The following is a 470,527-nucleotide window of genomic DNA, read 5'->3' as shown; positions in this document are numbered from 1 at the left end:
GTCAGTGAGGAGAATTCTGCTCCTGTCAATGAGATTCCAGGCCGAAGACGTGTCTGGAGACGCCCGGATGTCGGTGGGATATCAATCTGACTGTCGCTCGCCATACGGCTCGACAGCCAGGAGTGAAGATCTGGGGTGACATCTCTTTTCACAGCAGGACAGCTTTGGTTGTTATTCGCGGCACACTTACAACACAACGGTATGTCGACGACATTCTACGCGCCATTTCGTTGCCTCTCATGACAAGCCATCCCAGGCTTTCTAGTATGATAAAAAAATTTATTATTATTATTACGTTAAACATATTTCAATTCTATCAATTTAAATCTGTATTTCATACTAGAATGCCGTGTTCCCAGTTTGGCACAGCTTTGCCACAGGACACACGAAAGCGGTCGAAGACGTCCGTCTTCTGGTCGGCTCCTGATCGTTGTCAGAAGGAGGCTAGTTTCTGATTACGCAAAAACTTCTATTATTTGGAAAAGAACAACCCGGATTTCTTTACGTAATCAGTATGAATTTTATAATTACCTAAGGGACCTTTAACAATGAATAGTAAAAAAAAAATTGCATTTGCAAACGAAATCATTGATAAATGGGGCAGCTATGAGTTGTATAGAAGACAAGGAGCGGCCTTCTGTCTACGACCAGGATGCCGCAGTATTCTCTGCTGTAGTAAAAGCTGTTTGACATTTATAAAAATAATATGGCATGGAGGATAAAAAAGTATAAAGGAAAAGAACAGAATAAGAAGTCTGGTAAACACTAAATATATTCAAACAATTCTCACTAGCAAATTAGGGCTTATTTATAAACAATATAACTTACATAAGTACTTTTCTAACAGTATGGTGCGATCAGATTTCAGCCTGTCCTGTGCTGTCTCCTTGGTTCACGTTTTTTGTCACAAATTGCAGTCATTACTTTTCTCCTTTCGTTGAAGACAATTCTTGCACTGTTCAACACCTCCGATAACAATAACTTGCTGATTTACAGTTTCGAACATGAATTACTTTAATTTCATTAATTAATAATGTTGTCTGCACGCTAGCAAGACCGCTCACTTTTTTAACTTAAAGTCGACCTCCTTTACGTTTTCACATAACAAGCAGAAGCACATTAAAATCTGAAGATCTACAATTTTTTTTTTTTTTTTTACTGTCATCTTTTATTTAGATTGAAGCGGAACTACAGTTCAGCTTCTGTTAAAATGTTTCTTTGACTGCGCAATCGATGTATTAGCGCTCGCGCTAGATGCGCATCTTTACAGTTATGTAAATTATACAAAACAAATGTCTTTCAAAGGGTACTCAAAGCTTTCATAGAACGGAAATACCAATAATATTACAGCTTACATTTCAGCAAGATAAATTACGCCCGCATGCGGCGAGCCTTTCTGCTGCTTCTCTTCGTGTCTGTCGAACCATACCTTGACCGGAAAGATCGTCGGATCTCTCCCAAGTCGAGAACGTTTGGAGCATTATTGGCAGGACAGAACTTGGCACATTATCGCCAGGAGGACATCCAACAACTTTGTCAATCAGTGCAAGCCGAATAACTGCTTAGATCAGGGCCAGAGGTTGACGAACGCGTTATTGGCTCCCTCAATTCGTGAGACTCTTGCTCTCGAATAAATCATCCAATATCTTTCTGAAACTGTAATCATTTGTTTGTAGTACACATCTACCGATTTCGGTGCATTACGGATAACTGCTTCATGGTGCGTCATTTATGTGTGACTGTGTGTTTGAGTATATGTTTTAAAGCTCGTATTTACTGAAAACAAAAACTGCTTATATCCTCGTGACAGCCAATTGCATGTTCCACTGTTACACTACTGGCCATTAAAATTGCTACACCAAGAAGAAATGCAGATGATAAATGGGTATTCATTGGACAAATATATTATACTAGAACTGACATGTCATTACATTTCCACGCAGTTTGGGTGCATAGATCCTGAGAAATCAGTACCCAGAACAACCACCTCTGGCCGTAATAACGGCCTTGATACGCCTGGACATTGAGTCAAACAGAGCTTGGATGGATTGTACAGGTACAGCTGCCCATGCAGCTTCAACACGATACCACAGTTCATCAACAGTAGTGACTGGCGTATTGTGACGAGCCAGTTGCTCGGCTGCCATTGACCAGACGTTTTCAATTGGTGAGAGATCTGGAGAATGTGCTGGCCAGGACAGCAGTCGAACATTTTCTGTATCCAGAAAGGCCCGTACAGGATCTGCTACATGCGGTCGTGCATTATCCTGCTGAAATGTAGGGTTTCGCAGGGATCGAATAAAGGGTAGAGCCACGGGTCGTAACACATCTGGAATGTAATGTCCACTGTTCAAACTGCCATCAATGCGAACAAGAGGTGACCGAGACGTGTAATCAACGTAACCCCCTACCATCACGCCGGGTGATACGCCAGAATGGCGATGACGAATACACGCTTCCCATGTGCGTTCATCGCGATGTCGCCAAACACGGATGCGACCATCATGATGCTTTAAACAGAACCTGGATTCATCCGAAAAAATGACGTTTTGCCATTCGTGGAGCCAGGTTCGTCGTTGAGTAAACCACCGCAGGCGCACCTGTCTGTGATGCAGCGTCAAGGGTAACCGCACCCATGGTTTCCGAGTTGATAGTCCATGCTGCTGCAAACGTCGTCAGACTGTTCGTGCAGATGATTGTTGTCTTGCAAACGTCCCCATCTGTTGACTGAGGGATCGAGACGTGGCTGCACGATCCGTTACAGCCATGCAGATAAGATGCCTGTCATCTCGACTGCTAGTTATACGAGGCCGGTGGGATCCAGCACGGCGTTCCGTATTACCCTCCTGAACCCACCGATTCCATATTCTGCTAACAGTCATTGGATGTCGACCAACGCGAGCAGCTGTGTCGAGATACGATAAAACGCAATCGAGATAGGCTACAATCCGACCTTTATCAAAGTCGGAAACATGATGGTACGCATTTCTCCTCCTTACACGAGGCATGACAACAACCTTTCACCAGGCAACGCCGGCCAACTGCTGTTTGTGTATGAGAAATCGGTTGTAAACTTTCCTCGTGTCAGCACGTTGTAGGTGTCGCCACCGGCGCCACCCTTAAGCATCTTCTTCCTGTCGGTTAAATTTCACGTCTGTAGCACGTCATCTTCGTGGTGTATAAATTTTAATGGCCAGTAGTGTATAACTATTTCTAGTTTAACTAGAAACCAGTCCTTAGATTATGCCGCAAACGACTCTTTCACGAAATAAGTTGTAGATTACTAAAGTAAATGCATTACATTAATATAAACTGTAATGAAAAACAGATTGTGAATACCCTTTACGCACTTTTTATTAAATAAAATAGCAGTATAAGGTCTTTCAGACGAGGGCAGGTCAGGACAATAGGCCGTTTGCCGCACGGACACGTATTGCAAAGAAAGAAAAAAACAGGACCTTGGTGAATGCTCTCTGTTTATGAAGGACGACATCAGATACCGGAGGTTAGGTAGGACGACCGAGAGAGTCCTTCTTCTCGCACCTACTTGGTAAGAGCCGCTCCACGGCGACTTTGGAAGAAAAGCAAACAGCAGAGCTAGCTCAATATCTGGACCACCACGCTTTTTGTGGCTATCGAGAATTCAGAAGACGAGTGAAAATAAGCAAAGTAGCGCGAATCTTTAGATAACACACTATCGACAGAAATGGAGTGGGTTCGGTATGTGGCAGCTTTTCGCAAATAAACAGTGGCGCCAGTGTTTGGAGATGCCGCAGCCGGGGGCCCGCCTCTCAAAAAGCCACCCCCATCTGACGCAACGGTGTAAACGTGTACCGCTCCGTTTATTTACTAGCACTTCCCGTATCTTGAGACGCCCGTCCGCCCGCCACTTTTTTAGCTGAGACACTCACTCCGCTGCAGCGAGTTCGATCGACGAGTGAGGCTTGTTTGAGGTATTTTCGCGCCTGCCTCTTGACGTGAGTCAGCACTTAGCCAGCCAGCAGTATCGCTAACCTCTTTTCTCCGCCCTAGCATCAAACGAAAGACGAAACTGCTGCAATTTGAACCGGCAAAGTCGACGCAAGCTATGTCACAGACGCCAAGGTCGCAGTTTTACGTTGCTAAACCCTCTGCGAGCTAGAGGACGACATCTTTCCGAGCGGAGAACAAAGACTGGGAAGTGTAACGTCTTTTCATATCCTGCTGTATCACTAACTCGCAAAATCCAAGCTTTCTGTTCTTTATGTTTCATTGTATTAGATGCTCCATCCGTTACTAATCGTCAAAACAACTTCAAGTCTAACAACGAAAGACAAAGAGTGGATATTCTGTCGTCTTCTTTCTTTATGTTAACCGCCTTTTTTTCTTATAAGTCGTCATCAGAGACCAATAGCAGAATATTGTTGCCATTGACCATACACTGTTAATAGAAAGGTCTGGAAGGTAGTTACCAGAATCGAAAAGTCCGTTGGCTAACTCACAAGGTAAAAGCTATATTTTATAACGAAAACAGACAATAAGAGAACACTTAGAAAATAAGAGCCGAACGAAACTTGTGCAGATAAGACAAATAAAGTTATAGGTAGTAAGCTATGTTACAGCTAAATTCAAATTTCTACTTCAAGAAAATCGGTACAGTTACAAGTAACAAATATAGAGAACTACATCATCATCATCATCATCATTTAAGACTGATTATGCCTTTCAGCGTTCAGTCTGGAGCATAGCCCCCCTTATACAGTTCCTCCATGATCCCCTATTCAGTGCTAACATTGGTGCCTCTTCTGATGTTAAACCTATCACTTCAAAATCATTCTTAACCGAATCCAGGTACCTTCTCCTCGGTCTGCCCCGACTCCTCCTACCCTCTACTGCTGAATCCATGAGTCTCTTGGGTAACCTTCCTTCTCCCATGCGTGTAACATGACCCCACCATCTAAGCCTGTTCGCCCTGACTGCTACATCTATAGAGTTCATTCCCAGTTTTTCTTTGATTTCCTCATTGTGGACACCCTCCTGCCATTGTTCCCATCTACTAGTACCTGCAACCATCCTAGCTACTTTCATATCCGTAACCACCCAGCTTTCGCTCCCATACAACAAAGTTGGTCGAAAGATTGAACGGTGCACAGATAACTTAGTCTTGGTACTGACTTCCTTCTTGCAGAAGAGAGTAGATCGTAGCTGAGCGCTCACTGCATTAGCTTTGCTACACCTCGCATCCAGTTCTTTCACTATGTTGCCATCCTGTGAGAATATGCATCCTAAGTACTTGAAACCGTCCACCTGTTCTAACTTTGTTCCTCCTATTTGGCATTCAATCCGTTTATATTTCTTCCCCACTGACATTACTTTCGTTTTGGAGATGCTAATCTTCATACCATAGTCCTTACATTTCTGATCTAGCTCTGAAATTACTTTGCAAACTTTCAATCGAATCTGCCATCACAACTAAGTCATCCGCATATGCAAGACTGCTTATTTTGTGTTCACATATCTTAATCTCACCCAGCCAGTCTATTGTTTTCAACATATGATCCATAAATAATATGAACAACAGTGGAGACAGGTTGCAGCCTTGTCTTACCCCTGAAACTACTCTGAACCATGAACTCAATTTACCGTCAACTCTAACTGCTGCCTGACTATCCATGTAAAGACCTTTAATTGCTTGCAAAAGTTTGCCTCCTATTCCATAATCTTGTAGAACAGACAATAACTTCCTACAGTCATGGAAAAATGTATGCACATATTGAAACAAAAGAGTGTCCGGAAATGTAGTACACATGTAGATTAACTTACGAAATAACGTGAACTCCTAGTATGTGACAGACCATCGTAGGTGATCGACTTGACTGAGTGGATTACCTGAAGAATAGGAGAGAAGCGACGGGTGTTCCCACATTGTCCCCTGCTCGTCCATGTCTCTTGTATATGTACACTAAATTTATGAGTATTCCACTGTCGCTACAAATGTGTAATTCTTTTGCAGTTATCGTCCACAAGCTTTTGACGATATTTGAAGACCTCCCTCAAAGAAGATTGTGTATCACATTTTTGGCAATACTGAATTGTCACTGGACTGTAGTGCTGCATCACATGAGACACGCTACCATAGCGATGTATGTCTTTTTTTTTCTTTTTACAAGTTCGGTTATCTGCAGCTGTAAAGTTGACAATCATGAAAGAACATTATGTATCAATGTAAACGCCAGATCTGGTTGATGTGTTTCTCTCCATAGGATATCGCGTCATTAAATAAAAGCATAGAAAGGAAAATAAATCGATCATATTGGACGCGGAATGTCAAGGAATGGAGAAGGAAAAGCTGCAGCTGCAGCTGGTAAGAATGTGCCTGAAAAAATTGCATTAAACTTGGTACGTGAAAGAACGTTGTACATTATTATAACGTATAAATTACACAGCGGAATTATGTGGTTGATACGGTCATTGGCCTGGGCCAAATAACAACCGTAGAATGAACCTTTTGTGCAACTACTCTATCTTGAGAGGTTATTTTATAACAGTATAGCAGAAGTTCATTGTTTCGGGAATTACCTTTCTCCCCTGGAACAGTACTTTTGAATAAATGGTAAAAAGAAGAGTAATGGATACCATGACTACCTATGAATGGAAGTAGGGTAAAGTTACGTTAGCCGGCCGGCGTGGTCGAGCGGTTCTAGGCGCTTCAGTCTGGAACCGCGCTACCGCTATGGTGGCAGGTTCGAATCCTGCCTCGGGCATGGACGTGTGTGATGTCCTTAGGTTAGTTAGGTTTAAGTAGTTCTAAGTTCTAGGGAACTAATGAGCTCACATGTTAAGTCCCATAGTGCTCAGAGCCATTTTAAAGTTACGTTAGTCGTACCACAGCCTAAGTCGTACTCCTGTAATATCTGATCCCACGTTTATAAAATGCGACATCAAGTGCTGTAAAACTGAAATAAACAATCGTGCTAGAAAGCAAAAACAAGTGAGCAGACTGTTGGCAGTCGTGGTAGGAAAATAATTAACAAGTAAGTTTGCTTGACTGTTTTTATTATGTTCTCTCACTCATTTGTAAGCAGTTTCAGAGAACAGTATTGTGGTAAAGTAATTATTTGGTATCATGTCTATTTCCTAGGTACTCTGTCACTCATTTAAGCATAATCAAACAGTAGAAACCTTTGGGGTTATGCCTGTAATTCTGGCTTGAAATGGGAGAGGTCTCATTGTCTAAGTCGTACCTGTACAGAATTCGTTAATCGTACCCGTACGACTTAATCGTTTATGGAAATCACATACCAACTAAAAATAGTTTGTTTCAGCTGATCAATATGACGAAGAGAGCGTACAACAGCAGGATGATATGGACGAAGCTTTATTGAAACATCAGAATAGTGAAATTGGATATAACGAAGCACGTACACTACGTGGTCAAAAGTATCCCTACACCCCCAAAAACATACGTTTTTCATATTAGGTGCATTGTGCTGCCACCCACTGCACTGCCAGATACTCCATATCAACGACCTCAGTACCAATTAGACATCGTGAGAGAGCAGAATGGGGCGCTCCGCGGAACTCACGGTCTTCGAACGTGGTCGGGTGATTTGGTGTCACTTGTGTCATACGTATGTACGCGAGATTTCCACACTCCTAAACATCCCTAGGTCCAGTGTTTCCGATGTGATAGAGACGTGGAAACGTGAAGGGACACGTACAGCACAAAAACGTACAGTCCGACCTCGTTCGTTGACTGACAGAGATCGCCGACAGTTGAAGAGGGTCATAATGTGTAATAGGCAGACATCTATGTAGATCATCACACAGGAATTCCAAACTACATCAGGATCCACTGCAAGTACTATGACAGTTAGGTGGGAGGTGAGAATAATTGGATTTCATGGTCAAGCGGCTGCTCATAAGCCTCGCATCACGCTAGTAAATGCCAAACGACGCCTCTCTTGGTGTAAGGAGCGTAAACATTGGACGATTGAACAGCGGAAAAACGTTGTGTGGAGTGACGAATCACGGTGCACAATGTGGCGATCCGATGGCAGGGTGTTGGTATGGCGAATGCCCAGTGAACGTCATCTGCCAGCGTGTGTAGTGCCAACAGTAGAATTTGGAGAAGGTGGTGTTATGGTGTGATCGTTTTTTTCATAGAGGGGGCTTTCACCCCTTCTTGTTTAACGTGACACTATCACAGCACACGCCTACTCTGATGATTTAAGCACCTTCTTGCTTCCCACTGTTGAACAGCAATTCGGGCATGGCGATTGCATCTTTCAACACGATCGAGCACCTGTTCATAATGCACGGCCTGCGGCGGAGTGGTTACACGACAATAACATCCCTGTAATGGACTGGCCTGCACAGAGTCCTGACCTGAAACCTACATAACACCACTGCGATGCTTTGGAACGCCGACTTAGTACGAGGCCTCAGTGCAGCACTCTGTGAAGAAAGGGCTGCCATTCCCCGTGAAACCATACAGCATATGATTGAAAGTATGCCTGCGAGAGCGGAAGCTGTCATCAAGGCTAAGGGTGGGCCAACACCACATTGAATTCCAGAATTACCGATGGAGGGCGCCACGAACTTGTAAGTTCAAAATGATTCAAATGGCTTTGAGCACTATGGGACTTAACTTCTGAGGTCATCAGTCCCCTAGAACTGAGAACTACTTAAACCAAACTAACCTAAGGACATAACACACATCCATGCCCGAGGCAGGATTCGAACCTGCGACCGTTGCGGTCGCGCAGTTCCAGACTGTAGCGTCTAGAACCGCTCGGCCACTACGGCCGGCGAACTTGTAAGTCATTTTCAGCCATGTGTCCGGATACTTTTGATCACATAGTGTAGAAGTTATACCAGAACCTACACTGCGTCGTCATTTGAAGGGTTTAAATAAAACACCAAAATTTGGAAGACCTAATGATACGAAAGCAGAGATGAAGGTGAATTAGGACAGCATATAATTAACTTAGAGTCTAATTTCTTCGAACTAACTATTACTCAATTAAGGGAACTTGCCTAACAACTTGCTGAAAAATTTCATTTACCGCTTCTTTTCAATAAAGAACAAAATATAGCCAGTAAACAATGGCGTTACAGGTTTATGAAAGATCGTCCCACTTTATCCTTGCGAGTGCGATGGCACGGGGGATAGGTTTTAGTAAAGAGCTTGTTACTGATAAATATGAGGAAACACTAGATCAACATGAGTTTACTGCTGATGAAATATGTAATGTGAATGAAACCGCATTATCCATAGTTTACAAAGCGTCTAAAGTAATTGCCCAAAAAGTCAAACACCAAGTGGGCGCAATCACAAGCGGAGGGAAGGGTCTTATGACGACAAGTATATGTGCGATGGATGTAGCGAGCTAATTCATACCTCCGATGTTAATATTTAAGCGCAGGAGAATTACTGATGTCTTTAAAATCGAGTTTCACCAGACACAGCATTCGGATGCTCGACAAATGGATGGATGACATCATATTGTCCAATGGCAAGAACATTTTCTAAAATATGCAAGAGTAGAAAAAAAGGAGCCAGAAACATACAGTATTATGCTTTTGCGGGATGAACATAGCAACCACACCAAAAATTGCTAGTATTATCATGCAATCATTTCCTGCTCATAGGACTCACTGTCTTCAGCTAATCGTTCTTATAAACACTAAAAATCAGCTACAATGAAGCGACATCTTCGTAGATACGTTCAAATCCTTGAAGTGCCACAAAATAAGTTAGCATTGCAGAACTCCTGGGTAATGCAGACTCCAGATCAGGTTGTATGGATGTATCACTAGTTTTAAGGCAATTTAAGCAGTTTAATTAGTTAAGAAACTATATTTCGATTCCCATGTGCAATTCCGTTACGTGAAACTATGAAAATAACGTTACGTTTATAATTTGTAATCTCTTACTGTGAAGTTTCGTTAAATTATTTCATGGATTTATTATATCATCGCAAGCTTCGTGTCCTAAACACGACTTAGGCTATAATGGGTACGAATTAGGAAACCAGAGGACTTTTTAGCTACTACTGTACATATTGTTGATCAATCAGACCAAGAATCGGCTGATGGAACTGAACTCACAATGCGACAATATGGATGACCTCCTATCGTTGCAACACCACTCAGTTATCAGTCTGGATCTTCTACCTTGTCTCAAGAATGTGGATCAGAAAACAATATTGCAACAGTTGTCGAAATTATCAGTCAACAAGTAAAGTATTACCTCAAAATTTATCCCCTATTCAGTATATAACAACAGTTATCAAGAAAAATTCGAAACGACCTAAACCACGAATGGAAATAACATCAAGTCCTTGCAGAAAGGAAACAGAAGCCAAATAAAAGACAAATTAAAAGAAAAAATCTGTGCACAAACCTATAACAAAGAGATACGTAGATGAAAACTTCAACAAGAATAAAAAACTAAAGTACGGTGTGAAGTGGTTATACCAACTGTCTATGGAAGACCGAGAAGACAAGATTCAGCGTATGAAATGTGAAGGATGGGTACGTGACGTATGCCCTGGTGTGGAAAGTACAATTAAGAATTATTTCTGTGATATCTATTTTCAAACCAGCTGATCTTCAATATAACAATTTAAGCAGTTTAATTTGTTAAGAAACTATATTTCGATTCCCATGTGCAATTCCGTTACGTGAAACTATGAAAGTAACGTTACTTTTATAATTTGTAATCTCTTACTGTGGGGTTTCGTTAAATTATTTCACGGATTTATTATGTAGTCGCAGACTTAGTGTCCTAAACACGACTTAGGCTATAAGTGGTACGACTTAGGAAACCAGTCTCCTTAATCGTACCGAAGGTACGTATTTGAAAAAAGTTGAAAACTCATTTTTCGGAAAGATTCTTGTATTTGAGTGGAAGCTGGTTGATAGCTTAAGAAATAAAGATTCAGTGTGTGCAAAACAAACTGTGTTATTTAAATTACCCTAAGAAATACAGTACATCTCCCTTAAGGGGTACGACTTGAGCACCTTACCTTATGTGCTATCTGAAGCTTGATTAAGTACATCTTTCATTATAAAGGAAATGAGCCAGAATGACTACGTTGCTCTTAATGTTGTTGAAGTAATTAGAAAGTGTGCCCCAGACTTGAAAACTGCCGGTTGCATGGTTGAATATCGCTGCAGATGATCGAAACCAGTTTTTCTGCGTCTTATTCGTAATATCACTCACCCTTGGGTACGTCATTCTTTGCTAAAATCAAAAGAGTAAGTCAAATTTAATTTAAAATCTCTACATCTGTTATAAGCTTTCTTACATCTAAGTCTGCATGATTACTCAGAAATTCACACTTAAGTGCCTGGCAGAGGATTCATCGAACCACTTTCACACTGTTTCTGAACCATTCCGCTCTCTAACATTGACCGGGAAAAACGCTTACTTAAAGCTTCCCGCACAGCCTCTGCTTTCTCTTATTTTATTACAATGATCATTTCTTCCTGTGCAGACCGGTGCCAATAAACTACTTTTGCACTCAGAGGAGAACGATGGAGAAGGAAATTCCGTGAAAAGATCTCGCCTCAATGAACTTTCTTGATGTCCTTCGCCAACACTAAATTCCTTTGTTGTATAAGGGGCTTCTTCCTCTATCAGTAGAGAAAATAAGTTGCTTTTTGGATATGTGTAAATACCATGATATCCAATACTGGGAATTTTCCGCGAACGTACCTTCTGAGTGAACAGTTCAATTTCTTTTTTCTTCGTTCACTCTTCCTTTGTTATTATTTCTCGTCCTGCATAGAAATAGTGTCCTTTAGTTTATATGGTAATTAAATAAATACATTGTACTGTTCAGTATGTCAGATAATATATTCTGTTAATACTTCCTATTATTTTTGCCACTGTAAGAGAAAATCATTTTTTTATATGCAACATTATTTCACAATGTTGTTTTACAGGATATGCAACGCTCTTACACGGGAAGACATGAAAATTAAGATAACATTCTAAATATCGTAAAGTATGCACAAATACATGTTGTTGTTCTCTAATACATACTATATCAATTGATAATACGTAATAAAATGTATAAATAAATAGTGCCAAAGTAAAAGAACAATTCTTTTTGCATCATAAAAATTATGAAATTGTGATATACAATCTTCTTTGAAGGATGTCATCATTTGAAAATAACGGCTGGTAAGTCCGTAACTGCAAATTAAAGTTAAATTATTGCCTGATTTTTGCCATATGTTCATTGATCAACAGTGCTTAGGTTTGACAATTTTTGATGTCACCGTACCTCCATTAATAATGACAACGTTTACTCTACGTTCTTTAAAAGACACATTTATACTACAATATATATTTTTTACACTTGTTCACCTGAATACTAACTGCTTTGACGACGATAGCTGTCGCATCATGATGGCGCTGTAAGCAGAAATCAGATAACAGCAATAATAAACTGAAGAAGTTAAGTAACTGTTTGTTTCCGTACTTCATTGTTTAAAAAAAAACCTGTCTTTACGAAGGAAGCAGTCCAGGTCGAGCGACTTGTTTTTAGTGTCACTATTTACTTTGCTCATGGTAATAAGATTCAGAAGCTCTAAATCACTCACTTAGACAGTATAACATACAGAGTCGTGTATCTCATCCACACGTTTACGGACGCACGAACGCCGACGGGGGAGGAGGGGGGGAGGTGAATTGAGAGGTACGCAACATATTGTGAATCCTGATTCCGAATACATGTGCATATTTTGCGAGGCTGTAGTATTACTGCCCCGGACAACTGCCATTTGTATCCGACGCGCAGTGAACTATGAACAAGCGGTAAAAAAAAGAAGAATTATTATACAAAAATGAAAATCACTACGTAAAGACAATGCCGGTATCCATACAATTATTTTATAACCAACGCTACCGACTTTAGATGTTCTGGTTTCTACATCTACATTTATACTCCGGAAGCCACCCAACGGCGTGTGGCGGAGGGCACTTTACGTGCCACTGTCATTACCTCCCTTTCCTGTTCCAGTCGCGTATGGTTAGCGGGAAAAACGACTGCCGGGAAGCCTCCGTGCGCGCTCGAATCTCTCTAATTTTACATTCGTGATCTCCTCGGGAGGTATAAGTAGGGGGAAGCAATATATTCGATACCTCATCTAGAAACGCACACTCTCGAAACCTGGACAGCAAGCTACACCGCGATGCAGAGCGCCTCTCTTGCAGAGTCTGACACTTGAGTTTGCTAAACATCTCCGTAACGCTATCATGCTTACCAAATAACCCTGTGACGAAACGCGCAGCTCTTCTTTGGATCTTCTCTATCTCCTCCGTCAACCCGACCTTTTACGGATTCCACACTGATGAGCAATACTCAAGTATAGGTCGAACGAGTGTTTTGTAAGCCACCTCCTTTGTTGATGGACTACATTTTCTAAGGACTCTCGCAATGAATCTCAACCCGGTACCCGTCTTACCAACAATTAATTTTATATGATCATTCCACTTCAAATCGTTCCGCACGCATACTCCCAGATATTTTACAGAAGTAACTGCTACCAGTGTTTGTTCCTCTATCATATAATCATACAGTAAAGGATCTTTTGTATCTCCTGTTCCCTCTGTGCCTGTGATGTTCGTGCAGCAAGACTACGGGCGGTACCTAATCCATTGGCTGTCCTAGAGAAAAAGTACCCTATAATCGTTATATGCAAGAAAGGATTAAACAATTTTCTACATGTTCTGAAATCGTTCGTTCAGTTACCTTTTGGTTATTCAGATTTCTTTTTGCATTATTTTGATTAGTAGTTCAGCAGTACCTTTGGTACACTGTTTCTTACATTTGTTTCCATATCTTAGTACTGTTTCCGTGTTCAGATGAAAATATCTTTTGTCCTCATTTGACATATTTTTTCCCATTCATGAGTGTGAATCTTCTGAACAACCACATGGCTGCGCTCTGAGGCTGTTTGGCCTGTTCATTTGGTGTTGTCTAACATACAGACCAAAACAGCGAGGTCGCCACTACTACTACGTTATAGAATGTAACTTTTGTTCTCCGTCAGCTGACTCCAAATCTCCCTTGACTGCGATACATGTTTACACTTACTGATTTTATTTCATGTTTAAGTGATGTCACTATTTAGTCAAAAGCAAGTTTCATGTGGTGGGCATTTTTACGCAGTACTTAGCAAGAGAACGCCTTTTTGTATGCTGCACATGAATTCATTTTTTATACGTGTTTCGCCTTTTTAGCAAGTTATCTCAATGGGTGTTCTTCGTTTTCATACATTGGTTTTTAGATTTAAAGCAGTTCCCGTAAATATTTTATAATAAATGAAAAGGAAAACGTCTGATTCATAACTTGAAGATCATGCTGTTTTGCCCTATGTATAAAACTATAATTACAGTGACTACAAGAAAAAGTCCTACTTCCAACCGGTTTTCCACACTGGGGACAACTGTGTGATCTTCAAGCAGCGAATTTGACATTGTAGTGTAAATATTTTTTTTTTATTTTACCGTAAGATAGTATTTACGTGAACTGTTTTATATCTAATAATCAATACGTGGAAACTGCAAGTCATGTATCATTCCAGAACAGTCACTGTGAATGCCTTGTAAATGAGGCGAAACGCGTCTTGATGTGTAACTAAAAGTTCGTGGTTACCTTAATAAAAAAAAAAAGAAAAAAACGTTTTCTTGGAATCTACTACAAAAACGTTTGTTGACCTGTTGTACTGTTCTTTCATTGTTTCTCTTGTGACTATCATTTTTCAAGAAGTGAATACATCAGAAATCACTAAATTAAATGTAATTTTGTAATTACGTCTGATCTATGGCTCTCATCTTACCATTAACAGGTTCCAGTGCCTACTTCACAAGGATTTCCTTGAACAAATACCCAGTGATAACACGAAATAAGATGCCATATTTTTCCCGCAGTGGGCCTGAGCGGCAGCACGATACGATATGGTATTGCAGTGCCTGTGTTGTTTAGAATTTCGATGCAATGTTACTTAGGTCATGCGTGTTTGCATCTCCGAATGAACTTAGCGCCGTACGAGTACTACTGGACAACACTGTCCGCCCCCGGTAGCTGAGTGGAACTGACAAAAATAAGAAGGCAGTGAAGTATTTTGCGATGTCGCTGTTCGGGACTGCTCTTCTGTCCACGTAATTTACCCTGGAAGGAACACACATCAAGGATTTATTGAATGATTAATTTGGGTCTGGGAAATGGTGATGAGGAACCGGCTGCAGAAGAAGAAAATGTGCATGCTGAACTGCCACCAGTTGAAGGTGACAGTGAAGGTGCTAAATTGTGCTACTGCTAAAGACTCATTCTTTAATGCTGTAATTTATGACTGTAATTATCTGTCACCTTATTTATGTCATTTCAATATAGCCATTTTTGTTACTGTTTTTGTGGAATAAAAAAAATATTTAAAAAAAAGTGGTCAGCGCGACAGAACGTCAATCCTAAGGGCCCGGGTTCGATTCCCGGCTGGGTCGGAGATTTTCTCTGTTCAGGGACTGGGTGTTGTGTTGTCCTAATCATCCTCATTTCATCCCCATCGACGCGCAAGTCGCCAAACCGGAACACTTGCACTCGGCGAACGGTCTACCCGACGGGAGGCCCTAGTCACACGACATTAATTAATACTGAGCAACACCGGCACTGCAGTACCCTATTTATCCACTGATACCGGGCAAGCGACTTTAAATTAAAATATCTCCCCTGCAGGGGAATATGCATAATGGATGTAAGGGTTGTAGACGCATGGTGACGACACATGGAAGTATGGATATGGCCGCGGTAGCCTAACGTAAGGAGATCGCTCGCCATAAGCGGGCATCAGGGTTCAGTCGCGGCCCGACATTAATCTTCATTCTCTTCATTTTGTCCTACAGTTGACGGTTATCCATATTTGCAGTTGCGAATACACTTCATGTGCACCAGAACCCGACGTATTGTCCCTTTTGTAATATGGATACATAGGCCAGCTGTAGTTTTTCCCATTTTCTGTCATAATTTACAACAACACGATACAACTGTTCATAGACGCACATTATGTTGTCAACAGTCAATAATTATAAAGCTGATACAGACCTCTTATTACTTTACACAGACACTGAGAAACACGACGGTATATTTGTGTCCCCGTCTCACCTTAAGCTGTCATGTTGACTGGGTGAATAAACGTGCTTGCCTCTAAAGAATAATAGCCAGATGGAAATGTGCATTCTCTGCTGAGTAGTTATGAACTATAAAAATAAGTTTCGAGATTTCCTTATGTAAAACACATGCCTTGATACGCTTAACATAAGATCTGAAGTTTAGTAATAATTTTTAGTGGTATGTTTCGCGTCCCAATTCCAGTGTTTTGTTTTTAAGACAGTTCAAAAGGTTCAAATGACTCTGAACACTATGAGACTTAACTTCTGAGTCCCCTAGAACTTAGAACTACTTAAACCTAACTAACATAAGGACATCACACACATTCATGCCCGAGGCAGGATTCGAACCTGTAGCGCCTAGAATCGCTCGGCCACTCCGGCCGGCTGTTATTAAGACATGAGTACGACACTTGTATTCTTACTAAGACCGCAGCCGGGATTTTATTTGTGGGAGAGAGGATCAGATAATAAATCCTTAATTATATATTCAAACTTCTAAAGTGTTGTAATATAATGGCATCTAAATGTGCACCTATATTTCAATAGACAAAAAATTGCATGACATTACATGGAAACTCTCGTAGGAGCAACTTGAGCATATTTTTCAGTTTCTTTATCAGGATGTAGCAAATCCTGAGGCTCCTATGAAGAGAAAACAATGCTAGGGCAGACAGTCTGTTATTTCCAGTGCAATTGCGCAAATTATTCTTCAGTCTTCTTAAGCTTGAGAATGTTCTTTCAGTTGTTGCTGTGGGTACTGGAATGGCAGCCCAAACTTTCAGAGTACAGTTTACATTAGACAAAGAACCTTTCAGTGCAGTGCACTAAGGCTGCAATAGCACAGTCGGGTCGATTAGCCTTCGATATTTGATTCAAATTGCATTCTGTAATTACATTTCTGACGTTAATCCACTTTTATCAGTATGGAATGTGCGGAAATTTCTAGCGATGGATTCTGTGTCAGCAAGATGTTCCTCGGTGTATTGTTTTGGCAAAAATTGAAGTTAATTCAGAAATCAATGACTTACGATTCACAAAACTTTCAATAAGTTGCACTGTTATGTCGTCCAATAATGAACTGTATATATTTCTTCTGAAATAGTCTTTTGGAGTAGTGGTATCACGTGGTAATCCTACATTTGATATGTGTCTCCGTTGTGAAATAATACGAGGGAGAAATAGTTCGATTCTGGCTGCTTCTGCTACCACTTTTGGTTCAGAGAATTGTCCTTTGAATCTGCAATCTGCATTCTCGCGTATGTCACTCAAGACGTCACAAACATGTTACGTGTTTTCGCATGCCTAAGTACGGAAAGTGAGACAACTAATTCATTCTTTTGGAATGCAGAAAGGTACTGGCTGGTCTTAGTCGATGTGTACTGATTCCGGCTCTATTTCGGCACTTCCAGAGTCTAAAACATTGGAATGTAAATATTCTTAAATGTTATTAATGAATCGTGTCTTTCAACCCGTCTGGCGTCGCACGTGGGCAAAAGATTTTTATTTCGGACATGCTTATCACAGAACTCCGTTGTTGTTGTTGTTGTTGTTGTTGTTGTTGTTGTTGTCTTCAGTCCGAAGACTAGTTTGATGCAGCTCTCCATGCTACTCTATCCTGTGAGAGCCTCTTCATCTCAGAGTAACTACTGCAACCTACGTCCTTCAGAATCTGCTTACTGTATTCATCTCTTGGTCTCCCTCTTTAATTTTTACCCCCCCCCCCCCCCACACTTCACTCCACTATTAAATTGGTAATCCCTTGATGCCTCAGAATTTGTCCTATCAACGGATACCTTCTTTTGGTCAAGTTGTACCACAAATTTCTTGTCTCCTCAGTTCTATTCAGTACTCCTCATTAGTTAGGTGATCTACCCATCTACTCTTCAACCTTCTTCTATAGCACAGCATTTTGGAAACTTGTATTCCCTTTTTGTCTAAGCTGTTTATTGGTCATGTTTCACTTTCATACATTTGCTACATGCAAGACAAATACATTCAAAAAATACTTCCTAACACTTAAATCGATATTCGATGTTAACAAATTTCTCTTCTTCAGAAATGCTTTCCTTCCATTGCCAATCCACATTTGATATAGTCTCTACTTCAGCCATCATCAGTTATTTTGCTGCCCAAATAGCCAAACTTATCTACTACTTTAAGTGTATCGTTTTCTAATCTAATTCCGTTAGCAACACCTGATTTAATTCAACGTCATTCCATTATCCCTGTTCCGCTTTTGTTGATGTTCATCTTATATCCTTCTTTCAAGACAATGTCCAGTCCTTTCAACTGCTCTTTCAAGTCCTTTGGCAGAATTACCATGTCATCGACAAACTTCAGAATTTTTATTTATATCCCATGAACTTTTAATTCCTATTCCAAATTTTTCTTTCGTTTCCTTTACTGCTTGTTGAGCGTACAGATTCAATAACATCGGCCATGCGCTACAATCCTGTCTCACTCCCTTCTCAACCACTGCTTCCTTTTCATGTTCCTCGACTCTTATTACTGCCGTCTCGTTTCTGTACGAGTTATAAATAGCCTTTCGCTCCCTGTATCATACCCATGCTACCTTCAGAATTTCTAAAAGAGTATTCTAATGAACATTGTCGAAAGCCTTCTCTAAGTCTTCAAATGCTATTTATGTAGGTCTGCCTTTCCTTAACATATCTTATATGATAAGTCTTAGGGTCAGAATTTCGTGTTCCTACATTTCTTCAGAATCCAAACAGATCTTCCAAGATGACGATTTCTGCCACTCTTTCCATTCTTTTTTTCATAGTATCTTACCTACATTCCTCTTTTCTAATTCGTTACTCTCCCGCATTACCCCTATCTGATTTTGTATTTCATAGCCCTGTATTCACATGACTAGAGTTACTGTTCCTCCGGCGACCGAATTTCACTAATTCGCGCCATATCTAACTTCACTTTTTAAATTTTCTAACGTATCTGCCCGATTAAGGGATCTAACATTCCATTCGCCGATCCGTAGAATGCCAGTTTTGTTTCTCCTGATGGCGTCATCCTTAGTAGTCCCCGCCCGGAGATCCGAATGAGGGACTATGTTACCTCCGGAATATTTTACCCAAGAGAATGCCATCATAATTTCAGCGTACAGCAGAGCTGGATGCCGTCGGAAAAAAGTTACGGCTGTAGCCTCCTCTTGCTTTCAGTTGTTCGCAGTACCAGCACAGCAAGGCCATTTTGATTGATGTTACAAGAACAGATCAGTCAATCATCCAGACTGTTGCCCCTGCAACTACCAAAAACGCTGCTACCCCTCTGCACTTCGTAACTTTTTATATGATACAACTTGTACGTTTTAAAGAATCCTTGATGAAATTTATGGCCGAGTATACTATACCTATGCAATTTCTGACTGGTTGAACACAGCAAGCATGAGACAGAGTCAGCTTATACTGTAATTACTGTAGTATACACATTCAGCTTGACGAAACGTTTCTCAAATTATAGCTTTCGCCCCTGAAGATTCCACTCTTTGTGGCTTCACAACCTTGCCCAGACAAATATGACGTATCAAGTTCAAAATTTACAAGCTCGTCCGTGTTCACTGCCGCTAACCTTCGACCTGTTATGTCACGGAATTGAACAAAATCTAAGAAGTTGTCGTCGTCAAATGATCTTTCAACGCGGTGTGGACACGGTGACATTTGCTCTCTCCCTGATACATCGCAGATTTCATCTGCAAGGAATTTTACGAAAGTAAATCTCATGAACTGACGAATTTTTTTAAACTTAGTCTCCGCTTGTCAATACAAAGTTTGGTTCTGTTTTAGAAATCGGATCTTTATAGAGTTCGTATCTCATTCACATCTCAGGCGCAGGAGAGCTGTTGTAGAACTCTTTGATTGTTTTCAGTCATCTCCCAGTGAACCATAGTCGGGACAGGTGGACGGGACTACTTTTTAATGTGGTATTTAATTCTGGGACAATATGAACAGGAGGAAAAATGAAGACGTAGGGATGTATGTGTATCAATGTGTGGGACAGAGTAGAAAACTTGCTCAATATGTGTTTAAGTGTATCTTTTTGAGCTTCTTCCTTCACTTCATTCGTTTTCTATCATAAAAAATAGAACTGGCTGTTTGAGACGTTGCCCGTTCTAGAACATTCTTTTCGGTCAGATCTCAAATGACAGTGGGGCAGAAGACTACCCAACTTGGGGGCGGAGGGACTACCAGCTCTGGTATTTCACTTATATTCAAAAATGGCATCATAAAAACCTTGCTCGGAATGGGGAATTGAACTATTTTGATTTATGGATCAGTGTATGTCAAACAAAAATATGGGAGCCTAGTGTGTGCGTGTGCGTTTGTGTGTGTGTGTGTGTGTGTGTGTGTGTGTGTGTGTGTGTGTGTGTGTGCATGTGTGTGCATCTGCTTCTCTCAGCGTTATCAGCTCTACCCCAATAGGTTGAGGAGGAGCTTTTTAATGTTTATGACGTCATTTCTCCTTAACTATATGTTGTACGTTGATTTTTATTTGAGGGTACATTCAGTGGTATATACGAATACTGTCTGCAAAATGTGTAACTAATACAGCTAGTAGTGAAGGAGCAATAAATTAAAACGTTATGCATGATGCGATAATTTTATTCCATGAACAGCAAAAATGTAGTAAGTGATAAACTTCTTTCCTCTTATCATTCTGTGACGGTTATCAGCAAGAAAAAGTTTCATAAAGGTTTTAAATTATGTGTACATTTTGTTACAAGTGAATACGTGCTCTTATTCTCAAATATTGGATGAATAAAATCTGGACGTTCGTGCGTCTTGGGCTACACTTTTTTTTTTCACCCCCACTTCTTTGCTTTGTGGGTGGTCCTTTCTCCCACAGTGATTCTTTCAAGATACGGGTACAAAGTTTTGCTGAAATTGGTCCGTTGGTTTATCAGGAGATGTGGAACACACGTTCAGACACACATTTGTTATTTTTTTATGCTTTTTAATATCACCAAAATTTATCTGTGCACACGGTCTACTATCATTTGTCGTGATTAATTTCTTAGGGTTTGTTGCATTTCAAATTATTTAGAACTTTCTTCCTCATGCTATTAAACATTTGAATTTTCACATGGGATACAGGAGCGTAAAAATGCAAATACTCTCTTAATAAGTCCTTAATTGGATATTAAAAACAACAAATTACTGTCGCGATTTCAATTCTGATATTTACTAACTAAAGAGGCCTTACAAGTGAATGAGTTGCGCTCACTTAAAATCTAGTTGCAGGCTCCAGAGTCTGGGTATACAAGTACACACACACACACACACACACACACACACACACACACAGCGCTGGCACGCGCGCGGGTAAGCATGCGCAAACACCTGCACACACCAGTCACGTCCTGTCGACCTAGTATTTCAAATAATTATACGTCACATGATAACATCGTAGAAACTCTCTGTCTTAACGGAGCTTGCTGCGAGGTCGCACCTAAAGAATGTTGTCGAATGGTAAACAAAGTTCCGAGAACAGCACGTAAATATTGGATGAAGTTTCTCCTCTGCTTTCCTTTGATCTTCTTACGTCTGTTTCTTGAATCTGAGCTTTTGTAAGCTGAGCTTACACTTTCAGACGGTCTTTGATACTCGTGTTGTGTGCAGGTGTCCCTGTGTTTTCCTCCTGAGTTAAGCAAAAAACGGTCTCACTTTCCGAAGATGAGGTGTATCCTAATCTCGAAAGTAACGGAGCCCATCGCCATTTCGAGATGATAGCACTGTGAATTAAGCATATGTGCGCTTTATACTACTTACATGTTTGCTTTCATCTTCGGTATTTGTTAATCTCGAACAGTAGGTACCGTTGTAAAGGAGAATCTTGAAGCATGTGGGTCGAGTTGTGACATACGTTAACAAAGAGAAATAGGTATCAGAATCTTCTGTAAGTATGTTAGCTGCATTAATAATCTTGAATGAAATTTTCACTCTACAGCGGAGTGTGTGCTGATATGAAACTTCCTGGCAGGTTAAAACTGTGTGCCGGACCGAGACTCGAAGTCGGGACCTTTGCCTAACGCGGGCACTTGCCCGCGTATGGCAAAGGTCCCGAGTTCGAGTCTCGGTCCGGCACACATTTTTAATCTGCCAGGAAGTTTCATTAATAATCTTATTCGTCTTTAAAAGGCTGCAAGTAAAGCATATAAAATCAGCAGGACGTCTGTTAGGTTGAAAGAGGTGTTGATTGCCAAGTTACACTAAGCAGATATTTCTTTCATGTAATCGTTTTCGTAAATTGAAATAAGCGAAATGATGACTATCAAAAAGCAATCGCTGTAAATTTTCCGTTACAACGAACATGGCTACTTGTTCATACTGTTAGACGTCTGCAAGATGTGTGATTGCGTACCTTACATACAATACCAAAGATGCCTATTATGAGCTTCTTAAAAATTTACTCTTGATCCCGTTTCACTGCTATACTCCACAAAGTAATCCAAGGAATAACCAGGCTAAAAATATTCAAAATAGGTTCACATCATCATATGAATTCAACATAGTGAGAGATACCCCAAATTCGAAACGCTTCGAATCATACGCCGCTGGAAACAAAATAGTCCACCCTTTTAGAAGTTTCCAATTCACTCAAAATTTATTTTTGCACCGGTGCACATGAAATGATTACATTTACGAATCAATAGCACAAACGATTGTGAGGTATCAGGTATCGACCGAAGCCGAAACAGCAGTATTAATACGTGGTGCAGCCGCCCTGGTCTGCAATACAGACGCTGACTCAGGCGTCCATTTCATAGTACACATGGCGAATACTATCCTAGGATTCTTTATGCCACACTTGCTCGCCTTGTTCACGTAGTTCTGTAAGAGTCGCACGAGTCACTTCTTGTCCCATTATATCCCACATGTGTTCCATTGGAGACAAGTCCGGAGATGGTGCTCGTCAGGGAAGTTGCTGCATGTCTTACAGAGCATACTGAGTTTCAAGGGCAGTGTGTGGGCGAGCATTATCGTGTTGGAACAACAAACCACCTTCCTATTTCAAGAACGGCAAAAGAACGGGTCTAATAACATTCCAAATACACGGAGCACTGGTTAGCATGCCCTCCAGAAACACCAAAGGTGAAAGAGAGTTGTAGCTTATCGCACCCTGCACCACAAGATCCGGGGGCCAATGTATCTTGGACGATTATTCTCTACGGTGCAGCGCTCACCAGGTCTACGTCGTATGCACAAACGACCACCACTTAAGTGCAGGCAGAACCTGCTTTCATCCCTGAAGACCACAGCACTCCTTTCCATCTTCGAAATGGTCTCCTGACGGCACCATCCTAGCCGTGAACGTCGATGCTGTGCCGTGAGTGGATGATGGGCACTGGTTAGCGACTCTTGGTCTTGCGGTAGCGTTCTCGCACGGGGTCCCGGGTTCGATTCCCGGCGGTGCCAGGGATTTTCTCTGCCTCTAGATGACTGGGTGTTGTGTGTCTTTCATCATCATTTCATCCTCATTCACCCGCAAGTCGCCGTAGTGGCGTTAAAGAACTTGTGGAGCGGCGGCCGAACCGCCCCTCGAGGGGTCTCCCGGCCACCAATGCCATACGCTCATTATCATTATGGGCTATAAGTATGCGTGCCCGTAGTCTCACTGCTAATAACAGGTCTGCTGCAACACTTCGTGTCGACACGTCCGGATTCACAAGCCCTCCTATTTGAGCTGTGTTAGCTCTGCGATTTATCACTGCTTCCTTACAATACGATGATCCTGGCGGGTGCCTGTGTTGCGTGGACGTCCAGAATCTCGTCTGCGGATGTAAGAATGTTCTTGTGACCACTGATACCAGCCTCGTTGCACAACTGACGCAGCACGACCAACTTGTATGACTTCTCCGAATGGACCGTCCCGCCACTCGGAGGATCACAATTTGACCCCTTTCAAACTCGTTCAGTTGCCTGTAGAAAGCACAGTACGAGTGCGTCTCTGTCACATGGTTGCCTGCTTGCTTCACACATTTATACCACACTCAGCATTCTGGTTATGATTATTCCCCTGTAAAGGGCAGATACAAAGGGCACTCTGGTAGTTACGTCACTACGCTATCTGTGGGCGAACGACGCTGAAAGCATTAACAGTACATCTGCTATTCTATATGCAGTCATCGGATGAAAATCGAGTCGTCTTTCCCGACGTTTTAATTTTTACTGGCAGGGCAGTAGAAAGCGGCTGAAAAAATTGCTGAATTAATTTGGTAGTTGCTAAACTCTTCTCGCTATGAATAAAAAAGTTGTAGCTGCAAATCTTGGCTGGCCGAAGTGGCCGTGCGGTTCTAGGCGCTGCAGTCTGGAACCGCGAGACCGCTACGGTCGCAGGTTCGAATCCTGCCTCGGGCATGGATGTGTGTGATGTCCTTAGGTTAGTTAGGTTTAACTAGTTCTAAGTTCTAGGGGACTAATGACTTCAGAAGTTGAGTCCCATAGTGCTCAGAGCCAATTGAACCATTTGCAAATCTTGTAATAATCATTTCGCCCACTTTGATAGCTCTGCACAGTCGTGGAAACAGGCGCGTGCCCTGCCTTGGCGGTGGACACGACCTCACTACGCTGTGTAATTCCATCACTGTTAAAACTTGAAATCAGTGAAACCACATCAACCGCCAAGTGTGCTACATTAGTGAAAGAACTGTTGTGAAGGGTCGGCAACTAGTTTTGACCAATGAGACAGTGCTAAATATTGCACCCACATAAATTCCGAGATCCAACTACTGGACTAGCAACATACACCGATAAAACAGTTCTGTTGGATGTCCGACAACTCCTTGGAACGTATTCGGCAGTCTCAACAAACAAAAAGATCCTGGGATGAGAGTTCAAAGTTATGAAGTCAGAGGACCATACCAAACCACAACACACTAAACGTCACTCTTCATACAAAACTTCATATCGTTTATTTCATCTTGTATAACCGTTCAAACTCATTTTCGTCATTCAATAGTTCCGATACCCCGAGGAACCAAAATCATGGAATAGCGATATGCACACATACATATGGCGGTAGCATCGCGTACCAAGGTATTTAAGTGCAGCGCATTAGCGGAGCTGTCTTTTGTACTTAGGTGATTCATATGAAAAAGGTGTCCGATGTTAGGTGATTCATATGAAAAAGGTGTCCGAGGTCGTTACGGCCGCACGACGGGAATTAACAGACTTTGAAAGCGGAATGGTAGCTAGAGGTAGACGCAAGGGACATTCCATTTCGGAAATCGTTAGGGAATTCAATATTCCGAGATTCATTCTGTCAAGAGTGTGCCGAGAATACCAAATTTCAGGCATTACCTCTCACCACGGATAACGCAGTGGCCGACGGCCTGCACTTAACGATCGGGAGAAGAAGCGCTTGCGTAGAGTTGTCAGAGCTAACAAGCAACACTTTGTAAATAACCGCGAAAATTAATGTTGGACGTATGACGAACGTATCCGTTAGGACAGTGCTGCGTGATTTGGCAGTAACGCGCTATGGCAGCAGACAACCGACGAGAGTGCCCTTGCTAACAGTACGACATCGCCTGCAGCGACTCTGCTGGGCTCGTGACCATATCGTCTCGACTCCAGAAGAATGGAAAACCATGGCCTGGTCAGACGAGTCCTGGTTGCACTTTGGTAGTGTACGAGTTGGCACAGACCCCAGGAAGCTATGGGCACAAGTTGTCAACAAGGCACTGTGCCAACCGCTAGTGGCTCCATAATTGTGTGGGCGGCGTCTGCATGGAATGGACTGGGTCCTCTGGTCCAATTGAACCGATCATTGACTGGTAATGGCTATGTTCGACTACTTGGAGACCATTTACAGCTATTCATGGAGTTCATATTCCAAACAACGATGGAATTTTTAGATGACAAAGTGCCATGTGGGCAGGCAACAGTTGTTCACGAATGGTTTGTAGAACCTTCTGGACAATTCGATTGAATGATTTGACCACTCAGATCGCCCTACATGAATCCCATCCCGCATTTATGCGACATAACAGAGATGTCAGTTCGTGTAAAAAATTCTGCACAGGCAATACCGTACTTGGACGGCTATAGACGCAGCAAGCTCAATATTTCTGCAGGGGACTTCCAACGACTTGTTAAGTCCATGCCAAGTCGAACTGCTGCATTACGCCGGGTAAAAGGAGGTCCATCGCAATATTAGAATGTATCCCATGACTTTTGTCACTTCAGTGCAGTAACTATTGGTTCCCTGATTTAAACACAAAATCGCCGCCAAGCAATAACATCAGCTGAGGGTAAATCGACTATGGAAGTTACAACTGACGACTGCTATTTTTCAAGTAAATCTCGTGCAGTAAAAATCAAGTGCGTCTGCATTAAAATGACAAAAGCCCTTGTAGGAAACCCGCAGCTGCCGTTAAAACTCCGCGTCCACATCGCGCCCAACCTGCTTTCATTTTTTGATGTGGATGCACGATCGACTCCCCAAATTTGCTAGTTCAGATCTGCTCATGAGATTTATTAAACTTTTTAGCTTCTTAGTCAATCGGAAAAGCAGCTGTAAAATGCTGAACTTGTTTCTCACCTGCGGGCGTTTTCATTGTTTAATCCTCTTAACAACTAATTACGAACCTCCGTTCAGTGCAGCTACCCACAGAAACAACTTCTAACGAAATTCGGTAAAACAATGGTCAGAAACGATTTCCTTGCCGTGAAACAAAAAGTCTCTGAACACACCGGGTGTAAAAGCACTTCCTGTCACAGGCTAGCGCTGTTGGGATAACAAGCCAGTATAACCTGTACGAAAGTCTATCAGAAGTGCTCGGGAACTGAAGTGACAAGTTTGGAGGAAGACATCGTGGTTCTCGCGAAACCCTGTTTGGTAAAGTTAGAGTACCGCCACTTAAGGGAGACTGTGCGAAAATTCTGCTGTCGCGGTCGTCTCTTGCACATAGGGGTCATGAGAATAAGACAGATAAGGGTGGGCACAGAAGCAACCACTTTTCTCTCGTTCACTATGCGAATGGAAAGTACAGAAAACTTCTAATATTTGGACGAAGTATCTCCCGCCCCTCCCTCTAGACGGCTTGCTTAAAAATATACACTGCCTGACAACAAGAAGTGAAACACCCAGAAGAGAAAATGATATGAAACTTCATGACCTGAGAAGGTGTGTCATCTTATTTCAGTGATTATAAATTCGAGTCAAATTTATAAAGAACTTGGAAGTAAGAGGCCACTGATAACTGATAACTGACTTCAAGTCAGAGAAGTTACATGATTCAGATATTGTGTTATCAATAATTTATTATCTACGTAAGTGTTACAAAGTGACCTATTCTCTTTTATGACATCATTCTAGAGCCGAAGAACCAAAAGAGTATGCTATCAGTTAAAAACTAGGTAATGCAGCTTTCCTAGTTTATTCACTGTTTTTACATCCAGTCGTAATTAATTAACATACAAGGAAACCACTGTCACTGGTAGTGTGAGAGGTATTTACTCTTATGCGATATCAATCTGAGTTGAATGTTAAATGAATGAGTTCTGCATAGAGTGCCTGATTATGTTTTAAACATAATGACATCATAATTGGGGCGGTGGGGGGGGTGGTGGGGGGTGGCGCAGTAGTTTGCGCACTGGTTTCACCATAGAGAGGAGAAGAATTGAGACCTCATCTTGATTGAGGTTTTCCGCAGTTTCTATAAATTGCCTCAGGCAAAGCTGAAAATAATTCCACTTAATTCTCTACCTTTAACGTCATACATGTGATGCCGACAGATTATAGTACACAGTCCATTAGGTACCACGGTAAGCGTTGCCGTAATTAAATGTAAGATTTTTCAGTCACGAAAAAATTGTGATATTATGGCAGTCCTTCTTTTACATCTCACACGAAATAATCTGAATATATTGAGTGACAAAAAATGAAGGCACTCAAAAGCGGAGGAGGTAACGATACGAAACTTAATGGCTTGAGAGAATAAGCGATGATATTTCAATGAGAATCAAATCGAATGAAATCTACAAAGAACTATGTAGAATGGGTCCACTTACCAATACGACGTTGCACCCCGTATGGTCTGGATGCATGGACTGATTCGACCGGGAATTGTCATGAATATGGTAAATGCATTTGCAGTTGCGAATATGAACCACCTTCGACTGTATATTGAAATGAAGACGATGAAAATTTCTGTTGGACCGGGACTATAACCCCAGGTTTCCCGCTTTACGCGAGCGGCCGAGTTAACCGCTTCGGCCATCTGAGCACGAATCGTAGCCAGGCCCACAAACTTCCAAATGTTGTCATCGTCCATGTGTCACAATCTGCACTCACGCTTTACGTATATTCCTGTCCAGGAAGCACACACACACACACTCACACACACACACACACACACACACACACACAAACACACACACACACACAAATACAAACATACATACATACACTACTGGCCATAAAAATTGCTACACCAAGAAGAAATGCAGATGATGAACGGGTATTCATTGGACAAATATATTATACTAGAACTGACATGTGATTACATTTTCACGCAATTTGGGTGCATAGATCCTGAGAAATCAGTACCCAGAACAACCATCTCTGGCCGTAATAACGGCCTTGATACGCCTGGGCATTGAGTTAAACAGAGCTTGGATGGCGTGTACATATACAGCTGCCCATGCAGCTTCAACACGATACCACAGTTCATCAAGAGTAGTGACTGGCGTATTGTGACGAGCCAGTTGCTCGGCCACCATTGACCAGACCTTTCCAATTGGTGACAGATCTGGAGAATGTGCTGGCCATGGCAGCAGTCGAACATTTTCTGTATCCAGAAAGGCCCGTACAGGACCTGCAACATGCGGTCGTGCATTATCCTGCTGAAATGTGGGGTTTCGCAGGGATCGAATGAAGGGTAGAGCCACGGGTCGAAACACATCTGAAATGTAACGTCCACTGTTCAAAGTGCCGTCAATGTGAACAAGAGGTGACCTAAACCTGTAACCAATGGCACCCCATACCATCACGCCGGGTGATACGCCAGTATGGCGATGACGAATACACGCTTCCGATGTGCGTTCACTGCGAAGTCGCTAAACACGGATGCGACCATCATGAAGCTGTAAATAGAACCTGGATTGATCCGAAAAAATGACGTTTTGCCATTCGTGCATCCAGGTTCGTCGTGGAGTACATCATCGGAGGCGCTCCTGTCTGTGATGCAGCGTCAAGGGTAACCGCAGCCATGGTCTCCGAGCTGATAGTCCATTGTGCTGCAAACGTCGTCGAACTGTTCGTGCAGATTGTTGTTGTCTTGCAAACGTCCCCATCTGTTGACTCAGGGATCGAAACGTAGCTGCACGATCCGTTACAGCCATGCGGAGAAGATGCCTGTCATCTCTACTGCTAGTGATACGGGGCCGTTGGGAAAAAGCACGGAGTTCCGTATTACCCTCCTGAACCCACCGATTCCATCTTCTGCTAACAGTCATTGGACCTCGACCAACGCGAGCAGCGATGTCGCGATACGATAAACCACAATCGCGATAGGCTACAATTCGACATTTATGAAAGTCGGAAACATGATGGTACGCATTTCTCCTCCTTACGCGAGGCATCACAACAACGTTTCACCAGGCAACGCCGGTGAACTGCTGTTTGTGTATGAGAAGTCGGTTGGAAACCTTCCTCATGTCAGCACGTCGTAGGTGTCGCCATCGGCGCCAACCTTGTGTGAGTGCTCTGAAAAGCTAATCATTTCCATATCACAGCATCTTCTTCCTGTCGGTTAAATTTCACGTCTGTAGCACGTTGTCTTCGCGGTGTAGCAATTTTAATGGCCAGCAGTGTATATAGGGAGTTGAGGGCCTGGTATTGGAGAATAAATACGAAGTGCCAGTGCCTGAGTTATTAAGAAGTACGATGTAATCATTTAATCGGACTTCTTAATAACACAAGTAGAACTAGTTCGTAATTGTCATGAAGGGATGGTATCTTCTGAGGCAAGCTGACTCACAACTGTTGTAGTTGGTTGTTGATATCCTGGATACCGGCACTGGGACAGAGTTGACGTCGGAGCTGGAACCACACGTGCTCTATCGGCGACAGATATGGGGATCTTGTTGGCGACGGGTGTACTTCACACTCGTGCGGACGTTTCATGATGACAGGTGCCATGTGTGGGCACGCATTATCCTGTTGAAAAATACTACCATAAGACTGTCGCATGAGGAGCAACACATGGGGACGCAGTATTTCCGTGACGTACCGTTGTGCCGTCAGAATTCCCTCAATCACTGTCAGTTGTTACCTGAAGTCTTACCCACACCATACTCCCAGAGTAGCACCACTGTGCGTCTCCAAAATATTGACGGAATAGGACTTCTCCCCATGTCGCCGCCCTACCAGCCGACGATGTTACCCGACATTCGAGCGCGACTTCTGGATGCTTCACTTTTATTGTCAGGCAACGTATGAAGATGTAGATGCAGATGCTCTGATCCTGAGAACACCTCCCCATAATCACTCCTACGACAAACGTTCTATGTCGGTATGGAAAACAATACTTTCCAATCTGACGTATTTCATAATATAACCCACAAACAAAATTTTCACTGCAGTGTTCTAAAACTTGTGGCTGTATTAGTTCACGTATTCAGGAAGAAGAACACCATTTCAAGTAGAATACCAGGACACCAATATATGAAGAAGACTAAACTGCATGTGAGATTGATAAGTATACCAGAAATTAAAACTCTTTCGTAAAAGAACGAGTCCAAGTATATGACGGTACAGAAACGATCATCTTGGTACGATGTATCGGTAGATAGCCTTAGCTGCAAAAAGTCTGCACTATGGACTCTAAAGAATCAGTGGAAAGAGTACATTCAGTATCCTGTCTCAAAGAAGAACTCGAGTGCTGCATAGGATAAGAGAAATGTTATTCTAGCGCAGTATAACCATAAACTCGTCGTATTCACGTAACTGTGGGAGTAATTTTTCTTTAGCTTGGTAACTAAAAGAAGGATCGTTTCTTATACCATTAATTTTCTAATGTTTCAGCCTAAGTATTTCTCACTGTTTCTTGGGCAGAGATCATAGTCACACATTACTTTTTAGAAGACACTGTCGAGATCTCCGAATGTTAAAATTATTTATTTATAGATTCCATGTCATTGGAAAAGGGCCAAGTTCCGATGGCATGTATACATTATATAATACACTGCTGGAAATTGAAATAAGAACACCGTGAATTCATTGTCCCAGGAAGGGGAAACTTTATTGATACATTCCTGGGGTCAGATACATCACATGATCACACTGACAGAACCATAGGCACATAGACACAGGCAACAGAGCATGCACAATATCGGCACTAGTACAGTGTATATCCACCTTTCGCAGCAATGCAGGCTGCTATTCTCCCATGGAGACGATCGTAGAGATGCTGGATGTAGTCCTGTGGAACGGCTTGCCATGCCATTTCCACCTGGCGCCTCAGTTGGACCAGCGTTCGTGCTGGACGTGCAGACCGCGTGAGACGACGCTTCATCCAGTCCCAAACATGCTCAATGGGGGACAGATCCGGAGATCTTGCTGGCCAGGGTAGTTGACTTACACCTTCTAGAGCACGTTGGGTGGCACGGGATACATGCGGACGTGCATTGTCCTGTTGGAACAGCAAGTTCCTTTGCCGGTCTAGGAATGGTAGAACGATGGGTTCGATGACGGTTTGGATGTACCGTGCACTATTCAGTGTCCCCTCGACGATCACCAGTGGTGTACGGCCAGTGTAGGAGATCGCTCCCCACACCATGATGCCGGGTGTTGGCCCTGTGTGCCTCGGTCGTATGCAGTCCTGATTGTGGCGCTCACCTGCACGGCGCCAAACACGCATACGACCATCATTGGCACCAACGCAGAAGCGACTCTCATCGCTGAAGACGACACGTCTCCATTCGTCCCTCCATTCACGCCTGTCGCGACACCACTGGAGGCGGGCTGCACGATGTTGGGGCGTGAGCGGAAGACGGCCTAACGGTTTGCGGGACCGTAGCCCAGCTTCATGGAGACGGTTACGAATGGTCCTCGCCGATACCCCAGGAGCAACAGTGTCCCTAATTTGCTGGGAAGTGGCGGTGCGGTCCCCTACGGCACTGCGTAGGATCCTACGGTCTTGGCGTGCATCCGTGCGTCGCTGCGGTCCGGTCCCAGGTCGACGGGCACGTGCACCTTCCGCCGACCACTGGCGACAACATCGATGTACTGTGGAGACCTCACGCCCCACGTGTTGAGCAATTCGGCGGTACGTCCACCCGGCCTCCCGCATGCCCACTATACGCCCTCGCTCAAAGTCCGTCAACTGCACATACGGTTCACGTCCACGCTGTCGCGGCATGCTACCAGTGTTAAAGACTGCGATGGAGCTCCGTATGCCACGGCAAACTGGCTGACACTGACGGCGGCGGTGCACAAATGCTGCGCAGCTAGCGCCATTCGACGGCCAACACCGCGGTTCCTGGTGTGTCCGCTGTGCCGTGCGTGTGATCATTGCTTGTACAGCCCTCTCGCAGTGTCCGGAGCAAGTATGGTGGGCCTGACACACCGGTGTCAATGTGTTCTTTTTTCCATTTGCAGGAGTGTATTTATAAATTTTTTAAATATTTTCTCTCTTGTCTTTCTACTAAGGTTAAAGACAGAGTAATATATTCTGCATTAATTTATTGTTTCGCTGATAACTGGTGTGAATGAAAAAACACAAGACACAGGCGTAATATTCTACGATATTAATTATTTTACAAGCCCGTTTTAGGCGTTACGCCGCACCCCAAAAATTTCGCAGCCACACACGTTTATCTTTGTACACGAGTATAACTTAACAGCCAAAAACCGGTTTGTAAAATAACTAATATTGTAGAATGTTACACTAGTGTTGTTGGTTTTTTCGTTCATAATACTAAATTTTACATAACAAACGGTTGGCAACGAATCAACAGTAGAGGAGCCTGAGGAACTTTGGATTATCCAGGGATTGGGGATAGGCAGACCGGAATTCGATGCATTTCGTCGTATGTTGTGCTCGGCGTTCCTCTAGCGCGGTAACTTAATACTACTCTGCTGCCTCCCCCCTCCCCTCCCCCCTACCCTTCCTCACCGCATTGGTACTTAGCACCACACCACAGCTAACGGCCAGACGCCAGCCTTTGATATGACACGGCGTCTCCGTAGTGGATTCGCAACGCTATATTACACTTCTGTGGCGGTTAGGTATCGAGCGAGCCGCATATTCTCTCACAGCTCACAGCCCTTGCTGTTTCATGCAGTTCTACACAATGGGGACAGCAGATGACAGTCCCTAAATTACATGAAGGTCGTTTTGCGTTTACTTTTACACTCACTTTTGTTGGTGTCGTAGACGTGCCAATCATTATTCCTTCAAAGATCGATCAGCATTATATTTCCTCTAACTGTTAACAGAAATCAGTTCCCAAGAATGAGCTGAGACTTTGATGGAAATTTGCAGACTTTTTTTTTTTAACGTCATTCATTCGACTGGTTTTGGAGCTACTCTCCAGATCGTCTTGCGTTTTAATCTCCGAATCTCACTAACACCATGCATGCGGTCGCACCGCCAGCTCAGAGTTGAGAAATCTACCTTCAGCTTCCACCTGCAACCCTTCGGGCCTCTGACTCTGATCGGCTCACCAGTCTATTAGGAAGTGGCCACTAGACTAGTCCTGTGTGTAAGAACGGAAGTTTCGAAGAGTAGCATCTTCGGTGACAAATGAAGACTTACAAGAAAACCATACGCACGGAAGGAGTGCAAGAACATCGCTGGCACACGTGCGAGCTGCACCACGCAACGAATAAACGCGGTGAACCAGTTGCTGTGCGATCTGTGTCAGGAATCTCATGCGGTTCATTGAGAGAGGAGGTCTCTGTGATCGCCTATCTGGAAGAAACGAGGTTCGAACAGTCGTGCCACTAACCAGTTATCTTTCCGTGGTTTCCCTAAATCAAGTAAAGCAAATTTCGGGATGGTTGTTTTAGAAACTCTATGACTGACCAGACAAGTAAAAGCTTTCTTTTCAGTCGCAAAGATCGAATTCTGACTAAATTACATAAACGTAATCCAGCTAGCGTCTGTGAAACGACTGTAGACATCCAAAAGATATTTGGTAATACTTCCGCATCTGCTAAATCCAGCATACAAAAAAGCGTTAGCAGCACCGGAGGTAGAGATGGGAAAAGCCGACCGTTTACAACCGATACTGGTATATCAGTTCTGAATAACTGGTATTTTTCGCTATTTGTTTGGTCTCTGTTATGACAGATGTTTTTATTTTTTACTAAAAACCAGGCGATAAAACTTATTTATCAACTAGTAACAGCAGTGCTAAAATTTTCCGTTTCTTAAGAGACTTGTTTTTGCGAACAGGTAATTTCCATTCCCAAAATTTGAATTGTTTTGAAATATTGAGTTTTTATAGGACATGGGCCAAGTGCTCAGTGCTACTTTAATAACAACGCCGACAGAAAAACAACAAACACGTGGCGCGATAATTCGTACAGCGTTGGTGAGACAATAATGTACGTATTACCATGTGGCGTGGCCTATTAGAAGCGCGTGTACTTGCAGGCAGTGTGTAACACGTGACCCATCTGGTGATTTCTCACTGCCGTCGATGGACACTGGTTGCATTACAGAATGGCCCCATTCCTAACTAGTCTCGAATTTTTTTACGAAGTGCAGAATCACTGAAATACACTGCTCCATTTGCTTTAAGAGATTAAAAGCGGGAGGATCATAACAAACTTGTGACATAATATAAGAAGAAAACATAAGAGTTAACAGTTCATTCATGGTTTACAATAAAGCTAGAAAGCAGGTGACCTGCTGTCTGTGTCAACACAATGTTTCTTCATCTGCTTGTAGTCCTTGAAAAAGGACAAATTAGCACAAAAATAGAGCACTGACTATTGGTAATGTTCTGGTATTATTCCCAGGTTACATAACTTCTGAGCCGAGTTTCAAAAAGTTAGATTGAATAGGACAATGTAGGAATTTTTTGTGGTAGTCAGCCACTTAGCACTTTTCAAGAAAAACAGCAAATGGTGGACGGACAAAGTTTTCTTTTGTAAACGTAGGCTTCCGGGGCCACTGTCACAGTCAATAAATCTTTTCTGCGGTTGTGACCGCATTGTCAATATGTAAAACTACCGACGTTTCGGCCAGTGTTGCAAGTGACTTTCTTAAGAGTGTTCTCGTTTACTGAACACACCCTGAAAAAGTCACTTGCAACAGTGGCCGAACAGTCGATAGTTTATTTATTGACAATCCTGTCACAAACCAAGAAAAATTTTATAGAAAGTTTTCTTTTATTTGCCTATTTAATTCAATATTTTGATTCTATGTATACTGAAAGTGAGGAGTCAAAATTCTTCGATCTTTGTTCGATTCTACGTTTTTACAGGAGATTATAAGCATAAAAAACCGAAAACCGGTTATTTCAGAAAATAGTTCTTTTGAGAGATTTTAGCAGTCCGGTTAAACTAGCGTTGAAAAGCACCGATATTATTGAAAACCGGTTGTTTCAGTGATAACCGCCTTCCCAAAGGGAAAGTTTGGACACAAATCAACGCGTGCGAAGACCTGCTGTCCCAGTAACCGAATTTGCTAAGCAGCGTCTCAGTTCGCGGTGTACGAATAGGCATGGATCAGCTGTATATTTCACCAACTACGTCTGTAATGACTTCAATGTCAACGGGGCATTAAGTTCCAAAAATCTTTCCTTCTGTCTCCCGATATGATGGCCGCGCAGGGTAGCCGCGCGGTGTAAGGCGCTTTGCCACAGTTCTCGTGGCTCCTCCCGTCGGAGGCTCGAGTCCTCCCTGGGTCATAGGCGTGTGTGTTGTCCTTAGCGTAAGTTAGTTTAAGTTAGATTAAGTAGTGTGTAAGCCTTGGGACCAATGACCTCAGCAGTTTGGTGCCATACGAACTTACCACAAATTTCCGATTTTCCCAATGTGGTTGACAAACCACTGACGTCAAGCAATGTCATACAAGTTTAATGTTCACCTTCTGGATGACGAATCGATATGCATTATGGAGAAAGAACTACACTGAAAACCATTATGAATACAGATTGCATGTTACGAACCGAGGGAAGTTAGCACACAAAAGTCAGTTGATTAGCCTCAATACTATTCGTTAACTGCGGAAGTGAACAAGTCTGAAGGGTCTGCCCATGTACATCAGAATTTCTACAAGTGCGGGTCTAAATTTAATCAAAGACGCATGATCATAAAGCTGCGCAAGCGATCGCATATAATAAAATTTGCATCAGTAAATACGGCTGAAGAAAAAGTTATTTTGATCTACACTTTGAGTGCGGCTACTGCTACGTCGAACAAAAAGTGAGAGCTGTGGAGCAACAACGGATAGAACTAGAAAACAGTTCACGCGTACGTCGTCCCCAAAAATGAGGGATGGCAAAACACGCTTGAGAACATTTTCAAACTTTTGTGATCCTGTCGTCCTCACTTAGAATATTACGATATGTTCACTATTTTTATTTTCAGACCGTCGAATTACAACAGAATGAAACACAATTTTTGTGGCACACGCCTTTATTACTTGCAACAAAATATGAAAACAAATAGTTGGTTGCTAGTGTTGTGAAGTCTGAAAACAAAATTTCAGGTGGCTGTTATAAGAATAACAGCGATAACAGAGGAGCGAAAACACGACATGTAGGGCAACATCCACCAAATGTATCACTGAAGATGCCTTGAAAAGAAGCGAAACGCTCATAGCACAAAAAGTTTGCTTCATTCGTCTGTAATCATACAGTCCCAAAATAAAAATGATCAACATACCGTCGTGGTTTAGAAAGAGATCGCCGAATGACTTTCGTCTACAAAGCTTTCACAACGAATTATAGTGGAGGATAACAAATAATAATGAAATAATTAAAGAAATTAATAAAGTATGAAATACGATTGTAATAAAAATGCTGTAAAACACCCAGAATAAATATGTCAGCTTGCAACTGGGTTGCTTATGTCTTACGGGCATCACTAAATAGAACAAAACTGCTTTACGCCTCGCTTGGGCTCGTCAGCACTGACATTTGATTCTTGACGACTGGAAACGCATTGCCTGGTCACACGAGTCTCATTTCAAATTGTATCTAGAGGATGGACGTGCACGGGTATGTTGACAAACTCATGAATCGATGGACCCTGTATGTCAGCAGGGGACTTAAAAGCTAGTGGAGGCTCTGTAATGGTGTGGGGAGAGTGCAGTTGGAGTGATATTGGACCCCTGATACGTCTAGATACGAATCTCACAGGTGACACGCACGTAAACATCCTATCTAGTCACCTGCATCCATTCGTGTCCATTGTGCATTCCAATGGACTTGGGCAATTCCAGCAGTACAATGCAACATCCCACATGTCCATAATTGCTACAGAGTGGCTCCAGGAACACTCTTCTGAGTTTAAATACTTCCGATGGCTGTCAAACTCTCCAGAGATGAACATTATTGAGCATATCTGGGAAGCCTTGCAACATGCTGTTCAGAGGAGATCTCCATCCTCTCGTACTCTTACAGATTTATGGACAGCTTTGCAGGATTCATGGAGTTAGTTGCCTCCAGCACTACTTCAGATATTAGTAGAGTCCATGCCACGTCGTGTTGCGGCACTCCTGCGTGCTCGCTGTGCCCTACCCGATATTAGGCAGGTGTGCCAGTTTCTTTGGGTCTTCAGTGTATAACGAATGGGGTGCAATGGTAGAGCGGAAACTCAAAGCCACACATTTCTGTAGCCAATGCTAAGCGACGCTTGAGATGGTGTAAAGGGTGACGCCACTGGAGAGTGAACGACTGGAGACGACGAGTGATTTGGAGGGGTTCCGATGGAAGGGTTTGGGTTTGGCGAAAGCCTGGAGAGTGTTACCTGTCACCATTTGTAGTGCCAACAGCGAATTACGGAGAGAGGTGGTGTCACAGTATGGGGGGGGGGGTTTCGAAGTTTCCGTTGGTCCCCTTATTGCGCCTAAGAAAACTCCAAATGCAGAAGGATATGGTACATTTTACAGCGCGGTGTATTGCGTACGGTAGACTAACAGTTCGGAGACAGTGATCGTTCCTATCAGCATAACAATGCACCCTGTCATAAAGCAGCATCTGTGAAGCACGGTTTGTGGACAATATCGTTCTTGAAGTGGACTGACCCGCCACGGGTCCCTAAATGAATACCTCTGGGGTGAGTTAGAACGTCGAATTCGCTCCAGACCCCAGCGTCCAGATTCACTACCTTCTCTGATTTCCGCCCTCGAGGAAGTCTCGGCTGTCATTCTTCCATAGACATGCAGACACCTCATTGATTGTGTCCCCAGCCGAGTTCGAACCGTCATAGAGGCGAATGCTGGACACACCCAATATTAATGTTCATTGACATGCGTCCGGATACTTTTGATCGGATAGCGTACATGGAACTTGATCAGAAACTGTGCACGGAACATTAATATTAATGAAAACGGTTAAAGAAAACAGAAAAAATAAACTTTAAAACTATTATCACTGGCAATGAAGTTTAGAATTTTCGTACATTCGGTATCATCTAGTACGTTATGAGCGTAGTTTCTAGTCCTTCCACTTCTGTAAAGAGGCAAATAGCTGCCTCCATTTATTTTAATTCTAGCTCTATCATTAATTTTCAGAAACATATGCTTCCAGAATCGTACGAGCTCACAGCATGAGGAGTAGAATATTTTTTCTATTTTATTTAGTATTTCGGGTAAGGCTCATATCCAAACGGCCTCTGCCCTCGGTAGGGAAATGTAATCATCGTCCTGTTCCCCGCCGTTTTCCAGCTTTTTTACCATTTATCGAGAATATACTCTTTAACTTGCTTCTTCGTTGGCACGAACCACCCCAAATTTGCCCGTACAGATAACTTCATCACGCGAGGTTAAGTTTGTGTTATTAAATTGTTCAGATGGATAAATTTAATTAAATCAGTTAAATTTAATTAAATCACCCTCTAATGGAGTGAATTTAATATGGATGGAATACCTCAGTTAAGCTTGGACACGTTTTGTAGCCCAAGGGGCAGCGAATGGCGTGTATTAATCATAGTTTTACTCGTATTTGTCACAAGCTCATTTACAGTAACAGCATCGCCAATACGGACGGGTGCAGATACTGTTGAGCTTCAAGAAGTTGTTTTGAAAAAAAATAGACGGAATTTACTGAAGCATTGCTGAAGTGTATGAATTTCAGGGAACAGTAAGAAGCGTGTGAAAAAAGAGGCAGCACAGAGTGCCACATTTTTGTTGGGCTCACGAGAGAAAGAGCGAAATGTAGCAGAAAATATGTATTGCTACATCCTGAAAAACACAAGTGAAAGTATTTTCACGATTTCTGAAGAACTGACTATGTACTCGAGCCTAGGAACACCTGCTACACACTGTCTGCGTGGTGATCAAGCCTGGATGAATCCTAAACTGCAGTGATATGTAAGGCAGATACCTGTCACATATTCAATCCGTCTTAAATAGAGTATTTTTTGCAAATTACGGAAAATCACAAACAATAGGAACAGTCTTAATAAACATAAAGTATTTGACTCAAAAACTGAATCTCTCGAAATACCAGTAATACTGCGAAACACTGCCATGTGAGTCAACAATATGATGGTTCTGTGTACAACGGACAACTACATATCAGAAATGGACACAATATGATGGCTCTCTGTATACAACGGACAACTACATATCAGAATTGAACGGAACTGCTTCGCTGAGACAGAATCAAAGCAGCTACGAAAGTTCAGTTGGACGAATTAAACGAGAGACATGGTGCAGCCGTGACGATACTGCACTTGGGAAGATAAGGACCATATCCGCATCCGTCATTCATGTGCAGGTTCCTTGCGGTATCTCGAAATCATGTACGCAAAATCGGGGCTTAGTTCCTTCAAATTACACAGCCGATTTCCCTCGCCTTAGTTCGCTAATCACAGCCTGTACTTCGTCTTTAATGACTCATCGTCTACTGGACATTAAACACTGAAGTTCCTTCCTTTTTGGATGAATGACTTACTAGTATAACTGCAGTAGAGTCATTAACACATTATAGGCATGTCAAATGCCAAATCTCAGGTGGTTAAACGTTGTCCTTTAATTGTCCATAGACGTTGACAACAGCTTCTCACCACAGTTTCGATCTCTGAAACGCTCAGCCGAGATAAGTTGCTGATTATTATTTACCACTGGGCTATATTTGTATTAAGGGTGATACACGTTTAGGTGGAGAACTTATATGCGTTTCTTTCCCACTGGATCTACGATCTCGCATGTTCATAGAAATGCATGCTTATGAGTTTTACCCTGCAGGACTACTTTTCTCCTGGGCAAAAATCTTTAAAAGCAAATGATTGAGCTCGTGGAATGGCCAGCTTCCTTCTTTGAACTGTATTCTTAATGTATGTTTGAGATGCCCTCAACATGGCATCTGTCGCAGTCCTCTTCCCCAAACCCATTTCATCAGACTTCAGCTCGTGGAAATAATTGTCGGCATCACTCACTAATGAAACTGCAGTAGCCTTGGTGCTCGCGATACTCATAACTTGTGCCACCTAATCCCATACCAATCTTATCCCTTCATTTTGTACATTCCACAAGTTTGCGAACATCAGCTGTTTTTCTGGGACTATCTTTTCATTTTTATTAATGCAGCCACATATGCTCTACACTTCAAGTCTGATACATTCAAAAAGTAAATTTTTGAGTTACAGTAATTCTTGTAATTGTGGAAGCCAATGCATAAAGTGTTTGGACATTTATCTTTATCACCCCGTTCACGGTTGTTTGGAAGGAACCAGCCTACGTGTGGATATATTAGACTTTTCCGCTGTTTTGTAACAGATGGCACCAGCTGCAAGTGGTGGTGCGGATTGAACGTGCCATTTTATACGAATCCGTTTCTCGTCACTTGCGGGAAGATTTAATTTTCTACTTTAACGTGAAGAAATCTGCGGCTAAGGCTCTTAAAATGTTGGATAAGCCCTATGATGGGGCACCTATTAGTGAAAGAACTTCAGAGAATGGTTTCAACGCTTCAAGAACGGTGATTTTGACAGCGAAGACTGATATGGAAGTGGAAGAGAGAAGGTTTTCGAAGCTATTGAAACTGACGGAGACAATCACGGGGGATATCGAAAGCAGTATGAGCTAGAGCCGAGCACTGATAGACAAACGGCCACAATACAGAGATAGATACGAAAAGGTGATTTTGTAGCATGACAGTGCTCGACCCCATGTCGCAAAACCCATCAAAACATTCGTGGAGAAGAAATGGGAAGTACTACCCCACCCGTCGTATTCTCCACACATTGCTCCGTCTCACTACCATCTTTTTCGATCAGTGGCTGACGGCCTGTCTGGCCAGCACTTTTGGTCATATGAGCGACTGCAAAATTGGAGCGATTCATGGATCTTCCTGAAAGACGCCGAGTCCTTTCACCGCGAGATTCGTATGCTTCCGGAAAGATGGAGAAAGTAGTGACCTACTTTGAATCGTACTTTTTAAAATAAGTTTTACACAATAAAACCTCGAACTTTGAGGAAAGAACGGCAGAAGTAAAGTCGAAGACCTAATATATGTGGAGAATTCTGTAACTTTTAGTCGATTAAGATTTCCGTTTACGTTTACAATGCAGATGGGCTTCACAGTAATGCTTTCTCGGCCCTAGTGATAAATTTGATGTGGGGATGTCCTGAATACTTGATGCAGCAGTAACACCGGTTCCCGTCAGATCAGAAGTTAAGCGCTGTTGGGCTGTGCTAATACTTGGATGGACGACTATTCGGTCTGCCGAGCGCTATTGGCAAACAGCGTGCACCCATCCCTTAGGAGACAAACTGAGGAGCTACCTGACTGAGAAGTAGCAACTCCGGTCTTGTAAACTGACATATGGCCGGGAGAGCAGTGTGCTGACTACATCTACCCCCTCTGTATCCGCATCCCGTGACGCCTGTGGGCTGAGGATGACACGGCGGCCGGTCGGTACCGTTCGGCCTCCATCGCCTGTTCAGGCGGAGTTTAGTTTTTAGATGTACTGATTCGACCCTGTTACAGATGATACTGTGCACGTTGTTCCAATAACTTACGGTGTCGTATGAAGCGATAATTAAATCAAGACCCTAAGCTGCTGACAGGCGTTGATATATATCGACGGGGACAGTTGAAAATGTGTGCACCGACCGGGACTCGAACCCGGGATCTCTGCTTACATGGCAGACGCTCTACTCATCCTTTCTTTTTTTTCGATATACACTCCTGGAAATTGATATAAGAACACCGTGAAATCATTGTCCCAGGAAGGGGAAACTTTATTGACACATTCCTGGGGTCAGATACATCACATGATCACACTGACACAACCACAGGCACATAGACACAGGCAACAGAGCATGCACAATGTCGGCACTAGTACAGTGTATATCCACCTTTCGCAGCAATGCAGGCTGCTATTCTCCCATGGAGACGATCGTAGAGATGCTGGATGTAGTCCTGTGGAACGGCTTGCCATGCCATTTCCACCTGGCACCTCAGTTGGACCAGCGTTCGTGCTGGACGTGCAGACCGCGTGAGACGACGCTTCATCCAGTCCCAAACATGCTCAATGGGGGACAGATCCGGAGATCTTGCTGGCCAGGGTAGTTGACTTACACCTTCTAGAGCACGTTGGGTGGCACGGGATACATGCGGACGTGCATTGTCCTGTTGGAACAGCAAGTTCCCTTGCCGGTCTAGGAATGGTAGAACGATGGGTTCGATGACGGTTTGGATGTACCGTGCACTATTCAGTGTCCCCTCGACGATCACCAGTGGTGTACGGCCAGTGTAGGAGATCGCTCCCCACACCATGATGCCGGGTGTTGGCCCTGTGTGCCTCGGTCGTATGCAGTCCTGATTGTGGCGCTCACCTGCACGGCGCCAAACACGCATACGACCATCATTGGCACCAACGCAGAAGCGACTCTCATCGCTGAAGACGACACGTCTCCATTCGTCCCTCCATTCACGCCTGTCGCGACACCACTGGAGGCGGGCTGCACGATGTTGGGGCGTGAGCGGAAGACGGCCTAACGGTGTGCGGGACCGTAGCCCAGCTTCATGGAGACGGTTGCGAATGGTCCTCGCCGATACCCCAGGAGCAACAGTGTCCCTAATTTGCTGGGAAGTGGCGGTGCGGTCCCCTACGGCACTGCGTAGGATCCTACGGTCTTGGCGTGCATCCGTGCGTCGCTGCGGTCCGGTCCCAGGTCGACGGGCACGTGCACCTTCCGCCGACCACTGGCGACAACATCGATGTACTGTGGAGACCTCACGCCCCACGTGTTGAGCAATTCGGCGGTACGTCCACCCGGCCTCCCGCATGCCCACTATATGCCCTCGCTCAAAGTCCGTCAACTGCACATACGGTTCACGTCCACGCTGTCGCGGCATGCTACCAGTGTTAAAGACTGCGATGGAGCTCCGTATGCCACGGCAAACTGGCTGACACTGACGGCGGCGGTGCACAAATGCTGCGCAGCTAGCGCCATTCGACGGCCAACACCGCGGTTCCTGGTGTGTCCGCTGTGCCGTGCGTGTGATCATTGCTTGTACAGCCCTCTCGCAGTGTCCGGAGCAAGTATGGTGGGTCTGACACACCGGTGTCAATGTGTTCTTTTTTCCATTTCCAGGAGTGTAGTTGGTTTGTGTTTGGTCTGGGCGGACGTCACATGACATCCGCTCAAGTTGATCGTTGATTCCTTGACAGTTTTTTTTTTTTATTACAGAGAGCACACAGCCCTCTGAACACGCTGAGCTACCGTGCCGGCATAAAAGATCCATAGTCCGTTATTGCGTTTTCCTGGAGACCTATTGAGTCTCTACTTTATGTTCGTTTTCTTTTTCGTTGATCTTATTTTGTTCTATATTGTTCGTAGAATTTGTTCGTGGCGGACATCCGCTGACACTCGTTCAGGGGCGTCATTGCTCCGTTCACTCAGCTTTTTTATTACAGAGGGCAGCTAACCCTCTGACCGAACACGCTGAGCTACCGTGCCGGCTGAGCCACGAAGGGCACAGAGGATAGTGCGACTGCAGGGACTTACCCCTGCACGATTCCCGTGAGACCCACATTGCCAACTTAATGTCCACACACTACATTCGAAGTGCCCCTGCCCATTACACTCATTACTCGCGGCAGACAATCTGACCGAGTCCCGTAAGAGTTCGCTCACTGCGCGTGCATCCGCACAGAAGAAGGTCAATGGCCGGTTAGCCTAAACTATATGAAGGTGGTATCTGTTCTTTCGGATATTTTACCCCTTCTGAAATTTCTGAGGAGAGGCCCGATGTCATTGAATGGTTTAAAGAAGATGATAAACAAATTCGAAAACATGGGTGAGCTTGGTGTAGTACCCGGAAGCGAAAGGCGTCCTATCCCGGTGGAAGTTGTCGGGGGTTGCAGTTGCTCTAACTGATGATGCAGCAAGTGTGCCGTGTACTGCTAGCGCTCGTACGGTGTCACGAGAACTGTGCATCCCATGTACAATAGAGCGGGAAGTTTTGGGTCTATTTTAAACTAGTTCCCGTACAAGATCGAGACGGTGCAGGATGATGATATATCGCTTCGCAATATTCCATAATGTTACGAGGCTCAGTTTACACTAGAGGGTGCAGTGAGTACACAGAACTGCCGAATTATGGGTACTTTAAATCTCGTGTTGTGAATATACAAAACTTCCGAATTCGGTGAGCTTAGTGCAGCCTTCCACGAACGTTTTATCGCCAGATATTTTCCAAGTCCGTGGCCTACAACAAGACCCTGATTTGAATCAAATAGACTTTTGGCTCTGGGAACATCTAAAAGAAGGTGTTTACCAGGGACACATTTGGTCTCTCCTCATTTGAAGGTCGGCACGCACGAACACATTGCTCAGATTCCACCGGAACTTCTGCTAGCAACTGTCGTTTTGTGAATGCCGCATTTTGTCGACGTCTCTGATGTTCACACTGAGCTAATTGTGGAAGCGACTGTTGATAATAAAAATCTATATTATTCCTTTCTCACGTGTTTGATCTTTTCCCACCCCCGTCGCGTTCCTAATTCACTACATGTGGAAACATTTTCATACATCTGATTTATGGATTCTTCCGCTGCTTTTCGGTAGAACAATTCCACATTTAAAGTTGATTAATAGGAGCACTGCTTTTGTTCTACTCAATTTTATTCATTTCAAACTAGTTGTAGGCTTATTAGACCATCTTCATGAAACACCTAATTAGCGTCTGAAAGGGACGATAGTTCTTAGGTAACCACACATTATTAAACAGAATAAGTAATTAAACTACACCATGTTACAAGTTAAATGACTATCACGTTAAAGTTTGTGAGGTCATTCACTGAGTAACTGTTAAACTGAGCACTCTTCATTTATGTTGTGTAGCAAACATGCTTTTTAACATTATAAATTAAACTTTAGGCAACGGACAATATTTTACACATTAGTTAAAATACACAATCTTAAAGTATTCGAAATTATATGGTAATGCTGCCATAGTTTGTGAGGTAATGAAATTGGTTAAGAACTGTCTAACTGAGCATTAGTAACTTATGTTGCAACAAACGTGTTTTACCTTGTAAATTACATTTTATGCAATGGGCAATACATGATGCCTACCTTGCATTCAGAGCGCCAGATCTGTATGTGGTGGCAAAAATTGGAAGCATTTTTCCCCATTTTCATTAGCATATCTACCAAGTATGGCTGACATACGATAAATACAGTCCACACTGGACCTCCGTGGGTAGTTGCGTGTTAATTATGATCACCTAGCACACAGGTAACGAGAGCGGACACACCACATTTCCGCAGGGAACTTCTGATGATTCCTTAGTCTAAGATGTACACTAGCGTCCGAGTTAAAGTGTCGGGTTCTACAACTTCGAAAGTCTTGGGGTAGAAGTTCATGTTTGATACTGTGTGCGTTAATTGTCATCATACAATATTTAAAAAGTTACTATGGTAACATAGTGAAAATGTACACAACTTCTCCAATATCTTACGCGAAGGAGCTAAAGATGCACGCCTTGGAACAACGCGTATGCTGAATTTTTTGCGGTTTCAGTCCTGCGTATATAAACTTGTAAGACCACCGCGCGCACAACGCATGAGTAGAAAATTGAGGATAAATGTTTCAGTTCCGGGAATGGGGCGCCTGTGTCGCTGGAGATTGCCGGAATGAAAGCGTGCAACCGCGTAACAGAAGAAATATTACAAGGCAAGGCGGTGAGGGAGGGAGCCGAGCCTCTCATATATTCTGGTAAACATGGGCGCGTTGCAAAATTCGGTTTCCGCACGGATATAAGGAAGACCATACGTTATTCGCTTGAAGTAATCCTACTTGAGAAGCCGTACCTTTTAGAAGATTACAGAGAGCAGAAGAAGCAGCGGTTCAGTTTTTAGTTGTCGATCTGTGCGTCCGACTCAATTATATACAAAGAAAGAACTGCCTTCGAAAATGTGTTTCGTTACTATCTCCTCCATTCCTTTTATTGTTAAGTGCATTATTTAAAACGTTTTTGTGTTTTGTGGGCGTAACAAAGAAAAAGATATTTCTTTTTACCCGCTTCTGCTGTAGTAAAACAATGTCCGTTGCTTCCAAATGCATTGAAACCTGTTAATGAAACTTTACATTTTCTTATACTTTGGATCAATAGCGTCTGTGACAATTTTAAGAATTGGAAGCCGATTTATTTGTTAGCTGATAAGCAAAGAAAGGTATTTAACTATAGCTTTCTATACAGTGCCTGTATTTACACAAGTAATAAATGTTCTGTTATATTGTTTATGCCTTGAGTACTGTATGTTGTTCACCACCTATGGAGGAATGTAGGTACGGATTTTTAGGTATCTGTAAGAATAATGTCAACGTAGTTTTGATTATTGTCGTTCTCAACCATCACTTTACAGAGCTCTGATCGGTTGAAATAGCGTTTACATTTGAGTGCGTATGGTGTGTGTATATGTGAGGATCTTACTGTACCTGTAACTGTTTCCTACTTTCACGAAGATTTCTCCTTGAGATTTATCTGCCAGTGTACTACGGTTTCATTCTTAAAAGCTGTTACCGAGCAAATTAAGGAGATGGGGACCTGGACAGATCAAAAGAACTAGAGGTTGTTGAGAGTTTCAGAAGTATTATTAGTCAACGGCAGACCAGAACAGGAGAAATGAATACGAAAGAGAGACGACATTGTGAAGGCATCAGAGGACCAACCAGGTTAAAAGCTAAGTCCCAGCAGAAATACATCGATAAAAGTGATATTAAATTTAGATGTCGAAGAGAGGATGTATTAAAAAAGGCAACAAAGGAAGCAGGCAAAAGAAAATACAAGCTGATCTGAAACACGATATAGTCGGATGGGCAAAATGCTTAAGCTGGAGGAAAAATGCAAAGCTGTAGAAGCATTCATGACAATTCGAAAGATAGATGCAGCCTATAGAAAAATTAGCGAGACCTTTTAAGAAAAGAGAAGTAGCTGTATGAATGTTACGAGCTCAGATGATAAGCAAAGAAGGGAAGGCTGAAGGGCTGAAGAAATATTTAGAGCGTCTGTACAAGGGAAACAAACAAGAAGACAATTTCATTGAAAGAGCGGAGAAAGTAGACAACCATAAGATGAGAGATATGATACTACGAGAACAATTTGACAGAGCTCTGAAAGACTTAAGTGGATACAAGTACTCTGGAGAATTTTTTAAATCGTTGGGAGGGCTAGGCATGACAAAAGTATTCTGTCTTATATGCAGACATCAAGAAGAGTGTAATAATTCCCATTCAAAAAAAAATGCTGACAAGGTGAACGTTTACGAACCAAGAATTTAATAACTCATGGTTGCAAAATACTAACTTGGATTATTTACAGAAGAGCTGAAAAACTAGTAGAAGCCTAATTACGGGAGGATTAGTTTTGGTTCCAGAGAAATGAAAGAGCACACGAGGCAATACTGACCCTACGATTTATCATACAAGACAGACTGAGCAAAGGCACACGCACGTTAATAGTACTGGTAGTTCTACAGACAGTCGTCGACAATGTTGGCTGAAATAAGATAAAATACAGGGAGCGGAAAATCTACATGTTGCATGGAAAGGCAAGTGCAGTTATAAGAGTCAAAGAATCGAAGTGGTTGTAGCCTCTCCCCCGTGTGAATATCCGTGCACTGAGTAAGCAAAAGAGGAAACGATAGGGAAACTAGGAAAAGTAACTGATGTTCAGAAAGAAGTAATAAAAAAAGAGGTATGACGACAACATAATTCTGTGAGAGATTGCAATGAACTTGGAAGATCAGCTGTAAGGTCTTTACATGAGATTGTCTGATGGACGTCAATAGAAACAAAACAAGGATAGTGGAATGTAGTCGAATTAAATCAGATGATGCCAAGGGCATTAGATTAGGAAAAGAGACACTAAAAATAGTAGATGAGTTTTGCTATGTTAGCGACAATTGACTTTTGCCGCAGTGGAGGGGATGTAGAAAACAGATGGGCAATCCACCACTGACATCTCCGGGACGCGTCACCATCGACCGCTGAGTGCCTGGGTTCATGATATCCAGCGCCGCCCCCCACAACAAAGAGGTAGCGAAAGCTGAAACCTGCCGTCCTCGAGAAACGCCTGCACTGGTGCGTCCGTTCCAAAATACTCGGCTTCGAGTGTTATCGCCCGTTGTCTGCTGCCTGCACGCTGCAGGCAGAGTACGTTTATGACGGTTAAGTAGGGGTTTTAGATTATGAATGAAAACACACACAATATTGGTGTAATGTTCTAGAATATTGTAGAATATTACACAAGTGTTGTGTACGCTTTCATTCGTAATGCATAAAATATTCTACCAAGAACCGACGGGACAGTCGGTCTATGAAAAGGATTTCAGCAACAAGCTGGCTACCTGCATCGCCTTCACCTCCACGCACTTCCAGCAGGGTGCCGCTCGCCCACACCTCCCATCCACACCCGCTACACAGTGAAAGGTAGGGGAGAGGGAGGTGGTGGGAGGGACAGCTCTGGATTAAAGGCACACGTCCGTTTTCTCGTTTTCATATACACGACTGGTTCCGCATTTTAACTAGCAAACAGTGGCTGCTGGGGAGAGAGGGATGGGGGGGAGCGGGCGGGAGGGGGAGGGATGCAAGCTGGCACTACCAAGTTGATGCTGTGCACTGAGCAGAGTGAGCAGATACCTCACGAAACACAAAATCAGAACTTGAGCGAAATATTCTGAATGCAAGATGAGCAATCATATGAATTATTGTTTACTACCGCACTGCTAATGTCTCTTGTTACAGTAAAACCAGAAACTGACAGATGTGTTTGCATTCTGTCACCAGTAGCGAATATCGGCACTCCGCCGAAACGTCGACGTAAAAATCTTCGTTTATCAACAAATGTCGCACTCGTAAGATTCGACCAGCGTTTGTGTTCCGTTATTTGAAGTGTTTTTGATTATCACACATGAGATGAAGTCTTCGACGAGAGTGAATTTATGTTGTAGATGAAATGAGAAACTAGAAGTCCGGAAGAATAGACGCTACGTTCTGACGTATGTGGTCACTACAGCGCGGATGCACCCTCTCTCCTGAACTCTTGCGGTAATCCAATGTGATGCAGCGAGCAATCAGTATGGTGGACAGGGGACACTACATAAATAGTGTGCGACAAAATGCGAATTTGGTTCGGATGGAAAAAGTGCTCGGAGAGCCGAAATTGTTAACGCAGCCGCTCGCGCAAGGCGGGAAATCCGGGTTCGAGTCCCGATCTGGCACAAATATTCACATGTCGCTATTGAATTCATTTCAGCACCCAATTGCGGCCGATATCAAAATTTATTTCATTTCATCATACTGCTTTTGTCTGGAGAGCAATAATAAGATTTCATATGTTGCCCGGTATTCCTACAAACATCTCGATGCTGACGCATGCATCCCTAGAATCAATCATACCACGCGTATCGTACGTCCAGCATGCAGCGGCAGGAAATTTCCAGCGATGCGTACGTCCAATTTCCGCCAGTGATAGCTGTGCACACGTCGGGGTTCATTCGGCACGGCCCGCTGTGTCTCCGCCAGCACACATTTGCTCTGCGACGCTTTTCCCGGCGCGAGTGACGCACGGCAATTATTCACGGCAACCGAGATTGATCACTCGCAAAACAGCAAGTCGGGTTTCAGCTCGCCTCTGGCCTCGTTGCCACGTCAGCTGCAGGCCGTGTGTGCGCGCGCGCTTCCTTGTTTTACGTAAATGCACTTTCAAGGAGCGGGTGTTTTGTGAGATCGTATAATACAGTAAAATCTTCAATCGCAGGCAACTCCGAGTGTGACGGTTTACTAGCCACATACTTTCGTTTTCAGTTCACAAGTGGAGTTATTGTGGTCTTTAGCTTGATCTGATGCAGCTCTTTGCGATAATCTACCGAGTTGTGAGGTTCCTCCTCCTTGCTCGCTTCGTCAATAATTACTTTAGTCATTGACAATGATGAATAATTTCTTCGTTAGTATTATTTTATGATCGGTTGGGTGAAATACATTAAGCAGAATAGATTAAGATTCCACCATTAGTTTCTTCGAAGGGTATTACAGTAACGAAATCATGCCACGTGGCTAGAATACAATTTTTATGAATACTTCAATCTTGGACGTCATTCCTTACTTGCGAATTACTGTACGATATTCTTTCGGCAAGCGAGCGTAAAATTCGGTTCAGTACTTGGCTCTCTTTCGAAGACCTCTACATCTACATCTACACACATATTCCGCAATCCACCATACGGTGCGTGGCGGAGGGTACCTCGTACCACAACTAGCATCTTCTCTCCCCGTTCCACTCCCAAACAGAACGAGGGAAAAATGGTTGCCTATATGCCTCTGTACGAGCCCTAATCTCTCTTATCTTATCTTTGTGGTCTTTCCGCGAAATGTAGGTTGGCGGCAGTAAAATTGTACTGCAGTCAGCCTCAAATGCTGGTTCTCTAAATTTCCTAAGTAGCGATTCACGAAAAGAACGCCTCCTTTCCTCTAGAGACTCCCACCCGAGTTCCTGAAGCATTTCCATAACACCCGCGTGATGATCAAACCTACCAGTAACAAACCTAGCAGCCCGCCTCTGAATTGCTTCTATGTCCTCCCTGAATCCGACCTGATAGGGATCCCAAACGCTCTAGCAGTACTCAAGAATAGGTGGTTTAGTGTTTTAAAAGCGGTCTCCTTTACAGATGAACCACATCTTCCCAAAATTCTACCAATGAACCGAAGACGACTATCCGCCTTCCCTACAACTGACATTACATGCTTGTCCCACTTCATATCGCTCTGCGATGTTACGCCCAAATATTTAATCGACGTGACTGTGTCAAGCGCTACACTACTAATGGAGTATTCAAACATTACAGGATTCTTTTTCCTATTCATCTGCATTAATTTACATTTATCTATATTTAGAGTTAGCTGCTATTCTTTACACCAATCACAAATCTTGTCCAAGTCATCTTGTTCCTCCTACAGTCACTCAACGACGACACCTTCCCGTACACCACGGAATCTTCAGCAAACAGCCGCACATTGCTATCCACCCTATCCAAAAGATCATTTATGTACATAGAAAACAACAGCGGACCTAGCACACTTTCCTGGGGCACTCCAGATGATACCCTCACCTCCGACGAACACTCACCATCGAGGACAACGTACTGGGTTCTATTACTTAAGAAGTCTTCGAGCCACTCACATACTTGGGAACCAATCCCATATGCTCGTACCTTAGTTAGGAGTCTGCAGTGGGGCACCGAGTCAAACGCTTTCCGGAAGTCACGGAGTATGGCATCCGTCTGATACCCTTCACCCACGGTTTTCAAGATATCATGTGAAGAAAGGGCGAATTGCGTTTCGCAGGAGCGATGCTTTCTAAAGCCGTGCTGATGCACGGAGAGGAACTTCTCTGTCTTAAGGAAATTCATTATATTCGAACAGAGAATCTGTTCGAGAATCCTACAACAAACCGATGTTAAGGATATTGGTCTGTAATTTTGAGGATCCGTCCTTCTACCCTTCTTATATGCAGGCGTCACTTGCGCTTTTTTCCAGTCGCTCGGGACTTTACGTTGGGCACTCCGTCCGAATGTTCGCCACGACCACATCCGAAGACAACTGCTGCAACGTGCATCCATTTCAACCTACTTATGGTACTCTAACCTTTGTTCCCACTCTGCAATTTTTACCCATCCACAATTCCTTCCACTAGCAAATTGACTTTTTCCTAATGTATCAGTGCCAGAGCGTCTGTCCCAGCAACACATCCCTTCTCTTTGTCGAACTGTGCCACACAGTTCTCTTCTCCTCCATTCGACATTGTATCTCCTCATTAGTTGTCCGGTTTATCCACTGAGTATTCAGCGTTTTTCTATAGCACCACGCTCTCGTTTCACCTCCATACAAGGCTACCTCCGAGGCAGTTACCTCCACAAAATTCTTCTAACACTTAAATCTGTATTAGACGTTAACATCTTTCAATACTTCAGAAAGTATGGCGTCAGTTGGTACAGGCTGGGTGTCATTACGTCACCCAGCTGTAGCGTCGATGATGGTCTGGTCCTGATTGGTTTAAATACCGCTGTCTGGTGCCGACTATGTGCAAAGGGCCACGTTTCTTTCGTGCTTGGAAGGAAATGGCTCTGAGCACTATGGGGCTTAACATCTGAGGTCATCAGTCCCCTAGAAATTAGAGCTACTTAAACCTAACTAACCAAAGCACATCACATACATCCATGCCCGAGGCAGGATTCGAACCTGCGACCGTGGCAGTCGCACAGTTCCGGACTGAAGCGCCTAGAACCGCTCGGCCACCGCGGCCGGTTCCCAACAGCAAAGGGCTGCTGTAGCGACAGGCCATCGTCTGCAGTTGCTGATGGAGACCATAACCTGGTGGAATTAAAATGAAATCCAGACCTTTAGCTGCTTACAGACGTTGATAAATGTCAACAGGGAGTTCAAAAATTTGTGCTCCGACCGGGCGATAGTGCGCCTGCAGGGACTTACCTCTGGCGCGCTCCCTGTGACACCCACACTTCCAACTTACTGTCCACACACTACATTTGTAGTGCCCCTGCCCACTATAGTCTTTACTCGTGGCAGTCAATCTACCGATTCCCGTAAGAGTTCGAGCAATGTGAATGCATCCGCACTGAAGAAGATCATTGGGCGGTAAGCCTTATCTATAGGCAGATGGTATCTGTTCTTTCGAATATGTCCAATCCATATTTATCAACGCCTGTAAGAAGCTAAAGGTCTGGATTTCATTATAATTTCATTCTTCGAGAGCCGCAAAATCACCAATTGTATGCCGGCCGCGGTGCTCTAGTGGTTCTAGGCGCTCAGTCCGGAACCGCGCGACTGCTACGGTCGCAGGTTCGAATCCTGCCTCGGGCATGGATGTGTGTGATGTCCTTAGGTTAGTTAGGTTTAAGTAGTTCTAAGTTCTAGGGGACTGATGACCACAGATGTTAAGTCCCATAGTGCTCAGAGCCATTTGAATTTGAACCAATTGTATCTGTACAGATACCAGCTTCATATAACCTGGTGGGGCTTCAAGCCATTACACTTCCACCTTCTCTAGATAAATCAGGCCAACCGGATTGTTGTTTAAGAGTCTAGCTGCAACAGAGACACTGGTATATCCATCACTGTTTCTACATTTTACATTCGGTTGCACGAATTTGGAATAAACACTTCTTGCATAACTTTCCCCTCTGCATGTCCTTCTTCCGTTTTATACTTCCTTACGTACACTACGCCATTCTTGCAATGCTGAAGTACAGAAATTACACGACCCCCTTGTTTTCCTTTTCCACAACTTTACTTCATTCACTGAGGTTGAGTCACTTCTTCACTAGTGCTGAGACGACTGCTGTGGACTTTCATGTTAAACGAAGATAAGATTAGGATGATATTATGCAGACGGATGATGTGGAAGTTCCAGTGGTGATCACCCGGTATCAGTGTTCGGTCTGATAGTTCTTCATGTGGTCGAACAGGATTTCCATAGTCACGCGACCACATAATGTAGCTGTCACCTAGTCCAGGGAAGTGAGTAGTCCAGCGTGTCATTTAAGTAGGCGAGGTTTTCCGTCGTCGCGCTCTCATAGGTATGACAGGCAGATTAGCGAGTAGTTGATGTTTAACGTTGTGGTTCTGCTGTTGGTGGCGAGTTGCTGGAAAGAAGGCACTGAAATGTCACGTCTGTTAACAACCGTTGCCCCTGAGGCTCTATCCGCTATGCGCCGCTGAAATGCCCGTCGTAGCAGGTGCGATGACGACTACCAATTTTGGTACTGAGAGCAGCCATTGTTACCCTATCTTTCGAAGGAATTCGACTTCATTTGTAACGACTTCCGTGGAAGTGTACTTTCATGACTCTGAGAGGATCTTCTCCTGGGGTAGGTTTGCATAATTCAAAACGGAAGAGCATGTTTTGGCCCAAAAAAAACTCTCATATGGTGAAAAGTCAGTATTTTTGTGGATATGCGAGTTACGTGCTGCTGCTACTACATATGGTAGTGGAGCATTCAAATCATTGCTGCTGTTATTTACATAACAACTTCCAATTTTTCCTAATACTCAGTGTATCCTTTCAGACCCGCCATTTTTACAGGTGTATTGCACTAGATCGGAAGTTCCTAGTTGACATAGTTACTTCTGTTCAAAATGGTTCAAATGGCTCTGAGCACTATGGGACTTAACATCTTGGGTCATCAGTCCCCTAGAACTTAGAACTACTTAAACCTAGCTAACCTAAGGTCATCTCACAAATCCATGCCCAAGGCAGGATTCGAACCTGCGACCGTAGCAGTCCCGCGGTTCCGGACTGCAGCGCCTAGAACCGCACGGCCAGTTACTTCTGTAACTTGGACGTAAAGTTAATGCTTGCGTCTGTTATTTCAGCCTCTGGCGTTCTGAATTTCAATAACTGTTGGTTAATCATAGTCTGTGCCATTGTTTCTGCCTCTTGGCTGGGTGTGACGATTATGGTCAAGAATCGCGGGATACGATCAGTTATATTTTATTCATATCGATCCCTGCTGGTGTTTGTGCAGAGGGACCAAGAATATCCACACCAATCATTTGGAGTGGTCTATCCATCTCAGGTAGCCATTTTAATAGTATTTGACAATGATTCAGTTTGGTTCTTTGAGGGCAAGGCATGCAATATTTTATGTAACGGTCTGCATCTTGCTTCCTTCTCTGTCACCAATTATTTTTCACAATGTGGTACTCGGCATGACAGTGTGCTGCAAAATATACTCCGCCAAATGAAATCATGAGCTTCCCGCAGTACTTCGTTCTGCAAACGAGCTATCACAACTATGTAATGGCAGCACATTGTTTGCTTGTTCAGTTGTCCATCGTCAGAATTTAACTGCAACTACTTCGCAAACCGCTGACAGTCTAGATCACCTGTTTGAGCTCTGTGCCATTCCTCCATACTTATCCCAACACCTTCTGTGGCACGTATTTTACGACTTAGTTTGCCTACATTAACATGAGATTTCCCTGGATGATGCACAAACTCAAAATCAAATTCGTTTATTTGTAAGGCCCAGTGGGTAAAAAGGTTGGGTGATTCTTTTGAATCCATTTCAGTACTGCACATTCTCTTATGACCTTAAAATGTAGCCCAAATGGATAACAACAGAAATAGGTGATGCCAAAAATTAGTGCGAGCATTTCTTTTTAGTAGTTGAATAGTTATTCTCTGAAATTACAATGAAATCCAGACCATTAGCAGATTGCAGGCGTTGATAAATATGGATTTTAATTGTAATTTCATTCTTCGAGAGCTGCAAGATAACCAATGGTATCTGTTCTTTCGGACATGTCAGAAAGAACAGATACTTTCTTCATATATTCATTGTTCTTCTCTGCGTGATCTATTTAGAAGCATAGGCTATTGTGTATTCTTTCCCGTCTACCTCTCGACTCAAAACATAGCCTAGGGCATGGTTGCTTGAGTCACATGACAATATAAATTGTTTTTAATAGGAAAAGTGAAAGTTAGACCACTGGTCAATAAATCTTATAATCGTTCAAGTTCTGCTTCACAATCTGGAGTCCAGTGAAACTTTTCTCCCTTCTTTAACATAGACATGAGGGGTCTCGTCACATCCACAAACTTTGGAATATATTTTCTATTGACATTAGCTGTCCTAAGAAATGACTATTCCTTTACTGTGCTTGACATTGGGAAATTCTGTACAGCTTGTACAAGTTGTGGGTCAGTTCATACGGCGTCTCGGCCATGCGCATGGCCTAAATAGTGCACCTCCTGTAATATGAAGTGACACTTTTCCACATTACTAGTCACTCATGCCACACATAACTCGTCTCGTCGACACACTACGCACTCCTGGATGTCCTTGGAGAATACAGTGATATTGTCTAGGTTGAACATGTATTGTTTCGGTTTCAGATCCCGTAGCACCCCGTCATAGCATCCCATCTACCATGCGTTGGAAAGTCATTGGTGCATTTTTCAAACCGAATGGTATCTGATGGTACTGGTAGTCACCAAATGAAACCGAAAATGCCATTTTGGTCGATCCTCCGGTGCTGTCTTTAATTGCTGTACCTGCTTCGTAAAACCGTGGTAGTAAAATAACAGCATTGCCCCAGATTGTCAGAGAGTTCCGTAATGTTAGGCATTGGGTAAGCATCTATGTCTGTTGATTTAAAAATGTATAGTTGCAGCAGAATCCACATGTTCCCTTACCATCTGAGAACTTTTTTGAAACAATGACTGCAGGTGTTGCCCAGAGACTGGTGCTCGCTTCTTCCATTCCATCCTAAAGTTGTTGATCAGTAAACTTGAACATCATTGCTTTTAGATGGTGTGGGACTCGATATGGCTGTTTTTATATGCAGGAAGCTCGTCCTCAGTGGCAGTTATGTGCTGCACTAGTGGAATAGCTGGCAGTAGTCCAGGATGGTTAAATAATTCCGTGTATTCCACTCTATCATGTCCACTTAGCGCAGTTAAATTGACAGACTGTCCCACTTTCCAGTATTTTACACTGAAATCCCTGTTCAACTCATACTCCTGTAACATTTCTAAGTTGTCAGTGAGTGAAATCTTGACAGCCTCTCCTCTTCCGAACCAAACTTGTTTACACTGTTGGGCACCACTTGGCTTCTGTCAATTTCCAGCACAAAGGATAAACCACGTCCTATGAAACACTGTTCTTGATACAGTTCCTCGTTTTCTGGCAAGGGCTCTATTACATATACAATGTTAATTGGCACATCAGCTCCTACGTTCATCCAGAGCAGCTTCCCTATACCCTTCAGTATCGTATCTCACGAGTTGAGTCTAAGAGACTATGTACACAGTTTAATTGGCTTACGCAACGTCTCGGATGTACATTATACCATTATTATTGATTATGCGGCAGTGAGAAACCACTTTAGAAATACAAATACAATATAATACAGTGGGCACATAAGAAGCAAATTTACAGACATATTATGTGTATAATTTATTACACCTGCTGTTATGTCCAGGAAGTCAGGTGTTTTCATAGCGTTACACTACTGGCCATTAAAACTGCTACACCACGAAGATGACGTGCTACAGACGCGAAATTTAACCGACAGGAAGAAGGCGCTGTGATATGCAAATGATTAGCTTTTCAGAGCATTCAACAAGGTTGGCCTCGGTGGCGACACCTACAATGTGCTGACATGAGGAAAGTTTCCAACCGATTTCTCATACAGAAACAGCACTTGACCGGCATTGTCTGGTGAAACGTTGTTGTCATGCCTCGTGTAAGGACGAGAAATGCGTACCATCACGTTTCCGACTTTGATAAAGGTCGGATTGTAGCCTATTGCGATTGCGGTTTATCGTATCACGACATTGCTGCTCGCGTTGGTCGAGATCCAATGACTGTTAGCAGAATATGGAATCCGTGGGTTCAGGAGGGTAATACGGAACGCCGTGCTGGATCCCAACGGTCTCGTATCACTAGCAGTCCAGATGACAGGCATCTTATCCGCATGGCTGTAACGGATCGTGCAGCCACGTCTCGATCCCTGAGTCAACAGATGGGGACGTTTCCAAGACAACAATCATTTGCACGAACAGTTCGACGACGTTTGCAGCAGCATGGACTATCAGCTCGGAGACCATGGCTGCGGTTACCCTTGACGCTGCATCACAGACAGGAGCGCCTGCGGTGGTGTATTCAACGACGAACCTCGGTGCACGAATGGCAAAACGTTATTTTTTCGGATGAATCCAGGTTCTGTTTACAACATCATGATGGACGCATCCGTGTTTGGCGACATCGCGGTGAACGCACATTGGAAGCGTGTATTCGTCATCGCCATACTGACGTATACCTGGCCTCTTGTTCGCATTGACGGCACTTTGAACAGTGGACGTTACATTTCAGATGTGGGCTCTACCTTTCATTCGATCTCTGCGAAACCCTACATTTCAGCAGGACAATGCACTACCGCACGTTGCAGGTCCTGTACGGGCCTTTCTGGATACAGAAAATGTTCGACTGCTGCCCTGGCCAGCTCATTCTCCAGATCTCTCACCAAATGAAAACGTCTGGTCAATGGTGGCCGAGCAACTGGCTCGTCACAATACGCCAGTCACTACTGCTGATAAACTGTGGTATCGTGTTGAAGCTGCATGGGCAGCTGTATATGTACACGCCATCCAAGCTCTGTCTGACTCAATGCCCAGGCGTATCAAAGTCATTATTACGGCCAGAGGTGGTTGTTCTGAGGACCGATTTCTCAGGATCTATGCACCCAAATTGCGTGAAAATGTAATCACATGCCAGTTCTAGTATAATATATTTGTCCAATGAATACCCGTTTACTATCTGCATTTCTTTTTTGTGTAGCAATTTTAATGGCCAGTAGTGTATTTATAAGGGCCCTCTTCGACAATGTTTCTGACAGTCTGTCTTGCAAACAACCACAGCTGCTCTCTGCCTTGGTAATCTTTCCCCTTCGGCAGAGTAGATCACCACATCTCCCATGGTTGGTCCAGATCCTGTTAAGTGTACTCCATGTTCTACAGGACAGGTCAAGTTCCCACGGTTTATTATTGGCATGGAGAGAGCTCTAGTGTTGTTGTTATACCACTTTTACCTCCAGGATTCGTAGACTGAAGTTATGGTCCGCCAGATTGCTAGCTATTGTGTGGGATGTCTGGAGCGGAGTCTGTTGATTTGGACAGCAAGTAGACCTCATGAATTGGCAGCTGCTGGTTGTTGCAGATTCTCTTATATTACAGAAGAAGATTATACTTTCCTCTCAGGTTAGGTGGTGGATGCGGCTCAGGGCAGGTAGCCAGAATACTAGAGTGGACTTAATTGTGCCAGCAACAATCCGCTTTGTTTGATACAGTAGTGTGTCAACCAACTTCGTGTGGTTGCTGTTCATCCAGACAGGGCTGCAGTACTCAATATGGAAGGTGATTGATTGTAAGGTCGAAACTGCTGTACCCCATGTTGTACCACATAATGTTTGCAGAGTACTATTTCTTGACCTCAATTTAGCTACATTCTTTGTTAGAAACTGTTTAAACGACAGCCTTCTGTCAAGTATAACTCCAAAGTTCCGTGAATATTTTTTATGGGCAAGGTGTTTACCCTCGAAAAACATGTCTAGTTCTTGGTTGGCTAGAATATTTTGTGCTGTATTGCTATCACCCAGTCATCAGCATAACCAAACCTATTTTTAATACATCTTCGATGACCTCTATTTGTTTGTGCTGTGTTGCGATCCCTCAGTCATCAGCATAACCGAACATTCTCGACTGAATGGCTGGCAGCAGTATTCAAGCTAAAAAGTAGTGTAGCTAGGACTGAGCTTTGATGTAGGCCGTTGTTGAAGGTCTTTTGGTCACTTGTGATACTTCCTGCAATTACCTGAAATGGTCTGTCAGTCAGCATATTCTTCTGCAGGGTATTGCTATTCTTCTGCAGAGTATTGCACGGAGCTGATGATATCATAAGTTGCAGACAGATCAATAAATACAGCAGAATTCTTCAGTTGTTTCTGGAGACTAGCTTCTATGGCAATGAAAGTATTTGATCCACGAAGTTATGGTTTGGTCGAAATCGAGTCTGTTCAACAGGAATCTTTCCAAGTATCTTGACCTGTGTTCTGCTACACAGCGATCTCTCAAGTAATCTGTACACCATACTCAGAAGGTGCGATAGGATGATAACTTTGAGGTTTACTGTTGGGTTTACCTGGTTTTAAGATGCCAAGTTTCATAACTGAAATGGAACCTGTATGCAGAATGTTGGAGAAATACTGGGCTAGTCGTGTCTTACCGTTTACCACAGTGCAGGAGGAATTCTGGATGTAGAGTGCCAATACCTGGAGATTTACATAATTTAATTTTTTGTAAAACGGTTGAAATGTCTTCAGGAGTGAATGGTAGAGGATATCCGCTATGATGTGAACATTCTGCCATTATGGTTCTCAGTTCTCACTTCACTTGTATAGCGTGAGGTAGGCAAATAGAAAGTACCCGGTTTTATGAGGTTATTGTCGCTTCTAATTCGATTTCCACCTCCTCTCCACGTGGGAGACCGAGACCAGGCTTTTCTGCTTCACTGTTTGAATTCAAGGTTTTGGATGTGTGTGATGTCCTTAGGTTAGTTAGGTTTAAGTAGTTCTAAGTTCTAGGGGACTGATGACCATAGATGTTAAGTCCCATCGTGCTCAGAGCCATTTAACCTCTGATAATAATACCGAGATAGGTAAAGGTGCCCATTAGTTGTTCTTGGAAGAGGAGGTTTCGAATTCAGAATGAAGCATAACTATGAAGAACTCGAATAAACAATCGCAAATGGATGACGTAAAATCGTCCCTTTAATATTTGCGACAATTAATCTCAACTAAGTACAAGCATTCATTAAGTCGCGGTGACACTATAGCTGAAGATAGTAAGTAGTGTGGAGAGGGAACAAGATTTGTTGTTTTGTACGGTAAGAGGAAAGTGGCGGGCGCGCTTCGCAGGTTGTGTGAAGTGTTAATAAGCTATGCTAGTTACCAGTTAAAAGTAGCTAAACAATAAATGGACTCCATTTTAGCTTGCAGTGTGACAATAGAAACAATAAAGGCGCTGCGTATTGTTTTCTAAACCCACACAAATCTCAATTTTATCCTTTCGTATTTTGGTGTTCCAAATTTAAGTTTAAATATTTCTGGGTCGCATGTATGTGGTATTTAAAAATGAGTGAGCCAGCCATTGCGACTATAGACGTGTTTCAATGAAAATGTCAAAGTTTCTGTCCCTGACACAAATTTTCACCTAAGTCAGTATACATGATAGAATGTTTTTATTGCAGAAAAAATATGCAGTCAGTTATCAGTTTTATTCTCAACCAACGGTAACATATTATTAGTTATTGATATTCTTGTGGTGAAACCTTTCGGCTACAGCCGAGTTAGTATTGTTGCTAAGATCTGCAAATTCTAATACTTTCAGTCAGAGCACATCCGATTGTAATGTGGTCCAGATGTAATGCAACTATATATAAATTAAACATGACCTGTGGCAAAGAGTACTTAAAGAGTATTTGTCAACAAATCGTGAACTTTACAGCCGCATATCTGCAACGTGGTAGGGAGCTGATGTTCAGTGGAAGGATACTGGGATACAAATTTATTACCGTATTCATTAAAAATACAAACAAATATATGAAAACACTGAAAATGATGTAAGACAATCTGAGCAGCTATACCCGGAATTAATGAAATGGCTCTAAGCACTGTGGGACTTAACATCTGAGGTCAGAACCAATTAAACCTAACTAACCTATGGACATCACACACATCCATGCCCGAGGCAGGATTCGAGCCAGCGATCGTAGCAGCAGCGCAGTTCCGGACTGAAGCGCCTAGAACCGCTCGGCCACAGCGGCCGGCTCCCTAATTAATGAAATTAATTTCCAACAACACATCTGTTGGCAGATATTATGTAACTTTCAGAAATGACTGAATGAAATTAAAAAGCTACTTTTTGAGAACGTTAAGTTAAAAAATTAGATAAACGCTTGGCACAGAGATCTAATCAGATCACAAGTCTACAAAATTAAACTGCCTATTCCACATTGCAAATCTAAAAAACATAGCGAAAACAGCTAGGAAATCATTAACGTAAGCTATGCACTATCACGCGACTGTTTGCAGATACTTAGAAGGAAGGCCACTGTTTCCAAGCAAGCAGAATAACCTGGCAACATTAAATTCAAAGTATAAGTGGGAGTTGCAGAGGCAAGCTATTTCTCTTTCTTCACTTAAGTGTGGGTGGCCATAGGCACCAGAGATACACTCTCAGTAAAGGCATTTATCGTACCCAGGCCTCTTTAACCAGATCCACAATATAAATAACATATACATCAAGCCTCCAACTAATTAACGATTTGCATTAACAACACAAATAAACACTGTAAATACGCTTGAAAAATGTGAACGTTGCGCATGAAGCACTTTATTCAAAAATAAACAAGACATTTTAATTACAGGTGCGGTCAGACTTAGCCAAACAGCTCGAGCACCACAAGTTTAGTCACACACATTCACAAAAACATAACCTGGGTGAGATAATTTAATGTATTCATGAATGAAGATGCTTACATGTCGAGATGGGAAACCAGGATGACGAGTTAGAACAGCCATCGCGGAAAACACAGCATGGTCACACACACACGGTAATTGGACGCTTCACCATAATTTCTTGCAGATCGAAGGGTAAATTGAGAACTGCTCGACAAGGGCTTCCATCAAGTAGGTGTTATGACGAGTTTGTTAAGAATCAGGAACTAACGGTTGCTGTTCATCACATGGCCCTCCACCAGGTTCTTTAAAATGGCAGACAGGTACCCAACCCGACACCACAGTGGACACACCTTACTGCAAATTCAAATGTTGAGAACAAGTCGGATTCTGTGCATCTCTCGCAGTCGCCAAGTCCCCAACCGACACTCAATCCCACCGAAACCGCAGCGACCAAAAACGCAGCTTTTAGCTGTAAGCCAAGGATGCTGTCGGCCACATCACGGCGTTTACCCAGGCGCTGTCAAACACACCGCTCAGCAGCCCTTCACTTCGAGAGCGCCTTCTGCCCGCGACAGCGCTTAAATGCTGGCCGACAGACCTGCCCTCTGCAGGCGACAAGCTACTGCGGCCTTGTAGGCTAATAATGTGCGGGAACTATCGATATCAAAACGTGTGCACACAGCACAATATCGTAATCACAGAGTTGCGACCTTGCAAACTGCATGCTACTTAACACAGTGCAACTTCTCATAAAACTGAAGGGAAATTTGTATGATGTAGCGACTTTGGATATTGAAATAATTCAACAGCTGCACTTGGAAATTTGTGACCAGATCGTGGCTCGAACTCAGATACTTCGCTTCTCGCGAACGGTCACCTTTATCACTTCACTCATTCTTCTGACTCATTTTCCCAAGCATTGCTCACCACTGTGGTTTTTCCCCGTTGCAGTCAGTTTCACACAACGGAACCAACGATAATATGTATCGGCACTGAAATAGTTGTACGCCACATATACGTATCTATACAATTAATTATAGACTGAAGCGCCAAAAAGTGAAGCGCCAAAAAGTGAAGCGCCAAAAAGCTGATTAGAGAGATCTAAAGAGGCAGAATAAGGCGCTGTGGTCGTCAGCACCTATATAAGACATGAAGTGTCTGGCGCAGTTCGTAGATCAGTTACTGCTGCTACGATGGCAGATTATCAAGATTTAACTGAGTTTGGACGTGGTGTTGGCGCACGACACAAAGCTTTACGGCTGGCCTGGGTCCATCAACATCGACATTGGACTGTTGATGACTGGAAAAAAACATGTTGCCTGGTCGGACTAGTCTCGTTTCAAATTCTATGGACGTGTACGGGTATGGACCCTGCATGCCACCGGGGCATTGTTCAAGCTGGTGGAGACTCTGTAATGGTGGGGGGTGTATGCAGTAGGAGTGATATGGGACCCCTGATACGTCTAGATACGAATCTGACAGATTACACGTACGTAAACATCCTATCTAATCACCTGCATCCATTCATGTCCATTTGCATTCCGACGGACTTGGACTATTCCAGCAGGACAATGCGACACCCCGCACGTCCAGAATGGCTAGAGGTTGGCTCCAGGAACGGCCACCGAACTCCCCAGAAATGGACATATTGAGCACATCTGGGATGCCTTGCAATGTGCTGTTCAGAGGAGGTATCCACCCCCTCGTACTCTTACGGATTTATGGACAGCACTGCAGCATCCATGGTGTCAATTCTCCCCAGCATTACTTCAGACATTAGTCGAGTCCATGCCACGTCGTGTTGCAGCACTTCTGCTTGCTACCGGGGACCCTACACGAAATTAGTTTAATACTGTTGCACATGAAAATTTGTGACCAGATTGTCGTTCAAACGCAAATTCTACGCTTCTCGCGAAAGGTCACCTTTACCACTTGGGCGATCTGGACACACTTCCTGTCAGACTCAAATTCCGAAATGCTGATCATCACTGGTATTGTGACCCTCTTCATTTTCGCCATTGTTCACAGCCTCACTGCATTCACGCAAGGGAACTAACAGTGATATGCATCTGCATTGAAATAGTCGAATGCCTGCCGAGGTGTATCTATAAAATTAAGTGTATAGTGTCTATTCTTTCGAACATTTCCGAAAGGACAGAAACCAGCCCTAATAATATTACTTCTTACGTGGCTGCATATTTATACAATATGAGAGAATCCTGAAGGCAATTTCACATGCACCGGTTGGTTTTTAACAACAAGAGACTGAAATGAATTATCAAATGGATCAGTTTGGTACTACTTAACAATGGTTGAGACATCAGTCAACCAAGTTGCTCGTTTACGAACGAAGGAGTCTGATTGTGTGTTGCTGCATTATGCCCATAAGAAATACTTTAAGTAAACATCAGGTGGTATAAGACACTACTAACGCAAATATAACACAATCAAATATATAAAATTAAATAAATGAAATGGGAATGGTCCGTTAGGACAAGGATATGCTCTGGCATCAGACTTATATTCAAAAGTCCTCTTTTATTTATCTCAAAGGATCAAGTTACCTGAAATGGTGGTTCTGTAGTTCTGATAATACACAATAGTTAAACATGAATTGAAACAGTAGTGCAGTTAGAGCGATCAGAGCGTATGCTGACACCGTTTCATTTCTTGCCAGCAACGTAGTTCAGTGCACTGACTCGTTAATCTAAAGAAATATTCATATGCAAGCAGTTCACAGAAGTTCGATAAATGATTGAATTCTGAAGCGAAGTTCAACACAAATGTTCACGGTAACAAACTATGAAACACACTTCCAGGATAGCAATCGGTTACACTAAAAATACAAAATACAACTACCTTTATATTGTGTAATCATATGTGGCTCTTAGTCTGCACAAGATCTTACCCCATCGATCGACAGCAAACAAAAGACACCGAACATGTTCTGCGCCCTCCGGCCTTACGTATGCCATGTTACTACTACCGTAGCCACGCCAGGTCTTAAATTCTGTCATTTTCTACATTATTTACACATTTTTTCATATTAAATATACTATAAATATTTATACAAATCAAATACAACGAACTGATACACACAGAATTGTAATTATGTTTAATATAATACGTTTTACACTATGACCTGGAGATACTAGATCCTAGTCAAATTGTATACTGCCTTATCTATGACTCTGCAGTACTCGACTACTCAATTTATAACACAATATTATTAAACTCTATTTATTAAACAAAAAAAACAAAGCGTCCTAGTATGAATAACTTCTTTACAGGCTGACATTTTAGAGTAAACTTGGAGAATTAGTATTAAATTATTCTTATTTAATTACTCTCCTCACGGTAGCGTATCACATGTACATGTAAATGTGTGTAATCATTGTTGTGTCTAGACAAGACAGTCTAGACACAAGGCGAGGAAGCCGAAAGGGCACGCTCTTAACTCACGCAGGCTTGCTCAGGTCTGAAACAGGATACGTAATGAATGCTATAAAGAAAAGTACGTAGCTGCTGGAATACTTAACTTTAATCCATCATTTGTATACAGCATTCTTGATGATACAAGTGAGACTCTCTCTAGAAATGGTTAATGGCGCCTTGCTAGGTCGTAGCCATGGACTTAGCTAAAGGCTATTCTAACTATCTCTCGGCTAATGAGAGAAAGGCTTCGTCAGTGTAGTCGCTAGCAAAGTCGTCGTACAACTGGGGCGAGTGTTAGTAAGTCTCTCTAGACCTGCCGTGTGGTGGCGCTCGGTCTGCGATCACTGACAGTGGCGACACGCGGGTCCGACATGTACTAACGGACCGCGGCCGATTTAAAGCTACCACCTAGCAAGTGCGGTGTCTGGCGGTGACACCACAATCATGACTATATATTATTACAGTAGTTCTGTAACGTAGGTATTAATAAACATTTCTCGTAAGTGTACCACATAGGTGGTGAGAAGTGCAGCAGAATAGTACTTTATTATTAGTTCAATGATGTATTCAGATTTGCTATAACTCCTCTGGGACTGACTTCGCAAATTTCTGTTGAGTATTCACATATTGGCCACACAGATCGGACGTGCAGTGAGCGCTGCGTGCTGAAAACTAATGCCTCTAAAGTTTTATGTCACAAATTCTTAAAGTATTTTAAAACATTATCAACATTCTACATCTTTATTCTTCATGTCTACATATTTATTTCTCAACATAGTCACCTGGGGACGAACACATCCCTCCCAACGAGAGACCAGTTTGTTAATACCGTCACTGTAGAATGTTTGACTTTGTTGACAGAGCCACAATCTCACTACCCCTTGCACCACTTCATCACTATCTCAAAGTGAAGTCCTCGAAGGTTTCCTGTAAGTTTTGGAAACACATGTAAATCGGATGGGGCCAAGTCGGGACTGTATGGAGGATGGTCTGTGACGGTGAACCCAAGCAAACGTCGCAGCGCTCGTGTGTGGTCGAGCATTGTCATGCTAAAGGAAAGGGTGCTCCATGTGTGGACGAACTCTTCGATCTTTGAAACTTGATTACAGCAAGCTGTTTCTCACGCACCGAAGTTACGTTACACACCGTCATGTTATGCTGCAATTGCGAGCCCTCCAGCGGCAAAGGACCGAAAACGTGCAGACATGAAAAACATAGATGTGGAATTTTCAAATAACTTCCGGGAATTCAGCCAAGTAACACTTTCAGCGACCGCCGATATTTCGGCGGGAGAACACCCCGCCATTTTCAAGGCAAACTGCAACGGACAGGCGGCGTACATGCAAATTTAATACCTCGGTTCACGGACCGAAACAGGAAAGATAACACACACACACACACACACACACACTGAACACTAGTGCCACCAAAGATGACCAAGGTCAGAGCTATCGATAGTGAGACTATGAATTCGCAGGTGAGGCAGCATTGACTCTGTTCCTCTGCCTCACCTGCGAATTCATAGTCTCACTATCGATAGCTCTGACCTTGGTCATCTTTGGTGGCACTAGTGTTCAATGTGTGTGTGTGTGTGTGTGTGTGTGTGTGTGTGTGTGTGTGTGTTATCTTTCCTGTTTCGGTCCGAGAACCGAGGTATTAAATTTGCATGTACGCCGCCTGTCCGTTGCAGTTTGCCTTGAAAATGGCGGGGTGTTCTCCCGCCGAAATATCGGCGGTCGCTGAAAGTGTTACCTGGCTGAATTCCCGGAAGTTATTTGAAAGTTGTATACGCCAGGAGAAACTCAGGTCTCATAGATGTGGAATGTTAGTAACATTTGTTTTATTCAAAAAACTTTAGGAGAATTCACATTTAAAATAATGAGGGGCATTACCTTTCAGCACGCCCTCGTAAAAATGCCACCATAACTACGTCAAACAAGTTACTTTTATCTTTAAATGAATGTACAGTTTGCAAAAATAGGAAATAAATTGCATTTAAATATCAGTTGTCAATTAATGCGAAAAACAATTATTATTTGTTGCAGAATAAAAACTTTGTTATCTATTTAAAATAGTACACCATGATTCATTTAGCCTTGCAATTTATTATTTACTCATTTCCGTATGAAATCCAGTAACTCGTACACCAGTTCTTTAAGTTTTGGCGATTTCGGTAGCCACGCTTCTTAGCAGACTTGCAACACATTTACGTCGATGATCTTACACAGAAGTCAATACATCAGAGAAATTCTTTCTTCCAGTACCTTCAGGCCTCGGTACAGGACGTTTCCGTGACTAGCTTCACTGTGTCTATTGCCACTCTCTCGCTGATAATGGAGCAGTTTCCTAGGAAACACTATTCGAAGACAGAGCGCATACCTAAGGACAAAGCAGGAACAAACAATTTTCTGGATATGTTAGAATTTGCGGAAAAGTATTCCCATTAACTATGTTTAAAATTAAGATGCGAATTAATAACAGGCCTTTCGGGGGCAACATTAAGGTGCTTAAAAACACTTCGAGTTAATTGAATAGCTACTACAATTAACTTTCATGCTTAGTACAAAGTTATTTAATGCCTATTCCTGAAACAGAATGTGACATGTATATAGTAACATTTTCTCCTAGAACCAATATGACAAAAACTACTAGTTATTCAGAGTAGGCCAGAATCAAACAGGCCGCCATTATTTAAATAGTGGAAGCTGCCGCTCTCGGGACATGGGTAGTGTGCGCAGTAAATCACAGGGAAGTTAGAAAGAAAACAGTTACTACGGCAGAGAAGTAAGGGAACCATGACTTCCGTCTCGGATGGCAGACTTTCGGACAGGAGGCCGACTTTTAGTGACCATTTTACTCAAAAAAATGGCTCTGAGCACTATGGGACTTAACATCTGAGGTCATCAGTCCCCTAGAACTTAAAACTACTTAAACCTAACTAACCTAAGGACATCACACACATCCATGCCCGAGACAGGATTCGAACCTGCGACCGGAGCGGTCGCGCGGTTCCAGACTGAAGCGCCTAGAACCGCTCGGCCACACTGGCCGGCCCATTTTACTCAGTATCGTGTCAGGAACTACAAAGCATAAGCAGATTTTTCATGCTTCCACAGAAACAGGAGTCTCGAACGGTGGAGAAGGTCGATTAAATGTTATTCGTAACTGAAAATGAAATAGTCTTATATATCGACTTGTTTAATAGAGATTATAACTGGGACAATTACGAACTCTTATCACGAATAATGGAAATAGTGCGAAATAAAGTGAAGTACGAAGCGGACAACAATGGCATTGTAAATTATCGGTGTGATGTTGTCTTCAGTTTTAACAGGATCAAAAATTCGAGTCATTTCTTACTTCAGCACTGGCGTTCTAATTAACCTTCTCCCTTAGGAAACACTATAGTGTTGCTTTATGATTCGCTATCGTCCCCTTAGAGAAAAGAACATGCACGAGCTCTAGACTGCTGATCTATAGTCATCAGTTTGACTGTCTGAAGAGATAAGCACATACAAAGTGAAAAATGTAGCATCTGATTCGCCAACAACATGGAAGTTTAAACACAGGCTTTAGTAGAGTAAACCAAAAAAGCAGTGGTGTTACAAGCAGTTCAGTCAACGGTTGTAACCGTAACTGAAATCGATCTTCATTGTGAATTCACAAAAAAATATATTTTGTCGTTGGTTTTCGAAGACCATGAGATGGTCTCACCCAATGAGACATTCGCGTGTACAACAGAAATATTCGAAAGTATTTAATGGCAACAACTAGAAGGAAGACACCGTATATCATTCAGGAGACACGCTGTTATACAATCAGTATTCTACGTAGATTGATCAGATCTACTCTTATTACCGCGTATTGTAATTGTGCCCACAATTGTAGATTTGCAGGATGCTTTTGACACCGTACCTCACAAGTGGCTTCTAATCAGATTTAGTGCTTACGGAGTATCGTTGCAGTTGTTGGATTGGATTCGTTAGTTCCTGCCAGAATGGTGGTAGTTTGCTGAAACTGATGGAAACGCAGTCAGTAAAATAGAAGTGATACCTGGCGTTCCTGAAGGAAGTATTACCGGTACTATGTTGTTCCTAATATATATAAACGATTTAGGAGACAATCTGAGCACTCTTCTTAGATTGTTTACAGATGGTGCTCTCTTTTATCGTCTAGTGAAGTCTTCACAAGATCAAACGGACTGATTTAGACTAGTTATCTGTATGGTGCGAAAGTGGTGAATCTAAGCAATAAAAAAAGTGAGAGGTCATCCACAGGGGTACTATAAGGAACTCAGTAAACACGATAAACTGCACAAATTTAAGGACTATCAACACAACTGATTAGTTAGGAATTACAATTATGAGTAACTAGCCGGCCGGTTTGGCCGAGCGGTTCTAGTCGCTTCAGTCTGGAACCGCGCGACCGCTACGGTCGCAGGTTCGAATCCTGCCTCGGGTATGGATGTGTGTGATGTCCTTAGGTTAGTTAGGTTTAAGTAGTTCTAAGTTCTAGGGGACTGATGACCGCAGATGTTCAGTCCCATAGTGCTCAGAGCCATTCGAACCATTCGAATAACTTAAATTCGAACGATCACTTACATAATGTCATGCGAACCGAAGACTGTGTTTTATTGGCAAAATACTTATAAGATGCAACAGCTCTAATATTTACACTGCCGTTGTCCGTCCGCTTCTGGAGTATTACTGCGCGGTTTGGGATCCTTACCACACAGGACTGACAGACGACATCGAAAAAGTTCAAAGACGAACTGTTCGTTTTGTATTATTGCGAAATACGAGAGAGGGTGACACGGATATGATATACGAATTGTAGTGGCTATTATTTAAGTAACTGTTTTTAACGTTGAGGCGAGATCTTTTCACGAAATTTCGGTCACCAGCTTTCTCCTCCGCTTGCGAAAATATTTTTTGACGTCCACCTACATAGGAATAAATGATCATTGTGACCAAATTAGAGAAATCAGCGCTTGCACGAAAAGATTTTTGTCGCCATTTTCGACGCGTCCTATTCGAGAATTGTACGGTAGAGAAACAGTGTGGTGGTAGTTCGATGAACCCTCTGACAGGCACTCAAGTCTGAATTGCAGAGTAGTCGTGTAGTTGAAGATGTCCTGTAGATCTCGCGTATGATTCGTAATATTAGGGTGTGTACAGTACGGAGTCATAGAGATCACCTTCCTTTCAGACCATAGCGAGTGGAGTAGAACACGGAGGAGCGAACATATGTACCAGACGTCCTGAATATGCTCGTGCAGTGACTTGAAGATGCTTATGAAAATGTGTAAAACAAATGTACAGTTGAACACCAATTCAGAAATTCCGATGCAAAGTTACTGAATGTCAGTGCACGTTCCTAGCATAGTATGTGCATCTTTTGGGATATTCATGCCGACGTCAAAGCACCCCACAGCCTTGCTTCTGTTGTTTATAAAGCAGGGTCAGTCGCTGAGCAGTCCGCCATTTTCTCTGTGATTTCCAACGCATTTGGTAAAGCCGAGAAGATATAAACGGAATGCTTCCTCATTTTTTTCATCAGTTTAATAGTTGCTTGGAAATGTCATATCCGTCTCATTGCCTTCATTCCACCTTATCTACTTTTGAAATGCGGCAATAAAAAGTTTATTAATGCTTAAATCTTCCATAACTCCTAACGTCTTAGTGACAAGACTCTTTTTTTTTTTTTTTTTTTTTTTTTTGTAAATAGCGATTGTCATATAGATTAGTCGACGCTGAGAGTAGAAGCAGTCGATTATCCGAGTATCGACTTTGCTCTGTGCGGTTTTATGATGTACAGGAATACTTCTTTATTTCTCTAGTTTCCCAGAAGGGATAGAGTTATCAAATATGTGGTGAAATGTTCATGTCACTGTTTATGTGAAAATAGACTGTCTATCGAGCATCCACCTAGTATGTTTCACGTCGAAATATTTTGTAAAACTGAACTCTTTAACCTTTTAATTCGAGCATGAAAACCTGCAGTTTCTTAATTAACAGTCTGCAACACTTCTGAAAGCGTATCGAAAATATTTATTGCTGCACACGCATTTTAACAGTACATTTACTAACAAAATACATAAATACAGATCTTTCTTCTCTGTTTTTTTCGCTGAATGGATTATGTAGTACCTTTCAAAACAAGTTGGTGAAGTCAACAAAAAACTTCTTAATCCAGTGCACATATAGAGACATAAACGTTAAGAGTCCCTCAGCCTTCTATGTAGTGGAATCCACGAAGTTCAAGCACGAGATGAACAGACTTGCGCTGCATACATTCACATGGAGAGCCTCAGACTGAAATCTAAAATAACAACAACAAAACAATAACAACAGAAAGTTCAGGAGCCAACTGTGCAATTATTTCCGATGACTCACTTTTGAAGCAAATGTGTGCTTTGTTTTGAGCGGAATTGTACTGTACTAAAATATCATACTAAAGCATATGAATACATCGAAATATACAAAGCAACACATTCCACTATATCGTAGGTGCTGATTGTGGACAGTGATCTAATAGTAAAGGCAGCCGCATTTGGTTTTAGCAGGAGGTCTAACGGTTTCCACCAGAGTTTTGTCATCTACCTTCAGTCCCAGGAATAAGATGTCTCCTATTCCACTAATAGTACCACAAATATAATGTGAACAGAAAATGGCTCTGAGCACTATGGGACTTAACATCTGAGGTCATCAGTCCCTTAGCACTTAGAACTATTTAAACCTAACTAACTTAAGGACATCACATACATCCATGCCCGAGGCAGGATTCGAACCTGCGACCGTAGCGGGCAGGCGGTTCTGGACTGAAGCGCCTAGAACCGCACGGCCCAATGTCAACAAAATTTACATAAGAAACAGGATGCATTAAGATAAACAATCATCCGATTAGCTGCAATGAATTGCTACATACCGTTAGAACATGATTTGCAGTTTTATTCAGCACTTTACATGAATTTGTACCGAACATGCTTGTATCACCTGAAGACAAATAAGCTTTGAATTTCCCTGCTAAAGTTAAAGACAAGTCATTAATGAATTGTTGTGGGGGTCTTCAGTCCGAAGACTTGTTTGATGCAGCTCCCCACACTACTCTATCCTGTGCAAGTGCCTTGATCTGCAACCTACATCTGTCTTAACATGCTTACTCGATCTACCCATCCAAGCTTCAGTATTCTTCTGTAACTGTTAATCGTCCACGTCTCACTATATATATATATATATATATATATATATATATATATATATGTGTGTGTGTGTGTGTGTGTGTGTGTGTGTGTGTGTGTGTGTGTGTGTGTGTATCGCATGTCTCTTCTGAGAGCACATATTTTCCATTTCTTTCTTTTTTTTTTCACTGTGAAGCTGGAATCATACATATTTCATGTGACGCCTACTGTCAACAGAAAACGTCTGTTTGTTCCCCATTATAAGCAAAATTATGTTTAAATTGGAATTTTACGTGCTCATTCGATAGAGCGCTGCAAGCTTAATCTAGTCTGATATTCATTTTACCGATATGTATTAACAGGGACAGTAAAACACTAAGAATAAACAGCAATACAGTAGCGACGCAGTAGCGCTGTAGCAACCACGGCTTCGCTGTAGCTGGATTACTGGTTATTTTTCTAGTTTTACAGTCCCTGTTAATACACCTCCATAAAACAAATAACGCAGTAATCTGGGACCGATCTATCGAATAGACACGTAAAATGCCGCTTTAAAAGTAATTTTGTTTATAACAGGATACAAACAGATGCTTTGCATTGTTACTGGGCGCTACATGAAAAACGTGATGAGTGCTATTTGCCTGGGCTGACACCGGCTACACAGTGCAAAAATGAAATTGCAGTTATCTGCTGAGACTCCTGACGATTCTTAGGTGAGTCACCCCATAGGTGTATGTGTATGTATGGATGCGTCTCGTAGTCTCATAATCGGACGGATTTTGTTTTCTATCATCGATAATTAAAACAGCAAACAAAATCTGTCCAATTATGGCACCACTCAATTTATTGAGCACTCAATTTATTAAGCGTGGTTATTTTCAGATCAACAGTGAACTATCCTACTTTCATCATTGAGCTCAATACATTCGAGAAAATCGTTCCATTTCCTGAAGTGCCAGTTACGTCAGTAACGCATCAAATGAATTTAATTTATGAGTTGCTCTCATCTGCATTTAGAGCACACACTATTCGTGATAGTTAGTTTGTAATTATTTGTACAATTCAGTGGACAATTTCGACATAATGCAAACGACCTTCTTTTGCTTCTTTCATAAAAATCACTTCTTCCTTCCTGAAATTTTCCAAATACTACCTCTGTAGTGTGTTCACAAAATATTCGAAATATTGTGAAATGACTGTCAGATATCGCTAAGTGATATTGTTTCATTTTTCCGCCACCATTTTGTGGCTACTTTATTAAGAGTGTTGGGTACGTTTGTTTGGGAGGAACGATTTGCATTTTTCTCGCTGGGAAGGGGCGCTCCCAGGGTAGTCTCTAGTTCCTGTTTGTCGGCAGAAAGTCTCGTTAGGAGGGGTTGGCGCCCCGGGCAGATGAGCAATTTCCCAGACATGGAGCTCTGGCTCGCTCTGTGCTTTTGTCGCTAAGAGCCGGCGCCTGGACTTGTTGAGGACAGAGAGAGCCAAGCTGCCAGTACTGTCCGAAGGGAATAACTGAGCATGACGTTTCTTGCCTTTTCTGTACTGAGACCAAAGGATGGGATGGTGTGGCACCGTTCGAGCGCGGTGAGAAAGCTGATCGTTTTCAAAAAATTTGGAAATTTCTGTAAGGTCTTATGGGACCAAACTGCTAAGGTCATCGGTCCGTAAGCCTACACACTACTTACTCTAACTTAAACTGACTTACGCTATGGACAACATACACACACCCATGTCCGAGGGAGAACTCGAGCCTCCGACTGGGGGAGCCGCACGGATGGTGACAAGGTGCCGTGCCCTAGACCGCGCGACTACCCGTCGCGACTGGTCGCTTTCACTCCACATGTTTGTGTATCCAGTGGAATGAGTCACCCCTCCACCATGCTTGGTGCGAAGAGTTGACCAATTGGTGGGACACTGCTGTAAGACATTGCGAACCTCATGTTTGTTATGGAGAGTTTTGCACGACTAGAGTGGGAAGTTTCTGCTGCATTACCCGTTTTTCCTTATTATAAGCGATATTTTGTTTCGTCACATTAGCAACAGCATTACGTCGTGTAGTTATTTTATCCAAATTGAGCTATTGGGGGTTGTGAAGGAAGTTTCTGGGCTACTTGTCTCCCGGCCGCCCTCTGGTGCCGCTTTGCGCACGCTAGCCGATTTTTGGGGACATGTACGTGTCGCAGTTTTGGTAGCACTGTCCATATCCCGAGCAGCTTATAATTCACAAGATATACCACGCAACTTGTATTGCCTCTTTGATTATAATTTTTGGCCTCTTTTGTCTCGTTAACTTTGAATTTGCAAGCTGTCAGATCAAATTTTGCAGAGGTTCCTCCATGAAGTGTTGTATATAGTTTGGTAGACCCCCACCCACCCAAAAAGTTACCGTCATTTAGATAATTTTGCTGTCTGACAATTTTATGAGAAATGTGTGCACCATAAAGAGCAGATAAGAAGTTAGAGTTCAAGATCCCTTAATTGTCCCATAACTTTTCCGTGGTTAGGCAGCCCACAAGCAACAATTATAACCTGTTATATACCTGAGATGTTGTTCTCACTACGACGGTGTTTTCGTTGTGTGCAGTGACCAAACACAGCCTGCTACAGCCATAGTTTGCCTGCATCTTGCAAGTTTCATTGGAGAGAACGGCCATACATTTCCGGTACAAGACCATGAGGTGATCCGATTCTTGAAGTTTTCCCAAAGGATAGAAACTGCTAATATTTTTCGGGCTTGCATCTTGTACTACTTACGTCATCTTCCGATACTTTGGCTGAAAATGTTCCAGCCATTGTCAAGGCGAATCGGCAACTGCCTTCCAAGTGTGTAGACGAAGTGGATAAATACTAACGAATGGTTTGACACTAAGAAGTCAGTCTCCAATTCGCCTTGAAAATGGCTGGAAGGTTTTCAGCCAAAATACTGAAAGATTTAGTCATGATTTATGGGTTTATTTTATTATTTTAATAATTGTACCACGAATTGATATTTTACAAGTTTCTTACAGATACATTGCATTAAACAATGCTGACATCATCAGCATGGGGGTGATCTGTAGTATTATGATCACTGAATAAATTCTCCGCTGCCAAGAACGCTAACGTCATTTATTCACATAGATGACCGGTTTCATCAATTCTCTATTGCCATCTTCGGATCTATGTTTACATCGTTACATAATCTCCCCCATCAGCACAGTAAGTGGCGTTATACAAAGTGTGTCCATGTTGGTATCGTAAGTACTCTAGAAGTTTGCATGTCAGTTTTAAAATAACAGCTATGTACCCACATATTATTGCGCCGATTACAAGTGCTGACATTCATCACCACTTTATGGCATAATAATATGTGTGCACATATCTGATATTTTAAAACTGCCATGTCGACTTCTAGAGTAGCTCATGATACCATGATCGACATAGACTGTACAGTACCATTTACTGTACTGACTCAGGAGGTTATGTAATGAAGGAAACATAGATCCAGAGATGGCAACAGAGAATTGCCGAAACCGGACATCTAAATGATATAAATAATTTTAGCGATTTTGGCAGTTGATAATTTATTCAGTGTTTATGATTGCATTAAAATCAAGACAGAGTGCGTAAACAACATAGTTCTGTCTAACATATGTATACAGTCAACATAACCATTAAAAAGTTTCGGCTTCGATTAATCTATATTTTTGTACCATTTCGTCACCTTTTCCCCATTAGTGATCACGGCCAACTCGCGGCCAACTTCAGACATTTTCTTCAGATCTTTCACTTTATTGACTCTGCTTATCGGAAGTTAAATACGGAAAGCAAAAATGTTGGTTCTCTGAATGCAGACTGGTTCCATTGTGTCAGTTCATCACACTCCACTCCCTCCTCCTCCTTCCTCTGCCTTTCTTGCTACTCACAAGCCTTAAATTTGACAAGTTACAATAATATATACTCCACCACCTCCCAGTTCCGTTAATTTTGGACGTCTTTAGGATTCAAACTGACTTTTTCGAGTCTGTACCCACGTCTCCAAATAGATCGCTTCTGAACAGTATCAACGGAAGCACACTACTGATTTGGAACTCGAAATAAGACAATAACTTTGTAGTTAACACTTCATGTGTTACACCCAGCTTCGCTAGAGGTATCAAGCACTGCAGAGAACACAAACTCAATTAAGTGCCGTAACTTGAAACAGAACTACTATCCCGCGGAGCTGTCAAGCTCGTTTAGGAAACTGTGGTTCTGCAGATCCTTCACCAGCTCTGAAACTGTCCCTTTCCTACCAGAATCAAGATAGCTGGAAACTCCCTGGAAGTTCCGTGCTAGTTTCTATGTAGGCAGGCATTTATAGTAATTCCTCTTCTGCATGATGTCTTTCTCTATCAGGTTCTGCTGACGTCTAGTGTGACCTCAGGCGAGAGAATGAGTCTGATTTCATAAATAGTGCAGTAGATTTCCTTAGGGTCCCATATGTTGTATTTTATGTTATATTCATCATCATCATCATCATCATCATCATCGGTATCAGCACAATTAAAAAACAACAATCATTTGTGTTATGGAGGCATTGGATTAGGGCAGTTCGTGGAGCGCTGTAAGCTACATGCTGTGATGGTGTAAGGGCTAGCATACCGGGCTGGTAAGCAAAGAGACCTGGACTGAAGTCCTGCTCTCCCATCGTAACACGAATTTTAATTCGTTTCTTTAGCTTCTATCATTATTGTAGATGCAGCTGGGACTGAAATGTCTCACGGAAAATTTAATTATATCAAATCTATAAACAGCCATTTGTAATACACTGCTGAATAAAGACGATCTCTACACTACCAAATGCATTACAATTTGGTACAGGCATCCATGTTTCCTAATGTTATCTGTCCACACTAGCTTAGATCATCACGTCGATGTTTTTTCACTTATTTCTTGGAACCCAGCAAGTAACTTCCTTGATCCATCTACCGTCCACTCATTTGGCTGCATGTCCCAACTGTCGGTACCTAATCTTCATTCTATTAATAATTAAGTGTTCTACTCCATCCCCAATATAATATCTTGTAACTATTCCCACCGTACGTATTACTACTGTCCACTGAGCACACCTCAGTTCCTTAATGGTTTTCGTATTGGAATTCCATGTCTCTCTGTCAGAAGTCAAATCTGTTATGAACTCTGTCGGTAAACTTTTCATTTCGGACACCTCGAAAGCTTACTTCTGATAACGCTACTTACTTTACCATACGTTATCGTGGCTTTAAAACCAGTCTCACAATGTCTCCTCCATTTGCGAAAAGTAACTATTTCTATACCAAAGAAGAAAAGTTGAAGAAAGAAACATTATTTCATTGGTGTTCTACGTTGCGAACATGAGTATGAAGTATTTGTAACTTTTCAGTCTAAATATTAACTTCCATGGAACTTCTGAATTAGTTTTTTAAAGCCTGTTAATGCCATTGTAAGAGCTAAGCGTCATTCTGTTCATGTTCCTTCCTCTTGTTATAAACCAAAAACAAACACATGGAACTTTTTCGTTCTCGGCTATTGGGGACTGCTAATTTCTTATTCCTGCCACGTAATTTACTTTTTCCAAGTAGGTCTGCTTGATAAAAGCCTACACTGGTAATACTATCTGTATCTGAATATCTCTCCGAAGTCACGAACTATCCATGCTGCAATATATCGTGCCGCTCGGGATTAGCCGAGCGGTTTTAGTCGCTGCAGTCATGGACTGTGCGGCTGATTCCGGCGGAGGTTCGGCTCCTCCTTCGGGCATAGGTGTGTGTGTTTGTCCTTAGGATAATTTAGGTTAAGTAGTGTGTAAGCTTAGGGACTGATGACCTTAGCAGTTAAGTCCCATAAGATTTCACACACTTTTTTTTTGCAATATATCGTGCTAGATGAGGGTATATACTGCTAGCATTAGACGCTGGATGTACTATGGCTGCTCACATTATTGTTACCATGTGTCAGAAGCCTGAAAAACCATCTTTTGCAACATGAATAGCTGTGAAAAGTGCAGAAAGAGAGTGACTGACTTCTGAAGCGTACCCACAGGGAGGCGGAGCCATGCCAGATCCAGTGTCGTGGCTGGATGCACTAGGTTCTCCAATTGGGAATCCTTGGTGCGAACAGCGTGATAGAGGTGGTTCCAGAGATTCTCGATTGGCTTTAAATCCGGGGAGTTCAAGCGGCCAGAGGAGTACTGTAAACTCATCCTGGTGCTCTTCGAATTACACGTTTACACTGCGAGCTGTGTGACACATCGCATTGTCCTGCTGGTAGATGCCATCGTGTCGAGGAAAAGCAGACTGCATGTAGGGGTCGACATGGCCCCCAAGAACAAATGCATACTTTTGTTGGTCCATTGTACCTTCCATAACCACGAGATCACCCACAGAATGTCATGAAAACATTCCACAGATCAAAACGCTCCCTCCTCCGGCTTGGTCCCTTTCGACGATTGTTTGAGGGCAGTACACGGCAACGACCACCTGCCCGATGGAGCAGAAAACGTTATTCATCTGAAAAGGCCACCTGTCACCACTCACTGGACGTTCTGTTGCGGTATTGGCGTGCGAATTCAGCCTTCGCCTCCGATAAACATCAGTTAGCATAGTGCATGGACCAGGCGGCGCCTGCTGCGACGTTCGCTGAACTGGCGTTGAGGTGACACTGAGCGGTCATCTGAGCGGTCAGTTACTCAACAGCTACACATCTATTCACCCGTACACATCTCCGCAGCCGTCGGTCATCCCTTGGTCTATGGCCCGCGATGCACCGCAGCTGCCTCGGCACCGGTTTTGGACAGCGTCATGTTGCAGTACATTTTAACCATGGAGACACACGAACAGTTTACAGACATAGTCGTTTTGGAAATATGTCCACCCTTGGCCCGAAAGCCGATGATCATTCCCTTTTGGACGGCGGATAAATTACTCTGTTTCCGCTTTCCGACAGCGACTGCACTTTTTTCCTCGTCCTCCTGACAAGTTTTATCTACCGTCCATTGCTGCTGCTGTCACCTTCCGTATGTGAGTGGTTATTGCACGTTGACATCGAACATAGATGTTGGTCAAATTAATGTGTCTGCACCAAGCTAAGAGCTCAATTCATATTGGCCCCTATGTTGACAATTTTGTTAAAATTTAACAATAGCTAACTCGTATCTAGTAAGGCGGTAGTAAGCGGCTTTACGAGGAAGAGCTGTCATATAGGGCCTGTTGTTGGACACAAAAGGGTAAACGACCAGCTCCAAATATAAATATTAACACATTTGGCACCCCTACTCCTTGAAGGTACACACTGGTCGCTATTGAGAGCTGTAGATGGTGAAGAACTGTTATCAGACAGTGGTGTGATGCTCCACGTAAGTCATGGCAGTGAAGTGGTATGTATATGTCTGTAGGTTGTACACAGGATCAGCGCCGTCATGGGAAGAAGTGACAGAATGGCGAAAAGGAGCTATCATGCTTTGAGGATAGCGTGTATGAAGCTACTACCGACCATGATATTATTGCCCTTGGCCTCTCGTGCCTACTATGGGAAACACGCATAGACTTTACAGTAAACAAGTGATGACTAAGCAAAATGCATCACACGCTATGAATGATTGAAAGATAGTTGCCCATATACTATCAACTGTTTCAGCATGCCCTCGTGAAATATTACTCACAATAAGTTGAACAAAGCGCCCGTACTCCGAGGTGCAATAAAATTGTGGTCGACTATTACTTGGTTTATTGATGAAGCAACGCAGCATCTCTGATAAACATCGACATCAATATACGTACTCGGCTAGTCACCGTATGGAGCATGGTGGAGGCTACTTTGTAGCAGTACTAGCCATTTCCTTTCCTGTTCCATTCGCAAATAGAGCGCGGAGAAACCTACTGTCTGTATGCCTCCGTACCAGCCCTAATTTCATTTACCTCCGCGGTCCTTATGCATAATGTAAGCGAAATGTCTGCAATGAACTGTGTATCACTAATAGCCAAGTAACACGGCATAAGGATAGTGGTCACACAAGTTCCTAACCAACACGAACCGAAGATATATCGCCTTGCGCAAAGACACTCGGTTCCAAATCCGATAGGAATTACTGCTGCCACCGAGTGAAGGTTCAACTAAACCGATTTCCTAGCGAACAATGGAAAGGACATCGCATGCAATCAACATTTGGTGTGGGGTAACTCGCGAAAGACAATTGCTCACGTGAAGCTGCACGTCTTTAGTCGCTCAAATAACACAGAAACTGGGATTTTCTCTGCTTGCGAATGATGGAAGTAAAGTGTCGAAAGCACCGACGGTCAAATGACGTGTTTAATCTGCAGTGTATTTCAGGCCGGTGGCGGTTCTGTGAGTTCTTTTTTGAGGTAATTTCTGTACCATGAGCTAGGCCCGCTGATTCAAGTTACCGTAAACATTCACCAGGATATTTATTTCATTACTGTTGGTGACCAGATGCTGCGCTGTCTTTTACGTCCTCATATTCCCAAGACACTACCAAAATAAGAACAGTTGCGTTCACATGGCTGCACGCGTGCGTTGCTTGTTTACTGCACGCTACTGCACCTCTTATGCCCCGCTACATCACCCGATCTCAATCGCACTGGAAATGTTGGGACTATTTGGAACAGCTGGTGACACGCAGCAATCAACATCCCCGCAGTGTATTAGCTCTGAGGAACCTAATGATCAATGACTGGCTTCTGCTGGATAAAGCAGAGCTGAAAACAACTTGATGTTAGGAAGAACGCCGCTAACGGTTGGTAAAATAGTTGTTTATTGAAATACAACCGGTTTCGTGGCTTAAAGCCGCATCATCAGGTTCAACAACGTTAAAATATCATAGCCATACCGATAGTTCCCAGTCAAAATTTGCTATTCAGAGAATATCGTCAATATTATGGGGAGCGAAAGGTAAAGAAGCCGTGCACCATTCTTTAAAATTTGCCTGCATCAGTGTGACAGCAAGGCAGGTCAGTGTAGGGCAAGGCAGAAGCGGCGCGCATGAACGACAGACTTTATTTTTTATCGTTGTTCCACCTGATGATGAAGCTTTACGACTCAAAACCGGTTGTATTTTAATAAACAGTAATTTTATCACCTGTCAGCAGAGTTCTTCCTTACATCATTTCTTTCAACAGCTACTATTGCCCGGAATATAAAATAGTTACTGAAAAAAAAACTTGTAGATTCTCTTGCTCGCCGAAGTGAGTTCAGTAGCAAAGCTAGACGTTGCGGTGCTACACGGTAGTAGCGTCATCTCTCCTGGAGATTAGTAACTTTCAGTCCAATGTGCTTACTTTGCACCCATTTTTCCTTTATTCTTAGTTCACAATTAGTCTTTAGAAATAACCATTTTGAGAGTAAAGCAGATTCTTTAAAGAAATGTACATTAACAACTTCATTTTTATCATTTGTCGTTTCATCAAGATTATTTACGACAGTTCTTGCTCAAATAAACAGTGACCTTCGTATCTTGAAGAATACTTAAACCTTATACGTACATAAAAATATTTAAATGGGCAAGTATTAGTCTTTTGGCTTGTTGTCAAAGTTTGTCGGAAGGATTCTTTGAGATGACGTATGTTTTTTACAGAATTCTAATTTGTCTCAACGATTAGTAAAATATTTTCAAGAAAAGGAATAGCTTTGGTGGTGAATAAGATGAAACAAAAGAGCTTCTTTTAACTTATTGGCTTTCGGTTCATGCTTATTCAGCCATCTCAATGGAGAGACGATACGACAGTGTATTGGAGACGATCTTTTTGTCAGGTACGAACGTAAGGACGACGCAACACCCAGTCCCGGAGAGGAAACATCTCTGACCTGTCCGGGAATCAAACCTGGGCCCCTTGGTTAGCAATTGCCGCTCCGATGCCGCAGCTATCGAGGCGACAACAAAAGAGGTAGTAAAGGGAATCAACATGCACTATGCACTACTGGACGCTGTGGAGCAGCGTCCGGCGTTGGGAACGATCGCTTTGTGTCGCAGAGCGTACAGCATTCACTACAAACAGCGTAGACGCTTTAACGCTTGACAGGATTTGCTCGGTTTCACCACCCGCGTGCGTACAAAGAACATTCTATTTCACAAAGTCTGTGGAAGTGCTGTACTAGTTTTGTAGTCGCTTTGTTGCCGGAGAGCGCTCTTCGAAATTTGTTGAACCTACACTATGTGATCAAAAGTATCCGGACACCTCCTAAAACATACTTCATATTAGGTGCATTGTGCTGCCACCTACTGCCAGGTACTCCGTATCAGCGACCTCAATAGACACTACACATCGTGAGAGAGCAGAATGGGGCGCTCCGCGGAACTCAAGGACATCGAATGTGGCCAGGTGACTGGGTGTCACGTGTGTCATACGTCTGCACGCGAGATTTCCACACTCCTAAACATCCCTAGGTTCACTGTTTCCGATGTGATAGTGAAATGGAAACGTGAAGGGACACGTACAGCACAAAAGCGTATAGGCCGACCTCGTACGTTGGCTGACAGACATCACCGACAGTGGAAGAGGATCGGAATGTGTAATAGGCAGACATCTATCCAGACTATCACACAGGAGTTCCAAACTGAATCAGGATCCACTACAAGTACTATGACAGGAGGAAGGCGACAAAAATTGCATTTCATGGTCGAGCGGCTGCTCATAAGCCACACATCACACCGGTAAATGCCAAACGACGCCTCGCTTGGTGTAAGAAGCGTTAACATTGGACGATTGAACAGTGGAAAAACGTTGCGTGGAGTGACGAATCACGATACACAATGTGGCGATCCGATGGCAGGATGTGGGTACGGCGAATGCCCGGTGAACGTCATCTGCCAGCGTGTGTAGGGCCAACAGTAAAATTCGGAGGCGGTGGTGTTATGGTATTGTCGTGTTTTTCAAGGAGGGGGTTACGCCCCTTTTTTGCGTAGCACTACCACAGCACAGGCCTACATTGATGTTTTAAGCACCTTCTTGCTTCCCACTGTTGAAGAGCAATTTTGGGATAGTGATTGCATCTTTCAACACGATCGAGCACCTGTTCATAACGCACGGCCAGTGGCGGAGTGGTTGCACGACGATAACATCTCTGTAATGGGTTGACCTGCACAGAGTCCTGACCTGAATCCTATAGAACGCCTTTGGGATGTTTTGGGACACCAGCTTGGTGCCAGGCCTCATCGACCGACATCGATACCTCTCCTTAATGTAGCAGTCCATGAAGAATGAGCTGCCATTCCCCAAGAAACCTTGCAGCACCTGACTGAACGTATGCCTGAGAGAGTGGAAGCTGTCATCAAGACTAAGGGTAGGCCAACACCATATTGAATTCCAGCATTACCTATGGAGGGCGCCACGAACTTGTAAGCCATTTTCAGCCAGGTGTCCGGATACTTTTGATCACATAGTGTAGATTACAGATCCTTCTCAAAACCACACTGATAATAAATGAGCTCTTAAAATAGTCATCGTACTGAAATAAGGATTTAGCTTTGATGTACGCTTAGTAATTGTAACAATTTTGCTTTGAGAGGAAATGGAGGAATTATGCTATACATTTTGTTATTGTAATGATAAGTGCTTTTTAACAGCATCAACACATTCCGAAAAGGAGATTACAGTATCATGATATCAGTATTTCCAGTGAAACGTTTTGCTAAAATATGGGAGGGGTGTGAATTACGATAATTTTAATAAAAATCCTTGTTCAACTTTCCTCCTCACTTCAGGTATTGTGTGGTTTCCTTATACAATGTCAGGCAATGTTCTCTACATTTTCTATACTTTTCCAACGAAAATTGTTCTCCATCTGTAATGATCTCAACATTGCTGAAACGTAAAACTTTAACCTTTCTCCGTACTAACATGCACTGACCGTAAAAAATCTCAACATCAAGAAGGAGTTGTGCGACATGAAGTAGATGTCTATTCAAAATTCGCACCAGTCGTATAAGAGTGGCATTATTAACGCCACTATGAGGATGCAGATCAAATTTGCTTTAAATAAACACTGTATTAATTACCTTTGAGATTGGAAGTGGTGAGTTGTTTTTAGTCAGGAATGCCTTTAAGGCGACAGAGACGCCATAATCAACATCTCGTAATACACTCCTGGAAATGGAAAAAAGAACACATTGACACCGGTGTGTCAGACCCACCATACTTGCTCCGGACACTGCGAGAGGGCTGTACAAGCAATGATCACACGCACGGCACAGCGGACACACCAGGAACCGCGGTGTTGGCCGTCGAATGGCGCTAGCTGCGCAGCATTTGTGCACCGCCGCCGTCAGTGTCAGCCAGTTTGCCGTGGCATACGGAGCTCCATCGCAGTCTTTAACACTGGTAGCATGCCGCGACAGCGTGGACGTGAACCGTATGTGCAGTTGACGGACTTTGAGCGAGGGCGTATAGTGGGCATGCGGGAGGCCGGGTGGACGTACCGCCGAATTGCTCAACACGTGGGGCGTGAGGTCTCCACAGTACATCGATGTTGTCGCCAGTGGTCGGCGGAAGGTGCACGTGCCCGTCGACCTGGGACCGGACCGCAGCGACGCACGGATGCACGCCAAGACCGTAGGATCCTACGCAGTGCCGTAGGGGACCGCACCGCCACTTCCCAGCAAATTAGGGACACTGTTGCTCCTGGGGTATCGGCGAGGACCATTCGCAACCGTCTCCATGAAGCTGGGCTACGGTCGCGCACACCGTTAGGCCGTCTTCAGCTCACGCCCCAACATCGTGCAGCCCGCCTCCAGTGGTGTCGCGACAGGCGTGAATGGAGGGACGAATGGAGACGTGTCGTCTTCAGCGATGAGAGTCGCTTCTGCCTTGGTGCCAATGATGGTCGTATGCGTGTTTGGCGCCGTGCAGGTGAGCGCCACAATCAGGACTGCATACGACCGAGGCACACAGGGCCAACATCCGGCATCATGGTGTGGGGAGCGATCTCCTACACTGGCCGTACAGCACTGGTGATCGTCGAGGGGACACTGAATAGTGCACGGTACATCCAAACCGTCATCGAACCCATCGTTCTACCATTCCTAGAACGGCAAGGGAACTTGCTGTTCCAACAGGACAATGCACGTCCGCATGTATCCCGTGCCACCCAACGTGCTCTAGAAGGTGTAAGTCAACTACCCTGGCCAGCAAGATCTCCGGATCTGTCCCCCATTGAGCATGTTTGGGACTGGATGAAGCGTCGTCTCACGCGGTCTGCACGTCCAGCACGAACGCTGGTCCAACTGAGGCGCCAGGTGGAAATGGCATGGCAAGCCGTTCCACAGGACTACATCCAGCATCTCTACGATCGTCTCCATGGGAGAATAGCAGCCTGCATTGCTGCGAAAGGTGGATATACACTGTACTAGTGCCGACATTGTGCATGCTCTGTTGCCTGTATCTATGTGCCTGTGGTTCTGTCAGTGTGATCATGTGATGTATCTGACCCCAGGAATGTGTCAATAAAGTTTCCCCTTCCTGGGACAATGAATTCACGGTGTTCTTATTTCAATTTCCAGGAGTGTATGATTACGAGAAGTTGGCTGTTCCTTCCGCGATACTGCAGAAACATGGCAGGAATGTAGCCACTGTACACCATTGCCCGACTGCTGGCATCGGTGGTCACGAGACTGCACGGTCGCAAGACGACCGGGAATCCGGAAAGCCACGTGTCACTACCGAGAGGGAAGACCACCGTGTTCGGCGTATGATTCTGGTTCATCGTACTACGTCTGCAGCAGCAGTATGAGCCGCACTTGGCACCACAGTGACATAAAGAACTTTTACAAACTGGTCACTTCAAGGACACCTCCGAACCAGACGCCCTGTGGCGTGCATTCCGACGACCCAAACCACTGCCAGTTGCCACTTCAATGGTGTCACGTGAGAGCTCATTGGAGGGCAGGGTGGAGATCTGTTGTGTTTTCTGATGATAGCTGGTTCTGCCTAGGTACCACTGATGGCCGTGTGCTGGTTAGAATGAGGCCAGTTGAGGGCCTGCTATCAACCTGCCTGAGTGCTACCGTGTAGCACCACACTGGATCCATACCTGGAATTATGGTCTGAGGTGTGTTTTCGCGTGACAGCAGGAGCACTCTCGTGATTATCCTACACACCCTGACCGCAAATTTGTGCGTCAGTCATGTGATGTGACCTGCTGTTCTGCCATTCATGAACAACATTCAGGAGGGTGTTTCCGCTGTTGTAACACAACAATCTCTACAGAGTGTTGACATGTTGCCTTGGCCTACTCGATCACCAAATCTGTCTCCAGTGAAGCACGTACTGAACATCATCGGGCGACAACTCCGGTGTCATTCACAACAGTGTTAATCGTCCCTGAACTGAGCGACCAAGTGCGACAGGCATGGAACTCCACTCCACAAACTGACATTCGGCACTTGTATAACGCAATGCTGGCTCTTCTGCATGCTTGAATTCAACATTCTGGCGGTTACACCGGTTATTAATGTACAAGCAATTCACATTGGCAATGGCTTATCTCGCGCTTACATTAACCTGTGATCTTGCAATGTTACTCAAGTACGTTACCCAGACCAATATATTCGCGAAATTCCATTGGATTGTATCATTTTTAGGCGCCGCGATTTTTTTTCCGTCAGTGTATAAATATTCCGAGACTGCTCTCAGTACTGGCAGATATCTATGTGCACCGAGTAAAATGCTTTGATGGTGATCCCTCACTATACACAGGTGGATGTAGAATGCTGTGAGATAAAGGAAACATCGTGTATTCCTCCGTTTTATAAGGCTGTTATTGTTTCGACATGAGTGGCTGTAGTTCCGATTTACGTAAAGCAAAAATATCATGAAACGATTAACCTTCGTGGTGGAGATGGGAACTACTAATAGCGAATATAAATCTTCTTCGCAGTTATTGATGTATATGTTGTAGTCTCCAGTTCATAGACCGATTTGATGCAGATCCCATTACAATTTTTCCTAACTCTGTGTACAGCTACTGCTGCAACCCACATCTATATTTCCAGCTGTTACAGTAGCCAAGGTTTGCTCGCCTTGTGCAATCCTCCATTCGCCCCCCCCCCCCCCTCCCGACACGTACACACACACACACACACACACACACACACACACATTGATGCCTGATGATGTGTCATATTAGCCCATCTCCTATTTTAATAAAGTTGTGTAATAAACCTCTTATCTCCCCAACCTTGTGCAAGTCCCTGATTTAACCACACAATCTTCAACTTTATTTTCTAATGTCACATTTAAAAAGGTGCCATTCTCTATAAGTCAACAACGCCATACAATTATTATTGTTTCTCTCTATATTATAGCCCACATTTCACTTCCATATATGGTTACACTGCAGCAACATATTTTCAAAAAATAGTTCAAATGACTATGCAACAGGGATGCCTGTCCCTGAGCAATGGCTATGTTTTTGCCTCTGTAATTACTGCAAGGGCTGCTGCCCAAGTTGAGGTGCTTCTGGTAGCCTAGCTTCTTCATATGTGGCCCTCCGAGATGGTTGCATCCTCAGTTCGGCTTGCTGTTGTCCTCCGTCGCCAATGGAAATATTTCAGGGGAAGTCGATTAAGAGCGGTGCTTGTGGCTTGTAAGTGTATTCCTAGAGGACCGCTGGCGTATTGCTATAGCTCTTTGGTTCGAGAAGAAAAATAAGAATATCGGGATGTGACTGGACTTCGTTACGAGACAGAATAACGAGAGGACGTGTAGGAAGTGTGTGCAATGAAACAGTCACTGTTACCCGCCATATTGTTGAATCTGTGTTTTTTGAGATTCACAAGCGACATGTAATGTTAATGTGGAGTCTAGTAATGGTCATAATACAGTCTGTTGCATTTCAAGGGTAACTGCGCGTATTTAATTTTGATCACAGGATTCTGTGATCAACTATTGTGTACTACAAACCTGTATAGGACTTCGAACACATGGTGGACGATGTTTCCTGTAGAACCTGCTTCAATAATACGGTCAAAAGCACAGAGAAAGTTAACTCTGATAAAAGGAATTCATTTCACTCGCAGACAACTGCTGAATGACCAAATGCGAATGACAGTGTTCCAATTCGAGAAGATCCTATAGAAGTTTTCTTTCTCTTTCATTTCAAGAATTTTACACATAACCGTCGGAGTGCGCAGCTGCCTCTCCACCACGAGAGTAACTTATCTACGTGTAAGAAACTACATATGCTGTGGGAGAAGTCGACACCGTTTCGGATATTGTCCTTCACAGAGATACAGAGGCGCTACAGACACTAGTTCAATAACGACGAGTTTAATATTACCAGCTTAAAACATTAACTTCTTGTTTTGAACAGTAATATTATAGTATTGATGTAAAACACACCAAGTGTACACAGACTTCACGGGAAATTTAAGCTCAGTTCATGAGAGAAACGTGGATAAAAAGACTAGAAATATTGTCACATCATGAGGACCCGCGCGGGATTAGCCGAGCGGTCTGAGGCGCTGCAGTCATGGGCTGTGCGGCGGAGATTCGAGTCCTCCCTCGGGCATGGGTGTGTGTGTTTGTCCTTAGGATAATTTACGAGGTGCATTCAAGTTCTAAGGCCTCCGATTTTTTTGCATTGAGACCATCCAACGCTTTGTTGCTATCGCTTCACAAAACTGTCATATCAACCTGTCCACAGTGCTTCACAGTCTACCTGACATTAGTTAAGAACTTATTTGCAAGTTATAATACTGAAATCATTGTAACTCAAGTGGCCATCTAGATTCTGACACCCAAAACTTACAATGGTATGCTTTTTTATCTAGGCTGTACCCAAAAGAAAAATGAATAATCAGTCGTTTTGCTAATTTCAGAGCACAAAATTGTGTTTTTGTACACACAACGTCCTTTTTCACTATTCTGTCACTTCAACTGTTCATCAGTTCACATTGACCGTTTTGAAAACTTGCACTTCTCATTACGTGCAATAATTCTTTGCCATAGTCTTCTGCTATCTTCGTCTTATGAACCTCATTCGTCTGATAGTTTCATACAGCTAAATACACTACATTTATGACATTTAACTACGAATTGTTACCAACTACAACATTGTTTTTATACATCATCAAATTTATATAGCTTCACAAAAATATGCCATTATCCTATGCATTATTCCCTCATATTTCTTGCATTGGTGGTTACACGACCCACATGGTCTATAATAACAGATACAAAACTTTTCAACAATATGTGGAAGTCACAAATGGAATAAGTTTAAAACTTCTTTCCTCCCTGTATCAGCTAGTTAGTGCTTTTTCTGAATATTATCTACTCTCTCTCTCTCTCTCTTTCTCTCTATCTCTATCTCTGAACATTTACAGCAGCTTACATCTTTATCTCTGAATACTTTTATCGTATTTTCGCCGAATCTACTTACGATCCTTTTCAATTAGCTCCATGAGGTTTTCGTAAACTTTCGTTTGTATTATCGTTACCATGTAAACACCTGTCACGGCACGTGAAATTGATTTATTTGTTCCACCGTTGGATGCCAGCCTTACGTGAACTCGACAGACTTAGTAAAAATGGTATACTCTTCCAGATTCCAACGTCTGCCATCACTCACACAGGCTTGTTTAACTCGTCCCGCGTGAGTAACAAAACATTTGCTCTGCTAAGGGTAACAAGAATTCATCTGCATATTGCACCTCGTTTACGAGCGTAATATTACTAATTTATGGTACAATACCTTCAGTTTAGTATAAGTATATTGACAACAGTGATCTCTAGGAATAAATTTACCGTCAGTAGATGGCAGCAATGATTGTTCTGTTATTATTATCCTCTGTTTCTATCTAAGCCATAACCAAAACGCGACCGAATCGCCCATCAAAAAATTACTTCTGACTCTTCTGCAAAGGCCGGTCGGAGTAGCCGAGCGGTTCTAGGCGCTACAGTCTGGAACCGCGCAACCGCTACTGCCGCAGGTTCGAATCCTGCCTCGGGCATGGATGTGTGTGATGTCCTTAGGTTAGTTAGGTTTAAGTAGTTCTAAGTTCCAGGGGACTGGTGACCTCAGCAGTTTAGTCACATAGTGCTCAGAGCCATTTTCTGCAAAGCTTTAAAATTTCAAATGGCCTTCCATTTAACCGAGGGAGGTGGCACAGTGGTTAGCACACTGGACTCGTATTCGGGAGGAGGACCGTTCAAACCCGCGTCCGACCACCTGATACAGGTTCCCCGTGATTTCCCTAAATGGCTTCGGAAAATGCCGGGATGGTCCCTTTGCAAGGGCATGGCCGGTTTCCTTCTCCACCCTTCCCGAATCCGATGGGACCGATGACCTCGCTGTTTGGTCCCACCCCCCAAATCAACCAACCAACCTTCCGTTTCACACACCGTGCGATGGTGCTCACTGTTTGGAGTTGTTACAGAAGGAGCGATAATCATAATGCCGTGCAGTCACCGTCAAGTATTGTATGTGTTGCGAATGCCTGGGTAGTCCCTTCTATAGACCACGGCAGCCACCTTGACTCACTCTCCGCTGACTCAGCAGGTAGTCAGTCAATAACCTCAAAGTTCAAGAGACGACCTTACTGAAATGGAAAATGTAAGGGAGCTAGGACCTGGAAATGGAGAGGTGACGAGCAGAAAGCAAACAATCTTCAAGTATATTTATTTATTTACCATAGAGGACAAACTTTAAATTACAAATTCAAGCAATACTTACTCGCCACAGAGACCAAATTAAAGACAAAATTACGAATCATTACGTTGAGTGAACTGCCGCAAGCAAACTAGCAAAGTTTTAAAAAAGCAGTTTCTATAATAGGACAGAATTCTTTTTTTAAATCAAATCCAAAGGATTTCTTTACATTTCATAGCCTTTTGAAAATCGCTCTAGAGGCACATAACTGAACAATTGTTTCACGACATTAATTATACGCGAAAGGGTTCAAAATAAAATAACATGTGACTTCTAAAATTACCGAAATGTGTATTGACAAATCATCAGGCGTAACCAATTACAAGAGCAACAGAATTCAAGGCAAGTACGATGTGCATTCAAGTTCTAAGGCCTCCGATTTTTTTTCTCCGGACTGGAAAGAGATACAAACATGCGCATTGTTTTAAAATGAGGCCGCGTTCATTGTCAATACGTCCCAGAGATGGCAGCACCGTACGGCAGATGGAATTTTACCGCCAGCGGCGAGAATGAGAACTGTTTTAAATACTTAAAATGGCGACGTTTTCCTTACTTGAACAGCGTGCAATCATTCGTTTTCTGAATTTGCGTGGTGTGAAACCAATTGAAATTCATCGACAGTTGAAGGAGACATGTGGTGATGGAGTTATGGATGTATCGAAAGTGCGTTCGTGGGTGCGACAGTTTAATGAAGGCAGAACATCGTGTGACAACAAACCGAAACAACCTCAGGCTCGCACAAGCCGGTCTGACGACATGATCGAGAAAGTGAAGAGAATTGTTTTGGGGGATCGCCGAATGACTGTTGAACAGATCGCCTCCAGAGTTGGCATTTCTGTGGGTTCTGTGCACACAATCCTACATGACGACCTGAAAATGCGAAGAGTGTCATCCAGGTGGGTGCCACGAATGCTGACGGACGACCACACGGCAGCCCGTGTGGCATGTTGCCAAGCAATGTTGACGTGCAACGACAGCATGAATGGGACTTTCTTTTCGTCGGTTGTGACGATGGATGAGACGTGGATGCCATTTTTCAATGCAGAAACAAAGCGCCAGTCAGCTCAAAGGAAGCACACAGATTCACCGCCACCAAAAATATTTCGGGTAACCGTCAGTGCTGAAAAAATGATGGTGTCCATGTATTGGGACAGCGAGGGCGTAATCCTTACCCATTGCGTTCCAAAGGGCACTACGGTAACAGGTGCATCCTATGAAAATGTTTTGAAGAACAAATTCCTTCCTGCACTGCAACAAAAACGTCCGGGAAGGGCTGCGCGTGTGCTGTTTCACCAAGACAACGCACCCGCACATCGAGCTAACGTTACGCAACAGTTTCTTCGTGCTAACAACTTTGAAGTGATTCCTCATGCTCCGTACTCACCTGACCTGCCTCCCAGTGACTTTTGGCTTTTTCCAACAATGAAAGACACTCTCTGTGGCCGCACATTCACCAGCCGTGCTGCTATTGCCTCAGCGATTTTCCAGTGGTCAAAACAGACTCCTAAAGAAGCCTTCGCCGCTACTATGGAATCATGGCATCAGCGTTGTGAAAAATGTGTACGTCTGTAGGGCGATTACGTCGAGAAGTAACGCCAGTTTCATCGATTTTGGGTGAGTAGTTAATTAGAAAAAAAATCGGGGGCCTTAGAAATTGAATGCACCTCGTAAAGGAACCGAAGCTTATGAATTAGGCAAAACATCGTAACCAGCTCGATTTCGGCCGACGCCCCATACAGTTCCTCAGTTCAGTACAGATTCAAAAACAAACACACAGAAAAATATATTGTATTTACCTTACATAAATGGCAACACAGGAGCCTCAAACAGAACAGAGGAAATCAGGACAGGCAACTCAGTCCGTTTGAACCATAAGTACTTCTGATTAAAAAAACAGAATTTGCATAACGACACATATTAGAGCATATACATGAACCTTTTTAACCTTAACCAGCAATGGCAAATATTAAGAAAAAATTAAAGCCTGATAATACAATCATCATTAGTGCAGGTAAATATCAAAGTTAACACGCAACGGAAAAATTTAAAATACTTAAGGATAGAAAACACACGCTCCCGTAGTGCAGAAAAATATCAGAGATTCTGCAAACAGGAGACGATAAAATGTAAGCTCTCTTGAACTCCAGCAAATGCTTAACTCGGGCCCGTATTTACTACCGAAACGATGGTCAACGTTAAAGGCCTCGGCCAAACAAGTGTTAGCAGTGCAAACTAAATCAACTTAGGGCACGAACATGAAACGGAATTCAGGAGCAAAGCACAGGGGTTTCACCAACCGCGGGTGACATTTAATTGCAATTTGCTCACCGTTGTCTCTGTGTTGGGCCTTGGTCAAGCGCATGGTCCTATTCCATCAGACCACTTTATCCCATAACATCCTGTGAGACGTCATGAGCTTACGTTGCGAATGATGTAAGCGGCCTGTTGTTAAATGTTACCTGTGGTTATCTTAGTAACTAGTGTAATCTACGATGTTTGTAAACTATGCTGTTTATTCCAGGTATATCAGATATATGTACGAGGGCATGGTTTGGCTGGAATCTGAGAGCTCAGATTAAACTGTCGATAGATAAATTAGTAGCTATTATATTTTCATTTGTTCCTCACAAATATTTGGCTGTTTATTTCTGCATTTGGTAAGATTTCCGAGGGAAAGGTTAGGCAGCAACTTAAGAGCTAAGTTGAATTGTTGCGAGTGACACGATTAGTGATTATTATTGTTTCTTACAATTATTTGTCTGTTCGTTGAGGGTGAGGCTATCCAGGAACCTAAGAGCATAGCTCAAATGGTCGTGAGTGAAAAGAGTATTAATGTCATTTCTAATTTGGTATTTTACAAATAATGACTGTTTTTTGGTATGTGTCGTCGTTAAGATGTTACATATATGAAATCGATTGTTTTTATAGGAGTGATGTTGTTACTGCTGGTGGCTTACACTTGTTTAAGAGTTTTATTTTTGTGGTGTGGTTTGTAGTAATAGTTCAGCTGCAGGGAATGGTTTCCTAAGTATTTATTGGTTATTTGTTTGTTTTCGGTTTTTGACTTGTTAAGTTTCGTTTGTAGTGTGATACCTATTTTATGTGTACATTTTTTCGGTTTACTCTGTAAAATTCGTACTTTATTTTCGATTAAGTAGTCTTTTGGGAGTGAGTCTGGTATCTCTGTCTTCATTTAAGCTATATCGGTCTAGTGTACGCTGCGATTCCACTTGGCTTTTTTTTCCATTTGTTGTCTGATTTACTTTAGAGAAATTCGTGTGTGTGGTTTCTTGAGGTGTCTTGTATCTCAGCCTTCCTCTGAGATGTATAGGTCCAGCATACTCTACAGTTCGACTTGTTCGACTTCAGTTTTTTTTTTTAATTTTCTTTCCATTTATTCTGAATGAGTTGATGTGTGTAATTTTTTCATTATGTGGTTCTTTTGTGTGTGATGGAATTGGGGAGGGGGGGGGGGGGGGAATTTGGAATCGCTCTCTTAGTTCCAGATATTATACACAGTCCATTCACGTATATGTGACTACTGCCCATGTTCGACGTCAGCGCGCAATAAACTTCACAGGCGGAAGGTGGGAGCACTAGCAGTGGAGGGTATATAAACCGCGTCAGGCGACACAGAAACCAGTGCAGTCCTTGTCGTACCGCGGAAACGGAGCGATTTATCTGACGTGCAAAAGGGCATGAACAGTGGCTTTCGGGCCAAGGGTGGAAGCATTTCCGAAACGGCTAAGTCTGTAAACTGTTCATCTGCCGCCGGGGTGAAAGTAAACAGTGCATGGGAACATGGCGCTATCCAAAGCCGGCTTTGAGGCAACAGCAGTGCACCACAGACCGTATATATGGGTGAAAGATGGTTACAGAGCTGTGTACGAGTGAACAGACGTGCAAGTGTTGAGCAACTGACCGTACGGATAAACCAAGGTCCCACAAACAGTGTCTCCTCAATGACCGTTTAGCGAACGTTGCTGCGTATGGTCGTCCGCAGCAGGCCCTGGATCACACACCCACGGTGACTGCTGGCAGAATTTACACGCCAATACAGAATACGGAACTAACCCGTGGTCTAGGGGTAGCGTCTTTGATTCATAATCAAAACGTCTTCGGTCCCGGGTTCGATCCCCACCACTGCCTAAATTTTGATAAATAATCAGCATTGGCGGCCGAAGACTTCCGGCATAAGAAGTCAGCCTCAATCTGCCAACGGCCTTGTCAAAGAGGGCGGAGGAGCGGATAGAGGTTCAGGGCACTCTCTTGTCCTAGGGGTGGGAAATTGCCCCTAAAGGCGGAAGAATCAGCAATGATCAACGACATGAGGATGCAGAAGGCAATGGAAACCACTGCATTAAAGACACGTAACGTGTATCCACAGGACATGTTGCCTGTAATTGAAGAAGTGTCATGATGATCTCTCCATTGGCAAAAGATTCCGGAATAGACCCCCATTCGGATCTCCGGGAGGGGACTGCCAAGGGGGAGGTTACCATGAGAAAAAGATTGAATAATCTACGAAAGGATGTCAGAAGCTTGAACGTGGTAGGGAAACTAGAAAATCTGAAAAGGGAAATGCAAAGGCTCAATCTAGTTATAGTAGGGGTCAGTGAAGTGAAGTGAAGTGGAAGGAAGACAAGGATTTCTGGTCAGATGAGTATCGGGTAATATCAACAGCAGCAGAAAATGGTATAACAGGTGTAGGATTTGTTATGAATAGGAAGGTAGGTCAGAGGGTGTGTTACTGTGAACAGTTCAGTGACCGGGTTGTTCTAATCAGAATCCACAGCAGACCAACACCGACAACGATAGTTCAGGTATACATGCCGACGTCGCAAGCTGAAGATGAACAGATAGAGAAAGTGTATGAGGATATTGAAAGGGTAATGCAGTATGTAAAGAGGGACGAAAATCTAATAGTCATGGGCGACTGGAATGCAGTTGTAGGGGAAGGAGTAGAAGAAAAGGTTACAGGAGAATATGGGCTTGGGACAAGGAATGAAAGAGGAGAAAGACTAATTGAGTTTTGTAACAAGTTTCAGCTAGTAATAGCGAATACCCTGTTCACTACAGGAGGAGGTATACTTGGAAAAGGCCGGGAGAGACGGGAAGATTTCAATTAGATTACATCATGGTCAGACAGAGATTCCGAAATCAGATACTGGATTGTAAGGCGTACCCAGGAGCAGATATAGACTCAGATCACAATATAGTAGTGATGAAGAGTAGGCTGAAGTTCAAGACATTAGTCAGGAAGAATCAATACGTAAAGAAGTGGGATACGGAAGTACTAAGGAATGACGAGATACGTTTGAAGTTCTCTAACGCTATAGATACAGCAATAAGGAATAGCGCAGTAGGCAGTACAGTTGAAGAGGAATGGACATCTCTAAAAAGGGCCATCACAGAAGTTGGGAAGGAAAACATAGGTACAAAGAAGGTAGCTGCAAAGAAACCATGGGTAACAGAAGAAATACTTCAGTTGATTGATGAAAGGAGGAAGTACAAACATGTTCCGGGAAAATCAGGAATACAGAAATACAAGTCGCTGAGGAATGAAATAAATAGGAAGTGCAGGGAAGCTAAGACGAAATGGCTGCAGGAAAAATGTGAAGACATCGAAAAAGATATGATTGTCGGAAGGACAGACTCAGCATACAGGAAAGTCAAAACAACCTTTGGTGACATTAAAAGCAACGGTGGTAACATTAAGAGTGCAACGAGAATTCCACTGTTAAATGCAGAGGAAAGAGCAGATAGGTGGAAAGAATACATTGAAAGCCTCTATGAGGGTGAAGATTTATCTGATGTGATAGAAGAAGAAACAGGAGCCGATTTAGAAGAGATAGGGGATCCAGTATTAGAATCGGAATTTAAAAGAGCTTTGGAGGACTTACGGTCAAATAAGGCAGAAGGGATAGATAACATTCCATCAGAATTTCTAAAATAATTGGGGGAAGTGGCAACAAAACGACTATTCAAGTTGGTGTGTAGAATATATGAGTCTGGCGATATACCATCTGACTTTCGGAAAAGCATCATCCACACAATTCCGAAAACGGCATGAGGTGACAAGTGCGAGAATTATCGCACAATCAGCTTAACAGCTCATGCATCGAAGCTGCTTACAAGAATAATATACAGAAGAATGGAAAAGAAAATTGAGAATGCGCTAGGTGACGATCAGTTTGGCTTTAGGAAAAGTAAAGGGACGAGAGAGGCAATTCTGACGTTACGGCTAATAATGGAAGCAAGGCTAAAGGAAAATCAAGACACTTTCATATGATTTGTCGACCTGCAAAAAGCGTCTGACAATATAAAATGGTGCAAGCTGTTCGAGATTCTGAAAAAAGTAGGGGTAAGCTATAGGGAGAGACGGGTCATATACAATATGTACAACAACCAAGAAGGAATAATAAGAGTGGACGATCAAGAACGAAGTGCTCGTATTAAGAAGGGTGTAAGACAAGGCTGTAGCCTTTCGCCCCTACTCTTCAATCTGTACATCGAGGAAGCAATGATGGAAATTAAAGGTTCAGGAGTGGAATTAAAATACAAGGTGAAAGGATATAAATGATACGATTCGCTGATGACATTGATATCCTGAGTGAAAGTGAAGAAGAATTAAATGATCTGCTGAACGGAATGAACAGTCTAATGAGTACACAGTATGGTTTGAGAGTAAATCGGAGAAAGACGAAAGTAATGAGAAATAGTAGAAATGAGAACAGCGAGAAACTTAACATCAGGATTGATGGTCACGACGTCAATGAAGTTAAGGAATTCTGCTACCTAGGCAGTAAAATAACCAATGACGGACGGAGCAAGGAGGACATCAAAAGCAGACTCACTATGGCAAAAAAGGCATTTCTGGCCAAAAGAAGTCTACTAATATCAAATACCGGCCTTAATTTGAGGAAGAAATTTCTGAGGATGTACGTCTGGAGTACAGCATTGTATGGTAGTGAAACATGGACTATGGGAAAACCGGAACAGAAGAGAATCGAAGCATTTGAGATGTGGTGCTATAGACGAATGTTGAAAATTAGGTGGACTGATAAGCTAAGGAATGAGGAGGTTCTACGTAGAATCGGAGAGGAAAGGAATATGTGGAAAACACTGATAAGGAGAAGGGACAGGATGATAGGACATCTGCTAAGACATGAGGGAATGACTTCCATGGTACTAGAGGGAGATGTAGAGGGCAAAAACTGTAGAGGAAGACAGACATTGGAATACGTCAAGCAAATAATTGAGGACGTAGGTTGCAAGTGCTACTCTGAGACGAAGAGGTTAGGACAGGAAAGGAATTCGTGGCGGGCCGCATCAGAAAAAAACAGAATAGCAAATGGTGGCCTTTTCAGCTGAATTACGCTTTATGCTCAATCTGACAGACAGCTATTGGCAAGGACGGCATGAAACGACTGAACACCCTGCAACAGCCGCCGGATGTGTCCAGGCTGGAGGAGGGAGTGCTATGATCTGGGGATCTGGGTGATCTCCTGATTCTGGGAGGCACAATGCATCTATCCTCGGGACCATGTCCACCCGTACATGAAGTTTGTCATCCCTCGGCTCAATGGTATCTACCATAAAAAAAATTCCAACGTGCCACACAGCTCTCAGTGCACGTGCGCCGTCAGAATAGCACCAGGAGACGTTTACCGCACTCCCCTGGCCACCAAAGTCCCCGGGTTTAAGCCCACTAGGAGTTCAGTGGGACTACCTCGATCCGGCAGTTCGTGCCATGCATCCTCAACCCAGAAGCATTGCGCAGCTGACCACACACTGGAGTCGACTTAGCTCCACATCGCTGTCGGTACTTCCAGAACCTCACTGACTCTCTTCCTGCGCGTCTCACAGGGGTTCGCACTCCAAAAATTGGTTATTCTGGATTTTATTAGATGGTCACATTAATGTGACTCGGCTGTTTATAATAGTTCAAACTAAGGCAGCGTTACGAGACACAATCTACCCACACTGTAGGTCCAGCCACACTGTGAATCCACATGCGTGGTTTCCTAGTATACTTCTTAGGTTTATTATGGACGGATGGCTGTCTATTATTTCTCGGTTATGTCGATGTTTCGTGGGGGTGTGTCTAGTGTCGCTGTCTTCGTTTGAGGTATATGGATCAAGTGAATTATTTCATTTCCATTTTGTGTTTTCTGTATATTTATGTTATCCTAGAGGACTTCGTGTGTGTGATTTTTCGATTATTGGTTGGTTTCGAATGATTTTATCTTAATTAGCCTTTTTTTTAGTTTGTCCCCGCTCAAACTCGCCCCTCCCCTCCCCCCCCTCCCCCCTCCCCCCCTCCGCCACCTGTTAATTTCATTTTATCAGTTAGTTGAAATATCTTGCGTGTTTTATATGCTTGTTTTCGAACGTAAAGGTCTGTTCTGTGGTCGCTATCTTGAAGAATGAAATCGGCCTCTTATTAAATGTTATCTGTGATTGTTTTAATAATTCGTGTAAACTATCCCCTTCACTCGAAATACGGCGTCATGAGTCAAAGCAAACGGGTGAAACTGGACCTTGCTCTATTCCCTCTGGCTCAGGAGAATAAAGGAGGGTGTTCGTGGCCAAGTCCGTCATCGAAGGCAGCAGAAAACATGCCTAGTCGAACCCAAACCTTGGCTCGGTTCCCCACAAACTAGGTGAGGCTCCGACTCTCCAGTAGACACATGCATACTCTACAACGTAAACGCGTACGATGCAAATCCGGCGGACGAACGTCCACGTCTAAGAGGCAGCAGACAGATCTCTGTCCGCCCCCGGTAGGTGAGTGGTCAGCGCGATAGAATGTCAATTGTAAGGGCCCGGGTTCGAGCCCCGACTGGGTCGGAGATTTTCTCGACCGAGGGACTGGGTGTTGCGTTTTCCTAATCATCATTTCATCCCCATCGCCGCGCAAGTCGCCGAAGTGGCGTCAAATCGAAAGATTTGCACACGGCGAACGGTCTACCCGACGGGTGGCCCTAGTCACATGACATTTTTAGTGCGAGCTGCGCGGGCACTGAAACCCCGCTCTAGACGCCGCTAAGGCACCACCTCAAGTGACGCCATAGCAGTCGTAGCTAAGGAAAGAAACGAAAAAGGTTTCACAATCAAAAGAACCCATATGAGCGCGTGAACGGCTCACTTACTTTAATTCCTTTCTTCTACGTCGCTCCTTACCGCTCTGCTACAATATACTTTTCAACTGATTTCTAGGAACTGAGATACTTGAACACTATTCGAGAGGGACAGCGATGTTATCACATCCGGTTAAACCGGCAGCTTAGAAATCAGGCTGTAGTGCTTCTTTGTCTCTTCATTTTCTTGTTTTTGTAATCTTCCACCAAGTACTTCTGTTACTACAACCAACTAGATAGGAACAATAATAATAATAATAACAATAATAATAATAATAATAATAATAATAATAATAATAATAATAGTGATATATTCGCGGCGAGTTGTAATCGAGGAGTGATAAGGATTTGTGATAAACATTTATTTTTCGATTCTCATGGACATATTAAAAATTTATCACACTTCCAGTTATCCCTAATCATTGGTAAGCCGGCAACATTTGGGTGGTATCCATTATAAAATAATGGAAAATATAGGACACTTGCATTAAGCACACTCTATGAATGCCCCTTTCTAATACCCGCATATGATTTTTAATAGTAATAGCAGCAAAAAGGCTCAGTAAAATTTAGAAAGAATAGCCGTCGGAAAATAATTTTTGACATGAAGCATAGTATTTCAACACAGGTACGGTGCAGTACCAGGAAGGAAAGAATAGGAGAGAATTTTGTATGTGTTGTACCTGGGCGATAACCCTCGTCAGACGAAATGAGTTTCTTTAATATCTTAGCAATTTGCTCTGTCTTGTAACTGGATATTTGTGTTAGTTGTCAACGGCTCACACTTCAAATAGTTTTTAATATAACTGGCTTTTGATAACATTTGATTTCACTTGCAGACTATTGATGTCTGGAAGAGTAATAATGTAACAGAAACACAAGTACTTGAAACATGTTTTCACATTTCTTTTAATTTCATAAAAAGTGTGCATCACAATTACAGCGATTGTTATCATTTCAAATGAAATAAGAAAATATATTAAACCTCTATTAAAGGGCTGACTGGAGGCGAGAGACTCAAAAGTGTTAGATAGTGCTTCTGTCTCAGGCAGGCAGTTTCAGGCAAGGGATTCCTGAGTGGCTATGTTCACCGTGTACGCCCCATAATGGAAAGGCGGTCGTCACACTGTACGTACTTTCTCTTTTTCTATCAGATTGCCAGTCATGTACATGTTTTTTAACGCTCTGTGTGTACGAGATCTGTCCTTCAGATTTTTTGTCTGGTTATTATTTTAATACGGTATGGGCAGAAAGCCACTACCCATCGTAACACATTGCAAACATTAAGGTAATCCTATTTGATTGTGATAATTATGGACAGAAACAGCAGAGTGTTCTGTTACATTTATTTCAGTTAATAACCTACGACGACTTGAACTCACTTGACTTTCAACATAATGGACTCCCACTGCATTATGCATTTCGTCTTCTGACAAAATTTGTCAACAAATATTGAAAATTCGAGAAATAACGTTATAAACTATCCTGTAACTTCAAAAAAAGTGTTCAGTTATTTCATAATTCCAATTGATCTTTTTCTATTCAGTTAGGTTACGAAGCGAGGTGACTTTTGAACCACCCTGTGTCATTATAAAACTATTATACTTACGATTTTCAGGTACCTTTTTGTACCAATAGTTTCGACTTCTTACGATTAGCAACTGTTGAGTCATACAACAATAAAAGAAGCTTGATCAGTGGAGTAAATGATAGCAATTCTAGCAACAATAAACTTGAGCCTTCTAGTTGCATACTCCTCCATATGTCTGCCAACACACGTTGGTGTACATAGCCTTGGTGTAACGCCCCACTTCCGTGTGAAAATCTTCTGGCTGTGAAATTTGCAGGAAAACGCCAGATAATGACTACCTTCTTGCTGGAGACAGAACGGACTATTCAATAATAACTTTACATTCTGGTACATATTCCCTATTTGTAACTAATGAATATAGAGAGAGATCGTTACGACACAAACACCTCATTTGGATTCTAAATAGCGAATGTGATGAAATGAATAGGAAAATGAATAAAAATTTGTCTGAATATAGCCCTATTGGCTAGTGCATTCGTTCTGGATAGTCGCATGTATACCTAACTCGCAAATAGTTGATATGTATTGCTGTTAAATTTCTAATATGTGTATGCAGTTAATGCTGAGCTGACCTATTCTTTGTGTCCACATTGAAGCCGAAGGAACCATCCTAAGAAACGATACTAGTTTTCCTCCTGCATAGCTCTTGCAACTCAGGATTGCAGTCGACACGCAAAAGTGTAAAAAAAGAGTTCTTATCCATGTCACTTAACAGGCAGCTGTAGTAGTAGTAGTAGTAGTAGTGTGTGTCCGTGTGTGTGTGCGTGTGTGTGTGTGTGTGTGTGTGTGTGTGTGTGTGTGTGTGTGTGTGTGTGTGTGTGTGTGTAAATCAAAGCGAATTGTGGACTGACGCAGACTAACAGGACTCAGTGTACTACACTACAAACAGCGAAACAATTTTTTTTTTTTTCGAATTCAGATAGGACGTCAAACTGAAACACAGTGAAAATCCAATGACGTTTTGTGCAGATGTGTTGCGCAGTGCCTTTAACATCCCATGTACTGCGACGCGTCGCACTTTTCAGTTATGAGCGAACAGCGAACAAATAAAGATGCCTAGAGCAATAGAGTCCCCGCCAGGTGTAAAGTGCTTGCTGTCATGGGCTAAGGGTTTCCGCCTGATTTTACGCAGCCCACATAACATAGCTGTCATGCGTGACAGCAAAGTGCGGCAGTGTTAGCAGGAACTCTATCCAGTGGCAACAAAGACGCTCCTGCAGCGTTTTCGATGTATAACGTTTGATCACTTACCATAAAGCCCATATATGGCTTCCTCTGATTTTCATGTCTTTGCTCGCATGAACCGCTGCTATGAGGATAGCATATTCGCACAGAGAACGAGTTTCAGACCACTGCAGAGAATTGCCGGAAAGTACAGGTGACTTCCATTTATGACGAGAGTATTGGAAAGCCGGTAAAACGCTGCGACAAATGTCTAAGTCGGAGGGACGACTATGTACAGAATTAGCTGGAATGTGTAGCTAAATATTGTAAATAAAACGTTTTTGAGCTTCACTGTCGTTTCCATTTCGCGAACGATCGGAGCTCGAGAAACAACACATCCGTCGTAATATGAAATGTGTGATTAGGTCACTGTTCGGGTAGTGGAGAGGATTGAAGGACAAGATCATATCACTTTAATTAATTTTAAAAGGCTATGTAGCTAAGCAAATGATGGTAATGTAGACTGAGCAATTACTATTTCTTTCGCGAATTCCAGATGTTACGAAAATACCGAGACAATGAATTTTCTGCGCAGGAAGTGTTCCAAGAGGAACGTAATTCCCATGAAAGTATCAAAGTTATCTCAAACAGAGAAAAGTGCTTCATGTGGCCTGGATCTCGGCATTCTTTTTTTAAATTTTTCCCTGAAACTACATAATACCTTAATAGAATTAAGTTTTGTGCCGTACTTCTCTCTAACAGCTAGCCCCACAAGACCTAGATGCTTGACGACGACGCCAGATGGCAGTCCCGCTCTGAGGTGTATCCTAGTCCGTCGTAAACGAAACGCAGTCTCCTTTTTTCTGGCCGCAGAGCGTGGCTTTATGGGCTCGGCAATTCAGTCAGGATCTGACAATTTTAGTGTTATAGGGAGGCCGGATGCCCCTCCTGTCACCATCCTCCCCCGGTCGTTGTGGCCGAGCGGTTCTAGGCGCTTCAGTCTGGAACCGCACTGCTGCTACGGCCTCAGGTTCGAATCCTGCCTCAGGCATGGATGTGTGTGATGTCCTTAGGTTTAAGTAGTTCTAAGTCTAGGGGACTGATGACCTCTGTTGTTAAGTCCCATAGTGCTCAGAGCCATTTGAACCATTCACCATCTTCCCTCCGCTCTCCCCCCCTCCCCACCCCCCAATACGCCAATAGTCTGCGTCTAGTGCTATCCCACGTGAAAGCGTGAGGACGTGTTGGAAATGTTTGCGAATCATAGAAGATACCGCCTACCTCAGGCGGCGCGCCTCCCCGGATCCCGGAAGCCGGGTGCTAACCCGCGCCACTGTCTGGCGGGATGGTAAACGTCACGCAGTGCTTTGTGCGAACGTAAATAAACAGCATAATTACAAACACACGCACTGCGTTTTATATTGCGCGACTTACGTGACTCTTTATTTATTATTAGATTTGAAATTTAAATACGAGTTTGTGTCATCATTGAATTTTGTCTTCATCAGACTAGCATGATGGCTGGATTTCTGTTATCGTCTACATCATTCTCAACTTTCCTCAATTTTGAGATCTTCAGGAACGAATACTTTGATTAATATGTGCATCAATTCCACTGAGAGGACTTTCTGTTTCAGCCTAAGTAGCTCCAGATTCAGGTTCTGAGTGGTGGGTGTCTCCATCGCTAATGGTTGTGTTGCTTATTGAGTGCTGCTGCTGTTTGGTTTGTGGGGCGCTCAACTGCGCGGTAATGAGCGCCCGTACCATGTCCCAATTTTTACGCAGTCCGTTTTTTATTCACAGTCCATTCCAGTCACTGTCACAAATAATTATGAGGATAGTGACGATGAAACGATGAGAACAACACAAACACCCAGTCCCCGGGCAGAAAAAATCCCCAACCCGGCCGGGAATCGAATCTGGGACCCTGTGATCCAGAGGCAGCAACGCTAGCCACTAGACCACGAGCTGCAGACTGCATATTGAGTGAAAACGCTCCTTTTGTGATACTAAAACCAGGAAGCTGTTCAAATTTACGTACTTCATTTCCTTTTTACGCGTTGTTGTAATTTTACCTATTTTTAGCGCCACATATTTAGCAAACTGTTCTCCAAATTTGTTTCCTTAGACGATAAGTTGAACTATTATTATAACTATAATCTTTGGGTGTCTTCTTTCTACAATATTTTCTGCATTACAGTTAGAACGTCAGTTAGTCATGGACTGTGCGGCTGGTGCCGGCGGAGGTTCGAGTCCTCCCTCGGGCATGGGTGTATGTGTTTGTCCTTAGGATAATTTAGGTTAAGTAGTGTGTAAGTTTCAGGACTAATGACCTCACCTGTTAAGTCCCATAAGATTTCACACCTAGAACGTCAGTTGGGCAATATAGCGATAAGATTGGTTCACACGTTGACACTTGTTGATGGCCCAGCATTGAAATCTGCAGCAATTTGCGGAAGGGTCGCGCTTCTGTCACGTTGAGCGATTCGGTTCAGTTGTCGTTGGTTCCGTTGTTGCAGAATCTTATTCCCGCCGCAGCGATGTTGGAGATTTGTTGTTTTGCCGGATTCCTGATATTCACGGTACACTCGTGAAATGGTCGTACGGGAAAGTCCCCACTTCGTCGCTACCTCGGAGATGCTGTGACCCATCGCTCGTGCGTCGACTATAACACCAAGTTCAAACTCACTTAAATGTTGATAATCTGCCAGTGTAGCAGCAGTTCCTCTTTATTTGAATACGCATGCCTATACCAGTTTCTTTGACGCTCGAGTGTAATACTACTGAAGAAACCTACTGCTAATAGTTTCGAATTCGTTTGCTTTAAATATTTTTATGCATAAATTTTCTCTGGTGCAGGTGTGAATAAAATCGCTGATTCGCTGCTGTAAGGAGGAAGTCCTGACACTCACAACTAGAGTGGATTGAAAAATTCTAATGTTGAGAAAAAGAAGCAGAGCAAAGACATAAAGATTCCAGATTGCCAACAGCTGCAGGGATATGGGGACAAAGCATACTGTCTCTGTTGGTCAGAGGAAAAGCTTTTAAGTGTCGCCAGACGGATATTTTAGAATCTTATCCACGACGAAATCTGACTGTGACAAAAAGAGTTTTGATCGAGATTCTGCAATGCACCTTTGGTATACTAATCAATAAGTTGTGATTTTTTTGAGCAATTATGACGATTCCCTCTCATGTGATTCTGTACTAATGACTTCCACACAATTATCAGCATCATTTGTGGACAATAACATTCCTAAAACGGACTGACCTGAGCAGAGTCCCAATCAGAACTCAATGTACCATTTTTGGGATGAGTTAGAAAGTCGATTTCGATGCAAAAACTAGCGTCCAACATCACTACCGTCTCTGGTTTGGGCTCTTGAGGAAGAACGAACTGCCATTCCTCCACAGACATTCATAAACTTCATTCAAAGGATTCGTAGCAGTGTTCAAGCCTTCATTAAGGCGAAGGTTGCGCGCAGCCCATATTAATGTCCATTAATGTCCGTCGATACGTGTCGGTATATTTTGATCCGATAGTGTACTTCGGTTATACCTTGATATGAATATACGTCAATTATAATGATTAAGATGATGATGGAAATGAGCGTTTGGTGTCATTTGGCCGGGAGGCTCCTTAAGGGGCAGGTCCGGTCACCTTGGTGTAGGTCTTATTACATTCGACGCCACATTGGACGACCTGCGTGCCGGAAGGGGATGAAATGATGAAGACAACACCCGACCCCTGAGCGGATAAAATCCCCGACCCAGCCGGGAATCAACCCTGGCCCCTTAGGAAGGCTGACCATTCGGCTACCAGGGCGGACACGATGATGATGATGATGTTGATGATGATGATGATGGTCCTCATCATTGTGATCAGTATCAATATCATTAGTAATATTACCATTTATTTCAGAAGAAACATGATTCTCTGAGGTGATACAATTTTTTGGTTAAAGGTATGAGAAGGAAGGGAAATGACGAGATTCAGAAGCACCAGGGGCTGATTGTAGTCGGACGCTTTTATGCGGCTACGCTAATGCCGGTGCTAGACCAGTAGCGCTCCCGTACGATATTCGACAGCCTCGTAAAAGTTGGAAGCTCGATTTCTCTGAAACGCTTGAGAAGCGCATGATACTAGAGCAGCATCTATTACATCCAACCGTGCGAAAGATGACCTAAATCGGTGCCCCGCTGCGTGTAGGCTTACCTTGCCGCGCTGGGGGACAGACTGCAGTACAGGGGCCTGGCGCAGTGCGGAGTGGAGGGCAGAGTGATGGGCAGGCGGCGGCAGGCGCTACGGACCATAAAGCGCGCGCGCGATACGGCCGCGACACGAGAGCAGGGAGGGGGCGGGCCGCCCATTACACGGGACGACGCCGTCGCCGGCTGCTCGTTAGACGCCGACCCACGCACTCTTATCACGTCGCGTCCTCTGCTCTCCCACACTGCCACAGGCTATCTCAAGCATTTGTCGCATGGCGAACATTTTTTAGACTTATGTTAGGTGATAGAGACCTGGCAGTGCTATAAGGATAGGATTGTTACGTTGGCACCGCCGTCTTACAAAAGAACACTTTCCCACAATGAACGACACGTTAAATACATCTACATCTACATCTACATACATACTCCGCAATCCACCATACGGTGCGTGGCGGAGGGTACCTCCTACCACAACTAGTATCTTCTCTCCCTGTTTCATTCCCAAACAGAACGAGGGAAAAATGGCTGCCTATATGCCTCTGTACGAGCCCTAATCTCTCTTACCTTATCTTTGTGGTCTTTCCGCGAAATATAAGTTGGCGGCAGTAAAATTGTACTGCAGTCAGCCTCAAATGCTGGTTCTCTAAATTTCCTCAGTAGCCTCCTTTCCTCCAGAGACTCCCACGCGAGTTCCTGAAGCATTTCCGTAACACTCGCGTGATGATCAAACCTACCAGTAACAAATCTAGCAGCCCGCCTCTGAATTGCTTCTATGTCCTCCCTGAATCCGTCCTGATAGGGATCCCAAACGCTCGAGCAGTACTCAAGAACAGGTCGTATTAGTGTTTTATAAGCGGTCTCCTTTATAGATGAACCACATCTTCCCAAAATTCTACCAATGAACCGAAGACGACTGTCCGCCTTTCCCACAACTGCCATTACACGCTTGTCCCACTTCATATCGCTCTGCAATGTTACGCCCAAATATTTAATCGACGTGACTGTGTCAAGCGCTACACTACTAATGGAGTATTCAAACAATACGGGATTCTTTTTCCTGTTCATCTGCATACACTGCTGGCCATTAAAATTATTACGTCAGCAAGGATGGTAAATAAATTGTACTTGTTGTGTGTACACAGTATAATATAAGGGACGACGAAAACGCTTCCGTTGGAAGGCAGAACAGTCCAGAATCGGTATGCCAAACAGGCAAAATCGCCCTGAGCATTTAGACAATCAACGTACCGACACATCGGGCTGAAGATGGCCGCTTAGTAAAACACCGTGTCCTGTTGCTTGAAGAAGTCCTAAATTGCCTGCTGCGCATTCTCGTCCGACCCGAACTGTCCATCTTTAAGGTCTTTTTTTTAAGGAACCGAAGGTTCGATAATCGCATGGGTAGAGCTCAGGACTATAGGGCGTGTGTTCCACTTGAGTTGGCGTAACGTCTGTATTACAACATTTGCGATATTCCTACTCGCGTTACCATGAACTTCCTGCGCGCCTTGCCACACCATTTAACGGTGGCTTCCGACAGACATGCTGTCCTGAACACATTGTTCACCCGCCGATGAATGTCTACCCGCTGTTTGTCCTTCGGCAGCCAACAAAGGAATAACGACATGTTGATCTTGTTTGGACGCATTTAGTAATAACGTCGCCATAGTTCACGTTTCCACATTTATCGCATGAACGTCGAAAAGACGTGAATGGCACACTGATCTCTTGCTTACCTGCTTATACACCCGTATAGGACTCGTGCTACGATGAATTTATGCACACTGCAGCAAAGCCCTCAAACAGAAAACTTTCGATCGCCCCTTACAGAAATAATTCTTTTTTCCCCTTTTTGTGAGTCATCAGTCTCCTGACTGATTTGATGTGGCCCGCCATGAATTCCTCTCCAGCGCCAAACGCTTTTCATCTCAGAGTAGCATTTGCAACCTATGTCCTCAGTTATTTGTTGGATTTCAATCTCTGTCTTCCTCTACAGTTTTTACCAACTACAGCTCCTTCTAGTACCATGGAAGTTACTGCCCGATGTTCTAACAGAATTCCTACCATCCTGTCCCTGCTTCTTGACAATGTTTTCCATACATTCCTTTCCTCGCCGATTCCATGTAGAACCTCTTAATTCCTTGCCTTATCGCTCCACCTAATTTTCAACATTCTTCTGTCGTACCACATCTCAAGCACTTCAATTGTCTTCTGTTCTGGTTTTTCCGAACTCCATGTTTCACAGCCATTCAATGCTGTGCTCCAAACGCACATTCTCAGAAATTTCTTCCTCAAATTAAGACCTATATTTGATGTAAGTAGACTTCCGTTGGCCAGAAATGCCCTTTTTGCCTGTGCTAATCTGCCTTCTCCCTCCGTCCGTCATGGATTATTTTTGCTGTCTAGGTAGCAGAATTCCTTGACTTCATCTCCTTTGTGATCACCAATTATGATGTTTAGTTTTGCGCTGTTATCTTTTCTGCTACTTCTCATTACGTTCACGTTTCTTCGATTTACTCTCAATCCATACTCTGTACTCATTAGACTGTCCATTTCACTCAACAGATCCTGTAAGTCTTCTTTACTTTCACTGAGGATAGCAAAACCATCTGCGTATGTCATCATTGATATCCTTTCACCTAGTATTTTAATTTCGCTCTTGAATCTTGCTTTTATTTCCACCGTTGTTTCTTCGACGTATAGATTGAACAGTAAGGGCGAAAGCTAACGTCCTTGTCTTTCACGCTTTTCAATCAGAGCAAATCGTTCTTGGGCTTCCACTATTATTGTTCCCTTTTGGCTCTTTCCCTGTAGCTTACCCAACTTTTCTTAGAATTTCGAACATCTTTCTCCATTTTACATTGTCGAAAGCTTTTTGCAGGTCGACGAAGCCTATGAACGTGTCTTGATTTTTCTTCAGTCGCAACGTCAGATGTGTGTCTCTGGTGCCTTTATCTTTCATAAAGTGAAACTGATCGTCATCTAACAAGCGTAATTTTTTTCTTTCTGTTCTCCTGTACATTATTCATATCAGCGTCTTGGATGCATGAGCTGTTAAAACTGATTGTGCGATAATTTTCACATTTCTCGTGTCTTGCAGCCTTCGGAATTATATGTGGATTATGTTTTTCCGAAAGTCTGATGGTATATCGCCAGTCTCACACATTCTACACACCAACGTGAATAGTTGTTTTGTTGTCGCTTCCCCCAATGATGTTAGAAACTGCGATGTTGCCTTAGAAATAATACGCGATTAAAATTTTTGGAGGTTTCAGGGTGTACAAGGTGCGAAATTTAGTACGTAGTGGTGCTATCTTTGGCAGCAACAATGGCTCCAACTCAGTTGGGCTGAAATAGATCTGAGCTTTGGATAACAGATACGGGTGCTTCATTACACGCTTCTTCAATTCAATGCCATACTTCATCAGTCACAGTGACTGGCGACAGGTGGCGTGCCAGCCTCTTGGCAATCCGTGACCACATGTTCTCAATGGGTGAGAGGTCTTTAGTAAGAGCTGGTCAAGACAACCTCTGAAGCGAGCTAAGTCAGGACATCACGGACAGCAATCGGTCTTGCGTTATCTTATTGTTAGGAGTGGGTCTAAGACAGGGACGAGTCACAGGGTCTGACACGTCAGAAACGTAACCACTGCTGTCCAAGTTATCGGTAGTGCGTGATAAGAGATGATCGTGTTGAGTACGCAATGGACTTCATACCGTCAGGCCAGGTACTACGCTGGTGTGACAAATGGAACTCGTTCTCCTCGAAGCCTCCACATACTTATACGTCCATCGTGATGCTCCAAGAAGCTGTGCTCTTCTCAGCAGGTGACGTGCTGCCACTCATCTGTCCACTGCTGCCGTTGGGAGCACCACCATCGGCGCGCATCTCTCTGCAGCCGACTCACGTGAAACCCCTGCAACGGTCACCGTGATGACTGTCCGTGATGCTCCATACACCGTGTTACTGTCCGTCTGGATACTTGCCTTGCTGCAAGCAAGATCATTTCCTCACCCAACGTGGTCACTTGGCTGTACGATCCTGCACGGCCGACTGACAGTAAGAGGTGCATTAGAGTTCTAAGGCCTCCGATTTTTTTTCTCCGAACTGGAAAGAGACAGAAACATGCGCATTGTTTTAAAATAAGGCCGCGTTCATTGTCAATACGTCCCAGAGATGGCAGCACCGTACGGCAGATGGAATTTTACCGCCAGCGGCGAGAATGAGAACTGTTTTAAATACTTAAAATGGCGACGTTTTCCTTACTTGAACGGCGTGCAATCATTCGTTTTCTGAATTTGCGTGGTGTGAAACCAATTGAAATTCATCGACAGTTGAAGGAGACATGTGGTGATGGAGTTATGGATGTGTCGAAAGTGCGTTCGTGGGTGCGACAGTTTAATGAAGGCAGAATATCGTGTGACAACAAACCGAAACAACCTCGGGCTCGCACAAGCCGGTCTGATGACATAATCGAGAAAGTGGAGAGAACTGTTTTGGGGGATCGCCGAATGACTGTTGAACAGATCGCCTCCAGAGTTGGCATTTCTGTGGGTTCTGTGCACACAATTCTGCATGACGACCTGAAAATGCGAAAAGTGTCATCCAGGTGGGTGCCACGAATGCTGACGGACGACCACTTGGCTGCCCGTGTGGCATGTTGCCAAGCAATGTTGACGCGCAACGACAGCATGAATTGGACTTTCTTTTCGTCGGTTGTGACAATGGATGAGACGTGGATGCCATTTTTCAATCCAGAAGCAAACGCCAGTCAGCTCAATGGAAGCACACAGATTCACCGCCACCAAAAAAATTTCGGGTAACCGCCAGTGCTGAAAAAATGATGGTGTCCATGTTCTGGGACAGCGAGGGCGTAATCCTTATCCATTGCGTTCCAAAGGGCACTACGGTAACAGGTGCATCCTATGAAAATGTTTTGAAGAACAATTTCACCAGCCGTGCTGCTATTGCCTCAGCGATTTTCCGGTGGTCAAAACAGACTCCTAAAGAAGCCTTCGCCGCTGCCATGGAATCATGGCATCAGCGTTGTGAGAAATGTGTACGTCTGCAGGGCGATTACGTCGAGAAGTAACGCCAGTTTCATCGATTTCGGGTGAGTAGTTAATTAGAAAAAAAATCGGAGGCCTTAGAACTTGAATGCACCTCGTATGTCTGTCCTTTCAGGTGTTAGTAGGCTGGGAGCTGAGTGTGGCCCTCCGGAACCCATCGATTCAAATGTGCGTGAAATCTTATGGGACTTAACTGCTAAGGTCATCAGTCTCTAAGCTTACACACTACTTAACCTAAATTATCCTAAGGACAAACACACACACACATACTCATACCCGAAGGAGGACTTGAACCCCCCGCTGGGACCAGGCGCACAGTCCATGACTGCAGCGCCCTAGACCGCTCGGCTAATCCCGTGCGGCACCCATCGGTTCCATAATCTCATGACAGTCATGGGATACCGACCAACGACAGCAGCAGCATAGCAGACCGATGTACTGCAGTCTCGACAGGCTCCGCTCCTGCCCTTGTCGAATTCCATCGTTAGTTTCTCCTTCTTACGAGACGCATAACACAATTTTTCTCAAACACCCAATATTGAAATCCAGATTAAAATTGCTCGTAGCCATTTGGCTATTCTGTCGGAAGAGTGTTCTTTGTACGTCGTTGGAACATCTCTTTGTTATTATTTTGTCTAGAATGTTGGTTCAGCTACATCGCCACAATTTCGTGTCAGTGTATCTGTAAGCCTACTGATCTATTTTGTTGGCCACACACTATCACCCCTCGTGTCGTTGTCAAAGTTTTGCGGAGTATCAGCGACCTACAGCTGATCGTCAACATTTCGAAACTGTTTTGATAACTAGGTCAGTAATTTTGAAACGTTACTTTAAATGTATGAATATGGTTCCATTGTGATGCACACCGCTTTGAATACGATCGACAATCCGCGCTGAATTCCCATTTTCCTATACTAGCACGCCCCTTTTTGTGGAGCTGTGGCCAATAACGGTCAGGTTCCTTCTCTGGTAGGCTGCTCCACAACCTACGTTTAGTACTGACTCAATTACAATTGAATGATTTGAGAAAAACAGCCAGCCAGTTGCAAGTATAAAGGTTTATTAACATCCCTTGACTACTGTTTCGACAACTGTAGATTGTCTTCTTCAGAAATACAGGGATTAATTGAGTAAATTTTTCTTCATCATACTTGAAAGAATTCTTGGTGTGTAAAGGAGTACAAAACCACTGAATAAAAATATAAGGAACGAAAGTTACTTACGCTTAAAATCACATATAGGCAACAACAGATTTCAGAGCAAAGAAGCTCATGTCAAATAACATGGTATATGTGACCATCAAGATCACCCACATAAAATCCATTAAGAAACATTCCCATTGCAACAAGGCTATGCATAAAATTCTTCACATTAAAATGAACTATGAACTAAAAAAATTCCTCAGTAGATCCATGTACTTCTGAAGAAGCCTGGTTTTCAGTTGTTGAAACCTTGGTCAACAGTAGTTAATTAACCTTTACATCTGCAATTAGTTGGCTGAATTTCTCGTATCATCCGTTTATACGTTTCGTTGCTAACAGAAGCTATATTCAAGCATTTTTTTTTAAAGTCAATAAAAATTTTAATGTTTCAGGATGCCTGCCCAATGAGTTCCGGTGCAGTAATTCGTGCATCGACCTCGTGCAGCGCTGCGACCGCGACGTCGATTGCCCGAACGGCGAAGATGAGGACGGCTGCGGTAAGCAGTGACACTCGCAAAAATATCAGAACATGTGACACAGTGCCCTCCTGTTTTATTGTTGAGAACACGTTTAGAAGTGCAGAAACGGATGAGCATATTCCCTACATTCGGCTTAATCTTCAAAGCCACAGCTAGTGTACAGCAGGAAGAGGGAACTACACAAAATGGTCAGGTTAAGCCCATATTTGTCACTACTTTCATATTGTAGAAAGTAGAAAAGGAACTCTGTAATCAACTTAAAAGTTGGTCTGAATCCCTCATTGCTTAACTAGGCATGCTTCTATTGAAGTGACATGCCGTAGCATATCTCTGCCCTTGTTAATCATCTACTCAACCAAGTGTAGCGGGACCATACAGTTTAACATGAAGTCCAAACCCTAGTCCAACTCATAATATATCACATTAACAAATCACTGCCAGAGGTAAAAGAAAGGCTAAGAGACGGAAATGACCTAGAACCGATTGGGTAGCGAGCCTCGGGCTCTTCGATTTATAGTCTGTCATTCCCTACTGAGTTACCAAGTCACTGAGCCACACACTCCAGAGTGTACAACATCAGATAACTTACATGTAATTTCTTTCAAATTAATAATTCTAAAATAAAATCAAAACCACGCGGACTGTGCTTCATGCTGCAACAAGCGACTAGGAAAATGACTATGTAACCCCTCACCAGCCGCACCACATACTCGCAGTAGCAAGCAACGATTACACAGGAATGGGCTGGAGACACACGCTCCTTCACAGCGTCATGTCGTGGGGATTGATCCCGTGGTCTCCGGAGCAGAATAAAACTGAAACTTCCTGGCAGATTAAAACTGTGTGCCGGACCGAGACTCGAACTCGGGACCTTTGCCTTTCGCGGGCAAGTGCTCTGCCAACTGAGCTACCCAAGCACGACTCACGCCCCGTCCTCACAGCTTTACTTCCGTCAGTACCTCGTCTCCTACTTGCCACTCTCCTACTTAAACTGTGAGGACGGGGCGTGAGTCGTGCTTGGGTATCTCAGGTGGTAGAGCACTTGCCTGCGAAAGGCCAAGGTCCCGATTTCGTGTCTCGGTCCGGCACACAGTTTTAATCTGCCAGGAAGTTTCATATCAGCGCACACTCCGCTTCAGGGTGCAAATCTCATTCCAGAATAAAGCTGTCTGCACACCGATAGCAACTCATCCCTGCAAGCTTACAGCATATCTGCTGGTTACCATTCTCTTGACGATCCATGCTGCGAACATTAACTGTGTTTGATGTTTGTCTCTAGTTAGATTTCTCATAATACTATGACGGACTTGCTCCTTAAACAAAGACTTGCAGTATAGTGCTAATTCTTTGTATAATTGCCAAAGTTTTTGTTTTGCACTATGCTCTTAAACTATACGAAAGTTGGAACTAGTGTCTGTGTTCAAATAAAGGGAATGAAAACACCATTCCAACATTTAGCAAGAGCACTGCGAGGTCTTCGAATAGTATGATCTACTAGTTAAATATAAAGACAAAACGGCCCATAAAAATGAAGATGTAACAGAACCCATTAACAGTCAGATTCTGTACTTAACTCAACTTAAAATAACAGCATGTATTTAAAAACGAAGGACTACAAGTATTCAGTCATGGGCACGAATGTGACAGCATGCGTTACCAATATGTTCCAAAACACCACAAATAAAAATGGGGTGGTTCCGGAGCTTATACCTCGTGTTCTGTTGGTTACAGATAGGTAGGACTAAGTGTTCTGAATAGCCGTTGGGTTAGGCAGTATCTGAATAACCAACAGAAGGATCGTCTTACTGTAACTGTCCTATAGCACACGGTTAACGTTCGAGTATTACACACTTCCTATAACATAGGAAAGCAGAGCAAATTGATTTGTTCATTTCTCAATTAGATATGACCTACTGCGCGCTTTTAGGGGCTTATGGAGGCATCATTTAGTCTATGGGCAGTTTCGCAGTCAGTGGCGCATATCTGAATAATTAACTTCGGCAGATTGGTCAGATTTTAACGTTGTATTTCAAGGCATTTGTCTCGAAGTGTCATCTTCCCGTTTTCAGAAATCAGAAGTAGAAAACACACACACACATTCATGCAAGCACAACTCACACACACGTGACCACTGTCTATGGCCTCTGAAGGCGGACCTTACTGGCCAAAGACAGTGGTCACATGGGTGTGTGAGTTGTGCTTGCATGAACGTGCGTGTATCTTCTACTTTATAAGAAGGCCTTTTCGCTTAAATGTATAGCAATCTTCTTGTTGTTCGTGTCTGCCACTCAGCTACGAGGGCTATTCGGGAAGTAAGGAACGATAGGTCACGAAAGGCAAAACCACAGTGAAAATCAAAACTGTTTCGTTTGCAACGATTAGGTACACCTTCCAGATACTTCTCTACACAGTCGCCGCTCAGACTTAGACATCTGTCGTAGCGTTGTACCAACTTTTCAATTCCCTCGTTATAAAAGACAGTGCTTTTCGACAATTTTCTACTCTGGACTGCAGCTCGTTGTCTGTGTCAAAATATCGTCTTCGAAGCCAGCGGTTCATTTGAGCAAAGATGAACCTCAGGGATAGCCAATTTCACGCTGTATTGTGGGTGATCAAAACTACCCATCGAAAACGCTGCAGAAGCATCTTCATTGCCCCTGCAGAGTGCGGCCGAGAATTGTTGTGTAGAACGAGCCGTATGACAGTTATGTTATGTGGATTGCATAGCTTCAGGCGAAATCTTTCACCAGGCCTTCATACTTGGCGGGAGACACTAATTTCTAGCCATCTTTACGTTCTCACTGTGAGCTCAGAACTGATAAGAGCGACATGATGTGATCGACGAGCGTACTAGACACAGTGCCCAACGCATCAGTGCAAAGCTTCATCAGATTTTCACTGTATTTTCCATTTCGTGACCGATCGTTCCTTAACCCTCGTATATGGCGAATAGCAATCCATTCTTTTCGTAATACTGTCGTTAACCTTGAAAATTTTCCTGTTATCTTTATCTGCTCCCAAGATACAAAAGCTGAATGTTGCACTACTTATACATGTAAAATACGCACTTAAAATCCTGTTCTAGTACTGAAGAACATGCAAAATTTTTGTTCACGTAAAATCCAATCTGAGGTGTAAAATTTGTTTTGCGTTATTTCAATTTCACATAAGTAAACTACCAAAATTCTAATGACCCATAAAGTTCTTTTCACATGAGTCACATGCACTGCTGTAGCAAGGGAAAGAAGGGAACCAGCTGAAAAATGCTCTTACTGGAGCACAAAAAGGCGGACATGCTTCTGTTTCAAACACTGACTGAAAAGTAGAGTACCAGCTGTCTCATTCTACCTTCCTCACCACCTCAAACATTTTTCCCAAAACTTTTGGGCATGCGAATGTATTCGCACTTTTTTGTGCTGAGAGAGGAGCAGACAGTGGCAGTTGGAATGAGAGGTAAAAGTAATAAATACTGGAAGATAATAGACAGTGGTTGTGGAACAGAAGAAAGGACACAGTGGCAGTGTGAGAGAAAATGGGGAACACACTGGCAGTGGATCATAGTTGACAGTGACAGAATAGTGTTAGGAAAAGACTGATTGAGATATTGGCAGTATGAGAGGTATAAAGAGAAGAAGAACGTGTAAGTGGTCAAGAACCAGTGACAATGAGAGACAACGACAGCGAGCAATAGAGAGTTAGTGACAGTGAGAAGAGACAGCAGCAATAGGAAGGAAGGAATGAGGTAGTAGAAGTTAAGAGAAAGCGAGAGGGAGGCAGTGAAAATGAGAGGAGAGAGCAGTAGTAGAAGAGAACGAAAGAGACTGTGGCTGTGAGACAGTGGCATTTCGAGAGACACAAAGAGATAATGAGTTGGGCTGAATGAGTGAGTGAGTATGGGCAAGTGGGAGAGGATGGGTTTGAGCAACTTACATCGATGAACTAGTGGGTGTGATGGAGTTACAGTTAGGATAGCTTGTGCATGTGAGAGGTGAGTCACATGTAAAAAAGAGCGCCTTTATGTTCGCAAAGCAAAAATTTTGCTAAAATTTTTAAAGATGCTGGGGAAGCTAGTATGAGGCAGCTTGCACCCCACTTTTCAATCAGTGTTTTAAACAGGGGCATACTCACCTTTTCTGTACTCCTATAGGAGCATTTTTCCGCTGGTCTTTATGTGACTCTAACTCTTTCCCAGTAAATCAGGAAAATAATTATCTCGAAAGCAAAAATTCAGATACACGCGGTAACATACCAAGCAAACTACGAAAAGCTTGCTTCACCGATGTAGCATATAAGGGGCAGTGAGATGAAAACTAGACAGATAGAGAAAAAAGTAAACTGTTCATTATTTCAAATGTAATCACGATAACTGCTAATAAATTTATCCCACTGCGAGACAAAATAGTCAATGCCTTCGTGGAAAGATGTTTGGGGTTGCCTACCCAAAGGTAATTGTACGCAGGTGCGCAGCTCTTCGTCGGAAGTAAATCGATGGCCACCAACGTCTTTCTTCAGGGCTCGAAGTATATGGAAATCGCAAGGGGAGAGATCGGGATTATGGTCCTTTTGTAAGGGCTTCACGGTGAAAGTTCCGCAGCGTAGTCGAAAAAACGTTTGAAACGTGTGAGCGGTCACTACCCTGCACAGAATGATGGCGTCCGTCAGCATTCCTTCGTGTCCGGACTTAATGGCGTGCTTCAATTTTTGCGAAGTGTCCACGTATCACTGTGCTTTAATTGTGGTACCGTGTGACAAAAAGTCAGTGAGCAGCGGACGCTAATTGCCACAGGAAAGGGTCGTCATGACTTTGCCGGAGCTGGCGTACATGGCTTTGAATTTTTTTGGGTGCGAGTGAATCCATGTGCCTTCGTTTCTGACTCTCACGCTCGTAATGTTAACACCGTGTTTCATCGCCCGCGACAATACAGGACAGGATACGATATTCTTCATCGTGATACCGTTCCTGGTGCTGCAGAGATGTTGACACTCTGTTCAACTTGTGCTCCTCCGTCAGGTTGTGGGGAGCCCTATGCGCATATATTTTACGGTATTTGTTTGGTATCAATTATAACAGGTTTTTTATTTTTTCCAATAAACCTTTTTTAACAAAACAATGCAGATTCGTAAAATGTGCATTGGTTTGAAGTACTGAGTTATTATAGAAAACGGGAAAAGTGATCAGTGCTATTTTAATATCAATGCCGTCATTAAACGAGCAGCAAACGCATCGCTTAATAACAGTTACAGCACTGCTGAGACAAAAATGACCGTGTGCCGTGGCTTAAGATACGCGTGTACGTGAGCTGTGTAAGAGTTTCCCACACCTGGTCTATACGGCAGTTTCTCGCTGTCGTCGCCAGACATCCGTTGTATTGCAGAATGGCACCAACTCCAGTCTCGACATATTTTTACGAAATGACGTAGCAGTGAAGCACAATGCTTCATTTCCTTTAAAAGATTAAAAATTTGTCCGAAATTTCTAAACAATTGTGAAAGAGGAAGGAAATAAAGTAACTGAAATAAATTAAGAACTTAACAATAATTCATTCATAGTATGCAGTGAAAATGGAAAGTAGATGATCTGCTTCGTGTGACTATATAATATGCCGTATGCCTGTAGACCTTGAAAACGGATAAATTAACACTAATAATAGCGTTCATCAATCTCACTTTTCACCCTTTAGCACTGACTATTCATGATTTACAAGAAGTCGTACGGTCCCCGATTACAACATGATTTTTGAGCAGAGTTTCAAAAAGAATTTTAGTCAAAAGGAGAAAACTCGTGATTTTTTTGTATTATTCAATCACTCACCCCCTTTCGAGAAATGCCTCGAACGGTGGACGGACTAAGTTTTCTTCTGTTTGTCTGTTTAGTTTAATACTTTGATCATACGTACCTTCAAACTGAGAGAGTGAAAATTTTTAACCTTTGTTCGACTGCTACTTTTATTACAAGAAATAATAGGGAAAAAGAACAGGAATGAGTTGTTTCAGAAACCAGTTATTTTGTGCGATTTTAACAACAAAGTTAAACTGGCGTGGAAAAAACCGGTATAACCGAAAACAGATGTTTCAACAATAACCTCCTTTCTTAATCCCGACGTGGTCCCTGACCGTCGCAAATTTCCAACTTATGGCACACTGCAATCCAGCGTCCCTTGTCCGTTAACCATACGAGGGATCGGGGCTATTGCTGAAACAAACCGTTTTATATCGGTTTTCTCCGCTGCAGTTTACCATGAGTATCAAAACCGCTCAGAATAACCGTTTTCTGAAATACCAGCAGAACTGGTACTTCAGACATTAGTCGAGTCCACGCCACGTCGTGTTACGCCACTCCAGCGTCCACGCGGGGGCCCTACACGATATTAGGGCTGTCCATAATTCTAAGGGTGCGACTGGGTGGAGATCTCTTCTGAACAGCACGTTGCAACGCATCCAAGATATGATCAATAATGTTCATGTCAGGGAAGTTTGGTGGCTGGCAGAAATGTGTAAACTAAGAAGAATGTTCCTGGAGCCACTCTGTAGAAATTCTGGATGTGCGAGGTATCGCATTGTCCTGCAGGAGTTCCCCCAGTCAGTCGGAATCCACAATGGACATGAATGGATGCAGGTGATCAGATGGGATGTTTACGTACGTGTCACATGTCAGAGTCTTATTTAGACGAATCAGGCGTCCCATATCGCTCCAACTGCACACGCTGCACGCCATTACAGAGCCTCCACCAGCTTGAACATCATCGGTCATCAGCAGTCCAATGTCGGTGTTGACGGGCCAAGGCGAGGTGTAAAGCTTTGTATCGTGCAGTCATCAAGGATACACGAGTGGGCCTTCGGATCAGAAAGCCCATATCGATGATGTTTCGTTGAATGGTTTGCACACTGACACTTGCTGATGGCCCAGCACTGAAATCTGCAGCAATTTGCGGAAGGGTTGCACTTCTGTCACGTTGAACGATTGTCTTCAGTCGTCGTTGGTTCCGTTCTTGCAGGATCTTTTTCCGGTCGCAGCGATGTCGGAGATTTGATGTTTTACCGGATTCCACTGTACACTCGTGAAATGAAAACGGGAAGATCACCACTTCATCGCTACCTCGGAGATGCTGTGCCCCATCTCTCGTGCGCCGACTATAACGCCACGTTCAAACTCACTTAAATTTGATAACCTGCGAATTTAGCAGCTGTAACCTTTATAACTATTGCGCCACAATCTTGCTGCCGTATATAGGCATTGCCGACTGCACCGCCGTATTCTCCCTCTTCACATATCTCTGTATTTGAATACGCATGCCTATACCAGTTTCTTTGGCGGTTCAGTGTATAATAACCCTATACTTCAAAGCAATGCAAATTTGACGAATAAAAATTACTCCTTTTTTAAAAAAGGTTTATTTATAAACGAAAAGATTAACCACTTCTCCTATGGATAATTGATATTTTGGTTTTTTACTCGGTTATCAGAAAAACATAAGAAACACCTGATATACCGGAGACCAAACAAATACCGAGAAAACGGTTATTCAGAAATAAAATAGCGGTACCCGTTTTAACCGGTCGGTTTACCCGTCTCTACACCCCACTCGCAAATTATTGATTGCCGTAGGAGTTCGGTCGATATAAGAGCACCAGCACCGAAGTAAATGTCATGGTGCCATCACGCTATCACAGAAATGTATACAGGGTGAATCATATAAAACTTTCACCGCAGATGTTGCTGAAATGGAAAGTGCTATTGATGTGCTGTTTTCGCCGAATGGACTGGTAGTCTGGGGCTCATACTGTCAGACAGTACACAGATTGTAAAGTGCATTTTTTGTGTGCAAAGGTACACTTTTTTTAAATGGAACAATGCCTATTGACATTAACAAACTAGACGTAAGGTAAATTGGAATGTCAGTGGTGTTTGTTGCAGGATTCTAGTGCGAGCCGTTTAGGGGATGTCATATTTTGAAAAGTTTCTGCACCGACACATATTCGTGCTATTCAACCTGCGTAGTTGCTAGGTACGATGTTGTTATGTTTGCTTAGAACGTTCTTGTGGGTTTCTTGAGTGCACTGTGACATGCTAGTTAGTTAGTATGTTAGAGTTCAAGCAGAAGGTCGTGACTGGACGATGGGATTCACCAATGCAAGAAAAGCTCACATGCCCTTGATGTGTGGAGAGTGTAGGATGAGCGCAGTTCGTTCTTGTACGGTGTTTGCGGCAGGATATCGCAATAGAAGTCAACCATCTCGGCAGTTATTTGTCAACCGCTTCAAGCGGTTATATGAAAGTGGTAATGTAACACATAGACAACGTAACAGAAGGAAACAAGTGACGATAGAAGAGTGGAAACTTAATGTCCTTGCTGCTGATGCAGTTGATCCGCATGTTAGCTCTCGCTAATCGTACGAGGAAATGGCATGAGTCAGGCAAATGTCCTACGCATTCTCCATCGCCATAGGTTCCATCCCTATCACATCTCTCTCCATCAAGAGCTGCATAGAAACGGTTATGAGAATCAACTTCTGTACGTGGGCATTAGGACAAGATACTCCTGATGTATCATGTATCTTGTTTAATTACGAAGCCACATTTACCAGTCACGGCCAGGTAAACCGCCGAAACATCCATTATTGGTCTGTTGACAATACCCTTTGACTCCGTCAGGTGGAACGGCAGCGTCCGTGGAGAGTAACTGTGTGATGCGGGATAGAGAACCAGCAGCGCACAGGCCCGTTTTTCACAGACGGAACACAGAATGCGCACTCGTGTCGTAGCCTCCTAACAACGCATCTTCCATCGATTTTAGAATACTTTCCTCTGCAAACTAGGAGGAACTTATGGTACCAATGTAATGGCTGTCGAGCCCAAAGCACACGAACTACTACAGTATATCTTCGTTTTCAAATCTACAGACTGGATGCAGAGGACCTGTATCTTGGCCGGCACGTTCCCTGCGTTTGACGCCTGTAGACTTTTTTCTGTGGGCAGAGCTGAATGACGCTGTGAGACGCCCGCTAAACCCGCACGGCAGAACAGGTGGTTAGGATTGTGGATAGGGCCAAATAAGGTGTCGGTCAGGTTCACTCAAAATTGTAATTTAATAACACCTTTAAACCAAAACCGCACATGGCCGAACCTTTCGAACTACGACTTTCAAAAATGCAATTATTTCTGGATTGAGGGCCTTCAAACAAGAAAACTTAAAAGTCAACAAAATAAAAATACAGTTAAAATAGCAAATAAAACAATTAAAATATATGTGGTATCACAGCTAGGCTGAAAAGCCTCAAGGTAAAAGTAGACAGAACAAACATATGCAAGGTGGTATACAAGCTGCTGAGGGCCACAATTAAATTTGAAAACTTTAAAATATATTACCATAATCTTTTAAGGCAGAAGGCCGCAATGTTTTTACTTAAAAGGTAATTTCAAGAATAAGGTTTTAAGCGGCTTAAGGCCCACAACTGATTTTTCAAAATAAATAAAGTCCAGTAAAAACATGAATTTTTAAATCATTGGCTATGATAATTTATTAACAGAGAATTAAACACCGGTGAGAAGAACAATACAGAAAACGGCACTCAGAAGCCTCCAGGGAGGTCTCTCTGCCCTCGTTCACTTCGGTGAGACGGGTGGTGAGCCCAACTACACTTGATCCATCGGAACCCACCCAGGGGACAGCCACGAACCGACCGACACAACGACTTGCTTGCCACCGATACGTACATGAGAACTCAAACACCAGAGGTTACGAACGTGATTATCCACAATGAAATATGTATTAGCTGTCAAAATTACACACCATGTTGGACAGCTACAACAGGTGAGAACAGGACGTTGCCTGAAATTACGTTAGTGGCCAGAGCAGGTAACCAGAACACTAACGAGCCAAAAGGCAGAAAATTCCGCTGGTGCACTCGAATTGTAATCAACCAATATAGTTAATTGCACCGCATGGCGGCTAAATTTCAGCAATAGAAACACTCGGTGTTGCTCAAAGGAAAACCTCCCCAACAGCGAACCACCGAAACGAACCACACAAGGTGAAAGTACGTGGCTTGGGTAGTTGAAACCACTACTCAACTTTGACGTCTTGGGTCGGTGAACCACGAAGCTCGTAGCGATCGGACAGCTCCACACACGCTCCGACACTGCGCAGGGACCGCCAGCGGACCCAGCTGACTGCACCGCGCGGAGATAACTTCCCTGGTCTGCAGCAAACCGACCGACTGCCCTCAGTATGTCGATAACATCCAAAATAGTCGTCAGTGGGACTAACGCCAACTACGCACACAACCTGACAAACACTTGCACGAAGACCTGAACGATACCCAACAGTAACTAAGCCCGCATGAAGACAGATTGGGAGTCGATGCACACACACACACACACACACACAGCCGACACATGAGCGATAGGCGAGCCAAAACGCGTCGTCCGTTAGGACGACCGACCGACGATCCACCAAGACCGCGGCCCGGCTCAAGTGATGCTTGGCGGCAGTGGTCGGGCGAGCCATGTCGACGCAGACCTCACTGCTCCAACCCGACTGCACTAGTGCCCCATTGCAATTCCCCGACTTGCAGGTCCGGACTGCGCTCCAAACTCGTTCCAACTGACTAGCAGCCCGAACTCGCGACCCGAACTCGCTTACGACAGACAATGACCTGGAAGTAATAGCAGTCGATCAAAGATACTACGAGAGGGGATATATCGATACGCGCTGCTAGCGCCGCACATGGTCAGGCAAAACAGCAACTCAGTGACAGTATTAATTTAAATTAACGTAGCGAGGTGGAAGTACGTTGAAAACAGGGTGTAAAATACATGATGGCGGGAACACTAGCCACGCACGACTCACGCTGTCTACAAGAACATACCAGCTACACTCTATGATATGCAACGACGTATTACTGCAGCCTGCTCGGACGTCTCCGCTGAAATGCTAGCACTAATGCAGCAGTCTTTCCATACCAGACTAGAATTGTATATTGACGCTACCAGTGATAATTTTGAACATAACCTATGGTGGTCAAATGTCCCATTACTGGCCACGAGCCACATAACTAGTGTATGCACTCTTGTTGTTCTTTAGTGTGTGCCACCACAGACATTGTACCAGTGTCCGTGTGGAAGCTTTTCAAAACGCAGTATCGCACTAGAATCCTGCAACAAAGGCTACTGACATTCTAATTACCCTACTTTTAATTTGTTAACGTCAGCAGGAACTGTTTCATTTTAAAAAGTGTGCGTTTGCACAAAAAATACTTTTTCTAAGCAGTATACAGTCTCATTATTGGCTAACAATACGAGTCTCTGACTAGTAATCCATTCTGTGAAAACCGCACATCAATAGCACTTTCCATTTCCGCAATATGTGCGGTGCAATGTTTAGGTGCTGTTCGGTCGGACATGTCACACTATGCAGAAATGTGCACATGTACGAGTAGTGTCTGTTCTGTCGCACATGTCCGACGGAACGGACTCAACTCGTATAAATTTCAATAAGTAACTCACGGCAAAGCGGTGCGCCAAGTCAAAATGATTGGATCCGAAAAGTAACCTTGTCCGTAGTCCGCTCAGGGAGGTATCACGGCACCAAACTGAGCTAAACTGGCTTTGCTTTTCGGACCCAATCATTTTAACTTGGACCACCCCTTTACTGCGAGTTATTTATTTTTATTGCTTTGCCGATGAACACTGGCTCTTGGTTTTAACTGTTTTTCCCAAGTACTACAATGATTTAATACATAATATCACCTGACGATGCAGTTTAAGGATGCCAAACCTGTTGTGATCTCACAATAAATGACTTTAGCGGCATGGGGCGGAAGATTTTTTATTCAACATTCAGAATTACGACAATGATTGCCTTCATTTTAAAGTAACGTGCTACCACCATTATTTTGTTACAGAAATGACTGCAGGTAGTTTGTCTTTTGACATATCTCGCCGAACTTATCAGCATCACACAGTCCAAAATGAACTCTAAAATGTTGCTCTTCGGTGAAGGCAGTCGGTCACCAAGCAGTCCATTTGCGCTATTTTATAGGAAATTCAATCCTCTTTTTACATATACCACCTAAAAGCTGCCAGATAACTTTATTTTGTACAACTAGTTGGTACTCCACTCGCTATAGGTTTATTTATCTATTATGGTATTTATATTTTAGGATCAAGTTGTAAAGTTGTGACTGAGTACTGGAACAGAATTTATCAACTGTGGCCTTGGCTTGTGAACCAATTCTGCTGTATCTTTTAACCACAACGCAAACACTTACAAATGCTAAGTATGCCGATATGTCATTTGTGTACCGATTTGGTAATGTAAATGCTAGTGCCGCTTGTAGAGAATATCCTAAACCATATCCTAACCATAGAGTACTTCATTCAAGAGAAGTTACTCGTATTTTACTAAAATGTACGAGATTGGTGCCGTGATCAGCTGCCATATCTCATCCCCAGCAAATGAATAGTGTATGGATGAAGCGGAAGGTATTTCTTACTTGGTAGAACGGTGATTTTCATCAAGCAAACGCGGAATTTCTACATGTTAAACATACAAGAATATGGTGGACATTAAATGTGAATGACGTCTATACTTGTCCTATATAGCGGGTTCAGCACCATCGAGGAGATTAATGGAGACGACTAGAATTTTATAGTTGACTCATTACACAGGCCAACGAAAATTTTTTTTGAAGAACTTTTTTTACTTTGATAGCTGATCTTTACAGATTTTGTGATCTGAATCCAAATATAGCCTTAGACTTTTTTGTATCACCCATAGTTTTCGAGCAATATGCTTTTTACTATATAATATTAAAATCCTTTGCTATACCTTGAACGGGGAAATTAATGAAACGCTTTTGTTACAACATAAGCATAGTTTGTATTTACAGTAAGCTAACTTATTTACAGTAAGTTTGTATTTACAGTAAGTATACAATGATATGTGTTAATAGAGGTTTCACTTGTCAGCTGGAATTGGTTTGTACTTTCTTTCTCTTTTTTCTTTGAAGCTTCTTGTGTAGCTTTTTCTACGATGAGTCGCTTACTGAACTTCTCGGCGAAGTGACCAACAGTAGTACCCCATCATGTTGGTGTTCCAGCGGTCTTGGTAGAGTTTTTCCATCACCTTAATGTCCTGGTGAAAACGCTCTCCTTGCTCCTCACTAACATCTCCCATATTGTCCGGGAAGTAATCAAAGTGACTGTTCAAAAAGTGAACTTCCAGGCTCATGAAACATCCTAAAGTTTTAAACTTCTTTAATATTGTAGCTATAATAGAAACATATTCTGGGTCTTTTTCATGTCCTAAAAACTTTGTAACGACTTGATTGAATGATACCCATGCTTCTTTCTCATTTAAGGTCATTGTGGATTCAAAGTTAACATCAAACATCAATTTTCTAATGTCAGAGGTCGTAGGAGTACGTTTTTTAGATTTACAAGGTTTTTGCGTAGAATATCCTTCTCACCATGTTTAAAGACTCCCTCACAGGTCAGTTCTTTCTGCAGCAGTGTTGATCCCTAGCCCTACTGTCCCATTCACACAAGAAACATCTAGAGCCAAGCTATTCAGATTTTTCTTTCGTTAAGCCCAGATCCCTAACCAAATCGTTAAGATCGGTCTGAGTAAACAATTTTGGCTCTAGACTTTCTGTATTACAATGGAATTCATCATCATCTGGTTCATCTATCACATTGTACATCAGAAAATACTTCTGTTGGAATAGAATTTAAATCATCTGGTAGTTCGGGAACAGGCAAATGTACACTGGTAGGATGGTGGACGGAAGGTAAGGAAAGCTTATTACCTTCTTGTTTTTCTAATTATGACCAGTAATATCAACACTGCAAAAGTAGCAATCATCGGAATAGTCTCTTGGCTCCCTCCATATCATAGAAACAGCAAATCTAAAGGCTTTTTTCTCCGTTTTGGACCACTTTCTCAGATCTTCAACACACACATAACATGTGTTATGCGGGGCCCAAGATTTATATTGATCACCGCGTTTAGATCCAGAGTATGATAGATAAACCTTTTTCATAAAGTCTGTAATGTTTCTTTGGTGTTTTTATCACAAATTCACAACAAATATAACAAAAACTGTAAGCAGAGTTTTTACAACCACGATTACACATTGTACTTAGCACATGTACAGGAAACGGGAAGGTGAGGTTAGGTTGACAGTAAACCAAACACCATCTGTTAACACAAACATAGAATCGAACTTATTTTTGCCAGCAAATGTTTTTCAGCAGTGCTACCAACGTCATCTACATTCATTATACCTCCTTTTTGAATTACGTTAACTATATAAAAGCTGTTAAATTCTAGACACGGACGAGTATCGCTAGATGTGCGGATCAGCGGTAGGGGTCTGGTCCTTGGCGCGACAGACGCTAACCTTAATTACCCGTACGAACTCCTTCTCTCCTGCTCCTCTCTCCGGACTCGGGATACTCACACAAAGGAAGACGAGATCCGTGAAGTGGATTTGTGGACACGCATTTTGTTTCCTGAAGGAGAGAAAAATGTCCTTGGTTTTTGGCACTCCCATAATGAACGCCATTGCGCAGTTATTCACAATCGCAAATACAGACAATTTTTCTCCAATTGCGTGTGTAGTGTCTTTCTTAACCCACCCCACAGTTGGGGTGTTATTGCAATGAGGAGTTAAGCCACGCCTTTTCCATGCTTACAATCGGTTATTCTTTGGTCATCGGAATGTTCTTCTCCGAAAAGCTGTGCGTCGATAGTTTCATGGAATCTGGCGACTCCCCGCTCCCTCCTCCTCGCGACGTCGGTTTCCTACTATTCTCGGTGAAATTAATGATAATTTTTTAAAAAGTAAAAATAAATACACAAATTAATACAATATTGATGTTCTCGTACCTTTACTCCACGTTTTCTACGCTTCCCTTGGTTCCTGGGGGCGGGGAAAGAAGGGCATGGGACGTTGTGGTCAGACCTCGGGTTGTGACCCCTACCCACATTGCCCCCACCCGTCCCCTTGGGCGCCAGGAAGGTTCCTTTGGAAAAAGAAAAAGAGCGTTTAAGGCAACCGCGCGCATAAAGCGGGAAATCTGGGTCCGAGACCCAGTCCGGCACACATTTTCGTTGTCGTTATTCCCTTATAGAGCTGATGGTTGCTCGTGTTCCTTATAAACCTGAAATTAGCCGCACATACTACTGTCAACTGAATTCAAAAGTACATTGACGTGTGACGTGGGATTTATGAAAATCAGTTTTCAACTTCGTCTGCCTTTGCTTAATAACTTCTGTGAGTGTTTGGGTTACATTCTAAGTGCTGTATCTCTGTAACCAACAAAAACTGGACACATGTCACATAAAATGTTTAATTAGGATTACTCTGTACAACCACGTTCCAAGCCATTTACCATTTACCATTCCTCCTGCAACATCCTGTGTGTTACTGGGCTTGACCCACATTTGTTGTCTACGCTCAACTCTGATATCATCGGCCAGTGATACTTCACTTTTTCCATTGTGTTTATTCCAAATGGTGCCGTTAGTTTATTCCTTTCACAGTTTCATTTCAGAAGGACGCCATCAGTTCATCAGTTCACGAACTTCGTCTTTCAAAATCTGATCCACCCCTCTCCCCTAGCCTCGGAAGCGAATAATCGTCGAACTTTGACAAAGAAGAACTTGCTTCCTCTTTGCATAATGGGAGGAAGGGGAATCGCAGAGACAGTTTTTCCGTCGCATTGTGCATCTACTTGCACACCGCTCAAATGTGAGACACGAATGCGGCCCTACAGCCGTTACATCTGAGGAGACGGCCATAATAATGTGGCTCTACTGGATAAATGCTTCTGACATACTGTGACGTTATGACCTGCGCAGAATGCCACTTGGATTTCCCGTATTTGTTGTACTAGTAATATAGCTTAACGCGCGGAATTAATGAAGGTAATATTAACCACGAATCCGTGAAATTGATTGTGATTCAATCAGACATGTAATACGTTATTTGCCGATATAAAACAATTATTTGACGTTGTATTGCGCATGAGTGCTTAATGCTGTTAATTATGTTTTAGTACTCTTCTGGAAGCGGCGTTTATCCCATCGTATGGGCAGTTGCCACTCGTGTGTTTATGTGTGTGAGGCGGGGGAATGGATGGGAGGTTTAGCGGAGGTGAGATCCCTAATATCAGTGTATCGTCGCTTCGGCGGAAGCGTCATTACGCTCTTGCCGCTAATTTCGCTATGGAAGCAAAGCTGTTGGAGCGGCGCTGAATAATTTGTAGCTGTCGAACAGGCGACGACACTTCCAAAAAGCGAGCTGACGCGGCTGCGTGCTATCAGCGGAATGGCGACCGTTCTCTAACCAAAATTGCAGCGACGGCGTAGATATGTAACACGCCTCTCAATGATTCTCTCCGCAATTCGGAGAGGGCGGTAACTGTCGCTGACCACGAACACAAAATCCCTTTTGCTTCAGCTTTCGAGTTATAACTGTTACAGGGTACTGATAGACAGATAAATGTCCTTCATGCCATGGCCTAGCGAGTGGGTGCTATGGCTTGATTGCATATGCATTACAAAGCAGCGGCTTTCAAATCACGTTGGACCTCCTTCATTTACGTTTTCCACTATTTACATAATTAACCTGAAAAAATTGTGTCCTGGAAAACGACTCATACCTTCCCTTGCTCATCCAGACCGAACGCTACGTATCTGCGGGGGCAGACATCGACGGAACATTAAACGCCAATATCCCTAACCTTCTTTCTTTTATTCGCATCACATACCTTCTGCAAGGCGGTTGCCATTTAACACATGTGAGCCATGCCACGACCTACCGATAAATCATAGCTCGTCTTTGAGGCAAAGATTCTGGTGCACGAAACCGGTCAGCAAAATGGCGCGCGTATGCTGGAAAATGCGGGATTTGACAAATGGTTCAAATGGCTCTGAGCACTATGGGACTTAACATCTGTGGTCATCAGTCCCCTAGAACTTAGAACTACTTAAACCTAACTAACCTAAGGATATCACACACATCCACGCCCGAGGCAGGATTCGAACCTCCGACCGTAGTAGTCGCGCGGTTCCGGACTGAGCGCCTGAACCGCTAGACCACCGCGGCCGGAGGGATTTGACAGCACGGCGCGAAGCGAGGCGCAGGGATCTGAGTGGCGGTTGGGGATTGAAGCGGTGCAGTGTCAGCCCGTGGCCTTTTGGCTCCAAGGTCTCCAGGGCCAGATTAGAAGACATCGTGGTCACACAAGACGCGGGGCGTGGAGCGTGGGTCGTCTGGTTAGAACGAAGCAGAGCGATTCGAAGGGTCTGTTCTGTCTGCAGCAGAATCGGCTGTTGGAGATGTGACCTGTTGGAATTACGTCCGCTCACCTTCCTGCCGCCGCCACCCAGATCAGCTGTCTTCAACACCGACTAAGAATCCGGTGAGGACATACTTGGAGTGAAATTATTCGAACTACGGTTCCGTTTTGTGCTGCATTTAAGTGGTGGTCGACGGAGGTTAATTTGACGGTTATGGTTCCCGCCTTCACTAGTTGTACTGTCGGCAGTCGATATTTGACTAAGTTTTATAAAGCGGCTCTCCTCACCCTTCCTGTATTATAAGTGCCGGCCGAGCGGTTCTAGGCGCTTTAGTCCGGAAGCGAGCTGCTGCTACGATCGCAGGTTCGAATCCTGCCTCCTGCATGGATATGTGTGATGTCCTTACGATAGTTAGGTTTAAATAGTTCTAAGTCTAGGGGACTGATGATCTCAGATGTTAAGTCCCGTAGTGCTTAGAGCCATTTGAACCATTTTCCGTATTATAAGTGTTTCCTGGTCAGCGGTATTTGTGACCACTCTGAGATGTCCTATGTATGACAGTTCATAATTCCCGTGCCTACCTGGCCGTTAACCTGCCGATCCTGGTCGTATTAATGTTGCTGATTGTTTTCTGTATAAGATATTAGTGCTGTGGATACTGATTTTACTGTAGCCTTTGTGCATCGTCAACTGTGAAACACAACGGGCCTACTTCCTTGGGACAGCACTGTTCTGTAACTTGCCCGCCTTTCGCGGGAAGATTAAAGAGCAAAGTCGTCGGTAGAATAGTAACGCATTCGATCTGGGGTGTGATTCATCTATTTCAAAAGCAGCGTGAGCGAACCTACTTAAATTTGCTGGCACTTTCTGATACTCTTCTCCCGTGTTAAATGTTGTCATTAGTCTAACCTGCCCTCTTTCTGGAGCTCCTCGTCAGTCCTTTAGTATTACGGGGGAGAGAAAGGCATATAACATCTTAACACTAATTATTCATTGCGTTCTTAGCTCGCTCACCTGAAGGTTTTGTTTCATCCATCTGACCTAAGCTGAGCTCACATCCGACGTTCCGGCCGGAAACTTCAATTGGTGTTTAATTGTTATGTGTGCTTCTAAGAAAGAATTTTGTGTGTCGAGGTTAGTGTGGCGTGTCGGCTGGCAGTCGGCGCCGGACGTGATAGTATACTTCCGCCCGGGCAATTAGGCGGTTTGCACTAATTCTAATGCTGTATTTATGTTAGCACTGTTATTCTGTAACTTCTCTTGTTGGTAAAATTTTATTTTAACTATGGTACAGCTATTGAGGCACTTAATCTTTCCCTTTTGGGTCTGATTGGTAATGTTAATTATGATTCCTATAAAATCTAAAAACTGCTTAATAATCCTAGTTAAATTACATTCACTTCGCGCGTTGGTTTGCCATTAGCGCTTCAGAATAAATGGTCAATTGTTATATCAAAGCTCTAAGGAAGTCTGAAGGCTCTTTTCTGTATTAGTCAAAATATTGTGTAAGTCGGCTGTTTAGGTTTTTATGTTGGTAACGCCACGTAGAGCTCTGTATGAAAATCACTGACTGTGCTGTGTGCAGTCTGTGGCTGGTTGACATTATTGGAATATCTACGATTGTAGTGTTGGGCAGTTGGATGTGAACAGCGCGTAACGTTGCGCAGTTGGAGGTGAGCCTCCAGCAGTGGTGGATGTGGGGAGAGAGATGGCGGAGTTTTGAGAGCGGACGATATGGACGTGTGTCCGTCAGAAAGAGGAAATTTGTAAGACTGGATATCGTGAACTGATATATATATATATATATATATATATATGATGACTTTTTAACATTATTAAGGTAAATACATTGTTTGTTCTCTATCAAAATCTTTCATTTGCTAACTATACCTATCAGTAGTTAGTGCCTTCCGTAGTTAGAATCTTTTATTCAGATGGCAGTATTGGCGCTCGCTGTATTGCAGTAGTTCGAGTAACGAAGATTTTTGTGAGGTGAGTGATTCTTGAAAGGTATAGGTTATTGTTAGTTAGGGCCATTCTTTTGTAGGGATTATTGAAAGTCAGATTGCGTTGCGCTAAAAATATTGTGTGTCTGTTTATTGATGATCAGTACAAGTAAAGAGAGAAATGTCTGAGTACGTTCAGTTTTACTCAGCTGTCTCTGTATCAAATAACGTAGAAGTTTACCAGCTCAGTAATTTATAATTTTTGTAAGGGGACGGTTCAATGGTTATCAGTACTAAAATTGTTTTAAATATTCCGAAGACAGCATCTCAATCTTGTTATTCAGTTTTAAATAAACTGTCTTATGTATTTAACGAATGTTGCTTTATCTCCAATTGGGTCCAACCGTTCCAACACTTGAGTTATCCATAAATCGCAGGAAGCATACCTCCATGTTTTTGGGGGTGCAAGTATAAGAGCCATTTTTTCCATAGCATCGTCACTGGGACGCTGCTCAGAAACGACCTGCAATCTCCGTCGATAAGCATCTTATACTTCATACATCGAAAAAAATGGTTCAAATGGCTCTGAGCACTATGGGACTTAACATCTGAGGTCATCAGTCCCCTAGACTTAGAACTACTTAAACCTAACTAACCTAAGGACATCACACACATCCATGCCCGAGGCAGGATTCGAACCTGCGACCGTAGTAGCAGCGCGGTTCCGGACTGAAGCGCCTGGAACCGCTCGGCCACAACGGCCGGCCTTCATAGATCGTATTGACGTCATTGTATCTAGCAAAAATCGTCGGAGAACAAATTATTTGTAACCAATTTTCTAGGAAATTCGGGCGTAGCTTGATTGTCTTGGAAACGTTTCTGTGTCAGTCTCTAGAATTCAACGATATGGAATGGGAAGAATACGTGCAATACACTGCTGGCCATTAAAATTGCAGCACTATGCAGGTGGCGTGCAATATACGTCAGATTGACATGGGATGTATCTTGTCATTTTATCTTTATATATGTTTAGCACTGCAGCGCAACCGCGCTTGGTAAACAGTATTAACTACATCTGCATTCAGTATACTGGCACATATTGGAATTAGAATATGGCAGGATCGTGCCCTGTCGAGATTATGCCTTTTTGTCCCACAACATTTCTGTTTGTGTCGGTCGGAATACCACGACTGATATGTGAATACGGAATAGATTGGTCCAGGAAGGCTGCATTCAATGCTATGTGCGATCTCAACGGCGCCACACGACTATCGCCCGAGGGGACACAGACACTACTCGATCGGCCATGCAGAATCGTACCGTCATGTTACGTACCTTGAGTGAGGAAATGGGCTTCTTTACAGAAAGGCACATAGAGAGTGTGACAACGTCGGAGGCACCACTGACTTCTTCTGTGACAAGAGTATCACAAAAAATGGAAATGAGCGTACGGCATTGTGGGCCGGGAGTCCCCCATTCGGGGAAGTTCGGCCGCCGATGGCTAGTACTTATTGCATTCGACGCCACACTGGGCGACTTGCGCCTCAGAGATGGGGATGAAATGATGATGAGGGACAACACAACACCCAGCCCCTGAGCGGAGAAAATCTCCTGCCCAGCCGGGAATCGAACCCGGGCCCCTTTCCGTGGCATTCCGCCGTGCTGACCACTCAGCTGACGGGGGTGAACAAGGGGATCATAAGAAAATAAGAACACAGAAGGAGCTGGACAGAAACAGATACAGGAGAGTACCAGTCGAAAAATCTGAAAACGTCTGTTGCAGAGGTAAATGTAACCTCGTCACAGGGCTTTTAATTCAGTGTCGTCTGCTGGGACAGTAAATTCAGCAATCACCGAAGACAAGTCAATAGCGCTACACCATATGTAATGTTATGTGGTTCACTGTCCAGTATTGAGCGCGGTGAAAAATATAGACTGATAAACTGTTCTAAACAGTAAACTTAAGTCATTGAAATGAAGCCTATTTGCATTTACGTATCATACAGTAATTTACACTCGAGATGCTGGCGCGATCAGCCTTCACCAAGAAAAGGCTACGTAAGTACGCGGATGCGTGGGTGTAATGTGGGGGCGGCTACCAGGCTCGCATACAGAGTGGCGGATTGTATCAGAGGGCCTCGCCGTCCTGCTAGCCGTATTTTCCACACTGGCAGCAGGCAAGGGCGAAATTTTTTTCAGATATCTCCGGAACTAACAGGCAACGTGGCGCTTAGCTGCACTGCGACAAGGTCCTAGAAATTTTATGTACTTTCGAGTTAATCTTTACTTACCTTATGACTTAACTCTAGTTGGATGAGATTACAGCCTAGTGATAGCAGTCAGAATAACAATGGACTAAATACACGAAACTGAACCGAGGCAAAACACAGATCTGGCGAATAAAAAAAATCTAACTATCTCAAACAAGAACATATGTTCTGAAATAATTTTTTGAAACTCTTCTTTGCGTGAGATGTCGGTTGCGCTGTTTTGCATACCCCTATGATGCTAGAGTCTGATCTCCAGTGGCGTATGGGGTTGGGAAGCACCCCATATGATCATGCAAATTAATTAAATGGAATGAAAATTTTGTGCAGTGGAAATGTCTTACTGACTGTTGATTAATAGGTACATGTAAATGAAGAATGACAATATGGGTGCCATACCATGCAAATCGACATATTAGTGAGAGAGGGGATCACCTCATATATAAGAGAAACAAGTGGTCACTATACTAACCAGGTTTATTATCAAAAAGCAAGACGCATGAGTTATCCACTGAAATAAACGAGTGAAGGTTTAACACATCGACAGGGGGGCTCTAATGGTGAACTCTTACATTGGCACAGGTCGGTGTACACTCCAAATCGAGGGAGGTGGTGCAGTGGTTACCACACTGGACTAACATTCCGGAGGACGACGGTTCAATCCCGCCACCGGCCATCCTGATTTAGGTTTTCGGTGATTTCCCTAAATCGCTCCTGGCAAATGCCGGGAGGTTCCCTTGAAAGGGCATGGCCGACATCCCTTGAGAAGGCATGGCCGATATCCTTCTCCATCCTTCCCTAATACGATGAGATCGATGACCTCGCTGTCTGGTCTCCTCCCCTAAACAACACACACACGTAGTGTACACACCAAATGCAAAGTTATGCGAATAAAATGACCTGTGACTATAAGCACGGTTAGAAAACTACGGGAGCTGTGGCCAAGCGGTTCTAGGCGCTTCAGTCCGGAACCGCGTTGTTGCAACGGTCGCAGGTTCGAATCCTGGCTCGGGCATGAATGTGTGTGGTGTCCTTAGGTTAGTTAGGTTTCAGTAGTTCTAAGTCTAGGGGACTGATGACCTCAGATTTTAAGTCCCGTAGTGCAAAAGAAAAAAAATCTACGATAAGGACACGGAGAAATAGATTCGACCACCAGTGAGATCGCCAAATTGCATATTGAAACTAAACTGGCTGGCTGTGAAGCATTAAAATGGAATAACTGGCTCCTGAAAAAAGTCAACTAATATCATGTCCCTAGTGAATCGCAGATCACAATAATGGCCCATTTTACCAAACTCGTAACGTAAATCGGAAGACAGTTGCAGTAGCTCCCGGAGACTTGACTCCAGCTCTTTCTCTGTACTCAGTACTCAAGCAGAAACGTCCTTCTGCAAAACTGCAAGCTTGCCTTATCAGTCATCCAGCAACAAGTCTTTATACCACCATCTCCTAGCAGTCTCTATCTTCACTCCTCCATCTCCTAGTAGCAAGTGTACTCTTTCTGGACCCTCTGAAACTTTGCTGCGTCTTTCAGAGGCGGAAGCTCGCAAGCGAATCGTGGCAGACACTGCGAGTTCCGTCCAGTGAAACTCACATAAAGATGTTAAGCAATATACTACTCTTGCGGATTTAGGGAGGAGGAGGGGGAGGGGGGGGGGGAGGCAGACAGAAGATGTCTCCCACTCCATGCTAAAATATCGAAACAGACCAATGAGATGTTCGCCACGCAGGCACAGACGAGAAAGTGCGTTGAAGATTCTGAAATTGAAACCTAATGTTATTTTGTGGCTTCGCTCCTGAGGTAATAGATTTTCACATGCTAGACTCGGGAGAGTGACATCTGGCTAGATTATTTACCTTCCTAAAAGGCTTCGTTAGACAGTACTGTGTTTTCCTCCGTGCGACAGCTATCGTCTCCACCACTTGGAGTGCTGGAGTGGGGGAACTGAATGCCACTCTATCTGTGCTGGGACCCAGTCTTCGACTCTGATCATTTTTATGGTAGCCATCTCTTGTTAGCCAGCTTGTAGGCTCTCAGCTGTGGAAGCCCTTCACCGTATCTAAAAGAGAAGTGAAAAAAAGCAGAAAAAGGGGTCAGTCGCTAGAGGTATTTATTATGTAGCGTCAGAGATAGACTACAATGATCAGGGGAATGAGCATAAAATATTCTGAAATTTGTTGTCTAACACTTTCAGAGAAAAAACTGGGCACCTGACACTTGCCACACATGAATTTATGGAACTGTCTTCGAAATCATGGACTAACAGCACTGGAATGAATATACTGGAAGAGTTAAAACCGAGTCATATCGTGCAGCGGTTAAAATTATGAATGTATTTCAAATCTGTGTCCGATCAATCAGATACGAGTTTTCTTAAACCGCTTGAGGTCAAAGTTGGCATGGCTTCTTTAGCATGGTCATGATTCATTCTTTCCCCCCATCCTTATTCAATGGGGTTAGGTACCGAAAGGACATATTCTAAGTTTCCTTAGCGTTAAAATTTTCTAATACGCAAATAAACGATCAAAATCAAATTAGTAGATTGAGTGCGAATTGAATATATGCTAAAACAACGAAGAAATAAGGATATGAAGAACTTCCCTCTCAAGGAAAACTGTTTGTCGGAACTTGTTAACAAATCGTCATGCAGCTCATGCAACTAACAGGCTTGGTAAACACTCAGTACTATACAACAGAATGCAAATGCAGACAGAGTTGTGCGTGCGTGCGTGCGTGTGTGTGTGTGTGTGTGTGTGTGTGTGTGTGTGTGTGTGTGTGTGTGTGTGTGTGTATGAATTCCTAAGGTACCAAACTTCTGACGTCATCGGTCCCTAGACTTACACACTACTTGAACCAACTTATGCTAAGAACAACACACACACCTATGCCCGAGGGGGGACTCGAATCTCCGGTGGGAGGGGCCGCACAATCCGTAGACGGAGTTACGTTGCACTGACCAATACAACATAAGTAAGAAGAAATTTGTCGAACAGTACCAATGAAATGGGCAACCAAAAAATAAAAAGGCATGTGGTAACTGAGCACAACTTGACATACGACGGGTACATTTGAACAGTTGTTTTAATGATATTACAGTGATTCGCTTAAGCATATAGCCTTTACAGATCTCAGAAATAATCAGCTGACATTGTCTTGTTTTTTTTATTATCGTGTTTTGGATAAATGGACTTTGGTGTGCTGTATCTGTTGCCACATATGAATATTTCTTCAAAGGTGCTGCGTTGTATCAGATTTCAGTCCTGATTCTGAAATATTAACTGCTATCCTGAAAGACGATACTTTTGCTAAAGGTGCGTTATTTCCGCTAGAAACTTCTTAAAACTATGTAGGATCAGATAGTGGTCCACATCATGATACACTGCCGTAAGGGTAGAAGAATTAATGTTTTACAAAAGAAGAAAACTTACTAAATGCGTAATCGGATAGCCAGAAGTCATACGTAGTAGGAGTTAGTGAATGAGAATATAAATACGACTAATACGGAGATATACAGGTAGGCTTAGTAACTACGATGGCTGCTTTTTTTATCCTCCAGTCGGTTGCGAAATTAAAGCCACATTAAAAATATGATGAAGCTTTGTGTAGATCTGTTGTGCAGTGTCTCTAGTGTGTCCTTCGATCGTGTCATGTTGCACTTTCGAGTTCCGAGCGCACGGTGAGCATGTAAAGATGCTCGGAACAATAGAGTCTCCCACAAAATATAAAGTGCCTACTGAGGGGTTTCGCCTGATTTCATGTTAAAGTATTGTAACTGTCATGCGTTTCCGTCTTCATGACAATGATCGGCCGCATATTGCAGGTGCAACAACGACACTGCTGCATCGTTTTCGGTGAGAAGTGTTGATCGCCCACCGTACAGCCCGGACTTGGCTCCCTCTGATTTTCATCTCTTCGCTCACTTCAACCGCTGGCTATGAGAGCGAGCTGCCGACCAGCGTAGAGAACTGACAGAAAACGCAGGCAGCTGCCCTCTATGACGAGTGTATTGAAATGTTGGTACCACGTGACGACAAATGTAGGCGAAAGCTGTAACTAAATGATGAATGTAAAACATTTTTGATTTTCACTGTTGCTTCCATTTCGCGACCTATCGGTGGTTGAAATAAATATAGCCCTCATATATTATAAGCAAATTGCATAAGAGGAATAGGTACCGCTATGAATAGTAGTTCATTTTTAGCTGCAATTAGCAAAGTAATTATACGACTACTGCACTGTAGGAAATACTGTAACCAGCCACAAGTATTTTTAAGAAATGATTTTATTGTACCGTACAATCAGATCATCAAAAAAACTTGTGGCTGGTTGCAGCATTTCCTACAGTTGGGAAGGTGCCTGACATCATCGCAACACGGTCAAGCAAAGCTCCGCGATCTGCCGCGTGCCGGCCGGCTACACACATCTGTGACCCTTGCAGCGTTGAAACGTGCGGCCGCTCTCGTTCGAAGTGATCGACGGATCACAATCAAGCACCTCGCTATCCAAGCGGGCATCTCTGTTGGTAGTGCTGACAAACTCACTCACCTGCCGACGTACTCAAAGGTGTGTGCCCTGTGCGATCCTCGCCTCCTAATAGAGGACCATTGGGAACAACGAAGGACAATCTCTGCTGAATTACTTGCAAGCTACTATTTTGATCGTGTCCGCCCCGGTAGCTGAGTGGTCAGCGTCACAGACTGTAAATCCTAAGGGCCCGGGTCCGATTCCCGGCTGGGTCGGAATTTTCTCCGCTCAGGGACTGGGTGTTATGTTGTCCTAATCATCATCATTTCATCCCCATCGACGCGCAGGTCGCCGAAGTGGCGTCAAATCCGAAGACCTGCACCAGGCGAACGGTCTACCCGACCGGAGGCTCTAGCCACACGACATTTCCATTTATTTTATCTTGATCGTGACAATTCTTTGTCGAACATCGTCAAAGGTGATGAAACATGGGTTCAAACTTCGAATCGGACACAAAACAGCAGTTCATGAAGTGGCGCTACGCCACTTCTCCTCCGAAAAGAAAGGTCAATACCGTACCCTCGCCGGCCGCTGTGATTCTAGGCTCTTCAGTCCGGAACCGCGCTCCTGCTACGGTCGCAGGTTCGAATCCTGCCTCGGGCATGGATGTGTGTGATGTCCTTAGGTTGGTTAGGTTTAAGTAGTTCTATGTCTAGGGGACTGATGACCTCATTTATTAAGTCTCATAGTGCTTAGAGCCATCTGAACTGCACCCTCTTCCGGTAAAATCATGGCGACGGCCTTCTGGGGCTCTGACAGGGTTATTCTGTCTGATAGCCTCCCTCATGGTTGCAACGATCAACACCGAAGTGTACTGTGCTGCCCTCAGGAAGTTGAAGAAACGACTTCAGCTTGTTCGTTGCCACAAAAATTCTAACAAACTGGTCCTTCTCGATGACACGCGGGGCCTCACACAAGTCCGCGCACGCGAGATGAGCTCACAAAACTTCATTGTAGTGTTCGTCATTCATCCTACAGCACGGATCTCGCATCTTCCGGCTTCCATCTGTTTGTCCCAGTGCAGGATGCACTCCACAGGAAACAGTATGTAGATGATTGGGAGATTACTGATGCAGCACGACGTCGACCAGTAGGATGGTAACGTAGGGCTTACAGGCTTTCCCAGTAGGGAGGAATAAGACCGTCGCACTGAACGGAGATCAAGCTAAAAAATAGGGTTTCGTACCCAAAAGAGTAGGAAATACACTACTGGCCATTAAAATTGCTAAACCACGAAGATGACGTGCTACAGACGCGAAATTTAACCGACTGGAAGAAGATGCTGTGATATGCAAATGATTAGCTTTTCAGAGCATTTGCACAAGTTTGGCGCCGGTGGCGACACCTACAACGTGCTGACATGAGGAAAGTTTCCAACCGATTTCTCATACACAAACAGCAGTTCACCGGCGTTGCCTGGTGAAACGTTGTTGTGATGCCTCATGAATGGAGGAGAAATGCGTACCATCACGTTTTCGACTTTGATAAAGGTCGGATTGTAGCCTATCGCAATTGCGGTTTATCGTATCGCGACATTGCTGCTCGCGTTGGTCGAGATCCAATGACTGTTAGCAGAATATGGAATCGGTGGGCTCAGGAGGGTAATACGGAACGCCGTGCTGGATACCGACGGCCTCGTATCACAAGCAGTAGAGATGACAGGCATCTTATCCGCATGGCTGTAACGGATCGTACAGCCACATCTCGATCTCTGAGTCAACAGATGGGGACGTTTGCAAGACAACAACCATCTCCGCGAACAGTTCGACGACGTTTGCAGCAGCATGGACTATCAGCTCGGAGACCATGGCTGCGGTTACCCTTGACGCAGCATCACAGACAGGAAGGCCTGCGATGGTGTACTCAACGACGAACCTGGGTGCACGAATGGCTAAACATCACTTTCTCGGATGAATCCAGGTTCTGTTTACAGCATCATGATGGTCGCATCCGTCTTTGGCGACATCGAGGTGAACACCATTGGAAGCGTGTATTCGTCATCGCCATACTGGCGTATCACTCGGCGTGATGGTATGGGGTGCCATTGGTTACACGTCTCTGTCACCTCTTGTTCGCATTGACGGCACTTTGAACAGTGGACGTTACATTTCAGATGTGTTACGACCCGTGACTCTACCCTTCATTCGATCCCTGCGAAACCCTACATTTCAGCAGGATAATGCACGACCGCATGTTGCAGGTCCTGTACGGGCCTTTCTGGACACACAAAATGTTCGACTGCTGCCCTGGCCAGCACATTCTTCAGATCCCTCACCAACTGAAAACGTCTGGTCAATGGTGGCCGAGCAACTGGCTCGTCACAATACGCCAGTCACTACTCTTGATAAACTGTGGTATCGTGTTGAAGCTGCATGGGCAGCTATACCTGTACACGCCATCCAAGCTCTGTTTGACCCAGTGCCCAGGCGTATCAAGGCCGTTATTACGGGGAGAGGTGGTTGTTCTGGGTACTGATTTCTCAGAATCTGTTCTGGGTACTGATTTCTCAGAATCTATGCACCCAAATTGCGTGAAAATGTAATCACATGTCAGTTCTAGTATAATATATTTGTCCAATGAATACCCGTTTATCATCTGCATTTGTTCTTGGTGTAGCAATTTTAATGGCCAGTAGTGTAATATGGCGTATTGGAATTCTGAATGAAACCAACCTGTCCCTCGTAAAAGTAGTAGGGGATAAGGTAGATGACAGACAGTTTAGTTGGAAGTATCTTGCGGATACTTCCAACCAAACTGTCTGTACCAGTTTACAGGATATGTACACGCAATGAGTGTTAACATTAATGAACACATTATCATTTTATTATTGCACATGCAACTACACTTAAAAACAGTTTCGACTGACACTCGAATACTGTTTGTCAGTCTGGTAGCCGCACCAGATAGGATCAATAGAAAAGATAGAGATGCAAAGCAGAGCAGCACGTTTCGTTACACGTCCAATTAGCAAGCGCGAAAGCGTCACGGATATGCTCAGTCGACTACAGTGGCAGACGCTGCACAAGTGGCGTTTTGCATAACGGTGTGGCTCACTGTTAAAATTCCCAGGGTGTACGTTCCTAGAAATGTCAACTAAAGTATTTCTTCCTCCTACACATATTTCGTGAAAAGACCACAGTGATAAAACTAGAGATATTAGAGCCCTCACCTAGGCTTACCAGTAAACTGTTTTCCCGCTAACCATACGCGACTGGAACAGGGAAAGCATTGAAGTGACATTGGTGCCCAAAGTACCCTTCACCACAGAAAGCGTGCTGGCGTGAGCCTTCGCCAGCACACCTGTCGGCACTAGGAAACATTCTAGAGGCTACGGGCCGGTAACGCCCGCTGGGCAGCGCGCACGTGTGCCACCGCCGCCACCGGCCGAGCTGTCTCAATCGCTCAATCTCTCAAGCTGAGTACCTCAGTAAGTCGCATTGGGACTCTGTTCACATTGCACCTTAATACGTCGTACCGTGCTCTAGTCTTTCACAGTGATAATCGTCGCCTCGCAACTTAGCTAGTTGTGAGGGAACGTTAGTCATTGTATATAGTTGCGAGATGGACACAGACAAGATTCAAGAATTAGTACACGTTACAGGGTTATTACCAATGATTGAAGCGATTTCACAGCTCTACAATAACTTTATTATTTGAGATATTTTCACAATGCTTTGCACACACATACAAAAACTCAAAAAGTTTTTTTAGGCATTCACAAATGTTCGATATGTGCCCCTTTAGTGATACGGCAGACATCAAGCCGATAATCAAGCTCCTCCCACACTCGGCGCAGCATGTCCCCATCAATGAGTTCGACAGCATTGTTGATGCGAGCTCGCAGTTCTGGCACGTTTCTTGGTAGAGGAGGTTTAAACACTGAATCTTTCACATCACTATGCGTGAAACTTGCCCGCACGCGTTCAACCGTTTCTTCGCTCACTGCAGGCCGACCCGTTGATTTCCCCTTACAGAGGCATCCAGAAGCTTTAAACTGCGCATACCATCGCCGAATGGAGTTAGCAGTTGGTGGATCGTTGTTGAACTTCGTCCTGAAGTGTTGTTGCACTATTATGACTGACTGATGTGAGTGCATTTCAAGCACGACATACGCTTTCTCGGCTCCTGTCGCCATTCTGTCTCACTGCGCTCTCGAGCACTCTGGCGGCAGAAACCTGAAGTGCGGCTTCAGCCGAACAAAACTTTATGAGTTTTTCTACGTATCTGTAGTGTGTCGTGACCATATGTCAATGAATGGAGCTACAGTGAATTTATGAAATCGCTTCAGTCATTTGTAATAGCCCTGTATTTGATTGCTGTTGACCACAGAATTTCAGATTGGACGTCATTGAAGTTAAGTTCTCAATTGGTTCCTGTAATAAAATGTATTTTAACCACGCGTGTATTTTGTGTTGTAGTAAGAGGAAACTGGCCACTCACCTATCAAATCACCCTCTCCTCATCAAACCTGGAAGTGCAAAACATTACAAGAGAGCACAGCCACAACAGAAAGTAAGGTGGTCTGTGCAGTACAGATGCAGGTGCAGATAGGGTCAGATAGAAAAAACGAGAAGAGCAGCATGCTAGTTTAGTAGCCGAGAAAGTTTCAGGAAGGTGCTTATCTAACTGCTACCAGTCACAACAGGAGACACGTTGAGCATCGTGGTTCGGTTTAAATATCCTAGAGCGTACCTTCCTAGAACAATCAAACAATACAGTACTTCCTCCTACGTATATTCTTGAATCGCCAGCGCGCAATAGACTCGTTACAGCGATCTAGGGTTGATGCGCGTACCACAAGGAGGAGCAAGAAGCGGCTGCATTAGCGACGCTCTGTGCCGGAAACCAGGGTACAAACCAGCTGCACGGCCGCATTGAAGGCAGTACACTTTATATGAAGCTAATCGTTACACGCCGTATATGTTACATCTACCCGGTTAACTTGCTACTGGAACTCCGTATGACTTAAGACGACTTTAGCTTCTCTGGCAGTTTCTCCGTACAGTGCCCCGGTCACTGACGGAGTCTGCCTGCAAAGTGGGTATTTACGTTCACTGTGTTCCCATCTCCTCTGGTCACATTTGTGAATTCGATCTTTCAAGTCTATATTTTACTGCACTGCTAAGTTAATGACGATGACCTTCCTCAGTGTGTAATACTCGTGAATACATCGAAATGTTAGCTAAACAATTCATGGACTTGTGGAAGAAGCAGTTAACCTTACAATACCACCACCTGAAACAACAGCTACCGTAGGATCGCAGCGAACCGCTACAGCTATTTCTCAAAGACAACCCTCAGTACGTCAGCCTGTACCGTTTATCAGTTATAAGAATGAAAATGAAGCTTGGGACATACTCTTACATCTGTGCCATTTCCTTCTCCATTGCAAGGGGAGTAACATTTCGGATCGAATGTCAAAGTTCTTTGCTATTGTCTTCAAGCAGTCTGTTAAACCACATACTTAGCAAGGTGCAGCTCTTAATCGAACCTAGTAATCTTCCGTTTGAAGAACTATGTATGGCCACAAGTCTCAAACTCAAACAATAAGCAAAACGTGTGATGGGTCGTACATGTCAAGGGCTACAGACCTGCAAGAACTTTCACGAGATTAAGTTTCGTGCAAATGATGGCTAGTCACTATCACAGATGTGCTCGCCAGACAGTCTCTCGATGGGACGGTTAAAGTTGAGGCACTGGAATCGTTCGACCCAAACTGTAGCCACATTCTTAAAATTACTAAGACTTTTAGTTCTATCTGTACATACAAGGCAGCAATTACAGTAACAAGGCTGTATTGTAAGTACGAATAACTTGATAAGATCAGAAGCAGATTTGCTAACCTTGATTGTACGTAGTGGAAATTGTATTTCGAAAATACTTGACTTCAGAAAATAATTGTATTGAATCTGACTGAAACTGGTAAGGAATGTCATGCTCTTTCCACTATAATACTCTCAATCAAACTATAGTGTTCTTGAATAAGTTTGCCGGACGAAGTGGCCGTGCGGTTAAAGGCGCTGCAGTTTGGAACCGCAAGACCGCTACGGTCGCAGGTTCGAATCCTGCCTCGGGCATGGATGTTTGTGATGTCCTTAGGTTAGTTAGGTTTAACTAGTTCTAAGTTCTAGGGGACTAATGACCTCAGCAGTTGAGTCCCATAGTGCTCAGAGCCATTTGAACCATTTTTTTGAATAAGTTTGTTGTCTTTTCTTAAGTGAGCGATAAGAAATTCTATCGCTTCTGTGTTATGATAGCTCACTAAATTTCTTTATGTGAATTCCAGATTTAATTGTATACTGTTACCTTGAGAATCTTGCATTCACCAGCATTGACTATCTACAGAGCATAAAGGCTGAAATCATTGCGCTAGGACCTTATGTTAGCGGAGCGCTTATCTTTGGATTTATTCGTTGTGATTTGACAGGGAGACAAGGGCTGCGCGCATCTGTGCCAGTACGGAGCACTGCATGGAGGGTGAACGGGTTATGATTATGTTGTTCCGCAACATGCAATTACTTTAATTAGAAAATCACATGAAATTGCAAGGACCGTGGAGCAGAATTCGACTATCCCGTTGACCTTTACACACCTCTGTAACTTAAGTTGACAAAATTCCTTATACTTGAAATAGGTAGTCAAGGAAGTATAAGAAAATTTTGTTAGACGGACCTTGAGCGCAATAAATACGTATGTTTTGTTATTTAACAGTTCACAATCTCGGATAATTTTCTTCACAACTATCATCGCACACGCGCCCACATTCGACGTATTTCATTAAGTTACATTTCTTGTACAATGGCGGCGAACAATATAATGCAGTACACATGACAGTCTCGTTACCGCATTTACTTTTTAGTACGTCTCGTACCGAAGCACCAAGTGAAGTCCCCTGAGTAATGACTTTCATATACCGTTTTCACTCCAAGGAACAACTCCCGTTCGTTATCCAGAGAGCGTAAAGCTAACCTTCCAAAATCAATGTTGTAACACTGCTCAGTGCGCCCTATTGCGTAGCGTAAATTTACATGGCATTTGGAAAATGAAATGTTCTTAATAAAGTTCAGTTTCCGTATATCTCAATTCAAACGTTAACCAGATACATGTGGAATAAAATTCGCTAGGAGATGGAGACTCTTGAACCATTCTTTATTTTCCTCCTTGATTCTTTGATTCATACATTGAACAACTGAGGCGAAAAACTACATCCGCGTCTTACACTATTTTCAATACGAGGACGAAGACTTCGTTCTTGGTCTTCTACTCATCTTGTTATGGCAGGCGTCCAGGTGACAGCTCCATTCTTATCCTAATATAAGGCGTATCAAAAAGAATCAACCGATTTGGCATGTCAACATTCATAAAACCAATAAACGTGTACAATGAATTTTGTTTTTTGATGAGCTGGAAACTCAAAAAGTTTTTTTTGTACCTTTTCATAGGTGCTCAGTATGCCCCCCTAGAGATGCACGGCATGTGTCAATGCGGTATTGAAATTGTTCCCACATTGTAGGAGCATGTATTGTGTTACAGCTTCTACAGCTGCTGTTATGCGATGTCTCAGTTCATTTATTGTTGCTGGTAACAGAGGCACATAAACAGTCTTTTACAAACCCCCACAAGAAATAATCACATACAGTCAGGCCCGCTAACCTTAAAGGCCAGTAATGTACGGCTGAATCATTTGGTCCAGTGAGACCGAGCCATCGTTCAGTTAACCTTTGATTTAAAAATTCAGCCGGCAGCAGTGGCCGAGCGGTTCTTGGCGTTTCGGTCCGGAACCGCGCGACTGCTACGGTCGCAGGTTCGAATCCTGCCTCGGGTATGGATGTGTGTGATGTCCTTAGGTTAGTTAGGTTTAAGTAGTTCTAAGTTCTAGGGGACGGATAACCTCAGAAGTTAAGTCCCATAGTGCTCAGAGCCATTTGAAAAGATAAATGGGCAATACACTTTTTCCCGTGAAACTACATAAGGCACATTAAATTCTGAAGAGTCCCTCTCACGCTGTACAACTTCGTGAGGTTCTTCCGTACCCCATATTCTCACATTATGACGGTTCACCTTTCCATTTAAATTGAATATTGTCTCGTCACTAAACACTAAGCGTCGAAGAAATCTGTCATCCTCCATCTTGCCAAGAACGAAATTACAAAACTCTGCACATTGTTGTTTGTCACTTTCACCAAGCGACTGCAGTAGCAGAATTTTGTATGGTTTTGCGTGTAAACGTTGACGCAACACACGCCGGACGGACATCGTAAGCATGATGAGCTGCACGGCGAACGGATTTCTGCGGGCTCCTTGTGAAACTATGGCGGATCCGTTAGACGTCTGTGTCAGACACTCGGGGACGGCGCGGCGATTTGCCTTTACGCAAACAACCTGTTTCTCGGAATTGTTCATGCCATCGTCTGATGTTCTGTGCCGAAGGAGGCTCCACACCATACCTAGTACGAAAGTCACGCTGAACAGTTATTGCTGACCCGCATGGCGCAAAACGTAGAACAAAAAACGCTTAGTGCTGTGCCGACGTCATTTTTACAAGAACTGAAGTGAGTCCCCACTGCTGCTACCTAGTGGTAGCCATGGAAAACTCGAGAGTTTACATTTCCCAACAGTACGTTGTTCACGCACATATCTCAAATAACAAAACAGTTACGATTTTTTTAATCGGATGATTCTTTTTGACATATCCTGATTTCACTGAGGTCTCGTGTGGCGGTCTACAGGAATGCGGTAAATAGCCGGTTTAATTGTAGGAACAGAGCTGAAGATGGGAAGGATGTAAACTTCATTCAGACAATACAACGCAGAAAGATGCCACGCATTAGGGCATCCAATGTTTGGGATAGGCGTCTTTAAAATGTAAGAAAGTATCTGCATCCGATGTGCAACCGTTGCATTAACTTGATAAGATTTCAGTATTCCCAGACGATCGCATGCTAATCCTGTGGCTCCCGTCTGTACTGGAAAACTAACCTGCAGAACTTCTCTTGGCAAATAAAACTGGAAAAAGACACATATTTCACATCCGGCACAAAACATGTTTCCTTTTTCGCTGATCTCGATGAGAGTGTGGGTTTATCGAACCTCATAGTTAGATATTCATTATATTGATTCTTCGGATTAATTAAAGCTCTCTACCTCACGCGTAATGCTTCGTTGCAAGAAAACCCTCATATGGTTCAACAATGGCAACGTTTTCTCAAAGCGAGTGCTTCATAATAGTATAACAAGGCAGCTGCAGCTACAGTTCGTTGGACTTACCGAACAACACTCGTACACTCGTCCTCTTCCTCAATAGTAGGAACAGCAACAGTGGCCTGACTTTGCGTATTGATTTCAGGAAGCACCATAGCGAATTGTCATGCACTTTTTCGACTCTGTCTTCACTTACATTTTGTCTACTGATGCAGTCTCTTCTTGATAAGCCAGTCGCCGTGGCCGAGAGGTTCTAGGCCCTTCAGTCCGGAACCGTTCTGCTGTTACGGTCGCAGGTTCGAATTCTGCCTCAGGCATGGATGTGTGTGATGTCCTTAGGTTAGTTAGGAAGTAGTTCTAAGTTCTAGGGGACTGATGACGTCAGATGTTAAGTCCCATAGTGCTCAGAGCCATTTGAACCATTTTTTTTCTTCTTGATAATAAATGTATATCAATCACTTTCGGATTTACAGCGTATTCAATTTGATATGAGCTTTCGTCAATAAAGCTATCACATGTTCCAAAAACAACAGTGTATACATTGCTCACTGAATGCTGTATGGAATCGAAGGATCAAAATTTCAAATTTCAATGTTTAAAATCGTCATAAGAACACGTATTTATGTTCGATGACGACGACAATGTATTCTCCATAAACGTCCAAAATTTGTAACAGTTTTGTTGATTTTACAGTTTGGTGTTTAGGTGGGAAAGAGGTCTTTCCTAGCGAACAGCATGTTGCATAGTGTGATAATAAACGGCGCAAGTAGCAGGTAGCGGAGACCAACCATTGTTTAACCTTCCTGAGCAAGGAATGGGAAGTATGCTGCTGCTGCAACAGCCCGCCGGTTTAAAACATAAAGCTTTTTATTTCTCCGCGTGTTGTTTTAAGAGCGGCAGTAAAGGCGAACAGAGAACTAGTAAATTAAAACGTTTACGAGGAGTGGAGAACGTGAGGAACAGGAAGACTGCGTGTTGCAACTGTCTGTCTGAAGTTAGAGCGATTTGCCTCTGTTTGGACTATTGTCTTTGTAACTGATGACAATTTAACGTTTTTGCCCATAGTACTGCCAACAAAATGTTAAGAATCTCCACCACGATTTTTAAATACTGAAAAATAGTCTTGTCGTTTTTAAGAAATACATTTCCAGAATTTTTTTTGAATTGTCGTTTTTTCACTTTTTGTGCTACTTTGGGAATCCTAGTACTTCAAAACAAAATAACCGACAAAGGAAAAGAACAAGAAAAGTCTCCAGTCGAAGTTTCGCTTCATGTGAAAGCGATATGAGCAGCTGCAAGCAACCACGCAAATTGCGGGATAATAAACTCTAGGCGTTCCTAAATAACGTATACGGGATGAAAACTGTGCACAGATTGGGAGCAGTCGGCAACGGGGGAAAGCAGAGAGGGGGGGGGGGGGTGATAAATTAACCAGCCCCACAGATGTGTGACGCGCATTCGGGAGGCATTAGATGCACTTTCCTTTGCACACCAAATTCTCTAACTGGGTTTCTCTGCTACTTTCCACACCAAATTCTGTAATTGTGTGTCACTTTATAGAAGCAAGAGACGGTCAACAGCAAAGGAACCGAATCATAATTTTAGAAATTGTTTCAGTTTGAGGGTTTGCTTGTTATTTCTAGCTTTGTCAGATTTAGTTTTGCACAGGAAAACATTACAAATGGGTGGGGACCCTTACATCGTTTTTTTTTTTTTTTTTCGCGGGTGTCGTACTGTTCTGCTCCAGTTGCTGGCTTGCCTGAAATTATCTATCGAAATATGCAAGCGTGTTTATGGGAGCCACTCAGCGTTAAAACATCAACACTCTTCTACGTCTGCTATGAAGAACTATATTCTGAGACGATAGAAGAAAATCGCAGGTTGCTCTGCTTACATTCTAATTCATAAGTGTTTTTTCCAATTAATTGATGATTTCCAGTCCACAATATCACTCAGACGAGCGTACGCGTAACCAACACGACGCGGGTGATTGTTGATGATGCGGTAGCCGAATGATCGCACGAAAGTTCTTACGCTCGTCACGCATACACAGGTATTAGGTACGAGTCCTCCTTGACACTAGTAATAAATTTTAACACTCTTTACAAAGTTAAATTTACAGTTCACAGTTCTCAATTATACGAGCTTGCTCCTAACCGTCGCGGCGCGGTTTATTGTTGATGATGCGGAACGCGATGACCGAACGCACGTTCTCCCGTTCGCTACAAGACACTGGCACTTAAAGCTCTCTTTTGTGGTAAATAGTATTACTCATTCAAATTAGTTCATCTGGGAGACCGATCACGGCGCGGATGATTGATGCTGTGCGACACGCAACGAGAGGATACACAAATACGTTATTGGCGGCACTGCTAATTTTAATTACATCATTACGCACTTTCCTCTGAATCACTTTCATATTCCATCACTTTACTGTAACAGCTCTTGCAGCAACACTTGAACTTCCGTAAGAACAATGCTTCTTACATGCATTCTTACATGCATTCTACAACAATTCCTTGTCCCAAGCTGGACTCGGCAAACGCGCTGCCCGCAAAGATACTCCGCAACCAGGCCAGCGATATGACAGTACGCTTACAAACTTTTCCTAATTTCCAGGAAAATTTAAGATAGTGATGGCAAGACTGCAGTTTATAAGACACCAAAAAGCATCCTGATATTAACACTTTTACGAGGTGCATTCAAGTTCTAAGGCCTCCGATTTTTTTTCTCCGGACTGGAAAGAGATACAAACATGCGCATTGTTTTAAAATGAGGCCGCGTTCATTGTCAATACGTCCCAGAGATGGCAGCACCGTACGGCAGATGGAATTTTACCGCCAGCGGCGAGAATGAGAACTGTTTTAAATACTTAAAATGGCACGTTTTCCTTACTTGAACAGCGTGCAATCAATCGTTTTCTGAATTTGCGTGGTGTGAAACCAATTGAAATTCATCGACAGTTGAAGGAGACATGTGGTGATGGAGTTATGGATGTGTCGAAAGTACGTTCGTGGGTGCGACAGTTTAATGAAGGCAGAACATCATGTGACAACAAACCGAAACAACCTCGGCCTCGCACAAGCCGGTCTGACGACATAATCGAAAAAATAGAGAGAATTGTTTTGGGAGATCGCCGAATGACTGTTGAACAGATCGCCTCCAGAGTTGGAATTTCTGTGGGTTCTCTGCACACAATCCTGCATGACGACCTGAAAATGCGAAAAGTGTCATCCAGGTGGGTGCCACGAATGCTGACGGACGACCACATGGCTGCCCGTGTGGCATGTTGCCAAGCAATGTTGACGCGCAATGACAGCATGAATGGGACTTTCTTTTCGTCGGTTGTGACAATGGATGAGACGTGGATGCCATTTTTCAATCCAGAAACAAAGCGCCAGTCAGCTCAATGGAAGCACACAGATTCACCGCCACCAAAAAATTTCGGGTAACCGCCAGTGCTGAAAAAATGATGGTGTCCATGTTCTGGGACAGCGAGGGCGTAATCCTTACCCATTGCGTACCAAAGGGCACTACGATAACAGGTGCATCCTACGAAAATGTTTTGAAGAACAAATTCCTTCCTGCACTGCAACAAAAACGTCCGGGAAGGACTGCACGTGTGCTGTTTCACCAAGACAACGCACCCGCACATCGAGCTAAAGTTACGCAACAGTTTCTTCGTGCTAACAACTTTGAAGTGATTCCTCATGCTCCATACTCACCTTACCTGGCTCCTAGTGACTTTTGGCTTTTTCCAACAATGAAAGACACTCTCCGTGGCCGCACATTCACCAGCCGTGCTGCTATTGCCTCAGCGATTTTCCAGTGGTCAAAACAGACTCCTAAAGAAGCCTTCGCCGCTGCCATGGAATCATGGCGTCAGCGTTGTGAAAAATGTGTACGTCTGCAGGGCGATTACGTCGAGAAGTAACGCCAGTTTCATCGATTTCGGGCGAGTAGTTAATTAGAAAAAAAAATCGGAGGCCTTAGAACTTGAATGCACCTCGTATAACAGTGTTCAGCCATATGAAGAGCAAAGCAAATAACAAAGATGGCGGAGACAAACAATTCAAAAGACTTCACTTGGATTGAATGGACGTTAAGCGTCATATTTAGACTGTATAGGAGTGCTAGGTCCAAGGATGATGGCCTCTCATAACATTATCTTAGATCAGCACAAGTATAGACTCTCCAGTATCTACTATTTTTTACGGAGTGTTGTGGCCTATTACTTTATCAACGAAATTCAAAACAGTATAAACAGTCAGAGACAACGGCCTTGCCACAGTGGTAACACAGGTTCCCGTCAGATCACTGAAGTTACGCGTTGTGAGATAGGCTAGCACTTGGATGGGTCACCGTCCGAGTCTATTCAGTGCTCTTGGCAAGCGGGGTTTCACTCAGGCCTTGTGAGGTCAATTAAGGAGCTACTTGACTAATAAGTGTTGGCACCGATCACGAAAACTGACAACTTAGGGGAGAGCGGTGAGCTGACCTCATGCTCCTCTGTATTCGTATCCAGTGACGTCTAAAGGCTAAGGATGACACGGCGACCGATCGGTACCGCTGGGCCTTCATGGCCTGTTCGGACGGTGTTTGTTTTACAGTCAGACAGTAAACAGTTCTCTATGACTACCAATGGAACAGTGGAATGTGCGGTTAATTGAAACATAATTTCGACGTGTGAATAGCGATAACTACCAGAGAAGTGTATTGCTATTTTCAGATTAAAGTATATTTTAGATCGGATTATAAACCGTACGAAAAAAACACAGACGACAATCCATAAAAAAAAATCGTCAAAACACAGTCTTAAAATTACCGTAATACACACGGGAATATAGTTCGCAGTATCAGCTCTCCGTAAAACTGTGCAATATAGAATGTCACGAATGAGTGAAATATAACTGAGGCGGTTGCACTGACTCGTGTAGCTGAAATTAAGTGCATCTGACCGTAATTAAAAACTCAATTGTAAAGGGCACATCTTTCCTGGCCGTCTGGATATCAGAAATCAATCCCGCGTTCCCGTGATGAATTTTAGATGAGACACTGCGACCGTTTAACCACGTAATCCGTCACAGTCCAGAATAATATTGGTGCACGTTGCTAAAGGCATTAATGGCCGTGAAATTAAATGTTATTGGAAACACGATTTTCCGGAGATCGGAAGTGCGTGGGTCTATACGGACATGTGTAATTGTGTGTGTGTGTGTGTGTGTGTGTGTGTGTGTGTGTGGGCGCGGGCTTGCGTAAGATGAAAAATCACATAAGGTTCCATCAGAGACGTAACGGCATAGAAGACAAAGTTTGTAACGTTCTTTAAAAAAATTGCTTTTGGAAAACATTGAAAGACTGCCTGAACTGGGAATGCATACAAAACTGGAGTTATCGTGTGGCGTGTTGTAACTGCAAGTGGTGTGCTTACTCTGTGTTATTGCTAGCAATAACTTTATACCAACTGATTGGGCAATACAACTTCCAATACCAATGAAGAAATAGTCACTGCAAAATACGTTCAGCCCCTTAGGTACTGAGTCCTCTGGCCCTATTAAAAACTGATAACTTTGGTCCCTGTGCACATGTCAAACAAATAAAATTGTGTTACTTCTAAAGCAGCAACGGTGGATCGCGATATATTCTGGTCTGTGTTGAAGAAGAATAAAATTTACTAGCTACAAGCTCAGCGGTGTGCAATTCTGGCCGTAATACTTTGAAGTATACATGAAATTCTTTTGGCTGATAAATGAAAACATGTAAGAAAAATTCAATGTTTTTGAAAAACATATGATCTGGAGAGAGAGGCGGTAGTGATTTGGGGGATTTATTGGCTTTTTTAATAGTGAAATTGTAGTCGAAGTTAAGTTTGCCTTTTCAAAACATCTGTCAACTGAAATTAAATTACTCAGAAAAAATTCATTCTTTATACTGAGTCACACACCATGAGATTTATACAGCAAGGATTATCTAATCTCAGTAAAAAAGCATAAAGAAAAATCATAAAGTACGTATACCTGCGTTAACGAACCTTAGAATCATTACAAAAGGGAAATATCTAACTAGCCTACACGTCAAATCTGTTTACGTGCATTTTGGGGTTACTCAACAGAGAACTCAGTGTTAACAGTTATCAGCCAACTCATTAACGCTAACGCGATGGCAAACGAAAGTCATAAGAATTTAACTACTCTGCCTTACTTGCGAAAAGACTTCTGATTCCACATTTATATTTCCAATAATACATATACTCGTAATTTCTACATTATAATCAAACACTTGGTGGTTTTACAGTGCACAGCACAAAAACTACCTACTCCATGCTCTTTCGCTCTCAGACAGATACCCGCTCCTGTGCACCGAGCAGCTCTTACTCCAACATTACAATTTCAGATCAGAAGTATTATCTTGGGCACTGCGGTCGTGCACAGTCAGCGAACCGCTTCATGGAGCCAATAAGAGACGTACATCACTGATATAATAGTTTCATTTTAGTTTATATTAGTATCATTACAGCATTCGGGTGCCTCATGTATGTGTACCCCAGTAGACCCCTTTCAAGTTAAACTACAGGAGGAGGTGAGTGGCTACCAATTAGTATGTATGTGCTTTCTGCCAGTATTTAAGCCTTTTTAAATAGTCACAATTTATTGTAGGTAATTTTACAAAATGAATAATAGATCTGTTTACACCCTCAATACAAATAGTGGAAGCAAATGTCTCGTGAATGATAGTGTACTTCTTCAGTAATGCACAGCGATCTATTACACAAAAGAAGTGTGTATATTGGCGGAGGGGGGGGGGGGGCATAAGCAATTCTTCGGCTCCGTCATCTTATCGTTTTGTGTTTCAGAGTCATTCGTCTGCCCAGTGACGCACTTCAAGTGCGCCAACCACTTCTGCGTGCCTGAGGACGCCGTCTGCAACTTCGAAGACGACTGCGGTGACGGGTCGGACGAACAAAGCTGCTGTGAGTACCCACCACAAAGAGCCTTTAAACTCTCTTTGACGCTCTTCTCAATTTCTTTTCGTCTGCCGTGTGGTATCGCAAGCTACATCCGCCGCGAAGGGTGGCCACGCGGTGTGAGGCGACCAGTCACGGTTCGCGCGGCTCCCCCCGTCGGAGGTTCGAGTCCTCCCTCGGTAATGGGTGTGTGTGTTGTCCTTAGCCTAAGTTAGTTTAAGTTAGGCATGGGTGTGTGTGTTGTCCTTGGCGTAAGTTAGTTTAAGTTAGATAAAGTAGTATGTAAGCTTAGGTACCGCTGACCTCAGCAGTTTGGTCCCATAAGATCTTCAAATTTCCAAGCTACATCCACCAATGAAGATATTTCGGATATTGCAGTATAACCAAACAGTGTCAAAAGGAAGGAATTTTGGTACTGTCAACGACGAGTTGGTAGATGGAGGTCACTAACGTGGATTGGAAAGGAAACCCACCGTTTCCAAAGGACCCGTTACATTTTTCTAGGGTAACCCCAGTAAACCGAAACGTGAGTGCTCGAAAGGGAATTTGTGGACCGCTCCTTCCGAAGGCAAGTCTAGTGCCTAAACAATTGCGCAATGCAGCATGGCCCTCACTTTTTACCTGAGATCAGATAGTAACACAGCGCGTTGACTACAGTAAATTTGAAAACTGTAACTATAAAGGCACAATGTATGATCTCACAGACTTCTGGTTAGAAAGAAGAAATATGCCAATTCAGTGATGACTTGTGTTAGTCATCTCTCAATGAAGTGTCAGGGAAACAATGAAGGGGTACGCTACTAAGAACAATTACATCACGGTCCAGCTAATTGTTACTATAGCTTACAGAAAAAACTCTTTGCAGTACAGTTCTCTTGCATTGTAAGAATAACATTACAGAAAAAACGACACATTTCCAACCACCTAAAGCCAAACATGTTGCTTTTCAAAGTAAGAATAAGTGTTTTGTTGTGCATGTTTAATGCGATACTAGATTTTTTGAGAGATTTATATGTACAATAACTCATTTAAAAGATACATTATTTGATCAGAAGTATCCGGACAGATGGCTGAAAATGACTTACAAGTTCGTGGCGCCCTCCATCGGTAATGCTGGAATTCAATATGGTGTTGGCCCACCCTTAGCATTGAAGACAGCTTCCATTCTCGCAGGCATACGATCAGTCAGGTGCTGGAAGGTTTCTTGGGGAATGGCAGCCCTTTCTTCAAGGAGTGCTGCACTGAGGAGAGGTATCGATGTCGTCGGCGAGGCCTGGCACCAAGACGGCGTTCCAAAACATCCCATAGACGTTCTGTAGGATTCAGGTCAGGACTCTGTGCAGGCCAGTCCATTACAGGGATGTTATTTTCGTTTAACCACTCCGGCACAGGACGTGCATTATGAACAGGTCCTTGATCGTGTTCAAAACAGTCGCCATCCCCGAAATTGGAAGGAAGTAAGTGCTTCAAACATTAGTTTAGGCACTTACTGTGATAGTGCCACGCAAAACAACAAGGGGTTCAAGCCCCCTCCAAGAAAAAACGAAAAACACGACCACACCGTAACACCACCGCCTCCGAATTTTACTGTTGGCACTACACACGCTGGCAGATGTCGTTCGCCGGGCATTCTCCATATCCACACCCTGCCATCGGATCGCCACATTGTTTACCGTGATTCGTCACTCCGCACTACGTTATTCCACTGTTCAATCGTCAATGTTTACTCTCCCTACACCAGGCCAAGCATCGTTCGGCATTTACTGGCGTGATGTGTGGCTTATGAGCAGCCGCTCGACCATGAAGTCCAAGTTTTCTCACCTCCCGCCTAACTGTCGTAGTACTTGCAGTGGATCCTGATGCAGTTTGGAATTCCTGTGTGATGGCCTGGATAGATGTCTGCCTGTTACACATTGCGACCCTCTTCAACTATCGGCGGTTTCTGTCAGTCAACAGACGAGATCGACCTGTACACTTTCGTGCTTTACGCGTCTCTTCACGTTTCCCCTTCACTATCACACCGGAAACAGTGTACCTAGGGATGTTTAGGAGTGTGGAAATCTCGCGTACAGACGTGTGACACAAGTGACACCCAATCACCCGACCACATTCGAAGTCCGTGAGTTCTGCGGAGCGCTCCATTCTACTCTCTCACGATGTCTAATGACTACTGAGGTCGCTGATAGGGAGTACCTGGCAGTAGGTGGCAGCACAATATACCTAATATGAAAAACGTATGTTTTTGCGGGTGTCCAGATACTTTTGATCACATAGTGCATTTATGGTTATGTATAGTTAGAGGAAAATTAGCTGCAAATTACAGCTTTATTATGAACGTCATGTTTGAACAAACTGATTTTGGTCACTTTCAAGATCACTTACCTGTTAATAGCTGCGTGAAATAGAATATATCAGTAACAAAGGAGGCTGGACTTTAAAGTCCAATCAAGGCCATAGAAGCAGAGGCTTGATTAGGACAAGCGTAGGAAGGAAATCGATATTTTTGTTGTTGAAGGAAGCCCGGCTTTCGCGGGAAGTGATTCAGTGAAATCGCAAAAACGTTAATAAAAATGGCCGGAAATTGATTCAAACATTGCTCCTCCTCCTCTCTTTTACCGTACCATTTTTCTCATTGATAAATAAACCAGTGACGAACAACTATGTTAACCAACCTATCTCTTCCTTTCTCTCTCAGTTCGCTATGACTATGTACCTACGTACGAGCACATGGAATAAGGTAACTGATATGTGAGTGGCTCGTAGACTCCTTAAGTTCTAGAACGCAGTATGTTGTCCTCGAAGGCGAGTGTTCATCAGAGACGAGGTTATCGCCAGAAGTGTCTCAGGGAAGTGCGCTAGGACCCCTGTTGTTCTCTATATACATAAATGATTTGATGGACAGGATCGGTAGCAATCTGCGGTTGTTTGCTAAAGATGCTGTGGTGGACGCTATGGTGTCGAAGGTGAGTTACTGTAGGAAGATACAAAACGACTTCAACAAAATTTCTGGTTGGTGTTATGAATGGCAGCTGGCTCTAAATGTGGAATGCGAATGGTAGGATGGTAGGAGGAACAAACGGGTAATGTTCGGATACGGTATTAGTAGTGTCCTGTTTGACATACTGAAGTCGTTTAAATATCTGGGCGTAACGTTGCAAAGCGATGTGAGGTGGAACGAACATATGAGAACTGTGGTAAAGAAGGCGAATGGTCGACTTCGGTTTATTGGGAGAATTTTAGGAAAGTGTGGTTGACATGTCCTTTAGTTTTAGCTTGTTTTGTCTCTTGCTTAGCTGAAATTAACCGAACTCCTTCTGATTTTGCTCAAGGTGAGTCTTAATTAGTTTCAGAGATTAATATTGAATATGGTGCAGGCGGTTTTACTTTAATTTTTTTGGTTGAATATACTGAGATCGCATATAGGACACTGGTGCAACCTATTCTTGAGTACTGCTGAGTGTTTGTCATCCGTACCAGGTGGGATTGAGGGAGGACATCGAGGCAGTTCAGAGGTGGGCTGCTAGATTTGTTATCGGTAGGTTCGAACAACACGTAAGTGTTACTGAGATGCTTCTGCAACCCAAATGGGAATCCCTGGAGGAAAGGCGACGTTCTTTTCGAGGAACACTATTGAAAAAAAATTAGACAATTGGCATTTGAAGCTGAATTCCGAACGACCGTGCTGCCGCCAACATACACTACGAGTAAGGACCGCAAAGATAACATACGAGAAATTAGGGCTCATATGCAGCCATATAGATAGTCGTATTTCCCTCCACCATGCACCGTACGGTGGCTTGCGGAATATCTGTGTAGATGTAGATATAGATGTAGGTGTAGCTGAAGAAAACCATTTACTGTTATCCAAAGCTACAGTTCTCAACAAAGGAACGAGATTTCTCTGAACAGAAGGTTCAGATCTCTCACATGGGTGAAATACACAACAGAAGAAAAACCGTTCCAGTAAACGCAGGTCCGCAAATGAGCCGTTTGTTTGATGATTTCAAAAGTGTGATTACAAGCTGCCACTGACTTCGATACAAATTGCAGCCGTACTTTGTACAAATGTATTTGAAATGAAATCTTTTCGATGAAACCCCATCTAAATGGGCCCAAATTTGACGTAAACGCATATGCTGTTCGTGAGTAATCACACCATGGACGTTTCTTATTGACTATGTGGCTAGGGGTTCCATGTGATGGGCTCATTGGGCCACACAACACTCCAAGAAAACTTGAAAACTTGATGTGACAGGATCTTTCAGGATTACTTTACAGGATTGGCGAAAAGTCACCACCGAAAAATACTCAAGGACCTTAACATATATTTTCGCGTTTGCATGAATCAGGAAGTGTATTGTAGGTTGTAAATAATGTTCCCTGATGTAGTTTGTCTGCCTTCTGGTAATGCTCATATAAATTACAACTGTGTAAACGATAACTGTTGTAAGTCAGATTACAACAATGCAGCCGTCACCTTATGAGGATACATGGTGTAATCGCGTGTTCTGTTTCGCTACCAAGGTAATACTCTAGTAAACATTCGTGATATAATGGCGGATGCAAGCAAGTTCACAACTGAAGAACGTCTCCTTCTTAGCGCATGGGGGCATGGAAAGGAACGAACGGGTGAGACAAATCATGAAATTAGGGGAAAAAAATTTAATTGCTTCAAGAAAGAAGTCGCAACGGAGATTAATCTTTGGAAACAAAGACCTTTACAAATGGGTCTGTGACAGACGCACCACGCAATGGACCCAAGAAATAATACAACGAAAATGAAGTCATTGAAAGGTTAGATGCATCATTTGCTACGTTCACCGGGAAAATCGACAAGAAACCGGTATGCGGAGATCACCATTCCCAAAACCTACACGCATCGTTGGATGAAGAAAGTAAGTTACCATTCATTTCTAATGGACAGCATCAATGAATTAAGTGATGATGATATGAAAACTCAACATGAGTCGTGCGAACAGTTCCTTGCAGCTTTTTCAACATTAGTGGCTCGCTTAACGTTATGATGGTAGATGAATGTGCTGTGCATGTTAGCCGCCGGTCTCGAAATGTTTATATCTGGGAGAAAAAAGACCGTCAGTATTGTGAAGAAATTGACCAACACGTGGGCGAACAGAAGCACACTGCCTATCCGACTCTGAGCTGAGAATGATGATCAGCACACAGAGAGGTATGGAGTATGTTTGATATATTTAAGAAAATTCGTTTCTGTGTTGTCCCATTCCTGCATGTATCTGTTTCTGTTAAATACAATTTCTGCTAGAGCTATGGAGTCGTTTCACGTTCCTGTTTGCCTTTCATGTTGCTTCCTGCTTCAGTATAATAACATTAGACATTAATGGCCCACCCTGTAGAAATTCGGCTTGCACGACTTTGGGGAATGTGGTACACATGATGTGGCGTCGGTACATTTTGCCGCTGATGTAAGAGGACAGAAAATACTGCAGAATGGTCCATGATGGACCATCATGCCATCAGGACATGCACTTTGCCCTCCAAGAGCAACTGAGTTCTGGTTTTTCTGTCTGAGATTATCTCAGAAGTGAAGAGTACAGGATATCATTGACACGGTTGAAGAACTGGAGCAGTAAAGTCTTGTGAAGATTTAAATAATGACCTGGAATGGCTGCAGGGACTAGTCCGGTATTTCATCCAAATGCGACACATGGAATCCTTCTTTAACACGTACGACTGTACGGTAAATTGTAACATACACTTTATTTATTGTTAAGGCGGGTCATGGGCGAAATTTGAACCGTGTTAGACAGAACTCAATTAAAAAGTTTCCAATTCAGTTGCATATGTGCTAACTAGGACTATATCTCATATTAAAGTGAATGACGGATTGCAACCACACATTTACAGTTTTCTCGCGAATAGCTCGTTTGCAGAGCCGTATTTACTGGAACAATTGCTGTTATCTACGCGAACTTCACTTTATCAGATAATTATGTTGACAACTGTGGGAATGGTGCCGCTGTGCAGTTCTCAGATGAGCAAAATGAAACTGTAAACTACCAGTTGTCTGATCTGGAAGAGTGGTAATTGGCCCTGTGATCTGATGAATCGGACACACTCCAAAATAATGGCATAGGAATTCAAAGACAAGTAAATGAAACGAGAATCTCAATTATTACTTTTTATTACAATAAAGTGACAGGCAAGAAAAAAACTATAAGTACAATCTTAGTGCATCTGATAAAAGGGTCTGGATTTACATTCTACTATCACCTATAAAATGAAACAATTGCTGTCATGAAGCTGTTCCGTGATTTTCGCGAAGTTATGATATAAATTCTGATGTAGATTCTGACCACAATCTATTGGTTATGAACTGCAGATTGAAACTGAAGAAACTGCAAAAAGGTGGGAATTTAAGGAGATGGGACCTGGATAAACTGAAAGAACCAGAGGTTGTACAGAGTTTCAGGGAGAGCATAAGGGAACAATTGACAGGAATGGGGGAAAGAAATACAGTAGAAGAAGAATGGGTAGCTCTAAGGGATGAAGTGGTGAAGGCAGCAGACGATCAAGTAGGTAAAAAGACGCGGGCTAATAGAAATCCTTGGGTAACAGAAAAAATATTGAATTTAATTGATGAAAGGAGAAAATATAAAAATGCAGTAAATGAAGCAGGCAAAAAGGAATACAAACGTCTCAAAAATGAAATCGACAGGAAGTGCAAAATGGCTAAGCAGGGATGGCTAGAGGACAAATGTAAGGATGTAGAGGCTTGTCTCACTAGGGGTAAGATAGATACTGCCTACAGGAAAATTAAAGACACCTTTGGAGAAAAGAGAACCACTTGTATGAATAACAAGAGCTCAGATGGCAACCCAGTTCTAAGCAAAGAAGGGAAAGCAGAAAGGTGGAAGGAGTATATAGAGGGTTTATACAAGGGCGATGTACTTGAGGACAATATTATGGAAATGGAAGAGGATGTAGATGAAGATGAAATGGGAGATAAGATACTGCGTGAAGAGTTTGACAGAGCACTGAAAGACCTGAGTCAAAACAAGGCCCCGGGAGTAGACAACATTCCATTAGAACTACTGATGGCCTCGGGAGAGCCAGTCATGACAAAACTCTACCATCTGGTGAGCACGATGTATGAGACAGGCGAAATACCCTCAGACTTTAAGAAGAATATAATAATTACAATCCCAAAGAAAGCAGGTGTTGACAGATGTGAAAGTTACCGAACTATCAGTTTAATAAGTCACAGCTGCAAAATACTAACGCGAATTCTTTACAGACGAATGGAAAAACTGGTAGAAGCCGACCTCGGGGAAGATCAGTTTGGATTCCGTAGAAATGTTGGAACACGTGAGGCAATACTGACCTTAAGACTTATCTTGGAAGAAAGATTAAGAAAAGGCAAACCTACGTTTCTAGCATTTGTAGACTTAGAGAAAGCTTTTGACAATGTTGATTGGAATACTCTCTTTCAAATTCTGAAGGTGGCAGGGGTAAAATACAGGGAGCGAAAGGCTATTTACAATTTGTACAGAAACCAGATGGCAGTTATAAGAGTCGAGGGGCATGAAAGGGAAGCAGTGGTTGGGAAAGGAGTGAGACAGGGTTGTAGCCTCTCCCCGATGTTATTCAATCTGTATATTGAGCAAGCAGTAAAGGAAACAAAAGAAAAATTCGGAGTAGGTATTAAAATTCATGGAGAAGAAGTAAAAACTTTGAGGTTCGCCGATGACATTGTAATTCTGTCAGAGACAGCAAAGGACTTGGAAGAGCAGTTGAACGGAATGGACAGTGTCTTGCAAGGAGGATATAAGATGAACATCAACAAAAGCAAAACGAGGATAATGGTATGTAGTCAAATTAAGTCGGGTGATGCTGAGGGAATTAGATTAGGAAATGAGATACTTAAAGTAGTAAAGGAGTTTTGCTATTTAGGGAGTAAAATAACGGATGATGGTCGAAGTAGAGAGGATATAAAATGTAGACTGGCAATGGCAAGGAAAGCGTTTCTCAAGAAGAGAAATTTGTTAACATCGAATATAGATTTAGGTGTCAGGAAGTCGTTTCTGAAAGTATTTGTATGGAGTGTAGCCATGTATGGAAGTGAGACATGGACGATAACTAGTTTGGACAAGAAGAGAATAGAAGCTTTCGAAATGTGGTGCTACAGAAGAATGCTGAAGATAAGGTGGGTAGATCATGTAACTAATGAGGAGGTATTGAATAGGATTGGGGAGAAGAGAAGTTTGTGGCACAACTTGACTAGAAGAAGGGATCGGTTGGTAGGACATGTTCTGAGGCATCGAGGGATCACAAATTTAGCATTGGAGGGCAGCGTGGAGGGTAAAAATCGTAGAGGGAGACCAAGAGATCAATACACTAAGCAGATTCAAAAGGATGTAGGTTGCAGTAGGTACTGGGAGATGAAGAAGCTTCCACAGGATAGAGTAGCGTGGAGAGCTGCATCAAACCAGTCTCAGGACTGAAGACAACAACAACAACTATGATATAAAAGACAGATACTGCTAGAGAAGGGAATGCATTGCATTGTGGCTGGAGTTGGAAGCAAACGGTACATGTGAATCTGAAAACAAGACCTCAGAGTGAAGCTTGGCGTTATTGAAATTCTGTAATAATGACTTTACTGTCCCTGTGCATAATCTCGCAGTCGTGACTCGATCTCACCACATCAAGCAGTAGTTGGTGGCTGAAGTGGCTTTAGGATTAGTCAATCGATGCAAAACAGCGACTGTTTCCAGCGGCTAAGTTTAAGTCACTACGAAATCTTCCCAAATCCCTCAATTCATCTGCTCAGGGACGGGGCCTGGTGGTGTCGCAGGCTGGGATGGACGAAGTCTGATGATTGAGGATCCAGTAGGTCAAGGTATGAACAATTTTGTACCGAATGCCTACTAAAAGGAGGACTCGTTTCTCTGCATTTTGCATTCTTTACTCTGTTCGTATTGACTGGGATACGGATACTCTGAGCATCTACCTGTAAGAATATTCCTTAGAAGACGCTGGTGACCTTCCCGGAGTTTTCCTTCAGGCGCTCAACCGAGCATCCTACCATTCACTTTTCAAAAAAAGCATTTCTCTGTCTCTTCCTCAACAGCAGTTCGCGTTTCTCTCTCCAACTGTCGGTTATTTACTTTAGCCAAACCTGGCAGTTCCTATACTGCGTAAACATATAAGTTTTGTAAAGCCAACGTACGGCGTCCCACAGTTTCAAAGGCGCACCAAATTGCGGTTCATCGCTCTACTTCTAGATGTTATCTGTAGCGTTCAGAGGACAACTGTGTCTTCCTGGACCAAGCTAAAAACAGCGTTCCTTCTCATTCCTCTTCTCAGTCGTAAGGCGATCGCTGCTGGAGTCCTTACGCCACAGGAGATCGTATCTGTGTTGCATGGGATGCGTCCGACTCCCAGTCAAGGAATTACAAATGACAGTCCAGTGAATTGCAAGGCATTGAATCGCACCCGTCCCAGTACATCCTTCTGAGAATTCCTCCGAGTGTAGTCCCTCCGTCTGCCTACGTGACACGCCCGGGTTCCCGGGTTCGATTCCCGGCGGGGTCAGGGATTTTCTCTGCCTCGTGATGACTGGGTGTTGTGTGATGTCCTTAGGTTAGTTAGGTTTAAGTAGTTCTAAGTTCCAGGGGACTGATGATGACTGGTACTGATGTGCATTACATTTCTCAGTGTTGAGTAATTATTCCGATCTAGTTCTGATTTTATATTCGCTACGGGACAGTTTTGGGAAAACGGTTGCATAACAAAACACAACAGCATTAAGGTATAAGTATCATTCGTGTCTCATAACAAGAGAATAAGGTGCTGTGCTGTCATTTACCACTGTCGTTTAGTATATGAAATGATGCAGGGCTCTACTTTGATTTGTGAGATTGCTCAGCAACCAAGCAAGTACGTAATTTAGGTGTACGACTAATTTACTGTATGACAAGAGTAAATACATGGTAATAAAAAATCATCCTTCATATAACAGTACGTCATAAGAGTTGAAAAAATGTGATGGGCGCTGTGCATGATAAATCTGCTGCTTACGTTGTTACTGTGGGGCTTATCTAACAAACGAGCCACCTTGCCATAAGCAGGCAGAGTCTCTGAGTGAGACACTTGTACATTCTGTCAGTACAAGGCCAGGGCTATTACACGGAGTGTCCCAGGAGGAATGGTCAGTATTCAGGGATGGGGCAGGAACGATTATTCGAACACAAAAGTCTAGTAAACATGGCCTATAAACTGAGTACCATAAGAACTATGAGCAGTTCTTCGTCTAAGACGCCTGTGAAAAAATCTCTTCTACTTCAAGCTCTTTGTTCTTCATATTTTGAGAAGAGATAGTATGAATTAAAGCGAGAAAAAATTGTCTAGTAAACATGGGCTTCGAAATGCGTACCTTAAGAACTATGAGTACTTGCTCAGTAGAAGAGATGTGTTTCACAGTAGCGAAGATGAATAAGTTGATATTTCTTTCTTATTTTTGTCCATACCATCAAGTCTCAAAATATGGAAAGCGTAGAACCTGCAGTAGAAGGTGGTGGTGGTGGTGGTTAGTGTTTAACGTCCCGTCGACAACGAGGTCATTAGAGACGGAGCACAAGCTCGGGTTAGAGAACGATTGGGAAGGAAATCGGCCGTGCCCTTTCAAAGGAACCATCCCGGCATTTGCCTGAAACGATTTAGGAAAATCACGGAAAACCTAAATCAGGATGGCTGGGGACGGGAATGAACCGTCGTCCTCCCGAATGCGAGTCCAGTGTGCTAACCACTGCGCCACCTCGCTCGGTCGTGCAGTAGAAGGGATTTGTTGCATAGAATCGGTCATAGCTGTTAGGGCACGCGTTTTAGAGCCCATGATTCTAGACGTCTTTGCTCCGAATGATTGTTATTGTCGTATCACTGAATATTGCCCATTTCTCCTGTGACAACCTGCATGGGACATAGGACTTACTGTATAGGTGGAATATCACTACAGATATAATTAAAATCCTCTCTGCTCTTATCAGTTTATGTCTTCTACGGTAGAATGCAAGTCAATGTGAAGAGTGTGACGGACAGCTCCTCTGATTCAAAATCTGGCTGCCACGTAGGGTAGCCACACGGTCTAGGGCGCCTTGCCACGGTTCGCGCGGCTCCCCCCGTCGGAGGTTCGAGTCCTCCCTCGGGCATGGGTGTGTGTGTGTTGTCCTTAACGTAAGTTTTTTTAGGTTAGATTACGTAGTGTGTAAGTCTGGGGACCGATGACCTCAGTAATTTGGTCCCATAGGAGCTTACCATAAATTTTCAAAATCTGGCTGCAAGCTTTCGAATATTCATTACAACTTTTTCCAAAGGTTCTGAGCAACATAACTAACTTTGTCTAGGAATCTTCTTTACTGTTGATATTGCATTTAGCCTCCTACATTCTGATAAGCTGAAAGTGGAGTATGTTTTACAGTTTTCCTGAACCACGATAAATAAGGGTTATTAGACTCTTCTTAATTTTTTTATCAGTTCACATGCTGGCATAGAAATTAACGTTTCAGTTCATCCCAAAGATTTTCGATGGCGTTGGGTACTCCAGCCTGAGTTGAGTATTTCATTTGATTTGCTTAGAGCCGTGGAGTTGCACTGTCACCGTATTATTGGAAGTATGTTATCTTAAATCTCTACATTTACTTTGCCACATAAAAAATATAATGGACCAAGCGCAAACCATGAAGAAAATAATCCTCACACTTTCCCACTATCTCTTATCATTCTCATCACACCATTCTCAGGCAAGTAACGTTCGCCAGGCATCAGCGACTTTCACATACACCCAAACAGTTGCTGCACTGTGTATAGTCATCAACAATGCAAATATACTTTTCCCACTGACTCACTTCTGGTCATTGTAACCGGTAAATGCATGTCATTTTGGACTGTGCCTCTTATGGATCATTATTGATAGTTGTACCTGAGATACAGTGGAAGATGTCTGCAATAGCTGACAACCTGTCTGATAATTACTTCGTACAGTACAGTTCAGCTTTCAGTGGCCTTTATCAGTTAAATGGCCTTTCCCCTGTAGTTTTGTCCCATGTGTGGTCATCACATATATTTCACACATATTTTCCACCCCCTTCGTTGGTTTTCTGCTCCTCTCCCCTCTGCCGACCTCCATGTCTCCCTCTATCTGACCAGCTCCTCCTACTTCCTCTCCCTATCCGTAGCCTACTTCCTCTTTTTCTGTCCTGCCTGGCTATCTACTTCTCATTTCCATCTCTACCCATCTCCTCCTCTCTCCGCTCTTCCTCTCCTCCCCCTCTCTCTGTTCATCTTCCCCTCACCCCTCTCTGTCCCACCTCTGCTTCCTCCCTCTCTCTGTCTTTCTCCCCTGTTCATCCAATCCTTCACCACTCTCTACTTATTCATCACCACCTGCCCCCCCCCTCTCTGTCCATCCTCTCTTCTACCCACCTCAGGGCAGCCTTCCCCTAGCGCCATCAAAGAAGGTTGACGCAATAGGTCAGTACTACAGTCACAGTATACCTGTAATTCAGGGCAGCCTACTCTTCATGGGTGGTAAACCATTTCTTGCCTCCAACATTTAGGCTTTCCTGCAAAGCATGTCGATCAGGCAGGCCAATACTGTTCCCACAAAACATGTCTGTTGTGTAGGGCAGCCTATACAGCAGAAGCTAAAAAACACATTTCTCTGCTTATCTCAGCCCCTATGAGAGGTAGGAGGTTATAAGCCCCACAGTGCTGATACTCATGAATCCCACTGTATCTGTGCCAAAATTTCTTGTAATCGATCCAGGCACTTATGAGGAGATCCTGGACATACACTCTATGTTATATATATAACGTATCTTAGACCTGCTGACTCCTTACAATCATGCCTCTTAGTCACTCATTTCTCTCATAATATATTTTTGAATGAAAATATTTCCTTGATCACATGTTGTCAAGCTACTAGAATGCTGTATCTTCCACGAGATTATCTGAGATGATGTTCCATCTTCTGTCATCTCATTGCACCTAGTTTTTGTGGAATGCCCTCATATTATTTAGATTGTTATGGTCATTTAATTTATTTTCCCAAGTAACATGAGACTGTCTGAGCCAATGCTACTTGGTTCTTAAAAGAATCATGCCTGTATAACCCCAGTAAAAAATATTGGCTAAAAGTGAGAGATTTGTCATACCACATAAATGTTGTTATACTTATGGCATTCAATCTGAAGACTGGTTTGATGCAGATCTACATGCTACTCTAACCACTTCACCTCTTCATATGAACTACAACTGGCATACATTTGCTCCTGTTTACTGCAGTCAAACCCTGGTCAACCTCTAAAATATTTACTCTCAGCCCTCCCTTCAATCCCCACTTCCTGCATTACCAAACTACCTCAGAATGAATCCTATAAATTGACCCCAAGCTTTTAGTTAAGTTGTGCTATTAATTTCCTTTTCCCCAGTCCAATCTACACATCATCAGTACTGTTCTCTATCACCAGATTTCAAAAGCTTCTGTTCTGTTTTAGTCCACATTTCACTTCTGTACACGACTATACTCCAGACAAACAATTTCAGAAATGACATCCCAGCAGTTAAATTTATGTTAGATGTTAATAAATTTGTCTTTTTCGCAAAAGCTTCTCCTGCTATTGCTATTTTGCGTTTTATGTGCTTTATATTTTAGTCACTGTCAGTTGTTTAGCGTCTTAAATAGTAAAACTAACCTTCTAATGCTCTCAGTATTACCAGATTTAATTCAACTGTGTTCCATTAGCATTGTTTCAAATTTTTATGTGAAACCTCTTTCCAAGACACTATCAATTCTAAAGGTTATTCCATTCCATGATAGACTGACTAGTACAGCAATCGTTTTTTGTGATTGTATAAAGAAAAAGTCTCAATCTCTTTATACGATCAATCTATTCCACTGCTGTTCTAAAACAGTTTCATCTCTTGTAGAACTACAATGATGTTGGCTAACTCAAGGCGTGTATTTCTTCTCCCTAAATTATAAATCTGTTCTCACATTTCACCTTGCTTTTCCTTACTGCCTGTATATTGTTGATAACTCTTCGCTTTCTATATTTGATCCCTGCCACCATGAGAATTGCAAAATATTACTTTCTATAAATCGAGAAACGCTTTAAACGTAGGTTTTCCTTTATGAAGTCTTGTTTCCCAAATTTCTCCAAACGCAGACTGATTTTCTCCAAGGTCCTTTCCTAATTGTCTTTCGATTTCCCTGTAGATAATTTGTGTAGAATATACATACGAATACTACACTATGTGATCAAAAGTACACGGACACCCGCAAAAACATACGTTTTTCATATTAGGTGCAGTGTACTGTCACGTACTGCCAGGTACTCCATATCAGCGACCTTAGTAGTCATTAGACATCGTGAGAGAGCAAAACGGGGCGCTCAGCGGAACTCACGAACTTCGAACGTGGTCAGGTGATTGGGTGTCACTTGTGTCACACGTGTGTACGCGAGATTTTCAAACTGCTGAATATCCCTAGGTCCACTGTTTCCGAAGTGATAGTGAACTGGAAACGTGAAGGGACACTTACAGCACACAGGCCGATCTCGTCTGTTGACTTACAGAGACGGCCGATAGTTGAAGAGGGTCGTAATGTGTAATAGGCAGACATATATCCAGATCATCACACAGGAATTCCAAACTGCATCAGGATCCACTGCAAGTACTATGACAGTTATACCGTGCGGGGTAGCCGTGCGATCTACGGCACCTTGTAACGGTCCGCGCGGCTCCCCCCCTCGGAGGTTCGAGTAATCCCTTGGGCAAGGGTGTGTGTGTTGTCCTTAGCGTAATTTGGTTTAGGTTAGATTAAGTAGTGTGTAAGTCTAGGGACCGATTATCTCAGCAGTTTGGTCCCATAAGAGCTTACTGCAAATTTCCAGAATTACGACAGTTAGGCGAGACGTGAGAAAACTTGTATTTCATGATCGAGCGGCTGCTCATAAGCCACACGTCACGCAGATAAATGCCAAACGACGCCTCGCTTGGTGTAAGGAGCGGAAACACTGGACGATTTAACAGTGGAAAAACTTTGTGCGTAGTGTCAAATCACGATACACAATGTGCGATCCGATGGCATGGTGTGGGTATCGCAAAATGACCGGTGAACGTCATCTGCCAGCGTGTGTAGTGCCAACAGTAAAATTCGGAGGCGGTTACGGTATGGTCGTGTTTTTCATGAAAGGGGCTTGAACCCCTTGTTGGTTTGCGTGGCACTATAACAGCACAGGCCTACACTGATGTTTTAAGCACCTACGTCTTTCCCACTGTTGAAGAGCAATTGGGGGATGGGGATTGCATCTTTCAACACGATTGAGCACCTGTTCATAATACACGTCCTGTGCCGGAGTGGTTACACGACAATAACATCCCTGTAATGGACTGTCCTGCATAAAGTCCTGACCTGAATCCTATAGAATACCTTTGGGATGTTTTGGAACGCCGACTTCGCGCCAGGCTTCACCAACCGACATCGATACGTCTCCTCAGTGCAGCACTCGGTGAAGGAAAGGCTGTCATTCCCCAAGAAACCATCCAGCACCTGATTGAACGTATGCCTGTGAGAGCAGAAGCTGTCATCAAGGCTAAGGTTGGGCAACACCATATTGAATTCCAGTATTACCGATGGAGGGCGCCACGAACTTGTAAGTCATTTGAGTCAGGTGTCCAGATACTTTTGATCAAATACTGCATATTCCAACGGTCGGCTCTAAAACTCTTGGATCAACTTACATCTGACACGTAAGAAGTGTGCTGCAAGGAAATCTTTGGACCAGGAAGTGTAAAATTTGAAGTTCATCTCAAAGTTGTTTCGTTCCTATTTTAGGTCTATTGAAAATGGATGCTAAAGAATTATATAAATGATTCCGTTCAATTGCTTTTGCATCCCATGTTCACTGAAATCATTATAATTGAGACCATGGTCAGTGGCATATGGCAGACATACGATTCCTAGAACATTAATGAATAATCAAAGCTTCAAGAATGTGTAACATAATTCCTTAATTAACTTAACGGGAAACTTTGATACACACTCTAACATGTGTAACATAATTCCCAAATTAACTTAACTGGAAACTTTGATATACATGAAGACAGAAAGAAAAGTTCGTACCACTATGGAATTATCTTCATGGGACGGAAACCGGTAGATATGGTGTACATACACAAATTAAAAAATGATACAAAATTCAGAAAAACTGAACGATTTATTTAAGAGAAAGAGCTTCACAAATTGAACAAGCCAATAACATGTTGACCCACCTCTGGCACTTAGGCAACCAGTTATTCGGCATCGCATTGATAGCCAGAGTTGTTGGATGTGCTCCTGAGCGATAGCATAGCAAATTTTGTCCATGTTAGATCGCCAAAATCTTGAGATGTTTGGAGGGCCCTGCTAATAATAATCAAAACATTCTCAAGTGTGTGGGTTTTATTTTGTCAAGTTGCACAATGGATTGATCCAACAAGTACTCTTTGGCTCCTGCAAGAAACAATTTCCACGTCACACTACTTTTCTTTAAGAATGTTATTTACTCGTCACAATGGCTGAGAGCCATGCCTATACAACTTGAATAACTTTTCTAGGTACAGTCAAGGCTGTCGGGTGAGAAATGTAATGGACTGTACTGCTATGGAGGACAGATGGGGCTCACATATGCTGTAGCGCACAATACCATTAGCTCCGACGACTGCTGCCTGTGTCGCTCACTGTTGACAAATAACACAACTATCTCTTTCTATCTGGATTAACCTTCGCCAATCAAACTCTCCCTATGCCTTGATGAAGTCAAGGACACCTATCCACCCCTAGTCTAACTATTGGCGTGGTACACTGGTCAGATAACCAGTCCACCGTGATGCCACTCAATATTCGCTCGCAGGCATTTAACTAGTACTCTGTCCGTGTTCACACCACACAATAAGTGTGGCGGCCAACATAGTGAACAATGCTTAATCACAAGCGACTCAATATAGAGTATCACTCTGATTCGCTAACAACAGAGGTGCTCTCCCAGTGAAGTACTGTGGAGAGACTTTGTTTCTCGCTTTTTGCGTACACGTACGAGTGCACTCGCTCTCGTCACGTGTTCCCACTCCAAGAGCGACAACAGGACGGCCCCTTTTTCTCGAAAAGTTGACAGGGTAAATCATTCACTGTCTTCCCTCACTCCTCTGGCTCTTTCCATCAGAAATATTCCGCCAATCAGCGGTGCTCTATTAAATGGGAGACTGACGTTTAGTTTAGGTCGACCAGTGCAGATATATGTAGCATCTCCATTAGGCATATACTGTCCTCCTGTGGGAACTCCATAACTACGAAGTTGGTCCGTGAAAAAATGCGTCTTCTGGGCGCCCCCACACAATGTAGCGTAATTTGCTTTTAAGTCGAACACGGGGGTCGTTATCCCTTCGCTCTGGAAAAAGCTGTCCTCTCTCCAGGCGGTCGCTTGGACCAAAGTAGGTGTGCGCCGACCCACCCCTCTGAAAGGACAGATCTCCCAGTGGGCCGTCCCCCTCCCTAGAATGAAAATTCCTGTGGCTGTCATGTTGTGTAAGCCAGCCTCGACTTTTTCAACCTCTGTGCGCTCTTGCAATTTACTTATTAGATTTGCATATTGCTTACATGAATTCAAACAAAATTGACTCTATCTTATCGAGTTTTGGTTCGAATGAAGCGTCTTGATGTGGGCAAGGTAGGATTTGGCAAAGATGAAGACAAGCTGCAGCTACTACCACATGTGTAGGTGGGCACTGAAATATAACCTCAGGATGGCTCGCCAGAACAGAGCATGGAATATCGGCGACATACCGTTGTACTGTAAGGATGCCACTGATAACCAAAGGGATCATGATATGGAATGAGATTGCTCCATCATTCCTGGTTGTCAGGCAATATGGTCAGTGTTAGTCAGGCTGGTAGCCCATTGCTGTCTGGGGCGTCTCCAGAAACGTCTTCGCTGGTCACTGGGTTCTGTTCGAAGAGGGATTCATAGCTGAAAACTATTCTACTCCAATAAATTAGATTCCAGGCCGAAGACGTGTCTGGAGATGCCCCAGACAATGGTGGGATACGCACCTGTCTGTAGTCTACCATATGTACCAACAACCAGGAGAGATGTTCTGGGGTGCCATTTCTTTTCTTAACTGGACCCCTTTGGTTGTTATTCGCAGCACCCATACAGCACAGCGGTACGTCGACGATATTCTGTGTCCTGTTTTGTTGCCCTTCATTGCAAGCCGTCCTGGGCTTACATTTCAGCAAGGTAACGCACACAACGACAGTTTGTAATGCTTGTCTGTGTGCCTCCCAAACCCCACCTTGTCCAGTTAGGTCGCCAGATCTCTCCCCAATTGAAACAGTTGGAGCATTATGGACAGGACCCTCTAACCTTGTTGGCCTTCTGACGATCTAAGGCACAAATTGGACAGAATATTGTGCGACGTACCTCAGGAGGACATCCAGCACCTTTATCAAACAATGCCAAGCCGAATAAATGCTTGCATAAGGGCCAGAGGTGGAACAACGCAAAACCATTATCGACTTGCTCAGTTTGTGAAGTTCTTTCACTTGAAGAACCATCCATTTTTAAAAATTATAATCTTTTCTTTGTCTCTATATTTACATCACATCTACCTCTTTCCACCTCGTTCACATAATTTCTTCGTTGTGCGTCTTTTTTTCTTTAAGTGTTTCAATTACTACTTCTCTAACAGAAACGGTAGTCTTAGCTTCATTGGTTTGTGTACATATGAGAATGTCATTTTTCTGATTAACAAAATGCTATTTCGTGCGCATCAGAACTTGATATCCTAGCAAAATCGATGAAGGAAGCTTACAACACACGAATAAAGTAAGTTGATTTTTTTCATAATTCTTGTATATTCCATTACATTTATGATTTATAACTGTAGCTGATTATTAGCTGATTCCTCATTTGCCGAGTTATTCATTTTCGCATAGCTTTAAGGCGATACGATATTATTTTCTGAGATTATTTCAAGAGGAATGACTGTTGAAAATAAAAAACGAATCTCTTTCGGCGTAAAGGGAGGAACTCGTTCCTTATGTAATACGAAGAGAAACGGGAGAGCTACAGTTAAATGTCCCAACAGTTTATACAATAAAGAAGGAAGAGGAAATAAAGTTTTTATTCTCCAAATTTCAATTGTGGTTATTTAACATTCACGACTCACTTTCGCATCGTTGTGTAATTTATTTCGTAGTGGCAGAGAAGAATTCTTAAGGGGACGTAATCAGCGCCGTTTCTTTGTTGACGTAGTCACGAAATTAATTAAGACAAGTTGTTCTGCGACGTTTGTGCCGCAGCAGAAATGACATTAACAATGAAGATGGAGTCCTTTCAAGTACTGCAGAATATTTGCATCAGAGTTAATTTGGCATTACGAATTTGCTGCTGTGCTCTCATGTGTTTACTAAATACTCAGTTACTTCCAAAGAGGCAGTGCTGATGAGTTTTAAAGTGTTCTTTGCTGGATAAAAACTTTTGTTTCTTTCTGAACTTCCTCGCAGAGAGTATCCTCCCAGAAAGAACTGATACGAAAAATAATGGATTATTGTCACGATACAAAGTTCAGCTCAACTGGCTACTACACTACCGTCGCGAGATACAGGAAATGGACAAATATATGGAAACACGAGAGGCACATGATATTAACATGTCTAATAAGTTGTAGAAAAACCGTAGTCATTAAAAACAGCTTTCAGTCGTCTCGTAATGGATAAATACAGGTCCTGTATGGTTTTCAAGGAAATCGTATATCATTCGTCCTGTAAAACAGTGGAAAGTACAGGTAACGATGGTGGAGCTGAATAGTTATGACGCACCCTTCTCTCGAAAGTATACCACAAAGGCTCAATGCGTGGATATCTGGTAACCGTGGTGACCAGCGGAGATCGGGCATGGATGTGTGTGATGTCCTTAGGTTAGTTAGGTTTAATTAGTTCTAAGTTCTAGGCGACTGATGACCTCAGAAGTTAAGTCGCATAGTGCTCAGAGCCATTTGAACCATTTTTGAACCAGCGGAGATGCGACAATTTATCCTCGTGCTCACAAAACCACTCCTAGATTATGTGGGCTATGCAAACAGGTACGCTGTAGTCTATGTAATGCAGCATCCCCATTGGGGAACAAAGAAGTATAGCATGGGATGGACGTGATCAGCCACCATGGTCACATAATCCTTCGCAGTAATGCGACCTTGCATGGTGCCCATAGGAGCCATGTAATAGCGCGATATGACGGCTCAAATCATCACCGAGCCCCCTATACGTTTCACCTTTGGGACGTAAACTCGGCCAGACGTTAGAAAGAGTGTGAAACAAGACTCAGCGTCCAACCGACTTTCTTCCATTGCTCCACAGTGCAGGTTTTATGGCTTCGGCACCACTTTTATCTGCTACTGGCATTTACAGTGGTTATGGAATTCCATTTCGCCCTTCAATTCCCTGCTTATGGAGCGTTCTTCGTGTTGTTTTGATCCTGACAGGGTTCGAGAATGAAACATTCAGTTCAGCAGTGACTTTCTGAGCTGTCGTCCATTTTTCGTGACCATCTGCAACCGTCGTCAATTTTCTTGATTACAGAAGCACCCACAGTACGAGCACCAACAATTAACCCGCGTTCGACTTCACTTAGTTCCGACATAACGCGTTCACAACCATACAGAAGGCTGTTCTGTCCACAACTGACACTTGCAGTGTATTGAGGATATTGCAGAAGTGCCGTTCGTCGTCAAATACAACAGCACAACCTGCAGTCTTTGCTGGCATCTGCGTTTATGTTCAGGCATGCAGTTCTGGCGTCGTCTCATGTTTTTATCCAACCACTGTAGAAGTCGACTGACTAATTGCCTGACATCACATTCTCGAAATGTGTCCACGAGGTCTGTCCTATTCGAAATGAAACGTATTGGGAGAATGGTTCAATTTCGTTTATTTAATCATTAGTTTCACAGCTGAGTCGATGTGTCTCCCTACCTTATGATAAAATTTTTACCTGCTTGGCGGACACTTTGGTTATAGAAGTTTGGCTGTTCACAAGAGGGTCCTATTCGAAAATCACCTCGCCATCATTCTGCAAATGCTTACCACCCAATGGTTTTTTCTTCCAAGAGAAGAAGGAGAAGAAGAAGAAGAAGAAGAAAAAGGCAATGGATTCAATGTCAAGAGAATGCAGTGGATGAGAAAAAAATGTGATAGGCCAAAGAAATAGCATGTGAAACTCTGTCCTGTGCAGCATGAGATGGGGCGCTGACTTGGAACAAAAACATTCCCTTTGACAGCTTCCAGCGAAACGTCATCTTACTAACCTCCCACAAACTTGTGCCGCACGGAATTAGCCGAGCGGTCTGGGGCGCTGCAATCATGGACTGTGCGGCTGGTCCCGGTGGAGGTTCGAGGCCTCCCTCGGGCATGGGTGTGCGTGTTTGTCTTTAGGATAATTTAGGTTAAGTAGTGTGTAAGCTAAGGGACTGATTACCTTAGCAGTTAAGTCCCATAAGATTTCACACACACAAACTCGTCAGGAGATCGGCACTACGCTTCTGTGACTATTTGCTCCTTACCAGCGTTATCTGTTAGTAAGACACCGTGGCAGTCCCAAAAACCACTCAGCGTCATCTTGCCTGATGATGCTTGGAACTTCGCCGTTTTCAGCGGTTGTGAGTTCTCTTGCTTCCATTCCTCACTTTGCCCGTTGTCTCTGTGACATAGTGACGCACAAGTGAAACTTCTTAACGAGGACCGTCCCATTGCTCTATTAAGCTGCCGCCAGCCCTTCTATATCTCGTAGCACCTCTGTTTGACGGTATATCTATACTTCCGATCCTATAGAGAAGGATGAACAGTAGGGTGTTTCGTTAGATAGCGATAGTGACATTTCTATATTCAGACATGGTATTTTCTAAACTAATATTTCACGACTCACACATCTATGGACACATTAAGAATAAGTGTGTTCTATAACCGTGTTTATTTCGTACCCTTGCTACATTTTTGTGTCGCATGCTATACAGGGTGTATCAAAAAGAATCAATCGATTTGGCACGTCTGTATTACTGAAACCAATAACCATATACAATTTTTTTGATGAACGGGAAACTCTGAAAGTTTCTTTTCGAACCTTTTCATAGGTATTTAATATGCCCCCACTGAGATGCACAGCATATGTCAGTGTGGTATTCAAACTGTTTCCACACTGCAGCGAGTACATCTTGAGTTACAGCTTGCATGGAGGCTTAATTATTTTAAGAATGCAAATAATTTTAATTTTTTTAGTAGCTGAATGTCCGGTTACGCTGTCTCGTAACCGGTTGGCCCTGACAAGTATTAGTACGCAATCTTACTGCATAGAATAACAACAAAGAATGAAAGAAAACTTCCGTTAACACAATTAATTAATTAAGTCCCCAGCAACTATAAAAGCTACGAAACAACAAAACACAAGTGTAGCTGTTCTGTGTGTGGAAGTGTGATTCAACATACACATCTGGCACGGTTCTACCTCAATAAGACCAGATATTTTAAACACCATTTATACTGAAGGAATAAAAAAAAACCAGAAATACTATAATTGCACATAGAAACCTCAAATACAGTCTAATACAAGAACACGAGCCAGATGCTTTGTTGACTGAACCTGTTACCAAGAGGCATTATTGTTTAAGGCATTGAAATAATAAAAAAAAGGAATTTTTTACCTTCATATATATTGACGAAAAGCACACTCTGATCATTACAGCATCCCCAATCCAACAATATCTGGTGTCTAGCCCATCAAAACAATATGACAACATCTGAACCAGCACTCTCCACGGGAACTTCTCAACGACTCACCACTGCTACATCTCAACAAGCACTCTCCACTACTGCTACTTCTCAATAAGCACTGCCCACTACGACTTCACAACAAGCACTGCCTACCACCGCTTCTGAACAAGCACTGCCTGTGGAGGCGGCTGAATAATACTCTTTGGCGCAATCTCTGGCGCTGTGACTCAGTGTAGCCACCTTTCATATGCCCCTCCTCCACGGGCTAGAATTTGATGGTATTTTTGCCAACATTGGTGGTGAAAATACCACCAAATTCGTCCAAAAAATACAGACAAAAATTAAAAAGTAATATTAATAAGTAAATATCACATAACTAAATAAATTTTGGCTTTGCACTGACCTTTCAATAACCTAATATATAAAATACAGTAAGGAATACAAATGCTTGCATACATGTGATTTTACATAATAGTTTACATAAGTATTATTCAATCAATGGCACCAGAAATGACGAACAGGTGCAGGTAAGAATCTCATAACATTTCATAAACAGTTAACACACAAAAAATCAGTTTTTTTACAAATATTCACATAAAACCCTTTCAATAGTTCAATAAACAAGTAGAACTCCTCAGAGTAGTTGACAGTTCCAACAGTAGCGCCCAGCAATGATCAACAGGTGCAAATAGCAATCTCATAACATTTCATCATCAGTATTTAAACAGCTTCAACAGTGGCACCCAAAAATGGCGAGCAGGCGCAGACACCAACAAGTGACATTATCTCAGTAGAAGCAGTTCCACCAGTGGCACCCAGTAATGTTGAACAGGTGCTAGACACCAACAAGTGACATTATTTCAGTAGAATCAGTCCATCAGTGGCACCCAGTAATGTTGAACAGGTGCAGACACCAACAAGTGACATTATTTCAGTAGAAGCAGTTCCACCAGCGGCACCAGTAATGTTGAGTGGGTGCAGACACCAACAAGTGACATCATTTCAGTAGAAGCAGTTCCATCAGTGGCACCCAGTAATTTTGAACAGGTGCAGACACCAACAAGTGACATTATTTCAGTAGAAGCAGTCCATCAGTGGCACCCAGTAATGTTGAACAGGTGCAGACACCAACAAGTGACATTATTTCAGTAGAAGCAGTTCCACCAGTGGCACCCAGTAATGTTGAACAGGTGCAGACACCAACAAGTGACATCATTTCAGTAGAAGCAGTTCCACCAGTGGCACCCAGTAATGTTGAACAAGTGTACATAACAGTCCATAATATTCACTATCACTAATTAGACAGTTCATCAGAGTTTATCGGCAGAAATTAAACATTTCCTAGTGGCACCCATCATGTTGAACAAGTGCACATAACAGTCCATAATATTCACTATCACTAATTAGTCAGTTCATCAGAGTTTATCAGCAGAAATTAAACATTTCCAAGTGGCACCCAGCAATGTTGAATAGGTGCAAGCACGAACAACAGTTTGAAGGCACACACAATTGCTTTTACAAAATTATTATCAATGCTCTTACACTAAACATACAAATTATAATAAACACACAAATGATATCAGATAATTGTCATATTAAATATTACAAATACACAAATATCAGTAAACCTATAATATTTATGGGTGTCAGTGCAAGCCGCAACAAACAAGTAAAATAATATTTAGGAGATAGGTTGGTACCAATTATTTGGGATTAGGAAAGGAAAACACACAAAACACACTCACTCATCTTTCATCCACATTAAGTACTACTGTGTAATTGAATAGTGTTAACTGTGTAAATGCAATTCTGTCCAAAATTTTATGTTCAACTTGTGTATCAAGTAGTAGTGGCAGCAATGTATAACAGTCAATAATAGTTAGTCAACATCATAGTCATCATGTCAAGACAAATGTTTGCCAAGCCAAATCAAAATGTACGGTTGCTGAACAACTGTCAGTGTGCCAAGATATGCAATTACTTCCTCTCTCCAAAAACAAAAAAAAAAAAAAAACAAAAAAAAAAAAATACTGCTTATTGATTTAACAAAGTGTGTGTGTGTAGACAATCTTCCTTCCACTTGAGTGTTCTAGTCTGCCAACTTCATCCTCCTTGTTCCATATACTAGACCAACAAAAAAAAAAAAATGCTCCTCACTTACTTCACCTCTCATCCACCAAAACTCCAATAATCATCAGCATCACATAATCTTAGTACTTCAATAATACCTCTTACGTCGATACATATAAACCTTATCATCACTATCATTTACCTTACCTCTTGTCCACCAAAACTCCAATAATCATCAACTACACACAATCTCAATACCTCAATAATACTTCTTCAATACGTCGATACATATAAATCTTATTACCAGTATCATTTCATTTCCATAACAACTCTTTCCTCTAGTCGGTCTTCTCTAACAGGTACAGACAAAATCCTAGCGCAAACTTCAGTTCATCATCCCATGCAATCCGAAGACACAATGTCCATACACAACCTCTGTGTAGTCCACCGGAACCAAATCTTCTACTCATTATGAATTATAAAATACATTTTGGTTACCTTATCCATCATAAAATAAAAGAAATGCATACATAACCTCTAACAGCCTTTAGTTCGAATAACTTTCAGTAGGTAAGTACGAGTACGGAGTGTGTATGATCATAATATTTCACAGTGTGTACACCACTTCAAGAATCATAGCAAAACAGAAGCAAACATGTGGAGTATTTCTTGTGTCAAGTGTCACTTACTATTTCAATTACTCACGAAGAATGCAGTGTAATAACGGTCAGTGGTCTAAACCTCGTGTTGGTATTTCATGTCGTTAGCTTCTTTTCTATTATCATAAATTTATACAGCTTCCATAAAACATCCAGCTCATGTGAGTTCAATTAAGTTTCTTGTACCAACGTCGTTCGTAGAATTATAGCAGTTCATTTTCTTATCTTAAAAATATAAGGCACTGAGCGTAAGCAAAACATGCAATAGCGAGTAAATATACCAGTAGAGAACAGAACGTCAAGCACAATCCCTACAACGAGGCTCTGCCAAGCGAACAATCTATAATTAATACCATAGTGTGACCTAAACTCTATGTTTGTACACTGTACATCAGCATTTCTATATACCAAATTAAAGAGTAGTTATGACAACAAAACAGAAATGTATAAATATGCAATCCATAAGCAAAGCAGCAAACATATATCGTACGTAATAAACAGGTCATTAGCATCATATCAGCATAAGCAAGTAAATGTTCATATGTAATCTTAATAAGTAAACATGAAGGCGCAAGCAGATAAATCACAAAGTATAACTTACATACATAACCATATCAGCACAACTAATCAGGTGACAATTATAATTTAAATAAATAAGCACAGCAGGCACATAATAAAAAAAATGGGACATCAGTGAAAAAGCAGTGCAGCCAAGCGATGCATAATACACATAAGTAACAACCCTGTTCATTAATCAATCATTGTCAAAATCAGTTAACACAAAGTATAAATCACGTAATCGCGAGCAGCAAATTACGTCTAAAGTATGTACCAAAGGGGAAATATGTTACCTGAAAAATAAACTCATTTAATAGTTACCTTTTTAGTTTATTACTTTCTTCTCCGAAATTACATTCTTCCTGAAATTTTCTCGACAGCAAGTCCTCTTAATGTCGGACACACACAGAATTTACCTGAAGTTCTTAAATATTTTATACAACCGTATCCTGAAAAATACTGAACGTTAATAACATAATTTATCAAGTCACTATAGCTTTATACTGAATTTATTCAGAGAAATTACACTGTGTATTTGTTTACAGCTGTCAGTGCATTCACACTGAGCGCTCGATCAGCTGTAGGTACGCGTGACGTAGGAAGTAATTGTTTGCGGTCAACGACTGCCTTGTGCGGCGCGCAGACTTGACTGTTGCTTTGAGTATGTGCCACCGCCGGAACACGGCGTGGTATCCTTGTATTCTCTGCATGTTTACGCATAACTGTTGGTTTCCCGAAAGTATGTCATTCCACAAAAATTTTAACGTTCGATATGTGATGTATTCCCTTAGAGCGCCGAGATTTAAGAGTTTCTACTTCGACAGTGTTATCATGAATAATTTTGCGAACTCTATATGGACCGTTATAAAGCAGAAAAAATTTGCGACACAAGCCTTTTCCTTTGTGAGACAAACGGTGAGACTTAATTAACACCTTTTGACCAACTGACAAGGTTTTTAAATGACCAGTACATTTAGCTGATTTCTCTCTTCTAGCAGCCGCAGATGCAATATTTTGCAGAGCCAGGTTGACAACTTCAGAATGCCGCAGTTTCCGTGTAGGCGGAAAAGGAACGATTTCAGAAATGCGATTTGTCGGTGCTTTATTTTTTAATATCAATATAGGCGGTAAAGAAGTTGAAACATTAGGGAGTTCATTCAGAATGTTTTGAAAAATATGAAGATACTGATCCCATGTTCTGTGATTCTGATGACAATAAAGTTGACACAATTTATTGACTTCCTTCATCCATCTCTCTGAAGCCTTAGATTGAGGGTGAAAAAGTGAAATGAAAATTGGTTTAATCTTACGACGCCGTAGAGTACGAAGCGAAATTTTAGAACGAAACTGTGATCCATTATCTGATATAACTTTATCAACGTGACCCACTTCTTTAAGAAAATGTTTGATGAAAGCATTAGATACTGAACGAGCTGTTGCTTTGCATAAAGGTGTAAAACACACATATTTTGATGTCAATTCCACTGCTACCAAAATTTACGCAAAACCATTAGTAGAACGAACCACTGGACCGAACAAATCGACTGCAGCCATGTCCTTTAATTTCGCTGGAATGATAGGAAACAACGGTGCTCTGTGAGAAATAGTTGGCGGCTTAGCCTTTTGACATAATTTACATTTGGCAAGAACAGATCGAATACGTTTTTCCATATTACTTAAGTAGCAATTTTCTCGTATTTATGAAAGCATTTTTTGGGACCAAAGTGTGCATAACTGAAATGTGTGTATCAAATCAATTTATTAACCCACTCATCAGGAATGCAAACTAACCAAACAGAGTTGTCGACCGATTTTCGTTTAAAAAGAATATCATTGCGAAGTAAATAATACTGTCTAATCGCTACGCTTTCCTTTCTCCTCCACTTCTCCTTAATGTCCTTCCAGATTGGATCCTTATTTTGCTCCTTAGCGATGTCCTGGAGCGAAGACGAAATAAAATTCTCAAACGCAACACCTTGAATGTACATCAAACAATAATTGTTCTCTTTGCAGTCCGCTTCAGCACTTTGTTTCAAAGCCATAGGTGCACCTGATAAAGCATCAGCAATAATATTTGAAGAACCCTGTATGTAAACAATACTCAAATCAAATTCCTGTAGATACAGCGCCCATCGTGACAATCCTCCATGTGTTAATTTTGTTGACATAAGAAATTCCAGAGCTCGATGATTGGTGTAAACCTTAGTATGTCTGCCATACAAAAATATGCGAAATTTTGTGAAAGCCCATACAACAGCCAAAGCTTCAAGTTCCGTAATCGAATAATTCTTTTCTGCTTTAGAGAGAACACGACTTCCAAATGCAATAGTTTTCTGTACTACAACGCCGTTTTCTTCTATCTCTTGAAATAAGTGTGCACCCAAGGCCTTTGTATGATGAGTCCGTTGCCAAACAAAAATCTTTAGATAAATCCGGATGTGAAAGAAGTGGAGCAGCAACTAAAGCATCACGAAGTAATTCTGATTGAGCTTCCTCATCCCAACACCAATTTGAATTCTTTCCAGATAGTTCACATAAACGAGGTGTGGTCAAATCGTCCAATTTAACATAGTGTCTAAGAAAATTACAGACACCAAGGAAACTACGAACATCACGTTTTGTAGTAGGAACAGCATAATTACGAATAGCATCTAGTTTCTCTGGATCAGGAAGAATACCTTCTGTAGAAATAATATGACTAAGAAATTTCACCTGAGAACGACCAAATTCAGATTTTTCCAAGTTCACTGTAATGCCAACTCTTGCAAAAATACGTAATAATGAATCCAAAATTTTGTTATGCTCACTCCAAGAACGTTTAGCAATAAGAATATTGTCAACATATGAAGTAATATTGTCACGAGGATAAACAGGTAAAATTTTGTTTAATCTACGAATGAATGCTGCTGAAGATACAGTAAGTCCAAACGGTAATTTCCGAAATCACTTTTGGGTAAAATAGTCATATCCGGTTATTTTTTACCGACTCTCTATATAGATTGATAGTCAAAGAGTTATTTTGATAGACGCAAAGAATAGTAAAAGAGTAGGCAGCAGTGCAGAAAACTAAAAGAGAAATAGCACTACTACAGCTCGGGGCCCTGTGCACGCTACGGCACATATTCACTTAGCGTAGTGAATCCCCTGAGGACATTAATAGCCGCACATAAATTCCAGTTTGTGACTTGGTGGTAAATTTGGTGGAAGTGCGTACATAAATTGATCTAACCATGAACATGGATGTATGTCATTCTTAGAATTGCGAAAGATCTTAAATTTCCGAACAGTTAAGAAGTGTTTATAGTCAAAGTTTTCTCCTAGTGGCGACAAAGACCTACCACGTCTGTCCCAGTCCCAATGTCGATTATTGTCAAGTTCGCGCGCCTGGCGCTCTCTTGTTGCATCTCGTAAATGAAATAAATTACTTTCTTCAAATCCCTCTGCTATCTGTGATTCTAAATTTCTTCTACTGTCTTTTCCTACGATTTCACCTTCAATTTGTTTGACTTGCTTTCGTAATGCCTCAAATTCCCTTTTAACGCGTTCATTAAATTTTCCCTGATTTTCAACATGCTTATTTATGTTCTGGTACTCTTCGGTTTCTGCAAATGGCAATGGAGCTGTATCATCTGAATCTCTGTCCCCATTTAAACTAAGACTTGTCAATTTATCTGAAATCTCCTCAACTCTTTCCGATAAGTCACCTATTTTTTCTTTCTGTTTATTTACGTCTTCCGTAAGTGTCGCGACTCGGGACTCAGTATTGACACATTTAGTAGTTAATTGTTCATACTGTTGTGTTAGGTTATTTATTCTGTCATTTGGTACGGTTTCCTCGATTCTTTCAAATATTTCTTCCTTATCATGTTCACGTTGTAAATTTAACTCTGAAAATTTCTGTACAATCACGCGATCTCTTTCTTCCTGTTCTCTGTCCTGTTCCTCTTGTCTAATTTCTATTGAAATTAAACTATTATTGTGAGCATTCAAAATCGGTTGTACTTCTCTAATTTCTTTCTTTGATTCATCTTTCATGTTTTTGAAACAAGTTCTTATTTGTGAGCCTAACCGTGTTGCCATTGCTTCCATCTTCGTGTTAATTGTTCCTATTTGTGATCCCACTATTTGTAATTCAGATTCCAACTGTGATCCCAAATTTAATATTGCACTCATTAACTGCTCCATATCCTCTGTCGTTAATCTCGTATTCTGAAAATTTTTCGATTGTGAAAAATTTTGAATTGGACTATTTTCCCGACTTATTAAATTGTTTTCCACTTCATTATTCATCATCCTGTTCTCCTGTGTTGGCGAGTTCACCATGTTAACAATTTCGTCATTCTCACTATTCATCATTTTCGCCTTTTTCATCGATCGCGTAATCATTTACAAAACATACAAAACTCGTCACTATACGAAAATTACACACAATGACACTTTATCTCCAACAATACCATTCACACGAAATGCTCCCCGACAAACACGCCTAACGAACAATTAAAACCTTCACAATTGCACAAAATTGTCAAACCCGTATACAAGACATCAAAAATTAAATTCTGCAAAAATACCATTAAAAGAATGACAAGACAACTACAAATGTTCAGTTACCAAATCTACACATGCAATATAGACTACAATTACTAAACTACAAATTACTACAACAATACTACTGTCTGCTATGTTTACTATCAGAAGAATTCCAAGGGACGATCCGAAGCAGCGGTCGCCACGTGCATGGGGGCTTAATTAAATATAATGCAAATAATTTTAATTTTTTTAGTAGCTGAATGTCCGGTTACGCTGTCTCGTAATCGGTTGGCCCTGACCAGTATTAGTACGCAATCTGACTGCACAGAATAACAACAAAGAATGAAAGAAAACTTCCGTTAACACAATTAATTAATTAAGTCCCCAGCAACTATAAAAGCTACGAAACAACAAAACACAAGTGTAGCTGTTCTGTGTGTGGAAGTGTGATTTAACATACACATCTGGCACGGTTCTACCTCAATAAGACCAGATATTTTAAACACCATTTATACTGAAGTAATAGAAAAAACCAGAAATACTATAATTGCACATAGAAACCACAAATACAGTCCAATACAAGAACACGAGCCAGATGCTTTGTTGACTGAACCTGTGACCAAGAGGTATTATTGTTTAAGACATTTAAATAATAAAAAAAAGGAATTTTTTACCTTCATATATATTGACGAAAAGCACACTCTGATCATTACAGCATCCCCAATCCAACAATATCTGGTGTCTAGCCCATCAAAACAATATGACAACATCTGAACCAGCACTCTCCACGGGAACTTCTCAACAACGACTCACCACTGCTACATCTCAACAAGCACTCTCCACTACCGCTACTTCTCAACAAGCACTGCCCACTACGACTTCACGACAAGCACTACTTACCACCGCTTCTGAACAAGCACTGCCTGTGGAGGCGGCTGAATAATACTCTTTGTCGCAATCTCTGGCGCTGTGACTCAGTGTAGCCACCTTTCAAGCTTCCACAGCTGCTGTTATGCGATGTTTCAGTTCATTCATTTGTTGTTATGCGATGTCTCGGTTCACTCATTGATGTTGGTAACAGAGGCACATAAACAGAGTGTTTTATAAACCCCCACAAGAAATAATCACATACAGTCAGGTCCGGTGACCTTGGAGGCCAGTAATTTTAAGGCTGAATCATTTGGCCCAGTGCGACCGATCCATCGGTCAGTTATCCTTTGATTTAAAAATTCCCGCACTTCCAGACGCCAGGGTGGCGGTACCCCATCCTGTTGGTAAATGAAGTCGTTCGAATCAGTCTCGAACTGTGGGAAAACAAAGTTCTCAAGTATATCGAAATATGTGCTTGTTGTAACAGTGTTCTCGGAAAAGGGGATCTTCGGTGTGACGTCATAAGCGAGTGACTGCGTGTGAGATCGCTCTCTAAGTTTTTACATATTTTTAGGTTTCAGGTACATATTTTAACGGTTTTTGTGATAATATTTACTATATAAGTGACTTATTAGTGGTTTCTTCATTCGCCTCTGCCTTTCTTGTGTTGCGACCTGATATTTGTGTTTCGTATCGAGCAACGTAACCTCTTAACTGTGTTTACATTCCGCGCTGACCAGTTGCAGCTGTAGCGGCGCATCGAAAGCTAAGTACTGATTAATTGTTTGTGTATAGTGGTTTATTTAGGAACTTTAGTAGTCTTCAACCGGTGTTTTTTGTGTTTTCTGGTGAAATAATTTCAGAAGAACCTTTTGGGAACTGTTTTCAGCTTCGTTACTGTGTCATTAGACGTTTGATTCTCTTTCTGTATTAGTATTTTGTTATATTCACATTTGTTGTTTATTAATTCTGTTAATAATAGTAGTTACTTCCCTTGTAGAGTAAGTTTGTGATTATTGTAGTCAGGTTTTAACATCTTCTTATTGTAGTAGAGGAACTTAAAAAAAGTAAAATTTTACCATGAGTGAGAAGTGTGGGCTTTGCCGTAGGTTCGTGAGTAGTGGATTGCGGTGTGATAGTTGTTCGAAGTATTTTCACTGGGGGAGAATGCAGTGGGGAAGCCAGTGGGCATTCTGGTGAGATCCTCTCCTGGAACTGCAGGTTATGTAGCAAGAGTAAGTTGATAGAGGAGCAGGAGCGTAAGATCTGTGCCCTTCAGGTGCAGTTGAAAAACGCACAAGAGGAGCTAGATAGGATGAGGAGGGAGAAGGGGGTTGGGGAATGGGAGCTGGCTGCTGGCAAAAGATCTGCTAGGAGAAGATTTTCAGATATTTTTACTATTGGTGTTTACAATAGATATGACCAACTGTCAGAGTCTAGTGGAGAGGAATCTCTAGTAGCTGTAGTTGTGGGAAGTATGCAGCAGACCTCAGTAGGTACGGTGGCTAGAACAGTTGCAAAGTCGAAGAGGAAGAAGAAGGTTCTGCTGTTAGGTAGTTCTCATCGCAGAGGTGTGGGCCAGCAGTTGCAGGAAGTGCTGGGGAGTGAGTACCAGGTCACCAGCATTGTGAAGCCTAAAGCAGGATTGGCTCAGGTGACTGTTAACATAGGGGGGTTATGTAGGGATTTTACTAAAGAGGATCAGGTAGTGATTGTGGGTGGGGCTGGTAATATTGATAGGGATGGGGAGTATGACATAGATGGTGACCTGGAAAAGATAGCCACTAACACTGGCAACACGAATGTGCATTTCGTGGAACTGTTTCAGCGTCACGATCGGCCTCATCTTAATACAGCCGTCAGGCGTAATAACATGAGACTTGAGGGGTGCGCTGATGACAGAAAGCATGGGTCACATTTCAGTGGTGTCTGTGGAGTCTATCAGCAGGACGGGTTTCACTAGACATGGCCTGCACCTCAACAGGTATGGGAAGGGAAGGTTAGCAAAGCTTATAGGTGACAGCATAGGTGGGGTTGGTGGGATCACTCATGGGAAAATTCCTGCAGTAGTGGGTGTTAGAGCTGCACCTTTTTTAGATTGAAGTCAGCTGATAGGTATTGCTGCTTAAGGGAAGTCTCTCTAACAAAGGAACCACTTTTGACAAAGCTTAGGTATCCGAGTAATGAGGGAATTAGTATATTTCATCAAAATATACAAGGTATTAGAGAAAGTTAGTGAATTGCTTATAGATGTTGACTCTGAAATTATTGGTGTATCTGAACACTTCTTAAATAAGGAGATAATTTAGAGGTTTCCTTTACCAGGATACAGGTTGGCTGGCAGCTTTTCGAGGAGCTCTTTGCGGTGTGGGGAGTAGCCATGTATGTGAAAAACGGAATCCCATTTGAGTCAATTGATGTTTCAAAGTACTGCACTGAAAAGGTGTTTGAATGTTGTGCAGGTGTGGTTAAATTTAATGGAGCTAAACTTCTAACTGTTGTTATTTATAGATCCCCAGACTCTGATTTCACAACATTTTTGCTAAAGCTAGAGGAGGTTCTTGGTTCACTTTATAGGAAATACAAAAAGTTAGTTATATGTGGTGACTTCAATATTAATTGTACAAGTGATTGTGCAAGGAAGAGGATGCTGGTAGACCTCCTTAATTCATATAATCTTATGCAAACCGTATTCTTTCCAACGAGAGTGCAAGGGAACAGTAGAACAACCATAGACAACATTTTTGTTCATTCCTCATTACTAGAAGGGCATTCTGTTAGCAAAAAGGTGAATGGCCTTTCAGATCATGATGCACAAATTTTAACTCTAAAAGATTTTTGTACTGCAACACGTGTTAAATATAGTCATCAGCTGTTTAGGAAAGCTGATCCAGTTGCTGTAGAGACCTTTGTAAACCTTATCAAGGAACAAGAGTGGCAAGATGTTTATAGCGCTGATACAGTAGATGATAAATATAATGCTTTTTTCAAGACTTTTCTCATGCTCTTTGAAAGTTACTTTCCGTTAGAACGTTCGAAACAGAGTACTAGCACTAACAGGCAGCCTGGGTGGCTGACTAGAGGGATAAGAATATCTTGTAGAACAAAGTGGCAATTATATCAATACGTTAGAAACAGTCAGAATATAAATGCAGCAGCCCATTACAAACAGTATTGTAAGGTGCTTAAAAATGTTATTAGGAAGGCAAAAAGTATGTGGTATGCAGATAGAATAGCTAAGTCTCAGGATAAAATTAAAACCATATGGTCAGTTGTAAAGGAAGTGGCTGGTCTGCAGAGACAGGTCGAGGATATAGAATCAGTGCGTAGTGGGAATGTCCGTGTTACTGATAAGTCGCATATATGTACAGTATTTAATAATCACTTTCTGAATATAGCAGGTGAACTAAATAGAAACCTAGTCCCAACAGGGAATCATATAGCGCTCTTAGAAAAAAGTGTTCCGAAACTGTTACCTGAAATGCTCCTCCATGATACTGACAAGAGGGAGATTGAGTTAATAATTAAATCACTAAAGACCAAGAACTCTCATGGATATGACGGGGTATCTAGCAGAATACTGAAGTATTGTTCTATGTGTTGTGTTGGCAGAAGAGCCAACACTGTGTTGCTAGAGGAGGCCGAAATGCACGCGTTAAAGCTCACGCAGGCTGGCGTGAGGTCTGGAACAGGTCAGAGAAATAAGACTAGCAAAACAGGAGGTAACTGGTAGAATACTTAACTTTAATCCACAAGTGGTGAACATCTCTCTTGACTGTACATGCTTCACAATCTCAATATTAACTGGTAATGGCGCCTTGCTTGGTCGTAGCAAATGACGTAGCTGAAGGCTATGCTAACTATCGTCTCGGCAAATGAGAGGGTAGTTGTCAGTGTAGCATCGCTAGCAAACTCGTCTGTACAACTGGGGCGAGTGCTAGGACGTCTCACTAGACCTGTCGTGTGGTGGCGCTCGGTCTGCAATCACTGACAGTGGCGACACGCTGGTCCGACGTATACTAGCGGACCGCTGCCGATTTAAAGGCTACCACCTAGCAAGTGTGGTGTCTGGCGGTGACACCACACTATGTATGTTAGCCCAGTACTTAGCCATATCTGTAACTTTTCATTTAGGAGTGGTCGATTTCCTGACCGATTAAAGTACTCAGTAGTGAAGCCACTTTATAAAGAGGAAGACAGGGATAATATTGACAATTATAGACCTATTTGTATGCCATCGGTGTTTCCTAAAGTTATCGAGAAGGTTGTATATACAAGGTTACTGGAGCATTTAAATTCACATAATTTGCTGTCAAATGTTCAGTTTGGTTTTAGAAATGGTTTAACAACTGAAAATGCTATATTCTCTTTTCTCTGTGAAGTTTTGGACGGATTAAATAAAAGGTTGCGAACGCTAGGTGTTTTCTTTGATTTAACGAAGGCTTTTGACTTTGTTGACCACAAAATATTACTGCAGAAGTTGGACCATTATGGAGTAAGGGGAGTAGCTTGCAATTGGTTCGCCTCTTACTTTAAGAACAGAAAGCAGAAGGTAATTCTCCGCAATACTGAGAGTGGTAGTGATGTTCAGTCCCAATGGGGCAATGTTAAGTGGGGCGTTCTCCAAGGGTCGGTGCTGGGGCCACTGCTGTTTCATATTTATATAAATGATATGCCTTCTAGTATTACAGGTGATTCTAAAATATTTCTGTTTGCTGATGACACCAGCTTGGTAGTGAAGGATCTTGTGTGTAATATTGAAACAGTGTCAAATAATGTAGTTCATGAAATAAGTTTGTGGCTTGTGGAAAATAATTTGATGTTAAATCACAGTAAGACTCAGTTTTTACAGTTTCTAACTCACAATTCAACAAGAACCGATATTTTGATCAAACGGAATGGGCATATTATAAGCGAGACGGAACAGTTCAAGTTCCTAGGCGTTCGAATAGATAGTAAGCTGTTGTGGAAAGCCCATGTCCAGGATCTTGTTCAGAAACTAAATGCTGCTTTATTTACCATTAGAACAGTATCTGAAATTAGTGACACTTCAACACGAAAAGTAGTCTACTTCGCATATTTTCATACGCTTATGTCGTATGGTATTATTTTTTGGGGAAATTCTTCTGATTCAGAAAGGGTATTTTTGGCTCAAAAACGGGCTGTTCGAGCTATGTGTGGTGTAAGTTCGAGAATGTCTTGTAGACCCATATTCAATAGTCTGGGAATTCTGACATTGCCCTCACAGTATATATTTTCTTTAATGTCGTTTGTTGTTAGCAATATTAGCCTATTCCCAAGAGTTAGCAGCTTTCACTCAGTTAATACTAGGCAGAAATCCAATCTGCACGTGGAATGCACTTCCTTGACTCTTGTGCAGAAAGGAGTGCAGTTTTCTGCTGCATCCATTTTCAATAAGCTACCACAAGAACTCAAAAATTTTAGCAGTAGCCCAAACTCTTTTAAGTCTAAACTGAAGAGTTTCCTCATGGCTCGCTCCTTCTATTCTGTCGAGGAGCTCCTGGAAGATCTAAAAAATTAAGCAAATTTCAGTGTTACATTGTTGATTTTCTTTATTTGAACTTACTTGTCACCTGAATAAGTTTTTTTTTTATACTTCATTTTGTCTCTTTCTAATATCGTGTTATAATTTCATGTATTGACTTGTTCCATGACCATGGAGACTTCTCCTTAATTTGGTCCCACGGAACAATAAATAAATAAAGAAAATAAAGAAAAATGGACCATACACGTTTTCCCGTAAAACTGCACAAGACACATTAAATTTTGGAGAGTCCCTTTCATGTTGTACAACTTCATGTGGTTGTTCCGTACCCCATATTCTCACATGACGGTTCAACTTTCCATTGAAATGGAATGTTGCCTCATCACTAAACACTAAGCGTGGGAGTTAACTGTCATCTTCCATCTTGCCAAGAACGAATTTACAGAACTCCACACGTTGTTGTTTGTCACCTTCCCGAAGGCCGCACCCCAGTATCTGAGTGGTCAGTGTGACAGAATGTCAATCTTAAGGGCCCAGGTTCGATTCCCGGCTGGGTCGGAGATTTTATACGCACAGGAACTGGGTGTTGTGTCGTCGTAATCATCATCATTTCATCTCCATCGACGCGCAAGTTGCCGAAGTGGCGTCAAATCGAAAGACTTGCATCCGGCGAACGGTATACCCGACCGTAGTCACACGACATCTACATCTATCTACGTTCACGAAGCGCTTGCTGTAGCTGAATTTTGTGTGGTTTTACGTGTAAACGTCGCCGCAACACACGCCAGACGGACATCGGGGGCATGCTGAGATGTCGAGCTGCACGGCGAACGGATTTCTGTGGACTCCTTGTGAAACCATGGCGGATGCGTTAGACGTCTGTGTCAGACACTCGGGGACGGCCCGGCGATTTGCCTTTACACAAACAACCTGTTTCTCGGAGTTGTTCATGCCCTCGTCTAATGCTCTGTGCTGTAGGAGGCTCCACACCATACCTGGTACGAAAGTCACGCTGAAGAGCTATTACTGACCCGCATGCCGCAAAACAAAGAACACAAAACGCTTTCTATTGTTCCGACACCATTTTTCCTTGAACTGAAGCATTGCGTATTGCTGCTACCTAGTGGGAACCATGTAAAACTCAAGAGTTTGCTCTTTCCGACACTACGTTGTTCACGTACATATCACCTATAATTATAGTTACGATTTTTTTAAAATCGGATGATTCTTTTTGTGTTCCTGTTCCTCTCCCTTATCTCGTCAGCTAGAAAGAGTGTGAGTGTTTGTGTGTGATGCTTCCATATACAGGTCTATTACAAATGATTGAAGCGATTTCATAAATTCACTGTAGCTCCATTCATTGACATATGGTCACGACACACTACAGATACGTAGAAAAACTCATCAAGTTTTGTTCGGCTGAAGCTACACTTCAGGTTTCTGCCGTCAGAGCGCTCGAGAGCGCAGTGAGACAAAATGGCGACAGGAGCCGAGAAAGCGTATGTCGTGCACTCACATCAGTCAATCATAACAGTGCAACGACACTTCAGGACGAAGTTCAACAAAGATCCACCAACTGCTAACTCCATTCGGCGATGGTATGCGCAGTTTAAAGCTTCTGGATGCCTCTGTAAGGGGAAATCAACGGGTCGGCCTGCAGTGAGCGAAGAAACTGTTGAACGCGTGCGGGCAAGATTCACGCGTAGCCCGCGGAAAATTGGCTCGTGCCACAACTGGAGACCGACAGCGCCGACTTCATCTTTCAACAGGATGGTGCTCCACCGCACTTCCATCATGATGTTCGGCGTTTCTTAAACAGGAGATTGGAAAACCGATGGATCGGTCGTGGTGAAGATCATGATCAGCAATTCATGTCATGGCCTCCACGCTCTCCCGACTTAACCCCATGCGATTTCTTTCTGTGGAGTTATGTGAAAGATTCAGTGTTTAAACCTCCTCTACCAAGAAACGTGCCAGAACTGCGAGCTCGCATCAACGATGCTTTCGAACTCATTGATGGGGATATGCTGCGCCGAGTGTGGGAGGAACTTGATTATCGGCTTGATGACTGCCGAATCACTAAAGGGGCACATATCGAACATTTGTGAATGCCTAAAAAAACTTTTTGAGTTTTTGTATGTGTGTGCAAAGCATTTTAAAAATATCTCAAATAATAACGTTATTGTAGAGCTGTGAAATCGCTTCAATCATTTGTAATAACCCTGTACTTTGGTTCGTGGGCACGAGTTCTTTGAATGGTAGTCGCAGTTTGGTAACTTTTGTGTAGAGCTTAAGCAGTGTTCTGCTGCACCAAAGACACATTAGGGGACACTGGTCAGCAGCTGTCGTATAGGTTGGTACAGATAAGCGGAAAGTACTGTCTCTGCCCATTTCGCTATCAACTGTGTACATTCGTTCGTTAGCGTGAAACGACACTGTTCGCTGGATCTTTGGAAGGTCAGGGTGTCTGTTCTGGTCATCTTTAGTAATGTAAGCTAGGTATCTGGAATGTGTAAGGGCTTGATTGAGTCAGAGATGACAATATGATCCTCAGAAGTGTAATCATGGTAAATTATACCGGAGTGTCTGTTTCATTTAGGGTGTGCGATCTTACTTAACGCGATTCTTTGTCCTATCACCACTTGAAAATGTGAGAGCACTTTGTCCTGCATATGTCTCTTTTCAGGTTGTGTAAATCTCTTTTTTTGTTTGAATGCGTTTTGTGTTTTCTGTTTGTCGCATTAGAATAGGTGGTACATTGGGGCCTTCAGCTCCGTAAATCTCACTTTCTGTGACTTCTTTTTATAATCTTCCATGTGTATACAATTTTAGTTTATTCGAATAACTTTCGTCAGTTAGTGATATTTATCAACATTAGGATACGTGCCTTTCCGTCGTCTTCAGCTCAACTTTATTATTCATTCAAGCTCTTTCTTCAACTTGAATTTCGAACTGTATGTACACCTGCTTAGTTAGATGGTAACGTGCTTGCCTCCTATGCAAGCGGACCCGGGTTTGATTCCCGGCCGGGTTGTATATTTTCTCCGCTCGTGGACTGGGTGTTGTGTTGTCCTCATTCCATCCTCATACCGGCATGCATGTAGCCCAATGTGGCGTCGACCGAAATAGGACTTGCACTTGGCAGCCGAACTTCCCCGGATGGGGCCTCCCGGCCAACAATGCCATACGCTCATTTCCATTTCGAATCGTAGAAAATTTGCTTCAATCCTAAATATTTTCGTACTCTTCAAACCTCCAAGCTGGAGAATTTCTAAACGAGCTACCGACCACACGGAATAGTAAAGCTAACGTTCCTCAGGTGTATAAATTTATCATTATGTTCTCTTCTTTCCTTTGAGCATTGCTAGGATGGATATGCATGTGCGTGTAGATAAGTCGATTTCTTCCTTTCACCAAACCGAGGCTATTCTCACGTGTTAAGATATACATATTTGGGGCAGTTACTGTTGTATACAAAGAGTATCAAGCATTCCTTTAGTGATCGTTATTGTTTGTAATTGAAGTTATCATGTGATTTTATTCATGAATAAATTTAAAGTAATAAAACAACCTCTGTCCTCCAAGAGAAAGGTTCTCAAAAATTAATAAATGTTAAATTGTTTCTAAATTGTGTTCCTAACATTAATTGTGCAACCCGTCCAATTTTTTTGTGTTGTTTCCGCAGAGCCATCTTATTTGACTATTTAGATTTTTAATGTTTTTACGTGTTAATACGAAAGTATTATTTTGAATTTGACCAGATGCTAGACAGGAAGATAACATTTCAGTGATTCAGTGTAACCTTAAATGAATTACTTACTCATCAACTCATAAAATTAACCGACTGAGACTTATTCCCTACAAACGACCACTTCTGAACGGGTGCGAGCGGTAACATTCCTCATGTTGTACAAGGAGAGCGTTTCATGGACTTTTGTTGAACGCCATTATTAATTGTTACACGCCTTTCTGTTCCACTTTATTAAAAAGGTTGCTAATTGTGTTTTGTGTAAGAATGATAGTGCATGTGTGCAACAATTGGAAGCGGAGTGACAAATCTTATTTTCAGTGTACTCTGTATCGAGAGTACTTCGAGTTCTTTCGAGTTTAGCCGGCCGCGGCGGCCGAGCGGTTCTACGCGCTTCAGTCCGGAACCACGCGACTGCTACGGTCGCAGGTTCGAATCCAGACTCGGGCATGGATGTGTGTGATGTCCTTAGGTTAGTTAAGTTTAAGTAGTTGTAAGTTCTAGGGGACTGATGACCTCAGATGTTAAGACCCTAGTGCTCAGAGCCATTTCAACCATTTTTCGAGTTTCTTCAAAGGCATCACATCTTCGATCACTGAATTTTCCCTCAGGGTCCTCTTGTCTCGAGCAGTTCTTACTGTCGTTCCTTATGACTTTTTGATCACTTTACTGAGCAACTCGGAAGTGACGTATGAACGAAAACTAGTACTTTTTTTGTTTTATTCTGTGAGGCAGTGTGTTCTTTAAACGAATAAGTTGCAACTAATATGTCCCTATTTAATCTATCTTATCATTGGAGGTTGTCTTTGTAGGTCATATTTGAATTATGGGACAAGTATGTTTACCAGGTGCTTATGAACAGTTGTGAATGCGAACTATTTATGTATAGTACCTTTATTGTTGCGGGGTAGTGAAATTTTTACGTGTTGTATATTAGGTTTGTCTATTAATTAACAACTGATCTTTGATAGCAGAGCATCAGTATTGTAGGACATACTCCTGATACCTCTCATGTAATTTAAACGTGTTTTACTTAATAGTTATGCACCATTTCAGCAGCGTCATTAACAACTGGTATCCTCTTATATTTGACTACTCCAACAGCATCGATATCAATGAATCAGCCTGTTAAATCAGCTAGGAAGCGCTTCTGAAATTTCGAGGTGATGAGTCTATATCTATTCGACTATTCAAATAAATGTACTGTTTCTCGTCAGAATACACTGTCATTGCTTTATAGATATTTGGAGTAATAGAATCCAAGGAACAAGACATAAGCTCAAGTAAGAATAACCGCACAACTAAGTAAATCCAGGCTGTGAAAGCCAACCTCGATGACCTTGTGGACTTTTGACAACATTTTACCACTCTGATTAAGCTGTATGAAAAACGGCATCGCATCTCTCACCACTCTTGCTCGGCAGATACATAATACTGCATCTTTTTCAGAACCGACTTTTAAAAGACATATAGGGAGATTCCGCCTGGCCTTCAAATATTTCCCTTCACTTCTGATGTTGAATTATTGATTACTGAGAGTAGTTTTATATATCATGAATTTCTGCAAGCAATTTCTATCACCGACAGTATTACACAGAAATTCATTCCCCTTCGGAATCGCCAACGACTATAAGGGTCCTTCGCTCTCTTTTATGTTTCACTACCTATTCCTTTCAAATTCACAAGCTACTTGCTCACTTAGGACATTTGATGATTCACCAAGCTTCACTCTACAGACGTTTCCAACAATTTTGAAGTAAGTTTCAGTAACCAGTGAGTAACGCAATGTCTAGAAAAAATAAAACAAATTATCTTGCCATATTTCGGAGACATTTGTTACCGAACTCATACAAGTAATTAAAGAGATACAGCCTTTCATTTCAAACTTCGATTGAAACATCTGTTTTCTGCCTTCTCTCTTTCTCTTGAGCCGACTATCTGAAGCAGAAACAGACAGCCGTCTCGCCATCATCCTCGGTGAAATTAGTGGCACTTAAAATTCTCACCCAGCCTCCCCGAGGTACTCGGGAAGCGAGGAAACGGTTTATCTCTCTGCTTGCCGCTCGTCAGTTCACTGGATAAAAAGGAAGTTGCCGTATTCAAACGAATAGATTACTCATAACGATCTTTTATAGCCTGGGCAAGGTGAAACGCCTTAAAGGCTTTAGAGAAATGAAATTGTGTTTTGCAAGTTGCAGAGTTCTCTTTACGCTCATATAACTTTTATTATTTTTCTTTTAGAATGGCCGCTATATGACTCACCTATAAAGTACTGAATAAAAAAGTTTCATCTTACTTATAAGGCATTAATTCATACAAAAATTCTGTATTGACGTTAAAATGAGTGCTGTAAAATATGAGAAAACTTTGAGCTCGAATCCAATCTCTTTATTTGTATAACGCTTTTTACTGATGAAAACTATGCTTTCAAACGCAATGAAAGATATTACCATAAAATATATTCGAAATTTTGCGCTTACCAAACAAATCATTATTTCTCTTCGGGCACCGAGCCACAAAAAATATTATAAACAGTTGTAATATCTGTTATGGAAAGACGTTTTACGTTTCCTCAGTAGCACAATGATTTTTTAACTTACACCCCAGTCGTGTCTTGACGAACAGAGTGAGTGTTTGCACAATGAAAACAACAGTAACTCTTATTCCTGCGACAAATGGCTTTCTTTAGACTATAGTCTTCAGATGGCAAAACAGAGTGAAATAAGCAAAAATTCTTTCTGACACGACACATTCATGAATATATTTTCAGAAAAGCTATGATGTATTGCAATATACCGATATAAACTTGTCTTTATAACTTCAGACACAAAGGGGGAATTTTTTCATCTGAGCGTTAGCTTAGAAAAAGGGGTGTGGCCCACAGACATTATGCCCGAACAAGTAGTTCAATCACAGCAATTGGCTAACATTACCAAGACTCTTCGTGTGCCGGCAGCTGTGGCCGAGCGGTTCTAGGCGCTTCAGTCCGGAACCGCGCTGCTGCTACGGTCGCAGGTTCGAATCCTGCCTCGGGCATGTATGTGTGTGATGCCCTTAGTTTAGTTAGGTTTAAGTAATTCTAGGTCAAGGGGAATGATGACCTTAGATGTTTAGTCCCATAGTGCTTAGAGCCGTCTGAACCATTTGAACTCTTCGTGCGAGAGATTATGTAAACTATTGATGAGCTCCACAGGGGCATCCTCCCATTCCAGATGAGGAACACTAAGCAGCTCTGGTGTAGTCGTAATAGGATTCCTTCAATACGACTGAAGGCCGAGTAGCACTCCTAGCACGGTATTCCCGTGATACGCTCACCGTGCAATAGAACGTTCTCCAGACACAGAGCAATATGAAAACATAGTCATCGTCAAAAAACGAAAAGTTCATCATTGGCACCTTTATAAGAAAGAACAATTGATTATAACTGCTAGGAGTTAAAGAATCGTTTCAGAAGACACGTAATTCGTTTTTAATTATTTATGTACACGTCAATAGCTCATCAATAATAAAATATTTGGTATACGAATGAGAGTTACTTCTCATTCCACGCTCTCGCCAGACTACATTAAAGCACAACTCGTCTATCTCGAAACAGAGTTCCATTCTTTCAATGTGCCCCATCCACAACGATTCTCTGTCCCTGTCTTTTGCCATTATGATGTCACACTGCCCATGAATGGGGTGCAAGGCCGTAGGTGCATCGTTCACGGAGAGCACTGAAGGAAATATAGGTTGACATGCAAACACCAACATGTTTACAAATCTTGTTGCAATTCAGTCTTTCCTTCACCCTTTTTCATTAGGTCGCTTTCTTGTCTGTTTGCCAATTCGGTATAAAATTCACAGTAGATTTTAAACTAACTTCCCAATGAGCGAGAGACCTAAATCTTTCAACACAGTTCAGAACCGGATGACAATGTAATATGGTGTCTTTCTTTTTGTCTCTCTTGTACAAATCTGGTAAATGATTTTAAATAACTTCCTGGTGAGCTAGAGATCTAAAACTTTCAACATATCTCAGGTCTCGATGGCAATACAATATTAACTCGCATCTGTGTCTGGTGGGTGACGGAGGATACTTCGTTTACTACGTTTTTATGAGACCACTTTCTTGTCTGTTTGGAACAAATTTTGCAGTAGATTTTAACTTCTCGATGAGTTAGAAACCTGAAACATTCAACATAGCTCAGAATTGGACGACATTGCAGTATTAGCCGCTTCTTGCCTCGTGTGTGGCGGAGGAAACTTCGTTTACCATGTTTTCATTAGGCCACTTTCTTGTCTATTTGTCTGTTCGGTGCAGATTTTGAAAAATGTTCAAATATGTGTGAAATCTTATGGGACTTAACTACTAAGGTCATCAGTCCCTAAGCTTACACATTACTTAACCTAAATTATCCTAAGGACAAACACACACTCCCATGCCCGAGGGAGGACTCGAACCTCCGCCGGAACCAGCCGCACAGTCCATGACTGTAGCGCCTGAGACCGCTCGGCTAATCCCGCGCGGCTGCAGATTTTGCAATTGCTTTTAAACTAATTTTTCGATGAGCTACATGCCTAAAACTTTCAACATAGCTCGGATCTGGAGGGCAAGGCAACATAAAGTCATTTCATTGTCTGGTGTCTGACGGAGGATACTTTGTTTACCTTTTTTTTATTAGGCCTCCTGTTCGTCTGTTCGGTACGAATTTTGCAATTAATTTTCACTAACTTCCGTATGAGCTACAGACCTAAAATTTTCGACATAGCTCAGAACTGGATGACAATGCGATCTTAACAAGCTTTATTGTCTGTTGTATGGTGAAGAGTAATTTGTTTTCCTGTCTGTCTGCGTGTTCAGTATAAATTTTGTAAATGAGTGCAAACTAACTTTCTAATGAGCTACACACCTGAAACTTTCAGCGCAGCTCATAACTGGATGATATTGCAATATTAAGTAGTTTCCGGAACCTTTTCCGGTGTGCGGCGGAGGGTACTTTCTGTACCACTGCTATTTCCCTCTTTTCCTGATCCGTCCCCGAACGTTTCGCAGTAACAACTATTGCTGGTAATCCTCCACATGAGCTCGATACTCTCTAATTTTTACTTTTACGGTCGTTTCCCGTACTGTACATTGGAGGAAGTAATATATTGGTTACTCTGGTGAAGAGAAACTTAAATTAAACTGAAATTCATAACGTGTCTGTGTTGTAATCTCATGAAAATGTTTCACATCGATTAAAAAATTTCACACACACAAGACTAAAAAACTGAAAACTGCTATTTAAATGAAAAACGTTTTAATAAGACACGTTTTAAAAACTCACTAAAAAGTGAAAATTATTCCTTCTTACTCCATACAGATCCTTATTCCCATACACATAGTCCTGTAAATTTCTGTTTGTGAATGTTTAATAGCTATGACAATACTCGTAAAATTTAAAACTGAAACCGTGGGGCACATGCAACAGATAGTACTAAGGAGTGTAGGGATAGCTGTCGTTGAGATAAACACCCACAGTTCATATCATTTGCAGTGTAATGAAACTGTTAGTTACTTAGGTGACCCATTCATGCATTCTATTTATCTGTTGTAGACCCTCACGTTTTTCGTTTTAAATTTTACAACTGTTGTCATAGTTATTGAAAATTCGCAATCACAAATTCTCATGACTATCTGTATGGGTTTATATGTCTGTTTGGGGTTCGGAACAATTATTTTATACTTTTTAGTCAACTTTGAAAACGTGTTATATCAAAAAGTTTTTTATTTTATTAATGATTTCTAAATTTATTTTGGGTTTAGGTGTCACCGGCCATCTAGCCAGTAATAGCTATACCTATACAGCCTTAATTACAAAAAGAGTTAAAGTAAGCTGACTGAATTAGTTCAACATTGTGGATAGTAGCGAATATTAAGGAGAATTGATTATAGTCATGAGTACATCACTGTTGTTGTTGTGGTCTTCAGTCCTGAGATTGGTTTGATGCAGCTCTCCATGCTACTCTCTCCTGTGCAAGCTTCTTCATCTCCCAGTACCTACTGCAACCTACATCCTTCTGAATCTGTTTAGTGTATTCATCTCTTGGTCTCCCTCTACGATTTTTACCCTCCACGCTGCCCTCCAATACTAAATTGGTGATCCCTTGATGCCTCAGAACATGTCCTATCAACCGATCCCTTCTTCTGGTCAAGTTGTGCCACAAACTTCTCTTCTCCCCAGTCCTATTCAATACCTCCTCATTAGTTATATGATCTACCCATCTAATCTTCAGCATTCTTCTGTAGCACCACATTTCGAAAGCTTTTATTCTCTTCTTGTCCAAACTAGTTATCGTCAATGTTTCACTTCCATACATGGCTACAGTCCATACAAATACTTTCAGAAACGACTTCCTGACTTTTAAATCTATACTCGATGTTAACAAATTTCTCTTCTTCAGAAACGCTTTCTTTGCCATTGCCAGTCTACATTTTATATCCTCTCTACTTCGACCATCATCAGTTATTTTGCCCCCCAAATAGCAAAACTCCTTTACTACTTTAAGCGTCTCATTTCCTAAGCTAATTCCCTCAGCATCACCCGACTTAATTCGACTACATTCCATTATTCTCGTTTTGCTTTTGTTGATGTTAATTTTATACCCTCCTTTCATGACACTGTCCATTCCGTTCAACTGCGCTTCCAAGTCCTTTGATGTCTCTGACAGAATTACAATGTCATCGCCGAAGCTCAAAGTTTTTATTTCTTCTCCATGGATTTTAATACCTACTCCGAATTTTTCTTTTGTTTCCTTCACTGCTTGCTCAATATACAGATTGAATAACATCGGGGATAGGCTACAACCCTGTCTCACTCCCTTCCCAACCACTGCTTCCCTTTCGTGTCCCCCGACTCTTATAACTGCCATCTGGTTTCTGTACAAATTGTAAATAGCCTTTCGCTCCCTGTATTTTACCCCTGCCACCTTCAGAATTTGAAACAGAGTATTCCAGTCAACATTTCAAAAGCTTTCTCTAAGTCTACAAACGCTAGAAACGTAGGTTTGCCTTGCCTTAATCTAGCTTCTAAGATAAGTCGTAGGGTCAGTATTGCCTCACGTGTTCCAATATTTCTACGGAATCCAAACTGATCTTCCCCAAGGTCAGCTTCTACTAGTTTTTCCATTCGTCTGTAGAGAATACGCGTTAGTATTTTGCATCCGTGACTTATTAAACTGATAGCTCGATAATTTTCACATCTGTCAGCACCTGCTTTCTTTGGGATTTGAATTATTATATTCTTCTTGAAGTCTGAGGGTATTTCGCCTGTCTCATACATCTTGCTCACCAGATGGTAGAGTTTTGTCAGGACTGGCTCTCACAAGGCCGTCAGTAGTTCTAATGGAATGTTGTCTACTCCCGGGGCTTTGTTTCGACTCAGGTCTTTCAGTGCTCTGTCAAACTCTTCACGCAGTATCGTATCTCCCATTTCATCTTCATCTACATCCTCTTCCATTTCCATAATATTGTCCTCAAGTACATTGCCCTTGTATAGACCCTCTATATACTCCCTCCACCTTTGTGCTTTCCCTTCTTTTGCTTAGAACTGGGTTTCCATCTGAGCTCTTGATATTCATACAAGTGGTTCTCTTTTCTCCAAAGGTCTCTTTAATTTTCCTGTAGGCAGTAACTATCTTACCCCTAGTGAGATAAGCCTCTACATGCTTACATTTGTCTTCTAGCCATCCCTGCTTAGCCATTTTGCACTTCCTGTCTGAAACCTATCATTATCTCCAGTACATCACACACAAGTCCATTCTTAGACTGGTTTCATACGGACTACCTTTTTTTCCGACAATTTCACTCTTAATATACAAATATAAGTTCTTAATTTTAAAAGTATACAAATGTACAATAAATTCTTCATTTGTGTGGCTATATTGTCCATGGTTGCTTTACAATTCCTGAGGATATTTTCGTTATGTTGTTAAAACTACAAGTAATGAGCGTTTCTCTCGCCAGACGCGTTTCTTTTCATTGAGGTAAAGCATCATCAGTGGCCTGTAATGAAAGATGTTTATAATTTGATTTGTTTCTAAGATCGAAAAAACAGTTTGTTAACAATTTGTTGGTTTTTACTTACGCTAATTTCTGCTTGGTTTCTTGCCTACAGCACGTCTTTCGTTTATTTCTTCATATCAGTGTCTAATAAAGACAGAAATCAAAGACGTGCTAGCAGACGGCATTTCCTGATGTAGGCGAGGAACCAAGCAGAAATTACCGTAATAAAAACCAACAAATAGTTAACGAACTGTTTTTCTATATTAAAAACAAATCATATTGTAAATATCTTTGACTGCAGACCGCCGACGATGCTTTACCTCAATAAAGCGAAACGCGTGTGGTGAGAAAAACACCCATTTCTTGTAGTTGTAATGACGGAACGAAAATACCCTCAGGGAGGTAAATATTCTATTCCAATAACTATACTCTCTCCATAAGATTGTTAGAATTTGAAATATTTTGCTACCAAATTGTACTTATCTAAATCGCATCTGTACAGAAGTGACAATAGTAGATTGGAAAACACACCTTGCAACGGTTTCCTGTATAGTACTTCCTGTGCTTCCTTGTACTTCGTGCATGCCAACAATACATGACTGAGATCTGCCTCGTCAGTTTATCCTGACCACAGCTTCCAGAGACTAGAATTTTTATTCGACCTAAATGTTCTGGTTAACATCCACGTCCGCCGGCCGCGGTGGCCGTGCGGTTCTGGCGCTGCAGTCCGGAACCGCGGGACTGCTACGGTCGCAGGTTCGAATCCTGCCTCGGGCATGGGTGTGTGTGATGTCCTTAGGTTAGTTAGGTTTAAGTAGTTCTAAGTTCTAGGGGACTTATGACCTAAGATGTTGAGTCCCATAGTGCTCAGAGCCAACATCCACGTCCCAGGCTCCTACAAATGATAGACGTTATAAGACGTTTACTCAGCTTTACGCAGTCCAACAACGCTAGAGGACAGATGTTCAGTTGTATGGCCGCGAGGAACCAGACCTTACGTTTCTTAGATACATGCCATTCACAATCAAAAATGGTTCAAATGGCTCTGAGCACTATGGGACTTAACATCTGTGGTCATCAGTCCCCTAGAACTTAGAACTACTTAAACCTAACTAACCTAAGGACATCACACACATCCATGCCCGAGGCAGGATTCGAACCTGCGACCGTAGCGGTCGCGCGGTTCCAGACCGTAGCGCCTAGAACTACTCGGCCATCCCGGCCGACCATTCTCAGTCCCAGTCATGGCAAGCAGGATTCTTGATCATAGGTTTGAAATCAGTATGAGACGTAGATGTTAGTTGGAAATGTTTGACACTATCCCCATGGAGTTACAATCCGATATCAGTGAACGACTTTAGACAAATGTATATGACATCTTTAGTGGAATTTTGGAAGCTTTCACTAACATTACGTTGGTGGGTGATGATTTCATGTCCCAAATGGTTAGGTGGATTACCACGTAACTGAGAACATCTAGTTTCAGTGAGGCAGATGTTGACGTGTTGCCATACGTGTTGCTCCAGTAATCGTAGATAAAACGGACCAAGACCTTATACAGACTCAAAAATATGATCTTTCGAATTACAGCAAAATATGAAAAAAACTGTTAAAAATGGAGAAGGAAACGCGATACATCACGACTGGAATGAACACAAAATATCTTGGGCGCAGTCTTGAAATATATGAAAATATAGACTGTCTCCTCAAGTCACTGAATATTGCACACACTCGAACTGAAACTATTACTGCTATTCACCAAAAAAGGTTAGCAAGTTCACACATTGGCTTTGGGATACTACTGTACGCTGATTTCTGAGACGTAAAAAATCTCTAGTCAATAGTTATCTGACTGATTTCAAGTTTTTACCAGTCCAAACATTTCACCAATGAAAATCGACGCACAGTTTCCTGACTGGTCAAAGTCAATTGGCTTAATGACAGATTTTACATGATAAGCTTATTTCAGCAACACCAGTATTATAAAAAAAACAACAAGCATTTGACATAAGCATCTTACGAAAGGAGCAACACATACAAACATTGCAAATGCATGTAAATACACTGACGGAAAAAAATCGCAACACCAAAAAGTAATTTATGGAGAGTAAGGGAATTTCGGGAACACATTTTTCTAGATAATATATTTAAGTTATTAACGTTGCAACATCACAGATCAATGTAAGCGCGAGATAAGCCATTCCAAATATGAAATGCTTGTACGTTAACATCCGGTGTAACCACCAGAATTTCGAATGCAAGCATGAAAACATGCATTGTGATGTACAGGTGCTGGATGTCAATTTGTGGGGCAGAGTTCCATACCTGCTGGCCGGAGTGGCCGAGCGGTTCTAGGCGCTACAGTATGGAACCGCGCGTCCGCTACGGTCGCAGGCTCGAATCCTGCCTCGGGCATGGATGTGTGTGATGTCCTTAGGTTAGTTAGGTTTAAGCAGTACTAAGTTCTAGGGGACTGATGACCTCAGCAGTTAAGTCCCATAGTGCTCAGAGCCAGTTCCATACCTGTTGCATTTGGTCGGCCTATACAGGGGCGGTTAATGATCGTTGTGGATGACACTGGAGTTGTCGTCCGATGATATCCCATGTGTGCTCAAGAATTGGTGATTGAGAAAGCCAAGGCAACATGTCGACACTGGCCTCCTTCCAACCAACACACGGATATCACTGGCACCGAGACAGAACCAGCTTTCATCAGAAAACACAACAGACTTCCACCCTGCCCTTCAATGAGCTCCCATTTCACGCCACTGAAGTCGAAAATGGTGGTGGTTTGGGGCCTGTGAAATGGTTGCTACAGGACATCTGTCTCGGAATTTTTCTTGAAGTAACCGATTTGTAACAGTTCATTGTGTCACTGAGGTGCCAACTGCTGCTCTAATTGTTGCTGCAGAAGCAGTACGAAGCGCGAGGTCCATACATCGAGCACAATGGTCTTCCCTCTCGGTAGTGCCACGTGGCCGTTCGGAGCCCGGTCTCCTTTGCGACCGCATACTCCCGTGACAACCGCTACCAGCAATCATGTACAGTGGTTACATTCCTGCCAAGCCTTTTTGCAGTGTCGCAGAACGGACATCCAGGTTTCCTAGCCTTGTTACATGACCCCGTTCCAACTCAGTGTGGTGTTGAATGGCGTCTTTGTCGCCTTAAAGGCATTCTTGACTAACATCAACTCGCCACGTCCAGTCTCAAAAGTAACTAACGCTCACAAGTGTTACAGCGTCTGTTTGAAGCAAATCCTATTTGCATCCTCACACTGGCGCTAATACTGCCACTCTTATGCAACTGGCGTGAAATTTTAATTTCAGCTGTAGAAACACTCCTAACAACTCCTTCTTGGTGTAGCAGTTTTTTCCAACAGTGTAGACAATAACAAATAGTAAAAGGGGAAAAAAATGAAAAGGAAAATTAAAGTAGTTCCAGTCCCCCAGTCTGATCAAATATTTTGGAAAGTTTCCCTTGGTTGTCGGGCAATGGCAGAACTGATTGTAACCTCCCAAGATTTCTAACAGGTGTTCCCTCTGCCCCACTACCATCATATCAGAATATTTGGTCGCAAAGTATGAAGTCCCGCAACAGTCGATACTGCTGTCATGAGTTGAGAATGAAAGTTGCTAAGAAATAGTATATAAATTTTTCCAAAGTTTGCTAGTACAATTTCCAAACAAATATTACTATAAAACTGCGAAAATTACTATTAAACTGGGCTACCCTAGCAAGGCTCCGTCCTCAGTCCAAATTACCATTCACGCCTCATCCCATTTGGTTGCATCTACCTAGTGAGCCCGAGACCTGGATTCGATTCCTAGCCTTAGTACAAATTTCCATTCGTCACTTCAGTCTGCACATATGCATCATAGATGTTTGAGACTTGAAATGGTCTCTGAAATTATATAGTTTCATTGACTAAAATATTAAGGATTGATAGTGGTATCTTCACAAAATGTACCATCCTTCCACATTGGTAGAGTCGTACACCAAGCCCATAATCAAAACGGTCACATCCTATACAAAAGTCCTAAGAGAGATCAAGTTGGGCTAGTATTACAAGACGATTTATTTTCTCGTATCGTTGCAGAAACGTCCCTTCACGTTCTTTGGTCCATCGTCATATGCCGTTTTTCTTCACCATACCTTGGAGTACTCTGGTTTCTCGTACTTGTTCATCCTACGAAGGTCTGGTTCAAAATGGTTCAAATGGCTCTGAGCACTATGGGACTCAACATCTTAGGTCATAAGTCCCCTAGAACATAGAACTACTTAAACCTAACTAACCTAAGGACATCACACACACCCATACCCGAGGCAGGATTCGAACCTGCGACCGTAGCAGTCCCGCGGTTCCGGACTGCAGCGCCAGAACCGCTAGACCACCGCGGCCGGCGAAGGTCTGGTAAAAAGGGCAAAGTCCAGGAGAGCCACACAACCGTTTGCATCATCTTGTTATCAGAAATTCACTTATTCTTTGCAGTTTGTATGTACCCCGTTTTATCCTCCAACTGTTATGATGTGACACAAGAATTTCGTTTCCTTACTTCCGAATTCAGAGTTCATTAAATTAAGCACCATTCCTGGATTTTCAAACCTTTTTAGTATATCTTTCTTTATACCAAGATGTTCTTCACATGTTTCTGTCGATATTAGGACGTCATCCACTTAAACTCTGTGTTTGCTTGCTAAGCACATTTTCCAAATCATTTATAAATGATATATACAAACTTAATGTTGCCACAATACAGAAATGCTATATACAGCCAAGATTCTCCTGGCCACTTTATTTCATGAGTTTAAGTAAGCTGTCAGATCGAATATGCTGAAGATCGTGTTCCCTAAAATTTTTACAGCAACCTGTCCAGCCTCATCGGTCAGCCTCTGTCAGAACAAAATTTATTGTCAGCTTTCTGCGTATCTAGTAGCAACCTTACTTCTGCATCCACATTGTCTGCCACATACAGTAAACTATTATTATATTAGCTGTGCACTTTCATTGACTCCCAGAGATAACACCATTTCTAATTCTCTTTCAATAGTTGTATTTTATAGTGATCAATCACTGGAATCAGTCTCAATCCTCCGTCGTCTAGGAATTCCTGTCCAGACTGGTTTTAGGCGGACTGATCAAATAAACCTAGCCAGGGGAAGACTGATGCCAGAGTCAGATATATTGGTAGTACCCTAAGAACGTGCACTTAACGCGCAAAAGAAGTTGCTTATAGAACCCCTAAATCAATTTGTGAGTGAGTGCTGTCCGTTGGTATGAGACACTTACGAAGTGGAATTAACGGAAGAAATAGAAAAGGTAAAAAAGATTAATTTCCGTTTATTCGGAGCCACAGAAATTCTCAACGAACTGCAGTAGCAAACATTTCAAGGCAGATGTTTTTCGTCTTGGAGAGCCTTAGCCAGAGAATTTCGCCAGCTCACATCCAAAAATAAGTGAAGGGACATTCTACTTTCTCCAATATACAGGACTACTATAAATGATTCATTCGCTTACGTAATTCTATATTTTCCAAAGTATTACATATACAAATACGATTAATGCGTTAATAGAACTGTAAACTCATCAAGTTTACATTGTGCCGACCAGTTCGCGTTAAGATGCAGTGCCTTTACAAAATGGCGACTAAGCAATAACAGAGACTTTGTGTGTTGGAATATGCGAGACATTCATCTATTAAAACAGTGGAACGTACACCCAGACGGAATTAGGGATAAGAACCATTATATAAACAGAGCAACGTGCGTTTATATCGACAATTTAGGAACACTGGTTGTCTCTGTAAACAAAAAAGTACCGGTCGACCATGTGTGCCAGATGCAACCATGGAGAAGGTTATGGTCAGTTTTGTACACTGACCAAAAAAATCAACAGTACGCGCAAGTCGCAAACTCGGAATACCGCCGCAATCTGTACGAAAGATTTTACAATGTCGGTTACATTTCAAACCGTACCGTTTGCAGCTACCACAAGAATTAAAACAAGAAGATTATTAACGACGCCTTCAATTTTCATCACAGTGCAGGTAGCACCTGAGGACGAGCATTTCGCCTCCGGCTAATATTCAGTGACGAAGCAACCTTCCATTTATGTGAAGAGGTAAATCGTCTCAGATTCTCATAAACGAGATTCACCAAAGGTTAATGTTTCCTGTGCAGTGTCACAGACGAAATTACACTATGTGATCAAAAGTATCCGAACACCCTCCAAAACATAGGTTCTTCATATTAGGTGCATTGTGCTGTCACCTACTGCCAAGTACTCCATATCAGCGACCTTAGTAGGCATTAGACATCGTGAGAGAGCAGAATGGGGCTCTCCGTGGACTTCGAACGTGGTCAGGCGATTGGGTGTCACTTGTGTCATACGTCTGTACGCGAGATTTCCAATCTGCTAAACATCCCTTGGTCCACTTTTTCCGGTATGATAGTGAAATGGAAACGTGAGGGGACACGTACAGCACATCCAAAAATAAGTGAAGGGACTTGCTCCAACATACAGGACTGCTATAAATGATTCATTCTCTTTGGAAGTTCTATGTTTTCCACAGTATTACATATACAAATATGATTAATGCATGAACAGAACTGTCAACTCACCAAGTTTTCATTGTGCCGACCAGATCTCGTCTGTTGACTGACAGAGACAGCCGACAGTTGAAGTGGGTCGAAATGTGTATTAGGCAAACATCTATCCAGGCCATCACATAGGAATTCCAAACTGTATCAGGATGCAATGCAAGTACTATGTCAGTTAGGTGGGAGGTGACAAAACTTTGATTTCACCGTCGAGCAGCAGCTAATAGGCCACACATCACGCCAGTAAATGCCAAACGACGCCTTGCTTAGTGTAAGTAGCGTAATTATTGGACGATAGAATTGTAGAAAAACGTTGTGTGGAGTGAGGTATCACGGTGCACAATGTGGCGACCCTATGGCAGGGTGCGGGTATGGCGAATGCCCGGTGAACGTCATCTGCCAGCGTATGTAGGGCCAACAGTAAAATTCGGAGGCGGTGGTGTTATGGTGTGGTAGTTTGATTCATTGAGGGGGCTTGCACCCCTTGTTGTTTTGCGTGGCACTATGTTCAAATGTGTGTGAAATCTTATGGGACTTAACTGCTAAGGTCATCAGTCCCTAAGCTTACACACTACTTAACCTAAAGTATCCTAAGGACAAACACACACACCCATGCCCGAGGGAGGACTCGAACCTCCGCCAGGACCAGCCGCACAGCCCATGACTGCAGCGCCTTAGACCGCTCGGCTAATCCCGCGCGGTTGCGTGGCACTATCACAGCACAGGCCTACACTGATGTTTTAAGCACCTTCTTGCTTCCCACTGTTGAAGAGCAATTCGGGGATGGCGATTGCATCTTTCAATAGGATCGAAAACCTGTTCATAATGCACGTCCTGTGGCGGAGTGGTTACACGAAAATAACGTCCCTGGAACGGACTGGCCTGCAGAGTCCTGACCTGAATCCTATAGAACTCATTTGGGATGTTTTGGAAGGCCGACTTCGAACCAGGCCTCACCGACCAACATCGATACCTCTCCTTAGTGCAGCACTCCGTGATGAATGGGCTGCCATTCCCGAAGAAACCTTCCAGCACCTGACTGAACGTAGGCCTGCAAGAGTGGAAGCGGTCATCAAGGCTAAGGGTGAGCCAACACCATATTGAATTCCAGCATTACCGATAGAGGGTGCCACGAACTTGTAAGGCATTTTCAGCCATATGTCATGATACATTTGATCATATAGTGTATATTGGCTGTTTTTCTTCTGTGAGAAGGCTGTGGCGGGTACCTCTTACCTTGATATATTGCAGTTGCCGTTGTATCGGCAGCTAAGAACGATGGAACAGCTCAGAGAACGCATCAGAGCTGCTACGGTCAATTGACAGATGTTACTACACCAGGTGTGGGACGTACTTGACTACCACTTGGTCGTGTGGCCAAAATGGCACTCACAGAACATTTGTAGAGCGCAAAATGCAAACTTGGTGAGTTTATCGGTTATGTTCATGCCTCACATTTGTACATCCAATAGTTTGGAATATATAGAGCTCTGACAACGAATGAATCACTTATAGAAGCCCCGAATACCACGCGTTGTGACCACGACGCTAAAATAACGATAAGTCCGCCAGTAATACATCTCCGAGTGGAATATAAAGGGTGGGAAACGCTGCTGGTGCACCATGGTCCCTTTCCCACGCACGCTGTTCAGGCTGTTCCAGCCCACGTGGCTGCTGTCGGGCACCATGGAGTCTAGTTCTAGTTGGACCGGAGCCTGTACAAAGTTCTGCACTGGCAAAGCAAGCGGGCAGTGTTGGGCAGATGGTTTGTGCATAGAAGGATGCGTATAATACGTCTGCCTGGCGCGTATACTATTATCGTTGCGTCTGCCTGCGAACAAGCTGAGAAGCATGCAGACTCCTCTCTCGTATTTGAAATTCCATACAAGCCTGGTCTAGGAATAGCGTCTTTCATTAGTAAAAAACACGTCCTCAGTCCCGGATCTGAACTTAAATTTTGAATAAAAATGGCCAGCAATGGCGACTGATTACTTCCGGCGTAAGAAGTCACTGTCTTTCTGCCAGCGGCATTGTCAAAGAGGGCGTAGGTGCGGAAAATCACCAATGATGGATGCAGAAAACAGTATCTTTAAACACATAATGTGTACCCTCAGGGTATGTGGCCTGTAAATTGAATTAAGTGTCACGATGATCTCTCCAGAATCCCGACTAGTCCCCTATACGGATCTCCGGGAGGGGATTCCCAAGGGGGATGTGACCAGGTGACCATGAGAAAGTAATCGATTAACCAACGAAAGGGGAACATTCTACAAGTCGGGGCATGGAGCTTCAGAAGCTTTAACGTGGTAGGAAAGCTAGAAAATCTTAAAAGGAAAATGCAGAGATTCCATCTATGTATAGTAGGGGTCAGTGAAGTGAAGTGGAAAGAAGATAAGGATTTCTGGTCAGACGAGTATAGCGTAATATCAACAGTAGCAGAAAATGGAAATGGGATTCGTTATGAACAGGAATATAGAACAGAGAGTAAGTTACTGCGAACAGTTCAGTGATAGGGTTGTTTTCATCAGAAGCGACAGCAAACCAACAACGACAACAATAGTTCACCTATACATGCCGACGTCGTAAGCTGAAGATGAAGAGATAAAGTAAAAATCTAGACACGTTGATTTGATTTGTCGACTTGGAAAAGGCGTTTGACAATGTGAAACGGTGCTAGATGTTCGAAATTCTCAGAAAAATAGGGATGAGCTATAGGGGAAGACGGGTAAATACAATATGCGCAAGAACCAAGAAGGGAGAAAAGGCTGGAAGATCAAGAACGAAGGGTTCGGATTAAAAAGGGTGCAAGGCAGTGGTGTAGCCTTTCGTCCCTAATGTTCAAACTATATATTGGAGAAACAATTAGAGAAATAAAAGAAAGATTCGAGAGTGGGATTAAAATTCAGGGTGAATGGTAGACCAAAAGCACATCCGGCACATTTCAGCACAATGTCTAATCGCAAATCGCAAGACGTTTAGCGCTGATTTGGGTCTGTTGATGAAACCTGGATCCATCATTACACACCAGAGCCAAACAGCAGTCAAAACAATCGACACAGGCTGGTGAAAGTGATTTTTTTTTTGTGGGAGGGAGGGGGGGGGGGAGTGAGTGGTTTCCCAAGGAATAATCCTCATGGATTACTTGGAAAAAGTCAGAACCATAATTGTACTCTACTGTGCTTCGCTGTTGGATTGTTTAACACTTGCGCTGGCTGAAAAAAGGCCAATGTTGGCTTGCAAAAATGTGCTCTTTCATCAGGATAATCCACCATCCCGCATAAATCTAGATAAAATGGTGAAAGTGCATGAACTGGGCGTTGAATTGGTTTCTCCTCCACCGTATATACCAGAGTTAGCCCAAAGTGACTTCTTTCTGTTTCCTAATCTGAAACTTTGGCTTGGTGGGGTGAAATTTTCATGAAATGAGAAAGTGATAGTTGCATTCAACGAGTATTTTTCAGAGTTCGACAGAATCTACTTTTCCGATGGAATGAAGCAGAAAGAGGATCGCTCAACTAAATATATAGCCTTCAAACAAGACTATGTCGAGAAGTAATGCGAGTTGCATACGAACAAACATTTTTCTTGGGTTTTTTACGAGACTTATAAAATCAGTTTTAAAATGCAGTATCAGTAAGGAAACATCTGTGAAGTAGAAATGTAATCTAGAGGATACATGCACGAAGGTACCATCTTGTAAGTGGTAACATTAAAATTTTTACATCGAGCGAGGTGGCGCAGTGGTTAAAACACTGGACCCGCATTCGGGAGGACGACGGTTCAAACCCGCGTCCGGCCATTCTGATTTAGGTTTTCCGCGATTTCCCTAAATCGCTTCAGGCATGGATGGTTCCTTTGGAAGGGCACGGCCGCCTTCCTTCCACATCCTTCCCTAATTTGATGGTACCGATGACCTCGCTGTTCGGTCCCCACCCCGGAAATCAAACAAACCAACCGACAATTTTACGATGCGACATTCGGTAAAACGTGTTATTTCTGTTGCAGCGCATCGGTCTTGCTGGAAGTCGGAGTTCCGCTGTGACAACGGAGAGTGCATTCGTCCTGGCTTCGTCTGCGACGGCGTCGTCGACTGCAAGGACGCCAGCGACGAGGCGCACTGTACGCCAGGTGAGGGTGACGAACACTCCGAATCGCTGGCGGCAGTGGCGCTGGACCTACGTACTGTGCAACACTAGATCTTGCTCTACTTTACGTGCCTAAGAATCGACACGCGCAAATCCTGTAAGCTGTTTCTGAAAACGACGCTCCTAATGGCCATTTCCTTCTGGGATTAGTCTTGCATGCCTTTTCGTTACACGAGTCCACTTCTTCGTTGGTCTTCTCCAACATATTTGACTATATGAAGGGCTTATTGTTGTGTTGGCAAAAGAGCCAACAGCGTGTTACTAGTTGAGGCCGAAATGCACGCGTTTTAGCTCACGCAGGCTGGCATGAGGAGGGAAGGACTATACTGACGTGAGGTCTGGAACATGACAAGGAATTAGAATTCAGAAAGCGGACGTAATTAGTTTGATACTTAGCTTTAATCCATTAATGATGAACGTCGCCCTTGACGGTACATGATTCACAATATTATCTGTTCAGAACACATTCTTGAAGAATATGGCGTCTTGCTAGGTCGTAGCAAATGACTCTCTGCAAATGAGAGCGTATGTAGACAGTGAACCATCGCTAGCAAAGTCGGCTGTGCCACTGGGGCGAGTGCTAGGGAGTTTCTCTAGACCTGCCATGTGGCGGCGCTCGGTCTGCACTCATGGATATTAGCGACACGCGGGTCCGACGTATACTAACGGACCGCGGCCGATTTAAAGGCTACCACCTAGCAAGTGTGGTGTCTGGCGGTGACACCACACTTATTTCAATAGTGGTACAAGTCCATTTTTGTTCATTCTGAGATACAGAGTCCTAAAGTTAAAAGAGCGCTGAAAAATCTGCAGTTGAGACACCAGAAATATTCAAGTATATACACTCCTGGAAATGGAAAACAGAACACATTGACACCGGTGTGTCAGACCCACCATACTTGCTCCGGACACTGCGAGAGAGCTGTACAAGCAATGATCACACGCACGGCACAGCGGACACACCAGGAACCGCGGTGTTGGCCGTCGAATGGCGCTAGCTGCGCAGCATTTGTGCACCGCCGCCGTCAGTGTCAGCCAGTTTGCCGTGGCATACGGAGCTCCATCGCAGTCTTTAACACTGGTAGCATGCCGCGACATCGTGGACGTGAACCGTATGTGCAGTTGACGGACTTTGAGCGAGGGCGTATAGTGGGCATGCGGGAGGCCGGGTGGACGTACCGCCGAATTGCTCAACACGTGGGGCGTGAGGTCTCCACAGTACATCGATGTTGTCGCCAGTGGTCGGCGGAAGGTGCACGTGCCCGTCGACCTGGGACCGGACCGCAGCGACGCACGGATGCACGCCAAGACCGTAGGATCCTACGCACCGCCACTTCCCAGCAAATTAGGGACACTGTTGCTCCTGGGGTATCGGCGAGGACCATTCGCAACCGTCTCCATGAAGCTGGGCTACGGTCCCGCACACCGTTAGGCCGTCTTCCGCTCACGCCCCAACATCGTGCAGCCCGCTTCCAGTGGTGTCGCGACAGGCGTGAATGGAGGGACGAATGGAGACGTGTCGTCTTCAGCGATGAGAGTCGCTTCTGCCTTGGTGCCAATGATGGTCGTATGCGTGTTTGGCGCCGTGCAGGTGAGCGCCACAATCAGGACTGCATACAACCGAGGCACACAGGGCCAACACCCGGCATCATGGTGTGGGGAGCGATCTCCTACACTGGCCGTACACCACTGGTGATCGTCGAGGGGACACTGAATAGTGCACGGTACATCCAAACCGTCATCGAACCCATCGTTCTACCATTCCTAGACCGGCAAGGGAACTTGCTGTTCCAACAGGACAATGCACGTCCGCATGTATCCCGTGCCACCCAACGTGCTCTAGAAGATGTAAGTCAACTACCCTGGCCAGCAAGATCTCCGGATCTGTCCCCCATTGAGCATGTTTGGGACTGGATGAAGCGTCGTCTCACGCGGTCTGCACGTCCAGCACGAACGCTGGTCCAACTGAGGCGCCAGGTGGAAATGGCATGGCAAGCCGTTCCACAGGACTACATCCAGCATCTCTACGATCGTCTCCATGGGAGAATAGCAGCCTGCATTGCTGCGAAAGGTGGATATACACTGTACTAGTGCCGACATTGTGCATGCTCTGTTGCCTGTGTCTATGTGCCTGTGGTTCTGTCAGTGTGATCATGTGATGTATCTGACCCCAGGAATGTGTCAATAAAGTTTCCCCTTCCTGGGACAATGAATTCACGGTGTTCTTATTTCAATTTCCAGGAGTGTATACTTGAATATTTCTGGTATCTCAAATGCAGATTTTTTTAGCGCTCTTTTAACTTTAGGACTCTGTATCTCAGAATGAACAAAAATAGACTTGTACTACTATTGAAATAAGCCCTTCATATGTAGGTCGGAACGCAGTAATTAGTTTTGGTAGGCATCCATTGCTCATTCGAAGGCAGTCTACCCGTATTATTTGATTTTTTCCCATTACTGGGGAGACTCTCAATTTCTTTGTTCGTTTTCATTGCGGGCGTGATCAACTGCGCTACAACTTTACTCTCGGAAACTACACTTCCATTGCTTTGATTTCTTTCCTGTCGTTGGTTCTTGAGATCCTAACTTTCCTGACATGCGTAAGAAATGGAACTACCATTGTCCTGTACAGTTTCATCTGAAATTTTCATCAGTGTATTCTAGTTTTGTTGCCATGAGGGATACATCGGTTCCCGTCGTACCACAGAGGTTAAGCACCTTTGTCAAAAGCAAGCGGCGTACTCGGACGGTCACCTATTCAAGTACGGGCTGCGCCAGAAGGTGCTTAACCTCTGTGGTATGAGGGGAACCAGTGTATTTCTCCTTTGCCTTTACGGCAGAGTGGACAAGCTGGAGTGGTGTCATCGAGTCCCTGATCGCCAGTTCTCTGTATCGATGTTTTGGACTCAGCTCCAAACCTATCGGTAGTGTCTTACGAAGTGAGGGCATGCGGTACTGTTCATGGCAAACCCCCTTGTTTCTCTTCTGCAGGCCGGCACCGTGGTTCACACTCTCCCTTCTTTCATCACCTCCAACACGAACGTGTCATTGCATCGTTCACACACCTATTGAGCTGACTTGGACTTAACAGATACGCTTACATACACAGCTCTCATATTTCACGAAGAAATGGTGCCTTCAGTCGCGAAGGACAAGGAAAACCTTTTCAATTAGTCAGCTGAACCTGCTCTTCGGGGTCTTCCAGCCACTCATGCCATACTTTTTTACCAGTGAGATATTCTTTGATGTTTTGGTTATATTCACGTGTGATATTACAACCGATGTAATTAAAGATTGATGTTTCTTCCGGACAACTGACGTATAGGCACCCTTTTCATTTTATTATTTGCTTTGTATTGAAGCCTGTAAGTTGGTTTGACTCTTGAGATCTGACAGATACACGATTTGCTTATGTTATGCAGGAGAGGCGGTAACATTCTGTTCATCGGTGAAGAGAAATGTAGTAACAGTTTAGGTTGTTCGATCTGAACACCTGCTGGCAGTATTATTTTCCAAATGGTTCAAATGGCTCTGAGCACTATGGGACTTTAACATCTTAGGTCATCAGTCCCCTAGAACTTAGAACTACTTAAACCTAACTAACCTAAGGACATCACACACATCCATGCCCGAGGCAGGATTCGAACCTGCGACCGTAGCAGTCCCGCGGTTCCGGACTGCAGCGCCTAGAACCGCACGGCCACCACGGCCGGCTATTCTTTTCCACTGCTCAGCCATGTCATCTAGGCAAAGAATGCTTGCATACTTGTGCACTATTTAAGGAACCATTTTCTTCATCTAAAGGTTGATATAATCGTAACTGATGTACATGATGATGGCAGCATGCTGCTGAAAAGCGCCATGTTAATTAAATTTAGTAAAGAAAGTAAGTGAAGTAGTAAATTATCTCATAAATTTAAAATACAGTTGCAGTGCTCAAAGCATTCTAAATAACGTGGATAAATTTGATACTTGATCACCCAGAATATTGAAATAAACAGTCTGCTTCATGTTGACGATAACTTTAATTAGTGACCCGAAGTCATGGCAAGAACAACACAAAAGTACCTCCAGCCTGAGACACACCCTGCACGCTGCTGGAAAAACACCTCATTTGGCCGTCGGCGCATTAGAGGCCTTTGCATCATTTGGAACACTACATACCCCCAGTCAGTTAACGTCCATTTTCTATGTTGTTTGACACACTGAAGGTGTGCAGCTTTGCGTCCGCCGTCAGAACTGGAAATTTGCGAGGTACCCGACTACAGATGTTCACTGAATGCAGTTCGCTTCGGAGTGCTCGCTCCTAAACTGTTCGTCCAAGTCAATTCATCACAATTACATACTGAATTTACTTAAATAAGTGTTTCCGTTAAACATCTACTTCAAATCTAAACCTAATATCAAACTTAGCTCTTCCATTTAAGTAAATCTTACAGCTTAATGAATTTCAAATCAACTCAGTACTTTAGATACTCATAATTCAGTGAAGCAGTGGTAGGGTCTACTATGAATATGACTTCTTTCTTAAAAAGTTTCAAGCACATGTGGAACACCACCTTCTGCCAGAATTTAGTATTAGTGAGTCTGTAATTGCGTAAATTTCTGTTAACTATGCACTGTGTTTTTCGTTGCTTTACAGTCTTTTGTGTTTATATATTAGATTTTTTTCAGTGAACGTAAATGTTTCTCTACTGTAAATGGTATGTCTCGCCTTCTTGCAGCTGAGTTCCGCATTTGTGGCGACGGAACGCGAGTCCACAAGTTCTTCTGGTGTGATGATTGGCCACACTGCCACGACAACCACGCCGACGAACTCAACTGTGAGTATCCGTAGGCTGTTGCTAGACGACCACCCAAGACCACCCGAGTATTCCTAGGAAGGTCGACACACGATGAGCACGTAACAGATTCCTCACATAATATAGCTTTATAAATATGGGTACTAGCGATTTTACTAAATTATTCATTTTGAAAGAATCATTTTTTGGCCTGCCATGAAGCAGTATTCCATTCTGTGCCATCTGGAATCCTTTGTTGACGTCGGGAATGTTAAATGGTAGCTGTTTGACTGGGAATTCCATTCTGTAACTTCCCGGCATTTGGTGAACTTTGAACATTTCCGTGGCTCCGAGTCTAACACTACACTGGTCAGCCACAACATTATGACCACGGACCTACTTTCGATACAAACACGTCCAAACGATAGCTGACAGCTAGTCAGATACAAACACGGTGCATGTACTATCAGCGAGCGTGCTGTCAGTGTGTAAAATGGGTAACGCACGTGATCCATCTGAGTTTGACCGAAGGCATAGTGTGATGGCCTGGAGGCTCGGATTGGCATTTCGAAAACTGCACGTGTCGGGTGTTCGAGGAGTGATGTGGTGAGTGTCATCAACAAGTGGCGAAACCAAGGTGAAACCACGTCCAGACATCGTGGAGTTGGGCACCCCACTTTACGGATGTCGGACATCGTAGGTTGGGCAGACTGGTAAAACAGGGCAATTGGTGAACTGTGACAGAACTAATATTAGACCTTAATTCTGGGCAGAGTGCAAGTTTGTCTGATCACACAGTGCACCGAACACTCCTAACGAAGGCTGTCCGCAGCCGACGACCGATGCGTGTGCCAATGTTAACACCACGACATCGGCAACTACGATTGAAGTGGGCACATGACCATCGGCACTGGGCGTTGGCGCAGTGGCACAGCGTTGCATCCCGAAACCTTAATCACGACAATGGGAGGGCGTGAATCCTTCGTCTTCCAGGGCAGCAGCTCCTTGACACCTGTACTGTGGAATGGAGATAAGCTGAGGGCGGCTCCATTATGATCTGGGGGAACATTCACGTGGGCATCTGTGGAGCCAGTAGAGCGCGTGCAAGGTACCATGACGGCCAAGGAGAATCGTAAACTGGTTGCACACAACGTACACGCCTTGATGACGACCATATTTCTCAACGGCAGTGGCATTTTTCAACAAGATAATGCACCATGTCACAAGGCCAGGAGAGTGATGGAGTGGTTCGAGGACCACAGTGGCGAGTTCCAACTGATGCACTGGCCCCCAACTCGCCAGATCTGAAACGATCGAACACATCTGGGATGTGACTGATGGTTCAAATGGCTCTGAGCACTATGGGACTTAACATCTGAGGTCATCAGTCCCCTAGACTTGGAACTACCTAAAACTAAGTAACCTAAGAACAGCATACACATCCATGCCCGAGGCAGGATTCGAACCTGCGACCGTAATAGCAGCGCCGTTCCCGATTGAAGCGCGTAGAACCGCTCGGTCGCAACGGCCAGCCTTTACGTTCACATAGAGCAGATCCGGATATTGTTATTTTACCTGCGGACAAGGGCAATGTTACCATTGCTTTAGACAAGCAGGATTACGGTCAAAAGATGCAGTGTTTCCTGTCTGATTCAGTGTATCGCAGGATCTGTGCTGACCTCACAAAAGGTGTTGAGAGAAAGACTGACAGCCTACTGAAGAAAAATTCATTATCCCAGGAGATATCAAGACTCTTAATTCGTATTTTGTGCTGTTCCCTCGAGGTTCTATTGTCTCCCTAAGGTCCACAAGGGAGGGGTTCCTCTTCGTCCGATTCTAAGTAGCATTTGTGCTCCGACATATTTTCTAACAAAGTACCTTACTAGTCTGTTGAGCCATATAGTAGGTCGATGTGAGCACCACATTAAGAACTCCACAGATTTCTTACGTCGATTAGAGGGAATGCGTTGGAATGACTCTGATGTTCTGGTAAACTTTGATGTGGGCTCTCTCTTCATTCGTGTTCCTCTGCCTGTTTCGTTTCGGTTGATTGCAGTTAGGTTTGGTGCTGAATTAACGAACCTATTTCGATATGTGTTGAGTTTCAGTTACTTTTTATGTAATGAGCAATATTACAAGCAGGCAGATGAGTTGCGATGAGAAGCCCGTAAACACCTATTACTGCCGACTTGTTTATGGAAACTTCGAGAGATGTGACCTGGGGACGGCGGCTTTGAAACCTGCGTGTTTTTTTCAGATATATAGATGATACTTCTGTTGGTTGGCCTCATGGAAGTTAGAATTTGAATGACTTCTCAGAGCACTTCTATTCAGCCCACCTGAATATTTGTTTCACGATGGACGTCTGGCCGTTTCCTTTCCTTGACGTGTTGATCAGGAGGAAGACTGATGGTACGTTGGCGTTTATAGGAAGCCTACTCACACTGACTATCTGAGGCTGACAGTTGCCACCATCCGGGTCAACGTGAAGCGTTACTTCTCGGATCCTGAGAGTCTGTGAGCTGAGTTGGCCCATCGTAAAGTCACCTTTCGTCAGAAGGGTTATGGTGAAAGACAGATCAGGCGTGATCTGCACAATCGGCTAAATGTGCACCAGGAGTGATGATGATAACGAGGTGACACCAAAGTCTGCGGCCTATTTGCCTTACGCAGGGAGCGTTTCCAACAGGATTTGTCGTATTTCGTGAAAATATGATGTGAAGTGTGTTTCTCGGCCACCATCTAGTATCCAAAAAACAGAGGTACAGATTTAATGCTACCTCACCCGTTTATTATTTAGTAATTTCACTATCGATAAAGTCTGACGTCGGTTAGCTTTGGTTTCTGACAGCGATAGTATTTACACTATGTGTGTTATCTTTCCGCAGTTTCTCTGAAAATCGAGGTGTTAAATTCCCTTGCACAGCGCTTACTTGATGCAGTTATGCCTTGAAATTGGAAGGATGTGCTCCCGTCGAAATATTGGCGGTTGATCGACGACGTCTTCCGGCTGCATTCCCGTAACCATTTCTTTATTCGTCGTGCACTGAGCTGAGATTTTGGAAGTAAATCATTTATAGAATGCAGATGCCATTCATGAATGGTAGTTTTATGTAATGCCTTACGCCATTGTCGTTAAATAATGTATTAATTAACGTATTGTATACCTCAATAATTACTGTACAATTTCCCTGTCATGAACACCTGTTTAAGTTTTGAACGATGAAGGTCTAGGTTAAGTTGCATTTAAAATTTAAGAAAATCGAAAGAAACACGACTGTCCTGAAGAAATAGAATAATACGGTAAACGTGTTTAGCATGCATGATTTTCAAGACTGAGTCATTACGTACGGCAGCCTTTAACCATTGTATGACGATACCTTTAAAGAGATTTAAATTATCTGTACACAATGTATTTATGATAACGCAGGCAGGCACTCCGTCTTCAGGCCACAAGCGGCCCATCGGGGCCATCCGACCGCCGTATCATCCTCACTGACGATGCGGATAGGAGGGGCGTGTGGTCAGCACACCACTCTCCCAGTCGTTGTGATGGTTTTCGTTGACCGGAGCCGCTACTGTTCGCTCGAGTAGCTCCTCAATTGGCATCACGAGGCTGAGTCCACCCATAAAAATGGCAACAGTGCATGGCGGCTCGGATGGTCACCCATCCAAGTGATGGCCACGCCCGACAGCGCTGAGCCTCGATGATCTGACGGGAACCGGTGTATGCACTGTATTTATGATAAAAACGTTAAAAATCATCTATGACTCAAGAAAAATTCAAATTTTGCAGGAATAGCTTTAAAAGGATAATTGAGATATTGTGTCTCCTCACTTACACTGGTGACGCCTATCAGTAAGCCTGCCTTTTACTGCCACCCAGAAAATCCATTATTTGAAGCACCTGCAGCTGCAAGGCAAGCTGAGAGTGACTCATTCAGCTGTTCGTACGTACCCAAGGATATCTTGGACCACGTTTATCGTATTGCTTCCCATATTAATTGAACGGTGCTGGAGGAGAGAACGATTCGAAAAAATGCCAAGGTTTTCGCTTTCAGAAATGGTTGTCGGCAGATGCACTTAATTATAGTCGTTTGTTCATTGTAAAATTATCTACCATGTTTCATGAATCTCTTGGGTAACGAAAATATTCTCTGTAGGAAGGAACATGAATCTTATGGCGAAACTTTTACCTTCTTCTTCGTATGATGACCCCTTTTCTCCATTTCCTCATGATGAGCGAATTGTGTCTTCAGTTCACTTCTTGTGTGCAGGTAAGTAATGTGTGTGTAGTGAGTTGCCAGTTCCGTTGCAGATCATGACAAAAGACCCATGGTATGAAGAGTAAAGACAACTGGAAAGAGGGAGAAGAGAGTGAGCCACGATACAATTTAGTGTAGGGAGGGAAGATCTAGAGCTGGAAGGACAGATAAATATCAGGGTGGATTTCGTTGGATGGGAAAACGAATCGGCTGTTGTTTCGTAGGGAGAGGATGTGGAGTTTATATAGGGTTAGTATTGGAGGAGCACCTCGCGACTGGAAATGTAGAGAGGAGACAATGACGTTATTGAAGTAGAGTTTGCAAATAGTATAGGATGTAAGTGGATAGTATGAACGAGCACGGTAAACGTACAAATGAGACAAAATGAACTGATGCGGAAGGCGAGGAAGAGTGCGTGGTATTAAATGATCTGTTGGAGCGGTAAGACTTTGATGGGGAGGATAGACTGGCTCAACATTTTGTTGTAGTGGATGGTAGTAGAGGTGTTCAATCCAAAAGCATGGCCAGTTATAGTTTCAGTGACTTAAGTCTTTTGTGAATTTTTTGATAGGTGATTAGTAGGTGACAAAAGATGTCTCTTGTTCGCTACCAGCCGAGCCTTAGAACAAGGTATTTCAGTGTGTTAGATAATTAAATAGGTTGGACATAAACAGTAAGGTAAAAGTGACGGACGTGGAAGCTGCGATTGGTTCGTTGTCTAATTATTGCTAAGTTCTGGAGGAATCGATTTAAAAGAATAACGGGTTGCATCAGTAGAGAACTGCTTGAAATTTCAAAGGGGTAGGAAAGCGGTGTCATCAGCATACTGGTGGAGGTGGACAGGTAGCTTGAGCTTGGGCACGCCAGCAGTGGAAACGATGTATAAGTGTGGAGGGAGGACATGGTCTTGGGCCACGTTTTCAGAGGGATTGAAGATGCGAGAGTTAGTGTTCTTGCTTGTGACAGATATTGGTCGGTTGTAAAGGGAGTACATAGTAAGGGAAACGTAATTAACTGGGAGTGAATACACTTAAGAGTCGTAGGCTGTTTCAAGATCAAGATATACAAAAACAATTTTTACTATTAAGCTCATCGGATAGGAGAAAGAAGAAGTAAAAGAGTTTGGACAATAGTCATATTGGTTTAACAGCTGGTTATGGATTTATTGCGGACGGATGTATTCAAAGACCTTACTAAACACTAAGATGAGACTAATTGGGCGGTACAAGAAAGTATCACCAGCGGGTGTGTCTATGTAAGGAGCAGAAGCAGTTTGGAGGTTTTTCACAGCTCGGAAAAGTAACTCGTTTTGAAGGGTCGCAAGGTTTATCATTAATTGCCGTGAAGGCGCATATATTTGTGTCCGAAAAACAGGCAACACACATATAAACATCTGTACGTTCATGGACGATAGGAAATACGGGGTAGTCGAAGAGTGTGAAGATATCGACGAGATATGTTGCATAAAGTGATTCGTTTGTTCAGATAGGAAGCGGGTTGTTGTTATGGAGAAGTTGGTAGTGAGGTACGGAAGTACCGTCAGTAATACGCGGGAGTATTTTCCATTACTTGGAGTTGTAAATGTGTAATTTAGAGCTAAGTCTGGCGCATGTTTCGCGCCAGCCCTGTAGTTTTTTAGCGGATAGTAAGTACCTGATGTATGTCTGTAACGTGTCGGTAACGTATGAGAGTATATTGATCAGGAGAAGGTAGACAGGACCGGTGTAATCGACAGGATTATCAAAGGAGTAGTAGGCTACAGCTTGTGGATGAAGGATTGGTTGGCTGGGAGGAATAGGATTTTTAGGAACATAGCAACATGGCTAAGCAGGGATGGCTAGAGGACAAATGTAAGGATGTAGAGGCGCATATCACTAGGAGTACGGGAAAATTAAAGAGACCTTTGGAGAAATCAAGAGCTCAGATGGAAACCCAGTTCTAAGCAAAGAAAAAGCAGAAAGGTGGAAAGAGTATATAGAGGGTTCTTGAGGACAATATTACAGAAATGGAAGAGAATGTAGATGAAGATGAAATGGGAGATATGATACTGCGTGAAGAGTTTGACAGAGCACTGAAAGACCTGAGTCGAAACAAGGCCCCGGGAGTAGACAACATTCCATTAGAACTACTGACAGCCTTGGGAAAGCCAGGCCTAACAAAACTCTACCATCTAGTGAGCAAGATGTATGAGAGAGGCGAAATACCCTCAGACTTCAAGAAGAATATAATAATTCCAATCCCAAAGAAAGCAGGTGTAGACATATGTGAAAATTACCGACTATCAGTTTAATAATACTAACGCGAATTCTTTACAGACGAATGGAAAAACTAGTAGAAGCCGACCTCGGGGAAGATCAGTTTGGATTCCGCAGAAATGTTGGAACACGTGAGGAAACACTGACCTTACGACTTGTCTTAGAAAATAGATTAAGGAAAGGCAAACCTACGTTTATAGCATTTGTAGACTTAGAGAAAGCTTTTGACAATGTTGACTGGAATACTCTCTTTCAAATTCTGAAGGTGGCTGGGGTAAAATACAGGGAGCGAAACGCTATTTACAATTTGTACAGAAACCAGGTGGCAGTTATAAGAGTCGACGGGCATGAAAGGGAAGCAGTTGTTGGGAAGGGAGTGAGACAGGGTTGTAGCCTCTCCCCGATGTTATTCAATCTGTATATTGAGCAAGCAGTAAAGGAAACAAAAGAAAAATTCGGAGTAGGTATTAAAAGCCATGGAGAAGAAATAAAAACTTTGAGGTTCGCCGATGACATTGTAATTCTGTCAGAGACAGCAAAGGACCTGGAAGAGCAGCTGACCGGAATGGACAGTGTCTTGAAAGGAGGATATAAGATGAACATCAACATAAGAAAAACGAGGATAATGGAATGTAGTCGAATTAAATCAGGTGATTCTGCGGCAAATAGATTAGGAAAAGAGACGCTTAAAGTAGTAAATGAGTTTTGCTATTTGGGGGGAAAAATAACTGATGATGGTCGAAGTAGAGAGGAATAAAATGTAGACTGGCAATGGTAAGGAAAGCGTTTCTGAAGAAGAGAAATTTGTTAACATCGAGTATAGATTTAAGTGTCAGGAAGTCGTTTCTGAAAGTATTTGTATGGAGTGTAGCCATGTGCGGAAGTGAAACGTGGACGATAAATAGTTTAGACAAGAAGAGAACAGAAGCTTTCGAAATGTGCTACAGAAGAATGCTGAAGATTAGATGGGTAGATCACATAACTAATGAGGAGGTATTGAACAGAATTTGGGAGAAGAGGAGTTTGTGGCGCAACTTGACTAGAAGAAGGGATCGGTTGGTAGGACATGTTCTGAGGCATCAAGGGAGCACCAATTTAGTACTGGAGGGCAGCGTGGAGGGTAAAAATCGTAGAGGGAGACCAAGAGATGAATACACTAAACAGATTCAGAACGATGTAGGTTGCAGTAGGTACTGGGAGATGAAGAAGCTTGCACAGGATAGAGTAGCATGGAGAGCTGCATCAAACCAGTCTCTGGACTGAAGACCACAACAACAACAGGTAGATTGGCGCCTAATCAAGTCTATTGCGGGAAGGAGTCGTGTGACGCATAACAACACGGTATTGGAATGTTAGTGTGGGTCTTCCAGGATGGCTGTCTATGGATTCCCAGTAGGCATCGGTTCGAAGGTAATTTTGCATAGTGTTTGAACGAATATTCGAATATGACGCAGGGGAATGAGATGACACGTAGGGATAAAGGAAAAAAAAAACATGTACGATAGTGTGCTAAAAGTACAACTAGTATACAAAAACCTGAGGTGAGTGAATTATTACGTAATCAAAAATAAATTTAAAATCGCTTTTTCTACGAGCGGTACAACGTTCGCTGCCGTCCGTCCTTGACAACGTTTCGTTCAAATTGTCTCTCCCGCAGGCACCGAGTGCAGAGGACAGGGCGAATATCTCTGCCCAAACGGCCGCTGCATCAGGCGCGCCAATGTCTGCGACTCGTACTGCGATTGCGTGCCGGCTTCCAGAGGGCAACCATGCGCCGATGAGGTGGACTGCGCCGGCAGATATCTCAAAGAGTACGGTGAGTACCGTGGACTTGCTGAAAACGAGTCCGCTCCATTTACTCATTCGCAGGATCACAGAAAAAGCCAAGGGACGCAAAAATATACAATTTCGTTTTCACATTAACTGCGTGAAAGTGTCTGGACATTGATTGCAATTCGTTTTAAAGATGTAACAAACAGCGAGTGGCTCCTTTTCTGCTGATATTAAAGCATTTAATTATTTAAAATATCGCAGCTGTTTGGAGAGCAATCTATTAACTTGATTAATCTAGATACTTTTTCATAACAGTTGGTTCTTACTCCTTTGACTTGAACTTTATCACACTGATACTGAAAGGTTCCATTCCTTGTTGCTACAGAATGAAAAGCATACCATTGATGGTCTGTCGATTCAGATCTTATTGCAAGTAAATTTGCATGCCTCTGTAGAAATCCTCTAACAAAGTCTTCTCTAGGCATATTTTCCTTTAAAATTAGCACATTTCTTCCTTCTCTATCCAGATAATTTTTTACTGGCCTTGTCAAGTTCTTCGGTGTAAAAGGAAATTTTCTTTCAATCCATAAACCAGACCAACTTCTTCCTGGTGAAATAAATTAGGAAATTAGGACCTACTGTCTTAACAGTGTTTTTCAGTAGGCAGTTATGTACGTCACCAAATTTAAGTATTTCAGAATATAAATATCTAAATAAGAATAGTGATGTGAGAATTAACAAAACTCTGTAGAAAGGATGCAAGCAAGCCCGAATTTTCCTGTATGAATTTCTTTCACTTTGCCCTGTACGGTTCAAGGTACAGCGTATATTTCAGAGGCCAAGCGTATCGATATTTTTCCTTGGCGAATCTCTTCTAATGGTTGTAATTACAGTAGGCACGACCTCCTCCTTTTTGCTTTATGATTCCTCACACCGTTCGACTTTTACAGGGGTCTATCCAGACTTTTGTCTCACCCTGTCTTTCCCACATTCAGAAGTCACACTGCCAATCTTAATATTAATTGAACGAAACGCCAATTGTTGCTTGAGTATACTTTTTGAGTGTATATATTAAGAGATACTGACGCAGCAGTTACGTTAAAAAGGAAATGGTTCACGAAATCAAGTTTACCTGTGTAGAAGTTTGTTTTCACACTTAAGCCTCCGTTATTGCGCGCTGACTGGATATCAACAATCACTGTACAATACTTTCTGCGCTCAAAGTCAACTGAAACTATGAGGATGTCGGAGACTTCTATCCATGACACAATACGGCTTTCAAAATAATTAAACCATGAATTCAACAAATAGCAGCACAAAAAACGGATTTCATAGCCTGCTGGCCTAAATTACCACAGATGGCTGAAGTTAGCACATTTTACGGTACCTCGTTTCCTGCACTGTGCAGCACTTAGGTTCTTGACGCCGCTCGTCAAGTTAGATAAACTTGATTTTTCACGCCGCTCGTCATACTGGATACTTTTTTGAAAAAGAGTAACATGCAACTTCAACAAGAAATTTTGACCAGCAACATTTATTTAACCTTCGCCCTCCAACTCTACTCAACGGAATACCAAGCGCTACTTAAAAAACTGCTGGTTTGTGTTCCATATTTTGAAATTACGTGCAATTCTTTTTTTTGTTTATACAAGCGTCCACTAGTTAGGGACGGGGTAGGCAAGAGTGGAACTTGCTCTCCTTCCGCCCTCCCCCGCACACCTTGGAAATTAGAGCACATAGATTTTATTCATTACAGAATTCTCATGAGGTTCTAAAAGTGGGAATAACCATCAGTTCTCTGACATAAAACACTTTTTGTGTCGTCTATAAAATTTAGTTCTTGCGCCATGACATGCTGTAACTGACCAACTCAGCTATATAAAAAATGGAAATATTACAGTCTTCTCGCCTCCTGAATAAATTTCTGCAGACGCGAATGTTTGTGTGTGTGATGAAGACTAACGGGCCTACCTGGTCTTTGCGTAAATCTGGCCCTCTTCGGTTATGGAAACAGATCCATCAGTCACAAAGAAGAAGCGCTTTTTTAAACTCTGTGGGGTGCAACACATAGCAACATAAGGTTACAGAGAACCAAGTGTTCAGTCCAGTTGGCATGGCTGCACAATAACATGTCAGACTGGCGAGACAAATGTTGTGTGTGGGTTACACTTAATCCAAAGAGCCTAAAACATGTAGCTACAAGAAGAAACTTTGTTCAACTTATGTTCTTGACAGTGAAGATTAAAGAACAAAAGGCAAAAAAACACAATAAATCTGTAGATATGTAGCTTTGTAAAGCAAAAATAATTAAAAAATAAAAATGTAATGCACATAATCTAACTTGAATAAATGGTCTTCTTGTTTGTTTCCGTTTTCTACAATTCGAGAAATATTAATCAGTAACGTTTTTTGCTGGTTATATTTGTGACATCTAATAGAATTTCTTCAATATATCTTTATTTTCAATTTGGCGTTTTAATTTTCGATACCAACCTACATGATGACATATGAATAAGAACGTCTTTCGTAAATACTTGCTGGTGCATTGACTAAACTATAAGAGAATACAATTTACAAATGTTTAAATAAAAAGATGTGGCATCCATATTCATCGCAATATCGAAAGATGTACTTTGCATTTACAAACGAAATATGCTTTACATGTAAGATATCAGAAGCAGTCTATGTTCCAAAACATACTAACTGGATTATGAAACAGTTGACAAGTTTTGTGTGCTTCCTGTGAATTTAAGCTGTTAGGCACGATACGCTCTCAAACTCAAGGAAACAGTTATATAATTTAAAATGTGGAAATTACAGAGTCTTACACACCTCTTAGATAAATTTCTCTGGGCACACCTGTTGTTTGATCCTACTCGCGAAGCTATGCCCTTTGCCTTTCTTCGACTTTTTAACTGACTTACCCACCTAATTACAGGGAGGCGATCAGTTACAAATGGACTCCAATCCATGCTACAGCTTGACATTTTTCAAATTAACAAAACATTGCCAGGGATTAAAGAAATGAGGTGCGTTAGAAAAAAACCTTAGGAACAACTTAGTTTATCCTTTGTTTTTCAGCCTGACACCTATCCATTCAGCCACCGAGTTAGCTGAACAATGTTAATTACATTTTGATGATGATTAATAGGGTCCACAATAATGGCAAAACGCTATGACATAGTGCACATCTCATGATCCGCTACCGTTCTTTTTTCTCTTTTTTGTTGACTTGCAGATATCAAAATGACTTCGTCTCCAAGCTGAGCCTGCATGTTTTACATTTTTAAACACATTTCACCTTTTCTCTTATGTGTAACTTTTATTCCAAAGCAACAGCAACACCTGTGTATCATATGTCTGTATTATCCTCTAATAAGAATACTTATCTGTTCATTGCAGGAGTCAGTGTTTGCACACCAGGTGAAACATTGTCGTGTGTTCTGCCATCCAACAAGAAGCACCGAGAGGAACGTTGTATCTCATCAGACTTTATATGTGACGGCTATAATGACTGTCATAACGGAAGATATATCTCCGATGAATTTGGGTGTGGTAAGTTAACATATACTTTTCTCGCATCAGCTGTTAGAATCATTTAACTTTTTGTTCCATACTTAACTTTAAGATAATATTTATTTAAAGTACAATGGAATTCAAGAAGTAAACAGAAATCTGAAGGAGAATCCATTCATCAATAATGTGAGAAATAACTCAATCTGGCATTCGACTAAGCCATAGATTATTGTATAATTCTAAAAATCATATCTGAATTCCTGGCATTCGACTAAGCCGGAGATATACTGTATTTTAGAATTATACAATATATCTCAATCAGCTAGGATGACAAAATTTCTGACGATCTCTCAGGTTGATTGACTAATGATATACATTTGAGTGTTCAAACGAGTTGTTGAACCGATTTTTATACAGAACGTAGTGAGGACAGACCCAGTCGTCTTCTTCGGCTGCTACGAGCTGTGTTGTTATGTGTAGAGTCTGTTCACAACGAGATCTATAATTCCTTTGTGTGTGGGGGGGAGGGGGGTGGGGGGGGGACGAGCCAAGGAGAGCTTACGTCATGCAGTGCAGGCACTACACTTGGGTTCACGTATTACTTTATGATCCAAGTGGCATTGACAGTGCCATCAACTGACCGCCATACCCGCGTCAGCTGCTACGTTTTGCATGTCTACAAAACTAAGAGAGTGGCTTCCATAATTCGTGAAATTAAAAATTATAGTTTCATGTTTAAAGAAGGTTCTTGTTGGAATTAATTCCATATCACTTCTCATATCCAATTCGAAATTAAAAACAGCCAGTAACAAAAACTCACAGTGCGGCAATAAAAAGAAAGAAAAAAAGTTTTGAACATTTTTGGCATATGTAACACTGAATTACAAGCATGCTTAAAAATAATGATAACTATTTCTATAAAAATGTAAAACTGACTCGTATGTGATGGGGACTCGAATATACTACACTGAAGAGCCAAAAAAATTGTTCACCCTGCCTAACATCGTGTAAGCACGACCTGGCACGGACTCGACTAATGTCTGAAGTAGATATGTCCAATAATGTTCAAGTCTGGGGAGTTTGGTGGTCAGCGGAAGTGTTTAAACTCAGTGTGTTCCTGTAGCCACCCTGTAGCAATTCTGGACGTGTGTTGTGTCGCATTGTCCTGCTGGAATTGCCGAAGTCCGTCGGAATACACAATGCCTATGAATGGATGCGGGTGATCAGACTGCTTACGTACATGTCACCTGTCAGAGTTGTATCTAGACGTATTAGGGGTCCCGTATCACTCCAACTGCACACGTCCCACGCCATTACAGAGCCTCCACCAGCTTGAGCAGTCCGCTGCTGACATGCAGGGTCCATGGATTCATGAGGATGTCTCCATACCCGCACACGTCCATCCGCTCGAAACAATTTGAAACGAGACTCGTCCGACCAGGCAACATGTTTCCAGTCATCAACACTCCATCGTAGTCGTTGACTGGCCCAGGCGAGGCGTAAAGCTGTGTGTCGCACAATCACCAAGAGTACTCGAGTGGGTCTTCGGCTCCGGAAGCCCATATCGCTGATCTTTCGTTGATTGGTTCGCACGCTGACACTTGCTGATGGCACAGAATTGAAATCTGCAGCAATTTGCGGAAGAGTTGCACTTCTGTCACATTGAATGATTCTCTTCAGTCGTCATTGGTCCCGTCCTTCAAAGATCTTTTTCCGGCCGCAGGGATGTCGGAGATATGATGTTTTCCGGATTCTTGATATTCACTGTAAACTAGAGAAATGGAAGTACGGGAAAATCCCCTCTTAATGGCTACCTCGGAGATGTGTCCCATCGCTCGTGCGCCGACTATAACACGACGTTCAAACTCACTTAGATCTTGATAACCTGCCATTGTAGCAGCAGTAACCGATCTAACAACTGCGCCATACGCTTATTGTCATATGTAGGCGTTGCCGTCCGCAGCTCCGTATTCTGCCTGTTTGTATGACTTTGAACACTATGGGACTTAACATCGGAGGTCATCAGTCCCCTAGGACTTAGAACCACTTAGAGCTAACTAACCTAAGGACATCACACACATCCACTCCCGAGGCAGGATTTGAACCTGCGACCGCAGCGGTCGTGCGGTTCCAGACTGACGCCCCTAGAATCGCTCGGCCACACCGACCGGCCCTGTTTGTATATCTCTGTATTTAAATACGCATGCCTATACCAGTTTCTGTGACGCTTCAGTCTACATTCACTACATCACCCAATTAACTTCACCACTGCGCTAAAGCAGCGCTTCAGAAACAGATTTTGTTGTTGCAACTTTATGTCATCTAAAGGATCTTTTTTATTGATTACCTGTAAAAGAAAGTCAACCAGGGGTAATGAATGCAGGGTGTGATGTAATCCCTGGAACCTTAACACACACACCCCATACACGAGTTTTTAGTCGACACCACCCGTTGGGACCTCCCTTTGTAAGGTAAACAATACCAGGCATTCCTACAATAAATAAGGGTGCCATTACACACACAAACAAAATTATTTTTGCTCTTGTACTCGAAAAATTCAGCGACATTACCAGTTAGTTTTTTAGCCCCACTCCGAGGAGTGGAAAGAATAGGAACAGCTACGCACTCATCGACAGATGTACACTGAGGTGACGAAAGTCATGAGGCACCTCCTAATGTCGTGTCGGACCTCCCTTTGCCCGGCGTAGTGCAGCAGTTCGATGTATCATGGACTCAAAAAGTCGTTGGAAGTCCCCTGCAGAAATACTGATACATGCTGCCTCTATAGCCATCTATAATTGCGGAAGAGTTGCCGGCGGAGGATTTTGTGTACGAACTGACCTCCAGATTGTGTCCCATAAATATTCGGTGGGATTCATGTAGGGCGAATGGAAGACCAAATCATCCGCTCGCATTGTCCAGTGTGTCCTTCAAATTACGAGGTGCATTCAAGTTCTAAGGCCTCCGATTTTTTTTTTTTCTAATTAACTACTCACCCGAAATCGATGAAACTGGCGTTACTTCTCGACGTAATCGCCCTGCAGACGTACACATTTTTCACAACGCTGACGCCATGATTCCATGGCAGCGGCGAAGGCTTCTTTAGGAGTCTGTTTTGACCACTGGAAAATCGCTGAGGCAATAGCAGCACGGCTGGTGAATGTCCGGCCACGGAGAGTGTCTTTCATTGTTGGGAAAAGTCGAAAGTCGCTGGGAGCCATGTCAGGTGAGTAGGGAGCATGAGGAATCACTTCAAAGTTGTTATCACGAAGAAACTGTTGCGTAACGTTAGCTCGATCTGCGGGTGCGTTGTCTTGGTGAAACAGCACACGCGCAGCCCTTCCCGGACGTTTTTATTGCAGTGCAGGAAGGAATTTGTTCTTCAAAACATTTTCGTAGGTTGCACCTGTTACCGTAGTGCCCTTTGGAACGCAATGGGTAAGGATTACGCCCTCGCTGTCCCAATACATGGACACCATAATTTTTTCAGCACTGGCCGTTACCCGAAATTTTTTTGGTGGCGGTGAATCTGTGTGCTTCCATTGAGCTGACTGGCGCTTTGTTTCTGGATTGAAAAGTGGCATCCACGTCTCATCCATCGTCACAACCGACGAAAAGAAAGTCCCATTCATGCTGTCGTTGCGCGTCAACATTGCTTGGCAACATGCCACACGGGCAGCCATTTGGTCGTCCGTCAGCATTCGTGACACCCACCTGGATGACACTTTTCGCATTTTCAGGTCGTCATGCAGGATTGTGTGCATAGAACCCACAGAAATGCCAACTCTGGAGGCGATCTGTTCAACAGTCATTCGGCGATCCCCCAAAACAATTCTCTCCACTTTCTCGATCATGTCGTCAGACCGGCTTGTGCGAGCCCGAGGTTGTTTCAGTTTGTTTTCACACGATGTTCTGCCTTCATTAAACTGTCGCATCCACGAACGCACTTTCGACACATCCATAACTCCATCACCACATGTCTCCTTCAACTGTCGATGAATTTCAATTGGTCTCACACCACGCAAATTCAGAAAACGAATGATTGCACGCTGTTCAAGTAAGGAAAAAGTCGCCATTTTAAGTATTTAAAACAGTTCTCATTCTCGCCGCTGGCGGTAAAATTCCATCTGCCGTACGGTTCTGCCATCCCTGGGACGTATTGACAATGAACGCGGCCTCATTTTAAAACAATGCGCATGTTTCTGTCTCTTTCCAGTTCGTAGAAAAAAAATCGGAGGCCTTAGAACTTGAATGCACCTCGTAGTAGCAAACAACCGTGGCCCAGTAACATGACATCGTTGTTTGGGAACCTGAAGTCCATGAACGATTGCAAATGGTCTCCAACTAGCCGAACATAAGCATTTCCAGTCAATGATCGGTTCAGTTGGACGAGAGGACCCAGTCCATTCCATGTAAACACAGCCCACACCATTATGGAGCCACCACCAGCATACGCAGTGTCTTGTTGACAACTTGTGTCCTTGGCTTCGTGGGGTCTGCACCACACTCGAACCTTACCATCAGCTCTTACCAAGTGAAAAAGAGACTGATCTGACCAGGTCACGGTTTTCCTAGTCGTCTGGAGTTCAACAGATACGGCCACAAGCCCAAGGGAAGTGCTGCAGACGATGTCGTGTTGTTAGCGAATGTGCTCGCGTCAGTCGTCCACTGCCATAGCTCATTAACGCCAGATTTCACTCCATTGTCCTGACGGATACGTTCGTCGTTTGTCCCACAACTCGACCCAAACGCCGCTGCGCGTTGTCCGTGGTGAGAGGTAATGTACGAAATTTGGTATTCTCAGAACACCCTTGACATTGTGGATCTCGGTATATTGAATTCCTTAATTATTACCGAAACAGAATGTCCCATGTATCCATCTCGAACTTCCACTCCGCGTTCAAAGTCTGTTAATTACCGTCATGCGGCTATAATCACGTCGGAGACCTGAGTACAAATAACAGCTCCGGCAATGCACAGCCCTTTTATCCCTTGTGTGAGCGATACTACCGCCATATGTATATGTGCTTATAGCTATCCCATGACTTTTGTCATCTGAATGTGTTAACTTGTGACACCAAACAAACGGCATAACAATCACGTCGCAATGGGTACATATGCAAAGTTCTTTATTACATTGTTGAGGCAGGTAACGGCCGGACACAAAACAAGAGCGGGCCGACTTCTGCCAGTCCAGACCTAGAATACTGTCTTTCATCTCTTTGTGAACATGCTATACTCGCTGCCTGGACTTTAAACACAGCTTGCAGCATCTGAAGAAGACTGTCTGTCGTCGACATATTGTCCAACAAAATAGTATCTACAATTCAGATGAACATACGAAACGCTTTCTCAACGTCAAAAACATTTCAGCATTGATAATGCATAGAGGGACATGCATTTCAACTAAAAGTTGCAGGATCTAATAAAAAATAAGATTAACATTTAATGCCCCATCAACAACGAAGTCATTGCGGATGGAGGAAAAGCTTGAACTTGGGAAGGAAATCGGCCATGTCCTTCGGTGCAACCATTCCGGCATCCACCTTAAGCGATTTAGGAAAACCACGGAAATCTTAAATCTAAGTGGTCGAACAGGGTTTTGCGCCGCCTCCATCCCAAATGCGAGCCCATGGTCTCATCACTGCGTCTCCCCGCTCGATTGCAGGAATGTATCTTCGATAAAAATACTCTTAAGAAAGTGATTGGTAGTCAAGCGAGGGAAGGGGATGACGAAGTCGTTTCACATCTGTCAGAGCGCACACAATATGGCTGCGACAGTAATAGCTTATGTATAGACGTCACAGTGAGGACTGTAGCTCTACGGTCAAGATTTCGATGTCTTCTTGAGATGTCAGTTCTGCAGATATAATACCTAAGCCCATTTTGGCGAAGATTGCGCTGCCATATTGCTCGTGTGGTCTTTCAATTACTAATTTCATTCCGTGGATCTTTGGTCTTCTATTTGTGGGGCCAATGTGGGTCTCTTGGATTAGTAAGAGATCACAGTTGTGAGTTTTACATGCTACAGCAAGTAGCACTTCTTTCTCATGAGAGGTCCCTTCAATGTTTATGGACATTATATTTAGCGCTGGCTTTGATAAAATATCTTGGGATTTAACTTGACCGTACTCTCACCTACAAGGAACACTGTTTGGCCACAAAGATGAAAGTGAGTGCCAGTAACAACATCATCCGCAAGCTAACAAATACCAGATGGGGAGCGCAACCTACAGTTCTCCGCACGTCCGCTTTAGCTTTATGTTTCTCCACTGCGGAGTACTCGGCACCCGTTTGGCAAAATTCCACCCACGCTGAACAAGTAGATATAGCATTGAATGAGACTGGACGCATCGTGACAGGATGCCTCCGCCCAACTCCCACAAAGCAGCTGTACCACCTCATGGGCATAGCCCCGCCAGACATCAGAAGAAGGACTGCCGCAGAAATCGAGAAACATAAACAGGAGACAGATCCCAGGCATCCAATGTTCGGATACAATCTTCAACCTCGCCGACTTAAATCAAGGAAGAGTTTCCTACGAACAACTGAAGCAACTCTTTTATCGCCTAGAGCACGACGAGAAGAGCTGTGGTACAATGTGGACCCAGGAAGACCAGGGAATAGCCCCAGGGAAGAACCCACAGCTGGCTCTGAACTCCCATATACGACCTGGAAAGCCCTGAATAGAATACGAACAGGCGTATCAAGATGCAGAGCAAACTTGGAAAAATGGGGCTACATCAGTGCAGACGAGCCCTGCGAGTGTGGAGAATAGCATGACCCACAACTCCTACTGGTCTGCAGGAAACTAAACAACCCGTGTTCGACTCAAGACCTATTTGAAGCAAATGACAAGGCTATTCAAGCTGCAGTGTATTGGGCTTCACGTGGGATATTAAAATCGCTCTGTTTCGCATCCTTAGCGCTTATCATTATATGTTACATACTTTCCTGTATTATTGTAGTTAATTTACCTTATAAACATGTATTATTGTATTATAACTGCTTCTCTTGCATTGTAATATAATTTTTTTTGTAAAATGGTGATGTCTTGTATACGATAAATAAATAAATAAGTAATAGCTTAGCGTTTAGGTTCTAGATAAGGTCACACACTGCCCGTTAACTTTCAGTATTGGATTTGCTTAGCACGGTGGTAAGTCCTGCAGTTCTTCTGCGCACTTGCGCAACTATTTTTAGAACATCCTGTTGCCTAAAATAAACGCTCTGAATAGACGAAAAGCGTAAAAAACAAAAACAAATCACGATTGTTGCCTTACCAGTTAGAACCGTGCTCTGCAACTGAACTATGGAAACAGCCGTTTGAGGCAGCAGGCTAAGCAGAGCGATATGACAACGGTGGAAAAAATTGAAGGATGACTCGATCACGCTCTGGTTGTTGCAACAGTAGCTGTCGTGTAAACATTAGCTGTCAACCACTATGTTATCTGATCCATAGGAGCTCTTCCACAATTAGTAGATCTTGAGGAAGTACTCTACGGCACGATAACTGATCGTCAGCGATCATGATCTATTCGGGAGGACGATGGTTCAAACCCGCGTCCGCTCATCCTGACTTAGGTTTCCCATGGTTTCCCTAAATCGCTTTAGGAAAATGCAGGAATGGTTCCTTTGAAAGGGCACGGCCGATTTCTTTCCCTAATCCGAGCTTGTGCTCCTTCTCTAATGACCTCGTTGTCGACGGGACTTTAAACACTAATCTTCTTCTCCTCCTCCATAATCTATTGTTAGTCAACTTTCCAGTCCAATTGCTGTCTGCTTGGCCATGACTTTTTGTAATCTCAGTAATGTGTTCTTAAAAGTGATACTCCTTGTATAGATAACAAAAGCTAGTTTTCTTGCAATATCCGCCAAGCAGGGCGACGGGAAAAATATTAAATGTTTTTTCGTATAAATATTTAGCCTCTTCGCTCTATGTTCTCATCCACAGTAAGTCCGAAGCTTTCGACGAAAGTTTCTGCATCATCGGAAAAACAATAAATATCGTATTTTTGTAAAACAATATTATATTGTTTTGAACCCGACTTTATCATCAAATGGGTGTGTCAGTTAAGAAGGCAATATCTTATTCAACTGCGTTTGACCGCTCCATTTGTTTGTTTTAAACTCTGTGAGTGCACTATCTTCCGTTTCTGCTTTTCGTTACATTGCAAGTTCATGAGCAACGTGCCAGTCTGCGTGACAATCCTCGAGCTGAATGGGGAGAACTATCTCCATTCCTGCACTAATTCTCTACCAATAGTGAAGAAAAACCGCGCGTATAGTACGCCAAACTACTATTTTTAGATGTGCCTCTAATTCTAAATCGGTAGAAATTAAAGACTATGTGGTGTTTGTGTCCGAGCACTGTCAGCCTTGGCATTCAAACAATATCGTGTGAAATAGCACTAGTGGTCACTATCAAATGCCTTGTTTCATTTCGCTGATCTGTTCTTGGACTGTTTGTGCTAGAATGAATGATGAACGAGAGTTTGGTTCGTTTCTGGGCATAATAAAGAGTGTTCTCTGAAGAAGAAACTGTCTATTCATAATAGCGAACGCAAAATGTGGTGTGTGGCATACAGCGTGAAGGAAGAGGGTCAGGTTCTCTCCGCACTGCGCATCTTCTCACGGCAGTCGGTGTGCCGGGCGCAATTTTTCCTCCGCTTCCAGAAATACCCATTAATAGTGGACAAGTAAAAGATTAACCACCAGGTATTCTGATCTCACTTTTCTGAAACTTTGATCATCTCTCTTAACTGCTCTCTACGACGCTGCCTATTGCCGATATCATAACTTTTGCTGCCAAATATTTGTCTGCATGTTTACAACAAGAGCATAACCAGCGCAGTGCAGGGAAGGTGCTCTCTGTGACGCTACCAACTGTCGATATTATAACTTATAGTACAAAATATTTGTCTGCGTATTCATAAGAGCGTAGCTAGCGAGGTGCAGGGAAACTGTGCGAACCGAACTCATATCCTGTCCAACCAAACTCACTATCAATTCAGTAACCGTTTAAGAAAAACACAACATATGATGGATACTCAGTAGTAGCAAGTCTACCCAGAGCCACTCAGCGTGACATCGCGCAATTATTTCGTCAAAAACTGTGGGACTAACATGAGCTGCCACCCTGAGATCAGTAAGGTCGTGATTCACAGTATATTTAAAAGAGGGACTAACCTGATTAATATTGGTCTTTAGAAATCTATGCTTATTACACCTAAAAAAAATTTCTTTTTGTAGTGAAAAATGTAATGAAATGTAGATAAACAGCTGGGCCTTACAACTGCAACACCATGGAGCTGACATGCAACAAATGTCAGATTAGCATGAAGTGGGTCTCTCTTCTAGAAACTACACTGAAATGTCGGTCTGTTGTGAATGTATCCCTCATGTAAAAAGAAACGTCTTCCAGAACCTGTCGAAATTTAACATCAGGGTCGTGGCCCACAGAGATCGTGGTTTATTGTTCCACGAGATTACTTTTGAGTTTGGTCGGAATCCTATGGCTGTCATGTAGATACGGAATCGATGAGTTCAGAAAGGCCATAATGCCAGACAGGATCTCAACGGCTCCACGTGTCTAGCGCCCGAGAGGAAAGATACATTGTTTGCTCAGCTGTGCAGAGTTGTACATTAACACTCACAGGAGATGGGCTTGTCTGCATGAAGACGAGTATCCATACGGACAGTGTGACGATATATGGAGCACAACGGACTGTCAGCAATGTGACCATTTTCGTGGCTTCTCTTGACGCGAAGCAGAGGAAACGACTACCATTGGCATGCCCAACGACAGCGCTGGACACAAGAGTGGCACCACAAAGTCTTTCAGACGAGTTCTCTGGTTATAGATACCGCATCACAATGGACGCAGGGGAGCTCGGGGCAGAACGGGATACTAAATGTTAAAGATTTATTTAAAGTAAAGGAGTGCAAGAAAACAGTTCTTAAATGTGTAAAAAATCACCTTGTAATATAAGCTAATTTACCTTACCTGAAAATCACTTAAAACTTTTGGTCACGTATTTTTTAAATTTTTTCAAAGACATACTTACATATTTCCCGTTCTGCCCCATCCAAAGGGCTGAAATTTGCATAAAAGTCGAAATTATGAGGAACATCACCTTAAAACTAAGAATAAAGTTGTTTGATGAACAATTTAGAGTAAGGAATATGGAATCTTCAAAACAATCGTTAAGAATAAGAAAATATTTTAATGTCATTTTGAAGAATGTACAGTTATATTTCATGTCAAATACCAAGTTACTGTTGCTGTATTGAATCGCATCGCTCATGCACCAGATGTATTTTCTATCTTCCGAATAGGAAACATAGGACGCCTAGTAATAAACCCCGCCCAGCCAGACATGTTTCTTTGCCAAATCTGTGCGGCAAGCCTTTTCTTTCTGGTAGTTTATAGGCTAATAATCTGGCCAAGAGATATTTCATCGTTGGACCAAAATGTCTACTCTCCACTGACTTCAAGTATGCTTTTTGTTCTGTAGTGAACACATTTTTAAATATCCCAACCGACTTACGAACATTGTAGTTAGGATTATTCTTTGCTTCACCAAAGTATTTTTCCAGCGTTTCAAATGGTTCAAATGGCTCTGGGCACTATGGGACTTAACTGCTGAGGTCATCAGTCCCCTAGAACTTAGAACTACTTAAACCTAACTAACCTAAGGACATCCCAAACATCAATGCCCAAGGCAGGATTCGAACCTGCGACAGTAGCGGTCGCGCGGTTCCAGACTGTAGCGCCTAGAACCGCTCGGCCAACCCGGCCGGCTTTCCAGCGTTTATTTGAGTACATTACACTCCTTAGACGCTTTTAACACTCCCATTTCAGAATGTAAGACGACTGAAACTATCATTTCCATTGATTTAATATCTTACTGCTGCCTATCAGTCTCTCTAATGTAAGTTTACACCATCTGGACAAGCAAGATGAAAAAGAAATATGTAGTTCAGTATCTACTTGGATCAAAAAATGAAAGAAGAAATGGAACACTATCCCATTTTGTCCCGTCTCTTTCCTCCCCAAGAGCACATTTCAGGTTAACAACTTTTATGGGGCGCAGTAACTGACGGATTTAAACGTATTATGTTCGTAAATAACGTACAGCAAATGGCTTTCACTTTAAGGACAGTGTTATTTAAGAACGTAGAATTAAGAATTAACGACTTGTCTTTCGTTTAAATTCGCTTAAAGTTACAAAAACCATAACTGAAAACATTTAGGACAACGGTTCCCTTAAAAGTCGCATTCCAGCCCGAGTCAAAATGAGTGTGGCACCTTCCCTTCCTTTCAGAGACATAGTTACATCTCACTACAATAGACTGCAGCACTCTCCAGTCTAGAAAACAGCACAACCCCGTTGTGTCCCGCTATCCCCTTCTGTCCCGAGTTCCCCTGTCGATGCGTGGAGGCTCCCGAGAGGAACGAACGTTGTCAGTATCATAGCCGATAATTTTGACAACAGGCGTTACATTTCTGTCTTGTTAAGGTTGGTGACTGTGCCCGTCTGCGATGTCAATGTGACTTTGTCTTCCAACAAGATAACGCAAGCCCGCATGTTGCCTGTGCTATCCTAACCTACCTCGATACAGAGGGTGTTCGGATGTTGCCATGACCAACAGGTTCTTCAGATCTTTCACCCATTCAAAATATCTGGTCGTATGTTGCTGAGAGATTGGCACGCCAGCTACTACGACTGATGAACTCTAGTATAGAGCTGGAGCAGCATGGAATGAAGTAGAGCCTACTCATATCTGTCACTCACCCTCAGTCTGACGCGACACCTAGATCGGCTGCTGCCAGAAGCGGCAGTTTTGTTTATTATATTTCTCCTGCTGTATACCCTCAGATCACTTTCAAATTTATTCACGCAACCTTCCTCCTATATTGTGAACGCAGATAAATTGAAATTTCGTTATTTGCTATTCTTCCTGGCGTTTCAGTTTTAAAGTCCAGCATTTACAAGGCTAACATTACTTGTGCGTTGCTTAAAAAAATAGTGTGTATTGTGTTCCAACTGTATTTTTGAATAACACGTTGAAATGTTTGCAGACTCGTTTAAATTGGTCTCCACAGAAGATCTGTTCAATTGTTCAGAGGGGCGTGCTATACCTCTGTCCCTCGTGTGTGATTTCAAACGAGACTGTCTGAATGGAGAAGATGAACAGTTCTGTGGTAAGTATAACCAGTGTCTTAACTCGCAGCAAGCAGGTATAGATCTCAGATAAACTGAATCACATTATTTTTTTAATTGTGCCAAGTGCAGCAAATAGCAGTTTATGTGCAGAATCTTAAAATTTTCTCTACATGACAACTGGTATAATTGTCTCAGAACAAACAACACTTACTTCAACGTGGACAATATTTTGGCAGATAAGTGTAGTGTAACCCTGAAGTTTGCACAAAGAAGATACTTGATGTGTTCCCCACACTGACACAATTTCTTCTGCAGCCAATCATAACCGTACATTGCACCAATAAGTCCAGACTCCTTCAGTTATTTATTTATTGTTTACATTTCTCTTTGCGTGCGGTCATAACACGATGAGTTTTGCAAACGTCATATTGTTTACAAATTTATAGAACATATATTTCTGTACAAAGGTTAAATACATAACATACTTATCTACAAAAAAAGTACATAATATATACAGCTTAGAATTTCTTTACTGAATACAGGCGTTTGTTTATAAGAAAACATTCGAATTTTGTTTTAAATGGATCCATAGTATGTATTCTCATAGGGTTCCGGCAATTTGTTGCAGCACATTGAGCCATTGATATATGGACTGTGCTCTGATACTTTTAATTTGGCTCTTTCTCTATAATAACTGTGCTTATTTCTTGTGTTGTGGTTATTTACATCATAACGTTTGGATGTGTCATCCTGATGGCTTACAAAAAATGATATACAGGATGAGCACAAAGTCTTGCCCTCATTATAAAAATGTATAACAGAATAACCGTTTGACATAATAAGTTACATTTGATGCCGTTAGAAAGGTTAGTGTTACTAGTGTTTTCCTTCCAATCCACCGATCCGGACATCACTCCCCTCTCCAGACATTACGCCCGTTGACTTTTTTTCTGGGGCTATATCAAGGACAGAGTCTTAGTCACTGAAGGCTAGGATACAAGCTGCTGTGGGTACTGTGACAGAACACATGTTACGAAACACCTGGCGGGGACTGGAATACTGCCTCGACACTCTCCGAGCTTCCTGGTCTTAAAAAAAACTAGTATCACTAACCTATGTAACGGCAACAAATGTAAATTATTATGTCAAACGGTTATTCTGTAATAAATTGTTGTAATCAGGGCAAGACTTTGTGCTCACTCTGTATATAAATATAAACAGCGAGTATACAATGAGATATTTTATTTTTGATAGAAACATCACTACAAGTCTCCCTGTGTCCCTTAAGATGTTTCAGCGTAACAACTCTCTTCTGTAGCACCAGTATTCCGTTCAAGTACTTATCGGTGGCACGCCCCCACAACGTTTTTCCCATAACTTATAAACGGGAAAATCGCCCCATAGTACACTGTCTTCACTGTTTTATTAGACGAAGTTTTAGACTGCTGGCTAAGCAAGTATAATGTACTGTTTATTTTCCTGGATACACGGTAACATGGTTTTCCCTTTGAAGACTGCCATCCAAGTAGAAACCAATCAATTTATAGTCTTCATTGTCTGTACACGAAATTCCATAAATATTTACTACACGTCTGTGGCATGAGTTGCTTGCTTTGAAATCCAGTAACTGTGATTTGGTGGTACGGACTTTAAGCACTTGGATATTAAAATGTTTAGTCATTTCTGATGTCCAACATGTTGAAAAATGTGTTATATACTCCACATTGTCACCGTAAAACGACAGAGAGGTAACACCAGCACACGAGAAAAAGAAATGATCCCAATATTGATTCCTGCATCACGCCCTGCATTACTGGTTCAGTCACAGACTGAATCCATTACAAGTGACAGCAGTATTTTTCTCACAACGAACGCAAATGTGTTCGTAGCACATTTGTGGGTCCTGTTTACAAAAATAAAACGAGTTGTTTTCACGTGACATGTGTTGATATCCTTGAAAATGGCCATTTTTGTCATTGTGATCGGGCTTAATTTTATTCTGCAGATGGTACTTTTGAGACACGGTCGCATTGTTTACTATGAATTCTCATACATAATCCTCAGTTCGGAAATTAATCTACAGAAAATGATGGACATTTAGTAACATTCTGATTAGCCATGCTCAAACGACTTGTACCTGTAAATAGCACAACTGCTTTTTTTGTACATCTGTGAAGGGCTAACTCTCAACTGAAAACTTCGTCCTGCTGTATGGGAGTGCTACGAGTGAAAATGGGCTTCCAGCTACGCTTTTCCACGTGTGTTACCCTACTGACAGGCTCTTCAGAAGTATCATGTCTCCCGTTTTTGCTGTTTGGATGACTTGGAGAGAACCAACAGATCGCACAACAAATTTTTAGCTTCATCTCACAAGAATAGAACCATCTCAACAATAAAACAAAAATTATGCGATAATTACCAGTACCAGTAGCTCCTACATTTCCGAAAGCGATTGACGATGAATCCACCTACGAAAGTGCAGAAGACGGAGAAGGATACGTGTATGCTGCCCCAACATTTCAACAACGTTGTGGCCCACAGCTACGGATAAGATCATGCTAGTGCCATCTCGACAGACTGTAACAGGAGACGAAGAAATGAAGAGAGATGGATTCATTCATATTAAAGATGTTTGGGCATCCATCAGAAACAACAGTGGCAAACTTAAAACGTTATCAATTAATGAATTAATCTTGAAGACATTTTTGGTAAGAGAAGTTGATGGTAGCATACATAAATTTCAAAAGATATTTATACTAAAAACATAGGCCTACGTACACGCTGAGTAATTATTTTACTTCCATTTCGTATCTCGTTAACCACATTGGAAACAGAGTGCGAATTATGATGAATCGATGCCCACCTCCTCCCCCCAATAAAAAAAATCGCTAGCGATTATCTTATGTCTCCTAAAATTTCTGTTCTGTCATTTAATAATATTATCATTCTGAATTTATATCACGGCTCAAAAAATTTGTTTTTTTGAAAAATATTTCGGCTTAACGGCTTTTTAAGTTTGCCACTACTGTTCCTGATATGAGATCATATAAATCTTTTTTCCAGTTTCAATTACAGTTAAAGATATTAATTCTCCTATATAGTGTAAGGATACTGTGATCGATATCCTTGCCAGTGACCTAACTAACAACTTGCGCCGGTTGAGGAACCTTAGTTTCCAGAACTTTTCGTCGTTTCGCACTTTACCGGCAGACCGGGTAACGTCGTGTAGCGCCGACAAGGGGAGGCGGCAGCGAGAACATGCGGAGTCAGTATAGCCCGTTCACAAGAAGATGAACGAGAGCTCCCTAGTTCTGAATCGGCAGAAGGCTGCCAGCTCGTGTTTCGTGTCCGGGTGCTGCCATAGTCAGTGATCTAATACAGAACCGTGCATATGTAGCCTTTGGGAAGTGCTTGTTGTACCGTAGTGATTTGTGTCATAAATTAATACATCTCTTGATGAGTGACGTAACTGTTACTACTCTTTCCACTAATTCCTCGGAAAAGGTCAAGGAGCTTTTCAAGTGGAGCAAGAAAACCATTTAGTAATGTCACTGAATGTTTCGAGCAGAGACCAAAAATAAAGATTTGCTCCGCCATCTCTCCTTAACAATGAGGCGAACAGTGAGGCAAGCAAAGCTACTTGAGAAGAATGAAATTTTCACTCTACAGCGGAGTGTGCGGTGATGTGAAACTTCCTGGTAGATCAAAACAGTGTGCCGGACCGAAACTCGAACTCGGGACCTTTGCCTTTCGCGGGCAAGTGCTCTATCAACTAAGCTCCCCAAGCACGACTCACGCCCCGTCCTCACAGCTTTAATTCCGCCAGTACCTCGTCTCCTACCTTCCAAACTTCACAGAAGCTCTCTTGCGAACCTTGCAGAACTAGCACTCCTGCAAGAAAGGATATTGCAGAGACATGGCTTAGCCACAGCCTGGGGGGTGTTTCTAGAATGAAATTTTCACTCTACAGCGGAGTGTGCGCTGATATGAAACTTCCTGGTAGATTAAAACTGCGTGCTGGACCGAGACTCGAACTCGGGACCTTTGCAGGATAGCTTCTGTGAAGTTTGGAAGGTAGGAGACGAGGTACTGGCGGAATTAAAGCTGTGAGGACGGGGCGTGAGTCGTGCTTGGAGAGCTCAGATGATAGAGCACTTGCCCGCGAAAGGCAAAGGTCCCGAGTTCGAGTCTCGGTCCGGCACACAGTTTTAATCTGCCAGGACGTTTCTTACTTGAGAAGAGTTCGGAATTTCTGCGAAGATACTCCGGGGGAGTCACCGGAAACTCTCAGCAAAAAGAGATAAATTTCAGTTCGAATTTTTCAGGTCGATGATGCTTCGAACTGCATCCCACTTTGAATTACTCTAAAACTGTCATTTTGTTTGTGTGTATGTCTGTAAAAGCATCGTTATTTATACTAGAAAATCATAGTACTGTTTCTCTTATTAGGAGAGGTCCCCAGGGGTAGGATCATAGGCGTCTTCAAGGGGTGACAAGAGAGGGTATTTGCCCTCCTCCCGCCCCGCCCCCTCCAGGAATCTGGAGTACAGAGTGTTTATGCATTACAGAATTCTAATACATGTATAGAATTTATTTCCCGTGATTCCACAAGACCTCTCGTTTATTCAGTTGTAGCGTTCGGATTCCATACACGAACGGATTTCCGCGACAGGCCACAACCACGGGTCAGAGCCTCAGATGTCTCGCAGATATGTATATCTCTGACGGATATGGCCCATCGATCTGAGATCGGTCGTTTCCCACTAACGTGTAATCCCCGTCCTTCGGATCTAGCTCTCCGATCTGCCCACAGACCGAGTCCGTTCGTATGTGGGAGCAAATTGCAGGGTTTTCGTGATTTATCTGCTGGCCCAAGACTGCCGTGCATACACGACAGGCCATGGGCCATGGGCGACGGATTTTAGTTGTCACTGCGTCTCACCGCAAGCGGATTATACAGTGCGGCCTTTTATAGGCATTTTATTTATTGTAGTACATTTTCGCACTTTAAAAGCAATTTATACCTTTGAGAGAAAGGAAGAAAATTGTGGCAGGTGCTTGATTTTTGAACCTTTGCAAAGTACAGTAATTTGTAATACCTGTAAAGTAATGGACATAATACAGCTCTTGGTAATAGAGTACAATTATGAACATAGTACAAGAAATATTTATTGATGCTCACTGTACTGTTTCTTTATACAACTCATCCCCTTCCCCCCCTTCCCATTCCCCCTTCCCGTCCCCCCACACATACACACTTTCTATGCGCCTGTAAATAAACCTACACATTTCTGAGATTATTTCAGAAATTATTGAAGTTATTTTAAATCTATCTTTGCAGCTATAAGAAAATGTGTGGTTTTCTCAACAAATGCGTTTCATTTTATTGAAATCAAGCATTATCAGTGGTCCGTAATGAAACATCTTTTACACTATGGCTTGCTTTCAGTATATAAAGACATTTCGTTTCAAAAGCTATTGATGTTACTCATACTATGTCCGATTTTCGCTCATATCAGGAAATGCTGTCTGCTTGCAGGTTTTTGAGCTATTCCCTCGCTGGCAGTACTGTAAGTTTTTATAACACTTTGTTCACAGTTGGAATACTGTTTAGAAATGTTTCAACTGTCACTTTGTGTGCCATATTTTTTACGTTCATGTTTGCTGAACATTCATTTGTCAGTTTTCACAAACAAAGCGTTTCATGGTACAGATGTGTAGATTTATCAATGTGGTCATTTTTACTGTGCTTGAAGGAACCTCAACTTAATGTAACCTGAAAACCACACTGCCATTAGTAGCGCGTTATGAGGAGCGCCTACATTTGCTTCTTTTCAGAACAAAGTGGAGTTTACAGTCATTTCGCTTACATCTTATTGAGGCTGCATATGCGACAGAATCCAGAGACAGTGATTTATTAACCAAGGAATTAAGGACAAATCAGGTCAAAAGCTTATGAAAGAGCACATTCTCGGTATAAATACAAATGCGTGATTTCTTCATTTACCTTGTAGCAAAGCCACACTAATCCTCATTTCACTAGCTATGGTGACTTTTAAAAATAACACCATTCCACTGCAAAAATCTGCATTTCGTTGCATATCATGGTAAATAATGAAGTTCCGCTTGTCTACCACATGGCAAAATACTCTTATCTCTGGGTGCTATCAGTTGCCAAAATCTCGTATCGGTATCTCAAACCGTTTCTGAGATATGGGGAGCATATGAATATTTCATTCTAGATTTATCGCTGGCGCCCGCAGTCGCGAATGGGTCTGATACATAACAACAATTTTTTTGCGTTCAGTGATAGATACAGACAGATCTTCTCCCAAGACTACAGTAAAAATTAATATGTTAACTAAATTTCATACGCAGCTAATATGCACCAATCGCAAATTCATAGCGACTCTTATTTTTCATTGCAAATTTTTGGAATTGTAGGCAGTGTGTTACTTACAGACGAAACATCACAATAACTGTGGCCATTAGCGAAATGATAGGCACTTCATCATGAAGCTGACATCTATAACTGACTTCAAAACCATTTGTTTGCCGATTAGTTTCTCTAAAATCGTCTGAGCAAGATTGCGGGGGAGCCGACATGAGCGCGCCGTTCTGCCACAGTAGCGCGTCAACCACCGTCTCGCCGAAAACTCAGGGGCTTGGCTTATCTGCTAAGACGGCGATCACAGCAGCTCCGATATCGGAGGATTCTGCCGTCGACCGACATCGCCCGGAGACGGCCGATCTTTTCAAATCACTGTGCCACAACGTGCGCGGTCACACTACAGCCGATCTTATCTATCGAACGTGCAGACTCCGGACGACACTCGTTGAAATTCAGATCAGTTTGTTTTCTTCGGTCAAATCGACCAACGTTCTCGCACAAGAAATATGGAGCGTGAGAAACTGATAAGTTTAGTCCAAAAAAGAATGAATTTGTGGCACCCTGAGGACGAAAATCATACTCGGGATATAGTTCGGAATTTATGGACTAAAATCGCAGGTTTATTCGAAACCACAAATACGTAAAATTTTTATTGGAAGTTTTAGGCATAATTATAACCTCAAAAATTAATTTGTTCAAGTAAAAAGTTGGCGTATCTTATATGCTTATAGCCAATGTACTGGATCTTTTTTTGTGGTAGGTTGTCATTAGTTGTCTACAAATCATTATTACTGCTTACTGACGTCTTATGCCAGTAGGGTAGTAATTCTGTTAATATGAAGTAGTTTGCAGATGTAGTGTACGGTACGTATTTCCACTTTTAAGTGCTTTAATTTTATCTTATGATTATCTTTATGCTTGTCTTTGACTCTTGTGCTAAATGACAGTCATTGAAGGTTAATTGACGTACGTCTGCTCAACTTTAAATAAATACAGCGAAACAGAGTGTTTATAACTTGGTTTTCAAGGTCACCCCGAATTATCTCGAGTATGTAAGAGAACGTTTCTCTCGTCATCTCATATATTTGTAAAACCTGTCTGGTTTTTCCGATAACTGAGGACAGTGTGTACAGTACTCGCCACGTTCTTTACGAGACAGGAGAGGTCATCCACATGCATTCGGCGTTCCTTTAATAGCAGAAACCGCTAAGCAGCACTCCTATCCAAGCACAGAGGCGACATGGTATCCACCCCACCCTAAGAGATTAAAATCTAACTTGCTTCATGCATAGAATAGATTCTAACCTAACCTGACCCTCTTGACCGTGCCAAAAACTGACGCAGGAGATCAGACGCACTATGACCTATTTTACCATGCGACCTCAGCGACGGTGTCTGACGACCATTGTCGGTGCCAATGTGAACACACCCTTAGAGGCCGGATCGGCAGTTCCCAGAATTGCGGGCAAAGTTCTGAATGTCGTATCTCCACTAACGCACGGTATTCAAGAATCCGTCTAAAATGTCTGTGGCCAGTAGCGAGAAACCGCTCGTGTATGGCCAAATATCATGTGACAGATCGCAGTGAGACAGTACTACAGCAGTCACAATCTTCTCTCTAGAAACAATATCACCAGGCACTCGATTATGGAGCGCGGACTTCATTCGCTTGTGATTCATTCTCCCCTCCCTTCCCCAAGTACTGTGTTGTTGCAAAATTGACTACGAGGCGTATCCCAGCTGTAGTAGAATGAAATCCCCTGTCGCTGTCTTCTAACTTAATCAACAGTAGCTAAACCCAGCATCGTTTGGTTTCACATAACGCCACGTACGGTACAGTATAGTATGCAATGCAAGCGGCTGCACGATCTCTTTCCAGCAGCTTTGTCGTCTGCATCACGAAAGACATCCAAGGGTATGTTAATGTGCTATTTCATAGTGCTGTAAGGAAGCACAGCCTGAGTAAGGAAGCTTGGTGACTAAGTTTAGTGTATTTTTATTTAACAACAAGGGAACGCTTTTGCCAGGTACGGATATTCAGACTCGAAGTGGGGCTAATTCCATGTACTTCAGTAGGCTAAGGCCGGAAACAATGACCATTCATATTTTTCAGGGGTTCCACAAAATGGTGGGAGTCAGTGACTGATGATTTAAATAGTAAACAAATCGTCACAAATCGTTAGCTGAATGCATTTCTAAATAATTAGGACTTTCTGGGAGGAGGATGTTGAACTCTAACATGTGAATAAGACAGAGCAGTCAGCTGTCTTCCAGAAGTTCTTTCTCTCGTCTAGAAACATACACCTCCGACACTCGTCTTCCTATATTCTCGATCTAGTTACGGGCACGAAGGCTATTATAGGTTATTTATTCACTTCCAATACTGGAAGTTGTGTTTTGCGGGTTTTATCAAATCACAATACTGATACAGTTCATACCACAAATTTCTACACGTGTCTGACATCAGGATATGTACTAAACGGCTATCTGTATTTTTATCATCGAAACTGTTCCCAAGAAATTAGTATGTTGTGGCTAGTGTACTTGATAGTTTACAGCTCGGCAAAGTTATGTACTTCCTGAGGCAAAGTGGTTCAAAAATGTTATGATATTTATAATTTCTTATCACAAATAACACTGTGGTATGAGTTTTGATAAATGAGAGAAGAAATGCCTATAAATCTATCATTCACTAGTATTACTGACAAAGATACGGTTTTTTTCCTACTACGAAAAAGTTCTATAATTTTTCGTACTTTGTTTGCAACTATATGCACCACTGAACGATCCTTTAATACTCTGTGAAGAGGATCCTTTAATACTTTGTGAAGAGCGATACCGTGGCTGTGTTCTGTAATGTGTAAAAACGGGTTACGTCAGTTGAACATGTTAAGTGTTCACAGGAAAGAAGTTCTACTAACTTAGACATTGACACGCAATTGGACAACAGTATCGGCTAATATTCGCCTTCAAACAGGATTTTGGGTCAATTGTAGTGTCCGATTTCACTCGTCGGCTTTGAGCAATGACGGCGTACCTAAGGCAGAGACGCTACATAGAGGCAGTCGTTGAAAGCAACTGAGCATATTCGCAAACAAACGAATGTAGCATGTGATAAAATTACAAACACCGTTCACGTGATTAATCACTTAGCCACAAATTACACCGACAAGAATTAGAGGTAATGAAAATAAACAAGAACAGGAAAAGAGAAGTATACATGTCTGAAATAAATTATTAACGTCATTTGTGCGAGTAAGAAGAGCACAGAGAACCTTTAAATCCACTGCAGTATAGTGTATGGTGAAGTCATAATGCTATCAATCAGCGTCAACTTTCAATACTAGTTAAATCTAACGGGACGAATACACAAGTAACGAAAATTGACAGAAAAGTAGGGTCTCACAAATACTGGAATCGGTAACTGGAGCTGACCTATATAGGCTAATTCTAGTTACCGAATCCAACCATGCCAAGGTTCGTTATTCAGATCGTTTTAATAAGTAGTGTGTGCACTGATGTGTACCTACAATATTTATTAGTCTTTCGTAGTAATTCTGAGATCAATAAGAAATCTAGAAATCCTACAAAAACATAGTCCACAGATTTACTGCAAAAATGTCCAAAATTATGAACCATTGAAAAAGTTAAAATCGGTAACTAGAATTGACCTGTATAGAAGATCAGTTCTAGATATCGATTTCAATTTTTGTTATACACTGCAATAGTTTTAGAGGCCAATTGTAAATGTAGAAATGGTATTACGTTTCAGTGCATATAACTGCAAAAATAATTTACACATGAATCATGGAGCGATTGTAATCTGTAACTGGAATTTACCTACCTAGGTTAAGTCTAGTTACCGATTCCAATATACTTTATTTTTTGTAGATATTTGTTTGTCATGTGCTGGCTTTTCTTTTAGAATTTAGTATGTCAGTTTCTCCACATTTTGTGCTACTGTTTCGTATTTGTTGTCATTCATTTAATTTTTCCGTTTTTCTGATACATCAACATTAAATAATCAGGTTCATAACCATGAAACAAGGAACAGGGATGATTTTCACAGAGACACCCACAAAGGAGCTCTCTACCAAAAAAGTGTAAACTACCAGCCCAAAAAAATTTTAGTGCATTGCCTTCTACAATAAAGAAAATTAAAGAATTTCATAAATTCAAGGTAGATCTCAAACGATTTTTACTAACACTTAGTTTTTTTAGCATTGAAGAATATCTAAATATGGAAAAGTAATATTATTTATATATGCTGGTAAAAAATATTTGTATCTATTATCCAAGTTTTTGAAACAAATTAAAGATAGGAAACTTATTGTAATTGACTACATCCATACAAGTATATTGTTAACGGATAAATAAAGATTTAAGTTTCTGCTCGCCCCAAACCCCCTCCTTCCTGCGCTTCTCCCGTTAGGTTCAATAATTGATATAAAATTAACGCTATTTTATAACAGTATTACTTCACCGTGTGCTTTACTGTAATACAACTTCAAGGTTCTCTGTGCTTATCTAGTCGCATAAATTACGAGAATACTTCTTACCAGACATGGAAATTTGTTTTTAATTCTTGTTATTAATTATTTTCGTTATATTCAGTTCGTTTAGATATAATTCGCGACGTGAACGAGGTTGTAAATTTATCATATGCTACATTCGTTTGTTTATGAGTATGATCCATTGCTTTCATAGATTGCTCATACGTAAGGACTTTGCCTTAGGTATGACGTCATTGCTCAAAGCCGACTATTGGAATTTATCGAAATATTGTGTTGTTACATAACACAGATGGTTATTCCTGGTTATTTTTTTCTTCGTCAGTTCTTGTTAGAAAACAATTAATTATTTCGAACTCTAATTTGTAAGCTTTCATTTGACGTAGTTGAAACTGCATTTTGAATGTAATTAAATGTATTATTTGTAAGCAGAGTTTTAGTCAACAGTGTATAAGCATTTATAAAGTTTGTTCTCTGCATTTTCATTTTTGAGGAAGATTAGTCAAAAGGTCATTGTTACTGGTTGTTTTCGTTAATAACCAACAGTATTCTCATTTTTAATTTTTCCTACTTCATAATTTTCGTATTCAATATTAATTTAATGTTACTGGTACACGAATAAAAGTATCTTTTTTCTAAATATTGGGTGTATGTCAAATTTAGTCTTAAAAAGGATATAATTTTAGACTGGTGCAAAACCATTATTTTGGTCTGAGAAGGGGAGGGGACTGAAGTCATAAAAATAATGTATCATAGACCCCATAAATTTTTTTTGAGTGCACAATTGAAATTTCTTAATCCTTTTGCAGTCTCTCATTTTATAAATATGATTGCTAAACAGCCAGACATTTTTTATTGGGTAGACCATAGCCGGCTATATTAGACGCGGCTGTGGGCGTAGTATACTGCCTTTTTAGTCCTCCTGTTAACAAATACACACTCTGCATATGATTAGCGAGCGTTAAGAACTTGTCACATCACGAAACGATGTCACCACAGCCAGGGTGCGATTTGTGCTTTTATCAGTGGGGGGGAGGGGGGGATGTCTTAGGGGGTTAGTAGAATTATATATGTTACTAGCTTGGACCGTGGCGTTACGTATGGTTAAACAGCTATTTATAAATAGATGTTAATGCCGGAACTCACTATTGACGCGTATGCACTATCAGAAAAAAGCCATCCCTTGTTATATCTTCAAAAGTACATTATAGGTAAACCTTATTTACAAAATCATCTACATACAGGTACAGTTATACGAGGGGAATTCAAAAAGTAGAGGCGCATTTGTGAAAAGTTGTACCTATTCTGATGATAAAAAACTGAAATGTATTAATAGTAAGCCTTATTAAAAACTTTCAGTGTTCGGTTACACAAGTTTAAATTATATGTAAAGTTTTACTCCAGTGCGTGGAAAATAAACATCCCAGGTTGGGATGCATAAACTAAGGGGATGGTCTGATGCAGAGGGGGGGGGGGGGGGGGGGGGGGGGGGGGGGGGGGGGAAATCCCCCCCATCACCCACCCTGCAAATCGCAGCCCAGCAGCACCCCTCCCCCCTCATACCGGATACATCATTGATGTTTAGATCATCAGCGTTTAAAAAAAAATAAAAATCACATCCAGAACACTTAAACCCTCCGCTGCTAACATGTATAGTACTGCAACATATGGTACAACAGTAATTAAGTGCAACATTACGAAACATTTAGAGTAAAAATTTCTCCATTGTTAGGTATTAAACGTTTTTTGCACATAAACACTTTAGAGTAATTTAATAACGGTGGTTGGGGCATTGTACTTTTATTTCAATTTAGAACAAATGTGAACCTTGTTTGAGACGTAATACATTTGTTCAATGATGATCCAGAACACATGTCTGCTATCTGACATATGAAGTACTTGCCTATTGACTAGCCTATATGGGCTCCGCTAACTTGCATTTCTTTAAATCCAGCAGCCACATTGCCCCGTAATGCAATGGGAACAGTTGTGGTTCGGCCAAATCCTGGCTGAGCGTTGTCTTTCATAGTAATATGTTCAACAAAATTATTAGCCTTGCCTAAACCTTCAGAAAAGAGTTCAGGAAATTCTTTCAGCAAGCTAGCTACACTGCCTTTGGCATTGAATGCAGTCACTGACAACACACTGTCCTGAATTTGAAATCCAGACAAATCAAACGAATCAAGGGCAAATGTGTTCTCACAATCACGTGATTGTAGCACAGTGAAAGTCACAGTTCTTGTAAGCGGGTGATACATGGCAGGCAAAGTACATTTTCCGAGAACGGAAATGTCTTGTCCATCATAAGCCGTCAGGTGCGTGCTAGTTCTAGACAGGTGTGGGGAGCCTAACAATTCATATGTGCTACGATTCAGCAATGTAACAAAGGCACCCATGTCCAACTGAAATTTCACACGTTTTCCACTAAGATGCAAATGAAAGGGAAGTTTTTTGGACTGGCATAGCACTGAAGAAACTGTTTGCTTGCCAGTTTTGCTAATGTCTGCAGCAGGCTTTGAATACACTGCACTGATTACATGGGCCTTGTGACTAGATTTTTGTGAGAGGGTAGAATTCTTATGTTATGGGATGACACAGTCAAACCAGCACTACAGCCACCTTACTGTGGCCCACATCGGGTATTGGCATACATTGATAATATTGTGGGCATCCAAATCAATAGCTGGTGTCAGACAGTTTCACTTCAGTGGGTTAAACCAGCTTGTACAATTGAGGAGTCCATCCCACAACATCTCGAGTTGAGTTCTCCAACATTGCACAACACACCACCCCTCTGCCTGTGCACCAACCAAATCTTGTGTGTGTTGAGCCTACGCTCGTCAGTAATTTAGAGGTTTCTTATGATGATCTGCTTCCCTTGCCTCACTCACTCTCTGCTTGTGATTATCTGCTGTCTCTGTTTCAACCACACATTACATATGACATTACATCATCACAAGTGCTGTCAATTGCTCATCGCCCAGCCTGTTTTAGTATTTCTACTGAGCTACAATGTCCGCCCCCCCCCCTTCTCCTAGCGCGCCCCCTAAGATGACCATCGACGACATTTGCTTTTATATCAACACTTCTGGGCCCGTGCGACGAGCTCTGCTTACAGCTCCAAGATGGATCATGCTCCATCCTCTGTGTGAGAGACACTTCACATGAGGTCACTTCCACTTCACATGTAACCATCCTGCGCACATTCCCCATTCCACATGGGGCAGATGTGGCTGGAATAACAATGACACTTGACATCAGCTGGATGCTTAAGATACATGTCCCCCTCTTCACCACTCTTCCATCACCGCCATCTCCAGTGCCAGTCCAGCTCACATGTGCAGGTCAACAGGTCTGTTCTCATTGGATGGTGAACTATACGTTCTCTGGGCCACCCTGTGTGGACCTCCTCAACTCCATGAGAAATGGTCCGTCCATGCCTTCCATTCGGACTAGGCAGTGCAAGGGTGGCCATGCGACCTTGCACCATCAACCAATACTTGTCGAGCTGCCTACAACACTCCTGCATTCGACAACACCTATTTCCTCTCTCTAGTGCTCCGCAATCCCATGGAGGAGCTCTTTAGTGATCATCAACTACCAATGACGCTACAGCGAGGAGTGCTCAATCTTCAGGAATTAGTGGGCTTTGGGAAAATGGTGTGAGTTTTGTTGTTTGCTAATGCTATGCTATTTCTCATTTTATCTTGCGTGAATAAAGTGTGTTTCACTGTAAATGTTGGTGATTTCTATGTATGGTGGGCAATAAAAATTATTTTCACTGTTAGCTGGTCAAACAAAATGCCCAAATTAAAAAAAAAGAATTTATTTTGATAACAATGGAAAAATCACTATAAAATGGGTTTGAAAGATAACTGGTACTACTTACTGTTGAAAATGGTTCTTAGCAATGACAATGTTTGAATCACTAACATCTGATAAAATGTTGTCACTCCAATGAGTGTAACCACTTTCATTGATGAACTCAGTTGGTGGACTTGGTCTAGTGATAGCATTTTTGACTGTTAATCAAAATGTCCTGGATCCTGAGCTCAAACCCAGCCACTGCTTAAATTTTGAATCAAAATCATTAGCAATGGATGCTGAAGACTTCCAGCATAAGAAGTCACCCTCATTCTGACCACAGAGTTATTAAAGAGGGTGGAGAAGTGAGAGAGGTTGAGGACTCTCTCCTGCCCTTGGGGTGGGAATCTTCCCTCAAAAAGTCATAAGGATCAGCAATGTTCAGTGGCATGAGGATGCAGTAGGAAATGGAAACCACTGAGTTAGACACAAACTGTATGTCCACAGGACATGTTGCATGTAACTGAAAAAATTGTCATTATGATCTCACCATTGGCAAAAGATTCTGGATTAGTCTCCCACTCAGACTGCCAGGAGGGGACTGCCAATGGGGAGGTGACCATGAGGAAAGAATAGAGTAACAACGACAATGAGTGTCAGAATGGAATGTCAGAAGTTTGAAAGTAGTAGGAAAGCTAGAAAATGGAAATGCAGAGGCTCAGTCTAGATGCAGTGAGGGTCAGTGAAGTGAAAGGGAAAGAAGATAAGAATTTCTGATCACACAAATATGGAGTGATACCAACTACAGCAGAAAATTGTGTAAGTGGCATAGTATTTGTTATGAGAAGGAATGTAGGGCTGAAAATGAATTACTGCGAACAGTTCAGTGATAGGTTTGTTTTCATCAGATTTGACAGTAAACCAAAGCCAATGTCACAAACAGCAGATGAAGGGATACAGAAGATATATGAAAATACTGAACAGGTAATTCTGTGTTAAAGTGAGATTAAAATCTAATACTCATGGAGGGTTGAAATGTGGTTGTAGGGGAAGAAATAGAAGAAAGGACTACAGTAGGATAGGGGCTCAGCAGTAAGAATGAGAGAGGAAAAATACTAATTAAGATCTGCAGTAATTTCAGATGGTAATGGCAGATACTGTGTTAAAGAACCGCAAGAGTAGGAGGTATAATTGGAAAATATTCAGAGACAAGGCAAGGTTGCAGCTGGGTTACATCACTCCAGACCCCAACAATAGCAACAGTGCAATTTTAAGATTCACTAGAAAATGGTTTTTATATAAAAGCTGAAACTGTCTTTGATCTAAAGTAAAGAAAATGTTAACAACTGGATCAGGTATTCATTAATTTAAAAAATATGTTTATTAAAGTAGGCTGCACAATGTATACAATTTGTTCCTCACATTGTCTGTACATATGTGAGTTGAGTTACGGTAAGAGTTATTAAAGCTTGTCATTGTAAAGGTTGGCTCAAACATCACAGTGTTTGTGTGAATGTAGACTCTCCTGTGTGTATTGTTGATGAAGAGCTCTCATCAGAAGATGATGAATGTGGCACTCTTTGGAATTAATTGTATTTCAACACTGCCACCTGGCTGGAAACCTGATAGCTTTTCATCAGTCAGTCATAGTGTTGGTGTGGTTGTATTGAAAATGGTATGTCCCTGACTTCCTCCAGTCTGAGAAATGTCCCACCCCAACAGTTACAGGAGTGAGGATAACAGAATGATGCAGGATTTGAACAACAATGAAAACTGTTTTTTTCATGCACAGAAAGCAAGCCAGAGGTGAAATAATATTAAGTACTACAAATAATTCTTGGACTAACTAAGGGCTGGCAAACTACCCAAAAAATCTTCTTTGGACTATATGTTAGTACCAGCAGTGAGTACTAAACTACTTTGAAGTAAGAAGGTAGAATATTGTCAAAGATGAAGTCATTAGAGACATAGTATGTGGTCAGATCAGGACATGGAAGGGCTAATCACTCATGACCATTTTAAAGGAAACGTCATGGCATTTTTTGTAATTGATTTAGGTAAACCACACCAGAAATGATGCCACCAGATAGTTGCAGATTATATTTGCCACCCTTGTGCAGGAGACCCAGAAATCTGGTGATACAAGCACCCTGATAGATATTATGTTTCTTGACTTCTGGAAGCTGAAAGGTGTCACATCTCTTGAGTTTTTCACTTAGGCCCATACATTGTCTCTGTGATTTAAGCTGGATACCTTTGTTAGTTATTTGAGGAATTAAGTTTCAGCTAGCCTAGGAAACATATTGATAAATTGTTTATTAGGATTACAGGGGACTTAATCTTATCGACTGGATCATACCTGGAGTATGCCTTATCCACACACTCGGAACATTGTATCCCCCTTCATATGAAGATACCTATTTATGTACATGAACTGTACAGGGTGTCAGTCAGCAGTATGTGTACCATAAATATGATTTTGGAAATCAGATGGTAAAACATGTTTTGAGGGCTTCTGTGAGTATATCTATTGAAGAGGCACTTAATGTGGATGTTCCAGTTTACTTAAGTTGTTGCTGAAAGGTGTCACAAGACTCTGGGCAATGGAGCTGCTCTTGCAACTGTGCGCTGTGCAAGAATGAAGTATAAGTCCTGGTGTTGAGGTTTTTAGCAAGTAAGAGATCTTATTCTCCTGCTAAAACATGCTGCTAACCATTGCTCAGAATCTTCTCTTGCCACCCATTTTTTCAGCTGCCTAATCCACCTCTGTGCATATTACTGGCATCTGAAGCTTGGCATCCCATGGTTTGTTGTCAAGTGTGTCTTTGTTAAGTCCAAATAGACACCAAATTCACTTTAGCCACTATAATTCTTGTCATCAGTGGCGTAGTTACTGGACTACTTTGATTTGTATCTATGCCTACATCTACACTCCACAATCACCTCATGGTGTTTGGTGAAAGGTACTTTGTGTACCACTGTCACGTCCCCCTTTTCCTGTTCAAGCTGTGAGTGGTTTTTGGAAAGAATGATTGCTGGTAAATTTCTGAGGTGGACTCAAAACTCTGATTTTATCTTCATGGTCCTTTTTGCAAGATATATGTAGGAGAAGCATTACATTGGTTGATTCTTCCAGGAATGTATGCTCTCGGAACTTTAACAGTAAGCCACACCATGATGCAGATTGCCTCTCCTGCAGCATCTGCTGCTGGCATTGGCTGAGCATCTCTGTGATGTCTCACACTTACCAAATGAACCTGTAGTGAAACATGCTGCTCTTCTGTAGATATTCTCAATTCCCCCTATCAATCCTATCTGGTGCAGATCCCAGACTGACGAACAATATACAAGTATTGGTTGAACAAGTGTTTTGTAAGCTACAGCCATTATTGATGGATTATATTTCCTCAGGATCTTCCAATGAATCTGTCTAGCATCTGCCTTACCTGTGATTAATTTTGTGTGGTCATTCCACTTCAGATTGCTGAATACACATACTCCTAGATATTTTATGGAAGTAACTACTACCAGTGATTGTTCTGCAGTCATGTAATCACTCAGTAATGAGTCTTTCTATCTATATACACACAATACATTACGTTTATTTATGTCGAGTGTCAATTGCCACTACCTGCACCAAGTGTTTATCCTCTGCAGGCCTTCCTGTATTTCACTACAGTCCTCCAGCATTGCAGTTTCTCTGTATGCAACAGCATCATCTGCAAAAACTGTCATGGAACTTCTAACATTATCCTCTAGGTCGTTTGTGCATGGTGCCCCAAGATGAATGGTCAGTACTCAAAGATACGACAGGAATGATGACGACAAGCAAAAAGGTCCAATAAACATGGGCTCTAAAATGCATACCATAAGAGCTGTGAGCACTTCTTCATCTCCAGTATAGTGAACCAAATCTCTTTTACTGCAAGCTCATAGTTTACATATTTTGGAAGGAGATAGTATGGACCAAAACAAGAAAAAGACTGCTAATCATTGGCTCTAAACAGCATACCCTTTAAGACCTATGAGCACTTGTTCAGTAGAAGAGATGCATTTCACAGTGACAAAGATGAACAAGTGCTCTTAGCAAAGGGTATGCATTTAGATCCCATGTTTACTGGACCTTTTTGATTCAAATCATCATTCCTGTCACATCTATGAATACTGACCGTTTGTCCTGGGATGCCCTGTATACACTGCGAAGAGTAATTGTCGTATAACACTCCCTAAGGGTATGTCCTAAGTTAATTGTACATTTGAGGACTTCTCTCCATTGAGAATGAGATGCTGTGTTCAGTTTGCTATTGTATGGAATACTTTCCAGAAGTCAAGAAACATAATATCTATCAGGGTGCTTGTATCACCTGATTTCTGGATCTCATGCACAAACAAAGCAAGCTAGGTTTCACACGATCATTGTTTTTGTAACCTATGTCGATTCCTAGAGAGGAGATTTCTGGTCTTCAGAAATGTAATAACATGTGAGCATAAAGCATATTTCAAAATTCCACAATAGGTCAACATTAGAGATGTAGGCCTATAGTACTGTAAGTCTGTTCAAAGGTTCCTGTTGGATAAGAGGATGTCTTGCACTTTTTTCCAATCGTTAGGAATGCTGCATTCCTTCAGAGACCTATGGTATATTGCTGCTAGACGAGGGACAAGTTATTTTGCATACACTATATGGAACTGACTTGGTATACCTGCAGGTCCACTGGCACTTTCTATGTTGAGCAGTTTCAGTTGCTTTACAGAGTGGAAACTTAATACTTGCTCAAGTTTGTTTCAGCTTGGAAGAGTTCCTGGAGCTATCAGTACCGCTAATTCAAAATACCTTTTAGACCAAAGACCATCATCAGTCATGTTTGCTATTTATCTTGGCACACACCCAAACAGTGCTGTTTTTCTATGATATTTGAACATGAAAATCATTAGGGTGTTGTGTTAAGCAGAATTAGATATGCATAATGATGATCATGCTCCAAGAATTATTGCTACAATGATTCCTTCATAAGATATGTATTGTAAGGTAAAGTTACTTTTTCTTCTTTGTTTCAGGAAAAAAGAGTTGCTCAGTAAAAGAATTCATTTGTGCCAATGGACAATGTATTCCATTGGAACAGGTCTGTGATCTGAGTTTTGATTGTTGGGATAAGACTGATGAAATGAACTGCAGTGAGTAAAATTGCAGATTTGTTACATATTATGTAATATTACTAACTTTTGTGGTATAATATTACCATTGTTATGCAACAGAATCTGTCAGACTTTCCATTATTATTTTTTGTACATTGCACAGAAACAGAAGTAGGCATATGCCATATTAAAATTAGAAATAACTAATTAAAGGAAGGTAAATTAATTAATTGTAGAACAAATAACCATTGAAAAGAACAACACTGATAGATAAATTACATTAACAGAATTGTATATTTTTCATAAACTGGGACCAGTGTTTGGGCCATATTTGTTCATTATTTATGTTACTGATCTGCCTAGCTCATTACATTCCAAAGGAGTAATGTATGCTGACAGGTCAGCCTGTATGCTTTTGTGTTCAGTTCAGATTCATTAGTGTTTGCTCATGTTCTGCTGGTTGCCTGTCTTTTAGCATACCATCGAACAAAGTTTGAATCCTCTCCACTTTGGTGCTAGCAGTACAAAAACTTTTTGTCTGCTAGCTTGGTTACTTTAGTTGTTTACATGTGTTGTATGAGCAATGGAATGATCTGATGTGAATGAAATGTTGCTAATAGAAGACTACAGATCATAGGTGTTTCAGGGATCCAAGAGGTCCACAGCACAAATGCCAAAGGAAAAGATATATGAGTAGTAGAAAATCGCTAAAGCACTCACAAAAGTCCAACTAGGATCATGAGAATTAATAATCAGGTACACTGATTAAAATTAAAAATATATGAAAGACTTGATCATTCTCATTGCTTTCATTTATGGCAGCTGTTATTACATGGCTGATGAATCACTGTTATGTGAGAGATCTTTGATGGTAAATGAGAGAGGTTTAACCGGTAACATGGCATATAGCGTATAGTTTAAAATATCATATCTGGCAGGTTGCATGTATATTTATCATTCATTAATCATATTTTATTAACATTAATTTCCCTATAAATGCTTTAATGTACACTATCTGACCAAAAATATTTGGACATCTCCATGTAATGCGAAATTGACCACTAGATGTCCCGAGAGGTGGATCCACCAGTATAAATGGAGTACTGTGTTGTCTTTAGAGGTGCAGTAACAGCAGAGTGGATCAGTCAGCAGAACTCAGTGAGTTCAAACACAGAATAGTCATTGGATGTTACCTGAGTAACAGATACATTAGAGACATTCAACCATTCTCAAGCTGCTGAAGTCAACTGTTGATGTGATTGTGAAGGAAAACCAGAGTTAAACTGAGACCAGGCACACCTCATGTACTGACAGACAGGGTCATTAGAGAATTTTTTAAGATGGTTGTAAATAAACACTTGAAATCAGCGAGTTACAAAGTGAAACCAGCAGTCCAGCTGGCACAATGACTGCATGCAGGAAGTTAAAAAGCATAGGGTACAGTGGTTGAGCAGCTCTTTGTAAGCTATACATTTCTGCAGTCAGTACTAAGCAACACTAGAGGTATTGTAAAGGCAACATCACTGGAGAGTGGATGACTGGAAACAAGTGAGATTGAGTGATGAATCACACTGCACCCTGTGACTATCTGATGGAAGGATGTAGGTTGGATGAATGCCTGAAGAACATTGCCTACCATTATAGACATCAGTGCTAAGCAATCCTCTTGATCGGGTGTGATGGAGGATACTTTTGGTGCCACTATTTGATCCCCCCTTCCCTCTTCCAACCACGAATAGCATGTGAGAGGAATTATCATCAGTAAACATCTGTATTACCTGTAATTTCTGGAATTTTCTCCCGGTCATTTCATCAGATGTGTGTGGGAGGAAGTAATCTGTTGTCCTACTCTTCCTGGGACATCCTGTCATAGAATACCAGTAGTAAACCTCTCCCTGATGCACAATGCCTCTGTTGTAGTGTCTACCACTGGAATTTGTTGAGCATCTCTGTAACCCTTCCACACTGACTGAATGACCCCATGATGAAACACACTGCTCATCATTGGATCTTGTCCATCTCTATATGTTAAGAGTCCTTGAGTGATGAGCAGTACTCAAGAATCAGTCGAACAAGTTTTTTGTAAGCTGCTTCTTTCATGGATATGTTACATTACCTAGCATCTGTGTTTCCTACTATTCGTTTTACATGGTCATTCCTTGTAAGGTTACTACAGATGGTTATTCCTAGATATTTTATGATAGATACTGTTTTCAGTAATTTGTCATCAATGGTGTAGTTGTACAGTAATGGATTTCTTCTCCTATTATGTATTCACAGTATGTTTCATTTATTTCCATTCAAGATCAACTGTCAGTCTCTGTACAATTCATCAACCCTCTGCAGGTCCTTTTGAAAATCAGTAAAGTCTTCTGCCAATGCTACACTGTGTGATCAAAAGTATCCGGATACCCCCAAAAACATACTTTTCATATTAGGTGCATTGTGCTGCCACCTACTGCCAGGTACTCCATATCAGCGACCTCAGTAATCATCAGACATCGTGAGAGAGCGGAATGGGGCCCTCCGCGGAACTCACAGACTGCTCAGATGATTGCATGTCACTTGTGTCATATGTCTGTACGCGAGATTTCGACACTAAACATCCATAGGTCCACTGTTTCCAATGTGATAGTGAAGTGGAAATGTGAAGGGACAAATACAGCACAAAATCGTACAGGCCAACCTCATTTGTTGACTGATAGAGACAGCTGACAGTTGAAGAGGGTTTTAATGTATAATAGGCAGACATCCATCCAGACTATCACACAGGAATTCCAAACTGCACCAGGATCCACTGCAAGTACTATGACAGTTATGCGGGAGGTGAGAAAACTTGAATTTTGTGCTCGATCGGCTGCTCATAAGCCATACATCACGCTGGTAAATGCCAAATAATGCCTCGTTTTGTGTAAGGAGCGTAAACATTGGATGATTGAATGATGGAAAAACATTGTGTGGAGTGATGAATCACGGTACACAATGTGGCGAACCGATGGCAGGGTATGGTGAATGCATGGTCAATGGAATCTGCCAGCGTGTGTGGTGCCAACAGTAAAATTCGGAGGCAGTGGCATTATTGTGTGGTCGTATTTTTCATGGAGGAGGCTTGCACCCCTTGTTGTTTTGTGTGGCACTGTCACAATACAGGCCTACATTGATGTTTTAAGCACCTTCTTGCTTCCCACTGTTGGAGAGCAATTCAGGGATGGTGATTACATCTTTCAACGTGATCGAGCACCTGTTCATAATGCATAGCCTGTGGCGGAGTGGTTACACAACAATAACATCCCTGTAATGGACTGGGCTGCACAGAGTCCTGACCTGAATCCTCTAGAACACTTTTGGGATATTTTGGAACACCAACTTCGTGTCAAGCCTCACCAACCAACATCGATACTTCTCCTCAGTGCAGCGCTCCTTAAAGAATGGGCTGCCATTCTCCAAGAAACCTTCCAGCACCTGATTGAATGTGTGCCTGTGAGAGTGGAAGCTGTCATCAAGGCTAAGGGTGGGCCAACACCACAACGAATTCCAGCATTACCGATGGAGGGTGCCACGAACTTGTTCATCATTTTCAGTCAGGTGTCCAGATACTTTTGGTCACATAGTGTACCTTCTTGTATACAACCACATCATCTGCGAATAGCCTTTTAGAGCATCCAACATTTTGTACTAGGCCATTTGTATATACTGTAAACAGTAATGATCAGTCACACTTCCTTGACATACTCCTGAAATTTCCATTACACTTGTTGATTTAGTTTCTTTAAAGACAACGTAGTGAGTTCTCTCTGTGGTATAGACTTGAATCCAATCAAAAATCTGGTTCAGTACTAGGTAAGCATGCACTTTTTTTTCTTCACTAAACAGCAGGTTGGGTTGGTGTCAGATGCCTTCCTGAAGTTTAGAAACACGACACCAACCTCAGTGCTGATCTGTAAACACTGCAGATCTTGTGGAGGATCAGAGCATGCTGAGTTTTGCAAGATATCCATTTTCAGAAACCATGTTGATTTTTATAGAGATTTTTCTTCTCTGAAACTTCATAGTACATGAACATAGCACATGTTGCATAATTGTACAACAGATTGACATCAGCAATATAGGCTTGTAATTATTTGCATCTGCCCTATGAGCCTTCTTGAAAATGGGAATGACGCACACTTTTTTTGTAGTTGTGAAGTACCCTTCCTTGTCCCAGTGACATATGATAAACATTTGTAGTGCCAGAAGTGAAGTATGAAGGAGGTGGTGTTACAGTGTTGGTTTTTTTTCTTTTTGCTTCTTAGAGCTTGGCTCTCTTCTTGCACCTAAGAAAATGATAAATGTGGAAGGAAATGAATGTGTTTTACAGCACTGTATAATGTACAGTAGAAGAACAGTTCAGAGATGATGATTGTCTGTATCAACATGACATATAGCCTGCCATAAAGCACCATCCATGAGGCAATTGTTCATGGACATTAATATCCCTGAAATGGACTGGCCTGTTCAAGGTCCCAATAGAACACCTTTAGGGTGAGTTAGAACATTAATTTCACTCCAGACACCAGTGTCCAGCATGACTATCTTCTCAGTTTTTGGCTCTGGAGGAATAATAGGCTGCCATTCCTCCACAGACATTCAGAGGCGCCATTGAAAGTGTCTCCGGCAGAGTTTAGGCTGTCATAAAGATGAAGGGGGAACATCCCCCCCTCCCTCTCCCACTTGTTAATACTCATTAATAGGTGTCCACATATTTGTGATCATGTAGTGAATTCATTGAAGGGATTCACATATGTCACTGAAGACATCGGGAACTACCTGAGATACAGCAGCTATTGAAATGTGAAACAATCACTTCTTGGCAAGGTAAATGTCTCATGTTTGCTAATAACTAGAGTGTAAATGCTACCTGTTCTTCAAGTTACATTGGTTGTCAGTAATTAGTATTCTGCTCATCTCAGTTTTAATGAGAAGCCAGTGAAAAACATCAACCAGTATATGTGCAAAGTTTCGGAATAATGCTAAGAAAAACTGGAGCTGCAATGCAGCATTAAGTGCAGTAACTGAACACATTCCACACTTATATACAGACACTTAAATTCTTTCTATCCTAAGCCATTTTGCTTACTTAATCAAAGACAGTTTCCTTCTGATGGAACTCAATTCTCTCTGAATATCAAAGTTTTCCACTGTAGCTGTAACTAGATAGCGTTGCAAATGTGTGCTGATTATTAACACCAAAAACAATAATGGTGGTTTCATAGCCTGTACTACGTAATTATCTCATGTCTGCTTCCATTCCATCTGTTGTAAATTTGTTCACAGATGCAAGTGAATGGTAGTGAACACTAATGAACTGTTCATTTACTCCAGTTCACTTCCATTTGCTCTAGTATAAACTAGGTTTGACAGTACAACTTTAGTACCTCGATTAATTTCCACAAAACGTTCTTTCCACAATTATGTGCTGTATATATTCCAATCTCTCTCATCCCCTAATGTTTGTACTCTCTGCAACTCCCTCTGGTACCATGGAGGTTACTGCCTGCTGCCTTAAAACATGTCCCATCATCTTGTCCCTTTTTCTTGTCAGTGTTTTCCATATGTTCCTTTCTTCACTGATTCTTTGCAGAACCTTCACATTCCTTATCTTATCAGTCCACATATCACTATATATCATAAAAAAGATACTGTGGCAGCTAAGACACACCTAACGCCCCTTGGAATGAGGTGGAGGTGGAAAGGTAGTAAAAGTATTTTAAAATTTAATGTTATTAGTGTTTAAGCCTTGATTTTCATGATTGTTAGTCTGTTGGTGGTAGTTCTGTAGACATTTCTCCTCTAACGGTACCTGTGGGGATGGAAAATAGATGAAATGCTAAAATAATTGAAAGTGACCAATATTAGTGACAAACCTATAGGTTTTGGCTTGCTTGGCAGATATGTGACCGCCCTGATGACAAGCAAGACCATGTTTATGAAACTGTCTTTTACCTAATTGGGATCTGGAATTAGTTTTAAGGAACCTCATCCCACCAATTTCACAGCAAGAAAAGGTTGCATGTATATAAGATGAAATGATTATCACAGAAGGAAAGGGTGTGTTTCTTTATTTAACCAAGTTATATGTAATTGTGGTTGGAGGTGACTTCTTCTTTCTTCAACATCTCTTACTATTCATATGATATTCTACATGGAATGTGATACCAAATAGTTTTTGATTGATATAGATTGCTAATTATTATCTAAAACTAAGACAATGATGAGCCTTTATGAGTGTGTTGGTGCCCATTTCTTATGTAACCTTTTGTTACAGTAACCGTTTTGGAAAAAAAAGAAAAAAAAGTAAAGGCTTTATGGTACAATTAGTAACACTTCAGTAATAGCACTCCTACTTAATAAGAAGCAGATATTATAAATATTGATATAAATTCATTTCTTCTTATAAACTACATATGTACTCATGTTGGTTTTATGGTATAAATATTTTTTTAGGCTATCAGTTCCCTGCTAGGCGCAACAATCACCATCCCCCCCCCCCCCTGCCCACTCCCCCCAAACTTGAAAGCATAATGTCACCTAGACGAAGGTGTAACTAGGTGAATGACGAACACTAACTTCATTTAACGAAGGTTTATTCAGCACTTGCACATACAAGAGCATAGAATGAACTGCCTCTGGCCCGAACACATACAGTAAAATACAGTTGCACAACATTCCTGTACAATGATTCTTGACATTTGTGGGTACTTGTAGAATGTACTCGAACCCAATATATAAATTAAAATTTTACAGTCCAGATGAGTTTTGAACTCACAACCCCCCATTCAAAAGTTTAGTATTGTAACCACTACACCACTATGCTACTCAGCTTCTGGTGTGATATTGTTCCGTCCTTAAGAGAACAGCGTCTCGGAGTTACATTGTCCTAGTCCAGGAATGAGTCATCGGTCCTGTGTCCTCTGATTCCCGATGACTGGTGTTCGCCCTGGCAGTGATCATAGAACTTCTTTTTCCGCTATGCTCTTTATCACCTTTCCGCTTGTTGCCTCTTGCTGGAGTGTCGAATTTATCCTGGGTTGCAGGAACCTTACAGGCTTCATTCGAAGGACGTGGACCATATCTCTGATCTTTCGTCATCTTGTGTCAGGGTCAAAATCTTCAACTTCATAAGTAACACCAGACAACTGTCTTATAACCTTATAAGGTCCAAAGTAGCGCCTGAGGAGTTTCTCAGACGGACCAACCTTCCGAACAGGAGTGAAGATTCAGACAAGGTCACCAGGTTGGTAGATAACAGGGTGGTAGCTCTCGTCATACCTTTGGCGATCGTTTTCTTCAGCCTGCAGTGTGCAGAGTCGGGCTAACTGCCGAGCTTCCACAGCTCTGGTTAACATCTGGCTGATGTAGTCATCGTCTAAGTCATCAGAATGTGACAGAAACACAGTGTCCATCATCGTAGTTGCCTCACGCCCATGCACCAGGAAAAAGGGCGTAAATCCTGTGGTGTCTTGTTCAGTGTTGTAGGTAAATGTCATGAAAGGTGGCACCTCATCCCAGTTGCTCTGTTCAACATTGATGAACATAGCATCTTGGCCAAGGTCTTATTGAGGCGTTCAGTAAGCCCATTAATTTGTGGATGATAAGCAGTCATCATGTGTGAGTAATGTTGCACCGATGGTTTATCTCTGTCACAAGATTCGATTGAAAACTTTCCCTCGGTCCATAAGTGATGACCTTGGGGCACCATGTTTTAATAGAATGTCTTGCACGATGAATTTGGCTATCTCGGATGCTTTGGCTATTTTCACGGCTTTTGTAATGGCATAGGATGTCGGATAATCAGTGCAAACAATAATCCATCTATTGCCACTAGCAGACATTGGAAATCGTCCGAGGAGGTCAATCCCAACACGCTGTAAAGGTGTTTCGGCTGGTGGAATTGGTATGAGTCAGCCAGGTGGTTTCTGAGGAACTGCCTTTCTCCTCTGGCACTCTCGACAGTGCGACACATAATGATGGACACTCCTAAATAAACCTGGCCAGAAAAATCTCTTGCAGATTCTATTGTATGTCTTAATAAATCCTAAATGTCTGGCCTCGGGTGTGTTATGGAATTTCTGTAGAACATTTAAGGGCATGTGTTTAGGAATCACTGGTAGCCACCTCTTTCCAAATGGATCAAAGTTTTTCTTGCAAAGTAATCCATTAACTACCTTAAATTGTCCTTTCACATCTTTTGACCGATTTAAGGCAAGCATAATTTGAGATATCTTGGCTTCCTTCTTCTGCTCAGCAGAGAGATCCTGGAGTGCAGCGAGACAGTCACTATCTGCATCAAAGTCTTGATGGTCTTGCACAGGGTTTCTTCAGAGACAGTTGGCATCTTGGTGTTTTCTTTCACTTTTCTACACTATGGTAACGTCATACTCTTGAAGACGTAGTGCCCACCTTGCGAGTCGTCCTGTTGGATCCTTAAGACCTGTCAATCAACATGGTGAATGATGGTCTATAACAACTGTGAATGGCCTTCCATAGAGATACTGTAAAAATTTGCACATGGCCCAGATCACAGCAAGACATTCTCTTTCTGTAGTTGAGTAGTTTCTCTCAGCTTTTGTAAGTGTCCTAGAAGCATAGGCTATAACCTTCTCTTTTCCATCCGAAATTTGCACCAGAACAGCACCGATCCCTTACCCACTGGCATCTGTGTGTAGTTCTGTAGCCAGCCGCGGTGGTCTTGCGGTTCTAGGCACTTAGTTCTGTAGGTGCTCTCTCATCACACAGACCAAGGACAGTGTCAGTCGTCAGAGCTTTTTGCAGCACATCGAAAGAATCTTGTTGAGCACCACCCCAGATATAATCAGCATCAGCTTTTAACAGCTCTTGGAGTGGCTTGGCTTTGGTGCAAAAGTATTTTATAAAATGACGGTAATTAGAACATAATCTGAGGAAGCTTCTCACATCTCTAATACTTTTAGGAATAGAAAATTCCATTATAGATTTCACCTTTTCTGTGTTTGGCCGCACACCTTTGTTTGACACAAGGTGTCCAAGTATTTTGATTTCTTTTGCTCCAAAGAGACACTTTCGTGGATTAAATTTCAGTCTGCCTAGTTGGAGACATTTAAGAATGGCCCTCAGTCTTTTTATATGTTCATCAAATGTCTCTGAGAACACTACAATGTCATCTAAATAACAAAGATACATCGTCCACTTCAGGTAAGTTAGAATATTATCCATCATCCGTTGAAACGTTGCTGGTGCATTACACAAACCAAACGGCATTACCTTAAACTTATACAGGCCCTCAGGGGTGATGAATACAGTTTTCTCATGATCAGCCTCATCTACTTTGATTTGCCAGTATCCCGAGTACATGTCCCTGGTTGAAAAAAACTTAGCACCTTTCAAACAATCTAGTGTATCGTCTATTCATGGAAGAGGGTAAACGTCCTTTTTAGTTATCTTATTAATCTTCCTGTAATCAAAACAAAAGCGCCAACTGCCATACTTCTTCCTGACGAGAACCACTAGTGATGACCATGGGCTCTGTGAAGGCTGAATGATGTCACTGTTCATCATTTTCTTTAGCTCATCGCGAATTATCTGACATTCCATTGATGACATACGATATGTTCTCTGGCTTATTGGTTCTTGGTCTCCAGTCCTAATCCATTGCTTCACTGTCGATTTGTCTAATTAGCTCTTCACCTGTGGATTGAAGCATTCAGAGAACTCTTGAAGAATGGCAAGTACCTTCTTCTGTTATTCCTTAGTGAGATCTGGTGATAGTCAATCTAGAAGATCTTTTCTCATAGTTGTAGCACTAGTTTCGCTCACAGACTCGGTATGGGAGGTTTTTATGATGCTCAGCTGTTCTTCAATTAATAGCTCAGCGTTTACTATGCACATGCATCTTGGAAGGATCTGTGGTTCTCGGTGACAGTTAACTATCCACAATTCACCAAATCCATTCTTAAACGAGATGACAGAGGCTGGGAACACCAAGTTATTCTTCATTGGTATGCTTCTCTTACATTCCACTGTAAGATCCATGGGTTCATGCATGGCATGACACATGACTGTTACCTTTCTAGCACTGACTGCAGGAATGATCACTTTGTCCAGCACACGTAGCCTCCACACACTCAGATGAGCATCTTCCTGTCCATAGTATCTCATCTCATCTAGCGTAATTTTTGAGCGATCACAATCTGTAATTGCCTGAGAATCTTCCAAAAAGTTCCATCCGAGAATGACGTCATGACTCATGTAAGACATTGATTTCTAAGGGCTGTGTATGGCCACTTATACCCACACGAATGGTACATCTTCCTGTATGCTTTACATATTTCCCATTAGCCACCTTCAGCAGAGATGTTTTGCTTTCGACAAATACGGTCTTCTGCAACTGGCGACGGTACTTCTCAAAAATGACTGAATATGATGCTCCAGAGTCCACAAGAGCTTGGGCTGGTCAGCGATCCATGAGGATAGTTTTCTATCATTTTTGTAGTGATCGACGGTAGAGGATTTTTCTCTTCGGCGGCCTCACCTCCAAGGAAGGTGGCACCCATTAGTTTTCCAGGTTGCGGCTGCTGGGTAATCAGCTGGGCTTCTAAACGGCGATGGAGACCTTGATTGGTGTGTTGGGGAGCGTCCTCTCCAGCGGCTAGCTTGCAGAGATGGTGACCTATGTCGTCCTGCACCCACATCTTCTTGTTCATCTTTGTAGTCCCGGAGTTGGTGTAGGCTAAGATTAGTCTGCTGTCTTCTGGCACGGGCATCACCAAATATCCACCACCTTTCTTGACAATAGTGCACCACATGTCCCGGTCGTCTGCGGTGGACACATACTGGTTGGTTATCCAGGTCCTCCAGATGTCAGTCTTCCTCGGTGCCCAAACAGATTTCTCATGCGGCATTGTAGGAACATAACTTCGCCTGGGTCTTGACTTTTTTATGGTTTTAAAGGGAAATGAAGGACGAGAGATTGGGTTCAATGTCTGTTCCACTTCCTCCCTTATGACCTCTTGGAGCGTCTCTATTCTTTGCTCGCCATGCAATTCAAGTGCCTTCGGAACTTCCTTTATCACTATCTGACAGACAACACTTGTGAAATCAGTTTCTTCCTCCATCACAGACATCGATACAACATTTGGAAGCCGTTCAAACTTCTTGCATGTAATTCTTTTTTGATGCATTGTCTCGATATACTGGCACCATTTTATGAAGTCGTCTGCTGTCGAAACCTCCTTCAGGAGTAGGGCTTGGTACATGTCCTCAGCAACACCCTTCATGAGATGTACAACCTTATCTTCCTCCTTCATTCTAGGATCCACTATTTTACACAGCTCCAAGACATCTTGAATGTAGGATGCTGTCGTTTTTCCTGGACGCTGTGCCCTGCACTTTAATTTATCTTCAGCCTTGCACTTCTGTCGTTGCGTGTTGCCGAAATACTTTCGCAGTTCCACCTGGAATACTTCCCAGCTTGTGAACTTCTCCTCATTGTTCTCATACCATTCCTTGGCAGTGCCCTCCAAGTAGAAAAATACGTTACGCAAACACATGGTGTAATCCCATTTGTTAAATTTGGCTGTATGCTCATATACCTTCCGCCTCTTGTTTGGATCTTGTCCATCATCACCAGAGAACCTGGAAGGATGTCTCATGTGCTGGCACGCAGTTGCTGTCACCGTAACACCCTCTTCTTCTTCTGTCTCTGATAGATTGCGATCTGTTGAATATGGCTCGAACTTGGGTTTCTCGCCACGTAAACGGCGGCTCTGTCATGGCCTGATGGGAGCCACTGTGCCATTGATGATGTGCACTATCACAAGTTCCAGTATTCGGAGCCTCCACCAGAATAATGTCACATAGAAGAAGGTGTAACTAGGTGAATGACAAACACTAACTTCAGTCAACGAAGGTTTATTCAGCACTTGCACATACAAGAGCATGGAACGAACTGCCTCTGGCCTGAACACATACAGTAAAATACAGCTGCAGAACATTCCTGTACAATGATTCTTGACGTTTGTGGGTACTTCTAGAATGTTCTCGAACCCAATATAGAAATTAAAATTTTACAGTCCAGATGAGTTTTGAACTCACAACCCTCGAGGCAACAGTTTACTATCATAACTACTACACCACTGTGCTAATCATCTTCTGCTGTGACAATAATTTCGGAGCAGTAAGAAATTACATAGAAATGTAGGAACACATGACGCAGTACTGACCCTACGACATATCTTAGAAGATAGATTAAGGAAAGGCAAACCTACATTTCTAGCATTTGTAGACTTAGAGAAAGCTTTTGACAATGTTAAGTGGAATACTCTCATTCACATTCCGAAGGCGGCAGGGATCAAATACAGAGAGCGAAAGGCTATTTACAATTTGGACAGATACCAGACAGCAGTTATAAAAGCTGAGGGGCATTAAAGGAAAGCAGTGGATGTGAAGGGAGTGAGACAGGGTTGTAGCCTATCCCTGAAGTTATTCAATGTGTATATTGAGCAAGCAGTAAAGGAAACAAAAGAAAAAATTGGAGTAGGAATTAAAGTCCATGGAGAAGAAATTAAAACTTTGAGATTTGCTGTTGACATTGTAATTCTGTCAGAAACAGCAAAGGACCTGGAAGGTCAGTTGAACGGATTATATAACATGAAAAACAACAAAAGCAAAATGAGGATAATGGAATGTAGTCAAATTAAATCAGGTGATGCTGAGGGAATTAGAGTAGGAAATGAGACACTTAAAGTAGTAGATGAGTTTTGATATTTGGGGAGCAAAATTATTGATGATGGTCGAAGTAGAGAGGATGTAAAATGTAGACTGCCAGTGGTAAGGAAAGTGTTTCTGAAGAAGAGAAATTTGTTGACATCAAGTGCAGATTTAAGTGTCAGAAAGTCGTTTCTGAATGTACACTCCTGGAAATGGAAATAAGAACACCGTGAATTCATTGTCCCAGGAAGGGGAAACTTTATTGACACATTCCTGGGGTCAGATACATCACATGATCACACTGACAGAACCACAGGCACATAGACACAGGCAACAGAGCATGCACAATGTCGGCACTAGTACAGTGTATATCCACCTTTCGCAGCAATGCAGGCTGCTATTCTCCCATGGAGACGATCGTACAGATGGTGGATGTAGTCCTGTGGAACGGCTTGCCGTGCCATTTCCACCTGGCACCTCAGTTGGACCAGCGTTCGTGCTGGACGTGCAGACCGCGTGAGACGACGCTTCTTCCAGTCCCAAACATGCTCAATGGGGGACAGATCCGGAGATCTTGCTGGCCAGGGTAGTTGACTTACACCTTCTAGAGCACGTTGGGTGGCACGGGATACATGCGGACGTGCATTGTCCTGTTGGAACAGCAAGTTCCCTTGCCGGTCTAGGAATGGTAGAACGATGGGTTCGAAGACGGTTTGGATGTACCGTGCACTATTCAGTGTCCCCTCGACGATCACCAGTGGTGTACGGCCAGTGTAGGAGATCGCTCCCCACAACATGATGCCGGGTGTTGGCCCTGTGTGCCTCGGTCGTATGCAGTCCTGATTGTGGCGCTCACCTGCACGGCGCCAAACACGCATACGACCATCATTGGCACCAAGGCAGAAGCGGCTCTCATCGCTGAAGACGACACGTCTCCATTCGTCCCTCCATTCACGCCTGTCGCGACACCACTGGAGGCGGGCTGCACGATGTTGGGGCGTGAGCGGAAGACGGCCTAACGGTGTGCGGGACCGTAGCCCAGCTTCATGGAGACGGTTGCGAATGGTCCTCGCCGATACCCCAGGAGCAACAGTGTCCCTAATTTGCCGGGAAGTGGCTGTGCGGTCCCCTACGGCACTGCGTAGGATCCTACGGTCTTGGCGTGCATCCGTGCGTCGCTGCGGTCCGGTCCCAGGTCGACGGGCACGTGCACCTTCCGCCGACCACTGGCGACAACATCGATGTACTGTGGAGACCTCACGCCCCACGTGTTGAGCAATTCGGCGGTACGTCCACCCAGCCTCCCGCATGCCCACTATACGCCCTCGCTCAAAGTCCGTCAACTGCACATACGGTTCACGTCCACGCTGTCGCGGCATGCTACCAGTGTTAAAGACTGCGATGGAGCTCCGTATGCCACGGCAAACTGGCTGACACTGACGGCGGCGGTGCATAAATGCTGCGCAGCTAGCGCCATTCGACGGCCAACACCGCGGTTCCTGGTGTGTCCGCTGTGCCGTGCGTGTGATCATTGCTTGTACAGCCCTCTCGCAGTGTCCGGAGCAAGTATGGTGGGTCTGACACACCGGTGTCAATGTGTTCTTTTTTCCATTTCCAGGAGTGTATTTGTATGGAGTGTAACCATGTATGGAAGTGAAACATGGACGATAAATATTTTAGTCAAGAAGAGAATAGAAGCTTTCAAAGTATGGTGTTACAGAAGAATACTGAAGATTAGATGGATAGTCCATGTAACTAATGAGGAGTTACTAAATAGAATTGGGGAGAAGAGGAATTTGTGGCACAACTTGACTAGAAGAAGGGATCGGTTGGTAGGACATGTGAGGCATCAAGGGATCACCAATTTAGTATAGTATTGGAGGGCAGTGTGGAAGATAAAAATCATAGAGGTAGACCAAGATATGAATACACTAAACAGATTCAGAAGGATGTAGGTTGCAGTAGGTACTTCGAGATGCCCCCTATGGGTCCAGGGGTAAGAATAGGCCCGAGGTATTCCTACCTGTCGTAAGAGGCGACTACTTTGGGAGAAACCCCCACCCCCCAACCATCGGGGACATCTGTCCCCACTTCTAAACTGGAGAAGCGTCCACCTTCTTCGGCTCACCTCGCTCAGAAGGGGTCCCTTGGGTCCCTCCCTTCCCGGGTTTCCACCAGTGGGAAAGATGATGCCCACCAGTGGCTGAAGTGCCCAAAAGCAGCTGGTCATAGGACTTCATGGTCATCCTCAGTTCCAGAGACTGTCCCAGTGAAGCCTTCCCAGCCAGAGAAACTCAAGGAGCAGCGAGAAAAGTCCAAGAAGAAGACCCGTAACACCAAGGAACTTGCAGTGGCACCCACCCCACCGCTACCCACCAGCTCTGTGTCTGAGATGAGGTGGAGATTCTGGTGTCCGCTGAGGACCTGGATCTCGCCACACCCTCCGACACAATGGATATCGACTCCTCAGGAAATCAGTCAGTGACAGCAGGTGACCCTGAGGCGTAAACTGCCTCATTGAATGTTCAGTGCCTTCCCAGCCTCATGATCATATAATCTGCCAGTGTAATTGCCGTGGTTTTTTCCACCGCCTTCCTGAGCTAGGACAACTTATCAGCCATCACCTTTTCTTCTGCATTGCTCTCCAGGAAACTTGGTTTCCAGCTATGCAAACCCCTGCCTGCCATGGTTATTGGGGTTATTATAAGAATCAGGCAGCTTATGCGAGGATATCTGGTGGAGTCTGCGTCTACATCCTTAACTCTCTTTACAGCGAATGTGTACCTCTTCACAAACCTTTAGAAGCTGTCCCTGTTAGAGAGTGGACGCCTCAGGCTGTTACTGTTTGCAGTATGTATCTTCCACTGAATGGTAATGTCCCACAGCATGTATTGGTTGTGCTGATGGCCCAACTGCCGCCACCTTTTCTGATACTGGGCAACTTTAACGCCCATAACCCTTTGTGGGGTGGATTGGTGGCAACAGGCCGAGGCACTATCATTAAATAAATGTTGGCACAGCTCGACCTTTCTCTCTTAAGTAATGGTGCCTCCACACATTTCAGTGTGGCGCATGGCAAGTACTCAGCCATCAACCTTTCGGTGTGTAGCCCTGGCCTTCTACCCTCTGTCCAATGGAATGTGCATGATGACTTGTGTGGTAGTGACCACTTCCCGATCTCTCTGTCACAGCCACAGTGTCACTCTTCTGGGTGCCTCCACAGATGGGCTTTGAATAAGATTGACTGGGACTTGTTTGCCTCCATTGGCACTATTGAGCCTCTTTCTCATGATGTCATTGATGTAGAGGTTTACACGATAACCACCGGCATCATTTCAGCAGCGGAATCTGTAATTCCCTGTTCTTCCGGGTCCCCTCAGTGGAGGACTGTGCCTTGGTGGTCATCGGAGATCACAGGCAGACCTTCCGACGTCATAAGTAGCACCCATCACAGGAACACCTCATTAGCTTTAAGGGGCTCCATGCTCGAGCCTGATGCCTGATGGAAGCAGGAGTGCTGGGAAAGGTATGTCTCCACCACTGGCATCTGTACCTCTCCATCGCAGGCTTGGACCAAGATTAGGCGACTCTATGGATATCAGACTCCCGTCAGCATCCTTGGACTTTCCCTGAATGGTGCAGTCAGTACTGAATCAGACATGATTGCAGAACTCTTAGCAGAGCATTAAGCTCAGAGTTTTGCTTCCACAAATTACCCACTGGCCTTGTACTCCCTGAAAGAGAGGTTGGTATGTTGGAGCCTTTCATTCCATATGCACCACCCTGAATCATAAAATGCTCCATTCAGTGACTGGGAATTCCCAAGTGCCCTAGCCGCTTGCCCTGATACAGATACCATGCCGGATCGCATCCACTAGCAGAAGCTCAAATACCTCTCGGTGAACTGTCAGTGACGCCGTCTCGATCTTTTCAACTGTATCTGGGTTGAGGGTGAGTTCCCCTCACAGTGGCAGGAAAGCATCATCATACCAGTGTTGAAACCTGGCAAGACCCCACTGGAGGTGGACAGCTACTGCCCCATTAGCCTCACCAACATTCTGTGCAAGTTACTTGAATGCAAGGTGAGCTGGAGGTTGAGTTGACTACTTGAGTCTTGGGCTCTTCTGGCTCCGTCTCAGGGTGGGTTCTGTAGGGGTCGCTCTGCCACCAGTAATCTGGTCTGCCTGGAGTCTGCCATCCATATGGCATTTCCCCACCGTCAGCATCTGGTTGCCGTCTTTTATGACTTGCAGAAGGCATACGATACAACATGGCGACATCACATCCTCACCACACTTCACGGGTGGGGTCTTAGGGGCCGCTCCCGATTTTTATTCAAAATTTTCTGTTGCTTCGTTCCTTCAGAGTGCTAGTCGTCCCCCCCCCCCCCCCCCCCCTCCCCCCCGTTCCTCCATAGTTCCTCCCGAGTCCAGGAGAATCGGGTACCACAAGGCTCTGTCCTGAGTGTCTACCTCTTTTTAGTTGCTATCAATGGGCTAGCTGCAACTGTGGGAACATCCGTATCAGATTCTTTGTATGCTGATGACTTTTGTCTGTACTACAGCTCCATTGGACTTGGAAATTGCTGAATGGTGGCTGTAGGGCACTATCCGCAAGGCACATTCTTGGGCTGCGACGCTCGGCTTCCAGTTTTCGGCCGCCAAGGCTTGTGTCACGCATTTCTGTTGGCGTCGCACTGTTCACCCTGAGCCATGGCTTTATCCTGATGGTGCACCTCTTGCTGTGGTGGAAATGCATCGGTTTTTGGGATTGCTTTTTGATACCTGGTTGACTTGGGTCCCTCATATTCGGCAGCTTAAACAAACATGCTGGTGCCATCTTAACACTCTTCATTGCTTGAGTCACACCAGCTGGGGTGCCAAACGGTCTACCCTTCTACGACTGTATCAGACATTGATTCAGTCCCGTCTCAATTATGGGAGCCTGACTTACGGTTCGGCATCACTTTCCACGTTGCGGGTGCTTGGCCCCATACTTTACTGTGGGATCCAACTCGCAACTGGAGCTTTTCGCATAAGCCCTGTTAACAGTATACTTGTGGAGGCTGGTGTCTCTCCATCTTCCCAAACGGCAGCCCCAGTCAGGGTGCCTGATTGCGGTTCGTGTTCGGTCTCTTCTCTCTGGGCTTGAGTTTTTCCCTCTCCCTCTTTTCCTAAGTCCATATATGTCTACCGCCATGGTGTGTGTCCCACCCATGCCTTCAGCTGGATTTGGCACAAGGCCGTAAAGACTCAGTCCCTCTTGAGGCCGTCCGCCGACACTTTCTTTCCATCCTTGCTACGTTTCCTGGCTCTGCTGTAGTCTATACTGACAGTTCAATGGTTGCTGGTCAAGTTGGTTATGCTTTTACTTTTGGGGAACAATCTGAACAACGCTCATTGCTGGATGGCTGCAGTGTTTTCACTGCAGAGCTTGTAGGCATCTCTCACACCCTGAGTATATCCGCTCCTGCTCAGGGGAGTCCTTTGTTATCTGTAGTGACTCCCTGACCAGTTTATGATCTATCAACCAGTGTTTTCCTTGCTCTCAGCTGGTGATGGCTATCCAGGAGTCCATCCATACTGTTGCCCATTGCGGCCGCTCTGTGGTTTTTGTGTGGACCCCACGTCATGACGTCATCCCGGGTAATGAATATCTTGACATGCTGGCCAAATAGGCTATTAGAGCACCGGCCCTGGAGATTGGCCTTCTGGAAGGTGATCTCCAGTCAGGCAAAAAGTCCTTGGTACTTGGGATGATGAATGGTGCATCCAGCCTTTCCCCAACAAACTACAAACTTCGGGTCATCAAGGAGACTACAGGTGTGTGGTGCTGCTCCTTGCAAGCCTCTCACAAGGACTCAGTTGTTCTCTGACAGGTATGCATTGGTCACACCCGGCTGATGCATGGTCATTTATTGCTTTTAACTGCGCTCAGGCAGACATTTGTGTTGCCTGATACGCTCCCTGCACTTTTAACGGATGATGCTGCAATGGCAGGCTTAGTTTTGAGTTTTATTCATGCAGAGGGCTTTTATTGCTCGATCTGAGGGTTTTTCTCCTTTTTGTGTTGAGTCTGACCTTTGGCCTACGGTTTTAGATTTGGATTTTTGTGTGTCTCTTCGTGGTTGGCTTTCCTTTTTTTGTTTCCATGGTCGGGCAACCACTGTAATGCTCTGTCTGTTTTTAATTCCTCTTTTCTGGTCTTCGCCTATGTCTTTGTTGTTCTGTGTTGTCCCTTGTCATCTCCGTTGCTTGTTTTTCTTCCTTGTAGGTGTTTCATGGTCGTGGAAAAAGGGACCAATGACCTTTGTAGTCTGGTTCCTTCAACCCCACAAACCAGCCAACCACACTTTGAGATGATGAAGCTTGCACAGGATAGGCTACCATGGAGAGCTGCATCAAATCAGTCTCTGGACTGAAGACCACAACAACGACAACAGGAAATTAAGCTGTACTCTGAAATACTAAGCAGTACTCACTGAACTTGTTTGACAAATGCCAGAAAAATAAGGTCTAATTGTATTTTAAGGCCTGGTAACAGTGAACGTCAGCCATTCGAAACCTGCATCCTGCTTCATTCTCAACAGGTTTTCTACCAGCAACAATACTCACACCAATCAGCCATAAAAGTAAGGCCAAGATTATGGAACTGGGGTGGAAATAGTTGCTTCATTCACCTTACAGATTTGATTAGGTAGACCATTATTTAATCATGACATGATATAATATTGACTTAAAGGATAGTGTTTTCAAAGTGATTCTGCATTCCGAGAAAAGAGTATGGGTTGAACCCATAATATTGTCTCAGAGCAGTCTGTGCAGCTTTCATGTAGGGCCCCATTGTTCATGATGAGTAGTTCTAGCTATACTCATATCTAATAAAGTAGACAAGACTTTACCCAGAATCTGAACTGGAAATGGGGAAGGCTGGAACTTGTATTTATTTTGTGGGAGGGGACATGGTGGTGGGAGCAAAGAACAATTTGACAAAAAAAGTTAAAAACTTGTTATTTATCACCTAGCATACTAATGGTACCACATTATAACTGATACTATCTACCTACAATGTTCTTAACTGAGGAAATATACTTTGTATGATGTTTGTATGTATTTTTTGCTGCCAGGCAATTATGATAATGTTCAGTCACGTGGGAATCCTTTCTATATTAATATCTAGACTGTAACCTACAAAGGACACTGTTTACAAAAAATTCATGCAACTCATCCTAGAATAGTGCTCAAATGTGTGCAACTCAAACCAAATAGCACTAACAGATGATACTGAGCATGTACAATGGTGGACAGTGCAAATGATCACAGGTTTGTTTGACCCACTGAGTTGTTGGAAAAAGCTAACTGCTGATAGCTATTCCACAAAAGTGTACTTACAAAGATTCAAGAACTAACTTTAACTGATTAATATAGGAATACATTACAACCCACCACAGGTCACTCCCATAGAGATTGCGAAGACAAGATTAGATTAATTACAGTGCACATAGAGGCATCTTAAGCAATCATTCTTCTCACTGTCCATCCATGAACTCAATAAGAAAAAATCCTGATAAACTGTGCAATGAGAAATACCCTCTACCAAGCACCTCATAATGATTTGAAGAGTGTGGATGTAGGTGTAGTTGGAGATTTTAGAAGTTCTTCACATTAGTTGGTAACACAAGAAAAAACATTATGAATTGATGGTGCAAAGCTACTGGGAGCTTTTAGCATCTAGATCTATCTCCAGTTGTCAGTTGTAAGCACAATAGTGCCTAACAGGGTATAGTTTGGAAATATCATAACAAATCATTCTGGTCAGTATCTTCTACAGTTCTGGCATTCTTCAAACTGATCCTGAATTGAAATGTCAGTCTGTGTGATGGGGCAAGATACTAGTCTGGTTTGCAAATATATTATTTTCAGGTGGAGGAGGATAGTGAGTTGTTGTGCCCGTACCTGTCTCACACTGTCTATGGCCATGAATGTAGAGTTTACTGATGTGCATTAGCAAATAAAAATATTATTGCATAGGAATATTTATATATTAAATAGTTCTTGTAATTTCCTTTCTGTCAGTCTGTAATAACTTTGTTTACAGCAAATCAGAAGTGTTCTCAAGGATATCGGAAATGTAGATACAACGGTCAGTGCATCCCTGCAGCTTGGTGGTGTGATTACAGTATAGACTGCTTTGATGGCAGTGATGAAGAGGAATGTGGTAGGTTAAATTTATGAAACACAATGTAAATATATAAGTTTCAGCTGAAAGAGTACATTGAGTATAAGTTTTAATTGAATGTTAGGAGCAGTCATGTTTTATGGCATCAGACTCATATTAATGAATCAAATACAAAATTGTTTGTCATAGCTGTTTGATACTGTGGCCTTCTGATACTGAATTGATATGTCAGTCTGTGTGAAGCGGCAAGAAACAAGTTTGGTTTGCAAATACGAGGGCTATTCAGAAATTAGGGAATGTTTCCGTCTGACATCGCTAGGTGCACTCGATCACGTATATTTTAGTATGTGCGTGCTCTGCAGCTTAGTCAGCATCCATCTGTGACAGCGGGAACATCTCTATGTGTCTTGGTTTTTCGATATTCAAATTTGAAATATGTGCTGTAATCAAAAATTCCACCAGTTATGAGGTGTAGTTTGTGACATGGTTTTTGTTGGCAAAAAACCTAAAACCTACACAAATTTATCATGAACTGTGTGAAGTGTACGGAAACAATGTAATGAGTGAATTTTTTCTCCGAAAATGTGCATTCAGTTAAAAAAAAAGGCAGAATCAACATTCATGATGAAGAGAAGAGTGCACACCCGAGTTTTGTGACTGACAATCCTGTTGCTAAAGTTGATGAAATGATTCTGAAAACCGTCGCTTCACATTAACGGAGATTTTGCTTTCTTTTCTGCAAGTTTCACAGTCTTTGTTCTTTGAAATTGTCACTCAAAAGCTAGACTACCACAAATTTTGTGCATGGATGGGTGCCCGAAATGCTTACAGAGCACCATAAAGAACAGCGAATGGGGCAACATTGACATTTCTGGAGGCCTACCACAAACATGGTTATTCATTACTGGGCTGAATCGTAACCAGTGATGAGACTTGGGTGAAACACGTCAACTGCGAGACAAAATTACAGTCCATGAAGTGGGGGCACAAAAGGTCCCCCCAAAAATCAAGAAAATGTTTGCAAACCTTGTCAGCAAGGAAGTTGATGGTGACAGTGTTTTGGGATAGGCAAGGTATGCTTCTTACTGATTTTCTCGAACGTGGAGCAACTATAAATTCTGCCCAGTACTATCAAACTTTGCACAGCCTTAGAAGACCAGTTCAAAACAAATGCCGAGGAAAGCTGACACCCAAAATTTTGTTTCTGCACCTCAGTGCCCGACCTCACATGGCAAACTGCACTAAAGAACTTCTTAATTCATTCAAATGGGAATTTTTCCCTCATCTATCCTACAGCCTTGATCTTGCACCAAGCGACTTCCACTTGTTTCCCAAGATGAAGAACTGTCTTGCAACACAGCGCTTTGATGACGGCGTGGAACTCTAGGCAGGCGTGACTCATTGGCTGAAGACTCGGGCAGCAGAATTTTATGATGAAAGTCTTTCAAAGCTTGTCCACTGCTATGATAACTGGTTCAATGTGTTTGGTGACTATGTGGAAAAGCAGTATGTCAGTTGCTCTTTCAGACGTATATAATAAAATGTATTTTTTATACTTCGTTTTTTTTGTTTTTTTTTTTAAATGCCAAAACATTCCCTACTTTCTGAATAGCCCTCATATATTATTTTCATGTTAAATTTATGAAGCACAATGTAAATATGTAAGTGTGATCTGGAAGAGTACATTGAATATAAGTTTTAAACAAAAGTTAGGAGCAGTCATGTTTTATGGTACAGACTCATATTAATGAATTAAATACAAAAGTATTGGTTGTATCTGTTTGATGGTGTGACCTTTTCATATTTAGTTATACTGCCTGATGATCAGGTATTGCGTGCAGCATTGTGTGCCATAGGAACAGCAATTTCATCAACTACCTGTGGGGGAACCGGTCATCGGCCTGTTCCCGGAGTGACACTCAGTTCTCCAGTTGATTGATACTTCTTCATCATGCCATGCACAGCAGGTGGCGAAAGAAGACTTTTCTGTAATCCTTTCAGCTGGCGATATTCTCAAAGCACTGCTACAGCCTCACTGTTGTTTTGATAATAGACCTTCACCAATACTGCCCGGCTTCTTTCGTCCAAGCTCATGTTGATACATCGAGTGCACTGTGACTGGTCAGGTGTGTGAGATTATGAATCATGATGACAGATCACGGCACCTGGTAGCCATAGTTGGAACCGGACGGTGGCGCTGTGATGCATGGAAATCATGCACCCAATATTCAGGACATTTACGCTACCAATTTTGGTACTTGTACTGTAATTAGTTTCCAAGTTATAATGTGTTAAATATGTAAAGTTTAATTATAACCCCCTGGTACTTCATTATTCAGTCTTTCTATTACTTTGCTGTGATGTTGGAGTGAAAATTGATAGAGCTACATAGTATAATGCTATTTGTTATTTAAGTCTTCATACTAAATTGATAACCAGTTTCATTTCAGTAATATCTGTACCAATAATCTAAGTAAATGTGTAGTGTGAGGTAGGAGGCTAACTATCATTGAACCTTGCCCAGTGATATTAGGGTCTTTTCACTTTTTGGCAATGGTGAATCCAGGAGTTTCCACTGGTTGATTTGTTCTTCTTTTCTCATAGTTGTAGTGCTACATATAGCATTTGTCCATGATGATCAAGTGGCTAAAGAAGTCATCTGGATTGTCCTGACACAACTGCAACTTTTCTGTTTGCTGCCTTGTTTGTTAGAGCTTTTAGAATGGGTGTGAGAAGCTTTTGTCATGTAAGGTGTAGAAAACTGATTCATGACAGATATTCACTTTTTTCACAGTTTCATCAGTTGTTATAAGCTAGTCTTTGAGCACCATGGCCTCCATTTCTCTTGCAGTTTCCAGTTCTTCATTTTGATATGGGCTTCCACTTCATTCTACATCAGTCAGACTTGTCTGACCATGCCGGAAACATCTGCACCACCAAATTAATCACTGTATCATATGATAGTTTATTGTTGCTGTACACTTTCACCAACTTAGCATTGATAATTGCACCTTTGCTCCTCTTCAAAAACAGAAACTAATTACCACATCATGTTCAACTTTATCAATGGGCTGCATCATTTTTTTGACTCCTTTAGTGGTGTGCTATGGTCCTATGGTGTGGACATGTCAATGTGCTTCAAGACTGCAGACATATAACAGGTGGCAAATGTTTATTTTTCGTAGAGGATAATTAAAACTATGTGACTACTCCTTGGTCCTTGAACAAGTAATCTACCAAGGACACTGAGTCCATAGTAGGTTGTCTTTAAATTCACAATCCTAGGATTCATTTACAGCAACTTTCCAAGTGATATGATTGTTGGCCATTGTTGTCCATCCATGCATGTTGCACAGATGAAGTCGTGAATTACCTGTGTGAAGTAAATTCTTCCAGATCTGTTTCCTGTATTTATACCCTCTATCAAACTTTACAGTGTGATGAAGATTGAAGCTTTCATGTCTCAGAATATACTCCATCCAGATATCTCTTCTCTTCATAATTGTCTCCAACAGCTCTGACAATTCTTCAGTTCTCATGTTTCATCCAGTGTTTCCTGTACGTACATATTAGAGATAGCAGGCCTTCCCTTGCTCTCTGTTTAATCTTTACTTGCTGCTAATGCTCACTACATTTCACTGTAACCATATCACCTGTGTATAAATTACATAGCATATTCTGTTCTTGTGTTTGGTACCTGCTTCCTTGTATCTACTGCCTCCCTATAATAATTATTTCAGAAGAGTACCCTTATTAAAAGTCAAAAAGTAGTTGTATTGGAAGACAATTAAATAATCCAGTAAACATAATACTGATTGTGATCACCAAAAATTAATTCACACAATTTCTGTTAGATGTTGGTAGTTTTCAAGAGCCCTCGGCTGTAATTTTGATACAGGAAATTAGGGAAACATAGTGATATCATATCAAAGCATGTTGATGTAATGGAAATTATGATATAATTAACGAGCAGATCACCTAAAAATGAAGTCCACAGGATTCATATTTTGTAGAAGTAGTGATGTAGTTTCAAAATTTTTCTGATGGGATAATATTCTTTAACAATGTGCTTTCTTTCAAAAAACTATACAGTCTCTATTGACTATCAGGCATTATGCATAGAACTTTATAAATATCTGTATTTTCAGTTGCAGCCAATTTAATCCTTAAAGCAATTCTCGAAAAGCAAGTTAAAATCAATAGTTTAAATAATAAGTATACTATTACAAGGGCTATTTGGAAAGTAAGTTCCGATCAGTTGCAAAATGGAGACCACTATTAAAATCAAAAATGTTTTATCCAGAACAATTAGCTACATTTTCCAGCCACTTCTCTACATAGTCATCACTCCGACTTAGACATGTGTTGTAGCCTTATACCAACTTTCCAATACCTTTGTCATAGTAGGCAGCTGCCTGTGCTTTTTGCCAATTTTCTACACTGATCTACATCTTGTTGTCAGTGCCAAACCTTTGTTTTCATAGCCCACAGTTCATGTGAGCAGAGATGAAACTCAGTGGGAGCCAATTATGGGCTGTATTGTGGGTGATTAAAGACTTCCCATCGAAAACACTGCAGAAACACCTTCATTGCCCCTGCAGAGTGCAGCCAAGAAGTACTTCAAAGAAGGAACTGTATGACAGTTATGTTATATGGGATGCATGACATCATGCGAAATCTCTCACTAGAGCCTCATACTTTACAGGAGACACTATTTTCTAGGCTTCTTTATGTGCTCACCATGTGCTCATAACTGAAAAGAGCAATGTAACACAATCGACGGGCATACTAGAGACCTGTCCAACACATATGTGCAAAGCTTCATCAAGTTTTTGCAGTGGTTTCCATTTTGTGACCAATCAGAATTTACTTTCTGAATAGACCTTGTAAATTACAAAGACTTCCATTTCTTCAGATTAGAATGGTGCGCTTATCCCAGTGTCTACATTACCAGTTGCATGATGTGATGGTGCAACACTGATGCACATTGTTGAAATGTTTTTGGTGGATCGAAAAATAACAGTATAAACATGTCACTCTGTTCACAGAATCTGTACAACGTGCTTGCAAATCCAATGAATTTCGCTGCAACAATGGTCAATGTGTACCTGCTGACCTACGGTGTTTCAAATCTGGTATTGATCATGCTGCATGTGCTGATGGATCTCATCTGTTTAACTGTGGTAATTAATGACCTAAATCTCATCTAAATTTCTGCATTTCTAGAAGTGATAAATACTCCTATATCTGGCTCAGGCTATACAAATATTGTTCTCAACTTTTGTGAGAAACTGAAATGTAAACTTTAGTGTTGTCTAGAACAGTCAGTTTTCTGTCTAGATATTGCTCCATTACAATGAGAGTTTACATATCCATTCACATCCGGACCTTGGATAATGTAAGACTTTGCAATGTTTATAGGGCCTATTGTTCTAATTTTGCTTCAGCACTCAGAAACTGCACATTTCTGACAAGTGCTTTCAAAGCCAGTGCTAGCCACCCAGTATGAAACTGGACCCACATCATGAATCAGCATTTATTTCCAGAGGGATGCAATAGATATGCACATACAGATGTGTAGCTGATGAGCAATGGCAGTCTCTTAAATGATCAACAGGAGAAAATGTTTTTTGATAATATTTGGTGGCTCTTTCATCACGTCATTGAGTGCTGTCACAATTTCAAACCCTGCATAGAGTGCAAAAATATACAATACTTAACATCCATCCAGAGGTTGAGAACTGTTATTTCAAAGAAGTTTTAACCAAGTTTTGGAGAAGTGAAAATAATCCACGACAAACATTTGGCCTAGCCAACATAAATTGCAGTGTTTTAGTGATATCAGTTTGGTTAAAATGCACATCATGCAGAATATTCTCTCTCGTATAATCATCTGTGGATACAAGGTGCATATTACTTACAGTGGACTGACAGGATCAAGTTTTATCTGTAATGAGAGTGGCCATCAGAAAAAGAACTGTCCATTGTTTTAAATAATTCATTAGAGCTAATTGACATTAACTGAACTCCTGATGGAGAACCAAGTGATAAATAAGGAAGGATCAAGCTCTAGTCTGTTATTACAACATGAGCCAAAACTACAAGCTGCATGTTCCATTACCCTTGAAACTGGAAGCAGAAAAGCCACACCCAATACCTAATGTGTGACTGCTAAAACGCAAAAGGCGTAAAGATGTACCCGATTCAGATCAGATCATGCAAAAAGAGAACCCTAAAATGCTGCCTGAAATGAATGCTTCAAAAGCTACAGTACAAGCAGTTGAGGCAGCAATTCAGGATGTCACATAGATCAATGTGCAGGCAGCTCTTAAGTCATGACAGTCAGAGACCAATTTGTCACTGCACATGCCACAGCAAGTTGCCAAAACAAAACAAGCAGAACTGAAGGGGAAGACTAGGAAAACAGCACTTCTGCACAAATGGAAGAGTATTTGTCCCAAACCCAAAATAAGCACCGCAAAAGACTGAGTGACTTCAAAAAAGCTGGAGACAAAAGGAAAACAGATGCAGATTACTTCTAGAGGAAAATACATCTGCAATACAGACACAGGAAGCAGAATTCTGATATCAGTCAAGGCCATTCAACATCTCGACCAGCCAAATGACAATGCAGTATGGAAGAAAAACAAAAACAATGGCATCAGTATTGCTATTGACTGAAAAGAATCGCAGTCTTAAACTCAACAAGACCCTGGTCATTTAGTTAGCATTCAAACCAATACTGTGATGTGAATACTTGGAAACTATAATGTAATATACGGATTTTGTAATATTTATTGATGTGCTATGTATTACATACGTATGTGAAACAAGAACTGTAGACCTTCATGGATTGAAATGTCGTAGGTTTTTGGTAATAATGTTTATTTTGAGAAGAAGAAAAAAAGAAAACATGAGGGTAAGTGAAAAACTACAAATCCGAAAACGAGTTCTATCCCCAGTCAGTCCTTCAATTATTTGTGTAATCACTTCTTTAACATTTGGCAATAATTTTGTATGTTAAAAATGCCAAAGCACGCCATTGTTCAAAGTCTTTGTTAAACTGTAGGTTTCCTGTGTTTGGTTTGTGAGTCATTTCTATTGTTGGAAGACAGCCAATAGGACCTTCTCTAGTAGAGCACTGTGATATTCAAACCAATCTTCATGTTGTTATCTTTATGTGAAATAGAAGAAACAATTTGGCTTCTGCTAACTGAAAAAAATTATTTCTAATTATGCAGGTGATAGTTAAAAGAGAAAAATAAAATGAGGAATTAAATGAAAATTGTGTCATTAAGTTTCATCTATGATAAATTTAATTCATACTCATTGGTAACATACAAATCAACATCATCAGGATTGCCGTAAGCTGGTGCATTGTCCATTCATCCACCATAAATTTCTTCTAACTGGCATGTTTTATTTTACAAGGATGTTTAGGAACATGTGTCATGTTGATATTACACCCTGTAGTAGAATGAACTTGTTTTAGAACTTACTGAGAGATCCCTGGAACAAATTATGGCCACTGTGATTAACTGTGCTTTCTGTCTGTCAGTGTCTGATCACATACCACCACAGTGGGTTCATCAAATTAATTATCTGTGACTCCTTAGGTTTAAAATTAAAGAAATGTGGATCATGACTGAATAAATTTTACGTGACACATTGCAAATTACTGTTCGATTTCACTGTACATTCAGTCAACACAAAACAATACACTAAATACAACTGGTTAGTGCTTAATTGTGGGCACAGCAAGTAATACTTGCAAGTTTAATAATGTGGAAGCACATCAGCATTGTACCCAAACTCAACTTGATAGGTCACACACAATTTAATGGTTAGTTTACAAGTTAATGTTTGACTTGGTCAAAATTTCAACTAAGTTAAGCATTACTAATGCCACAAATGAGGCAATGAAATATCTGTACATCTGAAGTAGTTTCACCTGGCCAGACAATAATTCAATCTACAGGATGTTACAAAAAGGTACGGCCAAACTTTCAGAAAAAATTCCTCACACACACAGAAAGAAAATATGTTATGCGGACATGTGTCCGGAAACACTTACTTTCCATGTTAGAGCTCATTTTATTACTTGTCTTCAAATCGCATTAATCATGGAATGGAAACACACAGCAACAGAACACACCAGAGTGACTTCAAACACTTTGTTACAGGAAATGTTCAAAATGTCTTCTGTTAGCGAGGATACATGCGTCCACCCTCCGTCGTATGGAATCCCTGATGCACTGATGCAGCCCTGGAGAATGGCATATTGTATCACAGCCGTCCACAATACGAGCACGAAGAGTCTCTACATTTGGTACTGGGGTTGCATAGACAAGAGCTTTCAAATGCCCCCATAAATGAAAGTCAAGAGGGTTGAGGTCAGGAGAGCGTGGAGGCCATGGAATTGGTCCGCCTCTACCAATCCACCAATCCATCGGTCACCGAATCTGTTGTTGAGAAGCGTACGAACACTTCGACTGAAATGTGCAGGAGCTCCATCATGCATGAACCACATGTTGTGTCATACTTGTAAAGGCACATGTTCTAGCAGCACAGGTAGAGTATCCCGTATGAAATCATGATAACGTGCTCCATTGAGCGTAGGTGGAAGAACATGGGGCCAAACCAAGACATCACCAACAATGCCTGCCCAAACGTTCACAGAAAATCTGTGTTGATGACGTGATTGCACAATTGTATACGGATTCTCGTCAGCCCACACATGTTGATTGTGAAAATTTACAATTTGATCACGTTGGAATGAAGCCTCATCCGTAAAGAGAACATTTGCACTGAAATGAGGATTGACACATTGTTGGATGAACCATTCGCAGAAGTGTACCCGTGGAGGCCAATCAGCTGCTGATAGTGCCTGCACACACTGTACATGGTACGGAAACAACTGTTTCTCCCGTAGCACTCTCCATACAGTGACGAGGTCAATGTTACCTTGTACAGCAGCAACTTCTCTGACGCTGACATTAGGGTTATTGTCAACTGCACGAAGAATTGCCTCGTCCATTGCAGGTGTCCTCATTGTTCTAGGTCTTCCCCAGTCGCGAGTCATAGGCTGGAATGTTCCGTGCTCCCTAAGATGCTGATCAATTGCTTCGAACATCTTCCTGTCAGGACACCTTCGTTCTGGAAATCTGTCTCGATACAAACATTCCGCGCCACGGCTATTGTCCCGTGCTAATCCATACATCAAATGGGCATCTGCCAACTCCGCATTTGTAAACATTGCACTGACTGCAAAACCACGTTCGTGATGAACACTAACTTGTTGATGCTACATACTGATGTGCTTGATGCTAGTACTGTAGAGCAATGAGTCACATGTCAATACAAGCACCGAAGTCAACATTACCTTCCTTCAATTGGGCCAACTGGCAGTGAATCGAGGAAGTACAGTACATACTGAGGAAACTAAAATGAGCTCTAACATGGAAATTAAGCGTTTCCGGACACTTGTCCACGTAACATCTTCTCTTTATTTGTGTGTGAGGAATGTTTCCTGAAAGTTTGGCCGTACCTTTTTGTAACACCCTGTATATACAACAGCCCACACTGCTGCAAACTCCTAAGTCCATGAAGTGCAGCTTGTGCCAAATTCAATTACTCCTGAACCTCCATATAGAAATTTTCCAAGTATGTAAGTCACACTTTGCAAAAATGTTGAAGATATCGTGAGTCAATTGTGTTACTCTCCATTATGAAAGATTCAACAGTGTTCTTACATGAAAATTTTAAAAGTAAAGTATTGAGAAATTGTGTACCTCAACTTTCAAAAAGTATTTGATCTGTTAACATCCTGTCATAAAATAGAGAAAATATCTTGCTTGGCACTATGAAAATTTGTCACTTTAGTTTGTGAAACAACTACTTCCCTTGGTGCCTCTATGGAAAACACGAACAGTGAAACCTCACTTCTTATACACTGAGATGACAAAAGTCATGGGATAGCAGTACATGCATATACAGATGGCAGTACTATCATGTACACAAGGTATAAAAGGGCAGTGCATTGACCGAGCTTCATTTGTACTCAGATGATTCATGTGAAAAGGTTCCCGATGTAATTATGGCCGCACAATGGGAACTAACAGACTTTCAATACAGAATGGTAGTTGCAGCTGGACACATAGGACAATCCATTTCAGAAATCATTAGGAGATTCATTATTCTGAGTGTAACATTCTTAGGGGTTAATTTTACTCTTTGTATCTGGCAATCTGTCACAGCAAAAATCCTGGAACAGTCACTGTAGGTTTTTACTATAAAGTAAAAATAAAATTTAATCAAGTATAATGTTTCAGTTGATATCTATTACAGTTTCAAAATAAAGGCATCTTGACAAATCTGAAATAAGTTGTAACATACTTACAAAAAATTATCACAGTAAGCTACATGCTTTCTGTCCAAAATCACACAAAGTACTGACTCCCCTCTGACAATATGGCTACCCCTCTATATATATTTTAAACAATCCCAAACAATCCTCGGCAATGTTCAGAGTCATTTTTCGATTAATTAACAATTAAAACTCTCATCCTAAAACAAATGTCACATTTTAAAGATTATCTAGATTTTTGTATATTAAACACATGAGTGAATTCTAGTCTATAAACTAATTGTAGAGTGTATAAACGCTTAGGTGTTCAATGTTAACAATACACTTGTTATATTTTCTAATTACAGGAGATTCATATCATATAAAATGTTCCTACCAATTAATAGACTTCTACACATTAGTGTAATTAAGATTCCATAATTATTTCCTTCGTAACTTTTTCACAAGTGCATATTTTGTCATACACCTCTATGTTAGAAATTACTGTTCATGGCTAAAATTTACATGTTTGAATTAATTTTAATTGGACTGTTACGTTTCATGAGATCCACAGTGTGATGAGCGTACCAAAAATACCAAATTTCAGGCATTACGTCTCACCACAGACAACACAATCACCAGTGGCCTTCACTTTACGACCGAGTGCAACAGCATTTGTGTAAAGTTGTCATTGATAACAGACAAGCAACACTGAATGAAAATAACCACAGAAATCTATGTGATGTGTATGATAACCGTATCTGTTAGGACAGTGCAGTGAAATTTGCCATTAACAGGCAATGGCAAATGACGACTGATGCGAGTGCCTTCGCTAACGGCACAACATTTCCTGCAGCAGATATTCTGGGCTTGTGACCATATCAGTTGGCTCCTAGGTAACTGGAAAACCATGGTCTCATCAGATGAGTCATGATTTCAGTTGGTAAGAGCTGATGGTAGGGTTCGAGTGTGATGCAGACTCTATGATGTCAACAAGGTCCTGTGCAAACCGATGATGGCTCCATAATGGAGTGGGCTGTGTTTATGTGGAATGGACTGGGTCCTCTGGTCCAAACAAACCAATAATTTACTAGAAATGGTTATTTTCAGCTACTTGGAGACCATTTTCAGCCATTCATGGACTTCATGTTCCCAAACAGTGTTGTAATTTTTATGGATGACGATGCGCGATGTCACAAAGCCACAATTGTTCACAACTGGTTTGAAGAACTTTCTAGACAGTTTGAGTGAATGATTTGGCCACCGAGATTGCCTGACAAGAATCACATCGAACATTTATGAACCATAATCGAGAGGCCAGTTCAAGCACAAAATCCTGCACTGGCAACACTTACGCAGTTATGGACGGGTATAGAGGCAGCATGGCTCAGTATGTCTGCAGGGGACTTTGAATGATTTGGTAAGGCCATGTCACATTGAGTTGCTGCACTATTCCAGAGAAAAGGAGGTCTGACATGTTAGAAAGTATCCCATGACCTCTGTCACCTCAGTGTAGATTATTGCGTGTGGTGGAGTAATGTCTCAAGGCATTTGCAAATAACACTCTATACAGTACTGATAAAATTACATCACAGATCAACTGAAAACTAAGAAAGTTGAGTTATGCATAGAACTTAATTAAATGTAAAACCATATATTTAAAAACAAAAAAAAGTTTGAAATTAGGGAGTCAAAATTAAAGTCAGTTAAATGATATGAATGGACATCATGTTAACTGCTGTGAATGAAGTATGTAACAAACTGTGATTTTTTTCAGGCTATTGGAAACTTAATTCCTCAGATGTTTACAAAAAAAAGCATCTCCATCAATCAGATTTAATAAAAAAGTCATAGAATTGTAAATGCTGTTTGTTACAGTATTCAGAAAGAATTTACAGAAAAAAATAGGAGGTATTTTAATAAGTACACACAATAGATGAGAGATTAATTATTTCCCAAAAATTCTTGTACAGCATTATGAATCTAGTTTTCCTTTCCAACAAGTCAGGGCCAATTACAGAGCAAACCGAGAAAAAGAATAGTTAATACTAGGGATCAAAGTATTTCATGCCAGAAAGAGGGAGCTGTATTTAATACAGAGAACTAGTTCTAATCAAGTGTTATTACCAAATACTACTGTGGGCCATAAACAAGGTAAAAACCTCATACTACGCACAAAAAATTCAAAATTTCAAGAAAAACGAAAGCAGAATTATTAGGCATGAAATGAATGAAGTCAGTAAGGCAAATGACATCAACTCCTGGATGACAGAAGCAATTTAGCACCACTAGCTATTTTTTACTAACTTAAAATTGCAAAATACACAGTGTTTCAATTAATCGCGAAATTAATAGCCACAGTATGTGGAAATAAATCTGTGTTACCAAAGTATTCTGTTGCTAATGCTCTTACACTAGGAAGAGTCTTTTGCTGACTTTGCCTTGTAGATGGTGGTAGATAGTGATTTTGTATGACATTATCTGTTCACAGATAACTGGACGTGCCCTGATGGGACTTTCAAATGTAGAAATGGTCCTTGCCTGAACAATTCTTTAGTGTGCAATAGGAACATTGATTGCAAAGATACTTGGGTGGATGAAGATCACTGCCGTGAGTAGCCATTTATGACAAAACGTATAGCTTCTATATTTTTATAAAGTTTGCCATCTATTATTTTTTTTACAGTTGCAAAATGAATGAAACTAAATAAACATTGTGGATTACTATAAATGAAATGGGGTGTTCTTGTTACAGCATTCAGTCTTAAGACTGTTTGAAACTGATCATTTCTTTGTGCTTCAAGATGTGTCCTATCAATCTTTTAGTGAAACTGTACCACAAATTGCTTTTCTCATTGGTTCATTTTAGTACCTCTTAATTAGTTTGATCTGTCCATCTAATCTTCAGCATTCTAATGTAACACTACATTTTGAAAACTTATCTTCTTGTGTGGACAGTTCATCTCTCATATGTATCACATCCATACAAAACTACACACCAGGCAAATCTTTCTTTACACTTAAATCTATATTCATTTTTAGCAAATATATCCTTTTCACAAATTCTTTTCTTGCATTTGCCAGATGGCAGTTTATATCCTCTCTATTTCATCCATCATCAGGTATTTTGCTGCCCAAATAGCAAAACATGTCCACTGAGTTTAGTGTCTCATTTGCTACTCTGCTTTCCTCAGTACTGCCTGATTTAATTTGACTACATTCCATTATCCTTGTTTTACTTTTGTTTGTGTTGATATTATCAGTCAGTATGAAAAAAATCTCAGTGATAAGCCCTTATTTATGGCTGTCCATGGATGTAAATGATAAGTGGATGATGATAATAATGAAGTCATATAGCCTGGTTAGCTGGGAGTCATTGAGGAGGAATTTCAGCCACCTAATTGGAAAGGTTTTTCATATCCTTATAGCTCACTGTCATCTTTCCTTTGCCAAGCTGAGAATCACTTGTTAAGTTATCTGATGCAGTGATAATAATAATAATAATCCCCTTCATGAACCAGAGACCTTGCTGTGGTGGGGTGACTTACATGCCTCAGTGATACTTATAGCTGTATCATAGCTGCAACCATTACAGATGGATATCTGTGGAGAGGCCAGACAGACATGTTTCCAGAAGAGGTGCAGCAGCGTTTTTAGCAGTTGCAGGGGCAACAGAATGGGTGACTGACTGATCTGGCTTTGTATTGTTAGCCAACATGGCCTTGCTGTGATGGCACTGTGAACACCATGTGCAAATGTTCATAGCTCATATGAAAAGGTACATTGCCAACTCTTTGTCTGACACTGCCTTGGATCGGTTTCTCTCATCATACCATTTCACGCCGTTTGGTGAGAAGAGTGAGGTGGAGCTACACCATGGGCAACAGCCAAGGACACTGTTACAATCCCTGTGTCCTTCCCCCAGACATCAACCTGTGCAACACAGTTTTGGTTGTTGCCCCAAATGGATTCCAGCTATCATTGCCAGATGCTGGCAGCGGCCTCTCTGTGACATCTGCACAGAGGATGGCCTCTGTTCGAGGCACTGCGATCAGCTTTGCTTTTGCATGGATGGCTGTACACCCCTCAATGTCACACCATTACCTCCAAGCCCATCCAGATCGGGTGTCACAACACCTGCTGCTGCATCAGGGCATCCATCCTTGGTGGCTGAACTAACAGTTCCCCTGTTCCTTTCAGTGCCATAATCAGGGATTCTGTCTCCCATTCCTGAGCAATCACTGATACCAGTGTCATCAGCACTGTGAACACCATCACCAGAGCCTATGCCCGAGGTTGACATTGAAACAGCCCTGATGTCGTTGGTGTTGCCATATGGTTTGACACGGGAATGTGGGCGCAGAATGTGTCTGCACCCAAAGCACTTCAGACCGCATGCTCCCTTTGTAGGATGCAATGTTAGCCAAAGCCCAGTGAACAAGGATGACAGCATGGATGTCTCAAGAATCCGTGGTCTCCCTGAAAGAGGAGGAATGCAGGGACGTATGCACTTACTTTCGAAAGGCCGAGTGTGTGGCACAGCACCGAGCCCACCACAGGCCCCATTCTGTTTAATGCTAGCTGAGCTAAACTTGGCTTCAATTCTTTATGTGTGTTACTACAGTTATTTGTGTACATAATTTGTTCCTGCTGAATGTTAATTAAATATTGTGTTCAAGTTGTTAGTGCTTCAATGGAATAATGCTGTGTTCAGTCTACTAGTCATATTGTACTTACACCTAATCATAACACCTCTGTACTTTAATATCTACATCCTTATCTTTGTTAAAAGTAATGTAGCTCCCTAGGTATGATCTTCGATTACAATTTTGTTTCAAACTGGGTACTTTTTTCCCTCCTTCATGAAATGCCATTATCTTAGTTTTATTTACACCTTCTTTTCAAACATTATTGAAGAGTTAAATTTTAAAAACTGTCTGTCATAATTTCTGCCATTTAACATTCTTTGTCACTTGAATTGATGATTAACAGACCATTTTCTAATTTTTGTGGACTGGAATTATTGAAATTTAATTTCAATAAAACTTACCAATGCTCATGCTACCATGCTCATATGCTAGAGTAGCCAGTCTGACAGGTGACCATTTTTGTCTCTTGCATGTCTGAACTGTTTGATGTGTAATTGTAGCACATAGTTTACTGCCATGGATTGTCTTATGTTGTAAAACACGGTTTTGTTGATAATAGAAGGTTAATGACAAGCATCACATATTCTGTTGTTGTTCTCCTCAAGCCTTCAGCCTAAATGTGTTTCCCAAAAGGTGGTAATTCTTGATTAAATTACATTTCATTTCTCAGCATATTTTATACATAGAATGAATAAAAGTCATGATTGTCTCATTGTAATGTTTGCATTACTTTTGTGTGGCATTCAGAGTAGTTGGTGAAAAGTATTTTAATTACAAGTTGCCACTGCATGTGAACACTAATCCTGTAAACAATAATTTGCACTGTAGAAGGATGAACAAATACCTAAACACAGATACTGTTACCAATAATAAATAATTGAGACTGTTCACCGAGATTTATTATTTTCTTTGTTTAGCATTTGAATGCTGTGGTGACAGTCGCTGCTTCTGTCTGGACACAAAAATTAACTGCAGTACTCTTGGCATGAAGACTCTCCCAGACAGAATTGAAATTCAAATAAATCGCTTGTGAGTATGTTGTATATCATTTACAATTTTATTTAGTCTGGAGTCTGTTGACTGGATTAAGTGAAAGGATTGTAAACTGAAAAAACATTCTACTTGTTGATATCAATAATGTCCACATTTATAGATCCTGGAGATGTTTATGTGACATCAGAAAAAATGAAACTTTTTCACCTGTACTTTTAAAAATTGTAAAAATATACACTCTGCTCTTTATTACTTTGAAAGAAGTACACCTCCAGAAAAGAAATAACTTTATTTATTTGTTTTGACTTCTGCAGATCCATATGAGAATATATCTCTGGATATGGAATGAGTCAAATTTTTACAAATTATTGCTTAGTGCACAAGTACATTGTTCTTGTCACATACTTGTCATCATATAATTTTACATATGAGTTATCATACTTGACTTCTGAATGAACATGCAGTTATACATACAGATATACATACATTTCAGTTTTAAATTACTCTGTGGATAGACAAAGAATGATGGTTCAGCCATAAAGGCCACAAAAATAGATTTAAGGATACTCAAGAGGTATTATGCATTTTGGCTTAGAATTTCGTCTGTATTATAATAAGATCCATCTAGAAGGAACTGCCTCAGCTTTTCTTTAGACTTGGGTATGTTTCCAAGCACTTCTTTAAGTATTGCTGGAAGGGCATTAAAAATCTGGACGCCACTGTGTAAAACCCTATTCCTCACCATGTTCTTTGTTTTTAGATCATAATGAATATCACGTTTTCTTCTGCTGTTATAATTATGGTACAGACTATTGGTTTTAAATAAATTGGTATTTTTTGAAACAAAGCACATCAGGGGAAAATATATTGAGCAGTTGTTGTAAAGATTTGAAGCTCTCTAAATAGATTTCTGCATGAGTGCCTAGAATGTACTCCACACATAGTTCTTATGGCTTGCTTCTGTGCATGGAACATTTTTCTTGCTATCGGTTGATTTCCCCAGAATATTACTCTGTAGGTCATAAGTTGATAGAAATAGCCAAAGTATGTTGTTTTTATTGTGGTCATCTCCCTACTGTCTGATATGATTCTCAAGGCAAATGTTACTGAGATTAACCTTTAGCACAGATCTTGAATATGGTAGTGCCACTTAAGTTTGCTGTCTATATGCAGACTCAAGAATTTGGATTACTCAACTTTTAGAATCTTATGCACCCATTTTTGGATTCATTTCATTGGTAACATTTGTATTAGAGGAAAAATGAACATAATTTGTCTTTTTTAGATTGATGGAAAGACCATTAGTTTCAAACCATTTTGTCATATCTGCAAAAGCCTTATTTACAATCTCATTTGGCACATTCCCCAATGTATTATTAACTGTTATGCTAGTGTCATAAGCAAACATGGTGATTTTCCCATTTTCTGTGCATAGCAGCAGATCATTTATAAATATTAGAAAAAGAAGTGGGTCCAATACTGAGCCTTGAGGTACTCCAGTGGCAATGGAGCCCCAGTCTGAAGACACCTGGCCACCATGCAGTCTTTCCATGATTACTTTCTGCTTTCTGCCACAGAGATAGGATTCAAGCCATTTGCGTACTGTTCCACTCTTTCCTAGGGTGTTGGCTATATTCAAGAGAATATGGCAACTTACACTGTCAAAAGCTTTTGACAGCTCACAAAATATTCGAGCTGTCAGAATATTATTATTTATGGATTTTAAAACATTGTCAACAAAAGCATGTATTGCATCCTCAGTTGATACCCCTTTTTGAAAGCCAAACTGGCTACTGCTGAGGGTGCTGTATTTACTAAGATGCTCAACCATTCAGCTGTGCATCAGTTTTTCTAGTACCTTAGAAAAATTGATAGTAATGAACTGAAATGAATTTGTAGCATCAGTCTTTTCTCACTTTCTATAAATTGGTCATAGAAGTCGATATTTTAGCCTGTCAGGGAATACGCCTTCCTCCATTGACATATTTCAAATATGGCTAAGGACTGTACTTATTTCTCTACAACAATATTTTAATAATTTGCTGGAAATGTGATCAACTCCAGCAGAGTTTTTACTTTTTAAAGGCAGAATTACTTTTTCTATATCTTCCATTGCCTTTTTCTGGACACGCATCTCATCTAGTTACCTAGTTAAGGTGTTACGCATGAATTCTGTAACTTTCTTTACGGAACCCAGGCATCCTATTTGATTTGAGACTTTTAAGAAATGATTGTTGAAAATATTAGCCACTATTTCAGGACCATCCACTGTATTGCCCCTGTTTCTTAAACTAGTTATTTCTTTGGCAGCTGATCTTTTTCCAGTCTCACTTTTCACATATTTCCATATGGTTTTCATTTTGTTACCAGATTTATCAGTTTTCTCTTTGATGTACATGTTTTTTGATTTCTGTATCACTGTTCTTAGTATCTTAGAGTACACTTTATATTGCTTCATTCTTTCAGTATTGTTAGACAATCTGGCTGACACATACAATTCTCTTTTTCTTTTACATGAAACTTTAATGCACTGGGTAACACATGCCTTAAATGTAGCGTTAAACTGGTTTTCTATGACTCTTTTCTTTGGAAACACTTCCTCAAACGGACTTGTTATTTGATTAATAAACACATTAAATTTTGATTTAACATTTGTTGAATTGCATACCTCAGAACAGTCTGCTAACTGCAGCTTCTGCATATGTGTCTAGTGGAACTTGCCAGCAACAAATGAAGTAACTTGACAGATGTGTTTGTAAACAGATGAGAAAAGGAGGTTACTGAAGGAAGAAGGACTTTTTGGGAAGTGACAGTGTGGGCTGTGAAATGTGAATCATTGTGATTGAAAGTTGGCATGCATCATACAGTGTCATGCTAGTGATGAATCAAAAATGTGCTGGCTCTGGACTTCTATATTTCTTTGAAAACTAATGCTAAAATCCAGGATGGAATATAAACACACACACACACACACACACACACACACACACACACACACACACACACACACACAGAGTAATAAATTCTAGAACAGTGATAGCTTAAATTAGTGAAATGAGGAATCAATTTCCAGACTTGATCTGGCACACAGATTCACTGCATTGGATGTGAACTTATCAGCAGGGAGTTAAAGTTTCTCTCCAAAAAAACTTATGTCAAGCACTGACATAGCTATTCTCAAGCCTATTCTTTCTTTCATAATCGCTAGTTATGCAGTACACAGAACTGAAACTACATGCAAAGCACAAATTAATAGCAGATTGGAACTAAAAGGTGCACTATGAGTCATTCTCGAATAGCACTGTAAAAAACTGTCCACAAACTGCACAGATCTTGGGTCTGGTTCTAATTTGCTACAGATTTTAATATGTCAGATGAATAAATCTTACTATAGTTTTTACATAAAACTCCAGAAAGGTTTTTTATTTTATTTTAATATGAGAACACAGAAAAGCTGTTAAGATTTTTTGTATGTTAGCAGGACTAGAAGTAGTGGCAAAACAGAAGCCTTAGTAGAAGTTATAAAAAATGTATCAGTCACAACTAAGAACATCATTATTCTTAGAGACAGTGAAATCAAACTGCTTGGAAGGATGTTTGAAGAAAGGTTATGGTGATTAATTTTTTCATTATTTTTTATTACTTTTTTTGGGGAAGGGGGCAGTACTGTTATGTAAAATGGGGGTTGAATTCAGGGGAAGGGACAGTTATGTAATTAGTTAAACCTTATAAATGAGATACTTGAATATTTTCATTTGTATGAAGAGGCATAAATAAATTATATATTATATTGACAATATTATGAATATTATAGATTGTAACTTACCATATAGTGGAGATACTGAGTCACAGGCAGGCACAACAAAAAGACTGCTAAACAAGTAAGCTTACTTGTTTAGCAGTCTTTTTGTTGTGCCTATCTGTGGCTCAGCATTTATCCTTTCCATAATATTGTCATCCTAGATTTTCCATTGTTTATTATCTTTGGAGACAAACTGACCATGTATTAGTGCTATGAATAAAATAAATAAATCAGCTAAAATGTAACAAATAATAAATAAAAGTGGGATATGTTTTCCTTCCCTTTCAAATGTGCCATGTTCAATTATTGAATGGATTCTTGTTAAATCAGATGAATTGTTTACCTATAATCACAGTATCTGTTTCTACAAAGTTTGAATTTAGAATAAATAATCAAACCAGTTACACATCCAGAAAAGCATAGTGATAGGACACTTTTGTCAATAGATTGTTTTCTTAAAGATAGCTGGGTTATTAATTTTTACATGTAGTAAATATTGGAATCCTGTCTCAGCATTTTCTCTTTTCAACTGATAATGTTAACATAGGATTTTTTCCTCATTTTATTTTTATGAAGAGCTCTGATCCGTTATAAGCAGTGATCAAACTTTCATGGACCTCATCAAAATATTGATTGTAGTTTTATTTTGGACATCCTATTAGAAAAAATATTATGAGTATACTGAAGATGATATAATGGATTTATGTTAAATCAGGATGAGATAACTCTGAACAGTGGCTCCAAGTCCACGTCAGGTGCTATGTGATGCAGTTCTCTCAGAGCAGAGATGGAAGAACTGACCAATAGGATTGGAGTAGATTGTAATAGAGTATGTACACTGCAATTTTGCCATTAGAGATGGGAGTGGGGTAGGTGTCATAAGAAACAGTATCGTAAGAAAATACATTTGTGTTGAAGAAGAGTGTCACCAAGATGTTGAGGATATTGAGGAATAAACTGAAAGCTGCTCTAGGCCATACAGGAAGAGTAGTGAATATAGCAAACCTCATTTTAACATATGACTTTAAGAAAATTGCAACACTGGCAGAAAATTTGGCAGATGAGATCCAGGACAAGAGAAAATTGTGTAATAGGAAATAAGTTACACTCTTGTGTTCTTTAGAAGACTCTATAATTGGGTGACAGGAAAGTAATCAATCAACCCCTTAAATTAACCATGTCTGATCCATTATCAAACATGCTGACCCTATACCAATGCGGGACAAAGGCACAACATAAAGAAAAAGGAGAGTCACTAATTCCAAGGTGACTCTGTTGACACTTTTGCAATTAATCCCTACTACTCTCATTTCCTTCTATTCTTCTCCCTCTTTTGCCACTTGAAGAGACCTTTTAATCAACATACCCATCCCATTATTATTACATATAACTTTAATTAAGCTGCATGACATGCTGTGTTCCTCTTCACACAATATAGGTGTCTTTTCTTTCAGCTACATGGCCAATAACTTGCTGAACTACTCACTCAATGTTGATACCTTCTCAAAACTAGACCGGCTGTTATACTTGTAAGTAGTATTCATCTGTCCACACCTTAAAAATATTATATTATACACCAGATGGTCATTTCTTGTGATATAATAAGTCATATTTTGAATATTTAAAACCTTTAGTTTCACATACAAGGATGAATCAAATAAAACAAGCCCTTTTTAATTTTAAAGTCTACTGGAGGTGTGATGTATTCACACTTTTACAATCATAAGAGAAGGTATATCTGGATAGGAACACTGACTTCTGAATGCCTTATTATCTCTGTGTTCAGCAGCTGCTGCAATGAATGAGAGAGAGCACATTCTGCTGTTACTCAATGCGTTATAATGAAGTTTCTCTTGAACAAGAATATTAATGCTGCTAAAAATACTCACTGGTTACTCTAATACTTCATAGAAAGAGCCTTTTTATAGCCTTTTGTGAAGAGTTAATCGTAAGAGCTCAAGAAAAAATGATAGCATGTTAAAAACATGACCAATTTACACCATCCCTACATCAGTACCAAAGCACAGAACACCAAGGTTCTTTGTGATCCTGCCTAAAGTGACAGGCAGCTAACTGTATTTAGAATCTCCCAGACACTTAAAATCAGTTATGAACACATTCAGGCAGTCATTCATGGTGAGTTGGGATTCCAGGAAATGTCAGCTCATTGTGTTACAAACTTGCTGAAAAAAAGGCAGAAAATTTTGCTAATTGAAACTGGTTCATCATTCAATCCTGAACGATAGCTGTAGGAAATATAGAGGTATCAGTGTAAGATAAAAAAAATGCCTTCCATAGGTGAGTGTATTGAAATCCCAATGGTAAACTGCTGAAGCATTCAAAGCCAGAGTTGGAAGCCCTCATGAAAAGCTGTGAAGTTCACGTAATACTAGGTACAGAAAGCTGGTTGAAACCTGAAATTGATAGCAGTGATTTTTGGAGTAAATTTAAGTGTATATCAAAAAGATAGGCAAGTGGGAAATGGAGGTGATGTATTGGTTGCAATAGACAAGAAACTCAAATCCACCGTGATAGAAATTGAAGCTGCATACGAGACTGTTTGGACAAGACTCAGTATCAGGGTTGGCATAAAATAACAACTTGGATCCTTCTATAATTGAAGCTGCATACAAGACTGTTTGGACAAGATTCAGTATCAGGGTTGGCATAAAATGATAATTGGATCCTTCTATCGCCCCCTGACTCATCTCCCGATGTAACTTAAAGCTTTCGAGAAAACCTTAGTTTGCTTGTACATAAGTTCCCAAATCAGTAATGATCAGTGGAGACTTTAATCATCCAACAATTAACTGGAAAAATTACAGTTTTATTAGTGGTGGGCATGTTAAGGCATCCTGTGAAACATTACTAAATGCCTTCTCTGAAAATTACCTAGAACAGATAGTTAGGAATCCCACTCATGATGGAAATATGTTGGATGTAATAGCAACAAATAAACCTGAACTCTTTAAGGATACCCACATCAAACAAGTGACAATGATGTGAGTATGGCAACAATGATTACCAAGTACAAAGGACAACTAAAGCAAACAGGAAGATATGTATGTTCAGTAAACTAGATAAAAAATCAGTAGTGTCATATCTCAATGAGGAACCTCAATCTTTAAGCTCAGGGCAGGAGCATGTACAGGAACTATGGCTCAAGTTTAAAAGAGTAGTACTGTATGCATAGGTATGTAACCAGTAGAACAGTTCATAATGGGAGGGAACCTCTGTGGTGTAAAGCAACTTGTAGAGAAACAGAGACTACTGCATAATAGGTGTACAATAAAGCATAGGACTATACATAGAGAGATGCCAAATGAAACATGTTTAACTGTCAAGAGTACAATGTGTGCTGCCTTCAGTTACTACCATAGCAGAAAATTGTCAAATGATATTTCACAAAATCCAAAGAAATTTTGGTTGAATGTAGAGACTGTTAGTGGCACCAAAGTTAGTGTCCAGTCCCTAATGAATGAGATAGGAGCTAAAATTGGGGGTAGAAAAGCAAAAACTGAAATGGTTAAATTCATTTACAATGTTCCTTTACAAAGGAAAACTGAGGAAAATTGCCCCAATGTAATAAACATATCACTAAAAAGATGAATGACATAGGTATTAGTGTCAGTGGTGTTGAGAAACAACTGAAATCATTAAAACTGAACAAATCTCCAGGGCCCAGTGGAATCCTTGTGAAATTCTATACTAAATGTCAGTTAGCTCATCTTCTAACTATAATCTATCATAGATCCCTCAAACAAAAAACTGTACCCAGTTCTTGGAAAAAGGCACAGGTCACACCTGCCTACGAGATGGGCAGTAGAAGTGATCCAAAAAACTAACGTCCGATTTTATTGACATTGATTTGTTGTAGAATCTTAGAACATATACTGAGCTCAAACATAATGAAGTATGTTGAACAGAATGACCTCCTCAATGCCAACCACCATGGATTTAGAAAAAATCGATCATGTGAAACCCAACTCATATTTTTCTCACGTGACATACTGAAAGCTTTGGATCAAGCCAACCAGGTAGATGCAGTATTTCTTGATTGCCAAAAATCATTTGACTCAGAACCACACCTACAACTATTGTAAAGAGTACAATCATATGGGGTATCAAGTGAAATTTGTGATTGTATTGAGGGTTTCTTGCTAGGTTGGATGTAGCATGTTATCTCGGCTGGAGAGTCCTTGTCAGATGTAGAAGTAATTCCACATGTGCCCCAATGAAATGTGTTGGGACCCTTACTGTTCGTGTTGATATTAATGACATTGCAGACAATATTAATAGTAATCTCAGACTTCCTGCAGATGATACAGTTACCTATAGTGAAGTAATGTCTGAAAGAAGCAGCATAAATATTCAGTCAGATAATGATATGATGTCAAAGTGGTGCAAAGAGTGGCAGCTTACTTAAATTCTTCAGAAATGTAAAATTTTGCACTTCACAAAATTAAAAAAACGTAGTATCCTATGACTACGACATCAGCGAGTCAATGCTGGAATTGACCAACTTATAGAAATACCTGGGTGTAGCACTTTGTAGGGATATGAAATGGAATGATCACATAGGCTCAGTCATGGCTGAAGCAGGTGGTAGACCAAATAGAATTAACAGGGGATTGAATGTATATGGAGAAGGTCAATGTGAATGGTCGCAGTTTTGTTTGATCTGTGGGATTGTGTCACAGAGATACCGAAGGAACTGAATGGGAATTCTCCTGAAGGTAGATGTAAACTATCATGAGAAAGCCAACTAACAAAGTTTAAAGAACCAGCTTTAAATGATGACTCTAGGAATATACTAAAATCCCCTACATATTTCTCACATAGGGGTCATCAGTATAAGATGAGAATGATTGCTGCATGCACAGAGGCACTGAAAGTCTTTCTTCTAATGCTGCCTATGTAAATGTAACAACAAGAAACCAAATAACTGGTGCAATGGTACATACCCTCTGCTTTGTACCTCACAGTGGGTTGCAGAGTACAAATGTGGGCATAGGTGTAATGGTAAGTGAACTGAAGGATGTCAGTAAGGATTGTCAGAGGAGCAGCAAGGGGGCTCTAGTGGGGATAAAAATAGTGAATATGCATCGGATTGCTCCTGAACATCCAGCCTATAGCCCATCTTGTCACATTGTGATTTGCACATGTTTGGGCTGCTTAAGGAAACTGTTGCAGGAGAGTGCTTCATGGGTACCAGAGAGGTCCAATAGTACCTCAGTCAGGTACTGATATTTTCTTTGAAAATTGCATTAAAGTTTGATTGTCCTGTGGCAGGAGTGGTTCAGTTAGAAAAATATCAAAACAGTAGATCTAAATTAATTATGAATAATAAGAATTTTATTGCACAAGGCTTGTTTACATTTGATCCACCCTTATGGTTAGCTTAAATATTTTGTAATGTCTATTTCAAATGGTGATGTCCTAGCAAAATTTCTTATGTCTTTCTGAGAATACATATAGCTAATAACTGATATCACACAAGAATTCAATGATTAGTCATGAATTTTTATCTGAATCTGAAGGGAAGTGACATCACTATAATTTTTAAAATGATATATTGTTCATTGCCTTCTTATGAAAAGAACAATGTGCTATTAGTAGTTATGCTTTCATTTGCAAGTTACTCAGCAAAACCAGATGATCAATTCATTAAATTTTCTGTTCAGTAATACGTAACTGGAAAAAAGAAGCTTCATAAGAACATAAAAGTCAACATAGAAGTAGTCATACTAAGGAATAAATAACATTACACTGCAAGTATTTGAAGTATTTATGTTAAATTAGGTTCTAAGCAAACCAAATAGTTAAATTGAGCTATAAGAATCATGCAGCATGCAATACAAGTTGTGGGAAAAAGTCTGTAATACATTCCTGTTTCTCATCAAAGGCATTTCCACTTAAAGGTTATGAAATAAAAGGTGTATGCAATAACTGTTTACAACATACCACAGTGGTGTAGGGTAAGTCAAGATGAACAATTTGGTAGAAACACTTGTGGTCTGTCAAGCTGTAAAGAACCTTAAATAACCCTGTAAAAATCACCTAATCTACAGCACATGTGTGCTGCATAAGATTTTTGACATATTCTTACCCTAGTGTGCCACCAACATTCATTAACATAAGTAAATTAAACTTTAATTTAAACTTTCCTGTGAGAACAATGAAAGGAAAATATTTTGGAACACATTATGCAAAAACTAATTACATTTACAATTCAGTCTAAACTTAAACCTAACAAGCACTATTGTGTCACGCTTAGAAGGCCAGAGAAACAAAATGATTTGAATGATAATTTTACACCATTAAAATACATAAAATTGAACCACTGAAGTTGAACATTTTAAATCTAAAATACAATAGTGACAATTGAAGATATTAATTTACTTCATAGTTCTTCATTTCTTTTGTTTATCTTTCTGCTATTTTTTTTTTTTTTTTCATTTTGTTGGTGTCCCTTATTATTGTGTATTCTAGCTTCAGTCACAGAAATCAGTGCTTGTTCTCTTCTGTTAATAATATAAGTTCATGTTTATGAAGGATTGCGAACTGATATGAAGAGTCATGTACCAGTGCTTACTAAATTATCACTTATTTGTAAGTTTGAAAAATTATGATAATTTACATAAAATTTCTTCAAATAAAATGATGTCCTAGTTCTTTATATGCTTTAAAATTTTTATGGTTTTTTTCTTGTCTATGAACACTTCAGATTATCTGAAGTGTTCATAGACAAGAAATTTGCTTAAGAGACGACATTAGCATTTGATTGTGTATATTGTTCCTACCTTCCCTAAATTAAAATTATGCTATACCCTAATTACTCATGAATGCCACTGCTCTAATTATCTTATGTTGTGCTCTGTTGTACATCTCATAACACTTTCATGAAAAATTTTGCTATAATCATGTTTAACTTCCTTTTATTCAAAGTATACAATTACTTATTACCAGTTGTTACATACATTGATAATTTCACAGGGATCTGACAAACAACAGTATTTCATGGCTACCTCCAATGATGTTTCGTAATCTGTGGCGACTGCACATCCTCAATTTACAGAATAACAAGTTATCTGTAATTAGCAATGGTACATTCTTTGGATTACCTAAACTTGGAACACTGTAAGTTCAATTATATACATATTCATTTATTTTGGTACTATATAATGGAAATTTTACAGTGGAAATAGTAACAAAAAATACCAAAAGGCACTCCTCCTCCTTCCAGACTCACCTCTCACTATTGATTCACACACAAAATTTAGAATCATGTAACAGCGCAGAGACCAGACGCTGCTATTGCTACTGCTCTTTTTGCTGTGCAAGTACACCGCTCCAAGCTCCCCCCTCCCCCTCCCCCCCCCCCTGCCACCCCAAATCCCCTCTCCCTCTATTTCTCTCCCTGCAAGTAACCTGGTTGCAAAATCAGAAATCTAGAGATTTGTAGCCTCATTGTCAGGATTTTTGTTTTACTTGAGAGTCTCTATGAAAATTTCGAGATGTGCAAAAAACTAAAGGACATGTAACCAATTTTATCACTATGTTTTCTCACAGTACTCATGATGAAAATTTATCCCCTTTCAAATTCAACTAAACAAATTTTTAAAATAGTTTTTCCATTCTACTGTTGACTACTGTAACTAGTTCAACATCTTCCAAACTGCCAAATCATCTTCCATGCATAAAATTTTTCATTGTAGGCAACAGGGTATAATCACATCAGGCCAGATCATAGTTTTGTTTTCTGTTGCCTCCATGATCTACACAATGTGGTTAGCATTAGGGATACATTACTGTGATGTAGACTGATCATCTGCGTTTCTGTTGTTGGTTGCTGCTTGTAAAACGTCTTGTGAAATTTTGTAGACTTGTGATTGTCATTGATTTCTGCTGGTAAAACTTCTCAAATAAGCTTTGTAGAGATGTAATTGTGTACTAGTAAGAAGCAACAGTTCCTTGTTCCTCAAGAAATACAACTGCATGACCCATTTCAAGGAGATTTTTTATCACCATTTTCTTTGTGACACTTGAAGACCAATTGAGTTTCATTGGAAGACATTCACTGGGAAAGTCCGCAATATCACCTGATAATTATTTTCTGCATTAAATTGATAAACTCAGGTTTCTCGCAAGTAGATGTGTTATATGTACATCTAGAGTTGTATTTGTGGACCTTGTGTAGAATTTCTTCATATTATTCAAAGGATATACCTTATTGTCCTGTGTTCAAAATGGGGCAGCCCACTGAAACAAATTTACATAACTCAGAAACTATCATCCAGTACTGTGAACACAGCAAATGAACCAGCCTACATATTCTCTTTGGATTCACTATAAGTCAGCATGTTTTTAACTGTTTTCTCCATTCTCCATGTGCTGAAATTTCTGTCTCTTCAAGAGTCCAAAAATTGTTGAAATACTGCACTGCTAGACAGGACAAAGAAAGCTCATTACAAATAATTTCAGGCAACTCATAAAATATCATCACATTCAAACAAATTGTTCTCAGCTTTATCCTGACAATCTCGAATGATTGGAATCTTCACAGCCCTTCTAGTAAAATAATAAGTGGAATGAGTTGCAGTAGTGTAGATTATTACTGAAATACATACTGTTAGTTGTATTTTTTCTCAGTTTCCTGTAGCTTGATAAATATGTATTCAGTTATACTTTTGTATGTTGTATAAATACCATGAGAAACTTCCCTGCAGGTCTGAGGGTTAGAATAGGCTCGAGGTATTCTTGCCTGTCATAAGAGGTGGCTAAAAGAAGTCTCCCACTTTTTGACCTAATACATTATGGTCCCCTTTTAGGCTTTGACATGCACAGTGTCCAAATTTTTCTGAAGTGCGGGTCACTTGGGGCAGAATGCCGTACATGGCACTATGATGTTCTGCACCTGTTATTGTCATGGCACTGCAACTCCACCAATATTCCAGCTATTTGAGTGAGGACACCTTACAAGGTGCATACTCTCTATTGATTGTTCACTGTCCTCTTTTGCCCCCATGACAATACTTGATTTAGACGCACCCAGTATCCAGCAAGGTACTCAGTCCATCATGGAGGGGTTGTCATGTACCCTCATGATCGTAGCCCCCTGGCTACACAGGGATCACACTGCTGATGCCTGAGCTGCAACCTCCCCACATATGTCATGTAGCAGATGTCCATCATCTTGGGGCATCAGGACTCACAGCAATGGTCATCATGCCAGGTGCCCTTTGCTGTGGCTGGGTGGTGCCTGTGGGAAGAGCCACTGATTAAACTGTGTGGCATCAGGGCGGATGGCCTACAGCGAAGCAGACCAAGTTATCTTTTGCTGGGGACCGAATGATCCCAGCAGTCTCTAAGAAAGGAAAAGTAGAATTTAATGCTGAAAAATATGACCCCAAATCATTCCCATCCCTCACTACACCATGGCAGGAATGCAGGCCTATACAAAGAAGAGAGCCATATTTGCCTTGTTATTTAATGTGTGGCAGAACTGATGGGGGCTCCTTTCTGGCTACAAAGCCTCCTCTTTTTTTGTTGAACACATGGAGGATAAGTTTGAGGAAGCACAGCACTGTCCAAAATGTGCAATAGGTGAGTCCTGATGCAGACGGCACCCCTGCCCAGTCATGGCCATTATTTGCCTGTGACAGGATGGGTGATATTTTGATTGGTCACTCCCCATAAAGGCCTCAACATGGTCCAAGGAATTATTTTTTATTGTGACCTCCTGTTGAAGTCCAGTGACAAGCTACACTCCAATTTAGAATGACGGGGTGTTCACTTCATCCAGCACATCTATAGGGGGCCTCAGGATAACAGGGTTGCTACTGATGCCGTCATCTTGGCCCCTGAGGCTGACGTGTTACCTGAAAAGGTCAAAGTGATGGTATAGCGATGTGATGTAAATTGATATGTGTCTCCCCCTATGCTGTGCTTTTAAGTGCTGGTAATTCTGGAACATGTCCTTCCAGTGCAGTTTTAGCACCACATGTTGAAATTGTGGATGCCCACTGCATCCGAATACTCCATGTGCCCCTTCTCCCATCTGTGTCAACTGTGGAAAGCACCACTCCCGCTGCTCACCAGACTGAATGGTACTTCAAAAGGAGGAGAAAATTATGGAATAAAAGACCTTGGACAGGCTGACTTACTGAGAGGCTAAATTGAAATATGAAAGGTTGAACCCTGTTCAATTGATATCATCTTACACTGCCGCTACGAAGATGTTGCATGCATGATGGTATGCTCCTCATCTAAGCCTCCTCCAGTAGGCCCTCAGGGCTGCCCATTTACATCCCCCCTCCAGGTGTTTGGCGGTGTAGTAGCCACCATAAAGATCGCGGGAGGCGCACATTGGCACGGCGCGTCATGGACAGTAGTTGCCGCAAGTAGAGTCCCGTCCACCAGAGGGCACGCGAGAATTCGGACGCGCCCTCTGCCGGCGTAACAACAACAACAACTCCGGCAGGACAGGCAGAGCGCAGTCAGTCAACATCGGGCATGCCTAGGACACAGTCCCGGTCTACGCTAAGTGAAGTGCGACGTAACGTGAACAGTGTTACTACACAATTGGCGACGAGTAGGGTCGTTCTTTCGCGTGTTGCGTCGTTGTTCCGGTTTCGCAGTTTCTCCACGGCATGGAGGATTTGGTGCGGGTTTTGGTTGCGCAGCAGACGGAGCTCATGGCCACCATGAAACAAGTGCTTCCGGCGTTGCTCTCCCCGCCGTCTGCTCCGGCGCCGTTCCCTCCTCCCTTTCCCCCGTATGACGAGACGGCGGAGGATTGGGACGCATATGAACATCGCCTTTGGCAGCATTTCCAGGCGTTTCAATTTGCCGATGCGGAGGTATGTCGTGCTCTCTTCTTGTCTTGGATATCTCCCTCGCTGTATCAAGTTTTGCGGCAGCTGGCGCCGTTGCAGGAACCCTCGTCCTTGTCTTTTGACGCATTGTGTTCATTGCTGTCTTCATATTATCGCCGCCGCACGCATGTTGTGGCGGCTAGGGTCGAGTTCTATCAATGCAAGAAACAGCCCCATCAGTCTTACCGGGCGTGGGCCGCAACCCTGCCCGGTCTTAGTCGCAAGTGTCATTTTGTCACGGAGCAGTCGCGGGAGTCGTATGCCCATGTTATGGTACGCGACGTCATTGTTCGTTCGGCCCCTGATAGGGAGGTCCGGCAACGGGCCCTGCAGTTAGAAGACCCTTCCCTCGAAGAAGTCCTGTCCATTGCTCAATCGTATGAAGTCTCTCACGCAGCAGGTCAACAGCTGGAAGCGTGGTGCGACGTCGCGGAGGTTCAGGGCGGCGCGGCCGCGTCCACTGTGTCCGGGGTGGACGACGTGCGAGCGGTACAATCCGGCCGTTACGGCCGCTCCCGCACGGCGCGTAAACAGAATTCCGGCCGCCGGCCCCTGTTGCCGTCCTGTGCGTCGTGCTATATACATCACGATCGGTCAAAGTGCCCCCAGCGTTGGGTCGTTTGCCGCAAATGTCATAAAAACGGTCACATTGCTAAAGTTTGCCGCTCAGCCTCAAAGGAATCGAAGGAAGCCAGTACAGAGGACATGGACGTTGACATTCAGGAAGTTTCATCGGGCCAGGCTCCCGACGCATCGGCACGCAAACTCTTTATCGAGGTGTCAGTTCGGTCGCGCCGGTTACAACTGCAAGTAGATACGGGCGCGGCAGTTTCGTTGTTGAATGCACAAACGTATTCCGACCTTGGATCGCCCCCGTTGGCGCCAGTTTACCGGCGTCTACGCGGTTATGGTAAACAGTTCATTCCCCTACTGGGTCAATTCACTACCGATGTGACTTACAAATCAGTCACTCGGCCTATTACTTTTATTGTTGACAGTGATGCGAGCTCCGCTAACCTTTTTGGCCTGGATGCCTTTCAAGCTTTCGGTTTTTCTATCGCTGACACCATACAGTTGGTCTCCGAAGACGTTCCCTATCACTCATTAGAATCTTTGATCTCAGACTTTCCAGACATTTTTGAGGAGGGCCTGGGGCGTGTTTCAGATTTTGAAGCTCACTTAACGTTGAAGGCGTCGGCTCGCCCGCGTTTTCTACGCACGAGGCAGATCCCCTTGGCTCTCCGCCCTCAGGTAAAGGAAGAGCTAGACCGGCTGACGGCCCTAGGGGTCGTTCTTCCCATTTCTTCCAGTGAGTGGGCTTCGCCCCTCGTTATTGTCAAGAAGCCCTCTGGAAAATTACGTCTTTGTGGCGATTTTAAGGCCACCATTAATTCCCAATTGGTGGTGGACACCTATCCCTTGCCTCGTGCTGATGAATTGTTCTCCGCCGTGGCGGGAGGCCACTATTTTTCGAAAATCGATCTGTCAGAGGCTTATCATCAGATACCACTTGATGAGGACTCCAAACGGCTGGCAGTCGTCAACACCCCGTTTGGCCTTTACCAATACCAGCGGTTGGCTTTTGGAATATCCAGTGCCCCGGCGATATTCCAGCGTTATCTTGAGCATGTCACGTCGACAATCCCTCATTGTATTAATTACCTGGATGACATAATTGTCACGGGCCGCAGCACGACGGACCACTTGCACAACCTTCGCACCCTCTTTCTCAAATTCAAGTCTGTGGGCTTGCGTTGCAACCTGCAGAAGTCAACCTTCTTCCAACCGTCCATTGAGTATGTGGGCTGCACCATCTCTCGGCATGGCATCCAGCCACTAGGAAGTTTGGTCCAAGGTATCGTCAACCTTCCTCGGCCCACATCGCTGAAGGAGTTACAAGCTTTTTTAGGCAAGATAGCCTATTACCACCGGTTCATTCCCAGGGCTTCCACTATAGCCCACCCCCTGTACTGCCTTCTGCACAAGGGTGTTCCTTTTGATTGGTCGCCGGCATGCGAGCGAGCGTTCACCTCGTTGAAGGGCCTCCTCACGTCAGCCCCTTGTTTGGCTACTTTTGATCCCCATAAGCCGTTAGTCCTGGCTACGGATGCTTCACAGTATGGGGTGGGGGCAGTCCTGGCCCATCGCAATGCAGATGGTTCTGAGCAACCACTGGCGTTTGCATCGAAAACGCTTAGTCCCGCGCAGGCCCATTACTCCCAGGTGGAAAAAGAGGCTTTGGCCATTGTCTACGCTGTTACCAAGTTTCACCCTTTCTTGTATGGCACGAAGTTTCAGTTAATCACTGACCATAAGCCGTTAATATCGTTATTTGGCCCCGCCTCTCAGATTCCGGATAGGGCGGCCCACAGACTACAGCGCTGGGCCTTGTTCCTCTCTAAGTACCATTATGACATTCGTTTCGCCCTACAGGCCAGCATGCCAACGCCGACGCTCTTTCCCGTCTTCCGGTGGGCCCGGACCCTACATTTGATCGAGAGGAGATTATGTGTTTTCATTTGGATGTGGCGTCCCGCCAGGTGGTTGATGGCTTCCCGATCACTAGTTCTCGAGTCGCCAGGGAAACAGCGGCTGACCCGGTTCTCCGGCAAGTAGTTCGCCTCATTCAGCTGGGGTGGTCGTCCCGCCCTCCGGGCCGGGCCTCGGACCCTCTTCGTAATTATTTTCTTCTACGAGACCGTCTCTCGGTCTTGGAAGGAGTTCTCCTTCTGGCTACCGATGATACAGCTCCTCGCGTGGTTGTTCCTGCAAGTTTACGACGGGAGGTCCTCAAGTTATTACATGCGGGGCACTGGGGTGTTTCCTGTACTAAAACCTTGGCTCGCAGACATGTGTACTGGCCCGGTATTGACAGAGAAATTGAGCACTTGGTGGCCGCCTGTTCCCAGTGTGCGAGCCAACAAGCATCTCCCAGGGCAGCGTTCTCTTCATGGCCGCCGGCAACCCAGGCGTGGGAACGTGTTCACATCGATTTTGCGGGGCCGTTTCTCAATGGCTTTTGGCTCATTGTCATTGATGCTTATTCCCGATTCTCATATGTGGTTCGCTGCTCCTCAACCACTTCAGACGTTGCAATCCAGGCACTAGCAAAAATCTTTTCTGTGGAAGGTCTGCCAATCACCCTGGTCTCGGACAATGGACCGCAGTTTCTTTCGCAGACCTTCCAGGATTTTTGTAGGCGCTTCGGTATTCGGCACGTTTGCTCTCCCCCCTTCCATCCACAATCGAATGGGGAAGCTGAGCACATGGTGCGCACCTTTAAGACGCAGATGAAAAAGTATGTGCACGAATTTCCTGCAGAGGAAGCATTGACGTTTTTCTTGACGGCATACCAGACCACACCAATGGGAGACCGCAGCCCCGCAGAGCTCCTCCATGGGCGTCAACCTAAGACTCTGCTGCACCTCCTCCAGCCTGGTCCTCGCCAGTCTTCCCAAAACGGAGTACCTGGCTTTCCACTGGGTATGTCAGTCTGGGCCCGTGGGTTTGGTCGCAATCCACGTTGGATACCGGCGGTGGTCCTGCACCGACATGGCCGCCGGCTCTATACCTTGCAGGTGGGGGACCGGGTGGTACGTCGTCACCAAAATCAGCTACGTCCACGTTCGGGCACCCACCCTCCGCCATCTCGGACACCGGCTTCCCCATTGCCGGCACCTGTATTGGTTTCACAGGGGACGTTACCTCCTCTCCCCGCTGTGCCTCTGCCGCACTGTGATGGTTCTCAGCCTTGGCAGCCTCCAGTGGCTCCAGCACCGGCATCGCCGTCATTCGAGCTGCCCCAGCGAGAGCTGGCCCCCCTGGCCGGCCCGGTTTCGCAGGGGGCTAGTTCCCCTGTGGTCGTCCCTTCCCCTTCGTCCCCGCCACTGGGTCTTGCCCCTCCTGAGGTGGAACAGGATCCGGAGTTCGACAGCTTGTCGCCCGTTCTGTCCCGGGCTCCGGTTGTGGGACGACGGGGGCCTCTTCGTGTGGGTCATTTCCAGCCATATTCGAAGGTTCCGGCTCGAGGGTTGGCAGATTCCCTCGACTCCGGCCATCCCATGGATGTGGAGGTCATCGCTCCTGCCCGACGCTCCACCTTTCGACGCAGTGGATCACAGTGGCTTCACCCCCCGAAGGAGGAGGAGTGTAGTAGCCACCAGAAAGATCGCGGGAGGCGCACATTGGCACGGCGCGTCATGGACAGTAGTTGCCGCAAGTAGAGTCCTGTCCACCAGAGGGCACGCGAGAATTCGGACGCGCCCTCTGCCGGCGTAACAACAACAACAACTCCGGCAGGACAGGCAGAGCGCAGTCAGTCAACATCGGACATGCCTAGGACACAGTCCCGGTCTACGCTAAGTGAAGTGCGACATAACGTGAACAGTGTTACTACAGGCGGCACACCTTCCTTGCTCCCAAAGCTACTAGTTTGGGAGCACCGCCCCCCCCCCCCCCCCAAAATGCTGGAGACATTGGTCTCCTCCCCCCAACTGGAGAAGTACCAGCCTCCTCCAGCTCATCTTGCATGGAAGGGGTCCCTTGGGACTCTACCTTCCACAGTCTCCCACCCATGGTAAAGTGGACACCAGCCAGTAGCTGAAGGAGCCACTAGCTGCTGTTCTTCCTCTCTACCTGAAGCTACTTCAGAGAAGCCCTCCCAGCAAACAGACAAAGAAGAAGTCTGTTAAGAACTGAGAGACTCCAGTGGTCCCCACACCACCACTCCCTAACAGTTTCACTTCTGAGGATGAGGACACAGAGTTCCTTGACACCTCAGACTCAATGGTACTGGACACCAGCGCCCAACTGATGGCAGCAGGTGACTCTGAGATGTAAACTGCCTGCTTAGTCCCTTCATGCCTTCCCAGATGAGAGAGAGCATCATCCTCCAGTGGAATTGCGGTAGTTTTTTTCTCCCATCTGGCTGAGTTATGACAACTATTAAGCATTACACCTGCTTTTTGTGTTGCCCTTCAGGAAACCTGGTTTCCCGCAGTGTGGACCCCCGCACTTTGTGGCTATTGGGGGTACTACAAAAACTATAATGACTGTAACAAGATGTCAAGTGGAGTCTGTATTTATGTCCTTACCTCTGTATGTAGCGAACCTGTGCCCCCTTCAAAAACCTTTAGAAGCTATGGTTGTCACGGAGAGAACAACATAGGAAATTACCATCTGCAACATCTGCCTTTCTCCAGATGGTGAAGGGCCATGCCATGTATTGGCTCCATTAATTTCCCAACTCACCCCACCTTTTCTACTTCAGGGTGATTTTAACGCCTATAAGCCTTTGTGGGGTGGAACCAAATTGACTGGCAATGGTAAAGACGTCAAAGATCTGCTAACACAACTTCACCTCTCCCTCCTAAATACAGGTGCCCCCTCTCATTTCAGTGTGGCACATGGCACATACTCGGCCATTGATCTGTCGGTTTGCAGTCCTGACCTTCTACCATCTATCCACTGGAGAACTCACGATGACGTTTGTGGTAGTGACCTCTTTCCACTCTTCCTGTCCTTCCCCCAGAATCACGCACCTGGACACTTGTCCAGATGGGCTCTTAACAAGGCTGACTGAGACACTTTCACCTCCGCCACCACCACTGAATCTCCATTGCATGGCAACATCGATGAGGTGATCCAGACCATCACTACTACCATATTTGCCACAGCTGAATCAGCAATCCCCCAGTGGAACACAGTGCCTTAGTGGTCACCGGAAATCCATTAGAGACCGTCGGCGGGTCTTCCAATGTCATAAGTGATACACGCCACTGGAGAATTTCATTGCCTTCAAACGGCTGTGTGCCTGGGTCTGTCGGCTCATCAGATGATGGAAGCAGGAGTGTTGGGAATGATACATCTCCACCACTGGAACCTGAACTTCTCCTTCCCAGGTTTGGACCAAGCTCAGACGACTTTGCGGATATCAGACCCCCGCAGATATACATGGAATTTACACAAATGGAACTTTATATACCAGCGAAGATATAATCGCATAGTGTCTTGCTGAGCTTTATGCTTGCACATCTGCAGCTGAGCATTATGACCCTGCCTTTTCTCCCTCAAAACAGTGCTTGGAACGACAACATCTAACTTTTGCTTCCCCCCCATGTGAGCCACATAATGCTCCATTCAGTGAGTGGGAACTTCTCAGTGCCTTTGTTGATTGTCCTGACATGTCTCCTGGTCCAGACTGTATCCATCGCCAAATAATTAAACATATGTCAGCGGATTACCAGTGCCATCTCCTTGCCATATTCAACCGGACCTGGACCGATGGGGAATTCCCATTGCATTGGCAAGAAAGTATCATTGTTCCAGTGCAGGTAAGAACCCACTATATGTGAATAGCTATTGTCCTATCAGCTTCAAAAATGTTCTGTGGAAGCTACTCGAACATTTGGTGAGCCAGCAGTTGTGTTGGCTCCTTGAGTCTCAGGGCTTTCTGGCTCTATCCCAGGGTGATTTTCACTGAGGTCGCTCCACCACTGACAACTTGGTATACTTGGAATTTGCTATCTGAATGGCTTTCTCCTGCTGTCAACACCGTATTGCCATCTTTTTTGACCTGACAAAAGCCTACTATACCACTTGGCAACACCACATCCTCACTACTCTGCATGAGTGGGGTCTCTGGGGCCCACCCCTGGTATTCATATGGAACATTTTGTCGCTTCACACTTTCAGAGTTCAAGTCGGTGCTTCACACAGTTTGACCTATATCCAAGAGAATGAAGTACCACAGGGCTCTGTACTGAGTGTCCCACTCTTTTTAGTGGCCAGTAATGGTCTCTCAGCAGCAGCCTTCTTATAAACTGACAATTTTTGTATTTCCTTCTGCTCCACTTCTATTGGAGTGACTGAACATTGACTGCAGAGGACCACATGAAAGGCACAGTCATGCGCCCTCACCCATGACTTTCGGTTTTCAGCCGCAAAGATTTGAGCATGCATTTCTGTCATCATCATACTGCCCACCCGCACCCAGAACTTTACCTTGATGGCTGACTGCTTAATGTAGTGGAGACTTATCACTTTTTACTTGTCTTTGATGCCAGCTTAACTTGGCTTCCCCATATTCATCAGCTTAAGGAAAAATGCTGATGACATCTTAACATTCTCTGATGCCTGAGTCACACTGACTGGACTGCAGATTGCCTTACTCTGTTGCAGCTGTACAAAGCCCTAGTACAGTCCCATCTCGACTATGGAACCCTGGTATGTGATTCAGCAATCACTCACAGCATTGTGGGTACTGAACATTTTATACTACTGCATAGTTCGACTTCCAATGGGGGCTTTCTGAATGAGGCCAGTGAACAGCCTCCTCGTGGAAGCTGGGTTCCTTCATTGCAGATAAAATGACAACTGCTTGCAAATTATACTGCCCACATCTGTAGTTCATCTCAGTATCTGAATTACTTTTTCCTTTTCCCTAACATAGTAATCCATCTCCCACAGTGGTGACCCAGACCAGGGATTCTCGTTGCAGTCCTTTTCCAGTCCATTCTCAATGAACTTGAGTCCCTCCCTCTTCTACCTTTCCTCTCGGTCCACTCATATACACCTCCATGGTCGATGCCTCGGCCACAACTTCTTCTGGACTTACTGCATGCTCCAAAAGACTCAGTTCCCCATGAGACCCTACACCACCAATTTTTCTCTATTCCCGATGAGTTCCAGTGCTCTTAAATAGTCTACTCTGATGGCTCCATGGTCAATGGTTGTGTTATCTTCACTTATGTCCAAGCTGGACATACTGAACAGTGCTCCTTGCCAGATGGCTGCAGTGTTTTCACTGCAGACTTTGTAGCCATATGTCGTGCTCTTGAGAATATGTGCTCCTGCACAGGTGAGCCCTTCCTCATCTGTACTGACCACTTAAGCAGCCTACAAGGTCTTGACCAGTGCTTCCCACACCATCCTTTGGTAATGATTATCCAGGGGTCTGTTTCTGCCCTCAAAAACCATGGACATTCAGTGGCCTTCATTTGGACTTCAGGACATATTAGAATCCTTGGGAATGAACTTGGTGACTGGCTGCTTACCAGTAAACCGACTCTGGAGATCAGCACGCCGGAGAATGATCTCTGATTAGCCTTATGCCATAAAGTTTTGGGGTCTGGGATACTGAATGATGCACTCCCAGTATGCCAAGTAAACTATGTGTTATCAAGGAAACAACAAATGTGTGGAGGTCATCCATGTGAGCCACGCGCAAGGACTCCATTTTCCTTTGCCGGCTCTAAATTGGCCATACTTGGCTGACTCATGGTCACCTCCTCGGTCGTGAGGACCCACCTGTGTCACTGTGGTTCCCACTTGACTGTGGTCCACATGTTGTTGGACTGCCCAATTTTAGCCACCCTGAGGTGGACTTTTAAACTTCCCACCATACTGCCTCAGTGGCTGATGTAGTTTCACATTTTATTGATGAGGAGGGGGGGACTATAGCACAATCTAAGGATGAGCATCTGGCCTTCTCTCCCAGGCTTTCACCATCCCTCCATTGTAACTTTTCCACACTCATTCTTTGCTGTTTGTTTGCCTTGATGTTCACCTTTTCCCTATCTATGTTTCTTTAGCCTTTCTTTTGAGGCTGGAGATTTTTACGTGCTGCAGAGTTGCTGGCTCATTCCTTTTTTTATTCATGTGATCAGCAAGCACAGACCATCTGCGGAATTATTTTATTACCTTTTACTGTTTTTTTTCCTTTTAGTGCACTTTTTGCCCTTTTGTCTTGCTTCTTTCATTTTCTCTTTCAGTGTGGTTCCCAGTTGGTTTTCTGCCCTTTTTATGTTCCCAGACTCTTTTGGGAAATGGTTTTAATCTACAACCTGTTTGAATGTGGAAAAATGACCCTGTATTTTGGTCCCTTTCTCTCTAAACAAACAAACCAACCAACCAACCATAAAAAACCATAACTTTCTGTGACCTGCTATAAAGTCATACAGTTTTGTTCATTCTTAAGTACTAACAGTGAAACTTTAAGGTAACTCACAATAAATTTCTTAGTTCATATATTGAATTGATAACAGCAGATGACAGAGATGCATTGGTTAGGAATGTTACACAAAGGCCAGCTTCAGTCTGGAACCGCGCGACCACTACGGTTGCAGGTTTGAATCCTGCCTCAGACACGGATGTGTGTGATATTCTTAGGTTAGTTAGGTTTAAGTAGTTCTAAGTTCTAGGGGACTGATGACCTCAGATGTTAAGTCCCATAGTGCTCAGAGCGATTTTGGTACACAAAGGTACATGCACTGGAACCAATGAGTTTGTGCAGTGCATGATGACAGTGATACAAGGGAGTAAACCTGAAGAGAGCATTGGAACAGATGGAGGGGAAATTGGGGAAGAGGGTGTGGCTGCAAGAGGTTAGCAGAAACTAAGTCCAAGAGAATTATGGGAATGAAGGAAGTGTAGCAAAGATAATTCCCAACTACGTAGTTCAGAAATGGTGGGGGCTGAAGGATCCAGATGTTAGGGGTTGTAAAGTATCCACTGAAATTAAGCACTTGCTCAGTAGCATGTTCCACCATTGGGTGGTCAGCTATGTGTAATGAGCAGGGTGGGCTTAGTCCATTTGTTTTTATACCACTCCCGATATTAATATATTTTTTTCTTTATTTGATCCTGTTTTGTTAATATTGCATATATAACAGTTACACAAAATAGACAATTTATTCAAAAACAAACGGCTCTGAGCACTATGGGACTTAACTTCTGTGGTCATCAGTCCCCTAGAACTTAGAACTACCTAAACCTAACTAACCTAAGGACATCACACACATCCATGCCCGAGGCAGGATTCGAACCTGCGACCGTAGCAGTCGCGCGGTTCCGGACCGAGCGCCTGAACCGCTAGACCACCGCGGCCGGCGGAGAGACAATTTATTATTCATTGAAATATGTTACTCACAGGATGGGTTTCAGACTATTAAGAATAATACCTGTAATTCATTTGGTTCTTATGGGAACAGTTTCTCTAAATAAATAGTCGTGATTTTCCAAAAACTTTATGTTTAAAAAATTATTCATATACAAACTTTTCATGTTTTGGAAAATTCCAAACTTAAATTCTTATTATATCCTAAATTTGGTACCATAGTTTTGTAGCCAAGATTTTTCTGATTCGAAAAACTGTCTACTTCAAAATTATTTACTTTGGAAAATTTCCAAAACTTTTTGTTGTGCTTAGGGAATCCCTGTGTACATAGAAATCATCCTCACAAGACAGTACCTATAATTTTGCTACTTTCTAGTTATACAGCTCATAATTATACAGACTTACTCATTTGCCTGTTATATTTTTGTGTCTTTTAATTTTCTTGATTTTTATGTTAATATTCAAAATGTAATACCTCAGTATTTCAGCATTTTATGCCTTCTGATATTATACCTGTCTATAAATAGGTGTGATGCACAGCACCACAATGAATCTGTGGTTATGTATCGGAAATGAACAACATGTTGTGAGTCAGCAGTACTCATTTTGTTAACATCATGTAGTCCATATCTACTACTGAACTAGTTCATAATGTATGTCAGATGATATAATTTTCAGTTAGTCCATAGTGGGCATCCAAATTTTACAGTTACTATGTGAGAACTGTCTCTGTGAATTAGTCTGTATTTAGCCATCAGAATGTACATTTCCTACCAAAGAGTTTAAATTTGCATTTTAGTCTGCCACCAGAGAACATCATGATATAGTGCCTATTTGATATAACTTGTCTTCCTAGTTAGAATGTTTAAACTATTGCCAGTGACAAAGATGATCATCAGACATGTAACATTGATTATAAAGAAAGATGAAGAGATCAAAAATTAGTTAATATTGTGTGGTGTACATTATTTGAATCATGTTTGCTAGATCCTTCAACAGCTAGAAGACAAACCTCACAAGAGAATGTCAGATTATGAAAAGGTTAATGCCTGGTGAGCAACCTTACATCTACTATTAGCCATAGTTTGGCAGTGGCCATTCCCTTGGGTGTTCAGTTGATTGGTGGTCATTCCCAAATAAATTGCTGTACAGAAATTGCAACAGAGCTGGTATGTGACATTGGTGCTTTCACAGGTAGCTCTGCCTCTGATGGGAATGGATAGGCCTTTGGCATGACTGTAATAGGATGTGCTGGGTGGGTGAACCATACAAGCCTTGCAGTTATGTCTGCCACAAGGATGTGCCCATGCAGCTAGGGACTTGCAGTGGCTGTGGCATAGAGGTGGACTAGGTTGTTTTATGGCAGACATGTTGTTGATCTGGAAAACCTGCCACTTATGACATGTTTTAAAGTATCATATGCAAGTGTATACATGATATATTCATACCTATCACAAAAGAACACTTTATTTCAGTTCTTTGGGTGTTCAGTTTTAGTTGTAATAATAATAATAATAATAATAATAAAATACATTTTCTTACAGAAAGAAAAATTATTATTTTCAGTTGTTCTGCTGTCTCATAGATAATTGAGTCATTTGTAAACAGTTTGTGTTGCTATGTCATAAAGTTATTCTCTTTCTATCAGATTTGTTACCAGATTGTTTTGTCTTTTCTAAACAATTATTAACAAACTTTAATCACATTCTTTTATTTCTCAGTTGTGAATTTTATTTTTTTTCTGAAAAGTGCACCGAAAGTAGACCTGTGTTGTTGTTAGTTGCAAAGAAACATTTTCTTGAGGTAATGGTGTTACATCCTTCTGAGTAAGTCCAATAAAAGTTGTGTGTGAAAAAAGTTGGAGAAATGAGATATTCCTTTGCTTAGAATTCTTAGCCATATGATGCAGAATTTGTTTTGCACCTGTAGAAATGTGTGGATGACTGTTTTTATGCATAAGATGGTGCTGCTGATTAGTTCTAGGAATGTAGGTTGAATTATCATTTAAATTGGACAGTGAGTTATGTTTTTTAAATATCACATTCATGATAAACTTTGTGGTGTGGAATTTACAACTGGAAAGACATAGAACACACATTTAAAAACATATGAAAAACATTTATGTGGCTACATCCTTGCCATTTACAGATTTTTCTGTAAAAATCACTACTTATTTTTATTCAATAATTCCTCTATAATATAGAGGCCTATTTGTGCAATACCAGTAAATAACTTTTTAAAAATATGTATTCCAGTATTTTCTCTGTTGATGCTTTTATGTGTGATTTCACAATAGGACTAATTCTACCTTCCTGATTGATACAGTGGTAAATCATTAACACAGTACAAGCACAGTAGTGGGTCAGTGACTGAACCCTGTGGGACTCTCATTGTAATATCTCCCTATGCAGAGACTGATGACCTCAGACGTTAAGTCCCATAGTGCTCAGAGCCATTTGAACCAGCCCTATGCAGATGGTGTGATATCCCTCTTTGTATCACTCAACCAGCCTAGTGTAGCTTTCTGAAGTCTGTTTATTAATAAGAATTAAACCAGACATATGCTCAACTAAGTACATATCTAACAGAATATTATGATTGGTGCAGTCAAATGCATTTAATAAGTCACAGAAGGTGCCAGAAGGTGATATTTTAACATTTAAAAAAATCTTTTATGTATTCAGTAAATAGCTGTTTCACTAGTTCACTAGAATGGCCCTTTTGAACATCAAACTGTTATTGGCTAGGTGTTCCATTACTGCACAGATGGGTAATGACTCTGGAATTCATTGCCTCCCTAAAAAATTTAGGAAATGTATTGAGGAGTGACATTGTGTAATAGTTATTGGAATAAGTGGAGTCATCCTTCTTATAGAAAGGACTAATATTAGCATATTTTAATCTGTCTGGGAAGATACCTTGAGGTAATGGTGCATTACATAAGTGACTAATTACAGGGCTACAAATCTTTAGAATATTTGTAGAGAGTCTTCCTTATTTCAGACAGGGAGATGAGATTAATTTTTATTTCACTAAATGTTTTCTGCGTAAGTTCTTTGGCATATTGTTTTGCATTCTTCTTGTATTATTTTCACATTTTTTAAAAACATTTGTTAAAATTATCTAGTCCATATGAACAGTCTTTTACAATACTCCCATTCTTTTTAACAGAAATAATGTCATCATGTATGCTTCTTTTCCTGTATCTCTTAAAAGTATTCCATACAGATTTTATTTTATTGTTGATCCATTGATTTCAGACAAAAAATGGATACTTCAGTTTTTTGAATAATTTTCTTGACCTATTAAATTATTGTTAATAAAATGAAAGTATAGTATATGCCTGGTTATGCAGGTTAATGTGGGGAAAAAGATGCATGAATAATAGAAAAACACAAATAATCAAGATATTTTCAAACATGTATTCAGAATAATATCTACTGGATGAGCTGTAATGGCAGCTGTAATGAGTGTGTGATGCATGTGTGCTCTTCCTCTTCTTCATCTTGATCTTCTTTTTCTTTTTCTTCTTCTTTTATGCATGAATAATTCAAAAACCAGGTAATCTGCACATGAATAATCAGAAGTACATTGTATTTTGTTTTATTAGACTATTTTTACATGTTTGTTTTTCATTATGAAATACTCTGATACCTGTTGTTACTCAAGATTTCCTTAATGCATTCCCAGTGTTATATTTAATGATCTTTTAAGCAAACTGCTTTCAAACATGGATACAGACTCATTACGAAATATGTTTAATTCAGAGCTAGCATTACTATCATTGTAAAACTTGCCTAAATTAACATTTTTAAGTTTTTAAAAAACTTTGTGTTGGTTTGTCGTTAATCATCATTTTTGTTTTCTTTGAGTGTTTCTAAATTGTACATGGAGCCAACTTATGTATTGTGGCTAACTGCTCATCATAATCTGACAGTTCATTTATGGCATGTGTTTCTTTAACTTCTGCATGTTGTGTGAATACATTACCTGTAAGTGTACTACTATCATGAGCAGTCAGATAGGGAAATTTATGGCCGATACTTAATTATCCGTACTCAATAACACCTGTGGATTGCTTTTCCTGTTAGACTCTGTCAAGAAACTTACATTAAAATCACCACAAATTAATAACGCCATTTTTCTGACTGAATGACCATCAACATTTTTCATGAAAATTCCTTTTTTACCCAGTGGGAACTTGAATACTGTAACAATTAGAAGTATTACAGTACTCAATATTAACCCTCAAGTGCACTCTTCTGTGTCTTGATCGCTACAGAATTCACTTATTTTGATACTTTTTAATTTTGTTAACATTTATGGAATTCTGGTAGCATGCAGCAGAACAAACACATGACGAAAATCTGGAACAAGGAAGAACTACCAGAACACTGGGCCACAGGTTTAATATATCTGTTGCACAAGAAGGAGAAAAAAGAAATCTGAATTACTACGTATGGATTTCCCTCTAGGATTGCACATATAAAGTCTTGTCATGAATTCTATACAATCACTATAAAGAACAACCTGAAGAGGAAATGGGAGACTACCAAGGAGGATTTAGACCCTGAAGAAGCTTTCCAAATGAGATAGTCATTTTAAAATAAGTTCTGACTGTCTACAAAACTAGACACAAACAATAAGTTACAAGCATTGCAGACTCCAGAAAAGCTTACAGTTCTATCCACGTATCAACTCACACACACACATGAGCAGTGTTACCAAATGCTAGGGCCTTTTTAGTGCCTGTCTCTGACTCAGCATCTTCTCTATATGGTGAGTAGCTATCTGTCCTTTCCATATTATTGTCAACATTTTTATTTTGTTTTCATTATATTCTTGTTGCTTTCCATCTTCTCCCTTACCAAATTTTCATTGCACCTCCTCCCATCCTCTCAAAGGTATTTCCAGATAGTTTTGTTTAATATAATCTGTTATACTAGAAAATTTCATTTTCTATAATAGCTGTCTTATTCAACCTGAGATTTTCTTTACTTTTTCTTCTTCACTGTTATAACATCTTTTGCAGTCTGCTGAAGTTTGTTGTTTTGTGGTTGTCACATCTTACACCTGCTAGTGACAAACAGACCCAATTTTTTTGACTCTTAGAATAGAACAGGGACTCAGTGATCACAAGGCCAGTACAGCATCACTGAACATAGCTGTATATAGGAATCCGAAGAAAAGCAGGAAGATCTTTCTGCTTAACAAGAGTGACAAGAAGCAGATTTCAGATTACTGGAGTGGTCAGTACAAAAGTTTCGACAATGGAGAAAGTTCAAGAGCATTGTGCAATATGCTTTAGACATGTACATGCTGAGGAAAGTTGTGAAGGGTGGAAAAGACCCACTGTGGTTTCAGGTTTGACAACCATGTTAGAAAATTGCTATGAAAGCAAAGGGGGTGTTACTGCAAATCAGTGCAAATTTAAACATAGCAAAAACCTTACACACAAACAAAAGTTAAAAGAAGCCAAAATTATTGTAAGGGAGCCTTGCATGAAGCATGCAATGAAGTCATAAGTAAAATTTTTGTTTGATGACTTGACAGAAAATCCATAGAAATTTTGGTCTCATGTGAATCAGTAAACAGATCAAAGCCATCTGTCCAGGCAGTCTGTGACATTAACAGCAGGCCCCCCAGGGGGTCCACAACTCTTTTGTGGATACGTGCGTAGCGAGCACGGGACCCCGAGCTAATGTGGCCTTCCTTCCTTTCCGGGCTGCATACCTTCCCATTCCGCATCCTTCCCCATCCCTATCTTCGCCCCTCCTCCCGTCACCTCTGGCTCTTTCCTTCCCTTTCTCCCCATCTGGGAGTATGGTTTGTGCCTACGTCCGGAGACGGACGCTCGTAAATGTACTGCATTCTTTGCCTTCCTTGCTTTTATGTCTTCTTCCTTCCTTTGTCCTTCTCTGTCTTCTTCCTTCCTTTGTCCTTCTCTTTTCCTTACCTCTTCTCTTTCCCTTTTCTCCGCTGCGGCGTTTGAGACCTCTCTTCCTTCCTTTCCCTTTCTCTTTCTTCCTCCCTGTGCGTGTCTGAAGGCCGACCCACGCCCTTCGTGCGTAGCCGGTGACGGGGTAACGCGTAATTCCCCGCCCCAGGTAGACAGGTAGGACACGTACGTACCCCCTGGTAACGGCCAGGCCCAGGGAGGGGTGATTACCCGAGCTGATACCTTCCGAAAATGCCGATTGGTCCCTCCGTCCGTTTGTCGGGAGGTGTGACCTGAGGTGTGAACAATCACCTAAGGCGGGAGTGCCCTCAGAGAGGGCCCCCACAAGGGAGGATCGCGCCATCGGAGACGCCGGTAATCATGGGGGATTCTTCCGCAATGGTTTCCTCACCTTCCACTAAGTCTGCTCACAAACGTAAGTATACTGAGTCTCAGCCACAGACGATTCTTCCATCATTGCCACAGTTCCTTGTTGTTTCTCAGTCTGATGAAGGTCACGACTTCTCCACGGTCAACCCTTTCATTATTCAGAAAGGTGTCGACGCAATAGCAGGTCCTGTAAAGTCTTGTTCCAGATTACGGAATGGCACCCTGTTGTTAGAAACACACAGTGCCCTCCAGGCACAAAAATTGCTGCGTACTTCTCTGCTCCACACCTTCCCTGTCCGGGTGGAACCGCACCGTACCTTAAATTCGTCGCGTGGAGTCGTTTATACACGCTCCCTCGATGGATTGTCTGACGAAGAAATTCAGCACTATCTGTCTGACCAGGGCGTAACGGCAGTTCATAGAGTAATGAAACGGGTTGACACGAACATCATTCCAACCCGCACTGTCTTCTTGACATTTGACACAGTTCAACTCCCATCGAAAATCAAAGCAGGCTATGAGGTAATTTCCGTTTGCCCTTACGTCCCAAACCCTACGCGTTGCTATCGATGTCAGCGGTTCAATCACACCAGCCAGTCCTGTTCCAATCCAGCCAAATGTGTTACGTGTGGCAAGGATGCCCACGAGGGTGCTTGTCCACCTCCATCCCCTCGCTGCATCAACTGTATGGGTGACCACGCTGCTTCCTCTCGAGATTGCCCCGTTTTTAAGGACGAGAAGCTCATCCAGGAAATAAGGGTGAAGGAAAAGGTGTCGACCTTTGCTGCTCGAAAATTATTCGCCAGTCGCAAGCCCACCGTGCCTCAGACAGGAAAATACAGCACTGTCCTTGCTTCTCCTCGGCCAACAAAGGAGGCGGCCACGCAGACTTGCGACCTCACCTTTAGTACCACGGTCGTCAGATCGGCCAGCGCAAAGATCGCTCGTTCAACCTCACCACTTTCGCCTGCCCACTCTATGGCTCACCCTTCGTCGGGTTCTGCTACATCTCGAGCCCAAAAGTCGGACACCAAGTCTTCGAAAAAAGAGCATACTCGTGAAGAGTTTTTACGTACCGCAACTTCACAACCATCGGTTCCTCCTTCATCTAAACAACATTCTTCCAAGAAGGCTACAAAGAAACCCAGTTCCTCTCCTTCTCCGCCAAGGCATGCCCCCTCTACAGCACCACCTGGCGGAAATCGCCCTCGGCCATCTTCTGTGTCGCCGAGGCGCACTGCCGGTGGTCGGTCAACCGGCCGATCGCTGGTGGCAGGGACTGCTCCTGACCAACCTATGGATCAGGATCTTCTGCCTTCGGCTGAATGCCATTCCATGCTGTCGGTTGCTAGCTCCGAGCAGTCTTTGAGTTGACAGCAACTTAGGTCACATTCCTCCATTTTCTTTTCACCCCATGTCCATTATCCACTGGAATATCTGCGGCATTTGAGCCAATCGGGATGAATTGTCGGTCCTCTTACGCTCCTACTCGCCGGTCATCTTCTGTCTTCAGGAAACAAAGCTGCGTCCCCATGACCGCTTTGTTCTCCCTCACTTTCAGTCCGTCCGATATGACCTCCCCTCTGTTGAAGGCACTCCAGCCCATGGAGGACTCATGATTCTTCTCCATGATACTCTCCATTATCACCCAATCCCCTTAAACAGTTCCTTCCAAGCTGTCGCCGTCCGTCTTTCCCTTTCTGGATACACGTTCTCTCTTTGTACTGTATACATTCCATCATCCACACCAATGGCACGAGCTGATCTCCTTCATCTTCTTGGTCAGCTTCCACCCCCCTATTTGCTGGTTGGGGACTTCAATGCCCACCACCCGCTTTGGGGATCTCCTCATCCTTGTCCACGTGGCTCTCTATTGCTAGACGTCTTCCACCAAGCGGATCTAGTTTGCCTCAACACTGGGGTCCCCACATTTTTGTCTGCCTCCACGACAAATTTATCTCATTTGGACCTTGCGGTCGGTACTGTTCCGCTAGCTCGGCGCTTCGAATGGTTCGCCCTTGATGATACACACTCGAGTGACCACTTTCCATGTGTCCTTAGACTGCAGTCTCCACTGCCATATATGCGCTCGCGACGCTGGAAATTTGCCCAAGCCGATTGGACACTTTTTTCGTCTCTCGCGACATTCGATGACCGTCGCTTTCCCAGCGTCGACGATGAGGTCACACATATTACCGACGTTATTCTTACAGCTGCAGAACGTTCAATACCACGCACCTCCGAATTGCCCCGGCGCCCCCCAGTTCCTTGGTGGAACGAGGCATGCCGTGACGCACTACGTGAGCGGCGACGTGCTCTACGCAATTTCCGTCACCATCCTACTTTGGCCAACTGTATCCGCTATAAGCAGCTCCGTGCGCGATGCCGTCACGTCATCCGCGATAGCAAGAAGGCAAGCTGGAAATTCTTTATTAGCTCATTTAACACCTTCACTCCCTCCTCGGAAGTTTGGAGTCGGCTTCGACGGTTCTCAGGCGCGCCTAGTTTCTCCCCGGTCTCTGGGCTCACTGTCGCGCATGATACCTTAGTGGACCCCGTCGCAATTTGTAACTCATTGGGTCAGCACTTTGCTGAGATTTCGAGCTCTTCAAATTACCCGCCAGCGTTTCTCCCGAAGAAACGTGCAGCAGAAGTGCGACATCTTGCTTTCTCCTCTCCAAATCACGAAAGCTACAATACTGTTATCTCCATGCGGGAACTCCAACATGCCCTCTCTTCTTCTCGCTCCTCCGCCCCAGGTCCGGATGGAATCCATGTCCAGATGTTGCTGCATTTATCAACCCATAGTCTGCGTTACCTCCTTCGCCTTTATAATCGAATTTGGACCGACAGTACCTTTCCCAGACGGTGGCGGGAAGCTATTGTCGTTCCCGTTCCGAAACCTGGAAAGGACAAACATCTCCCCTCTAGCTATCGTCCCATTTCTCTCACGAGTAGTGTCTGTAAGGTTTTGGAGCGTATGGTGAATTACCGTTTAGCTTGGTGGCTGGAATCCCGCAGTCTTTTAACACCTGCCCAATGCGGATTCCGAAAGCATCGTTCTGCAGTTGACCATCTTGTTGCTCTCTCCACTTACATCATGAACAATTTTCTCCGGAAACGCCAAACGGTAGCAATATTTTTTGATCTGGAGAGAGCATACGATACCTGTTGGAGGACGGGCATCCTCCGCACACTGTTCTCTTGGGGCTTTCGAGGCCGGCTGCCCCTTTTTCTTCGCGAATTTATGGCAGAGCGCACATTTAGGGTGCGGGTGAACACTACTCTCTCCCGTACTTTCTCCCAAGAAAACGGGGTACGCCAGGGTTCCGTGCTGAGTGTTGTACTGTTTGCCATCGCCATAAATCCAATTATGGATTGTCTCCCTCATGATGTCTCGGGCTCCCTCTTTGTGGACGATTTTGCGATCTACTACAGCGCTCAACGGACCAGCCTTCTTGAACGACGTCTTCAAGGATGTCTCGATCGCCTCCACTCGTGGAGCATCGAAACTGGCTTCCGTTTCTCACCCAGTAATACCGTTTGTGTCAATTTTTGGCGACGTAAGGAGTTTCTTCCGCCCTCCTTACATCTAGGTCCTGTCCACCTTCCGTTTTCAGACGTCGCTAAATTCTTGGGTCTTATGTTTGACAGAAAACTATGCTGGTCCTCCCACGTTTCCTATCTTTCGGCTCGCTGTCTGCGATCGCTTAACACCCTCCGTGTCCTGAATGGTACCTCCTGGGGAGCGGACAGAGTGGTCCTTCTCCGCCTCTATCGCGCCTTAGTGCGCTCGAAATTGGATTATGGAAGCATAGTCTACTCCTCTGCTCGGCCATCTATTCTTCGGCGTCTCGATTCTATCCACCACCGTGGATTACGTTTAGTGTCTGGAGCTTTTTACACTAGCCCTGTGGAAAGCCTTTATGCTGAGACTGCTGAACCTCCGCTGTCCAATCGGCGAGCAGTCCTCCTGAGTCGTTATGCTAGCCATCTGTCTTCCATGCCTGCTAATCCAGCCCACGACCTTTTTTTCAACGCCTCCTTTGATGTAGGGTATGCAGGCCGCTCCTCCTCCCTACTACCCCCGGGAGTCCGCTTCCGTCAACTGCTCCATTCTCTTTCCTTCCGCTTTCCTAAAACCTTCTTGACAACTTGGGGTACAGCACCGCCTTGGCTCCGTCCCCGGATCTGCCTGCTCCGTGACCTTTGTCAATTTCCCAAGGATGGTACCCCTACACTTATTTATCGTCGGGCATTTGCTGCTCTATGTGCACAAATGACGGACGCCACATTTATTTACACCGACGGCTCGAAAACATCGTTAGGTGTAGGGAGTGCCTATATTGTTGGCGACACCCCAAATCGCTTTCGGCTTCCCGACCAATGTTCGGTTTATACTGCGGAGCTTTACGCTGTTCTCCAGGCTGTCCACTACATCCGCCGCCATCAGCGGATACAGTACGTTATCTGCTCAGATTCTCTCAGCTCTCTCCTCAGTCTCCAAGCTCTTTACCCTGTGCACCCTCTGGTCCACCGGATTCAGGACTGTCTGCGCTTGCTCCACCTGGGGGGCGTCTCGGTGGCGTTCCTCTGGCTCCCAGGACACGCTGGTATCTGTGGGAATGAAGCGGCCGATATAGCGGCCAAGGCTGCAGTCTCTCTTCCTCGGCCAGCTATTCAGTCGCTTCCCTTCACCGATATACGGAGCGGTTTATGTCGCCAAGTTGCTCATTTATGGGATGCACATTGGTCGGCACTTCCCCGTAATAAATTGCGGGAAGTGAAAGCCCTTCCTTGCGCTTGGACCTCTTCCTCCCGAACGCGTCGTCGGGAGGAGGTAATTTTAGCTAGACTCCGGATAGGGCACTGTCGTTTTAGCCATCGACATCTTTTAAGCGGCGATCCTCCCCCACTCTTTCCCCACTGCTCTCAGCTGTGGACGGTAAGACACCTTTTAATTGAATGCCCCTATTTTAATCCGTTACGCTCCCGTCTACAGCTATCGCCTGATTTATCGTCGATTTTAGCAGATGACACGCGCTCAGCCGACCGCATTCTCCAGTTTATTAGTGACAGTGAAATGACGTCAGTCATTTGAAGCTTTTTTTGGGGACAACCACCCCCTTTCTGTAGCAGATTTTTAAGCATTCTTCTATTTTTAGTTTCTCCAATTTTCTGACTTTGTTCCCATTGCTGCTGGTTTTCCATTTCGGTTTTTTACTGTCTTAAGTCACGGGCTGGGCGCTAATGACCATAGAAGTTTTGCGCCCTAAAACCACAAACCAAAAAAAAAAAAAAAAAAAAAAATTAACAGCAGTGAAATGGAGGATGACACAGAGAAGGCCAAAATACCAAACATCCTTTCCCCAAATCTGTTTCACAGAAGAACATCATACTGTTGAATCTCTTTTAAGTCATCGCACTAATGACAAAATGGTTTCAACAAAGGGAAGATCTGGTGGGGTAGCAATACGATTCTATACAGAATATGCCAAAGAACTTGCATCTCTTCTATCAGCAGTGTACCATAGGTCTTTGTACGAGTGAAGTGTTCCATATGGTTGGGAAAAGGCATTGATGATACCCAATGAATGGCTGTCGAACAGGTGCGCAAAACTATAGGCCTATATCCCTGACGTCCTTCAGTTATACAAGGTGTAAAACTTTGCTTCCGCCATTTTATTCCCAATATTTGAGGCTTTAATGAAACAAATTGGTTACACATGTATCATTAAAAGTATTTTCCATCACTGGCCACTACTTTCTCCCATCTTTCAGGCAGTCTATGAATTCCACATTGTAAAAATTGTTCATCTTTTGAAGCAATCCATGAATCAATCCAATTTGTGACTTCTTCATGAATCAGAAGTGTTTGTCAACCAGATCATGCGCCACTGATCTAAACAGGTGATGGTCAGAGGGATCAATGTCTGGAGAATACATTGAGTGGGGTAGGACTTCCCATTTTAACGTTTCCAAGTACATTTTGACGTCTTTTGTAATGTGGGGTTGAGCGTTGTCATACTGCAAGATCACTTTATCGTGCCTCTCACTGTATTGCGGCCATTTATCTTTTAATGCTCTCCTCAAACACATTAATTGCATTCGATAATGGGCAGTTGTGATTGTTTCACTTGGTTTTAACACCTCATATTCACTTGGTTTTAACACCTCATACATAGTACATGACGTCGAGCTGGTCCCACCAAATGCAGAGCATGATCTTGGAGCCATGAATATTCGGTTTGGCCGTCGACGTGGAAGCATTGCCAGGATATCTCCTTCATTTTTTGCATTTAGGATTATTGTAATGAACCCATTTTTCATCACCGGTTCATCTGTTTTTGCCTCTGAAGCAACTGTTCACAAATGCACAAACACCATTCAATGTCTCTTGGTTTCAGCTCACACAGGACCCAAGTTCCTTCTTTCTGATCATGCCCATAGCCTTGAGACATTTTGAAATGGCTTGCTGTGTCACTCCCACTAATTGTGCCAATTCGTCTTGAGTTTGATGCTAGTCTTCACTCAGCAATGTCTCCAATTCTGCATCTTCGAAAACATTCTCTCATCCACCACTATGCCAGTCTAAGACATTAAAATCACCATTCTTGAAGCATTGAAACCACTCACGACACATTCTGTCACTAATAGCGTCCTTACAATATGTACTTGAGAGCATTCGATGAGACTCAGCTGCTGTTTTCTTCATATTGAAACAAAACAGTAACACCTCCCACAAATGATGAGAATTAGGCTCGTAAACTGATATTTTCAATCAAGAACAACTTTATGACGCAGACACAAATTGACTAATGTTTGAATGAATTTATGTTGACCGAGGTCCAAGCTAAACTGCCTGATGTCTACAATCTGTTTCTTTCGACCGCTACTTACCGTTGTCGCCACCTATCGGCAGAAGGTGGAAGCAAAGTTGTACACCTTGTAGAATTTTGGAACACGTTTTATGCTTGCATGTTATGACATTTGTAAAGGCTGAAAATCTCCTCTTTTGGATCCAACATGAGTTCCAAAAACAACGACCATGTGAAGCGAGATCCAGAGAGCAGTATATAAAGGTGCCCAGGTATATGCTGTGTTCCTCAACTTCTGGAAGGCAAGCATATCAAACCACTTGTACCTTGAAGAGTTTCTAGCAAACGAAGCATAGCGTGATGTTCTGAATGGAGAGGAGTCTTCACACATAAAACTAACTTCAGGCATGCCACAGGGGAGTTTAACAGGTCCATTATTTTTCACAACATATATATAATTAACCTACTAGTAGATTACTTAAAAGGTTCCATGAAGCTTTTAATGGATGATGCTGTTGTATGAAAAGAAGATGTGATGCTAGAAAATTGTAGTGAAATGCAGGAAGACCTGCATAGTATCAACGCTTGGTGCAGGGAGTGGCAATTGACTCTAAGCATAAAAAATGTAACATATTGTGAATGTGTAGGTAGAAAAACCCTTTATTGTATGATTACACAACTGTAGAACAATCACTGGAAATATTTACTTCCAGAAAATACCTAGGAGTATGCATGTGGTTTGATTTGAAATTAAATAACCACATAAAATTTGTCGTGAGTAAGACAGATGATGGGCTGAGATTCATGGGAAGAATCCTCAGGAAATGTAGTCCATCAACAACAGAAGTAGCTTACGAAACACCCATTTGACCAATACTTGAATACTGCTTATCAGTATTGGATCCTTAACAGATAGGGCCAACAGAGGAAATAGAGAATATCCGAAGAAGAGCAGTGTATTTAATTACAGGGTCATTTAGTAAGCATGCAAGTGTCACAGAGATAAAAACTAACTCCAATGGCAGACACTGCAATGGGGTGTCGTGCATCATGGTATGGATTATTGTTAAGGTTCTGAGAGTGTACATTCCTAGAAGAGTCAACAAATTCATTGCTTCCTCTTACATACATCTCACAAGAAGACCATTAAGAGATACGAGCCCACATGGAGGCTTACTGGCAGTTTTTCTTCCTGCGAACTATTTGCGACTGAAACCTGAAAGAAGGATTAAGTGACAGTGGCACACAAAGCACCCTTCACCTCACACTGCAAGATGTAAGTGTCAATCTGAAGACTGTTTTGACTCAGATTTGCACACTAGTTATCTTGTGCAAGCCTCTTCAACTCTGCATAACTTCTGCTAGCTATGTCCATTTGAACTTGCTTATTGTTGTCAAGCTTTAGTCTCCCTCTGCATTTCCCTCACCCCCCATCTCCCCCACCCCTCAAACTCATACACACACTCTTCCCTCCACCCACTACCAAACTGAAGATTCCTAGATGCCTAAGGAAAAGTATTCTGTCAACAGATAGCTTGTTTAGGTTAACTTGTGCCATAAATTTGTTTTTCCCCTAATTTGATTGAGTACTTTTCATTAGTTATCCAATCTACCCATGAAATCTTCATCATTCTCCTAGTGCCTAAATGCCTAAATGGTTGCCCCTTTTGTCAGTACAATCTTCTCTTCCTAATCAACTGAACTTGTTTCATAATTTGGTCCATTATATCTCCCTGTTCTTAAATAAGTCCCCATAACGTATATTCTTGATTTACTGCCTGACAAGCTTGTTTCTGTCTATCTTCTGTAGATTATTACTGTGAACTTTACTATTCTTTTATTGCTTTGAATTATAAAGCTTTTAAGGATTGTCACATACTGCGTAGTTTCCTTATCTTTCATAAAACATAATAAATTTTAGTTTTAGATCAATTTGGTCTTTCCCAAGTCCATTATCTATTTATTTTCACCTATAGGAACGTGCTAATCCTTTGGCTGCTGCTTATGAGTCAGCTAGATTCCACATTGATAGCATAATCCAAAAATCTGAGGTGAAGGCTTACATTTGGGCAACTACCTGACACTGAATTGGCCATGTGGCCTGTCTCATTCTCAGATGAATATTTCTGAATCTCTGGTAGTGATGATTTGCTATTTATCTCTGAGTTTCGTTTCTGCAGAGGCAAAATATAGTGACTAAAGTTTCTTCATATCCTTAAGTCTGTATTTTCTTTGTAGACAGATTATTGCACTGACACATGCACAGATATTTTAAAACTGCTTTGGTAGTTGAGAATTACCCCTTTTCAGCAGTGTTTGCCACAATTTCAATATTCCACAATGAAAGCAACACAAGCCTTCCAATTCATTTCATTACTGAAGTTCACCTTCTTAACTTCTCGTTTTTAACAACAACAGTATTGTGTGAATTCCTCTTGAAATTAGTAAGTCTCATGTTACATAAGGTATCTTTTTATCGTGAACAACTATTTGAAGTGGTCCAAGCGATACCATTTAAGTACCTGTAAGTTATGTTGTTTCTTATTGTAGTATGTTCTTACAGTCCAAAGCATCCTACTATGTTAGAAATAGAGAAACGAAATATGCTGTTCTTCTGTTGTATCACTCTAATACAGCGGCATCACCAGCAATTTTTTTATCCCTTTTATCAGATATGTATCCTGTGTGGTAGCTTAATGTGAAATTTATTTCTTAAATATTTACTTGCATGACTGGATGAGCAGACATTGGGAAAATCTACAGCTGTCCAAAATTAATTCGGAATAATAAATAGTACATCTATACCTAACACAGTTCTTGCTAGGATATTTGCATTTAGAAAATTTATTTTAAATTTGTTTCTTAAATTATTGGTGAGTGAACTTGTAGTTATAGGTATACATTTTGCTTTTCTATAATATGCAGCTCTAGCCATCCTGTAGAATGTCTTTTAGTTAGATTGGATATGTATGTCTGAGCTTTTTTTATTCAGTGATACATTATCCTTTTTTATTTTTAGGATTTATGTTGCTTGCAAAATGAACAAACTTATTTTTATTCAGTCATACACTATCCTTTTTGTATTTATGACTCCTGTCGCTTACAAAATGAATGGCATGGAACTCAAAATGTATAATTTTGCTGTTTGTTTGTATTAGCACAATAATTCATCAGACTTCAGAACCAAGACAAATCTTTCCTGGGACCCCTTTCCAAAAAGGAAAATTAATTTTTGAGCAGATAGGCCCAATAAAGGGTCCCTACACTACCTTCAGATCTAAAAAAAGTCTATACATCTGAAGTCTATTAATAAATGTAAAAATAAATTGTGCATGTCTGAAATAGAAGCTAATTTGTATATAAAGGAAAATTCAGTTGTCAAAACAGTAAAATTATGAAAAGACAGAATGGCTGGGTAGTACTTACATCCATGAGTCAAAATTGAAGTACTGCTGACAGGTACAATTAAAAATGAAAATCATTTTCCTTAGTCTTGAAACCATTATTTCCTTCCTCAGTGAGGAAAGATGCCCTCGCAGTAAATTGGTTTCTCTCATGCTGGGATATAAGTGACCTGACCATCCTTTCTTATTTTCCACAGCCTATCTGATCTTTTGTTCCTAAGGAGGGAAATAATAGTTGTGAGAGCAGGGAATAATTTTTCCACTTTTAAATGTGTAAAAGCAGTAGGCCTACTGGAACTTTGCCTGCTGAAGGTAAGTACAGGCCAGCCACGAAAGGTTGTTTACAGATTTTACTTTATTAATGAAATATGAGTGTTTTTTATTATTGCTAACACTGAATATAGATATTACCCTATCTAAAATATTCAAACAATTCATTATTACACAGCAGTTAATCTGATCAGAATCTTTATTAAGTCTATTACAACAATTAAGAATTTTTGTACACAGTTACTCTTAGCAAGTTTGTCCATGATTTCTTCATGGCTGCTACCTCAAGAATGTGTGTTTGTCATTGCAAATATGAATTTTTCTTCACCTACACAGAATATAAAATCAGTGAGAAAGAAACTCTGATGTTAATACTAACAAATATATGAGCTCAAACCAAAGTTGAAAACAGAAACAAGAAACTGCAACAGCAGTTCACAAATGTAATAAAAACATGTTGTTCTGCCTTGAGCAAACACAATTTTTCTTGTTTTAATACCCAAACATGTTTCAGAGCTATGCTAAAACAAGGAATATTGTGTTTAGTCAGGGCAGAACCACATCTCCTTATTACATATTAGGAAGTGAATGCAGGCAAGAAAAGAGCTGCAACCACAAAATGAACAGTTCACTTGTTCACTCCAATCAAATGGGCCAAAATCTGAACAGAAGCTAGAAAACATGGACATAAACTTTGCCATGTATTTTAAAATATCCACAGCTTACAACTACTTGAGTGGCAGAATGTCTGAATATGTCCTAAATGCCATTGTTTTTGTCTTTTTAGTGGATGTGTTCAGATTGTATTCTCTGTCTATTTTACTTACATTAATAACAGTCTCTCATAAGCTATTTTCACTCAAACCAATAATTTACAATCTGCAATTTATTTTCCCAAAACAAAAAACAATGGAAGCAGTTGAGTTTCTAAGAAACATGTTGTTATTTAGTTCAGCATTGTGTTACAGGCTGTGGACACAAAAGTAGTGTGGTGTGTCCCATGATCTAAGAGTGTGTGCCCCATGGCCTACTAAAGCCATTGTGTGAGTTCCCCCAGTCCATTACTCTCAATATTCTTTCACACAAGCTGCAATTCTGACTTAACATAAACTTGTTCATAACATTAGGATCTCCTACAATGCTACCTGTGATACATGATCCTGCCAGAGCTTAAAGTGTCTGGTGTTACATATGAGCACATTTAATAATTATATCTGTAAATTGTTTGATAAAGATTCAGGATGCTCAGTGTTGCGTTACCATCTTTAATATGAACCCTCTCAACAAACATGTGAAAACTGAATGTTGTGGGTATCTGAAGGTGACTGTTTCTTGGTCAAAATAGTTATGCATTAGCGATAAATAACAACAAAACTAAAGTAACTGTTTTTTGTGATTATATTAATAAGTAAGTTTGTATTCCACAGTCATGTCCCGAATAGATAAATGTAATTTGAAGTGAATTTTTCCACAATCTTTATTTCTTTGGACAATGCTCTTAGATCTCTCCAGCTTGCTTTTTTATTGGGATTCTGAGTAATACAGGGTGATCAAAAAGTCAGTATAAATTTGAAAACTAAATAAACCAGGGAATAATGTAGATAGAGGGGTAAAAATTGACACACATGCTTGGAATGACATGGGGTTTTATTAGAACCAAAAAAAAAAAAAAAAAAAAAAAAAAAAAAAAAAAGTTCACAAAATGTCAGGCAGATGGCACTGGACAGCAAAACTGCTACCGTGACAGGTGAGAGGTACGCCGATATGTTACAGAATCGCATCATCCTCAGCCTGGCTGATAAACACCTGCTAGAATGTATGATGTTTATGCAGGATGGCGCTCCACCCCATATTGCTAGACGCATGAAAGATCTCTTGCGCACGTCGTTTGGTGATGATCGTGTGCTCAGCTGCCACTTTCGTCATGCGTGGCCTCCCAGGTCCCCAGACTTCAGTCTGTGCAATTATTGGCTTTGGGGTTACCTGAAGTCACAAGTGTATCGTGATAGACTGACATCTCAAGGGATGCTGAAAGACAACATCCAACGCCAATGCCTCACCATAACTGCGGACATGCTTTACACTGCTGTTCACAACATTATTCCTCGACTACAGCTATTGTTGATGAATGATGGTGGACATATTGAACATTTCCTGTAAAGAACATCAGCCTTACTTTGTCTTACTTTGTTATGCTAATTATTGCTATTCTGATCAGATGAAGTGCCATCTGTCGGACATTTTTTGAATGTTTGTATTTTTTTGGTTCTAATAAAACCCCATGTCATTCCAAGCATGTGTGTCAATTTGTACCTCTCTATCTACATTATTCCATGATTTATTCAGTTTTCAAATTTATACTGACTTTTTGATCACCCAGTATTATGATTACCCCATTACAGGATACCAGCCTGTAGCCAAGGTATAGCTAAGTGGTGGGGCACATTTTAAAGTTATTAATATGAATGTTAGTACAAGGTGTTTTGCTGACAACCAAATTATTGTTGGTTTGAGAGAAAATGACTTATGAGAAGCTGTTTTTAACTTAAGTAAAATAGCCAGAAAATACAGTCTGAACACATTCATGAAAAAGACAAAAACAATCGCATTTTTAAGGCAACAGCCCATACTAATTACACTGAAATCAATAAGCAGATCATACATCAAGTTAATGCATTTAAACAGCAAGTTAAAACATTTAAAAATTTCAGGATCGGGGAAATAATGAAAAACAAAGTAAATTAGTCCTATTCAGCTATCTCTTTGGAACTGTATGCTAAATATTGGGAAAGAAAGTTCACAGAAATACTCTGCTGGGGTTCTGTAAAGTTATGCCTATACCTGCACTGCGCTGTGGATGTGAAAATTGGATCCTTCAGAAGAGATATGAAAAGAGAATACAAACATGTGAAATCATCATCATCATCTTGGACAGTTTCCAGCCACTGGCTGGGTCTGTCGGGAACACAAGCCTCTCCATCGTGTTCTGTCTTTCCACCATTCCCCCTCTTCCACCTTCGTCCAGTTCTCTCCTCTTATCGTCACACATTCCTTCACTCCCTTCACCCATCTATCTCTTGGTCTTCCTCTGGGCCTCTTCCCCTCCAGTTGCAGATCAAACATCCTCTTAGGAATTCTTCCCTCATCCATTCTCTTCATGTGTCCATACCACTGCAGTCTTGATTTTTCTATCCTGTCCTGTACTGGTTCCTCCTTTAGTCTTTCCCTCACATACTCATTTCGCAATCTGTCTCGTCTTGTTACACCCAACCTGCTCCTCTGGAACTTCATTTCGCTAGCCTGTATTCTACTTTTGTCGCTTTTGTGCATTACCCATGTCTCACTTCCGTATGCCAATATGGGGACAAAGTAGGTTCGGTATATAATTCCCTTGGATTTCTGTGGCACCTCCTTGCTCCAAATAAGCCCCCTAATGCATTTGTAGAACTGCCCTGCTTTTCTGCACCTTTCATTTATTTCCATTGCGTTTCCCCCCTTACTTTCAGTCACGCTTCCCAGGTACTTGAAGTTCTCTACCACTTGTAGTTTTTCCCCTCCACAAGTTATATCCACATTTGGCCTATTCGTCTTCCTTGTTGTGACAATTATTTTACTTTTCTTTGCAGAGAAATGCATTCCATATTGTGCTGCCGTTGCCTCCCATGCATCTAACTGCTCTTGCACCTCCTTCTCACAATTTCCCCATAACATCAGGTCATCGGCAAAAAGCACTGCTTTCATTTTATGATCTCCAATTGCATCTGACACTTGCTGTAGGATTTCATCCATAACAATAATAAACAATAAAGGCGAAAGTGCACTTCCCTGTCGCAGCCCATTTTCCAGCTTGAACCATGCAGTACATTCCCTCCCCACTTTCACACAACTCTCACTTCCCTCATACATTTTTCTGACTTTTCGTGTTATCTCTTCATCTATCCCTTTTGCGTTCAGCACATCCCAGAGCTTGTCCCTACAGATACTGTCATACGCCTTCTCAATATCTAAAAAGGCCATGATTAAGTCCTTCCCGTACTCATAGTGCCTTTCCTGCAGTTGCCTTACCGCAAATATGAGGTCCGTTGTTGATCTTCCCGGTCTGAAACCATACTGCTCCTCTTGCAGTCTACTTTCAATACTGCTTCTTATTCTCTTCTCCAGGATCTTTTCATAGATTTTTCCACAGTGACATAGCAGGGTGATTCCTCTGTAGTTCTCACATCTCCTTTTATCCCCTTTCTTGAAGATCGGGACTATAATTCCTTTCTTCCAATCCTCAGGAATTCTGTTCTCCTTCCACACCACCCTCAGCACTCTGTATAGCCACTGGGTTCCTACTTCTCCTGCTGCTCGTATCATATCCACTGTTACTTCGTCCCAACCTGGTGCCTTGCCCCCTTTCATCCTCTTTATGGCTTCTTCCACTTCATTCCAAGTTAGATCATCAATTTCCCCACTATTATCATCGTCTGCTGCCTTAGGCTCTCCATCGCTGTTAGTTACCCGCTTGGCGGCATTCAACAGATCTTCAAAGTACTCCTTCCAAATCTTTTTGAGCTCATGCATTTCCTCCACAACTCTTCCATTATTATCCATGATCCTCAGGCACTCGCTTCTGTCCTTCCTCTTATTTCTTACCATGGTGTAAAGTACTTTTTTGTTCCCTTCACTGTCCTCTTCTAACATTCTTGTCCATTTTTCCATCCACTTCTTCTTCTCCGCCCTTACTATGGTCTGTGCCGCTTTCTTGCTTTCCTTATATTTTACCCTAGCTTCCTCTGTTCGGGTCTGGAACCATTCTCTGAAGGCTTTGTTCTTTCGAAGTACTGCCTCTTTACATATGTTGTTCCACCATGGGGTTTCCTTACTTCTCCTCTTTGTGCTAGTTCTTCCGCACACAATCTCAGCTGCCTCAACTAGGGCCCTCTTAAAATCTCCCCATTCTTCTTCCACTGTTCTCTGATCTTCCTTTGGCAGCTTCTTCCTGATCAGTGTCTGGTACTGGGTCCTCCGTTCATCCTCTTTCAGCATCCATGTCTTCAACCTTTTCTCCTGTATATCTGTTGCCCTCCTATCTTTTTTCTCTCTCAGGGTGGCTACCAACAGCCGATGGTCGCTGTCTAAGGCCTCAGATGGAACGACCTTAACATCTGTGAGGCTGCTCATCATCTGCCTATCCACTAGTACATAGTCTACTACTGAAGTTTGGGACCAGTCCCCACTGTACCAAGTTATTTTGTGACTACTTCTCTTCTTATGTGAAATGAACTCTCTTAATTACATGGCAGGATATACTTTAAAGGACAAAAAGAGAAATGATAACATTCAAGCTGAACTGAATATACACAACATAATTGTCATAATAGAACAATGTCAGTTTAAGAACACACAATTTAAATGCCAGATGCAAGAATCGCTAAAACCATGAAAATATAAACAAAGAGGCAAAAGATTTTCGGGAAGACCAATGAAGAGATGGCTTTACCAATTTGGAGCAGATGAGATGGACCAAAAGTCCCAACTCTTCATGTAGATGGTGATAATGATTATGGCAAAAATATTCTAAGGTATTATTTCTGATATAAAACTTTATTCCTGTTTCTTTGTGAAAATCATTCCAGTCTCTTGCTTCATTATTAGAATCTTGGCTGTTTAATGTGGAAAATCTCCCTTGTGATGTGAGAAAACATACTGTAAAATGTAAAGTATCTTGCTTGGACTGTTAACATATTAAAAATTTTTTGACATGGTCGTTAGAGGGCGGTGGTGACTTATGTCTTTCATGTCTGATTATTGCACACCGTGACCTGCATTGGTCGTACATAAAAGTCATCCTGAAGATGTCATCTGAAAATGTCGACAAAATACTGTAATTTTCAAGAGAATTCATTGTGGCTTGTAATACTTTAACTCGTTTGAAGAAGTAAATCTATACCTGTGATAATCATGATTTTAAATTATTTAAAATGGTTTCTGCACCAACATTTATCAGCAACATCATTTTTATTCCTTTCTTCACATTTTTTAGTGTAAGTGATTGTTTTTCTAAACTACTGTTTCCACAGAGAATCACACAATTTCTTAACAGAGTATCTGCCATCTGCATCTATTTCTCCATGTCTACTTTGCAATTCATACATAAGTGTCTGGCAGAGAGTTCATCAAACTTCTCTCTACTATTTCCCTGCCATTCCAGTTTCTAACAGTGTGAACACTTAAATCTTTCCATGAGAGATCTGACTTCTCTTGTTTTACAGAGACCATTTCTTCCTATGTAAATAGCTGTCAACAAAATATTTTCACATTCATAGGATAATGTTGGAGATAGAAATTTCATGAAAAGATCCTGCAGCAACAAAAATGTCATTGTTTTATTGATTTGCCATTCCAGTTTGCATATCAAATCCGAAACACCCTACTTCATGTTAATACAAAACAAGCTGCCCTACTGTGAATGTTTTTGATGTCCTATGTCAGTCCTATCTGGTAAGGACCCCATTCTGCACAAGCTTACTGTAGGCAATCTCTTTAGTAGACATGTTGCATCTTCTAAGTGTTCTGCCAATAAAACACAGTCTTTAGTTTGCCTCACCCACAACATTATCTATGTGATCATTCCAGTCTAGCTTACAGTGAGGATACAATACTATTTCATTACTGTAGCAATTATCACACTCATAAAATTATGTTCTTGGTCTTTTCCTAATATGGTATCAGCAGAGAAAACTCTGTTTGTGAAGTGGAAGTTTGTAAAAAACATAAGATTTATATCTTTTGAAACCATGGCCTTCTTCTGATAAGAAAAAAACCTGGTGAGGCTTAAGGAAAATGGATAAATCACCTAATTCCATGTGTTGTAATGACTTCAAATAATGAGATCCGAGATGAGACCAAAGAGAAGGAACAAATGGAGTGTTGATTTTGGATGATATATGGAAACCAGAAGCATTAGATGTGGTCAAGTATGTAGTAAGCAAATCAGAGACAAGTGGAAATACATCATAAACAAACTAAAAAGATAAGAAAATTGAGTGAAGAAAACTGAAAAGAATGGTTCAGTTGAGAGCAGGTGGGTGGCAATAACCAAACACGTTCTGTGTAGAGCAAGTTCCTGTCTATAATGTTCTTTGAATTGATAAGAGGCAATCCAGTTGACACCTATGTTAAAACAGGCATGAATGTCATGACATGACTCTCATGAATCAAAAATTACTCTGCAATGAGTTACTGAGTGCTGCCATCATATACTTTCTAACAATATTCATTCTTTCTGAAATTTTCTAGCAGATTAAAACTGTGTTCAGACTGAGAGTTGAACTTGGGAACTTCGCCTTTCATGGGCAAATGGTTTACCAACTGAGCTAACCAAGCCCAAATCATGACCCTCCCTCACAGCTTTACTTCCATCAATACCTCATCACCTACCTCCTGCATCTGCAGTTCTTTCTTTAATGGTGCATGTGTTGCCAGTAATAGATATTATGCAGGTAAAAGCAGCAGGGTGCATATCACAAGTGATGGTAGTCACAGTGGTAAGTTTCATAAGGCAAGGAAGTAAGTTCAAAAGGGGCACAGTGGCCAAGCAGACTGTTGCACACTTTGATATATGCAGGAGAATGGTGACTTCAAAGTCACAGCACATTATGACTTTTGTCATAGTACTACAGTTGATTTCGTTCATTGTGCTTCAGTTGCTCTGAAAGTTACCATACAGTGGAGAATGTCTTGTATCTTTTTAAGAATGCTAAGCATGGGAACTCATGGTAACAAGAAAAAAATTATATCCTGAAGCAAAAGGTTGTGCAAAGTGTTGTAGTTACAGGCATTTGTCACCTCACTGGCTTAGCCATTTATTATTGCAGTTCAAAAAATTTGAAGCCTCACCATGAAATTGGGTTGGCAGTGCTAGAATAAATGCCTGTTGTTACTATGTCAGCTGTAAAACAATGTCTCTAAATCTGTCATTCCTTCCAGGCAGACCACAAAACATTATTGGCAGTACACAGACAGCAGCAAGTGAGAGATGTTAGAATGTCTCTTTTGGTGAAAAAGCTATCAATACCAGCATTGTCAAATTTTCCCTTTACCCTAAAAAAATTAGCATAAAAAATTTAAATACTGAGAGACTAAAACAAATCACACAAAGGTCATAAGCACTTGTGACTGTAATAGTTTTGAAGAAATCTGATGACAAATAACACTCCTTGCTTCTTTCCCTCAACATAAACTTGCAAGTTGTTGCTGTAAATGTCCATGTGGAAGATGGGATAACTAGGCTCTGGGGCTGTACCACTGCCTGCTGCAATGGTTGAGCTGTTGAGACTTATAAACATAAAAATGCTTATGATGATGGAAGAAGACACTGTGATGTGGCCTGCAGTATTCTGTAAATTGTCTCATATAGTCCACATTAACATCGGGGAAGAGAGAGGTACTAGGTTCCAAGTCATTGATGTAATAAGAAATGGCAATAGTCACAACAGCTAGAAATAAAATATGGAAGATGACAGCAGAATACATCTCAGTAGTGAAAAACACAACCCCCACCACCACCAACAACAACAACAACAACAATATATTATCCTTCTTTTCACCATCATATTACATTCTAATAACAAGGAAATTTACAACTTCCCTTCTCCAAGTGAGAACTGGGCTCAGTATTGCCTGCAGCTCATGACAAACAGTTAATCGTGATAAAATCCATTATCCAATGTTGTGGCACCTGACTGGGACAGCTGTTTGGGAGACAGAAGACTTCTATCACTCATGGAGAGATGAATACTAATACCCCTCCTGAAGCCACTTAAGGGCTATACATGCCTGAGTGTTTATTATAGTGTTGCTCTGATGAGCTGCATGAGAAATACCTGGGATTCAATTACCAGTTAGTGTCTTGTCTTTGTTCTTGGATCCAGACAGCTCTCAATCCTTTCAGTCTCCAGAGATAGTCTGCCACTGACAATTTGGCTTTTCTGGAAGCAATCAACAGCTCATTGATATTTTTTTCGTAATTGAGAAGACTTAAGATACCCCTTGAAGGAATAATATTCTCAGGCAGTTCAATCAGTGGGGCTTCTGATTCTTTCCTCTCACATTACTACTTCAGATGTAATGCTGGAGAAGTTCTGTAAGTTTTGTTCAAACAGTAGGAGAGAGAGATAGTCACTTGTCATTACAGAACTCTGTTGTTTGTTTGGTGTTGTTTGTTGTGTTTTAGTTGTCACATGTATTCTTTTGAGATAGTCATACTTTCATGATTTTTAAATAAATGTTTTGTTTTAAATGGCATTTGATGTTTTATTAATGGAGCAGTAGAGTAAGGTTTGCCAGGTTTTCATGAAGTGTGACAGTTGTAGCCAATTTTGATGATAACTCAACATTATAGCAGTGCAAAAGATGAATAGCTGACAAAAGACAAAAAATTCAAAAACTCACTGGCAAAAGAAAAAAAAACTGCAGAAGCTAGGGAATTATAATGAGAACTAATTTAAAATGTGAAAAAATCTTTGATGTCATAAATGGTTATCTGATTAATCCAGAAGAAAGAGCACAAAATTATGAAAGCAATTTGGTAAATGGAGAAAGCCCAATGAAAAGGCAAGGAAACACCCAGTTCTATCTGTTGAAACCAAGCCTTTACATTGTGTTGGGGAATGCAAGAGATTTGAGATAAACAGTGTAAGATTTACGATGTTCACTCAGCTGAAAACATTGATCTGCTTAGGCACAAATTCCATGACATTGTATGGGAAGCATCCACTACTATACAAGGCCATCTAGCCAAATTTGATGAAATACAAACTCAACATTCTTTGTTAGACGAGCTGATCTATGATGGTAACTTTTGTGCAAGATTTTTGCAAACTTTACCCAAAGAGTTTTACCTGCTGAAGAGAAAATGTGGAATAAGATGCAAATATGGTATTTAAATTATAAGCTGAGATCAACAAGCCATGGTGATGAAACTGTTGCTACACCAATGTAGTCAAAAATGAAGGTTAACAAACAGCAAAAAAGGTACAATCTAACCTCACCTGAAGCATATATATCAAAAACATCTCATTATAAAATTAATGAAGATAGAAAATGCTGCTCCTATTTCCTTTCCTGTTCCACTCGCAAATGGAGTGAAGGTACAATGACTGTCTATATGCCTCCATAGAAGCCTTAATTTCTCATATCTTGTCTTCATGGTCCTTACATGGAATGTATGTTGGCAGCAAAAGAATCATTCTGCAGCTAGCAGCAAATGCTTGTTCACTAAATTTTCTCAATATTGTTTCATGAAAAGAGTGTCATCTTCCCTCCAGGGCTTTCAATTTAAGTTCACAAAGAATATCCATAACATTTGCATGTTGGTTGAATCTATCGGTAACAGATCTGGGAACATGCCTCTGAATTGCTTTGATATCTTCCATTTGTCTGACCTGTTAGGGATCCCAAAAACCAGTGTTTGTTAGTGTGGTGGTCTATAGCCTTTTGACTTACAAGGGTAGTAAATGTAACTAAATTGAATATATTAAGTTTATGTATATAAAGTGAACTGTTTGAATATATTTAAATTTTATAACTAATCATTTAACATTGCAAGAAATAAAATAAAATGAAGAGGAAAAAAATGGTTGCAGTGAGAATCAAACCAAAGCCAATGAACTGCCAGACAGTGTGCTTGACCACGTGGCTACCATGCTGTTAAGAGAACTGCTGCTCAAAAATCCCTCATACTCTATGCATAAATCTTCAGAGAGCATCTTACCATCTCCTAAGGCCCAATCAGGTGAAATATTCTAGAAAGTTGAACGGGCCATGTACCTGCTTCTGCTCACAATCGGTGAGCCATGTTCCATACTCTCCTGTTACTAGATACGCCCTTCTAGTAGGTCTATCTAACTCTTTGAATCTCACTTTCTCCTCCAAAGATTTACTGGAAATCAGGCTCTTTAGCAGATCATCTACAAGAAACATTTTTGTATTAAATTTCCTCATATACGGGCTTTTTTTTAACACCATCTATGGGATTTTGACTTACAAAGGTAGTAATCAAACTAAATTGAATACATTAATTTTATGTAAATAAATTAAATTGTTTCAGTATATTTAAGGTTCATAATTAATGGTTTAACATTGCCCCTCATATTCTATGCTTGCACAATATGCTACACACAATTTCAAATAAAAATACTGGCCTGGTGCTGTGGGCAATGAACCACTCATAGTGCTGGAGCATGTGCAGTTGACATCTCTTCTCTTAGCTTATCATAGCATGACTGATCATCATTTCAGCACTCAACTCTGGTTTCTGGTTATTGAAGAGATAGCACTGCAAAACATGGTTTCATCCATTTTATTTGCATAGCAGCATGCATTTGAAGAGAAAAGGTGTGATTTTAGTGTGATTTCTGGCTCTTATTCAAAGATAAATAGCATAATTTCAGTGTAATATTTACAGTGTCTTGTAGAACATGATTACTGGCCAGCACTGCCATACACTCAAGCATTACTCAAGAACAAGTTGCACAAGTGTTCTGTATGCTGTCTCCATTGTTGATGAGTACACTTTCATAGCACTATCTCTATAAACTGAAGTTGAAGTTGACTCTAACCTTTGTATTAAATGAATGGGACTCGAACCCGGAGTTCCTGCTTATCGCAAGCAGTTGCCTTACCATTTGGCTATCGATGCACAACTCATGGCCAGACCCAAACTTCCATATGTTGTCAACAATGTTTCTATGACCTACACTCATACATCCATTATGTATATTCCCGTACAGGTCAGATGTTGTACTTGAAAGTTGCTTGCCCAGTATCAGCAGATAAATATGATATTGTAGTGCCTGTGTTGTTCTGATTACAATGCAAAGTTCCTTTGGAGGAACTGCATCATAAAGTTTGCATCATACAGTACGCATCATACAGTTTGCATGATAATCAGAATAACACAGGCACTGCAATATCGTATTTATCTGCCAATACCAGGCAAGCGACTTTCATGCACAACATCTAACCTGTATGGGAATATACATAATGGATGTACTAGTATAGGTTGTAGACATGTGTTTAATGACATATGAAAGTTTGGGTCTGGCCATGGGTCATGCACGGATAGCCAAATGAAAGGTGACCGCTCGCGACAAGTGGGAAATCTGAGTTTGAGTCACGGTCTGGCACAAAGTTTCATTGTCATCATTCCATCCTGCAGCTGATGGTTGTCCTTATTTGCAATTGTGAATTCATTTAATGTGTTTCATATCAACCGCAGTCACCACAATGCCTGACCTTTGAACATGCATACATGTCCAAAGGAACTTTGCATCATAATCAGAATAACACAGGCACTGCAATATTGTGCATGTTGTATATCTTTGCTGCTGTCATCCGTACATGCTTGTTCCATTTCATGTCACTTTGCAGTGTTATGCCCAGATATTTAATCAATGTGATTGTGTCCCATTTCACATCATTTTACAGCATTATGCCTAGATATTTAATCAGTGTGACTGTATTGAGCAACGCACCATTAGCACTATATTTGAACATTACACAATTGCTTTTCCTACTCATCTGAATTAAATTGCATGTTTCTACATTTAGAGCAAGCTACATTGATGATAGCAAATAAAAATTATGTCTAAGTCATCCTGAATCCTTCTATAATCACACAACAATGATACTTTCCCTTGTACTACAATATCATCAGCAAACAGTTGCAGATCATTTATGCATATAGAGAACAAGAGAAGTCCCACCACACTTCCCTGGGGCACTCCTGATGATATCCATGTCTCTGGACAATGCTCACTCATACTGAGTCTTAGTACTTAAGAAGTCTTTAAGCCACTGACAAATCTGAGAAACTGTTCTGTAAGCTCAGACCTTTGTTAATGGCGGCTATGGTGCACCACGTCAAATGCATTCCAGAAATCTAGGGATAATGAAATTGCCTGTTGCCCTTCATCCATGGTTCACAGGATATCATGTGAGAAAAGGACAAACTGAGTTTTGCATGAGAAATGATTTCTAAATCCACACCAAGATATAGGTGGAAGGTTTCCTGTTTCAAGGAAATTTATTGTATTCCAGCTTAGAATACATTTGAAAATTCTGCAGCATACTGATGTTAAGGATATGGGTCTGTAATTTTGCACGTCTGCTCTTTAAAGCTCCTCATATACAGGAGTCAGCTGCACTTTTTTCTATTCGCTTGGGACTTAATGTAGGGTGAGAGATTCACAGTAAATTCATGTGAAGTAAGGTGACAATGCCATAGGGCAGCCTCATTAAAACCGAATTGAGATTCTGTCCAGACCTGGTGAATGATTTGTTTTAAACTATTTCAGCACTTCTCAATGCCAAGGATGCCTATTTCTATGTCCTCCATTCTAGAGTCTGTGCAATGGTCAAACAATGGTATGCCTGCATGATCATCCTGTATGAATGATATTTTAGATGTGAAATTTAAAACTTAAAAGTTTGTTTTGGTATCTTCTGTTGCCACAACAGACTGATTGATAAGTGACTGGACAGAAGCTTTTGATATGCTTAGTGATTTTTTTAAATATATAAACATTGCCAGAAAGTTTGAAAGTATCAGTATTTTCAAATAATCTTTGAAAGTTGTCACTTGCACGTGGTGTTACAGAAACTCTTTGGTTACTTCAGTGGTGTTTGTTGTGCTTTAATTGTTTTATATGGGCTTCCAAGATTTTGTAGTTTTGAATTAAATGCTTTGTTTCACACAGCATTTAGTGTTTTATGAACAGTCCCAATAGCTTTATATTCACTTTTAAGGGGCCAGTGCAGCTTTCAGGATATGTAAATGATTAATTTATAAAAGTTTTTTCTGCATCTGTAATCCTGCAGCAGTTGTTTACCAGATGTAATGAGCACTCATGTATTTGCGGACCATTTATGAGCAACGAAGCCATTCGGTATTTGTGTGAGAACATATTTTGTGCCGTTTGGTGTGGATCAACTACAGATTATTCTCTAGTTCTGGGATGGGCTATGATCCTGGTCGCAGAAGAAGCTAAGAGTGACTTTAAAGTTAGTACATAACAAGAAGCAATGTAATCCCAATAATGTTTTCACATCATTGAAAGACATAGTAAGCAAGCACTGCAACTATATGCTTCTGTGTCCAGACTGCAGAATTATGTGAACTACTGTGTGGTTTGCCCTATTTTTCTCATTAAGATCTGATTGCCATACACTTTATAGTTTATGACCCAAGCATACAAATTGTCATGTGGGCACTAAAGGAGATGTGTTAAATTGGAGTTATAAAATTCCACGTCTGTTCCTATTACCTAAGCTCATTTTCAGCCATCCAGTGGATGTACGCAGCAGAGCAACAAGTCCAGTCCATTCAGGACACTATCCTTGGACTGCAACATCTAGGGAAGTAAGTGGTATTCTAATAGTTACTAGGGCATGATGGCCTATTGGAGAATATTGAAACAAAGAGGCAGATGCAGCAGCCTTCGAAGCAGGCACACTGTCTTCAGGCGCATAATATCCAGTGACTCTGCTGCTGAAGCAGAAGACCTAGTGTAAATAAAAGGAGCAGTAAGCTGTGAATACTGAAACGAACTATTTTTCTTTGGTGTAATTCTACTTCTGATACAAACCTCTCCACTTCTAGGATGTATCCCTATTTTTCTCTTCCCTTGCGCCACTTCCTCACCTTACCATACTTCTTCCTTTCTACCACCCCCTGTCCCAACATAATTTAGAGCAGCATTTGTGTGAAATAGGAAGAGAGGGAGGAAGAGTTGGGGGTGGGGGGTGAGGGAGTTGCATTTGTGCACATCTTCGTCCGTGCACCTGGCCTGTGTATTTGGCAGTTGTGAGCAGAAATCACCCTGTGGGTTGATTGTGTGCTCTATGAGAAATACATTGGCATTTCATGCAGAGAACTTTCTCACATTTTAGAAATTGTTAGTTGCATTACCTGTGAGGAATTTTAAAGCCTTCAGGAGATGACCATCTCCTTCAGCAAGAAGGACATATAGTCTACATGTAACTATACCGTGGTTTCGGATTCTTAATATTTCAGAATGCAATGAAGTCTTGTGACTGTTTAGTCATTGTGATAAAGCAGCAATGGTTTCTCATTTTACAATCATGATTTAATATTTTTAATTGTTAGTAATCTTTATTACAGCTAATTGCAGATGTGCATGTGTGTTCTTGAAAAATATGTTGATCTTGTTTTACACTCTTAAAGTTTCATCAGATGATGCTGTGGTTTGTTTCCTCAGTCACTACTGAGCAGTTGCAAAAGTTAGTTTTTAATGGAAAAAATAATCAAAGTATTAACAGTTTCTTTACTTTCTAAAAAGTTGACTGTTGGTGCATGAGTGGTTCAGTGGCGCTAGAATCATTTATGAAGGGAGACAAGTGCCACAAAATCTTTATTTTTGTTTTTATTCAACTAAAATTCATGATATACATTAAATTACCTGTTTTCAAATGGTGTGATTCTTTCAATGGAAGATTTATTGGTCGTTATGTGCACATTTTGACCTGGCTAAAGAAAAATAATTATAATAATAATCCTAAGAAAGTACCACTGCTAACAAGACTGACCCATTTCTGATGTTGCTAAAATGAAGAAAAAATACTGGTGCTCGCTGAATGGTCACTGACTTCTCAGGTAACAACTGCAGAATAGTCATATATAGATTGTACTGAATATAAGTGATTATATTACATAACTTTTAATTACTTTATTTTCTTCACACTTTTCTGTTTTATCTTTGTATCCTTTTTAGTTTTAAGATCCAGAAGATATATCACGTTAAAGTAAAACACAGGATGTGGTAGAGGAACTTCCTTATTTTGAAAAATCATATAACTTAAAGTATTGGAGATATCAATTTAATTCTCTGTTTTTTACACAGAGGTACTTTTCAAGTTTTATTTCATTATGTTTTGAAAATATCATTTGAAGGTGGCCTCCATTCTGCTCTGCACATTTGGAGAGTCAGATTCAGAAGTTTCGGTCCACTTTGTCCAGCATGCTTCTGTCTATGCTGGCAACAGCTGCATAAATATTGTTCTACAGCTCACTCAGGGGCTGTGGACATTGTTATACACCAGTGATTTAAGAGTGTCCCAAAAGATAAAGTAGGAGGGACTAAATCTGGTGAATGTGCTGGCCAATGTACATCAGCCTTCAAAGAGATGAGATGGTTGGGAAAGTGTTCACGCAAGAGAGTCACTGACATTCATGGTATGTGAGCTGTAATGCCATCTTGTTGGAATCAGATATCCCCCACATCCATTTCTTCAAATTTGGGAAGGAAAAACTCCTCAATCAAATGACACAATCAGAAGTGACCATTACTGCCCTGTCACCCTCTTTCAAACACAATGGGCCAATAATTTGAGTTTTGGGTAATGCATACCTTTCACCTGCTCTGTAAGCAGGGGCTGCTCATGAAGTTCTTGGGGGTTGATGTCACTCTAGTATCACGTTTTCTTTATTCACACATCCAGACATATGAAAGAGCATTGTTGCTAGAGAACACAAGGACATCATGAGGCAGGTCTTTGATCAAGAGTTCACATGCATTTTTTCATGAAACAAAATAACATAGATTGCCATTGCCATTTTGTATGGATGAAATGTCAAGTCTTCATGAAAAATTGTCTCACTTTGCAATCAGAAATTGCAAGAGTAGCTGCATGTTTGTGTGCGGATCACATGGGGGAATTCAAAATCACCAGCCCTACTTTCTTGGTGTTTTAGTGTCCTGGTACGCCTTGAAGGTCCTGGTTTTGTTTTCTGCACAATCCCAGTATCCATAAACATATCCACCAACATAACAAACAATTTTCAATGGTCATTGGAAAAGTAAGCTGCCATGGCAAACATACACTCCTCTCTCATCCACTGCATGGTTGTTACTAAACTAACCTTAAAAACAAAAATTAGATCCCACCCTTTTGAATGTGCTCAACCTCACACAAAAATGAGTAATGGCTGCTGTGTGGCGTGTATTTCACATAAGGAAGTTCCCGCCCCACACCCTGTAATTCTTACAAAAAGAAATTTCAGAAACATTAAAGCTAGACTTTATTTAATTGCAGGACCCAACGAGGTAAACCTGAAAGAGATTTCTACAAAATCTGGGTTACAGTAGATGACAGGCTACATAGATAAAACAGGTATGACTTAGACCAAATACATTAATCACGGAACTCCATTGATAAGGGGACTGCTTTCTCGGCTTGTTTCATAACATATTCTTTACAGACAAATAACACAGATATAATTTTAACACTAGTGCTGAAGTCATTCTATTTAATTAATGAACTATGGGTTTGAAACCATCAGACTAATGATTAAAAGTAATTCATGTACTTTCGTTGCTATTCATTGTTTTTACTTAATTTTCTTTATACCGTACTGCATGAATAAAACAAACAGTCACATTGTAGGTGTAAATAGGACACCTAAACTGAAATTCCAGAAGTATTTATAAGCTACTGCTTCAGATGAGATTTAAGTCAGTTTTAGTGTTTAGTGCAAATGGGATCACCGTGAACTGATACAGAAAAAGTCTCACTGATATGCCCACTAATTAACTTAAATAAGCTGTTGTATATCAACCCAAGAGGCCAGGAAATGTTCACAAAATTCACTATAAGCACAAAGGTTAGTAAAGAAAGAAATTCTCATTGCCATCATATAGCCTCCCCAAGAGTAGACATAGGTCTGTATGATGAAACTGACAGTATTATCTTGTATCTCTATCCATTTCCCTACTAAGATTTTTCTTGGATAAATACTTCTACACTTCCCTTGTTCTGGCTACTTATTCAGCTTTTTATTTTCCTTCTGATTGTCTTTCAATGAAAAACTTAAGTATTTTGGTTAACATCATTCTCAATGTCTGACTTTTTCATTTCTAATGTGATGTTTCTAACACAATTCCAGTAGAGTTCTAAGAGGTTGCATCATCATGTTGTACTCTAAGTTGTTTTGAGACTTACTTTAATTAACTCCATTACCTACATATGACTCCAATATCTTCTTCTCAATGCTGACTCTTCTGGTTGATAAGGTTCTTATGATCTTGTCTGCTTACTATTACTTTTACTGTGTCCTACATCTTGTATTCCATTCCCTCTCAGTACCACAACCAATTTTATTCCCCGCTGTTGACAGCTCTTGGTATTTATGTGTCCACTTTAATGTTGTTTACATCTTCTCAGTTCTTACTTTTTCTTTGCAAATCATTTTATTTCCCTCCACATATACAATTCAGAAGCTTGTAAATACAGTTTTAGAAATCTTCTAATATTCCTTTTCTAGACTCATAAAAGCTACACTTAATAGAAGCCACTTCACAAAGCTGTTCCCTCAGCAAATTTTCTCATTATGTGTAATGGTTACTTTTTCATTAACATTCTTGTTGCTGCTTCTTTGACTGCTTGTTTTATTGGGCATTTTAAAATGTTTAATACTGACACAACGTTATGAAATACTGTGTAAGTATGTGCAGAAACTTATAAAGAAACAGAGATAACTTTATAACAGGTGTAAAACAAAGCATAGGCTATAGACAGAAATGCTGAATGAAACCTGTTTGGCTGTCAAGAGTGCAATGCATGATGCCTTCAGTGACTATCATAGCAGAATATTGTCAAGTGATCTTTCACAGAACTCAAAAAAATTCTGGTCTTATGTAAAGGTTGGTAATGGGACCAAAGTTAGTGTCCAGTCCCTAGCGAATGAGACAGGAACTGAAATTGAGGGTAGTAAATCAAAAGCTGAAATGCTTAACTCCATTTTCAAATGTTCCTTTACAAAGGAAAATCCAGAAGAATTACCTTAATTTAGTCCTCATACCACTGAAAAGATGAATGAAATAAGTATTAGTGTCAGTGGTGTTGGGAAACAGCTGAAATCATTAAAACTGAACGAAGCTCCAGGGTCGGATGGAGCCCCTATCAGACCCTATATTGAATTTTTGCCTGATTTAGCCCCTCTTACAACTATAATCTATCATGGATCCCTCGAACAAAAAACAATGCCCACTTCATGGAAAAAGGCACATGTCACTCCCGTCTACAAGAAAGGTACTAGAAGTGATCCACAAAACTACCATCCAGTATCCTTGACATCGATTTGATGTAGAATCTTAGAATATATACTGAGTTCATACATAAGAAGTTATCTTGAACAGAATAACCTCCTCAATGCCAACCAGCATGGATTTTGAAAATATCGATCATGTGAAACCCAACTTGCACTTTTTTCACATGACATACTGAAAGCTTTGGATCAAGGCAACCAGATAGATGCAGCATTTCCTGATTTCAGTACTGTACCTATACTTATTGTCAAGAGTATGATCGCAGAGGATATCAAGAGATATTTGTGACTGGATTGATGAATTTTTTGTAGGGAGGACACAGCATGTTATCCTGGATGGAGAGTCATGGTCAGATGTACAAGTAACTTCGAGTGTGCCCCAGGGAAGTGTGTTGGGACCTTTGCTGTTCATCTTTATATTAATGGCCTTACAGATAGTATTAATAGTAAAATCTTGCTTTTTTCAGATGATGCAATCATCTGTAATGAAGTACTATCTGAAAGAATCTGCATAAATATTCGGTCAGATTTTGATAAGATTTCAGTGTGGTGCAGAGATTGGCAACGTGCTCTAAATGTTCAGAAATATAAAATTTTGCATTTCAAAAAATGAAAAAAACATAGTGTCCTATGAAAATAATATCAATGAGTCACTGTTAGAATCGGCCAACTCGTACAGATACTTGGGGTAACATTTTGTAGGGATATGGAATGGAATGATGATGTAGGTTCAGTTGTGGGTAAAGCTAGTGGAAGACTTTAGTGTTTTGGTAGAATATTGGGGAAGTGGAGTCACTCGACAAAGGAGATTGCTTGCAAATCACTCGTGACTGGTTCGAGAATATTGCTCATGTGTGTGGGACCTGTACCAGATAGGACTAACAGGGGATATTGAACATATACAGAGATGGGCAGCATGAATGGTCTCAGGTTTGTTTAATCCATGGGAGAGTGTCAAAGAGATGACGAAGGAACTGTACAGGAAGACTCTTAAAAATAGACATAAACCATACCTAGAAAGTCCAATAACAAAATTTCAAGAACCGGCTTTAAATAATTACTTTAGGAGTATACTACAACCCCCTATGTATTGCTCACATAGAGATCGTGAGGATAAGATTAGATTAATCACAGCACGCACAGAGGCATTCAGACAATCATTCTTCCCATGCCCCGTAGGTGAACAGAACAGGAAGAAACCCTAATAACTGGTAAAATGGGACCTACCCTCTGCCATGAACTTCATGGTGGTTTGCAGAGTACAGATATAGATGTAAGTATTGAGGATATTTTGTTGTGGAAAGTGCAAATACCATTTTGAGTAGGAACTGTTGTCTGGAAAAGGACCATTTCTGTGCTATAAAAGCAAATCTACATCCATACATTACGAGAGTTCTGGTAGAATACAAATAATTTAGGAGTAATGGAGACCACTGGTCAAATAGCAGAAGCATTTAGTCATTGACAGGCACAGACTAAAGAGAAATAAAACTTGTTAGTTTTTGGAATTAATCCTCTGTCCAGCTAGAGTACAAATACACAAAACATGTGCACGTGCACACATATGCCTGTGCCCCAACATAGTGCTGGGTGGATGCAAATTGCAAAAGATTGCATTTCGACAGGTGGACTTGGTAAGGTGGGTGTTCTGTTGGGTGGGATGGCTAGAGGGAGAGACTGCAAGGATAGGGATTGGAGGTTGCATCGAATGGGCAGCCGATTTGCTGGCTGGGAATGTGGGTGTGAAGGATGGCAGGTGTAAGGGCTAGGCATGTAATGCACAGGTGCTAGAGCCAGTGGTGAGCAGTGCACGTTGAAGTTGACATGGAGATGTTTTTGAACACAGTTTGGCAGTGCCAAAAATTGTCATCACCCAATATCATCTTGGACTAGAACAGTTGAACCGCATTCTTTGCCGTGATTTTGATTATACATCATCAAGCTCTGCAATGAGGGACATCCTACCCAAGATTCTTCTCACACATCATAAAGTGGTACTCCAGCACCCACCCAAACTGCATAACATCTCAGTCCATTCCTATGCCAGTCAAATTCTCAAACCCTTGCTACTGGGGTCATACCCCTGTGGAAGACCCAGGTGCGAAACCTGCACAGTCTACTCACCCAGCACTACCTAATCCAACCTGGTCACAGGCTTATCCTGCCCCATCAGAGGCAGGGCCATCTGTGAAAGCAGCTGTGTCATACACCAACTCTGCTGCAATCACTGTGCAGCTCTTTGTGTCAGTATGAAATAGCTTTTCACCGGAATGACCACCCAGTTCATTTGCTGAACTAATATTGCAGCGCTGTGCATCCAGCTGGCACTATGTAGAGGCTCAGGGGTGTGTGTGTGTGTGTGTGTGTGTGTGTGTGTGTGTGTGCACATGCACATGGAGAATGGATTGTATATAAAGTTAGCAAATTTCCTCTCTGTTTTGTATGTGCTTTTTTACTCATAAATTATTTAAATCGACATCCACATACATATTCTGCAAATCATGGTGAAGTGCACAGCAAGGGGTACATAGCATGATTTATATTATGGTTTCATTTTGTTCCAATTGTGTATGGATTGCAGGAAGAAAGCCTGCATAAATGCTTCTGTGAAGCTGTAATTAGTCTTATCTTATTATCACACTCCATATAGGATCTGTGGGACACTGAAGAATGAAAATCTTATATGTGTAAGTGAAAAAGTTGGTTAGCTATCACTAATGCCTCATCAGGATAATGGCGACGTGTCTGATCGCCCGTTGGACTCTATGGACCAGTTGTACTCCCGTGGACTGTTTGAGCAAGAAATACACCGGGAGAAACTGAAGAATCACATAGACTTTTTTGTTATCAGTTCACACTATTTCTTCAGTTTAATAATAACTGATACATGTAAATGAAAATATGAATATTATTAAAATCTGTTGTTTTTCCCTCTACTCTTAAGGGTAACCCATACTCATCAAGTTTTCAAAAATTCCGTTCATTGTAAGATTTGGAACCTGAAAACAAGATGTGGTTTATATCAGCTTGTGACTTAGAATTACACTCACCTGCAGGAGAACATGGCCTTGAATCTGAGATTGTAATGCTGCACAATATCTATCATTTGTATGTTGGGGCAAATATCTACATCAATTGCTACTGATGTTTCCCATGACTCTTTGAACTCACTTAAGTAATTATACGGTAATTATAGATGCAACTTACTTCCCTACAGCATCAACTTCCTTATTATGGTGGATGCCTGTATGGGAATGCATCCACAGCAGAATGATTGTCTGCCTTCCCCATTTACAGCAAACATATTCCAGTACCACATCTAAATATAACAGTTTGTTATTGTATTCAGTCTTTGGTATTGAATATATTTAAGAGCTCTGTGGGAGTTAGACATGATTGATATCTTTAAGAAGGACATTGAACATACAAACTTGATTGTGTCTAAAACTGCTGCAGTCTCCACCATAAAAATTTAAGCACTTCTAGGCAATTTGTATGCTCTGATGACTTGGGTCTGAGAGCATAGAAAAGCACATCCAGTATATTCCTGTTATGCAATGCTGAATCCATAAGTATTTACACAGATATAACCAAGCTACTGAGCTTCAATGAGACAATTAAATCTGAAATTTACATTAACACACATCAAGCTTGTCATATTATAAAAACAGATGGGAATCTGGAAGCTGAGTGTGTAAAGATCATATTCAAATAAAGATAAACCTGAATAACATTGCATAGAATGTATAAGACCAAGAGTCAGAAGTGGTACAGATGGCTGGAATTTTATCTCTTCTGTTGGGAGCACTCTGTAATTGGTAAATTCAGTCTCTACTTTTACAGGCAGTACTATTCATGGAGGTCTTGCCTTGGATGAAAAATTTATCTAACAGAACCTGATGTCTAATGCTTAAAAGCATCTCTCCTGCCTCCACTAAAAGAGCATTTCTGTACTGAAGAGTATCTGATTTGGTGAGATAATCTTAGGCACATTGTGATACAGTGTGTAACCATAGTCCATTTCAGATTGAATAATATCTCAGTACATTGTCAGTAGAATACTTTGATGTTCTGCCCATTGCACATGGGTGAGAGGGCAAATTACATTTGGTCTTTCTTTGCATTTATTAATGATGGATTGTACATGAAATGCCCAGCTGAGTTTGGAATCAAGACTGAGGGCAAGACTTTCTCTTTTATGAAAATGCAGAGTGTACTAATGTATGTTAATGGTAATTAGCCAGAAATGAAAAAAATGAATTTAAGGAGGCACATGACAAAACAAGAGAGGAAATAAAGAGATCAGAGCTTGCTTTGCCACATACTAACTGCTGCTTCCCAGCATATTTATTCCTCAATGAAATTTGCCACTATTTTTTCCCTACCACAGTTCATGGAATCAATACTAGAAATAAGAATAACTTTGACAAAGATTTAAAGTTACTTTCTTTGGTTCAGAAAGGTGACAACTATTTCGGACACACATTTTTGATGACATGCCAGCAGCCATAGGAAGTTTAACTAATAATAAAGTTTAATTTGTGAGGAGTCTAAAGGATTTATTGATGGCCAATATCTCCTGCTCCCTTGTTGAATTTCTTAGCAGAACCAATTGATGTGTGTATGTTATTGAGAACATCACATAATTTGAATATTGTGTATGATCTGACTTCTGTACAAAATTTCTGAGTAATGCAATTATTGCAAATAAGTGCTGCAAAACGTTTTTTATTTGTTTTATTTGATGATGCAAGGCTACAATAGCCTAAGAATTATCATATGCACCTATATATATTGAACATTTAATATTTGGTGACAAGTTTTATATCCTTTTAAATGTGAATATGTTAAAGATTTTGTTTTCTTGCCTGATTTCACATTCACAAGAGCAATTTCATTTCGGATTTGTGGAAGGTTCTTATTTTGTAAATATTTATTATATTCTTGTTTTTTGACATGTTTTGTCCCAGAGGATCTCCTCAGTGTGAATCAATTGGAATGAAAAATACACCTGATCTTATCTAGTCCTTAGGATTCTTCATAAAAATCTGCCTTCCTGATAATGGGATTGTGTGATTATTCCACCTTAAATTGCTTCAGTTGGCTGCTCTAGATATTATATACTAGTAACAGATTGATGGTTCAGCTAAAAATTATCTCGATCGTTTTACCTATTTATGTGTCACATGACAGTTCATTATGTGTGACTATCTTGACACTCTTTACATTACACAGTGACCATCTGCCATCTTCATGCATTTCACATTTTTGTAAAGATATTTTCTTCCTGTTGACAGCTCCAGACATTGAGTTATTAAACAATTGTGTCACATAAATTTATGCATTTTCTTTAGATCTCACACTCAGATTTACTGGATGAAGTCTAGAGCAAGGTTTCCCAAACTGTGTTCCACAGGAAGTGAATAAGTGCTCCACATAAAACTATTAACAACATGTAATTATTTCAACAATTTTTCTTACTTTTTAAAAATGTCATCATGATTTGTGTGTTGTAATAAATTTGGAGTAATCACTGAATAAAAATATTTGCTCATTTTTTAATATTTTATTAATTTTATTAATCTTCAAAATAAGCAAGGAGTTCCATCAAAGTAGCAGAATTCTAAAAGTATTCTGTCAGAGGGAATGTTCTGGAATTCCTGGTCTAGAGAACTGTATGAGAGTTGTCCAGAAAATAATGCACCACATTTATTTCTCAGCCGTAAACAATGCTATAAATGCAAAACAAAATATATGTATTATTTGAAGTCTCCTGAGTGAGCATCACTCCATCACTTCCAACAATAGCGTAGCCACAGGACAGTTTGAAAATGGCGTCTGTAGTTGATGTACGTTACAAGCAACATGTCATTATTGAATTTCTCACTGCAGAGAAAAAACTGGGTGGAAAAATCATAAATGCGTGTGCAAACTCTGTGGAGCATCTTCTGTTGACAGAAGTACAGTTAGTTGTTGGGCACAGAGGGTGAGGTCATCAGAAGGCAGTTTGGTGGGTCATCAGAAGGCAGTTTGGTGGAGCTCCACAATTTGCAGTGGTCAGGGAGACCATCCACAGCTGTCACACCGGACATGTTGCAGTGAGCTGGTGTTGTCATTCATGAGGACGGATGCATTATGACTCGGCGGTTGGTGCTGCATCTGTCAATCAGCCGAGTAAGTGTGGATGCAGTTATCCACACTCTTGAATATTCAAAAGTCTGTGCAAGATGGGTCCCATGGTGTCTTAACAGTGTATCACAAAAAAAAAAAAAGAAAAGTAGTAGTAGTATTGATTTGTTGCAACATTTAGAAGTTGTGGTAGAGGCCTTCTTAAAGTGGATTGTGACAGGTATGAAACCTGGGTTCACCATTTTGAGCCTGAAGCAAAACAAAAGTTGATGGAATGGTGCCATTTCCACTCCCCACAGAAGAAAAAATTCAAAGCAAATGCTTCCACCAGTAAATTCATGATCCCGTGTTCAGGGACTGTGAAGGTGTGATTCTCATTGATATGATGCCAAGACTGGGTACCATTAATTCAGAAGCGTATGTCAACACATTGACAAAACTCAGTATGCACTTCTGGTGACTTTGGCTCCACAGGAACCCAGGAGATGTTTTGCTGCAACTTGATAATGCTTGGCCCAACCCAAGTCAGAGGTCTGCTGAATACATTGCAAAATATGGATTGACAGTGTTACCCCATCCACCCTACAGCCCTGACCTAGCCTCCATGGACTTCCACTTGTTTGGGCCATTAAAGGATGCCATTTGTGGAAGCCATTTTGAGGATAATGAGGAAGTGATTCATACAGTGAAGCACGGGCTCTACCACCAGGACAAGGATTGGTACTGACATAGCATAGACACCCTTGTTTCACGCTGGAGGAATGCCATAGGATGGGATGGAGATTATGTGGTAAAACAGTGTGTTGATAAAACACCATTCTTTCATGTGTGTAATTCTCATTATGTTCAATAAATAATTGTTGAAGAAAAAAAAATTTGGTGTATTGCTTTCTGGGCAACCCTTGTAACTCACACTTGAAAGATATTGGTTACAAAACCCTCATTTCGCCAGTTCTTGCATATTGTTCATCAGCCTGGGACTGTTACTAAGTTGGAGTAACAGAAGAGGCAGAAAAGACTCAAAGAACAGGTTTGTTTAATCAGCAGTAGAGTTTCATGAAAATGTTCAACAAATTGCTGTGGGAGACAATGCAAGACAGGAGAATCTTAATCACAAATTCCTGAGAGTCCACGTTCCAAAATGAATCATAAAACATATTACATGCTAAAACTTATACCTCACATAATGGCCATGACAGTACTATTAGAGAGGTTGGACCCACAGATTACAATCAAACAAGGAATGGAACTGGAAGGGACACTGTGTACCATCTGGCACATTCTATTTAGTGGCTTGTGGAATACAGATGTACATGTCGATTGCATTTAATCTTAATGGACACTTAATTCCAGGAAAATAACCAAAATAAATAATATAAAAATAATGTCCATCTATATTTTACATATTTGTTTATAGTTTAGGACTGTGGTAGTCAATTTGGTTCTTACCACTCACTAGTTGGTGTTCCAGCTTTCATAGTAGACAGTGGGGATTTTAAAAATATTTTCATAAGGTTTTCATAAAATTGTGACATAAAGTATTTGGTAAGTAATTATTATTATATTCTTTAACTTGTTATAATTGAGCTTTATAAATTTCATGTAGTTACTTCCTTACTTTATAAATCACCACTGCTGTTGAACTGGTGGGCAGTAACAAAATATTACTACTAACAGAAATACAAGAGCAGGTGGAAGTTGGTTTGAGTGTATTTTGTAATCTAACGTAAAAGCTAACTGCAGGCACTGGGTGGGCAATCTCAGAGGCCTATAAATTTACAGTTGCATGTATGACATACATTGTTATCTACTCCTAGTACATGTGGTTAAAACAGTTATGTAGTTGTAGTGTGCCAAGTAATCTCTTTGATTCATTTATTGATTTCTCCATTCACACAGTGTGGTCCATGATTCCAATGTTGAAGAAGAGCCTTCAGTGATGTAGAACAGCTCAGATTATTCATCAGTTGGCAAAAACTGCCAAACTCATTGCAAACAATTTCTGTACAGTATATTGATAATGAGTTACAAATAGTGATAACACACTCATACTGACAATTATGAGAAAGGTACTTATGCTACTTTTCGAAAATTCACTCTTCTGATTACACTGCTCAGTTACTGCTTTTATCTCAAAACTCAAACTCTATCTCTCTCTCTCTCTCTCTCTCTCTCTCTCTCTCTCTCTCTCTCTCTCTCTCTTACTCACTCACTCTGTGTGTGTGGTGTGGTTGTGTGTGTGTGTGTGTGTGTGTGTGTGTGTGTGTGTGTGTGTGTGTGTTATACAAGGATGCAGTCTCATGAAGATTATTTTTACTTCTACTATTGCGATTTTGGATTTTGCACTTCATTCTTAATCCACTGTTAGTTGTCCAGTCATGAATAGATCATTTTCAAAATGATATCAGACATGTCATCTTACCTGAAAAAGGAAACAGTTTTTAAAATAAAGTTTAACCATTTCATGCATACAGCAATATTACCTTAATATATTCCTTTGTATCACATCACTGGGCAACACTCTTTCAGCTGGCTCCAGGACTTTATGATACTTCCACCATTCTATCAAGCTGAGTCAGCATCTCACCATAATGAATGAGATGTTGACCTCAAGAAAATGGAAAGAGTTTACAATTTTCTATCACAGATCCTGGACGTAATATTTTTCAGTAAGAGTCATTAAATCATGACAGTTGACTGCAGAATGATAGTTATTTGTTTCTAAATAATGACATTTTTAGTGTGTTATCTTAATAATCCTTGACCTTATGGTATGAATTATTTGAGAGGTATGCCTTAAGTAATTTCTGAGAGTATTGCAAGTTCTCTCAGTATTTTGCTGTCTGTGTGTGAAGGTAAATCTCATGAACTACTGTAGGCATTTTGATATGGTTTACACTAACAGTTAGACTGATTCATGAAAAGATTTGGGTGTATAATTTATTACTTCTATGCCAGACAGAGCCACAGATACTTAATGCTACCCATGTGAAGCTCAGATGATATGCTAATTTTAAATATTTGAATTTTAGTTGTTTCTTTATTCTCCTCGGGCAGTTTGTCATACAGTTTTATTCCCTTATAGAAAACATGGTTTGGCTCTTATTCCATATGATGAATGCTGCTGTTCATGAGACAATTGCTGATGGTGTTCTTGATGAACATTATTGATCCCCAGCTGTTTAAACTGATCTTGGATAAATCACATTATTCTTTTAAGTTAATTAGAATATTATGGTCTCACAGAATGTTGTCCTAAATGGCTCAGGTCATGTTTATCTCTAATGGGAAAGGAAGGGCGTCTGTGGGAAATAACCCTGCATTGAAAGTTCCTGGCAGATTAAAACTGTGTGCCTGACTGAGACTCGAACTCGGGACCTTTGCCATTCGCGGGCAAGTGCTCTACCATCTGAGCTACTGAAGCATGACTCACGCCCGGTCTTCACAGCTTTACTTCTGCCAGTATCTCATCTCCTACCTTCCAAACTTTACAGAAGCTCTCCTGCGAGCCTTGCAGAACTAGCACTCCTGAAAGAAAGGATACTGCGGAGACATGGCTTAGCCACAGCCTGGGCGATGTTTCCAGAATGAGATTTTCACTCTGCAGTGGAGTGTGCACTGATATGAAACTTCCTGGCAGATTAAAACTGTGCCCCCAACCGAGACTCGAACTCGGGACCTTTGCCTTTCACGGGCCAGTGCTCTACCATCTGAGCTACTGAAGCACAACTCATGCCTGGTCAGACACAGCTTTACTCCTGCCAGTATCTCATCTCCTACCTTCCAAACTTTACAGAAGCTCTCCTCCTTTCTTTCAAGAGTGCTAGTTCTGCAAGGTTCGCAGCAGAGCTTCGGTAAAGTTTGGAAGGTAGGAGACGAGATACTGGCAGAAGTAAAGCTGTGAGGACCGGACGTGAGTCATGCTTCGGTAGCTCAGATGGTAGAGCACTGGCCTGCGAAAGGCAAAGGTCCCGAGTTCGAGTCTCGGTGGGGCACACAGTTTTAATCTGCCAGGAAGTTTCATATCAGCGCACACCCCGCTGCAGAGTGAAAATCTCGTTCTGGAAACATCCCCCAGGCAGTGGCTAAGCCATGTCTCCGCAGTATCATTTCTTTCAGGAGTGCTAGTTCTGCAAGGTTCGCAGGAGAGCTTCTGTAAAGTTTGGAAGATTGGAGATGAGATACTGGCAGAAGTAATGCTGTGAGGACCGGGCGTGAGTGGTGCTTCGGTAGCTCAGATGGTAGAGCACTTGCCTGTGAAAGGCAAAGGTCCTGAGTTCAAGACTCGGTCAGGCACACAGTTTTAATCTGCTAGTAAGTTTCATATCAGTGCACACTCCGCTGCAGAGTGGAAATCTTATTCTGAACCCTGCATTGTCCTAACAGTTGTCATCCAAATAAGGAATTTTTACATGTAGTTTCCCATTAGATACAGTACAAGTACAGAAAGGGCAACAGCCTCAAAGGGTGCGGGGCATAGTCAGCAATTGATACTGTAATTGTAAACTGTTGAAGCTGCATTGGTAAAGTACCAGAACTTCAAGCGCTGATAGAAAGCACCGAAGCTGAAATTGTTACAGGTATGGAAAGCTGGCTAAAGCCAGAGATAAATTCTGCCGAAATTTTTACAAAGGCACAGATGGTGTTCAAAAAGAATAGATTGCATGCAACTGGTGGTGGTGTGTTTGTCACTGTCAGTAGTAGTTTATCCTGTAGTGAAATAGAATTGAATAGTTCCTGTGAATTATTATGAGTGGGGGTTATACTCAACAACCAAGCTAGGTTAATAATTAGCTCCTTTTACCGACCTACCGACTCAGCAGCATTAGTGGCAGAACAACTGAGGGAAAATCTGGAATACATTTCACATAAATTTCCTCAGCATGTTATAGTCTTAGGTGGAGATTTCAATGTACCAGATATAGAATGGGATACTCAGATGTTTAGGACGGGTGGTAGGGACAGAGCATCAAGTGACATTATACTGAGTGCGCTATCCGAAAATTTCCTCAAGCAATTAAACAGAGAACTGACTCATGGAGATAACATCTTGGACCTACTGATAACAAACATACCCAAACTTTTTGACTCTGTAAATGCAGAACAGGGAATCAGTGATCATAAGGCCATTGCAGCACCCCTGAATATGGAAGTAAATAGGAATATAAAAAAGGGAGGAAGGTTTAGCAAGGTTTGTTTAGCAAGAGTAATAGGAGGCAGATTTCAGACTACCTAACAGATCAAAATGAAAATTTCTGTTCCGACACTGACAATGTTGAGTGTTCTTGGAAAAAGTTCATGGCAATCATAAAATGTGTTTTAGACAGGTACATGCTGAGTAAAACTGAGGGGTGGGAAAAACCCACCATGGTTCAACAACAAAGTTAGGAAACTACTGCAAAAGCAAAGAGAGCTTCACTGCAAATTTAAACGCACCCAAAACCTCTGAGACAAACAGAAGCTAAACGATGTCAAAGTTAGCGTAAGGAGGGCTATGCGTGAAGCGTTCAGTGAATTTGAAAGTAAAATTCTATGTACCGACTTGGCAGAGAGTCCTAGGAAGTTCTGGTCTTATGTTAAATCAGTAAGCGGATCGAAACAGCATATCCAGGCACTCTGGGATGATAATGGCATTGAAACAGAGGATGACACACATAAAGTTGAAATACTAAACACCTTTTTCCAAAGCTGTTTCACAGAGGAAGACTGCACTGCAGTTCCTTCTCTAAATCCTCGCACGAACAAAAAAATGGCTGACATCAAAATAAGTGTCCAAGGAATAGAAAATCAACTGAAATCACTCAACAGAGGAAAGACCACTGGACCTGATGGGATACCAATTTGATTCTACACAGAGTACACGAAAGAACTTGCCCCCCTTCTAACAGCCGTGTACCGCAAGCCTCTAGAGGAACGGAAGGTTCCAAGTGATTGGAAAAGAGCACAGGTAGTTCCAGTTTTCAAGAAGGGTCGTCGAGCAGATGCCCAAAACTATAGGCCTATATCTCTGACATCAATATGTTGTAGAATTTTAGAAAATGTTTTTTGCTCTCGTATCATGTCACTTCAGGAAACCCAGGATCTGCTCTGTAGGAATCAACATGGATTCCGGAAACAGTGATCATGTGAGACCCAACTCGCTTTATTTGTTCATGAGACCCAGAAAATATAGATACAGGCTCCCAGGTAGTTGCCATTTTCCTTGACTTCCAGAAGGCACTCGATACAGTTCCGCACTGTCGCCTGATAAACAAAGTAAGAGCCTATGGAATATCAGATCAGCTGTGTGGCTGGATTGAAGAGTTTTTAGCAAACAGAACACAGCATGTTGTTCTCGTTGGAGAGACGTCTACAGACGTTAAAGTAACCTCTGACGTGCTACAGGGGAGTGTTATGGGACCATTGCTTTTCACAATATATATCAATGACCTAGTAGATAGTGTCGGAAGTTCCATGCGGCTTTTTGCGGATGATGCTGTAGTATACAGAGAAGTTCCAGCATTAGAAAATTGCAGCAAAATGCAGGAAGATAGGCACTTGGTGCAGGGAGTGGCAACTGGCCCTTAACATAGACAAATGTAATGTATTGCGAATGCATACAAAGAAGGATCCTTTATTGTATGATTATATGATAGCAGAACAAACACTGGTAGCAGTTACTTCTGTAAAATATCTGGGAGTATGCGTACGGAATGATTTGAAGTGGAATGATCATATAAAATTAATTGTTGGTAGGAGGGGGGGGGGGGGGTGCCAGGTTGAGATTCATTGGGAGAGTCCTTAGAAAATGTAGTCCATGAACAAAGCAGGTGGCTTACAAAACACTCGTTCGACCTATACTTGAGTATTGCTCATCAGTGTGGGATCCGTCCCAGGTTGGTTTGACAGAGGGGATAGAGAAGATCCAAATAAGAGCAGTGCATTTCATCACAGTGTTATTTGGTAAGCGTGATAGCATTACAGAGATGTTTAGCAAACTCAAGTGGCAGACTCTGCAAGAGAGGTGCTCTGCATCGTGGTGTTGCTTGCTGTCCAGGTTTTGAGAGGGTGTGTTTCTGGATGAGGTACCGAATATATTGCTCCCCCCTACTTATGCCTTGCAAGGAGATCACGAATGTAAAATTAGAGAGATTTGAATGCACATGGAGGCTTTCCGGCAGTCATTCTTCCTGCAAACCATACGCAACTGGAACAGGAAAGGGAGGTAATGACAGTGGCACGTAAAGTGTCCTCCACCACACACCAATTGGTGGCTTGCGGAGTATAAATGTAGATGTAGATGTAGATTACACCTTAGGGCCCAGACTTTTCTTGTGTATATTAATGACCTTCTGTCAGTAACATTACTGGATGCTATGTTTGTTTGGTTTGCAGGTGATACTAACAATGCTATAAATAATAAATCAAATAAGTTTTAGAAAGAGGTGTTAATGACATTTCTGTGGACATAAATGGATGGTTTCTAGCCAGTTATTTCTCATGTAAATTCAGAAAGACAGACTATTTGCAATTCAGAACTTGTAATAGGTTCACAGTGTTGAATTTTATAGAATATGTAGTTTTGCATGTACTTTGTTCTTGTTTAAGAAACAGTATGTGATGTCACCCTAAATGGTTCAAGTAATACAAAAAGGGATACCACACCATCTTCATTCAGAGAAATTACTATAGGAATCTCCCAAGATTCAATCATTGGTGCACTACTGCACTGGTTGTAGATGATACAAATATTGTTGTGAAGCTCAGCAAAGAATCATCAACAGAGAAAATAGTAAATGATGTTTGTGTGAAAATTACTGAATGGTTTTACTTTAAATTTTGAAAAAAACACAGCTCATATAATTTTGTACAGTCAAAAATAACCTACCGCCTATTAACCTAATGCACCAAATAGAAATTATATGCAATGTAGAAAATTCCAAGTTCTTCTGTCTGCATAATGATGAAAATGTAAAGTGGAGAAGCCATATAGTACATCTGCTAAAACATTTAGGTTCAGATAAGCTACTTTTGCCACATGAATAACTGGCAACGTCAGGGATATATAGGTCATTAAGTTAACATTTTTTGCATATTTTCATGTGGTGATGGCTTATAGGATAATAGCTTATAGGATAATATTCTGGGATAACATGTCATTGAGGCAAAAAATATTCACATCAAGAAAAGTAATTAGAATTATGTGTAGGGATTACACATGGAAACCTGTGGCCATCTCTGTAAGCAACTGGTAATGTTAACCACAGCCTCACAGTGCATTTATTCGCTTATGAAATATGTGATCAACAATGCATCTGAGTTTGACTGTAATAAAGATATTCACAAATACTACACTAGAAGGAAACATTATATGCATTATTCTTTAATGAATCTAACTTTGGTACAGAAAGTGGTGAAATATGCAGTTATAAAACTCTTTGATATCTGACAGATAGTGGAAATGTTTTCAAATGTAGATTAAAGATGTTTCTCCTTACCAGTGCGCACACACCTGCGGGGTGTGTGTGTGTGTGTGTGTGTGTGAGAGAGAGAGAGAGAGAGAGAGAGAGAGAGAGAGAGAGAGAGAGATCTATGGAAACAGTGCTGTCTCAAGGAGAGAGGGGAGGGGGGAGCCTCTTCATATCTGCATAACTATTGCAACCTACATCCAGTTCAATCTGTTTAGTGTATTCAAGTGTTGGTTTCCCTCTACAATTTTTGTCAATTACACTTCATGTCATTATGAAATTAACAATTCCTTGATTCTCCAGAATGTGTCCTACAAACAATCCTTTCTTTTAGTCAGTTGGTGCCACAAGTTTCTTTTTTCCCCAGTTTGATTCAGTACCTTCTCATTTGTTATTCTATCTATCCATCTAATCTTAAGCATTCTTCTGTAGGGTTTCATTTCAAAAGTTTCTATTTTTTTCTTGCACGAATTGCTTATTGTCCATGTTTCACTTCCACACAAGGCTACACTCTAGACAAATATCTTCAGAAAAGAGTTGCTAACACTTAAATTTGACATTAGATGTTCACAAATTCCTCTTTTTCATAAAAATTTTTCTTGCTATTGCCAGTCTGCATTTTATACCCTAGTGCTTCAGCTATTTATCAGTTATTTTGCTGCCCAAATGATAAAACTCACTTTTAGTGTTTCATTTCCTAATCTAATCCCCTCAGCATCACCTGATTTACTTTCACTGTGTTCCATTATCCTAGTTTTACTTTTATTTATGTTCATCTTATACTCTCTTTTCAAGACACTATCACTCCAGCTAACTGCTCTTCCATCTCTTTAGCTGTCTCTAAGAGACTTACGATACCATCAGCATTCGCAACTGGTGGAGGCTGACCGTGGGGAACCTGGAGGAACTTTGGACTCAGAAAATTTTTGCTCGGTTTGATGAGTAGCCCTGAAATATGATCATGTGTAATGCTAAGTTTGAAATGCAAGCAAGTAGATTTTTTTTCGTTTTATATCACCTATGTTTGATAATATCAACATTACCAATAAATCCCAGAATGAGATTTTCACTCTGCAGCGGAGTGTGCGCTGATACGAAACTTCCTGGCAGATTAAAACTGTGTGCCCGACCGAGACTCGAACTCGGGACCTTTGCCTTTCGCGGGCAAGTGCTCTACCATCTGAGCTACCGAAGCACCACCCACGCCCGGTACTCACAGCTTTACTTCTGCCAGTACCTCGTCTCCTACCTTCCAAACTTTACAGAAGCTCTCCTGCGAACCTTGCAGAACCAGCAGTCCTGAAAGAAAGGATGTTGCGGAGACATGGCTTAGCCACAGCCTGGGGGATGTTTCCAGAATGAGATTTTCACTCTGCAGCTGAGTGTGCGCTGATACGAAACTTCCTGGCAGATTAAAACCGTGGTACTGGCAGAAGTAAAGCTGTGAGTACCGGGCGTGAGTCGTGCTTCGGTAGCTCAGATGGTAGAGCACTTGCCCACGAAAGGCAAAGGTCCTGAGTTCGAGTCTCGGTCGGCCACACAGTTTTAATTTGCCAGGAAGTTTTGTATCAGTGCACACTCCGCTGCAGAGTGAAAATCTCATTCTGGAAACATACCCCAGGCTGTGGCTAAACCATGTCTCCGCAATATCCTTTCTTTCAGGAGTGCTGGTTCTGCAAGGTTTGCAGGAGAGCTTCTGTAAAGTTTGGAAGGTAGGAGACGAGGTACTGGCAGAAGTAAAGCTGTGAGTACCGGGCGTCAGTCGTGCTTCGGTAGCTCAGATGGTAGAGCACTTGCCCGTGAAAGGCAAAGGTCCCGAGTTCGAGTCTCGGTCGGGCACACAGTTTTAATCTGCCAGGAAGTTTCATTACCAATAAATGTTTTAAAAATTATTCCATTCGATCTTAGCATGGTGGTACAGAAACCTTATTATTGCTGCTATTTAAAAAACAGTCTTAGGTTGCATATGTTCGTTATTAACTCAAGAACAATAAATTTTGCCGCGGTAGTGCATCATCAGGTTACATCATGGAGGTGATGACAGGCATTGTAGCACAGAACGAGGCCTTATGCACAAAATGTAAACACGGCCATACATAGAATGATTCTGGAGGCTCAGCTGTATTGACATAGTGCATTCAGATTGTCATATGGCAGTGGCACCATTTATGTAACTCTACTTTACTAAATAGCTAGAGAGGCCGCAGACCTAGTGCCATCTGCAAATTGTACTTCGGTGCCTGTAACAGACATCTCCAAGTTCAAGGTGCAGGTAGAACAACATAAGACTGCATGTGTGAGAAGTATGTCGAAACCTGCCCCTGACAAGCCGAACTCACCTTCTGTATCCTTGTCTGTGAGGTGCATACTATGCACATTCATCGTGCAGACAGTATTGCAGACCTTGGCTTTCTGACCCAACTTCCGACAATGTGAACACTTAACCTTCTGGAAAGAACACTGTTGACATTTATATGTTACAAAACAATTTGAACAGGAGGATAACTTTCTGGGGGTCAGAGACCCAATGTGTCCAGGAGGCGTGGGATAGTTTCCAGTGTCATTGTGATTTTGGAACAAGAGCTGTTCAAACCTTGTAAGGTTGCTGAGTCATAAAGACCTGCAACAGATCCTATAGGGCCACTGACTATATCTTATTGTTCAAATGCCAAACTGAGCAGCAAACAGCCACCCACAGAGGTGTCATTTAATTTTGGTAAGTCACTTCAAAGACCCTCACCTGGTGAATGGACCAAGGTCATACCACACACTGAGTATTCTGCACATGATTGATGACAGCATTTTGGCACTGAAATATGCAATATTGTGACAATCCCTGCAACTTTGTGATCCACTCATGATAGCTTTGGGCATTTTTTTAGTGCAACTAAAAATTCTGTGGCATGCTGCTACTGCACAAATTTGAGAATCAAAATAGTCTTCCAGCTTGTCCTTAAGTTGTGCATATGTCAGTTCACTGGACTCCACCACTGGGTTAAGTGGTTGGAGCAGTCTGTACATTTCTGCTCTTGAACATGCTAGTAAAAAAGCATTTGATGGGTGTCACTTGTTATTCCACAGGCCACAAAACGTTTTTCTGACCACTCGTTGTAGTTCATCCATGGTTGCAATTTATTGTCAAAGCTGGGAAACGGTGGCAGCATTGGCCAGAGCCACTTGATCGTGACATCAGTCCTGAAGAGATGATTGGAAACTATTTCTGGTCCAATGATGATGCAGGCTAATATATCCAAAAGCAGTTTCTAGGTCTGTTGCATATTTTGTAATAGTAAAAGTACTTGAGTAGACACATTCTATTGGGAAAAGCCATATTGGAAACTGAAAACATACAATTAGTAGAATTGCATATGTAAATTATACACCCAAAACCCAAGAAACTTGTGAAAGCATCTTTATACAAGGTAACTACACTAGAAATGTATGCAAACTCAAAGGTCCAACATCCACATCGCCACTGAATGTGGTAACCAAAGTGGAACCAAGCATGCTAATTAAGAATCACAGGCATTAATGTACAACCAGCAATTTTATTGCAACAATGAACATTCAGTGAATATATAATGATAAATACATAATGACTGTTACCTGGGGACAAATGTCCTGGCAAGTCTGAATGATTCACTAAGTAAATTGTTCCTGAACAAATTCCTCAAGGAAATGAGAAAGTCATTGGTCAACCAATTCAAAAAGTATGAATGATTAATACTGATATTCAAAGACCTGCAGAACATAAATCATTGACTGTAACTACTGAATGTTCACTCAAATTCTAAGTCAATTTGAGCTGTATTCTGCCTCTGAATACTGAGTGCAATGAGCCAGTAGTTGTAAGAGAACAATGGCTTCTGTGTTGATGGCTCAGCTCCTCGTAGTGGTGCTTCTGTGATGCTCATCTGGGACCTGAGCTTCAGTCAGCACTGGCCCCTCTGGTGCTGGGGAGTTCACTTATGCACATGCCAGGCAAATAATTGCTCACTCTTTGTACCAGCAGTGACATGATCAGAGTAACCTTTGACTGTAGTGCCATCTATAGCAAAAAAGACACTACAGAAAACAATTCTGACACAATGAGTTTCTGTAGATCCATCCTTAAGCTAGCTCGCAAACATGCTGGTATTTGTATATTGGTTGAAGTGTTCATTTACATCAATGTACACTGGTCCATGTTGTGATGCTGCTGATAGACGGGTACCCTGGCAACCTGTCGGTCTTGGGTGCATTGCTGAGTAGTTGCTGTCACATGACATAGTGTTAACAAACATATTCTTTTTTAAGTTCATGACAGTTTTCAGTCCTTGTTTTTTTGTGAACAAATGAATTCATTCTGATGAATTACATGTTGAATGCAAACAACTTTATTGCTGGATCTGAAGTGACTCTTGTGAGATGTTACATTAATTCAGTGTCAGAAACTCCAAGACTGAATATAATTCTTTCATCAATAATTGATGAATGACACAGCCAGCCGTATTCACCAACTGTCATTCTATGGTTGTGTAGTTCAGAAGATCCAACATGAATAAAATAACTTTCATTAATATTTGCAGAGTTATCCTGAATGGTGTGAATACTATCCATCTCAGTAATAAAACCATGAAATTTTATTTTTATTGCTGAGTATGGATTTATGAACAACTAGTTTGGAAGGTAGGAGACGAGGTACTGGCAGAATTAAAGCTGTGAGGACGGGGCGTGAGTCGTGCTTGGGTAGCTCAGTCAGTAGAGCACTTGCCCGCGAAAGGCAAAGGTCCCGAGTTTGAGTCTCGGTCCGGCACACAGTTTTAATCTGCCAGGAAGTTTCAACTAGTTGAAAAGTTTAGCAATCATTTTGTTACAAATGTAATATAGTTTACAAATTATCTTTGTTGCAGCAGCAGTTACGACAGGACATTTAATGTTTGATGAATTTATAATGTTGATTGATTCATTGGTAGAACACAGGAAACAGAGTAAGTTAAAAGATTCCCCCTCCCCCCCCCTCCCACCTCATCTCCCTCTCTCTCTCTCTCTCTCTCTCTCTGTGTGTCTCTCTCTCTCTCTCTCTCTCTCTCTCTCTCTCTCTCTCTCTGTGTGTGTGTGTGTGTGTGTGTGTGTGTGTGTGTGAGAGAGAGAGAGAGAGAGAGAGAGTGTGTACATGAGTTGTATATTTTTTAACAAGTTGCTTGTAGTATCCATCTGCAGTTGGATTTGTAGCATCCCAACAATGTTTTAAGCGATTGAACTTTTTAACTGTAGACATCTAATTTTCAATTTAAAGAGAGTAAATAGTCATTTTTCTCTTTTTTTTCTAGTCATCTACATGGTAACAACATCCAGAGCTTAGAGCCAATGGGCTTTTATGGTCTCTCTTCACTGAAAGCACTGTAAGTTTTTATTTCATTACTGCTATAATATACTACTGTATATTTAATGAGTCAGAAATGATGATTTTAATTTCAGTGGCTATAATAATCATCAAGATTTCTTCCAATAAAGAGTAGCTATCCTGGTCGTATTTATACTGGACGAGACCTTGTGTTTCAGTAGAGAAAAATTTTGTCACATCTGCTACCTAAATGCTTTACAAGAATGTTGAAACTATTAGCCCAACAATGAAGTAGTCTCAAACATTCAATAACAATAATGTGCTTACAGGAAATAAGAGCAAGTTAGTACATTTTTGTTAGTTAACTTATGTTCAAAAATATTACAAAATGATAAACTGATGCTGAATGAGGTAACTTACAGCAGATATATTTTGACACATTATGAAATCTCTTTCTGTAGAGGTACCACCTTTTAGGAATACACCTATTATTTGTTAGGAAGGTTAGCCTTCAACTGTCATATTGGTATATAGTCTAATAACAGATATGTGTAACTGTTATATTGCTATATAGTCCAGTAACAGATATGTGTACAATGAAAACCCTGAACAACAGAAATATTCATTCTGATAAAGAGAGGACAGGAGGAGGATGTGTGTACATTTAATTAAGAGATGAATGAATTTAATGCACTGCCATGTGTAACATTACTGCTGGGAATGTTAGAAAATATGACTATTTCAAACTACTAAATAGTAACATTCACTTCAAAATCTCATTGAGTGGTCTCTCCAAAAAAGAATGATAAAAAAGGTTCCTCCACCAGGTACCATACACGACGTGCTTTTACCAAAAATTTTGACTGAAACTAATAAGAATGAAAATGTTAGCAAAGTTCTTGGGTCTTGTAAACTCAATGGTAGAATTTAATTCAACTTTTAGATCTTCATACCTGCTTTGTTGCTGATGTCCTGTTGTTCATGCTATGTTGCTGTAAGGAAGTGTAGCCATCTTGCCACGCTGTAGAAACCGTCAATGAAAGTTCAGAAGTTACAGTGATTTCTTTTGTTATTGTGTAGGTGGTGCAATTGGTGTTAAAAACTGACTGCACCTTGACTCTCTGAAAACTGGTTAGGGAAACTGGCTACAATCTGTGTAATGACAGTGCTGTTTCACTTCTATTTGTAGTTTTAGTAACAATCCATAGTATTGTTTAAGACGCAAATTTCCAAACCTGTAATCCAAAATTAACACACAGAGATAAACTGTGGACAGTATAATTTAAGTACATTATTTCCTGATGAGTATATATAAGTAGTTTGTGAAATAAATAATTTAGAAGGGTGAAACAAGATAATAATGGAAATTAACAAGGTAAACTTCATTTGATTAATTGACAAGTAAAATATAATTTGTGTTATTTTCCTAATATAAATTGGAGTTAAAATCAAATATTTTTTCATTTAATAGTAGCCACATAGTTCAAAATGAATACTAGGGCCAAAAATCAGTATATGTTTACATTTGTTATGAAGAACTGCATAATTTCTCTTTAATTATAAACGATGTTGCAAGTATTTTGCATTGATGACCTATTATACTGCAAACTTTGATGAAATAATGCATATAATTCAAATAGAATAGGAGGCAAATATAAATTCTAGTGCACATTGGCAGTCGTTAAAGAAGTTAGCTAATTAGTGGCTTCAGTGTTAACAGAAAAAATTCCTACCAGTTTCAGTCTGGATATTAAGTATACTTGAATTCGATGTAGTTGGGGTTGAGTTGTTTGGGGAAGGAGACCAGACAGCGAGGTCATCGGTCTCGTCGGATTAGGGGAGGATGGGGAAGGAAGTAGGCCATGCCCTTTCAAAGGAACCATCCCGGCATTTGCCTGGAGCGATTTAGGGAAATCACGGAAAACCTAAATCAGGTTGGCCGGACGTGGGATTGAACCGTCGTCCTCCCAAATGCGAGTCCAGTTCGATGTAGTCTTGAGGTTTCTATTTGGCTTCTAACCAAAACTTCCTTATTAACTGCTGTATAAGTCAGATAGTAATTAATATCAAATTGCAATAGTCAAATATTTTACAGTATTCTACATGTGTATATGAGGCTTAAATGGCTCTCCAGAGAGAGTTCTGTAACCCATGTTTTGTTTGTAAACTGTTTTTGTATGAAATTAAGGCTACTAAGATAAAATACAGTTCCATATATGTAACAGAAGCATGAAGTTGGTATATCTAACATACAGTATTCAGTTTTTCATTTTTGTACAGAATTTGTGTATCACTGTAACTTTCTTCTTATCAAATATTCTACTTTCGATGAACGCATTTCGGTGTAAACTATTACATAGCTGTTTAAATTTGATGAATTCATTATGGTATCAAAGTGTGCATGCAGGTTGTAAATATAAGAAAAAGGAAAAAAAGTTACTAGTTCAAAGTGTAAGTCACTCATAAAATGGAGAAAAGAGTAGTGACTGAAACATTGGTTGACTAGGCTAAGAGAATCTGTGAACCATAGTACTTGGAGGACAAACTCAGTCATTAAAGAACTTCTTTCAGAATAAATGACTACTCTGACAAAGAGGTAAATAGAGCACCACACTTTAAAATATCTGAGCTTCTAGTTCAATAAGAAGCAACTATAGGTAAAGTTTTCCTCTGATTCATAAGAACACTTATGGATTGCATCAGCAGAGTACTCAGAGAAAGGCACTTGAACGTTTAAACACTGTGAAGGACTTCCAACCAATGCTTGCCACAGGACAAATATTTAAAAAATCCCTTGAACATGTGGTCTGGTGTACATAGGAACTACAATGAAAATCTTTAAGGAACACAAGAGCAATCATTACTTGAGCAACACAGATAAATAGACAGTAGCATCTCATACACTGGGACCAGGGAACCATCGAATTCATTTTCTCGAATACTATGGTTTTATCAAGATCAAATTATTGCTACACTCAGATGTACAGAAAGGCACCAGAAATCCTAAAGCACAAAAACAACTTCAATAGAAAAGAAGGATTAAAATTAGACAAATTGCAGCTCTTGGTGCTAAATAAAGCAAAGGGTGCCAACTCTTCCCAACTAAGAGCTCAGAAATACATGTCAGCCCAACTCTGCAATATTAAGTGGCAGTTTGGTAATAGCAAGTGTTGACTGTTGCATGTATACATATAAACAGTTTGGTTAACTGAGCGTATTTGAGGTGCAGTGGTTAGCACACTGTACCCACATTCGGGAGGCCAATGGTTCAAACCAGCGTCCGGCCATCCTGATTTAGGTTCTCTTGATTTCCATAAATCACTTCAGGCAAGAGCCAGGATGTTTTCTTTGAAAGGGCATGGCCAATTTCCTTCCCCATCCTTGCCTAATCCAAGCTTGTGCTCTATCTCTAATGACCTTGTTGTCGATGTGACATTAAACACTAATCTCCTCCTCCTACTCCTCCTGCTCCTTCTTTGAGATTTTAACTGTCTGAATCATTATAGCCTCAAATGGTGTTTCCAGTATTAGAATATGTGAAATTTTAGGCAGAGAAGTACATCTTGGGCAACAGCCAATGACGATAAAACAAGAGTCACCAGAGACAAACATATAACTGTTCATGATACAATGGCTTGTACTTTGAAAATGTAACTACTGTACAGTAAAGTAAGGACAGGTAACTCATTCAATCACAAATGACAGCAGTTACAGCCTCCAACATACTTTTAGATTTCATTCCCAATTAGTCCTGTCATGACTTTCTTGACAAGGGACATGAGGTGACAATCCTGATTAGCAATAAATAGATTTTATCTCTTGTGATGAATTATGTAAATGAATGTGTGTGCCATATTTGTTAGTGATTATGTCTGCTGATAAGTATATTATTCTTTTACTATCTACATTTTATTGTATTTTCACATTGGGTGTTTTTTGTAAGACATTTTACCATTTGAAACTAAAAGCTTAGGTTAGGAGTTGTGAAATGTTTTTGTATTAATTTGGCATTTACTTGTTTGACTCTTTATAAAGCTTACATATTTAATTTGATAAGACTTTGTCTACCCATTCATAATATAATTTCAACAAAGTTTGTATCTTGTAATAATTGTTAAATCAGCAGAAACTTCCAGATGATGATGATTATTATTGTTCCCTTCTGCAGTGATCTTAAACGCCAAAGGATAAGCAACATTTCCCACGGTGCTTTCATTGGGCTACGTAACTTAGTGACACTGTGAGTATGTGGAAGGTGAAAAACAGTTTACAGTATTATATGAACTGCTTACAGTGCCCTCTCTTTTATTGCTGCTATGTATAAGGTTATATAAGTATCAAACAATGGAAACTGCAGGATGGAATAATTACAAAGGATAGATTGCTACTCACCATATAGATCACATGTTGAGTTGCAGACAGGCACAACAAAAAGGGAATTATACACTTTAGCTTCTTCTGAAGTAGAAAACACCACACACACACACACACACACACACACACACACACACAGTGGCCAGAGACAGTGGTCATGTGTGTGTAAGCTGTGTTTGTGTGTGTGTTTTCTACTTCAGAAGAAGGCCTTTTGGTCAAAAGCTAAAATGTGTAGCAGTCCTTTTGTTGTTCCTGTCTGCAACTCAACATATCCTCTATACGGAGAGCAGCAATCTGAAGTTTTCATAATATTGTTAAATTGCTGTGTAATATTTGGCTTAAATGGTTTTGCACATCCTGAAGAATCACATTAAAAATATGTTTTGAAATATGATACTGTATAATATGCAGGAAGTTATATAAAATTATACATGATCTGTTTTGGAAGTTTCAAGTTGACTTCTTTCATAACCACTTTCCTCTGAAACTTTAACTAGTGGTATAACATTGTTTTATCAGATTCTATTACTACTCTCAGTGCCTGTGGATACTGCAGTATGGAATACCATAGTAGTTAGTTTAGGTATGGAGGAATGAACATCTGGAAAAAGCATAATCACAGACATTGAACAAAAAAATGTAGTTACAACAAAGGTAACTTAAATGTAATTGTGTATAGCAAAGAAGTATGTCAATTTATTGATAAAAAAAGAAATGCAAAATTTTCAGGAGAATAAATGAATGCAGCAGTATAAGCCACTTAGAAATTGAATAATAGGATGAGCAGAAAAAGTAAATAAATGAAAAAGAAATGTTTGCAGAAGGACAAATTGAATACATAGAAAAGTAAAAATAACTTTCAGATAATTTAAAATTAAAAGTCATTCCAGTGTTAAATGCAGTTGAGAGAGTGGATAATTGGAAAGAATACACTGAGTACCTCTATAGGGTAACAACCTTCCTGTAATGTGACAGAAGATGAAATGTGTGTAGATTTGGGGGCATAAGGGATCCAGTATTAGTGTCAGATACAATTTTGGGAGACTTGTAGAGACAGGAGAGCTAGATAATACTCCTGCAGAACTTCTAAAATCACAGGGAGACGTGATAACCAGATACAGCTTAGAGCGTATTTTCAATGAAATTGGGGACATGCCATCAGACTTTTGGACAAATATCATCCAAATAATCATGGAGATAAGTGCAGATTGATGCGAGACTTATAGCTTAATCTGCTTGATAGCCTGTGCATAAAAGTTACTGGCCAGAATAATATATAAAAGAATTGAAAAGAAAGGAGTATCTCGTAATTAATGGTCAGACTGCTTTAGGAACAGTCAAAATGGTTCAAAGGGCTCTGAGCACTATAGGACTTAACATCTGAGGTCATCAGTCCTCTATAACTTAGAACTACTTAAACCTAACAAACCTAAGGACATCACACACATTCATGCCTGAGGCAGGATTTGAACCTTCAACCGTAGCAGTAGCCCAGTTCTGGACTGAAGAGCCTAGAACTGCTCAGCCACAGCAGCCAGCAGGAGCAGTCAAGATACTGTCACAGGATCTGTTGACTGCAATAAGCTCTTGACAATGCAGAGTATTGTAAGACGCTTGAAATCCTCTGGAAAATAGTTGTATGCTATAGGGAGATATGGAGAAGATGGAATATTTAAAAACCAAGAGGAAACAGTACAAACTGTATTAAAATTCAAGTACAGTTACACTTCCGTAGTCATGTGTATACTGAAGAATGACTTGCTTGCAGTGTAAACTTGAGTAGTACAGTCAAACCTCCATATAACGATTACCGATACAACAACAAACTCGGGTGCAGCAATAATTTTATATGGCCCCTGCTGATTTCCTATGTGTACTATGATAATTACCCCTCATTATGATGAAGAAGTAAATATAACAACACCCTGTTATAATGAAGACAAAATTTCGTGGAATTTACTATTTCGTACTTCTCTGCAGCTTGCTATAGCAGTAGGTATAGTTTATTTAGCTACTAGACTTTCAGCGCTTTATATCCAGAAACTTTGCTACATACTACAGTACTGTATTTATTCTAGTGGTAAAGGGAATAGTGTACAGCCGCGGGCGAGCTGTGTGGAGCATCAAACATCAAAGAGCTCCTTTTTTTGGATGAGTGTTTAGTTTTTCCATTGTTGAGCTTCAGTAGCAGACAGAAGTGTTTTGTTGGGCTCACATGTAGCTTATCTCTGTGATTTTTGCAGTCTTTGAATGTTTGTAGTTGATGTAAATGCTTTGGACTCCGCTAAGATTTGGACAATGGCTGGAAGTCAGAAACAAATAAGGTTGGAGACAAAAATGGAGGTTTTCAAAGACATTTATAATGGAATGAAACAAGTAGACGGGGTGAGGAAGTATGGACTTGTACAATCAATGTTAGCTACATTCCTTAAAAAACAAAAAGAAATTAAAGAAAATTTTGTAGGTTGCAAATTTAATCACTCAAAAAAAAAAAAAAAAAAGAATGAAGATGGCTGTAACTGACAATGTGGACAGTGCTACACTGTGGTGGTTTAATGAGATGCATGCACAGAATTAACCATTTAATGGCCATTGATATGTCAAAAAGCCTTAGATTTCGCTAAGTTGCTTGGTGATTTTGCTGCAGTTGTACTGTAAATGTGATTTCTTTTATTGCAATCAATTACAAGGCAAATAGAAAAGCATGGATGATGTCTACTCTTTTTAGTGAGTGGCTGCTTTTGCTTGATAAAGAGATGTCAATGAAGAATAAGAAAATTGGATTGCTGGTTGATAATTGTAGTGCCATAACAACATGCCACTGTTGAAGAACTGTGCTTCTTCCCCCTGAACTGTACTTCGATTCTTCAGCCATTATATATGGGGATAATTAAGAACTTTAAGACAAAATACCATTCACGTTTAGTTCAACACGTAATCGCAGATATTGAAAGAAAGGTGAGCAATCCCTACAGTTTTAATGTGGAGCAGTCTTGTGACATGATTGCTAGTTCCTGGAACAATATACAGGTGAATGTGATTGTGAACTGCTGGAAAAATGCAAGAATTTCCAAAAGTGAAGATGTTGGTGAGAATGTTGTGTGGATGAAATAACGCAGGATGATATTCAAAGTGATCTGGAGATGTATTCAGCATTTACTGGTAAACCCATAGATGCTTCAGTAGTTGAATACTTTTCAGTGGATGATGAGGTACTGGTGTTTGAAGCTTATACAGATGAATCAATCATCAAGGAGTTAAAGGGTAATTCACCTGTTGAAGATTCTGATGATGACAGTGATGTGATAAGAGTGAATCCCCCTCCTCTGATGGAGCTAAAGGTCAGTTGGAAACCATTCAGCAAGTAGCACTTCAATCCCCAGTGCTTAAGTGCAGCAATTGAGTGCATTAGAGGAGATAAAGACAATATTCACAAGATAATCTTTAAGAAAAAGAAACAGAGGAAAATAAGTGAATTTTTCTGTACACAAAAGTAAGATATTCTACAGGTACAGTATTAATAAATGAAGTGAACAGAACGTGTTTCATTATTTGACTTTTACTGTTATTTTTCATCAGAAAAGTACTACAGCAATGTACTTCTCAGCCACGAAAACATGGCTCCTTGCTCCGAATCACAATAACAAAATCTCGTTATAACAATAACCCTGGTACAACAATTTAATTTTCATGGTCTCATGAAATTCATGTTATCAAGGTTTGACTGTATAACTAGACTACAAAAGCTTGCTTTTAAATTTTGGAAAAAGTTCTGAATTAAGATATTAATTAGTATTTTATGTAACTATACATTTTTTGATAAAATTGAAATACTTTCTCCATTTTTTTCAGTGACATGTCATACAACCGTATAGCTTATCTAACAGATGGAACACTGATCGGAATGCCCAACCTGGAGACACTGTGAGTACAAATTTAGCTGCTGTTAGATAATAAATATATATAATGAAAAAGGAACTAGTCTCTATAACTGCAGGAAAGATCGGTAACTTGAAGTTTTATCTGTGATTCATTCTCCAGTATTTCTCTGTAACATAATTTATATTATTGAATCCAGTTCCTCTGAAAACTGCTCTATATTTTGTTTTTTCTCCAACTTCGTCAAGATCTTTTAATGAAGGTACCACTGAAGGAGCACGATAATCACTGCACATTGTAAATGTAAACATGAGAAACCTATAGCTAACACCAATGGTGGATTATTGTGTCACTGGCATAATAGGGGAAAAAATATAAATCCGCTTGGAGACAGTGTCAAATAATTAGCAGAGGGTATGTAGAATAGAGAACATCAACCCTTAATGTTCCAGATTAAGAGGATTAGAAGGGGATTGAGAAAATTATCTAAGTTTAGCATGGGTTAGTTTCCAAGTGGGAAAGATGACTTCCAGGCTAGGATGAAAGTGTTTCCCCAGGTTGACAGTACCTATGACATAGTTTTCAGGATTGATTTCTTTGCAGCAGATAATTGAAAGATTGATTTAGAGAAGCATGTAATGGAGCTAGATGGGACATCATTCCAACTGGGTGCTATTGTTGCAAATACCAAACTGCTACAGGCAAATCCTTAGCCAGGTGAGGCCAACTAGACAGCTGGCATGGTCCCTTAGGGCTAAGTCAAGTGATACCATACCACAAAATATAGGAAAGCTAATTCATATGAAAGTGTTAGAAGAGTTGCTAGTTGATAAGTTCAGCAGAAAATGAGGCACTGGATGAGGTGCACTGCTTTGTGTGCTAGATCATATTGTATGTATGGGAAAGAGATGGGAGCTTTGTGGTACCTATAGGCCTAGATAAACTTTATACAGCAGAGGCGGAATTATCATGCGATTGTGCTCACAACAAACCTGGAGATTGCTGGAGAAAAAAAAAAAAAGACAGAGGAATGGATTTGTGGAATCCTCAACCAGAGCAATCTGCCAAATCACTTGGACTGTGGAAAAAGTATTCTATTTCCTGGACAATGATAAAGAAGAAATTGTATAATTATTAGAGGAGTATGCAGACTTGATTAACCCTCCCAGACCGTTTTCAATCACTCCAATAATGCAAGACATTATTGCTCTTGTAAATAAGTAATCAAAATATAAAAATCCATATTGGACTGTGTGCCATCTCCAGGCATTAACAGTGCAATACTTGTATCATAAAAGAGAGTACTTTCCTTTGAGAACTTCTGTCATTATTTTATTAAAAAAAATCACAGGTGGAAGCAAAATGAATTGATTTTATGCAACAACCGGCACTTAATTAACAATTTGTAATGGATGCTTACCCTATCTCAAATATTATGAAAACTTTGCTCACCTTGGGATAATGGAATTATTTTACAATGATACACTTGTGAAGTAAGTACCGTCAGTTAAATTATCACAAGAGGTTAGACTCAAAATCACATTGATGTGCCAAGAGGACATTACCAATACGACTCAATGCCACTGGAATTTTTTTAAAAAAATGTGCCAGAGACGTTTTAGCACTTCCAGGATGGGGTTCTATGACTCCTACAACCAAGGCAATGTAAGGTGTACTTATACATTGACTAGTCACATTAATGTGACCACCTGTCAAAAGCCTGAATAACCATCTTTTGCAGTATGGACCACTGCAAGACAGACAAGGAGACAGTCAGTTTTGGAAGGTACGAACAGGGATGTGGAGCCATGATGACTCTAGTGCCATGGCCAGCTACATTAGGTTTCTCAGTTGAGGATCCATGGACATGAACAGCCTGACCAAGGTGGTCTCATAGACTCCTGACTGGGTTTTAATCCAGGGAGTTTGGTGGCCAAGGGAGTATGTTAAACTCATCCTGGTGCTCTTTGTATCATGCACATGCACTGCGAGCTGTGTGACATGTTGCTGCTGGTAGATACTATCATGCCAAGAAAAACAAACTACAAGTAGGGTTGGACATGGTCCCCAAGGATAGTTTTGGTACTGGCATGTAAATTCCAGTCTTCGTCGCTGACAAGCAGCAGTCAGCATGGGTGCATGAACAGGCACCTGCTGCTGAGGCCCATGTGCAGAATGGTCATTGAGGAGATACTGTTGGTAGCCCCTTGGCAGTTAGTTGCTCAAAAGCTTCATGTTGGTTCACCTGCACTCATCTCCACAGCTGTTGTTAATCGCTGTCATCTATGGTCCATGGTGCACCACAGTTGCCTTGGTGTCAGTTTTGGATAGCACCATTTTGCTAAGCATGGTATATTTTAACAACTGCAGCACGTGAACAGTTTACAAAGTTAATCATTTCAGAAATGCTTTCACCGTTGGCACTGTTGTCAATGATCATGCCCTTTTGGTTTTCAGATGAATCATTCCATTTCTGCATTACAACAACAGCAACACTATTTTTCACCGCGCCCCCGCCCCCCTCCCCCATCACACATCTGTGAATGGTTATTGCACATTGACATCGAAGACATGCACTGGTCACATTAATGTGACTGGATGATGTATGACATTGTATTGTTTTTCAAGGTCATTGGGGAGCACACTCTACCATTGTGAAACTTGCTTAGCTAACTGTGAATGCCATGTGTAGCGCGTGCTGCCACTTATAGAGGCTCTCCAACATTGTAGCCGCAACTGGCAGCTCTCACACAAATAGCTGGGTGACAATTGGTGAAAAGTACTAAGTAGCAGAGGGAGTGAATTCTGCCTTGAACTTCACATATCCAGCTGTGTACATTAAGGCCATAATAATTACATACAAGGTGTTGATTGATTTTAATTTGCCTTACCTGAACAGCCTCTTCTTGCATGCCTGGACCATCTGCTTATGGCTCAACAAAACTGCTTCCATCTGGAGCACTTATGGCAGCATGTACAGCAATATCACAACTATTTGCACTGGGGTATTGTTCTGGGTACCTCATCTCTAGCAACTGTCTCTGGTGTTGCCATTCCTGCTACAAATGGAGAACATTTCACAACTAAGTCCCACCATCCTTTCACTAATCAACTAGTGCTGACACTGACTGTGACAGTTTTAGCTCACTGTAAGTGGAACAATACTGTTTGTGTTGCACCATCTAGAGGTAATGAAATACCATGCAGTGCCACCTAATGATAAAATTATAAAGAGACCGTTTCAGAATTGCCTTTTTTATTTGTTTTCCTTTTTATATAGGCTGTAAGCAAATGAATGTAAATAAAGGTAAACTGCCCCAAATCAGTGTACCCATTTTCTGAAGCAGGGAGGGATGAAATAGATCCTCAGCGCCCACTTGGCTCAGGGATGGCTCAGTAACTACATTAATGTAATAATATACAGCCCAACATGAGCATTGCATCATTGCTGGCCAAGTGACTGTGGCACTGTGTGAGGGTATGCAAAACAATAACTCAGCGGTGCCCAATAAAACAATGCTCAGCAAGCTATTGAGGAGATAGGCAAGTCCACCTAATGACACTAGACCTGCAGCAGCCACCACTTTCACTCCAGGTCATGCTAGTTGTGTAAACTTCTGCTGTGATGCCTATATCACCACCATCTCTGCTGCCTCTGCTGTTGCCACTGCCAACTTGGAGTAGCACTAGAGATGTGCCTGGATCCAACCTGGCATGACCATAACCCCAAAAGCTTTTGCTAATTAATTTTTTAATCATCATCTTGGTGTTCGACTACTTACAGGCTCTATCCGTCAGAGTCTACCACCTATTTAGTATTGTCATGTTACTCTGATGTTGTGCTTGACAACAACCTACTAAACCCATTTCAGCTGTTGGGTATCTAAGAAGCCGTTCTGACATGACACTCACATTAGCTACCCTTTCCTGTAATGCCACCTTGAGGCCAAACACCGCTGAAATCCATATGGGTTCCCTACAGCTGCATCTGAGTTGTACCAGCAAATGTGGTGTTATTGCATGTGACCCCCTGTTGGACTGCACACCTGCTTATCACTGGGTATATTATTTTATCTTCATGAACAATCTAAATAAATGACCTTTTGTGGGCAAATTCAGACACTGTATATGCATTTCTTCCAATTTTGCAATAGACTGAATTCTCTCTGATTGAATGGTTTGAACTGATTAGTAAGCATTGATGTTGACTCACTCTTCATTGGAGTCCTTCATATGAATTTGTGATCTCTCATCAGCTATAAATTCAAAACAGTGAAGCATGTTATGTCAATGTGACAAAGATTACAAGGGCCACACCACATACATAATACATGAAAGGAGTGTGAAACAAAACCAACAGTTTTACTATTGCAACCTAGAAAGGCAGCCTTAACTAAGCATGAAACGTAGCAAAATGGAATTACGCCATTTGCTACCATTCTACTTCTTAACATAACTGTTTCTTTTTCTCCTTTCAATAATTAGAATGGTAGCAGGTGTACACCATTTACTAAAAATGTCAAAATTTCTACCTAGGCAGTGTTTTCTCGAAATTCATGGGTCACTAGATTATTTGGACACTGTTTGTACTGTTCTTGAGTGTCCAGCTGGCTGCAGTTGTCTTCATAACATGATATTTCAACAGCATACCTTGCCATCATCTTCAGGTGGTACTTGTAGAATGAGTGTCTTCAGTACATTCTACCTCCTTTATACTTTGTTCTCCCCCTGCACCTTCCCCGACTACCTGCTCACATGATGCATAGGTGGAGTCTTTGGGAGACAGCACCATCGAAGACTAGGTATGAATCATGGTCTCTCAGTGCTTCTGTAGCCCCAATTGGATGTAGAACTGACTCTCAGTTGACACTGTGATTTTAGTTGGCTGAGTAATGGGTCCCAAGGTTTGCTTGGAGTGTAGCCACTGTCTCCGTAGATCAGCCCATCGGTCATTCAGATTTCAATAGCCTTCTTCAGAACACAGTCCCAAAACAATGAAGTCTCTCTTAACACTTCCGTTTCTTTATGCTCCCTGTAGCCGTGCAGTGCTCTGCAACCACAAGTTTTTGTTGCTTGCATAAGTTCATTGTGTCTTTTATGTTCCTTGCACCTTTCTCTCACTGTCCGCACAGTGTACCCAATATATTTCTTACCTATTTACATGGATTACAGGAAACACACAATTTACAGAGCCCCAAGTCACCTTCCACCATAGGTAATAGTGCTTGTGTTTCCAGAGAGGATGGAAAACACATTCAGTGTTATGTTAAACCAGGAATCTGTCAATTTTATTCAATCCATTGTCAGCATATGGCAGATATGACATTATCTTATCCTCCTCATCATGTTCTATTCGTTGGGCCTTTACTTTCTGCCTGAAGACACACTGGATTTGTCTCCCACAGTATCTGTTCTTCTTGAATATGCCTTTAAGGTGGTTGAGGTCTCTTGGTAACTTTCTTCATCCAATATTGCTTGAGCCCTGTGTACCTGTGTACATAGTACACCCTCACGTTATGAAGGATGATGTCAGTTGGCAGCATGCTGATACAAATCGGTGCGGGTGGCTTTACTGTACACACTGTCCCATTACGCCATCCATTTTTTACTTGAACAATATGTCCAAAAACAGTATTTTTCCAGTCTCTTCCACCTCCATTGCGAATTTGATACTGGAGTGCTGAGAGTTCAGATACTGGAGGAACTTCTAAAGTTTTTCTCTCCCATGTGGCCACACAACAAACGTGTCACCAACATGCGTGAAAAAACATATGGGCTTCAACGCAGCTGTTTCCAGAGCTTTCTCTTCAAAATCCTCCATAAACAAGTTTTCCACATACAGGTAAAGACATCTGAACTCTAGGCACCCCACTATCAAATTCGCCATGGAGGTGAGGAAAATGGCAAAATCCTCTTTTTGGACATCTTAGTCAAGCACAAAACAAAGGCACTATGGGACACAGCAAAGCATGCTGCCAGCTGCCATCATCCTTCATAATGTGGGGGTGTACTATGTACACTGGTACACAGGTCTCATGCAGTATCAGCTGAAGAAAGTGTACCAAGGGATCTCAACCACCTTAAGGACATATTCAAGAAGAACAGATATGGTGGGAGACAAATCCAATGTGTCTCCAGGCAGAAAGCAAAGGCCAAGCAAATAGAACATGATGAGGAGGATAAGACAGTGCCATATCAGCCATATGCTGGCAAAGTATGGAATACAATTGGCAGAATCCTGGCTTGACATAACATTAAATGCGTTTTCCGTTCCCAATGAAAAATTGCATTATTAGCTATGGTGAAAGGCAATTTGGGGTTCCATAAACTAGCTGTTTACTACATTCTATGCATTTGTGTAAGGCTTATATTGGGCAGGCAGTGTGGACAATCAAAAAAGTTGCAAGGAACACAGAATACATATTGAATTAAAGAACTGACAAAATCTGCAATTATAAAACACATTGCATGTCTACAGGGGCCTCAATGCAGTATAAAGAAATGGAAGTGTTAAGACACCTCATTGTTTTACAACTGTGTTCTAGAGGAGACTATTGAAATTTGAGTGGCCAATGGGCTGATCTACAGAGACAGTGGCTACACCCTAAGCAAATTTTGGGACCCAGTGCTCAGCCAATTAAAATCACAGTGCTCACTGAGAGCCACCTTTGTGCCTGACAGGGACTACAGAAGAATCAAGAGACTGAGGTTTGCACCCAGCATTGAGAAATACCATCCCTCACCACTCCACCCAATGCTTTGTGTGAATGGGTACTGATTGGGTAGATGTCATGGGTTAAAGGAGGTAGGATGTAGTGAAGACGCTCTTTCTACAGGTGTCACCCAAAGATGATGGCAAAACACACTGTTGAAATGTCATGTTATGAAGACAATTGCACATGGAGGGACATCCAAAACATTACAAACAGTTGATTCACCAGGAAAGCTTAAGATTACAAATTTAAGTGCTACTAATTTCCATGGCATAGTTAGTTTTAGTTTTCCATAAAACATTGTCCTTTATGAGAGATCTGTAGTTGGAGTTGTTCCAATATCTAGTGATTATACACAATGCTATGAGCTAATAAAAGTTTATTCACAGAAGACCTAGCTCATTGGATAGCCCTAATCCTACTCTCTCTGATAAGTGGTTTACATTTTCTGAAAATTAATGAAAAAGTTATTACAAATTAAAACTCCAACTCACATTATTCTTTCACCTGCTTTATAGACTCCCACCAAACAATGGGTCATCAACTGGTATCTAGCCCCCACCCAGTTAACATCTCTTTTAGTTTACATAATCACCAAGCAGCAGGTGTTATGATAGTGTGTCAGACAAAAAGTTTGTGACTAGCAGTCACTTGATAAGCATCTTGGTATCAACGTCTGCACTTTAGTATGAAGATTTGATGGCATAAAAGTTCACATTTAGCCCTGAAAACATCTATGTGTACTGCACTTTAGTATGAAGATTTGATGGCATAAAAGTTCACATTTAGCCCTGAAAACATCTATGTGTAAATATCTCTTGCAGCTTCCTTTTAAGCCTGCTCTCAGCATTCATTCAGCTTCAGGATAGGAGGCTATTTTGGAGGAATTGCTGCTATTTAAATCTACTAGGGATGGTACCTTACTTGGTGTAGTACTTGAATGTTCAAAAACTCTTTTAATAATCATATTCTTACTAAGAAATGATTAATAATATGAAGAGGACTGTTAGCGACCTGCTCATTGCTGGAAAATACTTTAGTGAACAAATATCCAACTTAAATCAGCAATGTTGGGTCAGTCATTGAACAGTGAGACTACCAATCAGAACAATTTCAGAGTGTGAGACTTTATTTCATTGTTCTCTAATGGTAAATTATGGTTACATCATCAGGTTAGTTCCATTCCAAACACTGTATATCCATTGGAATTTCCATGGATTATTCTGGCACAAAAATGTTCTCTATGACCAGATCATTTTGGGATTTGCTTATCAAAGAACCTATGGAAGTATGTTGAGAGAAGACTAGGTAACTTTCAACTGATAAAGCATGAGATTCAGTCATTTCTTTTTAAATTTGTTTGTAAATACTATATTACTGCCTAATGTCATGTACAGCACCAGTTCCTTTTATCAATTTGACTACTTTTCAACTGTTCACACACACACACACACACACACACACACACACACACACACACACACACACACACGTAATCAGAGAGTAAGTGTGCAATAACACAATTACACAAGTTAGTATCATCTGACATCAACCCTGAAATCTCATGAGGAAAACTTCAACATTAACTACAAACAGTAGAATTAGAGACAATGGCTATGATGGGAGAAAGCACTCTTGCCACCATCACAAACAGAGTAAATCAGCATATTGCATAACTGGGATATCATCAAACCTTGTAGCAATTGTCAGCATGACAGTTTAATGGGGAATGGGACAAACACATCATATTACCTAGTATGATCATGGCAAGATTGTGAGTAGAAATGCTTGAGATACTCCTGTCTCCATGGTAATGAGAGCACTGCAGCTTTCAGTTTTTGCCATCTCGACAGTGTATAGTATGTTGCTTCAAGTAACACCGCTGCCGTCAGAGCCAACTACCATGGGCAAAAATGTGTTGATGGTGGGAATCATTGTTAAATATTTCTGACCCCGATGGTGGACAGATGGGACATGATACAGTAAATCACTCTCAGTGTCAATGCTGAACAACAAGAATCAATGAGTATTTATGCCATCCAGAATCGCCTCCTTGGTATGTAGTAGGGAACCCACCGATTTACATATTAACTCTCTCACCATGGAGCACAGAGATACATCATGAAAATTACCTTCGGGTACTCTAAGCATTAAAAATAATTTCCTACACTGATGAGTCACAATACACCTTCTTACATGCCAATTGCAGAACATGAGTACTTTGAAAACTGCATGATGCAATGCATTTGAATGATCAGTAGTGTACTGTCTAGGCAAGTGATGGAGGTATTTTGACATTGAGGATTCTTACATGGGAATAAATGTGGCCTCTTATTTGGTCTATCATCATCTCTCTTGAGAATGAGCCAGAAAAATATCATCTAATCATGTGTGTCTATTTCTTGAGATGGGTCTTCAGAAAGAGTTTGTATTTCCCCAACACTCAGTGGGTCAGAATGATTTAAGGATCACACCATGGGGGACAAGGGAGTTCCCTCCCCCCTTGACACTCACCCTTTCCTTCCCTACCCAAATAATCTGACCTCAGTTCTGTTGCACATGTCAGGAATATGTCAGCAAGATCATTTGCTGCTTGGATCCAGTTCCAAACAATCTCTATGAGTTGTGAGTGTTGCTTGAGTGGTAAGGATTAGGATGGCTTCCTGCTGGCTTTTGTGTCTCGGGGAGTCAGTGCTCTGATGGGTTATCAATTTTGTTAGGGTACAAGAGAGTGCTACACACTACTGCCTAGATGTCCCTAGTTCAATTGCTCAGTATATGTTGCAGTAGCCCCTGCTCAGCTTATTTTGTTTCAAGAATAAGTCACTAGGTAGTTCTCAGCAACATGTTTATAATTTTTAGTTTTATATTTGTCTACCACTTTCTGGATGTAAATTCTAGAATGATACATTTGAAAATCATTTAAAAACAATCAGCAAATCCTAACTCATTAATCTTAACAATCAACTGTTTAATGCTCAACAGGGATCTGAGTGGTAACAGCATTAGAACTGTTGGCAGTACTGTCTTCAAGAGTGTAAGGTCCCTGAAGAGATTGTAAGTATTGCTATTAATATTAAAATTAAAGACTGTTGGCCATTAAAATTGCTGTACCATGAAGACAGCACGTAACAAACATCAAACTGGCACCAAGCGTATTACATACATGCATAAACAAGCAATAAGGATTCCAGCACAACCACACAAAATAGATAAGAGTAATGTCATCTATATTCTGTGTATGTGTTGATTCAAACTGCCCCTACCTATGGGTTTTGTGCAACCTGCAACAGCAACAAATACCATGTTTAGGATTTTCAAATCCTCTCACTCACTATGTGCAAACTATTAGTCTTACAACAAAAATGAACAGGACCTTTTTGTAGGAAATTTAATGTAGTTATATTTAGTACTGTGATACATCTTCACTAGAGACCACAGTTTTCTAATTAATCAAGGAAAATGTGCAAAAGTGATCTTCAAATTGATATTTCTTGACTAACTCAAAAACTGTGGCCTCCAATGAAAACATATCCCAGTACAAAATTTAACTACATTAAATTTCTTACAAAAAGGTCCTTTTCATTTTTCTCTAGGGCTTTTAGTTCATGCATTGCAAGTGAGAGAATATAAAAGTCTCCCTTATTGTTTTTGAAAGCGTTGTGGGTTGCATAATACATATAGGTTGGGGCAGCTGATTTGCACTGTATAAGGAAAGATTACACAGTGAATTTCCCATTTGGAGATCGCATTTGAATGTTGCTTGTTTGTGAGAAGATTGCATTGTGCCTCGTGTAAGAAGGAGAAACTTTTATCAGTACGTGTTGTAATTTTACACTAGCACTATTGTGATCTATCAAGACTACAGTTTATTGTTCCATGACATTGCTACTCACTTTACACAGAATCTGACTATTGTTGTGAAAGTATGGAAATGGTGGGTTCAGGAGGGCCATAATCAGTGCTGTACAGGATCTTAGTGGCCTTATGTGACAAGCACGCAAGAGGGCAGACATATTGTTTACTCTTATGTACAGGATCATGCAGCCATGTTATGTATTCTGAGTAAGGAAATGGGCTTTTTGCAGCAAGACAAGTATCTACTAGGACAGTACAGTAATGTCTGGAGGCCCACAGACTGTCAGTACAGCGACCATTGTTGCAGTTTTCCTTGATGTGGCAGTAGAGAGAAGTGTGTCAATGTAGGTGCACCAGGCAACAACACTGGACACTAGAATGTCAACAGGTCTGCTTTTCACACAAGTTCCAGTTCTGTGTACAGCATCACACTGAACGTATCCTTGTGTGAAGGTTTTGAGAAGATTGAATGCTGCCGAAATGCATTTGTCATCATCACACCGGTCCAACACCTGATGTGATGATATGAGGAGCTGTTGGGTACACAGCATTATCACCTCTTCAGACAGACAGTAATTTGGACAGCAGGCATTACATTTCTCTTGTGGTATGGTTGGTGGCTTGGTTCCATGACATTATCTTTCAACATGATAATGTATTAGAAAGTTGCTGCAAAAGCAAAGAGCATTTCAGCTCTTGTTTAAGAAAAGTTAAAGTCTAGGAGGCAAACAATATTTGAATGAAATAAAATGAGTGTCAGGAGAGTGATGTGAGGAGAATTCATTGAATTTCAAAGCAAAAGTTTTAGAAATGATCTAACTAAGAATCCAAATGCAATCACTCACTGATCATATCAGCACCAAAACAAATGACAGGGAGTAAGATGCAACACTGAATCAAGTCTTCAAAAATTGTTTCAGTGCTGAAGCTCATAATACTTGAGAGAATTAAAACTGCTCACCTGGACCCTGCAAGGTTGTGCAGGAATTATAGGAAATAACTTGCTCACTTTCTAGCAGCAGTTTATTGTTGGACACTGGTATAGTGAAGGGTGCCTAGCAATTGGAGAAAAGCACAGGTGTTCCCATTTGTCATTGGACAGGTGTAGATAATTGTAGGCCTAGATCACTGATGTTAGTGTGTTGTAGAATTATGAAATGTGTTTTATGCTTATGTATTAGGACTTTTCTGATAATGAAAATCTCCCCTCTAAAAATGAACTTGAATTCCCAAACAGAGATTTTGAAATCTGAACTGTGTTCCTTCATAGATCCAGATTGCTGTGGACGAAGGCACTCAGGTTAGTGTAATGTTTGTTGACTTCTGGAAGGCAGTTGATACAGTTCCCTAATTTCATTTAGTGAAAGAAATATGAGCCTCCTGAGTATCTGACCAAACCTGAGATTGGATACAGGACTTCCTTGCAGATAGATCACATTGTTCTTAACAGAACAAAATGACAAACATTAAAGTAATTTCTGGAGTCTCCAGGGGAGTGAAATAGACTGCTGCTACTTACAATTTATAAAAGTGATCTGGTGGGTAATATAAGTGGCTCTGTGAGGCTATTCTTGGATGATGATGCTGTTCTATAGGAACAGACAATAATGAAATTCAGGAAATTCTGCAGAGGCTTGGCGATTGGTGCAGTGTCTGGAAATTGACCCTGAATGTAAAAAAATGCAATGTAATGTATATAAATAGGCAAAGAGACTCACTGCTGTGCAATCACACTATTGGCAACATGTTACTGGACACAGTAACTATTGCAAAATATCTAAGTTTAACCATCTGGATGAAGCTAAAGTGGAATGACCATATAGAAAAAAAGTAGTAGAAAAGCAGAGGCCAGTCTGAGATTCATTGGAAGAATCTCAAGGAAATGTAAGTGAAAGAATTTGTTTACAAAACACACATTCAACAAATTCTGAATTATTATTGAACAGCTAGGTCCCTTACCAAACAGGATTAATAGATCACAAACACACACACACACACACACACACACACACACACACACACACACACACACAGAGAGAGAGAGAGAGAGAGAGAGAGAGAGAGAGAGAGAGAGCAAAGATCCAATGAAGAGCAGCATGTTTCATCACTAGGTCATTTACTGGGTGTGTGAGCATTACAGAGATGTTCAACAAACTCCAGTAACAGATGTTACAGGAGAGGCATTGTGAGCCATGGAGAGGTTTACTGTTGAAATATGAAGAGAGTATGTTCCAAGAAGTGTCAGGCAAGGCATTGTGAGCTATGGAGAGGTTTACTGTTGAAATTTCAAGGGAGTATGTTCCAAGAAGGGTTAGGCAATGTACACATCCTCCCACATACACTTAACAGATGATTACAATGATAAAATAAGTGAGGTTAGATATCATATGGAGCTTTACTAACAGTCATTCTTCCCATATACTATTCATGAACGAAACAGGATAGGAGGAAACAGATAGTGTTTCCCAAGGTATCCCCCCCCCCGCCTTCACCATATTCTGTAAGGTGGCCTGTGGAGTATAGATATGGCTGTGGATGTAGCAGTTCATGTGTTGCCCATGCTGTCCTGATCTACCTCACTCAGAGGATGTTCAGCTGTTGCCCTGGCCAGCACGTTCTTCAGATGTCTCTTGTATTAGCAGTAGTAATAGCTGACCAAGACAGATGCAGCAACAGGGAAGTAACCGCTTTGGTGACATTTACAAGTTCCTAACCAGGAGAGAATTTTATTATATCATCTGTGTGCTTTAATAGTTTAGTTTCTTGAGTTTCTGCATGTAAATTTAATATCTAATAGCCACAGTTCTCACATTTTTGTTTGCGTCAGAAAGTAAACAAATTTTGTGACATATTATAAGTTGCTAATCAGGGCTAAACTATTTAGTTTCACCTGAGTGCTTCGATAGTTAGGTTTTTGAATATCTGCGTATTACTAGACACAGTTCATGCATTTTCATCAGGGTCTACAATAGAGTTGCGTAGCATGTACCAATAGTCTGTTCATCTGCATTGTTTAGTTTTCCATGGTCTTTAGTATGGACAGGGACTGCGATTGTTGTCTGTGGATGCAAGCCGAGTTGGTGACACTTCGCTCTCAGCCTCAGGCTGCGATGGCTTTGGTTACACAGCTTGAGGCTGCAGTGGTTGGGCACCACTGTTGTGGGCTGGCCATGGGGATCCAACAGATGTCCAGCACATCAGAGTCCTCCAACCGGTGCTCACCAGTGGCCAGCCCAGTTACTGCTCGCACTGAGGCCAACCCCTCACCTGTGGTTGATTGGGAGGTCACCCGGGGGCAAAGCAGGCAACGAAAGACTTCCAAGGTGGCCGCATGTAAGGCCTTCCCAGTCTGTCTGACAAACAAGGTCCAGGTGCTGTCGGTGGCTGACACTGTCACTGAGCCAGATACTGTCGTCTGTCCTGTTTCAGAGGAAACCATTCAGCCTGCAAGATCTGGGCAATCACAGAGGGTGGAATTATTGGTAGTTGGAAGCTCCAACATTAGGCACGTTATGGAGCCCCTTAGGGACTTGGCTGACAAGAAGGGTAAGGAAACCAATGTGCAATCTGTGTGCATACCGGGTGGAGTCATTCCAGATGTGGAAAGGGTCCACCCGGATGTCATGAAGAGCACAGGGTGCAGGCAACTGCAGGTGGTTTCTCATCTTGGTACCAATGATGGATCAGAAGAGATTCTCTATGGTTTCGAGTGGCTAACGGAAGTGGTAAAGGCAGCCAGCCTTGCTTGCAAGATGAAAGTAAAGCTGACCATTTGCAGCATAGTCGACAGGACCGATTGTGGACCTCTGGTACAGAGCTGAGTGGAGGGTCTGAATTAGAGGCTCAGACTGTTCTGCGACCATGTAGGCTGCAGATTCCTTGACTTGCACCAAAGGGTGGTTGGGTTTCGGGTTCCGCTGAATAGGTCAGATGTCCACTATACGCAGGAGGCAGCTACATGGGTAGCAGGATCTGTGTGGCATGGACTTGGTGGTTTTTTAGGTTATAGGGTCTCGTGAAAACACAAGAAGGGCTTAAGTCACAGAGGGTGCAGCCCGAACACAGGAAGAACGTAGATACAGGAACCATTTGTGTAACAGCTGTAAATTGTCATATCTGCATTGGGAAAGTACCAAAGCTCCAAGCACTAATAGAAAGCACTGATATTCAAATCATTATAGGCACTGAAAGCTGGATATAAGCTCAGCCAAAATTTTTGCAAAGAGCCTAATGGTGTTCCAAAAGGATAGGATAAACACGGTTGGCGATGGCATGTTTGTTGCTGTCAGAAGTAGTTTAACTTGTCATGAAATTGAAGTAGATACTTCCTATGAGTTACAATGGGCAGAGGTCATTGTTGGCAACCGGAATAAAATAATAATTGGATCCTTTTACTGACCTCCCAATTCAGATGATACAGTTGCTGAAAGGTTCAAAGAAAACTTGAGTTTGATTTCAAACACATACCCAACTCATACAGTAATAGTTGATGGTGACTTTAATTTACCTTCGATATGTTGGCAAAAGTACATGTTTAATTCCGGAGGTACACATAAAATATCATCCAAAATTGTGCTAAATGATTCTCTGAAAATTACTTCAAGCAGTTCATTCATGAGCCCATGCGAATAGTAAACACTTGTGAAAACACACTTGACCTCTTAGCAACAAATAACCCTGAGTTAATAAAGAGCATCAAAACTGATTCAAATTAGTGAACACAGGGTTGTCGTACCAAGATTGAATATTGTAATCCCCAATTCCCCAAAAAGTAAGTGAAAAATATACCTATCCGAGAAAGCAGATAAAAATTCACTTGATGCCTTCCTGAGAGACAATCTCTACTCATTCCAAATTAATAATATAAGTGTAGACCACAAGTGGCTTAAATTCAAAGAAATATAATCGGCAGCAATTGACAGATTTATACCAAATAAATTAACAAATGACAGAGCTGATCCTCCTTGGTACACAAAATGGGTTAGAACACTTGCAGAAACAACAAAACAAACATGCCAAATTTAAACAGACACAAAATCCCCAAGATTGGTGATGTTTTATAGAAGCTCAAAATTTAGCATGGGCTTCAATGTGAGATGCTTATAACAGTTTCCACAACGAAACTTTGTCTCAAAACCTGGCAGAATATCCAAAGAGATTCTGGTCATATGTGAAGTATGTTAGTGGCAAGAAACAATCAATGCTTTCTCTGCGCTATAGCTATGGAGGTACTATCGAAGACAGTGCTGCCAAAGCAGAGTTACTAAACACAGCCTTCCGAAACGCCTTCACAAAAGAAGACACAGTAAATATTCCAGAATTTGAATAGAGAACAGCTGTCAACATGAGTAACGTAGAAGTAAATATCCTCAGAGTAGTGAAGCAACTTAAATCACTTAATAAAAGGAAGTCTTCTGGTCCAGACTGTATACCAATTAGGTTCCTTTCAGAGTATGCTGATGCTTTAGCTCCATACTTAACAATCATATACAACCATTCGCTTGATGAAAGATCCGTACCCTAAGACTGGAAAGTTGCACAGGTCACACCAATATTCAAGAAAGGTAGTAGGAGTAATCCACTAAATTACAGGCCCATATCGTCAATGCTGATATGCAGCAGGATTTTGGAACATATATTGTGTTCAAAAATTACGAATTACTTCGAAGAAAACTGTCTATTGACACACAGTCAAAATGGGTGTAGAAAACATCGTTCATGTGAAACACAAGTAGCTCTTTATTCACATGAAGTGTTGAGTGCTATTGACAAGGGATTTCAGATCAATTCTGTATTTCTGGATTTCCGGAAGGCTTTTGACACTGTACCACACAAGCAGCTTGTAGTGAAATTGCATGCTTATGGAATATCGTCTCAGTTATGTGACTGGATTTGTGATTTCCTGTCAGAAATGTCACAGTTTGTAGTAATTGACGGAAAGTCAATACATACAAATGTCTGTTTGTGTCTGTTTATGTGCGGATGGATATGTGTGTGTGTGCGAGTGTATACCTGTCCTTTTTTCCCCCTAAGGTAAGTCTTTCCACTCCCGGGATTGGAATGACTCCTTACCCTCTCCCCTAAAACCCACATCCTTTCGTCTTTCCCTCTCCTTCCCTCTTTCTTGACGAAGCAACCGTTTGTTGCGAAAGCTCAAATTTTGTGTGTATGTATGTGTTTGTTTGTGTATCTATCGACCTGCCAGTGCTTTTGTTTGGTAAGTCTCATCATCTTTGTTTTTAGATATATTTTTTCCACGTGGAATGTTTCCCTCTATTATATATATTTTAAATGAAATTTCATTGTTTTATTTCCTTTGGGGTTTCGCAGTTTTAATAGCCAACAGTGTATATTGATACAACGTACTGTATGTAGTATAAAGACTCCTATTATTACTAGGCTAATTACTATTTAGCTCTACAGGGCCTTTATACTGAAATGGTTCTCCACACCACCTAGTATTGACTTCTATGTGTGTGAGTAACTGTTTGTTCACTGTTGTGGGTAAATACATACAGCGTACACAGGGCGGTGTGTGAAACTGATAGCGATTACACTCTTCCGCTGTTGTAGAAATCTGCTCCAGATGCTGCAGATACCGTGTTGAGCTGAAAGTGGTAACCAAAGTACGGAGAAATATTCTTCGGGGCTCTGTTGCATAGCAATCAGATTGCTTTCAGTTCTGAGAAATGTCCAGTTACTATTGTGGATTTGAATGATCCATGAAGTGACTTCTTTTCCGAAGAAAACATCGAACTATTTCACTAGAACTGAACGCTCCCGTCGGAACTGTTCTCAGCTGTGGGATATTAGTAGATCACAATAGCAGTATATCGCTGGGTGTATAATAAGACGTACCTTCTTGAAATGAACAATATTTTTATTGTTCTATTAACTGATTTCCTTCCATATGCACTTATATTTTACAATATGAATCACAAACTCGCAATGGCGTCGATTTTTACATCACAAGAATGGCTCTCCTCCCCACAAAATTACTCTTAACAAGAACAACCAAAAACTATATCCTAAGAATAATTATGTGAGCGCTGACCGCCACAGAGTAATAAACAATATCTTTGTCTCTCTCTCGCACTGTCACAGCAAGTTACGCTGCATGATACATCATATATGCCACTCTTGTGGACGAACGTTTTTGGGCAAAAACAAACACGAGCGTTCACACAACACTATATCGATGATTGTTTATGACGCTGTATTAAAGTCCACTAGAGTATTAATGTCCACTGTATTTCTTATGATATTTGGTATTAGTGAATGACTATCTAAATGTAAATTATAGATTTGGGTGCATATACTGCTGACAAAGGCTGTGCTGAATTCCTGATGCAGCATATATGCATAGCTTACATGCTGCTTTTATTCATTTGTCGAGGATGGCATGAGATGTGATCAGAAACCTTTTTTATCATCACTCAAAGCTTCTGTCACTCGCCTTGGGATGTCTCAAACGGATAATCTAGCCATTCGGCCAAGCCCCACAAAGGAAAACCAAGGAAAACCTCGGGGTAGATTTACCATCCTCGTATTTCTCATTTGCAAAGATAATTAATTGAATTACAATGGAAAATAAAAAAATATTTACAATATGGATTTTTTTTTTTTTGTTGAATGAATTTAAACACTGTTCACAAAAGAAACACAACACTGTTAATCTTCTGTGTCTTGAGGTGAACCGTCGACGCGTTGATTTACGTCCATCTACGATTCCCTTCTATCAGTCATCTCCGGGTAACTGATTGAATTCTATTCCCATTTCACTGTCTCCTCGTGGGTATTATGGTTTTCCGCATATGGTTAACATGAAAATAAGAGTCAGTGTAAGTTCCGTGGAAAAGGTGTTTGATCTATGCTGAGCTGAAATAGAATGTAAGATTAAAGTTCTTTCTAATTCTCTGTCCTGAATTCGAAATATTCGGAAGTCGTAAGGTGTTCTTCATTTCTATCAACAACCCTAGAATGCACTATACACAAATCCAACTGGAGCTGCCGTGTCAACTTATGCTCGTCATCCTTCAGATGGACTTTAACACTTGTTGATGTGCTTGTAACTGAAAGGCATTCGCTCAGTTGGTAACTTCGCGAGCAACAATTGATACAACATAATTTACATACACAGGTATGTTACAACAATAGTACAATTCTAAAGACAATGTTCATCACAAAAGATTGAAACAAAGTGATATGCGTCCTTTTAAAACTGAGAACGGGTTACCCCTTCCGAACAGCATGACTTCAGCTCAGCGAGTAAAAAAAACAAATACAAACATACATTGAGATTGTTAAATTGACATAAGAAAAAAAATATCTTGCCATAGACCAGATTCATTTGAGTTACTAACCCATGGTCATTATGCATTGTGAAACCTGATTGAAGTTACTATCAACTAAATAAAAATTAAAAAAATTTTAAAAGAAATCATTCATACTATAGCTAAATTCTCTGTATACTGAAAAGAAAACTTATCTTTACAGTGGAAAACAAATACATAATGCCTGCATATCTCTCGTACATTATGCCTGAAAAGAAAAACTAGCTACTAAATTGCAAAAAAAGAAACTATCCTAAGTATGATTCATAGGTTTAATGAAAATTTTGTAATCAATATTATTTGATAAGAATAGTATTTTCAATCTTCAGAATCTTCAGTCATCATGAAATTGCTTTAACAAGTGATGAGGATACATTTCTTTCACCCTTCCATTCTTCACATCCTTCAAAACATAAGTTCCTGGATGGGGTATTTTGGTAATCACAAATGGTCCTTGATACAGTAATTGCCATTTTGTGTTCTTCCTCTGTATAAGTGAAGCCTTAGGATGAGTTTTTACTAAAACTTGGTCTTTCACTTTATATGTTTTTATTTTTCCAAGTCGATTGTCAAAATATATTTTCCTTTTTCTTGCCTTGTCCATTATATTAAGTAAGGATTGTCGTACTTTATTTTGTAGGTCTATTTTGTTAATAGCTACTTTAGGAATTGGTCGAATCCAGTCATTCTGTTCCTGTTTTCCAAACATCAGTTCGTATGGGGTGTATTCCGTCGTAGTATGTGGCATATTGTTTACAATTTCCTGAAAATCGTGAAGATAATCGATCCATTTGGGTTGCTGGTTGTGGCAATATGTTCTCATGAACCGGTTTAATTCACGAAAAATTCGTTCCACGGGATTCGCCGAAGGGTGGTACACTGATGTTAGAATTTGTTTTATATCACAACTGGCTAATGTTTGCCTCCAACGAAATCCAGTGAACATTGACCCATTGTCAGAAAGAATAGCCTCTGGTTTGCCAACCTTGACTATATAATCCTTGACCAGCTTCTTGGCTATGGATGCAGCAGTAGCTGATTTTAATGGATAAAGTTTGACATACTTAGTAAATATATCAAGAAAAGCTACAATATATTTGCATCCTCCCTTTGATGATGGTAGAGGACCACAGACGTCGACCGAAATGATTGACAGTGGTTTAGTGGGTATAATAGGATGTAGGAAATCTTTCACACAAAAATTTCCTGGTTTGGCTAGCTGACAAATTTTACATTTCCTTAACTGTCTGTGCACTTTCCTGCGAATGTTTGGGAAGTAGCAATATGCTTGAATCTTCCGAGCACACTTTAATACTCCAAAATGTCCCCAAGTGATGTGCGTGTGCAAAATTAAGTCATTCTCATTCTTCTCGGGAATACACACCTTCCAATTATCTGAATCAAGATGCCCTTTGAAGAATAAGACGTCGTTCTCAACTTTGTACAGTCTCTTCGGATCATCGTTTCCAGGCTTTGCTAAAGTTTCCTTTATTGAATGCCAACGAGGATCTTCCTTCTGCAGTTTTTCCATGTTCTTACACATGTCAAGAAAATGTTTCCTATATATTCTATCAGTCATTATAAGAACATTAAATTCGGACGGATTGTCCGTGATGTTGATAGTTGACAAATCTCCATCTGGCATTCTAGACAGTGCATCAGCGATGAAATTATCCTGTCCGCTTACGTATTTAATTTCAAATTGAAACTCTTGGAGTGAGAGCGTCCATCTTGCTAATCTTGGATGTAATAATTTACATGTTTGCAAAAAACTTAACGCTTTGTGGTCACAGTATACTGTTGTCTTCGCTCCATATAAGTAATAGTAAAATTTCTTAAATGACCAGACTACGGCCAATGCTTCCCTTTCGGTAGTCGTATATGTTCTTTCACAAACACTTAAGAGTCGGCTAGCAAAGGCTATTGGACAGAAAGTTGATTTTCTGTCTATCATCCTTACTTGGAAGAGGCATGAACCTATTCCAATTTCCGAAGCATCTGCCATTAAACCGAATTCTTGGCTCATATCTGGATGATATAATATTTGTGAATTGACTAAGGCATGTTTTATTGCTTAAAATGCATTCTGACATTGTTGCGTCCACACCCACGGAGTATTTTTTGCGCAACAAGCTGTACAACGGTTCTGCACTAATAGTGTGGTCGTGAATGAAACGCCTGAAGAAAGAGACAACTCCGAGGAAGCCCTTTAACTGCCTTTTTGTCGTTGGAAGTGGGAAGTTTTTGATTGCCTTTAGTTTCTCGGAGTCCGGTAAGATGCCTTTTCCATTTATAAGATGACCCAAAAATTTGATTTTATCTCGAGCAAAGTGGGACTTTTGCAGATTTGCGTTTATGCCTGCTTCCTTGAAACGTTCTAACACTCTTCTCAATAAATCAACGTGCTCCTCCCATGTGGTCGTAGCTATGAGCATGTCGTCCACAAACAAAGTTAAATTGCTTCGAAGTGCAGGTCCCAATGCATAATCTAGAGCATTTATAAAAACTCCTGAGCTCACGTTTAACCCGAAAGGTAAAACCTTAAATTGATAGCTTCTACCTGCATGTACAAATGCGGTGTACTTTTTTGATGGTTCGTCTAGAGCCACCTGCCAAAATGAACTTCTCAAATCAATATTTGTTAAGTATTTCATCCCCTCGAACTTTTGAATTAGCTCATCGATATTTTCCGGATGAGTTCGCACGGGCACGATAATCTTATTTATCTGCCGTGCGTCTAGCACGAGACGAACTTTTCCTCCCTTTTTCGAGACAACATGAAGCGGACTACAGTATGGACTCGTCGAAGGTTCGATCAGATCCCATTCAAGCATCTGGTGGATTTCCGCATCAACTGCCTTTCGTTGGTGCCACGGTACTGGATAAGAAATACGGCAGAAAACTTGGTGTGGTATCACATCTAAATGACATGTGTATCCCTTGATTACACCAGGTCTTTCTTGAAAGACTTCATGATATTCCTGTAGAAGATCATATAATTGCTTTCTTTGGTGTTGTTGCAAATATTCAGGTTCTTGTACCTTTTCATATACCGTATCTTCAGGGTTTAAAACTGGTTGCAAGTAATTAATTTGGTAATACCGTACAGGTCTGCTATGTATCCACTTTATTTGCAGCTTTCGTCCCTGACAATACTTTCCATGGGTACTATATTCCTTGAGAAGATTCACTTGATGTTTCTGATCCATTATTGTAAAACTGGCACGGCCTAGAGAAAAATCGATATGCCAATTTCTCTCTCTAAATTCATCTATACCCAGGATACAGTCCTCAACCAATTTTTCTATTACAAGGAACGTGCAATTTATAGCTACATTTCCTATATCTAACTGGAGTTGAGTCTGCACTTTAACCTGAGAAGACTTATGACCAGTAGGACCTACAATTCTACAACATTGAACAGGAAAAACCGGTGGATTTGCTTTCTGGAGTATTCTTTGAAATAACTTCTCAGAAACGACATTTACTGCTGCTCCTGTATCTAAAGTAACTTGCACAGTAATGCCTTCAATTGCCGCCTGAATTTTCGCAACAGGTTCAGTGATATGTTCCTCTTGACAAGGCATCATATCTTTCTGAAGTTCTTCTATTAATAATTTGCCATCATTGTACCGAAAGAAATTGACGCTTGAATTTTCGCCCCTGAAAACTTCCTCGACTGCACCGTCGGGGCTTCTGACAGTCGAGTTTAGTTTGACGATCGTCCATTATTAGTAGATCTCTGCTCCGTTACGTCGGTTATTATTGGTGGTTGATTTCTCCATTCATTTGCATTATCATTTGGTATCCAACCTGAAGTTTGTGGTTGGTTGTGATATTCTTGGGTTGGTTGCTGATATCGGCGTTTTTGCTGATAATTCCCTTCTTGATAGTATCCTTTCCTCTTCTTATTATTCTTCCTCCATTTCCGTTTATATGTTTGTTCACATTGTTGGTCATGATTACACTGGTCGGGATTTTCGTTACCAAATTTCACGTTTTTCTGGAAATAATTCACCTGTGGGTTTGGTGAATTGTGTGCAAAAGGTTTGTTTCCATACTGTTTGTTGTTACTATTATATTTGTTAGGTTGGTAACTTGGCTGGTTATAGCGCACACGTGATTCTTCGAACAAAATGTCTATTGAATCCAATGTGGCTAGAAAATCTTCCACATGTTGTTCAGGCACATGTAGAAGTTTTTCCTTAACTTCAAGTGGAAGTTTGCCCTTTAATATTCGAATGACATCCTGCGTCGGGATTGGTTCATTCCAGTATTTACTTTTATTTATATACTTCTCGAAATACTTTCTTAAAGATCCATTTTTGAAAGAAAAAGGTTGTGGGTCAAAAACTTCCTTACGTAGTCTTTCTTGTACTCCCTTATTCCAGTATTTGTGCAAGAAAGCGCGTTCAAATTGGTCATAATCTTGACACCAATCGGATGCTTCTGACGCCCACATCGATCCATCTCCATGTATGAATCCTGCAACGTACATAATTTTTTGTTGCTCAGTCCACATTTGCGGCAATATCCCTTTAAATTGCTTGATAAATACCACGGGATTGATCGACTTCCTTTCGGGAATAAATATCTGGAATTGACGATATTTAAGCATTTTTTCTTCATTCATGGTCACAGGTGAATTCTGGTGGCTACTTCGCGGCGAATGATAATCTCGATCATCTGTTTCTGGTTGATTACGTAAATATGCACCAATACCTGGATATTGTTGCATGGATTCGGTTTCACTGGTTTCATCAGGAATAATGTCTGCCTTTGATAAACTGCAAGTAGTATGTGCCCCTCTAGTATTAACTAGACCTTGCTGGCATGCTTTTAATGTATTTTCTATCTTTGCTTTCCAAGCAGGAAATTCATCTCCTATATTCTCCTTAATCTCTTTAACTTCTACCTTAAGTTGTTCTTGTGCAGCTTCGTTGTTAACTTGCACGTTAGAAACCGTTTCTTTTAAGGTTTTGTCAACATAATTTCGCACTGTCTCGGTTTGCTCTTTCGCCCAATCTTCAATGTCCTTAGAGAATGCGATCTTATGTTCATTGAAAAGTTTCTCTATGTGTTTCTCGCCTTCGAGACTGAGAGTGTCTATCCTCTGAGTAAGCTCAATGACAGCTTGCTCGTTATCGTGCTTAATTGTATTCACGTCTTGCGCAATAGTGTTCTGTACATGAATAACTTCCTGCACTTGATGATTTAGTGTATCTTGACGACATAAGATGTCTTTGTATTTGTTTGTTAATTCCTGATACTGTTGTTCTTGTGTAACTATGAGTTGTGCCTGACTGGTAATCAAGTGACTCTGCTTTGTTTCCAAACTCTGGAATTTTTCAGTAATCTTATCATTTATTTCTTTTAGTTTATTAGATTGCTCCTGAGCCAAATTAAATTGCGCACTCTCTAATACTTGGAATCTACGATTCATGTCGTTTGCAAAATTAGATTGCGATGTTTCCAATGTCTTAATCCCTTGTGTTATGACAGTCAAACTTGACATCAGCTGGGATAACAAATCGGTATTGTCAGCAATTGGCGATTGCACTGGGCTTAATGAGGATTGTACCGACACAATTTTCGGTACAGTCATTTCGTTTTCGCACGCGTCTGTGTCAGAGATAAAATTCATGTTTTTTGTTGGTTGCTGCATATTTCTCTGGACTTCTTTCGACATATGAATGTCGGAACTAGCAACCGTTTGTGTCGACGGCGTGAGCGCATTAATTATTGCTGGTTGCTCAGCCGTAATCGACATATCTCTAACTACGGCGGTATTAAATTCTGTGGCACTAGTTGACGATGCATTCACACTATTTAATTCATTTTGTGGCATTGTGATGCGTGCTTGCTTATTGCCTTTGAACATAGATCTAGTTACCACCATGTAAATGAGCAATTGACAGTTTCTCCTCTAAATAAGTCCTACAAAAGTGACTATTCAACTTTTACACACGCAAAAAAAACGTTAATGTCCTAATGCTGTCAATGTACACTTTACAATGTGACACAAACACAGTACATAGATAACATATAAAATATTGTCTTACTATATCTACTGAAATACAGGAATTCTAGTAAAAGTAATATAGCAACACTATTTATACTTAGAAAATTAATAGCTGAAAGGTAACTAAATGCATAAATGCTCAAGAAAGCTAGTAATTCAAATGCTCTGGCCTTTTTGAAGTTTCTGCTCGGCTGCTGGGACGGCGTACTCGTTCTCTTCACAAGATACTCCCGCACGTTCAGTTAGCATGAAACATACCAAGGACCATAATGTAGTTACTCTATAAAACTAGACATATATACACACAATGAAACATTAATTACTAAATTACTAACATGGTTATATTTCATGTTCACTATGAGTGTTGTATCAGGATCGTGTCCTGTCACGGTCGCCATTTATAAAGACTCCTATTATTACTAGGCTAATTACTATTTAGCTCTACAGGGCCTTTATACTGAAATGGTTCTCCACACCACCTAGTATTGACTTCTATGTGTGTGAGTAACTGTTTGTTCACTGTTGTGGGTAAATACATACAGCGTACACAGGGCGGTGTGTGAAACTGATAGCGATTACACTCTTCCGCTGTTGTAGAAATCTGCTCCAGATGCTGCAGATACCGTGTTGAGCTGAAAGTGGTAACCAAAGTACGGAGAAATATTCTTCGGGGCTCTGTTGCATAGCAATCAGATTGCTTTCAGTTCTGAGAAATGTCCAGTTACTATTGTGGATTTGAATGATCCATGAAGTGACTTCTTTTCCGAAGAAAACATCGAACTATTTCACTAGAACTGAACGCTCCCGTCGGAACTGTTCTCAGCTGTGGGATATTAGTAGATCACAATAGCAGTATATCGCTGGGTGTATAATAAGACGTACCTTCTTGAAATGAACAATATTTTTATTGTTCTATTAACTGATTTCCTTCCATATGCACTTATATTTTACAATATGAATCACAAACTCGCAATGGCGTCGATTTTTACATCACAAGAATGGCTCTCCTCCCCACAAAATTACTCTTAACAAGAACAACCAAAAACTATATCCTAAGAATAATTATGTGAGCGCTGACCGCCACAGAGTAATAAACAATATCTTTGTCTCTCTCTCGCACTGTCACAGCAAGTTACGCTGCATGATACATCATAGTAGCTAGAAAATACTTAGTCTATAGATGTATCAGATAAATTACATACAGTAAATAAGAATCCTCCTTAAATTTTCACTCTGGAGTTGGTACCTATCTTTGTAGGATATTCATGTGAAGTCAAATACTCTCCATGGTATTTCAGCAACAGTGATTGTTGTCTTCTTTAAATAAGGGTAATGAGTAGGCATCAGATCCAGAGGAAGATTGGCTCTATGTAACCTATATCCTACTCATTAGCTGTCATTGTTGTGCTTACTGCTCCCTTTTTCCCTATAAGTGTTTCATTTTTTGAAAAGAAAAATTCAAAACTACTTGCCTTGCTGAGACAGAAATAAGTGTATTTACTTTATTGGTGCCACATGTCACAATGCACATTGAATCTTTCAGGATGCAGTACCAAAAAGAGGCTGACCATTCCATTTCATTGTTGTGTGTGATGTGGCCAGTGTATTTATTATACTATGCAATGATAATTTCATTGGGTACAAAGTGAAAGTGGGTGCCATGAAACCCCAGTTTTAAAGACCTGAATCACCATTTGCTAACCCATTTTGTCTTAGTGTTCATATGAGGGTAATCCCAAAAGTAAGGTCTCCTATTTTTATAAGTACGTAGACCTGTTTATTTCTACAATGGTTTATATCAGTTTACAGCTTGAACATTTAGCTATTTTTCGACATAATCACCATTTCTGCCGATGCATTTTTGTACACGCTGTGGCAGTTTTTGTATACCCATGTCATACCAGCTCGCTGCCATGCCTTTCAGAAAGATATGAACCTCTTCTTTCACCTTGATGTCGGAGCTGAATTATTTTCCGGCCAAATGTTCTTTTAACCTAGGAAACAGGTGATAGTCACTGGGCGCCAAGTCAGGACTATAGGGTGGGTGGGTGATTATGCTCCATTGAAACTGTTGCAAGAGAACAGCGGTTTGCTGAGCGATGTGTGGGCAAGCGTTGTTATGGAGAATGTGTATGCCCTTGCTCAACATTCCTCTTCTCCGGTTCTGAATTGTCCATTTTTTCAGAATCTCACAGTACCTGTCACCATTAATTGTGGTCCCAGCGATTCATCTGTGATGACAAGGTGAAAGAAGAGGTTCATAACTTTCTGAACAGCACGGTGGCAAGCTGGTATGACATGGGCATACAAAAATTGCTACAGCTTCTACAAAAATGCATCGACAGAAATGGTGATTATGTCAAAAAATAGCTAAATGTTCAAGCTGTAAACTGGTGTAAACCATTGTAGAAATAAACAGGTCTGTGTACTAATAAAAAAATAGGAGACCTTACTTTTGGGACTACCCTCGTAGATACCTTTATTTTATTACTTTATTTTTTTCTGTATCATCACTATAACATTGACCTATGTTTATTACACTAACTGTATTACAAGGATGATTATAACAATAACAGTAATAATTATATGCCATTTCATTTTTGTACCAATATTCCTCATATTATAGACAGTAATTTTCATGTTCCATGGATCATTTGTGTGATAAATTGTAAAGATGTGGAATGAGTCATTTTATATTCATATCACAAACTGTTTTCTAAATATGGCTATATGCTGATAATTTAAAGGTTTTTTTTTATATACATTAAAAGACATAGAGAAGTGAGTTAGTAATTCCTTTCACATATTACAATAGCAGAAATTATTCTGTGGAACAGAAGATGTTGCCAAGGAGAAACTTTTTCAGTTTGTTTTTAAATTTTACTTTGCTGTCTGTAAGACATTTTATATCATTGCGTAAGTGATCAAAAATTTTGGTTACAGCATAGTGCACCCGTTTCTGTGCTAAAGAAAAACTCATTGTGGCATAATGAATGTTATTTCTCCCTCTGGTATTATAATTATGTACATTTTTTGAACTGCAGTGTATTATTTACAACAAATGTCATGAGGGAATAAATATTCTGTGACACAGTAGCCAAAATGGCCACCTCCTTAATCCCACGTATCTGCTTATTGTAGTTCTTAATGATTAAGAAATAGATTAAGGTAGGACCAAGTTGTGTCAGTAAACTGGATTGAAATTTTTACTTTTAGAACTAGGGATTTAGTGAATTGTTTCCTCCTGAATAAGAAGAATTCATGTATCAGGACTTGAGTTCTTATAACTGTTGCACTGAATTCTGAATGTGATTCTGGTATTTACTGAGGAAGAGCCTCAGCAGTGCTGTTTCAAGTTAATATGCTAACACTGTGGTATTGTTGACAGTACTCATTATTGAATATCCTTTCCATAGATTTACAGCAATGTCGAGATAATGCAAACAAAATTCAGATAAAAGTTTTTTACACTTTCTTTTTGGCAGGAAATGTGAAGGGCTGCAGTTATTTTACTTTTTATTTGGTTTCTTGCTGAGGTGAGACACTATTCTAGAATACACCACATTCTCAAAAATTTTGGAAAATTCTGTTCAAACCATAAACCACTTTGTGAATTGGAACATATTTCAAAGAAATGACAACCTCTGATTTAGAAAGGCATGAAACTCTGTCTGCAGTGTGCAGAACAGAATGTGCTCACATAATGTGGTTCTGAATAATTAAACATTACTAATTCAGGTATTTTGTGATTTTTCAAAAGCTTTTGACTGTGTGAATCATGAAATTCTTCTAGATAAGATTGTGGAGTGAGTGGGACAGTGCACAAATAGTTTAATTCATATTTAACTGGAAGAATGCAGAAAGTTGAGGTTAACAGCACAGATAGTTTGCAAAAATCAGCAGAGTCCTCTGACTGAGGAGGTATTAAGAATGGTGTCCCACAGGGTTCAGTCTTGGGTCCCTTATTGTTCTTAATATATATTAATGACTTTCCACTCTATATTCATGAAGGTGCAAAGCTAGTTCTTTTTGCTGATGGTACAAGAATAGTACCCACACCCAACAAACAAGAATTAGCTGAGGAAATTGTAAACAATGCCTTTCAGAAAATTATTAAGTTGTTCTCCATAAATGGTCTCTCACTGAAGTTTGAGAAAACACAGTAAATGGAATAATACCATTGAAAATATAGACTTTAAGCAGAACTACATTGCTAAGACAGAATATTTCAAATTTCTGAAGGTGTGCATTGGTGAGAAATTTAATAGGAGGAAACACATTTATGATCTGCTGAAATGATTAGGGTTAGGAACTTATGCTGTTATGATTATAGCAAATTTTGGTAATAAACATGTCAGTGAAATAACCTACTATGGCATCATATTTTGGGATAATTCATCTTTGAGAGAAAAAGTGTTTATTCCAAAAAAGTGTAATCAGAATAATAACTGGAGCCCACGCAAGATCACCTTGCAGACATTTATCTAATGAATTCAGGATATTCACAGTACATTTGCAATAGGTACATTCAGGTAATAGTGAAGTGCATAGCCACTACACTACAAGAAAGGATGATCTTTACTATTCTGGGTTAAATATGAATCTGGCACTGAAAGGAGTGAATTATGCTGCCACAAAAATCTTTGGTCATTTGCCAAATAGCATTAAAAGTCTGAAGATAGCCAACCAACATTTAAAAACAAATTAAAAGAATTTGTGAATGACAACTCCTTCTACTCAATAGCTGAAAAAAAATTATGTTGCGTACTGAAAACTTATGTTAAGCTGACAAGTTCCACATCATTATGAAATGTCATATTCATGATATATGGAACAAGTGTTAATAAAATGTAATGTGTTACAGCCCAATGTGCCCCACTTTCTATTACTGTGCTGTCACAGATATACAGTGACTGAGTGTTGCAGGGTTGACTATGTCAGTATTACACAAACCAGCACATTCTTTTGGATTACATTGAAGTATTTGAAGGCTCAAATAATGTGTACTAAAATAAAGCATCAGTTGTAAATGTGTGCTTGGGTAATGTGGCACAATTAAATGTAAATACACTGAAGCGCCTAAGAAACTGGTTTAGGCATGTGTATTCAAATACAGAAATGTGTAAACAGACAGAATATGGCACCATGGTCAGCAATGACTATATAAAGCAAATGTCTGGTGCAGTTGTTAGATTCGTTATTGTTGCTACAATGGCACATCAAGACTTAAGTGAGTTTGAATGTGGTGTTGTTGTCGGCGCACAAGCGATAGGACACAGCACCTCTGAGGTACGGTAGTGATGAAGTGGGAATTTTCCTATGCAACCGTTTCATGAGTGTACCATGAATATCAGGAATCTGATAAAACATATCTCTGACATTGCAATGGCTGAAAAACAATCTTGCAAGAACACGACCAATGATGACTGAAGAGAATCATTCAGTGTAACTGAAGTGCAACCCTTCAGCAAATTGCTGCAGATTTAAATGCGGGGCCATCAACAAGTGTCACCATATGAACCATTCAACGAAACATCAACAATATGGATTGTCAGATCCAAAGAAGGCCCACTCATGTACCCTTGATGACTGCATAACACAAAGCTTTACACCTCTCCTGGACCTGGCAACACCAGCATTGGACTGTTGATGACTGGAAACATGTTGCCTGGCCAGATGAGTCTTGTTTCAAATTGTATCAAGGGGATGGTCATGTATGGGTATGGAGACAACTTCATGAATCCATGGACCCTGCACATCAGCAGGGGACTGTTCAAGCTGGTGGAGACGCTTTAATAGTGTGGGGAATGTGCAGTTGGAGTGATATGAGAACCCTGATACACCTAGATACAACTCTGACAGGTGACATGTATGTTAGCATCCTGTCTGATCACCTACACCCATTCATGTCTATTGTGCATTCCGACGGACTTGGGCAATTCCAGCAGGACAATACTACACCCCAATGCCCAGAATTGCTACAGTTTTGCTCCAGGAACACTCTTCTGAGTTTAAACACTTCTGCTGCACACCAGACATGAACGTTATTGAGTTCTCCACCCCCTCATACTCTTATGGATTTATGGACAACCCTGCAGGATTCGTGGTATCAGTACCCTCCAGCACTACTTCAGACATTAGTCAAGTCCATGCCACTTCATTTTGTGGCACTTGTGTGTGCTCACAGGAGCCCTACACGATACTGGGCAGATGTACCAGTTTCTTTAGCTCTTCAGTGTATGTGTAACCATTCTGCACCAGTACAGTGTACACTATGGTTGCATGTGAACAAAGCGATCAGTGCTGCTAACAGACAGCTATCAAATACACACACCAAAAAATGTTGTGCATCACCTTGGTCCCGAGATTTCCAGAACCTGTACAGAAAATTGAAATAGAGATTAACATATTCATCATTTCCGCCCTTTTTATTGTTCATGAAAACTATGCTCTTTGCATGTTGTACCACCACATAGCGAGACCTTCAGAGGTGGTGGTCCAGACTGCTGTACACATCAGTACCTCTAATACCCAGTAGCACGTCCTCTTGTATTGATGCATGCCTGTATTCATTGTGGCATACTATCCACAAGTTCATCAAGCCACTGTTGGTCCAGATTGTCCTATTCCTCCAGGGCGATTTAGCGTAGATCCCTCAGAGAGGTTGGTGGGTTACGTCATCCATAAACATCCCTTTTCAAACTACCCCAGGCATGTTCGATAGGGTTCATGTCTGGAGAACATGCGGCCATTCTAGTCGAGCGATGTCGTTATCCTGAAAGAAGTCATTCATGATGGGGACAAGGCAAGTCATCGACATTTCCTGTCTCTTTGTATCTCCTCCATGTCCAAACAACATCACTTTGGTTCACTCCAAGACACCTCTACAGTTCCCTTGTTGAGAGCCCTTACTGGCACAAAGTAACAATGCAGACACAATCAAACTGTGGTATTGACTGTCTAGGCATGGTTGACCTACAGACAACGTGAGCCGTGTACCTCCTTCACGGTGGGATGCCTGGAACTGATCAGCTGTTGTATCCTCTCCATCTAATAGGCACGACTCATGTGTGGTTGTTTACATCTTTGAGTGGGTTTAGTGACATCTCTGAACAGTCAAAGGGACTGTGTCTGTGATACAATATCCACAGTCAATGTCTTTCTTCAGAAGTTCTGAGAACCGGGGTGATGCAAAACTTTTTTTTTTATGTGTGTACATGCAAACTATTTGTAGACATTAATGTTTTGGCTGAAGATTTCATGGCATGCACGTAGTCCTTTATTTGAATGGTCATAGAAAAATGTTCATAAAACAAGACTACTCAAAAGAATTACACTCAGTTCCTTTATGTCAAATATGAGAGAAGTGATCAAAAATGTTATATTGCCTGTTACAAAAAAGAGAAAAATGATTTTTTGAATCATAGCAACATATACTAGTAACAGTTAACACTCAAAGAGACCTTTTTTATGCTAAGGAACAGTGAAAGGTACAGAGTAAATACTGTAGTTTTTAGGTACCAAGTAAATACTGTAGTTTTTGAAAGTAATTTAGTCCATGTCAAATGCAACATTAAGGAAACTGTCAAGATTAAAAAAAGGAAGTATGATGAGTCCTACATCAATCTCACATTTGTTGATTCTAATGGCTCACATCTCTGTACTTTATGTTGCAAGCTACTTCCAAAAAGTTCCATGGTACCCACTAAGATGCACTGACATTTAGGAATCATACACCCCAGTTGCAAAAACGAGAATGAAGAATTTGTTTAAACATAAGAAAAAACAATTATTAAGAATTTAAAAAACTATGACATATGTGACCCAGGGTGTGAATGAAAAAGCCAGAGACATTGCAAAAGTGGGTGAAGTGCACAGTATTACTGAGAATTTGATAAAACCATGTATGGCAGACGTAACACAATGTTTGCTTGATGAAAATTCTGCAGAGCATTTTTATACAATGCCAGTTGTGAGCAAAGCTGTTTCACACACACACACACACACACACACACACACACACACACAATATTCTGTAGTTACTGTAGTATTTCACTTGACTTGTCCTGTATACTAATATATTAGTTTACACTGTGTAATCAATAGGAACAAATAAAAATCAAATCAAATCAGACCAGCTCTCATTCTCTGACCTGAGAACTGTCTCGCACTGAAAGTTACAGGAGTACTTATATCTTAACACACAGCATGTGAAATTTGTTTGTTCACATAAGCAAAGCAACACTAGAACTGATAGTCACAGTAACTGTCAAAAAAAAAAATCCAGAGTCCAACCAAGAGCTGTGCCAGTTATTTTGATTTATTGTCTGAGACTTACTCATACCCCTACTGAAGTACAAAAACATTTATTAAGAATTTAGGAGGCAGCAAACAATTTACACTTCATTTAGCCTCTTAGAATAAAATATGTTGCTGTTTTATATAAATACCCATATGGTTTGAGTTTAAAGCTATGGTACATACTAATCTTAGCCATGATGGTCCTTTTGCTTAATGGGACATATGGAACATGATGAGTGAATTAGTGAATGATTGTGTTTCTTATCTCAGGTGTATGTTATGTGAATGATTTTTTTCTTTAACTGCAAAATGCTTTTATTTGTTGTCAAAATAGCACAAATAATTTTCAGAACAACTGATGAATATAGATTCTGCTGCTTGGCACGACATGTCAGTGTCTGCATGCCACCACCTGATGAGTTTTCTTCATGTGAAGATCTTATGTCTAATTTGGTACTTCGTGTCTGTGTATGGATCCTTGGGATCGTGGCAACTTTAGGAAACACGTTGGTCATTGTGTGGAGAAAGTGTTTCAGGCATCCTAATAAGGTGTGTATCATTATTCAATATATTTTTTGGGGGCATACATGGAAAGTTTTAGTTTTTAGAGTCACACTGATGTTTACCACTGTCTGTACTTTACAATGCTTACATCAAAATATATCAAAGATATGAATCAATCAGAAATCCATTGAGGCATGGCAGTGGAATACACCATATTAAAAATAGAGAAAAATATGAATGTGGGTTGCTGTGATGATTCACGGAGAAAAACAGGAAGGTGGTTTGCTGTGGTAATTCATATGCTTAATTAAGGAAGAGAATCAGAAAGAACTATATTCACACCATCATAATAGCCTTACTGGAAGAAGTTGCAGAGCTGAAAGAACGTTTATGGGTTACAGCGTGGAGTTGTAATGATACGCCAGATCTTATAGAATGTGGTCTGGGTCACTGCTGTTTCACTACAATACAGGAGTTACAGTAGGACACCACTGTTGTTCCTTCTCACACATGTATTTATTTATTTATTTTCTTGAATGAACATTCCAAAGGGAATAGAATTTCATAAATATTTGTAGAAGTATTGTTTCAAAAAAAGTGATCTCATTCCTGCCACAAAGTTTCTCAAAAGTATTCAGAGTGAGCAAAATAAAACTGGCCCACAAAATATTTACAAAAGACTGACATGGGATTGACCCTTGCTGTTGAACTTCACAGAAGGTGGTGGAAATGGTCACCACTAATGTCAATGCAGTGCTGTGTTTGATTTATCAAGCTGTGAGACACATGTAGCAGCTTTGCCTGAGGGATACCAGCAATAGTGTTTCCAACATTCTGTTGTCGCTCTTCAAATGTGTGAAGATTATTTGATCACACCTGATCCATCAATTTGTCCCACAGGTAACAACCTAGAGGAGAGAGATCAGAGAATTGAGGTGGCAAGGAGATTGCACTGCCTATGTGTGCTGTTGCTCTGCCTTGCTGAAAATATCCTTACAGTTGTTCCTCTTCTGTGAAATGATCCAAATAATTATGGATTACGTAATTTCTGATTAGCATAACAGTATAGTGAAAGAAAGAGCTGTTTTACAGTGCAGACACCAGACAGTGCACTTTGAACACCAGTCTAGAGATGATGCAATGGATCTTCGAAGTATTGATGGGGGTTTTGCGATGCATGATGGCAGATGTTCTGTGAGTTCACATACCCTGACAGGATGAATCAAGCCTCATTTGAAGAAGTGCAAAACTGAGGATCGAAAAGTTCTGATTCCATTTCTTTCAAAAACCGCCAGCAGAACACATCACATGAAAGTTTATCTGGATGCTTTAACTCATGTACAACAGTAAATTTGTAAGAATACAGATGCAGGCCCTTTTTGCGAATGTTTTGGCACAATGATATCTTAATTCCCACAGACAAATGGCATTTAGATTTCATTGGACTTTGTTCTAAGTTTCTTGACTTGAGCAATCTTTTCTCATGTTTGAACTCTCTTTGGATAGTTACAGATTTTATTCACTACAGAGCCTGTTTTGTGCCATTTTTCTACTAAGTTTTGCATTGTAAACTTTGGTGGAGGTTTTGCCACAACAATTACAGTCTTAAATTCCTGTGAAGAGAGCTCCACACACATTTTCCATTAATTTGCATAACATTTGACAATGAACACTGTCTGTTTTATTGTGAGCACCATTTTGTGTTGCATTGAACTGGTCACTAAACACCTCTACTCCTCTCACTCACTCAGATGTAATGAAACAGCAAAATACTTGGGACAGAGTGTGGGGGATATCCACATGCACAAATGTGTGGCAGCAATGAATTGTTGTATAGAAATCATGGATCCCAGCATTTTCTATGACAGTGTTCGTTAACAATTCCACATTAGTCTTGTAAATATTTTCTAGGTCACCCTATATATAAATGATGGCAACTCAGAGCAAAGTTGCACAAATACAGCACAATATATTCCTATGAAGCCACAGAAGACATTATTATTTCACAGTTGTCATCTGATTGGGTTAGAGCAAACAACAATGGCTTTGAAAATTGTTGCTCCCATCAGTTACTTGATTTTTTTGTTTAAAACAATTTACAGCTGCTCAAATTTATTAGAAGTTATGCTTAGTTCATGGGCTGACACTAATGGGTGAAGGAAACGCTAAAAAATAGTGTAGAGACTTTAAAAGTGGCTGTACAAATATGAATGATCAAGAGCAGAGTGGTAGTGGGGTATCCAGGCTGATGAAATAATGCAACAAATGGACCAAAAACTATTTTGACTGATGATTGGTGCTCTGAATGATGAATTTCCTCATTGTTGAATGCACCATTATTTACATGACATTCACAGAAAATATAAGATACAGCAAACTACATGTAAAGTCATTACCAAAATGGTTTGCTGACAGAATCAAAGAGCGAAATTTGTCAAACATTAGCAGTTTCGGATCATTATCAACAAGATGGATATGATTTGTTTTCCCACATTGTTGCATGTTATAAGACATAGATATCATATTAAAATATGGAACCAAAACAACATTCAGTGCAGTGCTGCCACTAAGCTTTGCTGAAAATAAAAGAAGTTCAAGCAGCTCCCTGACTCAAGCTGAAATACCAAAGCTACTATTTTCTGGGATGAAAATTATATTGTGTTGATTGATTTCATCGAATATGGGTCAGTATTTGCATATTATGTGTACTGAAAAATTTTCACCACTCTGAGACATGCTGTCCTGAATCAATAGCATGGGAAACTGTCACCTGGTGAAGTCCTCCACCATAACAATGTATGTCCACAGACTACTATCCATACCAATTTTAACATTAAGTATTTCCATTAGAAACTTTCCAACTGTCTATGTTACAGACTCAAAACTTTACATAGTTGGCTATTATTACCTTTTCTTGTGCTTGAAATTATGATCTGGCAGAGAAAGGTCTGAAGATGTCAAGAAACTCAAGACTTCCATTGTCAGCTGGTTCACTTCCCAGGCTGAGAACTTCTAGACTGAGGGGATGAAGAAATTAGTAAAATATTATGAGAAGTTCTGAGAACTGAATGACAGTTATGTGGAGAAGTCAAGTAGGTTTGTAGAAAACTAAAACTGTTAGAAATAGCCTTTCGTGACTAAATGGCCCTTACTTTTTGAATACATCTTGTACTGTGGGTAGAAGGCACATGAGCTGGTGTAAGAAAATGAAACTTTTTGTATGTTTGAATGATGAGGATCATCAGAGACCGTAGGAAACCTTTCAAGAGCACTTCTGATCTGTCACATTTTTGGTATATTTTTGCGATGCACATGTGGGCCTTTGGTAAAGTGACAGATACTTTGAATCAGAAACATCACTACATCAAACTAATTGTCAAACTAACAATAGAAAGAGTAGATTGCTATTCATGAGTCACAGGCAGGCACTATAAAATGTAATGCTAGAAATATTCAGCTTTCAGACTAAGTCCATCATAAGCTGTAGAAAACAACATATGCATGCATGGCCACTATTCTCTCCTTCCAGCTGGGTTGGGGATTTTCTCTGCCCTGGGATGGGTGTTTGTGTTGTCCTCATCATTGTATCATCATCCTCATCATTTGTGACAGTGGCTAGGGGGGAATTTGAAAGAAATTGCACTGTGAAAATATTGGGGGCTTTGTACGAGAGCTGATGACCACGTAGTTGAGCACCCTACAAACCAATCATCATCATCATCATCATCATCACTGTTGTCTCCAGGCACTAAGTCCTGATTTTGACAGTGTATGAGATGAGTACAATCTAGCTCAGGTGATAGTGGGGATTTGAGAGATTTGTGGGGTGGGCAAGGGTTGGAGGAAATGCTAGTGCTGTCTGTGGGAGCCTGCAAGGATGTGGTTGGGGAGAATAGAGCTATTTGGTGCTTCATCAAGGGGAGGGGTGAAGAAGGGGATTTGTGCAAAGGGGAGAGGAGACAAGAGGTAAATAGAGAAGAGGGTGTGCTGGTGAGATAGAAGTTGTGTGTAGTACTGGAGTGAGAGTAGAGAAGGGGACTAGTGAAGTTGAAGCCAAGAGGCTATGGGAATGAAGGATATGTTGCAGGAAGAATTCCCACTTGCTCATTTCATAAAAGCTGGTGTTGATGGGAAGAAACCAAATGGCACAGGCTGTGACGCAGTAATTGAAATAACAAATATAATGGAGGATACCATGCTCGGCAGCTGGATGGCCCAGCTGTCACTTGGACAGAGTTTGGCAGTGTGAGCATTCATGCGATCATACAATCTAATAGTTCTTATGCCCACGTAGAATGCAGCACAGTGGTTTCAGCTAAGCTCATAGATAAAATGGCTGCTTTCACAGGTGGTCTTGCCTTTCATCATGTAGGAGGTGCTTGTAACAGGTCTGCAGTACTGGGTGCTGAGAGGATGTATGGGACCAGTTTTGCATCTACAACTGATGTAGGGATATGAACCATGAGGCAGGGGTGGAGGATGCAGGGATGTTGTGGTGACAGAACAGAACTGTTAGGTGCATCATAAGGAGGCAGTGCCACAGGAAGTTGGGAGGGGAGGAAGGAGGATGGTGAAAAGGAGAGAGGAAATAAGAGGGAAGTAGAGAAGAGACAAGTGCATTGGTGGGCTAAAAGATTTGTAGCATTGGAGTGAGAGCTGGGAAGGGAACAGGTAGTTGGAGGACAGGGACTAACGAAGTATACTGCAGAGGTTGAGTGGGCAGCAGAATACCACTGTGGGAGGGGTGGGGAAGATATTTCTCATTTAAGGTCACGATGAGAATAATTGAAAACCTGGTGGAGAATGAGAGTCAGGGGTGCTTCTAGTTACAAGAGGTCACTCCTTCAAGACCAGACTGAGTGTATGGGGTTGGTAGATAACTGGGGGAGGGGCAAAGGCACGGAGATCTATTTTTGGACAAGTGTTGGAGAGTAATTTCGTTCTGTGAAGGCCTCAATGAGATCATTGGCATATGCAGAGAGGAAGTGCATGTTGCTACAGGATGCAATGGCCATGGGTGTCTAGCTGTATGTAAGGGACTTGGGGATGTGAAACAGGTGGAAGCTGTTGAATTGGAGGTATTTTTGTTGTTAGTAGGTTTGGTGTAGCAGGGATAGTGAGATTGCCATCCTTGAGGTAAAGTTACCTGCAGACTGAGGGAATTCAAAATGCATGTGCTGGGTATTGTGAGTGTCAATTACCAGTGTGGCTGGGCTGAGAACAGGTGACAGCAGGTCCAGGGCACAGCATTGTGAACGAATGTAATAACACTGCTGTGAAAGTAGTGGGGGCTGCAATGTGGCATCAAGGGCATAACTGGAAGATGGTAGCAGCAGCAGCAAAATCTCTGCATTGGGCATAGGCTACAGGATAAGTAGAGGGGCAGGGGTATAGCATTCTGGGTGCTTGGGGTGCTGTCAGTGACCAGTGGGTTGGGAGCAGTGCCGGCATACCATGGTTGCTTTACTGCAGTATTCTCATCCATAGTGTATTAGGCCAGTGACCCGAGGCTTCAATTGTAGGGGTGCTTAGTATGCTGTCAGTGATGGTGTTGGTGGCAGAGATGCTGGTATTAGCAGTGGTGTACATTTGCATGGTTTCAATTAAACCCTGTTGAAGAGTGTGAGATCATACAGTATGTATGTGGAAATTCACCCTATCAATTGAAATGCTGATAAGGGTGCTGTAAAGATGCAGGTAAACATCATAGATTCTTATTTAGGACCAGGACCTGGTGGGACCTGGAGTAGTGCAGGTGAAGCGGGTGCTGGTGACTATCGACTGGCGGCATAATGTGAGTGCATGATGCAAGACCACTGTGAATTAATGCCCTGCATTTGCTGTGGCACTGGGGAACAGTGGAACACATGCAAGTCATGCAGTCCTGCTAGCTGGCAACAAACTTGGGGATAACATCAGCTATGGCCAGAGGCCCAGAAATCCCAGGGCACTGATGACCTCGATGTTGAGCACCCATAAGCCCCAACACACACACAGAAATCCCAATGATAGGGCAGCAGTCCACTTGCTGTTGTGGCAGGCAAGGGTGGCCTTTAAGGTATAGTGGACCTGTCCCACCATGCTGTTGGTGGCTGGATGCTAGCTTAACGTCTGGTGCAGATCAGTCCCACAGAGGTCTGTCAATGCACAAAAAAGGACAGTTGTAAATTGGTGAATTCAAGCAGTAGCATTGCCTCAGACCAGCTGGTGGATCTGTCCACCATGGTGGGGTTGTAGCAGCAGCTGTCAGAAAGGTAGAGGGCTGATGATGTCCACATGAATGTGAACAAAGTGATGCCTGATGTCTGGGAAGGCAGTGATGGGTGTGCGTACATGGTGGGCGATCTTGGTGTGTTGACAGGTGAGAGAGGTGTAAACCCAGGAACTGCAGTCCCTCTTAATATCTGGCCACATGAAATGAAATGCCTAGTCGTGAGAGTGGTGGATGCTTGCTCGCTGGGGTGTGCTAGATTGTGTACCAGTTGAATGTGGCCTTGTGGAATGCAGCAGAGATGATGGGCGTGGTGATCTGGTAGATATCTCACACCAGATATTGCTGTCTGCCCTGGAAGTCAACGTACATTGTGCTCATGAACAGTGCTAAGTGCCTTGTAATCCAGGGACAATGTGATGGTGCATGTATAGCTAAGGTAGACAGCAATGATGTTGTCAATTCTGGCACCATGGTGTATATCAGTAGTAAATTCAGAAATGAATGACAGCTGGTAGATTTGCTGTGGGGAGCACTGTCATTGTCTTTCAAAAGGTGAAACACGATACACTTGTGGTCAGTGAGGACCATGAAATGACGGGCCTCCACTGACAGCCAGCCAAAAATATTTGATTGTGTCGTAGATGTTGAGTATTAACTGTTTTTTGTGCTCCATTACCATTGAGTGGCAGAGAGCTTGCTGGAGAAGAAAACGAGTGGCTTTCAGGTGTTGCTGACATGCAACTCCGGGAGAGTGCTGATGGCCATCTGCATGGCTTCAGATGTCAAACAACACAGTAGCATAGTGGTGGGCAAGCAGGGTAGCATCCGTCAGGTTACACTTGGCTGCAGAGAAGCTGTCTTTGATCTTCTCCTTTGTTTTGGTGTTGTGTAGGGCAGCAAAGCGCCATCCAGGAAATGATTCCACATTTGGGCAACATTATGGAGGCCAAAAATTATAAAGGTGCTCTTTAGAGCATCATGATGATTGTGGTTATCTGGATGTCCATTGGTGTGATGAGAATCTGTGTGAAAACCTTGGTGTAGTCGATCATGCTGAAGATTGTAGCCCTAGCCAGCATTTTGTTGTACTCGTAATTTCATAGTAGGGCCAACGGGTACTCGTCATGGGTGGTATGGACGTTTAGCTTCTGGTAATCATCGGATGGGTGCCAAGACCAATCGTTTTTCTTGGAAAGATGAAGGGTAGGTGCTCACAGGCTCTTCAAAGGATCCAGCATGCCAGCAGCAAGCAGCTCATCAGGCTCAGCATTGGCAGTCTCGAGTCTGGCCAGTGTAAGTGCCATATCAGCACTGCAGTGGATGGGTGGTCGGGGGGTGGTGTCAATGTAGTTGAGAGCTGAATGACAGACCTCTCAAGGAACACTGCACAAGTGTGTGAGAGAAGGAAATTGTGCCAGGAGTTGAACATATGGGCTGGGATATGCCACCTGCTTCACATCAAAGAAAACTGTGGAACAAATGGTGTACTTCATTGGTGTCCCAGTACTGTCGTCAGTGAGGCACCAGCTGACGGCATCAGGAAGCAGGTGGTAGTGTCGAATGAAGTCCACTCTGATAATGGGGTCAGTGATGTCAAAGACAGTGAAGGGCCAAGGGAGGTCCCATTGTAAGCCAAGGTCAAGGGCATGATGATGTATGCCATAGATTATGGGATTGTGGAGTTATTTACTGCCATCAAGAGGATGCCTGAGGCAGTGCCAGAGTCCTGTTCAAGCCACTGCGGGAAGATAGACATCTTGGAGTCAGTAAAGGTCAGGAATGGTGTGGTAGAGCAAGCAGCAGGGTGTACCTGATCACAGTGGCTATTAGCATTTGGGTGCCAAGCGCATGGTTTGCAGCATATGGACCGAAGCACTATTGGTATCAGCAGAGGGTAGCCGTGGTGATACGCTTTGGCAAAGTGGCTGGAGATGCAGCAGTGGTAGCCATTATTGTGTCAATGACTGGCACTGCCTGGGCAGTGGCAGTTGGAACTGAGGTGGTTCACAGTCACTTGCAACATTGTCATGTGAATGCTGAGGTGTGCAAGAATGACATATACTCTCAATTGCTGTGCACTGTGCTGTGGGCCAGTGGGGAGGTGAGCAGCTGCTGACATCATTAGTGGCAGGGTGAGAGACAGCACAAGTGGATGGAGTGGTTGAGGCAAGCTGGGGCAGATGTCAGCACCTTGAGACCAGGAGGAATGGCAGCAGCATATGCAGTGACCTGTGCAGGCTTTAGTATGGAGCTAGCCTGCTGGTGGCCACGTCGCTGTTGGGTCACCACTGTGGAAATGTTTCCTTACCTAACTTACAAAATTAATTATGTTAAGTGGAAAATAGGGTCTAATAGCTATCACACAAATATTAGTTTCCACGCGTGGTTAATGACACAACACATTCATTATAATGACTAAATAGCTACAAACAAAATACGAAATGGTCTTAGAATTAATATTTATTGGCGCAAGTCACTTGCAGATGTGATGGTGCTAAGTGAAAGGAGGGAGGTACGATAGGAATAATGAACAACAAATAAAGACTCTACATTGTCCAGAGTATCCACCAGCACAACACAGATTTTTCTAATGTGAAGTGTGGAATTAATAGTCCCTCGTTGGAGAAATGGGTAAGGAAAGATCCGAATGAAAAATACTCGGGTATCACATGGATGTACTTTATTATTACCGTTGTTACCAGTTCTATGTCATTCACCAGCCACAGCTCGACAGACAGCGTCAAGATACAACATTATCAAAATACATGAATACAACTCTACTATGATAGTAATTTAATACTGCAAGACATATTTAAGTTATAAATTAGATTACAATAGTATCACAACAATAAAATAGATACAAGTATACAATGAAATAAAATATAATGGTTGCTGTTAGAGTCATGGGACTGAGCTGCAGCTCAAGTAAACACTATGCTATTACTAGAAAAGAATTCTTCAATATTGTAGAAGGGTTGCTCTTTTAGCTTACACAAAATAGTAGTTTTAAACTGCTCCCATGGTAAAGACTGAATGTCATCAGGTAGAGAATTAAACAATTTTAGGGCCACCATTGGGAAGCTGGTTTGTCTCTTTGCTAATTGACACCTTGGCATGTCAATACTGTCTTTGTTGTGAGTGCTGTATTTGTGAACTTCATTTCTCTTTCTGTAGATATCATGGTTTCTCTTTATATGGAAAAGGCAGTTCAGTATATAATGACTGTAAACAGTCAGAATTCCTAACCTGGTGAAAATTGGTTTACAGTGGTCTGTCTTTTTGCTTGAAGTAATGATCGACATTGCTTTCTTTTGCAGTAAAAGCACATTCCTGCAGCCTGCAGAATGGCCCCAAAACAACAGCCCATAACTAATGTGGCTGTGGAACCTTGCATAGTACACAGTTATCAGGTACTGTTCTGGTGCTATACTTTTCAGTTTCCTCAAGAGGACATGTTTGGTGTACTGTTGCTGGGTTAATTTGGTATCAACGAGAGAGCCCAGAAGTTTAACATCTGCTGCGTTACCCAGTGCTCCAGTATTTCTGAGGTTGCATATCATCCTCTGAGTTTTGTCTTCATCAATTTTCATTTTGTTGATGATAAACCAGGTCTTGGCTTCATTGAACAGGACTTCTGCTTGTTGGACTGCTTGTACAACATTCTCTCCTTTTGAGAACAAGGTTGTATCATCTGCAAACTGCAAGGTGTGCCAATTGGAGTCTATGTCATTTATGAAGATAAGGAACAAAAGGGCCCTGTTACCGATTCCTGTGGCACACCATGCTGTAGCTTCTTCTCACCTGAATCACCTCCTTGCACGGAGACAGTCTGTTGTCTGTTTCTCAGGTAGGATTCAAGAGTTAGCAGGGTGGATCCCCCTATACCATATGTTTTTAGCTTTCTGAGCAGGGCCTTATGCAGGATGCAGTCAAAAGCCTTACTAAGGTCTAGTGCTATAGACTCTGTCTTCAAAACCCTGACTTACATTTGTAACTAAGTCAAGTACAGCTGTTGTTGTTGACCTGCCCTTCCAAAAGCCATGTTGTGCATCATAAAAGAGACTATTTCCTTCAAAGTAACTTAATAGTTGTTCTTTCATTATCTACTCCATCACCTTCGCTAGTACTGGTATTTTAGATATGGGCCTGTAGCTTGACACTTCATGTGGACTGCCTTTTTTGTAAACAGGCAATGTGCGTGCTACTTTCAGGAAGTCTGGATATTCCCCTGCACGGAAGCTTTTATTTATTACTACTTTTAATGGCTGTGCAATTTCACTGATTATAGTTTTTAACATAGTACAAGGCATGCCATAAATATCAGGGCTCCCTGAAGATTTGTAACTTTTTACAATTCTTATGACTTCTTTTGGATACACTCTCTTCCACATTACCATGCTGCATTTATTCTCAAATTTCACAGCAGCTGCAGGATCTATTCTAAAGTCAGGAATTTCATCTACTGTGTTTTCCATTATTTATATAAAATTGTCATTAAACACATCTGGACTGCAAGAATTAGAGCAAGAGGTGGGCTTTTTCCTGTGCTCATTAACCAGATCCCATGCTGCTTTACAAGGATTATGAGCTTCTTCAATAAATCTGGCATTGCTTTCTTTCTTTGCTTTTTCTACTTCCTTTCTGTAGATCTTTTGGGCCTGTAAATAACTAAAGTACAGTCTATCCTTAATATCTATATCTTTAGCAGCTTTGACCTCATCATTTAGTATTTGGACAATACATTTTATTTTGGCTAGTCTAGGAGTATACCACCTCTTTACTTTGTTAGTTTTTTTGTATACATTTTGATTTAACATTAGAGTATCTCTTGGGTTTTAATGGAAAATGTCCATCAAATTTCACTTTTGTGATTGAATGCAGAATTTGGTGTCAATTCATCAATTATTTGGTGCCAATCTATAGAATACACTGTAGTTTTGAAATCATCTAAGCTTTTCTTTGTAATAACTCAATTTCTGAATACATAATTTGAATGCCAGCTGGCATTTTGTTGTGTACTTACTGAGTTTGTCCATAACTTCATGATTACTGCATGGTGATCTGCTGGTATAGGGTCCACCATACTTACTTTGTAGTCCCAACTATTTAGGTTTGTCACAATTGTGTCAAGACAAATAGCTCCTCTTGGTGGTAGAGAGTTTCCTATGAATAGCCCATAGCTCCTTACTAAGTTCATGAAAGCTCTTTCTTTATCATTACCTTCTCCAATATGAATGTTGAAGTCTCCACATAAAGCAATTTTTGTCCCTAAGTGCACTAGATGACACAGACAGCTTCCCAACTGGTTGAGGAAATTTTCAAAATTTCCATCTGGGGAACGGTACACAGAAACAACAATTAAGTTGGCATCTGACAGTCCCAAAGCAGCAATTTCTAGGTCTAGATCTACACAAAATTTACTTAAGTCAATTCTATTGGCACTCAGTTTACTATTTACATACACAGCCATACCACCATGGATAGTAGTTTCTCTACACCACGCATTCACCATTTCTAAATATTCAATGTTTCTGTAGTATTCAGTTTCTGGTTGGGATAGCCAGTGTTCACATATACATAATACATCAGGTCTCTCTTCATCAACAAAAAGTGTTAATGTATCAAGTTTTGTTCTGAGGCATTGCACTTTTACACTCGCTATAACTAAGACAGCATTTTCTTCAATGATATCATTTCCTTTTTCACTGGAATGTTCTTGGTCTTGGGAGTTTATTGGACTAGTGCATCCTCTGGAATAAAAAACATTTTATCACAATGTTCTTCAGGCATATACTGTTGTCCATTATTCTATCTTTTAGGTCGAAATCAACACCAATTTTGAAGCCATTATTTATTCCATTTGTTTCCAGTTTTTCAACTGTAAAATTGTTGTGATTTGGGAAAGTGTTCTGTAAGAAGTTAGTTATAGTTTCAGCTGTGGTGCCACATCTTAGTTTGCTTAGGTGCAACCAGGGTTTTTTATCATCATACAGCATTCCTTTTTCACTGCTAATACCTATTATGGCTTTATTTCTGTTTTTAATACTGGCATTCACAAACGTTTGTATAGTGAGCCTCAAATACTGTTCCCCAGATTTTCCATTTTGTAGTACAGTCTTGTAAGATGTTTTGTTTTCCTTTTCTGTGTCTTCAGTGGTTTTGGCCAGTTCATTTTCTTGTTTCACTATAGTCAAATTTCTTCTGCCTCTTCGCTTGTTTTTCACTCCTTGCAAGTCTGTATCGATGACTTCTGAAGAGTTTTCATCCATCAGATTGTTTACATCTGTATTTGGTTTGTTTTGAATGTGAGGTGGAGTTTCACTGACACACTCATTGTTTACATTTGTACTAGATGCCAGTCTAGCAATGTTTGGGTCTTCAACGTTATTTCTCATTTGAAAATTACCACTTGATGAATTTGCATGCTATTTTCTGCTGTTTTGATTGGTGATGGTGGTAGGTGCTGCTTCTCTGACACACTCCAGACCTTTATTTGAACTTTGCCTCAGATTAGCGATGTTTACCTCTTTATTTCCAGCTATAATACATGGCCCTTTTGTTTTCTACATCCTCTGTACACTGTCTTGCTATGTTCCTCAATGATTTGATGCTTCTTCACTTCGTGGTACCAATATTTCCAACTTAGAGTTTGTGGCAATAACAGTGTCTAGTTTTTCTTTTATTTGTTTGTTACCACTGGTAAGTTTTTTCACAATTTGCTTAAGCTTACTCAGTGATGCAACTAGATCAACACTGCATTGCTGTGTAGAGTACAAGATTTGTTCATGTTTTACTGTATTAATGTCTTCTGAGATTTCGTCAGCTAATCTCACTTCACAGTTGTCACAAACGTATTTTAAGCAACCTTTTGAGCACTTTAGAATTTGAACTTCATTTTGGTGAGCCCCACACATTCCATGTGAAATGATTTTCCACACCACAGTCCACACAAAACACTGAATTCCTTATTTTTAATGTTTTTCTTGCACTTAGCACAAAGCATGCTTTCACTGGATGCCATCTTTCCAAAGTGATAGGCAGAGATTGGAAGTCAGGCAGTGCCCATGTGGGCACTAACACCCACCAATCGGTATGTCTTGTGGAGTGAAACACTGTGGACTTTGTGGTAGGTGTGGAGAAAATGCAGGTGAGTCTTAAATTTTATGACAAATGTCTTGGTACAGAGTGTGTTATCAAAGAGTATGTCCTTAGCATGGGTGTGAGGCCACAGTTGATGTTGATGCTGTGAGGAGGAGACCAGGACAGAATGAAATTAGGTTGGTGGAAGCCTCACTGTCAACCAAACTATTGTCCTGCACTGGTAGCAGTGATGGTAATCAGCTGGTATCGAATCACATGATGGAATCAGCAGCTTGAGGTGGAAGTGATCACACAAAGACAGAAAGCTGCTGCCTTAGCAGATGTTCTTATCATCATCATCATCATCATCATCATTTAAGACTGATTATGCCTTTCAGCGTTCGGTCTGGAGCATAGTCCCCCTTATAAAATTCCTCCATGATACCCTATTCAGTGCTAACATTGGTGCCTCTTCTGACATTAAGCCTATTACTTCAAAATCATTCTTAACCGAATCCAGGTACCTTCTCCTTGGTCTGCCCCGACTCCTCCTACCCTCTACTGCTGAACCCATGAGTCTCTTGGGTAACCTTGCTTCTCCCATGCGTGTAACATGACCCCACCATCCACGCCTGTTCGCCCTGACTGCTACATCTATAGAGTTCATTCCCAGTTTTTCTTTGATTTCCTCATTGTGGACACCCTCCTGCCATTGTTCCCATCTACTAGTACCTGCAATCATCCTAGCTACTTTCATATCCATAACCTCAACCTTGTTGATATGGTAACCTGAATCCACCCAGCTTTCACTCCCATACAACAAAGTTGGTCGAAAGATTGAACGGTGCACAGATAACTTAGTCTTGGTACTGACTTCCTTCTTGCAGAAGAGAGTAGATCGTAGCTGAGCGCTCACTGCATTATCTTTGCTACACCTTGCTTCCAGTTCTTTCACTATGTTGCCATCCTGTGAGAATATGCATCCTAAGTACTTGAAACCGTCCACCTGTTCTAACTTTGTTCCTCCTATTTGGCACTCAATCCGTTTATATCTCTTTCCCACTGACATTACTTTTGTTTTGGAGATGCTAATCTTCATACCATAGTCCTTACATTTCTGATCTAGCTCTGAAATATTACTTTGCAAACTTTCAATCGAATCTGCCATCACAACTAAGTCGTCCACATATGCGAGACTGCTTATTTTGTGTTCACATATCTTCATCTCACCCAGTCAGTCTATTGTTTTCAACATATGATCCATAAATAATATGAACAACAGTGGAGACAGGTTGCAGCCTTGTCTTAGCCCTGAAACTACTCTTAACCATGAACTCAATTTACCATCAACTCTAACTGCTGCCTGACTATCTATGTAAAGATCTTTAATGGTGTGCAAAAGTTTGCCTCCTATTCCATAATCTTGTAGAACAGACAATAACTTCCTCCTAGGAACCCGGTCATATGCCTTCTCTAGATCTATAAAGCATAGATACAATTCCCTGTTCCACTCATAACACTTCTCCATTATTTGCCGTAAGCTAAAGATCTGGTCCTGACAGCCTCTAAGAGGCCTAAACCCACACTGATTTTCATCCAATTGGTCCTCTTAGTCAGCCATAAATGCACAGGACTGCTAAGACCTGTGTGCAGCAAAAGGCTGCCACAGTAATAAAAATTTATAGTCCTTATAAATAGTTTGGTGACAGGAAAGTTCAACTACTGCAGAGGTGAAGTATTCAAGAGGTGGAAAGATATACCAAGGAATATGTGTAACACAAAGCCTGAAGGTTCATGCTAATTAGAGAGATATTTCATGTTTTATGGGTTGTTTATCTTTATTTATAGCAATGCAGACTTATTTGCAGGTAACAATTTTCAGCTGGAACCATTCCATCCACAAAGAAATTATTTGTTTCCTCTCACAGATTGAAATTGCTTCCTTCCTCTTTGAAAGCTCCAGTTCAGTATTCCTAAAAACAAACTGCACTCCATACATGTGCATAACTACTACTTTTCAGTAACAAAATTTTTAGATGATGCTAGCATTTTCTGCAGTGAATAATGAAAGTGGGTGCTGGGGCTCTATATTGACATTTCTTTGACATTTCTTTGACATTTCTTTAGGTATTTAAGGTTACATACTATGTGTCTCAATTATATCACTTATCTCTAAGAAATATTGTAGCTTTGTTACTCTCATAAGTCGAAATAATGGTTTAATTAGTTCATAAATGAGATACTAAAGTTGTGTTTCTACTTTAAATATTTGACAGATATCAGTGACTGTGCAAATGTCAACAAATCAGATGTTAATATTAGAAACATTATGAAAGAGTAGAAAGTACTGTTACAGTAGCATCATCTCACCTCCATTCTCAGCCTTTTTGGTCCTAAAAAATTATTAAACCTGTAATTAAATAAACAAGTATATTATTTTTTGGATATATTATTTACATATAACACATCCTTTTGTGTTACCTTTATTCCTGGGTACCAAGGAAAACTTTTCTCATGACAACTACTTTGGTATTTTCAGGTTCATTCATTCCTTATCACCAATCTTGCTATAGGAGATTTATTCATGGGAGTTTACCTTCTCATAATTGGAAGTGCTGATACTTACTACCGTGGAGTTTATTCAGTTCATGATCGTGACTGGAGAAGTAGTGGATTGTGTCATACTGCAGGATTTTTTAGTACCTTCTCTAGTGAATTCTCAGTGTACACACTCACTGGTTGGTTTCTTGAAATGGTTGATATTTTTCTCTGTATAAGTATTTAATTTATATATTTAACTTATTTATGTCATGTAACTGTTTTTCATAATATTTCTTGTAGCTGAAACTTAAATTAATGGTCCATTTGGTACAACAGGCCTGACAGACACAGCTGACTTTCTTTTCTTTTCTTTCTTTTTTTGCAAGCAAAATAAACCAGAGATAATCATTTTGAATAATTCAACAAAAGATCAAATTTGTGATGCTTAGAGTATGCCATAGAAATGGGTCGCAGAAGGTTATCAAACTAATGTAAAAAAAAAAAGTTATAACACAATCTACATATTCCATGCAAATTTGATCTATTAACCTTACGTCAATGCATTTCTTCTGCTAATTGTGAGTGAGTGGCTGTAATACTAGCAGCATAAAAAGACCTTAAAACTTATTTTTTTCTAATTTTTTTGTTTAATAAAATTATATCTTGAAAACTGAAACTTTGGTAGTGGTTTAAAATTTTTGGTCTTTTCTACTTTGTTACATTTCTTGTTAATAAATGACTTTTTGGTACCCAGTTTTTAATTAATCTTTCTGCACTGAAGGTAATTGATTACATTTAGGGCACAAAAATTGGTTAACTGAAATAACAGGCAAATTTTGAATCTGTGCCTTTCAGGTGCATTGCGTCTGAACTCAGGAATCCCAGTGTTGTGCTTGTGATCTCCTGATTGTAGATTTACAGTTTCCTTTTTTAAAAAATGTAACCCTTTTTTCTATAAATGTGTTCTTTAAAGGTGATTTCAGCTCCAAATGTACGTATTTTGACAGAAACTCTTTCTCCATCAGTCTTCTTTCTCTCTGTTTTTGAAATATTTCATTTGTTCAATCTTCTTTTCATTTTGTAAATAGTAAGTACTAACATTAGTTTCTAATGAATACAGACATTGTGTACTCATCTCTTCTATCTCTCAGAACTGTGCAGAAACTGCAACTTGTAATCAGTATCTCCATTTAATTTTTGTTAGAAGGGATATTATTTGAAATCATACTGTATGATATTTTACTTCACCACTTCAGTTATCAAATTATTGTCTCCAACTTGTAAACATTTTTGAACTATGTTACATACTGTTGTTACTAAGAATATATCTGAATGTAAAAAAAATAATCCTTTTTTGTTACATTTTATTGATGATAATTGACTATGATTGACATAATATCTTCCTAAGAGCAAAGACACTTCACAGAGAATTTACTTATAGAACTTTTCAGTGTAGTTGACACTATTTCTTATTGTCCTTACAGTTATTGCTTTGGATAGATTCTTGGTGATACTATTTCCGTTTCACGTGAGGACAATGAAAATGACAAAAACCCGAATATTGATAGCAGGAGGATGGTTGGGTGCTGCATTTTTATCAGGTCTACCTTTTATACACATCAGCTATTTTAAGTGAGTGTCTTTTATGTAAAATTATTTTATTTCCAAATTTGTCAGTCATTCTTTCATTAAGTCATTTTTTATTTAATATCACATTTTGTATCTAATAAGTACAAAACTAATGTATTTAATTACCAGATTTTGATTCTAGAATTATGTTAATGAAACAGAGTTCACTAAATATGATGTCATTAATGGGTCTTACTGTCAGTGAATTAATTTCAGTTGGAACACACACACTTTTCAATGCTGCTCCTAAAAAGCACAGTATTATAAGTGCAAATTGTGAAAAATACCAGTACTGTAGGCATAGAGTAACAAATTTGATGGTTCCATGCATAATCTGATTCTATGGTTTCATTTCGATCCAAGCATTATTATGTTAGATTGTACAGAGAGGCCATAGAAATTCAAATTCACTAATACAAAATTAATTGAAAAGGAGAACAACTGAAATGAGACAAGTTGTGGTCTGTATTGGGAAATGAAGCAAACAGCACCAACTCTTCCCCACAAGAAGCTCCATAACCAACGCCAGTGTGACTATGTGATATCAGGCAGTGGTCTGATGATGTCACAATTTAACTGCTGTGTGGATATGCACAAACAGCTCAGCTTGCTGACCTTGTTTAAGTTTGAAATTACTGTTTGAATCTTCATAGCCTCTGAAGAGATCTCTAGCATTAGGAGATGAACATCGTGATGAAAATATGCCTTAAACCAGAGCCTGATGTCCATAAAATGAAATTCACAAAGCTCATAAATACTGGGTGTAAACACCTATATTGTATGTCCACATATTACTGTCTGTTAAGGGGTTCACTCTTAATAGTAATGTGATAAAATTCTTCAGAAACTATTAAATGACCATGATGACAGATAAGGCCAAGAAATAGTGTTGGCTAAACAATGTCATGAAAAGTGTTTTGTGTTCTTTTTCGTTTTATCCATTGTAAGAAGGTTGGTGTGTCAATTATCAATACTTGTAATCATATCAATGGTTAAGATAATGAAATGATATCATATTGTAATTGTTTAGTCTCCAAACCATCTTTGATATTAATAACATTAAACTATTACACATTTTACAGTTGTTTCTCATTCTGCACAGGAATTTTTATGGAAGATCTGGAGTTTGCCTTGCACTTCACATAACACCACAGAAATATAATGGATGGGAATATTCAGTGTTTGTGTTCCTCTGTAAGTATGTAAGGAGACTTTGGTCTTTATTTAGAATATTATCTCTGTCTTTTAATCCATTTTGTGTGACTTTGACTCTGTATTATGGCAAGAACCAATAAGGTATTATGGCTTATGATAAGTTGAAATTTATTGCTATCTAAGAAAACACATATATATAAATGGCATAAATAGTTTCCATAGCTCCTTTCTCAATCTGTGAATAATTTCCTTAGCAGATGCTGTTGTGTCCATCATATTTTTTTGTATGATAAAACCACACCCACACTGCACACTGACACATCAATTTCCAGCATCTGTTGTTTGGGAAGCATGTACATCACTAAACAGCATACCAATTAGAGTCAGTTCTGTAGCAATGAGAAAGCAATGTCACACTGTAATGCTCTCTGAAACCCTATCCCTTTCTTTAGCTGTGCTTAAAAGAACAAGAAACATGCAGAAGATTTGGTACAATCTTGCATGGTACTTTACGTTGTCCATAAACATTTGCAACTCCTTCAAATTGTGGGGTTTAGGAGTTTTCTCTGTGGCTGTGAGATGGTGACTGATTTATTTTACTCCATGATGGAAAACACAAAATTGCAAACTTTGGCTTCTGATGGGTGAAGCTGTGATGCTGCAGTGTAATTCCACTATGCACCTTGCAAGGGTAGTAAACAGGGAACAGGTTGATACTGGGGCACAATGTCTTTGCTAATTTCATTTAATGTACATGGTTGGGCAGTAACTGTGCTTTGTAGACAGGTGAACAATATATGCAGGTGTCGGCGTTTGAGGTAGGATGTGCAGCTGGGCTCAAAGAAGCCAATTGGAGTAATCGGCATGTTGCTGAACATTTGAATAAGAGGGATGCCACTATTCAACGATGTTGGCAGGATGTGTGAGCCATGACTGAATGGGTCATCAAGATGGATGCTGTTGACCTAGAGAGATGACTGAACATGAGGACCAAGCAACCATCAGAGAGGCACTCAGAGCAGAACAAGCAGTCATCATACAGGGACTCAAGAACTCCAGATTCATTATTATCATTGATCCAACATGTAACTGGTGCTTCAGTGATCACAAGGACCATTCATAGGTGGCTCACAGAAAGGGGGTTAAGCTCTTGGTGCCCCTTGTGTTGACCGCAATTGACCTCTGTACACCAACAAGTTTGTTTACAGTGGTGTTGGGCATACTCAGCCTGAAATCTGATTGAGTGGAGTAGAACTGTCTTCAGTGATGAGTCCTGCTTCAAATTGAGCCCGGATGACAATCAAAGGTGTGTCTGAAGACTCTACAGACAGCAGTGAGACACCACTCTGAATGTCACTCACCATATGGCCCAACAGCTGGGAGTAATGGTCTGGAGTGCCATTTCATTTCATAACAGCAGCCCTTCTGTTGTTATCCATGGTGCCCTTACAGCACAGCTATACTCTATGTCCCATTTTGTTGCCCTCCATGCCAAGCCATCCTGGGTCTACATTTCAGCAAGATAATGGCTGCCGTAACACAGTGACAGTTTCTACTGTTTGTCTTTATGTTTGCCAATCCTACCTTGGCCAGTAAGATTACCAGATCTTTTCCAAATTAAGAATTTTTGGAGCATTATGGCTGGACCCTCCAACCAGCTCAGGATTTTGATGATCTAACATGCCAAATAAACAGAATTTGGCATTACATCCATCAGAAGGACATCTAACAACTCTGTCAATCAATGCCAAGCTGAATAACTGCTTGCATAAGAGCCAGAGGTGGAGAAATCCATTATTGACTTGCTCAAATGGGAGGGTGGTGGAGGTCTCTCTCTTGAATAAATTGTACAATTTTTTTTTTAAATTGTAATCATTTGTTTGTCTGTACATGTACATCACATCTACTGAATTCCATCCCATTCAGATAATTCCTTCATGGTGTTTTTTTTTTTAAAAAAAACAAGGTCCATATTATTCAAATAATAACTGGTAAATTCTGCGTGAGGTTGTGTCCATTGCCCGGTAGTATCAGAAGATGGAAGGATGCTGGAAATGGCACAAGGCGAAAGTAAATATTGATTGCCACTAATGTTATGCGGTTTGTTGCCTAATGGTAATGAAATAACCAGCTGAAATATTAATCTTAGAGAAATTTTTGCCTCACATTAGTTTCAATCCCAGTTTCTTTGTGTGAGATAATCAGGTATTCTATTATTCTTTGGTCATTAATTACAGATTTTTAAGACACCATAGAGGTGAAAATTGCCATAACCTTTATGAATTATGATTAGCTAAGTGGCACATTAACTTAAACATGTACAAGTATACCTACACCTGTACTCTTTGAGTTGCCCTAAGTTACTGGTGGAAGTTATACACTGAGATGACAAAAACCATGGGGTAGCAATATGCACACATATAGATGGCAGTAGTATCATGCACACAAGGTGTAAATCGGCAGTGAATTGATGGAGGAGTCATCTGTACTCAGGTGATTCATGTGAAAATGTTTCTGACACGATTATGGCCACATGACAGGCATTAAAAGACTTTGAATGCATAGTGGTAGTTGGAGCAGACACATGAGGCATTCCACTCTGGAAATCATTAGGATATTCAATATTCCGAGAAGCACAGGGTCAAGAGCGTGATGAGAATACCATATTCCAGGCACTACCTCTCGCGATCAACAATGTGGAGAGAGCAGTGGCATTGTCAGTGCTAATAGACAAGCAGCACTGCAAGAAATAACTGCAGAAATCAATTGGGACATACAACAAATGTATCTGTTAGGTCATTTTAGTAAAATCTGGCATTTCGGACTATGGCAGCAGACAACTGACACGAGAGCCTTTGCTAATAGCATGACATCACCTGCAGCAGCTCTCGTGGGCTCATGACCATCTCAGTTGGACTCTAGACAACTGGAAAACCATGGCCTGGTTAGATGAATCCTGATTTTATTTTGTAAGAGCAGATGGTAGGGTTCAAGTGTGGTGCAGACAACATGAAGCTGTGCACCCAAGTTGTCAGGAAGGCACTGTGCAAGCTGGCGCTGGATCCATAATGGCATGGGTTGTGTTTGCATGGGATGGACTGGATCCTCTGGTCAAACTGAAGCAATCATTGAGTGGAAATGTTTATGTTTGGCTACTTGGAGACCATTTCCAGCCATTCATGTACTTCATGTTCCCATATAATGAGAGAATTTTTATGGATGACAATATGCTGCATCACTGGACCACAATTGTTCTAGACAGTTCAGGCAAATGTTTTGGCCACCCAAACTGCCTGACATGAATACTATCAAACATTTATGGGGCATAATCAAGAGGTTAGTTCATGTACAAAACTGTGCACTGGCAACACTTTCGCAATTACTGATGGCTATAGAGGCAGCATGGCTCATATTTCTGCAGGGGACTTCTGGCAACCTGTTGAGTCCATGTCACATCACATTGCTGCACTATACTATACTAAAAGAGGTCCAACATGATATTAGGAGGTATCGTACGACATTTGTCACCTCATTGTAAGTTGCGCAATTATTATTTCCTTTATTTTTATTCCATCACTAAATGTCCTCAAATAGAACCAGTCAGTAAGTCCTATTAATTCAAATTTCTGTAATTTTACTGTCATAGTCATCTCATGATATATATTCAGAAGCTAGTATATGCTGTTTTACTGTCGTCAAAAGTATGTCCCCAGAATATTAACAGGAAACCACACCTGATCAGCATCTCACCTCTTGCAGTGTTTGCCATTGGAGTTGGGTGAGCATTTCTGTGACATTCTCACACTTGCCAAACAATTCTCTGGCAGATGATGCTGCCATTCTGGATCTTCCCTATTTCTTTTATTAATCCTAGCTGGTAATGGTTCCAGACTTATGAGTAATACTCAAGAATCAGTCAAACAGTGATTCTGTAAGCTGCTGGCTTCACAAGCAAACTAAATTTCCAATACTACAGGTTCCATCAGGTTAACCTTGGATAGGTTGATCTCTTTTTTAAAACTATTCCTTTACTGAAAACGCCACTGAGTAAACATGAAAGGGACATGGTGATAAAGACAAGAAAAATAGAGAAAATAAAAACTGATTGACTAAAAAGAAAAAAATATTGAATGATAAACAAACAAAAGTCAGTGAAGTACATTTTGTTTACAAAGTGTACATAAATTTGAAGTCTAGTGGTTGACAAGCATGGAGCATCTGCTTAAAACACATTAACACCTCTAAACTTCTAATCTACTGGTACTGAAGCAGGGGATGGTACAATCCAAACTGTATCTGTGGTGAAGCAATTGCCCAGCACCTTATTATTGTAATGCGTGTTATCTTTGGCGACAAGGTTGTGTGTTACTAATGTAGACATTGTACGCATTCATCATAACAAGGTTTTTATTCATTATGCCAGTATGTAAGACTGAAGCCATGATTCTATGGTAACTGCTATTTAACAGGAGTCCTATCATAAGGGACTTTCATTGTAATACTATAGCTCTTCACAGTATCAAGATTTAGACAGCAGCCACAGGAAGCATGGAACAAATTTTACCCAACCATTGTGTCATCTGACAATGAAAGGCTTGAGGAGATACATGACTCTGAGGAAGATGCTTTGGAGATTTTAAGGATAAGAGAAACTACTCCAATTTGTGTGTAATATTAGAGAATAAGAGCAGGCCTCATAATGGGATTGCATGATGTAAATTGGTTCATCTATTCCTCATTAGGATCATTGTGCAACTAGGCAATTTTATGATTAAACATTAGTTAGGAAATGATGAATATGGCATAATAAAATTTGTTTGTCAACATAGCTAGTGATGTAACTGTGAAAAATGAAGGATGTGCTCAGATTTGCTATTAATTTTTGTGTTATATCGCACTTTAAACAAGAGCATCTACTATGCCTGGTATGTGGCCTGAATGATGCAACACGTGACACACCATATCCAGCTTGACTGACTGCTGTTGCTATCAAGTCTATGCAAATTCCAGTGGTTAGCCCCACCTCGCTTGAGAGAATTCTCACTCATTGTTAGCATTTCACAAGTGGCCTTAAGTTTTCAATTGTTAACCATATTGTGTAATAGAAAAAAGGTGGTTTGACAACTACTTCATTAAGCGTACCAAAGTCATCACAAGCAAGGAATTTGCTAATCTTTGACAGTGTATCAGCTGTGCTCAATATGTATCTCTCAGGTTACTGGTGCATGATAAGTAGCCCTTTTTTTCTTATATTTATCCAGATGCAGCTTCATTTTGAATCATCCTCTTTTTAGAAGGTTTATATGTAGTGAATGTGTTTTGTGTAACTTGATTTATTTAAATGTGTCTCTTTGCAACTGTGAGTTACATTTCCATTTTCAGACATCTGTGATTTATATTGACCAAGAGTACAATATTTCTTACAGTCTTGAATCTGGCATCATTCTCTGTTATTGCTGTCGGATATACGTCAATGTTTGTGATAGCGAGGACAACTCAACAAGCAGCACAAATGAATCAGAAAACTGCTGAGTCAGCAGTGATTGCCCGCCGAATGACTCTTATTGTTGCTGCAGATGCAGCTTGCTGGATGCCTATCATATGCTTGGGGATACTGTCTTTGGCAGGAACGACAGTCCCTCCACAGGTACACAAAATGTTCTTTTCTAGTACATAGTAGGTCTTTCAGCTATTGTTGGTAAAAATTTTCTGTTGAGTTCTTCCCTTTCATTTGCTAGAAAATGTTTAGTCTGTATTTTTTTAGCAGGACTGATTTCTTTTGGCCAAAAATCAGAACTAGCACATTCTAATGAGACTTTTTTCTTCTGTATTATCTAATTTTAATTCCATACTGAGTACGTCCACATTTTATGGGTTTATGCTGCCCATGGAAAACTTAATGCCATTACAAAATGTGTACTTTAAATATACAATGAGCTGATACTATAATAATAATAATAATAATAATAATAATAATAATAATAGTACTGTTTTGTTGCTTCTTCACAAAGGAATGCAAGGGCAGAAAAAAGTTAGCGGTGGCCCTGCTTCCAAAATAATTGCTTCTCTTGCTATCCTTACTCAAATGACTGCATCAGGTGTTGTTGTTGTTGTTGTTGTTGTTGTTGTGGTCTTCAGTCCAGAGATTGGTTTGATGCAGCTCTCCATGTTACTCTATCCTGTGCAAGCCTCTTCATTTCTGAGTAACTACTGCAACCTATGTGCTTCTGAATCTGCTTAATGTGTTGATTTCTTGGTCTCCCTCTTCAATTTTTACCCTCTGTGCTTCCCTCCAGTACTAAATGGGTGATGCCTTGATGCCTCAGAATGGGTCCTGCAACCGATCCCTTCTTCTAGTCAAGTTGTGTCACAAATTCCTCTTCTCCCCAATTCTACTCAGTACCTCCTTATTAGTTACATGATCTGTCCATCTAATCTTCAGCATTTTTCTGTAGCACCACATTTTCAAAGCTTCTATTCTCTTCTTGTCTAAACTATTTATTGGCCATGTTTCACTTCCATACATAGCGACACTCCACACAAATACTTTCAGAAAGGACTTCCTGACACTTAAACCTATACTTGATACTAATAAATTTCTCTTCTTCAGAAATGCTTTCCTTGCCACAGCCAGTCTACATTTTATATCCTCTCTACTTCAACCATTGTCAGTTATTTTGCTTCCCGGATAGGAAAACTCATCTACCACTTTAAGTATCTCATTTTGTAATCTAATTCCCTGAGCATCATTTGATTTAATTTGATTACATTCCATTATCCTCATTTTGCATTTGTTGATGTTCGTCTTATATCCTCCTTTCAAGACACTGTCCATTCCATTCAGCTGCTCTTCCAGATCCTTTGCTGTCTCTGTCAGAATTACACTATTGTTGGCAAACCTCACAAAGTTTTTATTTCTTTTCCATGTATTTTAATTCCTACTCCAAAACTTTATGTTTCCTTTACTGCTTGCTCAATGTACAGACTGAATAACATCACTTCCTCCTCAATCACAGCTTCCTTTTCGTGCCCTTGACTCTTATAACTTGTTGTAAATAGCCTTTCACTCCCTGTATTTTGCCCCTACCACCTCAAAAGCTTTCTCTAAGTCTACAAATGCTAGAAATGTAGGTTTGTATTTCCTTAACTTATCTTCTAAGATAAATCATTGGGTCAGTATTGTGTTGTGTGTTCCAACATTTCTACAGAATCTGAATTGATCTTTCCCGATGTCAGCTTCTACCAGTTTTTCAATTAGCCTGCAAAGAATTTGTGTTATTCTTTTGCAACCATGACTTATTAAACTGTTAGTTTGGTAATTTTCACACCTGTCAGCACCTGCTTTCTATGGGGTTGGGATTATTATATCCTTCTTGAAGTCTGAGGATATTTCACCCGTCTCATACATCTGACTCACCAGATGGAAGAGTTTTGTCAGGGTTGGCTCTCCCAAGGCTATCAGTAGCTCTAATGGAATGTTGTCTATTCATGGGGTCTTGTTTTGAATTATGTCTTTCAGTGCTCTGTCAAATTCTTCAAATAGTATCATATCTCTCATTCCACCTTCAGCTACGTCCTCTTCCATTTCCATATTACTGCCCTCAAGTACATCGCCCTTGTACAGACTCACTGAATACTCCTTCCATCTTTGTCCTTTCCCTTCTTTGCTTATGACTGGTTTTCCTTTTGAGCTCTTGATATTGATATGTGGTTCTCTTTTCTCCAAAAGTCTTTTTAATTTTTCTGCAGGCAGTATCTGTCTTACCCCTAGTGATATATGCTTCTACATCCTTACATTTGTCCTCTAACCATCCCTGCTTAGCCATTTTGCACTTACTGTCAATCTCATTTTTGAGATGTTTGTATCAGGTGATAATGAAAACATTGGACTTGTATTATGGGGAATGGTATATACATTTGGTTGTGGCTATAAAGATTTCGTTTTGCATAACACATTTCAGTTGACTGTTGCAATGGTTCCTTGAATGAGGATTCTCAAAGTGACATTAATTTCACTAATTGATTAGAAAGCATTATGTCAGCTAGATACAAAATCAGCTGGTTTTGTGAAAGAATGGTCATATATCTAATTACTTTTTTAATGTACCACAGTGATATCAAATGTAAGCTACATGTATTATTTATAGAATAAGTATATCAACATTTATGATTATTTTATGTGTGAAGTGCACATGTAGTTTACGATTGATTAATTTTATTCCTTTATGTGTTCCACTTTCTTGTGTGGAACATAATGTATATGATGTTAGTGGATTCATTAAATTGAATCTTTTATCATTCGTGACAGTGGAGCAGAGTAAACGCATTGAGTCTCTATTTTTTTACTTGACTGTCAAGTCTGGGAACAATAAAGTAAAACAGTGTTACACATTTTGTTAAACTCTTTAGTTTTTGCAAAATAACCCATCATTTGCTCTTAATGTATAAATACAAAGTATGTTGAAAAGCAGTGCAATATTATTTTAAAAGTGCATCTTATAAATCTACTGATCTGAAAAAGTGTCAGAAAAGCTGTTGATTTACTTTTGAGAAATAAAAAGGAGATACAACAAGTTTCCAGAAAAATTAAAAAATTGAGAAAAGATTGTACGGTTCTTTGCTGCCTTGTTCATGTATTCCCGCAATCTTTTTTCCTCAATTTTGTAAGTTCTTTAGGTATCACTGTGTGACAAATTCACATACTTTAAATAAAAAAGAACAAATACAACCCATTCACTGTGTTCAGAAAGTGTTAAGCACTGGATACGCACAAAATTAAGAAACTTAACTCCATAGCTTAGCTATTGAAATAGTATTCTCCACACACATAACTGAATGAGGATGACTCAAGTGTTGGCAAGAATGAGAGATGAAGAAACACCAGAAGAGGAGGGTAGCAATACACAGCTAGAAATTATTTGACCATGCTGATTTTGTATCTATTGGCAGAGGAGAATCACTTGAAAATAGGCTTATTGATGAGTGAAACTGATCATAGATACTTTAAAAAAATGTTTAATTCTCCATCAATCATACAAATGCCATATGACTGTGACTGTGACATTGAAAACTAGTGACACATAGCACAAACACTGTTGCAGTGCTGCTAATCAGCTGTATCAAGAATTTAATGTTAGAGAAATTCTCAGTGTGCTTTAGATGATATGCTTCATCTTCCCATCCCTGGTTATGAAAAGGTAGCCTGTCATGAATTTCTGTATTTAGAAAGCACCTCTGGACAGTGTATGTGTTTGAACCCCATGTCAATTTTTCATTTTGCTGTGTACTGTGTTTAATAAGTAACTGAGTAGTGCTTTTTGTGAGAAGAGAGCAGCAAGTGTTTGCACAATAATTATGAAATAAACATTTAGTAGATTTGATCAAATAAATGATATGCCTAGAACTTGCCAGTTTTCCAATTTTATCTGTATATCATTTTACAAACAAGGTTCAAGAAAGCAATAGATTTGTGTTCTCTTAAGTGGTTGATAGTAAAGGGAAACAGTGTTTACTCTGATATTAGAGCAGTACCTTATCAAACATATGCCATCTATGACACAAATATAATTGGAATGAATGTATAGATTGTGCTAGTTGAAAATTTGTGCCAGACTGGGACTCAAATGCAGATTTCCTGCTTATCATGAGCATTTGCCTTGACATTTAGGCTATCTGAGCAATGGCATCACAAAGAACAATTGTTTCACTTCACATTTGAATACACTCTAATAGCTGTTTTGTTATGATATGTTCTGTTAATGCAGACCAATAATCTTCTTCTACATAAAGCTGTGATGCAGGTTCAATCAGTTCCACTCTGCCCAGCATTCTCTTAAGATTCAGTCATGTATTTGTAATTTTATGCATTTTACAAACAGATAGCTGGCCATTCTCATTGATTTTATCCTTGTAAAAGTATGAACTGTGTTACTTCAAAGTTTCTGGAAGTTTTTATGTAAACTGTTGCTCTCTTGCATTGTAAATCATAGAAATAGATGGCAATGAAGTAGACAAGTGCAGTAGAAACAATACACTGAGTAGTTTTGCTAGCTTAACAATAAAAGTCAGTACCATCTTACTTGAAAGTAAATTACTCAATGTTCAGCAAAAGATGAACATTTGTCCTTACACTTAATGAAGAAATAATTTTAATATATTAGTTAAACTGTGCTAATAATACTTAGATAGTACTAGAAACAGAGAGGTGGTCCAAATCAGAAGTGAATAGCAACAAAATCTTAAATTTAAATAAAAATGCATAACAGAAGGATAGACTGAATGCTAGATGTGTCAATGTATTCATTTCTGTAATAAATGCAAGTCATATCAAGTTATAGTAGAGTTTTTTCTGAATACAAAATAACTTGAGTAAAGATAAATGCTGAAGTTATGTTAAACAATCAAGTAGCTTGTTTTTATAGATCACTTTTTTGAGATACCACAGTGGGAGAACACTTTGGTGTCTCACAAGAGCCACATTCCATAAGGTGGCCTGAAGGACATAAAGTCAGCTTAAGATATAGATACACTTCTCTAACACATCTTGTATGAGGAATACAAATATAAAGAAAATACAATATAAAGAAAAGGATAGATTGCTATTCTCCATAAAGATGACATGTTGAGTTGCATACAGGCACAGTGAAAAGACTGTTACACATTTAGCTTTCAGCCAAAGCCTTCATCTGAGCTGCTGAGGAGGCTGACCATGTGTGCATGAAGTGTGTGGATGTGTACATGTTTTTTTCTCAAGAAGGTTTTAGTCATGAAGAGTGTAACAGTTTTTTTGTTGCACCTGGCTGCCACTTATTGTGTCAACTTTATGGTGAAAAGCAAACTATCCTTTTGCTTATATTGTTGATATTTCAACCTGGAGCTTCCATTGTTTGAAATATGTAACAGTGTGAAGGAAAAGTAATAAATCACCTCATTTTTCTGCACACAGGTTTACGCATGGATAGCTGTATTTGTTCTACCACTAAACGCAGCTATCAATCCTATTCTTTACACAATATCAACTACACCTTTCCTAGAACCAACGCTAAAAGGATTGAAGACTTTGAAGAGGTCATGTAGGCTGTCGCTTACAACTGAACAGCACCACACATACTCATCTGTTACAGGTAAAGTCAGTCAGACAAATAATTTATTTAAAAATTTAAAAATATATGTTACTGTCTGATAGTTAAAGCACATCTCTTCCATTTTTAGTGGCTGTTCAATGATTATAGATTCTAAAACATGCTTTGTCAACCCTTTATTGACCTTACAAATTTCTATGCACACTATTTGATCAAAAGTATCAGGACACCCCTGTGTAATATGGAACTGATCACTAGAGGTCATGAGATATTGACCCACCAGTATAAAAAAACACAAGAGTATTTTGTTGTCAGTAGAAGTGACAGTCAGGAGAGCTCAGTGACCCCAAACATGGATTAGTCATTGGATCTCACCTGAGTTAAAAAAACGCCAGGGACATTTCAACCCTGCCAAGCTGACTGTTGGAGATGTGAGTGTGTAATGGAAATGCAGAGGAAGAAACGTAGATGAACTATGACTGGCAAATCTTCTGTACTGGAGGACAGTGATCACCAAGCACTGAAAAGGCTGGTTGTAAGAAATCACATGAAATCAGTGGAAGGAAACTCTCGTCAGTTCCAAAGTGCTAACAGCAGTCTAGGTAGCACAGTGACAGTGTGTAGGGAGTTAAAAAGAATGGGATACAGAGGTTGAGTAGCCTCTTATAAGTCACACATTTATGTAAATCTGTTGGAGGAGCTTGAATTTGGAAAATGCCTAGGGAATTTTATCTGCTATCATATATAGTGCCAACAGTGAAGCATGGTGGAGAGGATTTTACAGAATGGGGATATTTTTCATGGTTAGGGTATGGTGTCCTTATTGTGCTTAAGAAAATGCTAAATTTGGGAAGATATGAACACATTTTACAATATTAAATTCTGTGTACAGTATTAGAGAAGTTCAGACACTATTGTTGTTTGTTGAAGGATGACAATGCACCCTATCATTAAGCAGCATCTCTGAGGCAATGGTTTGTGGACAGTAACACTCCTAAAGTGGGTTGGTCTACCCAGAGTCCTGACCTGAGCTGAACTGAATACCATTGGGATGATTGAAGATGGCGGCAAATAGTAATGGTAAAGTTCTTAGCTTACGTAAAAACTCATGTTTTGATGGGGAAAAGTGTAAAAAATGTGGAAAAGTACTAAAAACTGGAATCACATGCAAGGAATATAAGAACTCCTATCATTTTCGATTTGCAAAAGTGGACTCATCTGTGAAAGAAAATAATGAATTTATAACATGCTGGAACTGTAGTCAGTGCTGCGTTAAGAACTCAGATAACTATCATAAAGCAAAAATTTGTGACTGTAGGTGTGAATTATCTGTACTAGTCGGCGATATGGTTAGTGAAATCCAGGGCCTAAAGGCTGAAGTTACTTTCTTAAATAAGAAGGTGTGTGAATTTGAACAACAGTGCCTGATGAACTACTGTAGGCCTAAACTGAAAACCAAGGAAAGCTTTCCTGTCATCATTACTCAAAACAGGTTTCAAATTCTCGACGAAATAGTAGAACAAGAACATGTTTAGTCCATGCAAACTAGAAGTAATCCTTCAAGCAGCAAAAAAACTGTCAGTGATAAGTTCAGAAAACACCAAGTCCCAAACTCGTGTGCAAAACGTGAAATTGAACGTAAGCAAACCGTCCAAGCAAATGGAATCTGTGAAAGTACATGCAAGAAATCATCCCTAGAGAAAAACAGAAGAAACAACAACAATCACAAACACAAGCAGGGCCAGATTCTATTATATGGAGACAGCCATGGACGTGAAATAGTGCAAAACATCACAAGTATGCAAGACAACTTTGCAGTGGTAGACCACATCCAGCCTGGAGCCCCTCTTTCTGCTGTGGTGAAGCTGTGCATGTAGGATTGTGACTCGTTCTCATCCAATGACTGTGTCATTATTACGGGAGGTTCATATGATGTAGCAAGAAATCAAGCAAAAGATGCTATTAGACATATGAAAATGGTACTGGGTAAATTAAATGACACCAAAACAATTGATGTCAACATTCCACAGAGGTATGATCTTATGAAACAGTATATTGTGAACTGGGAAGTTCATAAAACAAATGATAGGATTAAAGCTGTATGTGGTAAATTACAGAATGTGTCTCTAGTAGATGTCAGCTATCTAGAAAGGGAGCTGCACACATTTCATGGTCTGTACATGAACAAAAGAGGCAAAAAGATTGTTAGTAGCAACATTATTGAGGAAGTCAGGTGACATTGTTCACAAAGTGATGAAAAGAAGTCCATTGCCATAGGGTGGCACAACCCACCTCAACAAAATCTGCCATAACACCAGCCACTGCTGGCAAGCCAGGGAAACTTGTAAAGCCTGCTGGCCTCATTGCTAGTGCAAAATTATCCTCAAGGTCCAGCAGGTAAAACTCAGTCTTAAAATCATACACCAGAATCTTAGTAGTCTTAAAAATAAGCATAATGATCTAGATGTAATTTCATGGATTGACAAACCCGATATATTAGTTGTAACTGAACATTGGTACAATGAAGCTCTGATTAGCATTAGTCAACCAATGTGTACGAAATTCTGCACAGCCTTCAGTAGAAAAGACAAGACTGGGGGAGGTGTATCAATTTTCACTGTAAATGAAAGTAATTTTAATGTTATTGATGTGAGTGCCTTCTGCTTGGAAGGAGTCTCAGAATTTGCTGCAATAAACCTAAAATGGGGTAGAGATAACATAACAGTTATCGGTGTTTACAGGCCACCTGCAGCAAATACAAATACCTTTTTTGTAAATCTTTCTGACTTGCTTGTATATATAGACACAACATTTTCTGGGCCAAATGGTCATGTAAATATTATAGTTACAGGGGATATAAATATAGATTTATTAACAAGTGATGTCAGCACCAAAAAGTTACATCTCCTGTGTGATGAATTTAACCTGACCCCACTAATTCGGTAACCCACTAGAGAAATTGGCAATAGTAAAACATGTCTTGACAACATAATAACAAACATGACCCACCTATCCCACAGTGCATCGGTTTTAAAACTAGCCATCTCAGATCACCATGCAGTACAGCTTAAATTGGAGCTCCATGAGGCCCCCACTGTCACCACAAAGCAACAGTTTGTAATGAAAAGAATAATGTATCATGACAACATAAATAGACTAAACTGCATGCTAGCACAAATAAAATGGTTTGAAAATAATAGCTTTTCATGTGATAGCTTTGCTGCTGACTTCTATTACTGCTTTGATACCACATGCCCAGTTGTAATTCCAAAAAAGAAACAAACAAAAAATAAAGCATCAGTTTTAAAACTAGCCATCTCAGATCACCATGCAGTACAGCTTAAATTGGAGCTCCATGAGGCCCCCACTGTCACCACAAATATTTGGGTAAATAGTAATGTCACTGAAGCGAGGGAAAAATTAAAACTACTCCACAGTGCAATGCTGAATAATAGAGAGATTCCTGAGCTAAAGGAAGCCTTCAAAATATATCAAGCACACTGTAAGGACTTACTCACACAGACCAAGAGCAACTATGTTGCAAATAAGCTTCAAAACTCGCACAACGTAACTGCTGGCATCTGGGCAGTCATAAACAGTTTTAGAACCTGCAATGACAAATCCTGTATGGACTTTACTATTAACCACAATGGCATGCTCATAAAAGACCAACTGGAAATTGTAAATATTTTTAATGAATATTTTTCTTCTGTAGGGGAGGCCATAAATGACAAACATAAAAACATGCACTACAGTTTTAAAGGTAGACACATGTGACCATAGTATATATCTAGCCCCCACAAACTGTGCAGAAATAACGGGCAAAATTAGCTTTCTAAAACCCTCTAATTCAGCTGGGCATGATGGCCTAAGTATTAATGTTTTAAAAGCCTGTAGCCAAAATGTCTCTGTACCTCTGTCTGTAGCAGTCAACAATATATTAGAATCAGGCACCTTTCTAGACAGACTAAAAATAGCACACGTAACATCCATTTTTAAGAAAGGTGACAACAATAAAATAGAAAACTACAGACCAGTCTCAATCCTTCCTGTCTTTTCCAAAATAGTTGAGAAAGTTATATACAACAGGATTATAAACTTTCTTAACAAACAAAACCTGATGTTTGAAAATCAAAATGGATTCATAAAAGGTAAATCAACTAGCACCGCAGCTGCTCAATTAATTGAAGAGGTGTTAGGGGGTATCGAAAGCAAGGAACACGTGGCAAGTGTATAACTAGACCTGGAAAAAGCCTTTGATTGTGTGAATATTGACGTCCTATTAGACAAGCTATGGAACATGGGCATTAGAGGCGTTGCTTATGACCTAATAAAGGGTTATATGAGCAATAGAAAACAGTTTGTTCTACTTAAACGGAAAGTGGTGTCTACAAATCGGAGATCACTTGCATAAAATATCGCGTGTCCCAGGGCTCGGTGTTGGGCCCCCTTCTGTTCTTGATCTGTGTAAATGATATTAAATATTGTACTATAAATTCCAAAATTGTTCTGTATGCCAATGACAAGTCCATTGTGTGTAAAAAGGAATTGTGTAATGAACTAGAGGCCGAGTGTAATAATGTGACAAAAGAAATTGTTCAGTTTTTTAATGAAAGCCACTTAAATGTAAGCACCAGTAAAACATGTTTGATGGAGTTTAACAAAAGCAGTTTGAATAATGAAATTAATTTATACATTGGCAACGAATTGATAAAGATACAGTCTATTGTAAAATTCCTTGGCATAACAATCCAAAGCAACCTGAAGTGGGACACACATATTGACTCCCTAGCAACTAAGTTGTCAAAAAATATATTTGCAATCAGTATTATTAGCAAGTTCTGTAGAGAATCTGTAGTCCTAAAGACTGCATACCATGCTATTTTCTCCTCTCACTTGAACTACGGTATTGAAATTTGGGGGCAACAACCAAAGCTAATCTAGATAAGCTACTCATTCTTCAAAAAAGGGGTGTGAGAACAATCTGTGGAGCAAAATATAGGGAATCTTGTCGCAACTTGTTTCCAAAAACAGAGGTGTTAACTGTTATAAACACGTACATTCTAAAAGACATATTGCTTGTGAAAAGACTGCATCCAAACACTTATTCAGATTTTGAACCAGTACAATACTAGAAATAAAGAAAGATTTTACATTGGCAGCCACAGAACAGCACTTTACAAAAAGGGGCCTCAGTACGCAGGTATAAAATTAGCTAATGCACTGCCTAGTGCCATCATGACTCTTCCTACAATTAAACTGAAACATCAGCTTAAGAAATCTTTAGTAAAACACCCTTTCTACACATTAGAAGAGTACCATACTTATATGAAGAACAACAAGTGCTTTGTGAAATTATCTGAATAAAAATCTGTAAACATCTTATTGTAATTTTGTTGTAAATTAATGACGTACTCAGAAGAATTTGTCTTGTGTATTGTACAAATAACTTTAATCATTACGGTTTCTTTGTACATGTGCAGTGTACCATTTGATGTTGAATAAAGCTATTATCATTATTATTATTATTATTTCTTTACTTTCTCAGACGTTAAGTCTGGTTAAAAATGGAAAGTGACACGGACCTTGATCAAGCGTCACTTCCTTTTAACTGTACGGTATATGTTATATTGCATTTAGGAACTTTCAGGTAGTTGAACATGTATCAATAATTACGGATTTCTGTAATTGTATATATAAGTTTGGATGTAGCTGTATTGTGTTGATGTACTGGTGGATATTGTGTGGTATGACTCCTGTAGCTGATAGTATAATTGGTATAATGTCAACTTTATCCTGATGCCACATGTCCTTGACTTCCTCAGCCAGTTGGATGTATTTTTCAATTTTTTCTCCTGTTTTCTTTTGTATATTTGTTGTATTGGGTATGGAAATTTCGATTAGTTGTGTTAATTTCTTCTTTTTATTGGTGAGTATGATGTCAGGTTTGTTATGTGGTGTTGTTTTATCTGTTATAATGGTTCTGTTCCAGTATAATTTGTATTCATCATTCTCCAGTACATTTTGTGGTGCATACTTGTATGTGGGAACGTGTTGTATTATTAGTTTATGTTGTAAGGCAAGCTGTTGATGTATTATTTTTGCTACATTGTCATGTCTTCTGGGGTATTCTGTATTTGCTAGTATTGTACATCCACTTGTGATGTGATCTACTGTTTCTATTTGTTGTTTGCAAAGTCTGCATTTATCTGTTGTGGTATTGGGATCTTTAATAATATGCTTGCTGTAATATCTGGTGTTTATTGTTTGATCCTGTATTGCAGTCATGAATCCTTCTGTCTCACTGTATATATTGCCTTTTCTTAGCCATGTGTTGGATGCGTCTTGATCGATGTGTGGCTGTGTTAGATGATACGGGTGCTCGCCATGTAGTGTTTTCTTTTTCCAATTTACTTTCTTCGTATCTGTTGATGTTATGTGATCTAAAGGGTTGTAGAAGTGGTTATGAAATTGCAGTGGTGTAGCCGATGTATTTGTATGAGTGACTGCTTTGTGTATTTTGCTAGTTTCTGCTCGTTCTAGAAAGAATTTTCTTAAATTGTCTACCTGTCCATAATGTAGGTTTTTTATGTCGATGAATCCCCTTCCTCCTTCCTTTCTGCTTAATGTGAATCTTTCTGTTGCTGAATGTATGTGATGTATTCTATATTTGTGGCATTGTGAACGTGTAAGTGTATTGAGTGCTTCTAGGTCTGTGTTACTCCATTTCACTACTCCAAATGAGTAGGTCAATATTGGTATAGCATAAGTATTTATAGCTTTTGTCTTGTTTCTTGCTGTCAATTCTGTTTTCAGTATTTTTGTTAGTCTTTGTCTATATTTTTCTTTTAGTTCTTCTTTAATATTTGTATTATGTATTCCTATTTTTTGTCTGTATCCTAGATATTTATAGGCATCTGTTTTTTCCATCGCTTCTATGGAGTCACTGTGATTATTCAATATGTAATCTTCTTGTTTAGTGTGTTTTCCCTTGACTATGCTATTTTTCTTACATTTGTCTGTTCCAAAAGCCATATTTATATCATTGCTGAATACTTCTGTTATCTTTAGTAATTGGTTGAGTTGTTGATTGGTTGCTGCCAGTAGTTTTAGATCATCCATGTATAGCAAATGTGTGATTTTGTGTGGGTATGTTCCAGTAATATTATATCCACAATTTGTATTATTTAGCATGTTGTATAGTGGGTTCAGAGCAAGACAGAACCAGAAAGGACTTAATGAGTCTCCTTGGTATATTCCACACTTAATCTGTATTGGCTGTGATGTGATGTTATCTGAATTTGTTTGGATATTAAGAGTGGTTTTCCAGTTTTTCATTACTATGTTTAGAAACTGTATCAATTTAGGATCTACTTTGTATATTTCCAATATCTGTAGTAACCATGAGTGGGGTACACTATCAAAGGCTTTTTGGTAATCAATGTATGCGTAGTGTAGCGATCTTTGTTTAGTTTTAGCTTGATATGTCGCCTCTGTATCTATTATCAGTAGCTCTTTACATCCTCGTGCTCCTTTGCAACAGCCTTTTTGTTCTTCATTTATAATTTTGTTCTGTGTTGTATGTGTCATTAATTTCTGTGTAATGACTGAAGTTAATATTTTGTATATTGTTGGTAGGCATGTTATGGGGTGATATTTAGCTGGGTTTGCTGTGTCTGCTTGATCTTTAGGTTTCAGATAGGTTATTCCATGTGCAAGTGTATCAGGGAATGTGTATGGGTCTGCAATGTAACTGTTAAATAATTTACGTTTGTTATTGTCACTGTTAAATAATTTAGTTAGATGTGAATGTGTTGAGGTGAACTTCTTTAGCCAGTAATTTGCTATTTTATCATTTCCAGGGGCTTTCCAATTGTGTGTAGAATTAATTGCTCGGGTGACTTCATGTTGCAAAATTATCACTTCAGGCATTTGTGGTATCATCTTGTATGAGTCTGTTTCTGCTTGTATCCACCGTGCATGCCTGTTATGTTTGGTGGATTGTCTATTTTAATGTGTGTGTTATCTATTGTTTGGTAAAATCTCTTTTGGTTTGTGTTGAATGTTTGGTTTTGTTTCCTTCTATTTTCACTTTTTTTGTATCTTCTAAGTCGTTTGGCCAATGCTTGTAATTTCTGCTTCTTTTCATCTAATTGCTCTATTGCTTCTTGTTGTGAGATTTTACCTAACCTTTTTCGTTTTTTGTCTGATATTTCATTTCTTATAAATTGTGTTAGCTGTCCGATGTCTTTTCTCAGTTTTTCTATTCTGATCTGTAGCCTGTGTTGCCATGCTGGTTTTGTGGGTTTCTTATGTGTGTTGGTTTGTTCTGATCTCTGCCTAGTGTGTATATTTAGTGTAGTGAGTGCTCCTATATAAACCAGTAGTTGTAACTCTTCCATAGTTGTGTTTTCATTTATTTTGTTGTGTATGATTGTGTTGATAGTCTTTATTGTTGTTTCGACTTGTGGGTTATTTGGCGGTCTATGCAAGAATGGTCTAATGTCTGTATTTGTGTCTTTGTATTCTATATATGTCAGCTGAAATTTATCTTCTATATCTAACATGTGTGTCACTTCGTGTTCTATTTGTGCTTGTTCTGGTGGCTGTCTTAAGATTTCATTTTCCTCTGATTGTTTAATTGATACGTGTTGGTCTTTGTTTGTTTGCTCTGGGATGTTTGAGTCCATTACTGTATTTTCTTCTTCTACTGATTGCACATTATTTTGTTCCAGTATTTGTTGTACTTGTTGTTTGATGTTTTCTAATTCTGACTGGGGTATCCTGTTATTTTTTATTATCACACGGATCTGATCAGCTAGTCGTTGTTCTGTTAAAAATTTTAATTCCGGGTATCTGGTAATAAATGTTGTGTATACTTGTGATCTGTATCCAGTTGTGTTGGTTCCTAGGTTTGTTGCTTGGTAATAACAGAACATGAGGTGTCGATTAACTTCATCTGACCATCTCATCCTCTGTCTTTGTTTTCCTTCTAGGGTGGTTGCAGGAAGCATATCCTGCAAAACACCTCTATTTGGATTTAAATCATTTTCCAGTTGGCTAGCAGTGTCGTTACCATTGTGGGCGGACATAGGGTTCAAGCGTCGTCCCCGACCATGACGGCGCTTGTCCGAGGCTTCTTTAGTTCTGTCCTGAACCAAGTAATCACACTAAAAGGGGGGTTAGCCCTATTAGTGGTTTGTTCTTTTCGTCGCCTTTTACGACTGGCAGAACATACCGGAGGCCTATTTTTTTCCCGGGCCTCCACGGGGTTTTATTATTATTATTATTATTATTATTATTATTATTATTATTATTATTATTATTATTTAGAATGTTGACTTCACTCCAGACTCCAGTGTCCATCACTGCCTTCTCTGCTTTCAGCTCTTGAGCAAGAATGGGCTGCCATTTCTCCACAGACATTCAGAAACCTCATTGAAAGTGTCCCCAGCTAAGTTCAAGCTGTCATAAAAGCGAAGGATGAACACATCCATATTAATGTCCACTAACAGATGTTTGGATATTTTGAAAAAATAGTGGAACAGTTTGTTAAATATTTTTCAGCATTCATATTCTTTAACTGTTTCATATTCATTATTACTATACCATTACAATTAAAGAGACAATTAATAAGGTTCTGTGGGCTTAACTAATGACTCATTCTTTCTCGAAACTTTCAAATTTGTCATTTATTTTGCTCTTTTAGTTACATGGCAAAATAAATGATGAATTTTAAATAACAATGCAGTATCAAAATTGCTCATGAGAAGTATGTCAGTGATAGCAACTTTCTGGAACCTTCAGTATTGATACCTTGTCAAATAGTGCCAAGCATGGACATCTGGAGTTGTTAATTGCCATCCTTTGATTATTTCGCACAGTAAAGTGCTTAGTCAAGATTGAAAGTCATAGTGCAAAATTATCGATAATATTGTAAACAGGAAAAATGGCAGCGTCAGTTGTAAGAGTTTGAAATCATTTATTACAGTAAATCAGTTTCAGTCTTTGAGTGAGGACCTTCATTGTAATTATTAAAGTCTTGAAGACTCGCATAATAGAAGCACATGGAGTCAATTCAGTGCAGGTTAACCTCAATTACTGATTTTTTTTAAATGACTCAAATGGTATCAATGATTTGGAGGTAACTTACTATAAGACAATGAAAAAGATTTATAAAACAGAAAGTATTCATCAAAAATTATTTGTTTCTTGCACATATTTTTCTAGCAATAGGAATCCTGTTATGTTCTGTAAAATGATCAAAATGTTTCCATTCAAAGCCTGTACAGTCCACAATTGGTATGCCAATCAGGCAAAATTGCCATGAACATTGAGGCAATCTTCTCATCAGTGGACTAGGTTGAAGATACTCATTAGGTAAACCACCATGTCCTACTGTGTGAAGAAGTCTGTAACTGCCCACTGCACATCCTCATCCAACAGAAATTGTCAATCCTTCAAAAAGCTTTTTTAAGGGACTGACGGTCTGGTAATTGCATGGAGAGAAATTAGTACTGTAGGGCAGGTGCTTGAGTGACTCCCAAGTGAGTTGGCATAACTTCTGCATTACAACATTTGTGATATGGGACGTGAGTTATCATGAAGTAGCAGCAATTTTCTCAGACAATTTGCTTAAGTGCACACCATAATTTCTCCTCCTCCTCCTCCTCCTCCTCCTCCTCTTCCCCTCCTCCTCCTCCTCCTCCTCCTCCTCCTCCCCCTCCCTTTCCCTCACCACCCATATGTAATCACCCTCCTCCTCCCTCCTTCCTCATCCCCCTCGCAACCCATGTGTACCTACCCTTTTTTTCTTCCTGTAATTATTAAGTGACAAATTTCAGAAGAAGTTTTTAGTAATTTTGTAACTAAGCAAAACAAAGTTATACCCAGTTCCTCTCCAGTATGCTAACATTTCACCTTATGAATTCTTCCTTTTGTGTGTTAAGACAATGTGACTCCACATCTCTTGGCAATATCTGTGACCATGTCAAGGAGACCATTACTGTGTGATGTACCACATTGTCTAATATATCTGAACACACACACAAAAATATACTCACCAAGTGGCAGCAGGAGGAAACAAATATAAAGGTTAAACAAATGTGCTAGCCTTTGTAACCAGTGGCTCTTTCTTCTGGCAGAAGGAATAAAGGGGAAGGAAGTGGGATGAAGGAAATGGACTGGTGAGGCTAAGGAAATGGGGAGAGTTTATAAAAGTCAACCAGAGGCCCATGTCAAGACGACTTGCTGGGCTGTATGAAAAAGAAAGACTCACTTTTGCAGGGTGCACCAGATGAGATTTGAAAACCTGAGAGCCTGAACGTGGAAGATAGAATAGTAAGTAAGGCAGAGATTACTGACAAAACATTGCACAAGAGTTAACAAGAGCGGAAAGCTTAGTGCGTTCTATGTGCTAGATGTGGGCTTGAAGGGGGAATACAGACAGGTCAGAAAATAAAAGATATAGATATAGAAAAATAAAAGAAAATGAAGAAAGGAGTAGTTACTAAGAAGAAATGCTGAGACCAAGAAAATTAGAAAAGATAATTAATATAAATTAAGGCCAGGAGTGTGGCAAGAACCAAAGACATGCTTCTGCACTTTACAGTGTGCATATGTGAGCTCCCACATTCTGTGCTTACGCACTTTAAAAACTGAGATCCCACATTCTGTTTCTTGAAACTTGCTTATCCCTGGGAGTTACCTACCAAAGCTTAGCACTGAAAGTCACTGTTTACAGTTTAAAATACAGCAGTCTCTTGTACTTTCCCAGGTAAACTGTGACCTACATGCTTCATCTGCCAATTTCAACTCTAACTGTCCACCATGTGTCCTTGGATGGTATCATTTGCCAAGCTAACTGCAAACCGTAACAACAGACCAGACTTTACCTCAAAACGCTATTCTGCATTGTCCTAAACTGTCACAACTGTTGTGTTTCCCTACCTGTCCCTCCCAGCTCCCTAAACAGTCACACTATCAACCACCACTCCTCTCCCACAAACCGAGCTTGCCCAGTCTTCTTAACATGCCCCAACCGTCACCACTGCCTGATAACTCATGATCACGAGAACCATTCACAATAGTTCAGTATTCTCAACCTCTCATCTAAGGCTCTTTCCTCCTGAATTATCTGTATTATCGAAGGTTCATTCTTGCAGCACTAAACCTGCATTTAACTATGCTGCTTTGGTGAAGGAACTACTTTCCTCCATGTGTAATGTTGCCTAGAAATATCACTCTGCAACTCAGTTCCAAAACCTTTGCAACAGCAGACCTGACATTGAACCCTGCCTTGAACAGTCCTGACCATGATCCCATCTTGATCCACCACCACCATCTCAAAATCCCTCCTCACAAGTCTTCCTAAAATTCAACATTGCTTCACAATCCTATCTCGGGTCCCTACAACATTACCCTAAACTGTCCTCTGCAAAACTCCAGTCTGTTTGTTCCCTAAAAATTGATGACTGCATCATTATCCTCCTAGCAAACAAGGGACCTACTGCTGTGGTATTTGAGGGACAGGAGTATGTAAACGAGGGTCTCTGCCAGCTGTCTGACACCTCTACATACAGTATCTGCCATCAGGATCCCATTCATGTGATGCAAACTGACTTACAGGCCCTCCTTATAGCCTCCGGCCCCTCACAAGGACTAACGCCTCAATCCACAGAACGTATGATCCCACCCGAATGATGCACTCCCCCCTTCTATCTTCTTTCTAAGATTCACGATCCCAATCACACTGGCCGTCCCATAGTTGCTGGCTTCAAAGCACCCACCAAATGTATTTCTGCCTTAAATGATCAACACCTGCAACCTACAGTACAAAGACTCCTCTCCCTTATTAAACACACCAACTATTCCCTAGATCATCTGAAATCTGTGCCTGTTCCAATCCCAACAAACACCTAGCTTATCACCATTGATGCCATCTCTCTCTGTATCAAATCCCCCAAGTACATGGTCTGTCTGCTACGGAACTTAACCTCAACCAGTGCCCACCTTATTAAAAATGTATGATGTCCTTCCTGTTCACTTTAATTAACTTTATATTTACCAACAACTACTTTACTTCTGAGCAGCAGACATACAAACAGATCAGGGACATGGCAATGGGAACCAAGATGTCTATTTCTAGCCATCAGACACTGATGACATCTTTCCTATATGCAGTCATGGTGAAGGAGATCTATTAAAAATTGCTTGGGACCTTTTAATACATTCTCACAGTTAAATTTCCCATGCCACTATCCTTGACATTGACCTCATCCTCCCTGAGGATCAGTTACATACTTCCATTCACATTAAACTGGCTAACAAACAGTGGTATTTACATTTTGACAATTGCCATCCTTCCCATGTCAGAGAATTCCTCCTGTACAGCCTTGGCAGTTGAGACAAATGTTCAGGTGTGGCTTCTTCACAGCAATAAACCACCATTTTCACCTCAGCCTTCACTGGATCTAATTACCTCACCATCATAGCTCAAAAGCAGACTTCCCTGGCCATCACATCCAATCCTGATCCCTCCAAAAAACAACTTGAGGGTACATTTCTTGTTACTCAGTATTATCCTGGTCTTGCATGTATTAATCAGCTACTTTGACAAGTCTCTAACTTCCTAAAAACATCTCCTGGAAAGAGGTCCATTCAGTCTTACATTTTGCCCACTGTACCTAGAATAGCTTTTAGTCACCCAGCCCCCTCCCCCAACCTTAGCAGTATCCTGGTCAGACCCTGTGCCCCTTCTGCACCCAGTTTCCTACCCTTTGCCTCCTACCTCTGTGAACATACCCACTGTAAGATTTGACCTATGCACCTTATTACCACTGCCTGTACCAGCCCTATAACTGGCAAAACAAATACCCTCAAAGGGAGAGCCACATGTGAAATTACACATATCTTGTACCAGCTGTTATGTACCCCCTGTTCAGCTTCCTACATTGATATGACTACAACCAAGTTACCAGTTAGGATGAATAGGCACAGACAAGTGGCGTATTCTGGCAGTACACAATACTATTGCAGAGCATGCCCTACAACATGACAATCATGAGCTCAGTGCCTTTTTCACCACACATGCCAGCTTGTTTCTTTTCCTAGAAACCTTTTTCTCAGAACTCCACAGGTGAGAACTGGTGTTTCAACATGTACTTGGTTCTCATCAACCATTTGGCATTAATTAATGTTAATTATTTTCTCTAATTTTCTTGGCCTCAGTGTTTCTTCTCAGTAACTATTCCTGTCTTCATTCCCTTTTAGTTTTCTATATCTTTCATTTTCTGGACTGTCTATATCCCCCCCCCCCCCCTCCTTCATCTGCGGCATATAATACACTAAGATTTCTGCTCTTATTAACTCTTGCATGGTTTCTTGTAAGTAATATCTGTCCTGTCTATTATTCTACCTTCCGCCTTCAAGCTCTCAGGTTTTCAAATCTCATTTGGTGTGTCCCCGACGATCGGTGTTTCCTTGTCATCCTGTCCAGTTAAGTGTCCCCTGACTTGGGATTCTGGGTGACTTTTCTGAAATCTCCCCATCTCTTAAACCTTGCCAGTCATTTTCCTTCATCCTTCTTTCTTCCCCATTAACCATTCTCCTAGAAGGAGGAGTCAATCGCTCCAAAACCTACACATTTCTTTAACCTTAATATGTTATTCCTCTTACTGCCACTTTGTGACTAGATTTTTTTTAATCTGTCAGATTATATTATATTTTCAAAAATTTATTATTTTCATTGGTATACTACAGTGTATGCCTCTTTGACACTCATGGAATATTTAAACTATTAGTAATAAAATTAAATGAAACTCTCTAGTTCTTTGGTATAGTACCCATTGTTACAAGCTGAATACTGATGAAACACTGGGAATTTGTTCCCACATACAGCCTGGTTCCTGTGCACCATCAATTAAGACAGTTACGCTTATAATTTCTTTTATAATCAGTTGTGGTCTCATTCAGATAGAAGTCTTACTGTAACTATTCTTAACATATTGTATAATGAAAATCTTTCATTACAGCCTCTGAACATCAACATGATTATAATCTCCATGGCCATCCATTTATGATTGATGCTGGTCATTCAATTGGAAATGACAAATACAAAAAGAAACAACAAGAAAATTGTAATGATACCAGTGAAGAGGACGGAGAACATTTCTTTTCTGCCAGTGAATGGTAATTTGTAGTATAGAGAACACTTTGTTAGCACTTTTAAAGCTAATAGATTAACATTGCTCCACAGCTGTACTGTTTAATTATCACCAATGTAGAATGACAGTTCTCTTACTTATGAAGTAGTAGCATATTCTGCTAAAAATGATAATCTCATTACAATTTAAAATGTCATAAGAAATAAGGATGAATTATGGAAGCTCAAATGAAAAAATTATTCAAGGAAAGTAAGAGAGCAAAACACTGATTTGGTGTTCATTGTGCAGTCAGTATATGATTAGAGACATCATTTACAGTGAGTGTAGACCCGTCCACATTGATGGTTTGTTGACAGTTGTTGTGGTTTGGACTGTTGGCCATACAGTGAGTTTTGTAGTGGAGCCGGAGACTGCAACAAAAATGTTTTTAGCAGCATGGATCTTTTTTATGGTAATGCATCATTTTTTTTAGAAAATTGCAACATATTGTGATCATAAACACCATATTAAATGTAAAAGATTAGAATTGTCAAAAGACTGCATGTGTGACGTGGAAGATCATGTTTCCATATCAGTGCCATAGGCTATCTTATGGCTTAGTTTCAAATGTTCAGGGGAATAAACAGCCTTCATTGAAGAGATTTATTTGAAATTCCACCCATTTGTGGCATAGTGTTACTACAGTGATGCATGTGTGTAAGGCATGAGATCTACACCTACCAGAGATGTCCAAATGTTAAACTTACTAGGGCTCTTCCCATTCGATTTGCTAATGGCACACAGGAAGAATTATAGCTTAAGTGTCTATTCATGCTGTATTTATCGAAATATTGTCTTGGTGGGCCTTACAGTATCAATACACAGAGTATTGTGGCATATTCCTCACTTGTTCTTGAAACTTTTTAAGTAGGCTTTGATGGGGTAGTGGATGCGTGTCTTTAAATATCTGCCAGCTCAGATTTTTCAGCAGCTCCATATTCTTGTCCCATATGTCAAAAAAATCTCAGACCATTTTTGCTG

At 41.3% G+C, this 470,527-nt stretch overlaps 1 protein-coding gene across 1 annotated transcript; it reads left to right on the top strand.

The window, feature by feature from the left end:
• Positions 1 to 114,603: 114,603 nt before the first annotated feature.
• Positions 114,604 to 469,536, top strand: LOC126154821 (G-protein coupled receptor GRL101-like). Its single transcript, XM_049916187.1, has 26 exons — positions 114,604 to 114,724; positions 114,891 to 115,019; positions 157,103 to 157,219; positions 216,623 to 216,745; positions 221,487 to 221,585; positions 229,721 to 229,879; positions 233,239 to 233,391; positions 245,438 to 245,560; positions 265,287 to 265,403; positions 286,185 to 286,304; positions 291,314 to 291,448; positions 299,102 to 299,221; positions 302,177 to 302,288; positions 307,509 to 307,583; positions 313,051 to 313,194; positions 382,646 to 382,717; positions 386,828 to 386,899; positions 390,886 to 390,957; positions 400,611 to 400,682; positions 424,490 to 424,688; positions 440,477 to 440,675; positions 441,963 to 442,110; positions 443,210 to 443,301; positions 448,689 to 448,909; positions 454,208 to 454,385; positions 469,376 to 469,536. The coding sequence occupies exons 1-26, from the start codon at positions 114,604 to 114,606 to the stop codon at positions 469,534 to 469,536; spliced, it is 3,333 nt and encodes a 1,110-aa protein (XP_049772144.1).
• The last annotated feature ends 991 nt before the right edge of the window (positions 469,537 to 470,527 follow it).

This window comes from Schistocerca cancellata, chromosome 2, assembly GCF_023864275.1.
Source record: "Schistocerca cancellata isolate TAMUIC-IGC-003103 chromosome 2, iqSchCanc2.1, whole genome shotgun sequence".
Taxonomy (NCBI): Eukaryota; Metazoa; Arthropoda; class Insecta; order Orthoptera; family Acrididae; genus Schistocerca; species Schistocerca cancellata.
Note: the sequence above shows the minus strand (reverse complement) of the source record. Positions and strands in the feature narration are given on the sequence as shown.

Coding starts and splice junctions, on each gene's coding strand:
- LOC126154821 (XM_049916187.1), top strand. CDS start 114,604: ATGGTATATGTGACCATCAAGATCACCCACATAAAATCCATTAAGAAA. Junction 291,449..299,101: donor ATCTCATCTGTTTAACTGTG/GTAATTAATGAC, acceptor ATCTGTTCACAG/ATAACTGGACGTGCCCTGAT. Junction 382,718..386,827: donor CTCTCTTCACTGAAAGCACT/GTAAGTTTTTAT, acceptor TCCCTTCTGCAG/TGATCTTAAACGCCAAAGGA.